General features: G+C 47.2%; 2 protein-coding genes and 1 long non-coding RNA gene across 3 annotated transcripts; 2 read left to right on the top strand and 1 right to left on the bottom strand.

The window, feature by feature from the left end:
* Positions 1 to 68,134: 68,134 nt before the first annotated feature.
* LOC146839350 (lectin-like) lies at positions 68,135 to 344,234 on the bottom strand. Its single transcript, XM_085651343.1, has 6 exons — positions 343,955 to 344,234; positions 280,161 to 280,251; positions 179,316 to 179,476; positions 83,289 to 83,429; positions 68,570 to 68,681; positions 68,135 to 68,249 (listed from the first exon to the last, which is right to left on the bottom strand). The coding sequence occupies exons 2-6, from the start codon at positions 280,240 to 280,242 to the stop codon at positions 68,152 to 68,154; spliced, it is 594 nt and encodes a 197-aa protein (XP_085507469.1). The 5' UTR covers positions 280,243 to 280,251; positions 343,955 to 344,234; the 3' UTR covers positions 68,135 to 68,151.
* LOC146839351 (uncharacterized) lies at positions 175,550 to 209,621 on the top strand. Its single transcript, XR_014981063.1, has 2 exons — positions 175,550 to 176,371; positions 209,000 to 209,621. It is a non-coding gene; the product is annotated as an uncharacterized LOC146839351 (long non-coding RNA).
* A 44,199-nt stretch (positions 344,235 to 388,433) lies between the features above and the next one.
* LOC146839352 (uncharacterized) lies at positions 388,434 to 462,115 on the top strand. Its single transcript, XM_085651344.1, has 3 exons — positions 388,434 to 388,670; positions 457,167 to 457,330; positions 461,839 to 462,115. The coding sequence occupies exons 1-3, from the start codon at positions 388,618 to 388,620 to the stop codon at positions 462,009 to 462,011; spliced, it is 390 nt and encodes a 129-aa protein (XP_085507470.1). The 5' UTR covers positions 388,434 to 388,617; the 3' UTR covers positions 462,012 to 462,115.
* The last annotated feature ends 114,601 nt before the right edge of the window (positions 462,116 to 576,716 follow it).

A 576,716-nucleotide genomic window follows, 5' to 3' on the forward strand; every position in this document is an offset into this window, starting at 1 on the left:
GTTAGGTGTCAATTTGCATTACATTATATTAGTCCTTTCCTTTCATTGTTATTTGTTATACACAATTGCTATTTCGTTTTTATGCACATATGTTTTTGATTTATTGCTGCTAGGTATTCCAATTGTAATTCAGTGTCAGATGAACTTTTTTATTAATTCCACTCTTAGCATGCATATTGCAATGTTCAGCTCGTAGTCCATTTGAACTCTTATGCCCTTCTGACCCTTTCATCATGATAATTTCCCCAGTGTGTGATCACTTTGTTTCCCTCACTTTATTTGTTTCATAGGTATTGTTTTATTTTTTGCATTGGTATTGTTTCATTGGCATTAGTTATTGTGTTTTTTTTTTTTTTAAAACAAACTTTATTGAGATTTTACATGAGGAGGAGCATTGCATTACAACCTGCAGTAATTGCGTTAATTGCATGTGGGGCAAAGAAGACAACTCAGGTATCTTTTGCAATCTGTACAGAATGTAGCATAGTTATCAATACATTCCAAAAACGACACAAGACAGCTAGGAAGGTCATCAGCCAAATACATTGTTATGTGTTACATTCCCCTCCTGCAAGATACTGTACTCAAGGGAAGCGGTGCCCGCTCAACAGTCCCACAACTCCCAATCCCACCCTGAACCCACCCTCTGTACCCAAATATGCCACAAAAAAAGTTATTGTGTTTGCTTTGGTTGGCGTTCGTTCAGTTTACCATTCTGTGGTTTGAACACTTTTTCACATTCAAGTCCTATTTCTATTACCACTGCGGTTGCTCTACGCGCCTCGCTTTAACCGTAGCTCTCGTCTTTTGATCAGCAGATGTAGTAGGCGTTTCATGTCTGAGCGTTGAGGCTGTTGGAAGATTTATCGGCACTGGTGAGTTTCAATAGACTTTAGGTTTTTCTGTTGATTTCTACATTCCATAGATTAGGAGCTCACAGTAATCTCATTATTTCAGGATGATGGAATGCTAGATCTGCTGAGTTTCCGCCCACATTGTTTGCGTTCAGATCGTCTCGTCTAGCATATACTCTTAGGTAAAAGTGAATTCGTTGTGATAGTCTTGTTAATTTGTTGTTCTATCTTGGTGACTTCCTGATCATCCTCATCATTTTTGTAGAGTCCAGCAGTTGTTTCAGCACCGCGTGTTGAATTATCGATTTATTGAGGTACGCTTGCTTCATTGACACACTTTGGGTATAGTTCGTTCAGCACTCACTTTTAGTTGAGTTCACGTGTGTTTGTTTGGTATTCTAGCCATTTTACCTTTTGTTCAAGTTCACACCCCATCTCACATTCAGTAGAGTTGTCTAGAGCACATTGGTCCATGCGTTTTCACTTTGTTTCACAAGGCACAGCACGTGGTCATTTTACCGTCATCAACAATTTACCGTTGTCTTTTTTCACACAAATTTTGCTATAAATACACGGTAGTCTTTTTTTTTACACTTTCTTTCCGACTGATCCTGCCCTCTATTGAGCCCTGAGGTGCTTTAGTTCTTTTTCAGTTCTTTTCTGAATTTCTAATAAACTTTGAACATTAGTTAACAGTATCAAAACGTAGTTCATTAATGTATTTCAGAATCTCCTGACGAAGGGCTTATACTATAGCCCAAAAAGCAGTGGGGAATTCTTACTTTGTTGTTCTACTGCTGATTTCAAGCAAAATTCTTCTCTATGAACTACACTTCATCTGCGAAAATCAAGAATAAAGCAGATTGAATTCAAATTGACCTTTGATGAACTTATTTGAAGCATTGGATGCATCGTTCATTGTTTGTTTTTTGTTTATAATATTGGTTGACTTGCTTAAATTCAATAATTTTTGTCAACTTGGTATACACTATTTCAGTGACTTGTCAGTAGTGCATTTGGCATTCCTGGATACACTTTTGGGATTTTGATTGCTCACTTTCTAAAAGTGACATTTTCAGAATTGTGAATTAAGATCCCACTTAACCATCAAAAAGGGTTTTAAATTACACTTCTTCAGACACTAAACTTGTCTTTCCTATCTGCTCCCAATCAAAGGTTAGCACTTAATATATAGGTAAAAAGGTAACCTGATGTTTCAGTTCAAAAATAATGTTTATTTAGACCATTTGGTCTTTAAACCACAGCTTTTACAATAACATTTAAAAATTTCCACATTGCTAAATTACGTTCTTAAACATTAGGAATCATAAAATCCTTAAAAGATCATTCTTAACAATTTTAAAACCGTTTTACAACAGATAATTTCATTTACAATTGTAAGGCACTAGCTACTCTTACGCCTCTAATGAGGCAGGGAACTTATATATACCCTGCATATATTTCCCAATGGCTATTGCAATATCTAAATTTTCCATATCAGCAAGAAGCTCCCATGCTTGTAAGCGCGCCCTTCCACCATATTTTAAAAATATCGGACGGAGGAATAATTTACGTAAATTTAAAAATCTTCGACAATCCAATAAAATGTTGCATTTCAGTCCTATCTTGCACATACACTTGCCATCAGGTTGCATTAAAACAGATTTTATTGCGCAATTTATTTTGGCTGGGTTAATGCCAATTCTCATCCTAAGTACTTCCATTCTTAACCATCGGTTCGGTAGTAAATCGAGATAGGGAAAGCTGATATCTTTCTCCCAGCTAGAACGCATGAATTTTACAGAATCTGTCTTGCTCAAATACTCGCGATCTGTTGCTCCAGAAAATTCTTTACCCTGCATTTTAAGTACACTCTTTATTACATTTATTTGTAGAGTCAGGGGGTCAATTTTCAAGTTCAAGTCACACATGGTCAGGAGTTTCCTTCTTGTGGCCTTAGCCCACTTTAACTCACTGGACTGAATTTCTTTCATGCACCATTGGGACACCTTTGTGACCTCCCCACGACTCCAACGATTCCAAAATCTGAGAAAACGTAATTGCACCTGAATGTTCCACGCAGTTAGGCCTAAGTCCATTCTGATTGCCTGGATCATTGCCGAGCTGGGAAGTGACAATAATGATTTCAGACATTTCCCTTCTTCTTTATCCCAGGAGCTTTTACCATCAATACAAATTACTTCTGAACCATATTGGAATTGCGGAGGGATCATGGCTTTATAAGCCGTCAAAAGTGGCTTATGGGACATATCACCATAACTGTGATTGAATCTTTTCAGCCCACATACCGCTAGATGTGCTTTTATTTTCTGTGCCTCCAGATGTGAGCCCCACTTCAAGGAATTCGTAAACCATATTCCAAGGTATTTGAATTCATTTACAATATCCAGTTTAGTTTGGCCCAAGTACCAATTAAACTTCATGTTCCTCTTCCCAAAGCACAAGATTTTTGTTTTGTCCATGTTTACAGTAAGTCGTTTTGCCGTACAATATTCGCTGAATATGTTCAGCTTTCTTTGAAGCCCCATCTCAGTTTGATCCAGTATTACTAGATCGTCGGCATACAACAAACATGACAAATGCCTTCCATTTAATTTTGGGCTTGCACCTCTGGCAGAGCCGAAGGTAAGAGGCAAATCTGCTAAGAATATTGCAAAAAGAAGCGGAGCCAAAACACAACCTTGCCTTAATCCATTGTTTATTGCTATCTCAGGCGTCAGGCCGCCAGAAGTGTCTTTAATTACCTGCGCCCAGTTTTGGCTGTGTAGCTCCTGGATTACCAACAATAGATCCGCAGGGACCTCATAATTTCTCATGGTTTCCCACAAACACTCCCTATCCACCAGATCAAAAGCTGCGCGAAAGTCCACGAAGCAACAATACAACTTGCCCTGCAGCTCCATGGACTTCCGCGCTACAGCCCACAGGGCAAAGCAGTGATCGGTAAGTGATCGGTAGTAGAATGTCCTTCCTTAAAGCCTCCCTGCTCTATTGGAACTATCGATCGCTGCTACACCCACTCCTTTAATCTACCAAGGATTATTTTTGAAAAAACCTTTTCTCCAATATCCAATAAATTAATTAGTCTATAGTTCCTTGGGTCCTTCCTTTCCCCCTTTTTATGTAGGGTCTAATGATGGCCGCTCTCCAGGATTTCGGGATACAGCCTGAGTCCAGAATGACAATGAACATATGGGATAGTAAGCCTGCCCACCAATCTAAATGAGTTTTAATTAAGATGGCAGGAAAATTATCGGGGCCTGCTGCGCGAGATAAATTCAACTTCTTTATTGTTTCTTTTACTTTCTCTTCATTAAATGCTGGTTTTAAACCTTCTACGCACACGGTCCAACTTGGTTTTTCCTTGTCTTTTCCCAAAATCCTACTGGCTTTATATAGATTTCCTAAATAATTTACCCAGGCCACCTCTTCCACAACACAGCGCATATTACCCGGAGACCTTACTGCGGCAACCTGTATCAACCTCCAGAATCCTTTTATATTTCTATTTTCTATTGTCTCAAGTAGATTTGCCCAACATTTTTCTTTAAAAATCCTTTTCTGCTTCCTTACTAGGGATTTATATTCTTTCTTCAGGTTGAGCAGGGTCTCTGAGTTCCCATGATCATAACATTTCCTCTGACCTCGCTCTATTTTACGAATAGTCCTTTTTTTATTCAGACATTCAGGGTTAAAACACCTCGGCCTTCCTTTACTATCTTGTATTTTTACTTTAACCGATTTTTTTTCTTTTTTTAGATATACTCTAAGACATTGCACTGCCTGCGCGATTTTATCCACATACCATGCTACCTGATGACCTTCGGCACTGTCCTTCGTTAAATTTTGTTGAAAGCTTACCAATTTCTCTACATATTCTTCCGTCAATTTTGTAGTCAAGCGCTTTGGATATTCCACATTTTGGGGGATCACCCTTTCACATATACTTATTGACCCCCTAAATATTCACAATACAAAGCCTTGTGGTCACTGTCCCTACGCTTAATTACCCGGAACTTTTTTACCATTGCATAGTTCCAGGCCTGAACAAAGATATAATCTATACGACACTGTTGATTGCCCATTCTAAAAGTCTGTGTAGCCGGTCGATCTGGGTCCTTCCTACCATTTAAACATATTAAACCCTTAGAGCCCAGAAACTTCCCTAAGGCTTCGTCATGACTGGTGGTTAGACATGAGGGGTATTTTGCTGCCCCTATATTATATGAGCTCAAAATTTCCTCAAACCAACGATCTAACTTTCCAAAGTTTAATTTGTGGTTAAAATCACCCATTATCACCATTATGTCCTTCCCATACATTTCTATTAAATCGGTTATATCCTTTTTGAATAACCCCATTTCTGTTTCGTATTCTTTTTGGGAACCCCATTGTATATATACATTTATGAAGATTAGATAATCAACCTTCCCTTCAGTACCTTCAGTGCCTGGATAGGATACCTTACAGACCAACAACCATTTACATAATGAACAAATTGACTTGACCTCTTTCACTAACCTGGTTGACATGAGAGTCAGAATCCCGCCCGAAGCACGTCCAAATTTTGTCATTTTTCTGGCCGGTTTATAAATTTGGGCAAACCCTTCAACTACTGGGGTATTGCCGCATAGTCATGTCTCCTGTAGACAAATGATATCAACATATTTTGCGACGTGATTTAGACTATCCACCTTTGTTTGTCCTACAAACCCATTTATATTCCATGAAAGTAATCTCAGGCTATGTGGCAACTCGGAATCCTAGTCGATCTCACTAGGACATCCTGACTCCTTCAAACCCCATGAGTCTGAACTTAGGATACTATTGTCCGATCCCCAATTGCCCCCGTTTTTATTAGGCTCTAGGTTCCCTACCGCTATGTTGATCATAGCCTTCTCCCCACGCCCCCCTGTTATTAACCTCACCTGCCTTTCCCCCAACCCTGCATGGAATCTCAGAAAACCTCCCTCTCGCTGATTCCCTTCTTCGACTTCTACTTCAGATATTATCCTTATACCCTCTTTTAATATCTCCTTCTCAGCTTTCAGAATAGCTGCCTTAACAAGACCTGAGTAGACTAGGACCTTTGTGTATTCGATACCTTTGGTGTTACTGCTGAACCCTACCTGTCTCAAATCCTTTGTGCCAATTTCTTTTAAACTTGGACATTTTGAAAAAGAAAATAAGAGCTGGGAGCGGTTTAAAGGGACTATCTTCCTTTGTTTTTTCCTCCTCATCACTTGATCAGTTGGTTTAAAATATATCCACATTTTATTCTTATTGCTCTTAACTGAGGTTTTTGAGACCCAACCACCTCTTCCCTGATATTCCTTCTTTTTTGGGAGTATGTTCGCTCTACTTCCTCCAACTACTGGACTACTAAGGGATTCTTTCCCTCCTAACTTATTTCTATTAATTTTGGGGCACACCACCTCCCTACAAGCGTTACGGATATAATTGCGTGGTTCCCTTTTCGCTTCAACCTCAGCTTCAACTCCTCCTAAGTCATAAAGCCTCGCTATTTGCCTTCTTTCCCTTTTCTTATTTTGCGGCATTCCATTTTTATAAATGTGTTATCTATTCTGCAGTTCCTTGCCCTTCTCTCTTTTTGGGCCCTTCTTTCTTCCATATCTGTAAGTAGATCTTTTATGAGCGTATCTGAGGTTCTGGTAATTTGGCCGATAGAAATCCCTCCTCCTCCTTACCAGCATCGGCCATCTGGAAATATATGTCATGTTGGGCACAACCCTCCATAGTATCCTCTGTGTTCCCTTCAATAAGACCTTCTTTTAAGGGGTCTTGTACTGGTCTAATCATTGTAGGCATCTGTCCCCTTATCCCCTGTAGTTCTTCTATCATTCTTTTAAATTGTATTTCATGACTATTTAATAGGGTATTATTTAACACAGAGACTTCTAACAAGCCTTGCAGCATTTTGTGTAGCATCAGCATAATGTCCAGCATAGAGGCAGAAGGCGATGTCGTAATATCTAAGCCCAGCGTACCATTCCGTAATAATTCATTTAAGGAGTCTATAGGCTTTGGGCTTTGATTTACTACGGGATCCGTACTTCTGTCAAGAGTGGTTCTTGTAAAAGAATTTGACAAATCAATGCGGGCCCACCCGTCCTTGGACCCATTCCCTGCCAATATCTCATTCTCATCTTCTGACGAGGAAAAGATCCGGGGCGAAGATGAAAGTCTTTGTACTATGAGGGGGATAAAATGGCTTAAGTTACTCTGTGTGAGGGAAGAATCAACGATCTCCGCAATCTCCTCTACACTTGGTAACTCCATATTACTCTCTTGGTCTTGGGCTTTTCCCGGAGTAAGTGTCCTCTTAAAGTGCTTCCCCACGAAGTCCTTTATTGATTTGGACACTAAACCACCTTTTTTCCCACAACCTTGTAATTTAATAGCTGCAGTGGGTTTCTTTATAATTTTCCTCAACTCTCTTTCATCATTTTTCACCGGAGTATTCATGGCCACCCCTCCTGGCCCTTCTTCTGCTGGCGTCATCTCAGTCTCTTCGATTTGTTTTGGTGCTTCTTTGCACTTCTTCAGACACTAAACGTGTCTTTCCTATCTGCTCCCAATTAAAGGTTAGCACTTAATATATAGGTAAAAAGGTAACCCGATGTTGTACTATGGGCGAGGTAGGCCTCTAACCAGTGAGAAACAAATGTATGAGGTTTTTTTCCAGGACATGTAAAATTTTAAAGTAAATGTGCAACTTTTACATTAATGGGCTGTCCAGGGCCTTCTTTAGGGGTGACTTATATGCAATAAAAAGGGATTTTAAGGCTTTACAAGGGGGTTATTTTGCCAAGACGAATTGGCAGTTTAAAACTGCCCACCAGCTGCAATGGCAGACCTGCGATATGTTTTAGAGTCCACATACGTGGGTGGCAAAATACATGCTGCAGTCCCACTAGCAGCATTTAGTTTATAGGACCTTGGTACATGTAGCATCACTTTACTAAGAACTTATAAGTAAGTAACATGCGCCAATCTGGAGTAAGCCAACTGTGCCATGTCTTAGAGAGTGAGCACGCGCACTTTAGCACTGCTTAGCAGAGTCCTATGGACAACAAAAATGAATTCAGGAAAATAGGAGGAGCGAAGGCAAAATGTTTGGGGGTGAACCTGCAGAGAAACCAGAGTCCAACATAGCACTAAACCTAATTTTAACACTAACTGATCCCAATACTTTCCAGCCTTTACTTCCTGACCCTTACTCTGAAGCTACATGTAACCCTGAACCTATCTTTACCCCATAGCAAAACCTTGGAACTTAAACCCAGACATACACCTACCTATGTACATCAGTTATCCTCTCAACTAGTATTCTATGAGTGGTAATCTTATTATAGTGCCTCCACTCAAATATCAATGTGGTAGATTTCAGCAGTGACGATCCCCCAACAGAGTGACGGGATGTTATTAGTTTATTTTCCACATACTGTTGGGCTTTAACAACAGAGAAGCCCAGCGGGAGATCCACCAGAGAGAGTCAAAGGAGAGGAGTTTTGGTGTCACAACATTTAATACCGCCTCGAACAATGTAAGGAAGATCATCATGCCAAATTGGCGGATACTGAACTCCAACGGATTAAAGCTAGAAAGTCCTTTATTTTCTTTCATGGTGAGCGTGAGCATATAAGACATGGTGGTCCACACATGACCAAGGGCCCCTAGACCCACCGGACAGCGGTCTAATACACAGTGGGGCCTGCCAAACATCACTGGACATAATGCATGTGGCCACTGCAAAGCCTGTCCACTAACAATCAGTAGCAAGCAAGTGGACGTTGGTTTACCTCGACCTTGGGAGCTCAGGAGCTATACAACCTGTAATTCGAAAAATTTGATATATCTCATTTGGTGTCCTTGTGGACTCCAATATATAGGTATGACCACCCGGAGGGAGAAGATACGTACATTGGAGCATATGAGTACCATCAGATGTGAAAAGACCAAAACTAAATTAACAGCACATTTCAGGGAAAAAAGACATAGTGAAAAGGATTTGAAGTGGATCGTAATTTGTAAATCGTACCTCCCACCGACAGTAAGGGATACGACCAACCTACTGTTCCTCAGTGAAGAAAGGTGGGTGCATAGGTTGGGACGCAGTACATTAGAACTAAACGATTCCATCCACCGGCACCAATTGAAAAACCTAATACAACTTCATTATACTGCCCTAATAAACTGGTAGCAACCAGTCCTACAGTGACTGTACGATGATGGGGTTGGGCTCTGCCGGTGGTCCCTTCAAAAATTGTCATAGTCAAAATAAATGTTAGCTAACATCTCTAACTGGGATACACAAATAGCAATTCCCTTCTTATAAGCCCAAAAGACATGGTTCTGATTAGGTACTAAAAAGATTTTATGGTTCCTGGATGGAGCTAGAAAACAAGACCCCTGGTAAAGACAAGATGTCCGCCACAGTTCGGCAGCCAACAATGGAGGTTGTAGGTCTAGTTAGTAAAGGTAGAGACAGGAACCGGAAATGTGTCATACATCTGGTATGAACGCTATTTACAACCATGCGCTGTGCACATTGACAACGACGGAGGACATGGAGTGGCATGTTCCGGACATACTGACCCATGACGAAGCAAGCAGAGAGCGGGAATTATAATGACAATGGGGCATATCAACAAAGAATAGCGATAAATATCGCTGAGCGGGTTTAGCGCAGATTAGCATAACGCCGGCTATCGCCGGATTTAATCGCCGAAATATCGCGTTATTTACAACGCATATCCCTACGACGATATTAAATCTGGCGATAGAGGTGAAATCTGCACACATCGCTGGAAATCCGGCGATACAACGGAAGCGATAAGGTAAACCTTGCTAATAGGGAGATGTGGATTCAGCCATAGAATCCACCTCCCATAATATGTATAGCTAAGTCTGCTTTTCAGCAGACGTTAGCTACCGGCGTTATCCGCGGTTAGCGGTTAGTGGGAAACGCCCACTTTGCATCTCATTAGAGATGCAAAGCGAGGCGTCAGTAAAAAGGCTGCTAACATGCGCTAATGCATGTTAGCACTGCCTTGTAAATACTAGGGCAAAAACATTATCTCCGCTTTTTTGGCTTTTTAAGCCAACAAAGCGGAGATAAGGCCCTTGATAATATGCCCCTAAGTGTGAAGCCCAGCCGGGTTAGAGCACCTAACTTTGAGGGTCTGAGAGAGCACAATCTTTCCACAAAACATTGTATTAGAAAGCCAGAAGGTGTCTACATTCTGTAGCTGCTTACGATTAGATGGAAGGGAGTGTGACTTAAAATATCTTTCCTTAACGGAGCCTCACATTGATCACAATGGCACTTGGAGGCCATATAGAGATAAAACATTACAATGGCACGGGCAACTCGCCGTAAGGGCAACAAGCGTGCTAATGAATGCCCAGTTGAGTCCTTGCCTTAAGGGCGTACTCTGTTTTAACTATCGCTGCGAACATAAGTGAGATACAGCAACAGAGAAGGTGAATAACACAGACTCTGCAGAAACATTTAATCATATAATCCTGGGCAGGTCTGTCTTAGTATTTACTCTATTCTGCAGTGTGTGACTACAGGGTGGTGTCCCCACGACGGTCCCGGGTCCGGAGATTTTACCTTGAAACTGGGGTAGGAGAATGTGAGAGTAGCTTGATTTTGAAGGCTTCTGTGTATACATTACCAACCTGCTATCGGTTTGTAAATCTATACCTTTCACAGGGTGATGGGTGCCGTGTGTCTGTCTCACAATGTGTTTAAAGCAACACTTGGGTTTTGGGAAATCTACACAGGTGGGTTCCCGATAAATGGGATGGTAATATTCTCAATAGCCCTTTACATGTGTGAAGGTGTCTAGAGGGGTTTACTCGCGATTTTTTAAATATATTTTTCTCTTTCACAGACATCATTGAAGAATGTGTTACTGACGCATAAGTAAAGTTGATTTAAAACCACTTTTTCATTAAATTGTTCAATTGGTAATTTATAGCCAAGGTTACAAGGGCCGGTGACCCAAAAGGGCAAGTAAAAATCGGCCAAAACATGTTGGTATATGTAATAGGGGGTAAGGAGTGGTAACTCCTCCCATACACCCCGCGTTTTGATTTTTTAATCCTGCCAAGGGAGACCAAAAATGAAGGACTGTAGGTGGCACATCCCGAGGTGGTTTTAGCACACTTTTCCTGCACTAGCGGTCCCTCTTGGAAATACTTTTCCTTATCTTATTTCACCCCTCTGCTTGCTTGATCTTTTCTATCAAAAAAAACTCAGCGCTCAGCCCAGTGTGATGGTCTGCACCTGGGCGTTGTAAGTGGCCCTATGATGAAGCATGGCACTAAATGGCGGGTGAAGGCAGTATTTAAAAATCTGATGATTTTTCCCCCTTAAATTTTTCCTAATTTTTTCTTTTCTTTAAATTCTGTTGCAATTTCCCTAGGACAGAAACATAGACAGAACTGTTCACAGAAGGGTCCCATCTGTTATGCAGTTTTTGTCCTTCTCTTTTCGTGAGTTGAATTGCCCTGCCTCCTCATACTGCACCATCACCTTCGGCTCGGGGCCACAGTTGCAGAGAAGGTAACGGACAGGGCTCAATACCATCTACAAGGGGCATTCACCTCTATTCCTTTCATGAGCAGAGGGCAGTAATACTTTATTATTACCAAACGTACGTGAGGCCTCCCCCTGCCCAAGGAACTTCCCTATTTATATCTTCTCATGATACAGAATAATACCTGGTGTCCTGCCATACTCCAACCATTCTCATGGAGCTCTGGACCCCACCCTACCCTCCTGCCAAGGGGAGCAGGCTTTGTGGGAGAGCTAACTCTATCCAGCCACGGGGGACAGGACAGGGGGTAGGTAGGAAAGCTGACCCCACCCACCCCTCCTGCAATCCTCTACTGCCCTAGAGAGAGGAGGGGACAGGACAAAGTGAAGGTAGGAGAGCTAACTCTACCTACCCTTCTTGCAGCCCTCTCCTGTCCCAGAGAGGTGGAGGACAGGGGGAAGGTAGGAGAGCTGACTCTACCCAGCCAAGGAGGACAGGGCAGGGGGACGGTAGGAGAGCTGATTTTACCCAGCCAGGGAGGACAGGGCAGGGGGAAGGTAGGAGAGCTGACTCTACCCAGCCAGGGAGGACAGGGCAGGGGGACGGTAGGAGAGCTGATTTTACCCAGCCAGGGAGGACAGGGCAGGGGGAAGGTAGGAGAGCTGACTCTACCCAGCCAGGGAGGACAGGACATAAGGAAGGTAGGAGAGCTGACTCTAACCAGCCAGGGAGGACCGGGGGAAGGTAGGACAGCTGACTCTACCCAGCCAGGGAGGACAGGACATAAGGAAGGTAGGAGAGCTGACTCTAACCAGCCAGGGAGGACCGGGGGAAGGTAGGAGAGCTGACTCTACCCAGCCAGGGAGGACCAGGGGAAGGTAGGACAGCTGACATCCAGGGATGGCAGGACAGGGGGAAGGTAGGAAAGCTCACTCTACCCCAGGGGCATAACACAGGCCCCCGCATCCGCCACGGTGCGGGGGGGCCCCCGAGCTGCACGGGCCCCCTTGGCACAGTACTTCTTCCTGTGTGCTCCAGAATAAATCCGGAGGGGGGCCCCTCTGTGTATATTGCAGTGGGGCCCCTTGAACTTTTGTTATGCCACTGCTCTACCCAGCCTGGGGGACTGGACAGGGGGAAGGTAGGAAAGCTGACCCCACCCACCCCTCCTGCAATCCTCTACTGTCCAAGAGAGAGGAGGGGACAGAACAGGGTGAAGGGTGGAGAGCTAACTTTACCTGCCTTTCTTGCAGCCCTCTCCTGGCCCAGAGAGGAGGGGACAGGACAGGGTGAAGGTAGGAGAGCGAACTCTACCCACCTCTCCTGCAGCCCTCTCCTGTCCTAGAGAGGTGGGGGACAGGGCAAGGTAAAAGTAGGAGAGCTGACTCTACCCACCCCTCATGCAGCCCTCTCCTGTCCTAGATAGGGGGGGACAGGGCAGGGTGAAGGTAGGAGAGCGAACTCTACCCACCCCTCCTGCAGCCCTCTCCCGTCCCAGTGAGTGGTGGGGGCAGGACAGGATGAAGGTAGGAGAGAAGACACCATCCACACTTCCTGAAGCCCTCTCTTGTCCTAGATAAAGGTGGGGGAATAAGACAGGGGGAAAGTAGGAGAGATGATGCCACCCACACCTCTGTGACCCTCTCTGGTCCCAGAGAGGTGGGTGACTGCTCAGGGCAAATGTAGGAGATCTGACTCTACCCACCTCTCCTGCAGCACTATGCTGTCCTATAAAGGTGGGGGACAGGGCAGGATGAAGGTAGGATAGCTGACTCCTCCCACCCCTCCTGCAGCCATCTCTTGTCCTAGAGAGATGTGGGGGGCTTGACAGGGGGAGGTAGGAGAGTGGACTCTACCCACTCCTTCACCAGCCCTCTCCTGTCCCTGAGAGATGTGGGGGACAAAACTGGATGAAGGTAGGAGAGATGACACCAGCCACACTTCCGGCAGTCGCTCCTGTCCTAGATTGGTGGGGGACAGGACAGGGTGAAGGAAGGAGAGCTGACTCCACTCACTCCTCCAGCAGCCCTCCCCTGTCCCAGAGAGGTGGGGGACAGGACAGGGTGAAGGTAGGTGAGCAGACTCCCCCCACCCGTCCTGCAGCCCTCTCCTGTCCTAGAGAGAGCTGGGGGACTGGACAGTGGGAAGGTAGGAGGGCTTACTCTATCCACCCTTCCTGCAGCCCTCTCCTGTTCCAGTGAAAGGTGGGGGACAGGACAGGATAAAGGTAGGAGAGAAGATGCCAGCCACACATCCTGCAGCCCTCTCCTGTCCTAGAGAGAGATGGGGGACAGGACAGGGGAAAGGTAGGAGAGATGATGCCTCCCACACCTCATATAGCCCTCTCCTATCCCAGAAAGGTGGGGGGACTGCTCATGGTGGAGGTGGGAGAGCTGACTCTATCCACCTCTCCTGCAGCCCTCTGGTGTCCTCTCGGAACCAACGGAGACCAGATATGGAGTTCTCCAGGGAACCTCCCTCAGCCCCACCCTCTTCAACATCTACATGGCCCCCTCGCAACTATCATCAGAAACCACAGACTCAACACAGGTTCCTACGCTGAGGACACCCAGCTCATCCTCTCCGTCACCAAAGAACCGAACATCACCAGGCACAACTTCCAAGAAGGGATGAAACTCAACTCAGAGAAAACAGAAGTCCTCATCCTTGGCCACACCCCATTTGCCTGGGATAACACCTGGTGGGGCCTCGCCCTTGGAAACCCCCCCACCCCAACAGATCATGCACGAAATCTCAGCATCATACCAGACTCAGCGCTCATGATGAACCGCCAGATCAACGCCGTGTTCTCGTCATGCTTCAACACCCTCTGCATACTCTTAAAAACGTTCAGATGGATCCCTCCCGAGTCCAGAAAAACGGTCATGCACACCCTCATAAGCAGCAAACTGGACTACCGCAATGCTCTCTGTGCCGGAATCAACAGGAAACTACTTCACAAGCTCCAGATCATCCAGAATGCCGCAGCCAGATTAGTCCTAGACATATCGCGCCACCACCACATCACCCAAAACCTCTGTAATTTCAACTGGCTCCCCATTGAAAGAATAACCTTCAAGCTCCTCACCCACGCTTACAAGGCTCTCCACAACTTCGGACCAGCATACCTAAATGACTGCCTCTCCTTCCACGCACCCAAGAGAAACCTCCGATCAGCCGACTTCTCCCTGGCCACCATCCCACACAATATCAAGACCAGAACGGGAGGAAAGTCCTTCTCCTTCCTCACAACTAAGGCCTGAAATGGCCCCCCCTCCACCTCCGGCAAATCCCCACACTGCCCCAGTTCAGGAAAGACCTCAAGACCTGGCTCTGCAGATGACCCCAGCACGCTACAGAGCCTCCCCCTCTTTAGTGCCTTGAGACCCACCCTCACGGGTGAGTAATTGTGGTTTATAAACCCCTGATTGATTGATTGATTGATTGAACCATCACCTATAAGTAGTGTACCCTAAGGGTAGCAGCTAAAAGGATGATACACTCACTATTGGTTGGACTTGAAAACACACCCAACCCCTAGGGTCCTGGCCCTCGAATCCCCAGACCTTAAGACCCCTGGACCTCTGGATGCCCAGACCCTTGGACCCCTGGACCCCCGGACCGCTGGACCCCCAGACACCTGGACCTCTAGCCCTCTGGTCCCCCAAACACCTGGACCTCTGGGCCTTTGGACCCCAGGACCTCTGGATCCCCTGCCCCCGGATACCCAGACCTCTGGATCCCTGGACCTCTGGACCTCCGTCTCATGTCCCCTGGACTCCCAAAGCACTGGACCCCTGGACTTCTCGACCCTCAGACCATTGGACCCCCTGGCTTTTGGACCCCTGGGACCCAGGATTTCTGTCTCCCAGGCCCCTGGACCACTGGACCCTTGGACCCCAGGATACCCAGACCTCTGGACCCCTGGACCCTGGACCTCAGGATCTCTGGCTCCCTGGCATCTGGACCACTGGGCCTCTGGACATTTGGAACCCTGGATCTCTGGAGCTATGGACCTCCTGTCCCCCCGGACCTCTGAGCCCCTAGACCTCTGGACCCCTGGACCTTTGGAATCATGGACCCCTGGACCTCTGAACCCCCCAGCCCCTGGACACCTGGACCCCAGGATCCCTGGACCTCGGAACCCGGATGCCCCAGACCAATAGACCTCTGGACCGCTGGACCCCTGGACCACTAAACCCATGGACCTCTGGACCCCTGGAAGCATCGACCCCTAAACCTCTGGACACCTGGCCCCCTGGACACCAGGACCTCTAGACCACTGGACCCCTGGATCTCTGGACCCCTGGAACCCTGGACCCCTAAACCCCTTGACTCCCAAAGCCCTGTACCCGTGAACCTCTGGACCCCTGCACTTTGAACCCCAGGACCCCTGTGCCCCTGAATCCCGGCTCCCTGACCCCAGGCCCCTTAGACACTTGAAACACTGGCCCTGGGCCCCACTGTCTCAGGACCTCTGGACCCTTGAACACCTAGACCTCTGGACCCCTGGACCACTGGAACCCTGGACCCCTGTGCCACTTGACCGCTAAACCACTGGACCTCGGTCGCTCTGGAACCCTGGACCCCTAGACTTCAGGACCCCTGGACCCCTGAACACCTAGACCACTTGATCCCTGGAACCCTGGATCTCTGGATCCAGAGTTTTACTGGACTGGGCTGTGCAGCGAACCACAAGAAATTGGAGCCGAAGCCTAGCTTGATGCTGGGGCAGAAGAGTAGTGTAAGCTGGCCAGCTCGCCTACTAAACACTCACAGGTTTTGAAAGACTTTTAGATTGGTCTGGAGAGGTAATGGACCCGATATTTTGAGTGTACGAAGCAGAGGATCTGAAGTTGCATAGTTTACGGGTGAGATTAGTTGATACGGACATTCGCGTGACTATTGAGTTAATATACTACGATTACTTCTGTTCAACCTAGCTTATTGATATACTGTATTATTGATACACAGAAACGGAAAACTGGGAATGCACAGATGGGATTGCGGGGATGGAATCATAACCGGTTTTATAGTAGGAGGTCATTTTTGGTTGATGATTTGGAGCCACCATTCTTCACCCAGCACGTCCATGGAAGATCCTTTTTTCCTTGAATTATTGCACTACAGGTTGGACTTGCCAATTGGTAAAAAAGGAAGACATGTATGTGCTCTCTGGTTACAAAGGTATTTTCTTGCATGGGATTTTGATAACACAAATGATTGTGCCGGCTAAATTAGTTCTGACAGACAAGGTGCAGTTCTAATTGTTCTCAGAATTGCACCAAGTCCCACGATTTAAGCTCTTTAATTTAGAGATGCTTAGTTTTGTATGTAAATGTGGCAAACTGTTTTGGATACACATGGCATTGATCGGAATGATGGTCTAACTTGTGTGCATGGGTTTCCACCTGCTAGACACACCGTTTTTAATATTGTATACATAGAAACATGTAGCCCCAGGATATGGGTGTTTTATATTGTGGTGTGTTGTCTGCACACTGCAACCAGGTGTTCATTGTATCTTTTAGCCCTGAAAAAGTCATAGTGAACTCCATATAGGACGAAACACGTGTTGGCTGAGCAAAAGATGTTAAGAAAATAAAGACAATGAAGAAGAACCATTGTGCATTAATTGTTTGCATGAATTGTGATACGATTTAGTGTGTGCTTGGGGTTTAAGTTTATATTGCTTCAATAGGTCGATGTAATTTTCCTTGCTTGTACAGTAAAGGGGATTACAATTTATTTACGATTTAGGAATTTCTAGAATGAACTTATTTTAAGTAGATCTGTTTTTATGATGTTGTTTGGTTCATGTCATGTGTCCTTACATGTTGTATCCCTTCATGCCATGTTAAGTGTGTGAGAGCTGTTTTTCACTTTTTCCATTGTATACATTACAAACCGAGCTTACGCTAACATAAGCTGTGTTTACACTGTCCTCCTGCATCGCATCCGTGGCCTGGAATGAGCTCCCGGTCAACATCAGACGTTCCCCTACACTGCACATCTTCAGGAAGAGCCTCAAGACCTGGCTTCTCGGCTGCACCCCCACCTCCGCCCAGGGTCTTGAGACCCTCACAGGTGAGTAGAGTGCTTCACAATTTCCTGATTGATTGATTGAATGTAATACACTGTGAGATGACTAGTACTGATACTTCTTGTTCCTCATAAAGAATTGTGAGCTTTACACCAATAAATCACAAATGTTCCCAGAGATGTCTCTCCACAGTGTACCTAACCAAGGGCAAAACAACCCCTCCAGGCTGTCACTGTGCAATGAATCAACTATCAGGCTTAAACACACTGTGAGAAGGACTGAACCCAATGTAATAGCACTACGAGCGAATCTTCAAATGTATTCTGTAGTAAAATGGTTCTTGTTACATGCATTACATTTTATAGTGTTATGTACCTTTAGGTTATGTTCTGTGTCGCATGCCACTGCATGTGACATATTATGTTTTCACTGTGGTTTCTATATTCTAAGTGGTAGATCTTCACTGAAAGATAACAGTTTAGGGTGGAAAAGAAGCTGGGTACTGGAGCAGTTGTACATGTATTGAATGTGCTGCCAATAAAGGATTAATCTAATTATAATTCAACTTTTCGGATGCTCATCATTTTAATATTGGCGACGACACAAACACAACACAACACAAAACGTTGGAAAACAAAATTCTAATCGATCAAAGCAACACTATCAAAAATACTTTGAAGGAACTAGCAACCAAGGAATGTGCTACAGATGTGGTAACGAAAATCATTATGCCTCATTCCCAGGATTCCCAGCTGTGAAGAGAGAATGTAAAATCTGCAATAGGATTGGACATTTCAGTAACATGTGTAGAGACAGACGCACGCAATTACACAAGCAGGGATCTATATCATCGGTTTCGGAGGAAGACAATACCAACACCTATACAGACATAGAGCATGGTTTTGTGGTTTCTGTAGTGGGTGATCATATTCTAAAACATATCAGTTCTCCTAAATGTATCTTCCAAGTCTGTGGCGTTGATCTTTTTCTTATGGTGGATTCAGGTTCCCCTTGGACTATTATATCTCATGAATATTATATCGCAGTGTTGGCAGACTCCATTCCTGTGGACGAGTTGGAGGAACCTGACATAGTTGCTGAGAGTTTTTGTGGGACGAGGATTGACATGATTGGTTTTTTTCCAGTTGTTTTACACTTTAAACACAGAATGGCAAATGTCAAGTTGTATATTTCCCAAAAAGGTGTGAATGTGTTAGGATGGTTGGATCAATGGAAACTAGGTATCATACTAAACTCCAGATCCAAAGAACCAGTGTCATTATGTGATGATAATCTCATGGACACAATATCGACAGTGGAGGAATTTCAAGTTGTAGAAACAAAAACAATAAATAAGGACAATTCAGAAAAACTAATTAGAGGTTTTGAAAAGGTTTTTATTGACAAATTGGGTAAGCTCAAAGATTTTTCACATAGAATTGTACTTAAAAGTAGTCACATTCCTGTAGTTCAAAAACTTAGAAATGTTCCCATTAATATCAGGGACGAACTAAAGGAAATGCTACATGAATTACTTAAGCATGGTATCATTGAACCCATAGAGTCATCAGAATGGGTTTCTCCCATAGTTTTGGTACGAAAACCTGACAAGAAGTTGAGGGTGTGTGTGGATTTAAGAGCGTTGAATTCTAACATCATCATTGATTGCCACCCTTTGCCAAACATAAATGAACTTGTATCATTTTTGCATGGTACGAAGGTATTTTCTGGTCTTGATCTCAGATTGGCATACCATCAGATAGAACTAACTAAAGATTCTAGGAAATACACAACGTTCATCACTCCACAAGGTTTGTTTCAATACACCCGCATGCCTTTTGGTTTGGCGTCCGCAGCCTCCGTATTCCAAAGGATTATGTTTCATATTTTTAAAGATATTGATTCCTACGTTAAATGTTTCCAAGATGATATCTTGGTCTTCTCAAAAGATACACATGAGCATGAAAAACATTTACAAGAAGTTTGTAGAAGGCTAGAACACAATGGTTTGACTCTTAAAGCACACAAATGTAAGTTATTCAGAGATTCTGTTGAATATTTAGGGCATACACTTTCAGGTGAGGGCGTTGTTCCCCAAAAATCTAATGTAGAAGCTATTGCCAAAGCCCCCCTCCCCAGAGAACAGGGATCAATTACTTTCATTTGCTGGAATGTGTGAGTATTACAGTAAATTTGTAGTAAATTTTGCCACTAAGATGGAGTCCTTGAGGAAACTTCTTGGAGTTAAGTATGTTTGGGGCGAGTCAGAACAACGGTCCTTTGAAGAAATCAAACCTGACATTATTAATGCTCCCACATGAATGTGTCATCACTGTTGACGCAAGTTTATATGGTTTGGGTGCTGTGTTGTCGCAAAAAGAAGAAGAATGGAATGTAGCTTTTGCCTCAAGGACTCTTAATGAATGCGGACGCAAATATTCCGTCACAGAGAAGGAATTACTAGCTTGTGTGTGGGCCATTGAGCATTTCAGGTTATATGTGTGGGGTTCAAAATTCATATTAAGAACAGATCACAAACCTTTAGTAAACATTTTATCGGTTGGTGGAGGTTGGAATTCCACGGCCAGAATTGCCAGTTTAATGTCAAAATTGCAGGAACATAATTGTATTACTGTATATGTCCCTGGTAAGAAGAATGTCACTGCAGACTGTTTGTCACGCTTACCGTGCAAACAAAGTGTAATAAACTCTGTGGTTGACGTTGATTTTGTACTGACCATTGAAGATGTTCTTCAAGGGAAATTTCAGGACATTTCTGAAGTTCATTGGAATGAATGTGAGCAGAAGGATGCTAAGTGGTTGATGTTAAAAGATTACATCAAAAATGGCTGGCCTAGAAAGGATAGAATAAGTCCAGAACTTTTACCTTTTTTCAGGGTACTAGAAGAATTAGAGCTAGATGGTGATTTTATTTTTAATAAATATAAGGAAAACAAAGGGGGGAGTAGAGAGGTACCACTCAATCTGAGTGGTGGAGGTGGATGCGTCCTCCCAAGATTCAATCAATAAACATAGTGATCCACCCACAGATGTATATGTATGTCAGAATTTCCCCGGACAAGGTGTAGATCCCCACAATGGTGGAGAGTACACACTAGTTGTTAAAATACCCCTCACACACCAAAAGGGCCCTTGGTGTCATGCTTCATCATAGGGGTCTTCCCGCCCCTCTACGGGACGGGGCGTGCTACGACCTACGTGTATGTGGGAGCACTGTTATTATGAGACAACTATGTGTATTGTGAGGGTGTGAGAGGAAGGGTCAGGGGTGAATGGAGAAAGTGAGATAAAAAATACCTGGCTCGTCGGTCTAGAAGACTTTAATATACCTATGAGCTGGTATTAATAAAAGGTGGGGGGAGGAGGTGTGTATGCCTCAATGAGCTGTGCCTCCTATGTCTGCCGACATGTTTCGAAGCTCCCCAAGCTTCTTCTTCAGGACCATAAGGATCCCTCCCTAAACTCACAGTGGCGTGTAATAACGTGAAAGAATTATCGTGTAAAGAAAATTTTTTCTTATAAGTGTTAAGTATATGGTGCCTCAATGGGTCTTTACGGCCAATATACCTGGAAAGAAACACATAAATGGGGAAAAAAAAAAGACATATGTCCTCTGCTAGATGTACATTCCATCGTGAGCATTCAGTGACCTGAAAAAAAGTGATAAAATAGTCTGCTTTTATCATTAATCAGCTTGCGTGACGTGTCTTAGTGCGACGTGGGGCAAACATTAGTACACTGACAAAGAACAAAAACACACATAAAACATAAAGCACACACTCTAGAAAATAGGACAGCACACCAATAATTATTTATGTCCAATATCTATATGCTGACCATTAGTTGGTGGTAGGGCAACAAAGGTAGACATACTTGATTTCTGTAAATTTTACAGCGTCATGAGCCTGATGCACGGGTGGTTGGAGTGCCTGATAGGCTATCTATAAAAAGAAAAGGTAAAGTACATCCCTCTAGGATTGATCAAAGGTGGCAAACAAAGTTCTCCTGATTGGGAAGTCTTCTAATATCGGCTGTACCGTACTTACGACTCCCGGGATCACTGCCCTCCTGAATTCAACCTCACCGTGTGGCTCCGTAGGACAAGTGAGTCCGTGGTGGAGGTCAGTTTAAATACCGCAATCCGCCGGTATTGTTAATTGGTACTGGCGCGAAAGCAGATTAGTGGAGCTTGCAGGCAGGGCTCCGCTCGTTCTGCCATGAATGACCCGGAACCGGAAGTGTCCGGGTCCGCGTAAAAAAGTAAACATAGGGAATAGCCCATTACGGGAGAGCGCCATAATCATCTATACGGCGCTTAGAAATCGGAAGGGAAATGATCTTGTTGTCACCCAAACGGCTGTAGGTATGAACCCAAAACCGGGAATACTCCGGTTCTGTCAATGTGCGGTCGGGGAGTCTAATGTGGGAAAAGGGAAGAAAAGAACAATAAAGTTTGGCAAAACACTCAGGGGGGTGTTTTCCTGGTGCGGAGGCAGAGGTCAATAAGCATGTCAATACCCATGCGGAAATTGCAGTACGTGCCACCTTACAAACAGGAGTACACATATCAAGTTCAGGAATGGCAGTGAATGGGACCAGAGGAGTTTCACCAATTGTAACAGCAAGAATGTAGTATACCTAATCACCTGCCCCTGTGGATTAGAATACGTAGGTATGACTACTAGACCGGTAAAAATACGCATTGGGGAACATAGAAGTAACATCAGATGTGGGAGAAGCACAACCAAGATGTCCAACCATTACCTAACCACAACACACGGACTGGAAGACCTACACTGGACAGTGATAGAGCGACTGGAAGGAGAAAACGGCCTTTTCGAGAAGGAACAACGTTGGGTGTTCCGTCTGGGAACACACATCCAGGGACTTAACGATGAGATCCCATGGAACCAATTCCACCGATGAACAACAGAATATACTTGAGCCACTGGAACAATACTATTTCATTCAACTTGCCATCTATGTTGCAGGGATGGCTGACCTCCTGTGTAGATTATGAGGACATGAGTCCATATGTCCCCATTGATACTTCCAGGATTGAACGTTCCACAGACCTAACCTAAGGGTATGTATATACCAATGACTTCCCTACGCAAGTATTTTTTGCGCACTTTGGGAACAAAGACAAGAATAATCCGATATAATTGTAAGCTTCTGTCAGCCTGCCACCTATTTTGATTGTATGAGCTCTTGTGCGATGAGTTTCTTAGTTCATATGTCCAAAATTAATCCCCCCTGGGTCGAATTATCCCCAGAATATAACTTAGGGAATACATGCGCCTTTCATGTGAGAATGACTAATCTTGTTACTGTATTCTGGTGCATCCTGGAAACACCAGCCCCCCCATATATTATGGAGCAAGCTATCCTTTTCCCTTTCCCTGAAAATAACAATATAAAATAACAATAACATTTTTTTTTCATGTCTAGAAATATACATAGATCATTGTGTGGCTCTGGCGCTTCTACAACGCCTTTCTCCTCCCCTTATGGGCTGAACAACGTAATGATTGAACTCGTGCTTATTGACCTCTGCCTCCGCACCAGGAAAACACCCCCCTGAGTGTTTTGCCAAACTTTATTGTTCTTTTCTTCCCTTTTCCCACATTAGACTCCCCGACCGCACATTGACAGAACCGGAGTATTCCCGGTTTTGGGTTCATACCTACAGCCGTTTGGGTGACAAAAAGATCATTTCCCTTCCGATTTCTAAGCGCTGTATAGATGATTATGGCGCTCTCCCGTAATGGGCTATTCCCTATGTTTACTTTTTTACGCGGACCCGGACACTTCCGGTTCTGGGTCATTCATGGCAGAACGAGCAGAGCCCTGCCTGCAAGCTCCACTAATCTGCTTTCGCGCCAGTACCAATTAACAATACCGGCGGATTGCGGTATTTAAACTGACCTCCACCACGGACTCACTTGTCCTACGGAGCCACACGGTGAGGTCGAATTCAGGAGGGCAGTGATCCCGGGAGTCGTAAGTACGGTACAGCCGATATTAGAAGACTTCCCAATCAGGAGAACTTTGTTTGCCACCTTTGATCAATCCTAGAGGGATGTACTTTACCTTTTCTTTTTATAGATAGCCTATCAGGCACTCCAACCACCCGTGCATCAGGCTCATGACGCTGTAAAATTTACAGAAATCAAGTATGTCTACCTTTGTTGCCCTACCACCAACTAATGGTCAGCATATAGATATTGGACATAAATAATTATTGGTGTGCCTTCCTATTTTCTAGAGTGAGTGCTTTATGTTTTATGTGTGTTTTTGTTCTTTGTCAGTGTACTACTGTTTGCCCCACGTCGCACTAAGACACGTCACGCAAGCTGATTAATGATAAAAGCAGACTATTTTATCACTTTTTTTCAGGTCACTGAATGCTCACAATGGAATGTACATCTAGCAGAGGACATATGTCTTTTTTTTTTTTCTTTTTCCCTATTTATGTGTTTCTTTCCAGGTATATTGGCCGTAAAGACCCATTGAGGCAACATATACTTAACACTTATAAGAACATTTTTTCTTTACACGATAATTCTTTCACGTTATTACACGCCACTGTGAGTTTAGGGAGGGATCCTTATGGTCCTGAAGAAGAAGCTTGGGGAGCTTCGAAACATGTCGGCAGACATAGGAGGCACAGCTCATTGAGGCATACACACCTCCTCCCCCCACCTTTTATTAATACCAGCTCATAGGTATATTAAAGTCTTCTAGACCGACGAGCCAGGTATTTTTTATCTCACTTTCTCCATTCACCCCTGACCCTTCCTCTCACACCCTCACAATACACATAGTTGTCTCATAATAACAGTGCTCCCACATACACGTAGGTCGTAGCACGCCCCGTCCCGTAGAGGGGCGGGAAGACCCCTATGATGAAGCATGACACCAAGGGCCCTTTTGGTGTGTGAGGGGTATTTTAACAACTAGTGTGTACTCTCCACCATTGTGGGGATCTACACCTTGTCCGGGGAAATTCTGACATACATATACATCTGTGGGTAGATCACTATGTTTATTGATTTTATTTTTAAGTTGTGGTAAATATTTCATTACCGGTACTATTTTTTATGCGGTAAAGTCTAGTAAGAATAACTCAGTAAATATAAGAGGCAGAATCCGTGGTATTAGAGGTTCTAAAAGGCTTTATTCCTCTACAAAGGAATTACAGTTCGAACTGCAGGCTTCAAATTCCATCACCATGAGGGTTCAGGAAGGAAGGCAATACATTATTGACAGGTAATCATTTTTATAAGAAATGCATTACAGTGAAACAGATGCAGGAGGCGTAACAGTTGATAAGATAGATAAAATATGCATACGTAACTAAAAAAGGCGGACATATAGGCGTAACTTAGAAAACGTCATTATACATGATGTCACAAGTGGGTGGATCCATAAGAGAATCCTGCAATGTCAGCAGAAATATTTGGCAGAGATGCACGCGCAGCCGCATGACGTGTGATTGACGTGCAACTAGAGGGTGAAGGGGACTTGACATTTAGCTCTACATGTGGAGACAGAAGTCTGGGGGGTCATGTCAACCTAATCCCAAATCATATCTAATATCTTATGTTTAAAGAACTGTATTATCCAAAAGGAAAGGTCTCTCGGACAGAATCTATTCTATACTGACTGTTGGTGCGTGTACAAGCGTCTAAGTGTCTACATGAGATGCGAGGGGGCAGGAATCTTCCATGGTAACAGGGGCTATGAATTACTTGCATGAGGACAGTGAGGCCTGGCCCTTTGCACGGTAGCTGGAAGAATGTTTACCTAAACTACTAGACAGGAATGCATCGGATGAGGAGCGGAGCAGATAATCTTGAAGGTGAAATACAGTTTTTGGCAGGCAACAGGCTGGATCAGCCACCGTTAGCCGCGCAAGGAGTAGGACAAAGTTCATGGATACAGATGCGGGCTCGGACTGGAGCTTTCAGAGGCAGAAGGCAGGAAAAGGCTTGATGACAGAATTCAGGGCCTACTCGCCTGAATCTGTAAAATGTGGAAAGTGAACCACATAAAGTCGGTGGCCTTTCATACTTAGGAATGGAATATCTGACCCATTCATGGCGGATCTGAAAGAGGACATGTTGACGGTGGACGCACATGTATTTGCGTCTTCATAACTGGAACTGGAGGGAACATACATGTACTTATAGCATGCACATGGAGCCGTTGGGGTCTACGATAGGGGACATAACTGATCACAAAATTCATATTTCCTCAAAGTCAGGGAAGTGTATTCCCCCAGAGGGGATGTATGAGGTGATACTTTAATATCGCCCACAAGACTCATCCTGGCATATCATCAATGAAGCGCTTAATTAGATTGCATTTCTGGTGGCCAGGTATTGATAAATTCATTGATAGAACGGTCAGGGAATGTCCTGAGTGTGTATCTAGTGAAAAAATGCTTAAGGTTCATACTCCACCGCTTAAAATGGTTAAATGGCCGTCTGAACCTTGGAAAAAAATTGCATTTGATATTTCGGGCCCTTTCCACATTCTTCCAGAATCTGCACGTTACGCTTTAGTGATTGTTGATTATCATTCTAAGTGGCCTGAAGTGAAATTTGTCCCGAAAGCTACCACTAGTGCCGTTATTGGTTTTTTCAAAGACATTTTTGCCAGAGAAGGTTGTCCATCGTGTTTGGTTACTGATAATGGAGTTCAGTTAACTTCGGGAGAAATGTTTGAGTTTTTAAAAAAATGCAGTATTACTCATAGGTTTACTTCCTTATATGAACCACATGAGAATGGACAGGTAGAACGATTCAATCGGGTTTGGAAAGGATTTGTCACTGAAGCGGTAAAGTTTGGAGTAAATTGGGTAAGTGCACTAAGAGAACGTTTATGGACTTATAGAATTACACCACATACTACAACCGAGGTTAGTCCTTTTAAACTCTTCAAAGGAAGGGATCCGGCCTCACAGGTATTACCTTGGTGGTTAAGGGAAAAGTCTCGTTATTTTGATTCTAATAGAGAGGATTTGGAAGAAGTTGCTAAACGTGTGGAAGCTAAACAGTTTAAAACCAAAAGGTGGTATGATGATAAATGGAAGGCAAGACCTCATGAGTTTCAAGAAGGAGATTGGGTAAGAATACTTAAGCATGGTCTAATTTGTAAAGGTGATAATAAGTTTGGTGATCCTGTTCAAGTTAAAAGAGTTTTTGAAAATAGTGTTATGACACAAGACGGCAACATTTGGAATGTGAGAAGGTTGGCAAAATGTACTAAACTTGATGCCACAAAAGAAGTGTTATTTGACAAGTATGACAATCACAATAAGGGTGATTGTATAGTTCACAGAGTTAAAGACTGTAAACGAGAAATTAAGGTTCCTAAAAGGTATGCACTTTTATGTAATCGATACCCTGTTTTGCTTTGATGTTTTTCTGTTTTTCTTTTATTATTTCTATTGTTAAATAAGGGAGATATGTTACATGCATTAAATTTTATAGTGTTATGATCTGTGTCACATGCCACTGCATGTGACATATTATGTTTTCACTGTGGTTCTACATTCTAAGTGGTAGAGCTTCACTGAAAGATAACAGTTTAGGGTGGAAAAGAAGCTGGGTACTGGAGCAGTTGGACATGTATTGAATGTGCTGCCAATAAAGGATTCATCTAATTATAATTCAACTTTTCGGATGCTCATCTTTTTAATAGTTCTTCTCGCTTCTTCGTCTGTGTTGCAAATCCAGATAACCATGTACTTGTGTATAAAAGTACTTGCCTTTCTCTGTATCCCAAAACCCCATTTCCCATTCTTATACGGCGACTTTATGCTGAACTGTAAGTTCTTTGTACTTACGAATTGTACTTTTGATTCGAAACAAATTGATGGCACATTTCCTGTATTTTACCTATTTACCCTTTCTCTGCTATGCCATTACCTCCTCCCCCACAGTGCTAAGTCTTTTTTGCCTATTTGGGGTAGTTTGCACTCTCTAACTTTTTATCCACATAAGCTATCCACATCAAATTTGTGTCTTTTTTTCCAACATCCTGGGGATTCTGAAGGTACCCAGGGTTTCTGGATTCCCTCTGGAGGGGACTGCAAATTAGCCAAAATATAGAAAAATTGGGGGGGGGGGGGAGTGGGAAAAATGCTGCAGATGAAGGTGTCTGTTTTATTTCCTGCAAAAGGCAGCATTGAATCATTTGCGGTGCTTAAATCACCACATTCCCAACTTTTCCGAACAGGTGAACTTGATTTAAAAGACTACATTTTTTTAACATAGTTTTGGCGTTTGACTGGGAGACAATCCATTTTTGCTAGTTTTTTTTGTTTTCAACTTCCTTCAAGTTTGTGGTGGAAACAGGTGTGAATCTCGTGGTGGATCCCAGAAAACTATACATTTCTGAAAACTAGACAAGATTCTGAATTCAGCAAGGGGTCGTTTGTGTAGATCCTTCAAGGTCTTCCCCAAAAAACTAAGGGGGTTATTTACAAGCCGCTTGCGCCGCCTGTACATAACATTTTCTCATATTAAAAGTGACACACCGGCAGGGCAAGTGGCTTGTAATTAAGCCCCCAAGTGTTGAAATAAAAAAATATTGAAAATCAGTACACAAAATGACCATTTGTGACAACAGTTTAATTTCTAGCTTCTTGTCACAATGGCCGATTTACAAAGCATTATACCATTACATCTGCTAGACCAGTGGATACCAAACTTTTTCAACCCACGGCTCCCTTGACCTATTGGCCGCTGGCCGCGGCTCCCCGTTATGTCACTTTTTTTTTGGGCGGCTGGAGGGATGCAAGAGCTGCCTCAGGCCGATGAAGGTATTCTAATCATAGATGTAACAAAATAAAAATATAACAGTTGTTTAATAAAAAAAAACTTTAATTGGTTAGGTAAGTCAGAAACAATACTATTTAGCACTGGAGCATCCATATGGATTTTTTTCACTTTTTGTTTTAAAAAAATGGCCTCTAGCATGTTGGAGGAGAAGAAACTTTTTTTCTCTTGTTGGTTATTAGAGTGAGGATAGAGGGCGTGTTACATTTCTCAGAGGTGCCCAGTCCTATTGGTATTACTATGTGTAGATGTATTGATTTTGCCAATCTTATAACAAAGGAATTGTGAGTCACCTTCTGAGGATTCAAACATATAATCTGCAAATTATTCTAAGATCTCTACACAAATCTAAGCCTCTGAGCTACTTTAATGGTATACTTTCCTGAGAACAAGTTACTAGCAGGGTGCAACTCTGCTGCAGGCATTGTAACATTCAAGCTACCCATCAGTAGTCAAAGCCTGCTTGTGGCAGACCGGGTCCTGTAGTAGGCATGCTAGTAGATAAGATAGTAAGGCGTCCTTCCTTTGGAAGTGAGCATGGTGCTTGAATCCTGGGTCACAAGTGCTCAGTTAGTATGTTCTTCTTTGCGCCAAGTCAGTAAGACAGGAGACATCATAGATATGGTAACTTTATGTAATTTCCAGGATACAGAACTGAACATTAAACTAATTCTATGATGCAGATCAGTAGCAGATACATTTTTTGAGGTACGGTGACCCCTCACCTCTATGGGGTCAATGTTGGCATGTAGCAGCCACAGCTCCTCGGTCTTGGCCGAGGACAGGATGTGGTGGTGGCCAGTCAAGCACAGGGTTTCTTCTACAGGTGGGTGGAAGGACTGGTTGTAGGAGAGTAGGATCTGCACTTGTGTTGCCCCCACTTTTTTTCTGATGTATACACTGGTTTCTGGCTATAGTCTGGCTGGGTCCCTGCTAATCAGGGCCCCAGTCTAACTGATCTCTCTAAACAACTTGGAGTGCATATTACATGCACTAGTGATTGGATACAGTGGTACCTTATGAGCACCTAGTATATGGTACCTTAGGTACCTAGGGGATTGGTACTTCACAGGCCTACCAGGGGCTGCAGCATGTATTATGCCACCCCTGGGAAGCATTCTCCATCTGACACCACAGGCCTGCTACTGCAGCCTGTGTGAGGTAGTGTTAGCACTCCTCACTGAGGTATAGGTTCCTATATCTCACCATACACACACATATAAACCTATCAGTCACCCCTATTGCAGGCCCTATCAATCCTGTGGGCAGGGTGCTTGGTTTACTATGTGAGGGGGTGCTTCTGCATGAGCAGGACCCTTCTGCAGCTGGCAGAGTCTATTCTCTGCTGCTGTTTGTGGATGCGGTTAAACCATATACTCTTAAGTGCATTATAACCTCGCGGTAAATGCTAACTTTGGAATGACTGCATCAAAACATGTCGTGTTTGGTGTCAAACAACTTGGAATCATACCCCCACACCAGTAACTGGTGTGGGAGTATGATCCCACCCTTCTAGAGGGGATAACATGTACCCACTGTACGAAACGGTAGAAATCTCCAAGAGCCCTGGCATCACAAAATGGATGCCACCAGCAGAGACACTGGGCTGCCCTCCTGCTGCTGATCGAAACTCGCAGTGGAAGAAGCCCAACAAAAGGTATCCTGTCACAGGGAGGTGTCACCACCTCCCAGACAAGATTTAGTGTATTGGAGCTGGGTGGGTGCACTCTTAGAGTGCTTTGAAGTCCTGCACTGGGGGAGCAGTAGGCTCCTCTGTGCATATGCCAGCTCAAACCGGTTCAGGGGCTACCTGCCCCTGCTCTGGCGCGAAACTGGACAAAGTGAAGTGGGTGTAACCACCCACTACCCTGACCCTCCTAGAGGAGTGGTCATAGAGCTAGTCCCTCCCCTATCTTCACTATAAGATAGCAAGCATTGCCAATGCAATCCAGATTACCCCTGGACGACGCTCTACACAGAAGAATCCTGGCCCTTTGACGTTCCACTATCTCTGGAAGACTATAGAATCTCCCTTGGAGTCAAGGAGAGACTCCCCTGCTTGGCAGGCACCAAAACTCTTCATCGACGGTTGCAAACTTCACCGCTCCCACCGGAGTCTGAAGTCCCTGTGTCCCCTGAAGTGGATTTCCTGACTTCTCAATGGCCATTTAGAGACCCCAGCGAAGCTGTGGCATCTGGACCCCACGAGTGACGAGGAACAGCAATACCAGGGAACCGTGCACTGATTTCGAGTGCAAGCCCTAAACAACGTTCAAGAAACTTGTGCTTTGGACCATTTATAGTCAAGTCCCTAGCAGGCTTTGTTCCAAAAATCAGCAGCCACCCCATCCCGAGTGACCGTGGGCTCCTGTGAAACTTTTCCTGTGAAGGCGTCTTCACGGTTGCTTGCCCATTGGCTAGTGACTCACCTGAAGACTTTCTACCCAACTTCAAGGGCTCTCCTAGTTGCTCCGGGCCTGCCCTCACTTACCCTCGCTGGGTAAGTCCATCAGACCTTGCTGGTCTGCACCATCGTCAATCTTCAGTTCACACAAGGCTTGCAATTGCCAAGGCTTGTTGGCTCCAATCTGGTTGCCGACACCCTCATCCGCTGCAGACGTTGTGGGACACTCCGAATCCAGCTGCTGGTTATCGTCGATCCCTCCTGGACCTCGTGAGCGAAGAGACAAATCACCATCGACGACCTGAAACAACGCGACATCAGTGGTCATCCATCCTGCTGGCCACCGGTCACTGGCAAGTGACTTTGAACACTGTTCTCTCAATTTTCAGGTCCCCTTCATCTTCAATCCACCTTCGGATTCCAGCGAACACCTCTTCAGTCGTCTCAAGCAGCAAGTCTTCAGTGGTCCCCTTTGAAAACAGCATCGCGACCCGACACCGATGCACCCGGCTTCCCTGGGTGAGGTAACTCGTGCACTCCGGTGCTCAAGTGTGTGTTGGCCCTCGATATACTTACCCTGTAAGTGGCTTGCTTGTTGGCTTCTTCGAAGTGCCCTAAAACTTTAAAATATGAACCGCGACTTGCCCCATTGTAACCCATAGGAATCTCGCGGCTGTGTTTAGACACTGCACGCATCTCCCATGGGCTTGTTACTTACCTGCTAACACTGCAGTAGTGAAGCACTAGCGATTCCCAAGGCCCTAGGCTTTGTCATTTTGCAAGTCGAGTTTGTTAACCCATTTTCTTAGTATATGGTCTGGTACGCCCCTAGGGCTCCAGCCATATTTGTGCTTAATTTATTAAGAACTGTTGATCTTTTGAATGTTTACCTGGCTCTAATCTCATAAAGAGATTAGTGGAGTGTATCTAGAAATAAATACATATATATTTTATATATATATCTGTGTGGTGTCCTTTCATTTTTTAATTCAAGAGATTATAAGGTAAAACAAGCTTCTTTACATTCCTCAGAGACTTAGCCTGAAGGCTGCTCTCCACAGCTACCACTAGGATAGCTTTCTTTAAAAGGTTGTCTTAAACCTATCTACCATAAGAGTCGAATTGGACTGGTGCAAGGTGGCCACTATAACTAGTGAACAGCATATGCCAGGCCAACTTCTCACACAGGTGCAACTGCACATTATCCACCATCGGGGTCTTGATCCACTCATCGAACTTCATCCTGAGCCCCTAAGCCAGCGAGCGCCGGCCCTGTCCGAAGGGGGCTGCGGGGCTCAAGTCCATGCACACTCAGTGAATCAGTATGTTCAAGACCCCCAGAGTCCAAACCCACAGTGGTAGAATCCGCTGCAGCATCATGTAGATAAAGCGTCCGTCCGATCTGCATATTTGGCAGATAGCGGCAGCCATAGTAGAGTGGTACCTCCAACTTTATTTACCACAAGAAATTGCCCAAAATGATCACAGGGACCTAGTTTGTGCACACGACTCCGTCAATGGCATGAGCAGAGGAGCACCGCTCCATAATGCACAACAGGAGAACTCTGAAGATCCAAGACTTCCCTGTGGCATTTAGACAAGGATTGCATATAAATGTGTGTGCATATGCTGCTGCTAATCAAAATACAATATATACACCATAAATAGTATATTTGGGACTTTGTATGGACCCAGCTGCTTTGTTAGCACCAAGCCACGTGCTAAAAAGTCACGGTTGACAAAAATAAAGTTTTAAACAATATTAGGCAATGCAACACAAAAAATACACACTCCCCCTCCATGAAAAGCCAATAGTAGTGGCTGTATGCAGCCAATTTATGGTGTCCTGTTTGTTCATATGGGCAGGACAACGCTAACCAGTGTTACATTGCATAAGTGAATGCGATTTTAAAATGAGCATACAGGGGCTAAGGCCTGTTCCGTAGGTGCCCATCACTGATAGAGGTAAAACATCTAGGGCGTCCAAAGTAAAAATTATGGGGTACATCTTGGGCAGAAGGGATTGTAGGGAGCACATCTATATAATAAAGTATGACAAGTCAGTATTTCATGTCTCTTTAACAATTATACCCCCTCAGTCGATCATGCCTCATTTATAAGACACATTAATAAAAACTATCTGCTTTCAGCGGCAAACCTGAAATTCGAAATGCTAGAAGACATTACTCTGTTTTATGTTTCTACCAGTCTGCGTACACCATCCTCATATTTTACTGAAATTATCCTCTTTCTCTGCGTGCTGCTACAAATAAACATACTCAAAAGGAGATAGCCGCATTTGAGAAAATAGTTCAAAAAGGCATTTGCAACTTTAGGATTCCTGGTGTCCATGGCATCTGTCTCTTCGAAACAGACGAGGCTGCGTAGGAGTCATTTCCGGACCCAGGCAGAAAAAGCCCCTCGTTTAATAGATGCAAAGTATCAGCAATTCTGAGGCTAGGATTCGACGCTGCTGAAATGTTCGTGTGTGTGCCTAGTGACAGCAACAGCCGTAACTCTTTCAGCGCTAGAGATATCCGACATCACAGGAGTGTTCACCATCCAGTGGTTCCCAAACTGTGTGATTGGTGCGCATCTGTTCACGGCGCCCTTGACTAGTTTTGACGACAAACTGGGGTGCCGCGGCACACAGATTGGGAACAACTGTGCTAGACCCTTCTGGCTGTGGGGATATTTAGGGTTTGTGGGTTTTTCAAGAACTTGAGGTACCCAGAGCCAATAAGTGAACTGCATCCCACAATGGTTTTTCATTGTGTACCGGGTATATCGCAGTGAAAAATGTGTACCAATGAAAGTCATGTTGTTCCAAAATGGGCACAAGATATGGAGTTTAGAAGCAGTGGTTATTTGCACATCTCTGAATTTGTGGGTGCCCATACTAGCATGTGAATGAGAGGGCATTTATCAAAATGTCTTCTTTCTTACACACTGTCTTACATTTGGAAGGTACAGATGCAGAGAAAGACAATTGGTTATAGCATTTGTTCTGCTATTCTGTGTTCCCCCAAGTCTCCCAATAGAAATGGACCCACACTTGTGTGGGTAGGCCTAGTGCCCCTGACAGGGAACTTCCCAAAACACAATGTGGACTCATCACATTTGTCCACTGAAAACTGCCCCTTTTTTTGCAATGTGCCTAGCAGTAGATTTGGGCCATAGCTCAGCCGGCACTTAAGGAAACCTAGCAAACATGTACATTTTTGGAATCTCTATAATTAGGACAATCCAGAATGGGGTGACTTGTGTGGCTCTCACCAGGTTCTGTAACCCAGAATCACTTGTAGATCTCAAACTTTGACTGAAAAAACACAATTTCTTCACATTTCTGTGATGGAAAGTTCTGGAATCTGCATGAATCAACAAACGTCCACCACCCAGCATTCCCCAAAGTCTCCCAATAAAAATGGTACCTCACTGGTGTGGGTAGGCTTAGTGCCACCAACAGGATATAGCCGAAAATGCAACGTGGACACATCACATTTTTCCACTGAAAACTGAACTGATCCTTTTTTGCAATGTGCCTAGCTGTGGACTTGGGACCCTAGTTCAGCCGGCACCTAGGGAAACCTATCAAACCAGCACAATTTTTAAATCTAGACATCGAGGGCAGTCCAGGATGGGGTGACTGGTGTGGCTCTAACCAGGATTTTTTACCCAGAATCCCGTACAAATCTCAAACTTTGCCTAACAAAACACATTTTTCTTGTATTTCCATGAGGAAAAGTCCTGGATTCTGCATGGAACCACACATTTCCTACCATCCAGCATTTCCCCAGGTCTCCTGATAAAAATGCTACCTCACTTGTGTGGGTGGGGCAAGTGCCCGCAACAGGGAAGGGCCCAAAACATATTGTTGAGACATCAAAATTATCTATTATAAAACAACCTGGTTTTGCAAGGGGGGGGCCTGCGTTTTTAGTGCCGGACTTGGCAGTCATTTAGGGAAACCTACCAAACCCACACATTTCTGAAAACTAGACACCCGGGGGAGTCCAGGAATGTGTGGCTTGCATGGATCCCTCAACACTTTCTAACCCAGAATATCCTGCACACCTCCAATTTAGATAAAAAGGCACATTTTCCTCAAATTTCTGTGTTGGGAAAGTTATGGGATCACCGGGACAGCACACATTTCCTACCATCCAGCCCCCCCCCAGGTCTCCCAATAAAAATGCAACCTCACTTGTATAGGTGGGCCAAGTGCCCACAACAAGGAAGAGTCAAAACATATTGTGATGATAATTACAACTGCAGTAGGTGTAATAACTAGTCCTGGGGTTGGCAACCATGCAGGGAAACCTATCAAGCCCAGACATTTCTGAAAAGTAGACAGCCGGGAGTCCATGGAGGTGTTGTTTGTGTAGATTCTCCAACATTTTCTTATCCAGAATACCCTGCAAAAGTGAAACATTGAATAAAAACACTCATTTACTTTGCATTTCTGTGATGTAAACTACAGGAATGTGCAGGGGTCCATAACAAGTTTCTAACACCCAGTGTTACCCCACTTGTCCCAATAAAAATGCTATCCCACTTGTGTGCCTAGGCCTAGTTCCCACAACAGGAATGGATCACACAAGGGTCAGCAGTAGTCCTTGTGACCATAGCACACTCTGCCTTCTAAAAAACTGGTCCCTCATGCCTGCATGAACGAGTAACCTTGTACTGCACCCAAAGACCCCTGCGCTCTCATCCCCTTCACTAAAAGGAAGAAGGGGTGGCTCGTCCTGCTCGGTCTTGGATTCCAGATAAGAAACAATTGGAAACCCATTTCTTTAACACTAACTGATGCCGTTCCTGTTTTTTAGCTGTTTCTGCCCCAGCGCTGTGGCACGCTAGTAGTGGCTGAGCGCTTTACGAAATACCTCATTCATTCATTTATTCAAGTGTGACTCATGCTTCTAAAAGTGTTTCCACACTTCTGCTCCTGTTGCACCAATGTTGATTTTGCACCAGAACGTGAGTTTAGATTTAAATTGCCCTCACTGCAGAGTTTTCAGGAGTGTAGTATCACATTTATTCACCAAATCACTCCGTACAGAGGAAATGTGGCAAAGATGCCGGGTTAGGTTTTAAAGGTGTGCGGGTGTGGGGCAGCACATTTGAGTGACACCACATTATGGTGCAAAATCACCCTAAGTGGAAAATGAACATGCAGTGTCGTAACAAAACGTGAGGGGCACCCCTGCAACTACATGGAGGGGCCCCACCTCTGGGCTCATCAGGAGCTCTCAGGTCAGGGTACTGTGCTGAGAGGACCCCTGGAGCTCTAGGACCCCCGCACCCTGGGGGCTGCTGTGGACTATGTTACGCCCCTGTCAACATGAGTCTGTGTCACATTCCTATTGGTCAGACCCACTGAAAGCTTCTGCTGTTCCTGGACACCAGTACTGGTGAAAAAGTGAACAACACACTCAAGATAAGAAAGGGAGCGTCACAAGCTGGGGACGGCACAGGGCGACCTGGGGGGTTGGAGGAAGGGTACACCACTGACCCAGCTGTAGGGTATATGGGAGACTACGGGTAAATGTCCGGTTACAGGCCAGAGTGCACTAGTAAAGCATGGGAACAATATGCCTACCAGCTTTGGCAGCAGGTGTCACAGTGACCAGCCCCTGGCAGACCAGGACAGCAGAAGGGAATCCCAGGAAACAAGGCCAACCAGGAACTAAGGAGAGACTCGTGAAGGTATCAAGCACAGGCAAACACACACTAAGAAAGAGGAACTGGTGGGGACCCTAGCACAAGAGAAGGAAGAAGGAAAATAGAAGAACTTGAGGTACAAATAAATGGATGTGAAATGGCATGAAGAAGAGTCACAACAACTACCCCCGGGTGCTGACGCCATGCCGAAATTGTCTTCTTAAATCCTTAAATACTGGCTCTGCCACTCATTTCCAGAAGTGTAGTGTCTAAGGGTATCAATCAGTTAGCAGTCTAGTGCTCAGAGGCTCTTTCATTTCCACTATCCGATTGTACACAGTCTGTAGCTCCCACTTGGCCTACGCCTGACTCCGTTGCTTCTGAGCCACTCTGGCAGTGTCCCCCTCCAGTGAAGAACCCCCTAACACACTCTAGAATAAGTGCTAGGGCCAGGTTTCAAAGAGAAGCGCCTATGAATCTTTCTCACCACTCGAGGAGCATGGACAAAATCTACAGGTTCCCATGAGTCTAAAACATCCTCTACCCCATATTCTCAGTGCCTGTAAGAAAGAGCCCTGCAGCCCCCACAGTGTGGGGGCAAGCTCCAGGAGGCCCCATCAGCACAGTACCCTGGCCTGAGGGCTCCTGAGTGAATCCAGAGGGGCCCTGAGTTCCAGTGGGCCCCCTCATCACAGTACCATGGCCTGAGGGCTTAAGAGTGAGTCCAGAAGGGGGCCACTCTGTGTACTTTGCTGGGTTCCACCTCAGCACAGTACCCTGGCCATAGGGCTCCTGAGTGAGTCCGGAATGGGGTCACTCTATGTACTTTGCAGGGGGCCCCTCTCAGCACAGTACCCTGGCCATAGGGCTCCTGAGTGAGTCCGGAATGGGGTCACTCTATGTACTTTGCAGGGGGCCCCTCTCAGCACAGTACCCTGGCCTGAGGGCTCCTGAGTGAGTCCGGAAGGGGGCCACTCTATGTACTTTGCAGGGGGCCCCTCTCAGCACAGTACCCTGTCCTGAGGGCTCCTGAGTGAGTCCAGAGGGGGGCCACTCTATGTACTTTGCAGAAGCCACTCTCAGCACAGTACCCTGGCCTGAGAGCTCCTGAGTGAGTCCAGAGGGGCACTGAGCTCCAGTGGGCCCTCTCAGCACAGTACCCTGGCCTGTGGGCTCTTGAATGAGTCCGGAGGAGGGCCACTCTATGTACTTTGTAGGGGGCCCCTCTCAGCACAATACCCTGGCCTGTGGGCTCTTGAATGAGTCCGGAGGAGGGCCACTCTATGTACTTTGCAGGGGGCCCCTCCAGTTTCGTTATCCCACTGCATATTCTGGAGACCTGTTAATCCAGACTGGAGGCGGTAACGGCCTTAACTAGTGAAACATGAACTAACGGGAGGATATTCAAATGTGAGGGTAGTGGAAGTCACACTACTGAAATACTCACCACGTTAAGGGCTTGCAGAGTGCACAGCTGCCCCAACAACAGGGCTTCCTAGTGCTTGACTCAGAGGACACATGGGTTGCAACTGCTGGCACCTGCTAGGGCGGGGAGAGAGCTAGGTAGAGGAGAGCCAAGTCTTGAGGGGTCTCCTGGATAGCAGATGGTTTGGGGTTTTCCTGCTGGAGAGATGGAGTGAGTTCCAGAGAGAAGGAGCCAGAACACCGATAGAGCTGGCCCCCGCTCGTGCTCTCCTGAGTTGGGAAACAATGGTGCAAAATCCACCTTATTTGCCTTTGCATTATTAAAAGCGAAGTTTATTCAAAATTCAACAGAATTATGCAAAATTTAAGACCTGCTTTTAGCGCTATATTTTAGTGTGAAATTCATGCTGGTGCCCATTTTGGATGTAAGGAAACATTTAGTGCTATAAAAAAATAGTGCTGTGAACAACAGCCGCTTACGATCTGATAGTTTGCTTGGGCGCGTGCTCTTGTGCCCCGTTGCATAATGGCATCATTTTTAGAATACTTTGTAAGAAATGTAATGAAAAATATGCAATATTATGCCGGTGTTACAGAAATTCCACCTAGGCCTACTTTTGATATGAAATTCCTTTTCTCTGGTTTCAGTCTGCAGAAGGTTTCCACTGTGCTTTGGCTTGCAGACGTGGTGATGTGCAGTCGTTTGAGTGGCAGCAATCTTTTGCAGAAAGACTGCCCCTGATGGGACAGTCGAAGTAGAAATCTTAAAGGGCCACGTCTGGGAACAGATGTTTGCTCCTCTGTCAGAGAAGATGACTCCTGGAAGTCCACTGTGGGACTTGCCTATGTGTCCTTCTTATATACTCAGATACGCTAGCAGCGCATTTATACCTCTCAACACAATATTAAGACAGGAAGACGAGGGATCCAGTATTTAAAGCGAATACAGCCGCACACACTAGGAAAGGAACTAGGGGATTTATATATATATATATTCCCTCCAAAACCAAATCAAAATAAAACAGGCTCTGACGCAGCCCAGGATCAAATTTAAAACACCATGCTTAATCCAATTAAAATAGCCATTGTGATGTGTTTCGGCCGAAGCACCGGCCTTTATCACACCAGATATAGTTATATTACCTACTGGCGGTCATCAGTGGGTAGTTATAGTTAGGACTTAGTTACCATTGGAAAATCGTAACATTCTTTTCCCAATAACTTTGGCGCCGGTTGACGAATCTTCGCGAACTTTTCAAAACTGCTGCGGCGCTCCAGTCAGCTCCTATCCTTAAAGTTTGGGGGTGATTCTTCAAGAGGGGGCCGAGAAAAAAGGGGGGTCCCAAAACGCGTTTTCCCCATGTTATTTCCCATAGGACATTTTAGACACGGCTACAGCCCGAACTGCTGAACGGAATTACACCACATTTGGCAAAAAGGTAGCCCTTGGTTCAGAAAGTGCCCTTTTTTTTTAAATGGTGTAAATCGGTTCAGTAGTTCCTGAGAAATTCAAAGAATAGAGGTCAAAAAATCAATTTCCCATAGGAAACTTTAGACACAGTTATAGCAAAAACTGCTGAATGGAATTGCACCAAATTTGGCAAAAAGGTACTGTTTGGCTCAGAAAGCGACCTTTTTAAAAATGGTGTAAATCTGTTCAGTAGTGTTTGAGAAATGTAATAAATAAAGATAGTGATATCAATGGGCGAGGAGAATCCGCGCACCCTCCCGATCACGAGCTTCATGCTAATTGGCTGTCAACACTCCAAACCAGGAAGTGTTGGCAGCCATCTTGTGCCTCGGTAGAACCGAGGCACAAGGAAACAGGAAAAGAAACGCGAAAAACAAGTAAGGGGGGCAGGGTAGAAACACCCTGACCCCCTAGGCCTGCTCGGGGGGTCCCACAAGGACCCCCAGGGCCAAAAAAAGCATTTTTAAAAAAAAGAAAAATGGGGAGATTCGCGCACCCAGCGCAAATTTCAGCCGAAAATAAGACAAAAACAAAGCGTGGGCTCCCGCGCTTCGTTTAATTAACCCCCGGGTGGGCCAGGTCCCGTGGGTTGTTGAAAAATGTGTGGGGGGGGCCCAATCCCCCCACACTGCCCCAGGGACCGTCACCCCCGGAGCTTTTCAAAAATATTTGCGGGGGGCACACGGCCCCCTTTCCACCCCGGGGACTGCCACCCCCGGGGCTTCTTTTTTAATCTGTGGGGGGCCTACAAGGCCCCCCAAGGCCCGGGGACTGCTACCCCCGGAGATTTTATTAATTATTTTGTGGGGGGATCATGGCTCCCCCGCTGCCCCGGGGACCGCCACCCCCGGGGCTTTTAAAAAAATAAATACATATACATGTGTGGGGGGGCTCGAGCCCCCCCACATGCCCTGGGGACCGCCACCTCCCAGGGGCACTAATTATGTAAATTCGGGGGTCCTTTATGGACCCCCGAGCCCTGGGGACCACCACCTCCCCGGGGCTTTGCCAATGTAGGGAAGGGGGCCACGCGGCACCCCTCCTGTAGCCTGTGATGGCCATGGGGACCGCCACCTCACAGGGTCGGCTCCTGCAGTGTCCCGGGGTGCCCACCCCCGGGACACTGCTGTTTGCTATGGCAGTGTGGGAGCCTCGCGGCTCCCGCCCTGTCATAGCGAACTAGGGTTTGAGTTTTGGAAGAGAGAGCAGGAAATCTGCTCTCTCTTCCAAAATCCAAACCACATTGCTTATCCACACGGGGGAGCTGCTGCATGTCAGCAGCTCCCCGTGTGGAAAAGCAATGCTGGCTCCCGCAGGACGAGGGGAGCCGGCAGGGACCGTGGGGGAATTTGGGCTCCCCCCATGGTCCCCAAGGAGGTGGCCATGCCCCGGGTGATGGGGTCCCTGGGGCCATAAATGGCCTGAGGAGGGAGGCCACGCAGCCCCCCTCCATAATAATAACAAAAAAATAGGGCCATGCCCCAGGGGATGGGGTCCCCGGGGCCCAGAATTGGCCACGGGAGTGGGGCCCACGCGGCCCCCTTCCCTTTAATTTTTTTTTTTTTTTTTAAATTGGGGGTCAGGCCCTGGGGAATGGGGTTCCCAGGGCCCCAAAAAAGTAAAAAGAAGGGAGGCCACACAGCCCCCCTTACAAAAAAATAAACAGGATCGTGCATAGGCCCCGCCCCTTCCAAGCAACAGTCTGTGGCGCATTTTAAGTTGGGGAATTAATTCCCTGTCAATACTGGGGGTCCCTGGTGGCCAACTAGCCCACCGGGTACTTCCAGTAAGCGCCACAGGGCTGCGTTGCAGAGAGGTGGTCCAGGCCACGCCCCTTTTTACACCTCTCTGCAACGCAGTTCTGTGGCGCTTACTGGAGGTACCTGGTGGGCTAGTTGGCCACCAGGAACCCCCAGTATTGGAGGAGAATTAATTCCCCAACTTAAAACGCGCCACAGGGTACGTTTGCAGAGTGTTGCTTGGAGGGGGCGGGGCCTGAGGTGACATGTGTGCAAACATGCCCTGTGGCACCTTTTAGGTTGGGAAATTAATTCCCTTTCAATCCTGAAGGCCCCTGGGGGCCAACTAGCCCCATCAGGTACCTCCAAAAAGTGCCAGAGGCCTGCGTTGCAGAGGTGTGGTCTAGGCCATGCCCCTTTTTACACCTCTCTGCAACGCAGCTCTGTGGCCCTTACTGGAGGTACCTGGTCGCCCAGTTGGAACCCAGGGACCCTCAGGATTCAAGGGGACTTTATCCTGCAACTTAAAACGCGCCACGGGGCGCGTTTGCACAATGGTGAAGGGAGGATGTGGGGCCTGCGGTGACATGTGTGCAAACACGCCCTGTGGTGCATTTTAAGCTGGGGAATTAATTCCCCTTCAGTGCTGAGGGCCCCTGAGGGACAACTAGCCTATCAGGTACCTCCAAAAAGCATCAGAGGCCTGCATTGCAGAGAGGTGGTCCAGGCCACGCCCCTTTTTATACCTCTCTGCAAAGCAGCTCTGTGGCCCTTACTGGAGGTACCTGGTCAGCTAGTTGGAACCCAGGGACCCTCAGGATTCAAGGGGACTTCCTCCCCCAACTTAAAACACGCCACGGGCGCGTTTGCACAGTGGTGAAGGGAGGGGGCGAGGCCTGCGGTGACATGTGTGCAAACATGCCCTGTGGTGCGTTTTAAGTTGGGGAATTAATTCCCCTTCAATGCTGAGGGCCCCTGAGGGACAACTAGCCCATCAGGCACCTCCAAAAAGCATCAGAGGCCTGCGTTGCAGAGAGGTGGTCCAGGCCACGCCCCTTTTTACACCTCTCTGCAATGCAGCTCTGTGACCCTTACTGGAGGTATCTGGTGGGCTAGTTGGAGCCCACGGACCCTCAGGTTTGAAGGGGACTTAATCCCCCAACTTAAAACGCACCACGGAGCGCGTTTGCACAGTGGTGAAGGGAGGGGGCGGGGCCTTTCTGCACCTCTGACTTAGAGGTAGTTTTAATCCCCCTGCCCTATTATGTACTAGGGCCTTACAGAGGAGGTCATGCTAATCACAGGGGTACCCCAACGCATAGTGTTCCCTAGTGTATGTAGGTGTTTTCACTGTATTCTAAGTGTCTTTTAGCATAGCACTGGCTCTAGGCCTGGTTAGTCAGAGTCAGTTACCACCAGTACCCATCTGAAAAAGTTGTGGGCACAGGATTATTTTGCAACAAGGCCTCTTTCTGCTCCACTGTTGGTTCTTTCTGCACATGTCTAGCTTCTTCCTGCACTTTTCTTCGTCTTTGTGGACTTCTGTTGCTTCTTTCTGCATTTCGTTTGCTACTTTCTGTGCGTTTTTTCTTCTTTCTTCACATGTCCTACCTCAGTAGGCATAGTTACAAACTAGCATTTGAAAAAACTTTGAAATTCACTGAAAAAAACCATAGGTTTTAGGGAAAGTTATAGTTAGTTGGACATTGCACTCGTACAAAACCCGTGAAATACCCCCGTTATAGTTAGTTGAGCTAACTATAACTCGCGCCCCCGCAATGCACTGCTGATGACGTCACATATTACATCACTCATGACATGGTCAATGACATCACTGATGACATGTCAAATGACATCACTGATGACATAACTGATGACATCATCCACGTGATAATTTGATGCATCTTCTCACACCCTAATATAACTTTTGATACACCCACTCTAAATTACAGACTACCATTCTCAAAACCATAGACACTCCAAGACCAATAGCTTCATACCCACTCACTGATTCTTAGGTCTACACACACATCCACTCACTCACCCGTACAGTCACTCATACTTACGGTCACTCAGTCAGTACAGGACTATCATATGTACTCATACACCTATATAGACACTCACAAACCACCACTCATCCATAGAGGTACTCACACACTTAGTCAGTGATGTAAATAATTAATCACACTCCCATTTACTCACCTATACAGTTATATACACACCAGCTCACTTACTAGCATATACTTACGCTCTTCTGGAAAGAGAAGGTTGCCGCTTTGTTGGATCGCACTCACTGGGAGTTACAGCCACAGCAGGGAGACAGCACTCGATACATTTCCCCACTCCTCCTGCCGACGCGTTTCAGGAAAATCCCTTCCTCTGGGCAGTCACAGACACAGGAAAGGCACACAGTAAACTGCCAGATTATTCCCTCTTTTATTTCAGTGCCTTACAGGTAAGTAATTGGCATTCTGGGACTGGTAGTTCATTCAAGCCCAAGTGGGCGGTGCCTTGCTCAGTGTCCGTAAAACGTTAAAATTGTGGGACCAACAATGTTCCAAAGGTGTCTCAACCTGTTCAAGGGCTCCCCCAATTCTGCAACTGCTATACCAGTGTACGTGCGGCGGTCTCGCTCAGGTATCGCGGTGGTGCAGCCCGTGACCTGGGCTTGGCCACAAAAATCTGGAAGGAGAAGGTTGACGCTTCATTGGGTCGCACTCACTGGGGGTTACAGCCACAGCAGGGAGACAGCGCTCGATACATTTCCCCACTCCTCCTGCCGATGCGTTTCGGGAAAATCCCTTCCTCTGGGCAGTCACAGACACAGGAAAGGCACACAGTAGACTGCCAGATTATTCCCTCTTTTATTTCAGTGCCTTACAGGTAAGTAATTGGCATTCTGGGACTGGTAGTTCATTCAAGCCCAAGTGGGCGGTGCCTTGCTCAATGTCCGTAAAACGTTAAAATTGTGGGACCAACAATGTTCCAAAGATGTCTCAACCTGTTCAAGGGCTCCCCCAATTCCGCAACTGCTATACCAGTGTACGTGCGGCGGTCCCGCTCAGGTATCGCGGTGGTGCAGCCTGTGACCTGGGCTTGGCCACAAAAATCTGGAAAGAGAAGGTTGCTGCTTCGTTGGGTCGCACTCACTGGGGGTTACAGCCACAGCAGGGAGACAGCACTAGATACATTTCCCCACTCCTCCTGCCGACGCGTTTTGGGAAAATCCCTTCCTCTGTGCAGTCACAGACACAGAAAAGGCACACAGTAGACTGCCAGATTATTCCCTCTTTTATTTCAGTGCCTTACAGGTAAGTAATTGGCATTCTGGGACTGGTAGTTCATTCAAGCCCAAGTGGGCGGTGCCTTGCTCAATGTCCATAAAACGTTAAAATTGTGGGACCAACAATGTTCCAAAGGTGTCTCAACCTGTTCAAGGGCTCCCCCAATTCCGCAACTGCTATACCAGTGTACGTGCGGTGGTCCCGCTCAGGTATCGCGGTGGTGCAGCCCGTGACCTGGGCTTACGCTCTAATACAATCACTGATACAAGCACAGACTCAGCCATACAGCCACTCTCACAATCACACACTCTCAGTTATAGCCATTTATATACTCCAACACCCATATATACTGCCATTTCACATATGTAGGTACTAACACATATACAACTGAGCTATACATTCACTCACTAACACACATATACACACTCACCCACCCATACAGTCCATCAAAGATGCACTTTTGAAACCATGCACACAGTGAATCACCCACTCACACATCTATGTACAGAGTCACATATACCGCACCCACACTAACACTCAGACACCCATACAGATACTCAGACAACCAATCAATAACCCATATAGACACTCATGTAGCTATTCGCAAACCTATGCAGCCGCTTATACACCAACAGACCGATGGATACAGACATTCACACAGTTTACTCACTAACCTATGCATTCAGTAAGATATTAAATATGTTTAATATATATAGGGAAAGGCGTATTGAAGAATGAGTGGGTGTATAAGTGTCTGAATGGATGATTTAGTAGGAGTGTGACTGACTCTATAAGTGAGTGAATTAACTTATCTTACTGAATGCATGGGTTAGTGACTAAACTGTGTGAATGTCTGTATTGGTCTGTCAGATGGTGTGCAAGCGGCTGCATGGGTTGGTGAGTAGCTACATGAGTGTCTATTTGTGTTATTAATTGGTTGTCTGATGATCGGTATGGGTGCCTGAGTGTCTGTGTGGGTGGGTGGGAGGTGTGTTGTTGAGTGAATAGATGTCTCAGTGGTACATGTGTGAGTAACTACATATGTGAAAGACAGTATATGTGAGTGTTGGAGTATAAAAATGACTGTATATGCGAGTGAGTGATTTTGAGAGTGGCTGTATGGATAGGTGTGTGCTTGTATGAGTGATTGTATAAGAGAGTAACTATATGTTAATATCTGTATGAATAAGTGAGGTGGTGTGTGTATAACTGTACAGGGGAAGTAAATGGGAGTGCGACTGATTCTTTGCATGCCTGACTAGGTCTGTGAGTAACTCTATGAATGAATGGCAGTGTGTTTGTCTGTATAGATGTATGCGTGCATATGATAGTGCTGTATTGATGAGTGACTGAATGAAAGAATGAGTAGATGTGTGTGTAGACCTAGGAATCAGTGAGTGGGAATGTAGTAACTGGTATTGGTGTCTATGGTTTCGAAAATGGTAGTCTGTATTTTAGAGTGGGTGTATCAAAGGTTAATTTAGGGTGTGAGGAGGTACATCAGATTATCACATGGATAATGTCATCATTGATGTCATCAGTGATGTCATTGACTATGTCATGAGTGATGTAATATGTGACATCATCAGCAGTGCATTGCGGGGGCGCGAGTTATAGTTAGCTCAACTAACTATAACAGCCAAATTTCTCTGGTTTTGCACGAGTGAAATGTCCAACTAACTATAACGTCCTTGAAACCTGTGTTTTTTTCAGTAAACTTCTAAGGTTTTTTTAAATGCTAATCTCTAACTATGACATCCCTGAAACCTATGTTTTTTTCAGTGGATTTCTAAGGATTTTTAAATGCTAATGTCTAACTATGCCTATAGAGGTAGGACATGTGCAGAAAGAGGAAGAAAGGTGCAGAAAGAAGCAAGAGAAGTGCAGAAAGAGGCAAGAGAGCTACAGAAAGAGGAACAAAGGTGCAGAAAGAAGCAAGAGCTATGCAGAAAGAACCAACAGGTGCAGAAAGAGGCCTTGTTGCAAAGTCATCCTGTGCCCTCGCCACCCCTCAACTTTTTGCTTACTGGTACTGGTGGTAACTGACTCTGACTGACCCTGGGCTCTGCCTAACCAGGCCCGGAGCCAGTGCTATGCTGAAAGACATTTAGAATATATGTGAAAACACCTACATTCACTAGGGTACTCTATGTGTTGGGGCAGCCCTGTGATTGGCATGAACGCCCCTGAAAGGCCCTAGTAGATAATAGGGCAGGGGGATTAAAACTACCTCTAAGTCCCTAGCATATAATAGGGCATGGCAGTTTAGAGGCCAGCAGCCCTTTTCTGCACTTGCATGTGTGCACTGCTGAGCCTGAGGTTAGTTTAAATGTAGCCCTGTGTGTGCAGAAAGAGGCAAATGAGGTGCTGGAAGATGTAAGAGAGGTGCAGAAAGAGGGAAAAAGGGTACAGAACGAGGCAAGAGAGGTACAGAAAGAGGCAAGAGAAGTTCAGAAAGCGGCAGCAGAGGTGCAGAACGAGGGAATAGGGGTGCAGAAAGAGAGAAGAGGGGTGCAGAAAGAGAGAAGAGGATTGCGGAAAGAGGCACGAGGGTGCAGAAATATGCAAGAGAGGTGCAGAAAGATGCAAGAGCAGTGCATTAAGAAACAACAGAGGTGCAGAAAAAGTCAAGAGGGGTACAGAAAGAGGCATAAGAAGAGCAGAAACAGGTAAAAGAGATGTGGAAAGAGGCTAGAGGGGTGCAGAAATATGCAAGAGAGGTGCAGAGAGAGGCAACAGAGGTGCACAAAGAGGGATGAAGGGTGAAGCAAAAGGCAAGTGGGGTGCAGAAAGAAGCAAGAGAGGTATAGAAAGCATGAGAAGTGCAGAAAGAAATAACAGAGGTGCAGAAAGAAGCAAGAGGGGTGCAGAAAGAGGGTAGGGGTTGCAGAAAGAGGCACAAGGCTTGCAGAAAGAAGGGACAAAGGTGCCGAAAGCAGCAAGAGAAGCGCAGAAACAAGCAACAGAGGTGCAGAAAGAGGTATGGGTATGAAAAAGTGGCAAGAGGGGTGCAGAAAGAAGCAAGAGAGGTGCAGAAAGAAACAAAAGAAGTGCAGAAAGAAGGAACAGAGGTGCAGAAAGAGACAGAAGGGGTGCAGAAAGAGGGAAGAGGAGTCCAGAATGAGGCAAGAGGAGTGCAGAAAGAGGGATGAGGGGCGCAGAAAGAGGCACAAGGGGTGCTGAAAGAAGCAAGAGAGATGAATAAAGAAGCAAGAGTAGAGAAGAAAGAAGCAAGAAGGGTGCAAAAAGAGGGAAGAGGGGTGCGGAAAGAGGCACGAGTGGTGCAGAAAGAAGCAAGAGATGTGCAGCAAGAAACAAAAGAAGTGTAGAAAGATGGAACAGAGGTGCAGAAAAAGGCAACAGGGGTGAAGAAAGAGGGAAGAGGGGTGGAGAAAGAGGCAACGGGGCATAGAAAGAAGTGACAGGTGCAGAAAGAAACAAAAGAAATGCCAAAGAAGGAACAAAGGTGCAGAAAACAGGCAAGAGGGGTGAGGGAAGAGGGGTATGGAAGATGCACGAGGCATTCAGAAAGAAGCAAGACAGGTACAGAAAGCAACAGAGTTGTAGAAAGAGACAAGAGAAGTGCAGAAAGAAGCAACAGAGATGCAAAAAGGGGAGCAGGGGTGGAGAAAGAGGCAAGAGGATTGCAGAAAGAGGGAACGAGGGGTGCAGAAAGAGGCACAAGGGGTGCAGAAAGAAGCAAGAGAAATGCATAAAGAAGCAATAGACATGCAGAAAGGGGGAAGTGGGGTGGAGAAAGAGGCAAGAGGGATACAGAAAGAATCTAGAGAGGTGCATAAAGAAACAAAAGAAGTGCAGAAAGAAGGAACAGAGGTGCAGAAAGAGACAGAAGGGCTGCAGAAAGAGGGAAGAAGAGTCCAGAATGAGGCAAGAGGAGTGCAGAAAGAGGGATGAAGGATGCAGAAAGAGGCACAAGGGGTGCTGAAAGAAGCAAGAGAGGTGCATAAAGAAGCAAGAGTAGAGCAGAAAGAAGCAAGAAGGGTGGAAAAAGAGGGAAGAGGGGTGCGGAAAGAGGCACGAGCGGTGCAGAAAGAAGCAAGAGATGTGCAGCAAGAAACAAAAGAAGTGTAGAAAGAAGGAACAGAGGTGCAGAAAAAGGCAACAGGGGTGAAGAAAGAGGGAAGAGGGGTGGAGAAAGAGGCAAAGGGGTATAGAAAGAAGTGACAGGTGCAGAAAGAAACAAAAGAAATGCCAAAGAAGGATCAAAGGTGCAGAAAGAGGCAAGAGGGGTGAGGGAAGAGGGGTATGGAAGATGCACGAGGCATTCAGAAAGAAGCAAGACAGGTGCAGAAAGCAACAGAGTTGTAGAAAGAGACAAGAGAAGTGCAGAAAGAAGCAACAGAGATGCAAAAAGGGGGAGCAGGGGTGGTGAAAGAGGCAAGAGGGGTACAGAGAGAAGCATGAGAGGTGCAGAAAGAAACAAAAGAAGTGCAGAAAGAAGGAACAGAGGTGCAGAAAGCGATAGGAGGGGTGCAGAATGAGGCAAGAGGATTACAGAAAAAGGGATGAGGGGTGCAGAAAGAGGCACAAGGGGTACAGAAAGAAGCAAGAGAGATACAGAAAGAAGCAAGAGAAATGCATAAAGAAGCAATAGACATGTAGAAAGGGGGAAGTGGGGTGGAGAAAGAGGCAAGAGGGATACAGAAAGAATCTAGAGAGGTGGATAAAGAAACAAAAGAAGTGCAGAAAGAAGGAACAGAGGTGCAGAAAGAGTCAAGAAGCATGCAGAAAGAGGGAAAAGGGGTGTGAAAGAGGCACAAGGGGACAGAAAGAAGCAAGATGCATGCAGAAAGAAGCAAGAGTTCCAGATAGAAACAAAAGAAGTGCAGAAAGAAGGAATGGAGGTGCAGAAAGAGGCAAGAGAGGTGCAGGAAGAGGGAAGAGGGGCACATAAAGAGGCACAAGGTTTGCACAAAGAAGGGACAGAGGTGCAGAAAGGAGCAAGAGAAGTGCAGAAACAAGCAACAGAGATGCAGAAAGAGGGGTGAGGGGTAGAAAAAGAGGCAAGAGAAGTTCAGAAAGAAGCAACAGAGACGCAAAAAGGGGGGAACAGGAGTGGAGAAAGTGGCAAGGGGGTGCAGGAAGAAGCAAGACAGGTGCAGAAAGAGGCAAGAGGTGTGCAGAAAGAGGGAAGAGGGGTGCAGAAAGAAGCACACGTGGTGCAGAAAGAGGGATGAGGGGTGGAGGAAGAGGCAAGAGAAGTGTAGAAAGAAGCAACAGTGATGCAAAAAGAGAGAACAGGGGTGGAGAAAGTGGCAAGAGGGGTGCTGAAAGAAGCAAGAAAGATGCAGAAAGAAACAAAAGAAGTGCAGAAAGAAGGAAAAGAGGTGCAGAAAGAGTTAAGAGGGGTACAGAAAGAGGCAAGTGAGGTACAGAAAGAGTCAAGAGAGGTGCACAAAGAAGCAAGTGAGGTGCAGAAAGAGGCAACAGAGGTGCAGAAAGAGGCAAAAGAGGTGCCTAAAGTAGAAGAGATGTGCAGAAAGAGGCAAGATAAGTGCAGAAAAAGAAAGAAAGGTGCAGAAAGAAGCAACATAAATGCAAAAAGAGGCAAGAGAGGTGCAGAAAGAAGCATGAGTGGCTTGCACACCATTAGTACCAATTTAACACACCCACATTTAGCAATAAGTAACAGGTGACCATTCTAGGTTTGCAAATTACCTTCCACCACGCTGTAACACTTGTTGCTGCATTTTAGGTAACGTTTGAGCTAGAAACAAGGCTTTTTTTGTTCAAATCTGCAGATTAGGCAGCAGATGATTGATTATGTGGCTAATGCGGAAAATGTATAATTGTGCTAACGTCGGTGCAGCCAAACAGTCACATAATTCCAGTGGCCCTGCTCATACCTCTGACTATGTCCAGAAGTGCTCCTCAGTGATTCTTTCTCTTTTTTGTCTCATTGAATTCATATTGTAGCTTCTATGGAAATGAGGAAGACTAAACCTGAGGTTACCACTCCACAACACAGACTACATACCACATCATTACTCTCCATAACACATAATCCCACTCTACATAGTTCCTATACACTAAATACCACATATTTGCTATCCACATAATTTCACTGCACAACATACCACATAATTCCACTACACACAAAGTACATCCACTCCACTCCAAGAAACATTAGTAAAACACTTTTACATGTACAACGCCAATAACTCTAACTCTAGCAAATGCAAAACCTATTCTTTAACTAGTAGTCGCGTTTGCAGAGAAGTGGAGAAAGGGGGCTGGGCTTCAGACCACCACTCAGGAGTTCTGCTGCGTAGGACTCACAGGAGGTACTAGGAGAGCTTCTTGGCCCCCAAAGCCCCTCAGGAGAAAAGTGAACTTTATCTCCCAACCCATAGTGTGCCAGGAGGCGTGTTTGCAGAGTGGTCGAGAAAGGGAGGCATGGCCTCTGAAGACCTCTTAGCAATCCCACTGTGTGGGACTTAGTGGAGGTAACAGGAGAGGTAGTTGGCTCCCAAGGACAACCTTGGGGGCCAGCTACCCCTCCTATTGCCTCCAGTAAGTCCCACACAGCAGCATTGCTAAGTTCTCATAGCAGGACATGCCCCCTTTCCCCATCATTCTGCAAAAGCTCTCTGTGGTGTGCTCTTGCATGGGGATTAGAGTCCACTTCATTGCTGGGGGTCCTTAGAGGCCAACTAGCCTACCTGTTACCTCCAGTAAGCCCCACACAGTGGGATTGCTGAGAGGTGGAAACAGGCCACACCCCCTTTGTCCACCACTCTGCAAAATGCGCCTCCTGGTGCGCTCTTGGTTGGGGGTTGAAGTCCCCTTGCCTCCTGAGGGTCCCTGGGGTCCAACTAGCCCTCCTGTTACCTCCAGTAAGCCCCACACAGCTGGATTGCTGAAAGTGGTCTGAGGCCATGCCCCCTTTTTGCACCACTCTGCAAACGTACCGCCTGGTGCACTGCTGCTTGGGGGATGAAGTCCGCTTCAGTCCTGAGGTCCTAAGGACACAAGGGGACCTTATCACCCCACCAGCAGTGTACCAAGAGGCGTGTTTGCAGAGTGGTGTAAAAAGGGGCGTGGCCTCATACCACCTCTCAGCAATCCCACTATGTGGGGCTTACTGGAGGTTCCTGGTGGCCTGGTTGGCCCCCAGGGACCCTCACTAGCAACAGGGACTTAATCCCCAAACGCAGAGCGCACAAGGACGTGCGTTTGCACAGTCAAGCAGGAAAGTGGCGGGGCCTCCAGCGAGTTGCCGTTTTTTAAAATAATTTCTTTATTAAGAAGGGGGCTGTGTGGCCCCCCTTCTCTTGAGCCTTTTGGGCCCCAGGAACCCCATCCCCAGGAACAGAGCCTTCTTTTTATTATTCAAAAGGAGGGGGTGTGAGGCCCCCCTCCTGAGGCTGATTACGGCCCCGGGGACCCCATCCCCCGGGGCCAGGTCTTTCCTTTTTTTTTACAGGGGAGGGGAGCTTTGGGGCCTAGTGCTCCCGCCCTACCATAGCAAACAGCAATGTCCCGGTGGTGGGCTCCCAGGACATTCCAGGAGATGGCTCTGGTGGTTGGTGGACTACAGGGCCAAGGAGGGCTCCAGGAGGGGAGACGCACGGCCCCCCTCCCAACATTGACATAGCCCCAGGGAGTTGGTGGTCCCCGGGGCCGGGGGTCCATAACGGTCCCCCATATTAACATAATTTGTGCCCCGGGGTGGTGGTGGTCCCTGGGGCAGGGTGGGGAGGGACAAGAGCTCCCCACACTTATATCATTTATTTGGAGCCCAGGGGAGGTGGCGGTCCCCGGGGTTTGGGGGGCGCACGAGGCTCCCCCGCCCCTATTCAAGTAAAGCCCCGGGGAGGTGGCAGTCACCAGGGCAGCGTGGGGGAGAAAGAGCCCCCCCACACATTTTTTAAGTTAATGAGCCCTGGGGAGGTGGCGGTCTACGGGGCTGCAGGGGGCTGTGAGCCCCCCACGCATAATAAATAAAGCCCTGGGAAGGTGGTGGGCTCCCGCATATAATTTTCTTATTGCCCCAGGACCTGGCTCACCCAGGGGCTAAAAGAAACAAAGCGCGGGAGACAGCGCGTCATTTAAAAAAAAAAAATTCAACCGGATTCGTGCACCTAGCGTGAATTCGACTGATTTTTTTTTTTTTAAATGCTTTTTTTTGGCCCAGGTAGTCTTTGTGGGACCCCCTGAGCAGGCCTGCCCCCTTTTCTTTTTTTTTTTCCTTTTTTTTCCTCTTTTCTTGTGACCCAGTTTTATCGAGTCATACGATGGCTGCCAACACTTCCTGGTTTGGAGTGTTGACAGCCAATCAGAATCAAACTCGTGCTCGGGAGGGTTTGCGATTTCTCCCTGGCCCTCAGATATCGATATTTTCTTTTTGAATTTCTCAAGAACTACTGAACAGATTCACACCATTTAAAAGGAAGCACGCTTTCTGAACCAAGACCTACCTTTTTGCCACATTTAGTGTAATTCCGTTCAGCAGTTCGGGCTGTAACTTTGTCTAATATTCCAATGGAAATTAACATGGGAAAATGCTTTTTTGGATCCCCCTTTTTTCCTCGGCCCCTGCTGGACAAATCACCCCGAAACTTTCAAGACATGAGCTGACCAGAGCACCCCATTAGTTTTGAAGATTTTGCAAAGATTCATCAAACAGCGCCAAAGATATTTGTAAATCAAAAAACGCTTTTCCTATGGAAACTAGGTCCTAACTATAACTACCTACTGGCGACCGCTATATAAATATGATAGTAATTCTGCTTATTCTTTGATTTACATGAAGAGAACTAGTGATGCGTGACTGATAGACGTTTTTCCTACATAGAAGACTTCCTAGAAGCTTTCAGTTTCTCTTATACCTTCCACTCATATTCTACATATGAGGGCATAAATGCACAAGCAGCTATGCCCCTGTGCTGGTCAGTACCGTTGCTGCCAGTACAAGTGATCAAGTAACCCATTTTGAAAGAACACTGGACACTGGTGAAAACGAGTTCCCCAGCTACGGGATGGCTTGACTAAAAATTGTGATGTTTGGTATCAAACATCATGTATTTCTAAACCTTGACACTTCCCCTAATTCTCCACCCAGCATTTCCCTGTACCATTCCCCTGACACCATCCCTGACCCCTCCCCCGATATTCCACCCAACACTCCCCTGACACCCTCCCCGATACGTCACTCCACACTCCCCTGTATCACTCCCCTGACCTTATGCCTGGAACCCTCTCAGATTCCCCACCATTCACTCCCCTGGATCATTATCCTGACACCACCCCAGACACCCTCACTGATACTCCACTCAACAATACTGTGTACCATTCCCCTGACACTCTCCCTGATGCTCCACCCATCACTCCCCTGTACTATTCCCTTGACACCAGTGGTGGTGCGTCCATTGGGGCGTTGCCCCACTAAGCCACATGGACAGCAGCGTCACGCCTAAAATTTAATTTGTGCCAGTAAAAGTCTCGCAAGCTCTGACCAGTCTCGCTGAAATTAAACACTACCGGGACACGCCTGGCCACAAGGCAATCGGAAGGCGCTGAAGGGGGTGGGGCTGCGGCAGCTCGAGTGACAGACTGTCATTGACAGCGCAGCTGCAGCAGCAATAGTAGTGCGCATGTCCATTTTTGGGATAGTCCTTTTTAGGACCAGCCCGAACATGTGCACACTACTCCACTGCTACCTTTCCACTTTGGAGAACGACTAGCAAGGGTGCTTCATGTAGGAGCCCCCGGGTCTCAAAATGATCGGGAGTAACCCTGCTCTAGCCAATCCTGTCTCTGCTCATGCAGCGCTTGGATTGGCTAAGACACCGTGCAGCCTGGTGCATTTCAAACTGAGGGATCACGCTGAGGCAGAGCGTGATCTGATTCGGAGTGTAGAGAAGCAGCTGAGGAAGGTAAGTTTTCTTTATTTTAATTACCATCGCCGTCCCCCGCGCAACACTCCCGTCCCCCTCCGTCCCCAACCGCCGGGTGCAGGCCGCAACTGCTAACTTTCCGTTATTTGTCTGCAGAGTAAAATTAACAGTGCTCCAGATTCATAATGTTGTTAAACGCTCGCATCTGATTATAATTAGTGTTCAAACTCACTGAAATACTTCTATCCATCATATTTATGCAAGACTTGGGCACGCGGGATGGACAAACGTTAAATGTGCTGTAGGGAGGCTCACGTGTTAAGCAAGAGCTCGCACCTCGAGGAATTGCCAAATAGCGCAGCTGAGGAAATGTGATGATGATTCATTTTTCCCACTTCAGTATTGAAGAGTGTGAGTGTGTGTGGCGTGTGCCTTAACTATTTGCTAAATAAAGACCACATTTCACGGTGTTTGCTCACTGTCTGATTGCCTAAAAACAAATAATTTTTAAGTAGCAGGAGTCTTCCTGTCTGGTGCCTAGGGCCCGGGTTAAATGCATGGCAGTGCTGCATGCGAAGTTTGGCTCTGTATGGGATTTTATTGAGATGGACATTATATTACACTCTGCTAAATGTGGGCATGATCTTTTAAACCTGGAAGGGAATGTGCGGTATTATTGACTGGTCGTACTCGTAGGCTGACATCGGCCTGTCGTCATGCAGTAGTTATGTATACAGAAATCCTCTGCCACGGTGTGTAATTAAGTTTCTGATTCCTCATAGTTTCGTGCATCTTTGGTGAACTGGGACCTCCTTTGGCTGACGGTGGGCTCACTGACTTGTTGTAGTAAGTGCAAAAACTACCTTACAGCGAACAAGCATTAAATCAAGTGAACCGGTGTACCGTTTTCAGCTGAGTCAGAGTGGGCATATATATTTTGTCCTACCTCCTTTTTATGTGCCTGTGCCATTAAAATGGAAATCCTCTGCTGCTTTGAGATTAGAACTCGATCCACGTCATTACCATGAGGATTTACAGGCCTGTCTTTGTTCGCCATGTTCTCACTCAGCCTGAGCACTTCAGCATGCTGTGATTGGTGATATATTCATAATGATACAAGTGTATTAGGAGACACGTTTCAGTTCTTAAAGTGCAAACAGCAAGCTTCATATCTTTCTTGGAAGCCAAAGTGAACTCATTTACATTGAATGGATCACAGGATACAGTCACTTTTTTTTTTAAACAAGACCTTTATTGCAAACTCACACAATACACAGCTTACAGCCTACAACCCTTCGGGCCGGCCGCGGAGGATGTACTTTGCAGTTCGTTATTAAGCACACAGCCCAGTGCCGTCAACCCGGGGGTACGGCGGCGTTGGAACGTTGTGAGTGTATCACAGTGTAAATGAGGATATTGCAGGACTCCTTTTTTTTTTTTTCCTATATTCGATCCTAAAATAAACTATTGCCAAACTGGTGAATAGCGCCCAACAGCCGTATTGCCCCCCCCCCCCACCCCACAAACAAACCAGGTCATCACGTAGCACCATAAGTCGCCTATCTACTATTGATATGACTATCGCACCCCATCCATTAGCACCCGGAGCCACCACAGCGTTAGAGTTTAAAGATCCTCTGCGCCTTCCCGCCCCTCGGGAGGAGGCTCGCATATGCCCCCCCTGAAATCGTTCCAGTTGGACCACACTTCCCTCCACTTCCGGGGGCATCCTCTCGTTATATATACAGTCTTTTCCTGCAGCATACACCAGTCCATGTCTCTGTGCCAATCCGACACTTTGGGTGGGAGAGGACTGCCCCAGAGCCTGGCTATGTTCCTCTTCGCCACCATTTGTCCGAGCGTCACCCAGAGCCTCCCTTTCGGTGACAGGTCCGTAGGTTCCCATATATTGAGGAGGCACCTCTTGGCCTCCGGGCGAATCTCCACCTCCCAAACCTCCTCCATACACAGCACCACCCTTCTCCAGTAACGCTGAATCTTAGGGCAATCCCACACCATATGGAAGAATGTACCCGTGCCCCCACATCCCTTCCTGCAGAGTACTGAGTCCGCCCTCCCCATCGTGTGTAGCCTAGTGCAGGAGATATACACCCTGTGAAGGATCTTAAGTTGGATAAGTCGCAGCCGGGCTGATATTGCGACCTCCCGGGGAGAGGCCAGAGTGCAGAGCCATTCTTCATCGTCTATCTCCAGCCCATCAGAGGCCAATTTCTCTCTAAGGGGCAGAAGCGTGTCGGGGGGGTTGTTAATCAGCTTTTTGTACGTGAGTGATATGGCGTGTTCCGGGAGGTGCCCATCTAACAACCTATCTTCAAGCGGGGAGGATTGTGGTATCTTGGTCTCCGGTGGGATGTTAGTCCGGAGGGAGTGCCGCACCTGTAGGTATCGAAAGTATTCGGTGTGAGCTAGCTCGTATGTGTCTTGCATTTGGGCGAATGTGCGGATCCCCGTAGGGCCCCAGATGTCCTTGATTTGGGAGATACCAATTAAGTCCCAATTACGGAACCCTTTGGTGCGCCCCAGGTTGCCCAGCTTGTCGGAGGCCCACAGTGGCGTAGCCATCGTAAGGACCCCCGCCCATCCAAGCTTCCTCTGGGCGACGTGCCATATCTGTACCGAGTGACGGGTAGGTCCGGTTAGTGGACGTATACCCCGTCTGGAGTAGAGTGCAATCTCGTAGTTCCCCCCGGGAAGCAGCCATCTGTCCATGCCGTAGGCGGGATCGTTCCCGTCTCCATATGTACCCTGGTTGATCGCGGACAGGTGGGCCGCCCAGTAGTATTTACGGATGTCGGGGAGGGCTATACCACCGTCGTACCATCCCAATGTGAGTTTGGCCAGGGAGATTCGGGGCGACCCGGCCCAGAGGAGGTCGCGCAGTGCGGCCTCGATGGCCACGAAGTAGCCGTTGGGGACTAAATCTGGATAGTTTTGCAGCGCGTACAGAAACCGTGGTAATGCTAGCATCTTGAATAGGGCTGCCCGGCCCAGCAGAGTCAGTGGCAGGTGCTGCCAGGATTTAGCCTCCCGTTGGAGCCGATCGAGTGGCGGCTTGAGGTTGCGCTCGTATGACAGAGCTTTATTGGTGGTGATGTAGACTCCCAGGTACTTAAACCCTTCCACTGCCACATTAATGGGGCACGTGGCTGGGAGGCGCGGAGGTTCACCCCGTAGGACATAGAGGTGTGATTTGGCCCAGTTGACCCGGAAGCCCGAGTTACGGCCGAAGCTAGCAAGTATATCGAGTGCCACAATTATGGACCTGCGTGGTTTGGTAAGATAGAGGAGTATGTCGTCGGCGTAGAGGGAGATTCTGTCCTCCCATCCCTCTGCCCAGGATATACCAGTCAGGTCGACAGCCTGCCGTATCCAGGCCGCGAGTGGTTCGAGGGAGAGGGCGAAAAGAAGGGGGGAGAGGGGGCAGCCCTGCCGGGTCCCTCTCTCCAGCGAGAAAACCTCGGACAGCTTGTTGTTCACCAGCACACGCGCCAAGGGTTCAGCGTATAGTAGGCGAACCCACCCTATAAATTGAGGGCCAAAGCCCAGTTTGCGCAGGACCGCGAACATGTATGGCCACTCTAGGGTGTCGAAGGCCATTGTGGCGTCCAGAGAGACCACCACCGTGTCCTCCTGTAGTCTGTGGCATTGCCCCAGTACGCCGTTTAGCCTTCGTATGTTGAGGGCCGTGTTACGGCGGGGCATAAATCCCGACTGGTCTGGGTGGACCAACGAAGGCAGCACCGATTTAAGCCTGTTGGCCAGTGTCTTCACGAGTATTTTGGGCTCCGCGTTGAGGAGCGAGATCGGTCTGTATGACGCACACGCATCTTTAGGCTTCCCTTCCTTCGGTATCGCCACTATGGTCGCAACCCGCTGATCACGGGGCAACATCCCCCTCTCCATACTGTGCTCGAACATGGGTTTAAGATGCTTGCTAATAGCCTCCGGCTGGAGCTTGTAGAGCTCAATTGGGAGGCCGTTGGGGCCGAGCGCCTTACCAGGACGCAGTTCTCCTATCGCCCGCTGCAGTTCGGCCTCAGTGAGTGGACTGTCCATAGCTTCACGATCTTCATCCGACAAGGAGGGCATGCGAATGTCTGTTAGGAGATCCATGGAGTCCTCCTCCGGCCGGTCCGACTCACGCCTGTAGACCCGCTGGTAGTGTAGCGCAAATTGTTCAACTATTTCCCGAGGTTCAGTAACCACCATCCCGCACTCGGTACGAATTTCAGGCACCACCTTACTGGCTTGTTGTTTTTTCGCAAGCCAGGCAATTAGTTTCCCGGCTTTATCGCCCTGATCATAGATTCTACCCAGTTTGTGGCGCGCCACGTTCTGAGCCTCTTGAGTGACTGCTTCTCTATACTCCGCCGTCTTCAACTGCAGTCTATGCATGGCCTCCCCCTCCCCACCCCCCGCCGCCTCCCCCCCAAGAATCTCCAATTCCGCCTCTAGTGTATCGACCTGCCTGCACCGCTCCCGTCGCCTCGCCGATATGGCCGAAAGCGCCTCTCCCCTAATCACGGGCTTGAACGCCTCCCATAAGGTGACGGGGGAGTTCACCGAGCCGAGATTCTCTTCGAAGTAGCGTGTGATTGAGACGGATACCTGCTTTCTGGTGTCCTCGTGTTTAAGGTGCCATGCGTTTATTGGCGCTAAGCAACCCTCCCGTTGAGTCCCGAATGTGATGTGCGTGTGGACTGGTGAGTGGTCAGAAATGCCTCTGGGCAGATGTGCTGCCTCATGTACCGTCATGTCGTGTTGTAGAATAGTGAGGATGTAATCTAAGCGCGAGAATGAATGATGCGATCCCGAAAAGAAGGTAAAGTGTCTGTCCGTTGGGTGGAGCAGGCGCCAAACGTCCACGAGCCCGAAGGCCTCAAGAAAGTCCGCCAACCACTCCTGCCCCCGAGGGAAATCTCTGGGGGGCTGTCTATCACGGGTTCCCGACACTACAGCATTAAAATCCCCTCCCAACACCAACCGACCTTCGGGGAGAAGAGGGCCGAGCTCCGCGAAGGCCCGGGCTTGAAGGCCAGGCGGGATGTATACCGATACCAGGTTGAGCGTGCGGCCCTCCCAACGGCCAGACACCGCCGAAAAGCGGCCCTGCGGGTCTGTCCTGACTAGGTCTATATGGAGGGGCAGCGCACGCCGTACCAGCACCCCCGTCCCCCTAGAGCCGGAGGTGAAGCCAGAGTGGGCCGCCAGAGTGTAGCCATACCTATTGAGGGCCCGACAGACATTCCCCATCATATGCGTTTCTTGCAGTAGTACTACATCAGGCTGGTGCCGCTTGAGGAATTGCAGTACCATGGTGCGCTTGAGACTATCCCCCAGTCCGTTGACATTCCAGCTGAGGACCTTCAAACTTTTTTTCATATCTATCAACCATAGCTGTGGCTTGTTTGGGTGCCTTGTCCCACCACCCCGGCAGTGCTGCCTCCCGTAGGGCAACATGTTACGTGTGACCATAAAATTCCCCCAAACTCCCCCCCCCCCCCTGGTCCCCCCCCAAAAAGTGCATGGAATATCTACAGTCAGAGGTCTGGCTGACCCTTCGTGCCACCCTCTTCCCTCCCCCTCTGTCCCCAACATCCCTACCCCCCCTAGCCAAAACAACCCCCCCCTCCCTGCCCCCAGCTCAGTTTAGTACAAACCATCACTTGTTAAAGAATAGCACACAGTGGCGCAGATGGACAGATATGCATAAGATTAGACTAACAGTTTTGGCAGTCATGGTCTTTGTTAGAACAGATTCACAATTGCTTTATTAACCTTCCTGTTTTCTCAAATTGGCTTGAAAATGCACCATTTGCCCACTCTTGTTTGAAAATTTTCCGGGGGAAACCCCCCCGAACCCCCCGCTCCCTCGCCACAGTGCGGTACGAAGATTTGTTTGTGCCCACCACTATCAAATGTCACTAGCCGACACTGCTTGACACTTTCTTTGACACTCCCACTTATACTCCACCCAACACTCTCCTGACACTATCCCTGACACCCTTCCTGATACTCCACCCAACATTCACCTGAACCATTGCCCTGACACCATCCCTTACACCCCCCTTATACTCCACCCAACACTCGCCTGTACCATTCCCCTGACACTATCCCTGACACCTCCGATATTCCACCCAACACTCCCCTGTACCCTTCCCCTGACACCCTCCCTTATAATTCAACCCAACATTCGCATGTACCATTCTTCTGTCACTATCCCTGACACCCTCCATGATACTCCACCCAACACCGATCTGTACCATTTGCTTGACACATTCTCTGACACTCCCCCTAATACTCTACCCAACGCTCCCCTGTACTATTCCCTTGACATTTTCTTTGACACCCCTACTAATACTCCACCCAACACTGGCTCTGCTGCTTTTACATAGACGACTCCTAATACTCTCCTGACACCATCCCTGACACCCTCCTTGATACTCCATCCAACATTTGCCTGTACCATTCCCCTAACACCATCCCTGACACCCTGCCTGACACTCCACCCAACATTCGCCTGTACCATTCCCCTGTCACTTTCCCTGTAACCCTACCAGATACTCCAAACAACACTCCCCTGTTCCATTCCCTTGACACTTTCCCTGGCACTCCACCTAATACTACACCCAACAATACCCTGTACCATTCCCTTGATACTTTCCCTGACACCCTCACTGATACTTCACCCAACAATCCCCTGTACCAATCTGATGACATTATCCCTGATATTCCCCGCCACCATTCCCGTACACTAAAACTGACACCCTTCCTCATACTTCCGACCCTCTCCTTACATTTGTTCCCAGCACTTCGCCCTAAGACTCCACCAACATTCTCCCTAATACACCACCTGTAAGAAATGGCGTTGTTAGTTGAATGGGTTGGCAGCCCTGGTCAAGCAGCAACCACAATTCTTGTCAAGATAAGGCACAAGCAAACCCCAAATTAAACAGTGTTTAACCCGCTGTTAACTTGGCACAGAGCAGTCAATCATAATTTAGAGGCAATGGGGAAAGTATTTGTGCATAACGTCAAATCAAACAGTAACACAGTAAAAATACACCACAAAAGGATCCCACACCAGGTTAGAAACTCAGAGCAATGTTCAAGAAACAAAACAATACCAAACAAAAGAATTCCAATTAGTAGAACTGGAGATATGCAATTTGTAAGATTGCTGTAAAATACTACAGAGAAGCACAAAGTGCCATCTGTGGGTATCTGGTTGGGCCAAACCGGGACAAAGTCCCAAGTTTAGGCTCACCGCAATGTAGTATGGGCCAGCCACAGGACCCAGTTAGGCCCGCTTAACAATGTACCTTAAATCCTGGTTTGTAGAGTGTTGCAAAAATCTGTGTCAAAGATGCATCACACAGCTGAAGCGGTGAATTGGTTCCGTGCTGCATCAAGACTGCAATACGAGGTCCTACCTCATTATAGAGGATACAGTCTAAGAGGGATTGTAATGCGAAGTCCGGCATCGAGGACAAATCACTTCAAATGAGCTGTGAGGCTGCGATTCGGAGTCCGGTGTCATTGTCGAGGCTGCCGTTGATAAGGGATGCGAGGGCCTGTGCTGAGGATGTGTTGTGCAGCAGCAGTTCTGATGTGGTTGCAAACGCGATGCAGGTCCGATCCATGCAGCAGTAGTGATGCGTCAGTTCTGCTCGGGGTGGAGCCACGTATCAGAGGAGATGAATTGGTTCTGCTGGGTCTACAGAGGCTGACAAAGCACCTTAAGCCCACTTCCAAGGGTCCAGGATTGGGATGGAACGACTTGACAGGGTAGACTCACAGATGGCAGAGTCCATGTGCAGTTGCAGGATTGTTGGAAGCCTGTTATGTCCCTAAGACTTCAGAGCAGGAGTCCGGCTAACAATCCCTTAGAGTTTCTCTGAGTTTCTAGGTTCAAGGGATGCAGTTCCAGTCTTTCTTATCCAGGCAAGAGGGCAGCTGTCAGCAAGTCAGCATAGCAGGGCAGTAGTCACTTAATTTCAGCAGTCCAGCAGAGTGGCAGTCCTTTCAGAAGCACAGCCGTCCTTCTCCTTTGCAGAGAATGCAATGACGCAGAAGTGTACTGAAGGGTGGTTTCTTAGGTCCAATATTTATACCCACTTCTGCCTTTGAAGTGGAAGAGAAGCTTCTAGAGGCTTCCCTTTGAAGTGCACAGGTGCCCTGCCTCCGCTGCCCTGGCTCCAGACTAACTACAGGGGTATTCAGTCCTTTCTGTGGATGCAGGACACAACCTAGTTAAGTGAAGGTTAGGTCTGTACTCAGCTCTGTCCTCCCATCCTACCAGGGATGGCCCATCCAGTCACACTCAAGCTCCCCATTGTATGTGGCTGTCTAGGAGGAATACACATACTTCAACTGTCAGCTACATCCAGCTAAGCCACCCAGGGACAGGCACCAAATGGATAAGAAAGGAAAATGGAAACTTTATAGCAGTGGCATTTTCAAAATGTTATTTAAAATCCCACTCCACCATAAGTTGTAATTTTTCATTAGAATTCCAAAGACACTAAACAAGAACGGGTTATCTACTGTCATTTGGAGATTACAGCTTATTAAATGTAATAAGGAAAGTCCAATGTTATGCCATGAGAGGGGAAGATCTTGCAGTAGTGATAAAACAAAATTAAGAGTTAACTTTTAACATTCTCCTGACACTCCTCCTTTTACATGCTGACACTTTCCTGATACACTCCCATACATGCCACATGACACTCCTCCTGATACTCCCCTTAATACTCTGCCAGACACTCCCTCCTGACAAGCTCCTTGATGCCAGTTTCCATGGACTCAGTGCTCTTCTCTTGATGCCCTTCCAGGTACTTTGCTTCTGCCACTAAAGTTGAACCTGTTTCTGATACCCCTTCTCTAATACTGCTCCCTGACACTCCCTCTGATACCCCCTCTATTTAACATCTTCCAGTTTCTATCCATGACATCCTACCCAGGTGCTTTTTCCCAACACTCTCCCGGATTTTTACCATGAAATTCCCTTTGATACTTGCCTAATACTCCCCCTGATACTCTCGCTGGTGTCTTGCCTCTGATGCTCCCTTGAAACTCTCCCTGATACACCCCTTGGAAATTCTTCTGATACTCTCCCAAATACCTCCTGATACTCCTCAAATACTCCCCTGTTGTCCCTCATGACACGTCCCCTAGGGCCCCACGCAACATCTCCTCCACTCTCTCTGATACTTACATAACACTCCCCTGATACACTCCCTGAGGCTCCAGCCGATACGCCCCTAACACTCCCCTACAGTCTCCTTAGTGCTCTACCTCAGACACTGCCAACACCACCTCTGGAACTTTCCTTTATACATCATGCTGTGACCACAGCCAGAACACTCAGACTGAAGACTAAGAAGTGTCGGAAAGGAAAAAAAGCAAGACAACAGGCCTTTTCCATCTATGCCACTCGGATCTAGAACAACATCCCCATATCGCTTCTCCAATTTAGGAAAGAGTTGAAGACTCAACTCTTTAAAGAAAAACTACATCACAGCAAATCAACTGTGCAACTCAGCTTCCTCTTCTCGCCAACTTTTAACGTGCCTTTGACCATGTACAGCGCTCCGCAACCTTTTGGATAGGTTTGCGCTATAGAATGTACCCAGATGTTTAACATCTTTATTATTGCAGGAGCAACTCATTAAATTCAAGCTCATCAATGAAACCCTACATCAGGATATTACAACCGTAGGCAGCGGGTGAGGCTTCCCTTTCTGCCGGGTAGAGTGACTGTGGGTTCAAAGTTCTAGTGCCCAACCAGGGCCTCGCTGTCATGTCAATCATAGACCCAACAATAGATTATTCCAGAGCACGGGGCTAGAGTGGAAAATTCCTTTCCTCTAAAAGCTGGTCTTTTACATGGAGGTTCCTGCAAGAATTGCATCAAAGAGGGCGAGGAGTGGGGGGTAAATCCTAACTTTATTTTGGTAAACTCTGGGACATTACCATGGATGAATTTGTGAATATTTGTCCTTGCATTGTATGCTTTTTGTCAAGATTAACCCCAGGATTTTTAACCTAGACTTGGTGGGAAAGGATGAAAGAGGAGGTGACCATTGGGCGTTGGTTTTAACAACAAGTAGCATTTCGGTCTTGTCAGATTTACAATTCTGATCTGTTCAGATGCCAACCCTGATCAAACACTCTAGGGGTGGTGTAAGCGATGGAGTATTACCAGACGCTAACCCTGATCACACTCTTTGGATGGTGTCAGCGATGGAGTACTACCAGACAATAACCCTGATCACAAACTCTTTGGGTGGTGTAAGCAATGGAGTACTACCAGACGCTAGCCCTAATCACACACTCTGTGGGTAATATAAGCGATAGAGTATTACCAGATGCTAACCTGGATCACACACTCTTTGGGTGGTGTAAGCGATGGAGTACTACCAGACACTAACACTGATCACACACACTTTGAGCAGTGTAAGCGATGGAGTACTACCAGACACCAAACCTGATCACACACTCTTTGGGTGGTGTAAGAGATGGATTACTACCAGACACTAGCCCTGATCACACACTCTTTGGGTGGTGTAAGAGATGGAGTATTACCGTACACCAACCCTGATCATACACTTTTACGGTGGTGTAAGAGATGGAGTATTACCAGATGTTAACCCTGATCACACACTCTTTGGGTGGTATAAGAGATGGAGTATTACCAGATGCTAAGCCTGATCACACATTCTTTGGGTGGTATAAGAGTTGGAATATTGCTGAACGCTAACCTTAATCACACACTCTTTGGGTGGTGTAAGAGTTGGATATTAGCAAACGCTAACCCTGATCACACACTCTTTGGGTGGTGTAAGCGATGGAGTATTACCAGACGCTAATCCTGATCACACACTCTTTGGGTGGTGTAAGCGATGGAGTATTACCAGACACTAACACAGATCACACACTCTTTGAGTGGTGTAAGCAATGGAGCACTAACGAACGCTAAACCTGATCACACACTCTTTGGGTGGTGTAAGCGATGGAGTACTACCGGACACTAACTCTGATCACACACTCTTTGGGTGATGTAAGTGATGCAGTTTTACCAGACTCTAACATGATCACACACTCTTTGGGTTGTGTAAGTGATGGAGTATTACCGGATGCTAACCCTGTTCACACACTCTTTGAGTGGTGTAAGTGATGGGGTATTTGCTGACACTAACCCTGATCACACACTCTTTGGGTGATGTAAGTGATGGAGTATTACCGGATGCTAACCCTGATCACACACTCTTTGGGTGGTGTAAGAGTTAGAATATTACCAGAGTAAACATTATTTTGATAACATCAGCTGAAGTTTAACATTTTTAGACCTAAAAGACAGAATCAGTTTCACCAGGGGCAGCAGGTAGATGTGAAAAGATGGATCATTGTGGGACTCCAGTATTTATGAAGTAAGAATCAACATTACTCTCTGGGACCTCTACTTTGATGGAAAGATGAATACATAGGGGTCTATTAGGATGGCGGTTGGATGGCCGTCGATGGGCCAGCGGTGGCAACTGCCAGGCCGGCGGCAGTCATCCGCCCACGATCGCAAACCAGAAGACCGCCGGTCCCATTAGCATGGCGGTGAGATTTTCTGCCCACCACTTTTTCACTGGTAGCAGTCCGCACACTTGCCTGGCGGGCAGAGCTGGACCGCTAAAATGGGGCCGGTGAAGGGTCAGGCTCTGCCGGCATGATTATGATGCCTTTGGGAGCCAGCCTTTCCGCGGCGGTGGAACTGCCATGGAAAGGCATGCAGAGAATGACTCTGGGGTCCCATTGTGGGCCCCCAATGTGTTTGGGGGTGTGTGGGTGCACTGGGGGGTACCCATGGTACCCCCCTAAATGTACCTGTACCTGGTGGCAGGCACTGTGCAGTGCCTTCCATGCAGTGCAGGGATATGCAGGACATGCTTTTTTGGACATCGCGGCAGTGCTGCTGGCAGCAGAAACCGCTGCAATGGTAAATGCCGCAATTGTACCGCCGCGGTCGGATTTCAACTGCGGAGCATACTAATTTGACTGGCGGTTATGCCGCGGTCCTCGTGGGTGCTGTTTTCCCGCTACCATGCTGGTCGGAGTGATTTTCCGACCGCCATCCTAATACACCCCTTATTTTGAGCGATGTCATGAATTCCACATGACCCAAGTCTTGATATCCGAGTGCTTGGACCAGCCAGGTTAATACCTCATTTCTGAAGTCCAAGTCATTTTACAAGTTTCTTGCACAGCTTTGCTTCCTCTAATCCTTGTTCTTCTTTTGCTGACGCCACATTTACCACCATCCCCCTTCGGTAGACCGCTGTATGGGATCAGGAAATTAAACTCCACATCCTCTTCGTTCTTGGCTCACATATTTAAACAATTGTTGTACTACTCTCTCATTTTGAATAAGAGGAGACAGTAGGCTGTCTCAGACACTCCTACTTTCTTTCCTAATCCACACTAGCGATTCATAGATGGTTGCAGCATTAAGACACTTGACGGCTGTACTACGCTGACAGCACTAATGGAGACCTCGCCTCTAGGGTGGCAGAGAAGGAGTAATTCACCTCTGAATCAGCCTTTTGTTCCAAAGCTAGCATGATCTTTTCCATCACCTGAGGGGTCAGTAGCTTACCGAATTTAGGTTGGGGTTTTAGATATCCCCAGGTATACTTTACAGTGAAGATTAGGTTGTCTGATTGGGGTACCTTTTGCCAATGCTACATACATTTTCCCTACCACAAGAAGATTAGGTTTCATTTTACGGTCCTGAAGAATTGCCCAGATCGAAAGCAACACTTGAGGAAAGAAACATGTTGACATACACACACACTGTTTTGAGGTGGATAGGACCATCACTTCCACATTCAGTCATCCATTGCCTTTTAATCATAACAATAGTGCCCTCCTATTAAATTTAATTAGGTATCTCTTAGCTATTTTTAAAACCACAGATTCACATTACACCAATCTACACCTACATCAACTCTACCCTACACCTCACATTGACATCTTATGCTCAAAAGACGTCCTCGAGGGGCCCTTAGGTCATCGCAGCACCGGACTAATGAAGAGCTGATGAAGCATGACACCCACACAGGTGTGTGAGGGCCCTTGCTTCTGAGCAATGAGATCCCCTGATCTGATGCATCAGTTTCCCTAATCTAGATCTTCCCGTCCCTTCTAACCCCAGGAACTGCACACCTTTTGTATTACAAAGTATCCTATGGAGCCTGTATGCTTGACCGTAAGTGCTCCTCGTCCCCTCTCTATGTTCAGAGCTCACCAATGAGCCTGAATCTTCGTGGGACAAATTCCCCTGGCTGTGATTTTGGTTTCACAAGGGATCACAATATATGTCAAACCAGGTGGCCTTGGAAGAAGGAAGGAAAGCCAAGGTTGTGGTTGGGCCAGATGTGGTGATCCTGTCACCAGGCAATGCACCCTTGGCACATCCTGGGTCCTGTACCCTCGGTCCTCTGCCCACCCCACAGGGGCAAACATCAACCATGCTGCAGGGGCACCAGACACCCTAGATGTGAAGGGCTCACTCCAACCAAGTAAGGGTTGTGTCTTTCTGTGCAGTCAGCGGCCGGCACCATTTCTAGAGTTAGTAGGTGTTCACTGGGCTTCAAAGGGACACTCACACCCCACCTGCCACAGTGTCACTCTTACACCTACAGTGGAACCTGCAGATCTTCACAAGCACCATTTATGATGGCAGAATTCAACAAATCCAAATTTTGTGGCCAGGGATCTGGAATGTAAAGATTATACATTGAGCTGTGAGAGCTTCGAACACACATCATGAGTGAATAACGCGCCTTATTTATTTTTATGATTAGTGCCATTCAAGAACAAGGCCTTCTATCTCTTCAGAACGGATACCATTGGTTGCACCACATTTTAACATCATTTATTGCACAAGGGCTGGCCCTTAGGAGGGTTGGGAGCTTTACAGATGAAGGTGAGATAACTGTCACAGCCCATTTCCCCCCAAAGTCCTGGACCTACGAGAGAAGAAGCAAGAACATTTAGTCTCTGTATTGCATTCATTCCAAACAAGTAATGATCAGTTCAGGAGTTAAACAGGAGTAACTCACACCTACTTACAGAAACTGTGGCACCTAGTGAAAGAAAGAGGAACTGCAGTCTTGCTTTTTAGAAAATGCCTATTGAATATGGGTCAAGTTCAACAATTGTCCATGAATATTTTAAATAAAAGAAGAAATATATTCTCAAAATGGGTGTGAAGTACTGAACTGCTTTTGTGAAAACAAATGAAAGACTTACAGGAAAGAGGATTTGAATGTTGGAAGCAAATACTTACCTTTATAGTTGGAGATTACACAGTATTCACGTCCAACTGTGCTGTAGGGCTCTTCCGGGTGCCAGTTCTTGAAGTCCATGGGAGTTCCATCCGACCACACAAAGTACCTCCCCTGGAAGAAAGAGAGCCGTTGCTGTCATGGAGCTATAACTTCTGGCCCCATGGCTCACCTCATTTGTGGGCTGTAAAGTAGATTAATATAATACAGGATCTTAGCATCCAGACCCTCTGCCCTGAGCCCATTCGACCATCTGACCCTTGAGAGGCTGGATAAGCTTCTGAAAGGGTGTGTTTGGCCACCGGCGTTTACCCCAAGAGTGGAGATCTGAGATATGCACATGAGCTTTGGGGGTATTGTTATGTCAATGCTGGGGACAATATTGAGAAAATCAGCCAAAGATGGCATTTCACCCTTTTAAATATAGACCATAAACCAATGCTAGAAATGGAAAAATTAAAGTGAAGGTACCCCATGCCAGAGTATCTACTTGCTTTTTTAAAGTTTCTAATTCATTTCAATTTGACATTGAATTTGCAAGTTACAATAGAATATAAACCCCCCTTGCATCTTGTAGAGCCTCAGCTCACACCACTTGCATTGATGGGGTACAACCCCTCCTACCTGCCTATTGTTGGGTCCCAGCTCACCCCACTGAATGAGTACAGCCCCCCACCTCTTGTAGGGCCGCACCTCACCCAGTTCCTTCGATGATGTGCAGCCCCCTGCCCCCTGCCTAATGTTGGACCTCAGCTCACACTACTTGTATTCATGGGGTGTAACCTCCCCCGCCTCTTGTCGGGCCTCAGCTCACCCCACTTCCATTGATAGGGAGCAGCCCCCACCTCTTGTTTGGCCTCAGCTCACCTCACTTGCACCGATGAGGTGCAGCCCCCTGCCTCTTGTGGGGCTTCAGCTCACCTCACTTGCATTGATGGGGTACAGTCTCCCTCACCTCGTCTCTTGTTAGGGTTCAGCTTACTACACTTGCACTGACGGGGTGCAGTCTCCTCCCCTCCCTCCTCTTGTTGGGGCTCAGGTGTAGAGTCAGAATATCGAGTAGGAAATGTCGACTTGCACTAAAATCGAGTTGAAAATATAGAGACACAGAAATATGCACAGCAAGAATATCGTGGTCAAGAATATCGAGTTTAAGGTAAGAAATTTCGTTTTTAAAAATATCGAAGTCATTAATATAATTTTTTTAGTTAGTGTTATGTATTTTAGTATGTATTTTAAATGTATGTGCTCTATTTTTTGTGTAAGTATTGCTTTTGCTTTGTGTTACATTTTTAGTAGATATTAATCGCGGGGTTATAGGATAATAGGGAGGGAAGTAATTTAATTATAATAAATTAAATATAATTTTTTATTTATTAGTATTTATTTGATTTAGATTGTATAGTGTTAATTGAGGAAATAATGTATTATTAATTAATTAATAATTGGCTGTTAATTTTTATTAATAAATTAATTAGTAAATATGTTAATTGTGTCATTTTTTTTAGGAGTGGGTTGTAGGTTTATAGGGGAACAAGGCGGGACGCAATTCAATTATAATTACATTATTATTATTTTGTATCAATGAATTTATTTATTTAATATTTTAAACTGTGAATTGTGGCAATTAATTTATTATTGATTATGTATTAATTGGATGTTAATTATTAATTATTTGGTAATTATGTTAATTGTGTCAGTTTTTAAGGAGCTAGTTGTGTGTTGATAGGGTAGTAGGGTGGGAAGTAATTTAATTATAACTAAATTATTATTATTTTTTATTCGTTCATATTTATTTATTATTGTGTGCTAATTGTGGGAATTAATTTATTATTAATTAATTATTAATTGGTTGTTAATTATTATGAATTAATTGGTAATTATGTTAATTGTGTCATTTTTTTGAGGAGCGCGTTTTGGGTAGATAGGGTAGTAGGGTGGGAAGTAATTTAATTCTAATAAATGTATTAATATATGTTTTAATCAATATTTTATTTTATAGTGTTAAATGTGAGAATTAATTTATTAATAATTATTTATAATTTGCTTGTTAATTTTGAATAGGTAATTAATTGTTAATTAATTATGCTAATTGTGTCATGTTTTTAGAAATGAGTGGTGGGGTTTATAGGGGAATAGGGTGGGAGGTAATTCATTTATAATTAATTATTATTTGTTAAATAATGCTAATTAATTAAAATGTAAATATTGCAAATGTGTAATTAATTTGATGTGTGAGTTGTTGGGTTTATAGTGTAAAATGGTGGGAAGTGCTTTTTTAAAAATTAATTAATGATTTGTGGTTAATTGATAATAATCTATTAATGTAAAATTAGTTATGGAAATTGTGTAATTATTTTTAGGTGTGTTTTGTAGTGTTAATTGGGGTAGAGGGTGGAAAGTAATTTAGTTTAAATTAATTAATAATCACTTGATCATTAATAATTTGAATATTTTTGGTAATTGTTTACTTTCATTTTGTTTGTGGATTTTGGATCTAGCGGGGTAACTTTTGGTTTGTAGATTATTTTTTATCTGTTTTAATGTGTTTTTGAATTAATATTCTTTGTTTAATTGATAATTAATTGTGTTCATTATGGAGGTATACTTTTTTAATTTAGATGTTTGTTGTTAATTGTGTGTTGTTATAGGGTAGTAAACAAAATATAAAATGTATGTAATAATGTGTTCGAGGCATATGAGCTGCAGATCACACACTTAGGATAGTAGATCGCCACTTGGGTGCCAATTACGATCCGGTAAAAAATTTCCCCGTACGAATCGTATCCGGTCTTTTTACCGTACGAATCGTACAAGTGCCGTACAAACTGGCAATCACGATTCGCATGGTAAAAAGTCCATACGAATCGCATTGGGAATAATTCCCCACACGTCCTCGGGTCGGAAAATGTGTCCGACACGTCCTCGGACGATTTACCGTACAAATGTGAAAGGTGAAGTCCGACCGAGGAATCACGATCCATCCCGTGCGTCCGATGTTACAACCGGATGGAAAAAACACCGTCCGCACCGAACTCCCATAGCAACCATGGAGACGTGCCGGCATACGCGCCGACCCCCCCCAGCCCCCGTACGTACGCGCCGACCCCCCCCAACCCCCGTACATACGCGCCGCCCCCCCCAGCCCCCGTACGTACGCGCCGACCCCCCCGACCCCCCCAGCCCCCGTACGTACGCGCCGACCCCCCCAGCCCCCGTACGTACGCGCCGAACCCCCCGTGTACCTACACCCCAGTACGTTCGAGTCGTACCCCCACCCCAGTACGTGTCGTACCCCCGTGTACCTACACGGGAGGGTTCGACTCGAACGTACTGGGGTGTAGGTACACGGGGGTACGACACGTACTGGGGTGGGGGTACGACTCGAACGTACTGGGGTGTTGGTACACGGGGTACGACACGTACTGGGGTGGGGGTACGACTCGAACGTACTGGGGTGTAGGTACACGGGGGTGCGACACGTACTGGGGTGGGGGTACGACTCGAACGTACTGGGGTGTAGGTACACGGGGGGTTCGGCGCGTACGTACGGGGGCTGGGGGGGGTTCGGCGCGTACGTACTGGGGCTGGGGGGGGTTCGGCGCGTACGTACGGGGGCTGGGGGGGGTTTGCGCGTACGTACGGGGGCTGGGGGGGTTCGGCGCGTACGTACGGGGTCGGGGGGGGGTTCGGCGCGTACGTACGGGGGCTGGGGGGGGTCGGCGCGTACATACGGGGGCTGGGGGGGGGTCGGTGCGTACGTACGGGGGCTGTGGGGGGGTCGGCCGCGTGCGTACGGGGGCTGGGGGGGGGTACGGTGCGTACCGGGCCACCTACTCTGGTCGATTCGCGCCGTACTTCGCTTTTCCGGCACTTTTTGGGTGCCGTGAAAATATTGCCGTCCGGACTGCTGTCGGTTCGAATCGTAATTCCTGGGTCGTGAAACGCTGCCTGAAAGCGTCCCGACGTCACGTCGCAGCATTCCCGGATCACATTCGTATGTATATTTTCGTCGGTCGGTGTTTTTTACGATTCGTACGGAAATGGTGTTTCCGTGCGAATCGTAATTCCATGTTTGTAAAGTTTTACGACCGGGTACGAGTCGGACGGGGAAAACGCTCCGACCGACGGTTCGTACCCGGTTTTTACCGGTTCGTAATCGGCACCTTGGTGTTGGGCTCGGATGCTTGCAGGTTGTTGTTGTATTCGGAAGAAGTCTTTGGTCACGAGATAGGTGACTCCTCCCTTCGACTACAGTGCACATGGGCATTAACTCCATCCTCAGATTGTTTTTTTCAGCCATTGGGTTCGGATGCAACTTTTCCACTCCGGTTGGAAATATCAATTCCAAGCTTCTCGAAGCGAAAAACTTCACAACAAAACATCGAAACACCTTCATCCTCGACATCGATTACATCGGCTCGATCCCGGACGTCGACGCGGCCCGCTGAGCCTTTCCACGCCGTGAGGCCTACGGGTCATGGAAAGGACTCCATTCAAAAAGTGCCCCCAGTGTGGAGCAAAAGGATGTATGACGTAACAACGCGAGTCATTACAACGCGTGCAGTTACATCGCGGTCGTTACAACGACTGCGATGTTACTACGCTATGCCATTACAACGCAAGCCTTTACATCGACTTGAGCTAGATGGCGTGCTAACTTTAGAAAAGTGTAATTTACTATTCCAACTCCAGTCCACTTAACAGTAGGGAAGGTGTTGGGATAGTAAACTACACTATTTGTAATGTTAGCATGCCATCTAGCTCAAGTTGATGTAGAGACTTGCGTTGTAATGGCATCGCGTGGTGTCATCGCGTTCGTTGTAAAAGTTTCGTTGTAATGGTAGTGCGTAGTAAAAGTTGCGTTGTAAAGGTTGTTTACCGGAGCAAAATTTCCGCACAGTGACCACCACAAAGTCTGCAACCTGTGCCTATCACCGGGACACGACGAGTCCAGCTGTCCAGCCTGCGCAGCATTTCGATCCAAAAAGACCATTTGGGATCAAAGGGCTCAATGACACATCATGGCACAGAGACCAGCTCCGGAACCAGAGGACATCTTGAAGGCCCAGATGTCCCGGAAGAAGATTCCGAGGATCTGCAAATAATTTCCGAAACAGACGACTCAGACGACCCCATCACTCCTGGGCAACGTGTGAGTACCACTGTCCCTGCCCCAACCCCACCAAAACCAAAGGCATTGGTCAAGACTTCGCCTGCTGGCCCCAGTCGAGACCGAAAACATAATTCAGAAGCCCCGCCTCCAGGCTCGGCTCCTGTAAGCATAAGCCTTCCGGTAGCTCGGGACCGAGCAAACCGCATGTAATTGTCAAACCGGCACCATCGGCACCGAAGACAAAGGACTACTCGGCACCGAAATAGGCTCCAAAACACTCGGCTCCGAAACCACCAAAGCCAATAGAGACACCGGCACCGAAGGTTCCCAAGCCCACAGATACACCTTCGGCTCCGAAAACCACATCGGCATCGAAACCATCGTCGGTACCGAAACCACCGGCTAAGGACTCTCATACGCCTCCTAAAGCCAAACACGCTACCGACCAACCAAAACCTCGATCGGAACCGAAAAAATCAGTACCAAAGACTGTTCCTGAAGAACAAGAACTTTTTCATCCAGACCCAAGGCAGAAAAAGATCTATATCAACCCCAAGACTGGACATGTCACCGCGGTGCCATGCAAAAAACGGAAGCTGGACACACCACCTGCCCCAGTTCCTGTAAATAGGAAGGACTCTTCTACTTCCCCTATCCCTCCTTCCTCTCCTATACTGCCTCCTATCCCACCCCCTCTGCCTGCACCACCATTACATATACCCTCTCCATCTCATACACCACCACTACAGGATGATTATGATGACCTAGGGGGTGGGGGTGATCCTAATGATCTGTTTACGAACCCAGACACCACACCGTTGGATGATTGGGCTTTCCCCTTACCAGATATACCTGACCCTCAGCCATATCCCTCAAAACCATCACCTCCTGACGATCACCTGGGGTTTGGACAATTATTAAATAGAGCAGCAATATACCACGGTGTCACAATGCACTCAGACGCACCAGAGGAAGACTTCTTATTAGACACTTTCGAACAGTCTCAAAAGTCTGTACAAATCCTGCCCATGATTAAAGGTGTCATAAAACACGCCTCCGAAGTCTTTAAAGACCCAGTTCGTGCCAGGGTTCTCAACCCACCAATTGAAAAGAAATATAGGCCTGCTCCTGAAGACCCTATCTACATCAAGGGCCAACTCCCTTTGGATTCTTTGGTCGTTTCCAATGCGCGGAAACGCGCCAACTCCCAAACCACAGGAGATACACCACCCCCAGACAAAGAATCCAAACTATTAGAAGCCTCCGGCAAAAGAGTTGCAGCACAAGCCGCTAATCACTGACGAATTGCCAACACTCAAGCCCTACTGGCACGCTATGATAGGGCCCACTATGATTAATTAGAGACTCTTTTACAACATCTGCCAGACCAATACAAAGCCTAGGCAAATGACCTCATTCAGGAGGGAAAGCTCATTTCAAATACAGCAATTAAATGTGCACTTGACGCCGCAGACACCGCCTCTAGAGCAATTAACACAAGTGTGCTCCTACGACGACATGCATGGCTACGCATCTCCGGCTTTAAGCCAGAGGTACAAACTACCATACTTAGTCAGCCATTCAATCAGGAGCAGCTCTGTGGGCCAGCAGTAGACGCTGCACTGGAAAAAATGAAAAAAGACACAGAAACGGCTAAGTCCATGGGAGCATTACAATCTCTCCAACCACGTGGATCCTTTCGGCGCTCCTTCTATAGAGGAGCCTCCAAAAATATTGGAAAGGACACCTCCTCTACATTTAAAACCCCCACACACATCCCCCAGTAGAGGATATTTTAGAGGCGGATACAGAGGAAACAACAACAAAGGGCGAGGTCGAGGTAATAATAACACTCGCACCTCCCCTGCCACAAAACAGTGACTTACCTCCACTCCCCCCAGACCATTCCACTCCGGTCGGGGGAAGGCTATCACAGTTCCTACCTGACTGGAACTCCATCACAACAGACAGGTGGGTAAGACAAATTATCCAGTATGGTTACTGCCTGGAACTCACAACTACCCCCCGCATATACCACCCAAACAGCGTCCCATGTCACAAGGTCATCTTACACTCCTCAAACAGGAGGATCTCTCATTGCTTCAAAAGCACGCAATAGAACCAGTTCCCTTACAACATCAGGGTACAGGGGTATATTCACTCTACTTCCTAATCCCCAAGAAGGACGGGACTCTAAGACCAATACTCGACCTCAGACCCCTAAATCTGTATATCAATTCAGATCATTTCCATATGATCACTCTTCAACAAGTGCTCCAACTACTGCGACAAGGCAATTTCCTTACCACACTAGATCTCAAGGACCCCTACTTCCACATTCCCATACATCCTGCCCACAGGAAGTATTTAAGGTTTGTGGTGGACGGACAACACTACCAGTTTGCAGTCCTCCCATTCGGGGTAACAACCGCACCCAGAGTATTCACAAAATGTCTAGCAGTAGTAGCAGCACATCTCAGATGACAACAAATCCATGTCTTCCCGTATCTAGATGACTGGCTAATAAAAGCCAAGTCATTCAACAAGTGTGTCCTACACACTCACCAAACTATCCAAACTTTACACAACTTGGGATTCACAATAAACTATCCCAAATCTCACCTCCAACCTGCTCACATACATCAGTATCTGGGAACCACAATAAACACCTCCACAGCCCGAGCATATCCCAATCCAGCCAGGATAGCCAATATGCAATCTCTTATCGCAAAATTCCAAATCCAACACTCTCTTCCAGCAAGAGTGTTCATGCAACTCATAGGCATGATGGCGTCATGCATCTTCATTGTGCCTTATGCAAGACTTCAAATGCGTCCCTTGCAAGAATGTCTAGCACGTCAGTGGAACCAGGCTCACGGACAACTTACGGATCTGGTGTTGGTAGACAGCTGCACACATCGCTCTCTCAAATGGTGGAACATAACACGCTCCACCCTCCACGCTCTCAACACCGGTCAGGACCCCGCCTGCTACCATGCCACCCCGATACACACCCACGGACCCTTCTCCTGCCAAGCCTGCAAATTCACCTGCCTCTGACCCTGCACCGCACCCGCCAAGCCGAGCTCCAGCAACAACCTCCTCAAGTGCATCCTGCTCAACACCCGCTCCATCCACAGGCACGCCGTCGAACTATGGAATCTCCTCGACACAACATCACCTGATGTCGCCTTCCTCACAGAAACCTGGATGAACGTCTCCTCAGCCCCCAACATCGCCATAGCCATCCCGGATGGCTACAAAATCACCCGGAGGGACCGCGTCAACCAAACCGAGGGAGGCATCGCCATCGTCCACAAGAACACCATCCACATCACGACCAACTCCGACGACACCCTCACCGCCGCTGAGCACCTTCACTTCCAGATACACACCGACCCCAAGACCACCCTCAGAGGCACTCTCATCTACAGACCCCAGGACCTCGCACACAATTCAGCGAAGCCATCGCAGACTTCATCAGTCCACAGGCCCTCACCTCCACAGACTACATCCTCCTGGGGTATCTCAACTTCCACCTGGAGAACAACAAGGACCGCAACACCGCCGCCCTGCTGGACAACCTCGCCAACCTCGGACTCAAGCAACTGGTGAACACCCCCACCCACTACGCCGGCCACACGCTCGACCCCGTCTTCTCCTCCAGCAAGCACATATCCTTCAGCCACTCCACCGGACTACACTGGACAGACCACAGCTGCATCCGCTTCAACCTCAGGAAAACCACGACTCGCCACCACCCACTTCAGGTTCCCCGCAGAAGCTGGAGCAAGATCACCACCGACCAGTTCACCACCTCCCTCAGCCAGAACCCGCCCACCAACATGACGGACCCCAACGAAGCAGCCCGCAACCTCACACGGTGGCTCACCAACTGCGCCGACGACCTCGCACCACTGAATAATCCCCTCAGCAGGTCCGGCAGCAAGAAAGCCACATGGTTTACCAACGATCTCAAAAACTCAAAGAAAATCTGCCGCACCCTCGAGAAAACCTGGCGCCATGACCAGACAACTGAAAACATGACAGCCCTCAAGAACGCCACCCGCAAACACCACCAGCTGATCCGCACCACCAAGAAGACAGCATTCAAAGAATGACTGGACAACAACGCCCATAACAGCAAGGAACTCTTCAGCATCCCAGCGCCTGCAACAACGACCCTCGCAAGACCTCTGCGACTCACTCGCCTCGTTCTTCCACCGCAAGATCACCGACATACACAACAGCTTCAGCGCACAGACCACGCACCCGACCACCGAACCAACACCCCCCACCACCATCCTCCGCACCTGGACCCCTGTCAGCACCGAAGACACCACCTGCCTGACGAACACCACTCACTCCAGCTCCCCAACCGACCCCTGCCCTCACCACATCTTCAACAAAGCCGACTCCATCATCGCACCCCAGCTCCGGAACATCATCAACAGCTCCTTCGCATCTGCCACCTTCCCGGAGAGCTGCAAACACGCCGAGCTGAGCGCCCTCCTGAAGAAACCCACCGCGGACCCCACAGACCTCCAGCCAAAGTCATCGAGAAAACCGTCAACAGACAACTCTCCGCCTTCCTCAAGACCAACGGATCCCTCGACCCCTCACAGTCCAGTTTCCGAGCAAACCACAGCACCGAGACTGCCCTCATCGCAGCCACCGACGATATCAGGTCCCTGCTCGACAACGGGGAAACGGCTGCCCTCATCCTCCTGGACCCTTCAGCAGCCTTCGACACCGTATGCCACCGCACCCTGATACAGCGCCTCAACACCACCGGTCTCCAAGGAGCGGCACTGGAGTGGATCATCTCATTCCTCGCCGGAAGAACCCAGAGAGTCCGCCTCCCCCCGTTCCGTTCCGCAGCCACCAAAGTCATCCGCGGCGTTCCGCTGGGATCCTTCCTCAGCCCCACCCTCTTCAACGTATACATGAGCCCTCTCGCAAACATCGTCCGCCAACACAACCTGAACATCATCTCCTACGCCGACGACACCCAGCTGATCCTCTCCCTCACCAACGACCCCGCCACCGCCAAAGCCAACCTCCAGGAAGGAATGAAAGACGTCGCAGAATGGATGAAGACCAGCCGTCTGAAACTGAACTCAGACAAGACGGAAGTCCTCATCCTTGGACCATCCCCATCGGCCTGGGACGACTCCTGGTGGCCCCCTGCCCTGGGCATCGCACCCAAACCCACAGACCACGCCCGAAACCTAGGCTTCATCCTGGACTCCTCCCTCACGATGACCAAGCAAGTGAACGCCGTCTCATCATCCTGCTTCAACACCCTGCGCATGCTCTGAAAGATCAGCCAAACTCCAGAAAAGACTCCAGCGCATTCAGAACGCCTCAGCACGACTCATCCTGGACATCCCTCGCCGCAGCCACGTCTCTGACCACCTGAGAGACCTGCACTGGCTCCCCGTCAACAAGAGGATCACGTTCAGACTCCTCGCCCGCGCACACAAGGCTCTACACGACACGGGCCCGAAGTACCTCAACAGCCGCCTCTCATTCTACACACCCACCCGCCAGCTCCGATCCGCCAGCCTCGCCCTCGCCTCCGTCCCACGCTTTCGGAAGTCCACCGTCGGAGGAAGATCCTTCTCCTACCTGGCAGCCAAGACATGGAACTCCCTCCCCACTCACCTACGGCTGACCCTGGACCATCTCTCCTTCAGGAAACAACTCAAGACCTGGCTGTTCGAGCAGTAGCGACCCCCCCCACCCCCCTCAGCGCCTTGAGACCCTTACGGGTGAGTAGCGCGCTCTACAAATTTTGCTGATTGATTGAATGATTACAAACCCCTCCAAAGGGCGGCAGTTCCTAGAGCCTCTTCCACAGATAGTGCTGACAACGGACGCATCGCTCACAGGATGGGGAGCCCACCTCCTCGGCCACACCACTCAGGGCAAATGGACCACTCAACAAAAAATGCTCCATATCAATCACCTGGAGCTGCTAGCAGTGTTCCTAGCACTACAATCATTCCAAATACATCTCCAAAACAAAACTGTCCTCATTCGGACAGACAACATGACAGCCATGTATTATATACAAAAACAAGGAGGCACACATTCTCTCCAGCTGTCCCAGCTCGCACAGAACATTTGGAGATGGGCCATTCCACAGAAAATATACCTACTTGCAGAACACCTTCCAGGGGTTCACAATCAGATTGCCAATCTGTTAAGTCGACAGACTCAAAAATCCACGAATGGGAACTACATCCCCAAGTTCTAATACCCTTTTTCCAACAATGGGGCCAACCAGACATAGATCTGTTCGCCACACACGAAACCACAAAATGCCCAACCTTCGCCGCCAAGTTTCTCCATCCGGAGTCAAAGGGCAATGCAATATGGATGAACTGGTCAGGCAGATTTGCGTACGCTTTTCTGCCTCTCCCACTCATTCCATTAGTGGTACGCAAGCTCAGGCAACAGTCTCTCAAACTGATCTTAGTAGCTCCCACATGGGCACACCAACCCTGGTTCCCAACACTACTGGAACTCTCGCTAGTGCCCCACCAAAAACTGCATCTCTCCCCGTCCCTATTAACCCAGAACCATGGAGAAATCAGACACCCAGATCCAGGTCAACTGAACCTGGCAATCTGGCTCCTGAAGTCCTAGAGTTTGGTTATCTCAACCTACCACCAGACTGCATGAATATTATAAGGGAGGCCAGACGACCTACGACTAGATCCAGCTACGCTGCAAAATGGAAAAGATTTGCCATTTACTGCACTAACAATCATGTAAACCCACTGGATGCATCCATCCAGGACATCATTTGCTACCTGCTACACTTGCAAAGATGTAAGTTGGCATACTCATCCATACGTCTCCACCTAGCAGCATTAGCAGCCTACTTATAAAATAGACAACACTTGTCACTCTTTAGAGTGCCTGCGATCAAAGCCTTCATGGAAGGACTAAAAAGAATTATTCCTCCCCAATTACCACCCTCTCCAATGTGGAATCTAAACATTGTTCTTACAAGGCTCATGTGACCCCCATTTGAACCTCTGCATAAATGCGAATTACAGTTCCTCACATGGAAAGTGGCTTTCCTTATCGCTATCACATCCCTCAGAAGGGTGAGTGAAATCCAGGCTTTAACCATATAAGAACCATTCTTACAATTACACCGTAACAGAGTGGTTCTTAGAACAAACCCGAAATTCCTTCCAAAAGTCATATCTCCGTTCCATCTTAACCAATCAGTAGAGCTACCAGTGTTCTTCCCCAATCCCGACTCGGTAGCTGAAAGAGCTCTTCATGCCTTAGACGTTAAAAGAGCCCTGCTTTACTATATTGACAGAACCAAATCATTCCGCAAAACAAAACAATTGTTAGTTGTGTTCTCTCCACCACATAAAGGCAACCCCATTTCCAAATCTGGGAGAGCCAGGTAGATAGTTAAATGTATCCAAATATGCTACCACAAGGCTAAACGCACATTGACAGTTCCCCCTAGAGCGCATTCCACACGCAAAATAGGGGCTTCCATGGCATTCTTAGGAAACATTCCCTTTGAAGATATTTGCAAGGCAGCCACATGGTCTACAACACACACATTCACTAAACACTATGGTGCAACAAGCTTCTGTGGGTCAGGCTGTCCTTAAAACTTTATTTCAAACTACTGCAACCGATACAGGTGACCACCGCTAGGGGAGACACTACTATATAGTCTATCCTAAGTGTGTGATCTTCAGCTCATATGCCTCGAACTGAATATGCTACTTACCAGTATGCATCTGTTCTTGGCATGTAGAGCTGCAGAGCCACACACACCCACCCACCTCCCCGGGACCTGTATCTGTTCCAGCACCGTCTTACTTAGACATTACACATGGACATCTCTTTTCTACACACTCCATCATTTCCCATCATGGCGAAAAACGATCTGAGGATGGAGTTGATGCCCATGCGCACTGCAGTCCAAGGGAGGAGTCACCTATCTCGTGACCAAAGACTTCTTCCGAAGACAACAATAACCTGCAAGCATCCGAGCCCAACACCAGATGGCGATCTACTATCCTAAGTGTGTGGCTCTGCAGCTCTACATGCCAAGAACAGATGCATACTGGTAAGTAGCATATTTCTTTTGATTATAAATATTCTCTATTACATAATAAATATTTGTTTGTAAATTAATTCTTATTTTAAAAACATTAATCTTTGTATGTAATGTTTAGATTTTTTTAACATTATTATATGTTTAAATGTTTTGTAATTTTTTATATTTTATATGTTTTATTTTTTATTATCTCTTGTATTGTAGTTGATATTGTGTTTGTTTTTAAATTTGAATTGTCATCAGTGGGAATAGTACATTTTACCCCTCCTCTATCCAACACTTTCCCTGCTGTTGCACCCGCTGGAGTTGAAATAGTAAATTTTAACCTTTCGCTATCCAACACTTTCCCTACTGTTGCACTCGCTGGAGTGGAGATAATATTTTTTACCTATCCGCTATCCAAAATTTTCTCTACGGTTGCATTCGCTGTAGTGGGAATAGTAATTTGACCTCTCCGCTATCCAATACTTTCCCTACTGTTGCGCTCGCTGGAGTGGGAATAGTAATTTTTACCCCTCCGATCACCAACACTTTCTCTACTGTTGCACTCAATGTAGTGCATAATGTAGGTTTAAAAAATATGAAATATTTTAATTTATGAAATAAAAAATTTTTAAATACATTTTTTTGTTACAGGTGTATGTATAAATATATATTTATTTATAATTATTTATATATTTATAACATTTAAAAATTAATAAAAATTATTATTTATTGTTTTAAAGTAAATATATGTATTACATTTTATATATGTATGTTTAATTCTTTTTAAATTAAATGTATTATTTATAATTGTTAACCTTTACAAATCTAAATCATTTTTTTAAAGTTCATTGTATTATTTAATTTATTTTACATTATTTTATCAAACATATTAAAAAAACGATATTTTGTACATCAAGTTTTTTTACAACAATATTCTTTTTCAATATTTTTGTACTTACCATACTAAATATAGGAGGTCGATATTTTTGACAACGCTATGTATGTCCCGATATTTTGGCAACTCGAAATTGTGGTCGTCGATATTCTGTCAGTGATCCAGGGCTCAGCTCACTCCACTTCCACTGACGGGGTGCAGGCTGCCGGTGCTGTTAAATTCGAATGGAAATTGCGTGGCAGAGATTTCTGCACCCACGTTTTTGCAACAGGTTCAAAGGCATGGCAGTTGATCTGCCGTGGGCTTCGTACAGGCAAGACAATTGGGACTGCCTGTCAATTTGTAGGGTGGTAAAACAGAATTATATTTGAAGTCTCGTTGGCCCTTAAGGCCTTTAGAACTGGGTGCCACTGCACCCGACGCTCTACTGATAGTTAGTCCTCCTGACCTAACTCTAAGCGATCATGTCACATTTGAATTTGTTTTGGAGGAAGGTGAAAAGTGGTTGGGAAACTTTCCTTTTTCTAATTATGTTTCTACCTCGGACTCCCTAATCCCTTCCCCATTGTAGTTTTTGCCCCAGGCATCCATTTAAGACCATATAATTGTACACACTACCTTGTAAAAAACTGATAGACCCAACCAGAACCGACGAAGAAACTTCATGTGCTTGAGGGCGAGGAGCCTCAGGTACTCGATGTCCTCTTTACTGTGTGCAGACGCCAGATGTGCTCCAGGGGCGAGGCGTTGGCAGTACCCCTGAAATTCAAAGAGGACAGAGTGAGTCTTGACTGAACATTGGAGGGCATGTAAAGGGCATATATTCCAGGACTGGTCACCAGGACTCCTATGTGCTTTATTGTGCTATATCTCAGGACTCCTCTCCCTGAACACTCCTAACTGGACTAGCGCTGGTTCCACACTCACGGCTTCATGGCACAAACACTGTGCGCCATGTAAGAAGAGGCGCCTGTGCATCTGCACTAGGGTGCTCAACTGACATGGAGGCATATTCTGAAAAGAACTGTAAAAAAATTTGGGACGCAGGGTCAAATTTTAGGACAAAAATTCAGAACTAAGGGTCAAAATTCAGGACAAAAAGTCCATTTTGCAGACACATCGAAGGAGAGGTCCTACCTCACTAGTTTATCAGTGCATTTATTTACTATTTTCTACACAGCATTATATATTCATTATGGTCTTTATGTGATTGCCTCTGGGTATGCTATATTCAGGTGGCACATTATGTCCTTGTGCAATAGTAAATTTATGACCTTGAGGACGGTGTCAAGTAAATCATCACCCATATCCAGAATTACCCAAACTTTCTTGGAGAAACCCAAGAGCAAAATTGAAAACTTTGATTATGTTTCTGAACATTTTCAAACCTATGGCTGACAGTTTGGGGAAACATTAAATTAAGTGACAATCTGTTAGTTTAGACAAGATCAACAAAAACATCTGCCTCACCTCAACCTGCACTCAACGTTAAACCTAAAGAAAATCAATGAGGCAGAACAGATGGTGTGGTCGACAGTCTCACACCTAGGGGTCCATTAGGATGGCGGGCGGATCTCCACCGCCGGGCCGGCCGTGCTCACCGCCAGCCCGGTGGTGGAGCTCTGCCTGCCATATGTCCCTGGTTCACCCCCGCCATATTACTATGGCAGGGGGCACCGTGGCGGATGGGAAGACCGTCTGCCGCTTTTCCGCCAGTCAAAATATCGACCGTGCGAAAAAGGGACTCAATATGGTCGCGGTAAGCCGTCCACATTATTTTGGGGCATTTCTTATGCCTTTCCATGGCGGAGACTCCACCATGGAAAGGCATGCGGTAAATGCTACGGGGGCCCCTGGCGTGCCCCCAGGGGGTAGGGGATGGGGGCTGCACTTGGGGGGTACCTATGGTACCCCCCAGCATTGGCATGGACAAGGTGGCAGGCACTGCGCAGTTCCTGTCACGTTGTGCATGCAAATGCACCACGTCCCTTCACAACATTGTGGCGGGTGGTGCTGTGAGCACCGCCCCCCACAATGCTGTCAATGCTGGATGCCACCGCCATGGTGGCGGTGGCATCCTAATTGACGGTATGGGACTGCCGCACACCTGGCAACTGGTCCCAGCACTGCTAGGGTGGCGGGCGGACCCCATAATGTCAAGATGTGTGACACCTACAACTTGTCTGTAGTATCACAGCACTAGAGTGTGCGTCTGGGATTCTACATTTAGCTTACAGCCGGTAGCCCAGAATACCAGACAAATATAAATAAAGAGAAAGATGAAATTGAGATCCACAGCAACTGTTTCAAAGGATTCTTGCTAAGAACTGGAGGCATAAGGAAGAGAAGAACAAGGTGGGACAGTTCCTAAATTCAGACAAGAGGGGCCTGCTATGAGTATTGGAAAGTATTATGTACCTGGGGATTTGTCTCAGCAGAGAGAGGAGAAACAGAAGAGGCACTGTCAAGTGGTTGAACAAGCAGCATCCACCCCCGGCAAAATCTGCTAGTGCAACAAGCCGCAGATTGTGCTTGTGAAGGGTGATCAGGGGCCAGAACCCTTGGAAGGTTCTGCTGGGCAATCGCCCACTCTGTCCATGTCTTAAAATGGTTCTGCAGTCGAGCTAAGGCCAAACCAGTGATCTGGTTCATCCTTGGGTGCCATCGAACATGCAGAATCTTAAAAATATTTGGGATGTAAACTACTCAAGCAAAATATAAGATCATGATAAAGATTGCACATTGTAGGAAGTGTTTCTTTAACATATGGTAGTGTTTTCCCCTTTCCGCACAATTAGACCCCAGATTGAACGGGGAATTAGTTACCTTCCAATACCTAGTCCAGTTTGCTTTTTGATCTTCTCTTCCACTTTCAGTTGTGAGCCACGTGGCACTGGTGAAGATGGTGGTGCTAACCCAATTATTAAAACCATCACCTGTTCATCCCTCATTCCTTCTTCAAGCACTTCTACACATCACACATCTGATTTGGGGACCAGGGAGCCGCCGGGTAGCTGTTACCATTCTAAAGCTACCTGTGACTGCGGATGGATTAGCCCTTTCCGACCTAGAATGCTAATATGTAGCTGCACAGCCCCTTTGGTGGCTGGCCCGCTGGATGTCTGGTCACCCCCTGCAAAACATACGGTTTACCCGTGTAGACTTTAAGGAGGGATTACCGCACTACACATTGTTTCCTACTGACCATTCTACCCAATATCACACGGGGTTATCCCACACAGCTTTCTCTTGCCTTACTAGAACCCGTAAACTCACAAATATGAGGAAACTCTATGTTCCTCCCATACCTTTGCTAGGCCTCCCCACTTGCACAGGATGGCTTCACTCAGGGCAACTCCGTCAGTGGCACGATCAAGGCCTCTCAAAGTTGGGGGATTTGTTTTTTGACAGTGAGCTACTAGATTTCCAAACCCTTATCGCAGACTAGAATCTTCACCCAGGTCAATTCCTATCTTACGAACACCTTAAGCTATTATTAAATGCCCTATTTCATGTCCTCCCCAGCCCTCCCCCACATGAAGTTTACCAGACGCTCTACACCACAGGAACCGGTGGTAACCTGATAAGATGGGTGTACAGAGCTTACCTGCAACATGGGGATCACTACAGGTCTGCTCCCTGAACTAACTGGAAGACTGACATGGCCAAACCCCTGCACGCTATGGACTGGGGTAAAATATTGAAAAATCCCATTAAAGTATCCCGCAGCTCCCGTGTTAAGTACATTCAATTTAATAATTGTAACTGAGCCTAACTTACACCTGCCCTCATCAACAAAATATGCCCGGGAGCTGCAGCTGCATGTCATCGTTGTCTGCAATTTGATGCTAATTTGCTTCACATTCTTTGGTCTTGTCCCATACTGCTTTCATACTAGAAGAGAGTTCTGGAGCTGCTGTCGACTGTAATGGGCCATGTACTAACGAATTCCCAAGAAGCAGTCCTATTGTGCGTATTCCTCCACCTGAAAATTGAGAAACCCTCGATCAAGTTTCCCGGCATAGCTCTTCTGCTGGAAAAACACAATATTACACTGCTCCTCTTAAGCCCTTGAGTGTATGTTGTATATTGTAAAAACAATATATATTCTTGCATAACACAAAGAATTAGAAACATAAACTGAGTGCTGTAAAAAGCTCTCACAACTAACTTTTGGGTTATAAATGTTGGCATTCCGATCATTAGAGATCGCCACAGATTCAGACGTATGTAAGAGGGTCTATAGTCATAGACAATGAACACGTGCAGAGATCTTCACAGAGAGAATAAAGGCCATGTATGCGACATATTGCGCAATCTGAACTGATACAGTGATCCCTTGATGCATAACACTTTGTCAGTCTTAAACGGGCCATCCGTGAAGGATGTCACAATAGATCTCAAAATCCCAGCCAAGTTCATCAAATAATTTTCAGGCACATCTTGCTGGCCGTTGTTAGGGATGCAGGACTGGGCAAAGAGAAGATTTTTCTCCACACTACATGGTCACTTTAAGAGAAGAGGATGGTGAAGTCCTGAGGTGATGGGTACATAGTGTAGTAACCTGGGGTCAGGGGCACTAGGACCCTGCACTCTGTCCTAGGGGAGGGGACAGAGACCGGAACCACTTCTGGTCAGGGAGTGGGGCGGGCACTTGACTGGATGGGGGCAGAGGGAACAGACATGCATGTGGGCACGAGGAACCAAGAGAATAAAGAATACACTGAACACTTACCCGTCTCAGCGTGAGTTATTAGCACAACACGACAACTGGTGACGAGCAGGTGGGATTCAGAGCCACCACACAAAACCACCTCGACAACCCGTCCACGCAAAGCGAGGAGCCCACCCTGGTCTGCTGATCGATGACGTACAGAAGACGAAAACCAGGAGCCTACCCTGGTCCGTTCGGCCTCAAAGAAGAGGAGACGTGAAATCGGGAACCCACCCCAATCACGACAGAAACGGAGCCAGGAGCCCACACTGGTCTGTGTACGGCATCCATGGCGACATCGGGAGCCCACCCTGGCCGCACCAAGGAGAGTGAGGTGAGGGAAGTGAAAATTAAGCGCCCGATCGTGGAAAAGCTGCCCGCTGACTAAAGGAGAGCCGGAGCGTCCCGCGTTGAAATTTAACTGGAAATCTCGCCAGAGATCGGCGGCCTTTTTAAAGTCAGGCGGGGCAGCCGATGAAGAGCTGAGGAAGGGCCGGCGGCATTTTGAAGTCAGGCAATGCAATAGATAGCAAATCTCGTCCATCGACGTACCGGCGGCTATCTTAGAGTCAGGCTGGTCAGCGAATGAGAGGCTGAAGAGGGTCAGGCGGCCATTTTGAAGACAGGCATTAATAAAAAGGCAGAAAAAAAGGTGAAAATAAAGAACTGAAAAGAAATTGGAGCAAGAAAAGAAAAGAAGTGACAGAACAGTACAAAAGGAAGACAAAGGAATGGAAGGACAATGTCCATCGAAAGTGAGAAACCAAGCGCACAGGCAATATTTCGCAGACTACTACCATTCAGCATAACGGAACCCCAGACTGGCATCAGACGGGAACACTGTATTCGGAAATTCGAGTGCTACATGTGCGCCACAGATGTCGCAGAGGCCAAACAGGTAGACCTCTTCTTTAATCTTATGGGAGATGAAGTAGAAGACCTGCTCACAACACTCCCCAGCGACAAAACAGACACGAACAAGGGACTGATACAATGTCTCACAGAGAAGATTGACCCGCAAAGACACATCGACGTTGAGAGATACACATTCAACACTGCGTGTCAACGAGCAGAGGAGTCCCTAGACGATTTTGCAACAAGACTGCGAAAGCTAGTAACGTATTGTGAATTTGACAAGTTTGACAATGAACAAGCGATTCCACTGCGCATCATCGAGGGTTGCCAGTCCATGGAGTTCCACGCACGCATTCTGAAGGACCCAACGATGCTGGAGAAAATACTGACAATGGCACGAGCAGAAGCAAGAGCAACGAGACACGCCAAAGAGATGGAGCAGGGCAAAGATAAAAGGGCAGAACAGGCGAATCGCATAATGGGAAGCAGCAAGAAAAAGGACAGCACACCGCCAACGAATAGACAAGAAGGAAACGTGCTACCGGTGCGGCCTTGACTTCCCACATATCGGTGCGTGCCCAGCAATGGGCCAGAAGTGCAGAAAGTGCAACAGAAACAATCACTTTGCAAGTGCCTGCATGAGTAGACAGTTTCAAAATGAGCGGGAAAGACTGGCAAGACCGCGAGCAGCAACGAGCAGGCATGCCAGGCACATGGAGATGGCAAATCGCAGCTCCTCAGGTGAATCGGGAGGAACAGTCGCTTCAGAAAGGGCGGAACAACTGTATTTGATGTCAGATGCACCGAAGGAAGAACGAAGGCCAGAGCACATCAACGTGGTGGAGAAGCAACAAATAAAGAAAACAGCAACGGTGGAGATTGAAGTAGGATGCCACAGCACATGCTTCGTGCTTGATAGTGGGGCCACGTGCAACATCATGTGCACATCGAAATACGAGAAGATGAAGATAAGACCGCCACTATCACCATCGACCGTCGATGTTTTCACCTGGGGCTCGAAGAAGCCGGTGGAAAACATGGGAAAGTTCACAGAAACACTAACGTAGAAGGATCATTCATGCAGAGAAGAAATACATGTGCTATGGGGAGACGTCCCATCACCATGCCTACTGAGCAATGTCACGGCACAGGTAATGGGGCTCCTGGCCATGACAAACCACATGTCAGAGAAAAGGAACATTTTACATGAACATCCAGCCATACTACAAGGCCTAGGGAGGCTAAAAGGGAAAAAAATAACATTGCACATCAACGAGGCAGTCAAACCTGTGGCGCAGCATCACCAACGAGTGCCCATAGACCTACAACCTCAGGTTGAAGAGGAAATACAGAGTCTGCTGGCACAAGACATCATTGAGCCTGCAGAAGGGCAGACTCCCTGGGTGTCTCCAATAGTGTTGGTTCCAAAAAAGAACACCTTAAAGATCCACATATGCGTGGACATGAGGATGCCGAACACAGCCATTGAAAGAGAACGCCACTCTGGGCCACACCTAAATGACATAAGTTGTCTCACTGAAGCATGCCGATTCTCGAAGCTCGACCTGTGCAAAGGGTACCATCAACTGGAGCTCGACGAACAATCGAGATACATCACCACGTTCTCTACGCACATGGGCCTGTTCTGCTACAAGCGACTGCGTTTCGGCATATCATCAGCTGCAGAGATATTTAAGAAAACAATAAGGCAGGTGATAAGGCCGGTAAAGAACAGTCTAAACTACAGCGACGACATCTTGGTGTTTGGTCGGTCCAATGAAGCACATGACAATGCCCTACGTGAAGTATGCCTGCAGCTTGAACAAGCAGGACTAACGTTAAATGCTGACAAATGCGAGCTGGGAAGAAGTGAACTGGTGTTCTTTGGGCATATCTTCTCTAAAACATTAATGAGGCCATACCCCAGCAAGGTGGAGGCATTGAAAAAGGCGAATCCTCCAATAGATGTTGCAGAAGTGAGGTTGTTTCTTGGTCTTGCTAGTTACTGTGTCCGCTACATAAAAGACTTCACCACGGTGAGCACACCACTACGGGACCTAACAAAGCAAGGTCAGAAGTTCATCTGGTCACAAGAGTGTGGCTGGGCGTTTGAAGACATCAGACAAGCCTTGCCTAATTCGATCCGCTGCTATTCACCGAGCAGACCGTAGACGCCAGCCCAGTAGGACTAGGGGCAATCTTAGCACAACACCTGCCAGGGAAAAATTGTTGCATACGCAAGCAAAATCTGTCTGACGTTGAAAGAGCATACTCACAACCTGAAAAAGAGAGCTTAGCAGTGGTCTGGGCGTGCGAACATTATCACATGTTCATTTACGGAAAACCATTTACCATCGTCACTGACAATCAGGCTCTGGTGACAAAACATGGCAATCCGAATGCAAAGATGCCGCCTCGCATTGAGCGCTCGCATTGAGCGCTGGGGCATAAGACTGATGGACTACGATTTCAAGATAGTGCACAAACCGGGCAAAGAGCACAACCCGGCTGACTACATGTCTTGACACCCCTTGCCACAGGCACCAGAGAAGAGCTCAATGCCAGAAGAATCGTACTAAGACAGAACACGCCGGCGCCAATAACACTGGTTGAACTAGAACAAGAGACAAAAAAGGATGACACAATGCAAGCGGTGAAAGCAACAACAAGACAGAAAAGATGGAGACACATTAAGAACAACTGCGCAATGGGGGACAGAGTAAACAAGGAGGAAATGATAGCATTCGAAAAGATACACAACAAACTATCAGAGACTGAAAATGGCATACTAATGCGAGGAACAAGGATAGTAATGCCAAGAGGGCTACGTCGACGGACTGTCAGTCTGGCACACGAGGCACACAGAGGCATAGTCGCGACAAAGAAGATGCTACGGGAGAAAGTATGGTTCCCTGGTCTAGACAAGATGTTGGAAGACACCATCATGAGCCGTCACATCTGTCAAACAGGCCAGCTTGCGAAGCCGGAACCACTACAAATGTCTGAACTTCCAAAGGCAGTATGGACAACGTTGGCGGCAGACTTCTATGGGCTGCTAGACATGGGCAACTACTTGCTCATGATCATTGACTAATACTCGAGGTTTCCCATAGTACGCCACGTCTCCTCGACATCAGCCACTGCGACCTTACCGATACTAGATGACATATTTGCAGCCTGGGGATCAGCAGAGACACTAAAGATAGACAACGGTCCTCCATTTTCAGGAGAGGAGTTAAAAAAATTAATGAACTACCTAGGCATTCACCACAGGAATATAACGCCTCTGTGGCCACAAGCGAATGGTATGGTAGAGAGATAATGAATGTAACGATGAGGGTTACAACTATGTGTGCACCAGAGAGTGATATCTAGTGTGATAGTGTCATTAACCTGCAATTAATGGTCTCCTGCTCACTTCCTAGTGGCCCACCGTTAAAGCCAGCTAAATACAAAACTTTTGAATTAAAATAGGAAGGAGCGGAGTGATATTACATAATATAAACAAATAAATGTTGTAGTACAAAAAATGAATTTGTCTTGTTTGTTTTTATTTCTCATTCTTTAAATTTCTTTATATTGTTCCTTCCTGATTTTTTCAATTAATCAATCATTAAATAGTATTCCAATCAACTAATACATTGGTTTTCATCTAAACCTATACATGTACAACTGTTACATTAATTCAAACAAACAATATTCAGAATTGCAAACAATATAATAAATCCGTTGAGTGAATATTGCTCAATGTACATAGCCATACAGCCAACGCGTTTCGTCCTATCTAGGACATCATCAGGGCTGTAATAAAAGAGAAAAGAAAAAAGAACATCGTATCACTCTCCATTATTCCATGTGTAAATCCTTTCTAAATACCTGTACAAGGAAGAAATGTATACCTAGTATACAGAATATACCTATTTGACAATACAATTCTTGAATCAAAAATCAAAAATATCCATTTATGATTGAACAGAGTTAACAATTATTTTCCGTTGTAATAGTAAGCTGATCGCTACTCTATCCCCTGATTTTCCAGTAGCGCCCTTGGTCCCACCCATGGCCTATCATTCACTTTACATATTCCATTACGGGGAAGATAATCCACAACATTCTGCCTATAACATAACTGTTTCCAAAATCATCATTCATTTAAGAACTCACAATTTATTTTCTTAATTAATTCAGAAAAAAAGTTTCTACTCCAACGTCACACCCTTTATTCTCCAAACTTGAAGGTATAAGCTCAAATTCAATTTTATATTTTCTAAAAATTGACCCTTCTGTCATAAAACCACTCTACCTCTCCCCTCCTGCTAATAATATCCAAAAGCTTGCATATCTCTAAAGATTATTTCTCACCTCCATATTACATGGAACAATCCTTGCACAACTATGCTCTCCTTTACTTTAATTCACTTCTCAGTTTTCCGTTGCTTGGTTTTTTGTCATAAATTTTTTTATCCCATTCAATCCTTCTGTATACGATTAGTTAATCTAAAAAATATAACAAAAAATACATTAGTAATAACAATCCTTTCCATCCCTCCATTGATAAGTTGACACGTCCAATTTCCATATCGTACCTATAATCTTATATCCTCATAACTCCCACATCCGAACCAATAATCATGCTCAGTTGCTTGAAACCGCCATTATCCGTTTAAGACCTTCAAACATCCATCAATATTCTTGCAATTTCAACTTGTTTGTTATCCTCCTGTTCGCTGACTATTTAACTGGAAATATAACCAAAAGGCACCCCATTAATATCACTACTACCAATCCTCCAAAATTAAAGTGAAACGCCCTATTGCAAACACGTACCTTGCGACAGAATACCCTCGTGACTTGCAGCCGGTCCGATAGCCTAGCTCTGTAGCATGAAACCGCTAAAGTTCCTTTTGAAAGATTCAAGCACCAATCATTTTCTCCGATTTCTAAGCCTCGTTACCATATCTCTTCGGGTGTTTCCATTCTGGTCCACCAGTTTAAACCTCCAATCAAATCACGTTTAACTACATCATAATCCAATGGAGATGGGTTGTGATTGGATTATGCAGGAGGGGAGAGGTAGAGTGGTTTTATGACAGAAGGGTCAATTTTTAGAAAATATAAAATTGAATTTGACCTTATACCTTCAAGTTTGGAGAATAAAGGGTGTGACGTTGGAGTAGAAAATGTTTTCTGAATCAATTAAGAAAATACATTGTGAGTTCTTAAATGAATGAGGATTTTGGAAACAGTTATGTTATAGGCAGAATGTTGTGGGTTATCCTCCCCGTAATGGAATATGTAAAACGAATGAAAGGCCATGGGTGGGACCAAGGGCGCTACTGGAAAATCAGGGGATAGAGTAGCGATCAGCTTACTATTACAACGGAAAATAATTGTTAACTCTGTTCAATCATAAATGGATATTTTTGATTTTTGATTCAAGAATTGTATTGTCAAATAGGTATATTCTGTATACTAGGGATACATTTCTTCAATGTACAGGTATTTAGAAATGATTTACACATGGAATAATGGAGAGTGATACGATGTTCTTTTTTCTTTTCTCTTTTATTACAGCCCTGATGATGTCCTAGATAGGACGAAACGCGTTGGCTGTATGGCTATGTACATTGAGCAATATTCACTCAACGGATTTATTATATTGTTTGCAATTCTGAATATTGTTTGTTTGAATTAATGTAACATTTGTATATGTATAGGTTTAGATGAAAACCTATGTATCAGTTGATTGGAATACTATTTAATGATTGATTAATTGAAAAAATCAGGAAGGAACAATATAAAGAAATTTAAAGAATGAGAAATAAAAACAAATAACACAAATTCATTTTTTGTACTACTACATTTATTTGTTTATATTATGTAATATCACTCCGCTCCTTCCTATTATAATTCAAAAGGTATGGTAGAGAGGTTAATGGGCAACATAAAGAAAGCTGTCCAAAGAGCAAAGCTGGCACAGATCTCCATAGGACAGGCGCTCTGTCAAGTGATACGAGACTATAGAAACACCCCCCACAGCTCCACAGGGAGATGTCCGGCTGAATTAGTGCTGAGAAGGACAAGCAGAACAGGGCTTCCGCAGCTAGAAGCAGAGAGGCCATCAGAACACAGCAGCATTGCTGTCAGAGACCAGGAGGAAAAAGAGAAAATAAAAAAATACGTGGACGCCAGGAGACAAGCCACTACTACAGTGCACCTCAAGCAGGGAGACCAAGTGATAGTGCGTCAGCTGCAAAGGAGAAAATCTGACAGTCCATTCTCCAAGGACCAGCGAACAATAACGGAGGTCAAGGGGCCTATGATCACGGCAGAGGCATGCCCATACCGAATAACAAGAAACAGTTCTCACTTCAAAGGAGAGAAGACCATCAATGAAGATGGAGAGGATGCTGTGGCACAGAAGAGAAACAGAGAAACAGACAAGGAAGGAAGATGGACGGACAAGAGTGAAGGACAAGAAGAGGAATCCCAAAAAGAAGAGGAAGAGACTTGTCCAAAAAGAGTGAGCAAAAGGACAAAAAGACGAGTGAAGAAATGTAGCGATGGGGATGACCACATGTCTCTCCATCCTTTCCTTTCTCTCTCTCTCTCTCTCTCTCTCTCTCTCTCTCGCTCTCTCTCGCTCTCTCTCGCTCTCTCTCGCTCTCTCTCGCTCTCTCTCTCTCTTGCTCTCTCTCGCTCTCTCTCACTCTCTCTCGCTCTCTCTCGCTCTCTCTCGCTCTCTCTCTCGCTCTCTCTCGCTCTCTCTCGCTCTCTCTCGCTCTCTCTCGCTCTCTCTCTCTCTCTCTCTCTCGCTCTCTCTCGCTCTCTCTCTCTCTCTCTCTCTCGCTCTCTCTCGCTCTCTCTCTCGCTCTCTCTCGCTCTCTCTCGCTCTCTCTCGCTCTCTCTTTCTCTCTCTATCTATCTTCACATTTCTTTCCTGACAAGTGGGGGGATATAGTGACCTGGGGTCAGGGGCACTAGGACCCTGCACTCTGTCCTAGCGGAGGGGACAGAGACCGGACACCACTTCCGGTCAGGGAGTGGGGCGGGCACTTGACTGGACGAGGGCAGAGGGAATGGACGTGCATGTGAGCACGAGGAACCAAGAAAATAAAGAATACACTGAACACTTACCCGTCTCAGTGTGAGTTATTAGCACGACACAACACATAGTAAGGGAGGCCTGCATCAGAAATCAGTGCGGTGAAAACTGACATTTTTGCGAATCAGTCAGTAATTGGTCAAGATACATACAATGTCTTCTTCATTTGGACAGCCAATCAAGAGGATATTCCGGAATTTGTATTTTGGCTAAATATTTGTGACAGTAACATTATTTTTACAGCGAACTCTAGTAATAGCAAAGTAGAGTTTTTAGACTTTGTCATTCAGAATAATGTAGACCATCTTGAAGTGGTCCTCTATACAAAACCGACGGCTCGCAACACATTGTTGCATTTCAATAGTTATCATCCTCAGTCTCAGAAGACCAGTATTCCTTTTGGACAGTTCCTGCGACTTCGCAGGAACTGTACCAATCTAGAGGATTGTGACACTAGAGCCATTGAAATGAAAGCCACAGTTTTGGCCCGGGCTACCCCAGATGGCTAGTGTGTGACTTATACAAACAAGCATGTTACTACGACAGGCAACTCTTATTGACACAATGAACCACTATCCCTAATCCCAGATTGGTATTTGTGACACGTCATTAGACTATGAATGAAAACATTCGGCACCTTGTCAATTCTAACTGGCATATTTTAAATGCAACCAGAGAAAGAGAAACTTCCATACCTAAACCTCTTTTTGTACACAGAAAGAATAAAAACCTTAAAGATCTTATAGTGCGCTCACGCATGACAGCCCTCAAAAGGACACCATTCAGACATCCATATTGGGTAACAAACCCCGTTTTGGGAATTATAAATGCATGTCCTGTGTTGCATGTCAATTCGCAATTGAAACCAGTTTGTTTACTCTTAATGGAATCAATTTTGGAATGAAAACATTACTAACTGCAAGACTACAAACATCATATATCTTATCCTGTGTCCCTGTAACCAGGGATATGTTGGAGAAACCTCGTGTTCCATTGCTTCCCGTCTTACAGAACATAGGTCAGTCATTCGAACGAAGAAAATCAATGCCCCGTTGGTAAAGCACTATATGGAAGGTCAACACACTACCCAAGAAATAAGAAGGCTTATCCTGGAAAAAATACGTATTAATACAGGAAGTCTAAGCACTGAAATACGTAAAGGCAGAGAAGTGTATTGGATCTTTACTCTGGATACATACAGAAATGGGATGAATAACGAGATCCCATGGGATCAAGTCATCAGACTCAACAACAGTTGAAGCAGTCGACTATATTGATACTTGACTCTGTGCAGTTCCCTGTACGTTGATGGAATATACACATACTTAGATGGCCATTGCTCTAGTATATCTTTCACATATCTATTGCGTTCACATTCTTTGTCATCAGCTCTTTCCATGAGGTTTTTCATCATGCTAAAGGTTTCTGTTCCATCTCAGTAAAATCCTTGTTAGAGTAACACTACTTATTATATTAATATTTGCTTATTGCGAGTATAGATAATTGTAAACTTTTATTTTCCCTTTAAAAGAAATAGCATCTTCTCTATAGATTTAAAGTACCATAGTTTATACAATAATAAGCCTTTATTCATAAATTAAAAGGACGTTTCATTTATGCATTCAATTTAAATGTTAATAGTCACTAGTCCAAGATGGCCGCTTTAATGTTCCATTCAATCTGAGCTCGGGTTGGGATGTTTAGACCCGCCCAATGAACTCGGTGAACCTATCGGCTTAGTTACATTTTCCCCGGAACCAGTTTGCCTGATTTGGCGTTGTAAGTTCCATTTTAAATTCCATAACATCACGGCAATACAAGGTCGGGCAGTCTGAAGATCAGTTGTGTGCATGCACGGCATGCGCGTGCGGCGACATCAGCATAGCCAGGAAATTCCAACCAGGACCGCTGAAGCAAAATAAGCAATCTGTGGATCTCTATTGAGGATCGTAGCAGTGCCGTAAAGTTATTCTCCATGTTCATCCCTCACCAACGGTCATTTGTTACTGGACTACGGCAAACAAACCTATACATATGTAAGAATATTAGGGAGCCAATTATAATAGTCTAAATGACATATGTTAAATAGACAATACTTGGTTTCCATCTTAGGAATTGCATAATTCATACCAGCCCTTTAACTATTCCCTATGCAGGACCTCGCGGCACCCCTCCCACTTTCTCCTGCATTCATCACTACGGTGCACATTTCAACTTAGCTGTGAGAGCAGCCTGTTATTAGGATAACGTAACCATCTAGCAAAGAGGTAAGAGCTCAAGGAATTTACCGTCAATAATCCAGACGCATTGTATGCATTGATTTACTGCACATAAACGTCATTGAATTCTATGTCCGGACCGGAGGCTTCGATTATGCTTCTCATTTCTTTACTCTAGGAGCTCAGCAGCCAATGAAAATACAATAACAAAATTACGTGACCAACCATAGAGTATCATGATATATAAGGACTAAGCACAACCATAGTGTCCTCTTTCTTTGCTGCTCCGCAGCCAGTTAAGGGCCTTTTACTTTGCTTGTACTGGGGATATGTTTGTCTGATGTATGATGATATGCTGTCAGATGCTTGTGTTTACGATCGATGTTGAGAGCCTTGTGACTAATTATACATGCGTGTTTGCTTTTGACCTGGATGTTTTTCCCTGAGTATTGAGTTCGCCGGGCAGTCCTGGTGGTCGATTGTGTGCACTCACCTCCGCTTGTGTGGTACTCCTCGTTGCTCCGTTTGTGGCTGTTTGCCTGCAGCGCTCCGCAGTGCTTCTCTGACTTCAGGCAGAGATCGCTGTTGTTTTGAGGAGCAGGACGTCCCGGGGAGCGAAGACGCACGTCTGGGTGACGTGCGGTCCTCTTTCTATTTCCACGAGCCTCGGCCACCGCACATGCGCGTCGGCCATTTTTGCCCTGAGATACACTATCGGGTATTTGATGAACGCCGAAAAAGCGTTTTTGGGTTTCACACCCTCGTGCTTTTTCCAATTTAAAGCAGAAAAGGCTCGTTTTTGCTCCCCTGACGCCCCATTTGTTTTCAAATACAGTGGGGCTGCACAATAACACATAGGCTTTGCCTAGAGTGGGTATTAAGCAAGCTATTCCTCCCTCCACGTCAGAAATTGGTATTTTTATACATCCTTAGTGGATTGTTTGGGCTTGCCTGGGGCTACCACTCCCCCTGACCTCTTCTATATACATTATTCCAACCTGTATTTCACCTATACAAATACAGGCTGTCCTTCTGGGTCGGTGAATCCACAATTGGTGTGTTAAGATGGCTGAGTACTACGAGGAGGACTATTATTATTATTATGAGGAAGAACCCTCTGGGTCTATAGAACAAGACCTCGTGGAGGCACTGGACGCAGGTGTCCAGCATTCCGTAAATTCAGCACTAGTAAGGGCAATTGCACCCCTCAAACGTCACCTTTGTACCTATGCCAAGCAACAAGGCTGGCTCCCCTCTTCAGGCCCGCGTGCCAGACCTGGGGGTAAAGGAAAGACGAATCCCCATGCCGCGGACTTAAATCAATTGCAGATCAGGAACGCGGTACTTCTAGTAGAGAAGCCACAATCACTGAGATTTCTCAGGACGATGATGACCAGGACACCTCCTCGGACCCTTCCACTGAGCAGGAGGAGGCTGCTCGCCCTGCCAAAAAGGCAGGGAAGGAGAAACATGCGGAACCGACCCCCTCCCCTAGAGTCCTCAATTTTGAGCCTGCTGACATCATCCACCCGAATTCTACTGCTTGGCTCCCACCCCAAGAAGTGGCAGATTATGTCCAGTCCCACCTATGCCAGGCGTTCGATAAAGAAGTATGGGCACGTCTGCGATCTGAGTGCCCTAGGCCTGATCTGGCGGACAAAGTAGCAGAAACCCCCGAGGTGGACCCCTCGATGCTAACCTACCTAAAGAAATACTCAAAGGATCCCAAGAAGGGCCTTGACAGATCTTGGAGGTCCTGTCAGGACAAATTATTGGATATAGCTGGGCCCCTGACCAAAATTCTTGAGCTTGGCTTCAGAGCCAAAAAATCGTCTCTCACCATTGACCCCGATGAGCTGATTGGCTGGGCCCAGAGGGCGGTGTGCCAACTTGGCAATGCCAACTGTGCACTTTCGACAGAACGTCGCCGGTCTATACTCCTGAAACTGGACCCCAAACTGGCCGAGTTGTCCACATCGGAATCGGGCCCACTAGCCCAGGGTCTGTTATTTGGACAACCTTTCTTGAAAGAACTAACCAAGTTTGTGGCTACCTTTGGTGGGCTTGATAAGGCTCAAGGATCGCTCAAACGGGCTTTCCGGCCAGGTTTTGCAGGGCCGGACGCTTTCGTGGGCGCTTGTTCGGCCGGGGTTATGGTCAAGGCGCCCAGCGTGGCCAGCAGAGAGGAGGATATCAAGACAACAACTCTTCCAATACCTCCTCCTTCTACCCCACTCGACACTCCCTGAACAAGTTCCGCAAAGGAAGATTTGGTGGCAATTTCAGTGGTCCACAAGATTCCGGAAACTCCGGTGAGCCTGATTCCTTGTTCTGAAGTGATTTTGGGTGGCAGAGTAGGGTGTTTTCTGAACAACTGGCACAAGATCTCTCAGGATGCTTGGGTATTAGAAACAGTGCAAGGGTACAGAATAGATTTTTACGACTCCCCATCCCAAGACGTACATCCCACTCCGATGTCTTTTTCCCAACGAGATCAGAACTTTATCTTAGCATAGATCGAGTCCCTGCTTCGGAAAGGTGCCATAACGATCTCCACTCTCCACCCTCGAGGTTTCCTGAGCAACGTCTTCCTTGTGGAGAACAAAGGGGGTGGATCCAGACTGGTTTTAAACCTAAAAGATTTAAATTCCTGAATTGTTTACAGGCATTTCGAGATGGAAGGCATCCATCTTCTGCGTGACCTCCTCCAGGAAGGGGACTGGATGGTCCGGCTGGACCTGAAGGATGGGTATTTGTCCATTCCCATTTTCGCACCTCACCGCCGATTCCTGCAGTCTCTTTGGAAAGGGATTTGTTACGAGTACAAGGTTCTCCCATTCGGACTAGCGTCAGCACCATGGTGCTTTACGAAGCTTCTTCGGCCAGTGGTAGAATCTCTCAGAGCCCGGGGTGTATACCTCATCGTCTACCTAGACGACATAATTATCATGGCGCAATCCCCTCAGCTAGTGGACTTACACCTCAATTGGGCGATCAATCTCTTGCAGAATTTGGGGTTCATTGTGAACTCACAGAAGTCTATTCTATCTCCAACTCAATTGATCGAGTTCCTAGGCTTCTTAGTCAATTCCCTGACTTGTCAACTCTTGCTGCCAATGCAGAAATCAGAGCTATCAAACGAGAATTGAGAGCTACTCTGCACAAACAGACGCTATCTCTGAGGTCCTTAGCCCGATTAGTGGGCTTGCTGGCTTTGGCAATTCAGGCTTTCTTCCCGGGCCCCCTCCACTACCGGGCCCTTCAACGGCTCAAGATCCGCCATCTCCAAAAAGGCCTCAGTTACTCAGAACAAATTCCCCTCTCAGAGGAGGCGAGGCTATTGATGATATGGTGGTTACACCACATGGAGGCCTGGAACGGCCGAGCTCTATTCGGATCGGCCCCGGATGTCGTAATCGAATCCGATGCCAGCCGGTGGGGTTGGGGAGCCCATTGCGGCCAGTTGTCTGCGGGTGGTCATTGGTCGCCGGAAGAACTATCCTTACATATCAACTGCCTGGAACTGTTAGCTGGTTCCTTTGCGATCCGATGCTTGTGTTCCCAGAAGACAGATTGTTGTATCCTTCTTCGGATGGACAATATTTCGGCAGTTCGCTACGTCAACAAACTGGGCGGTACGAAATCACGAATGTTGGCAGAGATTGTCAAAGACTTCTGGCACTTCTGACTTCAGAACAGAATCTCGGTAGTGGCGGAATACCTTCCGGGCTACAGCAACGAGGTGGCAGACTGGCACTCCCGCCATCTGCAAGATTTCAGAGACTGGATGCTGCTTCCCCAGGTGTTTCAGAACCTGACTCGTCTTTGGGGTCCCTGTCAGATAGACCTATTTGCATCCCATATCAACAGACAGGTTCCCAAGTTTTTCAGTTGGAGGCCGGACCCGGAGGCTCTTGCCTCGGATGCATTGCTACAGGAGTGGCCGTCGACCTTGTGTTACGCATTTCCCCCATTCATGATGATCCCCAGGGTTCTAGCACAAACCAGTTCTTATCGGGCGGAACTCATCCTGATCACTCCTTTATGGAGAGCTCAAGCATGGTTCCCGGTCCTTCTGGGCATGATTTGTGCAGTTCCTATTCTTCTCCCTCAGTTGGGGAACCTATTGCTGGACCCTCTACAGGATCCCCATCCATTAGTGCTATCGGGTCAACTTCCTATTGTAGACTGGCGGGTTTCAGGGACAGATGGAAAGTCCCAGGCCTTTCACAAGAGGCGGACCGATTTATCAACAAGGCCTGGTGAGCCAATACCCATAAAAGATATGCTTCCTCTTGGAGAAGATGGTGTGATTGAGGTGGATCCCGCTAAGGCACATGTCTCTCTAGTTGTTAACTTTCTAGCTTCATTAGCGTCTTCAGGTTTAGCGTACAGAACAGTCAACAACTTTTGGTCCGCCATCTCGGCTGGTCAGATACCCATGGATGGTAAGCCCATTTGGGGAGCATCCGTTGGTGTGTAAACTGCTTAGAGGCATACGGATGGTAATACTGAAATACTGCGTCTATTTCATACCCAGCTTTTCCCAATAATCCTAAGCTGTGCGTAGTGCAATGTGTTAAAGACTACGAGGTAAGTACTGCAGAATTTCATACTGATATGCAAGGTCAATTATTGATTGCTCTGCAGAAGCCTTTTCGCCCAGTGACTCCAGCGACTTTGTCTCGATGGATGCGTTGGCTCATGGGCGAAGCTGGTATTGATACTTCCAAATTTGGAGCACATTCAGCTCGTGGTGCTATGGCCTCTAAGGCCTATTCAGCAGGGGTCAGTTTGTCAGACATTATGAACGCAGCTGACTGGTCTACTGAAAGTACGTTTAAGGCTTTTTATTACAAACCTATAGTGGATGTAGCTTCTGTGGTGGTGGCTAAGCTTTGAACAAGCATTATCGGAGCCTCCGGTCCTGACATAGAATATAAAATTTGCGAACATTCGTGACAAGAATTTTCAATTCTGTTAAGGACGTGGAGGTGAGGATTATCCCACCCAAAAACTGTGATGCATTATATGATATGTAATTGATCCATAATGATGTTTATACTGTATATGTCTTCTTTCTCCCATCCTTTATTCGACATTGTTGATGTTTCGTCTTTTGATGATGGACGGCTATTACGGCGTACTCCTTTACTATTTCAGGTGCAGATAATAAGTAATGGCCTGTCTACTGGTGCAGCTGCTGCTGAGGTTATACAGTTCTTGGTGTTCCCACGCTGTTGGAGTTACTGGGCCATGTCCCGGTTTGAAGGACAGCCCCGTTGGGCCTTCAAGTTTTGATGGTTTGGAGAAACTCTCATCCGCCGGTTGGTTTTCAAGAACAGAGCGTGCATGGACTTAACTACTATGGTTACAGAGAAAGAGGACACTATGGTTGTGCGTAGTCCTTATATATCACGATACTCTATGGTTGATCACGTGATTTTGTTATTGTATTTTCATTGGCTGCTGAACTCCTAGAGTAAAGAAATGAGAAGCATAATCCTCGCCTCCGTGTCCTTAATAGAATTGAAAATTCTTGTCACGAATGTTCGCAAATTTTTAATTCTATGGCAGAACCTGAGGCTTCAGATTATGCTTTACTGACTCACAGCAGCCAATAGGAAAACAGTAACAATAGTAAAAAAAACTTCATTTCCCATGAGTCTTTGAACCACGCCTCCTGTAACAACTAATAATCACATCTTACATTCTATAAAATAGCGAGGCGCCATCTTGGCTTCCTCCTTCTTTGCTGTTCCGCAGTGCCTCATTATTTTTCCCTCAGATATTGATTGTCATTGACATACTAATGTTTATGTACTATTTGTAGGCTTGATATAATACTCGCAATTGTTTTGCTGTTTTACATATGATATCGCTGCGCAGCGCGGACGCGCACTGTTGCATACTTTCAGCCTTACTTCACAGTGTGTGTTGCGCTGTTTTAAATCTTCGATTTTATTTTCCGGTTGTTATTTAAGTTGCCCCCTGCTGCTCCGACTCCCGCGGTGAGTCGGGCTCCTTTTTCATTGAAGCGTGCTACCGGGGATTGGCCCCCCGGCGAGGGAGCGAGACGCACGCTAAGGCCCGGCTGGGATCCTTGCATGTGGCCCAGATCGTAGAAGCTGGTCAAGACTCCTTCCCTCGGGCTCTTTGGGGGTTTAAACACAAGCATAGCAGGAGGTGGTGCCGGTACCGGGCCGATTTTGGTAATGTTTTCAGAGCGATTGTGTGCTAGACTGCAACTTAACCCTTAAAGCCCAGGAGTGGCTTATAATAATTTATGGAGGCCCTGAGCCCGAATAGGTAACAGGGTCAGCACACCCTCCATTAGTCCTATCAGCCAGGAGCGTTTTTGGTACCTTTTTGGCCCCCTCTGCTCCAGCTCTGCTCCCACCTGATGCCCCTGGTCTGGTGAACTGGTTGGGCTGTACAATTAGGCTTCCCTCTGGGGACCTGAGATCGCTTTTTCTAAGATCTGAGATGTCGGACCTTAAGGTCTATGAGGAAGAGGCCATTGCGTGTGATGACCCTGATGAGGCAGGGTACTACTATGAGGAGTCTATGGAGGAGCTTATTGATAAAAAGCTAGACGCTAAACTTGACAAAGTCCTTTCCACAGCCCTCTTACCTATAAATCAGCATTTAGAGCAACTGGCCACAGGTAAACCTATTCCCTCTGATAATCCTACTCCTGCCCCCCTATCGACTCCAGAACCAGCTGGACTGCCCTGGCCACACGCCAAAGTTTATTCGTCTCTATGTAAATCCAAAGAACATAATACAAATAATACCTCGGTTCCTGCCGCTGCCCCCCCCCCCAGCACAATCCCTGACACCACCACTGACACGGGCACAGACACCGACTCCTCGCAGGAATCCAAACCACGTAAGCGCGCAAAGAAGCGCAAACACGATTCCTCGCCCATCCATCCCTCTCCCTTTTCATTTAATCCTTCTGACATTGTCCACCCCTGCTTTGCTGACTGGGATCCACTCCCTGCGTGGCTGAATACATGCAGACACACCTTAGGAAAAGTTTTGGCAAGGACGTTAGAGCCCGCTTGAAATCTGAATGCCCCCACCCAGATCTGGAGCATAAAGTAGCAGTCACCCCTGACATAGATTCCTCAAAGACCACTTTTCTGAAAAAATACAAAAAAGATCCTAAGAAGGGTATAGACCACGCCCTTCGGGCATGCCAGGACAAGGTGTTGGATATTGTAGGGCCCCTTGCAAAGATCCTTGAAATGGATTTGCAAGCTCAAGAGACGGGTGCAGCCATTCACCCTGAGGTCCTAGCTGGGTGGACCCAGTGAGCTATTTGCCTCCTTGGTAATGCCAACTGCGCCATTGCTTCTGAGCGACGTAAATCCGTCCTGTTGCGCATTGATCCCCAGCTCGTGGAGTTGGCGACGGCTGAGCCGGGTCCATTGGCTGAAGGGCAGTTGTTTGGCGAAAATTTCGTCAAGGATATTGCCAAATTTGTCAGTACCTTTGCCTCTCTGGATAAGTCCCAGCCTTCCCTTAAGAGAGTGTTCCATCAGGTCTCTGGTAGGGCCGGGCATGGCAGAGGATGCTCAACCGGCCGCTACATCAATCCCAGTCCTCAACGAGGCTTTGCCCCTCATCGCAGAAGGTATACACAAGAGCCTGATCAGGCGGGCTTCTAACCATCGAGATTCCGTGGTTTCCGAGGACACTTTAACACATGACAGCATGGAACGGAAGAGCTATTTTTGGCACCTCTCCGGACGTCACAATAGAGTCGGACGCCAGCCGCTGGGGTTGGGGCGCTCGATGTGGGGACTTTGCCACCGGCGGACGTTGATTTGCTGACGAGTTAGGGTTGCACATCAACTGCCTGGAGTTACTATTGGGCTCCTTCGCCATAAAGTCGATTTCCCCGTTGAAGAGCAATAGCTGTATCCTCCTTCAGATGGACAATGTGTCCGCGGTACGATACATCAATCTCGGATGTTAGCCAACATTGCGAAATAATTTTGGCATTGTTGCCTGTACCACAAGATCAGTGTGGTAGCAGAATATCTACCAGGGAAATTCAATCAGGTAGCGGACTGGAACTCCAGATTCCTGAGAGATTTCAGCGATTGGAGGCTTCACCCCTCATTGTTTGCAGAGATCATTGTTATGCGAGGCCCGTGTCTGATAGACCTTTTTGCCTCTCGCCTAAACGCTCACCTTCCCACCTTCTTTAGTTGGAGGCTGGACCCGATGGCGAAAGGAACGGATGCGTTCCTTCAACATTGGGGACCGTGGAGGAATTATGCCTTTCCGCCTTTTGCTCTGCTCCCGAGGGTGGCAGCGCACGTTCGCTGGCAGATAGCGTCAAAAGTGTTAGTCACCCCCTTGTGGAAGACTCAGTCTTGGTTTCCGACACTTCTGGAGTTATCGGTGGATTTACCGTTTCAGCTCCCGGTGTTCCCGATGCTTCTCCAGGACCCAGTGGGAGCTCCACATCCGCTGGGCTTGCAGAACCAACTGTCCCTCATGGTCTGGACACTCTCAGGCGACACAAGCAAATTGAGGGCCTTTCATCGGCGGCTGCTGAGTTTATGCACCAGGCTTGGGCTCCATACACCCACAAACGGTATTCAGCTTCATGGAAACAATGGATGGGTTGGTACCTTCAACGGCAGGTGAATCCTGTGGGATCGGATTTAAAGGAATTATTGATTTTTTTGTCAGAATGTGCAGAATCTGGCCTGTCCTATAGGTCTGTGAATAATTTTAGGTCTGCCGTTTCAGCTGGATATAATCATGTGGACGGTAAGCCGGTTGGGATGCACACTTTAGTGTGTAAGCTTCTTAAAGGCATTAGGGTGGCTCGACAACCACGACCTTGTTATACCACACTGTGGGATGTTTCTAAGGTTTTGTCTTTGTTGGAATCTTGGCCTGATAATAAAGATTTGTCTTTAAAACAGATATCGGCCTAGCTCACGATGCTCTTGTGCCTGATCTCCTGTCGCAGGGTTTCAGATGTTCGTGCTATAGATTTGGCTGGACGAATTGTTTCCCCACAGGGAGTCTCTTTCGTCATCTCCAGACGTACCAAGACCATGTCACGTTCGGTTGAGTATCCTGCTTTTTCAAACAATGCTAAATTGTGTTTTACAATGTTTAAAGACTTATGAAGAACTTACTCTTGCTCATAGAACTGATCCCTTGGGTCAATTAGTGTTAGCAATTCAGAAGCCCTTCCGACTTGTTTTGGCAGCCATGTTGGCGCGCTGGGTAAGATGGGTTATGGCAGAATCTGGTATTGATGTTTCAGTGTATGGTGCTCATTCCGCCAGAGGCGCTATGGCTTCTAAAGCATATATTTTGGGTTCCAGATTGGACGACATCCTTAAGGCGGCGGATTGGTCTTCAGATTCTATGCTTAAAATGTTTTATTACAAGCCTATTTCGCATGTTTCTTCTGTTGTTATTGATGAGCTTTGAACAAGCATAATCTGAAGCCTCCGGTCCTGCCATAGAATACAACATTTTCCAGCTACCGTGACAATAATTTTTGATTCTATTAAGGACACGGAGGCGAGGATTATCCCACCCGATGGGACATGTATGATGTAACTTTGTCATAATGCATGACATATAATTGAACAGGTTTGCCCTCCCTGTTATATTGAACCGCTGATGGGTTCCAGATTTTTATGACTGTTTCTGTTTTCAGGACCCGATTCGAAGCAAGCTTAATATACTGCGCTTTACGATCATGGACTTTCCGGTGATCGGATGATGTCTTCAGTTTCCAGGATCTTGGATTGTGTTCTCTGTTGAGAACGAACCTTGGTGTTGGTACTCTCCGTTGAGAGTCAGGACTATTATTTGGTTTTTTGGACATTTAAAGAGGGTTTGCAAAGAAGGAGAAAGCCAAGATGGTGCCTCATTATTTTATAGAATGTAAGATGTGATTATTGGCTGTTACAGGACGCGTGGTTCAAAGATTCATGGGAAATGACGTTTTTTTTACTATTGTTACTGTTTTCCTATTGGCTGCTGTGAGTCAGTAAAGAAATTGAGATAAGCATAATCGTCGCCTCCGTGTCCTTAATAGAATCAGAAATTCTTGTCGCGATAGCTGAAAAATGTTGTATTCATTTACGGGAAGATTGCAATTTACTCTACGCCCATTGTCTTATTTTCAGTGTGGAACATCGCCTCCTCTCCGTTATCAGCGATTATGGAGCACTTATGGATTTCCAAATATTTATTTTTAAATTAACGCATCTATATACGCTCTCAGTGACGTTTGCACCAAGACACCCTATCCATAGGTTAGCCTATCGCATGCAGATGAAATGTTAGGACATCTTTATTTAACTTTAGGTTTTTCAATCTTTGCGGTACTGTTTTAAATAATCCCCTCAAACTTCTGTTTATTTTTTTGTATCGTGCATTGTCCATCTCAGTACCGCAACAATTAATATCTAACCTCAAAAGTCAGACGATTGAGCACATCTTACAAGGTAAATATATCCATCAGATCAGCAGTGAGCATCTTCTGGGTTCTTTTGACCACCAGTTTATTTTCAAGGGTCACAAACGATCAGAAATTAGAGTTCTACACACGAGGCTTCTCTTGTATATACATGGCATCCTTTCTGGAGTGGTGTGTTTTCTATTCTAAAGACTCTCTTTTTTAACATAGCATGGTACTCGGTGACTAAACGGGATCTATAAATATCTTTATATATCAGTCCATTTTGGGACTTGCTTGGTATTCCTTTCTATATTTGATCTTCTCATTTTTTCATAGTTATATAATTCTCTACCTGTGACATTCTTATTCTTAAATTAACCTCCTTTTTAAATACTGTATCTGGCTCTTAGTTGAGCAGAAACTTTAAGTAGAGCCCTCAATATGTACTTTAAACGGTTTCTTCTTTTTTGCATATATATTCTTCTTTTAGATTTCAACAGACCTACATGGCTACCTGATGAAGGCGTAACACCGAGACGCGTGCAGGAAACGATTTTCGTTAGCCATGGCAAACATGATTGTTTTTTAACATTGTAAATATGTATTAAAAGACGAATTGAAACAATTGAACTGTATAGTCCATGTCCTGCTAGAAATTATATACAAAATTTGTGTGATATTCGTGATAAAAATACTATGTAGAATTAGGCACTGTATGAATGAGGAAGTATGCCTGAATATTGGTAGTAGGGATCATGGACTTATATTGTGATTGACATATAACTCAATTCAAAATTCAATATATACATTGTGAAAATTGCTGTATTGATACTTTCAACTCAATTTTGATCATAAAAAGAGACAAAATATAAAATACACAAAATATTGTCTGTATAAATAAAATATGTATTTTTGATACTTTATGAATTACGTTTATTTTCATATCGTCATTGTCAATTTGAAGGTCCACTTTTTATACTAGTTCCTAAATGTTTTGCTTACATTCAGTATTCAGACCCTGATTTAGGAAATGTATTCAGGGGTACCACTATTTTTGCAAATATGAAAACTGACATTTCTCTATTGAAAGAGCAACGCAGCTGCACTTTACTTCACCAACGCCTGTAATGGACTCAGTGCCCTCTGATAGCCGGCCATTCGACCATCCCAGTAAATAAGTAGAAGGCTTGTTGTTAGAAATGGGGGTCTCTAGTTGGCGGAGGTAGGCACCTTTTGTCCAAGTAGGGACCCTTCTTCCTAGTCAGGATAAGGGGGATACACTTCTAAAATAACCCCAGCTTACCCCCTTGGTAGCTTTGCACGAGCAGACAGGTTTATCTCAGAGGCAGTGTGTAAAGCATTTGTGCACTGTAAGAAATGGGGGTCTCTACTTGGCAGAGGTAGGTACCTTTGACAAATAGCATCCCTTCTTCCTAGTCAGGATAAGAGAGTTACACTCCTAAAATAACCCCTGCTCAACCCCTTGGTAGCTTGGCACAAGCAGTCAGGCTCATCTTAGAGGCAGTGTGTAATACATTTGCACATGACCAACAGTAATACAGTGTAAGCACTACAAAAGGACACCACACCAGTTTAGAAAAAAATCCAATATTTTTATATACTTAAGACAAGACCAAAAACGATAAAAATCCACAATACAGTACTTAGAAATCTTCAGTTATGAAAATAACCTTGAAATACAGTTCCTTGAGGTCGATAGCTCCATCCGGGGCTATCACAGCATCGTGAACAAACAAATCTAAACAGTTCTGCTGACAGTGGCGTCGCAGGCCAGCTGCTGTGTCGGGACCACCTGCAAAACGAAATTGGCAGTAATTCGCTGTCAGGACATCCCACAGTCACCAGGGCATGTCCTACCTTTCACATACACTGCACCCTGCCCACAGGGGTACCTTGGGTCTACCTTAGGGGTGACTAACATGTAGAAAAGGGAAGGTTTAGGGCCTAGCAAGTGGGTGCACTTGCCAAGTCAACATGGCAGTTACGACTGCTCGCAGAGTCTGCAGTGGCAGGTCTGAGTTACCTTTTCAGGACTACTCATGTGGGTGGCACAATCAGTGCTGCAGGCCCACTAGCATCATTTGCTTTACAGGCTCTGGCACACACAGTGCACTTTAATATGGACTGACAAGTAAATCAAATAAGCCAATTATAGAAACACCAATCCATAAAACAATTTACAACAGGAGCACTTGCACTTTAACACCGATCAGCAGTGAAAAAGTGGGCAGAGACAATAAGCCAGCAAAAGCAGAGTCAAAGCCGGGAGGTCTCAGGGGAAACACGCCAAAAGATGCCAAGGCTAACATGCACACATACAGTAATACAGTGAAAACACTACAAATGGACACCACACCAGTTTAGAAAAATAAGTAAAACTTTATCTAAACAAACAAGACCAAAAACGACAAAAATCCAATATGAAATACTGTAAAATATTGTTACTATGCAAAATAACCTTTAAATTGGAGGAATAACGTTAAAACACAGGTCCTCTGATGTGGTACTAAACACGACAGAGTCTAACAATTCCAGCCAACCGCATCGATACGCGTCTGCTAAAGCGTTGACAGACTCGGAGACAGTACCAATCGTGTTACGGCCAACACGCCGATGCGAGTCAGTCGGGGCAACCGTCGTGGTTACGATATGAGATGGAAGCGTTGTAGTGTGCGGTGTCCTCACAGCTTGGTGGAGGCAGCGGCTTGTTGACTGAGTCGGTGAGACCAAGGCAGGGTGAAACAGAGCTCAATGCAGTGCCGGCAGGTCACGTTGCAGCGACGGAGCCGGTTCATGGTTAAGTCGGGCAGTAACGGAGTCGGTGACTTCTCTGCAGCTTGTGGCAAAGAGGTGTGGAGTGCGGTGCCCACAGAACACGGTGCAAGCAGCGGCTCGTTGGCGGAGTCATTGAGACCAAGGTTGGGTTGTGAAGCGAGACGGTGCTCTCTACAGTGCCTTCAGGACATGGAGTATGCGACGGACTCGGTGACGGGGTCGGCTGCTCTTTTCTTCTGCGGCGAATGGAACCACCGGAACTAGAGAATGTGCGCATAAGCTTGGTGAGGTCTTTGCTGTTCATGAGAACTCTTGAACAGGAGGCAAGCTCCACTTCAAGCCCTTGGAGATCTTCTTCAATCAGGGGATGCAGCACACAGCAATGTCCTTATCCTTTCCTTGGCAGAAACAGCCACTGCAGGCCAACCCCAGACAGGAAACAGCAAAGGGGCATTATTCCTTCTCAGTTTCTCCAGCTCTTCTACTTCGCAAAGGTTCCTCTTGATTCCCAGAAGTTATCTACAAAGTCTTTTCTATCCCTGAGACTTCCAACAGGAGGCAAGCTCTACTTCAAGTCCTTGGAGAAAACTCTAACACTAGCTGATGAAAGTACAGTCCCGTCCTTTCCCCTGCCCAAGACAGAAGCAACCACTGCAGGCTAACCCCAACAGCACACAGCACAGGGACAGTTGTGCTCCTCCAGTTTTCCCGGTTCTTCTTCCTGGCAGGTTCCTTAGTTCAGTAGTAATCTAAAATTTAGGGGTCTGGGCCCCACTTTTTACAACACAAAATCCTTTTTTCTCTGGAGGCAGAGAGTGTCTTTGCCCAACCAGAACCAGTTCTGTCCCCTTTAGTGCAGCTTCCTGGCAGTAGGTGGAGACAGCATGGTCAGAGGCATGCCAGGCCCAGTCAAGTGAAGGCAAATCTCCTCCCCCTTCTCTAAATGCAGCCCAGGACTATTCAGCCCAGCCCTGACTCATCCAGACTCTGGAGCCATTGCTCAACCCCAGCCCCGGTCATTCCAAAACAACACAGTCAATACACAACTAAACAATGGCACACTGGATGGCTAAGCTAGAAAAGACCTACTTTCTAAAAGTGGTATTTTCAAACACAGAATGTAAAAATCACCCTCACTAAAAGATGCATCGTAACATTCTGAGTTTAGGCACACTAAACTTTATTTTCCTATCTGGTTCTCATGGGCCGTTATGTTTATAAGATGTTATAAACAAACTCCCATTCTATCCTATGGGGACAGATAGCCTCACAATAGTGAAAAACTAAAGTGGCAGTATTTCACTATCCGGACATGTTACACACATCACAACATGTCCTACCTTTCACAGACTCTGCACCTTGCTCACAGGGGTACCGTGAGCCTAAAGCTAAGGGGTGACTCACATGTAAGAAAAGGGAAAGTTAGGGACTGACAAGTAGGTGCACTTACCAAATCGACATGGCAGTACTAGACTGCACATAGACACTGCAGTGACAGGTCAGAGTTACCTTTACAGGCTGTGTATGTGAGTGGCACAATCAGTGCTGCAAACCCACTAGCAGCATTTGATTGACGGGCCCTGGGCACACACTGTGCACTGTACTAGGGACTGACTAGTAAATCAAATATGCCAATCATGGGATCACCAGTCCATAACACAATTTACAGGGAGAGCATATGCACTTTAGCACTGATCAGCAGTGGTAAAGTTCCCAGAGTCATAAAACCACCAACAACAGGTCGGAAAATATACAGGAGGAAGGCACAAAGTTCTGGGATGACCCTGCAAAAAGGGTCAAGTCCAACAGCTGTCTTGCAGGCTTTCTCTCAGGTGTTGTAACCCTACAGACCTCGCTATTAGGAGCTAATGAAGAAATGCTTGGTTAAGCAAAAAACAGGGTGTGAGGGGCTTAGGCAAAGGGGATGATATATGTTTCTGCATCATGCACTTGTGACGTATTTTTTAAAATAATGACACTCAACACAAAGAACTGACGGAAGGTCTGTTACCTCAGGAATGCCGTCTGCCCCTCCCTCCAGAAGGCAGCACAGGAGACTCCCTCCTTCGGCTGGGGAATCACAATTGTGCGAATTATTTATTTTCGTTTAGTGGAGAGGCTAAAATGACAGACAAATTGTATTGTATTATAATTGCATAATAAAGGCGTCAAATAACTTTTTTGACAAGTAGCACGCTACTCCGGAACCCATAAAGGATTAGTGGTTAATTACTATAGTGAAATATGAAATTAATTTGAGTGGTGGACATGTTAGTCTGTTATTTGGATTCAGAAGGGTAGCGGAGGGATAGAAGAGTGGAAAAGGATTGCATTTATATAGAGCTTGCTATTCCTGATGGGTTGTTGAAGCGCTTTTTCGGCGAGTAGCACACTACTCTGGAACCCATATAGGATTAGTGGTGAATTAGTAAAGTGAAATATGAAATTAATTTGAGCAGTGAACATGTTAGTATGTTATTGGGATTTAAAAGGATAGAAGAGGGAAGAATTTAGAAATACATTATTTTTTGTTTGTTCGTTTGTTTTAAAGCCCACAGCAGTAGGAGGAGGCTTGGGATGGGTAAAAGGGAGGTGAAGGATGAAGAGTCAGAGGGATGGCTTTAGAAAGGCTTGTTTTGAGGGACTGGAATAGTAAATGAGGTATGAGATGATGCAAGGAGAGGTAGAGTAGGGAAGAGTCTAGAAAGGGTTCTTTTGAGGATTGCAGTAGTGGTGTGGGATTTGGGATGAATGAGAAAGTGGAGGTAGAGGATATATTGATAGAGGTATAGGGTGAGAAATTGGGTAGTGCATTGGAAAGAGAAGTAAAATGAGGTTTAAGATGAGTCAGAGAGTTGAGGTAGAGGATATATTCAGAGCGGTATAGGTTGAGAAATATGGTAATGCATTGCATATGCTGAATTAGAAGAAAAGGAATAAATATATAGATACATAAGTTAGAAGGTAGTATACGCAGATTAAAGATGTATTTAATAAACTTCGGCTTTCAAGTGTTGTTCTACTTTAAATTAATGTATTTATTTTTTTGTTTTGTTTGTAATTCAATAGTGAAGCAATTGTAGATAAAAAGTTATGATAAAAGGTGTACCTATTTATGCAGTCAGTTATATACATGTTAAAAACATAGAATAATGTAACTATCAGTAAAATGTACATTTCTTAAGCAGAACTAACGAATATCTATATTTTATAAAAACAATTATTATACACGTTTACACAAAGCAATACACATATACAGGTACATATCTATAGTGCAAATAAATGCTTATATACAGAGGTATATGCTGTATTGTTCTGTTTGTGCATGGTGGTTATGTGGGGAAGAGACAATTTGTGAGTATTTTTCAGAAGATGAGGTGATTAAAGGTGGATCTTATGTTGGAGGGTTAAGAGTTTCATAGTATGGCTGCTTGAGCAGAGAAGGGTGTTCCACCCACTTTTTTTTATTATATGTTGGGATTTTGAGGTGAGGTGCCACTCTGGAGCGGAGGTTCATTTGTTGAATGTGTTTGGTGATTTTATTCCTGATGAAGAGCGGTCCTGTTTCATTTATCGCTTTGTGGGTGCTACAAAGCAGCTTGAAAATGGATCTACTGGTAACCAATGTAGGGCTTTCAAGGTAGGGGAGATGTGGGCTGGCGGCTTTATATGTAAGAGTAGTCTGACGGCAGAGCTCTGAATCTGTTGTAGTCTATTCATAGTCGTTAAAGGTGATTCGTGGTAGAGGCTATTGGTGTAATGGAGTTTGGACAGAACAAGAGAGATGGTAGCCTGGACCTTGTGTGGAAATGCCAAATGGGGGTAGATTTGTTGCAGAGCTTTTATAGTAACAAAGCTTGCACAATGGGTGCAGGTTCAGTGAGCGTGGGGGCGGGGTCAAAGGTGTGGCTACAAAATCAAAATATTGTGTACATTTTTTCGGTCTTTCATAATCAGCTACATATAAAATTAGCGCTGCCTAAGGAAAAATGAATGAAAAAATATGTTGCTTAATGAAACATGCGCTGTACTTCATTATGAAACCTCTACTAGTCAATGCACTGCATAGCTCTGCATGTAACTAGAGAGCCACAGAATTAAATCTTGTTTGGTGCAGTGGAGAAGTGTATTTTTAGTGCTACGAGGTCACAGCCTGCGACAGAAAGCACTGTGAATATTGCATGATACACAGTAGAAGATAGCTTGATACCCTGACTGTACGCAAAGCAACTTTTTTTTACATAACTTTCTCTTCAACACCTTATCAGGGTAGTAAGTGCAATTTAAATACAATTAAAAGCCCACACTTCACAGCTCAGTTGTTAACTCTTTGCGCTACCACTCCAATAAAAAAGAAATCTTTGAAATCGCAAAGCTACGAGTAAGTTGATCAATTAAAGCTTCCAAGCATCCTTTACATTTACAGAAGTAACTTGTACACATTTACATTTCTTTCAGGCAAACAGGCACCTTGGCAGGAAGGTTTGTTTAACTGTGTGCCCGGCTTCGGTTTCACAGCACAGGAGACTCCCTGAATGACACTCCAGCTGAAGCATTTAAACTATCGCAATTAACCATCCCGGTTGTCCTTTTACAAAAAGTAGGGGAACGGTTTTTCATAATCAAAAAAATATGGGCACATCATGCCCCTCAGATCCCGCAAACTTGAATCTCTGATCTGCACGCATTACACACTCCACATTTTTACAGCGCCATGAAGCAACAGCATTATCAAGGAAAGAGCTACATGGACACACCATGAAAGTTACAACAGTGAGCTAAATAAACAGCTTCAAAATGGAAAATTCAGGCAAAACAACGTTAGCAGAAGCAAAGTGCTTGAACGGAAGGTGGCAGTAACAATGTTTACGAAAACAAACAGCAAGGGAAATTGTGAGTGCAGTTAACAGTGTGAGGTTGACAATGGGAACACAATGCTGGCACAAACAGAGGTTTTTGGGTTAAAGTTGGTGTCGAGACACGACTGTTACTGAAATAAGAACCGAAAGTTAACAGCTGGACACTGTTAACTGTTGTAGGTCTCGTCTATGACAGTGCACACTGTCTCTTGTGGGACCTCTTGTTACGCTGCAGGGGACTTAGAGGCCACATATTGCTTACCATTGGTTGGCTTCGTTGTCATTCTCATGTGTTTCTTTCTGATTGGTCAGCTTCAGTGGGATTCTTTTCTCATTGTGTGTTTGCTCTCCTAGAGCATGGACGCAATCTCACTTTTTGGCCACTTTTTATTTTTGTTTGAGCAATTTACTAAAGTACATATATTTAATCCGTCTCCCTCGCTTACCTTTAATCTCTCTGTGCTCTCCCCCAAGTCAGTCCTGCCATCAACCCTCCATTATCCATCTGCTCACCCTCAACACCTCCCTCCCACCCTCCTTTATCAGTTTGCTTTCCCCAGACCCTCCCTTTCACCCTCCACTTTCCATGTGCTTGCCCCAGCCCCTCTCTCACATCACTGATGTCCATGCGCTTGCGCCAGCCCGTCTCTCCCTCCTTTCATTGTCTATCTGCTTGCCATCAGCCCCTTCCACACACCCTCAGTTGTACATTGTTGCTTTCAGTGCCCTCTCTCCCTCTGTGATGCCTCTTTCCTTCCCTCCCTCTGTGTTGTCTTGTTCCCTCCCTCCCTCTGTGTTGCCTCGTTCCATCCTTACCTCTGTGTTGCCTCGTTCCCTCCCTCCAACGTTGTTGTCGCATTCCCTCCCTCCCTCTCTGTTGCCTCATTCCCTCCCTCCCTCTGTGTTGCCTTGTTCCTCCCCCCCCCCTCTGAGTTATCTCGTTCTCTCCCTCCCTCTGCATTGCCTCGCTCCCTCCCTCCCTCTGTGTTGCCTCGTCCCCTCCCTTCCTCTGTGTTGCCTCGTTTCCTCCCTACCTCTGTGTTACCTCGTTCTCTCCCTCCCTGTGTTGCCTAGTTCCCTCTCTCCAAATGTGTTATTTCGTTCTCTCTCTGTTACCTCCTTTCCACCCTCCCTCTTTGTTGCCTAGTTCCCTCCCTCCCTCTGCATTGCCTCGCTCCCTCCCTCCCTCTGTGTTGCCTCATCCCCTCCCTCCCTCTGTGTTGCCTCGTTTCCTCCCTCCCTCTGTATTGCCTCATTCCCTCCCTCCTTCAGTGTTGCCTCATCTCTGACTCCATCTGTGTTGCTTCGTTCCCTTCTTCCCTTTGAGTTGCCACACTCCCTTCCTCCCTCTGTGTTGCCTCATTCCCTCCAACCCTCTGAGTTGCCTGGCTCCCTCCCTCTTCTGTTTTGCCTCATTCCCCCCCTCCCTCTGTTTTGCCTTGTTTACTCCCTCGCTCCCTCTGTGTTGACTTCTTCCCTCCCTCCATCTGTGTTGCCTAGTTTTCTCTCTTCCTCTGTGTTGCCTCCTTCTCTCACTCCCTTTGTGCTGCTTCATTCCCTCCCTCTGTGATGCCTCGTTTCCTCCCTCCCTCTGTGTTGCCCCGTTTCCTCCCTCCCTCTGTGTTGCCTCGTTCCTTCCCTCCCTCTTTGTTGCCCCATTCCCTCCCAACTGTGTTGCCTCGTTCCCTCCCACCTCGGTGTCACCTCCCTGACTCTCCCTCTCCCTCTCCCTCTGTGTTGCCTCGTTCCCTCCCTCTGTGTTGCCTTGTTCCCTCACTCCCTCTGTGTTAATTAGTTCCCTCTCCCACTGTATTGCCTCATTCTCTCCCTCTCTGTTGTCTCGTTCCATCCCTCCCTCTCTGTTGCCTCGTTCCCTCCCTCCCTCTCTGTTGCCTCGTTCCCTCTCTCCCTCTGTATTGCCTTGTTCCCTCCTTTCCTCGGTGTTGTCTTGTTCCCTCCCTCCCTCTGTGTTTCCTCATAGTATCGTCATTGGCATCCTTTTCCACCCCTCCAACATAATATACATTTCTCATGAATAAACACACAACACAAATTTTTTGTTTGGGTAAAATTGCTGCAGGTTTATTACATACACCGTTATGTAATAGGTGGGTTGTCTTACGGGCGATCCAAGGGCAGGCAACCAACTGGGCCGCCTGATGAGCCAGGCAGCACTGGGGCGAACCCAGTCTGTGCTGCCCTTACTAGTGATCCTCTTCCCAGATCACGTGACAGTTGGTACCTTCTTACTCACGCCCCATTCAGGGCGGAGCGTCGCATAGCAAACTCCCCGGTTGTTCAGGCCCACAACCGGCCAAAGGACTAGCGGGGCGCCGACACGGTTTCAAGGACCCTCCCATGAGGCTCCTCGGATTTGGCTCTGGCACCTCCTATGGTGCCACGCAGTGGTACCCTTGGTACCGGCCTGCTTCCAGATCACCCTGTAACTCCACCACAGCTCTGAAGGCGGCCACCGTAGCCGCCAGAGCCCCCCACCAAAACAGCTATAGTCTTACCCGCAACCTTTTCTGTCTAGAGCCTCCTGCAAATCTAGCTGAAAGAGAACCATACCTACTGGTTATAGATGACCCCATCTATATCCCAAAGCCCTTGACGCTAGCCTGGGTCAGCTAGTGTCTGATGAAACAAAAGTCCCTTTTGGCTTGAGAAATTGTGCCAAGAACTATTCACCCCCATGCGGGAAAGTTCCACTGCATCACATGTCTTCGAATGCAGACACCAAGGCTCACATTGCCCCATCTATTTGCTGATCTCACCTAGCTGCCATCCTTCTAGCACCGTGTGTGTCTGAACACCTGCGTGCCCTATCTATGGGACAGCAGCCCACTTGCTAGGTGACCACTACCCCAACCGCCTGCCTACTTTGGCTATTATGGCAAGAAGGATTATACTTAACCTTTGAACAGTGCCTGTGCTTGCCAAATAAAGGCGCACAGGAATGTCCATAACTGGGCGTTTTATGACAATGAGCACGGCTGCCCTCCAGCACTTGCCCTGCATCCCTTATCCCTTCGCCCATTCAGCTCCCTCTGGTGAAGCCCCCTAGGCACACCCGCTTAGAGAATCTGTCTGATTCGATACAGGGCGTACTGTCCTTAATATGGTGCCTAACATTTGATGCGGGAGATGCCACGCACCGCCTAGGTCATGGGAACCTTAGTGAGCACACCATTTCCCCAGGGCATACCTCTAAATGGGACTGGCTCCACCCAGCTGTAGTGTGTAGGAGAGTAGGATATGCTTCACATGGGTACCCCCACTTTTTGCTGGTGTTTCACTGTTTTTCGACCTTAGTCTGGCTGTGGCCCTGCTAATCAGGACCACAGCCTAGCTGCTTCCTCTCTCAAATGGTTTCCATGTACATTAGGTACATAGCTAATTGGATTCTGGAGTGCCTTATAAGCCCCTAGTATATGGTATACTATGTACCTAGGGCATAGGTACCTCAGGGGCCTACCAGGGGCTGCAGCATGTATTATGCCACCACTGGGAAGCACTCCAAAATGACACCACAGGTCTGCTACTGCAACCTGGGTAAGGGTGTGCTTGCACCCCTTACAGTGATATAGGCTACCTATATCACTACCCTATACAGACACATATAAACCTATAATCCACTCATATGGCAGGCCTTGACAATCCTGAAGGCAGAGTGCTTGGTTATATGTGAGAGGGTGCCCAAGCATGAGCTGAGCCCCTCTGCAGCTTTCAGAAATACTTCCTTAAGGCTGTTCTGTGATACAGCCATACCATATACTCTTAAGTGCATTATAACCTCGCGGTAAATGCTAACTTTGAAATGGCTGCATCAAAACATGTCGTGTTTGGTGTCAAATGCTTTTGAATACTACCCCCCCCGCCTATTCTGGCGGTGGGGGTAGCATTCCACCCTTCTAGAGGGAGAGACATGTTCACACTGGCTAAACCCTCTAGGACTTTCCTGAGCACTGGTATCACAAAATGGATGCCTCTGCCACAGACAAGGGTCTGGCCTCCTTCTGCTGACCGAAACTCCGGCAGGGGAGGCCTGGACAATAGGTTTCCTGTCGAGGGGAGGTGTAACCACCTCCCCAGACAGGCTGATGTGTATTGGGGTGTTGCAGGGATTCTGCGTATGCACAGAACTATGCGTAGGAAACCAGGACCTCAGAGAATTGTGGTGTACCAAAAACTCCCCTCAGAACCCAGAACCCTTTATCCGACTAGCTTAGTGTCCCATTCGTTATCCGAGGTTTAGCTCGGCGGTCCCAATGTATAGACAAACCAGAACAAGCGACTTAGAATATTCTCAGGAATGGTGGGAATCAGAAATACCTGTTCGTAATTATTCTCATATCAGTCCACAGCAGAATAAACAAAGACACGGTAAAGTTTGAAGAGTTTATTTTATAAACCTCGTGTCCTAAGATGCAGTACTTTGGCTAACATAAGCAGACAAATGGTTAAGATCAGAACCATCAGCATTGTTACAATACCATAGAAAATGAAAGGAGCAATCATAATAAAATGACAGTGGAAATCAGCCACTTTCCTTTCGCTAGTAAACTAATAGTATTATTATTAGACTAATAGAAGGTCTCTAGGCTTGAATGGGGAACCCCATACCGTATAGATCAGCTTAGTGGAATCACATCACAGGATCAGCTAGACTCTTCTCCTGGGAAAGCTCTTCTTCCGAATGAATCTAAAACATGCTGCACTGCAATATTAAAACCACTCGTCTTTCAGGTATGTGCAGCTGCGTGCATGTTATGGCTGAAAAGTGTGCCGATCAACCTGCCCTCAACAACATGCACTGTCTAGTGACCCAGACTGTTTCTTTACACGATGTACAGACCAAGGTCACTGCTCACTGTTAAGGATGTTAAACAACAGACAGTTCTCATGTGAAGCAAAGTCGAGTAAGCATTTCTCCATTAATAACATGCAACTACAGTGTCGCGTGCAAAAGCAGCAGAAGCGGCAAGATGGCTTTCTAACCTCTAACGCGGTTGTGCTAACTTAGCATTGTACATAGGGAGATAGTAATCTTCACTACACCCCCCTTGATCGGACCACTAACCAGTAGGGGGCGCACTCGCAAGAACGCAGAGTTCATGTTTGATAGAACGGAACCAAGGGCATGAATTGTAAGTCCATATAAGGTAAGTGAAAAGTTTGAATAAAAAAATTAAAAAGAAAAACGATGAGAAGGTAAAAAAAAAACATATAAAGGGAAAAAATATATATCATCGATGGATGCACCATGAAATGAAGGGGGCAAAAATGCAATCCATCAGGGTATAAGCACAATAAGTTGCAACAGCTTCCAAGAGGAAATCATTGAAACGTTCTGCAAAAGTATCTGCCATCCAGTTCAGCAAGGGGAAGGAACACACGTGTTCCTCGACAATCGGAGCCTCAAGCACCATTCGAAGTGTGCAGGTGGGTAGCTCGAGATAACTTCTCGCTAAGAATTCAGCTGCAGGCGTTCCGATGTCCCAATTCCCTAGGACTCCATGTGCAGCACCACAGGCCATAATCCTGACACCAGAACAGTCCAACTCATGAGCCACTAAGGGGCTCATTAGCCGATCATAATCCGGGGCAGGAGACACTGAGTTCGACAAGCACAAATCCAGAGCCCATTGGAATGGACAATCTAGGCAATGAAAGACAGGTTGCACACAAGTAAAGAAGAGAAACCGGAAGGACAATCCATAGGCGATACTTAAGGTCGCCAGCGGTAGTGTGCCATAGTATTCAAGCATCTGGTTACGAAGATGGAGCAGCCGGGGCATGCTGTCTTGTAACGCAAGTTGTGCATCCATAGCGTAGTACGCAGATCAATAATAGTACCCCAGCTACGAGAGCGAGAAGCAAAGGGAGACCTCCGAAGATGCTGGAAAAAATAGAATGAAAAAATGCGGGGATCACACCAAAAATAGTTTGAAAGGAGGTCACAAGGCCGGAGCCCACAATTGAAAAAAAATGAGCCAGGCCAGTTGTTGACGAGGCATTAAAGATAGTCTGAATCAGGATCCCAAAATGCAGTGGGAGATCAGTATTCAAAAGCGCTTGCACCTCCGTGCGCATGTTAGCTACGTGAAGGACAAATGTTTCACGGGATGAAGTCAACGCAACTTCTTTTTGAGACAATAGAGCCCTTATTCTGCTCATCTTGTTGAACTCTGCTTTCAAGGTTGGAATGGAAGGCCAGATGGATACATCGAGCCGTCCATGCGGGGGCGGGAAAAGGACGTTATTACAGCAAACTGCTCTTTGCGATACAGTCACTATGTAAGGAATCCCTACCAGCATCCCACAGCAAGCTTCTGGAGTGGTAGTGCACTCTTCACCTTTTAAATAAACTTCTTTGCCGTCTCTCACGCATCTATAAGTGAACGGGAGTGACCAAACTTCGTGCAGGAAGGCAGTACCAAGTTGTTCATATCTGCCTAGGACATAATGTTTCATGCACGAACTGACCTTAAACAGGGGGAATGGTAACGTTATCAACCCGTGGATAAGCCACACAGCGGAGTTTAACTCAGCAACTGAGAAATGTAAAGGTTCTAACTTTTCAATGTGCAGTAATGAGTAAGTAGCATCCTTCATGGACATGAACTGTTGTTTTTCAGTCAAATTAAAGGGAAGGAACAAAGATGAAGTATTCATGTAATCCCAAGGGACTTTCCCAGCCTTTAACATTTGCAAAGTCCATGCAAACTGCATAATAGAACGCAATTGATTTTGATCATGATACAATACTGACAAATCATCCTGCACAATGTCTACTACAGACGAAACAATATTATCTAAGGTATAAATTCTGGAAGACAAGGTGTTAATACTATTATCTATCACAGCTAATACTTTCTCCATATTGGCGTGGCCAATAGCTCGTAATCTTGACGCAGCTTCAATCTGTGATAGCTTCCAAACTTCATTGTAAATAGCATATACCCATCTTTTGGACCTGCCAGTTGCAGGACCCTTAACAAAATCATTCAAATCTATTTTGTCGTTTAAACGTGATAAATGAAGTTTGACAGACGCTAAGGTGGAATGTTGCAGCCATGACTGGCATAACTTACCTACCGAGTAGGTAGTCACTGTGTGTGAAGATTCAAAATGGGGGTCTACTCTAACCTGTGTATACCCTGGTGTCAGACCCAGAAAACGATGTTGACAGGAATCAGAGCTCGTTTGCCACACCAACCACCCTTCAGGATCTAACGCAGAAACATTGAAGGTTGCGTTGGAAATGTAGGACTGCAACTCATCAAGGGTCAGATCTGTATGATTTTCCCAAGTGGGATAAGCACCCAGATCTCAGGTCGAGGGGGAATTACATTTTTTAGATGTAGCCAATCCAAAACAGGTGGTCTGAAAAATAGATCAATTCAAAAACAACATGTGGTTCGGGATGAGGCAGGCACGATGCAAAGCTTCTGTTCCCTGTACCTGCCACGGTTTAGAACCCCAAACCGATTTAAGATCGATAGTAGCTTTCCATAGGTCATAACCTCCGATGTCCAACTCGTCCATAAAGGACTTAGAATACAATAATTTGGTGTGTGTCAGTCTAACTTTAGAAGCAGATTCAGCCGCAACCTTAAAATAAAAAGAGGCTGGGTTAGACACACTAAAATCCGAAAAGTATGTGAATTTGTTCACTAACGTGGTGGAGCTGCCAGGCACAGTGTTCCCATTGTGTGAAAATAAAAAAATTTCTAAAAGTATTTGCTCTGTGTAGGAAATGTGTGCCATAATGTTGGTAGCAGAATTGCTCATCGTAATTTGCAGTATCTAAATACAAATCCTCAGCATCAAATGCAGCATAATATTTCAAATCAGAAAACAGTGCTTCTATCGCTTGTACATCCCAATCTTCTGATCGGATGTTCTGTTTAACTACATCACCCATAGAAACACGAAAAAGATTTGGCACATTAATTACTTCAGTCGGGCCGTGAATTTGAAATTTAACAGCATCCCAAGCGATCCCATCACGCACAGGCCAGGCAGTAATGTTCACAAAAGTCTGGTCCCTTTTCATGATGTGTGATGTGGAGTGGGGGGCCAAAGTTTCATCAATTAAACCAATTGTAGATCGTTCATTCAGGTAGTGTCCATTGATAAGTCTAAAAAACCAATAGACATAAACAAAAAAACACATGTGAGCACCAGCCAAATGTAAGTCCAAGGAGGAATTAAAAAATGTTTTCTGAACCAGTTCAGAAAAATAGAAATTTTCGATGGGGCATTGGAAGTCATTGAATTATTGTCAAAGGAATAACCTGATTGGTTAACTGCGGTGGAATGTAAAAGAGGCACCGGGACTTCTGCAGGATAAGCATACTCGTTATCTTCAGGCAAACCAGGATCAGTAACTGTATGCATCTCAACGGTAACATCAGGCAAGGTGTGAGAAGCTGGGGCCACAACAGAATGTCTCAGCATTGAAGGGCAAGAAAATGCTGGTGTCATACTAAGAAGTATCGGCCATTCGCTGTAGCTTGACATTGTCAACAGAGATGTACCTGTTATCCTTGCGACCAGGAAGTGGAGGTAAAATGACTGTACGTGTACCCTGTACTCCAAGCACCGGAACTGGTGCACGATAAGAGGGGCCAAACTCCTTCTTGTTCTCCACCTTCTCACGGACCAGGTCACCAACTCGAGGTAGCCAGCCGACTACCAGAATCTGAAGTGCAGCATCAACTGTGGAGGGTACGTGTTCCTTCGCTAGACTGTCTCTGGCTAAGTCATACAAGTGGGCTAGCCAGTTCCGGCCAGTACCTAAAACCCTGGCTGTCAAAGATTGCTTTAAGTCACGGTTCATTCGCTCCACAACACTGTTGCCCTCAGGCCGGTATGGAGACGAGAATTTGACTTGGACCCCCAAATTTCTCATGGTTTCTTTGTACGCCTTAGAGGCGAACGCAGGGCCGTGGTCAGAATGAAATGTACCACATGCAAAACTTCCAACAAAGACACGCAAATCCTTGATGACAGTATGGGCATCAGCACTCCTTTGTGGCCACGCCCACAGAAAACATGTGCACGAATCCACTGCAACCAAGATGTACTTGTACGCAGTATCAGAGGTAAAAGGACCGCAATGATCTAGATAAACACAAGCAAGTGGTTTATTAGATATATAGAACTGCGTTTGTGGTGGGCGCGCCGCAGATGAAGGCTTTATCTGCTGACAAATGTCACAATTAAGAACATAGGCACGCACTTGTTTGTATAAGCCGAACCACCAGTAACGTTGCTGTAGTAATGATACAGTAGCCGCAACGCCGGCATGCGCGGACGCCATGCCCTCGTGGGCCGCTGATATCAAAGTTGGTCTGCAGTCCGCGTTGGGAATCAATCTGTCACCAACGTCATTAATCCTCACTAACGGGACGTTATCAGGACTTAAGCGATAATGGTAACGAGAAGGGAAACCTCTTGGAAAGTTCTTTCCCGTCTCTGTAGCAGCAATAGCTGCCAAGATGTCATCATCGATCTTACTTTGTGATCTTGTAACTGCTGCTACTAAGTATGTCGCCACTGCGGTTTTTGCTGCCTCGTCAGCCAAACTGTTACCGACAGCATGGACGCCAACACGTTGGTGACCAAGAGTGTGAATTACATTCACGAGAGGCAGACGTTCTTTAAGATCTGCCACTCTAACCCAAAGCGTTTTATGCTTAACTGTGCTACCTTTGGAATCACGAAAGTCATTTTGAATCCAAAAATGTAGATTGTCGTTGTAAGATTGTACACAGTAAAACGAGTCACTCACTATAAGAGTAGTGACCCGAGGATCAGCAAACTCCAGTGCAAGCACCAGAGCACGAAGCTCTGCCAACTGTGCGGTACAATCACCCAATGACTGCGTATGCACGACATCAGATTGGAATTCACCATTCACGAAAGTACTGACTACAATCGCGCAGGCCGCTGAATAAGCGTGCTTTGACCCAGTTGCGGGTTGCGCAGACCCCTCAGTGTAAATGACACAATGGTAATCCTCGAGTGAGTGCAAAGACACAGGAGCTGGATGAACGAATTCATATTGCAAAAACTCCTGGGTCTGCAGAGCCGCGTCAAAGATATACGTGACGTCAGGTGAAGTCAAGGAAGTTGCCCATTGTATCCACCTCGGGTGCAAAGCTTTAGAGTTTGATACACTAGCTTTCGTCACTGCCTCAAGGGCAGGATAAGGTGTTACCACCAACATGCGTTTCCCTTGCGATAGCGCTCGTTCTTTCAGGATCGCCATCTGTACTGCCGTCAGAACTTTCTCGACAGCGGAAAATCGCAGCTCAGCTGAAGTGTACAAGTGTGATTTGTAAGCAATGGGGACGGTGTCGCCCTCATTGAACGTTAAGTACGTGAAACCCACTGCGCCCGCTACAATTCTAATGACCAGGTTAGAGTGGTTATCACGCGTCTGTAAGTATTTAGAAGCAAGAAGATCAGCTTGCAATGACTGTAATGCAGCTGAATGCTCTGGCAGCCAACAAGATTTGGAAAAAGTAGGTTGTACCAAGGCATAAAGCGTCTTGATATGCTGGGCATAGTCAGGAATGTAGGTACGACCGAAATTTAGAAAGCCCAGCAGGGATTGTAATTTTTTCAGTGTTGTAGGAGCACGAAGGCATGTGCATTTCTCAAGGAAGTGCGGAGCCAATCCTCGACCTTCATTGTTGAGTTCGTACCCCAAGAACAACACTGTGTACTCGGCAATGTGGGACTTTGCAAAGTTGAACTTGTAACCGAAGTCCGCAAACGTAGTAATTATGTTATCCACGCGAGTAAGGTGTGGGAGCAACTCGTCGTCCGTCGACGAGTACGCTTCCGGGTCTACCATCTCCAAGAGAGAGACCACACGAGCGGCAAAGACACCAGGGCTGTTTTTATAGCCCATTAGTAGCCTTTTTAACTGTTTTTGTTTGCCACCCGAGGTGAACGCCGTCCACTCACTACTGAGAGAGGACAGGTTATGGCTGTAAAAGCCATTAGATATGTCAAGTGTGGTTTTAAATCGTTTCCTCACGAGACTATCGACGAGAGCAGAACTGTGAGTATTCTGTACCGCGCACGTCCAGCAGTGTGAGTTTAGGTGCCGGTAATCCAAAACTAGGCGGTAAGACCCATCAGGCTTCGTCACAGTGAATAAAGGGTTATTCATGGATGTATGACATTACAACGCACACTTTTACAACGCATGCACTTACAACGCATTTTTTACAACGCATAATCCATTACAACGCATGACATTACAACGCATGACACTACAACGCATTTTTAAAAAATACCTTTACAACGCATTTCCATTACAACGCATACTACCTTTACAACGCATACCATTACAACGCATAATATTAAATTACATTTAAGGTAAGTATTAGATAGTATAGGGGTAAAAGTTACTTTTCTAACTCCAGGGGGTGCAACAGTAGGGTAAGTGTTGGATAGTATAGGGGTAAAAATTACTTTTCTAACTCCAGGGGGTGCAACAGTGTGGTAAGTGTTGGATAGTATAGGGGTAAAAATTACTATTCTAACTCCAGGGGGTGCAACAGTAGGGTAAGTGTTGGATAGTATAGGGGTAAAAATTACTATTCTAACTCCAGGGGGTGCAACAGTAGGGTAAGTGTTGGATAGTATAGGGGTAAAAATTACTATTCTAACTCCAGGGGGTGCAACAGTAGGGTAAGTGTTGGATAGTATAGGGGTAAAAATTACTATTCTAACTCCAGGGGGTGCAACAGTAGGGTAAGTGTTGGATAGTATAGGGGTAAAAATTACTATTCTAACTCCAGGGGGTGCAACAGTAGGGTAAGTGTTGGATAGTATAGGGGTAAAAATTACTATTCTAACTCCAGGGGGTGCATCAGTAGGGTAAGTGTTGGATAGTATAGGGGTAAAAATTACTATTCTAACTCCAGGGGGTGCATCAGTAGGGTAAGTGTTGGATAGTATAGGGGTAAAAATTACTATTCTAACTCCAGGGGGTGCAACAGTAGGGTAAGTGTTGGATAGTATAGGGGTAAAAATTACTATTCTAACTCCAGGGGGTGCAACAGTAGGGTAAGTGTTGGATAGTATAGGGGTAAAAATTACTATTCTAACTCCAGGGGGTGCAACAGTAGGGTAAGTGTTGGATAGTATAGGGGTAAAAATTACTATTCTAACTCCAGGGGGTGCATCAGTAGGGTAAGTGTTGGATAGTATAGGGGTAAAAATTACTATTCTAACTCCAGGGGGTGCAACAGTAGGGTAAGTGTTGGATAGTGTAGTGTAATATTATGCGTTGTAATGGTATGCGTTGTAATGGTAGTATGCGTTGTAATGGAATGCGTTGTAAAGGTAGTTTTTAAAAATGCGTTGTAGTGTCATGCGTTGTAATGTCATGCGTTGTAATGGATTATGCGTTGTAAAAAATGCGTTGTAAAGGTAGTGCGTTGTAAAAGTTGCGTTGTAAAGGTTGTTCCCCGTTATTCATTGGTGACACACATGGTTCGATCACTCCTTGATATTCCAATTGTTCAAGGATAGATGCCACGTGAGTTCTAGCTTCACGACGCACGGGATATTGGGGTTGGGGCTGGGGCGTGGACCGCAACGGAATCTCGTGGCTAGGAGATAATTTATCCCAGCCAACCTGAGTACGATACAACGCAGGTACGAGCACCTGTGCCCACTCCCCGGCCAACTTTCTAGACTGGTCCTTCGGCACCGTGTGCGCAAAGGACGGGAGGATCACCTCCTCCCCTCTAGGAGCCTCTAAAACGAAAGCCGGGGGCCAATCTGCCTCCGCCAAAAGAATATCATAGGAGGAGGTCAGATTATCCCAAAAAATCCCTTGAATTGTGCGTTGTATGTCACCCTCAATTAAAAGGACTATATTATATAGTCTGTCAGGGGGAGCTACGAGAGTATCAGCAGTTTCAACAGTCACATATGTGTCAGTTGCTGTCGCCACCAGATGTGGACGCATTGCTCGTCGCACTACTGTAACTTCCGCCACGCTGTCGAGCAGCGTTAGTGCCCATGTCTGGTTCAGAAGCTGCGTCTGTACTATCTGAGGCATACCTCGCTGTTAGGGCAGCAACTTTCTTCTTCTGAAAAGGGGGTCTTTGACGTGCAGACTCGTCCTGCTTGCCTTTGCCGTCAGTCTGGCGGGGTTGCTCACGACCTTGGGCACCCCTTCCTTTCCCACGGTCTCCGCCACCGGATTGTGAAGCCGATGTTTCCTGTGAAGAACGAGGAGAGCGTTGTTCAGAAACCTGAAATCTATTAGGTGACTTAATACGAGAACGATCGCGCAAATCATATGTGCGGTCACTCGATGACTGGATGGGTGAGGCAGAACGAGAACCCTGTTTCTGTTGCTGTTTCCCCTGCTTCTTAGTTCTCCAACTTTGTTTTGGAAAATTGGGTTTTTCGTCTTTTGTAGACGAACTCACCTTAGTTTGCTGTACTATATCAGGAATGATCACTGTAGGTTTCACACCTAAGGCACTACGTCCCACAGTTCTGTAGGCTTTCGCAATAATTTTTTGCCTGTCGAGCACATCCACGAGCTCCAGCATGTTAGCTACTTGGAACTGCATGGCATCTCCTTTGAGGTTGCCCATCACCATGGAACATACCACATCGAAGCTGTTGACAAGCCTCATTCCCAATTCAATAGCCGCCTCCGCACCGTGATTGTCTTGAACTTTCTTGATGACGGAGGGTAGTACAGACATAGATGGAGTGCCATAGCACTTCGAATAGGTCGCAGCAAAGACCTTGCCCCAGTTGTCACAGTCGACAATATCTGGGACCAGGTCCTTCGGCAAAGTAATGGTGAGTATCCTGTGTTTCTCCACAGGAGTGGTGCGCGGAAAAACCGCTTCCAGTTGGTCAAATTTCTCAGCAAGCCAGTAGGGAAATTCATCTCTACTTTGGGGGCGCTTGCCCACAACCGAATTAACCATGACAGGACTAATAACCACCGCATGGTGGTCAGTCGTGTGTCCCGCAACAGCAGGTGCCCCCACCTGCATGTTGCGTGATACGTACTGCACTAAAGCCCTATGGATCGTAATCAGGGCAGTGTGTAGTACCCGCAACTCAGCCACCGCCACCGTGAGACAGCGGGGATGAGGCGTAAAACCGGCGAGCACCGGCCATGTGGCCCCTGCAATAGACAAAGGGCCCATTCTAGTCGGTGATATCGCATGGGGAAGGGTGCCATTAAACCAAATGGTATGCTGCCAGGCAGAAATAGGAATTTCTTGTGTCCTATATGGGGTATAGACCGGAGGAAGCTGCGTGGGAGTAAAGGTATGAAACGTATCATCGTCTGCATCCACCGCCGGAAACGTCACCCATGAGTAAAACAACTCATACGGGTACGTCGCATCAGCGCTCACCACGAAAATAACAGCCATCCCATCATCAGGCACCCCATACGTCGTCAAATGACGGTGTAGAGCAGCTCGACTATGTGCGGCTATTTCGACCGCCATAAGGACACACTAAAGAGTAACAACGAAATCCACAGTAGCACTGGGGTTCAGAAAAGAAAAACCTTTTTAATGATCAAGCTTGAAGGAACCTATTAGTCGAAACCTAGGTAGGTTAAACCGTCACTCCCGTCAACCGGAAACCAGAGTGAGGGTGTTGTGGACTAATATAAGCACTACTAAGGCGTTTTCAATCAATAGACCAAACGTTAGGTGCGCCATGTTGCAAGGATTCTGCGTATGCACAGAACTATGCGTAGGAAACCAGGACCTCAGTGAATTGTGGTGTACCAAAAACTCCCCTCAGAACCCAGAACCCCTTATCCGTCTAGCTTAGTGTCCCATTTGTTATCCGAGGTTTAGCTCGGCGGTCCCAATGTATAGACAAACCAGAACAAGTGACTTAGAATATTCCCAGGAATGGTGGGAATCAGAAATACCTGTTCGTAATTATTCTCATATCAGTCCACAACAGAATAAACAAAGACACGGTAAAGTTTGAAGAGTTTATTTTATAAACCTCGTGTCCTAAGATGCAGTACTTTGGCTAACATAAGCAGACAAATGGTTAAGATCAGAACCATCAGCATTGTTACAATACCATAGAAAATGAAAGGAGCAATCATAATAAAATGACAGTGGAAATCAGCCACCTTCCTTTCGCTAGTAAACTAATAGTATTATTATTAGACTAATAGAAGGTCTCTAGGCTTGAATGGGGAACCCCATACCGTATAGATCAGCTTAGTGGAATCACATCACAGGATCAGCTATACTCTTCTCCTGGGAAAGCTCTTCTTCCGAATGAATCTAAAACATGCTGCACTGCAATATTAAAACCACTCGTCTTTCAGGTATGTGCAGCTGCGTGCATGTTATGGCTAAAAAGTGGGCCGATCAACCTGCCCTCAACAACATGCACCGTCTAGTGACCCAGACTGTTTCTTTACACGATGTACAGACCAAGGTCACTGCTCACTGTTAAGGATGTTAAACAACAGACAGTTCTCATGTGAAGCAAAGTCGAGTAAGCATTTCTCAATTAATAACATGCAGCTACAGTGTCGCGTGCAAAAGCAGCAGAAGCGGCAAGATGGCTTTCTAACCTCTAACGCGGTTGTGCTAACTTAGCATTGTACATAGGGAGATAGTAATCTTCAATACAGGGGCGGGGCGGGAGCACTCTCTGGTGCTGTGAAGTCCTGCACTGGGGGCACATTTGGTGTCCCGGTGCACAGTCCAGTTCAAACCGGTTGTAGAGGCTACCTGCCCCTGCTCTGGCATGAAAATGGACAAATGGTAACCACCCCTCTTTCCAAGCCCACCCATAGGTGGGGCCTTAGAGTTAGTCCATCCCCAAAACTTACTATAAGAATAGGAATCCAGTCCCTAGGACTTTAGATTACCCTGGACGAAACTCTGCAACATATATCCTGGATCTTTGATGTTCTACTTTAACTAGAAGACTGAAGAAATCTCCCTTGGGGTCAAGGAGTGACTCCCCTGCTTGGCAGGCACCAAAGAAGCAACTGACCAGCCTGCATCGCTAAAGCTCCCGCCGGACACCAAAGTCTTTGCATCACCAGAGGTGGATTTCCAGACTTCATCGAGGCTACCCTGAGTCCACAGCAAAGCTGAGGCCTGTGGCCATCGTGGGTGACATGGAACCGTGACCCCTGTACACCTTGAACTTTTACAGCAACACTATCTTTCTAGTCCTCCTCGAAGTTGTGCTTTGGGCTCCTAGTAGCCCCAGCCTTGAGCACCTCCTGCAACAAAGATTGTTGGCCTCCACTCCACGGGTGACCCGTGGGCCAGCTTCAAGTGCGACCACTTGAGGCTCCTTCGCGATCACTAGCCCATTGACTAGCAGGTCCCCACGAAGGCAACTCCTTTTCTGCTTGGGCTTTCCTGTTTGCTCCAGACGTGCCCTTACTTACTCTTGCAGGGTGAGTCCCTCAGACCTTGCTGGTCTGCACCGCAGTCCTTTCTCTAAATTCCAGTGACTTGCCGTTGCCAAGGCTTGTTGGGTCCATTCTGGTCGCTGACACCGCAGCACTCGACAGACTTTGGGGGACAGCGTGAATGCGGCTCGTGGACTTCATTGACGCCTCCTGGACCTCGTGGTTGCAGAGTCAAGACACCCATCAACTCACCTGAAGCACCCGACATCTGTGGGCATTGGTCCATCCTTCCCTCGGTCACTGGCTAGTGACCCAGACTCTGTCCCCTCTGCTTTCAGGTTCCTTACATCCCAGATCCAGGCTTGGATCTCTCCGGACCCTTCTCCTCTTCATGGCAACAGCAGTTCCTTGCAGGCTCCCATTGAAATCGACGACGCGACCCAACACCAAAAGACACCTATGCACCCGGCTTCCCTGAGTGAGGTAACTCAAGTACTCCGGTTCTCTCGTGGGTGTTAGCCCTAGAACTTCCTAAGTCCAAGAGGGTTTGGTGCTGACTCGATTAGAAGTGTCCCTAATCTTTAAATTTCCAACCGCGACATTGCCCATAGAAGATAACGGGAACCCGCGGTTGTGTATATACACTGCATACAGTCCCCGTGGGTCCCCTGTTTCACTACTTTGGGTGGTCCCTTGGGGTCCCAGCGATTCTACAGGCTCTAGGCCTTAAATCTATTCCAGTCGTGGTTCTTATACCACTTTTTTGGTATATGGTTTGGTACTCCCCTAGGGCCCAAATGTGTATTTGTGCTATTACTGATGATTACTATCTTGTAAACTAAGTACTTCCAACTCCAGTCTCATAAAGAAACTAGAGGGCTGTAAGGCCAGAGAGACACATATATTCAACCTATTTACTGGTTTTTGCCCCCTGGTACCCTACTGGTTGCAGCTCTGTGTTTTTGTGAAGCGCGCGTGCCCCCGGGGCACGATGTCACTGACAAGCCGGTGTCGGTTACCCACTCGCTGTTACTTATCTATCGCCAACTGCCCTTACTTGGATTGAAGGAATGCTGGATGCTTCCTAAGGACTGTAGATTTAAAGCTCCAACCTAGTTTGACCCCCAAAACTTAGGGAAAACCCAAGTAGTAATCATGCCCTTCAAGGCATAATCTACTCCGGCGTTGGCTATCAATGTATTTGTGAAACCGGTAGCAGAAGATGCCCCTTCCAATCTCAGGTTCTAGCCCATAGAAGGATAACCCAGGGGGCAGGCAAGGCTGTAGGAAACAGACGGGAACATTCTGTGCAACTACTTGCCCTATTCCGGAATAAAGGTAATGCCAAGGTCAATAATACCCTGTCGCCAATTGACTCTAACGCAGGGTTTACCAAACTTTAACGCACCGTAGCACACTTGTTAGATGACAACTACCACCACCCGCATGCTGCCCTGGCTAAAGCGCGGGTGAATATGTCTTACTGAAGCGACCTAAAACCTACCCATGGTTTCAGAGGGATGCCCACCCCAAGTACATGGTATCTGTCTATATGGTGCCAGCAGATGTTCCGAATAAAGGACCTTTAGTGCCCAATGCAGCTCAGCATTTCGCAGCACCTCTCCTTGTGTTGTTATTTCCAGAGTAAGAGTTAAATTATACTTCCCACCATTGGGCTGTTAACCAGTGGCAAAGGCAGACGGAACCTGGGCTTAAGATCAGTTTCAGAGAAACATCCCTCGTCCAGCATATGTGTCCCATAACAACTTTTGCTACGGTATCCCAGCGTGCCAAAAGGTTAGCTAATGTATTTGGATAAGAGGACAGGGAGTAAACATATGCAACTATACCTGCCCCTTCTGAAATAGAAATGCCAACTGTACTGGTAATTATCGGCAATTGTGCTCCAAACACATAGCAGACTTGATTACTGCAACGCCCTACTGCTGGAGTCACCTAAATATCTGAGTCAGCGATTGCAGCAAGTTCAAAATATGGCAGCAAAATTAGTTCTGACCAGACCACGAGATTCTTCTGCTTCATTGTGTTTAGCTGAGTTACACTGGCAACCAGTGTTGCAAAGAATATACTTTAAGTCACTTTGTATAGCATTTAGGGCCCTGCATGGACTTGGCCCTAGGCCCCTACAAAAGAAACTGGTCTGGTATACTCCCACTCGCAGCCTTCATTCTTCATCTGCCTGCTTGGCGAAAGTTTCAAAGTTCAAGAAGGTTAGAATGGGAGGGAGGGCTTTTAGTATTGCTGCCGCAAAACTATAGAATGAATTACCACTTGGAATTAGACGTTGTAACACTCTGTCTTTGTTCAGAAAAAGGATTAAAACATGGTTGTTTCCTGGAAACTGATCACTCCCCTGGCTGTGTTGTCAATGCGAGTCTATTTTCTCAGTTTTAGGACGGTTTGCGTCACGTCCTATAGCGCCAGGGTACCCATAGGGTGTTTGTTGCACTTTACAAATGCCACATACAATACAATACAATACATCTTCCCAGACTGCTGAAAGACAACACCCATTCATAAAGATCCTGTGATGGTGAGAACAAAAAACCTTTAAAATTTCCGTTTCTGACTAATTGAATACCTTCACCCCATGGTATCTTGGCGCTGACTAACATGGTTATTGTTACCACTCACTGGTACTTGTTTTATCAACTTCTGAATGCTAAGAGGACCTACCGGGCTCTGAACTTGTGACCGGGAGGTCGAACACAAGCCCCCTTCTGTTCTGCCGCTCCACAGACCTGTGAAATTGTATGCACGTGCCGACTTCTGGCGCTTGAACCCTTACTTGTACAGACCCGAGCTAGAAACCTTCATCTAGACGGCCTGCCAGCCGGCTGACCACTTCCCACACCAGAGTGTCACTCAGCCACCCCTTAGCCTGGATACTCAACCAGGTATGGATGTATAGGAAGACCCATCTCTTGTCAGCTAAGTAGGCTAAGTAGTTTGAGTTCTGTTCTTGGCAGAATCCCTTCTAACCAACAGTGTTGAGTAACCACTCAAGTTCGTTTCTTGCCCATATCGTCCCTGTAGCCTGGCACTGTTAGACCAATGAAACTTTTAACAAGCTCCCTATACAAAAGTATATCATGTTGCGCAACTTGAGACACTATTACTTCATCCCTACGTACGTTCAGGCATGAAAATACTGCCAAAGGTTTCCACCTTAGTACCTGTTTAACCACTAAGAACAAAAGATTACAAGTGCACCCAGCCCTGGGCCGTAAATTAACTAACACAAAGTAAGGACCCTCATGTGTGCCTGTGCGAAGCTACTAGGTTGGCTGTGGGCAGAATGCCACCAAGTAATGTCATTTCGGGTCCACAATTGACTGTCCTAACCATCAGGAGTACGGTACAGGTGGAGCATGGGCACAATAGGGTAGTATAATAGTACCTGAACAGTCTGGTATGCAATGGCACTCGGCCATGCTCCACTAGTATTATACGGTATCCCTAGTGCTAAAATGGAAATTTAGCAGTGCGGGTACTCTGGACCAGAGTACCTGCTTGTTTCTAAGAAGAACGTACGTCGTCAAGCCGCCCGCTGGCCCAGTGATTCTGGCCCGGGCGATGGACCTATCTAAGGCATTGGGTTCAAACATTAAGCTGCAATCTTGTCCTAGCCTAGTGTGCCACACAGTTCTGGCTCTTCTGTCCAGTTTCCCATTAATTCAACAACCTGTAACCTTTGGACCCATTGCCAGTCCTAATATTGCCTATGTCAAAGGTTGATAGTGCATAGGCAAGTAAGCAACCGATATGGCTTCCTAGAGAGAAATTGAAAATAGCTACTGTACTGAATCATGAGACTGTGCAAGATCTATACTGCAATTGTTAGAGGTAATCTGTCTCCCACTCCACCCTTACAACTTCATTGCAGAGTTGCTCCAGGGCGCTCCTGCTGCATGTGGGCCTCTGCTGACACCCTAAGTAAAAGCCCTCATTTAGCCTCCATTGTTTTTTTTGGGGGGGGAATAAGTGTGTGGTGGAGATGACCATGCCACATCCGGTGGGGAGCTTAAACCCTCGCCTACGAGCGGTCCCAACACCCATGCCGGATCCCAGCCCTTGTGACCAAGCTCCTGCCCCAGTCTGCTTCCAGCAGTCGTGGGCGAAAACGAAGCAACCTGAAACTTAAAAATCTTGATCTGCGTCTGCCTGTGGACAACATGTGCATCAGCTCCAAGACGCACATGTATGCCAAATCCCACCCAGCCTGTGCCGTCCCACAGTGCCCACCCTCCAGACAAATGCCATGTCACATCACTCATGTCCCCCAGGTCCTTCACCGCTCGAGTCACACACGCCGCATGGACCCAGGCGCAACATGCAACCAAACATCCCAATGATGGTCTGCCCCCAATGGAAGCACCACTGCCCCAAACTCAAGCCCCCACGCGAAATTGACAGCTCCCCAAATCGGGAACAGAACCATGACAAATCGGGTGAAAAAGGGGGGGGGCAACAACCATGTGGCGGCATCATCCGGTGGCACAGTCACCTGATGGCCCCATATCGGTGCATAATTTGTAAAGGAATAAGTGCCTGAGCCCCTGTGACGAGGCAACCGTAATTCACACGCCACTGCCAGCGCTGCCAACGTCAGAGCGCACCCACTACCACCCATCACACTGCTACCAGTGAGACAACCCAGAATTGTCTGGGTGGCAGGCATTAGTTGCCCTGAACATGTAATTAACCACCAAACACCTTATTATCTGTTCATTTCCAAATGTGCAACTGTCCTAAGTGCCGCTCCCACCCACAAGCACCGGTGCCGAGCCACGGAAGCACCCGCTCAAATCAATAACTGGCCAATTTAGGATGAACTCCGTGCATAACTGGAGCGCACAATGCGCCATCTCCAAATCAACATCTCTCCCCACGCCATCGGGCAGACGCCACATGGCAATGCATTACCACAATTCAGAAGTTGGCGAAACCAGCGTCACCCTCGCTGAAGAGACCATCCCCTGAACGCTCCAAGCTACGCGACTTCTGCCCAACTCACTTCCGCTTCTCCTGTCTAAGCTGCCTGAGACAACTGGATTCCCAACTTGCATAATATGTGCAACCCAAAAGGCCCCCAGACAGTCAGAAGCCGTGTTTCACCCCGGCTGCCGCACCGACTCACGCACATTTGACTCGGGCCTCGAATACTCTGTGGTGGAAACCATCCATCCGTGCGCCAAACGCCATGCACCAAACCAATCCGGCAACGCCACTGCTGTCTGGGAGGCCACGGGCAAGGCACAGCGCCAAGGAGGAGCACTCCAAGAGAAATGTCTTGACTGAAAATCATGCTCTGCCTGTGAGCCACTGCACCGGGCCAGCTAGCCACAGGACCGCTCGGTCGCAAGCCACCCAGTATGGGGCCGAGAACCAAGTCGGGCAAAGACAACACAATCAAACGCTGTGCTCATGCATCCCTAAACGATGACTTGAAACACTGGGAGCAGAAAGGCAAGAAGTCACCTGCGGTCTTCCCCTCCATCAAGGGCAAGGTGGGGCCAGGGGAGGAACGTCTCGGAAGAGAGCACCAGCCCCCCGTGGAGGCCCCCGCTCAAAGGGACGCCGGATTCTACAAAGTTGGGCCACAAGTACATAGACTCGCGCCCTCAGCAGCACCACAAACACGTGCAAATAAGAGGGGCCGCGTCGAACCTCCAGAGCAAACACCTTGGACATGCGGGCAGCGACCAGGCACTCCTCAACTCGCGCCCCTTCCATATGTTAGACCACATGGAGGCCAATGCTCGAGCACAGCTCCTCCCCCACAACCTAACTGCCCAAGAAATCGCATGGACAACACAGCCACCGATCCGTCACCGCCTCCGATGCAGCCGAAAGTCATTCCGCCCTATATGGCACCCACTTGGAGCGAATTCCAAAGCACACAAACACGTGCGCATCCTCCCCCCACACAAAACACAATAGCACCTCCATCAAACCACTGCGAGGAAGCTACACGCAGGACTCCATCCAGACCAGGACACCGAAACCAAGAAAAGGTCCCCCCCCCTCCCCGATGCCAGCCGGGCTCCACAGCCCCGCCCACTGAGGGGCGGTGCACAGTGCATCATGACACCCCTCGGCAACCCTGCCCCATCGCCCAGCATCAGCCCCTCCAGTCCTGCCCGTGCGTGGGCGGGATAGCCCAGAGCCACCTCATCTCGCCAGCCCGCCAATACGCTGCCGTAAAACCACTCCAAACTGGGGCCTGCCCTCTGGGCACAGGTGGGCTGGTGTGCACTGCAAGCAACGTGCACGAGTACCCAATTGGGGTGCAATGCCACATACATACCATACCCCCGTGCGTTGAACGTGCCCTGCGACCTGGGGGGCGACAATATGCAGGGTTCAGTCCCATCTGCTAAGCGCTAGACATTGAGGGCCCGATTCACAGAACTAACTTAAGACAAAATCCTAAACTTACTACCATTTTCGTATTCACAGAAGGCACTTACTCATTTTGGTATTCACAGAAGACACTTACTCACTTCGGTATTCACAGAAGTTAGGAGTCCTAAGTTTAGGACTCCTAAATGCCTTCTGTGAATACCGAAAGTCTTAAAATTAGGATTTTTCTCAGTTTAGGAGTCCTAAAGTTAGGACTCCTAACTTTACTACTACTAAACTGAGAAAAATCGTAATTTTATGGCTTTCGGTATTCACAGAAGGCATTTAGGAGTCCTAAAGTTAGGAGTCCTAACTTTAGGACTACTAAATTGAGTAAAATCCTAATTTTAAGTCTTTCGGTATTCACAGAAGGTATTTAGGAGTCCTAAAGTGAGGAGTCCTAACTATACTATTACTAAACTGAGAAAAATCGTAATTTTATGGCTTTCGGTATTCACAGAAGGCATTTAGGAGTCCTAAATTTAGGACTCCTAACTTCTGTGAATACCGAAATGAGTAAGTGCCTTCTGTGAATACCAAAATGAGTAAGTGCCTTCTGTGAATACCAAAATGGTAGTAAGTTTAGGATTTTGTCTTAAGTTAGTTCTGTGAATCGGGCCCTGAGTGTGCAACACCAGAACGTGCCGCCGTGACTAGCGCCTACAAAAGCAGACGAGCACAAAAAGCCAAAAGCCAAGAAGGGCTCCAGCAAAGACAGGCATCAGCAGCACGTAGCTCGCCTAAGGTGGCTCAAAATCAAATACGTGACAATAGTGAAAAGTGTTGTGTTTCGGGCCCTAGGCCCACATGCTGCACTAATGACCATACGGACGCCGGATATGTGATACTGGAACTGCCCCAGGGCACGTGCGCCCGGCCTCTTTTATTAACAGGGTTACCTGACTGGTGACGCCTGTGGTGGGTGGGTGTACAGTGTCTTACATCAGCAGTGGAACACTAGAATGCGTCCGGCTGGATGCAACATCCCTCCCAAACTTTAATGAAAAACCAAACAGGAGTCCAACCTGTAATAAACCACAGAAATAACACAAACGCACCAGGTGAGTCTATACAGGCCGTCAGCCAGTCAGCGCTTGAGCCTCAGACCGCACGGTCGGGATGCCTTCCGTCGCTTTGGCGATGTTCTGTAGACCGGCCTGGTCTCGCGGTGTTGAAGTCTATATATAAGAGTTCAGTGTTGATGCATCTGGAGCTGTGGTGAAATCCACTTGGGGGTCGGAGACGATCTCTGTGAGTGAGGCCTTCCTGTGGGGGTTACGTGCTCGGTGACCCTCCTTACTCCTGACTGCTGAGCGACGCTCGACTTGCGTCCCTCGCCTGGACTCCTCTGCCACTGGAGCCTCTTGGATGGCTTTTCTTGCTGGCTGTCATGGGACCGTGTGGACCGTGTGGGGCTTCGTGTGAGCCGCGCAAAGGCATAGCTGAGGAACTGCCGACGGATTCACAGCCAAGTCGCCCACGTAGCCTCCGAGGGTGGTGTCGTTGTCTGGGCATCCTCGCAGTCTGGACTAGGGTTCTGCGCCCTCCTCTGGCGATCTTGTGGGTGACCAGTCTTCAGCCGTGACATTCGTGTTCCCTGCACCTGACGTGGAGCTGTGGCTGACACATCTCTCCTACTCGGACTCCCTTCGCACGGGAACTTCGTCGAGGGCCTTGTCCCCTGGACTGCACTTGACCGCGTGGGCTGTGCGGGCCGTTGCGTAGGCCACACTTAGGGGTCGCTGCAGAACTCCCAACAGGGCCACGGCCAGGTCTTGTGTAGTCCACAAGGGCGGGTCTTCCAATGGCCGGGTGTGCTCAACTTCGGCAGGCTGTAGGTTGACTGGGGTGCACAGACTGTTCTTGGATGATTCGCCTCGTTGCGCTCCGGTTGTTCGGGGCGTGTGTGGATTCACACGGGTGGTGCGATGCTCCTTGTTGATGATGCACCTGGGAGGTGGTAACAGGATGTTAGTTTTCTTCAGTGGGCAGGCAGGCGGTGGTTTTCCGTCGGGGTGACCTTAGGGAGTGAGAAGGACTTGATGGACTTCGTGGCACCTCTCCGTTGACTTCAGGCAGGTGCATTGCGAGGTGTGGTGCTATCGATACCAAGCAGTCGGTGACAGGTGAGAGGACGGTCGAACTGCGAAGCGTGGGGCCAGGACGCAGATCGCGCTTGCTAGCGGCTTACGGTAGGTCCTCCTGCGAAGCTGTCTCCAGTGACGTCTCTGCACCCCGGTGGCTGGCTTGTGGGGATGAGAACCTTCCTCAGTGCTGGTGCGAGTCCTTGGTCTTGTTGCCCTTCTCTGTTCCATCTTGCGTGCCTGTGGTGGTTGTCTGCCCTGTGGTGTCATGACGCTATTCTGCCTCCTTTGCGGAGTGGCGTCGTGCACCTCTCTTCTCCTTCTCTGGAAGCTTCGTGCTTGTGCCGTCTTGACGGCTGCTCCTTCGGGTTTTCCGGTGTGCTCGTCCGGACTGTTCACTCTGCGTGAAGGGCTCCTTACTTGCTGTGCGCTGTGACGTCCGGTCATGTGTCGCTGTGCTGTAGGAGTGTCCGTTGCCGTGGCGGCCTGCCACGTGTGGTGTGCGACTCCTCTCTTGCCTGTCATGGGTCACCGCCGACTCCATCCTGGGTCTGTGTTGAGGAGCACACTATGTTGCATTCAGCCCACTGCGGGGCTTCGCTGGTGCCTTGGGGACGTGGTCGCTCTCTGTACTGCGCTCAGCAGTGCTTCTCTCGTGGAGATGTCTCTATCTCCTGGGCGCCTGCACGTGATGGCAGGTTAATTGGTGTTTGTTGGACTTGGCCCTTCTGGCAGGTTCACCCCCGAGACTTTTTGCTTTTTATGGGTGACTTGGTGTAATGATTTTTGGTTTAGGCGCACTTTACCGCTGTGTCCCAGGGTAAAGTGCGTGCGTGTGTTGAGGTTGGCCTGCCCTCCCATAGGAATGCATGGGGGAATGTATGTGTCCTGGTAGTTCCTGATGCGTGGGGTGTGCAGGCCCGAGTTTGGTATGTGCGGACTCGTGTGAGTGAATGCTGCGCGATGATGTGTGCGGCGTGCATGTACCTAGTGTGGAAGTGCCACTTCTAGAAGTGGGCACTTCAGTGTGCAGTATGAAATGTGTGGCTTGTCTGGCGATTGGCTGGTGGAGGTGATGTGACGGACTAGGGAAATCCCCAGGGACAGGAGGAGTCACCCAGTGGTGAATGGGAGTTTAGCATACTGATGGCTGGGGAGGAGTGTACCTGGGTCCTGAATAGGACAGGGCTTCCCCCACACACTGCTGGCTCCGGCCCCTGTGGTGCGTCTGATGACCCTGGCCTGCCAGTGAATAGGGAGAGGGGCTGAGCAAAACAAAGTGCTCAGGAACCTGTTGGAACTGGTTCGCCCCTTCCCTGCACCTTTAGACAAAGACTTTTTACTGTATAAAAAGGGGCTGTGTCCCCTTACAATGTGTTCTCTTCCAGGATCCACTTGAAGGGGGCCTGCTGCTGCTGGGCGCCAGGAGAGACCGCCACTGGGGACTGCCTCCCTGTTGGAGGGCCCTGTGAGCTGGCCCCTGGGCCCAGTCCTTGCCCCCTGCCCTTGCAAGACTTTATTGCTGGACTTTCCTTTGCTTATAGCGCCTGGGAGCGCTTTCTGGGCTCTATAGCGCTGGGGGCGCTGATTTGCCTTATAGCGCTGTAAGCGCTGTGATTTTGATAGCGGGTGCCCACCCCGCGATTCTGCCGTTTTCTGGCCAGGTCAGCGGGTGCCCACCCCGCTTACTCGTTCGAATTACGAGGGAGCCTACCCCTCATTGCCGCTGTGAAGGGGAATCACCGCGGCGGCCCGGTTCGTAACCGGAAGTCAGGCAGCGCTGACCGGGACACCCAGAACAGGAAGTAGGAGGGCGGGAGCCTACCCCGCCTCCTTCCAGAGACTCGCGCTGATCTGGAAGCCCCGGAGCCGGCAGGAGCCTACCCTGCGCCCCGGGGCCCTGAGGAGAAGTGATGCCGCGAGAGAAGTGCCCCATCGAGAGGAGGACCGGGAGCCCACCCCGCCTCCGGGTGCTGTCTGCCTGTGAGCCGGTAAGTACGGCTCAGCTTGGGTGGCTGGGGGTGTGGTGGGGCGCATCGTCCGGGGCCGTCCTCGTGTAGGAAGTCGAGCACTACGGGCGCAGTGCTCATTCGTCCCTCCCGCTGCCCTGCCTGACAGGGGGCAGCGGCAACGCTTGAGGCACAAAGTTGTTGCCAGCACGAGTTGCGCCAACGGTTGGGACCATTGTGCGTCAGAGTCCAGTGTGACTCCAACGGTCCTGGGGGCATCATCCTTTCTGAGTCCAGGGGAAGGACTCCAACGTGTGGGCCATTGTTTCTCGAGCCCCGTGAGGCTCCGACGTCCAGGGCAGTGGTTGCTCAGAGTCCAGAGGGACTCCAACGACGGGGCATTGCAGTTCAGAGCCACGAGGGCTCTAGGGGGCATTTGGAATGGACAGAGCCCAGAGAGGGCCCCAGAGGCACGTCGGTGCCTGAGTTTCGTTCCACAGCTGACCAGCACTTAGTGGGCAGCTGCAACGTTTAGGTGGGGATAATTACGTTTTGCTTCGCGCAGCTGGCGCAGCCTGACTGGGACAGAGCGTCCTAGCCCCGACAAGGCCGGTTGGCCTAGGGACTGCCACAGGTGGTGGCTTATGTGAGTTTCCTAACCTGCACCTCTGAATGTATGTTTATGCGTCATGTGCCTTGCTTTACACCTCTGAATGTGTTTTTATGCATCATGTGTTTTCCTTCCCTACACCTCTGAATGTGATGCATCATGTGTAACGTTCTATTACCCCTACAGGTATTGTGATACTTAGGTGGTTGTTGCTTTCTCCTAGTACAGGTGGTGCTAGTGAGGTTCTAGTTCCCTGCGTGACAGTTTCCTAAGGTAGTTAGGGTTACGTAGGTAGTACTTACCTGATACCAGTAAGTATTGGTTGTGTGCTATACATATTATTTTTGTGCTACAGTAATTTTATATATTTTATGTGCTAAGTTCTAAAAGTGCTAATTCCTGACAGGGGTCCAGGTGGCCCTGTCTTGTACATATCCCTTGTAAATTCTGCCCGTGCCTGTTGGCACATTGTAAAGTGTGTGTTTTTATCTAATGTGTTTTATTATAATACAAAGGCTATTTTTATAGAATACCTTGTGTGGAGTTTCCTTTGTGGTGGGCCTTGGGTGTTGTTGCTGGGTGCGCGCGCAAACGCTTTACACATCGCCTCAGAGATAAGCCTGACTGCTCGTGCCAAGCTACCAAGGGGGTGAGCAGGGGTTATCTTTGGCGTGTAACTTCCTTGCCCTGACTAGAGTGGTGGTTTCTGCCTGGCTTTGGCTCAAGCCCTAGCCAACCAGAAATTCCCAGTTCTAACATTGGTGATCAGCGGTGGGATTTGGACTTGCGTTTGCGCTGTACCGCAGCAGCGACTGGCTACACCACAAAACTCTGCATTAGATAACCACATTTTAGGGATTATTGTTTTTTGGAGTTCCATTATTTCTTCTCCTAAAGGTGTCCTTTGTGAATTATGTACTCCTGTGTTAGCTCAGACACTCAGGTTCCTTGTGTTAAACTCTTCTCAGGAACCTCCGCCAAAATGGAGCCTGCTTTTAATTTCTGTGGTCTGTTTAGATACAGTAGGTTGGAGTTGGTAAGGTTCTGTGAAGAGAGAGACATAGAGGTGGGTGAGTCAGATACCCAGTCCAAACTGAGGGACAACCTGATCCTATGGCAAAAGGATGAGTGGGAGCGAGAGCGCAGCGAGGAAGATAGGGCCCGGGCCGCACGCCGAGAGGGTGGTGGGTCTGAGGGGAGCCCTGAGGAATCTGAAGAGGAGGAGGATTTCCTGACAGGGACGCCAGTAGAGAGAGAAGACCCCATAGATAGGGAGTCCCTTGCTGGGTCCAGTGTCAGGAGCAGCACCCCATCCCTTTCCCTGTCCCCAGAGGAGTGGGTAGATAGGAGGGAAGAGAGGGAGCATCAGCTGGCCATGGAGAAGCTCAGGTTAGAGCATGCCCGGGGAATGGCGCAGCTGAATATAGAGGAGAAAAAGCTGGAGACCGAGAGGGTCTTAGCGCAGGAGAGGATAGAGGAGGCTGAGAGGGCCTTCACCAGGGAGAAATCAGCACTGGAGAGTAGACTATCCCCTGCGCGCAGTCTTAGTTTTCTGGGCTCCCCAGGGAGGGTTGAGTCCATTGGTGGCAGCGAGATAGATTTCAGTATAGGAAGTCCCAGTTCCCCCAGTCTGGTACCTGTTTCCCAAGAGGAGGAGTTAAGGTTGAAGTTTAGGGGCAGTAGGAAGCTGTCTCACCAGTCTTGGGACGAGTTTTTGGGTAAATGTGAGGATGCACTGGACGATTGGGCGAGTCTTAACCCGAAACGCAGTTATTCCACCATGTATGGTCTGGTTGTCAAAGAGCAGATGCTCAGGAGTTGTTGTCCCGAGCTGCGCCAACACCTGTTGGAGTATGGGTTTGCTAGTCCAGGGGACCTTGCAGAGGAAGCAGACCGTTGGGAAAGGGCCCAAGGTTCTCTAGAGTCATTAGGGAGTGACTCCAAAAGTAGTGGTTCAGGGATCTTCCAGCCCAGCGTGGTGGAAGAGGCTCCGTGTAGCCCAGCTAGGTCCCAGGATAGCGAGGAGGGTGTAGGGCCCTACGGCCTGGCTCAGTGGAGCAGGAGTGAGAGGGTGACCGAGGGTCCCCAGACGTACGAAACCCTGCCTCAGGACTTGGGTGGTTTCATGAGGGAACACCAAGTTGGGGACCTAGGCTGTCCTGTTAGCCCATTTGAGGAGGATCACCTAGTGAGTAGAGGACCGGGAGCGCCTGTAAACAGGGCTCCTGTGGTTCTAGAGTCTGGCAGTACAGCTCCGGTAGGGAGGGTACAGAAGTCCAGCGAGAGGAGTGGTTGGGGGATGAGTTTCCCAGTGGATGCACCAGTGGACCAGGGACTAGCCAGTTGGGCTAGATCTCCTTGGGGGGACCAGGGTGGCGCCACTTCTGTTCTGGGGGATCTTCGCGCACTGTCAGAGGGACAGGGGACGGGAGATCTGCGCCAGACAGACCGTCACACGACACATGGGTCATGTATCAGCCTCAGGGGGATGGTGTGTAAGTCCCCAGAAGTCCTGGAGTGCCAGGCAATTATTCCACCGAAGGTTTTAGACCAGAGGTTGGGAGGCCAGGTTCAGGAGCAGCCTGACCTGAAGGGTAGGACTACTGTAACAAGTGTCCTGACCGGTTCTTCTTCCAGAGGTACCGCCCCAGTTGGTAGGGAGCAGGACTCTGGAAGGGGGTGCAGAGGGTGGGAGAGCCCACCTCTGACCCCGGTGCAACCTGAGGGGTTAAACCCTAGGTTGGGAGACCAGTTCTCAGGGAGGGGTCCTGAGCTGAGTGGTGAGTTATGTTACGGGGTCGCCTCTCAGAGGAAGAGAGGGCGGAACCCTAGGAGAAGAGGTAGGGGGAGGAGAGCCTCACCCGTGACTTTTGGTCAGCCTGAGGGTACGGACCCTAGGCTGGAGGATCAGTGGCAGTTTAGAACTGCCCTGATGAGGGGTAGAGTGGAGAATGGTCACTATGTGCCAGGGGTTACTACCCCCCACTCTGTGGTTAGGCAAGGACCAGTGGCGCCTAGGTGGTCTAGGGCCTGGTCCTGGCCACGGACAGCTGAGGAGTACCCGGGGGGTAGCCCAGTTGGTCCGCCAAGTTTTTTCAGAGGAAACCATGTGAGTTCAGAGTGGCATAAAACAGGAGAGTGTCCCTGCCGTTGCGGGCCTGCGTCCGTGTTTTATCGCCCCAAGCAGGGAAGACCATCACGGTGGTGATTGGTCTACCCTGCGTTTTGGCTGGAAGGGGGTCGTGTTGGACTTGGCCCTTCTGGCAGGTTCACTCCCAAGACTTTTTGCTTTTTATGGGTGACTTGGTGTAATGATTTTTGGTTTAGGCGCATTTTACCGCTGTGTCCCAGGGTAAAGTGCGTGCGTGTGTTGAGGTTGGCCGGCCCTCCCATAGGAATGCATGGGGGAATGTATGTGTCCTGGTAGTTCCTGATGCGTGGGGTGTGCAGGCCCGAGTTTGGTATGTGCGGACTCGTGTGAGTGAATGCTGCGCGATGATGTGTGCGGCGTGCATGTACCTAGTGTGGAAGTGCCACTTCTAGAAGTGGGCACTTCAGTGTGCAGTATGAAATGTGTGGCTTGTCTGGCGATTGGCTGGTGGAGGTCATGTGACGGACTAGGGAAATCCCCAGGGACAGGAGGGGTCACCCAGTGGTGAATGGGAGTTTAGCATACTGATGGCTGGGGAGGAGTGTACCTGGGTCCTGAATAGGACAGGGCTTCCCCCACACACTGCTGGCTCCGGCCCCTGTGGTGCGTCTGATGACCCTGGCCTGCCAGTGAATAGGGAGAGGGGCTGAGCAAAACAAAGTGCTCAGGAACCTGTTGGAACTGGTTCGCCCCTTCCCTGCACCTTTAGACAAAGACTTTTTACTGTATAAAAAGGGGCTGTGTCCCCTTAAAATGTGTTCTCTTCCAGGATCCACTTGAAGGGGGCCTGCTGCTGCTGGGCACCAGGAGAGACCACCACTGGGGACTGCCTCCCTGTTGGAGGGCCCTGTGAGCTGGCCCCTGGGCCCAGTCCTTGCCCCCTGCCCTTGCAAGACTTTATTGCTGGACTTTCCTTTGCTTATAGCGCCTGGGAGCGCTTTCTGGGCTCTATAGCGCTGGGGGCGCTGATTTGCCTTATAGCGCTGTAAGCGCTGTGATTTTGATAGCGGGTGCCCACCCGCCTGACAGGGGGCAGCGGCAACGCTTGAGGCACAAAGTTGTTGCCAGCGCGAGTTGCGCCAACGGTTGGGACCATTGTGCGTCAGAGTCCAGTGTGACTCCAACGGTCCTGGGGGCATCATCCTTTCTGAGTCCAGGGGAAGGACTCCAACGTGTGGGCCATTGTTTCTCGAGCCCCGTGAGGCTCCGACGTCCAGGGCAGTGGTTGCTCAGAGTCCAGAGGGACTCCAACGACGGGGCATTGCAGTGCAGAGCCACGAGGGCTCTAGGGGGCATTTGGAATGGACAGAGCCCAGAGAGGGCCCCAGAGGCACGTCGGTGCCTGAGTTTCGTTCCACAGCTGCCCAGCACTTAGTGGGCAGCTGCAACGTTTAGGTGGGGATAATTACGTTTTGCTTCGCGCAGCTGGCGCAGCCTGACTGGGACAGAGCGTCCTAGCCCCGACAAGGCCGGTTGGCCTAGGGACTGCCACAGGTGGTGGCTTATGTGAGTTTCCTAACCTGCACCTCTGAATGTGTTTTTATGCGTCATGTGCCATTGCTTTACACCTCTGAATGTGTTTTTATGCATCATGTGTTTTCCTTCCCTACACCTCTGAATGTGATGCATCATGTGTAACGTTCTATTACCCCTACAGGTATTGTGATACTTAGGTGGTTGTTGCTTTCTCCTAGTACAGGTGGTGCTAGTGAGGTTCTAGTTCCCTGCGTGACAGTTTCCTAAGGTAGTTAGGGTTACGTAGGTAGTACTTACCTGATACCAGTAAGTACTGGTTGTGTGCTATACATATTATTTTTGTGCTACAGTAATTTTATATATTTTATGTGCTAAGTTCTAAAAGTGCTAATTCCTGACAGGGGTCCAGGTGGCCCTGTCTTGTACATATCCCTTGTAAATTCTGCCCGTGCCTGTTGGCACATTGTAAAGTGTGTGTTTTTATCTAATGTGTTTTATTATAATACAAAGGCTATTTTTATAGAATACCTTGTGTGGAGTTTCCTTTGTGGTGGGCCTTGGGTGTTGTTGCTGGGTGTGCGCGCAAACGCTTTACACATCGCCTCAGAGATAAGCCTGACTGCTCGTGCCAAGCTACCAAGGGGGTGAGCAGGGGTTATCTTTGGCGTGTAACTTCCTTGCCCTGACTAGAGTGGTGGTTTCTGCCTGGCTTTGGCGCAAGCCCTAGCCAACCAGAAATTCCCAGTTCTAACATTGGTGATCAGCGGTGGGATTTGGACTTGTGTTTGCGCTGTACCGCAGAAGCGACTGGCTACACCACAAAACTCTGCATTAGATAACCACATTTTAGGGATTATTGTTTTTTGGAGTTCCATTATTTCTTCTCCTAAAGGTGTCCTTTGTGAATTATGTACTCCTGTGTTAGCTCAGACACTCAGGTTCCTTGTGTTAAACTCTTCTCAGGAACGTCCGCCAAAATGGAGCCTGCTTTTAATTTCTGTGGTCTGTTTAGATACAGTAGGTTGGAGTTGGTAAGGTTCTGTGAAGAGAGAGACATAGAGGTGGGTGAGTCAGATACCCAGTCCAAACTGAGGGACAACCTGATCCTATGGCAAAAGGATGAGTGGGAGCGAGAGCGCAGCGAGGAAGATAGGGCCCGGGCCGCACGCCGAGAGGGTGGTGGGTCTGAGGGGAGCCCTGAGGAATCTGAAGAGGAGGAGGATTTCCTGACAGGGACGCCAGTAGAGAGAGAAGACCCCATAGATAGGGAGTCCCTTGCTGGGTCCAGTGTCAGGAGCAGCACCCCATCCCTTTCCCTGTCCCCAGAGGAGTGGGTAGATAGGAGGGAAGAGAGGGAGCATCAGCTGGCCATGGAGAAGCTCAGGTTAGAGCATGCCCGGGGAATGGCGCAGCTGAATATAGAGGAGAAAAAGCTGGAGACCGAGAGGGTCTAAGCGCAGGAGAGGATAGAGGAGGCTGAGAGGGCCTTAACCAGGGAGAAATCAGCACTGGAGAGTAGACTATCCCCTGCGTGCAGTCTTAGTTTTCTGGGCTCCCCAGGGAGGGTTGAGTCCAGTGGTGGCAGCGAGATAGATTTCAGTATAGGAAGTCCCAGTTCCCCCAGTCTGGTACCTGTTTCCCAAGAGGAGGAGTTAAGGTTGAAGTTTAGGGGCAGTAGGAAGCTGTCTCACCAGTCTTGGGACGAGTTTTTGGGTGAATGTGAGGATGCACTGGACGATTGGGCGAGTCTTAACCCGAAACGCAGTTATTCCACCATGTATGGTCTGGTTGTCAAAGAGCAGATGCTCAGGAGTTGTTGTCCCGAGCTGCGCCAACACCTGTTGGAGTATGGGTTTGCTAGTCCAGGGGACCTTGCAGAGGAAGCAGACCGTTGGGAAAGGGCCCAAGGTTCTCTAGAGTCATTAGGGAGTGACTCCAAAAGTAGTGGTTCAGGGATCTTCCAGCCCAGCGTGGTGGAAGAGGCTCCGTGTAGCCCAGCTAGGTCCCAGGATAACGAGGAGGGTGTAGGGGCTTACGGCCTGGCTCAGTGGAGCGGGAGTAAGTGGGTGACCGAGGGTCCCCAGACGTACGAAACCCTGCCTCAGGACTTGGATGGTTTCATGAGGGAACACCAAGTTGGGGACCTAGGCTGTCCTGTTAGCCCATTTGAGGAGGATCACCTAGTGAGTAGAGGACCTGGAGCGCCTGTAAGCAGGGCTCCTGTGATTCTAGAGTCTGGCAGTACAGCTCCGGTAGGGAGGGTACAGGAGTCCAGCGTGAGGAGTGGTTGGGTGATGAGTTTCCCAGTGGATGCACCAGTGGACCAGGGACTAGCCAGTTGGGCTAGATCTCCTTGGGGGGACCAGGGTGGCGCCACTTCTGTTCTGGGGGATCTTCGCGCACTGTCAGAGGGACAGGGGACGGGAGATCTGCGCCAGACAGACCGTCACACGACACATGGGTCATGTGTCAGCCTCAGGGGGATGGTGTGTAAGTCCCCAGAAGTCCTGGAGTGCCAGGCAATTATTCCACCGAAGGTTTTAGACCAGAGGTTGGGAGGCCAGGTTCAGGAGCAGCCTGACCTGAAGGGTAGGACTACTGTAACAAGTGTCCTGACCGGTTCTTCTTCCAGAGGTACCGCCCCAGTTGGTAGGGAGCAGGACTCTGGAAGGGGGTGCAGAGGGTGGGAGAGCCCACCTCTGACCCCGGTGCAACCTGAGGGGTTAAACCCTAGGTTGGGAGACCAGTTCTCAGGGAGGGGTCCTGAGCTGAGTGGTGAGTTATGTTACGGGGTCGCCTCTCAGAGGAAGAGAGGGCGGAACCCTAGGAGAAGAGGTAGGGGGAGGAGAGCCTCACCCGTGACTTTTGGTCAGCCTGAGGGTACGGACCCTAGGCTGGAGGATCAGTGGCAGTTTAGAACTGCCCTGATGAGGGGTAGAGTGGAGAATGGTCACTATGTGCCAGGGGTTACTACCCCCCACTCTGTGGTTAGGCAAGGACCAGTGGCGCCTAGGTGGTCTAGGGCCTGGTCCTGGCCACGGACAGCTGAGGAGTACCCGGGGGGTAGCCCAGTTGGTCCGCCAAGTTTTTTCAGAGGAAACCATGTGAGTTCAGAGTGGCATAAAACCGGAGAGTGTCCCTGCCGTTGCGGGCCTGCGTCCGTGTTTTATCGCCCCAAGCAGGGAAGACCATCACGGTGGTGATTGGTCTACCCTGCGTTTTGGCTGGAAGGGGGTCGTGTTGGACTTGGCCCTTCTGGCAGGTTCACTCCCAAGACTTTTTGCTTTTTATGGGTGACTTGGTGTAATGATTTTTGGTTTAGGCGCATTTTACCGCTGTGTCCCAGGGTAAAGTGCGTGCGTGTGTTGAGGTTGGCCTGCCCTCCCATAGGAATGCATGGGGGAATGTATGTGTCCTGGTAGTTCCTGATGCGTGGGGTGTGCAGGCCCGAGTTTGGTCTGTGCGGACTCGTGTTTGAATGCTGCGCGATGATGTGTGCGGCGTGCATGTACCTAGTGTGGAAGTGCCACTTCTAGAAGTGGGCACTTCAGTGTGCAGTATGAAATGTGTGGCTAGTCTGGCGATTGGCTGGTGGAGGTCATGTGACGGACTAGGGAAATCCCCAGGGACAGGAGGAGTCACCCAGTGGTGAATGGGAGTTTAGCATACTGATGGCTGGGGAGGAGTGTACCTGGGTCCTGAATAGGACAGGGCTTCCCCCACACACTGCTGGCTCCGGCCCCTTTTGGTGCGTCTGATGACCCTGGCCTGCCAGTGAATAGGGAGAGGGGCTGAGCAAAACAAAGTGCTCAGGAACCTGTTGGAACTGGTTCGCCCCTTCCCTGCACCTTTAGACAAAGACTTTTTACTGTATAAAAAGGGGCTGTGTCCCCTTACAATGTGTTCTCTTCCAGGATCCACTTGAAGGGGGCCTGCTGCTGCTGGGCGCCAGGAGAGACCGCCACTGGGGACTGCCTCCCTGTTGGAGGGCCCTGTGAGCTGGCCCCTGGGCCCAGTCCTTGCCCCCTGCCCTTGCAAGACTTTATTGCTGGACTTTCCTTTGCTTATAGTGCCTGGGAGCGCTTTCTGGGCTCTATAGCGCTGGGGGCGCTGATTTGCCTTATAGCGCTGTAAGCGCTGTGATTTTGATAGCGGGTGCCCACCCCGCGATTCTGCCGTTTTCTGGCCAGGTCAGCGGGTGCCCACCCCGCTTACTCGTTCGAATTACGAGGGAGCCTACCCCTCATTGCCGCTGTGAAGGGGAATCACCGCGGCGGCCCGGTTCGTAACCGGAAGTCAGGCAGCGCTGACCAGGACACCCAGAACAGGAAGTAGGAGGGCGGGAGCCTACCCCGCCTCCTTCCAGAGACTCGCGCTGATCTGGAAGCCCCGGAGCCGGCAGGAGCCTACCCTGCGCCCCGGGGCCCTGAGGAGAAGTGACGCCGCGAGAGAAGTGCCCCATCGAGAGGAGGACCGGGAGCCCACCCCGCCTCCGGGTGCTGTCTGCCTGTGAGCCGGTAAGTACGGCTCAGCTTGGGTGGCTGGGGGTGTGGTGGGGCGCATCGTCCGGGGCCGTCCTCGTGTAGGAAGTCGAGCACTGCGGGCGCAGTGCTCATTCGTCCCTCCCGCTGCCCCGCCTGACAGGGGGCAGCGGCAACGCTTGAGGCACAAAGTTGTTGCCAGCGCGAGTTGCGCCAACGGTTGGGACCATTGTGCGTCAGAGTCCAGTGTGACTCCAACGGTCCTGGGGGCATCATCCTTTCTGAGTCCAGGGGAAGGACTCCAACGTGTGGGCCATTGTTTCTCGAGCCCCGTGAGGCTCCGACGTCCAGGGCAGTGGTTGCTCAGAGTCCAGAGGGACTCCAACGACGGGGCATTGCAGTTCAGAGCCACGAGGGCTCTAGGGGGCATTTGGAATGGACAGAGCCCAGAGAGGGCCCCAGAGGCACGTCGGTGCCTGAGTTTCGTTCCACAGCTGACCAGCACTTAGTGGGCAGCTGCAACGTTTAGGTGGGGATAATTACGTTTTGCTTCGCGCAGCTGGCGCAGCCTGACTGGGACAGAGCGTCCTAGCCCCGACAAGGCCGGTTGGCCTAGGGACTGCCACAGGTGGTGGCTTATGTGAGTTTCCTAACCTGCACCTCTGAATGTATGTTTATGCGTCATGTGCCTTGCTTTACACCTCTGAATGTGTTTTTATGCATCATGTGTTTTCCTTCCCTACACCTCTGAATGTGATGCATCATGTGTAACGTTCTATTACCCCTACAGGTATTGTGATACTTAGGTGGTTGTTGCTTTCTCCTAGTACAGGTGGTGCTAGTGAGGTTCTAGTTCCCTGCGTGACAGTTTCCTAAGGTAGTTAGGGTTACGTAGGTAGTACTTACCTGATACCAGTAAGTATTGGTTGTGTGCTATACATATTATTTTTGTGCTACAGTAATTTTATATATTTTATGTGCTAAGTTCTAAAAGTGCTAATTCCTGACAGGGGTCCAGGTGGCCCTGTCTTGTACATATCCCTTGTAAATTCTGCCCGTGCCTGTTGGCACATTGTAAAGTGTGTGTTTTTATCTAATGTGTTTTATTATAATACAAAGGCTATTTTTATAGAATACCTTGTGTGGAGTTTCCTTTGTGGTGGGCCTTGGGTGTTGTTGCTGGGTGCGCGCGCAAACGCTTTACACATCGCCTCAGAGATAAGCCTGACTGCTCGTGCCAAGCTACCAAGGGGGTGAGCAGGGGTTATCTTTGGCGTGTAACTTCCTTGCCCTGACTAGAGTGGTGGTTTCTGCCTGGCTTTGGCACAAGCCCTAGCCAACCAGAAATTCCCAGTTCTAACAGCGTTCTCTTCTGCGCGCATCTGACGTATTGCGCTTCGTCTTCTTCTGGGGCACTTTCCTGGCTGGCACTGGTGGCTATTCATCACTGGGATAGGTGGCGCACTCTTCTCACTTGCGGTCGCGTAAGACAGCCACTGGGGGTTGCATGTTCAGTGTGCGTCTTTCTAGAGCCCATCGTGGGCTTGTAGCTTTTAGCTTTCCTGCTTGAGTTTAGCTTGGTGCTTGGTGGCTCTTAACCATGGCAGTCTTTTTGCTGGCAGAGGCAGCTTTTGACTTCGTTGGCTGAGACAGGTCGTGCAGGGCTAGGAGTGCCCTGTGAGTCTTTGGTCAGCGCTTAGACCCTGGCTGCTTCCTTCACTTGCAGGCAGTGTGCCAGGGTTGAGCAGGTCAGCATTTTCCTGGGACTGTCTCATCTTGACACCTGGGTGGCCCTCTCAGGCTGTTCTCGGGACCTTTGTAGTGGTGCTTCCACTTGCAGGTGGGCGATTGCAGAGGTGTCAGCAGGTAGGTGACACAGTGTCATGGGCATCGCGGGTCTCACGTCACTTGTCTTTTATTGCTCTCTCCTCAGCGCAGTAATTGTATTGGCCACTAGGTGGTGCTGCAGGCAGTTCCCCAGAGGCTCTGCAGTTTGGTGGTGCTGCAGACCGCTTGGTTGTTTTGGTATTGGAGGCCTTGTGGCTCACAAAGACATGGTGCAGGAAGGTGCTGAAGAGGCAGGGGAGACACTATTGCAGGTAAGGTAGGGCTGCCCGCTGGTGCGGACTCATCCGCCTCATAGTGCTGAGTAAAGTACCTGTCTGCTGGCCAATATTTCTACCATTGACTGTCTCTTTCCCTACAGTGTCTCTCGGGTCGGAGTGCGGCGCAGTATATTGCCGTTGCCGCCCTCTGGTGCTACTGAAGCCTTGTTTGGCAGCTACACAGTTTCTCCAGTGCTGTGGGCCTTCCTGCGGTGTACTCACGTGACCGCTAGGTGGCGCTCCCGCCACCATTTCTTTCAGTCCACGGTGGCCTCCTCCAGCCGCAGGGGATGCCGGTTCGTGGCCCTGCTCAGCGCTGGCTGCTGTGGCCCCACAGCTCTCTATCACCGATCCCAGGCGTCTTCTCCGCCGGTGGGGCCGTAGCACGGTGTATAACACGGCTGATGGCAGCTCGCGATGGCCCTTCTCCACTTCGAGGTTTCCTGGGCGGCAGCAGGGTCAATCTTCCCCACCACGAGGGCTCTGCCGGAGACAGAAAACAGTCCCACTGGAAGCAGAATCACAGGGCGGGACGTGTCTCTTCAGGGCGCTACACTTTCTCATGCCGATTGGTGACACAGATTGACGAGGTGAGAGGGGCTGCTGGAGTGGCGCTGCAGACGCGGGCAGCACATTCAGGGCTGGTAATCTGTCCCATTCTCTCCCGCTTCGTGGGCAGCAGTGGGAAGCCTTTCTCCTCCGCAGCTGTCCCTTTCACAGGCGTGGGCAGTGCGGAGATAGCAGGTGCGAGTATGGGTCGCGGGTTACTGGGGCAGCTGGGCGATGCATGTGCTTCTTCACCCTGCTCCGGGTGAGGCCTCAGCAGGCGGCCGACGTACCTCATGTTCCGAAGCCTGGCTTGGGCTGGTGCGGGAGTGATGGTCCCCCTTCCCTGGTGCCGGTTGCTTTTTCAGCGTCGGGAACAGCAGGACGCGTGGGCGACTCAAACATTGATGGTCCACGTCCTGCTTTCGGCCCCCCTTCTCCTCATAGTCGGTCAGCACATCGGGCATTGGAGGTGGGGGCTAGACCATCGCTGGTGGGCACAGGCGTGCTCACTCTCCGGGAGACTTTACTCTCGCATTTCTTCAATCTCAGACATGCTGGCAGTAGGTGCCTTCTGACTCAGCTACGCCTCTCCCCACCAGGAATTTTGGCCAGCACACACGCGGGGACGACCCGCTCGTCGCCATTGTTGTGTTTCGGGCACTAGGCCCACATGCTGCACTAATGACCACACGGATGCCGGATATGTGATACTGGAACTGCCCCAGGGCACGTGCGCCCGGCCTCTTTTATTAACTGGGTCACCTGACTGGTGACGCCTGTGGTGGGTGGGTGTACAGTGTCTTACATCAGCAGTGGAACACTAGAATGCGACCGGCTGGATGCAACAAAAAGGACCGGCCCCGCCTCTTACACACGGAAAGCAGAGAACTCAATGGCACCCCCGTTCACAACGCAACCAATCTACATCCCCTCCCCCTTGCCACGGACCACATCTAGATCAGTTCCAATTGAGGTAGGGGAGCGCCCACAACAACCGCAGGACACCCCGCGTGCCGCTCCGGATAACCACTCCGTCCTGGGACCAAAGGACAGACACCGCGCAGCGCTGCCCCAACAAAAAACTGCATGTGCTGCAGAGCGCATCCAGACACGGGACAAATGCCCAGTCTACCCTGCAATGCACACAACTGGGACGACAGGAGGCCCGCGCCCAAATGAAGGACAAGGGCCATCCACAAAAGTTACCGCGACGGGCAACACTTGTTCCCGGGAACGCTACGACACGCGACACAACCCAGACGGCTCAGCACGGCGATCAAAGAGGTCGCCAAAATGGTGGGGGAGGGATATATACCCTCCCCCAAGTCCAGGCTGCCCAGGAAGTGATGCCCCTCGTGTGCCACAAACCAGGCAGGATAATGGGGGGACTCCAACCAGAGTCCCTGCCCCTGAAGGGGCCGGGGGGTGTGGGGTGCCCAGGCGACACTAGAGTGCTGACCTCTCTAGTGGCCCCCTGTGGGTGCCTCGGCCAGCAGCATTCACTCTGTGTTGCTTTGTTCTCTCCCTCTCTGTTGCCTGTTCCCTCCCGCCCTCTGTGTTGCCTGGTTCTCTACCTCCTTCTGTGTTGCTTGTTCCCTCCCTGTGTGTTGCCTTGTTCCCGCCCTCCCTCTGTGTTGCCTCGTTCCCTCCCACTGTGTTGCCTCGTTCCCTCCTCCCTGTGTTGCCTCGTTCCCTCTCTCTGTCCATGTTGCCTCATTCCCTCCCTCCCTCTGTGTTGCCTCGTTCCCACCCTCCCTCTCTGTTTCCGCGTTCCCACCCTCCCTTTCTGTTGCCTTGTTCCCACCCTCCCTCTGTTGCCCCGTTCCCACCCTCCCTCTCTGTTGCCTCGTTCCCTCCCTCCCTCTGTGTTGCCTCGTTCCCTTCCTCCTTCTGTGTTGCCTCGTTTCTTCCCTCCCTCCCTCTGTGGTGCCTCGTTCCCTTCCTCCCTCTGTGTTGCCTCGTTTTCACACTCCCTCTGTGTTGCCTCGTTGCCTCTCTCCCTCTGTGTTGCCTCGTTCCTTCCCTCTGTGTTGCCTCGTTGCCTCACTCCCTCTCCATCACCTCATTCCCTCCCTCACTCCCTCTGTGTTGCCTCGTTCCCTTCCTCCCTCTGTTGCCTCGTTTCCTCACCCCCTCTGTTACCTCATTGCCTCTCTTCCTGTGTTCCCTTGTTTCCTCCCTCAATCAGTGTTGCCTCTTTCCCTCCCTCCCTCCCTCTGCATTGCCTCGTTCCCTCCCTCCCTCTGTGTTGCCTCTTTCCCCCTCCCTCTGTGTTGCCTCTTTCCCTCCCTCCCTCTCTCTGCATTGCCTTGTTCCCTCCCTCCCTCTGTGTTGCCTCTTTCCCCCCTCCCTCTGTGTTGCCTCTTTCCCTCCCTCCCTCCCTCTGCATTGCCTCGTTCCCTCCCTCCCTCCTTCTGTGTTGCCTCGTTCCCTCCCTCCCTCTGTGTTGCCTCGTTGCCTCCCTCCCTCTGTGTTGCCTCATTCCCTCCCTCTGTGTTGCCTCTTTCTCTCTCTCCTCTGTGTGACCTCACTCTGTCTCTCCCTTCCTGTAGCCTTCGTCTGTGTTGCCTTGTTCCCTCCCTCCCTCCGTGTTGCCTCGTTTCCTCACTCCCTCCGTGTTGCCTCGTTTCCTCACTCCCTCTGTGTTGCCTCCTTCCCTCCCTCCCTCTGTGTTGCCTCCTTCCCTCCCTCCCTCCGTGTTGCCTCCTTCCCTCCCTCCCTCTGTGTTGCCTCGTTCCCTCCCTCCCTCTGTGTTGCCTCTTTCCCTCCCTCCCTCTGTGTTGCCTCGTTCCCTCCCTCCCTCCGTGTTGCCTCATTCCCTCCCTCCCTCCGTGTTGCCTCGTTCCCTCCCTCCCTCTGTGTTGCCGCTTTCCCTCCCTACATCTGTGTTGCCTCCTTCCCTCCCTCCCTCTGTGTTGCCTCCTTCCCCCCCTCCCTCCGTGTTGCCTCCTTCCCTCCGTGTTGCCTCCTTCCCTCCCTCCCTCCGTGTTGCCTCCTTCCCTCCCTCCCTCCCTCTGTGTTGCCTCCTTCCCTCCCTCCCTCCGTGTTGCCTCTTTCCCTCCCTCCCTTACTTGTTGCCTCCTTCCCTCCCTCCCTCCGTGTTGCCTCCTTCTCTCCGTGTTGCCTCCTTCTCTCCCTCCCTCCATCCGTGTTGCCTCCTTCCCTCCCTCCCTCTGTGTTGCCTCCTTCCCTCCCTCTGTGTTGCCTCATTTCCTCACTCCCTCTGTGTTGCCTCCTTCCCTCCCTCCCTCTGTGTTGCCTCTTTCCCTCCCTCCCTCTGTGTTGCCTCCTTCCCTCCCTCCCTCCGTGTTGCCTCGTTCCCTCCCTCCCTCCGTGTTGCCTCGTTCCCTCCCTCCCTCTGTGTTGCCTCCTTCCCTCCCTCCCTCCGTGTTGCCTCCTTCCCTCCGTGTTGCCTCCTTCCCTCCCTCCCTCCGTGTTGCCTCCTTCCCTCCCTCCTTCTGTGTTGCCTCCTTCCCTCCCTCCCTCCGTGTTGCCTCTTTCCCTCCCTCCCTCTGTGTTGCCTCCTTCCCTCCCTCCCTCCGTGTTGCCTCCTTCCCTCCGTGTTGCCTCCTTCCCTCCCTCCCTCCGTGTTGCCTCCTTCCCTCCCTCCCTCTGTGTTGCCTCGTTCCCTCCCTCCCTCTGTGTTGCCTCTTTCCCTCCCTCCCTCTGTGTTGCCTCCTTCCCTCCCTCCCTCCGTGTTGCCTCGTTCCCTCCCTCCCTCCGTGTTGCCTCGTTCCCTCCCTCCCTCTGTGTTGCCTCCTTCCCTCCCTCCCTCCGTGTTGCCTCCTTCCCTCTGTGTTGCCTCCTTCCCTCCCTCCCTCCGTGTTGCCTCCTTCCCTCCCTCCTTCTGTCTTGCCTCCTTCCCTCCCTCCCTCCGTGTTGCCTCTTTCCCTCCCTCCCTCCGTGTTGCCTCCTTCCCTCCCTCCCTCCGTGTTGCCTCCTTCTCTCCGTGTTGCCTCCTTCCCTCCCTCCCTCCCTCCGTGTTGCCTCCTTCCCTCCCTCCCTCTGTGTTGCCTCCTTCCCTCCCTCTGTGTTGCATCGTTTCCTCACTCCCTCTGTGTTGCCTCCTTCCCTCCCTCCCTCTGTGTTGCCTCCTTCCCTCCCTCCCTCCGTGTTGCCTCCTTCCCTCCCTCCCTCCGTGTTGCCTCCTTCCCTCCCTCCCTCTGTGTTGCCTCGTTCCCTCCCTCCCTCTGTGTTGCCTCTTTCCCTCCCTCCCTCTGTGTTGCCTCCTTCCCTCCCTCCCTCCGTGTTGCCTCGTTCCCTCCCTCCCTCCGTGTTGCCTCGTTCCCTCCCTCCCTCTGTGTTGCCTCCTTCCCTCCCTCCCTCCGTGTTGCCTCCTTCCCTCCGTGTTGCCTCCTTCCCTCCCTCCCTCCGTGTTGCCTCCTTCCCTCCCTCCTTCTGTGTTGCCTCCTTCCCTCCCTCCCTCCGTGTTGCCTCTTTCCCTCCCTCCCTCTGTGTTGCCTCCTTCCCTCCCTCCCTCCGTGTTGCCTCCTTCCCTCCGTGTTGCCTCCTTCCTTCCCTCCCTGCGTGTTGCCTCCTTCCCTCCCTCCCTCTGTGTTGCCTCCTTTCCTCCCTCTGTGTTGCCTCGTTTCCTCACTCCCTCTGTGTTGCCTCCTTCCCTCACTCCCTCTGTGTTGCCTCCTTCCCTCACTCCCTCTGTGTTGCCTCCTTCCCTCCCTCCCTCCATGTTGCCTTGTTTCCTCACTCCCTCTGTGTTGTCTCGCTCCCTCCCTGTAGCCTGTGTTGCCTCCTGCCCATCATTCCTTCCTTCATGTTGCCTTCCCCACTCTCTCCGTGTAGCCCCCCTCTGTGATTCCTCCCTCACTCTCTCCGTGTTGCCTCTGCTAGCCCATGGGGAGAGGGGTTTAAAAGGAGGAGCCACACTGTTGTACATCACGGCTGCAAAACATTTACAAATCGAATACACTGCGCCTTCCGGCCTGGTCACCCCCACGCTCCTGTGCCTGTGCCTGCTCCCGCAGCCCCAGCCACCCGAGGGCCGCCGAGCCCACACCAGCCTCCCGCAGCCCCAGCCACCCGAGGGCCGCCAAGCCCGCTCCAGCTTTCCCGCCGCCCCAGCCCGTGGCCCCGCCCCCCCCGCCAGCCGACTGGCTCGCGCTCCCGCCTCCCCGCAGACCCTCCCGACCAGCTCCCTTCTTAAGGGGAGCCTGACCAGAACCAGGGAGTGACCACTGCGCCTTCCGGCCTGGTCACCCCCACGCTCCTGTGCCTGTGCCTGCTCCCGCAGCACCAGCCACCCGAGGGCCGCCGAGCCCACACCAGCCTTCCGCAGCCCCAGCCACCCGAGGGCCGCCAAGCCCGCTCCAGCTTTCCCGCCGCCCCAGCCCGTGGTCGCGCCCCCCCGCCAGCCGATTGGCTCGCGCTCCCGCCTCCCCGCAGACCCTCCCGACCGGCTCCCTTCTTATGATGTCCCCAGAGCGACCGCGCAGCGGACGCGCGCAGCGGGAGCACCGATTGAGCGCCGAAGGTGCGCCAAAGGTAAGCCCGTCTACGCCCGTCCGCGCCTGGACCGCGCCCAGCGCCAGGACCCCTGGCCCCCGCAGACCCCAGCCCACCCGCCGGACGTACGACTCCGCCACCCTCAACGCACTCAACGCCCGCCGAAGCCCAGGATGCTACCGAGCCACCCCGAGACGCACCCACAGACCCTTCTGCTGCAACTCCTGCAAGTTCACCTGCATCCGGACCTGCACTACTCCAGCACCAACCAAGACCAAGACGAGCAACAGCAGCAGCCACCTGAAATGCATCCTGCTCAACACCCGCTCCGTCCACAGACACGCCGTCGAGCTCTGGAACCTGCTCGACACCACAGCCCCAGACGTCGCCTTCCTCACGGAAACCTGGATGAACGCCTCTTCAACGCCCGACATTGCCATCGCCATCCCAGACGGCTACAAGATCATCCGAAGGGACCGCATCAACCACACCGGAGGAGGCATCGCCATCATCCACAGGAACACCATCCGCATCACGACCAACACCGACGACACCCTCGCACCCGCCGAGCACCTGCACTTCCAGGTCCACATCAGCCCCAAGACCACCCTGAGAGGCACCCTCATCTACAGACCCCCGGGACCACGCACACAATTCAGCGAAGACATCGCCGACTTCATCAGCCCGCACGCCCTCCCCTCCGCTGACTACATCCTCCTCGGGGACCTCAACTTCCACCTGGAGAACAACAACGACCGCAACACCACCACCCTGCTGGACAACCTCGCCAACCTCGGACTCAAGCAGCTGGTCACCACCCCCACCCACTACGCCGGACACACACTCGACCCCGTCTTCTCATCCAGCAAGGACATCGACTTCAGCCACGCCACCGGACTCCACTGGACGGACCACAGCTGCGTCCACTTCAGCTTCAGAAGGACCACGATCCACCACCACCAGCAACAGGTTGCACGCAGAAGCTGGAACAAGATCACAGACGACCAGCTCGCGACTGCCCTGAGCAAGAACCCACCCACCAGCGCAACGAACCCCAGCCAAGCGCCCACCAACCTCACGAAGTGGATCAGCGACTGCGCAGATGACCTCGCCCCTCTGAAGACCCCGACTAGCAGACCCAGTAGCAAGAAAGCCCCATGGTTCACCGACGAACTCAAGAGCTCCAAGAAGAACTGCCGAGCCCTCGAGAGAACCTGGCGCAGAGACCCAACACCGGACAACATGACTGCCCTCAAGCTCGCCACCCGAAAACACCACCAACTCATCCACGCCACCAAGAAAACCGCATTCAAGGAACGACTGGACAACAACGCACACAACAGCAAGGAACTCTTCAACATCGTCAAAGAGCTCTCCAACCCCAACGCCGGTAACAACGACATCACCCCTTCACAAGACCTCTGCAACTCCCTCGCCTCCTACTTCCACAACAAGATCGCGGACATACACAACAGCTTCAGCACTCAACCGACGCACGCCACGACCGAACCACCGCCCCCCACCACCACCCTCCGCGCCTGGACCCCGATCAGCACCGAAGACACCGTCCGCACGATGAACTCCATCCACTCCGGATCTCCTACCGACCCCTGCCCTCACCATGTCTTCAACAAGGCCGACGCTGTCATCGCACCCCACCTGCGGGACATCATCAACAGCTCCTTCGACACCGCTACCTTCCCGGAGAGCTGGAAGCACGCCGAACTCAGCGCTCTACTAAAGAAGCCATCAGCCGACCCCACCGACCTCAAGAACTACCGCCCCATCTCGCTGCTCCCGTTTCCTGCAAAAGTCATCGAGAAGACCGTCAACAAGCAGCTGGCCGCCTTCCTCGAGACGAACGGATCCCTCGACCTCTCGCAGTCTGGCTTCCGGGCCAACCACAGCACCGAGACCGCCCTGATCGCAGCCACCGATGACATCCGAGCTCTGCTTGACAATGGAGAAACAGCGGCCCTCATCCTCCTAGACCTCTCCGCGGCCTTCGACACTGTCTGCCACTGTACACTAGTGCAGCGACTCAGCAACGTCGAAATCCAGGAGAAGGCACTGGAGTGGATCATCTCCTTCCTCGCCGGAAGGACACAGAGAGTCCGCCTCCCCCCGTTCAGATCTGAAGCTACCGAAGTCATCTGCGGCGTTCCTCAAGGCTCCTCGCTCAGTCCAACCCTCTTCAACGTGTACATGAGCCCCCTCGCAGACATCGCACGCCAGCACAACCTCAACATCATCTCCTACGCCGACGACACCCAGCTGATTCTCTCCCTCACCAACGACCCCGCCACCGCCAGAGCCAACCTCCACGAAGGGATGAAAGAGGTAGCCGAATGGATGAAGAACAGCCGCCTGAAACTGAACTCGGACAAGACGGAAGTCCTCATCCTGGGATCCTCACCCTCCGCCTGGGACGGCTCCTGGTGGCCCCCCGCCCTAGGCAGCGCACCCAAACCAACAGACCACGCACGCAACATGGGCTTCATCCTGGACTCCACCCTCTCTATGACCAGACAAGTCAACGCCGTCTCCTCGTCGTGCTTCAACATCCTGCGCATGCTACGAAAGATCTTCCGGTGGATCCCCACCGAGACCAGGAAGACGGTCACCCAGGCCCTCGTCACCAGCCGTCTGGACTACGGCAACTCCCTCTACGCCGGAACCACCGCCAAACTCCAGAAAAGACTTCAGCGGATCCAGAACGCCTCAGCACGACTCATCCTGGACATCCCCCGTCGCAGCCACATCTCCGGACACATGAGAGACCTGCACTGGCTCCCGGTCACCAAGAGAATCACCTTCCGACTCCTCACCCACGCACACAAAGCCCTACACAACCAAGGCCCAGGATACCTCAACAGCCGCCTCAACTTCTACGCTCCCAAATGCCAGCTTCGATCGACCGGCCACGCCCTCGCCACCGTCCCCCGCATCCGAAGAGCCACCAAAGGGGGACGGTCCTTCTCCTTCCTCGCCGCCAGGACGTGGAACTCCCTCTCGACCCACCTCCGCCTGACCCAGGACCACCTCGCCTTCAGGAAGCAACTCAAGACCTGGCTGTTCGAGCAGTAGCGGACCCCCCTCCCCTAGCACCTTGAGACCCTCTGGGGGAGTAGTGCGCTATATAAATGCTTTGATTGATTGATTGAATAGCTGTCGTAGGTTAGACATATTAACTTTGCAAACGCTCAGAAAAAAGCCGCAAGAAAGGTTCCGTAGGCAGTGAGTGCCCTTCAGCTCGCTTGACATGAAGCTGCGGGTCTGGCTGCAGTGCAGACGAGCGGACAGATTTATCAAGGTTTTGTGTCGCCCTTGCCCCAGGAAAGGGGGTGCAAGGGCACCGGGAAATCTAAGTGAAAGCTGCATGGCTGGATAAATCTGGAGTAATGCAAGGTAGCGCAAATCACTGTGTTGCGTTACTCTGCCCCAGAGAGGCGTTCCATGGGTGGCGAGGGGCTGTTCCCACGCTTCCACCCATAGATTTTGCACATTTTCACATTTACCATTAGTGGCAGACCTGGGAATAAGTCAAAACGCTCCAGCTCTCCAGGTGAGGCCTAACAAGGAGACATATCTGTATTTCTCCTCGTCGTTTCCTCTTTCTACATTGGCTGCGTTCAGCACATGTGAAAAGAGGAACATGCCTCTCATGATTGTTTTTGTGCAGGAAGGTGTCCCTTCCTGAACAAATTCGCTGAAGGCGACTCTACCACACAAATTGGAGTGCCAGGGACGATGTGTGGTACAGTCGTCTTTAGTGGGTCTGTCCACGTTGTTTTTCAATAAGGACGTTCCCAGAATGTAGTCCGTACTCTCTTTTTTGTTTTCGATACCTTCCTGAAAAAAAACAATCCTGCCAACAATGCAGCCACTCTTGCACCATGACGCACGGGTGCCTGCGCTGGCGCTAGTGTGCCAGAACAAGGAAAGGACCGTAATGTGTGTATAATGATAAATATGGCGTTTTCCTGCCCCTTCCCTTTCACGGAGCGCAGAGCAGCGCAGCGCAGCAAGGTGTCTCCTGCCAGAGTGCGCTTCTCAGTGCGCTTCACATGGAGCGCTCATGCTGGCTGTCCCCATGGGCCAAATCCCTAATCACCGCAAGCCCCAGAGCTAGCTCAGGTGACACTCTGGGTCTGGCCAGCCCAAGGGTTGAGGCTCAAGGCAGTGAGGGCTGCTCCGACTACATGTCGTGCAGCTCTGGGCCCGGCCCCGAAGGCCACGCCCTTCTGTACGGAGTGGACCTCGCTTTCCCTGATGTGAAGCTCTGGGCCCGGCCCCGCATGCCACGCCCTTCTGTACAGAGTGGACCTCGCTTTCCCTGATGTGAAGCTCTGGGCCCGGCCCTGCACTCCACGCCCTTCTGTACGGAGTGGACCTCGCTTTCCCTGATGTGAAGCTCTGGGCCCGGCCCCGCACGCCGCGCCCTTCTGTACGGAGTGGACCTCGCTTTCCCTGATGTGAAGCTCTGGGCCCGGCCCCGCACGCCGCGCCCTTCTGTACGGAGTGGACCTCGCTTTCCTTGATGTGCAGTTCTGGGCCCGGCCCCGCACGCCGCGCCCTTCTGTACGGAGTGGACCTCGCTTTCCCTGATGTGAAGCTCTGGGCCCGGCCCCGCACGCCGCGCCCTTCTGTACGGAGTGGACCTCGCTTTCCCTGATGTGAAGCTCTGGGCCCGGTCCCGCACGCCGCGCCCTTCTGTACGGAGTGGACCTCGCTTTCCCTGATGTGCAGCTCTGGGCCCGCCCCCGCACGCCACGCCCTTCTGTACGGAGTGGACCTCGCTTTCCCTGATGTGAAGCTCTGGGTCCGGCCCCGCACGCCGCGCCCTTCTGTACGGAGTGGACCTCGCTTTCCCTGATGTGAAGCTCTGGGCCTGGCCCCGCACGCCGCGCCCTTCTGTACGGAGTGGACCTCACTTTCCCTGATGTGAAGCTCTGGGCCCGGCCCCGCACGCCGCGCCCTTCTGTACGGAGTGGACCTCGCTTTCCCTGATGTGAAGCTCTGGGCCCGGCCCCGCACTCCACGCCCTTCTGTACAGAGTGGACCTCGCTTTCCCTGATGTGAAGCTCTGGGCCCGGCCCCGCACGCCACGCCCTTCTGTACGGAGTGGACCTCGCTTTCCCTGATGTGAAGCTCTGGGCCCGGCCCCGCACGCCACGCCCTTCTGTACGGAGTGGACCTCGCTTTTCCTGATGTGAAGCTCTAGGCCCGGCCCCGCACGCCACGCCCTTCTGTACGGAGAGGACCTCGCTTTCCCTGATGTGAAGCTCTGGGCCCGGCCCCGCACGCCATGCCCTTCTGTACGGAGTGGACCTCGCTTTCCCTGATGTGAAGCTCTGGGCCTGGCCCCGCACGCCACGCCCTTCTGTACGGAGTGGACCTCGCTTTCCCTGATGTGAAGCTCTGGGCCCGGCCCCGCACACCACGCCCTTCTGTACGGAGTGGACCTCGCTTTCCCTGATGTGAAGCTCTGGGCCTGGTCCTGTACGCCGCGCCCTTCTGTACGGAGTGGACCTCGCTTTCCCTGATGTGAAGCTCTGGGCCCGGCCCCGCACGCCACGCCCTTCTGTACGGAGTGGACCTCGCTTTCCCTGATGTGAAGCTCTGGGCCCGGCCCCGCACGCCACGCCCTTCTGTACGGAGTGGACCTCGCTTTCCCTGATGTGAAGCTCTGGGCCCGGCCCCGCACGCCACGCCCTTCTGTACGGAGTGGACCTCGCTTTCCCTGATGTGAAGCTCTGGGCCCGGCCCCGCATGCCACGCCCTTCTGTACGGAGTGGACCTCGCTTTCCCTGATGTGCAGCTCTGGGCCCGGCCCCGCACGCCACGCCCTTCTGTACGGAGTGGACCAAGCTTTCCCTGATGTGAAGCTCTGGGCCCGGCCCCGCAGCCACGCCCTTCTGTACGGAGTGGACCTCGCTTTCCCTGATGTGAAGCTCTGGGCCTGGTCCTGTACGCCGCGCCCTTCTGTACGGAGTGGACCTCGCTTTCCCTGATGTGAATCTCTGGGCCCGGCCCCGCACGCCATGCCCTTCTGTACGGAGTGGACCTCGCTTTCCCTGATGTGAAGCTCTGGGCCCGGCCCCGCACGCCACGCCCTTCTGTACGGAGTGGACCTCGCTTTCCCTGATGTGAAGCTCTGGGCCCGGCCCCGCACGCCACGCCCTTCTGTACGGAGTGGACCTCGCTTTCCCTGATGTGAAGCTCTGGGCCCGGCCCCGCACGCCACGCCCTTCTGTACGGAGTGGACCTCGCTTTCCCTGATGTGAAGCTCTGGGCCCGGCCCCGCACGCCACGCCCTTCTGTACGGAGTGGACCTCGCTTTCCCTGATGTGAAGCTCTGGGCCCGGCCCCGCACGCCGCGCCCTTCTGTACGGAGTGGACCTCGCTTTCCCTGATGTGAAGCTCTGGGCCTGGCCCCGCACGCCGCGCCCTTCTGTACGGAGTGGACCTCGCTTTCCCTGATGTGAAGCTCTGGGCCCGGCCCCGCACGCCGCGCCCTTCTGTACGGAGTGGACCTCGCTTTCCCTGATGTGAAGCTCTGGGCCCGGCCCCGCACGCCACGCCCTTCTGTACGGAGTGGACCTCGCTTTCCCTGATGTGAAGCTCTGGGCCCGGCCCCGCACGCCACGCCCTTCTGTACGGAGTGGACCTCGCTTTCCCTGATGTGAAGCTCTGGGCCCGGCCCCGCACGCCACGCCCTTCTGTACGGAGTGGACCTCGCTTTCCCTGATGTGAAGCTCTGGGCCCGGCCCCGCACGCCACGCCCTTCTGTACGGAGAGGACCTCGCTTTCCCTGATGTGAAGCTCTGGGCCCGGCCCCGCACGCCACGCCCTTCTGTACGGAGTGGACCTCGCTTTCCCTGATGTGAAGCTCTGGGCCCGGCCCCGCACGCCACGCCCTTCTGTACGGAGTGGACCTCGCTTTCCCTGATGTGAAGCTCTGGGCCCGGCCCCGCACGCCACGCCCTTCTGTACGGAGTGGACCTCGCTTTCCCTGATGTGAAGCTCTGGGCCTGGTCCTGTACGCCGCGCCCTTCTGTACGGAGTGGACCTCGCTTTCCCTGATGTGAAGCTCTGGGCCCGGCCCCGCACGCCACGCCCTTCTGTACGGAGTGGACCTCGCTTTCCCTGATGTGAAGCTCTGGGCCCGGCCCCGCACGCCACGCCCTTCTGTACGGAGTGGACCTCGCTTTCCCTGATGTGAAGCTCTGGGCCCGGCCCCGCACGCCACGCCCTTCTGTACGGAGTGGACCTCGCTTTCCCTGATGTGAAGCTCTGGGCCCGGCCCCGCATGCCACGCCCTTCTGTACGGAGTGGACCTCGCTTTCCCTGATGTGCAGCTCTGGGCCCGGCCCCGCACGCCACGCCCTTCTGTACGGAGTGGACCAAGCTTTCCCTGATGTGAAGCTCTGGGCCCGGCCCCGCAGCCACGCCCTTCTGTACGGAGTGGACCTCGCTTTCCCTGATGTGAAGCTCTGGGCCTGGTCCTGTACGCCGCGCCCTTCTGTACGGAGTGGACCTCGCTTTCCCTGATGTGAATCTCTGGGCCCGGCCCCGCACGCCATGCCCTTCTGTACGGAGTGGACCTCGCTTTCCCTGATGTAAAGCTCTGGGCCCGGCCCCGCACGCCACGCCCTTCTGTACGGAGTGGACCTCGCTTTCCCTGATGTGAAGCTCTGGGCCCGGCCCCGCACGCCACGCCCTTCTGTACGGAGTGGACCTCGCTTTCCCTGATGTGAAGCTCTGGGCCTGGTCCTGTACGCCGCGCCCTTCTGTACGGAGTGGACCTCGCTTTCCCTGATGTGAATCTCTGGGCCCGGCCCCGCACGCCACGCCCTTCTGTACGGAGTGGACCTCGCTTTCCCTGATGTGAAGCTCTGGGCCCGGCCCCGCACGCCACGCCCTTCTGTACGGAGTGGACCTCGCTTTCCCTGATGTGAAGCTCTGGGCCCGGCCCCGCACGCCACGCCCTTCTGTACGGAGTGGACCTCGCTTTCCCTGATGTGAAGCTCCAGCTCTTTTATCGATAATAATTTCTTATCCATCACGGTGCAATGCTCCCTCCCTGAATGAAGCTGAGTGAAAGGAATGGGGCTGGATGAAGAGGGTCACACACTGCACAACAGTATCAGAAGCCTGGTGTGGAGGAGCGGCCTCTGTGGAGTATGGGGTGCAATAAAACGATATCACCCCCACACCACAAGAACAACTCTGACCGTGAGGGGGTCATTAGTTTAATAGCTTTTGCTTTTTTAAACAATGTCCCACTTTAGGATGTTGCTTGTGAAATGTTTGACTGGCATTGTCCTTTGTAAACGCTACACTGTATTTGTTAGTTGCTTCCACAGTGCTCTGGATTTGTTGAAATAGTATGTCTAATACTGCAATTAAACCAATAATAAAGATTTAAAAAAGTGTGACAGGCAGCTCTATGTTTGAGAAAACTGCCAAACTTTAAACCCAGTAACAGTGACGTAACAAAACCTCAGGGGACCCCCTGCACGCTAAGGTGAGGGGGTCCCCATTGCCTCTCCACCTACTGCCTCGCTGCTTCTGAGTGTTTTATTTGTTGGCAGCTGGCCAACCCAAGCGGGGCCCCTGTGAGGTGAACTATGGGCCCCCCCCACACCGCTGGGGCTGTGGGCCCTCCGTTACGCCCCCGCCCACTTGGACTGAGTTACAGTTTGGCAGATGCAGGAGTCCCGTCAAGATTCATCGGTGAAACCGTGGAGGTCCGTTCGCCCTACGAAGAGTTTGGTGGTCTCAGGGACACAATTACGTCAAACCCCGCCACTTCCAAAGCATTTTCCTTCCGCCATTGACAGAGTTGTCAGCCGAACATGACAAATGGAGCTAGCTCACTCATAGCTCTGCCAGCCTTGTTCAGATTTGGATTACTGATGACGTAACTGTTACATATGTTCTTATTTGAACAGTTGGGTGTTGTATATGTAACACACTACATGTTGGGTGTTGTATATGTAGCACACTACATGTTGGGTGTTGTATATGTAACACACTACATGTTGGGTGTTGTATATGTAACACACTACATGTTGGGTCTTGTATATGTAGCACACTACATGTTGGGTGTTGTTATTGTTATATGCATTTGTAGCGCGCGCGGCTACTTCGAAGAGTGTCCTGGCGCGAAACCTGAAAGGATCATGTGCCAGAGTTTAAAACAAGAAGGTTTTCAGCTTTTTCTTGGATGCTGCGGAGAGCCAACAGCAAAGCGTTCCACCCCAGAGCAGCTTTCCGGACAAGGGAGCATCCGCCAAGCCTTTGAACCGGGTGTTAAAGGTAGAAATTCCTGCATGACCCCTTTTTGTTAACCCCTGAACTACTCATCCCATAATGCACCGCTATAGTATAGTACTTGTGTGCCTTCCCAGACTGCACCAAGAGTGATCAGGTGACACACAGCTTGTAAGCCTTCAGCAACCCCTCCCAGGTGCTTGGCTTTGTTTCCTGTTGGAGCCACGCCCTACCTCTGTGTAAAGACAAAGCGTTCTTAACCGCTTCTGGACTACTCCTGTTTTTGGATCAAGGTTTCTTGGTGTATCAATCCCTGAATATTTCACGACATCGTGGAAGTGAGTACGATCTCCTGAGGTCAACGCGTGAGGACACGCTGGTTCGTACCGCTCCCCACCACCCTCCTATTGTATACGCGCTGCAGATTACCCTGGACATATCTGCCTACGGCAACGCAGCGTTGCGTTGCTAAATGACCCGTCACACCATCTCTTCAACAACCCCCCCCGGCAAAACGGTGGCACAGCTTTCTTAGTATTTCCGGGTATCGGCGCTGGGAGAGCGCTAACTACGCAAAGGTGCGCTGTACCTTTAAGAGCACGAAAGACGTGCCGGAAGAATTTATTTTTTATTTTTATTATTTTGGAAGATCACGAACAAGCTTCACTACGACGCTGGCAAGAGCGGCTCCACGCGAGCTCCTGGAATCGCTGCGGTTGCTGACATCTACCACTTCGCTCCGACTTTCTTCTTTGCCTCCTGGAGTGTGATTCATCTAAAGTAAGACCACACTTTTAAGTTCTGTGATCTTCAACGCAAGAGAGACAGTAAGTTTGTTCCTTTCTGGATGATGTGCACATGACATTGGTGCTCGCTTTGTGCATTTATATCTTTCTTCATTCCTGTCCCGCATTATCGAAAACAGGCTCCTATCAGACCCTGCCCTCTGTACATAGACCCTGTGTGATTGATCTAATCGCGACGGAGGCCTAAGTTCAGTAAACTAGAGAGACACTGTCCTACACCCTTTCTGGAGCATTGTAAATGCAAGCCTCTCCTGCTGGTCTCTGTGTAAGTGTGAGGGTACACAAGGCATACGAGTAACTTAGTAAAAGTGCTTTACGTCTAGTATAGGTTAAGGGTGGGTTCTAATCTGTTCCTCTCCTATTTCTCTCGATACTGCAGGTTCCTTTTATCTATGGACATTCCCTGTCTCTGCATCCCTGAGAAATCACACCTGACGCTCCCTGGTGGCGCCTCCCTGTCTCTCCTCTCCCGAGAGATCTAACCCTCCTTTTTGGTATTTTATTAACTGAGGAGTGGACTATCTCGGAAGAGAGGAAAGGCGCTTGCTTCGCTCCTGTGGATTTTGGCGCTTTCTGGACAGAAAAGCCAAGCCCACGTAACTATTATCCCCCGAGCGAAGATGGATAAGGGCGCTTCTTATGATGCCCTTATGGATAGCACCATGCTTCTTGTTACCCCTCAAACCTCCATGAGTGAGTTAGTCACCGTAGTAACTAATTTACAAGCGGAGCTCACCTTGTTAAGAAATGAGAATCAGCGTCTGCTCACTGAAGTAGACATTCTAAAATCCCAAAGACACACAGAAGTGAAGACACATGACACTAGTCCCAAATTCAAGAGGAGTTACATTCAACCCGCGCACTTTCAGGTCCCTTCTACTTCTGTCTCTACGACGGTGGGTTCCTCTCCCGCCCCAGTTAATGTAACTGTAGTGACTCCTCCCCTGACCCCTTTAGCCATGCCCGAAAGGTTCTGTGGGGACAGCAGTAAATATGGGGTGTTTATTAATCAGTGCCATCTGCAGTTTTTATGTAGAGCTGCATCCTTTCCGGATGACGCGGCAAAGATTGCTTTCATTATTTCTTACCTTAGCGGAAATGCGGCCCTGTGGGCAGTACATCTAGTAGAAAACGATGACCCCATATTATACGACCTTACTAGATTCAAGGAGAGAATGAGAAGTCTTTTTGCTCGTCATTCCTAAATGCAAGCAGGCGACATTGAGTTGTTAAATCTTAAACAGGAATCTAAGGATCTGGTGACATATATCACAACGTTTAATAGACTAGTATCCGAAACACAATGGCCGGAAGAGAAACAAACCTCCTTGTTTTACAGGGGACTCAAGGATGAGCTAAAGGATATTTTATCACAAATAGTAGACCCTCCCGAAGACTGCTCTTCTTTCATGGATTTAGTGGTTGAATTAGATCATAGGTTATCCGAGAGAAAAGGAGAAAAAACAAAGAGTGATTATACCCGTCTTTTTCTTGCTAAAAGCGAGAAGAAAGAAACAAGGGATACGGTTGAACCCATGCAGATAGGGGGTGTTAGAGGGCCGCTCTCCATAGAGGAACGTGACTAACGTAGGAAATTAAACCTGTGCTTGTATTGTGAAAAGAGTGGTCATTACGCCAGAGAATGTATGGTTAAACCCAAAACATCCGTAAAAACCATCGCACCCCGAAGCGGAGCGGTGGCTCAGTCGGAAAACTGAAAGACTTGGACAGTTCAGAGATCGCTTGTTCAAGTCTTGCTAACTTACAGGTCTCTCAATACTTGGCTAATACTGTGGCGCTGGTACCCAAACATTTCACCATTTCAGTGACACTGCTATTGCCATCCCAGCTTAGGAAAACCCTGCCTATATTGATAGATTCCGGTGCAACCGGTAATTTCCTGGATATTTCCTTGGCCAAATCATTGGGGTTAGAGTTTGTTCCAAAGGCTCAACCTGAAAAAGTAAGAGCGGTGGACAGAACAGAATTATCATCTGGGTTAATCACTTATCAGACCCCTAATCTCGTGATGACATGTGATAACGGACACACAGAATCTCTCACCTTTGATTTAATCGATGCCCCTAATTTGGCGCTATTCTGGGATTCCCTTGGTTACAAGTACACAATCCGCTCATTGACTGGACGTCTCGGAGAGTTACGCTGCGTTCCTCCTATTGCTTGATGTGTTGCTATCGGAACAACGCCCAGTGGCAAACCCCGTTGTGTTGTGCTCTGTCTCTGCCAGAAGTCCCGGCATTACCCAGTGAATATGTGCAGTTTGCAGAGGTGTTCGATGAGGTAAGAGCTACAGCCTTGCCTCCTCATCGATCCTATGATTGCAGGATTGATTTGGTACCAGGGGCACAGCTTTCTGTCAGCCGGGTGTATGCACTAACAGAACCAGAAACCCAATACCCTTCTGAATACCTACATGACATGTTACAAAAAGGGTTTATCCGCCATTCCACTTCCCCTGTTTCCTCCCCTATTTTTTTTATTCCCAAACGCGAAGGTGGCCTAAGAGCTTGCCTAGACTATAGGGCTCTCAATAAAGTTACGATAAAAATCAAATACCCTCTTCCCCTCATCTCCACTCTCTTGGATCAAGTGAGTAAAGCGAGAATCTTTACAAAATTGGACTTACGAGGGGCCTATCATTTGATCCGAGTTAGAGAGGGAGATGAGTGGAAGACGGCTTTTCGCACAAAGTTTGGGCTGTTTGAATATTCTGTGATGCCCTTTGGCCTCTGCAACACCCCGGCTGCGTTTCAATTTTTTGTTAATGAGGTACTAAGGGAGTATTTGGACGTTTTTGTTATCGTCTATATTGATGATATCCTAATCTACTCCCAGACCACTCAAGAACACGTGAAGCATGTAACACTAGTCTTGCAACTATTACAGGACAACCAATTGTTTGCAAAATTAGACAAATGCTTTTTTCACGTCCAAAAGGTGGAATTCTTAGGGTTTGTTATCTCCTCAGCAGGTATACATATGGACTCCGCTAAAGTAACAGCCATCACTAACTGGAATAGCCCTAAGACGGTCAAAGAAGTGCAATCCTTTTTAGGGTTCGCCAATTTCTATCGACGATTCATAAATCATTTCTCTGATACAGTGTCACCCATAACCCGGTTGTTAAATAAGGGAGTCACTTTTGAGTGGACCAATGCAGCAGAAAGAGCCTTTAGACAATTAAAAAAACAGTTCACGTCGGCTCCCATCATTCGGCATGCGGATGAAACCCAACCTTATTATTTAGAGGCTGATGCCTCTCAATATGCAGTAGGAGGGGTGCTCTCACAACAGGACGCACGATCTGGATATCTCCATCCGGTAGCCTATTTTTCTAAAACCCTGTCACAAGCAGAACAAAACTATGCCATTGGAGAACGAGAACTTTTGGCCATTAAAATGGCCTTTCAAGAATGGCGGCATTACCTGTTGGGATCCCCACACACCATCACCATTTACTCAGATCATAGAAACCTTCAGTTTTACAGGTCGGCTCGAGCCCTCACTCCCAGACAGATGCGATGGGTCTCCTTTTTTTCAGAATATAACTTCATCATTACCTTTCGTCCAGGCTCAAAACAAGGCAAGGCAGACGCTTTGTCACGGCTCGGTAAAGACCATAAATATACAGAAGAACAACCCGTACCCATCATCCCAGTAAATAAGATTGTAGCTGTAACCACCAAAGGCACTTCTTTTGCAGATAAACTAACATCTGCTTATGCAACATTAACAGAGAAGAATGGCTCGCTGACCCCAGAAACACCATAGTAGGTGATATGTTCTATCATGAAGGTCGACTATTCATCCCTTCTAGAGAAACCCGTGACTTGAATATTAAATGGTGTCATGCATTGCCACTAGCTGGTCATCCGGGAGGGGATAAAACATTATCAACATGCCAACGATGGTTTTGGTGGCAAGGCATGTCTCAAGATATCGAGGCGTTTATCAAAGCCTGTCCTACATGTGCAGGTCAAAAATCATCACACAGTGCTCCTGCTGGGCTGCTACAGCCTTTGCCGATCCCTGACACACCCTGGTCGTCCATTAGCATGGACTTTATCACTGACCTCCCACCCGTACAGGGTTTAACCACTATATTAGTGGTAGTCGATATGTTGTCCAAGATGGCGGATTTCATCCCTCTCAAAAAAGTACCCACTGCCTTAAATCTCACTGAAGTGTTTATCAACAACATCGTCAAGTTACATGGTTTACCGTCTATCATTTTTTCTGATAGAGGCCCTCAATTTGTGTCCAAATTCTGGCAAGCGTTATGTAAGGCCCTACAGATAGACCACCGCCTCTCTTCAGCATACCACCCACAAACGGACGGGCAAACTGAGAGAACCAATCAGAATTTAGAACAATATCTCCGTTGTTTAATAAGCACTACCTCGAACGACTGGCTTCAAGCTCTCCCTTTGGCAGAATTTGCGTATAATAACGCCACGCATTCTGCTTCCAAGGTTTCCCCCTTCTTCTTTACTATCGGCTACCATCCCAAATTCCTGCCCCCCTCTATTCCACATGGAGACGTACCAGCAGTAACAGATCATTATTCTCATCTCAGATCTATTTGGGAAAAAGCTAAAATCCACCTGTTCATAGCCAAACAGGCCATGAAAGTGCAGGCAGACAAACACAGGCGCCCTTCACCAGAGTACATTGAGGGTGACCAGGTTTTGCTTTCCACAAGAAATCTCCAGTTACCAGGTCCCCGTAAGCTGCACCCCAGATTCATAGGACCGTTTTCCATTTCCCGAATTATCAACCCTGTTACCTGCACGCTCACTCTTCCACCTGACATGCAGATCCATCCCGTCTCTCATACTTCCCTTCTGAAACCATATGTCTCTCCCTCCTTCCCTGAACCTCCGCCCCCGCCCGTAATGGTAGAAGGAGAATTAGAGTGTGAAGTCAAGAGCATCATGGATTCACGACGCATCAGAGGCAAGCTACAATACCTCATTGATTGGGTGGGGTATGCTCCAGAGGATAGAACATGGGAACCCGCTGAAAACATACATGCCCCTATGTTGATACGGAGATTCCATGCTTGGCATCCCTCCAAACCACGACCTAGGCGGGGCCATTAGGGGGGAGAAATGTTAAAGGTAGAAATTCCCGCATGACCCCTTTTTGTTAACCCCTGAACTACTCATCCCATAATGCACCGCTATAGTATAGTACTTGTGTGCCTTCCCAGACTGCACTAAGAGTGATCAGGTGACACAGAGCTTATAAGCCTTCAGCAACCACTCCCAGGTGCTTGGCTTTGTTTCCTGTTGGAGCCACGCCCTACCTCTGTGTAAAGACAAAGCGTTCTTAACCGCTTCTGGACTACTCCTGTTTTTGGATCAAGGTTTCTTGATGTATCAATCCCTGAATATTTCACAACATTGTGGAAGTGAGTACGATCTCCTGAGGTCAACGCGCGAGGACGCGCTGGTTCGTACCTCTCCCCACCACCCTCCTATTGTATACGCGCGAGGTCGCGCTGCAGATTACCCTGGACATATCTGCCTACGGCAACGCAGCGTAGCGTTGCTAAAAGACCCGTCACGCCATCTCTTCAACACCCCCCCCCCCCCCCCACCCCGGCAAAACGGTGGCACAGCTTTCTTAGTATTTCCGGGTATCAGCGCTGGGAGAGCACTAACTACGCAAAGGTGCGCTGTACCTTTAAGAGCACGAAAGACGTGCCGGAAGAATTTTTTTATTACTTTTATTATTTTGGAGGATCACGAACAAGCTACACTACGACGCTGGCAAGAGCGGCTCCACGCGAGCTCCTGGAATCGCTGCGGTTGCTGGCATCTACGACTTCGCTCCGACTTTCTTCTTTGCCTCCTGGAGTGTGATTCATCTAAAGTAAGACCACACTTTTAAGTTCTGTGATCTTCAACGCAAGAGAGACAGTAAGTTTGTTCCTTTCTGGATGATGTGCACATGACATTGGTGCTCGCTTTGTGCATTTATGTCTTTCTTCATTCCTGTCCCGGATTATCGAAAACAGGCTCCTATCAGACCCTGCCCTCTGTACATATACCCTGAGTGATTGATCTAATCGCGACGGAGGCCTAAGTTCAGTAAACAAGAGAGGCACTGTCCTACACCCTTTCTGGAGCATTGTAAATGCAAGCCTCTCCTGCTGGTCTCTGTGTAAGTGTGAGGGTACACAAGGCATACGAGTAACTTAGTTAAAGTGCTTTACGTCTAGTATAGGTTAAGGGTGGGTTCTAATCTGTTCCTCTCCTATTTCTCTCGTTACTGCAGGTTCCTTTTATCTACGGACATTCCCTGTCTCTGCATCCCTGAGAAATCACACCTGACGCTCCCTGGTGGCGCCTCCCTGTCTCTCCTCTCCCGAGAGATCTAACCCTCCTTTTTGGTATTTTATTAACTGAGGAGTGGACTATCTCGGAAGAGAGGAAAGGCGCTTGCTTCGCTCCTGTGGATTTTGGCGCTTTCTGTACTTGTAGCCCGAGGCCTCGACACGGGGATCTGAACCAGTAATTGGGAAGAGGAACGCAGCTGTCTCGTCGGGATATAAAAAGAGAATCTCTTTTGTAGGCAATTGGGCCCCCTGCCATACAGGGCACTATGGGCAATCGACAAGATTTTAAATTTAATCCGCACCTCCATAGGCAACCAGTGCAGGGAGCACAGATGGAGGCGCACACTACTCCTTCTGGGGAGATCCAACAGGAGGCGGGCTGTTGAATTCTGCACTACCTGAATCTTATTCAACAAATAGCCAGGGCTCCCGACATACAGCGCATTAGCGTAGTCCAGGTGAGAAAGGATCAAAGCCCGAACCACGGTTGCCCTAGCAGACTTTGGGAGAAAAGGAAGACATTTCCTCTGTGTTTTTAAAATGCCGAAGCAGGAACCCGCTAGCTTCTTAATCTGGTTGACAAAGGTAAGGTTCTCCTCAAACCATACACCCAGGCGCACTAACGGAGAAGCACACACCGAAGTAGAAGTGACAGGCGCATTAACGGTGGCGCGCACACTGATGTAGAAGTGATGGGCGCATTAACGGTGACATGCACACTGAAGTAGAAGTGACAGGCGCGTTAACGCTGACGCGCATACCGAAGTAGAAATGACAGGCACGTTAACGCTGACGCACACCGAAGTAGAAGTGACAGGCGCATTAACGGTGACGCGCACACCGAAGTAGAAGTGACGGGCACATTAACTGTGACGCGCACACCGAAGTAGAAGTGACTGGCGCATTAACGGTGACGCGCACACCGAAGTAGAAGTGATGGGCGAATTAACGCTGACGCGCACACCGAAGTAGAAGTGACAGGGGCATTAACGGTGATGCACACACCGAAGTAGAAGTGACGGGCACATTAACGGTGACGCGCAAACCGACGTAGTAGTGACAGGCGCATTGACGGTGATGATCACACCAAAGTAGAAGTGACAGGCGCATTAACGGTGATGCACACACCGAAGTAGAAGTGACGGGCACATTAACGGTGACGTGCACACCGAAGTAGTTGTGACAGGCGCATTAACGGTGACGCGCACACCGAAGTAGTTGTGACAGGCGCATTAACGGTGACGCGCACACCGAAGTAGAAGTGACAGGCGCATTAACTCTGATGCGCACTCCAAAGTAGAAGTGACAGGCGCATAAACTCTGATGCGCACACCGAAGTAGAAGTGACAGGCACATTAACGGTGATGAGCACACCCACATGATTAATAATTACTTTTACTTGGTACGTTCAGGGTGATACGCACACCTAAGTAGAAATGAAAGTTTGAAAGCATATTGTTATTATATTCTAAATTGTTTTTTTTTTACCTAGTGATTGCATATACAGCTATTACAGTGTGTGGGAAGTTTTGCTACTATATATGAATTAAGTATTATAATGTCAAGCAATGTACCACCCCCGGTGTTTCTGCTAGCACCTGGGGGCCCCCCATGGATTGGTGAAACTTGGGAAGCAGTGTTTCTTGCTCATGTAGAAGTTTTGGAAGGTGATGATTGTGCACCTGAAAGAAAGGACACTCCTTAACCTTTACAGGTTAGCAGCATACTCTCCTACTTGTTGTATGTGGTATCCTGTTCCTCCCCTGCTTCTGTCATTGTAAAGAACCCACTGTTTCCCATTTGTTCCATGTGCTGTGGAGCCTTTCCTGTCAAGCTCCAAGGGAATGTATTGGTTTGAAAGAAGTGGGGGTTAGGGAGAGAGCCGCAGATGGAGGAAGCATGCTGAGGTGTATGATCCATCTTCAAATAAAGAGGTTTCCTTTTGTACTTCATCAGTGTTTGGTGCATCTTTAAATTCCACATCCACTATTGACATCAGATCTTCCTGAGATAAATGGATTAGTTGGTATACTCGAGGATGGTTTCACTCCCTATATTGTTTCCAAATCTACATGCCATGTTTGGTACATCATAATATATTGTTATCACTTTCTCTACTTCACACTTCATCCTCCCCTTTTCTTCCTTCTTCCTCTATTATCCCTTTAAATAGGGAAACGCGATTAAGATTCCACACTGTTCCATCGCCTACACGCACAGCATTTGTAAACACTTCCACAACTTTCACCGCCTGAAACTGCCTCTACGTCATTACTAACCAATGGCATAAATCCATTCTCCCAATATATTTTTCAAACTCTCCAACTTACCTATTCTAAAATGTTGGCATGTGTGCATTTCCATGAGCATAAGGCAAACTACTGAGCTGTTTATTAGGGTGGGTGACCCATGAAGGGAATACCCTGCAGAAGGCTGGCACCACAGAGATTAGACATGCACCGAAACATTGCCCCATACCTCAGCATCTGCCCAGGGAAGCGTGTCACTGATAAATCGATAATAGGCATCAATGCGCGGCTCCCAGACAGTCTCCTGCCTCTTCCAGCGCTGACCACCATTGGTGTGATTTCTGTTGTAGGTGGTCTTTCTCAAGGTCCCAGGGGTCACTTCAGAGTCCCCTAGGGAAAAAAGCAACAGAAGCAAATTTAAAGTATATGTATATCTTGTGGCCACAATATATGACGGAAGTAGAACAATACAATGGACTTTGACACCCTGATAATATAAACCGCAAAAATAAGTATTATGAATGTTGCTAAGGGAAGCCGTATTTAATATTTTATTTGCCGGGAGAGGGGGGCAGCAGTGCATGTTTTATTTTTTTTAAAACAGGTATGTCTGCTCGCTGGACGTCCTCCCCTCCCCGTGTCTGGTTATGTATGATTGTCCCAGGGCGCCTCCTGTAGCGAAAGTCCTAGTGACATTTCCCGTGCAAATGCCACCTGTAAAGATGATTCAATACATATGACCTTAAATTCTAAAGACCACCTATTACACCACCCACCGCCCCCCTCCCCCTCTTCCCAAACTCCCCAGGGAACACTGCAGCACTGATGACTCTTGTCTACCCTGCAGTGCTGACGGCTCTTGTCTATACACACAGGTATATATATAAAATATATATGTATTTATTACTAGACACACTCTACTAATCTCTTTATGAGATTAGAAGTCAGGAACATATGCACAAATCAACGTTTCACAACAAGTTAAGCACAAATATGGTTGGGGCCCTAGGGGCGTACGAGACGATATACTAAAAAAGAGGTTTAGGAATATCGACTTGAGAAGGGACAAGGCCCAAGGCCTTCAGAAGCGCTGGGGCCTCACTAATCCACCCAAGGCAGGTAAGTAAAGGAACTACGGGAGACGCATGCAGTGTGAGAACACAGCTGCGGATCCCAATAGACTTCAATGGAGCAAGTCGCGGATGGAATTTTAAAGTTTTAGGGTACTTCGGGAGAGTCTACAAGCAAGTCACTTACAGGGTAAGTAGTTCTAGAGCCAACACACACAGGAGCACTGGAGTGCAGGAGTTACCTCACCCAGGGAAGCCGGGTGCATAGGTGTCTTTTGGTGTCGGGTCACGGCGTTGTTTTCAATGGGAGCCAAAGACGACTGGCTGCTTGTGAAGACAGAAGAAGTGTCCAGTGGAATCCAAGGCTTGGTTCAGAAGAAAGAAGACCTGAAAGCAGAGAGGACAGTGTTCAAAGTCACTTGGCAGTGACATGGGGCAAGGAAGCTGGATGCCCACAGTTGTCGGGTGGTTTCAAGTGATCACAGGTGTCTTGACTCTTCAGCCACGAGGTCCAGGAGGTGTTGACAACAACCAGGAGCTGGATTTGGCGTGTCCCACGAAGTCTGCAGCTCACTGCGGTGTTGGTGACCAGATTGGAGTCAACAAGACTTGGTAACAGCAAGTCTTGTGGAAAGTGTAAAAAGTCAGAGGTGCAGACCAGCAAGGTCTGAGGGACTCAACCAGCGAGGGTAAGTCAGGGGAGGCCTGGAGCAACCAGGGCAGCACTTTGGATTTGTAGAATAGTCTTCTGGGAACACACAAGCCAACCAGCAAGGGATCACGAAGATGTCTCGGGAGGATTCACTCAACAGGAGCCCACGGTCACTCGGGATGAGGTAGGCCTCTGATCTTCGGTGGAAATCCTGCTGGAGGCTTGGATCTCACGTGGTTAAATGCACAAGTTCATAGAACGTCGTGAAGGGGTTGCACTTGAAAATAGTGCCCGGTACCCAGGTATTGCAGTTCCTCGTCACTCGTGGGGTCCACAATGGCCTTGGAGAAGTCAGGAAATCCACTTCCAGGGCAGCAGGGACTTCGGACTCCGGCAGGAGTGGGAAAGTTTGCGACCATTGATTCAAAGTTATGGTGCCTGCCAAGCAAGGGAGTCACTCCTTGACTCCAAGGGAGATTCTTCAGTCTTCCAAAGGTAGTGGAATGTCGAAGGTCCAGAATTCTTCTTCAGAGCGTCATCCAGGGATATCTGGTTTACAATGGTAAGGGTTCCCTAACTTATACTACAAGGAAGCTAGGGACAAGCTCTATGACCCCTCCTATGGGAGGGTCAGGGGAGTGGGTGGCTACACCCACTTCCCTCTGTCCAATTCATGCCAGAGATGGGGCAGGTAGCCCCTGAACCAGTTTGAGCTGGCATATGCACAGATGATCCTACTGCTCCCCCAGTGCAGGACTTCAAAGCACTCTGGGAGTGCACCCACCCAGCCCCAATACACTAAATCCTGTCTGGGAGGTGGTTACACCTCCCTGTGACAGGATGCCTATTGTTGGGCCTCCTCCACTGCGAGTTTCGGTCAGCAGCAGGAGGGTAGCCCAGTGTCTGTGACTGGTTGCATCCATTTTGTGATGACAGGGCTCTTCAGGATTCTACCGTGTTTCCACAGTGGGTACATGTCTATCCATCTAGAAGGGTGGGATCATACTCCCACACCAGTTACTGGTGTGGGAGTATGATTCCAAAGCGTTTGACACCAAACACAACATGTTTTGATGCAGCCATCCCAAAGTTAGCATTAACCGCGAGGTTATAATACACTTAAGAGTATATGGTTTAACCGCATCCACAAACAGCCACAGAGAATGGACTCTGAGAGCTGCAGAGAGGCCCTGCAACCAAACCAAGCACCCTGCCCTCAGGATTGATAGGGCCTGCCTTAGGGGCGACTGATAGGTTTATATGTGTGTGTATGGTGAGATATAGGAAACCTATATCTCAGTGAGTAGTGCTAACACTACCTCACCCAGGCTGCAGTAGCAGGCCTGTGGTGTCAGATTTAGTCTGCTTCCCAGGGGTAGCATAATACATGCTTCAGCCCCTGGTAAGCCTGTGAAGTACCTATGCCCTTGGTACCTAAGGTACCATATACTAGGGGCTCATAAGGTACCACAGTATGCAATCACTAGTGCATCGAATATGCACTCCAAGGTGTTTAGAGAGAACAGAGAGGCTGGGGACCTGATTAGCAGGGTCCCAGCCAGTCTATAGCCAGAAACCAGTGTTAACATCAGAAAAAAAAGTGGGGGCAACATAAGTGCAGATCCTACTCTCCTACATACACACACACCCAAACGCAGGGACACTAAACTAAACTTGACCAGTTGAGTCTTCGTGTTCAAAGTGGAAACACCTTGAGAGTCCATCTGCATTGGCATGTTGGGTCCCAGGTCTATGTTCCACTGTATAGTCCATCCCCTGTAGGGAAATGGACCACCTAAAATGTTTTGGGTTTTCACCTTTCATCTGTTTGAGCAATAGGAGGGGCTTGTGGTCAGTCTGAACTATGAAGTGAGTGCCAAACAAGTAGGGCCCCAGGTTCTTCAGGGCCCACACCACAGCAAAGGCCTCCCTCTCTATAGCTGACCAACGTTTCTCCCGTGGGGTCAGCCTTCTGCTTATAAAAGCTACTGGCTGGTCTTGACCTTCATCATTCAGTAGAGACAGTACAGCTCCCACACCCAGCTCAGACGCATCTGTTTGGACAATTAACTTTTTGGTGTAGTCTGGACTCTGTAAGATGGGGCAGTGCACATGGCCTGCTTTAGGTCTTCAAATGCCTTCTGACAGCTAGCTGTCCACTGAACCTTTTTTGGCATTTTCTTTGAGGTAAAATCATTTAAGGGGTCACTATAGATCCATATCCCTTAACAAACCTCCTATAATACCCATAATACTAAAAAGGCTCCCACCTGTGTCTGGGTGGTTGGAGCAACCCATTCCATGATGGTTTGGATTTTGCTCTGTAAAGGGTGAACCTGGTCTCCACCTACAAGGCGGCCCAGGTACACAACCTGACTCTGCCCTATCTGGCACTTAGTGGCCTTGATAGTGAGGCCTGCTTTCTGCAGAGCTTCCAAAACATTTCTGAGGTGGACCAGGTGATCCTGCCAGGAGGAACTAAAGACAGCAATATCATCTAGATAAGCTGAGCAATAAGTTTCCATCCCTGTCAGAACTTTGTTCACCAACCTCTGAAAAGTGGCAGGTGCATTCTTCAATCCAAAGGGCATCACCACAAAGTGGTAGTGCCCACCAGGGGTTGAAAATGCTGTTTTGGCCTTGGCATCCTCAGCTAACCTGATCTCCCAGTAGCCAGCTGTTAGGTCAAATGTACTGAGATACTTGGCTGAGGCCAAAATATCAATCAGCTCATCTGCCCTTGGTATTGGGTAGGCATCAGTCCTGGTGACTGCATTGAGGCCTCTGTAGTCTACACAAAACCTAATTTCTTTCTTAATACCCTGGGTATGAGGTTTTGGTACTAGGACTACTGGACTAGCCCAAGGGCTATCTGAAGGCTCAATCACACCTAACTCCAACGTTTTCTGGACTTCAGTCCTTATATGGTCAGGTTGCCTGTAGATTTTACTATTGACAGGCAGACTGTCCCCGGTGTCCACCTCATGGGTGCACCAGGTAGTCTGACTAGGGGTCAGGCTAAACATATGTCTGCACTGCTGCAGAACTTGTCTGCACTCAGTTTGCTGATGGTCAGTGAGGCTGCTTGCCAAAGCAACACCATCTACTGACCCATCATCAGGGTTCTGTGAGAGCAATCTCCTTCTTCTGTTCCTCATCAGTTGCCATGAGCAAGCCTATTCAGCCCTGTCAACATATGGTTTCAATCTGTTGACATGGAGCTCCCTCAGGAAGCTCCTGGGAGTTCCAAGATTCACCAGATAGGTAACTTCTCCTTTTTGCTCAACTATTGTATTGGGACCACTCCATTTGTCTTGGAGGGCTGCTGGGGCCACAGGCTCCAACACCCACACTTTCTGTACTGGCTGGTACACAGTCAGCACAGCCTTTTGGTCATGCCAAGTTTTTTGTAGTTCTTGGCTGGCCTCCAGGTTTTTAGTTGCCTTCTTCATGTATTCGGCCATCCTGGAGCGGAGATCAAGTACATAATCCATCACATCCTGTTTGGGAGGTTTGAGAGGTAACTCCCAGCCCTCCTTCACCAAACATAATGGACCTCTTACAGGATGCCCAAACAGAAGTTCAAATGGGCTGTAGCCAAACCCCTTCCGTGGAACCTCTCTGTATGCAAACAGAAGGCAGGGAAGTATGTGGTACTGAAAATTTTGGACCCGTGTCATAAACATCATCGTTCCATGACGATTTTGGTATCAGCGGACCGAGAATGATTAGGATGCTATGCACAATCATTTAATCACATTCGAGTAACGAGAACTCCCGAAATCTGAGTTTCCGTCCCGAAACTCGGGTTCCATTTTAGAACGACGGCCATTTTGTGGTTGCCCTCACATAGGCCCAGGACTGAAGCCAAGCATGGGTCAGAAGGACATGCACACCTTTCTGACTCCTCTGTGACCTGGGCAAGCTGACTCCACCGCCTGGAGCCAAACCTGTTCGGCCAGTTCCTTTCCCAGTGGCCGAAGGAGATTAGCATCAAGGCCCAACGTATCGTAAAACCCTTTGATCACACACACACACCATGGTTAATCTTCTACACACCTGTCCCTGTTTCCTTCTTTATGACTTGCTTTACGAGGAGGAGGTGCCCGATATTATTGGGGGTCTGTCGATATCTGATGGTTTCTGAAGCTTTACCGGGTTATTGATTGAGGGCTGGACAATTGGCTTGTCATCGTGACTTTGCTTTTCCTTTGTAGCAAAAATATGTGAATGATCAACTGTAAAATAAGGAATGTTTGCCTCAAGCATAATATTTTGTAGAAAGAGAGAAGGCTGGCTTTGTAAGGTTGAGCAGTCTCCTGAGAATATACACCGTGTTGTACTTCTAGGATACCTGTTACTGGCTGCAGCCAATAAATACGATCTTTGACTTCACCGAGAAGACTGTGTTTCTGTAGTCTGAAACAGGAAGAACTCGAAGTCTTTGGGTGTGTTCTCTGGCACCGCTGGGTTCCGAAAAACCCAGTACTTCAAGTAAAAGGTCCCATTTTCGCCTAAGCTTTTCTGGGACGCCTTTAATCATTCCCTTTAGCTTTTTGTTGAAACGTTCAACTAACCCATTGCATTGTGGGTGATAGGGAGTAGTGAATTTATAAGTTACACCACACTCCTTCCACATTGCTTTTAGATACCCTGACATGAAGTTGGTTTCTCTCTCAGATATGACCTCCTTTGGGAAACCCACTCTTGAGAAAACTCCAAGAAAGGCTCTTGCCACCAGAGGGGCTGTGGTGGTCCTCAGGGGAATTGCCTCTGGGTACCTGGTGGCATAATCCACTACCACCAGGATACATCTGTGCCCAGATGCAGTTGGTGGGTCAAGGGGACCAACAATGTCAATCTCTACCCTTTCAAAGGGTACCCCCACCACAGGTACTGGTATCAGGGGGGCCTTTGTTGTGCCACCTGACGTGCCACTGGCTTGGCAAGTGACACAGGAACGACAAAACTCCTTGGTGTCCTCTGACATGTGTGGCCAATGAAAATGTGGAACAAGCCTGACTCGGGTCTTGTTTTGGCCCAAGTGACCTGCTAAAGGGATGTTATGTGCTAGGGTCAAGAGGAACCCCCTAAACTTTTGAGGTATTACCAACCTCCTGGTGGCTTCAGGGGTTGGATCTCTATCCTCAGACTATAGGAGCCCCTCATCCCAATAAACTTTATGAGACCCACTAGCACTCCCAGCAGCCTCAGCAGCAGCCTGCTCTCTGAGGGGTTCAAGAGAGGGGCAGCACTGTTGCTCCTTGCTCAGATCTTCCCTTGAAGGTCCCCCATGCCCCCATGCCCCCAAGAACTCAACCTGATCAAGTCCCTCTGGGGCAGTTCCTTCTTCAGGATCTGCTTCTCCTCCCTCAAGAGGTGAATCTGTGATCTGAGACAGAGGGGAAGGCACTGCCTTAACCCTACTGCTCCACTTCTTCGGTAGCACCTGATCCATAGTTTCAGGATCCAGAGCTGGTTCAGTTTGATGCATTTTGGCCTGTGACCGGGTCACAGCAAATACCTCTGCAGGGATACCCAACATCTCAGCATGAGTCCATAACTCTACTTCAGACCATGCTGAAGTCTCTAGATCATTGCCCAATAGACATTCGACAGGGAGGTCTGCACTGACTACAACCTTCATGAGGCCAGTTACCCCTCCCCAGGAGAATTTCACAACTGCCAGACTATGGTTGGTCCTGACATTGCTTGCATTGGTAATCTGGTACATTTCACCCAGCAGGGGTGTGGAATTTTTTTAAAACTGTACTTGTCCAAGGGACAAAGAGATACAATAATCTGCTAGCCCTGTAAAGAAATCCACTAGTCCCACGTTCTCTATAAAACTAAAAGCTATACAGACTAGCAAGGACTCATTACTAGTCAACTATAAAACCCAAAGTAAACTTTACCGTCTCTGCCTCTTTGCTCTTGCAAACTCTTATTATAAAGTATTACCTTCCACACTGTTTTCTTGCTATCAATAAAACATTTGTCTGTCCACTAACTTGCCATAGGGCCCATACCAATTCCACATCTTCATCATAGGGTTCATCACCCGTCTGTTCTCTTTGCTCACAACAAGGGCTTAACACACTTACTGTTAAAGTACACTACTCCCTTACTACAAATATACCCTCACACTATATTCATTGGAATGGATATCCATATCACTACCCATCTCATGAACTTCTCCCCGCTCCCTCATCACAGGCTCTGTACCCCTTGCACATTTCACTACAGGTTCTCCTCCCCTCTTAGAAGAGGCTTTATTCCCTCTCCAGTTTCACCATAGGCTTCATCCCTTCCAAACCCCTCTCTTGTCTACTGTTGCTACCTTGCCTCAGCTTATCACAGGCTGCTCAGTCTTTACCCCGCTCTGCGATCTCATCTAAGCGCTCGGAGCAATCCCTTTACCTTAAGCAGCTCACTTTGCTTCCTGCCTTCCAGCAGCGCTGCTAACTGCCTCCACAGTAACCCTAGTAGCAAAGACATGTAAAGAGCAGCACAGGGCGAGGCATTTACACGTAGACACTTATTGTGACCAGTGTATTGATGATAACGCAGTGATGGCAAAGAAATGTGTCTGCTTCAGATTTGTGCAGTAAGGGCAATAGAAGGGAGTGGCAAGGAGCACGATGACTGGCCATGGAGGAAGGAGTCAAATTTGAGAAGCCTGGACAATACAGCTCCGAGTGGATATTTCAATAGCATAATACCCGACTCAATGAAGGGAATGTTAGGAGACTCACAGATTGCACTGAGGCAGACATCAAGGGGCCAGGCTGGATTGAGCTGGATAGAACAGACACCCGCGCTGTGAATTGTTGAAAGAATCACCAGGCAATATTCAAGAGAGGAGGGCTGGCTAGGTATTAGGGTAGGGATACCTGGAGATGCCTGAAGCAAGATCCAAGGACTAAATTGAAGAAGAACTAAGACAGAAGGGATCTAGTACTAGGAAAAGACACACAGGTTCTGGAGAAAACCTTGGGGAATTCAAGGGTAGAAACACCAGAGGATGTTGTAGGGAAACAAGGCTGGCAACAGAAATATAAAGGCAGCAAAACCATGGAGTCCAGTAAATAGAAGGTCAGATAATCTTAGGACAGAGGGAGAGAAGGTGACGAGATGACAGCACAAAGAAAGAAAACAGAGTTGTTTAGGCAGAATCAGCAAATTGGCTAGATGGCTCAGTGGGTTAAGATTTACTTCATACAACTGCTGTGGTCTGCACACTGTGAGTTCAGGTTTTGGCAATACATTTTTTGCTTTCCCTCCATTTAAGGATATCAAATTGAGTACTATTACATAAACAATAATTAGCTCTATCATTTTTAGTGCTAAAAACAGAAGGAGATTATTAAGCACTATAAATAAAACCAAATTATAGGAAGGGATGGACTGCAGAAGCAGAAGAATAGGTATGGTAAAAGTCATCAGTGGTACAAAATAAAGTGGAAACTTTGTTGGAAGAGCCGTGTCCAGATCAGAGGGAGAAGTGCCAGAGGACATAGGTCAGATAAGCACTCGGAAATCACCTCTGGTGATTTAACAGCGCTGTACAAACAAACCCTAAATATAATAATCTTAGCCAGATGAAGATCAGCCTTATAGCCTGGAGGGCAAAGGGAGCGATGAGAGCTTTTGCTTGTGATCCAGTGAGGAGAGGTAGTCTATAGAAGAGGCAAATACACGAAAGCAAGATGTCTTTGTGAGCCCTAACTCCCTGCTCTTAACTTGTAAGGTCATGAGCAGTACTGGAATTGGCAAAACTTTACTTTGAGATCCCATACACTGGGGGATCAAAGTGGCCAACAAAAAGATGATGAAGTCACACGGGGCGGAGTCCTGAAAAGCAGTCAACTTGTACATTTTTTTTTTAAACTTAAAAAAAATTGGCACCAAGAGGAAACATGACAAAGTCTGTTCTGGCTTAATTGGTTGCAACGTCTGCATTTTAAAATATTTTATGGGGTTAAAGCATGTGCTGCTGCAAGCTCTGTGTGCCTAGTAAATCTCAGGGAATAATAATAATAACTGTAAGGAAACTTGTGGTTAAAGCACTTGCTGGAGAGATCTGTGTTTTGTTAAAGTAGCATAGAGTGTTAATGTGTGTCCTCACTCCTGCAAGGCACATCAGGTCACATGCAGATGACAGATTATTATGGTATGTAGACAGGGAAGTGGGACACTGTTTTATTACTTGCATCTCATAATTTGTATTCTTTCTAATATAGCGCAGTGAGCTATAAACGGGTATCAAGCACCTGCATGTAAACTGCAAGACATGGGTTTAGAACCTTGTTTGTTCTCAATCTGTTATTATAAGGCTGCTAAAAAGTTTTTTTGAGCATTAATAATGGACCATCCCAGGCACTGTTATATTTTAAACCCCAACTTTCAATTTCTACCAGCTATACAATCGTAGCATATAATCCCTACCAGTAAAGACTGTTTGTGACACTACACACTTGTATGATTAATAGTCAGTGTATAATGTGTGTGTGATCTAAAGCGCTCTGACACCATACAGTGGGATGAGTAGCGCTATGAAAGTATTACATTTTTTTAAAAATTAGGAAGTGCTATTTAATTTGTTATACCTGTAAATACCCCTACGTACTGATACAGCTGAATGTTTTTACAGTGCATGCATATGTGTTACATATAGGAGCTGTAGAAAATCAAAAACCAGCCTCCGAATCGTAGCTTTTTTTACGTAAATAAGATGTGTGCCTTTGTTTCCCCATTACTTTGGCATTTAGGTGTTAGGAACTAGATAGCGTCCACCCAGGATTATACTCGAACATAAGGAGGGATGATGGCACTTTAAATGTTCTCTTAGTTTTGTGCTCACGTTGGAAGAGAATATTACAAAACCCTGACAGGGCAATCTCCGTCATTTATCCTTCTGAGGTCGCTGAATCGCATCCTATAAAGTAGTGATAAAGTCTGCTTTTATAGTGCTTGAAAAGAACACAAGTGAAGTGCGAAGCACTATAATAACAACAAGTACTGGCTAATAGGGGAGAACTTGTGAACGACTGGGATACAACACTGTAGAATGTGGTGCTAAAAGTTCAGTGAGTGGTGGGCAGTGGCGTAGCAAGGTCAGGTGGTACCCGGTGCAGAAAATTTCTTGTCACCCCCCACACACATTGAAGTTAATGAAAGAAGGAAAAATAAGATACTTACAGTTGCAAGTGTTATTTTTGCCATTTTGTCATCAACCTCAGTGATGACATCCGGAGCGGCCCGCACCCACCGCAGCCCCCTTCCTACGCCGCTGGTGTGGGAGGAAGAGAGAAGCTGGGCACTAGCAACTGAAGGATTCAAAGCAGATATGGGGGCACTAGAGATCAGCTTTAGGCGGGCATTGATGATTATGGTGCCCTGTCAATCCAATGGGTGTTGCGCGCCTGCTCTATCACTGCAGGGGAATCTGCCCAGCACCACTAGTGGCGTATCTTTATTGTTTAACAATGAGCGCACGTTCTGCAACTTTTAGCACCCGAAAGCATAACTAATATGGGAGCCGGCATCGCTAATTGGCATCCTTGAAGTGTGACCTCTCGGATTGACAGTGAGCACAAAGCTTCTCACAGCTGCAGCCCCGCTTAGCTTGGTTACCGTAATTACCTAAAAAAAGGCGCATTTACAAAGATTTCTGATTCCGATCTGAAATAACTGGTTTGCGATTATATTAGATGCACAAGGGTTAAAGAGAATGTCTACTTGTCCGGAGGACTAAGTAGACAATAAAACTTCTTGTCCGCAACAAGAATCCTCATGTCCAGGGCGTCGGGCGATACAAATTCCCCACCCCTGACCCAGGAGGATCTGTGCAGGGTCCACAAGATCCTCTGCCACCATGGTGACACTAGCACCTGTGTCCCTGAATGCCAAAGCCTGTTTGCCATTTATTGCAGGCTGCTGTTTGTATTTGCCCAGATTACTGGGGCTCACTAGGAAGGACATATCAATGTCTCCATCACAAATCAGCAATGCCTGAGTGGGTGCTCTGACTAGGCCAGAGTCCACTTCAGAACCCAGGGTCAACCCTACTACACCCTTATTCTGAGTGCCACCTCCACCAGTTGCTGAACTAGGGGGAACAGTTGCCTTAGGGGCAGGAGTGGCGGTGGTTTGGTCTTTGGACTTGTTACAATCAGAAGTCCAGTGCCCTTTCTGTTTACATAATTTGCACCAGGGCTTCTTTTGGCCTTTTCCCTTGTTGGATTGTGACTGCCCACCAGATGCAGATTTTTGGGGCCCTTGTGAAGACTTCTGGTCTTTTGACTTATCCCCACCTTTCTCAGAGCCTTTAGGCTCTTGCTTCTTGGTGTCACCCCCTTGGTTCTGGGTTTCCTGCCTCACCCTGGTTCTGACCCATTTGTCTGCCTTCTTTCCCAATTCTTGGGGAGAGGTCAGATTAGAGTCCACCAAGTACTGATGCAACAACTGGTTCTGGCAATTATTAATGATCTGTTCTCTCATCATAAGATGATATAATCCCATAAAATCAGTAACTCTACTTCCAACCAGCCAACCCTCCAGAGCCTTGATTGCACAATCTACAAAGTCAGTCCAGTCCTGATTCTGTGCTTTTTGGGTGTCTCTGAACTTCAACCTGTACTGCTCAGTGGTCAAGCCAAACCCATCTATCAGTGCACTCTTCAGGACTTCATAATTATCAGCATCCTCTTCTCTAACAGTGAGGAGCTTGTCTCTACCTTTATCTGAAAAGGAGAGCCACACGATTGCTGCCCACTGCTTTTGGCGGACCGGTTGTACTCTACAGGCCCTTTCCATAGCAGTTATCCATTTGTGGATATCATCCCCACTCTGGTAGGGAGGAACAACCTTGGACAGGTTCCTATGGTCTGGAATGTATTCTCTGACTCTAGGGACACTGTTGCTGCCACCAGTGGGTTCCAACCCCTCTATTTTAGAAGCTCTCTGGAGCTCAAAGGCTTCTTTATCTAATGCCAACTGCTTGGCTTTGAGGGCAAATCTTGTTTCCTCATACTGCAGCATTTTGTACATTCTCTCAGAGGAGGTCTCTCATCTATTAAAGTATGAGTTCCTCTGCTGGACAGATTCTCTGCCAGATTGAGAGGAGTGGTCAGATTCCCTAAAAGGGGACCTAGGCCTCTCCTCCACTCTGTCAGCTCTCTTAGGGAGAATTCCTATGTCCTTTTCAGATCCTTGTGGATCTGGCCCTTCAACCACAGAGTCCAGGTCATCTTGATTTTCATCATCTGACCCAGACACTGTAATTTACTCATTCCCTGATTCAGACCTATTAGCTCCTAAAGCTAATCTAAGATCCTCTGCTGTCAGCAGATCTATCAGGTGTAGTGTGGAGGGACTCTGTCCTAGCTTCAGGTGCCTTGCAGCACACATGGCTTTCAAGTCAAAGAAAGTCATGTCCTTATACTGAGGCTGAGTGGACCCACTGGCTCAACCCTTTGAGGACATTCTAGTGCTGTGCAGTGTTGTACTACCTCCACTAGTTTGTGGCCTACTGATCCTAGCTTGAGCTGTAGAAAGGGTGTGCTATCCCTTGACACACAGCTCTAAGTTCATTAGAACTTATTGATACTAAGCTTGACTTTATATGTACCTTGAGTACCTATAGTGGTTTTCAGTTAGTAATTCAAATAGAGATTTTCTGGTAAAACAATGGAAAGCTGTAATCCCACCGCTGCCACCAATGTGAGAAGTTGGCCTGGTATATGCTGGTCACTAGTTAAAGTGGCCACCTTGCACCAGTACAATTCGACTCTTATGGTAGATAGGTTTAAGACAACCTTTTAAAGAAAGCTATCCTAGTGGTAGCTGTGAAGAGCAGCCTTCAGGCTGTATTTAAAGGCATGTAAAGCAGCTTGTTTTACCTTGTAATCTCTTGAAATACTAAATGAAAGGACACCACACAGGTACATATATAAAATATATATGTATTTATTACTAGACACACTCTACTAATCTCTTTATGAGATTAGAAGTCAGGAACATATGCACAAATCAAGTTAAGCACAAATATGGTTGGGGACCTAGGGGCGTACCAGACCATATACTAAAAAAGAGGTTTAGGAATATCGAATTGAGAAGGGACAAGGCCTAGGGCCTTCAAATGCGCTGGGGCCTCACTAATCCACCCAAGGCAGGTAAGTAAAGGACCCACGGGAGACGCATGCAGTGTGAGAACACAGCCGCGGATCCCAATAGACTTCAATGGAGCAAGTCGCGGTTGGAATTTTAAAGTTCTAGGATACTTCAAGAGAGTCTACAAGGTCACTTACAGGGTAAGTAGTTCTAGAGCCAACACACACAGGAGCACTGAAGTGTAGGAGTTACCTCACCCAGGAAAGCCGGGTGCATAGGTGTATTTTGGTGTCGGGTCGCGGCGTTGTTTTCAATGGGAGCCAAAGAAGACTTGCTGCTTGTGAAGACAGAAGAAGTGTCCGGTGGAATCCAAGGCTGGATTCAGAAGAAAGAATACCTGAAAGCAGAGGGGACAGTGTTCAAAGTCACTTGGCAGTGACCTGGGGCAAGGAAGCTGGATGCCCACAGTCGTCGGGTGGTGTCAGGTGATCATGGGTGTCTTGACTCTTCAGCCACGAGGTCCTGGAGGTGTCAACGACAACCAGGAGCTGGATTCCGCGTGTCCCACAAATTCTGCAGCTTACTGTGGTGTCAGTGACCAGATTGGAGCCAACAAGCCTTGGTAACAGCAAGTCTTGTGGACAGTGTAAAAAGTCAGCGGTGCAGACCAGCAAAGTCTGAGGGACTCACCCAGTGAAGGTAAGTTACGGCAGGCTTGGAGCAACCAGGGGAGCACTTTGGTTTTGTAGAATAGTCTTCTGGGGACCCACAAGCCGGCAAGGGATCGCAAAGACGCCTCGGGAGGATTCACTCAACAGGAGCCCACGGTCACTCTGGAGGAGGTAGGCCTCTGATCTTCAGTGGAAATCCTGCTGGAGGCTTGGACCACACGTGGTCCAAAGCACAAGTTCGTAGAACGTCGTGAAGGGGTTGCACTTGAAAATAGTGTCTGGTACCCTGGTATTGCAGTTCCTCATCAGTCTTGGGGTCCACTTGCCTCAGCTTCACTGGGGACTCACGATGGCCTTTGAGAAGTTAGGACATCCACTTGTGGGGCTGCAGGGACTTAAGACTTCGGCGGGAGCGGGAACGTTTGCGACCGTTTATTCAAAGTTTTGGTGCCAAGCAGGGAAGTCACTCATTGACTCCAAGGGAGATACTTCAGTCTTCCAAAGGTAGTGGAACGTCGAAGGTCCAGGATTCTTCTTCAGAGCGTCATCCAGGGATATCTAGTTTGCAATGGCAAGGGTTCCCTAACTTATACTACAAGGAAGGGAGGGACTAGCTCTATGACCCCTCCTATGGGAGGGTCAGGGTAGGGGGTGGCTACACCCACTTCCCTTTGTCCAGTTTTGCGCCAGAGCAGGGGCAGGTAGCCCCTGAACCGGTTTGAGCTGGCATATGCACAGAGGAGCCTACTGCTCCCCCAGTGCAGGACTTCAAAGCACTCTAGGAGTGCCCCCACCCAGCCCCAATACACTAAATCCTGTCTGGAAGGTGGTTACACCTCCCTGTGACAGGATGCTTATCTTTGGGCCTCCTCCACTCCGAGTTGCGGTCAGCAGCAGGAGGGCAGCCCAGTGTCTGTGACTGGTGGCATCCATTTTGTGATGCAAGGGCTCTTCAGGATTCTACTGTGTTTCCACAGTAGATACATGTCTATCCCTCTAGAAGGGTGGGGTCATACTCCCACACCAGTTACTGGTGTGGGGGTATGAGTCCAAAGCGTTTGACACCAAACACGACATGTTTTGATGCAGCCATTCCAAAGTTGGCATTAACGCGAGGTTATAATGCACTTAAGAGTATATGGTTTAACCGCATCCACAAACAGCCTCAGAGAATGGACTCTGAGAGCTGCAGAGGGGCCCTGCTCAGGCAGTGGCACCCCCTCACATGGAAACCAAGCACCCTGCCCTCAGGATTGATAGGGCCTGCCTTAGGGGTGACTGATAGGTTTATATGTGTGTGTAAGGAGATATAGGGAACCTATCACTCAGTGAGGAATGCTAACACTACCTCACCCAGGCCGCAGTAGCAGGCCTGTGGTGTCAGATTTAGTCTGCTTCCCACGGGTGGCATAATACATGCTTCAGCCCCTAGTAGGCCTTTGAAGTACCTATGCCCTTGGTACCTAAGGTACCCTATACGAGGGGCTCATAAGGTACCACAGCATCCAATCACTAGTGCATCTAGTATGCACTCCAAGGTGTTTAGAGAGAACAGATAGGCAGGCTGGGGCCCTGATTAGCAGGGACCCAGCCAGCCAGACTATAGCCAGAAACCAGTGTTAACATCAGAAAAAAAAGTGGGGGCAACATAAGTGCAGATCCTACTCTCCTACACCTACCCTGCAGTGCCAAGGGCTTTTGTCTACAATGTAACGAGGAGGGATCTTTTCTATCCTGCAGTTCCAAGGGCTCCTATCTACCTTGCAGTGCAGAAGAATCTTTTCTACCGTGAAGTGCCGTGGGCTCTTGTCTCACTTGTGATGCTGAAGGATCCTGTCTACCCTGCCGTTCCGAGTGTTCTTGTCTACTCTGCAGTTCCAAGGGCTCTTGTCTACCCTGCAGTTCTGAAGTCTCCTGTCTACCCCGCAGTGCAGAGGAATCTTGTCTTCCCTGAAGTGCTTAGGGCTCTTGTCTAGCATGCCGTGCCAAGGGTTTTGTTTATACTGAGGTGACGAGAACTCTTGTCTATTCTGCAGTGCCGAGTAATCCTTTCTACCCTGCAGTTCTAAGGATGCCTTTCTGCCCTGCAGCACTGAATACTCTTGTCTAAACTGTAGGGCAGAGGACTCCTGTATACGCTTTAGTCCCGAAGGCTCTTTTCTACCTCGCAGTGCCAAGGGCTTTTGTCTACAATGTAGGGAGGGGTCTTTTCTATCCTGCAGTTCAGAGGGCTCTTGTCTAACCTGCAGTGCAGAGGGCTTTTGTCTACTCTGAAGTGCCAAGAACTCTTGTCTACCCTGTGGTGCTGAGGACTCTTGTCTACCCTGAAGGCCATGTGTTGTTGTCTACCCAGCAGTGCTGAGGGCTCTTGCCAACCCAGCAGCGCTGAGGACTCTTGCCAACCCTGCAGCGTCAAGGGCTCTTGTCTACCCTGTATTGTCAAAGGCTCTTCTATACCCTGCACCACAGAGAGCTCTTGTCTCCCTTGCAGCACAAAGGGTTCTTGTCTATGCTGCAAAACTGAGGGCTCTTGTCTACCCTGCAGCACTGATGAATCTTGTGTAATAAGCAGTGGCGTGGGCTCTTGTCTACCCGGCAACGTGGAGGGCTCCGGTCTAACTTAGAATGCCGAGGGCTCCTGTCAAACCTGCAGTGCAGAGGGCTCTATTCCACACTGCAGCGTCAAGGGCTCTTGTCTACCCTGCAGTGCTGAGGGCTCTTGCCAACCCAGCAGCGCTGAGGACTCTTGCCAACCCTGCAGCGTCAAGGGCTCTTGTCTACCCTGTATTGCCAAAGGCTCTTCTATACCCTGCACCACAGAGAGCTCTTGTCTCCCTTGCAGCACAAAGGGTTCTTGTCCACACTGCAAAACGGAGGGCTCTTGTCTACCCTGCAGCACTGATGAATCTTGTGTAATAAGCAGTGGCGTGGGCTCTTGTCTACCCGGCAACGTGGAGGGCTCCTGTCTACCTTAGAATGCATAGGGCTCTAGTCTACCCTGCAGTGCAGAGGGCTTTTGTCTGCCCTTCAAAGCAAGTGTCTCTTTTCTATCCTGCAGTGCAGAAGGCTCTTTTCCATCCTGAAGTACCAAGGGCTCTTGTCTACTGTGCAGTGTTGAGGGCTCCTGCCAATCCTGCAGTGCCAAGGATTCTTGTCTACCCTGTATTGCCAAAGGCTCTGCTATAACAAGCACCACAGACGGCTCTTGTCCACACTGCAGCACTGAGAGCTCTTCTATACCCTGCAGCACCCATGAATCTTGTCTAAAAGGCAGTGCTGTGGGCTCTTGTCTACCCTGCAGTGGGGAGGCCTCTTGTATATCCAGCAATGCCAGGGTCTCTTCTGAACCCTGCACTGCTGAGGGCTCCTGTATACCCTGGAGTGCCGTGGGCTCCTGTCTACCCTGAAATACCACGAGCTCCTGTCTATCCGGAGGGGTGAAGGCCTCTTGTCTACCTGCCAATGCCATGGGCTTTGTCGAACCTGAAGTCCTATGGGAGCTTGTCTACCTTGCAGTAGCGCACGCTCTTTCCTATCCTGCAGTTCCAGGGCTCTTGTCTACCCTGCAATTTCAAAGCCTCTTCTCTATCCTATATTATCGGGCAGTGGTATTATGTTAGGCAGATGGCGCTTTAGGAGAGTGACACAGGTATTATTGTATGAAATTCCTATCGTATCTTTGGTGCTGCAGGGAGAGGAGAACCACTAAACTCCCCAAACGTGGTAACCTAAGCTACCCCCAAAACGTTAGAGAAAATACCCCAGCACACAAAATGTTGTTACAGGAGTTATTTAAACGTGCGTAATGTGAGCACAAATCCGAACACATAGAGGAAGTAGTTGTTCTTTTTTTCTTTTAATCCTTGAGTCTTCAAAGACAGCCTTTTACAACAGCCGACACGTGTTTCGTCGCTTAACAAGGGAAATCGTCCCGCGACTTTATCAAGGCTATGATCCTTTCTTATGTTTTCTTCAAATTGTGCTGATATTTCCAACCCATAAGGGGTTCTGTTTCTTTGCGACGTCCTCACAGATCATGTGTTTATTGATATAGTTCCAGTCGTATGCTCAAGTTCTCTGATGCATAGGCGTCGCATGCCGTGTAGATCCGAGTACGGAACACCGTGCAGGGGACTCTTGTCTACCCTGAAGTGCTGAGGGCTCCTTTTAAAGAATTTTTTTTTTTTTATTGAGAGTCCGGATCATAAATCAATATAGACACTTATGCTTAAAAACAAAAATAAAGTGCAGTGTGCATATGTGCTCAATATGAATTACATTTAGCAACCCAACGGGAATACCTGGGTACATTCTTCTATGAAGAATAAGCGTGATATACTTAAGAAGCACAGATTCTATGCAGATGGACATTACACAATTCCTTATTCCACATTAAACAAGTATAAAGGAACATGTGCATATATTCAATGTAAAATTGAACAATTAAACACATATACATATATCAATCAACTGTTTCTAAGCGAAAAAGAAGCAGATGTTATAACATCGTTTAACAAGCATTTACAATGCAATAGGTCTCGTAATGACATTATTTTGAGCTATTGACATTGTAAATGGCAATGTATTTAAAAAAAATTAAAAGGCATTGTCATTCACAATACCAAAAGCAACACCTATTGCATTGCAGAGCGCGGTGTCCGTGAAGACAGCGCCGCGCTTATTAAAGAAGGAAAAAAAAAAAAAGTGTGTTGGGGGCAGAGCCTTGTGGTGACTCACTGGAGAGCGCCTTGAGTGCTGTGCCCACTCCTTACTGCACAATGAACAAAATGAAATTCTATACCCCCCAAATTCCAAACACCTCCCTCATCAGATCACCCCAAATTAAACAGCCAGACTGCCATGTTCTACCTAAAACTCTCATGGGCCAAGGTTAATTCAAGATTGGACAGGCCTCGAGCTGAAAGTTATCCCGGAGATCTGCGCCGACACAAATAGTTCACTGAAACAGAGTTCTCACCATCGTGTCATTTAGAAGGAACACAGGCTCTGGGAACCGGATAGAATGATTTGCCCAGGATCACACAATGTATCCAAGAACTAGCGAACTAGCGCTCTTCGGCTGATTCGGACCTTCATCACTCTGAAGTCAATACAATGAGCACCACCGCAGCAACGCCGAAGCGTCTAGCTCCTCAAACAATTCCATTTTTGGGGTGCTTCGGCAATAATAGTCCTTATTAGTAGGAAATCAGAATTCGGACTCGTGTTCCTGGTTGAACATTTGACAGATTGGGGACAGATTCGGAGCTGCATGACACAACGGGAGATGGAATCCCGGGTCTGAAATGACAAATTCTGGCTCGTATGTCCACCCCTGTATTGTGCAATTATGAGTTTTTAGGCCTTGAAAGTGGAATAATATGTGATGTCTGGAATTACCGGGCGCTTTCCTGCATTTGACACCCCGAATGCAGACATGTTCCATCTGCTTTCTGAAGATGCAACACGTATGCAGAAAAGCATATGTTACTGGGTGACTTACCCACACAGTAAAAGTCATTCATGCTAAGGTAATTTAGCGTTTTATCCAAATGAGGAGGTCCTAGTCGGCTGCCAGGACGGCTCAGTGTGTTAAACGCTCGCCGCTGACACGTACCGTCATTTTTAAGTTAGGAGTTCAAATTCCTTAAATAAAGGATCAGCCTTGCTTCCTTCTGTGGTTGATAAATTGAGGGCCGCTTCTTGGGCAAAAGTATCCCTTATTGTTAGGAGTGTAGTGCGAGGACTGTATGGAAACACCGTCTTTCCCTCCGCGCGGAACATGCCTTATTCTTGCGTTTCTAAAACCCCTTCAATGACAGGGCAGAGGGTACATGGAGTTGTCCAGTGAACACAGGTCCACACCGAATAAAAACTCTTCCAAGGGCCTCACATGGCATTTCGTTTTGTGCACAAATACAGTGCTTAATTTGTAAAATATTAAGTACAGGTGCTCAAATTTTTGTAGAAAGCCACACTCCCTTCCCCCGGATCCACCTACTTTCTCCAGTGGCTCTACCCACTTACTGTATTGGCTCCACCCACATCGTCAACTGGAACTGGCACTGAACGGCAGATGTAATACCTGAGCTGAATTTCAGCAAAGCACGCTGTTAATAAAATCAAGGCAAACCCACTAAGAGACTGGATGTCATAACTTTTGGAACCAAAGATAATGAACTTTTTTCTGACCATGAAAGGCCTGACTCTAAAGTAATGCTGGCATTACTAGCTACTCCTCTTGAGTTTTGTGTCTCCCCAGCTTGATTTTCAAATAACCCCCTAAACTGCCCCGGTCCAGGCTAGTAGTAGGAGAGAGGACCGCACCTTACCCACTTCTCAATTTATTTGCTCTGAGAATTTGGGGAATTCGCACTACACTGATATAAGTACATCTTGTTACCAAAGAATAAATGATATTATAGAGCTGAGAGGTGCGAGCCTACAATGAAGGCATTTATCACATGAAGAACATATTGGATTCTGCTAGATGCACAGTGTGCCCCTCTCTGGCGTATGCACTGCCTGGCACTGATGTATGCACATCGCTCAGTGCTGCAGTGTGCCCAATACCTCTGACTATATGCAAATATCAGGTTTCCAAAATGTGCCTATATCATAGGCTCATGTAAAATGTAATGCCACGGTTATGCCTAAACTATACAATTCAGACAATTTGTTTATGCACAGCATGTAATACTGTGGTATGGCATCTGAAAATTACATTTTTCAGATGTGCAGAAAACTTAAGCATCACAGCGCATACAATGACGGTCTGCAAACCTCACATATCCAAGTCAGAAATGTCCACATGTGCAGGCCTCTGTTTTGTTGGCCTATTATATATGGCAAGTTGTGAAAGCATCTACATATGTACATCATATGGGCAGCTGATATTGGCCCAGTAGTACTCACCTCTGGGATATTCATATTATATGGCAAGCTGATATTGGCCCAGTAGTACTCGCCTCTGGGATAGTCATATTATATGGCCAGCTGATATTGGCTCAGTAGTACTAGCCTCTGGGATATTCATATTATATGGCCAGCTGATATTAGCCCAGTAGTACTCGCCTCTGGGATATTCATATTATATGGCAAGCTGATATTTGCCCAGTAGTACTAGCCTCTGGGATATTCATATTATATGGCAAGCTGATATTTGCCCAGTAGTACTCGCCTCTAGGATATTCATATTATATGGGCAGCTGATATTGGCCCAGTAGTACTCGCCTCTGGGATATTCATATTATATGGCCAGCTGATATTAGCCCAGTAGTACTAGCCTCTGGGATATTCATATTATATGGCCAGCTGATATTGGCTCAGTAGTACTCGCCTCTAGGATATTCATATTATATGGGCAGCTGATATTGGCCCAGTAGTACTAGCCTCTGGGATATTCATATTATATGGCAAGCTGATATTTGCCCAGTAGTACTAGCCTCTGGGATATTCATATTATATGGCAAGCTGATATTTGCCCAGTAGTACTCGCCTCTAGGATATTCATATTATATGGGCAGCTGATATTGGCCCAGTAGTACTCGCCTCTGGGATATTCATATTATATGGCCAGCTGATATTAGCCCAGTAGTACTAGCCTCTGGGATATTCATATTATATGGCCAGCTGATATTGGCTCAGTAGTACTCGCCTCTAGGATATTCATATTATATGGGCAGCTGATATTGGCCCAGTAGTACTAGCCTCTGGGATATTCATATTATATGGCCAGCTGATATTGGCTCAGTAGTACTTGCCTCTGGGATATTCATATTATATGGGCAGCTGATATTGGCCCAGTAGTACTCGCCTCTGGGATATTCATATTATATGGCCAGCTGATATTAGCCCAGTAGTACTAGCCTCTGGGATATTCATATTATATGGCCAGCTGATATTTGCCCAGTAGTACTAGCCTCTGGGATATTCATATTATATGGCCAGCTGATATTAGCCCAGTAGTACTAGCCTCTGGGATATTCATATTATATGGCCAGCTGATATTTGCCCAGTAGTACTAGTCTCTGGGATATTCATATTATATGGCCAGCTGATATTTGCCCAGTAGTACTAGCCTCTGGGATATTCATATTATATGGCCAGCTGATATTAGCCCAGTAGTACTAGCCTCTGGGATATTCATATTATATGGCCAGCTGATATTTGCCCAGTAGTACTAGTCTCTGGGATATTCATATTAAATGGCTAGCTGATATTTGCCCAGTAGTACTAGTCTCTGGGATATTCATATTATATGGCCAGCTGATATTAGCCCAGTAGTACTAGCCTCTGGGATATTCATATTATATGGCCAGCTGATATTGGCCCAGTAGTACTCGCCTCTGGGATATTCATATTATATGGCCAGCTGATATTTGCCCAGTAGTACTAGTCTCTGGGATATTCATATTATATGGCCAGCTAATATTGGCCCAGTAGTACTAGTCTCTGGGATATTCATATTATATGGCCAGCTGATATTAGCCCAGTAGTACTCGCCTCTGGGATATTCATATTATATGGCCAGCTGATATTTGCCCAGTAGTACTAGTCTCTGGGATATTCATATTATATGGCCAGCTGATATTAGCCCAGTAGTACTAGCCTCTGGGATATTCATATTATATGGCCAGCAGATATTGGCCCAGTAGTACTCGCCTCTGGGATATTCATATTATATGGCCAGCTGATATTAGCCCAGTAGTACTCGCCTCTGGGATATTCATATTATATGGCCAGCTGATATTGGCCTAGCGCTTCAAACCTTCGGCAAATGCAATGAGTGCCCAGTAGTGCCGGCTTCAGGTTTACATGTAATATTTAGGGATATGGACTCCTGTTTTCAATATTTAACACAGCAGCAACACACTAACACTGCTGCAAATAATCTCTGTGACGTCCTCCCATTTCTCATTTGAGAGGAGATGCTGGTCTAAAAGAAAAATGTATACATTCATATGAAATATAAACACAGCATGTCTCTACAAAATGTCCCTAATGTAATAAACTCTCAAATATCACCCACATTACAAAGAAAAACGGTATTTAAAACAATTTGTTTAAGGATTAGTCAAGGTAATCAGGGCAAGACTCTCTGCAAAACAGAGCTGGATTGATAAGGACGCCCCTGAAAGGTTGGGGGCCCTGTGCCAGAGCCCGCTTTGCCCATGCATTTAAACGTCTCCACTGATGGGTACGCCAAGGGTTTCTGACTCTGTAGGTGTAGTGCTGCTGAAAGATCTTCAACTGCATGTGCACCAGAAAGGGGACCTGAAAGTACAACTAATGTAAGAGGATGCACAGATGTGTAGAGCAAAATAGGAAGCCAAATGGAGGGGGGGAGACTGAATTAATAGGGTCAGAAAGGGATGAAATAAAAAAAGACAGAATTAGTGGATGCGGACGAGATGGAAGCATAGAATGCAAATAGAGATAGAGAACAAGAGAGAGAGATAAGACGGACCCTGAAAGAGAGAGACAAACATGAAGAAGAGAAAGAAATCGAGGTAATGAGATGGATGAAGACAGAGCGAATGCTATGAAGGGTGCAAGCAAAAGAGAGCGCTAGAGACATATGAGAGAAAAAGGACGAGGGTCTAAAAAGAGGGAAATTGAGTACATCTGTTGAGAAAAATGGAAGTTGGGGAAAATTGAGCTGGCAAAGAAAAACATATAGACAAGAGTGGATGGACAGACAAAGTAAAGAAGGGGCGAATACACAGGAATGGAGGCAGAAAATCATTTATCGTTTCGCCAATGAATATTGATGCCCCCTTTGAATCTGTGGAATGCTGGGTAAAATAAACCAATGATGCTCATGACGTGGCGCGCTCTGGTTTTGTATGGAGCAAAAGTTGATGGCCAGACCAATTGATGGCTTGCCTTAATCGCAGGGAGAAATTACCCCTACATCACCCACGGAAACCAAGGTACTCTGCTGGCTATGCTAAAAATCCATCCAAGGGGACGCTGCTGTCTATTTACTTAATGGCTCTACAACATTAGGGAAAGGCTAATACAGTCGCGTGCTTTTGTTTTAGTAAACTGTGTGATCTCGTTTTAGTACAATGGGCATAATTAGAGTAAACCAAGATTACAGATGCCGGAATGCAATGGGATGTTAAAGAAAATCCAAGGTGAGAGTCCTGTTTCTCGAGTTACTAGAAGTCATCCAAGTCCCCTATAAATGGACCATGTATTAAACTGACAGCATGGTGAAAAAAAGCAGGGTCATTCGATCCGATGTTCGTGATCAACCCGGCTGCCCACCTTTCCAAAATTCAGAACTGATGAATAAGCCACAAGAAGAGTTTGGGGTACACTTTTAATGTGGTTACTATTGCTAGGGAAACCACTTCCTTGGTAACTATACTACACCTGACAGTAAAGCCGGAGTTTTTTCATTCTGAAACCTGTGTCCTGATCAAAAAATGAAAGTCATTCGGATTAGAATTTATAAAAAGTGCCTTGTATTTCATTAAACCGATTCCAAGACACATTTTTGACATACTCGATTTCACTCGCTCTACCAAATGTGCGTATTGTACTATTGTTTAATACAATGTAATATAATAGTTCAAACCTTAAATGCAATTAAGGACATAGTTCAAACCTTATCTGCAATTATGAGGGGGGGTATTTATCGTTTAGTAATTGAAATCCTTGTGCCACAAATACCGCAATCTCCAGCATTCATGTTTCAAGCAAACTCGTCTCATTCTCTAATACCTTAGTTTCACTTTCTCTTTATATTTATAAAGTCCTAACTCTCGGCTCCGCGTGCTTTTTAAAGATCTCCACAAAATACAGTAAGAAACAATTAGGCCTGGGCTAAAATTTCGTTCCGGTCGTGGAAATTGCGATAATTTGACATGTCCGCATTCCGCGGAAAGCGCGAAAATGGCAAAATTTCCGCATTCCGCAGCTTAGGGATAATTTGTTTCTTGCTCGCGCTGTAAAATAATACATTCTCGCGTGCGCGCGATCGCCTTACCTGAATCCCCGTCTTCGCCGACATGTTTTCCCGATCCGGTCGCGTTCTCCATGAGATGTTGGATTGTTGGTAGCCATTTGTGCTGTCTCACGACAGTTCGCGCCCGCAGTGACGTCATGCGTCGCACGATCACGTCTTTCTTCTCGCGATCATGCACCGCGAGACAACTGAAAACAAGATGGCCGCGCCCGCGAGCAACCACATGGGTAAGTTGGCGAGCTGCGACCATGCAGAAAATACCGCGAACGGGCGGGAAAAAAACTTCCGCATCTTCACGATATTTCCACGTGTTTGCGGAGATTTTTAACATTTTCGCGATAATTTGCGAAAGTGAATTTCGCAAATTCCGCCCACCCCTAGAAACAACACAACACTGTGCGGATCAAGACATGTAAGAGGGTACGCAGCTATTAAAACTAGTTGCTGTGGAAACAGCATACAGGCACATACATTTATTTATGGTCACTCGGGTAGCCCGGCAATCAGGATTGTAGGGCTGGTTATCTTCAGTATAATTTGCAAACTAATTTACGCTACTTTTACATAAAAATAAGCGCCAGAAATGAGAGGTTACACTTTTCTGAGCATGCACCTCAACCATTAAACACGTCATACTTGCGGATGTTACGAAAAAAAAATAATTACTTACTGCCTTTCGGTTTAAAACTTTTCATGTTCGGCCTGCTGCTGCGTGACAGGCTGCTTGCATCTTGAATTGACTGACAAGTGCTGCAGCTGGAAGCGTGCCGGGACGGGTGGAAAGTGGAGACACTAATCCCCATTGGTCCGACTTGGGAGGAAACACTGGACAATTCTCCAAGGACGGACGAGGCCGGGCTAATAATCCATTTTTGGCAGTCATTGGTAGAGCACTAGCGCTATGATTGCTGGGAGTTAGGCTGAAACAGGGACCTAACCCAGGCAGTTTCTGAGAGGGGGGTGCGTGCCATCTGTGTGTCTCATTAAAAGGTGGGCAACCGCTGCATCCATATTTCAATATTTTATACAAAAATCCAGGTATGGATGTACCGTGCAAGATCATCTCTTCACTGACGAGACAATGTGAACGTAGTAAGCTGATCTCACTAAAACATAAGTGCCGGTGCTGAGCACCGGAAAGCACCGGCACAAAATAAGCACTTTATGTAAAACATTTTCAAACACACCAAACTGGAATTAAGTGTGGGGAGGGAAGTGTATGTAGGTCAGTCTGTGAGAATCCACCGCGAATGACCTAATGAACTGGTGGCTACATTTAATACATTAATTACCCGCAGCCAGTGTCACTGTTTATTGTCAAATACGGCTGTCACTGTCAAATCTGTTTCCGGACGATGATGATAAAATTAATAAAAAAACGAACAATATTAATAATAAATACATATTCTTATTCTTCTCATCATCATCATTACATTACATAAATGTGAAAAGAATATCAATGTTGTTACCATACTCATCATAATACTTTTTGTCCGTATTCTCACCCTAAAGCTGACTGTCGCTGTTCTCACTGTACAACTGCTCGTCTCAGAAGCCACCTTCTGGCAGCAGTGTCAGTAAAGATTTATTAATATGCTATCTTCATTTAAGAGAATGACTTATATTCTTTTTTTCATTGCAGCATTTATGGGGCATGTGTATCTTTAAACCCCGGACAGCCGTGCTCCTTAATTGAATTAATTGCTCCCATAAAATGCTCACGAGAGGTCTTTACTTCCTCCCCTTTTGTAGATGGGGATATATATATATATGAAATTAAAAGTAGCTCGTGCCGAATTGTCAGACTCTTTGTTGTGAACCTCTATCTTCTCTACAATTACAATAACTATCAAAAGCGCTGCTCCCGGCGCCTCGAGGAACTTTACGTTTCATGTCTGTAAATATAGGTGCGCTTAAACCCTGCCAACATTTCACGCGAGACAACTCTACTGACTGAGAGCATGCTACAAAGTGAACTAAATGTAATTACTGCTGGCATTTCTTTCTCCACGTCCAACCAGGCGGCAAGATACGGTTTCGTTGAGGTTGATAAGTGCCGATGTTATTTGATCTCGCCAGGTAATAGCCGATTGTTGACTGCCACTGCAAAGTGGCAAAAACATCTAACAAAACATTGGCCTTCACACATACAAATGCGCAGAGGCATGCAGCTGTCAACCAGCACACAATCACACAGAAAGACGCAGACACACACCCACGAAAACTCAGTGCATAGACAATACAGTCTGTTCTGACTGCTGCTGTTTCCTGCAATACTATCCTTACCTTAGTCTGTACGCATCGCAGTCTCGCGAGACCTCAGACGTAAAAGACCACTGTCTGGCGATAGTATCACGATCAAGATGAGATAGCACCGTACTGATCAAGAGGCCGCAGAGAACTCGAACGTAGAAAGCACGTGACACAAAAGTAAAAAGAGGCACTGAGGCTGATGAATCAGCGCTGATAAAGTATGTTCACTGTTATTACAAATAAATAATCGGAGATCTCGGGGTGGCAAGAGACAAAGCGGCCGTGCACATTAAAGGTATGCATCCAGTGAACCATGCGCTGCCCGCCCCTCACGCACACAGCACTTAGACAATGCAGCTGCCATGTTTACAAGGCAGAGATGCGCGAGACAAAAAAAGAGTGCCAAAAGTGGACGAAAACAGTAGTTAGGCAGCGCTGCTTCCGGACTAAATGGAAGTCAGTATCAGATCAAGAGCCTGTAAAAAACCAAGCTAGCAGGAGCTATGGCAACGTTCAACAAATAGCAAGGGGCAGCAGAAATTACCAGCAATAGGCTGAGTTTCACCCAACACATACAGATTACATGATGGCTCGTAGAGGCAGCGCATGGCTGCCTTTTGCAAGACCTAAAAAGCGATAGAGGGCTCTTGTCTACCGTGCAGCGCTGAGGGATTTTGTCTACCCTGCACCACTGAGGGCTCTTGTTTATCCTGCATAGCAGAAGGATCTTGTCAACCTGGCAGCACCGAGGGCTCTTGTCAACTCTAGAATGTTCAGGGCTCTTGCCTACCCTGAAGTGCTGAGGACACTTGTCTACCCTTCCAATGTTGTGGGCTCTTGTCTATGCTGAAGCACCGAGGGATCTATTCTACCCTGCAGCAGTGAGCTCTTGCCAACTCTGCAGCACTGAGTGCTCTTGTCTACCCTGCAGCACCTAGGGCTCATTTCTACCTTGCAGCACCGATGGTTCTTGTCTACTCAAAAATGCTCTAGGCTCTTGTCTAACCTGCATCTTTGAGGGCTCTGGTCAACCCTGCAGCAGCGAGAGCTCTTGTCTATTCTAGAAGGCTCAGGGTTATTGTATACTCTGCGCTTCCGAGGGCTCCTGTCTACTCTGCAGCACCAAGGGCTCTTACCTACCAGGCAGTGCCGAGTGCTATTATCCACACAGCAGTGCATAGGGCTCTTCTCTACCCTGCGGCACCGAAGGTCTCATCTATTCTGCAGCACTGAAGGCTCTTGCCTACCCTAGAATAGCAAGGTCTCTTGTCTACCCTGCAGCGCCAAGGGCTCCTGTAATCCCGGCAGCACAGAGGGCTATTGACTACCCTGCAACGCTTAGGGATCTTGTCATCCTGCAGCACCATAGGTGCTTGTCTACCCTACAATTAGGTGGAGCAAAGAATTTTGCTCCACCGGTGGAGTTCGCTGAGTTTTACTCACTCTACGCAGAGCTTGGGGTTCGGCAAAACTCTGAAAAGTGATTTGGAGCAGAGTGTTTTCTCTCCGTGGCTCGCCAATGTTAAGTTAGAAAGCGTGAGTGAGAAAAATTGCATGCCATACCTCGTCCCGGCAAGATTTCTCAACACGGATGGTCACAGAAGGTCTCGACCACTTGCGTTGAGAAAACTGCTGCTCACATTGAAGAAGCTGCCGCTCGAGTAGAATATCTACTCATGCCGCAGAAAGAAAAGAGCGCCCTCTGGCACAAACTCCACGTGCTAAAAATGATTGTGAGCAGTGCAACTGTAGGAGAGTAGGATCTGCTTCACATGGGTACTGATGGAGCGGGTAGCACAAAATTTTGTATACCCCCTAATTTCTGCATTACATCTATTAATCTGAATAAACTATTAATTGTAATAAAATGAATTTGTTTGAAGTGGTATCTAATCAATATTATTAATAAAGAAATACACGTGGGCATTGCATTTGCATGGCTAAAATAACTTGTAAACTAATATACGTATGCATACTGATGCTAGAAAATTAGAATATCGCATGCTATATGTTGCTTTGTAAGTTGCACCAGATGACATCACTGGGTGAATATAAACACTTTGAATGTTGCTATCATGCTAGATAATTGCATACACATACGGGAATTAGTGAGAGTTTAACAATTTATTAGTCATTTCCATGTTTTAATTACGATTTGTGTTTGTTTTGCTTAAGTTGACCATTTGGGCCTACGCAAAGATGGCTGACTTCGGACCGCATGAGACTAGTCGCCATTCCACGAGGTTTCGGGTGAAGTGCGCCTGCGCCACAGAGAGCAACAGTGGCCTCGTCCTGACCCCGTGCAAGATGTACCCATCAAGGTCACAATGGGAGAATTGCCAGACCTTTAAACAAAGGACTGTCTTTAAACCAGAACCAGCAAGTTTGATGACCTAATCAAATAGACTTTGTGAGAACTTCATCGTACAACCTCAACCCCACCAATCAGAACTGTCTAAAACTGAAATTTGTTACATCTTGACATTGATTTTATTATAAAAGATGATAGAATAGTTAGCTTGTGAGAGGATGGGCTTGCCTTGCTGAGACAAAGCTTTTTCCTGATTCCTGACGCTATGCTGACGGAGAGGACCGTGACACTGCTGGACAGCTGTTTCCTGAACCTTTGACATACTGAATTGCTGCCTAACTTTGATGAATTAAAGATCTTTCAAGACCTGATTGACTTAGAGGACGACTATTAGCTAGATTAGGTAAATATGATGTTCCGGGATTTGGTTCATGATTATTAAATTTGCAAATTAATTAGATAAACGAAAATTATTATTGTAACATACCAATGTGTTGGGTGATTTATTTGAAGAATTTCTGGTTAAGATTAGAATTAGATTAAAGGATTTAATTACCACTTACCCGTGTACAACTAACTGATCTGTCGACATTAAAAATGAGGGGAATATCTCAAGGATCAGAGTTTTGATAAAGGTCTTTCATGTGAGACTAAGGTGCCGATTCCGATCCGTTAAAAATATTCCCCGTACGAATCGTATCCGGATTTTTTTACGTACGAATCGTACAAGTCCCGTACAAACTGGCAAGTACGATTCATATGTGAAAAGTACGTACGAATCGCATTGGGAAAATTCCCCGACACGTCCTCGGGTCGGGAAAAGTGTCCGACACGTCCCCGGACAGTTTTACGTACGAATCGGAAAACTGAAGTCCGAGCGCGCAAGTACGATCCGTCCCGTCCGTCCGAATGTACATCCGTATGGAAAAAACACCGTACGGAGCGAACACCAATAGCAACCATGGAGACGTCCAAACATGTGCCTGCATACGCACCAAACACCCCCTCAGCCCCCCGTATGTACGCGCCATACTCCCACCCCCCGCAGATGTACAGAGCGTACCCCCACCCATGTATGTACGGAGCGTACCCCCACCCCCGTATGTACGGAGCGTACCCGTGTATGTATGGAGCGTACCCCCACCCTGTATGTACGGAGCATACCCCCACCCCCGTATGTACGGAGCGTACACCCACCCCACCCGTGAATGTATGGAGCGTACCCCCACCCATGAATGTACAGAGCGTACCCCCACCCCCGTATGTACGGAGCGTACCCCCACCCCTGTATGTACGGAGCGTACCCCCACCCCACCCGTGTATGTACGGAGCGTACCCCCACCCCCGTATGTACGGAGCGTACCCCCACCCCACCCGTGTATGTATGGAGCATACCCCCACCCCGTATGTACGGTGCGGACCCCCAGCGCGTACGTAAATAGCTGCCTAACTCCGTGCGAATGTCGCGTATGCGCTGTCCCGGGTCACATTCGTATGTATTTATTAGTTGGTCCGTGTTTTTTCCGATTCGTACGGAAAAGGTTAAACCAGATTGGTCGCACACTGCTACACCTACCAGGCGTGTTCCCCCAATGAAAATGGTCCCTGAAGGTCAGCGTCGGCGGATACACCTATGCTCGAGTGTGAATGCAAGTATGCGTGGCGTGTGCCATCCCTGGACACGTGTTTCGAGGTAGTTGCCTCTCGTCAGCAGGGAGTAGGAAAATGTGTGGGGTTGCTGTGTAAGCTGCTAAAATCGTTATCAGGTCTAGTACCTCTCGTAGCGCGCAGGTGCGTAACCATGAGTCCGTCGACTCCACCGGCTCAAGGGAGCCTGAATATAAAGTTAAACCAGATTGGTCGCACACTGCTACACCTACCAGGCGTGTTCCCCCAATGAAAATGGTCCCTGAAGGTCAGCGTCGGCGGATACACCTATGCTCGAGTGTGAATGCAAGTATGCGTGGCGTGTGCCATCCCTGGACACGTGTTTCGAGGTAGTTGCCTCTCGTCAGCAGGGAGTAGGAAAATGTGTGGGGTTGCTGTGTAAGCTGCTAAAATCGTTATCAGGTCTAGTACCTCTCGTAGCGCACAGGTGCGTAACCATGAGTCCGTCGACTCTACCGGCTCAAGGGAGCCTGAATATAAAGTTCGTACGGAAAAGGTGTTTCCGTACGAATCGTACTTGCATGTTTGTACGGACTTTTTCCCGGGTACGAGTCGGACGATCCGTCCGACGATTCGTACATGGTTTTTCCAGGATCGGAATCGGCACCTAAGTCCTTTTGGTGAAAAGGTATTCCTTTCATGTCAGCGTTTGGAAAGCTTATCTCTCCCGTAAGAGCAGATCAAGTTAGTCTGTGTGTTGTTGGTGTTATGGGCCCCACCAGTGAATGTATTGAGTAAATGTGCTAGTGTGATGTTTGGTCTGCGAACAAAGGGAGGATTAGACGTTTTCCACGCTGCAGCAGTACCCCCACTTTTTGCTGGTGTTTCACTGTTTTTCGACCTTAGTCTGGCTGTGGCCCTGCTAATCAGGACCCCAGCCTAGCTGCTTCCTCTCTAAAATGGTTTCCATGTACATTAGGTACATATCTAATTGGATTCTGGAGTGCCTAATAAGCCCCTAGTATATGGTATACTATGTACCTAGGGCATAGGTACCTCAGAGGCCTACCAGGGGCTGACGCATTTATTATGGCACCCCTGGGAAGCACTTCAAAATGGCACCACAGGTCTGCTACTGCAGCCTGGGTAAGGGTGTGCTTGCACCCCTTACAGTAGTATAGGCTACCTATATCACTACCATTGCACACACATATAAAACCTATAAGTCACTCCTATGGCAGGCCTTAACAATCCTGAAGGCAGAGTGCTTGGTTTTTATGTGAGAGGGTGCCCCTGCATGAGCAGAGCCCCTCTGCAGTGTTCAGAGAACCTCCTCTGATGCTGTTTGTGGTGCAGCCTGACCATATACTCTTAAGTGCATTATAACCTTGCGGTAAATGCCAACTTTGGAATGGCTGCACGGAAACATGTTGTGTTTCGTGTCAAACGCTTTGGAATACTACCCCCCTGCAGGTTCTGGCGGCGGGGGTAGCATTCCACCCTTTTAGAGGGAGAGACATGTTCACACTGGTCGAACCCGGTAAAGACTTTCTACAGCCCTGGCTTCACAAAATGGATGCCTCTGTCTCAGACACGGGTCTGGCCTCCTGCTGCTGACCGAAACTCCAACAGGGAAGGCCTGGACAATAGGTTTCCTGTCCCAGACAGGCAGATGTGTATTGGGGCTGGGTGGGAGCACTCTTTGGTGCTTTGAATTCCGGCACTGGGGGCACACTTGGTGTCCCTGTGCATAGTCCAGTTCAAACCGGTTGCAGGGGCTACCTGCCCCTGCTCTGGCACAAAACTGGACTAAGGAAATGGGTATAACCACCCCTCTTTCCAAACCCTCCCATAGGTGGGTCCCTAAAGTATGTCCAACCCCCAAACTTAGTATTAGTATGGGAACCCAGTCCCTGCGACTTTAGATTACCCTGGACGAACCTCTGCAATATATATCCTGGACCTTCAAAGTTCTACTTTGCAGAGAACACTGAAGAAATCTCCCTCGGGGTCAAGGAGTGACTCCCCTGCTTGGCAGGCACCAAAGAAGCAACTGACCGGTCTTCATCGCTGAAGCTCCAGCCGGACGCGAAGTCTTTGCATCACCAGAGGCTACCCTGAGTCCACAGCAAAGCTGATGCCTGTGGCTATCGTGGGTGACGTGGAACCGTGACCCCTGGACACCGTGAACTTTTGCAGCTCCATCATCTTCCTGGTCCTCCTCGAAGTTGTGCTTTGGGCTCCGAGTAGCCCCAGCCTTGGGCATCTCCTGCACCGAAGATTTCTGCCCTCCACGAGTGAACCATGGGCCAGTTTCCCAGTGCGATCGATTGAGGCTCCTTTGAGATCGCTAGCCCATTGGCTAGTAGGTCCCCACGAAGGCAACTCCTCTTCTGATTGGGCTTTCCTGGTTGCTCCAGATGTGCCCCGACTTAACCTTGCTGGGTGAGTCCCCCAGACCTTGCTGGTCTGAACCGACGTCCTTTCTCAGACTTGCCGTTGCCAAGGCTTGTTGGGTCCAATCTGGTCGCCGACACCGCAGCACTCGACAGACTTCGTGGGCAGCTCGAATCCAGCTCCTGGTTGTCATCAGCGCCTCCTGGACCTCGTGGCTGACGAGTCAAGACACCTGTCAACTTACCTGAAGCACCTGACATCTGTGGGCATTGGTCCATCGTGCCCCTGGTCACTGGCAAGTGACCCAGACTCTGTCTTCTCTGCTTTCAGTTCCTTCCATCCTAGATCCAGGCTTGGATCGCTTCGGACACTTCTCCTCTTCACGGCAGCAGCACTTCTTCGTCAGATCCCATTGAAATCGACGACGCGACCTGACACCAAAAGACACCTAAGCACCCGGCTTCCCTGGGTGAGGTAACAGGAGTACTCCGGTGCTCCCGTGGGTGCTAGCCCTAAAACTTCCTAAGTCCAAAAGGGTTTGGTCCTGACTTGATTCTCAGTGTCCCTAATCTTTAAATTTCCAACCGCAACATTGCCCATAGACGCTAACGGGAACCCGCGCTGTGTTTACACACTGCACACGGTCTCCGTGGGTCCCCCGTGTCACTACCTTGGGTGGTTCCTTGGGGTCCCAGCGATTCTACAGGCTCCAGGCCTTGTGTCTAGTTCTGTTGTGGTTCTTATACCACTTTATTGGTATATCGTTTGGTACGCCCCTAGGGCCCAAACGTGTATTTGTGCTATTACTGTTGATTACTAACTTGTAAATTAAGTACTTCGAACTCCAGTCTCATAAAGAGACTAGAGGGGTGTGTTTTATCTTAAATACATATATTTTAAATATAAACCTGGTGTGGTTGTCCTTTCATTTCATCATTCAAGAGATTATAGACTGGTAAAACAAGCTGCTTTACATTCCTTCAAGACTTAGCCTGAAGGCTGCTCTCCATAGCTACCACTAGGATAGCTTTCAATAAAGGTTGTCTTTAACCTATCACCATAAGGGGTTGTTTGGACTGATACAAGATGCCCACTAGAGCTAGTGGACAGCATATATCAGGCCACCTTCTCACATTGGTGTGCAGCGTGTGGGATTCCAGCTTGCTATTATTTTACCAGATAATCTCAATTGAATTGATCAACTGAAAACCACTTAAGGTAACTGAGGTACATATAATATCAAGTTTAGCTACAGTAAGTTCTACTGAACTTAGAGTTGTGTGTTAAGGGATAGCACACCCTTTCTACAACTCAAGAGAGTTTAGTAGGCCACACTAGTGTAGGTAGTGCAATACACCACACCACATTAGTAATGTCTAACTAGCCAGGAACCAGTGGGTCCCTACCAGGGACCAGTGAACTCCTTCCCTATAAATATGAGGATCTCTCCTTTGCTCAGCTTAGTGCCTTATGTTCCATTAGGAAGCTGAAGACAGGCAAAAGCCCAACCACCCAGCATCTCATAAAGATACTTAAGCTGGATGATATCTCAGGGCCTAGTGGGCCTGATGGGGTAGGCAGAGTGGGTTGGGCAGCAGCTAAGGGTGAGCCTAGGGGTGGAAACTCCCCTGACCCTACCTCTAATGCTGACCAGACTGATGACAATGATCAGGATCTGGTGAACCCAGCTCCCCTGGATGAGGATGAGGAGGATGACAACAATACTCCCCTCTTTGTTCCTCCAGGAAGAGTTGAAAGTAGGGCTAGAAGGGATAGATCTCTCTCAAGGGGATCTGTCCAGTCTAACTCATCTGTACGGACCTCTGTTTCTTCTCATAGAGGGAGGGAAACCTCCCAGGAGAAGAGAGAGAGACTGCTGAAGTATGAGCAAGATAAGTTCAACCTCAGAAAACAGCAGATGACCCTAGATAGGGAATCCCTAGCGCTCTACAGAGCGAGTAAAAAGGAGGGACTAGAGTCCCTTGGTGGCAGCAATTTCCCTAGAGATAGGGAGAGGTCTTATGACCATAGAAACCTAAGTAAGATTGTCCCTCCCTACCAGAGTGGAGATGACACCCACAAATGGATAACTGCCTTGGAGAGGGCCTGTAAAGTACAGAAGGTTCCTCAAGGTCAGTGGGCAGCAATCTTATGGCTCTCCTTTGCAGACAAAGGTAGAGATAAGCTCCTCACTGTAAGAGAAGAGGATGCTGATGATTACCAGGTCTTGAAAAGTGCACTGATAGATGGGTTTGGCCTAACCACTGAACAATAAAGGTTAAAGTTCAGAGTTACCCAAAAAGCACAAAATCAAGACTGGGTTGACTTTGTTGACTGTGGTGCTAAGGCTCTGGAAGATTGGTTATTGGGCAGTAAAGTGTGTGACTTCATAGGATTGTACAATCTGATAATGAGGGAGCAGAGTCTTAATAACTGTCAAAATCAGCTGTTGCACCAGTGCTTGGTAGATTCGGATCTGACCTCTCCCCAAGAATTGGGAAAGAAGGCAGACAAATGGGTCAGAACCAGGGTGAGGCAGGAGGTACAGAACCAGGTTGTAACCCAAAGAAGCAGGATTCTAAGAACTCTGACAAGGGTGGGGACAAGGGTAAAGACCAGAAGTCTTCTCAAGGGCCCCAAAATCTTCTTCTAATGGGGAGTCACAGTCTAACAAGGGAAAAGGCCAAAAGAAACCTTGGTGCAAAATCTGTAAACAGAAAACTCACTGGACCAGTGACTGCACCAAGTCCAAAGAATCTACTCCAGCCACCATTGCCCCGAAGGCAACTGTTCCCCCTAGTACAGCTACAATAGGTGGTGGCAATGTCCAGAATAAGGGTGTAGTAGGGTTGACCCTGGGTTCTGAGATGGACTCTGGCTTCGTCAGAGTTCCAACTCAGGCTGTGCTTGTCTGTGATGGGGGCATGGATATGTCCCCCTTTGTGAGTCCCAGTAATCTGGGCAAATACAGACAACAGCCTTTAATAAATAGAGTAGAAGCTTGGGCATTCAGGGACAGAGGAGCTAGTGTCACAATGGTGACAAAAGATCTTGTGGGTCCTGGGCAGATTATACTTGGTGAAATGTACCAAGTGACCAATGCTAGCAATGGCAGAACAGACCATTCTCTGGCAGTTGTTAACTTCTCCTGGGGAGGGGTAACTGGCCTTAAGAAGGTTGTGGTAAGTGCAGACCTACCATTACAGTGCTTGCTTGGCAATGATCTAGAGACATCAGCTTGGGCTGAAGTGGAGCTCGGAACACATGCAGAAATGGTAGGGATCCATGCTCATGTCTTTGCTGTGATTAGGTCACAGGCCAAAATGTCTAAAGCTGGACAGGCCCTGGATTCTGGAATAATGGACCAGGTGCCTCACAAGAGGAGGAGCAGTAGGGTTAAGGCAGAGCCTTCCCACCTTACTCAGAATGCTGATCAGTCTCCGCAGGGAGATGATCTTGAGCCTGAAGAAGGAACTGTCCCAGAGGAGCTTGAACCTGACCAGATTGAGTTATTGGGGACAGGGGGCCCTTCCAGGTCTGATCTGAGCCAGCAGGAGAAATCCTGCCACTCTCTTGAACCCCTCAGAAAGCAAGCTGCTGATGAGGCTGCTGGAAATGCTAGTGGCAACCATAACGTTTATTGGGATGATGGACTCCTTCACTCAGAGAATAGAGACCCCAAGCCTGGTGCATCTAGGAGGTTAGTTATACCTCTGATGTTTAGGGGCTTCCTATTGACACTAGCCCATGATATTCCCCTGGCAGGACACCTGGGCCAGAACAAGACTTGGGACAGAATTGTTCCTCAGTTTCACTGGCCCCACGTGTCTGAAGACACCAAGGAGTTTTGTCGCTCCTGTGTGACCTGCTAAGCCAGTGGCAAAGCAGGTGGCACTACAAAGGCCCCCCTGATACCACTAGCTGTGGTGGGGGTGCCCTTTGAAAGGGTAGGGATTGACATTGTTGGTCCCATGGATCCACAAACAGCATCTGGGCACAGATTTATACCGGTGGTGGTGGATCATGCCACCAGGTACCCAGAAGCAATTCCCCTAAGGACCACTACAGCACCTGTGGTGGCAAAAGCTCTCTTGAGTATATTCTCAAGAGTAGGCTTTCCAAAGGAGGTAGTATCTGACAGGGACGCAAACTTCATGTCTAGTTACTTGACTGCTATGTGGAAGGAGTGTGGAGTGAACTTCAAGTTCACCACACCCTATCACCCACAATGCAATGGTTTAGTTGAAAGGTTCAACAAAACCTTAAAAAGCATGATTAAAGGACTCCCAGAGAAGCTTAGGCGAAAATGGGACCTACTCTTGCCCTGCGTTTTATTTGCATACAGGGAGGTGCCTCAAAAGGGGGTTGGCTACAGCCCTTTTGAACTTTTGTTTGGTCACCCTGTCAGGGGTCCATTGTGTTTGGTGAAGGAAGGATGGGAGTTACCTCTCAAGCCCCCAAAGCAAGACATAGTGGACTATGTACTTGGTCTCCGCTCCAGGATGGCTGAGTGCATGAAAAAGGCAAACAAAAACCTTGAAGCTAGCCAGGAACTGCAAAAAGCCTGGCATGACCAAAAGGCTGTATTGACTGTTTACCAGCCAGGACAGAAAGTGTCGGTGTTGGAGCCTGTGGCCCCAGCAACCCTCCAGGACAAATAAAGTGGCCCCCATACAATTGTTGAACAGAAAGGTGAGGTTACCTACTTGGTAGACCTTGGAACCCCTAGGAGTCCCCACAGGGTACTTCATGTCAACAGACTTAAACCATATGTTGACAGGGCAGATATGGGCTTGCTCATGGCTACTGATGAAGGACAGGAGGAAGAGAGTGACCCACTCCCTGACCTGCTTTCTCAGAACCCTAATGATGTGTCAGTTGATGGTGTAGCCTTGGCAGGCAGCCTCACTGCCCAGCAGCAAACTGACTACAGAAACCTTCTCAGCCAGTTCAGACATATGTTTTCTCTGACTCCAAGTCAGACCGCCTGGTGCACTCATGAAGTGGACACTGGGGACAGTCTACCTGTGAAGAATAAGATCTACAGGCAACCTGACCATGTCAGGGACTGTATAAGGAAAGAAGTCCAAAATATGTTGGCCCTTGGGCTAGTCCAGTAGTCCTGATACCTAAACTTCACACCACAGATGGCAAGAGAGAAATTAGGTTTTGTGTAGACTACAGGGGTCTCAATGCAGTCACTTGGACTGATGCCCATCCCATTCCCAGGGCAGATGAGCTAATAGATAATTTGGCCTCAGACAAGTTTCTAAGCACATTTCACCTGACAGCTGGCTACTGGCAGATCAGGCTAGCTGATGATGCAAAGCCAAAGACAGCATTTTCTACCCCTAGTGGGCATTATCACAATGTGGTAATGCCCTTTGGTTTGAAGAATGCACCTGCCACTTTCCAAAGGTTGGTGAATCAAGGCCTTACAGGCCTGGAAGACTTTAGTGCAACATATCTAGATGATATTGCTGTCTTTATCTCCACCTGGGGGGGACACCTGGTCCACCTGAGAAATGTTTTGGAGGCCCTGCAAAAAGCAGGCCTAACTATCAAGGCTACTGAGTGCCAGATAGGGCAGAGTCAGGTTGTGTACCTGGGCCACCTTGTAGGTGGAGGCCAAGTTCAACCACGACAGAGCAAAATCCAGACCATCATGGAATGGATTGCTCCAACTACCCAGACTCAGGTGAGAGCCTTCTTAGGCCTGACTGGGTACTATAGGAGATTTGTCAAGGGGTATGGATCAATAGTGACACCCCTGAATGACTTAACTTCTAAAAAGATGCCCAAAAATGTTCAGTGGACAGCTCGCTCTCAAAAGGCATTTGATGACCTGAAGCAGGCCATGTGCACTGCTCCCATTCTGCAGAGTCCTGACTACTCCAAGAGTTTCATTGTCCAAACATATGCATGTGAATTGGGGGTAGGGGCTGTAGTGTCCCAATTGAATGATGAAGGTCAGGATCAACCAGTATCTTTCATAAGCAGAAGGCTGACCCCTAGAGAGAAACGTTGGTCAGCCATTGAGAGGGAGGCCTTTGCTGTGGTTTGGGCTCTGAAGAAGTTGAGGCCATACTTGCTTGGTACTCACTTCCTTGTTCAGACGGACCATAAGCTCCTCTTATGCCTAAAACAAATGAAGGGTGAAAACCCCAAACTGCTTAGGTGGTCCATTTCCCTCCAGGGGATGGACTTTACAGTGGAACATGGACCTGGGAGTAACCATGCCAATGCAGATGGACTCTCTAGGTATTTCCACTTAGAACATGAAGACTCAACTGGTCAAGGTTAGTTTAATGTCCCTGCGTTTGTGGGGGGGGGGGGTGTTTAGTAGAGCAGGACCTGCTTCACATGGGTACCCCCACTTTTTGCTGTTTTTTCACTGTTTTTCGACCTTAGTCTGGCTGTGGTCCTGCTAATCAGGACCCCAGCCTAGCTGCTTCCTCTCTAAAATGGTTTCCATGTACATTAGGTAAATTTCTAATTGGATTCTGGAGTGCCTTATAAGCCCCTAGTATATGGTATACTATGTACCTAGGGCATAGGTATCTCAGAGGCCTACCAGGGGCTGAAGCATGTATTATGCCACCCCTGGGAAGCACTCCAAAATGGCGCCAGAGGTCTGCTACTGCAGCCTGGGTAAGGGTGTGCTTGGACCCCTTACAGTGGTATAGGCTACCTATATCACTACCATTGCACACACATATAAAACCTATAAGCCACTCCTATGGCAGGCCTTAACAGTCCTGAAGGCAGAATTCTTGGTTTTTATGTGAGAGGGTGCCCCTGCATGAGCAGAGCGCCTGTGCAGCATTCGGAGTGCCGCCTATGATGCTGTTTGTGGTGTAGCCTGACCATATACTCTTAAGTGCATTATAACCTCGCGGTAAATGCTAACTTTGGGATGGCTGCACGGCAACATGTTGTGTTTGGTGTCAAACGCTTTGGAATACTACTCCCTGCCAGTTCTGGTGGTGGGGGTAGCATTCCACCCTTCCAGAGGGAGAGACATGTTCACACTGGGCTAAACCCGGTAGGACTTTCCTGAGCCCTGGCATCACAAAATGGATGCCTCTGCCACAGACACGGGTCTGGCCCCCTTCTGCTGACCGAAACTCCAGCAGGGGAGGCCTGTACAATAGGTTTCCTGTCCCAGGGAGATGTAACCACCTCCCCAGACAGGCAGATGTGTATTGGGGCTGGGCGGGAGCACTCTCTGGTGCTTTGAAGTCCTGCACTGGGGGCACACTTGGTGTCCCTGTGCATAGCCCAGTTCAAACCGGTTGCAGGGGCTACCTGCCCCTGCTCTGGCATGAAACTGGACAAAGGAAATGGGTGTAACCACCTCTCTTTCCAAACCCTCCCATAGGTGGGTCCCTAGAGTATGTCCAACCCTTAAACTTAGTATAAGTATGGGAACCCAGTCCTTGTGACTTTAGATTACCCTGGACGAAACTCTGCAATATATATCCTGGACCTTCGAAGTTCTACTTTGCTTAGAGGACTGAAGAAATCTCCCTTGGGGTCAAGGAGTGACTCCCCTGCTTGGCAGGCACCAAAGAAGCAACTGACTGGTCTGCATCGCTGAAGCTCCCGCCATACGCCGAAGTCTTTGCATCACCAGAGGTGGATTTCCAGACTTCACTGAGGCTACCCTGAGTCCACAGCAAAGCTGAGGCCCGTGGCTGTCGTGGGTGACGTGGAACCGTGACCCCTGGACACCGTGAACTTTTGAAGCTCCACATCTTCCTGGTCTTCCTCGAAGTTGTGCTTTGGGTTCCCAGTAGCCCCAGCCTTGAGCATCTCCTGCACCGAAGATTTCTGGCCTCCACTCTACGAGTGACCCGTGGACCAGTTTCCAGTGCGACCGCTTGATGCTCCTTCGCGATCGCTAGCCCGTTGGCTAGTAGGTCCCCACGAAGGCAACTCCTCTTCTGATTGGGCTTTCCTGGTTGCTCTAGATGTGCCCCGACTTACCCTTGCTGTGTGAGTCCCCCAGACCTTGCTGGTCTGAACCGACGTCCTTTCTCTGATTCCAAGTGACTTGCCGTTGCCAAGGCTTGTTGGGTCCAATCAGGTCGTCGACACCACAGCACTCGATAGACTTTGTGGGACATCTTGAATCCAGCTCCTGGTCATCATTGGCGCCCCTTGAACCTCGTGGCTGAAGAGTCAAGACACCTGTCAACTCACCTGAAGCACCCAACATCTGTGGGCATTGGTCCATCGTGCCCCTGGTACTTGCAAGTGACCCAGACTATGTCCCCTCTGCTTTCAGGTTCCTTCCATCCTAGGTCCAGGCATGGATCGCTTCGGACACTTCTCCTCTTCACGGCAGCAGCACTTCTTCGCAAGCTGCCATTGAAATCGACGACGCGACCCGACACCAAATGACACCTATGCACCCGGCTTCCCTGGGTGAGGTAACACGAGTACTCCGGTGCTCCCGTGGGCGCTAGCCCTAGAACTTCCTAAGTCCAAAAGGGTTTGACCCTGACTCGAGTCTAAGTGTCCCTAATCTTTAAATTTCCAACCGCGGGATTGCCCATAGAAGGTAACGGGAACCCGTGGCTGTGTTTACACACTGCACACAGTCCCCATGGGTCCCCTGTGTCACTACCTTGGGTGGTTCTTTGGGGTCCCAGCGATTCTACAGGCTCTAGGTCTTGTGTCTAGTTCAGTCGTGGTTCTGATACCACTTTATTGTTATATGGTTTGGTACGCCCCTAGGTCCCAAACGTATATTTGTGCTATTACTGTTGATTGCTAACTAGTAAATTAAGTACTTCGAACTCCAGTCTCATAAAGAGACTAGAGGGGTGTGTTTTATCTTAAATACATATATTTTAAATATATACCTGGTGTGGTTGTCTTTTCATTTGGTCATTCAAGAGATTATAGACTGGTAAAACAAGCTGCTTTACATTCCTTCAAGACTTAGCCTGAAGGCTGCTCTCCACAGCTACCACTAGGATAGCTTTCAATAAAGGTTGTCTTTAACCTATCTACCATAAGGGGTTGTTTGGACTGATACAAGGTGCCCACTAGAGCTAGTGGACAGCATATATCAGGCCAACTTCTCACAGCAACTTACCACACTCCATCGCTCGTGGTACTCCGTGGAGCACGGGTGTTTTTGGGGGACTTTGCGGAGTTCCGCAGAGCAGAACTCGGTAAACTCCACCCAGGCCTATCTATAATACTGGGGGCTCTTGCCTAATTTGCAGCACTGAGGGCTCTTGCTTCCCCTGCAGTGCCGAGGGTTCTTTTCTACCCTGCAGTGCCATGGGCTCTTGACTATCCTGCAGTGCAGTGGGATCTTGTCTACCCTGCATTATTGCTGAGGGCTCTTTTCTACCTGCATTGCTGTGGGCTCTTGTCTCGCTTGCAGCGCTGAGGACTCTTGTCTACCCTGCAGTGCGCAGGGTTCTTTTACACTCTGCAGTGCTGTGGCCTCTTGTCTACCCTGAAGTGCCGATGGCTCATGTCTACCCTGCAGTTCTGTAGGATCTTGCCTACCCTGCAGTGCCAAAGGCTCTTGCCTGCCCTGCAGCACAGTGGACACTTGCCTGCCTTGCAGTACCGAGGGTTCTTGTTTACCCTGCAATGCCAAAGGCTCTTGTTTACCATCCAATGCCGAGGGCCCTTGCCTACCCTACGGTGCTAAGGGCTCTTGTCCTTCCTTAGGGGCAAAGAATTCTTATCTACTCTGTAGTGCCAAGAATCCTTTCTATCATGCAGTTGCAAGGACTCCTTTCTACCCTGCAGTGCCAAGGGCTCTTGTCTATTCTGTAGTACAGCGGACTCTTGTCTATGCTGCAGTGCAGAGGGTTCTTGTCTATTTTGCAGTGCCGGGGGCTCTTTTTTATCTGGCAGTGCAGAGGACTCTTGCCTACCGTAGAATGCTGAGGGTTCTTTTCTACCCTAGAATACCAAGGGCTCCAGGGTACCCTGAAGCACGAGGGCTCTTGTCTACCCTGTAACACTGAGGCCTATTGTTTACCCCAGAGCACCGTGGGCTCATGTGTACCCTGGCGCGCCATGTGCTCATGTTTACTCTGAAGCACTGAGAGCTCCTGTCTAGTCAGAAGGCTCAAGGGCTCTTGTCTACTATGAGGCCTCATGGCCTCTTTCTACCTGGCAGCGTTGAGGTCTTTTTTTCTACCCTGCAGTGTTGACAAATATTGTCTAACCTGCAGTGTTGAGGACTCTTGAGCTCTGGTATTCTCTGCAGTGCCAATGACTCTTGTCTACCATGAAGCACCAAGGGCCCTTGTCTACCCTGCATTGCTGAAGGCTCTAATCTACCTGAGAGTGCTGAGGGTTCGTCCATACTGTGCAATGCTGATGTCTCTTGCCTACTCTAGAATGCCAATGTCTCTTTTCTACCCTGCAGCACCGAGGGCTCTGGTCTACCCTGCAGTGCTTTGGGTTCTTATCTCTCCTAGAATGTTGAGGGCTCTTCCCTGTCCTGCAGTGCTGAGGGCTCTGGTCTACCCTGCAGTGCTTTGGGTTCTTATCTCTCCTAGAATGTTGAGGGCTCTTCCCTGTCCTGCAGTGCTGAGGGCTCTGGTCTACCCTGCAGTGCTTTGGGTTCTTATCTCTCCGAGGATGTTGAGGGCTCTTCCCTGTCCTGCAGTGCTGAGGGCTCTGGTCTACCCTGCAGTGCTTTGGGTTCTTATCTCTCCGAGGATGTTGAGGGCTCTTCCCTGTCCTGCAGTGCTGAGGGCTCTGGTCTACCCTGCAGTGCTTTGGGTTCTTATCTCTCCGAGGATGTTGAGGGCTCTTCCCTGTCCTGCAGTGCTGAGGGCTCTGGTCTACCCTGCAGTGCTTTGGGTTCTTATCTCTCCGAGGATGTTGAGGGCTCTTCCCTGTCCTGCAGTGCTGAGGGCTCTAATCTACCTGAGAGTGCTGAGGGCTCTGGTCTACCCTGCAGTGCTTTGGGTTCTTATCTCTCAGAGCATGTTGAGGGCTCTTCCCTGTCCTGCAGTGCTGAGGGCTCTAATCTACCTGAGAGTGCTGAGGGCTCTGGTCTACCCTGCAGTGCTTTGGGTTCTTATCTCTCCTAGAATGTTGAGGGCTCTTCCCTGTCCTGCAGTGCTGAGGGCTCTGGTCTACCCTGCAGTGCTTTGGGTTCTTATCTCTCCTAGAATGTTGAGGGCTCTTCCCTGTCCTGCAGCGCTGAGGGCTCTGGTCTACCCTGCAGTGCTTTGGGTTCTTATCTCTCCTAGAATGTTGAGGGCTCTTCCCTGTCCTGCAGCGCTGAGGGCTCTGGTCTACCCTGCAGTGCTTTGGGTTCTTATCTCTCCTAGAATGTTGAGGGCTCTTCCCTGTCCTGCAGCACTGAGGGCTCTGGTCTACCCTGCAGTGCTTTGGGTTCTTATCTCTTCTAGAATGTTGAGGGCTCTTCCCTGTCCTGCAGTGCTGAGGGCTCTAATCTACCTGAGAGTGCTGAGGGCTCTTGTTTATCCTGCACTGAAGGTTCCTCGCTACCCTGCAGTGCCAACGGGTCTTAGCCACCCTGTAGCCGCCTCATCGAGATTATAATATGATGTCCTTATTTCTACACTTACAGTGTGAGACCTCCTGTGATGTCAAGAGGGGTAATACATCATGGAATACTATTTCCTGTGATCCCAGTGATGTTAACTTTTACATGATGTCACTTCCCTAGAAATAATGTCAGCTTTTAGAGGGTGCGTGATGTCAGTTCCACTACCTGCATGTTTTTCTGAATATTTGTTTCACATTTGATAAATATTTGGCATCTTTTCTTGTGAGCAAAATCCCTATTAAGCAGGTCAATATGAATATGTCTGAGGCATTACAGTCTTCTATACCCATGAACCTTTGCGAAGTTACTCATTTTTAGGCTTTGCGAAGGTTCCCAGTTTCCTTGCCTTTACATGTCGCCAGTTTTTGCGGGATATGTTGCTAGACCTGACGAATAGCTGCTCAGAGAGGCTGCGGTTCTGGCTTCATCCAGGTGCGGATGGGCGCAGAGGGGCTTGCCTTTGGTGCCCCTACGGCACGCATCTGCTGTGATTTTTAGGTCTTGCCTGACCCAGCGCATGCGCTAGTCTGGCGAGACATTTTGTATGCGGGTTTTCCAAGTGCTGCCTGTGGCCTAAAGCCTGCGTGCATGTGAGCGTGCACGCGCACAGCCACCATGTGTACCTCCGCCGTGCTTGATCGCGACCGCGATCACTTTCACTTTCGCAGGCCGCACGGCCGTGTCATTTTCACAGCCGCGCGTCCATTGCTTGTTTATCCATGAAACGATATTTTGCTCAGGGAATTAATCACATCTGAAAATTAAAGGAGACGCACTCATAATACCATGTATACTAGCGGTCACCAATATTAAAAAAACTGAGTGATTTACTGAGGGCATACCTTCAGAAAATGCTGGCCTGTCCAATGTTCAGCTTCTCGTTATTTCGTCTTTATTTTCAGTGTTTAGCTTTAGGATAGCACCGAAGGTTGCTGCTAATCATGTCTCTAAAAGGCAATGAGCGCATACACCATTTAATAATATGTGATTTGTAAAATATAAAGGCTAGCGCGAGTGAAGACTACAGCGCGCGCATACTTTATCGGGCGCATACCTTCAATCAGACATGCCAACCCTCTCGAATCAGGCGCGAGACTACCGATTTGAAGGCTAGTCTCCCGCCTCCGATTCATGCCGATGCCGAGATTTCTAGGTTCCCAGCAGGGCTCTGTGTTTGAACATGCGCACCGGAGTCAGAGTCTGTTCTGAGGCTCTTTTTGTTTTAAAACCTGTTGTCCAAAATGATATCATACACAAAATGATTGTTGAAAAATGTTAAGAGCCCAAATCATGTATACATGCAAACATACATTTATCGAAAGTAAGCAATGTTGTGGTATCAAATGTGGGAACGGCCTCACTTTTAAATAAATCACATTTAGGTACAAAAATAACCTTTATGCAAAGCCAGCTGGAGTATGGCACCACATGCAGATGCAAAATTACTAGAGAGAGAAAAAAGCATAGCAAAATGCCATGTTTGGTGTAAATTGTGTGCAATGACCTCATTTGGTTGACAGAAAATTTAGGTCCAAAATTATCCTTGTTGCAACATCATCAATAGCGGGGAAATCCTTTAGAAGAAGGAATCATATTTATTTGCAAAATCAGCAAGAGCGTGGAAACTATTTTAGGAGCACAGATCATATTCAGGAGATAAAATTCCTTGGGATTTAAAATCACTCTTGAAAAATAGAGTTCAGATAAAGAACAAGCATTTACAATGCAATCGCTCTCGCCTTTGGGGTCTTATAAGCATTTTCAGTTGGGCAATAGCAGTGCTTTCCACCCAGCAGTAATGCAGCACTTTCAATTGGGCAATATAAGTACTTTCCACCCGGCAGTAATGCAGCACTTTCAATGGGGCAATAGCAGTGCTTTCCACCCAGCAGTAATGCAGCACTTTCAATGGGGCAATAGCAGTGCTTTCCACCCAGCAGTAATGCAGCACTTTCAATGGGGCAATAGCAGTGCTTTCCACCCAGCAGTAGTGCAGCACTTTCAATGGGGCAATAGCAGTGCTTTCCACCCAGCGGTAATGCAGCACTTTCAGGGTCAATAGCAGTACTTTCCACCCAGCAGTAATGCAGCACTTTCAATGGGGCAATAGCAGTGCTTTCCACCCAGCGGTAATGCAGCACTTTCAGGGTCAATAGCAGTACTTTCCACCCAGCAGTAATGCAGCACTTTCAATGGGGCAATAGCAGTGCTTTCCACCCAGTGCTACACTATCAGTGGGCCAATAGCAGTGCTTTCCACCCACCAGTAATGCAGCACTTTCAATGGGGAAATACCAGTGCTTTCCACCCAGTGCTACACTATCAGTGGGCCAATAGCAGTGCTTTCCACCCAGCAGTAATGCAGCACTTTCAATGGGGAAATAGCAGTGCTTTCCACCCAGTGCTACACTATCAGTGGGCCAATAGCAGTGCTTTCCACCCAGCAGTAATGCAGCACTTTCAATGGGGCAATAGCAGTGCTTTCCACCCAGCAGTAGTGCAGCACTTTCAATGGGGCAATAGCAGTGCTTTCGACCCAGCGGTAATGCAGCACTTTCAAGGGGGCAATAGCAGTGCTTTCCACCCAGCGCTACACTATCAGTAGGCCAATAGCAGTGCTTTCCACCCTGCAGTAATGCAGCACTTTCAATTGGGCAATAGCAGTGCTTTCCACCCAGCAGTACACTACCAGTGGGCCAATAGCAGTGCTTTCCACCCAGCAGTAATGCAGCACTTTCAGGGTCAATAGCAGTACTTTCCACCCGGCAGTAATGCAGCACTTTAAATTGGGCAATAGCAGTACTTTCCACCCAGCTGTAATGCAGCACTTTCAATGGGGCAATAGCAGTACTTTCCACCCAGCAGTAATGCAGCACTTTCAATTGACCAATAGCAGTACTTTCCACCCAGCAGTAATGCAGCACTTTCAATGGGGCAATAGCAGTGCTTTCCACCCAGTGCTACACTATCAGTGGGCCAATAACAGTGCTTTCCACCCAGCAGTAATGCAGCTCTTTCAGGGGTCAATAGCAGTGCCTTCCACCCAGCAGTAATGCAGCACTTTCAATGGGGAAATAGCAGTGCTTTCCACCCAGTGCTACACTATCAGTGGGCCAATAACAGTGCTTTCCACCCAGCAGTAATGCAGCTCTTTCAGGGGTCAATAGCAGTGCTTTCCACCCAGCAGTAGTGCAGCACTTTCAATGGGGCAATAGCAGTGCTTTCCACCCAGCGGTACACTATCAGTGGGCCAATAGCAGTGCTTTCCACCCAGCAGTAATGCAGCACTTTCAGGGGTCAATAGCAGTGCTTTCCACCCAGCAGTAATGCAGCACTTTCAATGGGGCAATAGCAGTGCTTTCCACCCAGCGGTACACTATCAGTGGGCCAATAGCAGTGCTTTCCACCCAGCAGTAATGCAGCACTTTCAGGGGTCAATAGCAGTGCTTTCCACCCAGCAGTAATGCAGCACTTTCAATGGGGCAATAGCAGTGCTTTCCACCCAGCGGTACACTATCAGTGGGCCAATAGCAGTGCTTTCCACCCAGCGGTACACTATCAGTGGGCCAATAGCAGTGCTTTCCACCCAGCAGTAATGCAGCACTTTCAGGGGTCAATAGCAGTGCTTTCCACCCAACAGTAATGCAGCACTTTCAGGGGTCATTAGTAGTGCTTTCCACCCAGCAGTAGTGCAGCACTTTCAGTGGGGCAATAGCAGTGCTTTCCACCCAACAGTAATGCAGCACTTTCAGGGTCAATATCAGTACTTTCCACCCGGCAGTAATGCAGCACTTTCAGTGGGGCAATAGCAGTGCTTTCCACCCAGCTGTACACTAACAATGGTTTGTAAAGGACGGTTTCAAATAGCAAGAGCGCGTGGAAGTTTAAACGCGTACCTGCAGGAGCAGTTAATCTTTTCTCTTGTCATCTGCTGGCCCAGTAGACTCAGTGTTTACTAAGGGATTTAAATTTGGCACGTCTGTCGCCTTTTATTTAAAGTTTTAAAAATGAAAACAAAAATAAAAGGCATTGTTATGTGCAATGTGAGTAGCTCAAACTCGCGTAAATGCGAGACCTATTGCATTGCAAATGCTTGTTATATTCGTCTCCAGAGGAGATACGCCTGGATCGCCAGCCTGCCTGAAACAGCAGCAGAGCAGCGGCAAACCAGGAAATTACTTCTCTGGCTCTCTCAACACAATCAGCCGAGTACCATGACGGACCGGAGAGCCATAGAGCCGTCAACAATAAGAAACAGGTCCTCCCTTGATTAAAATGCGGCACAGATTAGAAATTACAAAGGAGTGCTTCTAATATAAAGAATGCAGAACCCTTGCCGCGCAGTAGCTGCACGTCCACGTCCTGCTGTGATTTATCCACTACGCAGGAGTCCTGATTTTCAAACTAAAGTGACAAAGCCACCAAATTCACAGTCTTTGTAAAGTTCATGGACTTCCGTAAAGGTTAAAGGTTCCTTCTCTCCACATTAAACAACAAGAAAGGAGGACTGGGGAAGCTTCGCAGGAAGATCACTGAGGCCTCGGTGTAAAGTTCTTCAGCGAGGGCAGGCACACCCGTTTTAATCTTTCCTCTTTTTGTATTAGGTTTTAAAATTGCAACCAATTCAGTTTATGAGAATGTTTGTGTTGCTTCATAATTCTAAATGTGTTCACCTTATTTTTATGATTCTATGGCACAGATTAACAAAAGCTTCACGCAGCACAGCACCCAAAGTTGCTATAGTGCAAGGGTGTGTGCATGAGTCTAGTATAGGTTTTAAGTGTTCCCCCAGTACAAAATGCTACACCTAGATAAACTTTAAAACTTTTCCCAACTTCAAATGTGTGCTGTGCAGTGCAACAAACATGTAAAGTGGGAAACGTTAAGAGAAATTAAAATATTTCTCCTCAATGCCTGCTTCAAAGAAGTTTTATTTCTAGAGCAAAACCCTGTGTACTTTTGCTAGCAGTAAGGTTTTCTACCAAAAACCATGATTGGTTGCATGGGAACACCCATGTCCCACACATAGAATGTCCCCTTGATGCAGAGTAACTGCCTACTTCCTCCCACTGCCCAAATACACAAACCTCAAGACTACACTAACTGCCAACATACTCCCACTGCCCGAATACAAAAAAAACAGATGACACTAACTGCTTACATCCTCCCACTGTTAAAGATTGCATTCATCTCTTAGCATGAGCTGAAATCCATTTTGTATTTCTGGCAGCCATTTTGTTTGCCATGTGCTGCCACGTGCTCACCATGTGCTCTGTCCTCCCTCAGTGTTGACTGCTCTTGTAATCTGCCTAGAAACGAACTATATTTAGCATCTTCCACCTTCGCATATGCCCAGTTTAGTTTTCAGCTGTCCTTGCAGCTGTTAGTAGTATGTAACTGTCAGGATGTGTTTACTAGCATTGGCAAACTGTTAACTCCTCCTTCTTGTCGACTGTGCATTTCTATATGACCTTATATGTGCATAAAATCTTCTTCTGTGCTTGTTGAGGTATTCAAGTCATTATGGTATGATTAGCGCAGTATATCTAATGATGGTATGCTTAGCCATGGTGCATTCAAAGGATCGAAATCCCCGTTACGTTTAGCATGACAAAAGGGCCGAGAACCAAACCGCCTCCATCTTGGATTGCGGCTCTTTCGCTTGGGAGTCACGTGGCCTTTTGCACACCATCTGCCTTTCCCATTCTTCGGTAATTATTAGGAGACAGACAGAGTTGCTGAGAAGCAAGGTCACATCTGCTAAAAGGGAGTATCAAGCGAATTCCTCTAGACCTGGGACGAGAAGGGAGTCACCCTTCCAACCTTCTCTGTAAAGATAGTAACCCTTTGTATGTGTTACCGAAACTAGAAATAGGCATGAGCTCATTAGGGGCGCCAGGACTAACTGGTACTTTTCCACATATAAGGTTTTGTATGCTGTACCGATAATGTATAAAAGTGTGTTACTGTCAAGGAGCCAGCAGTCTTCCTCGGCGCACCTGATGGGTGAGGATCGACGAGGCTCCTCTATATAGAGATCTATGGTGACTAATAAACGTTTGAACCTTCCACGTTGCCAACTGCTCCTTATTTTACTTGATATTGCGGGCCAATGGTAAGTGTGGCCCTTGGAATAATTATTTGGACACAACAGTTGGCGACCACGAAGGGACCCCGTGAAAGGGTCTCCCCCCCCCCCCCGTATTCGGGTGGCGGGATTGGGGGCGTCCTGACCGGTTGACGGGAGAGGAGTCGAGGATTTCTCCCACCCTGCGCGACTTTTCGGTACGTCCCCTGCTGCTAGTCACCCTTCACCGGGGTCCTACGGGCTTAACCCGGAACATGGGGCGGATTTGATCAGGAGGAGTTGGCAGCGGAGAATGAACATTCGTATCTGGGTGCACCCGGTGAGTATAGATTGATTTGATTTGACGCACGCGTTGTAAACGGTGCATTATTTTTGTTGAAGTTGATTTGACGCACGCGTTGTAAACGGTGCAATTGGTTTTGTTGGAGCACGCGTCGAGGACGGTGTGCTAGTTGATTGATTTAAGAGCATTCGTTGAGAACAATGCCTTTTTGGTTAGAACACTGACTGCATTTGTTTGAAGCTCGCGCTGGATAGCGGTGCATTGATTTGAAGGCACGCACCGGAAGGTGGTATCTTGCTTGATCGGTTTCGCATTACAGTGGTTTGACTCAAAGTACGTACAGATTGTATTGATCTGATTAGAAATAGCGCGCCGAAGGAATATTGACGGATTGCACGTGGAGGGGCCGGTGACCTAAGACTGGGTAGCCACAGGGCGTACTCCCGATGGGGCAAGTCCCCATTGGGGGGGGGCTGCTCTTAGTGGTGAGCCAGGAGGGTGGCCGGAATCTCGCGTGCAGTTTTATGTCTGGACTGTGAACCAGAGTCGACGGGCTTGGTTCTCTGATACTGATTGTATGTTTCGTATGAGTTGTGCTGATTGTTGTCTTATGTGTACATGTCTGAAAACTAACCAAAATGTCCTGTTTTAGTAAACTGAATTGTTTTGGCTGCTGCTGCCGCACAAGTGACTCCAGATTAGCTGAGAGCCAACCCGCCCCGCCGGAGGGCAGTCCAAGCCATTTTATGTATGTAAAACATGGGATCTCTCCGCTATTGTTCTGCACTCTGTGGCATAAGTATACCAAGGGTAATGAAGAGTTACGATGGCCCAAGACTGGCTCGTTTGATGAAAAGAAAATTGCGTTCCTACAGGAACAATTGTTTTCTAGGCGAAGTAGGCAGGCCATGTTCGATGCTCTAATTGCATGGCAGAAGGAGGCCAAACAACGGCGAATAAGGGAAGAGAAAGTAGCTAGAGCTAAGGCAGGACAGAACGTTACTCAGAAAGCTATGGCCTATGACCGAGAAAGAGTAGAGAAAGGATTGGATTGCATGAATCGCGAATTTAGACTAAAGGTTGATAAAAGCTATGTGACCCGCCCGAATGCGGAAGATGAAATAGAGGATTTGTTGGACACCAGGCCACCGCCCCCTTATGTGCCCCAGAGACTATATCCAGAGGTGTCAAGGGCCTCGGCCCCGGCCCCGGACATGTCCCTGGGGGCCTCGGCTTCGGCTCCCCCGGCCACTACTACCCCTCCCTCCCTGCCAAACCTCTCCCGGATGTCGACATATGTGTCTGACGTTATAGCCATGATGCCTAATTTATTGACGGCAGCTGCAGCCGGGACCCCTCAGCTGTTGCCGGGGTCAATGTCTTCCCCTTCTGTTCTGCCCTCCTCCTCCGCTAGTACAACGCCGGTAGCAGCTGTGACTACTCCAATACATCCGACCAGTCTAACGGAGGGTAGGAGGTTGTTCACTCGTTCTGCCTTGGGAACGGAAGAAAGGGCAGCTATTGCCACACAAGCGTCCCAGTGGATGCGACATCCTATTTATACTCTTGCTGATATCTGGAGTACCATGAGGGACTACGAACCGGTAATGCAACAGCATGCCCTGGAACATATGGCCAACCGTCTCATCTCTGTATGGGAACAGGTACACCAGGGAGGGAGAGCTCCGGCCATATTGTATGATATCCTTGATCAGATTCACAAATCCCAATTGACGCCTGAAGACGTGTATGGGAAGGTGCAGACTTTGGTTTCTTATAGAACTCGTTTGCAGTCCGCCCTTCCCGCCGGATCCTCCCAACTCCCTATGCGGGAAGTACACCCTATCTTCCATCCGGAAGTTGCCGCGGTGGTGGATGACAACGGTGTTGTTACCCGCCCGGGAATAGACGCCCGGTTCCAGGAACAATGGGTCTATACCCCCTGGAAGCGGAGTGAGGTATTATCCTTAAAAAGCCAGTTGCCAGATCCTAGAAAAAACCCCACTGCATATTACAAAGAACTGACCGAAGCCGCCTCGTCAGCAGTAATGACGTTGGCAGATATTGAATTATTCTTTGCCCTATTGGTACCGGTGGACATTTGGCGCCAGGTACACGACCAGGACCATGTTACGGAATTTGGTGGAACATGGGACCAACTGAGAAATTGGGATAGAGATCGCAAACCGGGGGAACAAGCCCCGACCTGAGATACTGGTTTTACCTGAGAGAATAATAACCTATATGCATTCATTGATCCCACCTAGAAAAGTAGATTGGGATAAGCTGACGGCCTGTAAGGAAAAGAAGGATGAGAGCGTATTTTTTTCACAAGGTTTGAGGGAGTATTCATTGATTTCAGCGGACAGGACTTGGCTACGGAGGGGGGTGTGCGTTTATTTGTTAATAGATTTGTAACCAATTTGCTACCCGAGGTATCGGCCCGGCTACAGGCAGCTGAGAGTACCTGGACGACCACCACGCCTTCCACGATACTAAGCATGGCTCAGTATTATGAGCATCGGGAAAACGAGAGCAAGGATAAGACAGAAAGAAAGTCGAAAGATTTGAAGACACGAGTGTTGCTACAGCAAGTGGAGAGGGGTAGAGGAAGAGGAAGAGGGTTGCAGAATTTCGTTCCAAGAGGGGCGGGGCCCACGCACACGACTGGGCGAACGGATCTAGGCATAAATCAATGTGCTTTCTGCAAGGAGGAGGGGCATTGGAGAGCTCAATGCCCGTTATTGTATGAGCAGAACACTGCTTCTAGGGGTCGTGGAAGGGGAAGAGTAAGTGGGCATCGAGGCGGATACACGAGACAAGAACAGGCGGTACGAGGTGAGAACAGTCAGAATTATTTCGATCAAAGTCAGGGTAAACAATACTACCATGACGGACATGTGACGGATGGAGACACCGGGTACACTCAAGCATAGGATAGCCAAGGGCAGAGTAAGGGGCATGTGTCAATCCCGATAGATCAAACTGGACCTTATGTCCATGCACAATTGCTGGAGGCATCAGGTAAGTTTTTGGTTGACACAGGGGCTATGAACAGTTCTGTTTCACGTGCCTTGGTCCCGGGGGCCGCTCTGTCGGGCCAGACTAATGTGTCCGTGGGGTTCTCTGGAACTCCGGTGGTAAGCCCCATTTCGAAGCCACTTTCCCTTACTGTGGGACCAGTAACGATCGAATCACCTTTCCTCCTCACCTCCCAGTGTGGGGAAAATCTCCTGGGTATGGATATATTAAAAAGATTACATGCCCGCATCTTTTGCTCCCCCGATGGAGTTTACCTGACCATTAGGAATCCCTCTATCCCCTCCATTCAATGTTTTTCAAAGACGGACTCCTTACCCCCTGAGCTTGCAAAACTCCCGAGGGATCTTTGGGCCCTGGGGGACACTGACGTCGGGTACCTACAAATTCCCCCAGTGTCCATCACTTTGAAACAGAATGCTAAATTGCCGAGGATCCCACAATACAAAATAGCCCCCGAGGGTGAACGTGCTTTACTGGCCATTATTTCTGATCTGATTAAAACAGGGGTGGTGGAGGAAACGGCTTCCAATATCTGCAACAGCCCGATTCTTCCGATTCTTAAACGGGCCCCTGTACCCCAGTCCCCTGATTATGCTGATACCTATCAATTTGTGATTGACCTACGAGAAGTTAATAAGATTGTGGTACCCCAGTATCCTGTGGTACCAGACATTAATTCCATTTTGACCATGATTCCTCCCACTGCCACATTTTTCTCGGTGATTGATTTGAAGAATGCTTTCTTTAGTATTCCCATTCATCCAGATAGTAGACATTTGTTCGGTTTCTCATTGGGAGGCCGCAGCTTTAGATTCTGTCGCGCCCCCCAGGGGTACACCGAAAGTCCTAGTATTTACAGCCAAGCCCTGAAGAGGGTATTGGACTCTTTATAATTGCCCCCAGGTAATGTCCTATTGCAGTATGTCGACGACCTCCTTGTGGCTTCTGATACAGAACATGGTTGCCGTGATGCCACGGTTACCCTGCTACGACATCTGGCCACTCACGGTAACAAGGTGTCGCTCTCTAAATTTCAATATTGTCGACCGGAGGTGACCTATCTCGGTCATCTCCTGTCGAAGGAGGGAAGACGGTTGACTTCTGAGCGCATCGCAACCATAACTAACATGCCTGTTCCTCGCACGCAACGTGATGTCCGCGCTTTGCTTGGCATAACCTCCTACTGTCGCCAATGGATTGCTAACTATTCTCTCTTGACTAAACCTTTCCTGTATCTAACTACGAAGGATGTGCATGAACCTTTACCTTGGACTGATGAATGCCAGACTGCTTTTTCCGCTCTGAAAACTGCTCTTTGCTCTGCTCCTGTGCTTGGCACCCCTGACTACCGGAAACCTTTTGTGCTCTACGTGCATGAGGTGGACGGTTGTTCTCTTTCAGTGTTGACACAAGACTTTGGTGGTAAGCAAAGGCCTTGTGCATATTTCTCGGCGGTTTTGGACAATGTCGCCAGAGCACTTCCCATTTGTCTAAGGGCTACAGCGGCAGTTGCCATAGCAATCAGACAATCGGAAGGGCTAGTCCTGAATACGGATCTAACAGTGATGGTGCCTCATGCTGTGGACGTATTATTAAACAGGACACAGACACAGCACTTAACTAGTGCGCGTCTTACAGGGTACGAATTGACCCTGTTTGCACCTCATATAACGATCAAGAGATGTGTTAATTTGAACCCTGCTACGTTGTTACCCCTCCCTTCGGGAGGCGGTGGACAAGACGTACATGATTGTATCTTTCGAACTGAAGAAGAAACCAAGGGCCGGATAGACCTAACTGACACCCCACTATCTGATGCCCAAGGGGAATTGTATGTAGATGGGTCATGCTTCAGGTTACCGGATGGTACGACAGCTGCGGCTTATGCGATCACTACTCTGCAAACGGTAGTTGAGGCAGCGAAGATACCATACCGGTCGGCCCAGGCGGCCGAATTGATTGCATTATTCAGGTCCTGCGAGTTAGGGAAAGGCATCAGGCTAAATGTCTACACCGACAGCCAGTATGCGTTCGGTGTAGCACATAGCTTCGGGAGGTTATGGGCGGAAAGAGGATTCTTGACATCCCATGGTGAGAAAATAAAGAATGGGCCATTAGTTGAACGGTTACTAGCCGCATTAACATTGCCCAAGACCCTGGCTATAGTCAAATGCAGTGCACACAAAGTTATAACTGATGATGTGGGGAGGGGAAATTTCTTTGCAGATCGGATCGCCAAGGAAACGGCCCAGTCTGACACCACTTCTATGCTTGTAGTAACAAGAATGAGAGAAGCAGGGGTTTTTAACAACACCATAGAAAGCGTGAAAGAGCTGCAGAAAGAGGTGACCCCGGAAGAGCTGACATACTGGCAAGAGCAGGTGGGGAGGCTTGATGAGAATGGGTGTTGGACTGATCTGTCAGAGAGGTGTAGATGGTTACTGCCGAACGCATTTGTAAATGCGGTAGTGACCATGGCACACGGACCTTCGCATGTGGGAGTTCAGGCCATCTGTACCATATTGGATCCTGTCTGGTATAATGTTAATATACATAAGACAGCTAGGAACTTGGTCCAGCATTGTATAATTTGTCTCCAGCATAATCCTGGGGTCAGTATTCCCGTTCTGGCGGGTAGTTTTGCACCACCCACTCTGCCTTTCGAAGTACTCCAAATGGATTACATACAGCTAGAGCGAGTTAACAATCTGAAATACGTGCTAGTGGTGATTTGTACTTTTAGTAAATGGGTGGAGGCGTATCCCACGAAGGAAAATACTGCTCTGTCAACTGCGAAAGCTCTGGTGAAAGAGTTCTTTCCTCGATATGGGTTGCCACGGGTGATTTGGAGTGACAACGGGACACATTTTAATGCTAACCTAGTTAAGTATGTATGCAAGGGTCTGTCCATCCGGCAGAAGTTTCATGCAGCCCGACATCCTCAGTCAGCGGGTCTGGTTGAGAAATATAATGGGATTTTGAAGTTGAGATTGGCTAAGCTTCAGGACACGACAGGATTAAAATGGCCCGATCTCCTGCCCCTGGCCCTGTTGTCTGTAAGAACTACTCCCCATTCACGGAGCGGTATCTCCCCTTATGAAGTAATTTTTGGCAGACCTGCCAACGTATGGGGAGTACCCCGGCCCAAATCTTTCAGGGACATTGACCATCCTATGTTGACTGACTATTTGTATGTTTTGACTAAAGATCTTCGTTCCATTCATCAACAGATATCTGCCGCACTGCAGCCCCTGCCGGAGGGTCCTGGACACAGCGTAGAACCGGGACAGTGGGTCCTGGTCCGAAACTACCAACGGAAGTCGAGTTTGGATCCGCGCTGGTCCCGGCCGTACCAGGTGCTCCTGACCACGCGAATGGCGGTGAAAGTCGAAGGGAAGCAGCACTGGATCCATATCTCCCATCTTAAGCGAGTCCCCCTCCCATTGCCAAGGGAGCAACTTGACCAGGAGGAAGGTCAGCCAACTCAAGGTGAACCCAGCACAGAAGAGTCACTTTCCCCGGACACCCGCAGAGAGGTTGACGGGCAAGGGGAGAGTGCTGTGAGCGTGGAAACCCCTTTCTGTCGCCACCCAATCGTCCAAAGTGAAGCATCTGGTTGGGAGCCCAGCTCCTCGTCTGACCCCACTGTGCCCACCTTGTTTGCGAATCCCGAAACCCCTGGTCGGGATCGATATCACCTGCGGCCCCGGAAATAGACAATCCCAGGTCTAGCCCCGGCAAGTGCAGCTGGAGGCCCCCGCAGAGACCTGAGGATTGTTGGAACACTGGACTGAACTCGTTGAGAGCATGGAACTTTAAGTAGAGCTCTGTTCAGAACGAAGATAGAGACATTGATCAGATGAACGGAGGGGCCCAGGTGGAGGTCTCTTTTCAACACGAGTTGCGTCAAGTGTGACTCCAACGCGAGAAGTTTTTACCTTTTTACCTTTTTGTTTTTTCTGAACAATAGGAGTCTGCCTGTGAGGCTCTATACGGACACAGGAAAGAAGCACCCTCCGGCAGGTCGGACTGCTTGTAGACCCCTTTTCCCGAGATTATATTGGACTTCTAGTGAGGAAATGTACCCTTTTGCTCGTTTTGTCCCTGAAGACGGGCGTCCCATAGTACCCCGTGCCGTTCCCCCGCATTTGCCAATGTTCTCCTCATGGAGCTTGCGTGTTAAAGTTGTTTTCATTTCTATATTGATTGTATCATTTGCACTATGTTTAGGTTTGTTCATATATCTAGAGTTTCGTCATCCTGTACACACCTTGATAATGTCTACTCCTGCCCCTAAGGAACATCATTTCCAGACCTTTGCCCCTCATAAGGAAAGACACCGACAGACATATGTACATAATGCTTTCATTGAAATGCTGCACCAGACTCATAGCTCCACAAATGTTACTGATTGTTGGGTCTGTGGGCCTCTTCCGTCAGTGATGCATAAGCAAGATTTGTTTATATCAGTGCCCTTATCTTATTTAGGTAGTTGCGAAGCTTGGTTTAAAATGTTATCCATGTTGTACGAGCACTACACTATAGATGGACGTCGATTCTCAGAGAAGGATTATGCTTTGATTCTAGCATATATAGAGAAACACCAAGGTTTTACCCCTAATGCTGAGGGAACGGATGGTACCCTTGACCCCACCGCCTGCATGAATGTATACACTGATCATGAAAATGATACCTGGTTGAGGGATGAAGTACTGGATTTCATGACTTTTAACTTTACTGAGTATTTCAAATACTTCCAGGAGCGAAATGTCTCAGATGAAAAAATCATTCCGGTCCCGGTGTTGAATACATCCTCCTCGTTCTGCGTGCAGGGTACTGGACATTTGTTCGTCGGGTATAGTAGATGTAATTACACTTATAGACTGCAGACATTCAGTAGCCCCCCAACACTCACCCCTCCCAATGTTTATTTTGTGTGCGGTGAAAACGCATACACTTGGCTACCCAGAGGATGGACGGGTAGGTGTTACTTATCTTTCCTTTACCCACCAGTTTACATAGCTCCTTCTGATTATCATAAGTCTCATTCCTTAAATCGGCGGAGCCTGAAAGCTGAAGCCGCCAGTAATGATGCCACTGACCAGACTGACACTCCAGCCCAACACTTCGTTGATATCATAAAAGGGGCGTTGCCCATATGGGGACCCATCCTCAATAGTAAAGAAGTTAGGAGGTTATCCAGAGTGGTGGAAGGGGTGGTTAATACTACGGCAGGGATATTAACTAATATCATGGTGGAGCTCCAGGCGACCCGGCTTGTGACCCTTCAAAATCGTCTTGTTTTAGATGTTATCCTAGCTGATCGTGGAGGAGCTTGTAGAGTCATCGGCAGTTCCTGTTGTGTATATATACCTGACTCCGCCCCTTCCGTCCATCTAGCCATCCAGAAACTGCATCGACTGGCCTCTGAAATTCACACCGAGACTGGTACTTGGTCCTTGTCCGGGTGGTTTTGGGATTTGGTTACCACCTGGGGATGGAAGTTATTCATGATTCTCCTGGGAGTAGTAGGGTTCATTTTCACCTGTTGCATTTGTCTACAGTGCGGGCCTGCCTGCTGTGCATATTGTGCTGCTCAGGTTCGCCGATCCATCCCTAAGCCCACGCCTGTCCAAACCAGGATAGATGCTCAGCGGACTCAGAAGGAGATGCATGACTTAATGCAGATTGATGAGGGTATTTTCGAAGACTGACTTCGTTATTAGCTATGCTGCGCTAAAAGGGCCGTTCTGAGGTATTCAAGTCATTATGGTATGATTAGCGCAGTATATCTAATGATGGTATGCTTAGCCATGGTGCATTCAAAGGATCGAAATCCCCGTTACGTTTAGCATGACAAAAGGGCCGAGAACCAAACCGCCTCCATCTTGGATTGCGGCTCTTTCGCTTGGGAGTCACGTGGCCTTTTGCACACCATCTGCCTTTCCCCTTCTTCGGTAATTATTAGGAGACAGACAGAGTTGCTGAGAAGCAAGGTCACATCTGCTAAAAGGGAGTATCAAGCGAATTCCTCTAGACCTGGGACGAGAAGGGAGTCACCCTTCCGACCTTCTCTGTAAAGATAGTAACCCTTTGTATGTGTAACCGAAACTAGAAATAGGCATGAGCTCATTAGGAGCGCCAGGACTAACTGGTACTTTTCCACATATAAGGTTTTGTATGCTGTACCGATAATGTATAAAAGTGTGTTACTGTCAAGGAGCCAGCAGTCTTCCTCGGCGCACCTGATGGGTGAGGATCGACGAGGCTCCTCTATATAGAGATCTATGGTGACTAATAAACGTTTGAACCTTCCACGTTGCCAACTGCTCCTTATTTTATTTGATATTGCGGGCCAATGGTAAGTGTGGCCCTTGGAATAATTATTTGGACACAACATTGTACCGCCTTCTTTTCAGCCCCTGTGTGGGTATATAAGGCTCCTGTTCTCTGTACTCCTTAGAAATGTCTCCTACAGTGATTTGAGAATACTGTATGATGCATTTTTCCCTCTCTGAGGTTAAATAAAAAGATGTCTTTTATATTACAGCTTCTGTGCCAATCTCTTCTTTGTTGGTTTAAAAGGACCAGGTGTATCAGTGAAGCCCCTGAGAAGGTTTTGATTTCTACAATTGGTGCCCTCTGTGAGGTTCATCAGAGAAGTGGCTATCCAAGGGAGTGATCCTGATGGGAGACAAGAATCTACTGAGGAGGACAGAACAGGACTCTAGTTAAAAGGTACCCTAAAACTGAGATTCTGTCTCTGCAGCCCAGTATATTTCTGGTCTTCCTGATTGGACTCCTCCAACTGCTTACCACTCCTGACTGAGAACATTTTTGGCGTGAGTATTCTAAAAATGACCGTTTGGTCACTCAGAACTTGGCAGTTAGAATCTGGAAACTTGTGCTTGGTAAGGTCGTTTGTTGCGACGCTTTTTGGATTTGTATGGAAATTGGCCAATATTTGGAATTTGAAAATACATAAAATGCAGTTTATGTAGGCAGGTAATGAGAATCTTTTGTAAACTTGAACGGCACACTTTGAGTTAAGTGCTACTTTGTGTATAATATTGTATATGCTGCAATATTCTTGGCACGCCTGTTCTTAGCACACATCGTAGAATGTGTTGCTTTCTTGGAGGTACCAATTTGGAACTTGTATATAATTAGCCGGCTCCCCTAGAGGGGATACTTAACTAGGTTTAGGTATAAAAACGTATTTCTTCCTTGGTGACTAGTACCCCGAGGAACTAAATATGTACATAGAAAGGATCCTGGTCTGTGCACTTAGTAACATTCATAAGTGGTGATAAGCAGAGCGTTTTTTTCTTGGTGTTCTGCCAACCAAATCTAGTGAATATGACTTACAACTAGTATTTACAAATGGTTTGGTTTAAGTACAGTCTGTGGGCTGTCTTTTGTTTCTGTCCTAAGTGTTGATCTGTGGGTTAAATGTGTGTCTAAATGTCTGTGGTTTGTAATTAGTGGTACTTGTGTGAGTAAGTAGCGATTGCACTCTTGGTGCAAGAATGGCTAGCCTTAAGCTCTCTGTATTATGTGTTTGACACCGTTTTGAAAAGGTCTGGAATGAGCTCAATGTGTTTTTTTTTTGTTGTCATCATTCTGTTATGCAAAATATCATTAAAAAAATATATTTTAAAATAATCCAGCAATGAATTATATAATATCTGCTAAATAGCTGCACGCTATCATTAAAATTGACAGAGTAAGACACTATACATGTGTGCAAATTGCCACAATGTTAAAGATAAAATTAGAATCCACATTGAATAGGAGTAAAAAAAAGCTTCAAAAACGAAATTGTGTGTTTTGCAATACATAAATTAAAAACCAAGATGTCACAGCATTTATCCTTCTGTATTAGGTATTAAAATGCATTCACATTATCTGAGTGAGTTGGTTGTTGCTGAACTAAAATACACATTACAGAACGACAGATTTGTGCTGGCTTGAAAGGCTGACTTGAAAGGCGTGTGAATTCGGCGCCTTTTCGTGTCAAGCAGCTGTGTAAACAGACTATTTCTGACTCCGGCCACAGACAACAGCTGAAGTCGACTACATCTTAAGTCAGTGCAAACACGGTGTAAAACCCAGCATTTCAGACTGCTTTTTTAAAAGTTAGAAATCAGGTTCATTATTTTTTGGATAACAGAGAACAGATTGACAGTAGGGATTTCTTTTCTTAATGCCTTTTTAAATAAGGATAAGAGTGGTTTTTAATGTTAAATAATAATGACTGTCCTTTAAAAGTGGCGCAGACTTAAGATGTTTCAAGTTAAGCTTCTGTGCTTAGGGTTAAGAATACCTTTAAATATGATAGGCAAGGGATGCAGCTTGCTTTTCATATGTGAACTCATCAAAATGATTGGATTTATTCAATAAAAAAAAAATGATTATATAATATATAATCTTATTTAAGAAAGGTGCATTAAAATATTTTTTTAATATTTATAATGCCTAATAATGATGCTGTGACCTCCTAGCATCCAAAGTGAATTTAAGCTGTGCTATACAGCAATAGGGGGTCACTTACATGTGAAATGTCACTTTACCCAGGCGTACAAAACTCCTTTTTATAAGGATATACATTATACATTTCTGAAGCCACATCTCTGGGATATGTAGAGGACATTCTGGGGATGACTATTATGCACAAACATTGTAGGATATTCATTTTTAAGTGCCCCAAACATCAAAGTCGACATTGAGTAAAATTCCCTATTTAAATGAGGTTATTCCAATCAGAGCAGCTTTTAAACTGTCTTAGGCTCCAGTAAATGCACATATGTAAGCATAGAATGAATAGCTGACATCTATACTGCTAGACAAGCACTCGGCACACTGCTTACAAATATAAATATGTACAAAAACTGGCAGAAGTTATTAAGCTTACCTCTGAATTGCTGGTAGACAGGAATGGAGTGGGTTTGCTGTTGCGCTCTCAGTCTCCAGGGTCACTTTGAATTGGGACACCCCCATGAAAACCTTGCACACAAGATGGAACAGCTGCAAATAGGTTAAAGGTCGAAGTTCTACATTTAGATGCCTAGCAGGGCTCAGCACAACGTTCGCTTTGACATTTCGACATTTGAAAGACGAAATGGCAGGGCAGGGAACGAAAGAGGTTTTGCTTACTTTTTTGGGCAAAAGCAAGTTTTTGTGCACTTATATGAACAGAGTGATATAATGGTATATGTGACCTCTGCTTAAGACAATGGCTCTGCCATATATGTAGCACTAATGCTTTTAGGGCTGAATTAAGGAAGCAATGGGATTTAGTTTGAATTCATACGGCCTCATGTTACACTTCTACATTTGCTAAGGGAATATGTTCTTTAGCAAGCTCAATGTGCTATTTAGCTCCTCAGAGTTTGTTTATGCTCAGTTGCTACAAATAGGGGTTGATAGTGTTGACAGAATGAAACCTGTTACAGGTTTCCTACTGTCAAAAATGGGGGAAGGAGGCTAGCTCCTCTACAAATTAAGGGTAGGCAAATTTATGTTTTCTCTCTCTTTTTCTCAATTTCTTTTGAGCCTGTCTAAACTGTCTGTGAAATAGCCATGAGACATTTAATTGGCTATTCAGTAATACTGTTTTAAACATTGTTAGTATCAATAAAATGAATAACTAAATTTGCTATGTTACTGCCCATCCTGTCTGATGAAATTATGAAAGGATGAGAAGTCTAGATTGCTGTTTCCTTATTTGATCTTCAAGGGGAACTAGAAGTGGGTAGTTTTTGTTCTAAAATTCTCAGGTGATAACACTACTATTGTTTGTTATTCTCATGCTACATACAGTTTTGCAAGGGCATTGCTAGTTTTTATTAGCTAGTCTGTCTAAATAAACTGACAGTCCTTACTAGAGCTGATGTTGCATAGTTTGGATTGTGAAAAATAGAATGCAAGGAAGATGCCCATGTGATCCTTAGCAAACATTTTTGAGGAAAATATTGTTTTATAGGAGTCTGTTTGTCACAAGATGTTCCGCTGGAGAAAATGTACCCAATATGTTGAAGTTTTGAGTTCTTTATATAATAGGAATCCCTGTTAAATTAGCAGTTTTACATTTTCCTGTTGCTCGTATAACATGAGAGCATGGTCCTAAGCATACAATGTAGGTGCTTTTATTAATAGAAATCATTTTAGAAGTGTCTGTAGTCCTGTACAAGTAATGCAAAGTCTATGAGTAAAAGTGTAGAACATTTCCTTTTTTCTTGAGGGTCTTTAGATGATTAAGATATGAATATACAGATGTAAGGATTTGGAGTATGTCTGTATTGTTTTTTCTTTTTTCCTCAGAATTTATTAAATGAACACAGACTTCCTTGGCTGCTTGGGATTGGGTGACGTATTACTCTTGTCAGTTCACCAAATTGTTCCTTTTATACTTGCCAATAGGTCCAGGCTGTTGTTTTTTTTTTACTCTCACATAGATGAAAGTGGTTCTTGGGTGCCTTGCTAATATATGGGGCATCCCAAGACTAGGAAGTATTCTGAGACTATCCTCTCTGTTGATAGATTATTTATGTGCCTTGTCTAAAGACCTTTTTGTTCTGTCCACCAATAGATATTTGCTGCCTTACAACCATTGCCAGAGGGGCGCGGACATCAGATCCAGCTTGGAGAGTCAGCACCAGTCCAGCTTGAAGTCAAAGTGAAGGTAACCAGCACAGGCATTGCTGGCAACCAGGACCTCAGTGAAGGTAGAAGGCAGGAAGCACTGGGATGTGAAGTGTGTACCCCTGCCACTGTCTTGGGCGAAAGATGGGGTCACAAATCAGAAAGGAGAAATCGTGGATCAAGTTTTTGATGCCCAGCTGAGAGTCACAAACCGACCAGATCAGCAAGAAAGTTTTTGCTTGAGGTGACCCCCTTTGAAACAAGGGTTGCTTCAGGCACTTCAGCATCACGCTCCTGAATGCTGGCTGTAAAGTTTTCACCTTTGTTGGTCGAGAGATACCTGGGCACACTGAATGCAATCTATGGCCCCAACGAAAGAGCAGTGTGCCAGCAGAGCAATACAGGAGTTAGGGAAGGACTTGAGTTCAGGGTACAGGTGCTGTGTCTCTGGTGCCTGTTAGATTGAAATGAAGAAAACTGGTGCACTGCCTGAGACACTGGACAGGATCGCTGAGAGCATTTGCCCTGGTGGGTGATTGCCCTATCCTGAAAGAAGAAACTTTTCCCTTGAAACTAGGCCGTGATTCCTGAGTTGCGAGTTGTGCAGCTCCACCGTGGGAACAACAAGAACCTGCCTGTGAGGCTCAAATGGACACAGGGAGAAGACTCCCCTCTGGTTGGTTGTACAGCGGCTTTAATTTCCCAAAGACTTCCTTTTCTTTTTTTTGTTGAAAATGTACCCCATTGGTTGTCCCATTTTTGAGGAGGAGCAGCCCTTTGCCGTTCTTCATCCTAATTCTCATGGTCCTGTGTGGTCCTCCTGGTCCCCTGGATCCAGGATCATTTTTGTAATAATATGTCTGACTGCTTTCATAATTCATAAAGGAAACACTGGAAAAGTCTAGTGAAAATGTTTTTATTAGATATGTGCTTTTGGCTATTTTGAAGTTGAAATGGATGGTCATTGAAATGTATAGGAGCCTTGAAAATGTTTTTACTGGATAGTTCTAGGATTTGCTTAGGACTAGAAAGCTAATAGTTCTGTTTCTGATAATAGTAATTACTCTCTCCTGCTATCTGTATGACCCAATGCTCTGTTCCCTTTGTACTCCTGCTTATACCTTATACATACCCGCTTAACAATATTTAGAATGAGAAATGCCCACCAAGCAATGAATTAGGATATTGATAAATTTATGAAAAAATTAATATGCGTATTTTCTATTGGATCATTGGAAATGTATTTAGCTCATGCTAAAAGGACCATCTGTTAAAGATTGCATTCATCTCTTAGCATGAGCTGAAATCCATTTTGTATTTCTAGCAGCCATTTTGTTTGCCATGTGCTGCCACGTGCTCACCATGTGCTCTGTCCTCCCTCAGTGTTGACTGCTCTTGTAATCTGCCTAGAAACAAACTATATTTAGCATCTTCCACCTTCGCATATGCCCAGTTTCGTTTTCAGCTGTCCTTGCAGCTGTTAGTAGTATGTAACTGTCAGGATGTGTTTACTAGCATTGGCAAACTGTTAACTCCCCCTACTTGTCGACTGTGCATTTCTATATGACCTTATATGTACATAAAACCTTCTTCTGTACTTGTACCGCCTTCTTTTCAGCCCCTGTGTGGGTATATAAGGCCCCTGTTCTCTGTACTCCTTAGAAATGTCTCCTACAGTGATTTGAGAATACTGTATGACACATTTTTCCCTCTCTGAGGTTAAATAAAGAGATGTCTTTTATATTACAGCTTCTGTGCCAATTTCTTCTTTGTTGGTTTAAAAGGACCAGGTGTATCAGTGAAGCCCCTGAGAAGGTTTTGATTTCTACACCACTTCCCAAATACTCAAACCACCAGATGACACTAACTACCTACATTCTACCTCTGCCCGAATACACGAACTCCAAGATAACACTAACTGCTGATATCCTCCAATTGCCCAAGTACAGAAACCCCCAGTTGACACTAACTGCCGACATCCTCCAACTGCCTGAATACACAAACTTCAAGAAAACATTAACTGCCTACTTCCTCCTACTGCCCAAATACACAAACCTCAAGACGACACTAACTGCCTACATCCTCCCACTGCCCGAATGTACAAACCCTCAGGCAACACTAATTGTCTACATCCTTCCACTGCCCAAATACACAAACCCCAGATGATACCAGCTGCCTACATTTTTTCACTGTCCGAATACACAACCCCCAGATGACACTAACTGCTGACAACCTTGCACTTCCCGAATACACAACTCCTCAGAATACAATAACTGGCTACAACCTCCTACTGCACAAATACAGAAACCCCCACACAACACTAATTACTTTCATCCTCCCACTGCCCCAAAACACAAATCGCCAGTTAAAACTAAGTGCCTATATCCTCTCACTGCCCGAATACACAAACCCTCAGATGACACTACTAATACTGAGCCATATTTAAAATAACAGAAGAAGAGGTGGACCAAGTACTCTCAGATGCCTGCAAACAAATCTTAATTTCAGGAAGGAGGTTAGAAACCAACCTGTCAACAAACAACCAAACTCCTCCCTCAATAGACATATCTTGCCCTCTATAGTCCAAAAACGTATCTTCAAACCAAGTAAAGAAATCAGACACACTCTCATCCTACCAGCCAGTGTAAACCCGAACAAATACCTACTATCTGAATGGAGGGGGATGCTAAAGAAAGCATTTACCAAATCAATGACAGAAAAGAAATTAGCAGTAGAAAGGATCATGATTAAAAGTGTAGTGCTATCGGGAACAACCGGGAACTGTGGAATCACTATTTTGTTAACCGCGCGCAAATCAATCACAAAGCGATAAACATCCACAGTTCCCGGTTGTTCCCGATATCACTACACTTTTACCCATGATCCTTTCTACTGCTAAATTATTTTCTGTCATTGATTTGAAAAATGCTTTCTTTAGGATCCCCTTCCATTCAGATAGTAGGTATTTGTTCGGGTTAACACTAGCTGTTAAGAGCTTTAGATTTTGTCATGCTCCTCAAGGCTATAACCGAGAGTCCTAATATTTATAGTGAACATTGAAGAATCAGTTGGATTCCCTCTTGCTTCCCGCAGGTAATGTTTTAGTGCAATATGTCGATGACTTGCTTATCGCTTCTGATACAGAACAAGGTTGTAGGGATAGTACAGTACGATTGTTGTTGAATTTAGCTCAACATCTCCATACATTTTCTTTTTCCAAATTTAAGTATTGTCGATGGGAGGTTACCTATTTAGGTCACCTACTGTCAAAGGAGGGTAGGAGATTGACCCATGAGCGTATTAGTACTATTGTTAAAATGCCCGTTCCACAAACTCAAAAAAATGTACGTGCTTTTATAGGTATTACTCCCTACAGTCGACAGTGGATCCCGAATTATTCTTTACTAATTAAACCTTTGCTTGCACTAACAACAAAAAAAGTGCATGAGCCTTTGCCTTGGACATCTGAATGTCAGCAGTCATTAGAGCAATTGAAAACTGCGCTTTTTCGGCTCCAGTGTTGGGTACACCTAAATATATTGAATCGTTTGTGCTCTATGTCTATGAGATGGCTTGCTGTGCGCTTTCTGTTTTAACACAAAAATATGGAGATAAACAAAGGCCCTGTGGTTATTTTTCTGCTGTGCTTGACCCTGTAGCTAGGGCCCTCCCGATTTGCCTGAGAGCGGACGCGGCTGTGGCCATCTCAGTCAGGCAATCGTCCAGACTCATACTTGATACTGACCTCACAGTTATGGTACCCCATGCTGTGGGTACCCTTTTGAATAAGACAAAGACACAGCACCTCATCAGTGCACGTCTTACTGGCTATGAATTGACATTGTTTTCCAAACATATTACGATTAAGAGATGTGGCACTCTGAATACAGCCACGTTACTACTCCTCCCTTCTGAGAATGAGGCAGTCAATAAAGACAACTGTATTTACCGGACGGAAGAAGAGACGAAGGGATGGGTAGACCTGACTAATGTTCACTTATCTGACCCCCAAGTAGAACTATATGTCGATGACTCTTGTTTCAAATTACCAGATGGCACAACTACTACATAGTATGCTATCACCACATTGCAGATGGTTGTAGCAACATCACGGGTTCCCTATCAGTCGGCTCAAGCTGCTGAGCTTGCAGCCCTTATTCGAGCATGCAAATTGAGTGAGGGACTGGTTTTCAAAATTCATACTGACAGTCAGTACGCTTTTGGGGTCGCCCATAATTTTGGGTGGCTCAGGGCAGAAAGAGGGGTTCTTACCTCCCATGGCACCAAGATTCAGCATGGACACCTTATATTGCAGCTTTAGTCTGCTTTAACGCTTCCTAAGAAATGGGCAATAATTAAGTGCAGTGCCCATGAGAAGATCACAGATGATGTGGGTAGAGGAAATGCTTTTGCAGACCAGGTAGCTAAGGAAACGGCTAGAACCAAAATTAAATGCATGTTCGTAGCGGGTTCAGCTAGGTGGGTTCACAAGGTTGTTATTTTCTAAAACACCCTTGAGAGTATAAAGGAAATACAAAGTGAAGCCACGATAGAGGAATTAGCAGAATTGCAAGAGAGTACAGCAGAGTTGGATGAGGAAGGGTGTTGGATTGATATATCAGGAAAACAGAAGTGGATGTTGCCTGATGCAGATGTAAATGTAAATGTAATGTAAGTTGGTTCTTATAGAGAGCTGGCTGTCACTCCACGAGGAGCATCCTGGCGCTGTGGAGGTTGGAGGTAAGAGGAGAGGAGGGGCACTAGTATTTCTAAATAAGGGAGTGACATAGTTCCTCTGGGGCTGCAAATACCCAAGTCTTAAGAGCCTTCCTGAAAAGTGTCTCTGTCTCAAGTAATCTCAGGTGGGGTGGTAGAAGGTTCCAGGCTTTGGATCCCAGGACGGCCACTGTTCTACCGCCCTTAGTTTTATATTTGAAGGAGGGTGGCTTGAGATAGTTGGCGGTGGAGGACCTGGGATTTCTAGTTGTGATGTATGTGGTGAATCTTGCAGAGAGATACTTGGGTCCAAGTTTGTGTTTGGATCTGAATGTAAAGAGAAGGATTTTAAAAATAATTCTTTTATGTACAGAGAGCCAATGAAGAGCTTTTAGGGCTGCAGATGCTGAGGATCTTCTAGGAAGCTTCAGAACGAGTCGAGCCGTGGCATGCTGGACAACCTGCAGTTTCTTTAATGTGGATTTGTTGGTACCAGCTAATAGACTGTTGCAGTAGTCCAGCCACGAGAGTATCAGGGCCACTGCCACTGATTTCCTGGCAGTAAGGGGGAAGAGGTCAAATAATTTTTTTAAGGATTTAATGAGGCTGAAGCATGTCCCTGCTACTGCCGTAGTGTGGGGGAGAAAGGTGAGCGCGGAGACAAATTTTACTCCCAAGTTTTTCGCTACCTTGACTGTGACCGGGGGGGGGGGGGTGGTGTCCCATCTGGCTACCACTTGCCAGGTTGGAATTGGACATTTTTCCTTATGGGGAGGATTTCAGTTTTGTCCGTGTTGCATCTCAAATGGTTCTCTCTCATCCAATGGATGATTGCGGTGAGGCAGTGTTTGAAAGTAAGTTCAGTCAAGGAAGAGTTGTTGTCTAGGGAAAGAATCAATTGGGTGTCATCCACGTAGGACGTGACATCAATGTCAAATGATCTTATTAAGTGGATGAGAGGGGTCATGTAGACATTGATCAGCAGTGGGCTCAGAGTTGAGCCCTGTGGGACACCAGTTGTTATGTTACGTTCCGTTGAAATAAAGGTACCTAGGGCAACTGCTTGTCTACGGTTGGTAAGAAAGGATTTAATCCAGTCTAGGGCAGTGCCTGAGATGCCGCTACGTTCGAGTCGTTTCGGAAGTATGCTGTGGGAAATGGTATTGAACGCAGCCGACAAATCGAGTAGGATGAGGACAGCTTTCTTGCTATTGTCGGCTATTGTTTTTAGTGCTTAAGTTATTTCCAATAGAGCTGATTCAGTGGAACGTTTGGGGCGAAGCCTGATTGTTGAGGGTGCACAATATTATTATCCTTAGTAAATTTGGACAGTTCTTTATGCACGAACTTCTCTGTTATCTTTCCAAGCAGTGGGAGTAAGGAGATAGGCCGAAGATTAGAGAGCACGGAAGAGTCAATGTTTTGTTTCTTCTTCAGCGGTTTCACAAGCGCGAGCTTCCACTCGTCCGGAACAATGGCTGTGCTGATGGAGGAATTCACTATCCGGTTATAATGGGGTTGACTGTGTCTATTATTTTGTGAAGAATCAGTGGAGGGCAAGCATCTAGGGGTGAGCCTGATTTGCAAGTTCTTATGGCCTCATGGCTCTGTTCTAATGAGACTTGCTTAAAGGTCCGGATAAAGTGAGTGGGTGTTGGCTCGGAGTCCCCATCCAGATCTTGTGGAATGTCAAAAGGGAAGTCATTCTGTATTTTTCTTATTTTTTCTTTGAACAAAGCTGAAATTTCATCACAGAGATTCTGTGATGGGGGTATCTCTTTCAGTAGCACCTTGGGGTCCGTAAAGGACTTTACCACTGAAAAAATGGCTTTTTGGTTTTTGTTAGCTTCCAGAATTTTCTTGGTGAAATATTCTTTCTTAGCGTATTTGATCTGCTGATGATAGAGCCTTCTGCCACATTTGTAGGCTGTTCTATCCTCAGTGTTGTAAGTTTTCCTCCATTTCCGCTCTTTCTGCTTGCATATTAGTTGAGCTTGAGTCGGGGTGGGTGTGAACCAGGGTTTATTTATTATTTTAGGTTTTTTGTGCTTATCAGGTCCCTCCAGAGGGGAAAGCTCGTTGCAGGTTGAGGTAAGACAGGAGTGGAAGCGACGTGAGTCCTCCCTAGTGTTTCCTGTTAGCACTGGAGTTAAGAATTGGGCAATGGTAGCCAATCTCGAGTTTTCCGCTAATTTTGCCCATCTACGTCCATATCGGGGCAGAGGGGACGGCCTATGAGCAAGGCTCGTCTGGGGGATTGTAAGGGTGAGGGGGACAAAGAGATGGTCCGACCAGATCAGGGGAAGAGGGGAACCAGCTGAAAGTGGGGCGAAGTTAGAACAGACCCCATCTAATGTATGGTCTGCTTGGTGTGTTGGACCCTCTACGAGTTGAGTCAGAGTAAGCAGTTCAGTGATTTGAAGAAAGTTATCTGCTCCTGAGTCAGTCCTGTCTTCAAGATGGAGGTTAAAATCACCGAGTAGGGTGAAATTGGCATATCTGAGCAGGAGGTGGCTCAATCCATCCCCAAGCGAGTCTAGAAAGGTAGTACTATGTACCGGTGGGCGGTAAATTAAGGCGCCTGAAAAGGATAGGGAGGCATTTAAGGAGAGGCAGAAGCCCAAGCTTTCCGCTCCCTTGATGGTATCAAGGTTCATACTGGTGCAATGAAAGGTGTCCCGTAAGATGATAGCTAAACCCCCTCCTCTACCATCTATTCTATCTCTCCTATGGATTGTGTAATCGGATGGGAGGGCGACTGCTTGATCAGGGTTACACCAATCTTTCAATCAAAAATACAGAAAACCTCTTTGTAGTAATCAAGCCAGGATCCAGGAAGTAGTTTCAAGTAGATTTATTGAGGTTGATTACAAGATGTGGGTTAGATGTAAATAAGCCAGTAATACGCCAGTATTCAGCCCCACCAGGAGCAGCCAGCCAGGCGCTCAGCCCATCTCCAACTGTGAGTTCCCACTCCCAACATTCCATCTTACATCATTAAGGCAGCATTCCACTGGCACATCATGAACCATAACACCAGGATACTACATATCCTCCTTTCTTCCACAGAAAAACAGAAAAGAAAACTATAACAGGTGAAGTGAAAAGGAGAAAAGCAGAAACAAGATGGAGAAGCTAGATGCAGCGAAATAGAGAACCAAAAGGAAACCAGAATGGATAGTGAGAGAGACACAAATATAACAAAGTTGGCAAAGTAAACTTAAAACCATTACCCATCCACCTTTCCATACACAAAAAGAAGAATGAAACAGAACAAGAGACGAATAAAGAATAGAAAAAGAAACCATTAATGACTGTCCTCTGCATACCCACTGGCCAGGTAGAGATACAAAAAGGCAGCTCACATCAGGAGAAAACAAGACGACAGAATAGAAAGAAATACTCATTCTTCCCTGTCGAAAGCATGAAAAATTACAAATAGAAAAAATACAACTGGGCTAAAAACTAGAACAATTGAAACGCCCAGAGTAACGTAACCCATGCACCATGACGACTTAAAACAAAACACCTGCTAAGGGTAAAGACATTTGCTAATGCATGGGCAACCTCGAGTGGAGGTATAGATATGTGCACTGTTGAAAACAAAAACATGACCAACACTAGACACCTTAGGAAAGGTAAAATGTGCACTGCAGTGAAGGCAATAGACAAATAATGTGATGTCCACCTACGGACGCACCTCAACTAGAGGTAAAACTGTTATAGACAAAAAAACAAGGAAGCGCAGGGCGACTTATACATAAATATAACGTGAGGCGCAGGGCGGCTTACACACAGAAACGCGTGAGGCGCAGGGCGACTTATACACAAACGAATAAATGAAGCGCAGGGCGGCTTATACATAAATATAACGTGAAGCGCAGGGCGGCTTATACATAAATATAACATGAAGCGCAGGACGGCTTATACTAAAATGAAGCGCAGGGCGGCTTATACATAAACATAACGTGAGGCGCAGGGCGGCTTACACACAAAACGCAAAACACATGAAGCGCAGGGCGACTTATACATAGAAAAACATGCTGCAAGAGGTCAAACAAAAGTGTGCATGTGAACAGTATACACTGAAACATAAGATACATACCTCATAGAGAGGTCAATTCTGTGCACAGCAGAAGAGGGAATACGACCCACGCGACACACCTCATGAAGAGGTAAAAACATTGTGCACTATACAACACAAAACATTAGATATTGTGCACAATAACAACACCCAAAGTGCAGTATATTCATCTTTGAAGACTGTAGTGATACACCCCATGTAAGGGTTAAACAGTGTGATCCGTAAATAAAACGAAACACTTTGACTGAAATACAATTAGACTTTCGAGGTTGAACACAACTATAGAATGGAGAGAAATATTACCATGGAGCTTCAAGCTCGTAAAATAAAAAAACCTCACTAGATGGCACAGAGCAGTGAACTTGAACAGAACCAAGTTTACACAAAAACCTGTCACACATGTATTGCCAACTAAAGAAAGAAATACCAGCAAGTTGCAGTCTTTAAAAACGCTAACGTGGAACAAAAAACAAAAACACAGAGTCACCGGATAAGGCTCGATGTTCAGGAAAATCCACGAGCAGGCAAACGATATGGATAGAGTGTGTAAATCTCGCTCCCACGACGGCTCCGCTGACAAAGTCAGATTGAAATAACTTTATTTAACTCGTGGTTGACCAGTGTGATCGGCAATAAAGTTTCTTGGGCCCACCAACACTGCGTAGGGTGCCTGGAGCTTCTGCTTCCAACCCCAAGATGGCGGCACGTTTTCTCACGCTGTACCGGGTGGCTCCCGGCATCAGCGTGCACCAAAACGACACAATGAATGATGAGGGATCCGAGATGGAGGTGACGTGGGGACTCAGAAGAAACAGCGCGCGACGAACAGAGTGGACAGGTAGGCGCGTGCATTGCATGGCTTGTGCGCACCCACTTTGACTCACAACAATGACGGTTGAACTGCCACATATTGAGGGTGCCACTGGGGGCCAAGAACAAATCAAAACAGCTTGCCCCAAAAGTCACAAACGGCAGAATGGCTGTGAAACACAAAAATCAAACGCTCACCACCAGGCCATGTGCAAAAACGTCCGCGCACGAAGCAAACCCCAACGTCATTCCTCCTTTGTGCAGCAGGTCGCAACACCCCAAAGTACTCCTCAAAATAAGCCACAAACTGCTGAAAAGTGTCAACAAAACAATTGAGCACTTGTATTACGCAGCACATACAAATCTTGAGGCACTTCTAGGCTTACAGAAACTCCAGTGATCACGTGGGGCGCAGGTTCACTCATAAATCCATCCACGGTTGCCTGCCATTCGCTGTTGCCAAGTCAAAACATGACAGAGATTCGTGTAGAAATTACGCTGATGGAGCGCTAACAAAATATCACAACTCTAGTTGTATATGTAGGTAGGCTTACCCTCTGAAGGCACAGCACAGGAAAAAAAAAACGTTGTAGAGTGTGAGGCTTACCCTCTCCTGAGGGCACAGCACAGGCTTACCCTCTCTTGAGGGCAGAGCACCTGACACAAGCTTTGAAGAGTGTCAGGCTTGATCTGCAACTAAACAGACGCTGTAGGTACAGCAAACAGAGACTTGAGCTGCAGTAGAGACCTGAACTGGCACTGCAGCGTTAAGGGCGACCGTTGTAGAGGTCACTGGTGGGGCTGATGTGTGCCAGTAGTTGAGTTAACGCAGCTGTAGTTACAAGAGTTGCTTTATCTTGAGAGTAGGTACTCCAGACTTGAAGATGAAGGTTTCAGAGGTAGCAGACGCAGGTTCTTTAGTTCAACTCGTCGCCAATAAATTGTAGTAATCAAGCCAGGATCCAGGAAGTAGTTTCAAGTAGATTTATTGAGGTTGATTACAAGATGTAGGTTAGATGTAAATAAGCGAGTAATAAGCCAGTATTCAGCCCCACCAGGAGCAGCCAGCCAGGCGCTCAGCCCATCTCCAACTGTGAGTTCCCACTCCCAACATTCCATCTTACATCATTAAGGCAGCATTCCACTGGCACATCATGAACCATAACACCAGGATACTACACTCTTTCAATAGTACTCACATTTAGAACTGTCCCATAGAAAAGATGTCTTACTATATAACCTTATATTTTTTTATATAAAAGTTTATTTTCAAAATTATATATCTTTTTTTCCTCCCTTTTTTTTCCCCTTTTTAGATTGATATCCAAAATTTCTTAAATATACATAGATCCATTTGAACACAATGGGGAATTCTCAAAAGGACGACGAAGCTCATAACTTAATAACAATACATGATTTTACAATATAATGTGTGCATAGCAACAAAAAAACAACAACAAAATAAATAATAAGAAACACAAAAAAATCTAATAATAATTCAAAAAAACATATACAGAATAAACATTAACAGTGCATAATCATAGCATATATTACACATAATATATACAACACAAATGCGCCGACGCGCGTTTCGGAATTCCATGTACCATCCTTCCTCAGGGCCCTGATGGTAAAATTACGTTGGTTATAATTTGTTCGTACAAGAATTTAATTCGGTAAACTGTCGTTTTCAAATATACATCAAAGCTCCGTCAATTGTTTTTGTAGTTGCTTAAAGCAGGTCATAGGCCAACAACAGCTAATTCTAGAGGGCTTTCTTCGTGGCACTCAATGGATGGATTTTCAACTGGAGATATAGTAGTCGGACACACGATGTAATTTCCAAGTATATCAGATAAAGGAACAATTAGGTATTCCTCAAGCTTTGAAGATTTAAACAGGTCTCCCTCGGTATAGACCGTAGCTAGGGTAATATCATTATCCTCCCGTCAGATCCAAGTTCCTTCTGGGGAGAGGTTAGCACAGCTTTGCATCACTTGGATTGAATTAAATAACAAGATTCCTTCAGAAACGGGCGGCCGCCACACCGAATATGCTCGTATATCTTTCAGCCATGTCTCATACAATATAAGTGCAGAGGTAGCAAGAATATGATTTAAAAAAAATTAGTTCTACTTCTTCATTTGTTTTAAGGTTAAAAGATTAAGAACAAATTAAGAACAAATTGAAATTACAGTTTAAAACAGATTCACAGTTTTGACAACAAGTATAAATTCGGGTAGAAAAGCGCTGGCGCTGGCCGCAAAAGGTGCCAGATACCTAAGGAGAGTAGTGCGATAGCTCAGTGGGTGCTCCTCACGCCTTACACTCTGCTGCGTGTCCGGCCCAGCATGGAACTAAGTAGCGGGCCGGGCGCGGGGGTATATTAGGCTCCGCCTCCAGCCGGAAGTTGAAGCAATCCGGAAGGAAGGTTGGGCAGATAAAGGGGGAGTGTCCGCTTCCCTCCGATCGAATGGCGAAAATGCCGGCGTCGGACCGGGGAAGCGGAAACGACAAACACAGGGGCAGTGGTGAGTAAAACAATCGCTATGTATGTGAGCGGCAAAGAGGGCACTTTAAAACGCTGGCTACTGTTAACCTAACAGCAAAACTGGTCACATACAATATAAGTGTAGAGGTAGCAAGAATATGATTTTAAAAAATGAGGTCTACTTCTTCATTTGTTTTACCGTTAAAAGATTAAGAACAAATTAAGAACAAATTGAAATTACAGTTTAAAACAGATTCACAGTTTTGACAACGAGTATAAATTCGGGTAGAAAAGCACTGGCCGCAAAAGGTGCCAGATACCTAAGGAGAGTAGTGCGATAGCTCAGTGGGCGCTCCTCATGCCTTACACTTTCTGTGGTAACTATGGCACATGGTCCAGCTCAGATTAGTGCAAAAGGTGTTTGTAAATCGTTAGCCCCAGTGTGGCATAATGATAACATCTTGAAAACTGCCGCACATTTAGTGAAATATTGCATGGTCTGTATGATGCATAATCCAGGAAAAGGTACCCCTACATCACCTGGTAATTTTGCACCACCAACTTTTCCCTTTTAGGTCCTTCAAACTGACTATATAGAACTGGACAGATGTAATAACTTGAAGTATGTGTTGGTGGTTGTCTGTGCATTTAGTAAATGGGTTGAGGCATACCCCACAAAAGACAATACAGCCATTACGACGGTAAAGGTACTCCTGAAGGAGTTCTTTCCTCGGGTCTTCTGGAGTGACAATGGAAGCTATTTCAATGCAAAAGTGAATAAATTGATTTGTGAAGGGTTGCATGTCCAACAGAAATTTCATGCTGCTAATCATCCACAGTCAGCGGGTTTGGTTGAGAATTACAATGGTACTCTCAAACTGAAATAGGCAAAAATACAGGAGACAACAGGATTGAAGTGGCCAGATGCTTTACCATTAGCTCTTTTGTCAATTAGAATAACAGCTCATTCTAGAACAGCACTGTCACCTTATGAGGTCGTGTTCGGACGCCCGGCAAATGTCTGGGGCGTCCTGTGTCCTTGTAAATATTGAGATATTGAATACCCTGTATTGCTTGATTATCTTGGCCAGTTAACCGAAAGTTTACATTCTATTCACCAACTGGTGCAGGAGTCCCTACCTCCTATACCAGAGGGACCCGGCCACGATATTCAGCCAGTTACTACGGAACTTCCAGCGCAAGAAGAATTTGGAGTCTTGCTGGAAGGGTCCTGAACAGGTGTTGTTGGTAAAATGGAAGGCTGTGAAGGTTGCTGGTCGGAAGTACTGGGTTCATGCTACTCATTGTCGGTGGGTTCCCTTACCACTGCCCTACAACCAGTGGGTCAAAGACAAAATAGGGGACACGGAGTACGAATCAGTGCCCAGATTTGTGCCTTTTGGCAACACTCAGTTAACGTGGACACAAAAGGATGAAGAGAATGAGAATGCATTAAACAAGGCTGTTCCTCCTGAAATGCGAGCCATCCAGGAGCCCTTGTTTACTGATCACAGGGTACCTGGAGCTACCAGGTCCAATTTGTGCCCTAGGCTGAGGAATACTGAGTCAAAGGAGAAAAGAGATTAGGGATGGACTGCGCAAGATAGGTACCAATAGAATATACAGAAAGTAGTGCAGTAATTGTGCTTTTATCCTGCCCATATTGTTAGGACCTTAGTTAGGAGGACTAGAAGTATACTTTGTGAGTATATCACTGTTATCACCATGGGACAGATTAAAAGAGCTTAGGTCAGAGCAAGCTCCACCGCCGGTGCTCGAGAGTGTCAACATTTGATGAAGAATAGGAGCCTGTACCAGTGAGGCTCTGACGGACACTGGGAACTCATATATTCTTTTTTGCATTCCTACCACTTTGTGATTTATTTTTCATCTCTTTGGTCGAAAGGTTGCTGAGGAGGAGCAACCAGTGATTCTCATTGCACAGCATGATATGATGCGGACCCGGAAAAGAAAAATGATTTGTCACTCTTGAGATTCTGTTGATAGTAATACTATGCGGGGTATTATGGGTTTTGGAAAATTATCAGAATGTACCTTTGTGTAGTATGAGTAAGGTTATCTCCGCAAAAAGAACAAAATGAGCAGCATCGAAAAATATATTCTTGGAGACACATAACAAGTCTTTTGGAGAAGGGACTGCTTGCTACCACACCCAATCTGTCTTTACTCTGTGGACTGCCTATCCATTGTCGCTTGTGAATTATATATATACCCAACCACCCGACTTTACAGAAGTGAATGGAGTATTTGGTTCTGGGTATTCAGGGCCATGCTATACCAAAGAAAACCAGCAGCAGAGGGTTATCCTGGGTGCGATAATAATACATAGTGTTATAATTTCTACATGGATGAACAAAATATAACATTGGTGGGTTGGCATTATAAGGAATTAACAGTTCCCCGGGAAACTGGTTATTATCGTGCTTGTTGTCCTATTATCAATAGTACTGACACTTCATTACATACAAATTGTTCAGGATTAGCGATGTATAAAGAAACGATCCCTTTGGTGAAAACAGACGATCCAAGCACTTTTAGAATGAATACTCGATATTCTGCAGTGGATTATGATAGGCCAATTTATGCACACCCAGGTTTTTTCCTTCTGTCTAATGGGACTTATTCCAATGTTCATAATGGTATGGAAGATGCGGCTCTGGGAATGGTACTGCCTTTGGGTGTACCCTGTAAATGTGCAAAGCCTAAAGTTAGATAGGTCCAAAAACACGCTCACCAAGGAATTCTGTGGGGGGGTGACAGACATAGAAGATAACAATTACAGCAATGGCATTAGTTTTGGGTACATCCTTTGTTCCATTTTCACATTTGTTGGCACTTTCATGGCTAGACGGGAAAACAACAGAGAATATTTTGGATGTAAGTTACAAATGTTATCCAATACTACCGTGGCAGCCTTACGTGACATCACCACTCGGTTAGAGAGTATGCGGATATATTCAGAACAGACTAGATGTGCAGTGGATTTTATTCTGGCTAAGAGTGGTGGTGTATGCACGGTAGTTGGCGACCAGTGTGTACTCGGGATACAAAATATTTTAGATATTCTTGACAATGTCAAGGGAACAGAAAAGTGGGAAGTGGAGTTTGTCTCTTTTTGGAAGCTGGGGATGGATTCTCAAAATAAGGATTTATTTTGTGGCAATATTGGTACCTCTCTGTTGCTCTTATTGTACCACTGTTCTCACCCCGAAACAAAAAATATCTATTCATGATACCAATGTTGACGAGGGGATTTTTTAAACTTCCTCCCTCCTCACTGTTTCACTTCCTGATGTTGAGAATATGGAATGCTCATAACCGTTTTTCCTTGCATATAATTTCTATTATTGTTTATGATTTTTTTTTGCCATTAGAAAATGTTTAGCTTATGCTAAAAGGAGGGTCTGTTAGAATGGAATTGTTTATGCCTATGCAGTGTTTTGTATAAGTTAGCATGCGCTGCACCATTTTCTTTATCAGCCGCCATTTTAGGCTGCTCGAAACTAAACTTGTCATTTTCCAAGTAATGGCCCTCGTTAGGTTTCAATTCTCCCCTTAGGTTTTGTTTTTGTAATGAGTACACTGTTCATGTTAGCTCATATCTTTCTCATAAGATAGAGGCCCTCTCCCCCTTGTCTGGTGGCCGGCTCTGGAAGGAGCAACCTTGGACTTTGCTACTTTCTGCAAGATATGAGCTCTGATCTGTTTTTTCTATATTTTGCTGTGTGATTGCACATGCTTGGAAAAGTCCACTGTGGGTGTATTTCTGTGCGGTTATGAAACCTACATAATGTATCTTTATGCTTGTTGATTTCAGTTCCCTCTGTAGCACTCCTTGTGACTGGACAGATGGGGCTTCGATCTGAGTGTATCTGAATAAACATTTATTGGTGTGTATTCTCTACTGTCTGACCGACTCTTCATTTAGTACAGAAGACAGAGAGGTAGTCCTAGGGACCGAGTGGCCCGAACCTGGTCATTTCCTTCAGGCTTGAAGATACATTTTTGGATTATAGTGGACAGGATATCTCTGTTAAGGGAGGAGTTTAATTGCTTGTTGACAGGTTTGTTTCTAACCCCCTTCTTGAAATTACAAGTCATTTGCAGGCATCAGAGAGCTCTTGGTCCACGTCTTCTCCTTCTGTTATTTTGAATATGACCCAGTATTATGAACACCGAGATCAGAAGAAAAAGGATAGGAATATTAAGAAACAAAAGGATTTAAAAACAAAGGTGTTTTTGCAGCAAGGATTTAAGGGAAGTAATTGGGGAGGAGGAGGTCCTTCTCGTCAGCTGCCACGTACTCGGCAGCATTCTGCCACACTGTTGGGACCGAATCAGTGTGCTTATTGCAAGGAGGAGGGCCATTGGCATAGTGAGTGCCCTGTACTTTTGCAGAAGGTTGCATCCTCACGAGGATGCGGTTCCAGCACCAGGGACGTGGTACAGGTAGACAGACAGCTTGGTCCCTGGGGTGGATCTGACTGGCCAAAATAACATTTCAGAGTGTTTTTTATGAGTGTCGTTCATAAGCCACATTTCACACCCCCTTGCCCTTACTATTGGTCCTTTTACTGTGGATTCTCCATTTCTTCTCACTTCTTATTGCGGTGAAAATTTGATGGGTTTGTATTTGTTGAAGAAATTGCATGCTACTATTTATTGCTCCCTGAAGGTGTTTATATTCCTATCGGTGCGGACGTGAGTGCTAAGCAGTGTTTGTCTAAGGATAAGCCCCTTCCAGCTGAATTTACTCAGTTCCCTCCTACATTGGGGGACACAGGGGAAACCGATGTGGGTCTGTCACTATACCACCAGTTTCTATACATGTTAAGGATAATGCTATTCTGCCCAGCATTCCTCAGTATAAGATACCGCAGGCAGGTGAACGGGCTCTTCTTCAGATTGTTCAGTATTTGATACGAAAGGGAGTAGTTGAGGAGACGTCTGCTGATATTTGCAATAGTCCTATTCTTCCAGTTCTTAAGAGGGCACCTTTGGGTTCCCCTGATGTTATTGATGATGTTTATAGTTTTGTGATTGATTTGCGAGAGGTTAATAAAATTGTGGTTCCCCAGTTTCCGGGTGTACCCGATATTACTACGCTCCTAACGATGATGCCTTCTACTGCTAAGTTTTTTTCTGTCATCGATTTGAAGAATGCATTCTTTAGTATTCCTATTCATCAAGATAGCAGGTATTTCTTTGGTTTTACACTAGTTGACAGAAGCTTTAGATTCTGCCGTGCTCCTCAGGGCTATACGATGAGCCCTAGTATTTATAGTCAAGCATTGGAAAGTCAATTGGATTCACTATCACTTCCTCCAGGTAATGTATTGCTGCAATATGTCGATGACCTGTTAATAGTTTCTGATACGGAACAAGGTTGTTAGGATAGTACTGTGAAATTGTTGTTGCATTTGGCACTTCAGGTACATAAGGTCTCTCTCTCTCTAAGTTCCAGTATTGTAAACAGGAGGTTACCTACTTAGGTCACCTACTGTTGAAGGAGGGTGGGATGCTGACCCCTGAGAGTATTGGTACCATTGTTAAAATGCCCATTTCACAAACTCAGAGATGTACGCGCTTTTATAGGTATTACTTCTTACTGTCGCCAGTGGATCCCCAATTACTCATTACTAATCAAACCTTTGCTTGTATTAACAACGAAAGCAGTGCATGAGGATTTGCCTTGGATGCCTGAATGTCAGCAGTCTTTGGAGCAATTGAAAACTGCTTTGTTCGGCTCCGGTACTTGGCACACCTAACTATAGCAAATCATTTGTGCTCTATGTTCATGAGATAGCTGGCTGCGCACTTTCTGTCTTAACACAAACATTTGGAGATAAACAAAGTCCTTGTGCTTATTTTTCTGCTGTGCTTGGTCCTGTTGCAAGGGCACTACCGAGCTGTCTGAGAGCGGTCCCGGCTGTGGCCATTTCGATTAGACAATCAACTGGGCTCGTACTTGATACTGACCTCAAAGTTATGGTACAACATGCTGTGGACACACTTTTGAATAAGACAAAGACACAGCACCTCACCAGTGAATGTCTTACTGGAAATGAATTGACATTGCTTGAGAAACAAATTATGATTAAGAGATGTGCCACTCTGAGGAAGGAATCCAAGGAATCCAGCTACGTTGCTTCCCCTCCCTTTTGAGAATGATGCAGTCAACAAACACAACTGTATTTTCTGGATGGAACAGGAGACAAAAGGACGGGTAGATTTGACTGAAGTTCCCTTATCTGACACTCAGGGAGAGCTATATGTTGATGGCTCTTGTTTTAAATTACCAGATGACACCACTAATGCAGCCTATGCAATTACCACGTTGCAGACAGTGGTAGAGACATCACAGGTTTCTTATCAAGCTGCTGAGCTTGTTGCATTTATTTGAGCTTGCAAATTAAGTTAATAACTGGTTGTCAATATTTATACTGACAGCCAGTATGCATTTGGGGTCACCCATCATTTTTGGCGGCTCTTGGCAGAAAGCGGGGGCTCACTACTTCTCATGGCACAAAATGTCTGCATGGACACCTTATATTGCGACTTTTGTCTGCTTTAACGTTTTCCAAGAAGTTGGCGATAATAAAGTGCAGCTCCCATTAGAAGGTTACAGATGATGTGGGTAGGGGGAATGCCTTTGCAGAGCAGGTAGCTAAGGAAACAGTTCAAAGTAAAATGAAACATATGTTTGTTGCAGGTTCAGCTAGGTGGGTTCCTGAAGTTGTTATGTTTGAAAATAGTCTTGAAAGTGCAAAGGAAATACAGAGGAAAGCCACGATAGAGGAATTAGCCAAATGACAAGAGAGTACAGCACAATTGAATGAGGAAGGGTGTTGGATTGATAAATCGGGGCAGCAGAAATGGATGTTGCCAGATGCATATGTTCTTCATGTGGTTACTTTGGCACATGGTCCAGCTCACATTAGTGCAAAAGACATTTGTAAATTGTCAGCCCCTGTATGGCATAATGACATTATTTTTTAAGACAGCCACACATTTTGTGAAATACTGCATGGTCTGTATGATGCACAATCCAGGAAAGGTTACCCCTACTACACCACCTGGCAATTTTGCACCACCCACATTTCCTTTTGAGGTCCTTCAAATGAACTATATCGAATTAGAGAGATGTAACAACCTTAAGTATGCTTTGGTGGTTGTCTGTGCGTTTAGCAAATGGGTTGAGGCTTACCCTACTAAGGCTATTACGGCTATTACAAATGCAAAGGTACTCCTTAAAGAGTTCTATCCTCGTTTTGGTTTGCCTCACGTTATCTAGAATGACAACGGAAGTCATTTTAATGCCAAAGTGAGTCAAGTGATTTGTGAAGGGTTACATGTAGAACAAAAATGTTATGCTGCCAATCATCCACAGTCAGCGGGTTTGGTTGAGAGAGACAACAGGATTGAAGTGGCCAGATGCTTTACCATTAGCTCTTTTGTCAACTAGAATAACAGCTCATTCTAGAACAGGATTGTCACCTTATGTGTCACGATGCCCAGCAAATGTCTGGGGCATCCCGGGTCCTCCTAAATACTAAGATTTTGAATGTCTCGTATTGCTTGATTATCTTGGCCAGTTCACCGAATGTTTACGTTCTATTCACCAACAGGTGTGGGAGTCCCTATCCCCTATACCAGAGGGACCCGGCCACGACATCCAGCCTGGTGACTTTGTTCCCCTTAAGAATTTTCAGCGAAAGAAAAGTTTGGAGCCGTGGTGGAAGGGACTGGAACAGGTTCTGTTGGCGACTCGGACAACTGTAAAAGTTGCTGGTCAGAAAAACTGGGTGCATGCCACCCACTGTCAACGGATTCCTTTACCTCTGCCATACAGTCAATGGGTCAAGGAAGGCGTGGGCGATTCTGAGTGCGAGCAGGAGCCCAGGTTTGTTCCCTTCAGTGATGCTCAGCTGACCTGGACGCAGACCGACAAGAGAATGATGCTGTTTTAAACGAGACTGTTCCCCCAGAGATTTGAGATATTCAGGAGCCTTTGTTTATTGATCACACAGTGCCTGGGGCTGCCAGGTACAATTTGCGCCCTTGACCGAAAGATACTGAGTCCAAAGAGAAAAGAGATTAGGGATGGACTGCGCAAGATAGGTAGTACTGAGTTTGGTACCAACAGAATATACAGAAAGTAGTGCAGTAATTGTGCTTTTATTCTGCCCATATTTTTAGGGCCTTAGTTAGGAGGACTAGAAATATACTTTGTGAGTATATCAATGATATCACCGTGGGACAGATTGAAAGAGCTTAGGACAGAGCAAGCTCCACCACCGGTGCTCGAGAGTGCTAACATTTGATGAACAATAGGAGCCTGTACCAGTGAGGCTCAGAAGGACACTGGGAACTTGTATACTTTCTTGGTATTGTTTTACCTCTTTGCAACTCATTATGCATCGTTTTGGAAGACGAGTTGCTGAGGAGGAGCAGCCCTTAGTTCTTGTTAGACAACATAATATGATGTGGACCCCAAAAAGTAAAATTATTTAAGTTGTTCTTGTAATTCTGTTGATGATAATATTGTGTGAGGTATCGTGGGTTCTGGAGAATGATCAAAGTGTACCTTTAAGAAGCAAGGATAAGGTTATCTTCCCGAAAAGAAACAAAAGAGTGGCCCCGAGTAATATATTTCTGGAGACACATAAGAGGTTTTTTGGAGAAGGGACAGCTTGTTGCCCCACCCAATCTGTTACTAGTCTGTGGACTGCATATCCATTATCACTTGTGAATTATTCATACACTCAGCCACCTGGTTTTGCAGAAGTAAAAGGGGTTTGTGGGTTTGGCTATCCAGGACCATGTCTATACCCCGGAAAGCCACGTGGAATGGGTTATCCAGGTTGTGCTAACAATGCATATTATGATAATTTCTATATGGAGGAGCAAAATGTGGCATTGGTGGGTTGGCATTACAAGGAATTAGTAGTTACCCAAGAGGCCGGCTATTATCCTGCGGGTTGTCCCATTGTGAATAGCACTGATACTGCACTGTGTATAAATTGTTCAGGAATAGTGCTGTACAAAAATACAATTCCCCTGGTGAATAATGAGGATCCGAGTACTTTTGAATTGAATTCCTGGTCTTCTGCAGTCGATTATGAGGGACCGATTTATGTACAGCCTGGGTTTTACTTTCCGTCTAATGGCGCGTATTCTAACGTCTATAATGGCTCAGATGATACAGTCCTTGGAATGGTGTTACCTTTGGGAGTGCCTTGCAAACATGCAAACCTAAAACGAGAGGGGTTAAACGAACCCCGACAAAAGAGTTCTGTGAGGTTGTGACGGATATAGAGGTCAATAATTTCAGCAATGGTATTATTTTTGGAAACATCCTTTCTTCTAGGTTTACCTTGGGTGGTACTTCCATGGCTAGAGGTGAAAAGGCCAGAGAATATTTTGGATGTAAATTACAAATCTTATCCAAATCTACCATTGCAGCACTACGCGACATCACTACTCAGAGAGTATGCAAAAATATTCAGAGCAGACCAGATATGCAGTGGATTTTATTTTAGGTAAGAGTGGTGATGTGTGCACGGTAGTTGGAGATCAATGTGTGGTCGGGATCAAGAATATGGAAAAGAATATTGCCAAGCATATATTAGATATTCTTGAAAATGTCAAAGGAATGGAGAATGGGAATTGGAGTTGGTCTTTATTTTGCAGTTGTGGCTGGATTTTTGAAAAACTGATATATCCGATTGTGGTATTGGTGCTCTGCTGTGTTCTCATTCAATGTCTTCCCCTCTGCTGTTCTTATTGTACTTCCATTCTTACCCCTAAATGAAAGATATCAATTCATAATACCAATGCTGCCATAATGATCCAGAAGGATATTGACGACCTGATGAATATAGACGAAGGGATTTTTGAGAATTCTTCTCTCCTTACTATTTCCCTTTCTGATGTTGATAATATGGAATGTTCTTAAAATGTTTTCATGCTATGTCCCTTACTGTTTGCTGTTCTGTTTATTGCTTAGAAAATGTTTAGCTTATGATAAAAGGAGGGTCTGTTAGAGTAGAATTGTTTATGCTTACGCAGTGCTTTATATAAGTTAGCATGCGCTGCACCATTTTCTTCTCTGGCCTCCATTTTAGGCTGTTTGAAACGAACTGTGTGTTATTCTGAGATATTCTCCCCCTTAAGTTTTGTTTCTTCTCTTAGGTTTTGTTTTAGTAATGAGCATACTGTTCATGTTAGCACATAGCTTTCTTGTTAGATAGAGGCCCTCTCCCCCTTGTCTGGTGACATGCTCCGGACGGAGCAACCTTGGATTCTGATACTTTGTATAAGATATGAGCGCGGAATTGTTTTTCCTTATATTCCGCCGTTTAACTGCACCTGCTTGGAAAATTCCACTGTGGGCGTGTTTTCGCCCGGTTATAAATCCTACAAAATGTATCTTTAGGTTTGTCGATTTCAGTTTCCTCTGTAGCACTCCTTGTGACTGGGCAGATGGTACTCCACTCTGAGTGTATATGAATAAACAAATATTGGTTTGTATTCTCTATTGTCTGACCGACTCTTCATTTGGTATGGAAGGCTGAGAGTTGATCTTAGAGACCTGGGTAGCTCTAAGCGGGTTATTTCCTTTAGATGACACCACCTGCCTACATCCTCCACCTGCCCGATTACACAAACCCCCAAACAACACTAACTGCTTACATCCTCTCAATGCCCTAATACCAAGCCCCCATACTACACTTTCTGCTTAAATCCTGCCGATGCCCAAAAACACAAACTCCAAGACAACACTAACTGCCTACATCCTCCCAATGCGCAAATTCACAAACTCCCAGATTACACTAACAGCTGACATCCGCGACTGCCCAAACACACAAACCCCTAGGCGACACAGTCTACATCCTTGTACTGCCCAAAAATGGAAACCCCCAGTCGACACTAACTGCCTACATCCTCCCACTGCCCAAATACATAAACTCCCAGATGACACTAACTGCTGACATCCTGCGACTGCCCAAACACACAAACCCCCAGACAACACTAACTGCCTACATCCTCCCTCTGCCCAAATACATAAGCCCGCAGACGACACTAACTGCCTACATCCTCCCACTGCCCGAATACACATACTCCCAGATGAAACTAACTGACGACATCCGGCAATTGCCCAAACACACAAACCCCAGACGACTCTGACTGCCTACATCCTCCCACTGCCCAAAAAGATAAAGCCTCAGACAATGACCAAATACAGAAACCTCCAGTTAACACTATCTGCCCACATCCTTCCACTGCCACAATACATAATCCCCCAGACAACACTAAGTACCTACATCCACCCACTCCCCAAACACACAAACCCCCAGGCGACTCTAACTGCCCACATCCTCCCACTGTCCGAATACATAAACCCTCAGACAACAATAACTGCTGACATCCTCCCACAGCCGTAATACGCAAACCCACAGACGACACTAACTGTCCACATCCTGCCACTGCCCTAATACAGAAATCCACAGACGACCCTGTCGACATCCTCTCACTTTCTGAATACACAAACCCCCAGACGACACTGAGTGTCGACAGCCTTCCACTGCTCGAATACACAAACCCACAGACAACATTTTCTGCCTATATCCTTCCTTCACCCAAATACACAAACCCCCAGACAACAATAACTGCCCATATCCTCCCACTGCCCAATTACACAAACTAACCCCAGTATTTCGCCAGACCCATAGTGAAAAGCTTCTTTTGAGCCGAATAGCGCATTTTGATGCACACACAGCACCAGGATCAGAGGTCAGCGAAAACTCTCCTAACACAAACAAGTTTTGGAGGGAGTCTGAAACGGTGGATGTACAGAACAGCAAGGTGTCTTGGCATGGATTTACAAAGAGGAGGCTTGGATGTGGCACCGTCTTGGAAGGGCACCTGTCCCTGTTTATTGAGTCCGCTGATGGTAGAGGCAACCACCACTACAGCAGAACTCTATTTTCAATGAAAAGTTTCATGTATATTTGAACCGCCATTCAGTGAAGTTTTTGCTGTATGGGTATATGTTAATGGCCTGTGATTAGCGTTCCCCACTCTGTAGGTACACCCAGTGGTGGCTCCTCAGCAATGGTTGGAGGAGTGTCGCACCGCTGCCTGGCGCAGAGCCTACAACCGAAAAATAAAACAACGCTCTAGCATCCTTTTCTTTTTCGTTTGCCAGCTCTGAGGGGCAGGGCATGGGAGGTGGAAGGAGGAGTGCTTTTAGACCCTCCTAATTACGCATATAAGTTTGGCCGGCCGGCCCAGGCTGACGAAAACACACATGTACACTTAAGTTTCTCCATCCTGGCTGCATTCAGTACAAACCCCACAGACTCCATGAGCGGAGCAGAACGTCTTTCCTGCCCGCTGAGGCCAATCCTCACGCCGCTCTGCAGCACGGGGGTTGGATGAGAGTTTAGGGGTACTTTTCGATGACATGGGGTACTTTTCGATGACATGGGGTACTTTTCGATGACCAAGACTAGGGTACTTTTCGACGACCAAGGTTCTTGCTGCACGCAGCGTGACCAAAAAAGAATATTTTAGCCAGAGCGGCGGGGGCTACCCTGGATTTTGCAAAAAGAGTAGGGTGGAAGCCGTTTCCCACACTTCTGAAGGTGTATAATGCAAAGTGTATCCCTATGGCCACCTATGGTAGTGGCATCTGGGGCTATAAGGATGTGAAGGGAATTCAAGGGGCCGAGAAAAACTTTATGGACAAACTTATCTCGGTCCCTGTTGATACCCCGATTTTTCGGGCCAGATTGCGGTCGCGCCGCTCCTACGTTAGCTGAGAATCTGGGCTCAACCGACCTCAAATTTAAATCAACTTACTATTTTAGATTGTATTGCACTAGAGAAGGCTTTACACATTCCCTTGCTGAAATATATTAAGAATCAGACAGATAATCTTGGTTGCCCCGGTTTGTTTCTGACCCCCATCTTCCTGGGCAAGACCGCTATTAGAGCTTTTAAACTGCAGTTTTTAGACAAGCGCCAAGGTCTAAGGGAGGAGAATGAATTATTTAAACCCTCCGTGGGAAGGTTTGTCACACTGAGCCTGGGCCAGCAGATGGAACCATATCTATCTTATGTTAACAAAGCTTACCATCTTTTTGTATTGGCGCGATTTCGATTGAGTATGGTTCCCTGGTTAAAAGCATTTCCCAAAGACAATTCCAAACCTGTCCTTGTGACAACTTCTCTGAGCGAGATACTCTCCATGTAATGTTTTTCTGCGCTCATTACGATTCTCAGCGCAGGAAGTTCATTCTGCCCCTGCTCAGAGGTTGCAAATTTGTTCAAGTGAGGCCGGCTCTGATTTATCTACAAATGTTAGCCTCACCTACAGTCTGTGTCGGGGTGGCAAGTTTCTTAACTGGGGCTTTTAGACATAGGAATAGGCTGCTGTTGAGATAGCCATCCGGGATACTGTGACCGTGTAATCATGTTCTTCTGATTTATAAAATATAATTTTACCAAGATAATATGTCTGTTCCTAGCGTACTGTTTTATCATGATTATTGTACTTTATGTTAATGTTGTAGACTTGTAAAGCGCACAGCTACCCCAGCAATGGGGCGTCCCGGCGCTGTAGACCGCTGGGGAACCCGTCCTGGCTATCCCCGTGAGATGGTCCCTTTCTGGGTATCTCCAAGGTGAAACCAGGCATCCCCGGCGTCTGTGGGGGGCCGTTGTAGAGATGAGGCAAGCTTAATGCCCAGAGTTGCCGAGTGTGTTCCTGGTTAGAGTAGGTACCGAGGCGAGAATTATCGAGTTTTATCCGTGGTCCACAACCCTGCCGCGTCGGGAATTGAACCCTGGTTCCTGGCCGATTCTCTGCTTACGGGTCTGCCACCTCTAACCAGTGAGCCACACCTCTCCGTGGGGTCCACCAATAATTGCTGATTAATACAGTCATTTAGTTGCGGCCACTTTGGAAAGTAAATGTAGGGCTACCCTGTCAGGTAATGTTGTCGTCTTTCTTACTATTGGGATGAATTGCGTTCTAATAGGGGAACAACCTTTACAACGCAACTTTTACAACGCACTACCTTTACAACGCATTTTTTACAACGCATAATCCATTACAACGCATGACATTACAACGCATGACACTACAACGCATTTTTAAAAACTACCTTTACAACGCATTCCATTACAACGCATACTACCATTACAACGCATACCATTACAACGCATAATATTACACTACACTATCCAACACTTACCCTACTGTTGCACCCCCTGGAGTTAGAATAGTAATTTTTACCCCTATACTATCCAACACTTACCCCACTGTTGCACCCCCTGGAGTTAGAATAGTAATTTTTACCCCTATACTATCCAACACTTACCCTACTGTTGCACCCCCTGGAGTTAGAATAGTAATTTTTACCCCTATACTATCCAACACTTACCCTACTGTTGCACCCCCTGGAGTTAGAATAGTAATTTTTACCCCTATACTATCCAACACTTACCCTACTGTTGCACCCCCTGGAGTTAGAATAGTAATTTTTACCCCTATACTATCCAACACTTACCCTACTGTTGCACCCCCTGGAGTTAGAATAGTAATTTTTACCCCTATACTATCCAACACTTACCCTACTGATGCACCCCCTGGAGTTAGAATAGTAATTTTTACCCCTATACTATCCAACACTTACCCCACTGTTGCACCCCCTGGAGTTAGAATAGTAATTTTTACCCCTATACTATCCAACACTTACCCTACTGTTGCACCCCCTGGAGTTAGAATAGTAATTTTTACCCCTATACTATCCAACACTTACCCTACTGTTGCACCCCCTGGAGTTAGAAAAGTAACTTTTACCCCTATACTATCTAATACTTACCTTAAATGCAATTTAATATTATGCGTTGTAATGGTATGCGTTGTAAAGGTATTATGCGTTGTAATGGAAATGCGTTGTAAAGGTAGTTTTTAAAAATGCGTTGTAGTGTCATGCGTTGTAATGGGGGAACAACCTTTACAACGCAACTTTTACAACGCACTACCTTTACAACGCATTTTTTACAACGCATAATCCATTACAACGCATGACATTACAACGCATGACACTACAACGCATTTTTAAAAACTACCTTTACAACGCATTCCATTACAACGCATACTACCATTACAACGCATACCATTACAACGCATAATATTACACTACACTATCCAACACTTACCCTACTGTTGCACCCCCTGGAGTTAGAATAGTAATTTTTACCCCTATACTATCCAACACTTACCCTACTGTTGCACCCCCTGGAGTTAGAATAGTAATTTTTACCCCTATACTATCCAACACTTACCCTACTGTTGCACCCCCTGGAGTTAGAATAGTAATTTTTACCCCTATACTATCCAACACTTACCCTACTGTTGCACCCCCTGGAGTTAGAATAGTAATTTTTACCCCTATACTATCCAACACTTACCCTACTGTTGCACCCCCTGGAGTTAGAATAGTAATTTTTACCCCTATACTATCCAACACTTACCCTACTGATGCACCCCCTGGAGTTAGAATAGTAATTTTTACCCCTATACTATCCAACACTTACCCCACTGTTGCACCCCCTGGAGTTAGAATAGTAATTTTTACCCCTATACTATCCAACACTTACCCTACTGTTGCACCCCCTGGAGTTAGAATAGTAATTTTTACCCCTATACTATCCAACACTTACCCTACTGTTGCACCCCCTGGAGTTAGAAAAGTAACTTTTACCCCTATACTATCTAATACTTACCTTAAATGCAATTTAATATTATGCGTTGTAATGGTATGCGTTGTAAAGGTATTATGCGTTGTAATGGAAATGCGTTGTAAAGGTAGTTTTTAAAAATGCGTTGTAGTGTCATGCGTTGTAATGTCATGCGTTGTAATGGATTATGCGTTGTAAAAAATGCGTTGTAAGTGCATGCGTTGTAAAAGTGTGCGTTGTAACGTCATACATCCGTTCTAATAGAATGTCTTTTTATTGAAGTATAGCCCTTTTATGAATTTTGTGATGACATCTGTTTTAGACTGAGTGTCTTCTCCGTGATGCATTAATGATGTTTTAAAAGGATGTCATTTTAATGAAGTGTTTCCTTTTATGAATTTTGTGATGACATGAGGTTTTAGATTGATATTCCCTTGTGCCCCGGAGAAACTGTACAAATTGGATTGCTTGCACATAACCATCGAAAAGGCTGCGGACTGTTCTCCTGCTTCAATATTTAAATACTTAACATGATCCCTGTATAAGTTTTGATGTTGTTATATAGAATGTCTTGTTGTCTACTTTTACGGTTTTAATCAACCAAATAAAGTGGATATGACTATGACTAGGGGAGGCGGCGGCGACGTCAGGTACGTTTTTTATTTCTTGTTTTTAACATGCCCCCCGCGCTCCCTCTACCCTCCTTACTACGCTTTGGTAATGGTGGCCGCCACTGGGTACATCTCAGACATTCAGAACATGTTCGCCAATGAGGCGCTCTTAATGTATGTACAGCCCGGGTAGAGCACGGCCCCCCCATGGCTCCCCGAATCCCTCAAGTGAATAAACCCTCCATGTGTGGGGGTGCTGCCCACTGCTGCAACCCGCAGCCTTACAGTCTGATCAGCCATACAGCACCCCGGAGCAGCGGCAAGGGCAACTCCAGGGGCGAGGAGTCCGTTCAGTGAGTTAGTAGGGACTCTTTTACCTGTCCGGCTGGTGTTCCTCTGTCCGAAGGCGGAAGCAGAGTGAAGGGGCCGGAATGCTGTCGCTCACACTGTCAGTAGCCAGTGGATGAAGTGGGCTGAACCAGTGACCCATGTTCCATACTGTTGTGGATGGAGGTAAGATGTAATAGGCACTAAAATAGACCAGTGGATGAAGAGAACTGACTCAGGGACACTCTATGTATGTACGTATTTCCTGTTATTTATTTTTTTAAATTATATTTTTTGGGGAAAATAAAAGGTCTTCGCTAATGCCAGACCTAAAAACAAGCATTTGCAATGCAATAGGTCTCGCATTTACGCGATTATAAGCTATTGGCATTGTAAATAACAATCCCTTTTATTTATTTGTTTTAAAAACTAAAACATAAATAAAAGGCATTGTCATTTACAATGCCAATAGCTCAAACTCCAGTAAATGCGAGACCTATTGCATTGCAAATGCTTGTTTTTATTGCTGATGGAGTGCGGGGCAGGAGGCAGCTACACCTTTGGCACTGCATGCCCTCCCTCATCCAAGATGCCTAATATTCTTGTGCCACCCACAGAGCTGCAGCCCGGGCTAGGGCACACGACGGAGAGAGAGAAGAGAGAGAGCGAGAGGGAGGGGGCAAGGGAGGGAGGGAAAGAGAGAGAGAGAAAGGGAGGGAGAGGGAGGGAGAGAGGGAGGGAGAAAGAGAGCGAGAGAGGGAGGGAGAGAGAGAGAGAGAGGGAGAGAGAGAGAGAGAGAGGGTGTGTGTGTGGGGGGGGCATCCTCCAGCCCTTTCATCCCAATAGGCGTTGCACGCCCCAATTAAACAAAATACTGCGCAACATATTTTTCTTATTTGCTTTGCAGAATGTTAAAACAAAGCTGTCAGCAGTGTGCTAAAGACAATGAGAATAACGTGGGCATTTCTTATGTAGCATTTCATACCGTACATTTGCGGTTTCTAAGCGCTGTAAATAACGGAGGTTACTGATACCAAGTGTAAAGGTCCTCAATTACCAATCTTGAGGGGAACTCGGACAGAGCTGGCCTGGCTGGTATTAGAACTTCTGACCTGCTAATTAAATTGTCGTCAGCAGTGAGCGTTTAATTTATTGATCAATCATACCGGCTGTGGAATTAAAATGTTTTTATGGAATCTATCTCCTACATTGTATTGTATTGTAATTGCATTTATAGCGCTTACTACCCCATACAAGGTGTAGAAGCACTTGAGAACCCATAAAGGATTAGTGTTGAATTAGTATAGTGAAATATGAAAGTAATTTGAGTGGTGGATAATAACATTGGGTTATTGTTTGCTCATAAAATCAAAAATAATAGGAGGATAGAAATAAAACCAGGAGAGTATTCATCCTGTAGATGTGGGCCTTTTCATGACGGGCAGAATCGAACTAAGCCCCTCCCTGAAACCGCACGGATCAGGATCCGGAAGCGGCTCCTACACACTGTGCTACTGTGGTTGGACCACCATGGAAATATAGGGGAGGGGCGTTAGGCAGCCTGGTGGGAGCTCTGATCTCTCACGTTCCTCTGAATGCATGTGAAGATTGACACATGTGGAGGGTCTGGGGCGTGTTATGTAATAAGGAACAGGCTGTCGTCACACAGAATGGAGAATTTTATGTTTCTGCCCTTGTTGTATCTGCAGAGTTATTATAACTCAAACTAGCGAACATGCTTTATGTTATATAACCACAAAATGCAGTTTTATAACAATGTGAAGCACCATGCCAATCCGGCCGCCTGAATGCTATTAGCTGGAGACTTCAATGCCGCACATAAAGAAGCCAACACTAGTGTGGTGTCCTGGGTGAGATTTCTATGTGAAATGCAACAGAAGCGGAATCTGTTTTTTTAGGCTTAGCCTATAATCCTGCCAAATTCCTCTTCGCAAGTGGAGAGGAAAAAAGTGAAGTCCGCCTTTATTTTGCTGAAACTTTTTTCGGGTTAGATTAGCAAGCCAATATAATCAGGACGCATGCCATGTTTCGCTGCACGATACCGCCTGCCCTTTGCCTTTATTTTTATCTATGGCAGGCAGCATATCATCAGAATACACGCCAAGAACCGCTTCGTTTTACCGAGGACTGAAACAAACGAGGGTAAAGAGAATGTCTCCATGAGCCTTGTGCTCGGCTGGCGCCTCGGGCATGTTTACTACGGGAACACATGGGAATGCAAAGCCATTAATCAAGCAGGATGGCTCTGTCTTCCTTCACGCCCAGGGAGGAGGGAGATGGGAGCAGAGCATCAAAGGGTGAGAAGGGAGGGGGGAATGCAAGGGTCAAAGTGGCGAAACTGAAAGTAATCGAGCAGAGCATCAAAGGGCTGGGTGAGAAGGGAGGGGGAAATGCAATGAGCAGAGGAGCAGCTGTGCACGTGCATGTGATCTCGTGCACTCAAGGTTTAGGCCAGCCAAAAGACTGTGGGTAGCACTTTGAAAATCTCACATATAAAATGTCTCTTTGAGCCTTTGGCTCGCGAGACCTAACAATAGCAAGTAACCAAGACAAATCATGTCATCGAACAGTAAAAAAACAGGAGAACAGTTTTTGTAAATAATTATGATAAATGCATCCCAGTGCTGGGAAGCCCGTACCTGGGTAGCCACGCGCTTTACTAGAAACTGTATAATAAACAAGCATTGGCATAGCCAATAGGTCTCACCTTTGGGACCTTATTAGTATTTAGTTATGCAGCACAATATCCTTGGTGCCACAACATCAAGTGTTGCATGGCTATACACTTATACGGTCCCAAAGGCGAGACCTATTGGTAATGCCAATGCTTGTTTCTCCCGAAGCGAATACCACTATGGACAAAGGAGCTAGCACGGTGCCAATCTTTAAATTACTCTATAAGCACATTATGCATTATGAATATATAATAAGAGTTTTTTTACGTTGAGAAAATAAAAGAAAAATAAATATTCTAATGGGTGTGGTGTTATTACTCCCTTGATAATGGTTAATATGAATACAGGAATCTCAAATTGAAAGCATTTCACAGACTTCCGCCACCAGTGTTAGAAATGCACAACGTTAAATCAAATACAACAAGCTGAACAGTATCCTAAAATGATTCTGTCCACATAAATAATTAGAGTCCGCAGTACACCGAGGTGCCAAAAATCACCAAGAAATTGCAGCAGCTGCATAAAAAAGACACAAGAGAGACGCTCCCATCTAAACCCCTAGGCACACATCCAGCCAGCGTAGCCAACATTTGGATTTTTCACTAACTACCTAAACAAAAACAAATTTAAGTTTAATATTTTCATGCTGACTCATAACGCGTCTTACATTGCTGAGAACTCATGCTATTCAGGAAACAGCCGATGTTAAAGCTCCTTGGCAGGTCCTTCCGCCTGAGTGAGCAGCACCTGCTGAGCTGACCACCCGAGTGCTGCAACGTCTATGCGGAGAAAGGGCAGTCTCTGGGCCTAGAGTTTCATATATGGCCCAACCTATCTGGGAACTTGCGCACAAGGAAGACAATGCCAAGTGTAGACATTTGTAAACGACTCCTCTGTTTAAACAAGCATACGCCATCTTAAATGGCGCAGTAAGGAATAGCAGAATGCAGTGAAATGGAATGCCAGCAGGGGGCGGGAGGGAGAGAGAGAGAGAGAGAAAAAGGGAAAGAGTGTGAAAGAAGGAGAGGGGAGAGAGAGAGCGAGAAAGGGGGAGAGAGAGAGCGAGAGAAAGAGAGTTGGGGAGAGACAGAGAGAAAGAGAGAGAGAAAAAGCGAGAGGTGAGAGAGAGAGAGAGAGCGAGAGAGAGAGAGAGAGCCCAGGAGTGGTGAGTGCGCACGCAGTCTGCTCTTTTTGGAAGCACATACTCATGCTTGTGGCACGCCCCTGCTCGCTCCCACAAGGTGGATGCCGCCATAAGCATGAGCATGTGCTTCCAAAAAGAGCAGAGCGACGGATAAAGGTCATCCTATGCAGCGCATGCACACTGCGTTGGCGAGACCTAAAAACACCATGTAGGGTTCGACATGGAAGACAATCCTGTGTATTCTGCGAGGGAAATCTGGGTGTTTCAGACAGGATGGACTGGTAAGTGCCTGGCACTGCCGGGTGGGGTGCTGAATCTGCGTCACAATCAGATAAATACACATTTATAATAAATAATGTATGCGGGGGCGTAGCTTGGTCAGTAAGATGGGGGGAGACTTCGAATTTCCCAAACAATCACACGTGCACATCCTGGTAGAATGCACCACATGAGAAGCAGGACATGAGGGGGCTTGAGGGGCAGAGGAAAGGGGGAGCAGCGTCGATTGTTAGGGTTAATTAAAACACAATATGTGATAAAATAACCAACAGTTTTAAGAAGAGAGAGTGTGAGTGTGAGTGTCTGTCTGTGTATGCTCGTAAACGTCAGGGGTGAAATCTGACAGACACCTCACCATACCCAACTGAAAGCACCTGTACCCAACAATTTACTAGAGGATACATTCATTAAGGGAGGGTTCACACCCCAAACACCCCCCCGAATCTACGTCCCTGAATGCATGCTAAAAATACTTGACCTGAATATTTAGAGGAGAGAGAAACAACCAGGCGTCCTGCAATAGGAGCAGCTGGCTGATTGACTGAAACGGGGATCCAACTGTAGGGCAAACACTGAGGGGCATGAACCCTTGATGACCTGTGTCCTTTGCTTCCACTGGCACAGAATTCCTTCACACCCATTCTGGAATGATTTGACCCCCTTCAAACACAGGGCATTGATTTTCTGTTTACTTTCTAAGAAACACCCGGGAGGAATGGTCCATACAAGCCATGGCCAGTCTGGCTGGAGCCCAGGAGTCACAAGGGGCAAGCCAGGGGTCGAAGCTTTGACCCTTGGCGACCCTCAAATATCGTCCATGCCACTGAGCCATCTACATAAAATACAGTCCAGTTACCTGCATGGTACACGTGCTGTGCAGCAGGCCTATTAACCTGCCACACTTCTTTGTTACGAGTCAAAACTGCCACTAGACAAAATTCCGATCTCTCTACAGCAGGCCTTTTAATCACCATATTTATCTTAACATTTTTATTTTGCCCGAAAATTGCTGGACGGACAAGGAATCTGCAGCAGGTGCTTTTAAACCCATGACATAGTTCAAAACACGCCAGTGGCACCTGTTCCACCACCCTAAATCTGCCGGTGCAGCCTGATGAGATTTTAATTTAGCCTTTCCAATAACACCTATAATTTCTTCCAGAGGATGTAAAGATTGTAATGTTCAGCTCATCGGTATACTAGCCATGCATGTTTTATTGGTAGGTGATTCCGAGCGCATACTGCCCCTGCTTCTAGTCAAAAGGAGCTAGACTGGTAGCAGGTAAGTGTTGTACTGCTGGGGTCTACTTGCTAAAGCATCCAGTTATAATGGCCAAGTTCGTGCACTGGTTTTATTTGATGGATTAAAGTGTGCCCAACTCTTGGTCACCGCTGTTGCTGTGAGTGGGGAAATTAAAGAAATACAGCAGCTCTTCGCTCAGGAAGCACAGTGAAACCTGTTATTGTTTGGAACTGTATTCACAGTGCGGCACTCGCCTACCCATAAACCTTTCTTCTGAAATGAAGGATGATTGCCGCAATGACATTTTTCATTTCCTGGAAGTGTTGCAGGAGCGCACTGAGAAGGGGGCTGCTCTGAGAGCGAGCCAGAAGGCTGGAGCCGCGTGAACTGTCATGTCTGACAGATGACATCACTCTCCGGCGGAGATACCACCGTAGTGTGTTTTTGACGATAAATGACGGTATTTTGGATGGCTATGTTTAATATTTTAATTGGGAAATAAAATAAAACTGAAGAGAGGCAGTTAACTTTCGTAACATCTGTGATATAACAACAAGTATCCCCTCAGTACATCGGTGGTCGCACAGACGTCAAACCGATCAAAAAACGGAAATGGGGGCAAGGTCCCAGGAGTGACAAACAGGGAGAAGGGACGACTGGGGCAGAAGAAAAAATAAGTGTAGGTAGGGCGAATGGGGTGAAAGGAATTGAAAACATGCGCGCGCGCTAAAAGTAATAAAAGGCGTCGACAAAAGTGAAACCGGCAGCAGGGGGAGGGGAAACAAGAGGGGGCCTGCACCGGATTTCCTTGCGGGAGCGAGCAGCACATGGCAAAAAAGCTCCCTACCGCAAGGGAATCACCAGATGTGCACGCGTTGCTATTGGAAGCAATGCAACGCGTGCACGTTTTTGCCAGCACAGCGGTGCCGATTGCTAAAGGTCTTTTTCCACGCAACGCATGTGTACTGCGTAGGCGAGACCTACAAAAATAATGTGCATCGGTGTTGGTAATAGAAGTGTAAAAATGAGCAAATTAAGAACTAGAAATACAGCACTAAACCTACACAACAAACAAAAAGATGCAAAACCTCAGGCCTGTATTTTATAATCACCAAAACTAAATGTGCGTCAATCACAGTGGAGTGTGGTCAGTGTACAATGGCCGGTCACAAACCACCGAGAAGGAGAGAGGTGTTGTTAGGGCGCTGTCTTTTACTTACCCCATCCTACATTGAAGAAGAGGGTGATAGAGAGCAGCAGAATCCTGGACATGGCACTGCCCATCCTCCTGGACTCGTCCATCCTCTGGGCCTGTAAGAATGCGTGGAGGGCACACTTTAGCAATAGTAGATCACTCTGCAAATCAATATCATGTGTCACCCAATACCCGCTTCTCACAGATTATTCTGACGTGCTCTTCAAAACACACACCATGCCAAGTCCAAATCTTCAAAAAATAGAAATAAATGTGTGAAGGGAAAATTGAGGAAGACCTAAGAAATCTAAAGACACAACAGTCAATATATGCATTACAGTTTCTAAAAAAAAAAAAAACTGCATTCACTCTGCTATTTACTTTTAGTGTTCCTGACCGGTTAAAATACAAGTTAATTCAAACATGTAAAACCTCTGTTTTCCTCCCACTGATCTCCTCTGTCCCCTGTTTGTATCCTTATGTCAATATCTGTTCCCCTCTCTCCTCAGCCCCCTGTGATGGGTTAGAAAATTACTCTGCTCCAAGGAATAAAACCCCACTTCATATAGATGGAAAGGAAAGGCACAGACATATGCATACACATGCTACTAACAATTCAAGAAGCACCTTGCCTACAACCTGGGTTATTAGATTAGTTTATGATTAATGTTTCCTTATCCTGGGCTCCAACCCCTCAGCCTGGGACGACTCCTGGAGGCCCGCAGATCCCCACCACACCCACAGACCACGCACAAAATCTCAGCAGCATCTTGGACTCCTCGCTCACCATGAACAGCCAGATCAACACTGTCTCATCATCCTGCTTCGACACACTACGCGTGCTCCGAAAGAACTTCAAGTGGATCCCCACCGAGTCCAGAAAGACGGCCTCCCACTCACTCATCAGTAGCAGACTCGACTACCACAACACACTTGAATCCAGCATCACCCAGAAACTCCTCAAAGGCTCAGTCTGGCACTTCAGGTACAGACTGGCATGAGGGAGAGTGGGGTCGGCCTGGGCAACAATGCAAACAAGCATTGGTAAATGCATTCGGTTTCTTAGTGTCTGATGGTCCGTACTGCAGTGTCAGTGCTGGCTCAGGCTGGCACTTCAGGTACAGATGGGCATGAGGGAGAGAGGGGTCGGCCTGGGCAACAATGCAAACAAGCATTGGTAAATGCATTATGTCTCTTAGTCTCTGAGGGTCCGTACTGCAGTGTCAGTGCTGGCTCAGGCTGGCACTTCAGGTACAGGCGGGCATGAGGGAAAGCGAGGTCGGCCTGGGCAACAACACAAACAAGCATTTGTAAATGCATTAGGTTTCTTAGCCTCGGAGTGTTGGTAGTGCAGTGTCAGCACTGGCTCAGGCTGACACTTCAGTTACAGACTTGCATGAAGGAGAGTGGGTCGACCTGGGCAGCAATGTAAACAAACATTGGTAAACGCATTAGGTTTCTTACCCTCGGAGCATCTGTACTGCAATGTCAGCGCTGGCTCAGGCTGGCACTTAAGTTCCAGACTGGCAAGAGGGAGAGCAGGGTCAGCCTGGGCAACAATGCAAACAAGCATCAGTAAATGCATTAGGTTTCTTATACTCGGAGGGTCAGTACTGCAGTGACAGCTTTAGCTCAGGCTGGTGCTTCAGATATAGACTGGCATGAGGGAGAGCGGGATCGTCCTGGGCAGCAAAACAAACACGCATTTATAAATGCATTAGGTTTCTTAAATTTGAAGGGTCCGTACTGCAGTGTCAGCGCTGGCTCATGCTGGTACTTCAGATACAGAGTAGCATGAGGAAGAGCGGGATCGGAATGGGCAAAAATGCAAACAAGAATTGGTAAATGCATTAGGTTTCTTAGTCTCGGAGGGGCCGTACTGCAGTGTCAGCGCTAGCTCATGCTGACAACATCTTTAATGGGATGTTCGCCACAGGGATCTTTCATAACATGTGGAAAAAGCCTTCTATTCTTCCACTTCTCAGGAAGCCGAACCTGGACCCAGATAATCCAGTGAACCAACTTTCTATCTCTAGACTGCCTTTCCCTGCCAAAATCTTAGAAAAAATAATAAATACTCAACTGACGCAATTCATTCAGTCAATTATTGGACAGCACAAAATTTGGCTTCAGGGCCGAATACAGCACACAGACTGCATTAATACCGAGCACTGGAAATGCAATAGGTCTCGCATTTGGATGAGTTAGAGCTATTGGCGTTATAAATTACAATATCTTTTACCTATGAGTTATGGAGTTTATTTATGTGGTGTGTAGTGGAAATATGTGGGTTGGATTGGTAGTGTTAGTTGTGGAATTGTGTGGCGTGGGATTCTGTGGTGTGGAGTGGATTTGTGTAGTGGAATTATGTGGCATGGTGTGCAGTGGAAATAAGTGCATAGTAATGATGTGGTATTGAGTACTGGAATTATGTGGAGTGGATTGTGTGTTATAGAGTGTAATTATGTGGAATGTTTTTTGTGTGGTGGAGCAGTATGTAGAGGAGTTTAATTATGTGGTGTGCTGTTGAATTGTGTGGCGTGGAACTGTGTGAATAGTTTTTCTTTTTTGGTAACAAAAAAAAAACAAATAGGTACGAGCAAAGTTCCATATCTGTGTTTTAGGTGTTAAAAAAAAGACAAGTGCAGCAAACATGTAACTCTTTTCCCATCAATACCATAATCGGGTTGCCTCTGTATAGTAGTTATTTTAGTACTTCACGCTGTAGGCATCTCATGCATTTTCCAAGTGTCCACTGTCACCTAATGAAAACAGCAAATTTGCTTTTAATAAAAATTGTGTTATTTCTATTTTTGCATAGCTACGTGTAAGGGTGGGAATGTAAGTGAGTGAAAGGGTGGATGGAAGAGTGAAATGGAAGATGGGTGGGTGAGTGAATGAATAGATACATGCATGGATGAATGAGTGAAAGGATGAATGAATGGATGTTTCAAAGGGTGGATGGATGATGAGGGGAAAATGGATTGATTAATGAGTGAAAGGATGGATGATGAGTGGATGAGAATTGGCTGGATGGGTGAAAGGCTGGATGGGTGGGCTGGTTGAAGGATGGATGTAAGGGCAGATCAGTGAAACAATGAATAAGTGAAAGGGAGGACAGATGGAAGGCTGAATGAAAGAGAGGATGGATGGATGAAGGAGTGTGAATGACTGGAAGGATGAGTGAGTGAAAGGGTAGATGGATGAGTGAAAGGATCAATGGATGGATGAATGTGAGTGAAATGATAGATTGCAGGTGAGTGAAAGGATAAATGAATATATGCATACATGGATGAATGAATGAGTAAAAGGATTGATGCAAGGTTGTATGAATGAAAGAGGAAGGATGGATGAGTGAAAGCATGGATGGATGGTTGGAGAATTGATGGATGAGTGAGTGAAAGAATGGATCTAAGGGTAAATGGATGGATCAACTAGCGGATAGATGGATGACTGAGTGGAAGGGTGGGTGAATGACTGATCGGATCAATGAGTGAAAGAATGTCTGTAAGGATGGATGAGTGAAGGAATGGATGGATGAGTAAAGGAATAGATGGATGAATGAAGGAATGGATGGATGAGTGTAAGAAAGTAGATGGATGGTTGAAGAAAGGGTGGATGGATAGATAAGTGTAAGGGTAAATGGATGGATGAATAAGTGAAAGGGTAGATGGATGAGCTAGTGAAAGGGTAAATGGATGAGTTAGTGAAAGGATGTATGAATAAAAAGGTAAATGGATGGATTGATGTGTCAAAGGGTAATGACTGAGTGAAAAGATGGATGGCTGAGTGGAAGGATGGATGAAGTGGATGGGTGGATATGTGAAAGGGTGGATGGATGAGTGAAAGGATGGATTGATGAATGGATGAAAGGATGGCTGGCAGTGGAAGGAAGGGTCTGTGTTATCAATAGGTTTAAAGATAGATGAAGAGGTTTGGATATGAATGGGCAGAAGGTGACAGACTGAATGTTGGCTGAAAGACAGAATGAATGACAATGTAAGGATGAAATGGTGGATATCAGCAGGTGGATGGAATGATGAAAAGACAAATGGATAGATGCTTGGGTGGAATAGACAAGCAAGCTCTTCTGGGGAGGGTCACAATGACTTGCTTCACCTACTTGGAGCCATAAGACCTGTGTTTGAAAGTGGGGGGTATTAACATTTTCTGTCTACTCCCTTGATCTGAGGAACACCGCCTCACCTTCCCTCTTAAATGTGTGCAAGATCGAATAGCTGTCTTCAGAGTCTCTGGTCAATCCAAGTACTTCAAGGAAATCTGGTGTTTGGTTTTGATTTATGTTAGACCTGGCACCTTGGCGTGAGTTTCCCTTCCACTTTTTAATGGTGTGCCTCGACTGTTTTGCTGGTGTTGTCCGCTCAGGGCACTGCGCCACGGCTAATCCGTGCCGCAGTGCAAGTGCTCCCTAAGTAAAGTGTACCTGTAATTGATGCCCATGATTGGGTTATTGGATTCACTGTCAGTCCCCAGTAAAGTGCACCAGGGGTGCCAGGGCTTGTGAATGCCAATGCTGCTGGTGGGCTTGCAGCGCTGGTTGCGCCACCCACGGAAGCGGCCTTGTAAAGTGTGTCTAGGGTCTGCCACCGCAGACCCTGTGCGCGGTCCGGGACCGTCGCGCTGACTGCGCAAGTGCCCCCACTTGCCAGTCCCTAAACCTTCCCTTACCTACATATTAGCCACCCCTCTGGTAGGCCCGAGGGCAGGGTGCATTGTAGGCATAAGGTAGGACATGCCCTGATGTTTGTGGCATGTCTTAGTAGTGAATTACAGCCCTTGTCGTTTTTCACTATTGAAGGCTACCTGCTCTCCATAGGCCAGAATGGGCTGCCGGGGTCACGCCAACGCTGTGACCCCAGTGGACTCAGAGAGCATGGTAGAGTGTCAAGTTTGGTATGCCTGAACTCAGAATAATAAAATACTTCTTGTAGTCAAGTTTATTTTAGTATCCTGGGTTTGTAAATACTACTTTTAGAAAGTTAGTATTTACTGACCTGACCATCTCAGTCCGCCTCTGCTGTATGTGTGTGTGTTCTGCCCAGCAACAGTAAGGAACAGGGTTGGGGAATCCCCAGAGACAGGTTGGCTGCCAGGTGGTGGGTAGAGAGATTACACCTGGATGGGTGGGAGGAGTACACCTTGACTCTTGAATAGACCTGTGCTCTGCCACCACAAAGCCGGCGCCACCCCCTGTGGGGCGGCTGATGTCTCTGCCCTGCTGCTGAAAGGAAAGAGCAGAGTCACCATAACAAAGTGCTCCAGAACTGGACTGAGCCAGGCCCAGGCCCCCTGGCGCTAAAGAACAAAAGAATCATGGTATAAAAGTAGGAGCCTGGCTCCTAAGAAATCAGAATCCTGTTTACCACAAAGGACCTCTGCCCGACTAGAAGGAGAAGAAGACGCCGGAGGAGCTGGCCTGCTGCTTGCCTTGCTGAGAGAGGAGAGGAAGAGACTTACCGAAAAGACTTTGCTACTTTGTGCTTGAACATTCTCCAAGGGCTTGATCTGAGCTTGCCCCCCTGAACTGAACCCCAGGAACAGTGGGTTCTCTGTGCTTCTTGCTCGTCCTCCAATTCGAGCCGTGTGTGCATCCCGCCGGAAAAGAGACTGCGCCCCTCATCGTCCCTCCTAGGGCCGTGACACCCAGAAGCTCGCCTGCCTCAAACCCGTGAGAGCCCCGCTCCGTCCCGAGCCGCTCTCTGTCCCCGGGCCAGGCCGCCTGCATCCCTGTCACCGCCTGCCATTGGAGTGCGCTGAACGCGCTATCACCCCTCCTGCCGGAAGCCGTCCGACGACTGTGATCTACGCCGGGTCATCCAGCTGCACTGACTGTGCCCTGTGACCCCGCTTCGCTATCCTCGGACATCTCAGGCCGCGCCGCCCCCGCTGTGGAGACCCTCCTGCACCGCCGTGCTAAAGGGTCGCGGGCCGCGCCTGCCTACTTGCCCACACCTGCTGATTGAGGACCCAAGAACACTTCCCAAGGCCAGAGTCGCACCGACCTGTGCCGATTCTCCACATCACGAAAGAAGTTCCAGCATCGGGCTCGGGGCCCGCAACGCCTTATTTCCCCGTTCGCAGGAGCCGATCTCTGTGAGTACTGGAACCACAAGTAACATTTGCAAGAGACTGCAAAGAATCTATTTGAAGCTACGAACAACGAACATTTGCCCGCTGTACAACCTGGTGGCATAGCGAAAACGTTATTGGTCTTGTGATAAGTCTGCTGAGATATATCTACCTTATTTTTACATAAAGAATCGTATTTTTATATATATCCAAGTCTGGTGTCCGTTTCTGGGGGGATTGATGTATTTACTGTGTGTACGATTGTAAGTGCTTAACCAACAACGCCTGAGGAATCGCCTTGGCTGCTCACGCCACGCACCTAGAGGGTGAGCGAGGGTCATTCGCGAGGGGTTATCCTGCGCCCTGACGTGGAGGAAAGGGTTCCTGCTTGACACAAGGGCAACCTTGCGCCAACCAGAGATCCCCGACTCTAACATTGTTGGCAGCGGTTGGGATTTCGGATTTGCATTTGTAATTTGCATACAGTGAATTATTAATCACCAGATAGTGAGAGCAGACCAAGTAACGCAGCCACAGGTTTTCATTTTTGAACTTTGTTGAGACATCTGCCATTACTGCAACCATGCCTGGCTCACTCTCCGCTGGGAGAGCACTCTCTGTGATTTCTGGAATAGATGAGGTGGATTGGGAGAGACTGGAAGGCTACACGATGGAGCAATTGAAAGGCTACAGTGTAAAATTCAGAGTCCCCCATGCTGGATTCAAGAGGAAGAACCAGTACACCAAGGCGTTGAGAGCCTGGAAGGAGTCACGAGACCCACGGAATGCGGGGGACATCGTTCCACCCGACAACCTTGAGGAGCCCAGCAGAGTCCGGTCGCCAGAGGAGCTGGCAGACAGGGCAGCAGACAGGGCGCATGCAATGGAGATGGCAAAGTTGGCAGGACAGATGGAAATGGAAAAGCAGAAGTTGGCCCTGGAGGCACAACAACGCCAAATGGATCATGATATCAGATTGAAGGAGTTGGAGCTGAAGGCGAAAAGTTTGGACACCGCTCCTTCTGGTGGCAGCACTCCACCAGCGCAGGTAGAGTCCAAGGTGTACATCCCCAAAGATGTAGTAAAGGAGTATTTCAGAAAGGATGACATAGGGCAGTGGTTTAGGGCCTACGAGGTGGCCATGTCCTCACACCGGGTCCCTGAGAAAGACTGGGGAGCGGGGTTGTGGGGAAGGTTCCTTGCTGAAGGGCGTGACACACTGTTAGATTTACCCTTAGATCTCCAAACCTCATACCCCCATATGAAGGAAGCTTTAATGACCAGGTATGGGTTAACTCCGGAGCTATATAGACAGCGGTTCAGGGAGACGAAGAAGATCCCTGAGAGTACGTATGTGGAGTATGTGACCTTTTTCTGCAGAGCGCTGGATGGTTGGGTGAAGGGTAGCAAAGTGAATGATTATCAAGGGCTGCTTGATTTAATTGCATGGGAGCACTTGTCCAGTCAATGTTTTCCTGAGCTACGCCAGCACCTGATTGATAGCAAGCTGTCCAACCCGAGGAAGCTTGCTGAGGAGGCGGACCGCTGGCTCAGCACCAGGGTCCACAAGGGTCAAGTGGGAGACTCCGCCAAAGGTGGGCAGGGTCCCCAGCAGAAGAGTGGGGGGGACAAGGGTAAACAGAAGGGGTTCCAAAAAGGCCCCCAAAGTAATTCCCAAGGGAACCAGCAGAAGGGTTCTCAGCCTCCCCCACCCCCGCAGCAGAACGGGGCCCCGACAGGTAGACCTGTTCCAAAGGGGCCCTTCAATTGTTATAAGTGTGGTGACCCGGGTCACATTGCCTCTGATCCTAAGTGTCGCCTGTTTGGTAAGACCGCACCCACTGGTGCTCCACCCCGGCAAGTAGCTAGTGTTAACTTTGGGGAGGAAGTAGCAGTCCAGGAGGGTGGGGGTCCCGGGCAGATGACCCTAGTCTCGCTAGGAGACAGTGAGATGGTCCCTGTAACCTACCTACCCTCTAACACTAAGAAATATGGGCAGGTGGTGACCATTAATGGAAAGAAGGTTGAGGCTCTTAGAGATACAGGAGCCAGCGTGACCTCGGTGAGGCAACACCTGGTGTCTCAAGAGCAAATTGTACCCAATGCCTACTGTAGGGTTGTCAATGCTGACAACGTAGAGAGTCGTTGTCCCATGGCTCAAGTTCCCTTTGAGTGGGGGGAGGTCTCTGGTACTCTACAAGTCGCTGTGAGAACTGACATGCCTGTAGACTGTCTGCTAGGGAACGACCTGGAGAGTTCCCCTTGGGAAAAGGTGGAGAAGACCACGCATCTGAGGATGGTGGGTCTACCCGACTGGGCGTGCGTGACCACCCGGTCCATGGCAGCCAGTAGGGGTGTTGAGAGGGCCCTGGAGCCTGAGGGAGAGGCCCAGGAACCGGCCTTAGGGAGAAGGCGCAGGAGGCGCAGGAAACCGGCCCCCGAAGTTCCCACGACCCAGGAGGAAGTAGAACCTGAGGGGGATACTCTGGAGCCTACCGGGGAACAGATTGCCGAACTGGGAGATCTGCCTGAGCTGACCCATTGGCAGCAAGAAGGAGGTCCCTCCAGGGAGGAATTCTGCAGGGAGCAGAAAGAATGCCCTTCTCTCGTGGGTATGCGGCAACAGGCTGCAGACCAGGCCAATGGTGTTCAGGCCAAAACACACTACGTGTACTGGGAGAGTGACCTCCTGTATTCCGAGCCTAAGGCTGCTGAACCTGGGTCAGCCCGTGTGCTGGTGGTACCCCAGAAGTTCAGAACCTTCCTACTGGGGCTGGCTCACGATGTGCCGTTAGCAGGACATTTGGGGATGGACAAGACCTATGACAGGCTTGTCACCCACTTTTACTGGCCCCAAATGCATAAGAATTCCGATTCCTACTGCAGAACCTGTCAGACTTGCCAGGCAAGTGGTAAGAGCGGAGGGAAGCACAAGGCTCCTCTGCAACCTTTCCCTGTGGTCGGTACGCCATTCCAACGAGTGGGTATTGATATTGTGGGGCCTCTGGATCCCAAGACAGCCCTGGGCAACAGGTTCATCCTGGTCTTGGTGGACCATGCCACCCGGTACCCTGAAGCCATCCCTCTGAGGACAGTGACGGCCCCCGTGGTGGGACGGGCACTGATGGGAATTTTCTCCCGAGTGGGATTCCCTCTAGAGGTGGTGAGCGACAGGGGGACCAATTTCATATCCACATATATGAAATCCCTGTGGAAGGAGTGTGGGGTAACTTACAAGTTCACCACTCCTTACCATCCCCAAGGAAATGGGTTGGTTGAGAGATTCAACCGAACCCTCAAAGGCATGGTCATGGGCCTGGACGGTCCAATGAGGCGTAAGTGGGACGTCCTCTTGCCATGCCTGCTCTTCGTTTACCGAGAGGTGCCACAGAAGTCTCTAGGGTTCAGCCCCTTTGAGCTTCTGTATGGTCACCCGGTAAGAGGACCTCTGAGTTTGGTAAAGGAAGGCTGGGAGCAATCTCCCAGGAAACCTCCCCAGAATGTATATAGTTACATGCTGGCCTTCCGAAACCAGACTCGGCGTTTCAGGCAACTTGCTGAGGCAAATCTGGAAGCCAGCCAGGAGGAGATGAAGCGGTGGTACGACCGGAATGCCACTCTGGTAGAGCTTCAACCTGGACAAAAGGTGTGGGTCTTGGCCCCAGTGGAGCCTTGTGCACTTCAGGATAAGTGGACAGGTCCATTTGAGGTTGTGGAGCGCAAAAGTCCTATCACCTACTTGGTGGACATGCAGACTCCCAGTAACCCTTTGAGGGTCCTACATGTTAACCGCCTTAAGCCCCACTTAGAGAGGACCGAAGTGGGCATGCTGCTGGCCACTGATGATGGAATGGAAGAGGAGACCGAGCCTCTTCCTGACCTCTTAGTGGCCTCTGAGAAAGATGGGTCAGTGGATGGAGTTAACCTCTCACCCACCCTGACGCCCGAACAACAGGAAGATTGCCGCCACTTGCTGGGACAATTTTCCGACCGATTCTCCCTGGTTCCTGGTGTCACAGATTGGTGCGTCCATGATGTGGACACCGGAGGCAGCTTACCTGTGAAGCACAAGGCTTACAGGGTAACTGACAGGGTCAGAGCTTGCATTAAGGAGGAGGTCTCCAAAATGCTTGCGCTAGGGGTGGTTGAGTCCTCCAGCAGTCCTTGGTCCAGCCCCGTGGTCTTGGTCCCAAAGGCTGCTGCGCCGGGAGCCACACCTGAACTCCGGTTCTGTGTGGACTACAGAGGACTCAATTCAGTCACGAAGACTGACGCGCACCCCATCCCCAGAGCTGATGAGCTCATTGATCGGCTGGGGGCTGCCCGGTCCCTCAGTACGTTTGATTTAACGTCTGGGTACTGGCAGATCGCCTTGACCGATGGGGCCAAAGAGAGGTCAGCATTCTCTACACCAGATGGGCACTTCCAGTTCCGAGTCATGCCATTTGGGATGAAGAATGCCCCTGCCACCTTTCAGAGGTTGGTCAACCAGGTACTGGTTGGGCTGGATGCGTTCAGTGCCGCCTACCTGGATGACATCGCAGTGTTCAGCGCCACCTGGCCCGAACACCTGCGCCACCTCTGGGAAGTGTTGATGGCTCTGCGCCGAGCAGGCCTCACGATCAAGGCAAGCAAGTGCCAGATCGGGCAGGGTTCCGTGGTGTACTTGGGACACCAAGTGGGGAGTGGCAAGGTGGCACCCTTGCAACCCAAAATTGAAACCATCCTGGCTTGGGAACCCCCCAAGACGCAGACCGCAGTGAGGGCCTTCCTGGGGCTCACTGGGTACTACAGGAGGTTTGTCAAGGGCTATGGAACGATCGTTGCCCCCTTGACAGAGCTGACTTCGAAGAAGCAGCCCAGGAACGTGATTTGGACTGACACCTGTCAGAAAGCTTTCGACACCCTGAAGACGGCCATGTGCACGGCGCCCGTGCTCTTGGCCCCTGACTTCTCCAAGGAATTCCTAGTACAGACAGACGCTTCAGAGCATGGTGTAGGGGCTGTTCTCTCACAGATGACTGAGGAGGGCTGGGACCAACCCGTAGCCTTCATCAGTAGGAGGTTACTTCCACGGGAAAGTAGGTGGAGTGCAATTGAGCGAGAAGCATTTGCTGTGGTCTGGGCGCTGAAGAAGCTAAGACCCTACTTGTTTGGGTCTCACTTCCGGGTTCAGACGGACCACAGGCCCCTCAGATGGTTGATGCAAATGAGGGGTGAAAACCCGAAGCTGTTGAGGTGGTCCATCTCCCTACAGGGTATGGACTTTACGGTGGAACACCGTCCTGGTACAGATCACGCCAACGCTGACGGTCTGTCCAGGTATTTCCGCCTTAGTGACGAGGAACCCCCTGGGCAAGGGTAGTTCTCCCCACATTTCAGCTGGAGGGGACACGTGTTAGACCTGGCACCTTGGCGTGAGTTTCCCTTCCACTTTTTAATGGTGTGCCTCGACTGTTTTGCTGGTGTTGTCCGCTCAGGGCACTGCGCCACGGCTAATCCGTGCCGCAGTGCAAGTGCTCCCTAAGTAAAGTGTACCTGTAATTGATGTCCATGATTGGGTTATTGGATTCACTGTCAGTCCCCAGTAAAGTGCACCAGGGGTGCCAGGGCTTGTGAATGCCAATGCTGCTGGTGGGCTTGCAGCGCTGGTTGCGCCACCCACGGAAGCGGCCTTGTAAAGTGTGTCTAGGGTCTGCCACCGCAGACCCTGTGCGCGGTCCGGGACCGTCGCGCTGACTGCGCAAGTGCCCCCACTTGCCAGTCCCTAAACCTTCCCTTACCTACATATTAGCCACCCCTCTGGTAGGCCCGAGGGCAGGGTGCATTGTAGGCATAAGGTAGGACATGCCCTGATGTTTGTGGCATGTCTTAGTAGTGAATTACAGCCCTTGTCGTTTTTCACTATTGAAGGCTACCTGCTCTCCATAGGCCAGAATGGGCTGCCGGGGTCACGCCAACGCTGTGACCCCAGTGGACTCAGAGAGCATGGTAGAGTGTCAAGTTTGGTATGCCTGAACTCAGAATAATAAAATACTTCTTGTAGTCAAGTTTATTTTAGTATCCTGGGTTTGTAAATACTACTTTTAGAAAGTTAGTATTTACTGACCTGACCATCTCAGTCCGCCTCTGCTGTATGTGTGTGTGTTCTGCCCAGCAACAGTAAGGAACAGGGTTGGGGAATCCCCAGAGACAGGTTGGCTGCCAGGTGGTGGGTAGAGAGATTACACCTGGATGGGTGGGAGGAGTACACCTTGACTCTTGAATAGACCTGTGCTCTGCCACCACAAAGCTGGCGCCACCCCCTGTGGGGCGGCTGATGTCTCTGCCCTGCTGCTGAAAGGAAAGAGCAGAGTCACCATAACAAAGTGCTCCAGAACTGGACTGAGCCAGGCCCAGGCCCCCTGGCGCTAAAGAACAAAAGAATCATGGTATAAAATTAGGAGCCTGGCTCCTAAGAAATCAGAATCCTGTTTACCACAAAGGACCTCTGCCCGACTAGAAGGAGAAGAAGACGCCGGAGGAGCTGGCCTGCTGCTTGCCTTGCTGAGAGAGGAGAGGAAGAGACTTACCGAAAAGACTTTGCTACTTTGTGCTTGAACATTCTCCAAGGGCTTGATCTGAGCTTGCCCCCCTGAACTGAACCCCAGGAACAGTGGGTTCTCTGTGCTTCTTGCTCGTCCTCCAATTCGAGCCGTGTGTGCATCCCGCCGGAAAAGAGACTGCGCCCCTCATCGCCCCTCCTAGGGCCGTGACACCCAGAAGCTCGCCTGCCTCAAACCCGTGAGAGCCCCGCTCCGTCCCGAGCCGCTCTCTGTCCCCGGGCCAGGCCGCCTGCATCCCTGTCACCGCCTGCCATTGGAGTGCGCTGAACGCGCTATCACCCCTCCTGCCGGAAGCCGTCCGACGACTGTGATCTACGCCGGGTCATCCAGCTGCACTGACTGTGCCCTGTGACCCCGCTTCGCTATCCTCGGACATCTCAGGCCGCGCCGCCCCCGCTGTGGAGACCCTCCTGCACCGCCATGCTAAAGGGTCGCGGGCCGCGCCTGCCTACTTGCCCACACCTGCTGATTGAGGACCCAAGAACACTTCCCAAGCTGAGAGTCGCACCGACCTGTGCCGATTCTCCACATCACGAAAGAAGTTCCAGCATCGGGCTCGGGGCCCGCAACGCCTTATTTCCCCGTTCGCAGGAGCCGATCTCTGTGAGTACTGGAACCACAAGTAACATTTGCAAGAGACTGCAAAGAATCTATTTGAAGCTACGAACAACGAACATTTGCCCGCTGTACAACCTGGTGGCATAGCGAAAACGTTATTGGTCTTGTGATAAGTCTGCTGAGATATATCTACCTTATTTTTACATAAAGAATCGTATTTTTATATATATCCAAGTCTGGTGTCCGTTTCTGGGGGGATTGATGTATTTACTGTGTGTACGATTGTAAGTGCTTAACCAACAACGCCTGAGGAATCGCCTTGGCTGCTCACGCCACGCACCTAAAGGGTGAGCGAGGGTCATTCGCGAGGGGTTATCCTGCGCCCTGACGTGGAGGAAAGGGTTCCTGCTTGACACAAGGGCAACCTTGCGCCAACCAGAGATCCCCGACTCTAACAATTTATTTGCTATAGTTTGGAAACGTGTGACTGCATGAACTATGGACGTTCTATCTCCATTCATAGCTTTCTCATCTCAGTTGAATTTTGGGGGAATTTTTACAGTCTCTTTTGAAAAGTCATGCCAGACAGAGTCAACTGCTAATGTATTTATGTGGCACTTACGACTGACAGGGCTGACTGGCTCGCTCTGTCTGTCCGCAGTCATTCAACCAACAAATGTCCTTTGTTGAAACTTGACAATACTGGGAATTGAGAGGCAATGTGATCCTTCATTGGTCTGGAAGATATACAATTCCAAGTGGCACTATAGGAAGCATGCCACTGCAGCTCCCTGAATGCTGCATCTTACGAGATGCACAATGCCAAACCGGTTCCGTTACATTTGTATTTTTGTTGTTCTTCTTCTTCTTTCCTATTCTTCCTGATTGTACACAGTACATCATGAAAGCCCTTGTCAAAGTCACACAAATGGCTACAATGATATGTTTTATGCAAGTGAGAAGAAGGCACTGCCACTTACCAAAACTGGTATGTCACCCAAGACCTTTTTTGGGATAACAAAAATTGCGTCTGCAGCAGCGGCGCCCGGAAAGCAAGCTGTGAGCAGCACCCCGCATCAGTGGACCCACCCCACCAACATAGGCCCAAGCCCATGTCTGTCGCAGAGGCAGCCAGTCTAATCACGAGTCCAACTGCAACGAGCAGTGATGTTGAAATTGACTTATCGCAAAGTAGTACCCAATCAATGCAGGAAACTCAAATAAGTGGGCAACAACAGCTGAAACAACAGCCGCAACCACCGCCCCCAACAGTAGTTGTTCCTCCCGAAGTAGGGGCAGTTCAGGAGATCGAGTTTCTGCAGAGGAATAAGAAGAGCAAGCCACTCTTTCAGAAGGTCCATTGTCTTCCAGATCCCCAGCAAGGAAAAGGAGGGTTAGTCCATTGACTTCTTCTGCAAGATCCCCTTCTGATGATCTAGACACCACTTGGAAGCCACCAGTTCAGCCTGAGAGTGAGACACGCCACAAGACAAGGCTAGGAAAAAGGAAGGTTCCAGAAAGCCTTAGAGTTATGGAGGTAGATGTAGATGAGGAGGATGATGACGAGCCAGTTATCATGGACATTTGTCCAGCCCCAGTGAAGACTGACATTACCCCATCCCAAATTGCTGTGAGGGATGGGGCACGGATACCACCAACACAGATACCACCAACACCACCTCCAGCTTCCATATTTGCAAAGGCTTGGCAGTGGCCTACATCCACCACAATCACTTCAGTAGAAGTAGGTACTGCAGAGAGTCAAACGTCACGCCCACCTACCAGTTCATCCGACATTGCAAGTGGCACCAGTAGCACCAGAAAATTGACCTCCCCAGTTTGGGACTTTTTTCCGGTTAGCAGGAAGGAGGTGAACATTGCTATATGCTCCATTTTTCGGAGTAAGCTTGGTACAAACTATGGTACCGGAGGCCAACCAACCCACATGAGAAAACACCTCTTGATCCAGTGGGAGGCGCACCTTAGTGGCCAAAATCTGCACATGTTGTTGGTGGAGGGGATGAAGAAAAAGAAGATCCGATCACGGTGGAAGGTGAACAAGAGGGAGATATTTTCTCAGTTACACAAATCAGACCTGTTCTCCCCAGCAGTGCAGTGGTTCAGCCCACATTATCATCAGTAACATCACAATGGCACAAGAGTCGGGCTGAGACACCAAGGGGTCTAAGGCAAGAGAGTACCCCAATGAAAATACATGCATTGAACCTAACATCTGGCATCAAGAAGTCACCTGCATCAGTGGCACTATAAAAGAAAAAAATCCAGGCTACCATTCTCAGCATGCTTAGGTCGGAAGGGCAGTACAAATGCAACCACCCACCGATACTTTTGTACAACACAAATCTGGCTAAAATGTTAGCGTTGGACCGGCTCCCTATTTCTTTCATGGAAGGGGTGGGTTTTCTTGAATTTGTGGCAGCCATCTGTCCGAAATGGAAGGTTACAAGCCCTCCTTTTTCGTCAGAGTTGGTGTTCCAGCACTACATCACAACATGCTGGAATTACTTGGACAAGCTTTGCAGCAGAGTGCTGTTCACACGATCCAATTGACAACAGAAATGTGGACCAGTTGTGAAGCCACTGATTACATGTGCATCACTGCACACTGGATCTCTTTTGTGGGGGTTAGAGAAAAGATATCTGCAAGTGTTGATACTGCTGAGATTTTTAATGCCGCTCTGAAACATTCAACTTTAGCCATGTTCACCACGGAGAAATATCATACTGCTGCAAACATTTTGGAAGACTTTGACAGCAAGGTATTTGAATGGCTGCAGCCAAGATGGCTTATAATTGGTTTTGTTGCCACGGGAAATGGCAGTAATATAGTTAAGGTCATGGCAGATGGTGGCTATTTCAGGGTCCTGTGTTTGGCGCGCGGCATTAAGATCATTGTTGATGACTTTCTGAAAAAAGAAGACTAGGTCAGCAACTTACTGACCACCTGCAGAAGAATCTGCACACATTTCAGCCTTTCTTTTAAAGCCCGGAAGCAGCTGAGGATCATTCAACGTGATAATATAATTCCAGTTAAAGCACTCATCCAGGAGGTGCCAACACATTAGAACTCAACGTATTACATGCTTGAACGTCTGTTTCAGCAGTACAGACTAATCAATCAATATGTCATGCAAAGAGGGGATGCTGCTGTGAAAGGTATGATCATTGAGCTGAATCAATGAGGCCTAGTTAAATGCCTGACAGAAATGCTACTTCCTTTTGAGATCTTCACACGTGAAGTCAGCAAGGAGGACTGTACCATGGGTCAAACTATCCCATTTTTGCACATGCTACAGTAACAGCTGAAGGGGGTGTCTGCAATGTACGCAGCTGTGGAGGAAAAAAAAAAGCATATGAGTTGGTGGAGAGCTTAACCCTTCGCTTATCTGAAAATACAAGGATGCAAAGAGGTCATCCAACCATAAAATTTGTGCCACAATTCTGGATCCATGGTACAAACCATTACTGCACACTTTCATTCCTTTTTCAGATGCGGATGTTGCCAACTACAAAACTTGGTTAGCTCTGGAAGCCAGTCATCTAGAAAAAGAACGGGAGGGAATTAGAGGCCCACTACTCCAGGGCACAACAAGTACTGCAGGGCAGCCGGCTTCAAGTTCAATTTCAGAGCCTGAGGGCAGTGCGGTTGGCTCACAGCAGCCAAAACCACCAACAAGTACACCACCAAGAGCAACCTAAACAACAAGAACAGAAGCATCAGCCCCAAAATCGGCCAAGTAATGGTTTCTATAGCAAGGACTTAAGTCTAGTGCTGAGGCAAAGGCACAAAGAGTCCGAGCAAAGCGGAGCACCTATGAGCATTGAGCAGATGGTGCAGACCTATGTAGATGACCCAACAGAGATCTACTTTGATCAAAATCCATTGCTGTATTGGTACGGGAAAAGGCTCCAATGGCCAGTGCTCAGCAGGCTGGTAATAAACTATCTGGCTTGCCCTGTCACAAGTTTCTCTTCTGAGTGTGTGTTCAGTGCTGCTGATGCTGTTCTGACAGTGAGAAAGACCAGTCTCTTACCCCAAAGTGTGGAGTGGTTAACCATGATAAAAATGAACCAACACTTATACCACCGGATTACACAATACCTGAAGTAGCACAGCAGGAAGATGATGACAGCAACTCAGGTCATGGAAGTAGTGTGCTAGATGACCTACTTATGGGTGAACCACCAGAGTTTTAGGATGAGCTCTACTTCCCTGACAACTAGACTTTCGAGTTACTTTCTTTCTTGCTTTGACGCCTCAAAGAAACCCCCCAAAAATTTAAAATTATTGCCAAGGAATATTATTAACTTTTATTATTTGTGTGTCTCACTGTCTTTCCGGTTCAAATCACAACAAATACATCACCACAGTCTTACTCTTTTATTGCTGGATTGGAGTTGCAACTGTGTGCTGTCAGTGAAGATGTAAGTCCACTCCTCCGAGTCCTCCTGACACGCCCTAAATCCATTTGCCTCAAGCCAGACATTGGATGGAGAATAGTACAACAAATCAATGTGAGATGTGTGCCTGCCTCGTCGAGTCCCTCAAAGAACCTGATTATAATTATCTATCCTCCTTACCGAGCCTAGAGGGACTGCCCCAGAAGAACAGGTAAATGATGATGGCATGCATTGAATGCTGACTCTGACTGATTGATATTTGTGTTGTTGTGCATGATGTCTACTAGTATTTAATCTACACACAAAAAAGTGAGTCAAGTCAATGTTTCCCTTCTTGTTGTTCATTTACAAAATTGTACTACTGCAGGCCGATCCATTGCATTTTTGATTCTGGACTCACTCTGGACACCACAGAGTTGGTCACCATGATGACCATACCATAGTCACAGTCAGTCAGTAGGATCAGAGATGATTGATAGAATAACTTGGGGCATTTCATGAAGTGGCCTAAAAGGTAAACAACAACAACACCAGACCTACATGTTTGTGTAGTGGTGGAGGCGAGTGTGGTGGTATGACTGACAGTGGTGCATTGATTTTGTTACTTAATTTGGAACATGCTATGTTGCTGTGTATGTGTGCTCAGTGCTGTCTGGCTCAAAATCTAAGCTAAGTGGATGTTGGGTGGGTGGGCCTGCTCCTGTTATTGTAGGTTACTGCTGGAAACAGAGGAGACATAATTTAGCCATGCCACCTTTGAAAGTTTTCTTGTTGCACTTCTCCTTAATTTATGCAGTTTAACTTTACTTTTCTCCTTGATTTTTCAATATACTTTCTGTTTTTCCACCTACACTTACAGGCCGGCCTTTACCCTGTGCTATACTGGGAAAAACAACTCACACTTACCTTAGCAAAACGCGACCGCCAGGCAGGCACCCAAGATTGACGGACGGAGAGTCCAAGGAACGACCTAAAGGAATGCTGAGATGCACCTCCCAATTTGACCATAATTATTATAGTATCATCATCATTCCATTTGATTAATTTTTTCTCTTCAATCATTATGACTGTGTGTGTTGTTGTTTATTATGTTTGCTTATATTTGACTCCTACAGATATTTTTTTATTTTCTTTGCTAGCTTTAAAAGGAAGCCCGGTACAGCAGAACATAAAATATATATGACTTGGATCACTCTGGGGACAGACAGGCAAGGCAATTGCATAATAATAATAATAATACATAATAAAATACTAAGGCCCTGTGCTACTTGTCTAGTACTACTCATCAAGTCATCATCATGCATGCATTTCCTTTTTCTGCCTTAACAGATTTATGATGGTCAGCTGCCAAGATTGCGTGTTGTCCTTGTGTAGTGTTTGTCTTTGTCAAACCTTTCCCCAAACCTCCCTTCCCAACCATTCATCAAACCGTAACCCTCTTCTCCCGGGCTGTGTGATTTATATTGAGGTGCGACTAAATTAAATTTACACCAATATTGATCACACACTTGCTTGGGCGGATGTGGTGAAAGCAGCACTAACTCAAGGCAGGGTGAAGATCTTCTTCTGCTCTAAGTATATATTTCGGAGTATTTAATATTCAAATTTCTTTTCCAGAGGAAAATAAAGAATCCATCATAATAATATTATTGGTTGCCAGCATCGAGTCATCACATCATCCTAGTTCCAGCACTAAAGGTCACGAAGGCGTTTGACGCTTGTCCGCTTCATCATCATAGCTAGACTCTAGAGTCGACATCATTTTGTAACATGTACTAGGCTAGCCCTCCATGCATTCTGGTTTATTATACTTTAGCATTGCTCATCATCATCATGGTTTCATATTTGGCAGTCTTCTTGTTTACTGTACTTCTACTACTCATTCCTGAGTGTCCCTCAGGCAACCGACTGTCTCATTTTCTTTTTTTGCAAATTCTACTGTCAGTATCTACTACTACTACTACTACCACCACTATGGCACCTTGGGAAACCAAACCATCGTCACCATGCAGCCATTGCTTCGCCGAAGTAGAAATAAACATCAATCACAGTTAAGAGAAGAAGTTTAGGGAAGGCATAATTAATAATATGGAAATGTATTCATTAATTCACACACCCACACCCTCACAAATTCATAAGGGTTTTAGTTGCAGACTGCATAGACTAGGAGGAGAGACTGACAGTACTAGTAGGACAAGTCACAAGTGCGGGTACCGCATCTATCTGTTGGTGTGTTACACTATCGGCAGATTATTTCAATCCAAAACTGGCTGTGGCCCTACAGCAGCATCGGAACCGTGTGAAGTAAACAAGTAACCCCCCCACAAAACATTTACATCGTATCATGTAAAGTATAAATAATTTATTCCCTAACAAAATAAACTAATGAGAAACCAATGTCCAAGAGTCCAATGTCCACTCCAGAGTCCATTGTCCATAAATAAAAATAAACCCCAACTTGACTCCAACTCCCAATTCCCACCCACCAAAAAAAAGATTTAAAAAGGGGCAAGGCGACGGAGTTCTAGCTGTGGGTTCACAGATTACTCTTGAGGGCCTTTATCCGCTCCTCTAGGCGTGCCATCAGTAGGAGCATGCGGCGCTTGAGTGCTTGACAGTTGCATCCACGGGGGTGGGCAGCAGTGGTGAAAGAAGTGCGGCGGGTGGCTGCCAGACCACGGCGCCGTACCACTTAAGGAACTGGGAAGGCCTGGCTGGGGCACGGGGCATTAGAGGAGGTTGCAGCTGCTGCCACCTCCTCCTTTTCCTCTGCCAGAACCACCAGACGACCATATTCAGTACTGATGGTCTCTAGCTTCCGGTGTCAGGCCATGGCTGCTAACTCCTTCCTGGTTGGTGGGGGTTCCGGTTGGGAAGGAGTAGCTATATCAAGAAAGTAAAAGACAATTGTAACAAAATACTCTTAGCAAAACAGTAACACAAAATTAATTATACGCATAAATTTATAGTGCCATAGTAGCACTAGCATGCACAGAACATAACATTTGTGGTATCCTATCCTCCCACTTCCTCGGCCTCTAACATTTGTTGTAGTTTCAGGCATTACTACTAGGCACTATGGAGTAGACAATTCTTCTTCTTCTTCTTCTTCTCTCTCTCTTGGTTAGCTAAATTAACCTTGTAGAAATGCCATCTCAGCCAGCTTGTGCCCTAAACAGACATACTCATGTTGCAAACTCACGTTATTTTTATTTACTACTGTCTGCAGCTAGGGCAGCTGTAATCTACAACTACACAATTATCTTATTTTTCTATTATGCCCATACTCTGTTAAATCAATAGCAAATGCTCAATTTCACTTTCACCCTGACCACTACAACAAGGCTGATGATATCTGATCCAAATGATCCTGGATTATATATGGGACAACGTGAGGTGCTATTGATTAATTGTGTAACCATCCAGCCGATAGGCCCCCAATGGCAGGATGACACAGTCGAAATTGACATAGGAGTTGGCCTCGTAGTCGGAGGGGGGCGATTGATAATGGGTGGGTATGAGTACATACATACACAATATATATGCTGTGCTTTCAAACTACTGTGAGTCAAGGGAGTATTCTGAAAATACAACCTTCAATCAAAAACCTTGAAGAAAACAGTCCTTGTTTCTCTTTCCAGTGATTTTTCCATTTATCATTGCATTGCTCTTCTAGCATCATATTTTTTAATATTCTATACTTATTCTATTCTTCACCCTTGGCTTTGCTACTCTGGCACGGTTTACTTTTCTTTTTACATTGTCTTCATCCATTAAAAGCCTCCACTTATGCTATGATTGTATACCATCCAGGCATCCATCCATTCAAAGTAAACATGGCTATCATTCTTCTTAATCTTTCAACAAACCTTTCACCGACAACATACATTTGTAATTTTCTTTTAAACCACCACCCATGCGTCCTTCCTTGCTTGCCTTTGAGTTTGACCCATCAAACCCACAGAGGATTCCTATCACCCATAGAGTTTTACCCACCCAGGCAGGCATACTTTCTTTCACCTTTCACCCATCCTTCAACCACCCATGCATCCGATTCCTATCAGCCACCTATGCATCCCACGCCCTTCTCTGCCAGTCATATATTACATGTCGCTCGTCCTTCCTCCTTCCATCCTTCTTTCCCTTTTCGTTCAACCCATCCATCAAGATCGTCTGACTCTTAGTCCTCTTCATTAAACTTTCCCAGCTGAGCTGAAGTCAGATAGAAGAGACCATTAGTTACTCAACCCCGCGGCTGATGCTGTTGCTAACGCTAAGTAAAGGGTGTCTTCTTCAACCGTTGTTCACAACGACGTAGTCTCTCTCAACAGTACAGTGTACAACCTTGCGGCGAGTGTGTATTGTCAATAAGTAAGGAATATAACTTACCATTACTACCCCTCGCAAATGCTGCTGACTCACCCACCCCTGCAGCAGCTGCCGCATCTGCACCCCCCTGGCTGCCATCGCCTGACCCGCCGCTGGCCCCGGCACTGGTGGTCGGTACGCCTCTAAAAACATTACAATTTTATTTTTTCATATTTAAATTTATTGATTTTTGACAAAGGAACTTTAACAAAAGAAAGAAAGATTCGCATTACAGCATAGATACTTATAGTTAGTTTCGCATAACCTGTCCATGTGGTTAATGTGAATAAATGCATAGAAACTACAAACCAAAAATATGTGTCCAGCGTTAAAAAAAAGAGTGCACAGACCTAGAGATTTTGTCAACCGTGGGAGTTCGGTAAGACCATGCCCTCACTTTCAAAGAGCACGTTGGCCAGACAGTTGGTACATGTTTCCACACTTTGGGCCTACTTCGACGAGTCTTCCCTTTACTTCCAGACTCTGTTCAAAAGACTTTGACTCAGGCACTCATTTTGAGTCGCTTAGACTATTGCAATGGCTTGTTGCTTTCTGCTAATGAAACTTCAATCAACAAACTACAAGTGGTCCACAATACGGCGGCATGACTGGTCTTGAACATGCCGCCCAGATCAGCCTCCCGCCCTCTTCTCTTAAAACTCCATTGGCTGCCAAGACGCCAAAGGATAACATTTAAGATCTGTTGTACCATTCATAAAGCACTGCTCAATCTTGGCCCCAGCTATCTGTCAGAAAAGTTCACTCTCTATCACCCCCCAAGATCCTTGCGTTCCAGTACCAAACATCTGTTGACGGTTCCTAGAAGTAGGAGAGCGAGATTAGGAGGCAAATCTCTATCATACCTTGGACCGAAATACTGGAGCGAACTCCCTCTTCTTCTACGAGAATTATCTAATCATCTGGTTTTTAGGAAATCACTTAAAACCACTCTGTTCTGTTTAAAGAAAAAAAAAAATCAGAGTTTCCGCACGCACAGCTGATACGCTTCCACAAAACCGCAGAGATACTCCTCGGAGTCGATTCTGGCGCTATACAAACCTTTAAATAAATAAAAATAAATAAACCCAGTTGTTGCAACCATTTTCCCCACACTCTATCATGTTTCTTTGGGCAGCCTCTGGCAATAAACATAGGGCTTCTCCTGGGTAGCACCCCAGTCCACCCCTCTGCGCCATGTAGCTATTTTGGGGCGATCTTATTGTGGCCATGTTGCTGCAATGTCGAGTTTGGCCACCATGGTGGACGTCCCCAGTAACAGTTTGTCTGCTGGGGAGCCATCCACAACTCCCAGAATAAGGTGTGGTGGGTTGTGGGGCATCTGCCAAGCTAGGACATTTATGAGTTCGGATTCTACCCTATTCCAGTACGTGGTGATTCGGGGACAAGACCAGACAATGTGAAAGAAGTCTGCTGGTAGTTGCCTGCAGCATGTGCACTCTGGCGAGGTGCGCATGCCTGCCTTCTGGAGCCATTCGGGTTGAAATAGGCGATATGCAAATCGTATAGTTGAATTAGTCAAAGTTTCGCGAAAGTGGTAATGGTCTTGGGAGCCATAAGGGCGTCCCGCCAATCCTCCTCTTCCAAGGCGCCCATCCATTCTTCCTATCTGTGGCGAATTAAGTCAAGTGATGCTGGGCTGTTGTTAGTAAGGGTGGGATATATTCGCAACACTCCTTCTTTACCCAGGTTTCCCTTCATAATTTGCGCTTCTGGGGGGCTAAACTCTAGGAGCGCGGTGCCTGTGGATATTTTGGCGCTAAGGGCGTGCCACAGCTGTAAGTATTTATAGAACTGTGAGTTATGGAAGGTGTAGCGTGCTTGTTAAGTCTTGTAATGTCCTGATGTGGTCACTCGTCTAAATGTCACCTTGCTGTGATATACCGATGTGATCCCATCCCCTGAAACCCTTCAGTGTGGCTACCTCACCCAGCCACGTGCCCTTCCAGAGAGGTGTCTGCTGTGTCAATTTGTTGTCCCAGTCCGTGTGTCTGAGGGCCGAGCGCCAGGCCAGCAGCACCGCCCGGGTAACCGTTGGGAGTGTTCTGGGTATTGGGCAGCCGTATAGGATGGCCTGGATGTGGGAAAAGTCTATGTCTCTTAGTACAGTTTTGTAGGCTGGGTCAGACCAACCACCTGTGAACCAATCGTGGAGGACAAGCAGTTGAGTGGCTAGATAATAAAGGTAAAGATCGGTCATACCTATGCTTCCATCAAAGGGAGGAATTCGGCATCGGGCTATGGCTATGTTTGGCCTCGCACCCCCCCATAGAAACCTGGTTGCCATGCTATCCATCTCTTTGAACCAACTCTACGGGAAGTGGAAGGGGGTGTTTTGGATGATATATAAAAACTGGAAGAGGATCATCATCTTGAATAGCGTGACCTTCCCGAGTGGGTTAAGTGGTAGATTTTGCCATTGTCTGGGATCATCCTTGGCTCTTTTACCAAGGGGGTTAATGTTTAATGGCCATTCCAGCTCAGGGAGCAGTGCGACCCAAATGCCCAGATATTTAAATGATTGACGTCTAAGAGGGATGGTTGACTGCCAGTCAAAACACTCCCTGGAGAGGTTGAGGGGAACCAGAGTTGACTTTGCTGGGTTAAGCTGGAGGCTTGAGATGCTCTCAAAGGCTTGAAGGGACTGGAGACATCTAGGGCCTGAGTGGGCTGGATCTGCCAAAAAGAGCAGGACATCATCTGCGTATAGCGCAATCGACGTGATGGCTACCCCATGTCCAGACCTGGATTCGGTCATCTGAGTGAATGAGACACGCTAGGGCAGGGGTCTTCAATCTGTGGGGCGCGACCCATAGGGGGGGCTTGGAGTCCTAGAAACGGGGTCGCGCATTCCCGGTTGCACTTTAGCCTTGAACTGCCTGGATCCGGAATCCAAAACATTTGCTCTTCATTTTGGATTCCAAATAGTGGCATCTTCAGGCGCTTGATTGAAGGACATTGTGAAAGCATAACGCGTCATCGGTGATTGTCCTCAAATCAGAGAAACTGCAGATTGAACACCAGGAAATGCCGGGAACTCGGGCCATAAATATGCTCCTAGGGAAGTGTCTGAAGTGCTTCAATATATTTTTTTTTTTTACTGCTGCCTTGCACTCCTGCTGCCTTTCCTGGACGTCCTCGTTGTCGTTGCTGCTGCTGTGTTTTTCCAGCTGGTGTACTTTTTGTGCTTCTTCTTTGTGGCTGCCTTTAAAATACAATCTCCTGTCTGTTTCCTGGTTTCCAAGGCAACCGGAGCATCGTGGAACTTGTAGGTAGGCTGCCTCTTCCCCACCTCCACCATTCCCTGGCCTTTCACCGCTCAGACCCACACACAAGCATACCATACACACACCTACACACACACACACACACACACACATTCTTATCTCCATAAATTCACCCCCACCCTTTCCCCACTGCTGTCTTTGGGATTCCTCTGCTAAAGTAAGTCACAGAACCAATAGCACGAAGTTCGAATAGTGAACGTAGGCTGGATAGCATTTCTCATAGGTTCAGCCAGGCCCCTGCTGACTTGCCTTGGATGTGCTTTCGGACCTTTTATACTTTGCTTGATATCACCAAAAACTCTGCACTGTGTTTTTATGACTATTTAAACATTCTCTAAATTTGTTGTTAGTACCTAAGCTGATACTGTGTTTCTATGTTAAAGTAAAATTTTCACACATTCCTTTTCTCTTCCATCCTCTGCTCGAAACCTTGTCCCTCCTTCCACACATCTTTGTCTTTTATTCTCGTTTCTTTTCTTTCACTTTTGTCCAGCTGCTTACGTCACCCATATAATTTTGTCAAATGTGCAGCTTCCAGCATAGAAAGCCCTGGTGGTCCCTTCGCTCTATTTTTGTTTGGAAGATTGTCCATGGCAGGGGGTGGGGTGTGTATTCCGCCCTCACCTCCTTGTCGAAATTACTGTCTCTCTTCCTATCTCCTCTCACTTAATTTCCTCCAGGTGGCTTCTTTTCACTTCCGGTTTTGATTTCTCTGACTTGTCCTCCCACTCCTCCTGCTGCCATCATGTCCAGGGCAGGCATGGCTCTCTGTTTCGCTATGAAAGTGCATTTCCTGCCATCAGGATCGTGTGGGTCCTGTCCCCTCACCCCTCCAGTGGTCAAGACCTGGCTCTGTCTTAGACAAGGTCTATCCTTCTGTTCTGAGTAAGAACTGTCTGTCCCACACTGGGACTCTCTCAGGTGAGTCCTGCCCTTGCACCCCTCCAGTGGGTCTGCCAGGCCTGGCTCTCTGTTCCACAAGGTCTCCCTCTGGTGTAAGGAGTGTCTCTCCCACACTGGGGCTCTCTCAGGTGGGGCCTGCCCTCTCACCTCTCCAAAGGGTCTGCCAGGCCTGGCTCTCTGTTCCACAAGGTCTCCCTCTGTTGTGAGTAAGGAGTGTCTCTCTCCCACACTGGAGCTCTCTTGGTTGGGTGCTGCCCTCTCAGCCCTCCAGTGGGGCTGCCAGGCCCTGGCTCTGTTCCACAAGGTCTCCCCTTCTATTATTATCCCACATATTAAGCAGGGAAACTATGTTTTGACATTAATGGTTTTCTGGAGAACAGTTGGCTTGAACAATTTTTTTATTTACCTCAAACCTCATGTAGAACCTGGTCTCTCTGTAGAGAGAAACACTGTGTTTCCTGTTCTGCCTGTTTATTTGAACAAAGTATTGGTTTATGGAAATTGCAGTCCTCCAATGTTTAAGATCAGTTGCATTGCTGTACCTAATAACAATCATTTGTAAAAATGAAAGCCTGAGTGGATGCATGGACCCCTTTTTACTAATGTTTTGTAAGGGCGCTTGTACACTGAAAGGTCACACAAAAGTTAGTGTCAATCTACTTACTTTTTAAAGGCCTGTATGCTTTATTGCTTTGTGTTATGCACCTGCCAATGCATACTTTAGTAAATAAATGCCATGGGTTTTTGCCTTCATTCTGAGATCTAGATCCATAGCGACCTGGTAGCATAGTGTCATTTAGCGTTCCTATGCAAACTAGGGTTCTTTGTGGCGCTCTAAGGCTGGCCTCAGAGCCTGGCCTCTCAGTAAAGGTGATACGATGTGGTTCCATTGAGAAGGGAAGGTGTGACCCTCAAGAGGCAGGAACTGGGTGGTCTGCTCCATAGCACCCCTTGGTAGTATGGAGGTTGTCCATGAGGAATAGGCAGGTGGTGGTTTGTGTCCCAACTTTTATTGATGGGGCAGAATGAAACCTAGTGGCGGTTGGCGTGGACCCTAGGGAACAGAGATTGGTAAGCGAGTCTATCCTAGGTACTGCATTGTCTGTGTTTGCCTTGTCGAGTACATTAAACTTAATTACTTGCGTGTGCCAGCTAACTCAGAGGTCACTAGAAACTTCTCCAATAAACAAGAAGGGATTAGTTTCTGACAACCGCATAAACATGACAACTTTGTTTCCCTTAGAATCAGAACGCTTCTCAGAATCGTGGAAACAATAGATAACAGTTTGACTCAGTCAACCGTGCATGCTTATTTTCTTCAGAGTTACAGAGAAATAGAGACGGGCGTTTCAATAAAAGGGTTTATTGAACAGTCTTGCTTCTCGTGTAAGAGATATGAGCTGTTACAATCATTAGACAGTAAGCAAGATATAATACGCACAGCGTAAGCAGTAAGAAGAAATAATACTGCAATAGCATTGTCTTTTAGCTATGCCATAAAATCATATATACATACATAAATAACAGGCTAAAAAGTGAATACTCATCTGATGCTTCTAAATAGTTCTACCCCAGTGTACCTAACCTAAGTGTAGTACGAGGTAGGAGTAGGTGCTGTTCTCTATAGTATGGTATATACTAAGTTTGTATGCCAAGAGTCTCTCTAGGTTCTCGTCAGCTCCATACCTTTAGAATGAGAGAGGAGGGAATCTCTTTCCGGGTCTCAAACTCTAACACCCCGCGAAGGGAGTCAGAACACTGGAAGCTGGATTCTCTGCGAGCAGGAATGACAGTGTCTGGTCAGTGCGTCAGGCCGGGATATGGTCTCTTTCGAACTTGCCGTGGCGAACCGAGCAGTCAAGTCGTGCCGAGCCGTGCCATGCCGTGGTTTGCCATGGTAAGGGAAGATATATTTATACCTGGAAGGTGCTTAGGAATGCTAGCATTTACGTAAAGTTGGGCAGAGGAAGACGTCATGAATGATCACCTAAGGAATAGTAGTTCATGCATAATAGATGAGTTCTTGGAGAAATCAATAATCCTAGCTAGGGAAAGTCCTGATGACTTAAGGGTCTGGTTTCTAAGAACTCGTTGTGACGTGGGATGAACGGATGAAGGTGCTTGACGAGAGGCAGTCACTGCTACCCTCCGGTAATAGAGGAGCGCCTGGTGAAGGGCTCCGCTCTCGCTGCTATTATTCTGTGAATTTTACTACTGTTTAATTTTAAGCTGTATTTGCACTGACACTTGGTTAAGAGGAGCGCCTGGTAAAGGGCTCCATTCTCTTTCGCTTGTCTATTTTACGCGCCAATTTCCTTGCTTTTAAAATATTATCTTCGTACTGTACTTTAAAAAAATTAATTGTCTTTTGCTTAACATGATCGAAATCTAGTAAATCCAATTGATTCCCCTTACCTGCACTGTGTCCCCGGTCCACCGCCAACTATTTGGATTGAGTGGAGGGACGAAATAGTGCCACAGGAAGTGATTTACGACTTCCGGGTAGGCCACCAATCAGAAGCTCTGCATCTGAATACTCAGCTTAAATTTAGATGCCTCCCGTGACGCGCAGCGGGTGCGCCGCTGGCGCGCCGAAGGTGCGCCTAAGGCAAGCCCATTTGCACCCACCTACGACCTATGGGAGTAACGAATCTCTCACTCTTTTCACTTTTCTTAGCTTAAACTGCCGCTCACTCCCAAAACATAAGGGAGATGTTCTGAATACTCTTACTGACTTACAACCTGATGCCCTCTTTCTAACTGAAACCTGGCTCAATGAGAGTTCCGGACCTTACATGGCGTATGCTCTTCCCCCAAACTATACTTACCTTGGAAAAAATCGCACTGACCGAATTGGTGGTGGCATAGCAATAATTTATAAAACGGACTATACATGTAAATGGGAAGATCTGGATTTCAAGGACTGTGAAGCCGGGTTGTTCAAACTTCTGCTATCTCCCAATTTTACCCTCTCTGGGGCCCTTATTTATCGCCCCCCTGGCCCCGCTGGACCTTGGGCAGTGGTCTTCCCTGACCTTATTGCCCCCCATTATTAGAAACCACCAACTTTATGATTCTAGGTGACCTGAATTTACATTTCAATGATGCATCCTGCACTACGAGCTCTACTCTCTCAGCTGATTTAGCTGCACTGAATGTTCTTTTACATAATTCAGGCCCCACGCATAAGGCAGGACACCTACTGGACCCTATTTTCTCCAACCTTGCTGTCATTTCCTGTAAACAAGCCATTCCCATTCCATGGTCTGATCAATTTCTTGTGGAATTTATGATTGAACAGAAACAAGGTCCGACACTTTCCGCCCCTCTCGCCAAATCCAGTACCATAGAAACTGGAAAAATATAAATATTAGAACTCTGAACTTAACTTTGAATACAACTATGCCGACGATCACGAGTTTAAAAGACGACAGGGTCATCCACAATTGGCTAACCTCTGCTATTGATGAATGTCTTCCTCTATCCAATAAAAAGAATAAACAGGGCTACCAGCACCCCCCAGCCCATTGGTTTTCAGAAATACTTAAAACAGAAAAAAATAAATGTAAAAGCTTGGAAAGAAAATGGCGAAAAAACTATGAGCCAGACAAAAAATCTTCTTACAAACTAGCCCTCCATAACTATCACCTAATGTGTAATAGCGCTCGGGCCGAATACGCCACCCAGATTATTTTACAATCACAAAACTGCCCCAAGGTGCTGTTTGGAGTGGTAAAGGAGCTCTCGGGTGACACTTGCCAACCCAAGCCTCCTCACCTTAACTCTAAAAAATGCAATGATCTGGCAACTTTTTTTGTGGATAAAATCGACAAAATCTATTCTGAATTCCACAATCACTCTAATCATTCCAATGCCATTACAAAACCCCAATCCACCCACTCCTTACCTCCTCTTACCACACAGGAAATAACCCAAGCAAATAGTACCAATCTGCTTAATGAATGGTTTCCCATGGACATTGCTTCTTTTCCTAATATTCTCACAAGCATAAAGTCCGGTTCCCCGCAGGATCCTATCCCCACTACTGTACTCCAAAAACTAGATCCCCCCATACTTCTCTCCATCATGCAGCTCCTAAATATGTCACTCATGGAAGCTTGTGTTCCTGCAACCTGGAAGCATGCAATGGTCCTCCCCTTGTTGAAAAAAGCCAACTCCGACCCTGAAACTCTCTCTAACTTTCGGCCTATCTCTCTGCTTCCCATTTTTTCCAAGATTCTGGAAAAACACGTCAATCTTCAACTGACCCAGTTTGTTGAAACCGGAAAAATTCTCCATTCCTCCCAATCAGGCTTTCGTGACGGTTTTTCAACAGAGTCGACCTTACTGGGTGTGACTGAAAACATCCGCCAATTAATTGACAAGGGAGAAACGGTAGCTCTTATCCTATTGGATTTAGGCGCAGCATTTGATACTGTTTCTCAGTCCTCTCTCCTAAAAATTCTTAACACTAAGGGCATCGGCGGCAAGGCCCTTATGTGGTTGTCCAGCTTTCTATCCAATAGAACTTTTCAGGTCTTCTCCTCCACAGCTCTTTCTCAGACTCACGTATCCTCAAATGGAGTCCCTCAGGGCTCCATTCTCAGTCCACTACTTTTTAACATATATGTTAGTCCTTTGGCTAGTATAGCAGAACAAGCAGGTCTGACTATTTACTCCTACGCTGATGATACTCAACTTATTTTTTCACTTTCCCCCAAAGAAACCTCCAACCCAACCTCCTTGAAAGCAGGACTATCTAAGATAGCCGACTGGATGCACACTAACAAACTCAAGTTAAATGGAGGTAAAACCAAACTCCTCATTTTTGGAAACAAAAAATCGCTCTGGGGCCCCCAACATTGGCCCTCTGAGATGGGTGACCTCCCCATCCCATCTCTTTCAGCACGCAACCTAGGCATCATTATTGATGACCAACTGACTATGAAACAACAGGTGATCAAAGTAGCTTCAACTTGTTTTGCTATCCTGAAGTGGCTTCGGAAAGTCCTGTGGATGGTTCCAGCGGCTACCCAAAGAACTGTCGTCCAGGCTCTGATTATTTCCAAACTGGACTACGGAAACATGCTCTATCTGGGTGCGAACAAAGAAGTGCTCCGCAGACTTCAAGTAGTCCAGAATTCTGCGGCTAGGCTACTTTGCCAACTTCCCAGAACCGCCCCAACCTCTGGTGCACTTCGTGAACTCCACTGGCTGAGAATTGAGAATCGTACTAAATTCAAAGCCCTATGCTACATGCACAGAATAAATACGGGTTCAGCTCCCAACTACCTTAGAACCTTGGTCCAACACTACCGTCCCTCACGATCACTCCGATCCTCTAATCAATTAAAATTCCAGGTGCCCAGAACCAAATGTGCCAAAATGGGGGGACGTTCCTTTGTCTTCCTGGCTCCTTCTCTCTGGAATTCTCTTCCTACTCACTTACGTCACAAAAAGTTGTATCTTAAATTTTAAATTTCGCAGGGATCTTAAGACATGGCTCTTTAATCAGTAATTTCCGGTTTGAATTCTTTGACCCTGCCTCTGTCCTGCAGTGTCCCAGGCGCCGGGAAACCTCCGGGTAGCTGTGCGTCATATAAATCCAATTTAATAATAATAATAATAATAATAATAATAGGTGACCATGCCTGTATTTGGATAGCATGGCAAATGCCTAAATAAGGAACGGGGATTCTATGTCCAAATAGGGGCAATGCGAATTGTGCCTATATAAGGACATGATTTAGGGAAACCTATGTACGGGCATCTAAATCAAAACACAACACAGTGAGGCTAAAGGAGGGTAGTGGGAGAGTGGGCCATGCTTAAAAAGAATTGCTGAGAAACATTTTCTACTCAAACCAGTCTCTTGCCGGTATCTCTTGCAAAGTGATTTGCCAGGACAACTGGGGGCGTTTATGGTTGTGGATTATGAAGAGTACTAAGTTCTAGAAATGTTTGTAAGGAGGGGGTCCTCATGCCTGAAAATGTTTGACAGCGGGGTCTCGGCATCCAAAAGTTTGAAGACCTCTCACTAGGGGCTCCATTGCTAGAGGGAAAAGGAGCGGTGAGAGGGGGCAGCCCTGTCTTGTACCTCTTTGATTCGGAAAGGCCTCCGAGAGAGCCCCATTGACGAGTACTCTAGATTTAGGATGGGAGTACAGAACTCGGATAGAGTCGCAGAATTGTTGACCCAAGCCCATCAGTGTGAGCACGTCTTCGAGGTAAAGCCAATCCAGTGTCATTCTCGAAGTCGACCAGGAGGAGTTCAAGATAGGGGTTAAGCCGATGGCGGTGTGCAAGAGTCAAGTGGAGAAACCGCAAGCAGTGTCTGGTACCTTTCATTGGCATGAAGCCACACTGGTCCGGGTGGATCAATTTATTTAGGAATGGACGCAGGCATCGGGCGAGAATTGTGGCGAAAATCTTGATTTCAGTGTTAATTAAGGAGATTGGGCGATATTCTGTACAGGCTGAAGAGGCTGAGGAGGTTGGTTGAGTTTTGGGGATAACCACAATCTTCGCGACATCTATTTAAGGGGGAAATGTTCCGGTGTCTATGACATGGTGGAATAGCGTGGAGAGATGAGGAACCAGAAGGTCTCGATATGTGGCGTAATACTACTGAGGGAGTCTATCAGGGCCCGGTGTTTTTTCAGGCAGCTATTGGAGAGATCGCAGCATTTATCTCTTCTGGGGTAAAGGGGAGGTCCAAATTGGCTGCCTCAGACTGCGTTAAGCAGGGGAGGCCAACTCTCTCACGGTCTAGCAAGTCCGAGAGGGGGCTTCAGGCTTGCCGGCAGAGTACAGGCAGGCGTAGGGGTTAGCAAACGTTTGTGCAATCACAGGGGATGTGCTTTGGGTAGTTCCAGTATATTTCGAATAGCGGAATGGATGTGTAAATGTTCCCTTAAACTGAACGGGGACAAAACAGAACTTATGTTCCTGGGAAACAAAACTGTCCCCAGGAATCTTACAAGATAGCCCACTCAGCTGGGAGAACCACTGACCCCCAAGACTGCCATCAAGAACCTGGGTATCTGGTTAGACGAACATCTTAACATGGAGATCCAAGCAAAGAAACTCTCCGTCAAATGCTTTGGCGTACTCCAGATGCTCCGCAAAATCCTGTCTATTTTATCTGAACAATCCCGTTGAACTATGGTCCAAGCATTAATCTTGTCACAACTGGACTACGGGAAGGTTCTGTATCTGGGCACTCCAAAATACGTCATCAAACAGCTGCAGGTGGTGCAGTACGCTGCAGCTAGGACCCTGCTACAAATTCCAAAACAGCAGTCAGCCAGAACAGCCCTGAGGGAACTTCACTGGCTCCCAGTCCAGGCGAGGATTAAGTTCAAGGCCCTGTGTATGGCCCACAGAGCCATGAATGACAGAGGCCCGGCACTAATCAAAAAATTGGTTAAACACTATACACCAAGCGGGACTCTAAGGTCCTCACATGACCATCTTATGCAACAGGGCAGAATAAAAAGAGTAAGATGGGGAGGAAGGTCCTTTAAGCACTTGGTTCCTAAAATGTGGAACACACTACTCAGGGACTAGCGTTCAGAAAAAAACACCAAAACACTGCTATTTCCTTAACCTCCTGATCACAGACACTCTGACTTATACCATCACTGTTATGTTTCTCCAAGCGCTGGGAAGCCTAAGGGCAGCTACACACTTTATAAATCCATAAACATAAACATAAGTAGGTTAGGTAATGCAGCGATAACAAGAATTTAGAAACAGTTAGATCGAAGAAGATTTGGTAAAAAATAGAATTAGGAAACGGAAATAATAGTTAAAAAAAATAAGGTGCAGTCAAATTTAGTGAAATACAATTATTAATATTAACAACAGGAGGACTTACTGGGGCCAGCAGTAGAGCCCTCGATAGAGGAACGGTCCTGGCCCTGGGAGGCATCTCCTGCTCCCGCCTCAGACCCCGTCATCTATCCTGGCCCTAAGAGGCGTCCCCAGCTCCCGCCTCAGACACTGTCATCTTTCCTGGCCCTGGGAGGCATCTCCAGCTCCCGCCTCAGACCCCGTCATCTATCCTGGCCCTGGCAGGCATCTCCAGCTCCCACCTCAGACCCCGTCATCTATCCTGGCCCTGGGAGGCATCTCCAGCTCCCACCTCAGACCCCGTCATCTATCCTGGCCCTGGGAGGCATCTCCAGCTCCCGCCTCAGACCCTGTCGTCTATCCTGGCCCTGGAAGGCATCTCCAGCTCCCGCCTCAGACCCCGTCATCTATCCTGGCCCTGGGAGGCATCTCTAGCTCCCGCCTCAGACCCCGTCATCTATCCTGGCCCTGGGAGGCATCTCCAGCTCCCACCTCAGACCCCGTCATCTATCCTGGCCCTGGGAGGCATCTCCAGCTCCCGCCTCAGACCCTGTCGTCTATCCTGGCCCTGGAAGGCATCTCCAGCTCCCGCCTCAGACCCCGTCATCTATCCTGGCCCTGGGAGGCATCTCCAGCTCCCGCCTCAGACCCTGTCGTCTATCCTGGCCCTGGAAGGCATCTCCTGCTCCCGCCTCAGACCCCGTCATCTATCCTGGCCCTGGGAGGCATCTCCAGCTCCCGCCTCAGACACTGTCATCTTTCCTGGCCCTGGGAGGCATCTCTAGCTCCCGCCTCAGACCCCGTCATCTATCCTGGCCCTGGGAGGCATCTCCAGCTCCCACCTCAGACCCCGTCATCTATCCTGGCCCTGGGAGGCATCTCCAGCTCCCGCCTCAGACCCTGTCGTCTATCCTGGCCCTGGAAGGCATCTCCAGCTCCCGCCTCAGACCCCGTCATCTATCCTGGCCCTGGGAGGCATCTCCAGCTCCCGCCTCAGACCCCGTCTTCTATCCTGGCCCTGGGAGGCATCCCCAGCACCCGCCTCAGACCCCGTCATCTATCCTGGCCCTGGGAGGCATCCCCAGTTCCCGCCTCAGACCCCGTCATCTATCCTGGCCCTGGGAGGCATCTCCAGCTCCCGCCTCAGACCGCGTCATCTATCCTGGCCCTGGGAGGCATCTCCAGCTCCCGCCTCAAACCCGTCATCTATCCTGGCCCTGGGAGGCATCTCCAGCTCCCGCCTCAGACCCCGTCATCTATCCTGGCCCTGGGAGGCATCTCCAGCTCCCGCATTAGACCCCGTCATCTATCTTGGCCCTGGGAGGCATCTCCAGCTCCCACCTCAGACCCCGTTGTCTATCCTGGCCCTGGAAGGCATCTCCAGCTCCCGCCTCAGACCCCGTCGTCTATCCTGGCCCTGGGAGGCATCTCCAGCTCCCACCTCAGACCCCGTTGTCTTCTTGCCCCTGGATGCTGATCATGTAAGACATAATAAAGACACAAAAATGGAATGGTGTGAAACAAATAAATATATATATTTTTTTTTTTTTTTTTTTTTTAAAAAACCTTTATTCGTGCATCTTAAAAGAACAAATACGGGCCTACAACCGTCAGGCCGGCCACGATACAGTAGAGCACTGATACCCACATTACAGCCCCCGTGCATCAACGGTCAGGATTAACAACAGGTTATGAGTTACATACTGGAGATATCTTTGAAACCCGGGGAAGGAGAGGTGAAGGTTAATTTTAAGTTTTTGATAATTTTATCGGAGAAAAAAGTCAATGAAGGATAAGAGCAAAGTAGATTCGAGTCCGCAAGATAGCTTCACCACACGGGCGAGCAGCAACATCAGTAAGAACCACACTGGGAGTAAAATCTCAATCAGTGAGGCGGTGCAAGGATATATCAGGATAGTCACATGAGCAAGTACGAGCCCCTCCAGAGCCGCCCCCACTAGATCCACCCCACACCCGGACCCCGAATCGAAGAAAGTAGAGCACAGAGACATAAAAGAAGAAAGGCCCATAGAACTAATTGAGAACAGAGTATTACCCCCCCACCCTACACCAATGCGGAGGCTACGGCCTACCCCCCCCCAGCATAGTGCCTGTCGCCCAATGAACCCGAAATATAGAGAAGAGAGAAAGTAGGAACAGAGTAAAGAAGGGAAGAAAACAGAAAAGAAGGTGGGGAGGAGCCCACTGGACACCAGAGCGCCCCGAACCATCAGCCAGTTATGGCCCCCACACACTGAGAGCCCTCTACGCCAAAAAACGGCATGCAAAGATACCATGGCACCACAGTTTAAGCAAGGGATACAAGTCGCGACGAGTGCGCGCAAAACATACATACAGTCCCAGACCCAGGCCAGCCCGTCCATAAACCATAACGATAGAAGTCAGTCTAGCCCTGGCCCGATCGCGGGCTTGGGATTAAACCAGCTCCTGCGTGAAGGCCCCGTGTCCCGAGCAGACAAAGACAAGATGGCCGCTTGTGAAAGGATGGTGAAGTGGGATCACGAAATGGCCGCCGACCACCGATTGAAGTCCCTCGTTGCACCACATAAAATCCAAACCTGGCAAGTAAGGTACAGGAGTTCCACAAAAAGGCAGCAGTGGGCCACCGCGGACGGTCCCTCGAAGCTGTTAGGTAGCGCTCAGCAGGATAGCCTCGCGGACGCGGTGATGCAGGGAACAATGAAGCAGGAAGCCATGACCAGGGGGACAAAGTATCCGCAGTTGAGGTGGAGAGCGGTGGACCCTGGGCGCCGGGAGCGCTAGGTGAAGGCACCAGTGTAGCACAATCATACACCGCCGCTGCGTCCCCGCAAGAGGACAAGAGCACCGGGAGACCCACGCCCTGTGGATGACAAACAGTGGGCTCACGGCCCGCAGCCGACAGTATGGGGTCAAACCTCTCACTCAGCGCCTGCAGGCCAGCGCACATCTGTAGTTGAAAGTCCCGCAGGACAGCCAGAACGGAGCCGCATGTCAGCGGAAGCTGGGCCCCAACATCGGCAGCAATCCGGGACGGCACTGTAGAGCTGGTGTCCGGAAGAGGGAGGGCGAAGTGGGCAGCGGGCGAGACCGAAGTATCACCCCCCAGCCGCGAGCAGGCACTCAACGCCATGTTTTGCCGCTATACGGTGCAATGGCCAGGGGGGGGGGGTCGTGGCAAGGGGTCAATTCCCCTCAGGTCTACGCCGCAACAGGAAAGGCCGACAGTCGCTTATCTTCTCGCCGGTCCCCCTCGCCGCTGGCTAGGCAATAGGCAAAGGGGGCAGCAGCCCCCCGCAGCCCGGTCCTCAGAGCGGGGCAGGAGACTCACCGCACCGGGGCCCACCCCACAGCTCCAGCCCGTCAGGCACAGGGTGCAGAAGGTGTCCGGCCGTCTCTCCCCGGGCTCATCCGGCAACGATCCATGGTGCGAGGCGAGATCGGGGCCGCGGGGCTCAGGTTAGCGCTAGCTGGTCCGGTAACTGCGGAGCTTCCAGGAGGCCGGCAAGGGCCGTAAGGGCGCAGGGTTTCAGTGCCGAGGACAAAAGCACCCAGAACTCGGGCATCCGGGCGGGTTGAGACTCCGGGAAAACAGCAGCGCGGTCAGCGCGTCTTCGCACACGGTGCACCTCGAGAATCGGCGAGGATGGGCATCAGGATAGTAGTCCGAGGCCACGGACCGACGGAGCCGGGCGCTCAAGCGTCTGCTCCGGTCGCCATCTTGGCTCCTCCCATAAATATATTTTTAAACGTTTTATAGCAAAAAGATTTTTTGACAGGAAACAACAATTGCAATAAAATTGACCTATCTAATCTGATCGACTAGTAGTATTGTGATCGCGGACCGCCTAGTTATTTATTTATTTATTAATCCAGTGTTCCATTCCGATTCCAGAATCCTGAACCTAAGTCCCACCTAGCCCGCCTAATCCAAAGATATTGGAATTAATTGCCAAAAATTACATTTGCTTCTTCTAAGTTTTTGATCTCATTCGTAATCATCAATGAATCAACCCCCTTTTACGGGCCAATTGTTCAATAAGGGCCAGATGTACGACCCTTTTTTGCGGCCGCAAATGGGAGAACCTCCAGTTTGCGGCTTCAAAAAAGGGTAACAGCATGTACCCTTTGTGAGTATATTGGAAAATATTTTTTAAGAGCAGGCAGTGGTCCCAGAGACCACTGCCTGCCCTTAAAAAATGGAATTGAAAAGTTTCATTTTTCTTTTTTAAATACATCTCGTTTTCCTTTAAGGAAAACGGGCTGCATTTAAAAAAAAAAAAAAGTTGTTTTACTAAAAAGCACTCCCAGACATGGTGGTCTGCTGAGCCCAGCAGGCCACCATCCCCGGGAGGGCTGTCATTCTCAATCGGCTCGCAAATTGCGAGAGGCTCATTAATATTAATGAGCCTCGCAATTTGCGACCCCATTTCGAATCGCAAACAGTGTGAAATACATTGTAAATCAGAAATTGCACCTTGCAAATTGCAACTCGCAAAAGAGTCACAATTTGCGATGCACAATTTTCTTGGTCATACATCTGCCCCTAAGTCTGCATTTCCATTTATTTTAGTCCTCAAAAATGCATAGATGGACGTATGCGTATTGCATACATCGAATTGTTGGTTGGTTGCTGCTGATGTGCTGCTATGACTGATGAGCTGCTAATCTGCTCACTCACTAACAAACTACAAAAGGTTCCACTAAGGACTGGAGCGAGCAGCATGTGACGGAGGACGCGTCACCCGGCTCACTAAAAAATGAAATTACCAACTACTACTAACTAGTAACTAACTATAATAACTACCTACCTACCACCACTATCTTAGTGTCAGGAAAAAAGGAAAGTAGTCTCTCTGGCATTACCTAACTTAAGTTATCTAACCTCTCTTACATAATCAGTCCAAGCAAGCGCAAAGTTGCAAACAAGTTAGATAGTAGCGCCGAGCACCTGTCTAGAAGAATAACAATCACGTAATATAATATTTTTAAAGGTAACTTACCTGGCTGCATGTAAGCAGGAGCAGCATTCTTGCTATTTGGGAAAAAAATAATATTCGCAATAATACAGAGCAGAACACACAATAGTAATATTAATTAAATACTCACCAAACCCCGGGACCTCAACACCTAGCAGGTCCAGTAGGTTCTGCTCCCAGTCCAGTATGTTTGACCACCGGTGAGTAAGATGGTTGTGGGTGCGCCAGACCTCCAAGAAGCGAAACACTGCCCGGCGCACCCTCGCCCACAGGCCGTGCCGCTCCTGGATTCCGTAGCTGTAGCCTGGCCTGCCACCTGCTGACAAGGTTAAGGGGAGGTGGTGGCGCTGTACAAAAAACAAAAGGGCGAACACCTCAGTGAACTAGGCCCGGGCCTGCACCCCTTCCGTGCGATGTCTTCTGCAAGGAAGGCGGCTCCTGGTCACACCCGCCTTGGCCTTAGCCTTAGCTATGGTTCTGGGGGGGGGCGGGCAGAAGAGAAATTGTAAAAGTAAAAAATAAAGTCAGGAGAAGAAGTAGGGAAGTAAAAAAAATAAACAACAAGTAAAAGAAAAACTGCACAAAAAACGCAGTAAAGTAGAAATAAAACATAAAATATAAACCTAGGGAGAAAGAGAGATAGATAATGAATAAAAAAATCAGAAAAAAAAGTAAGAAAAAAAGCATTGCAAAGATTGGAGAGGGATGAAAAACAGGCCCCAGAACCACTGCAAAGACTGGAAAAACAAGATGGCCGCGCCCATTGACGACCGCGCGGCGAAGTTCGTGCAATATTTCCCCCCAAACACGCATGTGGAACAAGCAACTCCACATTCTTGCGGAACTCCGCGTAGCATTGCAGAGATTTTGTACTGCTTTGTGGAATTTCACGTAGCACGGCTACGCAAACTCTGCCCGTGCTTACTGATAACTTAAGAACCATTCTGGACAGGGGAGGCTTGGCAGACCTTATCCTTCTCAACTTATCGACTGCCTTCGATACTGTGAACCACTCCACTCTGATAATTCAACTTAAACAGCTCGGCATTAACAACAAAGCTCTTGCTGATGCTGGAAAAATGTCTTGTTCAAGCCTTTCTCTCATCCTCTCGGGGCTCCACAGCGGTCCTCACTCAGCCCCTTACTTTTCAACATCTATGTAACAGAATTAGCATCGCTCATTAGATCTTTTGGTCTTTCACCCTCACCGTACGCTGACGATACACAAATCATTGTGTCAGCTACCGACAATGTCAATGACCCCCACCTCCAGCTTTACAACTGTACGAGAGCTGTAAGTAACTGGATGTGCAAACGCTGCCTTGAATTAAACTCGGACAAAACTGAGGTCATTATTTTTGGTAACAGACCACAATTCTAGAGCCTTAACTGTTGGCCCTCTGATCTAGGAGCAGTCCCTTAACCAGTTCAAAAAGTAAACAAGCATTGGCATAGCCAATAGGTCTCGCCTTTGGGACCTTATAAGTATTTAATCATGCAACACCAACTGTTGCATGGCTAAACACTTATAATGTCCGAAAGGAGAGACTGATTGGCTATGCCAATGCTTGTTCTAAAAGAATGTAGTCTACGCATGGACCAGCTTCTAGGACACCATGCCGTGCTGGCGATCAATAAACATGTACAGATAGGTAATGTGTGGGGTTTTTCCTGCAGTTTTATATAGCTTGAATTGGACCTGAAGGTATTGGGGCGCTTTACATGAGCACCAGTTACACTCCACAAGGACACGTTTTGTTTTCTTTTTTAGGCACAGGGTGATAAAGTGATATGCCCTGAATCAAAGAATGTCCGTACAACTCATCAATGCAGAAAGATTTTCAACAACACCTTGGTAAATTTGGAAGTTCCAATCATATAGTGCCGCCGTGAATCTTTCAAGTAGAGTGTCTCTAAAAGGATTTTTTATTCATTAACCCATAATTATAGGTAATCCGTTAAAATATATTTAGTGTAAAATACAGTGCAACAAAAAGCTTTGGCGAAACATAAACCTAAAACGTATTAAGCGCAAGGTACAGTGGTGGTAAAAACTACTAAGTGAGATAACAGAAAGAAGTGCTTCGAAGAAACATGGGCCTGAAATGTTTACCGAGAACAGATGGCTGTTGGATCGGTTCACTAAAGCAGCAAAACAGTTACGACATAACGCTTTTTTCATCCTTACATACGCGGGTTAAATTGGCATACCAAAGATGACATTTGTTTTGGCCCTATTTCACTGGCGTGCCCTTCATCAGGAAAGAGGAACATTCAGAAAGCTGCCATGCAATCTTTAGCAGAAATTACAGTGCTATATGACTATTTAGTACTTCCCGGATCCTTTTAAAATGTGAACAAGGTAGCTGTTTTATAGAATTAATATTATATTAATATATTGCTGGAATACAATGGCAATTTACATATTCTCCCAGATATTGCTTCAGAGGTCTGCCTTGACTTGCAGGTCACAAGTTAAAAACCTGTCGAGCTCAACTGAGTCTTTCAACGTTACAAACTTGAGTTTGTTAAATTGAGTGTCATTAAATTGTGTACTAGTAAAATTGGTCATTTACAAATTGTAAATATTTAGTATTAAGAGCTAAACAAAATTAAGTCATTTTAATTCAGAGACTGCAAAAAATCCACAAGGTTTTCTAGCTGTGTTGTTGTATTGCGGGTACATTGAAAAGATGCTCTCAGGCCCCTTCAGGCGGCCACAGGGCAGACAGAGTTTACAGGGACCCAACCCTGCTGGATGTTATGTTATGTTATGTTAAGTGTTTTATAAAGCGCTCAAATCACCCTGGGCATCTCGGCGCTGCCTAGATGTTGTATTCTGAGGATTAGAAAAACCAAGATAGAGAAAGGATAAGTCAGTTAGAACAAGAACGTTTCAGCTGTTTCCTAAAAATACTGTAGCTTGTAATTTTACGCAAAGCTGGGGGATCTCATTCCAATATCTAGGCGCGAGATATGAGAAGGCTCTACCCCCGGTGCGAGTGAGACGAATTTGAGGAACCTGAAGGAGATCCAGGGTGCTGGATCTGAGTTTCCTACTGGAAGAATATTTTGAGAGTTTCTTTGGCAAGTAAAGGGGGCCTCTTTCATTCACCGCACTATATGTGAGACCACAGATCTCTTCGTCACTGATAGCCAGTGCAGTCCCTGAGCAATGGAATCGAGGTAGAACCTGCAGGACGATTTAGAATCATTCTAGCTGCAGTGTTCTGTACTACTTGGAGTTTGGCCAGTAGGGTCTCTCCCACTTCCGCCAACAAAGCATTACCGTAGTCCAGACGACTAATTACAATTGCCTGGACTAGGGTCCTGCGGTGCGAGAGTGGGCATGTAGGGAAGGATTTTTCGAAGTAGCCGTAAGCTATAATAGCATGAACTAGTGCTGGCCGCGATGTGATCCTTCATGGTCAGAGCCCGGTCCAATTTTAGACCTAAGTTTTTTACTGATTGTTTGGGAGTGGGGGCTGTGCCCAACTGAGCAGGGCACCCATCGTCCGACAAGATGTCCGTGGCTTTACCCATTAACATAACCTCCGTTTTTTCTGGGTTCAGCTGGAGACAGTTTCCTATCATCCAGTTGGAGATGGCGAGCATGCGAGTGGCAAAGTGGATTTTGTCAAGCTCTGGGTTTGATCCGATGGTAAACATAAGCTGCGTATCATCAGCATACGAGATGATCTCGAAACCAAGCTGCTCGACAATCCTTGCCAAGGGAGTCATGTATATATTAAAGAGAGTTGGGCTCAGACAAGAGCCCTGCAGGACACCCTTGTCGAGATGCATTTTCGCCGAGGTGTATGGTCCTAACATAACAGTTTGGATTCTCTCAGACAAGAAGTGTTGAAGACACATCAGGGCTGTTCCTTGGATACCACAGGAGAGCAGTCTCTCCGCCAGCTTTAAATGGGAGATGGTATCAAAAGCTGCGGAGAGATGTAGGAGGATCAGTATTACTGAGCCTCCTGCATCGATTGTCTGCCTGAGTGAGTCGGTCACCGCCAAAATGGCGGTCTTTGTACTGAAACCTGGCCTGAAGCCCGACTGCGATGGATCCAGGATATGGTAATTTCCAGGTAAGAACTTGCCAAGGATTGAAGGGTCTGCAGTGGTTTTTTAAAGTATTGGGAGTACAAACGCCTCTTTCCAGATGGTAGGGATGGTACCAGTTTGAATGGAATGGTTAAATGTATCTCGGATTACGGGGGCACAGCTCGAGGCTAGAAGCGCCATAGTTTTTGGCCGACAGAGGTCTGATGGCGACCCGGATTTGGCAGCAGCTAGGTCTTTAGTGACCTCCTCCCTCGAGGTCAGATCAAAGCTGAATAGGGAGCTAGTTACTATCTTGTCCTGCTCCTCTAATTTGGTAGGATATACAAAGTCAGGAGGGACTAGTGGAAGGAAATTCTCATAGATTTTAGCTATCTTCTCATGAAAGTGGGTCGCCAGAGAGTTACAAAACTCCTGGGATTCCATTGGCGACTGTCTACAGACTTTAGGAGAGACAAAGTCCCTTACTATCCCAAACAGGGTTTTCGGGATGTTGCTGGCGTTTTCTATTTGGCGAATGATGAACCGGCGCCTGGCTGCTTTTAGGTTCAGATGATATTTGGATAGAGTCTGTCTATAGAGAAGTCTGTTTTGAGAGGTCTTACTGGTTCGCCAAGCTCTTTCCAAACGCCTACATATGGCTTTTTCCATTTTTAGTTCCTCCGTATACCAGGGGGTAGAGGGCCGCCATTGGAAGGAACCCTGTTTTTTTAGTATAACAGCATCAAAAGCTGTTTCTAAGGCGGTATTAAAGACCTCCAACTTTTTAGATACTTCCATGATGCGAGTTACTGCTTCCGGGAAGAATACCTCATTAAATGCTTCTAAGGAGAGATTGCGCCATGTCCTGCGCTGCTCAGGATATTGTCTGATAGATAATTTAGAGCTCTTCTGACAGGACTGCTGGATATAGATCGTGATCATAGAATGATCCGTCCAAGGAAGGGAGTCTGGGGGGTCATTTCCCACTGGTGTCCTGGGATATGTCCTACTACGGCTCTGCAGTCTGGACCGAGTACAACCCTTTCCACCATGGACTCAGGCGAGGGAGAGCAGTCGGAGACTACACAGAGACTTATGTGGGGCAAGACCCAGAATGCAAAAGACGACCAACAGATGCAATGAGGTAACGTCCGGTCAATGCTCAGCTCACTTTTATGAGAAGAGAAAGTACTTTAACCTCACAGTACATACTACACAGCCCGATGGGTAAGTTGCACAGGGTTGCTTTATGTTGCATCTTCACAGTGAGGCATGACGCCACTCTCCCACCCGTTGTGGTTGAGATCCGGCTTCCACCATCCCTACTGCACTGCGGGCCTAAGCAGGATTAGACTCAGGTACAACTCGCGTCATTGTCTTTTTCCAGCAATATTGGGCTTTCCATGTTTGACACGTCTAAAGCTGCTTTAAAAATAATTTTAAAAAATAGCGCCTGAGCTCCCACATGTGGCTGGAGTAAATTGGAAAAACACTTTCAACTCACACATATCAGGTATTGGGCAAACAAGTCCTCAGTCTTATGTCAATCAAATATGTCATCGAACTGTAAAAGAAAAGGACAAGAAGCAGTGTGTGTGCATTTAGGTGAAGTCACGTGACCTTGGGCGCCATGTTGCTGTTAGGGGTAGCATATGGCTCCATATCACTGCGACACAACTGCTTCTGGCCTTGGTGTTTAGCAAGGAGTTGCTTTTAGGTGTGGTGCTGTCTTGTTAAAGAAAGATCCTTGATTCGAGTCTGGTTCAGGGTGATGTGGAGTTATCTGACACAAGCCTTCGTATGCTTGGCTGCTTGGAATGCACACTCTACAAACTGAACTGCCTCCATCTACTCCTTCAGTGGGAGTGATGCAAAGAAAATCTCACCAGAAGGGAAGAAAAATGCACCTTGTAGCTCAGGGCATTGCCCACCTGCTGCAGGAATCAGAATGCACCACTTTCAAATGCGATCGTCTATTCTGCATTTTATCCTTATCAATGTCGATAAAATGAGTTACACAGAGTTGGGCAAATAATAATAGCAAAAGCCGGAAAGTTTGTGTAGTGAGTTGTATAAATGCTCACTATCATTATTTGATTTGCCATTTGCACTGAATTGTGGGTGAACGAGTGATTGAGGAGAGTGACGCATGTCCAAAAACAATACTAAACTGGCTCAGCTCATGATCCCTAGTGGCTGCTCGGGGCCGCTGCTTGTGTTATTTCAGTGCCAACATGCTGCCTGTGCTCAGCACGCCCCTTGGGCCTGAAAAGGGTCGAAGCGCACACGTAGGTGAGGTATATTTGACCTGGGTCACACAATGTCAGTTACGTGTCTGGTTGCTAGGAATAGACCAATGAATCCCATCTTCTCTCTAATTAGCATTCTACCCCAAAGCGTATGTTCTTCGCCCACTTCCTCCTTTGAAAGGTGCTCATAGCATGTCGGCTTGCCCCCGGCCCCCTTCTCACCCCACCTTAGCCGCAGGCCTACTTTCCCGGACCCAGCCCGCCCCGGCAGTAGCAGGAAGTCTGCTGCCTGTGGCTGTCTCGGTGATGTGCCGGGCCCTGGCACGAGCAGGTTACACGGTGCGCGTGAGCTCCATTAGCTCTGATGCAAGGAGGGGAGGGAGGAGGCGGCAAGGCCCCCCCTCCTCCTCCTGCCGTCACGTGATTGCTGGAGATGGAGAGTGCTATTTCGGTTCCTTATCTTTTTTTTTTGCCAGGGACAGAGATGATGTCATCCCTTCGCTGCAATGCGGCCTCGCCTCCCCGCGCTCTGTAAAATTCCCTTAATGAGGCAATGCAGCTCCTGGCTGTCTTGTGTATTGATGGCTGGGGCGCAGCGAACCGCCTGCTGCGCTGGTGCATTTCCACAGGCAGCCGTCTACATTTGCGCCCCAAAGCGCGGCTCTGCTGTGAATAACAGCCTTTCCTGATTAAATGAAAAACAAGCGCGAGCGCGTTGCGCTCAAAGTAAAAAAAACAATAATAATTTGACGAGAGGCAGCAGGGGGAGGGGAGAGAGGAGGGGGCCTGCGCCTGTTTCCCTTGCGGGAACGAGCAGGAACCATCTGTTAATTACAAACAGACGGTTTCAAAGCACGCTCCCGCAAGGGAATCGTAAAAACGTGCACGCGTTGCCATTCAAAGCAATGCAATGCGTGAACGTTTTTGACTGCAAAACTGAATCGATTGTAAAAGGTCTTTTTCCTACGCAGCGCATGTGCGCTACATAGGCGTGAAAAATCTAGGAGTCCTAATAGACGGTTACTTAAATTTTAGCAAACACATTAACTCAGTTATTTCTACAAGTTTCAACACCCTTAGAATCATCAGGAAAACGGTCCTTACACTGTCAATCCTACCAAATTGGACTACTGTAGTGGACTATAATTAAATCTCCGAAAGCAATCCTCGAAAAGAATGCAGAGTGTCCCGAACACAGCTGCTAGACTTCTTCTTGATCTTACAAAGATTCGAGTCCGTTTCCTCAGCCATCAAGGCACGCCACCGGCTTTCAGTAAGCAATCGAATTATATTCAAGGCGCTTTGGCTTACCTACAAAGCTCTTCATGACTCAGGCCCCGTCCATCTCAAACAAGCCCTAGCTTGGTATTTACGATCTAAAAGTGCCGTGATGATCATCCGCCCCAGATTCAAAAGACTCAAATCGGGGGTAGTTGCTTTGCCTCAGAAGCCTCTAAACTCTGGAACAGGCTGCCGATAAGCATCAGAGCGGCTCCCACCCTGCAGATCTTTGGGAAACTGCTTAAAGCATCTAGGGCCTTATGTAGGTGGGCTTGCATTTACCACTTCATAAATACCGAATCATACCGATTCGGTATTTATGAAGTGGTAAATGCTATGTAGGTAATTGGTCGGTAAATATTACCGATTCGGAATAATTCGGTAATTAACGAATCGGTATTTACCGAATCGGTAATGAGGCATACCTTCCCATTGATGGGAAGGTATGCCTCATTACCGAATCGGTAAATACCGATTCGGTAATGGGGGAGCACATGCAAGGGTGGCAGGGTGTCACATTGACACCCTGTTGCACCCCTGATTCGGCCATGTGTGCACATGTGGCACACATACATGCCCTCAGGGCATGTGTGTCTGCCACATTGCACACATCTACGGGCAAAATAATGCATTTACACACATATTCGTCATTTACCACCAACTATTAGTTGGTGGTAAATAACGAATCCCCACACACACCACACAGTCCCCCTACATCTGATTTCTGTATTCGGAATTTACCGAAGCGGTAAAATTACCGAATCGGTAATTTTACCGATTCGGTAATTTTACCGATTCGGTAAATTCCGAATACAGAAATTCTCCCCCTACATACCAAAAGCCAAAATACCGGTCGGTAACGGTATAATTACCGAAAATCGGCCGTTACCGACCGGTATTTGGCTACCTACATGAGGCCCTTAGTCTTCTCCTCAGCTCCGTGATTGTTATGCTGAATCAGCGCCAAGACTCCCCAGGGTATTCGTGCGCTTTAGATATTTATTAACAAAACATACCAGACAGCTACAGACTAGCATGAGGGGGAGCGGGGTCGGCCTGGGCAACAATGCCAACAAGCCTTGGTAAATGCGTTAGGTTTCCTAGTATCCGAGAGTCTGTACTGCAGTGTCAGCTCTGGGTCAGGCTGGCACTGCAGGGACAGACATGCATCAAGGAGAGCGTAGTCGGACTGGGCAACAAGGCAAACAAGCATTGGTAAATACATTAGGTTTCCTAGTGTCCGTGAGTCTGTACTGCAGTGTCAGCTCTGAGTCAAGTTGTCACTTCAGATGCAGACTGACATGAGGGAGAGCGGGCCGGCCTGGGCATCAATGCAAACAAGCATTGGTAAATGCATTAGGTTTCCTAGTGTCCGAGAGTCTGTACTGCAGTGTCAGCTCTGGGTCAGGCTGTCACTTCAGATACAGACTGACATGAGGGAGAGCGGAATCAGCCTGGGCAACAATGCAAACAAGCCTTGGTAAATGCTTTAGGTTTCTTATGCTCGGGGTGTCCATACTGCAGTGTCAGCGCTGGCTCAGTCTGGCACTTCAGGTACAGACTGGCATGAGGGAGAGCGGGGTCAGCCTGGGCAACAATGCCAACAAGCACTGGTAAATGCATTAGGTTTCTTATGCTCGGGGTGTCCATACTGCAGTGTCAGCGTTGGCTCAGTCTCGCACTTTAGGTACAGACCGGAATGAGGCAGAGTGGGGTCGGCCTGGCAACAATGCAATCAAGCATTGGTAAATGCATTAGGTTTCTTAATCTCGGAGGGTCCGTACTGCAGTGGCAGGCAGGCTCAGGGTTGCACTTCAGGTACAGACTGGCAAGAGGCAGAGCGGAGTCGGCCTGGGCAACAATGCAACAAAGCATTGGTAAATGCATTAGGTTTCTTATTCTTGGAGGGTCTGTACTGCAGAGTCAGCGCATTACTTACGCTGGCACACCAGGTACAGGCTGGCATGGGGGAGACCAGGGTCGGCCTTGACAAGAATGCAAACAAACATTGGTAAATGCATTAAGTTTCTTAGTCTCGGAGGATCCGTACTGCAGTGTCAGCCCATTGCTCAGGCTGGCACGTCAGGTACAGTCTGGCATGAGGGAGACCGGAGTTGGCCTCGACAACAATGCAAACAAGCATTGGTAAATGCATTAGGTTTCTTAGTCTTGGAGGGTCCGTACTGCAGTGTTGGCGCATTGCTCAGGCTGGCACGTCAGTTACAGTCTGGCATGAGGGAGACCGGGGTCGGCCTGGGCAACAATGCATACAAACACTGGTAAAAGCATTAGCTTTCTTAGTCTCGCAGGGTCCATAGAGGAGTGTCAGTACTGGTCAGGCTGGCACTTCTGGTACAGACTGGTATGAGTGAGAGCAGAGTTGGCCTGGGCAACAATGCAAACAAGCACTGGTAAATGCATTAGGTTTCTTAGTCTCGGAGGGTCCGTACTGCAGTGCCAGCACTGGCAGAGGCCGGAACTTCAGGTACAGACTGGCATGAGGGAGAGCGGGGTTGAATCTGGCAGCACTGCAAATAAGCCTTGGTAAATGCATTAGGTTTCTTGGTTTCGGAGGTTCTGTACTGCAGTGTCCGAGCTGGCCCAAGCTGGCTCAGGCTGGCTCTTAAGGTACAGACTTGCATGAGGGAGAGTGGAGTCGTCCTGGGCAACAATGCAGACAAGTATTGGTAAATGCAGTAGGTTTCTTAGTCTCTAAGGGTCCGTACTGCAGTCTCAGTGCTTGTTCAAGCTGGAATTTCAGGTACAGAATGGCATGAGGGAGAGTGGAGTCGGCCTGGGCAACAATGCAAACAAGCATTGGTAAATGCATTAGTTTTCTTAGTCTCGGAGGGTCCGTACTGCAGTGTCAGCGCATTGCTCAAGCTGGCACTTCAGGTATAGACTGGCATGAGGGAGAGTGGGGTCAGACTGGGCAATAATGCAAACAAGCATGGGTAAATGCAATAGGTTTCTTAGTCTCGGAGGGTCCGTACTGCAGTGTCAGCGCAGTGCTCAGGTTGGCACTTCAGATACAGGCTGGAATGAGGGAGACCATGGTCGGCCTGGACAAGAATGCAAACAAGCATTGGTAAATGCATTAGGATTCTTAGTCTCGGAGGGGCTGTACTGCAGTGTCAGCACATTGCTCAGGCTGGCATGAGGGAGACCTGGGTCGGCCTGGGCAACAATACAAACAAGCATTGGCAAATGCATTAGGTTTCTTATTCACCGAGGGTCCGTACTGCAGTGTCAGCGCAGGCTCAGGCTGTCCCTTCAGGTACACACGGGTATGAGGGAGAGCGGGGATGTGCTGAGAAACAATGCAAACAACCCTTACTAAATGCATTAGGTTTCTTAGCCTCCGAGAGTCCATACTGCAGTGCCAGCGCTAGCACAGGCTGGCATTTCAGGTACAGACTGGCATGAGGGAGAGCGGGGTCAGCCTAGGAAACAATGCAAATAAGCATTGGTAAATGCGTTAGGTTTCTTAGACTTGGAGGGTCCGTACTGAAGTGTTAGCCCTGGCTCACTCAGGCTGGCACTTCAGGTACAGACTGGTATGAGGGAGAGCGGAGTCGGCCTGGGCAATAATGCAAACAAGCATTGGCAAATGCATTAGGTTTCTTAGTCTTGGAGGGTCCGTACTGCAATGTCACTTCTGGCTCAGGCTGGCACTGCAGGCACAGACTGGCATGAGGGAGCGTCCTGGGCAACAATGCAAACAAGCATTGGTAAACGCATTAGATATTTTTAGTCTACGAGAGTCCGTACAGCATTGCCAGCGCTGGCTCAGGCTGGCACTTCAGGTACAGACTGGCATGAGTGAAAAAAGGGTTGGCCCGGGCATCAATGCAAACAAGCTTTGGTAAATGCATTAGGATTCTTAGTATTGGAAGGTCTGTACTGCAGCTGCAATGTGGCTGAAGCTGGCACTTGAGGTACAGGCTGACATGAGAGAGAAAGCGGGACGGCCTGGGCAAAAATGCAAACAAGCATTAGTAAATGCACGAGAGTCCGTACTGCAGTTGCAGCGCTGGCTCAGGCTGGCACTTCAGGTACAGACTGGCATGAGGGAGACCGGGGTTTGTCTGAGGAACAATACAAACAAGCATTGGTAAATGCATTAGGTTTCTTAGTTTCGGAGGGTACGTACTGCTGTGTTAGCACTCTCAGTCAGGCTGGCACTTCAGGTACAGACTGATATGAGGGAGAGCAGAGTCGGCCTGGGCAACAATGCAAACAAGCACTGGTAAATGCATTAGGTTTCTTAGTCTAGAAGGGGTCCATAGAGGAGTGTCAGTTCTGGCTCAGGCTGGCACTTTAGGTACAGAATGGCATGAGGGAGAGCAGAGTCGGCCTGGAGAACAATGCAAACAAGCACTGGTAAATGTATTGGGTTTCTTAGTCTCGGAGGGTCCGTACTGCAGTGTCAGTGCTGGCTCAGGCTGGCACTTCCGGTACAGACTGGCATGAGGTAGAGTGGGGTTGGGCTGAGCAACAATGCAAACAAGCATTGGTAAATGCATTAGGTTTCTTAGTCTCGGAGGGTCCGTGCTGCACTGCCAGCACTGGCAGAGGCTGGAACTTCAGGTACAGACTGGCATGAGGGAGAGGGGGGTTGAATCTGGCACCAATGCAAATAAGCCTTGGTAAATGCATTAGGTTTCTTGGTTTCGGAGGTTCTTTACTGCAGTGTTGTAGCTGGCCCAAGCTGGCTCAGGCTGGCTCTTAAGGTACAGACTCGCATGAGGGAGAGTGGAGTCATCCTGGGCAACAATGCAGACAAGTATTGGTAAATGCAGTAGGTTTCTAAGTCTCTAAGGGTCCGTACTGCAGTCTCAGTGCTTGTTCAAGCTGGAATTTCAGGTACAGAATGGCATGAGGGAGAGTGGAGTCGTCCTGGGCAACAATGCAGACAAGCATTGGTAAATGCATTAGGTTTCTTAGACTCGGAGGGTCCATAGTGCAGTATCAGCGTGGGCTCAGGCTGGCATTACAGGTACAGACTGGCATGAGGGAGAGCGGGGTTGGTTTGAGCAACAATACAAAGAAGCATTGGTACATGCATTAGGTTTCTTAGTCTCAGAGGGTCCGTACTGCAGTTTTAGCGCTGGCTCAGGCTGTCACTTCAGGTACAGACTATCATGAGGGAGAGCAGGGTCGGCCTGGGCAACAGTGCAAACAAGAATTGGTAAATGCATTAGGTTTCTTAGTCTCTGAGGGTCCACAGAGGAGTATCAGTACTGGCTCAGGCTGGCACTTCTGGTACAGACTGGCATGAGGGAGAGCGGGGTTGACCCTAGCAGCAATGCAAATAAGCCTTGGTAAATGCATTAGGTTTCTTGGTCGCGGAGGGTCTGTACTGCAGTGGCAGATGTGGCCCAGGCTGGCTCGGGCTGGCACTTAAGGTACAGACTGGCATGAGGCAGAGTGGAGTCGTCCTGGGCAACACTGCACACAATCATTGGTAAATGCAGTAGGTTTCTTAGACTCAGAGGGTCCGTACTGCAGTGTCAGCGTTGGCTCAGGCTGGCACTACAGGTATAGACTGGCATGAGGGAGAGCGGTGTCGGCCTGGGCAACAATGAAAACAAGCATTGGTAAATGCATTAGGTTTCTGTGTCTTGGAGGGTCCATAGAGGAGTGTCTGTACTGGCTCAAGCTGGCACTTCTGCTACAGACTGGGATGAGAGAGAGCGGAGTCGGCCTGGGCAACAATGCAAACAAGCTATGGTAAATGCATTAGGTTTCTTAGTCTCGGAGGGTCCGTACTGCAGTGGCAGCGCTGGCTCAGGGTGGCACTTCAGGTACAGACTGGCATGCAGGAGAGTGGGGTCGGCCTGGGCAACAATGCAAACAAGCATTGGTAAATGCATTAGGTTTCTTAGTCTTGGAGGGTCTGTACTGCAGTGTCAGCGCATTGCTCAAGCTGGCACTTCAGGTATAGACTGGCATGAGGGAGAGTGGGGTCAGACTGGGCAACAATGCAAACAAGCATTGGTAAATGCAATAGGTTTCTTAGTCTCGGAGGGTCCGTACTGCAGTGTCAGCGCAGTGCTCAGGTTGGCACTTCAAGTACAGGCTGGAATGAGGGAGACCAGGGTCGGCCTGGGCAAGAATGCAAACAAGCATTGGTAAATGCATTAGGATTCTTAGTCTCGGAGGGGCCGTTCTGCAGTGTCAGCGCATTGCTCAGGCTGGCACTTCAGGTACAGACTGGCATGAGGGAGAGCGGGGTCAGCCTAGGCAACAATGCAAATAAGCATTGGTAAATGCGTTAGGTTTCTTAGTCTTGGAGGGTCCGTACTGAAGTGTTAGCACTGGCTCACTCAGGCTGGCACTTCAGGTACAGACTGGTATGAGGGAGAGCGGAGTCGGCCTGGGCAACAATGCAAACAAGCATTGGCAAATGCATTAGGTTTCTTAGTCTTGGAGGGTCCGTACTGCAATGTCACTTCTGGCTCAGGCTGGCACTGCAGGTACAGACTGGCATGAGGGAGCGTCCTGGGCAACAATGCAAACAAGCATTGGTAAATGCATTAGGTTTCTTAGTCTTGGAGGGTCCGTACTGCAGTGTCAGCGCATTGCTCAAGCGGGCACTTCAGGTATAGACTGGCATGAGGGAGAGTGGGGTCAGACTGGGCAACAATGCAAACAAGCATTGTTAAATGCAATAGGTTTCTTAGTCTCGGAGGGTCCGTACTGCAGTGTCAGCACAGTGCTCAGTTTGGCCCTTCAAGTACAGGCTGGCATGAGGGAGACCTGGGTCGGCCTGGGCAACAATACAAACAAGCATTGGTAAATGCATTAGGTTTCTTATTCACCGAGGGTCCGTACTGCAGTGTCAGCGCTGGCTCAGGCTGGCACTTCAGGTACAGACTGGCATGAGGGAGAGCGGGGTCAGCCTAGGCAACAATGCAAATAAGCATTGGTAAATGCGTTAGGTTTCTTAGTCTTGGAGGGTCCGTACTGAAGTGTTAGCACTGGCTCACTCAGGCTGGCACTTCAGGTACAGACTGGTATGAGGGAGAGCGGAGTCGGCCTGGGCAATAATGCAAACAAGCATTGGAAAATGCATTAGGTTTCTTAGTCTTGGAGGGTCCGTACTGCAATGTCACTTCTGGCTCAGGCTGGCACTGCAGGTACAGACTGGCATGAGGGAGCGTCCTGGGCAACAATGCAAACAAGCATTGGTAAATGCATTAGATATTTTTAGTCTACGAGAGTCCGTACAGCATTGCAAGTGCTGGCTCAGGCTGGCACTTCAGGTACAGACTGGCATGAGTGGAAAAAGGGTTGGCCAGGGCATCAATGCAAGCAAGCTTTGGTAAATGCATTAGGATTCTTAGTATCGGAGGGTCTGTACTGCAGTTGCAATGTGGCTGAAGCTGGCACTTGAGGTACAGACTGACATGAGAGAGAGAGCGGGAGGGCCTGGGCAAAAATGCAAACACGCATTAGTAAATGCACGAGAGTCCGTACTGCAGTGGTAGCGCTGGCTCAGGCTGGCACTTCAGGTACAGACTGGCATGAGGGAGAGCGGGGTTGAGCTGAGCAACAATGCAAACTAGCATCGGTAAGTGCATTAGGTTTCTTACTCACGGAGGGTTCGTACTGCAAACTCTGCTCTTGCTCAGGCTGGCATTTCAGGTAGAGACTGGCATGAGTGGGAGAAGGGTGTGTCTGAGGAACAATACAAACAAGCATTGGTAAATGCATTAGGTTTCTTAGTCTCGGAGGGTACGTACTGCAGTGTTAGCACTCTCAGTCAGGCTGGCACTTCAGGTACAGACTGATATGAGGGAGAGCGGAGTCGGCCTGGGCAACAATGCAAACAAGCACTAGTAAATGCATTAGGTTTCTTATTCTCGAAGGGGTCCATAGAGGATTGTCAGTTCTGGCTCAGGCTGGCACTTTAGGTACAGAATGGCATGAGGGAGAGCGGAGTCGGCCTGGAGAACAATGCAAACAAGCACTGGTAAATGCATTGGGTTTCTTAGTCCCGGAGGGTCCGTACTGCATTGTCAGTGCTGGCTCAGACTGGCACTTCAGGTACAGACTGGCATGAGGTAGAGTGGGGTTGGGCTGAGCAACAATGCAAACAAGCATTGGTAAATGCATTAGGTTTCTTACTCACAGAGGGTCCGTACTGCAAAGTCTGCTCTGGCTCAGGCTGGCATTTCAGGTACAGACTGACATGAGGGAGAATGGGGTCGGCCTGGGAAACAATGCTAACAAGCACTGGTAAATGCATTAGGTTTTTTACTCTCGAAGGGTCTGTACTGCAGTGTCAGCACTATCTCAAGCTCTCAGTTCAGGTACACTTGGGCATGAGGGAGAGTGGGGTTGGCCCGGGCAGCAATGCAGACAAGCATTGGTAAATGCATTAGGTTTTTTAGTCACGGAGGGTCTGTACTGCAGTGTCAGCACTAGCTCAAGCTCTCACTTCAGGTACACTTGGGCATGAGGGAGAGCGGGGTTGGCCCGGGCAACAATGCAAACAAGCCTTATTAAATATATTAGCTTTCTTAGTCTACGAGAGTCTGTACTGCATTGCCAGCGCCGGCTCAGAATGGCACTTCAGGTACTGACTGGCATGAGGGAGAGCGGGGTCAGCGCGGGCAGCAATGCAAACAAGCATTGGTAAAAGTGTTATGTTTCTTAGTCTTGGAGGGTCCGTACTGCATTGTCAGCACTGGCTCAGGATGGCACTTGAGGTACAGACTGACATGAGGGAGAGTGGAGTCGTCCTGGGCAACAATGCATACAAGCATTGGTAAATGCAGTAGGTTTCTAAGACTCTAAAGGTCCGTACTGCAGTGTCAGTGCTGGCTCAGGCTGGCACTTCAGGTACAGACTGACATGAGGGAGAGCGGGGTTAACCCTGGCAGCAATGCAAATAAGCCTTGGTAAATGCATTAGGTTTCTTGGTCTTGGAGGGTCTGTACTGCAGTGTCAGAGCTGGCCCAGGCTGGTGCTTCAGGTACAGACTGGCATGAGGGAGAGCGAGGTTGGACTGAGCAACAATTCAAACAAGCATTGGTAAATGCATTAGGTTTCTTAGTCTTGGAGGGTCCATACTGCAGTGTCAGCATTGGCTCAGGCTGGCACTTCAGGTGCAGGCTGGCATGAGGGAGAGCGGGGTTGGGCTGAGCAACAATGCAAACAAGCATTGGTAAATGCATTAGGTTTCCAAATCTCGGAGAGTCCGTACTGCAGTACCAGCGCTGGCTCAGGCTGGCTCAGGTTGGCACTACAGGTACAGGCTGGCATGCATGAGAGCAGGGTTGGTCTGGGCAAGAAGGGAAGAGGTGTGGCGCCGTGGCCAGGGCGACTGTCTCCGGAATCTGGGGATCACGGTTCGATCCCTGGTGCTAGCAGCAGTTTAGCCCAGCACCATGTGACTCTGGGCAATAACTTGCTTAATCTTCCCGACGGCCCCCAGAGCCTACAGACCCTTACGGGTGATTGTTCACGCTTTACAAATGTGGATTATTATTATTATTAGCACTGGATCAGTCAGGCTGGCACTTTAGGTACAGACTGGTATGAGGGAGAGCGGAGTCGGCCTGGGCAACAATGCAAACAAGCACTGGTAAAAGCATTCGGTTTCTTAGTCTTGGATGGTCCATAGAGGAGTGTCAGTACTGGCTCAGGCTGTCACTTTAGGTACAGACTGGTATAAGTGAGAGTTGGGCCGGCCTGGGCAACAATGCAAACAAGCATTGGTAAATGCATTAGGTTTCTTAGTCTCCGAGAGTCCGTGCTGCAGTGCCAGCGCTGGCACAGGCTGGCACTTCAGGTACAGACTAGCATGAGGGATAGCGGGTTCAGCCTGGGCAGCAATGCAAATAAGCATTGGTAAATGCATTAGGTTTCTTAGTCTCAGAGGGTCCGTACTGCAGTGTCAGCGCTGGATTAGTCTGCCACTTCAGGTGCAGACTGGCATGAGTGAGAGTGGAGTGGTCCTGGACAACAATACAAACAAGCATTGGAAAATGCATTATATTTCTAGATTAGATTTAGGGATGCGCTAATCAGAGCTACACACTTGCCGTGAGGGGAACGGCTCTGCTAAAAATCATTCCGCCGTGAGGGGAATAGCTCTGCATTCACTTTCACCGCCATGAGGGGAGCGGACTACACCTCCCAGCAGCCCCTGGCCGGCACGAGAGAGCAGCTTCATCCTCGCACCCGGAGATTCCCCAAAAGCGCACCTCCCCTTCCGTAGCATGGGACGCGCGTGGGCAGCGCCCAGGCCAAGCCTGGGCCAAGGGCAGGCCCGTCCTTGCCCATCATTGACAGGAAGAGGCAGGGCAGGACCACCCCCTAACCCCCAGGTCTGAGGATTTTACCCAGCATCAGGAGCCAATTGAAAGGTACTGTGAGCCCCATTCTTGATTGTTTAACCACTCGTAGCCGTCCTTTAACCTTGATTTAATCAACCTGTACTCCTTGTGGTCGAGTCGATTGGGAATAATTTAAAAATAAAGAAAAAACATTTGTTAATTAGCTTGGACTGAACGGTCGTGCTATCCGGCTTCTCTCACTGTGGGAACTGAGGTTGTTTGTGCTGTGGGCTACTGCTCTGACTCTCTGCCAGCTGGACCTACCAGTGTACGGACTATAGCCCTTGCGAGAGCCTGGTGGTACTCTGTGTCCCAGGGTGCACAGCATTGCCCCATTCTCATCAGCTTCCGTGAGGCAAGGCGCGATTATCACGCTATAAAGCCCGTAAGAGACCGAGCTGGGCTACCTTTCTAAGAACTTGGTTACGGGGTTTTGTTTGTTTGGGAACAGTACTGTATTGCCTGGATGATATAATAGTGTACACATATTTGGTTAATATGAGTAAGCGTACTAAGCCCAGTGTAGGTATGGGTGTGGTAGGGACCTTAGATGCTTTTCTGTTAAAAAAGGAATCAGCCCTCATTAATGAGATCAGGCTTACTGAGTGAAGGCTGTCTGTTGAGCCCCCACCCTCGCAGAGTAGACTTTCCCTAACTTCTGCAACTCCTGAATCTTTGGTGGAGTCAAACCATGAAGTATCTCCATCCAGGATTAGTGAGTCTCCACATGCTGTTTTGGATCCAGTGACAGATATTGTCTCCTTCTCATCTACTGACCTTGCATCTAGCCCTGTTAGACCTAAAGTTACGACCAGAGGGCAGAAAGCCAAAGTTAGGACGGATCGTATTAACGAACCCCTCCCTAAAAAAAGGAAGAGTCGAGGAATCAAAGTAAACCTGCCCAGAGAATAATGGGGAAGAAAGTACCACCCGCTAATACTGTAAGTGAACCTATCGAGGGCCTCCCTAACCCCACCGTTCACATGGGGTCTGGGCAGCTTTCCGATAGTATACAGGAGGGGAACTTGTGGGGCAGGCTTGAAACCATGATGTCAAACTTACTGGAACCTATCCTGCAAAAAATAAGTCTTGTAGAAGTCAGATTAACAAAGATGGAGGAGATGGTTAGCTGCAAACCCCCGGCTATATTGGCAGCTAGCTTGAAGTCTGGTGTAGATTCATGAAATATCATGGGGACAGGTACGGGGGTGGGCGTATCTGTTAGCTCTATTGCAAACAGACAGGCATCAGAAAAGAGTAGTTCCAACAACACAGCGCCTAGTAGGGATAACAGTCCAGCCTGTACTGATCAGTCCCCCCTAAGAGCATGTTCTTCTGTGCCTCCAAGGGTTGGGAGGTTGGAGAAAAGGGAGATACAGCCAACGAGTCTCCCAGTAATAGACCTGCCACCGGAATCTACCCGTTATGTAGTGGTTTTGGAGAGTGTTCCTTCCCTCCCCCGAGGGGCTAGTGAAGACTTCGGGCAGCTGAAAAATAAATAAATTCATTGGTTTGCACAAAACACCGTTCTGGGTGCCCGTGTGGCTAAAAAAAAATGTATGGCCCGCAGGGTGAGCTGGATTGGGAGTTTGCGTAAAACGGGCACCGGTGACAGTGTCATTGTAAACTTTGATAACCCCCATACGCGGGTAGGACCTTATCCAGGGACACATGTCATGCTCCTTTTAACTCTGGATCTGTGATCAGGGCCTTCCCATTGGGTTTCTTTTATAAACCCATTTCTTCTAGGGAAATGTATTACAACGCCCCTATGGTAGCTCCTTGAGGTGGGTGGTCAAATAGGCTGGTACCTAGGCAACAGCCTATTACCACGGTTTACTCATCACTTGTACCAGATGGTCAGCCTGGCGCCTGCCCTTCGATGGAACTAAATAACAGATTTTCTGCTTAAACAGGGTTGGAGGAGTGTGACTGACTAAGGATCCCCACGCTCTCAGATAATGAGCTTGTTGCACATACTCAGCTCCCAATAGAGGTAGATGAGAGGACCATAGGAGAAATATCCAATAATTTTATATCTCGGAACATTGCAGGGTTGGCAAATAAGCTACGAGACCCATTATGGGTGCAATTTGTGAAGCAATTCCCTGTAATTAGCCTCCAAGAAACATGGTTGGTGGATTGTGATCTATTTTTGGAAGGTTACAAGGCTTTCTTTGTCCCAGCTACTCCTTCGGCGAGTGGAAGACCCAAGGGAGGTCTAGTTGTATATATATCTTTGGCGGTTGATTGTCAGATTCAGGTTGTGCCAATCACAAACCCAGGAATTCTGGCACTGATAGCCAAAAAGGGAGACACTAGATGGGGACTTATTAATTTTTACATCTCTGTGACCTGTCCATTTGGTGCCTGTAACATCACCACCCTGGGCACATTTATTAGACAGTCCTTTGGTTCTATTTTACATAACCTTATGGTTTTAGGTGATTTTAACCTCCATTCATCCATTGTGCTTTGCACGCGTGGGTTCGTATCCCATCCTCGTTGCCAAAAATATGTTGTGCCCTATTAAAATAATAGGATTGTCCATAGACTTGTTATAAAAAAACAAGTTTAATTGTAGGTTCAACGAGCCACCGCTCCACACATCCAGTGCCAACGAGGTCCCAACTGTCCTTTAACAGAACCCCCTGACATCAGAACATTATGACTACATACAGAACGTTCACCCCATCTAACAAGCATTGCTAGGCATAACATATTCCAATGTTATCTTGTATATCTAAGTTGGGTTGTCCCCATATGAAGGGGTTTCATTTTGAACATCATGCCCAGGGGTAATCGCTGAATGATTTGTTACATGAATTGGACATGATGGCCTTGATGTCCTTATCTGCCCCGCACACCATATTTTCTGTGCCACCTTTTAAAGGGAATGGTAGGGGGTCGTTTATAGATTTCATTTTAATTTCTTCTTCCCTACAAACCTTATTTCACGGTTTTAACATTGCTGAGAACGAATATGGTGACCATAACCCACTTTGTGTCTGTATGCAGGGCCCATTATCAGCACGAATTGGTGAGGTAACAAGCAGGGGTTCACTTAGACCAACTCATGGCAAACGACGACTTAAATGGTCCCAGATCTCCGCAGGCAAGTTTTATAGCGAAGTAAATGTTCCTGTGCTCCTGAGCTAGTACTTTGCACTTCTGCAGGCTCTTCTCCCAGGGAAGTCATTGGCGCGTATGAATCCATATCGCGTGAAGTCGGTGAAATCCTAAGTGTCCCGGCTGGTAGAACGGCTATTTCCGGCCCCAGATGGTTTGACTCTCATTGCTCTCGGGTGGCGAAAAAGCTGAGGGATGCTCTGTCAGCCAAACCAAGAAATCAAATCGAGGTACGTGCATGCCGTAAAGAATATATATCAGCCCTGGTTTGCCGGATGGGTGGCCTGAAGGAGGAGGCTTGGAGGGAGCTGATTGATTCTAGCACTCACAGGAACAGCTCTAGGTTTTAGAGTGTTGTGAATCGCCCCGTTTTGGGTCAGGAAAGGGGGGGGGGCTTTAGACTCATATATCACTGAGGAGGAATGGGTGCTTTTTAAAAAATCTATGTTTACAGCCCTACGGAGCACATCTGCCATGAAGGGTGGGATATTAATGCCCCTGTATTGATTTTTGAACAGGGTGAGGTTGTGGTAGGCATTGCAGGACTATCCACCAATAAAGCGCCGGGCCCAGATGGTATCCCTCCGGACCTGTTTAAATCCGACCCTTCGTTCTGGCTCCGGTACTGGGGTCTGTGTTGAACGCAGATGCAAAGAACGGTTGTCCTCAGTCTTGGGCCTCTTCCACCATAGTCCTTGTTTTTAAGAAGGGCAACATGAATAGCACCCACTGTTACAGGCCAATCTCCCTCCTAGACTCAGTGGTTAAGGTTGTAGGACGTATTATCTTGCAGAGACTATCTACTTGGGTGGAGGAGCATAAGATCCTGTCGGATGTCCAGTTTGGTTTTCGGTTGCGACGTTCAACCGTTGCTCAATGTCTCAATTTATCTATGTTACTGAGCACATATACGGTTGCCCACCCCGGCACTGTCTACCTTGCCTTCATGGACTTGTCCTCTGCATTTGGCTGTGTCAACAGGGTTAAATTGTGGTGGTCCATGAGGGCAATGGGGTGGATAACAGTATTGTTAACTTTTTGGAGGATTTGCACAAGTCAACCAAGGCTAACGTCAGGTTTTCTCAGGATCTTCGGGTCACCAGGGACCTTGACATTAAGAGGGGAGTACGGCAAGGTTGCATCCTGGCACCATTCCTGTTTAACCTCTACATTAATGATTTGGATATTGCTTTAGGAACCACCTGGGTAGACTACCCGCATGTAGGGTGGCGTGGCATCCCCGTCTTGCTTTATGCGGACGATGCCGTCCTTATATCCAGAACTGCACTAGGTTTGCAATCTCTTTTAAAGGCATTTTCTAAATTTATGATGGATCGGGACTTGGCAATAAATAATTCTAAATCTTATATAATGCAAGTGGGGCAACGACCCAAAAAAAGTTTCCAATTTAGCGTTGGCCCTGCTAAGATCCCCCGCACTAATGTATTTTCCTATTTAGGGGTTCTCTTTGAAGACCATCTAAAATGGGGTCCATTAATTTTGACAAAAAGGGGGGGATCTGGCTCGGGCGCATGTGGCAATATTTAATTTCACCTCAAAAATAGGGAAGAAACCTCTTGGACCCATGTTGAAAGTTCATCAAGCCAAAAGCATGGCCATAGCTACCTAAGGAAGTGAAATTTGGGGTCATATTGCTGCGGATTCCCTCCAGGTGGCTGAGAACGATTTTTTGAAGCGCCTGCTGTGTGTTCCGCGCGGAATATCTAACCGAGCGGCCCATGAGGAATTGGGGGTCGCCTACCTAAGTGATATCTTGGCCTTGCACCCTCTTGTGTTTTGGTTGAAGTGCTGGCTGAATAAGGAGTTAACTCTTAATCATATAATCTTTAGAGACTGTATGTCCCTCGATAATGCATCCCGAATTCCTTGGCTTAATTACATTAAAAGTAGCCTTGAAGGGGTATGGCGCGCTGATTTATTCTGTAAACCCGAATCCATTGTTAAGAAAGATGTGGAACTAATCAGGGTAGCCTTCTTAACCTCAAGGAAAATGGCCAGGGAGGAGCAGGAGATGTCGAAACCCAGTGTACGTATATTTTTAATGCTCAAGACAACTCCGACAACGGAACCTTATCTTATGGGGTTTTTATCAACACATGAGAGGTTCTTATTAACTAGGTTTCGGATGAACATTTTTCACCTTCTAATAGCTAGACCTATCGGAGGCAGAAGAGGTCAAGTGTCAGCTCCCTGTGGCTGCGACGGACCGTCTCCACAGGATCTGCTGCATTTTATGTTTTTATGTAAGTTTTATGAAACCCCTCGAAGGCATTTCCTGGTTCCCATTTTAAAAAGAATTAATTTTAATCAGGCCCGTCCGGCCCTTATGTACCTTCAACTGTTGAAAGAGGATTGTATTATTTTTATAGAGGGGTTTTTAAAATCTACTGTGAAATCCAGGGCCTGTATGGATGTTTAGATATTGGATGGTCTATGCAGGATCCATTAGTTCTGAAGGTTTTTCTTGCACCATAAAGTAAACATAATAGGAAGATATGTTCTCCTGGCACATTGCACTTTATGGTGACTGATTAATTTGGGAGGCTGAGGGCTGGGTTCTACTTATAAATTGTGTATGGGGTTTTTCTTTTTAAATTATGTTTTAACATATTATTCTTTTTATGTATATGCAATTTTTGTAACTTTTATGGTTCTCCGACGTGAAACCAAATAAAGTTTATTTGATTGATTGATTGAAGGTCTTAAACAAGCATTAGATTTCTAAGTCTTGGAGGTTCCGTACTGCAGTGGCAGCGCTGGATCAGACTGTCACTTCAGGTACAGACTGGCATGAGGGAGAGCGGTGTCGGCCTGGTCAACACTGAAAACAAGCATTGGTAAATACATTAATTTTCTTAGTCTCGGAGGGTCCGTACTGCAGTGGCAGCGCTGGTTCAGGCTGTCACTTCAGGTACAGACTGGCATGAGGGAGAGCGGTGTCGGCCTGGTCAACACTGAAAACAAGCATTGGTAAATACATTAATTTTCTTAGTCTCGGAGGGTCCGTACTGCAGTGGCAGCGCTGGTTCAGGCTGTCACTTCAGGTACAGACTGGCATGAGGGAGAGCGGTGTCGGCCTGGTCAACACTGAAAACAAGCATTGGTAAATGCATGAGGTTTCTTAGTCTTTAAGGGTCTGTACTGCAGTGCCAGCGCTGGCTCAGTCTGGCACTTCATGTACAGACTGGCATGAGGGAGAGCGGGGTCAGCCTGGGCAACAATGCAAACAAGTATTGGTAAATGCATGAGGTTTCTTAGTCTTTAAGGGTCTGTACTGCAGTGTCAGCGCTGGCTCAGTCTGGCACTTCATGTACAGACTGGCATGAGGGAGAGCGGGGTCAGCCTGGGCAATAATGCAAACAAGTATTGGTTAAAGCATGAGGTTTCTTAGTCTCGGAGGTTCCGTACTGCAGTGGCAGCGCTGGCTCAGGCTGTCACTTCAGGTACAGACTGGCATGAGGGAGAGCGGTGTCGGCCTGGTCAACACTGAAAACAAGCATTGGTAAATACATTAATTTTCTTAGTCTCGGAGGGTCCGTACTGCAGTGGCAGCGCTGGCACAGGCTGGCACTTCAGGTATAGACTGGCATGAGGGAGAGCGGGGTCAGCCTGGGCAGCAATGCAAAAAGATAAGAATTCAAATCGAGCTCACTTACTTGCTGTTCCGTCCGGCGAGCAAATTTCTGCTGTATTCTCCTCCTCCAGGGGTGTTCAGCTCCGATCTCCTACAAACCCTGAGCCCACATAGCAGCACACAGCAGACTCGGACACGTTTTTCTACTCCTGGTGGGAGGAACAGAGGGACGGACTGGGCAGCTTTGCCAAAGATCAATGAGTGCTCAGTTAAACCCGAGCTGACACGCTGCTTATTTGACTCAGGTAATATATTGCTGGCTTCTCTCATTTCGTGTGCCCAGGAGCACACTGCAATCTCCGTCACTTCTTCCTTGGAAAAAAAAAATGGACTCAAGCAGGAGTAGAGTAAACAAAATTAAAACACTCAACATGCTCCGACCTGGCTGCCTGACCTGGAAGGAGGCTGCACTGACCTCTGCCCTTTGGCCAGCTCCTGCCATTCACGATGACCAACAGCAGTTTCTGACTCAATGCAGAGGTCAGTGACACACCCCACTCTTTCATAGCCTCGATAGGCCTGCCCCGCCCCTGGCCATTTAGGTGAAAGGCCCTGCTCCAAACATGATTACCATAACACCTAAAAAAAGAAATCTATACTTTCAAATTAACACAGACCACGCCCACCACTAAGTCATCACACCCTTCGCTTATGCCTACAGGGGGAGAAAGATCTCGACCATCCACCACATGAGCCCTGGTAAGTGTCACTCATCGGGGGTCAAACTAACGCAAATGTGTCATCGTCGCCGCATTACCGCACTGAGATGATTTGTCACGCAATTTGGAGTTCCACCAGATGGCCTCTGGAATCGCGTGCACTGCATCTTGAAAAAGACATGCTGTCAGTGCAAACATGGCTCATGCACATTGACAGTGCACAGAAACTGATGCCCCTCTTGCATCACGCTCGGGGTCGAGTAGGTTGGATGTTGTCAGGTTATTGTTTGTGAGCTGGAGCCCCAGAGAGGCTTTGGCTGCAGGTACATGATGGTTGCCATGACACCGTGTATGAATCACATTGTTCTCCTTTGTTTCACTTTAGTCCCTCGCACAAGCAGTCTCCTGAACCCAGCTACTATGGGTATTCTGGCACCCGGCACCTCCTAGGAACTAGAGGTGTGCCATGGCATGGTGCACCCCGCTGCCACAGTGCTGGACTTTAAAAGACCCCCTGTCAAGATTTGGCCTGTAGGACCCGAGCTCGGCATCAGCAGTAAGCATCTAAGGCTTTGTTTGTGTGACTAATGTCACACATGGCAAACAAATGTCACACATGAACTCGCTGAACACCTGAACATGTCACACATATGCAGATCGAGACTTTGGAAGCATGTGGAAGGTCTCAAGCACTTACTCCAACTCCTCTCCTCTACAACCTAACAAAAAAATTACAGAATCAAACAGGTTTGGGAGAGAGGAGAAAATGCAATTTTTTAGAAAATTAATCTCTCTTCAGGGTCACCTCAAATGTTTTTCGTTCCTCCTCCACTTTTTTTTACCTCATTTTTGTCAGCCTTAGGACTGTGGGCACTTTACCACTCTAACCATTGCTAAAGTGCATGCGCTCTCTTGTAATATTGGCTCATACTAAGTTGGTATATTTATTTTACTTTTGAGTCCCTAGTAAAGTGGCACTATACGTCCCTAGGGCCTGTAAATTAAATGGTACTAGTAGATGTACAGCACTGAATGTGCCACCCACTTAAGTAGCCTTCTAACCATGTCTCAGGACTGCCATTGCAGATCCTGTATGTGTAGTTGCTATTTCAACCTGGCAAAATAAACCTTTTGCCAGGCACCACCCTTCCTTTCTAATGCATATACGTTATCGCTAGAGTAGGCCCTGGACATCCCAGACGGTAGGGTCCAATGTCTGTAAAAAGTAGGACATGTACTTTAACCTTTTACATGTCCTCGTAGTGAAGGACTCTTACATTTGTTTTCACTACTGCAAGGTTTATAATATCTCCCTTAGGATAACATTGGGATTGCCACAGTACATTTTATGAGAGTACTCTCCAAATGGGAAGATGTCAATGATTTATGTTTGGTGTCTCTGGAATCCTAATTTAAAATCCAATCTAATGTTGAAGTCATATTTAAATTACAATTCTGAAAAGACCACCTTCAGAAAGTTGAAATGTTCTTACTTTAGCCATTTGGTGTCTGCTGCCTGTCTCTGACCACATGTCTGGGGTGGGTGACAGCTGGGATTTGTGTATTCCCCCTAAACAACCGGTTCTAGGATGTTTGTTTCCAGTCCAGGGAGGCCCAGGCTTTGCTGTTCGGACTGAACTGTTCCCAAGAAGCACAGTGTCAAGACTGATTTGCATATGGCTGGGTTCAAACTGGAACTGCATGGTGAGCAAAAAAACGATGGATTTACGCCCAGATCTCTGTACTGGGGTGAATGTATGACATTGTTCTGCATTCTGTCCATCTATTGTTGTTTTTGCCATTCCCCCTAAACAACTACACACACTGAAAGCTTAGGTGTGACTTGACAGGATGAGATGGAGAAGCTGGAAACAGCCTCACTTACCCCTAAATAGGCTATGTCCTGTCCCCACATAAAGGATTACATACCTCGTGCAGTGGGTATGGACCTTGGAAAGGGAGGGCAGGACTTCAAAGGCCAAACTGGGTATAAGTACTGGACCTCTGACACCATCACTTCAGTATGCTTCTGGACCTGTTAAGACCCTGCCAAAAAGGACTGCCTTGCTGCTGAAAGGACTGCCACGCCACTGGACTTCTGTTTTGCAGAACTCTTGCCTTACTGTGCTGAAAACAACTGCCTTCTGCTCTATCGCCTGTGTAAGGGTACTGGACCTGCATCACTTGAACCCAGAGTGACTGCTAGGGCCAGCTAGCTAGCCTCCTGATCTGTAATCTCATGGACATACAAGACTTCCAACCAACCTGCTTTTATACCTTTACTTTGCCATCTTTGAGTTTTCCCTGCCAAGTGGTGCCATCCCAGGCCTAAGGTGTTTCTCCAGTGGAACCAAAGCATGCTCTGCTGAGCGATGCATCCCGAGCAGAACCGCCACATCTCCTTGGCTGAGCGGCGCATCTTTGAGCAGAACAGATGCATCGCCACTGTTGCGTAGATACTACCCGTCGCAAAAGACTCACATCTCCACTGCATCCCGCATCTTGGAACTGATGCATCGCCTTCGGAACTGCCACCACGTGATGTTCTTTGTGATGCAAGCTCCTCTCATCCCTCGTCAATGACAGTCTCTGCGAAAACGCCAAACGTCTGCATAGCAACTTCACTACTCATCGGAACCTACGCATCATTTCAGCTGTGTCTCGCATCCTCTACATCTGCATTTGCATCACAAGCCCGGTCGTCAGGATCCATGACGTCAATGCATCAGGACCTCACACCACAGCCTCGTCACATCGCAGAACAGACGTTTTGCCTCTGCTGCTTGACGCATCTTCGACGCAGATCCACACAATGCTCCTTCAACCAGTATTTCAGGTACTTTGGTTCAGCAGGCCTAACTGGGTCCATATAGCCAGCCTGCGCTCCATCGTGGTCAGCAGAACTTTTGACTTTGTCCCGCTCTGGCGCTACCAGTTATCCTGAATAGCACTTGTTGCTTCTTAGTGCTATTTTCCACTATAAACTTTAGAATTCAATATCTCAAGTTCTACTTATTGGATGTTTGTCATTCTGGTCTTGTTTCTTTTATTAAATTAAGTTCTATTTCTGTAACCTGGTGTGGAATTCTTGTGTGCAGAATAGTAACTGTTTTACTGTTTGAAGTGTTGCACAAATACATTACTCATTGCCTCAAAAGTTAAGTCTGACTGTTCTGTTCTAAGCTACCAGAAAGTGAGTACCGGTTAATTTAGGATGTGCTTGTGCCTTACCTTGACTAGGAATCTGGTTACTGTAGACAAAGCATATACACCAGGCAATGAGGTAGCCAATTTCTAAATCAACATACTTTCAGTTGCACCGTGTTATCTTTCATTCTCTTCTTTCTACCATAGGGTGGTAGGGAAATTTCCCTCTCATCTATTAACACCAGCCGATCCTGCCATATGTTAATGCCTGCTCTCTTCTCACATCACTCTTCAGTCCACTGTGTATATCCTTATATTAATGACTGTTCTCTTCTCACATCTATCTACAGCCCCTTGTGAGTGTTCTTATGTTAATGACTGTTCTCATCACACACCTCTTGAGCACCCAATGTGTGTCCTTATGTTAATGTCTATTCCCCTTAGAACTCTCTTCAGCCCCCCTTTGAGTGCCCTCATGTAAATGTCTTTTCTCTTCTCACATCTGTCTTCAGCCTCCTGTGTGTGCCCCTTGTTAATGTCTGTACTCTCCCCTAACATCTCTTTTCAGCCCCCTGTCTGTGTCGTTATGTTAATGTCTGTTCTCCTCTCACATCTATATTCAGCCTCCTGCTTGTGCAATTATGTTAGTGTCAGTCTAGTATGTCTGTCTTTATGTTACTGTTTCTTCTACTCTCACATTACTCTTCACCCCCCTGTGTTTGCACTCATGTTAATGCCTCTTGGTGTTAGGTTGTTGTAAATTAAAGAAGTATTGGCAAAGCCAATGGATCTTCCCTTTTCGACCTATTGGCTTTGCCGATGCTATGTAGCGTGTATGCATGCATGGGTGAACACCCTAAATATCGACTCCAAAATATAGAATGGACAGAATATCGAAAATCAAAATATAGATAGGTCAGAATATCGAAATTGGGGTACAAAATATCGATTTCCATAATATAGAATGTAAAAATATAGAATTCCATAATATCGACTTTAAAAATATAGAATCCCATAATATCGATTTTTTTTAGTGTTATGTATGGTAGTATATGTGTTAAAATTATGTATTATGTTTGTAATGTATGTTTAAATTTTTTAAACAAATGAATGTTATGTAATTTAATTTAGCAGGTTGTGTGTTTATAGGGGAATAGGGTGGGAAGTAATTTAATTATGGTAAATTAAATATTAATTATATTTAAATATTCAAATTATTATTAATTGGTCATTAATTTTTATTAATTGATAATTAATGTATATTAATTGATTAATTGATCATTATGTTAATTTTAATTTTGATTATTAGCATGTGGTAAATTTTAATTACCTGGACTTAATTTATGCGGTAAAATTCAATAAGGATAACTCAGTAAAAATAAGAGGCAGAATCCGTGGTATTTGAGGTTATAAAATGGGATTTATTCCTTACAAAGGAATTGGTTCGAACCAGGCAATCGTGTTCCGTCACCACGAAGGTTCGGGAAGGGATAGAGCAAACTTTATTGACAGGTTGTCATATATATAGTCAATGCATTACAGTAAAGACATATGCAGAAGGCGTGACAGTTAAGAAGAGAGATGAGAATACACATACGTAATGAATAAAGGCGTTACAATAGGCGTGCATGAGGGCGTGTACTAGAAACGTCATTATGATGATGACACAGGTGGGTGGATCCATAGGAGAATCCTGCAAAGTCAGCAGAAATACATGGCAGTGATGCGCGTGCAGCAGCATGACGTGTGATTGACGTGTAACTGGAGGGTGAAGGGGACTTGACATTTAGCCCTACATGAGGAGACAGAAGTCTGGGATGTCAGAACAACCTAATCCCAAATCGTATCTAATATCTTGTGTTTCAATCAGTGACATTTATAGAGCGCACTACATACCCGTAGGGTCTCAAGGCGCTGGGGGTGGGGGGGTGCCGCTACTGCTCGAACAGCCATGTCTTCAGCTTCTTCCTGAAGGAGAGGTGGTCTTGGGTCAGGCGCAGGTCGGTCGGGAGGGAGTTCCAGGTCTTGGCGGCCAGGTAGGAGAAGGACCTTCCTCCTGTGGTCGCTCTTCGGATGCGGGGGACGGCGGCGAGGGCGAGGTTGGCTGATCGGAGGTGGCGTTTGGGAGCGTAGAAGTTGACTCGGCTGTTGAGGTAGCTCGGGCCTTGGTCGTGTAGGGCTTTGTGTGCGTGGGTGAGGAGGCGGAAGGTGATTCTTTTGTTGACGGGGAGCCAGTGAAGGTCTCTCAGATGTCCGGAGATGTGGCTGGTTCGTGGGATGTCGAGGATGAGTCTGGCTGAGGCGTTCTGGATCCGCTGGAGTCTCTTCTGGAGCTTGGCGGTGGTGCCGGCGTAGAGGGCGTTGCCGTAGTCCAGTCGGCTGGTGACGAGGGCCTGGGTGACGGTCCTCCTGGTCTCGGTGGGGATCCACCAGAAGATCTTCCGTAGCATGCGTAGGATGTTGAAGCACGCCGAGGAGACGGCGTTGACTTGCCTGGTCATGGAGAGGGAGGAGTCCAGGATGAAGCCCAGGTTGCGTGCATGGTCTGTCGGTTTGAGTGCGGTGCCCAGGGCGGGCGGCCACCAGGAGTCGTCCCAGGCGGAGGGAGAGGAGCCCAGGATGAGGACCTCCGTCTTGTCCGAGTTCAGCTTCAGGCGGCTGGTCGTCATCCACTCGGCTACGTCCTTCATCCCTTCGTGTAGGTTGGCTCTGGCGGCGGCGGGGTCGTTGGTCAGGGAGAGGATCAGCTGGGTGTCGTCGGCGTAGGAGATTATGTTGAGGTTGTGTTGCCGTGCGATGGCCGCGAGGGGGCTCATGTAGACGTTGAAGAGGGTGGGGCTCAGCGAGGATCCTTGAGGGACGCCGCAGATGACATCGGTGGCCTCTGACTTGTACGGTGGTAGACGGACTCTCTGTGTTCTTCCGTCGAGGAAGGAGATGATCCATTCCAGCGCCTTGTCCTGGATTCCGACGTTGCTGAGGCGCTGTACTAGGGTGCGGTGGCAGACAGTGTCGAATGCTGCGGAGAGGTCTAGGAGGATGAGGGCCGCTGTTTCTCCGTTGTCCATCAGGGCTCGAATGTCATCGGTGGCGGCGATGAGGGCGGTCTCGGTGCTGTGATTGGCTCGGAAGCCGGACTGTGAGGGGTCGAGGGATCCATTCGTCTCGAGGAAGGCGGCCATCTGCTTGTTGACGGTCTTCTCGATGACTTTGGCTGGAAACGGGAGGAGCGAGATGGGGCGGTAGTTCTTGAGTTCGGTGGGGTCCGCTGTGGGTTTTTTGAGTAGCGCGCTGAGTTCGGCGTGCTTCCAGCTCTCAGGGAAGGTGGCGGTCTCGAAGGATGTGTTGATGATGTCTCGCAGGTGGGGTGCGATGACAGCGTCAGCCTTGTTGAAGACGTGATGAGGGCAGGGGTCGGTCGGTGATCCGGAGTGGATGGAGTTCATCGTGCGGGTGGTGTCTTCGGTGCTGATCGGAGTCCAGGCTTGGAGGGTGGTGGTGAGGGGTGGTTGTTCGGTCTTGGTGTGCGTTGGTTGGTTGCTGAAGCTGTTGTGTATGTCTGCGATCTGGTTGTGGAAGTATGAGGCGAGGGAGTTGCAGAGGTCTTGCGATGGGGTGATGTCGTTGTTTTCTGCGCTGGGGTTGGAGAGCTCTTTCACGATGTTGAAGAGTTCCTTGCAGTTGTGTGCGTTGTTGTCCAGCCTGTCCTTGAAAGCAGTTTTCTTGGCGGCGCGGATCAGCTGGTGGTGTTTCCGGGTGGCCAGCTTGAAGGTGTTCCTGTTGTCCGGTGTGGGATCCCTTCTCCAGACTTTCTCGAGGGCTCGACAGTTCTTCTTGGAGCTCTTGAGTTCGTCGGTGAACCACGGGGCTTTCTTGCTGCCGGGTCTGCTGGGCGGGGTCCTCAACGGGGCGAGTTCGTCCGCGCAGTTGCTGATCCACTGTGTGAGGTTGTTGGCGGCCTGGCTGGGGTTCGCTGAGCTGGCAGGGGGGTGCTGGCTCAGGGAGGTGGCGAGCTGGTCTGCTGTGATCTTGTTCCAGCTTCTGCGGGCGGCCTGTTGCTGGTGGTGGTGGGTCGTCGTTCTCTTGAAGGTGAAGTGGACGCAGCTGTGGTCCGTCCATTGAAGCTCTGTGGCGTGGCTGAAGACGATGTCTTTGCAGGATGAGAAGACGGCGTCGAGTGTGTGTCCGGCGAGGTGGGTGGGGGTGGATACCAGCTGCTTGAGTCCAAGATTGGCGAGGTTGTCGAGCAGGGTGCTGGTGTTGCGGTCGTTGTTGTTCTCCAGGTGGAAGTTGAGGTCCCCCAGGAGGATGTAGTCGAAGGAGGGGAGGGCATGCGGGCTGACGAAGTCGGCGATGTCCTCGCTGAATTGTGTGCGTGGTCCCGGGGGTCGGTAGATCAGGGTGCCTCTGAGGGTGGTGTTTGGGTCGGTGTGGATCTGGAAGTGCAGGTGTTCGGCGGTGGTCAGGGAGTTGTCCGTGCTGGTCGTGAGACGGATGGTGTTCCTGTGGATGATGGCGATGCCTCCTCCCATCTGGTTGGCGTTGCGGTCCCTCCGGATGATCTTGTAGCCCTCCGGGATGGCGATGGCGATGTCGGGAGCTGAAGAGACGTTCATCCAGGTCTCCGTGAGGAAGGCAACGTCAGGGGCTGTGGCGTCTAGGAGGTTCCAGAGTTCGATGGCGTGTCTGTGGACGGAGCGGGTGTTGAGCAGGATGCACTTGAGGTGGGTGCTGCTGGTGTTTGGCTTGGCGGCTGCTGGTGCGGGGCAGGTCCGGATGCAGGAGAACTTGCAGGCGTGGCAGCTGAAAGGTCCGTGGGTGAGTCGTGGTGTGGCTTGGTGGCATTCTGGGAGTCGGCCGGTGTTGAGTGCGATGAGGGTGGCGGCGGAGTACTTCAGGCGGGTAGGTCGGGGTCTTCGTGGGCCAGGGGTCCTGGCGCTGGTCGCGATCCGGTCGCGGACGGGCGCAGACGGGCTTACCTTTGGCGCGCCTTCGGCGCACAATCGGCGCGCCCGCTGCGCGTGACCGCTGCGCGTTCGCACGGTCGCCATATAAGGCGAAGTGCGCGGGTGGGCGGGGCAGCTGGGAGGCGGGAGCGGGGAGGGATACAGAAGGAAAAAGGGGCGGGGCTAAGCGGCGGTGGCGGGAAGCGGGGAGGGTGAGCGGGGCTCGGCGAGGTAGGCGGGCAGACAGGGAGGAGACAGCGAAACACGGGCACAGTTAACAGATAATTTTAACAAAACACGGGCACGGTTACAGTGAAAAGAAAATACACAAAGTCACACAGTCAAGGGAATGCAATTCGCACCAGAGCGATCAGCCGGCAGGCAGGCACGGACCGCGCCTCTCGGAGGAGGGGGCGTGGTCAGCGGCAGCGCGACAGGCAGCGAGGCAGCTAGGCGGGCAGAGGAGCACACGCAGCAGCTGGTGGCCGTGCGGCGCGGGGGTGTCCCACAAGTGGGTCACACTCACCTGTTTAAGGAACTGTATTATCTGGAAGGAAAGGTCTCTCAGGCAGAGGCTATCCTATACTGACTTCTAGTGCGTGTATAAGCGTCTACGTGTCTACATAATAATAATAATAATAATATGAAATTTGTAATGCGCTCAGCTTACCCAGGGGCGTCCCGGCGCAACAGACCAGAAGGGGAGACTCAGCTAGTCACTACTGAGGAAACAGGTAGGTCTTAAGAAGTTTCCTAAATGGTAGGATCTTGGGCTCTGAGCGAATCCTGATGGGCAGAGAGTTCCAAAGAGAAGCCACCTGCACCGAGAAACGCCTACCCCCAGAACGAGCTTTTCTTACTCTGGCTGACTGCAGAAGGTGTTTTTGATCCGAGCGCAGCAGACGTGGAGGTTTATAGGGACGGGCCATATGCGCAAGGATAGGGGGGCCTTTGCCATGTAGAATTTTGTGGGCAGTACATAGCGCCTTAAATTTCACCCGCTCCTTCACGGGGAGCCAGTGAAGCGCTCTGAGAGCAGGAGCAGCAGACTGCCTTCTGGAAACATCCATAAGGATTCTCGCAGCTGCGTTTTGCACCTGTTGGAGAGTTTTAAAGGTCGCTTCGGGGGCACCGAGAAACAGCGCATTCCCATAATCGAGCCTCGATAGAATTAGGCCACGTATCAACAGCTTCCTTGCTGGATCAGGAAGCAAAGGTAGCACCTTTCGGGCTGATTTCAGTAAGCCAAAGCAAACCCCTGCGGTCTTCCTGGCATGAGTCCGGAAGGACAGATCTTCTTCCAACCATACTCCCAAGGACTTGATCTCCTTCTTGGGGGATGGTGGGTCACCAAGAGACCGGGGCCAACAGGTCGCAATAATGGAGGGACTGGTATTGCCCAGGAGCATCAGCTCGGTTTTACCTCCATTGAGCTTTAAGGCAGAGATGGACATCCAACGATAAACATTGGCGAGGCAGTCGTGTAAAACCTCAGGTTGTTCCGCCAGCTGAGTGAGGCCGACCACCAGCTGAGTATCATCAGCATAGCTGATGATCTTCACCCCCGAGGGGGCGACCACTCTTTCAAGTGGAGTCATATATATATTAAATAAAGTAGGGCTCAGCGATGAGCCCTGCGGGACTCCACATTGAAGAGGGATTAGGGCAGATTGCTCTGACCCCTCCCAGACTTGGTAGAAACGGTCAGATAAAAAAGATCCCAACCATTTCAGGGCCGACCCTGAGACACCTACCTCTGACAGACGTTGGAGGAGCACTTGATGACTCACAGTGTCAAAGGCAGCACTCAAGTCCAGGAGGATCACTGCCACTGACCCTCCTGTATCTAGAGTGCTCCTTGCCTCCTCCACTACTGCCAGCAAGGCAGTGTCTGTTCCATGGCCGGGACGGAAACCAGTCTGGGAGTCTCCTAGCAGGTGGTTAGACTCAAGATGGTGAGAGAGCTGACGGTTAACCAGCTTCTCTGCAATTTTTGAGAAACCAGGCAAAAGTGAAATTGGCCTAAAGTTGGTCAAGTTGGATGAGTCCATTCCTGGCTTTTTTAATAAGACCTTCACCACGGCCTTTTTCCATCTCTGGGGCACTATGCCCTGCGTGAGTGAAAGGTTCAAGAGGTCAGTCAGAGGAGTTGACAAGGTGTTAGCCACGAGTTTGAGATGTTTTATGGGGACTGGGTCACTCGGGGAGCCACTCTTCATCTCTAACAGGACTTTTATGACCTCCTCTTCCGAAAAGGGGCCAAAAGATGCTAGCTCAATCAGGCAACTTGTAGGACTAGCAACCGATTCATCGCTTTGAGGGATAGTAGGTAAGGAGGATAATATTTTCTCTATTTTAGAGTGGAAGAAGCTGGCCAGTTCCTCACATTTTTCTTTGGGATTATCATGCAACACTGGAGGGACCGGAGCTTTCAGAAGTTCCTTGAAGATTTTAAATGATTCTCCTGAAGAATTGCTTGCTCTCTCAATCCGGTCGCTAAAGAAAGTCTTTTTAGCGTCCTTCAGTGCGCTTTTATATTTCCTAAGTTCCCTTTTATAATTGGCCCGGCTATCTTCCGTCCACTCTCTCCTCCAGGCACGTTCAAGCCTTTTACAAGAGGTTCTGATGCACCCCAGTTCGGGGGTATACCAGGGGGCAGAGCCAATCCTTCTCTCCCTGACAAGCCTTCTTTTATTAGGGATCAGTAAGTCCAGAGAGTTGGTAAGCCATTTGCCCAAGAGCTGGTCAGCAGTGATGCGAGGGGGCATGGGCCTACCATGGCAACAGAAGCCATGAATTACTTGCACGGAGACAGTAAGGCCGGGCCCTTTGCTCTGTAGCTGGAAGGATGTTTACCTAAACTACTAGACAGGAATGCATTTCTCGAGGAGCGGAGCAGATAACTTGAAGGCTGAATACAGTTTTTGGCAGGTAACAGGCCGGGCCAGGCACCGTTAGCCGCGCAGGAAGTAAGACAAAGGTCATGGATACAGATACGGGTCCAGGCTGGAGCATTCAGAGGCAGAAGGCAGGAAAAGCTCGATGGCAGAATTCAGGGCCTACCTTGCCAGAGCTGAAAAACGTGAAAAGTATACCATATAAAGACGGTGGCAAGGCATACTTAGGAACGGAATATTCGACCCATTCATGGTGGATCTGAAAGAGGACATGTTAACGTTGGACGCATATGTATTTGCGTCTTCATAGCTTGAAGTGGAGGGAACATACATGTACTTGTAGCATGTACATGGAGCCGTTGGGTTCTAAGATAGGGGACACAATTGATCATAAAAATTCATATTTCCTCATTCCCTCCTTGTCCCCTACGGACCCTTCATGAGATATCGATCCTCAGGAATCCATCAATCTGTTCATGTAACATCATTTGCTCTTCTTTCTTCTTCCGGGATTTCGAATTAGAACTTGAACGTGGAATACATGATGTGGCACACAGGCCGCAAATCGCTGGTCCACATTGTAGACACAGGCAGCAACTGAATACTATGAGAAGGCCAATACCTAGGAAGGATAGGACTTTCCATCCCCAGGCTGACAACACGCTCCAGAACCAACCGGACCATGTCCAGGTGCCTGGATTCTGATGTATCTGGCTTGCAATCTTATGAAGACGAGTTATGGCTTTATATACAGACGGCGCGTTTTCTGGAATGAAAACACAACAACTTGATCCGATGACTCTACAGGCTCCGCCCCTATCGGCCAGGATGACGTCAAGGACAAGACGATTTTGGAGAACAACAATCCGCATCGCAGACTGCTCCTCTGTTAAGTTGCCTAGGGCAGAGGTAGTTTCATTCACTACTGCTTCAAGGGTTCTGGTTAATCTGCGTATCAGTTTACTATTAGAGACAACACCTATGTAGGGAAAGAGACCTTTATTGAAGTCTGTATATTGTTCCCATGCTGTTTCAGTGTAGTCGACAATCGGGAGATCTCTCTGGGGTCTATTGTGTACTAGATGGGTATTTCTATGATAATCAGGAGGGGCTAGGAAAACAGGTGGCAGAAGGAATGCAATGTAACAGGTACCATCCCAATCTAGAGGTAAACGTATATATGCGGTATGACCACAAATGAAGTAGGAATGACGGGAAGCTCTAAATGTAGACTTGCCTTTATCACTGAATTCGATCACAGTAGTACATTTACTATGACCCAGGTGTACTGAACCATTCTTTCTTACACATAATTCACCTTTGACTGGTAATACGGACATAGCAGGCAAGACTGGTGCAGCTTCGGATTCAACATTCAGAATCATGAGGTTAAGTGTAAAGTTACCTAATCCATATACTTCATTTTCTAGGTCAGTTCCTGTCCTTTTGGGAAGTCCCTCCTTGTTAGGGTAGCAGTCTTTGAGCAAAACTAAGTTCAGGTTTCCCCATACCCAGTTGCTTTGATAAACTACGGTATTTGAATCTAAAGAATTAATCAAACTAAACCATGCGCCACAGGAACCATTGTGTGTGAATGGATACGGAAAGAGAGGCAGAACTCCCTTGTATTTCTGATAGGGAGGGCGTCGGCCACATATCCAACAATTTGTAGCGTTGCTGGCCTGATGGGAGTGATGTAACATACTAATGAATGTGTTGTTGCGCAGCGCAAGTCTATAGGGCAACTCATGTGGAGTTAATTCGCTAAAAGAATGTTCGGCAGTAACATTGTAAGCAGGATGTGCACGCTTGAAAATAGGATAGTATATGTGCAACAGTACACTTGCAGCAATAATCAGAAGATTTAGAAAAAACATAATCAACAATGTCACTATACAGTGACTATGAAGTGATTTACAATATGCACGTTTCTTGAGCTGTTTCTGTCTATCTCTCTCTCGATTTCGGTCTAGAGGATACATGTCAGAGACTAATTTAACCGATTCACCTAGGAGAGGACTTAAACAATCAAATTGTCTGACTTGCTAGACCTTAGTTTCAGTTTATAGTCTTGGGCATCAGTTCTCTCGACCAGGGGGAGTTTTGAATCAGTCTGTGGAGGAGGGCAGGGCTGAGAGTTCAAATCAGAAGGCAGTCCATGAAATTTCTTGATGTGGCTCGAGTGTAGCCAACCCTTGCGACCCTCGACCTTCACTGCTGTCCTCGTGGTCAGAAGTACTAATTTCGGCGTTTGCCAGCGAGGCTCCAGCGGGCTCCTCCTGTCGAAGTTTCTTATGAAAACAAAATCTCCGGGAACCACTTCATGGGGCTTCACCTCGGTGTTGTCGGGAAAGGCTGCAGCTACCTGTGAACGGCAAGATTGTAGTGCAGACATCAAGGAAGCAAGGTAATCTGTCAGCATATTACAATCAACATCAGTGATTTTACGTGGTATAGGCGTCCCCCACATATTTGGTGGCCTACCGAAGACCACCTCGTACGGGGATAGCCCTGTTCGAGAATGTGCTATCATTCTCATGTAAAATAGTGCAACTGGTAAGGCTACTATCCAGTCGACGCCTTTCTCTCTACAGATTTTAGAAAGTCGAATTTTCAGAGTCTGGTTATGACGTTCCACGAGACCTGCTGCCTCGGGATGCCGGACACAGTGGAATTTCCATTGGTAGCCTAACAGGAGTGAAATATGTTTCATTAGCTCGGATGAGAACGGTTGGCCGTTATCTGAATACACGATACGGGGCAAACCATACCGTGGGAAGAATTCACGAACCAGCTGCTTGGCAGTGGTCGGGGCAGTGTAATCTGAGACTGGATATGCTTCTGTCCAACGGGAAAGAGCGCATACAACTACGAGGACATATTTGAATCCTCGACATCGTTCCATCTGGATATAATCCATCTGGAGGACTTCAAAAGGGTGATCAGGAGGTTGAAATCCACCTTGCTCTACAGGTACACCTTTACCTGGGTTGAACTGACAACAAATCATGCAAGTACGCACTTTCTGTTTGGCTGCAGCTCGTAAGTGTTTATTAAACCAAATGTTTTGAATACTGTCTAACATAGCTTTTTCTCCTAGATGTGCTGGACTATGTATTGTGTTAATGATAACTTGAACCGTTGAGTCGGGGAGAAACCATGTAGATTTTCCCTTCGTCATCCATCCCTGATCTGTTTGGATCCCTCCTAGTTCAGTCCATTTCTTGATTTCCTCTGGTGTAGCATGTGTCTGTATGTCAATTACATCAAGGGCGGGATCCCTAACTGTCATGCAGTGTGTCGATGTCGGAACTATTGTCTTTGTCAAGTCAGTTGCGTGAGTTCGATTCTGTGCTGTTTGCTTAGCTGTTCGGTCTGCTAGGTCGTTACCCTGGGAAATACTATCGGTGACTTTTGTATGGGCCTTGCACTTCATGATAGATATCGAAGTAGGCAGATGTATTGCATCTAACAGAGCTTGAATAAGGGGACCGTGTTGAATGTTGGCACCGTGAGAAGTCAAATAACCTCTCTCTCGCCAAAGGACTCCGAAGTCGTGTACAACTCCGAATGCATAACGTGAATCTGTGTATATGTTGACTCTCTTATTTTTGGCTTGAATACAGGCTTGTGTCAGAGCGATGAGCTCTGCTGCTTGAGCTGACAATGTGTCAATACAATTTGTTTAAATAACTTCGGTGTCTGTCGTGACTGCGTAAGCGGCCACTAACTCTCCTGTACTTGTTCTCATGCATGAACCATCCACATAAAGTGTCAGGTCTGGATCTGGTAATGGAACATCTGTCAAGTCTTGTCTGGGTTTCGTCGTAATAGTAATGACTTCAATGCAATCATGTGCCAATGGGTCTGTTCCACTTAATGGCAAAAGTGTGGCAGGATTTAATGTACTACAGCGTCTGATTTCTATGTGTGGCTGAAACAATGTTAATTCGTAACCTGTCAGTCGTGCTATAGTCAAGTGCTGAGTCTGAGTTCGGTTTAAAAGAACTTCCACGGAGTGTGGAACTTGCACTGTCAATTGATGTCCTAATACTATGGAATCGCTTTGTCTGATCGCTAAAGCTGTCGCTGCGACTGATTTCAGGCACGTAGGCAGAGCCTGGGCTACTAGATCTAATGTGCTAGAAAAGTAAGCACACGGCTTGTGTGAACCTGCTTGTTCCTGAGTGAGTACTGACAAGGCAGTACCTTCGCGTTCTGTAACGAAAAGTGTAAAAGGCTTACTGTAACATGGTGTCGCTAAAACAGGTGCTTGACATAAGGCTTTCTTTAAGTCTTCAAAAGCTTGTGTATGTGCCTGAGTCCAAGGGAGGACAGTCGAAGTCGCTGCCTCCTGGGTTGTCAACTGAATGAGTGGCTTTACTAGAAATGCATATTGGGGAATCCATTGCCTACAGTACGAAGTGAGACCTATGAAGGCCCGCACCTCCTTTTGTGTCTTGGGTGGTAGCATGTTTACAATTAACTGGATGCGATCAGGTGTGAGCTGTCTTCCCCCCTTGGACAGCAAGTGCCCAAGGTACACAACTTGCTGAACACAGAATTGCAGCTTCGAAGGGGACACCTTGTGCCCCTTGTCGGCCAGAAAATGTAAAACCGTCAGTGATGCTTTTTCACATTCGGGTTCGCTTCGGGCGGTGATCAGCAGATCATCGACATACTGAAGCAGGGTCGTGTTAACAGGCATGTGGATACTGTCAAGTTGTCTTTTCAGTGCTTGGCTATAGATGCTGGGGCTTTCTGTGAATCCTTGAGGTGCGCGTGCAAATTTGAAGCTTCGTCCATTTAAACTAAATCCGAACAAATATTGGCTTTCTGGATCTATTGGGACGCTAAAGAAGGCGTTCTTGAGGTCAATTACAGTAAAGAACGTTGCTTCTGAATCAATAGCTGTCAATAATGAAGAGATATCTGGAACCACGGGATATTGTGGTACAATGCATTTATTCAATTCGCGCAGATCAATAATTAATCGATAAACTGGAGGTGCATTTGGATCAGTTCGTTTAAGAACCGGAATTATAGGAGAATTACATACATTGGAGTCGGTTTCCACAACCACTCCTTGTGCAATGAGCTCGTCAATGATTTGCAGCAAAGCCACTACAGCATCTGGAGGTAACTTGTATTGTCGAATTCGTGGTAATACCACTCCTGCTTTGAGTGTAACTCGATATGGTGTAATATGCATACAACCTACATCAGTGGGGCCTTGTGCCCATAAATGTGCAGGGACATTCTGTAACCGGTAATCCATGTCTCTAAATACATAGTGACCTTTAAAGTCACGCAAAAATAGTCGTACCCCCTCCGGGGAACAACATATTACAGCTCCTAGAGCTTTCAGTGTCTTTATACCTAACAAGTTTTCTGGGCATGATTTTGTAAGTAATAGATCTGTAGTCCGTGTCAATGGACCAACTGCAAGAGGAAGAGGTTGCGATACTTCGTTAACAATAGGCTTTCCTGAAAATCCAAGGGAAATATTCTGTGAGCCTGAGAGGGGTGCCCCTGGAACCTCGTCGTGACTTATAGTTGTTCTGCTTGCCCCTGTATCAATTAAGAACTTTCTGTCTTTCCCTAATACTTGACTATGTACATAAGGACCCTCTTGATCTACGGGAACCTCAATAAGGGGTAAGCCAACTTCCCTCTCTAGGCTGTTTCATGTGTACCGCTGATAATCGGGATAGTCATTTTGTGCATACTGGTACATCTGTTGTGTCGTGTTTTGTGTTGCGGCAATAGGCTGTGACTGTGGTACCGCTACGGTCTGTTGTGCAGCCTGCATAGGCTGTACATTCTGGGGTACTTGTTGTTGGATCTGATCCTGTCTAGGCGGACGTGGTCTCTCCTTGGTTTTACCCGTAGAGATATTATGTTTCAGAACTGCACAATCGTTTATATAATGACCTGGCTGTTTACAATAGTTGCATGTCCCTTTAACAGGAACCGCTGAATTATTGGACTGTGTCGCACCCTTTTTATGACTGTCAGCTGGAACTGACTGGGCGACGAGCATTTTCATTTTCGTGTCTTTCATACGTCTTTGTTCGTGTTCTTGTTCTTCTCTAATTCTATTCTGGTGATACTGTAACATTTGTAACATTTGTGACGGGGTATTAGCTTGCCAAGAGCTCTCTACTTTCAGTACTCTGTTCTTAACCTGAGGCAAGGAATTCTCGACTAATTTTGTTACAAAAAGATGTGGATATGAATCGCTACTTGCTTTCAGGCCGCTATTAATACCAAAACATTTTTCAAATCGGGAATAGAAATCACTAGTGTCTTCATCTGGTTTCTGTTTGCAAGCTGAGATTGCTCCCCAGTCTTCCTTTTTCGTAGTTAATAAACGTGGCAATACTTGTACTAATAATCCTGGTAATGCTTTAGTTTTATCTCCAAGCCCTAGGCCTGCAGTTCGGGCATTTTCTTCGTTTTCCAATGCTGTCCAATCAATCTTTTGTTCTCCCACCTCCCACTCTTTTTCTTTGAGTTTCTCGTAAATACCGGCAGGCAATAATACTTTCAATATTTTCATAATGTCAGGATAGGTATAATCACCCATGAGTAACATGTCTTTTATTTCACGGTGGAAACCTGCTGGATCTCTGTCATGACTGGGCACTAATTTTTTCATTTCCAATAGTTCTATTTTAGTTATAGGCGTGTACACAAACACGCGTCTAAAAGTATTATCATCATTTCTAATTGGGTGTACTTCGCGTAAGGGATTCTGTCTGTCTAAGTAATACGTCTTTCTTTCCATGGAGGGAGCTGGATCATGCTCTGGACACAAAAAGGCACTATATCTGTGTCGATATTCTAGAATTACTTTAATTAGATCGGTACCTAGACCTCTCCATTTATTCATGAGTAGTTCTATCAGTATATCAGGTAGGGGACCAGGATCGGAGTGTTGGCCTTTATATAATATAAGGAGATGTTGTATCATGTATATACCAGCTAAACGCTGTTCGTCTGGTGAAAGATTCAAAAACGTATGTACTAGCGCGTCATCACTATATTTATCAGAACTGTCAGCCCATTGTACTGCTGACCTGGCTAATTCTTGTTCATCCATAGAATCGAGTACATGGTACCCCATTCGTTCTTGAAGTATTTTATCAGTAGCCTGAAACAAGTGTTCAGGGGTCTTTGGATTTGACATAGCTGCTTGAAAAATTCTCTTACTTTCTGGACGTATCGGACGTATTGGATTATTGAAGGATCTTCCTTTACCTACATAAGCTATCTTTTCTCTAGCTGGTAATTGTAATTGTCCTGTTGTCATTTCTAGCTGTTCCTCCTCCCCCGAGGACTCGGTTTTATCTGCATCTGTTTCTCTTTCAGGCTGTTCTTTTTCACATATTTGTTCTACTGTTTTTCTGATCCTTCGGTACATACTTTCTATACTATTTTGTTTATCATGTTTTCCGTCTGCTATATTCTGGCCCCATTTGTTAAGTGTTCTCATTTCTTCCGCGTCTACACCTGGCCTATCTCTGTGTCTTATCAGGCAGTTTATGAAGAAGCGTAACAGCAGTTTTTGCGTGTCCACTTTCTGGTATGCCATGGCCTCGCCAATACTTTCAGGACCTTGCCCTGTTTGGACAAAGTGATATATTTTGTCTAGATGTTCAATCATTCCTGGTAGCATCATTAAATAGTTCGCAACTCGTCGTAGACGTACTGATGATAGCATCATTCTGTCGTCTTTACCTGGTACTGGATCATATCTACAGTCTGTAAGAGGCTCTTTAAATATGTCATAATTCGCTGTTTGAGGTGTACGTTGATGTGCTAAATCCCTATAAGTCAATCGACGCACTGATGGCGGCGTATGAAAACTTCCTGTCGCACCTCCTGAGGTGCTAGGTCCAAAAGGATTCGTTGGGTGTAAGGTAGGAAGAATAGGTGCAGGAAGAAGTGGAGGAACGGGCGGAAGATTTGGAACGGATGCAGGAGTATGTTGCTGCAGAAGTGGGGGCAGATTATCTCGGGGTCGAGCACCATTAGCAGGTGGTGTGCGTGGCGGCGGAGTATTAACATATTCGGGGGCTACATCGTCTAAATAGGAAGAAAGGAAAATGTCCTTTGCGGTCTTGGGGTGCAATTTAGTCGGAAGCAATGGAGGTGGCAGATCTTTTGGTACTTCCTGGGTGGCCTTAGGTAAACCCTCGGCCAGAAGAGGATACATACCATTCATAAGAGTGTTTCGTTGTCTGTCTACTTGTTCTGCTTTTACTCGGATACCTTCCTCAATTAATACGTTTTCTCGGGCTTTTTCTGAATCCTCCCTACTTTTCTCTTCTTTTCTGAGCACTTTCTCTGTGCGTCTATGCGATTCTTTACGCCATAATTCAATGGCATCTTTCTGTGATTGTCTGGCTTTCTTTTTCCATAATGCTTCTTCTATTCTCATGATGCAATCTGCATCCCATGTCCCAGCAACGGGCCATCTCTGATTCTCTGCTAAATCCTTGGTGTAGTCTACCCATAAATCGAGATATAATACGGCATCTAGGCCATGTTTATGGTACATAAAGTACCCTGGAGTGTCCCTAGGTGGAATGGGAACAGCTTCCTCGAGTATCCCTTTTCTAGTTTTTATCTGTCTTAGTTTCGAGAATAACGGCATCTTGAACCTTGCTACTTGGTTCTTACTCGGACTTGAACACAATTAACACAATAAACACAACAATGAAGATCGAACAATCACTCATACCACGACATTTAAAACATATTAAAACATTTTAAGACGAACAATGATAATCAGAATAAATCTAGCTAACTGCATAATACTAGATGTACTGCTAAACAGCACAGATACACTGCTGAAACAGTGCAGACCAGGTCTGTGTACCCAAACCCGTCTTGACCGGCACAAACCAATGCGCACGTCTAGATGCGTCCCCAGCAACGGTACTCACCGGGAAGCACGGAACGGAACAGAAGGCCTCGGAAGTCTGGACTGGACTAGACCAAACTGGACTGGACTCGAATCGTGACTTAGATACTTCGGAACTTCGGAATCTGGTGGGCCTCTGTATACCTCGGATCTTGCTCTCTCAGCTAGGCTCTGGTCGGGATCCTCCGCACTCCTCACCGCCTCGTCTGGGTGTTGATCGCAGCCTCAGTCACCCCCGTTGGCCTGAGGGAGATACAGGAAATCCTGCGGGTACGCGTAGTTGTCCGTCCGGCTGTGGCAGGAGACCGGGTCTGCAACGCACCTCCGGCGCGTGGGGTGTGAGAGGTGTCCCTATTCGGGCGCCAATTATGTGGTAAATTTTAATTACCTGGACTTAATTTATGCGGTAAAATTCAATAAGGATAACTCAGTAAAAATAAGAGGCAGAATCCGTGGTATTTGAGGTTATAAAATGGGATTTATTCCTTACAAAGGAATTGGTTCGAACCAGGCAATCGTGTTCCGTCACCACGAAGGTTCGGGAAGGGATAGAGCAAACTTTATTGACAGGTTGTCATATATATAGTCAATGCATTACAGTAAAGACATATGCAGAAGGCGTGACAGTTAAGAAGAGAGATGAGAATACACATACGTAATGAATAAAGGCGTTACAATAGGCGTGCATGAGGGCGTGTACTAGAAACGTCATTATGATGATGACACAGGTGGGTGGATCCATAGGAGAATCCTGCAAAGTCAGCAGAAATACATGGCAGTGATGCGCGTGCAGCAGCATGACGTGTGATTGACGTGTAACTGGAGGGTGAAGGGGACTTGACATTTAGCCCTACATGAGGAGACAGAAGTCTGGGATGTCAGAACAACCTAATCCCAAATCGTATCTAATATCTTGTGTTTAAGGAACTGTATTATCTGGAAGGAAAGGTCTCTCAGGCAGAGGCTATCCTATACTGACTTCTAGTGCGTGTATAAGCGTCTACGTGTCTACATGAGATGCGAGGGGGCATGGGCCTACCATGGCAACAGAAGCCATGAATTACTTGCACGGAGACAGTAAGGCCGGGCCCTTTGCTCTGTAGCTGGAAGGATGTTTACCTAAACTACTAGACAGGAATGCATTTCTCGAGGAGCAGAGCAGATAACTTGAAGGCTGAATACAGTTTTTGGCAGGCAACAGGCCGGGCCAGGCACCGTTAGCCGCGCAGGAAGTAAGACAAAGGTCATGGATACAGATACGGGTCCAGGCTGGAGCATTCAGAGGCAGAAGGCAGGAAAAGCTCAATGGCAGAATTCAGGGCCTACCTTGCCAGAGCTGAAGAACGTGAAAAGTATACCATATAAAGACGGTGGCAAGGCATACTTAGGAACGGAATATTCGACCCATTCATGGTGGATCTGAAAGAGGACATGTTAACGTTGGACGCATATGTATTTGCGTCTTCATAGCTTGAAGTGGAGGGAACATACATGTACTTGTAGCATGTACATGGAGCCGTTGGGGTCTAAGATAGGGGACACAATTGATCATAAAAATTCATATTTCCTCAAGCAGCGGGTTGTTTGTTTATAGGGGAATTGGGTGGGAAGCAATTTAATTGTAATAAAGTAAATATTAATTATTTAATTTATGTGTATTGATAATTAATTATTAATTGGTAATTAATTTGTGTTAATGGGTAATTAATTTGTACGAATTGCTAATGAATTTTTATTAATTGCTAAATTATTTTTATTAATTGATTAATTGATAATAATGTTAATTGTATTTTTTATTATTGGGAGTGGATTGTGGGTTTATAGGGGAATTGGGTGGGAAGTAAATTAATTGTAATAAAGTAAATATTAATATTTTTATTTATGTGTATTGATAATTGATAATTAATTTTTAATTGGGAATTAATTATTATTAATTGGTAATACATTTTTATCAATTGATACTTAATATTTTTAAATGGTAATTAATTGTTATTAATTGGTAATAATTTTTAATTAACTTTTTATCGGTATTGATAATTAATGTAATCTTATTTTAAATTTAAATCATTACTTTCCCTACTTTTGCACTCTCAGGAGTGGGAATAGTATGTTTTACCCTCCCGCTATCCAACTCTTTCCCTACTGGTGCACTCATTGGAGTGGGAATAGTAATTTTTACCCTCCTGCTATCCAACGCTTTCCCTACTGTTGCACTCTTTGGAGTGGGAATAGCAATTTTTACCCTCCCGCTATCCAACGCTTTCCCTACTGTTGCACTCACTGGAGTGGGAATAGTAATTTTTACCCCTGCGCTATCCAACGCTTTCCCTAGTGTTGCACTCTCTGGAGTGGGAATAGTAATTGTTGCCCTCCCGCTGTCCAACGCTTTCCCTACTGTTGCACTCTCTGGAGTGGGAATAGTAATTTTTACCTCTACGCTATCCAACACTTTCCCTACTGTTGCACTGTTTGGAGTTGGAATAGTAATTTTTACCCTGTCAAGAATTCCTGTCATACAAGGGAAACACGCCCTTATGTAAACAGGAGAGCTGTTACATAACTAAAGGGAAACACGCCCTTATGTAAACAGGAGAGCTGTTACATAACTCAAGGGAAACACGCCCTTATGTAAACAGGAGAGCTGTTACATAACTCAAGGGAAACACGCCCTTATGTAAACAGGAGAGCTGTTACATAACTCAAGGAAAACACGCCCTATAAAGGGAGGAACCGGGAGGTACAAGGCTGTCGGATATTGTGTTTACACCGACGTACCTGCTTCGTGAAGAGCAGTGTTCCGGAGTGGTGCTCCAGTAAGGCAAGAACGGAGGTAGGTCGAGTCGTTACTCCCTGGGCCGTGTCTTGCCCCATCGTCACCTGTGAAGGACCCGGAAGCTCTACCGGTCAACCATTGAGCTTCGCTTTTTGACTCGGCTGAGTCCAAGCGCAGTGGCGCTTTTGCTGGTTGGAGTCGTAACTCCCAGCCCGACCAGAGACACAGGGACTGCCAGCTGTAACGCACACCAGGAGGTGTTTGCCGCGTTACAGACTCGGAAGTCCACAGGATCGATCGAGCGGCTGCTCTCGGTTCAGTCTTCTTGCTTGTGATTGGGGTATCGGTGACGCATCACCAGGAGGTGACTCCGCGTCCCGGTGCAGTCTGAGGAAGAGGTTGAGCGGCTGCTCCCTTCAGGTAGAGACCCCGGCTGGGTGTTTCCCTGACTCCTCGATTCTCCCCAACACTCTTCGTGCCCCTCACAGCCTACCGATTGGCATTGTCGGCCATTTCATTTCTGCCCTCTGTTGGCATACGCCGGGATCGGCGTATATGCAGAGGACGGTTAGGACCATCCGTGCTGTGGGCTGGTAATGTACTTAGCCTGGAGGATTCCAGTGACTATAACTTTTGTTTGTTCTTTGTATTTTATTTGCCTTCATTAAAAGAACTAACCCTTCACAAGTGGTTGCGTCCTCATTGTCGTGTCTGTTAAACGATCCTGAGACGTTCAGGGCGTTACAAAATATCCGACCGTAATAACACTAACTGTCTCCCGGTCGATAACAGACATGGCAACACTTGATGATGTGCTGGCTGCTTTAGCGGCCATGCAAGTTGAAGTGGCTGCCTCTAGGCAAGAAACAGCCGATGTAAAAGCCAGACTGGATGCTATCCAATTGGACCTGCTCACGCCCAGCACCTCCCTCACGAACCAGACCCCTGCGGTAGTAGTGGAAATGCCGGTAGCCATCCCCTTGGCAACACCAGAGAGGTACAGTGGGGATCCTAACACAGTGCAGGTATTCCTCACACAAGTGGCGCTACATTTATCGTGCAAACCAAAGGCGTTCCCCACGAGTCAGGCTCGTGTGGCTTTCCTTATATCCTATTTGGCTGGAAACGCAGCACAATGGGCCGTACCTCTGGTGAGCAGGGATGACCCCCTCTTATGTGATTGGGGTGCTTTTCGCGAGGAATTCCTGAAGGTATTCGACAGAAGGGCTGACTCGTACACGGCGGACCGTGAAATGCTTGAGTTGAGACAGGGATCCAACGACCTGGTGCAGTATCTCAACGCGTTCCGAAGGCTGGTTGCGGAAACCAAGTGGCCTGTTACTAAACAGACGGCGCTCTTCCATCAAGGGCTGTGCGATGAGCTCAAGGACGCCGTGGCTCATATTGACCCTCAACCCAAGACATGTGAGGGCCTTATCAACCTGGTATTACGGCTGGAACATAGGCTCAGTGAAAGAAAGGGGGATCATGGGAGAAAAGGAAAATCCCTTCCATCCTATGTGACGGTGGGAAGTCCTGAAACTTCCACCGCATCCAAGGGAGAACCCATGGACATCAGCGCAATACGAGCGAGCCTCACAGCCACGGAGAAAGAGTCACGCCGTAAACAAGGATTGTGCCTATATTGTGGCAAAAAAGGCCACTACGTACGTGAATGCCCTGCCAAACCGAAGACGTCACGTTATCGGGCCAACCGGTCGGTAACAGCCGTGGTGGACATACCGGCGGAAAACTAGAGGACTCCAAGACCAGAGAAGGGGCATCTCGGAGTCACTCATCCATCCCTTCACTTTCCAACTCGGTCACTAAGGGACAACGACACCTGTTTATCACGGTGCACGTGGGAGTGCATGACCAGTGGATACCCGTTGTGGCCATGGTGGATTCAGGGGCCACTGGCATGTTTATGGACCACAACGAGGCATGCAGGCTAGGGCTAGTGCTTCTTCCCAAAGCAGTACCCGAAGACGTCTATGCGGTAGACGGAAGGCGATTGGTGACGGGGCCCATCGGACAGCACACGGGGGTCCTTCCGATGAGATATGGGAGGAACCATTTGGAACAAATCGATTTTAACATCATCCGAGCGCCCCAATATGGCGTCATATTGGGATTGCCGTGGCTACAGAAACACAACCCCTTTGTGGATTGGCCAACACATCGCATCGAAATGACGTCACCGTATTGCATCCTGCATTGTGGAATAAGAACGGAATCCCTTGACGCAGATGAGAGCGGGAGTCAGACGGTGGCTACAGCGGCAGAAAAAGATGTGGCTCTCCCCCAGGCTTATCACAGTTTTGAGGATGTATTTGATGAGGTGAAGGCGGAAGTGCTACCACCACATAGACAGTTTGACTGCCAGATCGACCTGGTGCCAGGGGCCAGCGTTCCCAGCGGCAGGCTGTATGCCCTGACGGAGCCTGAAAACGTGCATCTCCGGGGGTACCTGGATAAACTCCTCAAGCTAGGATTCATCCGCCCGTCCAAGTCTCCGGCCGCCTCGCCACTCTTCTTCATCCCGAAGGCTAATGGGGAGCTGAGAGCCTGTGTGGACTTTAGGGCATTGAATGCGATAACCATAAAAAATCGGTACCCCTTGCCTCTCATCAGTGTACTTCTGGAACAGGTCAAGAAAGCTCGTATCTACACCAAGTTGGATTTGAAAGGGGCATACCATCTGGTGCGCATGAGGGACGGAGACGAGTGGAAGACCGCCTTTAAGACCAGGTTCGGCCTTTTTGAGTACCTCGTCATGCCGTTCGGTCTGTGCAACGCCCCGGCAGCCTTTCAGTACTTTTTGAATGAGGTATTCAGAGAGGAGTTGGATATCTACGTGGTCGTATATATCGACGACATCCTCATCTATTCGTCCAGTGTGGAGGAGCACGTACACCACGTCAAAGCTGTGCTCCAAAAGCTGAGGGAAAACATGCTGTTTTGTAAACTCCGCAAGTGTGACTTCCACGTCACATCCGTGGAATTCCTCGGAGTGATGCTGAGTCCAGAGGGACAGGAGATGGCAGAACGAAAGATCAAGGCGGTGAAAGAATGGCCGGTGCCCCAAAGCGTGAAGGACGTCCAAAGTTTCATTGGCTTCGCCAACTTTTACAGGCGGTTTATAGATGGATTTTCAGGAGTGGTGGCCCCAATCACACAGCTACTGAGGAAGTCCAAGGAGTTTGTCTGGTCCCCTGAAGCGAACAAAGCCTTTGAGGCCCTGAAAAGCGCCTTTGGTAAGGCGCCGGTGTTGGCTCACCCCGATCCGGATCTCCCCTACGTGGTGGAAGCGGACGCGTCGGATGTAGCGCTGGGGGCTATCTTGTCCCAACGCAACCACGACACAGGGGTGCTTCATCCCGTTGCGTACATGTCCCGCAAACTCAACGACGCCGAACGCAACTACCATATTGCGGAGAAGGAGCTTCTCGCAATCAAGGACGCCTTCACCGAATGGAGGCATTGGTTGATGGGGGCAAGACATGTGGTATCGGTGTACACGGACCATCGGAACCTACAGTTCATGACGGCCACTAGACACCTTTCTCCCAGGCAGCTGCGGTGGATGATCTTCTTTGCGGGGTTCAACTTCCGCATCACATATCGGCCGGGGACGGAAAACCGGAAGGCGGACGCCCTGTCCCGTCAATCTGCAGTTAAGGAACCATTGCCTGCAACCGAGCGTTCCATCATTTCCCCGAGGATGGTATTGGGGGTTATCCAACCGGATACTTTCCTGAGGGGAATAAAGAGAGGGATCAGGTCATTCGCATGGCGGAGGTGGCTCCTCAGTCACAGAGAATGGCAGCTGAAGGACGGGATACCCCTGAAGGGCAGGTGCCTATTGATACCCACGCCTAGGCTAAGGAAACAAGCATTCATCTGGTGCCATGACTCTCCATGCGCAGGTCATTTGGGCTTTGAAAAAACGGTGGCTAGCATGGGACGGCATTTCTGGTGGCCAACCATGAGAGTGGATGTCAGGAGGTGGGGACAGGAGTGTCCTACGTGTGCTACCATGAAGGCCGACCATGGCCGAACCCAAGGGCTCTTACATCCACTTCCGACCCCGGATAGACCATGGGATAGCATATCACTGGACTTCGTGGTGGGCCTACCGGTAGACCAGGGGATGACGGCAATACTGGTGGTGGTGGATTACTTGACGAAAATGGGGCACTTCATCCCCTGCAAGAGAGTCCCTACGGCCGGGGAATTGGCGTCACTACTCCTAAAGAATGTGGTACGACTGCATGGATTACCTGGGGTGATCGTGTCGGACCGGGGGTCGCAGTTTACTGCGCAATTCTGGAAGACTTGGTGCACTGCGCTGCATGTTAAGACCGCCCTGTCCACCAGCTACCACCCTCAAACGGACGGCCAAACCGAGCGCCTGAACCAAACGCTCAAACAGTATCTGCGATGTTTTGTGGACCAGGGCAGGGAAGAATGGGTCGACTTGCTATGGGTTGCAGAGATAGCCTATAACAACGCCACTCACAGCTCCACACAGTCATCTCCGTTCTATAGCAACTATGGCCAACATCCCAGGTTCTTGCCATTTCTACATCCGTTCAGAGAGGACAGGATTCCCGCCACAGCGGACAGGGTGGCACACATAAAAGACACGTTGATGCGCTCAAGGGCTGTCCTAATAGAGGCCAAGAGAAGATACAAGGCTGCGGCAGATAGGAAGAGAAGGCCCGGGCCACTGTACCGCACTGGAGACTACGTCTGGATATCCACAAGAAACATGAGGTTTCGAAAGAACAGTGTGTTCCATCCCAAGTACATGGGCCCCTATCGAATTATCAAGTGTATGGGTCCCGTGAACGTGAAGGTGTGCTTGCCCCAGTCATTGCGGATACACCCTGTCTTTCATGTATCATTGCTCAAACCAGCACCCTCCAAGCCATCTGGGACACCTAGGCCGGTATGCGTGGAGTCGGAGGTGGAGTATGAAGTGTCGGGCATACGGGCGTCCAAATGGCGCAGGGGGAAGCTGTGGTACCTGGTTGCGTGGAAAGGCTATGGCCCGGAGGAGCATTCATGGGAACCGGCTGAAGGGGTTCATGCTCCGCGCTTGGTCTCCTTGTTCCATCGGCGTTTTCCTGCCAGCGCTGGACCCGTGGGGAGCCGCTGAGAGGGAGGATGTACTGTCAAGAATTCCTGTCATACAAGGGAAACACGCCCTTATGTAAACAGGAGAGCTGTTACATAACTCAAGGGAAACACGCCCTTATGTAAACAGGAGAGCTGTTACATAACTCAAGGGAAACACGCCCTTATGTAAACAGGAGAGCTGTTACATAACTCAAGGGAAACACGCCCTTATGTAAACAGGAGAGCTGTTACATAACTCAAGGAAAACACGCCCTATAAAGGGAGGAACCGGGAGGTACAAGGCTGTCGGATATTGTGTTTACACCGACGTACCTGCTTCGTGAAGAGCAGTGTTCCGGAGTGGTGCTCCAGTAAGGCTAGAACGGAGGTAGGTCGAGTCGTTACTCCCTGGGCCGTGTCTTGCCCCATCGTCACCTGTGAAGGACCCGGAAGCTCTACCGGTCAACCATTGAGCTTCGCTTTTTGACTCGGCTGAGTCCAAGCGCAGTGGCGCTTTTGCTGGTTGGAGTCGTAACTCCCAGCCCGACCAGAGACACAGGGACTGCCAGCTGTAACGCACACCAGGAGGTGTTTGCCGCGTTACAGACTCGGAAGTCCACAGGATCGATCGAGCGGCTGCTCTCGGTTCAGTCTTCTTGCTTGTGATTGGGGTATCGGTGACGCATCACCAGGAGGTGACTCCGCGTCCCGGTGCAGTCTGAGGAAGAGGTTGAGCGGCTGCTCCCTTCAGGTAGAGACCCCGGCTGGGTGTTTCCCTGACTCCTCGATTCTCCCCAACACTCTTCGTGCCCCTCACAGCCTACCGATTGGCATTGTCGGCCATTTCATTTCTGCCCTCTGTTGGCATACGCCGGGATCGGCGTATATGCAGAGGACGGTTAGGACCATCCGTGCTGTGGGCTGGTAATGTACTTAGCCTGGAGGATTCCAGTGACTATAACTTTTGTTTGTTCTTTGTATTTTATTTGCCTTCATTAAAAGAACTAACCCTTCACAAGTGGTTGCGTCCTCATTGTCGTGTCTGTTAAACGATCCTGAGACGTTCAGGGCGTTACATACCCCTACGCTATCCAATGTTTTCCCTACTGTTGCACTCACTGGAGTGGGAATAGTAATTTTTACCCCTACGCTATCCAACGCTTTCCCTACTGTTGCACGCACTGGAGTGGGAATAGTCCTTTTTACCTCTACGCTATCCAACGCTTTCCCTACTGTTGCACTCACTGAAGTGGGAATAGTAATTTTTACGCTCTCACTATCCAACAAAATCTCCACTTTTTTAAATTACTTATATTATGTTTACATTTTAAGCATTTTTATATTATATTATGTATGTTTTATTTAATTGTTTTTAATATTTAATTAATTTTATATTAATTTTAATACATTTAAAAAATTCGATATTTTGGCTAACTGTATTTTGACAGTCTATATTTTGGAATCGATATTTTAGTACTTACCTGTTTGTAGACAGGGAGTCGATATTCTGTCCCTCTATATTTTGGTGTCGATTTTTTGTGTACTCGATATTTTGTCCCTCGATATTTAGTCACTGAACCGCATGCATGTACCACCATATATATGTGCACATACAAAATGATATGAGTGTCATTCTCATGCTTTTATTTACCAATCTAAGATTGCGGATACCACTTACATCAGTATATACATGATTTAGCATTATCCTTTGATGTAGCATAGCATCCAGCAGTAAATGGCAGATGAGCTGTGAGTACTGAGGATGAATCTAAGCAGCCTACCCTGGCATTCAAGACATGCCCGTTACTGGTAAATGTAATGTTGCAGTCAGTGGGTTGAGTTGGTCTTTCGGTTGATAACTGAGGGCCTTCGGGTACCTACAGCGGTACGTTGAGGAGGATGGAGAGTGCGACTAAGGCAGAGCAGAGCTCCACGGAATCGCACAGCATTTTTATGCAACCCTGCAGAATTCTTCCTAGTGCAACTCCGTGAACTCCACCCACCCTAATTCCTATTCTGCCTTAATACTTTTCTTCCACACAGTCAGTGCTTTCTATGTGAGGCATGTGTGAGCAAAACATAAAATTGGTCTAGTGTCTCTCTTAATCATTATCACATCAAATTCCAATGGACCTAGGGGACTAGCAATGTACTGCTACTGTGCCACCCACTAATTTAACCTCTTCTATGCCCATGACGAGATAGTCTCGTCATGGAGCACGGTTGCGCTGTGCCCATGACGAGACTATCTCGTCATGGACCCCGCCCGCTAATGAAAGGCCCGGCACAGGAGGGGGAAAGGGCGGGGCACTGAAGGGATTAAACCAATTGTTTGCACAGTGCATTATTTACAATTTGTTTTGTTTGTTTTTCTCAATAGAGCTACTGCCGCTGATCCAACCGTACCACCCATCAGGCAGGAGATAGCAGCCCATCTGTGGCGGCAGAGGCTGGACCGTATCCAGCAGAAATACAGGTGACTGGGGGTACTGGAGGAAGATAATGCAGAAATAGCTTCCTCTCAGTCTCAGACGGGCCCCAGTGCAGCGGTACTCCTCAGCCTCCAGCCTCCCTGCCATTCTATTGCCAGCACTGCTGCCAAACTGACAATAACTGCTGCTGCCCCCTCCCGCTCTGACAGGCCATTACTGCGATGCATCCTGCAGTGGCTGGACACTATGGAGAACCAGCTGGTCAGGATGGAAAAGAGCCTGGACCAGCTTCAGACCGAAACGGACAATGCCCTCTTCTAGTTCTTTTTTAATTTTTTGTTTTGGTGGGAGAGGCTTGTTGTGGATGGAGAAGTGGGAAGGGAGTTGGGACCAGGTTTTTTATTCATTGGACATCTCACATTTCTGGACATTTTGGTGGTTGGGTCAATTTGTTTGGGGAGAAGGGTTCACCTGTTATGGGTGGGTTTGTTTGTAAAAAACCTTTACTTTGCACTGCTGCCTTTCGTTTTTACGCAGTCTGTTTAAGTGCTCGTAAGAGTGTATTATACCGCTTAGTTTTAGAGTTATTCTTCTCTAACTATCTTGACCAATAGGGTGGATGCTGCCACGACCTATATTCTCTACAATAACATACATAAATGATTTCTTGCAGTAGCAGTTACTTACTCACTTACTAACTTAACTAGTTCACTTCACTCCATATCTGTCTTACCTGAATAGAGATGAAGCAATATAAGGGAAGGCATCACAAATTTACAAGTGAGGTCCCACTTCCACCCAGGTGAGCTCTAACTGTTAGATTAATTGGAAGGATAATTCATAGCGGGCAACTTCATGGAAATAAAAACACTGAGTTAGTGAGTTATATCAAAGCCTTACAAAGAATTGGGACCAGACTATTACATGATGGCACAACAAGAACTCCTGATAGTGATACAATGATAGAAAATAGCAATAGTAGTTACTTGAGTAATGGGGAGCAACTAGTTAGGAAATCCTCGAAACATAAAAAATTAACTCAAAGTCTTCAGTAGACAAGCTTAGATAGGGGTTTATGGCACCACAACACAACAAGACCCCGGAACGATGATGCTGATGTTCTTTGTTCTATATCTAAAATATGGATCAGTTATTCATTTTTTTACGCAGGTGGGTAAATGGGGCCAGTGTGAACTATTGCTTAGACGATCCTGCAGTGAGTTTTTGTTGCTTTCAGCAGATCTGCCCTATCAAGTGGGTGATCCATTAATGGTGTAAATTAAGCCACACCTCAATAAATCATACAGTCCGGGGAAAGAGGGTTAGGGGTTTGATAAATGGATGGCAAAGTGGATTTGGGGAAAGGTTTGACCAAGACAAACACTACACAAGGACAATATTAATCTGGGCAATGAGCTACTTATAAGTCGTCATCACTCTGTTGTGGAAGTAAACAAAGGAATGAGTGTGACATAGTATAGTTAAATGCATTGCAAACAGTCCTTATGCCCCTGAGACCCAAGTTATCAAATATCTAAATTCTGTCTTACAGGTTGAGAGTGAATCCACCCACCCAGTTCTCCAAATATGATTGTTAAAAGAAAAATGATATTGCATTCTCCATGGGAATGTCCATCACTTTTGGGCGCCTGTCTGGACTGGTTGGTAGGTAAGCAGGAGTGTTGAGCTCAGCTTTCACCTTTTGTTCATGCAGGAAACTAGAAGGCCTGTGGATTTAAAAACATAAAATCTATTTTAGAGTCAAGGAGAAGGACTGAAGGAAATTAAGCTCCATGAGGAGTGTACCAAGAAGACTCAGAAGAAGAGCACAAAAAACATGAGAGTGACTTAGAGTTTCACTTTTGCCAGTTGCCACCAGTGCAACACACACACACACACACATCTCTCCATTCCATAGAGCTGAGTACTAGGCCTCAGGCTCATGGTTTTCTTTTGAAGTTGATAACTTCTTGCTTCTAGCTGTTGCTGACCCTAGCAAGATAGGTGTGTCGTGCACTGCTGGTGAAGAAGAGGTAGGGAAACAGAATTGCAGTATTTTGCATAGGTTTTTGTTTGTTAACTAAAGTGATTTTCCTGGTCTCTAAAGAACCAGGAATTTGAGACAACGGTGCAAGTAAATCTGGCTAAGTGTGAAAGGGCCAATCACCTCCAGGAAAAAATGATCGCCCACCATTCAGATCCGAAATATTGCAAATCCTCTCAATCAAGTTCCCAAATCACAGTTCAACACCCTCTTTGACTGTCTGTAACCACATGAATCATCAATCATCACGCAAAATGACTCAATAATCACTTGTTAGTGCAATGGTTACCTGTTCCAATCCCAGCACGGTGGGAGGTGCACTATCTCCTCTTTGATGCAAGCAACAGATTGGAATTGGACAGTCTTGTAAATCAAATGAACGTCTTCAGCTGCCCTCCCAGGTGATGAAAAAACAGAAGGATCAGAGGAGTGATGTTGGAAAACAAGGCAGTATCTGTGAGGCCTGCACAAATAACATGTCACATTTGTCCTTCACTGGGAACCAAACACCCTATTGTAGCGCTTGACTCTCAGAGGGTAGCATTGCAGAGCAGTCTAAGGCTTACTCAAGGGAGGTGGCATAGGCTTGTATTCACCATTACAAGTACGCAGAAATAACACTCAGTAATTGATTTTCCAGTCTGTACTTAGCTTTATAAAAGAAAGAGTACATTTATTGAACACACACACTACTCAATACTATGCAACAATTTACAAATATACATACGCTTTTGGAATTACTTTGTGACATTGCATAACATCTCCACCCCTCCCGCAGGGGGGGTGGGGTCTAGTACCACCACTCCCATGTATGCACATCATCTTGACCCTTAATGCAGTGGGTTGACACAACCTGGAGAGAGGGCCTTTCCATTCCAGTGGCAACCCACCCCATCATCTTAAAAAGCATTACAATAGGTACACCTGCCCTGGGAACACATAACCCTGACTGAGCATCTCATACTGTCCATACAGTATACACTTCTACATCTTGGTGGCTAACAGTCTGGGTTGTTCTTCCCCTAACGCAGTAGCAAGAATACATGTTTGAGCATCACTTTAAATGAGGTCCTTATCAAAGCTGATAATAATTCTAATGCATTGCGATTAAAGCCCCTAAAAGGCGTCACGGTTAACATCACAGGATTAAGCAGATACAGCCAGACACCCTAGCAGGAGTGTCCAGCCACATAACCCCACTTTGCTTATGACTTCACCTTACATAGGTACTTAACATTTCACATGTGACTTTCAGTTCCTCTAAAAAGAATTAACATGGGTAAATGTATTTCTAGTGCAATGACACCTCTTCACCTCCAAGGGATGCCCTCTTCCAGACATCCCCAAACTCAGCCCTTTATTTTTCACTCCTTGGTGCTATCCTTAATGCACCCCCAGCTGAAGAACAAAAGCTCCAGCCACAGTATGCTGTTGACGCCTGGGCTGAGCCCTTGAGGGGTTATTCTTTGCAAGTCCCCAGAGACTTAGTGAGGGACTTTCCTCCATCGCGCTGGGGGAGTCTGCGTTGCTCCTGCAGCTCACCCTACATCTTGGCACACACCTTGTGGTGACCCCATCCTACTGGGGCCACCACACAGCGAAAAACAGGCATTTTCATGCAGGCCAGCCCGGGCCTGCAAAGCATTATGGGGCGCTTCCTCCATCCCCGTAAATATCATAGCAGCGACTCCCCTGCTGCACTGGGAGACCCACGCTATAGGCCTCCGGCAGCGTCTTGGCTTCGTTGCAGGGTCTGGTCCCACCCGGACCCCCTGGTGATTCATTGCAGCTTGGGGAGCCCACCCCTGTCTGCTCTGGCTGTTTTCAGGGGCCCGGTCCCACCTGGGCCCCTCGCACCTCTCATCTTCTTTGGGGCCTGGCTGCTCCCGCCGTCTCCCCCGCTGGCCAGCACCTTTGCATGCTGCCACGGGAGCCGGCACTCCTGTTTTGGTCTCCCCTTTTGGCGCAAGTCAGGGTCCTGGGCCAGTCTGGAGGTTTTTCGTTCCAGCTGCCCATGGTGCCGGGCTCCAGCACCAGTCGTCCTTAGCAGATCACACCCCAGAGAGAGCTCCTCTTCCTGTGGAAACTCTTTTAAAAGAATTGGGAGGGGGCTTACAGGAAGTTTCTGTTTGCCATATCAAACATCAACACATCACTTCTCTGCCCCTGCTCCCTCCTTCTTGTCCAGGCCTCTGGGTTAGTTCAAAATGGCGTTGTCCAGGGGTCTCATGCCACATGGTCTCTGAAAGCCCCTTCCCCCTTGCTGCCTCCTCTCCAGAGCAGCTTGGTACCTGGCACCAGGTGACAGCTGCTGATGGATTAACCTGTAGCTCCACCCATCTTCTCTTCTTGGAAAGGAGGCCTTCGCCCTTGGAATGCTTGTCGTGTAGGGCTAGGCCTCTGATGCTACAGCTTGGGGAGGAAGGTCATTAATCCAGCCTGGCAGGGTCAGCCCCAGCCAGGCTCTGGTTATGAGCTGACTCAGAGAAATATGAAATTTCTGGATGACTCAAAAGCAGTACAAATATGACTTTGGACTCTGCAGAATACTTCTTCTCACATATGTTACTGTGGACTTTAGTGTCTGGAATTTGTAGGCCCTAGGAAAGTGAAACTATCCCATGGAGTCCTCATCCTCATAGGGGAATAATGAAGCGGTCTTTCAGTGAAAACATTAAAGCACACTGACTTTTCCTTCCCTGTATCTTCCCATTGTATAAAGCCCTGCCACACCATTCACTTTGTAGCTGCTGCGCAGGCCAGGAATCTCCCTTGCGCAGCCCTTACACTTGTGCACCTGCATGTACACATGTGTCTGCATATAACCAGCCTGGTGCCCCTTACTCCGGCTCCAGCGCAGCGGTCTAGTCTCACAAGAGGGACACCAGTAAAATCCACATGCAGTCTCTTTCATCACGAGTTCAATGTGGGTGAGTCCCAACTTATGAGGCTTTCCCACAGTAAAAGCTCAACAATTAAGTGTTCAAAAAGTGAAAAATCCGGGCGGCTCAGATGGTCAGAACCACCTTCTAACAAGTGGACTGTACAGTTTAATTTTTGCTTAGTAAGTTTGTAAAGGCAAATCATCCCCAGGGAAAAAATTATTACCTATTATTAAGGCACCATACATTTCAAATCTTCTCAAACAAGTTCCCAAATCACAGTTCAACACCCTCTCTCAATGTCTGCCACCACATGAATCATCAATCATCACTCACAATCACTTAATAATTACTCGGTACAATCGTTACCTGTTCCAATCCAAGCAAGATGGTAGGTACACTATCTCCCCTTTGATGCAAGCAGCTGATTGGAATTTGGCAGCCTTGTAAATCAAGTGATCATCTGGGGCAGCCGTCCTAGGTGTTAAAAAATAGAATGAACATAGGAGTGGACCATACAGGTTAAGCAAATTTGTATAAGCCAATCACCTTCAGGGGAAAAAAAATGATTGCCCATTGTTGGACTTGGCCCTTTTTGCATGGTTATCCCTGAACTTTTTGCCTTCCTCCTATGCTTTTTTTCTGACATGGTGTTAGTGGTTTTAGGACTCTGGGCACTTTAGCACTGCTGTCCTAGTGTAAAGTGTGTGTGCTCTCTGTGGTAAACATGGTAAGATTGGTCTACACCTGTTTGGCATATTTAATTTATTCATTAGTCCCCAGTAATGTGGTATCTCATATACCCAGGGCCAGTAAATTAAATGCTACTGGTGGGCTTACAGCGCTGATTGGGCCACCCACCAAAGTAGCCTTTCAAACCTGTCTCATGCCTCTGCCATTGCAGGGCCTTTGCGTGCAGTTCACTGCCGCTGTGACGTGGCACGCAAAGTGGTTGCCACGTCTGTGTCCCCCTTTTACTACATGTCGGTCAACTCTAAGGAAGGCACTAGCTAGCCCTATGGGCAGAGTGCAATGTAGGTAAAAGGTAGGACATATGCCTTAATTGTGTGGCATGTCCTGGTAGTGACAAACAGCCGTTTTGGTTTCTCACTGCTGTATGGCTGCGCTCCCATAGAAATGCATTGGGGATTCCCTGATCAGTGTTTCAGTGGTAATTCCTGATATGAGCGGAGCAGCGTGGTCAAGTTTGGAATGTTTGGAATAGTAATAATAAATGCTGCATAATGGTGTTCACAGATTTATTATCACTATTTTAGAAATGCCACTTTTAGAAGTGGGCATTTCTGTGTGCTATGTGTCTTTGTGCCTGCCCGATGTGTATTGCATGTCTGATTCTGGAGTGACAGGGGCTGGTGAGGTGCAGGGGCTCCAGAGGGGCTGGGTGAGTCAGCGCTAGGCTGAGTAGGCAGATCTGCATTTGGAGTAGTGGGAGGAGTAGTCCCTGACCCTGAATAGCTCTGTGTCTGCCTTGTACACTGCTGGCTCTGCCCCCTGTGGTGTGTCTGGGGCCAGAGCCTAACCTAACAATGAGGGTAGGTAAGCACTGTAAAGAAATGCTTAAGTACCCCCCCAGAACTGGTTTGGAATAGGTCCACTGCCCTGTGCCAGGGTAGAACAAAGATAAATGTGGTATAAATATTGGGGCTGTGACCCCTTCAAAAGGGTACTTTTTGTGCTTACTTGGACCTGAAGGAAGGACTCCTGGGCGCCAGGAGGAACCGCCGGGAGATCCAGCTGCTGACTGAGGTGGGCCCTTGGCCCTTGGCTGGCAGGCCCTGTGTGCTGGCCTGCCTGGGCCCAGCTCTGCCCTGGGTGATTCCTGGGATCTAGCGGCAGGAGGGCGCTTTCTGACTCTAAGCAGAGTCTACAGGAACCTGGGAGGAGCACTTCTGGGCTCGAATAAGGGGGCTGCCGTTGAGCTCCTGGAGGAGGGAGAGCAGCCGGTGTGCGTGTAGGTGCCCCACTCACTCCGTACTGTGTGTGGTGGGTGCTTTTTAGCTTGTTCCTAAAGCCCAAGAAGAGGGCGCCAACTGTGCTCAAAATGAGCCCTGTGGCTGGAGGTGCGTTGGGGCACCAGTAAATTCTTCCCAGATCCCAGGCCGTTGTGGAGACTTCGCTCTGTATCCAGGCGCCTGAGGGTGGAAGCCAAGCAGGAGCCAAGCCTGGCTGTGGGTGGGGCTTACTGAAGGAGGAACCCAGAAAAACGCCGTAAGTTTTCCCCATTGTCGTGGAGGGAGAACGTGGAAGGAGCGCTGGCTGTTCGTGATCCCATTGCAGACTGCTCCCTTCGTCGCCGCCGCCGTGTCATTGCTAGGCACCATCGAAGAGAGGCGAGACCACCAAATGACAGCTGAAAGTCAGGCAGAGTTGTGCCTGACCGTGGGCGGGTTGCCGTGATCGGAGGAAGCCCGCGAAGAGACCAGAAGACAGACAAAGGACGCCTGGTTGGGGGTGGAGTCCCACGAGAGGGATCACATTGGGAGCCTCAAGATGGCTCCGTGCTTGGAGGGAAGCAGCGCTCCCCCCTTCCAGTCCCTAAACAAAAAGAGAAGCCGCAGTGCTGCAGCAGTGGCCATCGAGAGGCCAAATGACAGCTTGACTAATCAGAGTGAGTCAGGCCATGGGGGAAATTGCCGTCATGAAAAGACCAAGTGAGGTCTTTCCACCCTTGAGGGCATTGCGCTACCTGTTGGTAGCAGTGTCGTCCCCCCCTGTGTATTACGGGCCTTATTTCAGCTGCATCGGCAGCCAGGGGGACAGTTTGGAGGCCTCGTGTCAGAAGGGACACGCACATTGGGGAGAGCTCTCACTTTGGGGACAAGGCATTGCGTGGACACGCAGGAAGGGCCCACGAGGTTGAGACCAGTGGACCTGATGGTCGTCCTATGTTAAGAGGGACCATGATGTGATATTATGTTCTGCATAACATGTTATGTTAGGATGTTTTGCCTAAGAGATTTATGCATAATGCGTTTATGCTACCTGTGATGTACCAGTCATTAATGGTGGTGTTTTTCTACTTGTGTGTTCTAAAGGTGATGACAGTGGCTCGATTGGCCCTGCAATGTGTTTATAATCCCCTGTAAAATAATACCTCAGCGCCAGTTGACACAGTGTATATTTTTGATTATGCTCTAATGTGTTTTATGGATAATTCAAAGGCTATTTTTTACATAACCTTGTGTGGAGTTTCTTTTGTGGTGAGCCTAGTGTGTCGCTGCTGTGTGAGTGTGTTGTGTAAACGCTTTACACATTGCCTCTGGGACAAGCCTGACTGCTCGTGCCAAGCTACCAAGGGGGTGAGCAGGGGTTATCTTCAGCGTGTAACTCCCTTGCCCTGACTAGAGTGGTGGTTTCTGCCTGGTTTACGCACATGCCCTAGCCAACCAGAAATCCCATTTCTAACATCCATCATTCAGGCCCCAAGCATTGCAAATCAAGTTCCCAAATCAAAGTTCAGCACCTACCATTACTGTCTGCCACCATAAAGAGCTGACAGAAAAATAATAATGTTCCGCTAGCTACTGTTTTTTGTTGCAAAGATAGAAGTTCAAGGAGAAATAAGTAAAAAGTTCTATGGGGACACTGGCATACTCACTTCAGGATGCAGAGTTGGTCCTCAAACTCAGGTGGTTCACCCAGAAGTTGGTCAGCTATCACATTTGATTATGACCAATCATCCTCCTCCTGTGCTGTTTCAGGAATAGTGTAATTGTGTGCTACGAAATGTTGGTTAATTTTGATCATAGCCAATCTCTCCACGTTTTGAGGTGAGAAACTGGTCCTTCTCACTGTTACCACTGTACCAGCTGCTCAGCAGACACACTGGCTACAGCACAAGCCAGATACTTTATTGCCAGCCTGCTGAGCTCTGGTCATTGGTGTATCTTCCCATACCAGTGCATCAGTGGTTTTGATCCACATAGACCTCTTTTGGATCATGCAGATACTCCTGGAACATCCTGTGGATGGTCATTGGTGCTGCCACTTGCTCGGCCTCTTTTGTCATCGTCTCTGCACTAGACTTGCCAATTGAAACCAATACAATGTAGAGGTTGGGTCTGGTCCTTCTGTTGCTATTGTTGCATGTGTTCTGGTTGAGGGTGCTGTTGGATACTGTTAGACAAGACTACCCTCTCTGGAAGTTGACAGGGTGGGACTCTAACTTCCAGCTATTCTTCTTCGAGGTCTACAGCTTGCTCAACAATCCATCTCTTGTATTTTGAACTTGATCATGTCATGTTGCAGCCTTATATTAGAAGCCAAGCTCAGGACTAAGGTCTAAACCAAGGCATGTGCGTCTGTGTTTTCATTCACATCTGCAGGGGCGAATCTTTCAGACACCTTCTTTACCTGGTCCTGTAGCAGATGCAACAAAGGGAAAGCTTGGGCCATTGTACTGTCCTCCTAGCTATATTCCCGTGTAAAATCCACAAAAGTGAGTAGCATCTGTGTCAAGCTTTTCACTAGGCCCCATTGGTCCGCATTCATGGTCATAGCTTTTCCAACTGTATCCCCTCCTCTTTGAATGACATAGCCATTGATCTGTTTGTACTGCTTAAACAGGTGTTGCAACATGTAAAAGGTCGAGTTCCAATGTGTTAATACCGCTTGTATCAGGGCTTTAACTGGTGCTTTATCATTACGCTGAATAATCCGCAGCTGCTTCCGGGCTTTAAAAGAATGGCTAAAATGAGTGAAGATTCTTCTGTGGCTGGTCAGTATGTTGCTGACTATGTCTTCTTTTTTTTTATAAAGTCTGGCACCACCAGGTTGATACAATGGTCCAAACACAGGACCCTGAAATAGGCACCATCTGACAAGGCCTTGACTATGTTACTGTCATTGTCTGTGGCCACAAATCCAATTCTGAGAACTCGCAGCCATTCATACACCTTTATGTTAAATTCATCCAAGATGTTTACAGCTGTATGAGATTTCTCCATGGCGAACATGGCCACTGGTGCATGCTACTGAATGCTCTTAAAACGTTCCTCAGGGCCAAGCCCTGCAGATAACTTTTGCTTTACCCCCACAAAAGAGATCCAGTGTGCATCAGCCTGACAACTAGTCCACATGTCTGTCGTCAGGTGGATAGTGTGAAAAATACTTTGCTGCAAAGCTTGTCCAACCAACTACAGCATATCGTGATGCAACACTTGAACAGCAACTCTGGCAAAATAGGTCTGACTTGGAACCTTCCATTTCAGGAAGATGGCAGCCACAAATTCTAAGAATCCCGCTCCTTCCACAAAAGAAAAAGGGAGGAGGTCCAGTGCTAACATTTTTGCCAGCTTCCCATTGTACAAATGTGCAATTGGATGGTTGCGGTCATAGGCCCCCTCCTGCCTAAATATGCCCGTAATAGTATCCTGGTGTTTCTTATTTCTGGGGCCACTGACACAGACGATTTTTGAGAAGTATGTAGGGGTAGACTCAATTTGCATCTTGGTGGGGCAGTCACTGTATGCCGTGGTGTCTCCATCTCACTCTGAGTCTTCTTGTGACTTTGTGAAGCCGCTGAGGTGGCACACTGCTGGGGAGTGGGACAGGGCTGCTTTCCATGAGGATGTCACACTCTTCTTCCTCATCATCACCTTCCATAATGATTGGACCTGTAGCTGATGTTCACTGGCTCTCCTCACCACAACCACGTTCTACAATGTTTTTAAGGTGCTCCTCCCATTTGATTGTGTTGTGTTTTTTCATATAGGTCATTTGGTCTCCAGTACCATGATTTGTACCAGGCTTACCTCGACTAACATTTGTACGGGAAATGGTGCATACTGCAATGTGCTCCCCCTCCTTGCTAACAGTAAAAAAGTCACAAAAAGGGGGGAAATACTTTATTTTTACTGTGCCACTGTCAATGCCTGGAGAAGAACTGGAGGTAGGTGGGTGTGTCGTTGATTGCCGCTATGGAGGGAATACTTCTCCTGAGGTAGGGATCGGTGCAGCTCTCAGCTGGGGCTTTGCAAATATGAGGGCTTGCAGTGCCACATCCCTCGGAGCAGGTTGAATAGCAATGTTGGACTCCTCTGTGTCACCTTCCACAATGACTGCCTCATCGTCATCCTCCTCATCATCCCCTTCCATAAGCATAAAATGATCTGTTTGAGAAATCTTAGATTAGTGGAACATCTAAACATCCCAAAACCATTATTTGCGTTTCGCAGAGGAAAAAATCTGAGAAATTTTCTGGTGAAAACAACTCGCCCGGCAGCAAGTCAAAGAGATGTATGTAGCATGCTAGGTTTGCCAGCACTCGCTGGACATTATCGATGCAATGGGTGCGGGGTGTGCCTGCAAACTAAAGACTCTAAGTCCGTCGAGATAAACAATATGGTACACTCTCAGTTAAGTTTCTCGAACTGTAATACAAAAAACGTAGTGTACTCTGCCACGTGCCCATGTGGGAAAACATATATTGGGCAGACGACCCAAGCAATCAAGATGAGGATCTTGCAGCACAAATCTCGTATACGCTGCGGTATCATAGGGGCGCCTATGGTTCAACATTTTATCGATATGAACCACAGAGAAGACGAATTGTACTGGACAGTATTAGTAGTGGCAAAAGGAGTCAACAAAATGACTCTGCAAAAGAACCTGAATCGCCTCGAGGCACGTATGATAGAACGATACCACACAGCCACTCAGGGGTTGAATGACCGAGACAAGATCTGGGCTTTGATTTGAGGATGATGATAGTAGAGAACATACGAAGCTGAAGGGGGAGATCTGTCTTAGGGTTGGTAAACCATGTTAGGATTCTATGTTTCTCTTGAATTAATGTAACTACAATGTTGTAGATTATGTATGTACTTATGTAAAATATGTATAGAGTGTTTTTTTAATAAGGAATGGTATTGCTCGGCCACTGTTGCTCCCCTTGCGGGTGGGGTGAGAGCTGGTGGTGCCCGTCTGATTAGGTTTACCCCGTTGGCACTATTAATATGCATTTTCCCTTTCTTTCCCCTCCCTCCCTTCCGTTCTCCTCCCCTCCCTCTCTGGTGCCACTTCCGCCCCTGCATGAATTAGTGAGAACCGGCAGGGCTGACCTAGTTTATATTACTGCACTTCACCGTGATAAGATGGCCACCTTTTGGCCTCCGGTTTTTTAACTCTTCACTAGAGTAGTCCTCTCTCTATCTCTACGCGGCTCGTCGAGCGTCGGTTGTATAGATAGCAGTAATCTGTCAGACACCACGCACGACGGACGGCGTTGGCGGTGGGTTCGAGCTTTGTGCACGACCTGTGATTATCTAAAAGTAAGTGCTCGTTTGACAGGGATGCGCGCTTTGAAGTCACGGCCTCGTTATCACATTGGAGGCGAGATTTAGTAACGATAGACTACATGCAGGGAGAGTTTTGGTGAAGTGAGAACGTGAGATACATTAAATGTTCTCTCTCTTTAGATTTGGGACCAAGGCAGCCGGGGAAGTAAGGAGAGCGTTCGTGACACAGGAGCCCGTGCTCCGGGCCTAAGGTACAGCGCTGGTGCACACTGTAGTTGAGTGTTACGGAAGTTTCATGGCAGGAGTGTTATCTCCATTGAGGGTTTATTATGTAAAGGTGCTTATCCACTCTCCCCTTAGGTGCCCTGAATCTGTTGCGGAGGCACTTTGAATTGAGCCACCTCTAATTTCTGAGTGGCAGGAGGAGCTTACACGGATGTGTAAGTATATGGGTTTATTTCATCAGTGAGATTAACACTAGACTATAGTAGAGGCGTGCACGGTTTTTTGTTCCTTCACCATGCTTGATTGATTAGAGCCCCGGCCGCTGTCGTGCACCCTAGTCCGTAAGCTGGCTCATTTCGGCCGACACCTGGGAGTTAGATTCCTGAGCACCTCACGGTTGTTTCTCCAGTAGGGAGTACTTTGCGAGATTGCGTTTTAACTTTGGGCACTTTTGGTCACTACTTGCTGCACTTTCGGTGATTTTTTGGTGAAGAACCAAACTCTCCAGGGAATGTGCGGACTACTTCCATCACCCTCACCAGCTCGGGAAGTGTGTAGTGTCTTGGCAATACCATGAATGCGTCTTTGATTGTAATTATTGTATATATATTTTTTGTAGTGTGGGCACAGTCATGTATTAACCCTGTCCTGAGGAGGCCAAGGAAAGATTAAGGCCGAAACGCATGTGCGTAGACGCATTTTCTTGAAGGAGGAGTCGCAAATATGAAGTTATGATTGCACACAATGCGACAGTATTCTGAGAGGGTCTACATTGATGGATAGATTTCCAGTATACTGCCTTGACTACCTCCGAGTGGTCCGTCCTGAATAAGTGGGAGGACACTAGTGGAATATACTTGTGGTGTTAACGTATGTGTACAAGGTGTTGGTTGCTAAGTTTCCATTTTGTAATTTAGTACATAATTTTGTATAGATGTTTTGTTATTTCTCGCCTGATTAGACGTCACGTTTCATGTAGATGGCTAAAAATGTTTTGATTCATTTCTGTTAGATTGATTAACTAGAGAGAGAGTAATTAAAATGTGCTCTTTTCAAAAATAAATTGTGTATTAATTCCTGTATACCATTGCTCTTATGTATAAAATTACGTTCCATACCCAGGTATATCAAGGGTCAATTGGGTATAACCCTGTTGTTTTTTGCTACAGCCGATACTGGGGCCGTCTGTGTGCCATCCAAGGCCTGGGTGACAGAGGAGGAGCCAGTATCCATCCCAACAGGAGCCGAGACTTTCTGTGGTAGCTATAAGAATCCTGCCAACAACATCGATAATACGCTGGGGACACTGCAGAACATGGGTCATTATCGGGTCCAGTAGAGCATCAACGTCCGGTTGCACAACTGATGGAAGAGATCCAACACGCATTCTTCTTCGCAGAACAGACATCAGAGAACAGGTAAGACACAGTCCAACCAGACTGGTCTAAATGACAAAAACCAAGAAGCGCTTCGTTCCCGTAGGCGAGGTGTGCCCAGATGTTGTACCATGCGGTCACGGTATTTACGCTCCAAGAGCGCTTTTTCCATTTCCTTGGTGACTTGGACATCTATTGCGTAGCAGAATAATTACAATCAGGACCCCTGCTATTAGAGGCAGGATCAGCGGAAGTCCTCCATAAATGCTTCTGAATACGGAGTGTATAAAGTTTGGTATAACTCAGAGGACTGTATGAAAGGTGCTTAACAGTCCCGAACCTATGGTCTTAAATAGGTGAACTATCCCTGTCATATCAGACATGTTAAAGATACGATTTACCATTTCTGTGAAATGGAAGTGGCAGTTGGTACGTATGAGTGCCTGTAACTCAGCCGAGGACCCTTTTTGATATCCCGGGCGGAGGTTAACGACCTGGATTTCTGAAGAAGCATGGCTTTCATTCTGCTCAAAGCATCAAACCGTATAAGAGAAAAATTCAACGAAGGCCATAGCGGCGCTTCCTGACTGTGTGTGTCGGTGGAAAAAATACTTGCATACAGCAAGTAACCCTGGAGCTCACGGTGACAAGATATGCGATGCCCGGAAGCATCCCAGAAAAGCCTTGATCGTTCAGCATCATGTAACTCCCATTCGAAAGTAACTTGAATACCGGGGTAATCATGGCTGCTGAAGTACCTCTCAGATGACAGGACAAATTTGATACTGAACCATTGCAGGCCCCATGTAACCTAATATCCTGGTGTATGAGAGATCCACTTAAAGAGTTCTCGCAGCTTGTGCCTCTTAGAAACACTTCTCGATCCCCACTCCTGCATCGAAATCGGTACGGTAATTACCAAGATTCCTTGATGAATTCCCTACCCATTTCTTCATATCTGCCTCCCTATTGTTGTTCTAGGCAATACTGAAACTGGAAAGTTGTGACCAGTAATGTTATAGGGCCATGGATCAACCACTCTGTGCATGGCGATTCAGCTACAGTGAAAGCTAACCAATCCCGTTTTTCAATACATAGCATTGTATATTTTGCTCCTCTTTGTGTCATTTTCATCTGTTTTTCCATTAGATTGTATGCAGAAAATAAAGACGTGCTGTTGATGAAATGCCAAGGCACATAACCAGCGCGCAGGGATTGCAGCGTCCAGCTTAATAACATTATAGAACATAATTGTGATTGTCCATGCTGTAGTATGGACAGATCTTGTTCTAGAACATCAATAGCAGAAGATACAATGTTGCCCAGTGAATAAATCCTGGATGTTAACGTAGTCATACCATAGTCGACTACAGCTAATGCATTTTCTAAATTGATCCTATATATTTCTCATAATCTCTCTGCTGCTTCTTGTTGGGAGATCTTCCAGATTTCATTATAGACAGCATAATAGAAATGTTTTTGACGTGTCTTTCTGGGACCCAATAAGAAATCCCGTAGGTCCACATCCTCTGTAAATAATGATAAGTGCTGTATCACCTCTGTGAGTGTTGAGGTTTTTAGCCAATCGAGGCATAACTTCCCAACACTGTATGATGTAACCACCCTAGATGCTCTCTTTGTACATAGTGTGGGTCTAGCCTATAAATACTGAGCCCTTTGGGGCTACCCCTGATCTTTCTTGACATCTGTTAGTGTCTGTGGGCCAAACCAACACTCCCTTCCAATTGGGGTCTGATCTATTGTATTGCATGATGTCATCTATCTAAAACCCTTCTTTTGATGTAATGTTGCCCTCTGTTTGTGATGGTGTTGGAATCTGAGGTGTGTTCAAATCCTTGTTCTTGGCTATTTCAAGGCAGGAAGTCTGTTGCACAGTTTCATTCAGAAATATCATCTGCAGTGGCATGAGGCATGCTCTAAATAGCACTTCTGTTCCTTGGACTTGCGAGTCTCTACAACCCCAGACTGATTTTAAGTCTATAGTGTCTTTCCATAAGTCGAACCCTGTTCAGACAGCTGGGTAGTAAAGGAAGCAGAGTAAATCTGTTTGGTGTATGTCAGCATATTTTTCTGTACTGATGTAGGTGCAACCTTATATAATATGAGGCCGCGTCAGAAGTATTAAACCCTGAAAAATATGAAAATCTTTGTGTAAATGGTTTTGAACTACTTTTTGGCGGTGTTGGGCAATATTCCCATTAGTGATATGTGACAACATTTCTAGGGTTGCTAGATCTATATAGAAAGTGATGACCAAAATGTTGATAGCAATACATGGTGTTAAAATCTGGTGTGTCTTCCAACATTTCGTTATTAGAAAATGCAGCAGATTGTTCTAAATCAGACAACATATTATTTACAGTTTCAAATTCCCAATCATCGGAAAATGTTCTAGAGGTAATAACATAATTTAAGGAAATTTTAAATAAATGAGGTATTTTGAAAAGTTCACTCGGGCCAATAATGTCATAATCAACCTTGTCCCATACTATACCATCAGGTATAGGAACTGCTGTAATGTTCACGGATGACAAGTCTCTTTGCTCACAATGAGAGAAAACATGAGGTTTAAGGAGCAAGTTCACTTTTGAGGCTGCAGAGGTTTGGCGAAGGTAAGTTCCATTAATAAGTAAGCAGAAAACAGTTACTAAGCCTAACCAGAAGAGAAAGAAAAAAATCCCGGTGAAACGAGGAAGTCTTTGGTTTGTTTTTAATGTTTTTTTTGAGCTGGCATTGTCTCAGGTTCACTTGGATCAAATGAAAAGCTATCAAAGTTGATTAAATAGCCAGTTGCAGTTCAATCTATTTTTAGTAGCTCAGCAGGTTTTGTTGAACTTGTAGGTGGCTCTTCTTGAGGCACGTTTACATAGACATCAGTGTTTGGTTGAATCAAAATATGTCTTTCATTTTGATTTTGATTTTCTGTTTCAAGAGGAACGAGTTACATGGCGTTATTGCATAGTCCATCATTCCGTGTAGGAGAGTCTTCGAACGTGATGAGTCTTTCTGTTTGAACTTCCTGTATAGTAGGAAGAGGAGGACGTCAGCTACCCAGGATTCCACAAGGCCTTCTACTTAGTATTGGCCACATAGTGTGGTTTGATCAGATCAATAGAGACAAATCTTTTCACCTTTTTTCTGGCAAGAGGCAGCAGGTACAGTTTTTGTTCCCTCAACTGCTAGGACAGGTATAGGCTTTCTGTATGTTGGCCCCAATTCATTTTTGTCCAATATCTTTTCTCTGACGAGATCCCAGACTCTAGGAATCCAGACAGGTTTTGCTGTGGCTGATTTTACTCCTCCATTGGCGGTCCTCTTTACCTGCACATTGCTCTGCAGAGCTCTGGCTTCATTCAGATCCTGTAAGACAGTCAAACGTTTATTGATGTCAAAAGGTTTTTCATCCGCCACTGTGCCTTCACAATCAAGGCCAGGTACCCACATTCTTGTCCAAAAAAGGAACTCATAAGGAGTGACCCCCCCCAGAGAACTGCTTGGCATGTTGTTGAGGGCACGCTGTACCCCATATCGGTGATTGAGACATCTACCACCCAAACCTAATACCCTAGCTGTTAAAGATTGCTTTAAGACCCTGTTTTTCCTCTCCACAACTGAATTTCCTGTGAGATGGGATGGAGAGATGTGCCACAAGGCTAAATCCCAACATTCCATGGCTTCCTTGTAAGCCCTAGAGCTAAACGCGGGGCAACAGTCAGAATGTAATGTGCCAACTGCATATGTCCCTATAAAGACTTGCAAATCTTTTATGACAGTTCGAGCATCAGCCAAGCGCTGAGGCCATACCCATAGGAATCTTGCCCATGAATCCACTGCGACCATGATATATTTGTAAGCCCCATCTGAGTGTAGGGGGCCGCAGTTGTCCAGATAGACACAAGCTAGTGGTCTGTCTGATATTAGTAGAGGTGCCTGTGCTGGACATGTTACGGTGGAACCCTTCATCTGTTGGCAGATGTCACACTTTAAGACAAAGTTCTTTGTCTGTGTTCTTAATCCTGGCCACCAATAGCGTTGTTTCAGTAAATAAACTGTTGCGTTAACTCCTGCGTGTGCAGAACCTAGACCCTCATGTGTAGCTAGTATTAAATCCGAACTGCGATCCATGTTTGGTATTCCTCTATCCCCCAATCCTGGAATTTGAGCATATACGGAATGCTATTTGCATCTAACTTGTAGGAGTCCTTGAGTGGAAAACCTTTCGGTACTGCTAGGCTGTTTTTGTGTGAATCAATGACAGCTACCATGATCTGTCCGTCTATTCTCATTTTCGAACGAGTGATTGCAGCTACAGAAGCAGTTTGAAACGCCCCCTTTGTGGCTTCATCAACCAATGAATTCCCCTTGACGTGAATGCCATCATGTTGATGACTCAGCATGTGTATCATGTGAGTTCTTGGTAGTTCATTTTTTAACTCAGCTACCTGTTCCCATAGCATTTTATGCTTAATTGTGCCACCTTTTAGCATCTTTAAACCCATTCTGTCCCCAATAGTGAAGATATTCATTGTATGACTGGACACAGTAAAAGGAATCGCACACGATTAGTGTGGGGAATCCTCGATCCGTATTCACTAGTGCCAGTAACAGAGCTTTTAATTCTGCCAGCTGAGCCGTACAGTCCCCTAGAGAATGCGTTTTTGTACAGCTTGGATGGAACTTGCCATTCTGCATATGACCTTTCACGATCGCACACGCCGTGCTGTATTGCTGTTTACTTTCTATGGCTGGCTGCGCAGATCCGTCAGTGTAAATTATGCATTCATTCTGATCTAGAGGCATTATTTCATTCGGTAGAGGATATTCTTGTTTATATTGCAGGAATGCTTGTGTTTTTAGACTTGGGTCGTATTTGCATTCTACGTCTGATGCAGTGAGAGAATTAGCCCATTGTATCCATCTCGGATGTAAGGCTTTAGCATTTGGAATGCTTGCCTTTGTAGCAGCCTCTAAGTCCGGTACTGTAGTCATGACTATTACTCCTTTCCCCTGAACCAGTGCTCTTTCTCTCACTATAGCAATCTGTACGGCCGTCTACATTTTTTCTGTAGATGCGAAACGCATCTCAGCGTTTGTGTACAAATGGAATTTATATGCAATTGGTACTGTTTCACCTTCATTATATGTCAGGTAGGTGTATCCTGATTGACCTGCAACTACGCAGATCACTAGATTGCGGATGTTTACACATGTAGGTAAATGTTTAGATGATATCATGTCAGCTTGTAGGGAACAAAGTGTATCTGTGTGTTCCTGTGTCCATTGCCTAACTGAAAATTCAAGTCTTAAGCGGTCCTAGAAAGGTTTAACCCTTTGTGTGTAATCCAAAATGTATGTCCTGCCAAAATTTAAAAATCCCAATATGGATTGAAAGTTCTTCAAAGATTTAGGAGGTTGAAGCAGCACACATTTCTCTATAAAGTTTGCTGCTAGGCATTTTCCTTCATTCAAAAGCTCGTATCCCAAAAATAGGACACTGACGTGGGCTATACTCGATTTTTTAAAGTCAAATTTGTAGGTCTCGGAGGCGAATCCCAAAATTATGGTGTTCACCCTGTTCAAGTGATCCTTTAAATCATCATACGTCAGATAAATGTCATCTACATAGGACAATGCTTCTTCATCCAAATTCTGAAGTAATTCTGTTACCCTAGCGCTAAACAACCTGGGGCTATTCTTGTATCCTTTGGCTAGTCTACAAAACTGACGCTGGGAACCTAGCACTGAGAATGCCTTCTCACAGGCACTATATTCTGGCAGAAGAATCCATTTGAAATGTCCAGTGTTGTCCGGTATTTTTTCCACACAATGTTATTCATTAATGCTGTAATGTGTGCATTCTGTAATGCAAATGTTTTTGTGCATGAGTTTCAATGTATGTAATCTAAAACTAGACGGTATGAATTATCGGGTTTCATAACAGGAAACTAAGGATTTTTCATTGAAGAGGTACAAGTTTCAATCAAACCTTGGAATTCAAGTTGATCTAAGATTTCCCTGACCTGTTTTTAACTTCTTGCTTAATCAGATATTGTCTCTGTGGAGTTGGAGTAGATTTTAGTGGTATCACGTGGTGGGTTGAATCCTCCTCCCATCCAACATGGTTGAGATATAGTGCCAGGGCAAGGGCTACCGCCCACTCCTGTGTATATGTGTGTTTGAAGTGTATTGGAACGAGGTTGGAGAAAGCTGGCATAATTACTGTTTTCCCTCTTGGTCAATCCATAACAATAGCAGGCAGACAATCTTTTTCAGCTAATTAGTCAACTGTCAGGTTCTCCCAAAAGAGACCTTTGATTTTTCTTTGTTTGTAACCCTCCATCCGGAGTGTTATCTCATATAACCTATTTGAGACGCTCACCCTAGTATGCGGTGTTTCCACCGTGATGTACTCATTCAACTCCACTGTCACCAGAAATTCCATCGGATTCTGGCGAGCTATTGTTTCTACTGCTGCGCTGTCTAGCATTGTCAGAACCCATTCCCCTTCAGTAGTTGAGTCCTCAGAATTCTGGGCATGTCTGATCTTGAGACCTGCTACTTTCTTCTTTTTGAATTGAGGTTTAGATTTGAATTTTTCTTCTTTTTTAGGTGCGTTGTCTGTGGCGCGTTCCATGTCTCTGGACTTTGTATGCTCCTCTTCTCTGTGTTCTGACCCGCCTTACTTCTCTGAGTTTTTCGATGAACCCTAAAAGGAATGAGAGAATTCTCTCAGTCATTGGCGTATTGCCACTAATGCTGCCTCCCCTTTAACATTTGGTAATATTATAGCAGATACCTGGACGAAATTACCTAGTATTTTCATCCCCAAGTTCAGAGCAGGTTCTGCTCCGTACTCATTCTGTATTTGTCTTAATACATCTGGTATTACTGTTAATGACAGGATACCATGTGTTCTGGCGTACATGGAAATGAAAACTGTACCCCAATAGGAACAATCATTTATCTGGTGAGCTATTCCCATTGGCAAGCAAATTGGCAGCATTCTATGTTTTTCATGTGGGCTAGTGTGTGGAAATACTGCCTCCAGCTGTGTTATTTTCTGAGCTATCCAGAACGGCATTTGCTCACGTTTAATGGGCATCTTGCACATTACTACATGTGATGTTTGTGGTGTAATTTTAGTTGTAGAAGTCTGGACTGTTCCTGTTGTTGTAGCCGATGTTGACTGCAGTGTGAGTGTTCTCATCACAAACTGTGTCATGTTTCTGTAAAGTCTTATTAGATCTTTATGGAGTGTAAGTAAATCTCCTACTGGTATTGTGTCAATGCCAGGATGTGGTGTGTAGGCCACTAATACTGGCCATGTTGCTCCATCTCTTTTGAGCGGACCTTGTCTAAATCTGTTTCTTGGGTACCTTCAAACCAGTATAAATGCTCCTGGTAAGTGAGTGGAACTTTAATGTACTCATATGGATTATATTCGTTCTGGATTTCATCCTCTGTGCAGTAATGAAACGTCTTTGTTTGTGCATCTGCTATTGGGAATGCAACCCATGAATATAATACCTCTGTTCTATATGATTCGTGTGCGTCAATCATGAATGTTACCAGTCCACCCCTGGTTGTCAAACCATATGCACCCAGTTTAATGGTGACGGCATTTCTAACATTTTCTGAAATATGTATTGCATCTGCATCTTCTTCTTCTGAGAGATTTAGTTCTTGTACAACCGTATCTACTTTCTCAGTCATTGTTATTTTAAGAAGATTTTTCCAAGGGAACTAAGATAAGGTGTTTATGCACAATTCTAGGAACAATGTGTCCTTCAAGCTTGATTAACCAGCAGCCAAATTATAGTATTTAGACTACTCAGCTGTGGCGGAGTTTTGTCCTTCCCACTCCAGATGTCTCTGGAACAATGTGAGTAGGGGTCTCTGAGATTAGCACGATTGAACTACTCAGATTCAACCGTTGTGCGCCATGTTGTGTAGTTCCTATATACCTATATAGGTTCTGCACGTTTAGACAACATAGACTATAGGATTGGTGTCAGACTGGTTCTAGACACCCCTATTGGGTATATTAGCCTGTATACCAGCGAGCTCACAGTGCCACTAGAAAGCCCTCTCACCAAGGAGAGAATAGTTCTTGGAAACTATCAAACATGACAACCCTGATCCCTAAGGACCGTGGAAACAGTGTAAAACTTTCCGCTCGGTCACTCGTGCTCACTTAGTCTCAGAGAAATACACAGAATAAACGGTAGGGACGTTGCCAATAAGTATTTATTGAACAGTCGTGTTTCTAGTGTAGAATAGTTGTGCTGAAGCAATAATTAGACAGAAACAGATATAAATGAAGCTCTAGTAAAGTAAAAGGATGGTAGATTTCTACCATTCTGCCAAAATCATGAATGCAGGCAAGTATATAAAATACATGACAATAAAATGTGTACTCCTACGATGCAATCCTAACTAGATGTACTTAAGTGTACCTAGCGTGTGTAGGTGTTAAGCCAAGAATCCCTCTAGGATAAAGTCAAACCCCATTACCTGAAGTGAGAGACTGTGTGACCCCATTCTGGTCTCGAGATGGACACCCCGCAAAGGATGTCAGACCACTGTGAGCTGTAGTATCGGCATGCGGGAACCTCAGCATCTTGCGTCAGTGTGTCAACATGGAAGTCATGATCTCCTCTCTCTATCTTAGCAAGATGTGATGTTTATATACCCAAAGGTCTCCCCAAGGGTTCTACCTTGCTGTGCCGCTGTCGGACTTAGGATGACGTTGGGAATGAATCTTGTACATAGTTATTATGCAGGAGATGGTAGTCCTGATGAGTTTCCAAGATTCCAAGGATCCTCATGCATAATGTATCAGGCTGTTGTTCAGGAAAAACCCCATGTTCTGTAAGCAGTACTGTAACTAGGTAAAGGGTCAGTCCTAGCCGCCCGTTATGTATGTAGTGTAGGGACGAATATAGGTGAAAGGTTGAGATATTACCCATGCCTATATTGGGGTACCTATATAGAATATAACAATGAGAACTCCAAAGAAACTGTGTGTATTGGTGTGGGGCTGCAACAGGCGAGGGGCTCTACGGCAGTGGCAGAAAACTCTGAAGCTTGGTTGGCAACCCATAAGAAGGGGCGGGAGAGAGCAAAGTGCTAGGGGTAAAACGGTGGTGATTGCAAATACCCTGAGTACACTAGTGTGGGGGGAAGGAAAGGAACAAGACAAAAAATCTGCAGGGGGGCAAAATTTGACATCCTTGCCTTGGGTATAGAGAGATCTCTGAAGAGCCCTGATATGTTGTGTACATTGACGGAGGTTGCTTAAGCAGAGTAAGGCAATAACATTTTTCACTCACAGACGATTCCGATATGTCTGGTTTAAGCGAAGTGATATCGGATGAGGAATCTGTCTCAGGAGCCTCTGGTGGAATCCTTAGCAGTGGTTTTAATAAACCATTTGCTCAGAAACGGTGTCTGGCCCTAAAAAGGTGGCAAGAGAAGGGCATAATCTCCACAAAGGGCAAAACGCGGGTTTAAATGTCTCCCAGCAGTTAAAATAGGATTATTCAGCTACCCAACAATTCTATGAGGAGAATAATGCAGAGACAGGGGGCTTGTCTCTGGATGGGACATCAACAGGCTCAGGAGTGGCAGATACCTCTCCATTGAATTCATCTATAATAAATTGTAACAGATGCAGGGGGAAGCGCAGTCAGAGAATCGGAGGTCTCATCTGGCCACTAAAAAGCTACGGGGAGCGATTCAGAAGGTTAACCAGATTTGTTCTGAAATGGCCAAGAGAGTTACAGCAGTGGAAGACTGGACTATGGCGGTGGAAGTGGACGTTGGAATCCTGCAGGAGCACTTTGAAAACCAGAAATCTCAAATAGTCAATGTCCAATGGAAACTAGAGGATTTTGAAATTTGCCAAAAGAGAACACATTTGAGGTTCTTAGGTCTTGCAGAAAATTTGAAGGGAATGATACTAGGGCTTTTATGCTAGAATTGTTAAAACGAGCCTGATGCAAAATACTCCTTTGAAGGACATACATTTTTCGTTCAACCAGATTTCTGCCATGTCACAGTGGAAAGGAGGTGGTGTTTGGTAGAACTGGGAGTCTCCAGTTGGCAGAGGTAGGTAGCTTTGACCAAATAGGGACCCTTGCTTCTAAGTCAGGGAAAGGGGATTACACTCCTGGATAACCCCAGCTCACCCCCTTGGTAGCTTGGCACGAACAGACAGGCTTATCTCAGAGGCAGCGTGTTAAGCATTTTTGAACACATACAGTAATACAGTGAAAACACTACAGATGGACACCACACATGTTTTTATAAAAATAAGTATTCTTTATATAGACTTAACACAAGACCACAAACGACAAAAATCCACAATACTGTACTCAAAATAGACTTGAAGATGGTAGAAGTAACTTAGTTCAAGTTGATGATAAATGCGACACGTTTCTCACAAAAGTACCTGGCTGCGTAACGCAAAACAAACAAAAGGTTCGCAGGGAGGGAGATGCATCAGTTCCTTGCTTCGGGGGAGGCAATGCATCGCTCCTCAATGCTTGCGCAGAGTAGGGGATGCGTCTTGTTCCATACCAGAGAGGGGGTGATGCTTCGATTCTCGTACTGCGTTCCGGTTACAATGTGGCAACACTCCGGTGTGATGCGATAAGATGGCGCCCTTGATGCGATGCGACGACGTGAAGATGATGCGTGCACGTCAGACAGCCGTGCGGTGAACTCTGTAACTTTGACGCCGGGACAGACCCTGCGACACGCTTCTCCGATAATGCGACGGCGACCCTTGTGGTGGCGAGATGCTTCTCCGGTGATGCGTCATAAACAGCTGCGATGAAAGCACTCTTCTCTGGTGATACAGCGGCGACCTCTGTGGCGGCGACATGATTCTCCGGCGATGCGACGGCAACAGCTGCAACTGCGACACGCAGGCTTCTACAGACAGAATTCCCAGCAAGGAAATTCAGAGGGGAGCTGGTGGTGAAGTCTTTTGTCCCTGAGACTTCAGTAGGAGGCAAGCACAAGTCCAAGCCCTTGGAGAAATATTCTGCAAGATGATGAAAGTTCTTTAAAAGTTTCTTCTCCTTTCCTTGGCAATGAAGACACCACTGCAGGCCAACCCAGCAACACAGCACACTGGCAGGGGGGCAGTCCAAACTCCTGCAGCTTCCTTGGTTCTTCTCCCTGGCAAAGGTTGGTTTTGTTGTTCCAGAAGTGATCGAAAGTCCTGGAGTCTGGGCCCCAATACTTATACTGCAAAATCCTATGTCCTCTAAAGGCAGAGGGTCCTGTACTTAGTTCAAACCAGTTCTGGGTGCATTCAGCCAGTGTACACCTTCTTCCTTTGTCAGTGTGGGCCAGGGTCCTCAGACACACCACAGGAGGTGGAGCCAGCATTGTGGAAGGCAGGCACAGCCCTATTCAGACCCAGGTGCTACTCCTCCCACCACTCTACATGCAGAAAGGTCTATTAAGCCCTATGCTGACTCACCCTGTCGCCTGGAGTCTCCCCAGCCCCTGACACTCACAAACCAGACATACAATACATAAGCTAGCAGAGGCAGGCTGGACTGTTAGGTAAAAACATTCCTACTTTATAAAAGTGGTATTTTCAAACACAGAGGGGTCGATTCCGATCTCACTCGGAAGGACTCCGAACGCGATCCAGCAGGAAAAAGGTACGAATCGGACACGTGTTTCATGACCGACTCGGACACATGTACGAGCGAGCAAGTACGATGCGAGTGTACGCGAGTGTTCCGACCGAACCGTTTCTGGATCCAAGCCGCTCCAACTGACTCGTACAGACATGATTCGCACGGCGCAATGGAGACATTTCACGACCGCGCGAGTACGATGATGTACGCGTCAGGCAGCCGGATCGAGCCGAAGTTTCCGGCTCGTAAAATGCTTGGGAAGCTGCCTTTGGGGGTTCGCATTGGACCCCCATCACACGCAGCCTTACGACTTGGACACAGGGGGAGACCCAAGGGTCTCCCCAGCACAGGACGCGTACCCACTGTAGGGGGGCCCTTGTGCGAGACGTACCCATTCAGTCAATGGGAGCCCATGTATGCTTCGAACTACACTCTCCCATTGACTTCTATGGGAGTCTGACCGAACCGAGTCCGGCAGCATGCGGCCACATTGTACTCGCTCGGTCAGACTGCAGGGTCCGACTCGGTCGGAAAACACTCCGGATCCGGCTCGGTTGGAGAGCTTTCCGACCCAGATCGGAATCGGCCCCAGAATGTTAAAACCAACTTCACTCAAAGATGTATTTTATCATTCTGATACTAAACTCGAATTTCTACCATGATCCGTGGGTCAGTTAGGATTATAAGATGTTATAATCAAACTGCCCATTCTGGCCTAAGGGGACAGGTAGCCTTGCAATAGTGAAAAACGAAAACGGCTATAATTCACTATCAGGTCATGCCACACACATCAGGGAATGTCCTACCTTATACTTACAATGCACCCTGCCCTTGGGCCTACTGTGGTAAATTTAAATTACCTAGACTTAATTTATGCGGTAAAATTCAATAAGAATAACTCAGTAAAAATAAGAGGCAGAATCCGTGGTATTTGAGGTTATAAAAGGGAATTTATTCCTTACAAAGGAATTATGGTTCGAACCAGGCAATCGGGTTCCGTCACCACGAAGGTTCAGGAAGGGATCAGCAATACATTATTGACAGGTTATCATATTTATAGTAAATGCATTACAGTAAAGACATATGCAGAAGGCGTTACAGCTGAGAAGAGAGATAAGAATACACATACGTAATGAAAAAGGCGTTACAATAGGCGTGCATAAAAGCGTATACTAGAAACGTCATTATGATGATGACACAAGTGGGTGGATCCATAAGAGAATCCTGCAAAGTCAGCAGAAATACATGGTAGAGATGCGCGCACAGCCGCATGACGTGTGATTGATGTGTAACTAGAGGGTGAAGGGAACTTGACATTTAGCCCTACATGAGAAGACAGAAGTCTGGGATGTCAGGACAACCTAATCCCAAATCGTATCTAATATCTTGTGTTTAAGGAACTATATTATCTGGAAGGAAAGGTCTTTCGGACAGAGCCTATTCTATACTGACTGCTAGTGCGTGTACAAGCGTCTAAGTGTCTACATGAGATGCGAGGGGGCATGGGCCTACCATGGTAACGAAAGTCATGAATTACTTGCACGGAGACAGTAAGGCCGGGCCCTTTGCTCTGCAGCTGGAGGGATGTTTACCTAAGCTACTAGACAGGAATGCATTTCTCGAGGAGCGGAGCAGATAACTTGAAGGCTGAATACAGTTTTGGCAGGCAACAGGCTGGGCTAGGCACCGTTAGCCGCGCAGGGAGTAAGACAAAGTTCATGGATACAGATACAGGTCCAGGCTGGAGCATTCAGAGGCAGAAACAGGAAAAGCTCGATGGCAGAATTCAGGGCCTACCTTGCCAGAGCTGGAAAACGTGAAAAGTATACCATATAAAGACGGTGGCAAGGCATACTTAGGAACGGAATATCTGACCCATTCATGGCAGATCTGAAAGAGGACATATTAACGTTGGACACAATTGTATTTGCGTCTTCATAGCTTGAAGTGGAGGGAACATACATGTACTTGTAGCATGTACATGGAGCCGTTGGGGTCTAGATAGGGGACACAATTGATCATAAAAATTCATATTTCCTCATTCCCTCCTTGTCCCCTACGGACCCTTCATGAAATATCGATCTTCAGGAATCCATCAATCTGTTCATGTAACATCATTTGCTCTTCTTTCTTCTTCCGGGATTTTGAATGAGAACTTGAACGTGGAATACACGATGTGGCACACAGGCCGCAAATCGCTGGTCCACATTGTAGACACAGGCAACAACTGAATACTATGAGAAGGCCAATACCTAGGAAGGATAGGACTTTCCATCCCCAGGCTGACAACACGCTCCAGAACCAACCGGACCATGTCCAGGTGCCTGGGTTCTGAAGTATCTGGTTTGCAATCTTGTGAAGACGAGTTATGGCTTTATATACGGATGGCGCGTTTTCTGGAATGAAAACACAGCAACTTGATCCGATGACCCTACAGGCTCCGCCCCTATCGGCTAGGATGACGTCAAGGACAAGACGATTTTGGAGAACAACAATCCGCATTGCAGACTGCTCCTCTGTTAAGTTGCCTAGGGCGGAAGTAGTTTCATTCACTACTGCTTCAAGGGTTCTGGTTAATCTACGTATCAGTTTACTATTTGAGACAACACCTATGTAAGGAAAGAGACCTTTATTGAAGTCTGTATATTGTTCCCATGCTGTTTCAGTGTAGTCAACAATCGGGATATCTCTCTGGGGTCTATGGTGTACTAGATTGGTATTTCTATGATAATCAGGAGGGGCTAGGAAAACAGGTGGCAGAAGGAATGCAATGTAACAGGTACCATCCCAATCTAGAGGTAAACGTATATATGCGGTATGACCACATATGAAGTAGGAATGACGGGAAGCTCTAAATGTAGACTTGCCTTGATCACTGAATTCGATCACAGTAGTACATTTACTATGACCCAAGTGTACTGAACCATTCTTTCTTACACATAATTCACCTTTGACTGGTAATACTGACATAGCAGGCAAGACTAGTGCAGCTTCAGATTCAACATTCAGAATCATGAGGTTAAGTGTAAAATTACCTAATCCATATACTTCATTTTCTAAGTCAGTTCCTGTTCTTTTGGGAAGTCCCTCCTTGTTAGGGTAACAGGCTTTAAGCAAAACTAAGTTCAGGTTTCCCCATACCCAGTTGCTCTGGTAAACTACAGTGTTTGAATCTAAAGAGTTAATCAAACTAAACCATGCTCCACAGGAGCCATTGTGTGTGAACGGGTACGGAAAGAGAGGCAGAACTCCTTTGTATTTCTGATAGGGAGGGAGTCGGCCACATATCCAACAATTTGTAGCATTGCTGGTCTGATGGGAATGATGTAACATACTAATGAATGTGTTGTTGCGCAGCGCAAATCTGTAGGACAACTCATGTGGAGGTAGTTCACTAAAAGAATGTTCGGCAGTAACATTGTAAGCAGAATGAGCACGCTTGAAAATAGGATAGTACATGTGCAACAGTATACTTGCAGCAATAATCAAAAGACTTAGAAAAAACATAATCAACAATGTCACTATACAGTGACAAGAAGTGATTTACAATATGCACGTTTCTTGAGCTGTTTCTGTCTATCTCTCTCTCGATTTTGGTCTAGAGGATACATGTCAGAGACTAATTCAACCGATTCACCTTGGAGAGGACTTAAACAATCGAATTGTCTGACTTGCTAGACCTTAGTTTCAGTTTGTATTCTTGCGATTCGGTTTTCTCAACCAGGGGGAGTTTTGAGTCAGTCTGTGGGGGAAGGCAGGGCTGAGAGTTCAAATCAGATGGTAGTCCATGAAATTTCTTGATATGGCTCGAGTGTAGCCAACCCTTGCGACCCTCGACCTTCACTGCTGTCCTCGTGGTCAGAAGTACCAGTTTTGGCGTTTGCCAGCGAGGCTCCAACGGGCTCCTCCTGTCGAAATTTCTTATGAAAACAAAGTTTCCAGGAACCACTTCATGAGGCTTCACCTCGGTGTTGTCGGGAAAGGCTGCAGCTACCTGTGAACGGCAAGATTGTAGTGCAGACATCAAGGTAGCAAGGTAATCTGTCAGCATATTACAATCAACATCAGTGATTTTACGAGGTATAGGCGTCCCCCACATATTTGGTGGCCTACCAAAGACCACCTCGTACGGGGATAGCCCTGTGCGAGAATGTGCTACCATTCTCATGTAAAAGAGTGCAACTGGTAAGGCTACTATCCAGTCGACACCTTTCTCTCTACAGATTTTTGAAAGTCGAATTTTCAGGGTCTGATTATGACGTTCCACGAGACCTGCTGCCTCGGGATGTCGGACACAGTGGAATTTCCATTGATAGCCTAACAAGAGTGAAATGTGTTTCATTAGCTCGGATGAGAACGGCTGGCCATTATCTGAGTACACGATACGGGGCAAACCATACCGTGGGAAGAATTCACGAACTAACTGTTTGGCAGTAGTCGGGGCAGTGTAATCTGAGACGGGATATGCCTCTGTCCAACGGGAAAGAGCGCATACAACTACGAGGACATATTTGAATCCTCGACATCGTTCCATCTGGATATAATCCATCTGGAGGACTTCAAAAGGGTGATCGGGAGGTTGAAATCCACCCTGCTCTACAGGTACGCCTTTACCTGGATTGAACTGACAACAAATCATACAAGTTCGGACTTTCTGTTTGGCTGCAGCTCGTAAGTGTTTGTTGAACCAAATGCGTTGAATACTGTCTAACATAGCTTTTTCTCCTAGATGTGCTGGACTATGTATTGTGTTAATGATAACTTGAACCATTGAGTCGGGGAGAAACCATATAGATTTTCCCTTCGTCATCCATCCCTGATCTGTTTGGATCCCTACTAATTCAGTCCATTTCTTTATTTCCTCTGGTGTAGCATGTGTCTGTATGTCAATTACATCAAGGGCGGGATCCCTAACTGTCATGCAGTGTGTCGGAACTATTGTCTTTGTCAAGTCAGTTGCATGAGTCCTATTTTGTGCTGTTTGCTTAGCTGTTCGGTCTGCTAGGTCGTTACCCTGGGAAATAATATCGGTGACTTTTGTATGGGCCTTACACTTCATGATAGATATCGCAGTAGGTAGATGTATTGCATCTAACAGAGCTTGAATGAGGGGACCGTGTTGAATGTTGGCACCGTGAGAAGTCAAATAACCTCTCTCTTGCCAAAGGACTCCGAAGTCGTGTACAACTCCGAATGCATAACGTGAATCTGTATATATGTTGACTCTTTTATTTTTGGCTTGAATACAGGCTTGTGTCAGAGCAATGAGCTCTGCTGCTTGAGCTGATAATGTGTCAATACACTTTGTTTCAATGACTTCGGTGTCTGTCGTGACTGCATAAGCGGCCACTAACTCTCCTGTACTTGTTCTCATACATGAACCATCTACATAAAATGTCAGGTCTGGGTCTGGTAATGGGACATCTGTCAAGTCTTGTCTGGGTTTTGTCGTAATAGTAATGACTTCAATACAATCATGTGCCAATGGGTCTGTTCCACTTAATGGCAAAAGTGTGGCAGGATTTAATGTACTACAACGTCTGATTTCTATGTGTGGCTGAAACAATGTTAGTTCGTAACCCGTCAGTCGTGCTATAGTCAAGTGTTGTGTTTGTGTCCGGTTCAAGAGAACCTCTACTGCGTGTGGTACTTGTACTGTCAATTGATGTCCAAATACTATGGAATCGCTTTGTCTGATCGCTAGAGCTGTCGCTGCGACTGATTTCAGGCACGCAGGAAGAGCCTGAGCTACGGGATCTAATGTGCTAGAAAAGTAAGCACATGGTTTGTGTGATCCTGCTTGTTCCTGAGTGAGTACTGACAAGGCAGTACCTTCACGTTCTGTAACAAAGAGTGTAAAAGGCTTACTGTAACATGGTGTCGCTAAAACAGGTGCTTGGCATAAGGCTTTCTTTAAGTCTTCAAAAGCTTGTGTATGTTCTGGAGTCCAAGGGAGGACAGTCGATGTCGCTGCCTCCTGGGTTGTCAACTCAATGAGTGGTTTTGCTAGAAATGCGTACTGGGGGATCCACTGCCTACAGTACGAAGTGAGGCCTATGAAGGCCCGTACCTCCTTTTGTGTCTTGGGTGGTGGCATGTTTACAATTAACTGGACGCGGTCAGGTGTGAGCTGTCTCCCCCCCTTGGACAGCAAGTGCCCAAGGTACACAACTTGCTGAACACAGAATTGTAGCTTCGAAGGGGACACCTTGTGCCCCTTGTCGGCCAGAAAATGTAAAACCGTCAGTGATGCTTTTTCACATTCGGGTTCGCTTCGGGCGGTGATCAATAGATAATCTTGTGCTGTCGACCAATAGACCCCCTATTCTGTTGTGTTTATACAGTCTTGTTATGGGGATTAGAATTTGGGCTGGTCTGTAAATATCTCTCCCTTAGACCCTTTATCCAGGTTGTAGTGTTGATGTTTTTGAGCAGCTTTTTGGCTGCGGGTCTTTCACGAAGATTATACTGCTTTGGCGGATAATCATACTTTCAATGCAGATTTTTATGACTGCATAGCCTACACCCATTGGTGATCTCCTTTTTGGTAGCGTTTAGCCTCTCTTTGCTGTATCTCAACTTTTGCTTTGGTCATCACAAAATGGCTAAATTCAGTGGTTTGGCGTATGACGACGCAATATTCCAATCTATTCTTGACAATACACCTAGTATACTTGAGGGTTCGAATGTTCCCCTCACAGAGACAGGTAATGATTGGGGCAGACTCCTCATTCTGAAGAAATCCCATTCACGCTCTTCAATTCATGGCGCCATTATGGCTGAATATTTGAGAGCGAACTGTGCGCCCCCCGGGTTGATAGTAACCAATGCCCCGAGGCTTTTTCTGGATAATAGAGCGTTTCTCAAAGACTGGTCACTTATAGCATGGCGCTGTACGCGTGACTGGCTGATTTTAATTATCAGCACAGCAAAGCGAGTGGCTGATTCCATCCTCATAGAGATACAGGCCTTGGAGGCCCAAATCAAAATTACTATCACTGCCACTTTATTTAAAAAGAACTTGGACGAATCGAATAAAAACAACAAGGAGTTTAAGGACTCTATTCTCCTTTCTAAAATCGAAAAATTTAAAAAAGATTTGGCCAAGTTCAAACACGAAAAGGTTTATCCTTATACCAGTGAGGATTACACACCCCCTGAGTTCAAGAGCAATGGGAGAAGATATGGCTCTTCCTATTCAGGCTCCAGCTCCGATGAAACATCTAGTGACACTGAGAGACCTACACAACGCTCCAGAGGTAGAGGTAGATACACTAGACCCTACCACCAAAGAGGTTACGGGACACCACAATTTCAACAGTGGTGGCCACCCAACCCTTGGGGTTTTCCACCACAAGCCTTTCCACCACACATGACAGCATACCAACCAGATTTTGACAACCAGTCTTTTTTAGGGTATGGCCCCCCAAGAAGTCGAGGCAGGCGAAGAAACGCACAAGCCCAAGTTCACTGGGATCTAACCTCAGGCCCCCCCTCAGGTCCCCATGCCGGGACGCGGAGCAACACGAGGAAGAACTCGGCTCCACCCGCGGGCAGTGCCAACCAAACCTCGTAGTGAATCTGAGCAAGCGCAACCTTTCAACAGACGAGCTGTCTGTTCTTAACAGGGGCCTTGGCTTCGTCACCACCTCTACAGGAGACTCTTTCCAGATTCAATGCGAACTGGCACAATTCTTTAGAAAATTGAGGCTACATCACTTTTTCAGGGACAAAAGTACAATTGATCCTGAAGAGAGTGAACAAAACACGGGGCTTAGAGTTAAGTCTACATTCAACCCTCCTACACACCTGGTTCCTCCACAAGTTCTCACCTTTGAAAAAGCGGTCACGTGTGAGATCAGCGCCATGTGTAACACAAGGAGGGAGAGGTTTATTAACCTACCACGAGTTGAGAGGCAAGCACTTACCTCCCTGTCTAGAGCAGAAGAAATTACCATCAAACCTGCAGACAAGGGGGGTTCCATTGTTATCTTGGATACCATTGAATACCGAGCAGAATGCCTCCGCCAATTGGGCGATGAGCGCTCTTACAGGGTTCTAAGTAATGATCCTACAGACAGACTGCTTAAATCTATCGGTGAAATCACCGAAGAAGCTCTCTGTGAAGGGTGGATTACTAATCACGAAGCACAGTTCCTTCAGACCAAATTTCCCGTCATTCCCTATTTTTATGTACTGCCAAAGGTACATAAGGCCCAGAGACCTCCACCTGGGCGACCAATCATCTCGGGACAGGGTTCCCTTTTGGAACCACTGTCTACGTTTGTGGACCACTTCCTAAGACCTATCGTCCAAAAGATGCCGACGTATCTGCAGGATACCAAGGATGTCCTGCGATTGCTTCCCACGGTAGAGTTCGACACGGAACGAGACTTTTTAGTCTCCTTCGATGTCGAATCTCTATATACATCCATTCCCCAAGATGAGACACTGGATACAATACGATCCATCCTTGAGGGTACCGACTTACAGTCCATTACACCTGTACCCTTCATTATGACACTGGCCAGAATGGCGATGAAGGAGAATTTCTTTAAATTCGAGAATACCATCTATCTGCAAACATCAGGGACCAGCATGGGCAGCGTTTTCGCGCCCAGCTTAGCGAATCTATATGTCCATGCGTTCGAGCAGGAACACGTCTTGGCTCCCTCCAACCCCTTTTTTTCATCAATCCGCTTATGGAAGCGGTATATTGATGATGTTTTGGTGGTATGGAGAGGAGACCTACAGTCCATAGACCATTTTCATCAGTGGCTTAACTCACGGAATGAATACCTGAATTTCACGGTAGAAGTGAACAAGAGCCGTTTGGCATTTCTGGACCTATCGATTTTTGTAACCCCTGAGGGCTTAGGTAGTGAATTATACCGTAAGCCCATGGCACGCAATTCGCTTTTGCGTTACGACAGTCAGCACCCCAAGGCCCTTAGGGATAATTTACCCTACGGCCAGTTTCTGAGGGTGCGTAGGAACTGTTCAACAACAGATGGCTTCACCAAACATGCCAATTTACTATCAGAGCAACTTATGGAGAGAAACTATCCCCGCAAGTTGGTCAAACGGTCTCTCAAAAGGGCCTCGAATAACAATCGGGAAGCTCTGTTGGAACCGCCTGTACCTAAGCCACCATTGGAACGTCTCACGATGGTCAGCACTTTCTGCACACTATCCAATGATATAAAGAAAAGCATCAAAAAACACTGGAGGATATTAAACAGTTGCCAGGAGAAAATAGCGATGCCACTCTTTGCTTTCAAAAGATCAGGCAATATCAAGGACAGACTGGTCCATACACGACCATCAACTGTGCCCAGTAGAACACTAGGTACTTTATGGGACCTGCCGGCAGTGACGGGACACCATCCCTGTGGGGGTTGTTCGGTGTGTCCACAAACTACCAACAGCTCATCTGTGGATATTGGGACCGATAGACCCTGGTTGCAGACTCAGTTCACAAACTGCAACAGCAGTAATGTTATTTATTTACTCACATGCCCGTGTAAGATGAGATATGTGGGTATGACCACCCGAAAGGTGAGACTACGAATGACAGAGCATAAGAGCACCTTCAGGTGCCGCAAATCCAACACAAAGCTCACCAGACATTACACAGAAGCCAATCACACTACAGATGATTTCCATTGGACAATACTGGAGAAACCGATCATCCCACAACACATCAGTGATATCTCCAGGTTTTTGTTCACCAAAGAACAAAAATGGGTCCATAGGCTATGTTGTGACACTTTGGGATTAAACGATGATATTCCCTGGACGAGCATCCAACACTAAGGAGGTGCGTTGCACAACTGTGCGGTGCATTTATGAGGCATCGTGGCATTCCGGGTCTAACGTTTATCACTTTTGTTATAATGGATGATGAACTAACCTCGGCCCGCCGCTACACCACTGTGTTTACCTCTGGTACTGTGATAGGGCACACTAGTTGTGAACTACTGCAATAGGATCATGGGAGAGCCTACTAACTATTGATGTTGGCGGGGCATCAGCATGCAAATGAGTCTTTTTACCAAACACCATGCTACCCACCAATCAGACAATGAGAACATTAGATGTTAACTACCACAACTAAATTCAAACTAATAGGGATGAGCTTACCTATTATTAAACCTTTGCGGTATACCAGCATGCAAATAAGCGGTTTATAACACATGACGTGCACTAAGTACATCACCCAGAAGCTGAGTACACATAATGAGCTCTTTTTTCTCACTGGAATGCTATCATTGACTTTGCCCATGGGACTTGATATCCGAGCAGTAGATGGCATTGATTTGGGTCTCTCGGGCCGGTTCGAAATCGGAATAGACGTAGAGTAAAACTGCAGCTTGGCCAGTTGATTGAGGGTTAAATGCATAGGCTAACCCGTATCTACAGTGGTCTGTATTTTTATGTGTTTTGAGGCTTTGTGTGTAGTTAATCTTAAAGCGCACTTACAGCGATCAACTACATCTCCCATGAGGCATGCCGTTTTTTGTAGTTCCCAATTTAGACTTGCCGACCGTAGTTTCTAGCCATTCAGCGGAAGGCGTGCTTTTTCGAAATACATTGATAGTTTTTAAACTACTTCTCCCATGAGACATGCCGTTTTTCCTGTAGTTCTATTGATTTGGACACGGCGGCCGCCGTAGTCTTTTGCCACGCAGCGTAAGGCGTGCCGTCTGTGGTGAGAGTATTTGAACACACTCCCGGGTCCGGTACGTTGCCTCCCACCCTGCTTAGGAAAGCCAGGGGCAACGACGGATAGGTGAGTTGTGCTGCTAACCGAGCGCCCTAATCTCGGTTCTTTATTCTGTTTTCCTTTTTCGCTCACTAGTCTTAAGTACAGTTCATATGAGGCATGCTTATAAGCGCGCCTTACTGTTTAGTACTAAGACACTTGATTTTTAGAACTGTGTCATTTTTCTCGGTAGTTTGTTCAAGAGAAAGATGATGATGGACTCTGGTCGCTTACTAGTCAGAGATACTAGCCAGCCCAAATATTTTGTAATAACAACATTACTGCAAGGAGTTGATTTACTGGGAGGGGGTTTTTCTGCACTGCATGGGAGAACACTGTTTGGGTGTTAGGAGGTCGTTACGTTTTCACGTAACGCGTTTGACCAACTAGGAGTACATTTTGGCTCTTTGTTGTTCCAATGTGGTTTTAACTAACTATAAAACAAATAATACAAAAAAAGATGTTTTTTTTCTCTCTTTACCCACGATTCAGAGCGGGGCCTCATTAACCTGAGCCAGGTTCCAGGGTAGGTGAGGTGCAATCCCTGATCACGTTGGGTAAGCATTGCGTTCCCTCTTTTATAGCAATGAACCAGGCACTTTTATGTTAAATTTGCTTGTATATAGACGGCACAATTTTTCTGAATTGGTCCATGAGGTGTGCTAACTGTCCTTTCTCCTCAGGTGATGCTAGCACCCTGTGATATAGAGGATTAGGACACAAGTGAGGTTGTATTGATGACTTCTTCCCATGCCAAATTTTCACATTTTATATTTTCACCTTTTGGAATCCATCTATTTGAATGCAGTAGCACTAATCTTTATTGGGCCTGAAGAAAGCCTTGGGCCACAATCCTGTGAAGGCTGAAACATGTTGACCCTCATTCAACAGTGACTAGTTGGCACTGTTTGATATATATTTTTTGTTCACACACTTTTTTAATAGAGATGTGCAGAAATGAGTGAAGTATATCGTACTCTTCACACAATCTCTTTTTAAATTTCACATTTTTCTTTGCACTGCACTTCTTCTGTCTGGTGGTCACAGTCTGTCACGTGACTTTTGGACTTTTCTTTATCAACCCACATGAGCAAGAGAGCCTTACACTACCGAGGAAGTCTCTATGACGAAGAGGCATACCTCGGCTCTTAGTGGAGACCATATGATATAAACTGATTGTGAGAGGTGACTTTGCTCTCAACTTTGGTCTCTTTGGTTGAGTCGGTTTGATGGTTTTCCGTGCTCTGCTCTGACAATGTTTGGGTCTGATATTTCACACACTTCTTTTCCTTTTCTTTAATCTTGTGCTGTCGACCAATAGACCCCCTATTCTGTTGTGTTTATACAGTCTTGTTATGGGGATTAGAATTTGGGCTGGTCTTTAAATATCTCTCTCTTATACCCTTTATCCAGGTTGTAGTGTTGATCAATAGATCATCGACATACTGAAGCAGTGCAGTGTTAACTGGCATGTGGATACTGTCAAGTTGTCTTTTCAGTGCTTGGCTGTAGATGCTGGGGCTTTCTGTGAATCCTTGAGGTGCGCGTGCGAATTTAAAGCTTCGTCCATTTAAACTAAATCCGAACAAATATTGGCTTTCCGGATCGATTGGGACGCTAAAGAAGGCGTTCTTGAGGTCAATTACAGTAAAGAACGTTGCTTCTGAATCAATAGCTGTTAGTAATGAAGAGATATCTGGGACCACGGGATATTGTGGTACAATGCATTTATTCAATTCGCGCAGATCAATAACTAATCGATATACTGGGGGTGCTTTTGGATCAGTTCGTTTAAGAATCGGAATGATCGGAGAATTACATACATTGGAGTCGGTTTCCACAACCACTCCTTGTGCAATGAGCTCGTCAATGATTTGCAGTAAAGCCACTACAGCATCTGGAGGTAACTTGTATTGTCGCATTCGTGGTAATACCACTCCTGCTTTGAGTGTGACTCGATATGGTGTAATGTGCATACAACCTACATCAGTGGGGCCTTGTGCCCATAAATGTGCAGGTAGATTCTGTAACCGGTGATCCATGTCTCTTGACACGTAGTGACCTTTAAAGTCATGCAAAAATAGTCGTACTCCGTCCGAGGAACAACATATTACAGCTCCTAGAGCTTTCAATGTTTTTATACCTAACAAGTTTTCTGGGCATGATTTTGTAAGCAATAAATCTGTAGTCCGTGTCAATGGACCAACTGTAAGAGGAAGCGGTTGTGATACTTCATTAATAGTAGGCTTTCCTGAAAAACCAAGGGAAATATTTTGTGAGCCTGAGAGGGGTGCCCCTGGGACTTCGTCGTGACTTATAGTTGTTCTGCTTGCCCCTGTATCAAGTAAAAACTTTCTGTCTTTCCCTAATACTTGACTCTGTACATAAGGACCCTCTTGATCTACAGGAACCTCAATAAGGGGTAAGCCAACTTCCCTCTCTAGGCTATTTCATGTGTAGCGCTGATAATCTGGATAGTCATTTTGTGCATACTGGTACATCTGTTGTGTCGTGTTTTGTGCTGCGGCAATAGGCTGTGGCTGTGGTACCACTACGGTCTGTTGTGGAACCGGCATAGGCTGTACATTCTGGGGTACTTGTTGTTGGATCTGATCCTGTCTAGGCGGGCGTGGTCTCTCCTTGGTTTTACCCGTAGAGATATTATGTTTCAGAACTGCACAATCGTTTATATAATGACCTGGCTGTTTACAATAGTTGCATGTCCCTTTAACGGGAACCGCTGAATTACTGGACTGTGTCGCACCCTTTTTATGACCGTCAGCTGGAACTGACTGAGCGACGAGCATTTTCATTTTCGTGTCTTTCATACGTCTTTGTTCGTGTTCTTGTTCTTCTCTAATTCTATTCTGGTGATACTGTAACATTTGTAACATTTGTGAAGGAGTGTTAGCTTGCCAAGTGCTCTCAACTTTCAATACTCTGTTTTTAACCTGTGGCAGGGAATTCTCGACTAGTTTTGTTACAAAAAGATGTGGATATGAATCGCTACTTGCTTTCAGGCCGCTATTAATACCAAAACATTTTTCAAATCGGGAATAAAAATCACTAGTGTCTTCATCGGGTTTCTGTTTGCAAGCGGAGATTGCTCCCCAGTCTTCCTTTTTCGTAGTTAATAAACGTGGCAATACTTGTACTAATAATCCTGGTAATGCTTTAGTTTTGTCCCCAAGCCCTCGGCCTGCAGTTCGGGCATTTTCTTCGTTTTCTAATGCGGTCCAATCAATCTTTTGGTCTCCCACTTCCCACTCTTTTTCTTTGAGTTTCTCGTAAATACCGGCAGGCAATAATACTTTCAATATTTTCATAATGTCAGGATAGGTATAATCACCCATGAGTAACATGTCCTTTAGTTCACGGTGAAAACCTGCTGGATCTTTGTCATGGCTGGGCACTAATTTTTTCATTTCCAATAGTTCTATTTTAGTTATGGGCGTGTACACGAACACGCGTCTAAACGTATTATCATCATTTCTAACTGGGTGTACTTCGCGTAAGGGATTCTGTCTGTCTATGTAATACGTTTTTCTTTCCATGGAGGGAGCTGGATCATGTTCTGGACACAAAAAGGCACTATATCTATGTCGGTATTCTAGAATTACTTTAATTAGATCGGTACCTAGACCTCTCCATTTATTCATGAGTAGTTCTATCAGTATATCAGGTAGGGGACCAGGATCGGAGTGTTGGCCTTTATATAATATAAGGAGATGTTGTGTCATGTATATACCAGCTAAACGCTGTTCATCTGGTGTGAGATTCAGAAACGTGTGTGCTAGCGCATCATCACTGTATTTTTCAGAACTGTCAGCCCATTGTACTGCTGACCTGGCTAATTCTTGTTCATCCATAGAATCGAGCACATGGTACCCCCTTCGTTCTCGAAGTAATTTATCAGTAGCCTGGAATAAGTGTTCAGGGGTCCTTGGATTTGAGATAGCTGTTTGAAAAATTCTGTTACATTCTGGACGCATCGGACGCATTGTATTATTAAAAGATCTTCCTTTTTCTACATAAGCTATCGTTTGTCTAGCTGGTAATTCTAATTGTCCTGTGTTTATTTCTGACTGTTCCTCCTCCTCTTCCTCTGATTCAGTTTTATCTGCTTCTAATCTTCTTTCATGTATTCGTTCTACTTCTTTTCTGATCTTTCGGTGCATGACTTCTATATTCTTCTGTTTATCATGTTTTCCGTCTGCTATATTCTGACCCCATCTGGTAAGTACTTGCATTTCCTCCGGATCCACCTCAGGCCTATCTCTGTTTCTGATCAAGCAGTTTATGAAAAAGCGTAACAATAATTTTTGCATGTCCACCTTCTGGTATTCCATGGCCTCGCCAATACTTTCAGGACCTTGCCCTGTTTGGACAAAGATGTTCAACCATTCCTGGTAATGTCATTAAATAGTTTGCAACTCGTCATAAACGTACTGATGATAGCAACATTCTGTCGTGTTTACCTGGCACTGGATCATATCTACAATCTGTAAGAGGCTCATTAAATATATTGTGATTAGCTGTTTGGGGTGTACGTTGGTGTGCTAAATCCCTATAAGTCAATCTAGATGCTGGCGGTGGCGTGGAAAAACCTCCTGTCGCACCTCCTGAGGTGCCAAGTCCAAAAGGATTTGTTGGGTGTAGGGTAGAGAGTGTAGATGCAGGAAGGACTGTAGAAACAGGTGGAACATTTAGAACGTGAGGAGGAGTTTGTTGCTGCGGAGGTGGGGGCAGCTGATCTTGGGGTTGAGCGTCGTTAACAGGTGGTGTGCGTGGCTGCGCACCATTAGCATATTCGGGGGCTGCATCATCTAAATAGGAAGAAAGGAAAATGTCCTTTGCGGTCTTGGGATGTACTTTAATCGGGAGTAATGGAGGTGGCAGATCTTTTGGTACCTCCAGGGTGGCCTTAGGCAAACCCTCGGCCAGAAGAGGATACATACCATTCATAAGAGTGTTTCGTTGTCTGTCTACTTGTTCTGTTTTTACTCGGATACCTTCGTCAATTAATATGTTTTCTCGGGCTCTTTCTGAATCTTCCCTACTTTTCTCTTCTTTTCTGAGCGCTTTCTCTGTGCGTCTATGCGATTCTTTACGCCATAGTTCAATGGCATCTTTCTGTGACTGTCTGGCTTTCTTTTTCCATAATACTTCTTCTACTCTCATGATGCAATCTGCATCCCATGTCCCAGCAGCGGGCCATCTCTGACTCTCTGCTAAATCCTTGGTGTAGTCCACCCATAGATCAAGATATAATACGGCATTTAGGCCATGTTTATGGTACATAAAGTACCCTGGAGTGTCCCTAGGTGGAATGGGAACAGCTTCCTCGAGTATCCCTTTTCTAGTTTTTATCTGTCTTAATTTTGAAAATAACGGCATCTTGAACCTTGCTACTTAATTCTTACTCGGTCTTGAACACAATAATTACAATAAACACAATAATGAAGATCGAACAATCACTCATACCACGGCATTTAAAACATATCAAAAACTTTTTTTAGAGACGAACAATAATAATTAGAATAAAACTAGTTAACTGCATAATACTAAATATACTGGATGTACTGCTAAACAGTACAGATACACTGCTGAAACAGTGCAGACCAGGTCTGTGTACCCAAACCCGTCTTGACCGGCACAAACTGATGTGCACGTCTAGATGCGTCCCCAGCAACGGTACTCACCGGGAAGCACGGAACGGAAGGCCTCGGAAGTCTGGACTGGACTAGACCAAACTGGACTGGACTCGACTCGTGACTTAGATACTTCGAAACTTCGGAATCTGGTGGGCCTCTGTATACCTCGGATCTTGCTCTCTCAGCTAGGCTCTGGTCGGGATTCTCCGCACTCCTCACCGCCTCGTCTGGGTGTTGATCGCAGCCTCAGTCGCCCCCGTTGGCCTGAGGGAGATACAGGAAATCCTGCGGGTACGCGTAATTGTCCGTCCGGCTGTGGCAGGAGACCGGGTCTGCAACGCACCTCCGGCGCGTGGGGTGTGAGAGGTGTCCCTATTCGGGCGCCAATTATGTGGTAAATTTTAATTACCTGGACTTAATTTATGCGGTAAAATTCAATAAGGATAACTCAGTAAAAATAAGAGGCAGAATCCGTGGTATTTGAGGTTATAAAAGGGAATTTATTCCTTACAAAGGAATTATGGTTCGAACCAGGCAATCGGGTTCCGTCACCACGAAGGTTCAGGAAGGGATCAGCAATACATTATTGACAGGTTATCATATTTATAGTAAATGCATTACAGTAAAGACATATGCAGAAGGCGTTACAGCTGAGAAGAGAGATAAGAATACACATACGTAATGAAAAAGGCGTTACAATAGGCGTGCATAAAGGCGTATACTAGAAACGTCATTATGATGATGACACAAGTGGGTGGATCCATAAGAGAATCCTGCAAAGTCAGCAGAAATACATGGTAGAGATGCGCGCACAGCCGCATGACGTGTGATTGACGTGTAACTAGAGGGTGAAGGGAACTTGACATTTAGCCCTACATGAGAAGACAGAAGTCTGGGATGTCAGGACAACCTAATCCCAAATCGTATCTAATATCTTGTGTTTAAGGAACTATATTATCTGGAAGGAAAGGTCTTTCGGACAGAGCCTATTCTATACTGACTGCTAGTGCGTGTACAAGCGTCTAAGTGTCTACATGAGATGCGAGGGGGCATGGGCCTACCATGGTAACGAAAGTCATGAATTACTTGCACGGAGACAGTAAGGCCGGGCCCTTTGCTCTGCAGCTGGAGGGATGTTTACCTAAGCTACTAGATAGGAATGCATTTCTCGAGGAGCGGAGCAGATAACTTGAAGGCTGAATACAGTTTTGGCAGGCAACAGGCTGGGCTAGGCACCGTTAGCCGCGCAGGGAGTAAGACAAAGTTCATGGATACAGATACAGGTCCAGGCTGGAGCATTCAGAGGCAGAAACAGGAAAAGCTCGATGGCAGAATTCAGGGCCTACCTTGCCAGAGCTGGAAAACGTGAAAAGTATACCATATAAAGACGGTGGCAAGGCATACTTAGGAACGGAATATCTGACCCATTCATGGCAGATCTGAAAGAGGACATATTAACGTTGGACACAATTGTATTTGCGTCTTCATAGCTTGAAGTGGAGGGAACATACATGTACTTGTAGCATGTACATGGAGCCGTTGGGGTCTAGATAGGGGACACAATTGATCATAAAAATTCATATTTCCTCACTACTTTAGGGGTGGCTAACATATAGTAAAGGGAAGGTTTAGCGACTGGCAAGTGGGTGCACTTACTCAGTCAACATGGCATTACTGGACTGCACACAGGCTCTGCAATGGCAGGCCTGAGACACACTTTACCAGCTGCTTCTGTGGGTGGCACAATCAGTGCTGCAAGCCCACTAGCAGCATTTGATTTACAGGCCCTGGGCACACATGGTGCACTATACTAAGGTCTGACAAGTAAATCAAATAAGCCAATCATGGAGTCACTAATCAATACATCAATTTAACATAAGGAGCACTTGCACTGTGGCACAGTGCCCAAAACATCTAAACCAGCAAAACATATCAAAAACAGAGGAAGCAATCAGTGAAAAATGGAGGGGAGACTCACGCCAATGGTACCAGGTCTAACAGCGTTTATGACAGATGTTTATTCCTTTACAGGGGTTGGGATGTCAGGTGTTTTTGATGAACCCTGCCTGCTTAAAAGTTATCTTTAAAGGGAAAGCCCGGACATTTAATTCAGAAATAAAGGCACAAGAATATTTAAAAGAGATTTCTGGGGGACCTATGAGCTCTTGGCTTGGTTGATAATCTGAGTAGGTGAGGGGCAGGGTCCTTGGTCAGACACATGATTATATGTAAGTATTGGTTATTTATCTTTGTGGGAGTAGTGTACTGTGGTATTAAGGGATGGTAGCTTGGGTATTGCTTGACGGGTGGGCCTGCAGTCCCCCTTTTCTTTATTATCCAGATAATATGTTTTGATGGGGAGATTCTCTCTTTTTTCTTCACTGATAAGGTTGGTTCTTAGTGGTAGGCTGGAGCGAGGAGAGGTGAGGGGTAGTGCTACAGTGGGTTTCATCACTAGGGTCATTTTTGACCTTCTGCTCAGTTGTGGTTTGTGGGTGGAGGGCGTGCTTCTCTAGGGTGGTTGTTGAGGGGTGAAGGTGGGGAGGATAGTGGAGAGGATGGGGTGGGCTGGGTGGTGTGGAGGGCAAGTCAAGCCGATACATGCATGTGTATTTAAAAGCAGCATTTGGGTAAGGAAATAGAGAAAGATACTGTGGACATAGTGTGGCTTCTTTTTTTTCATTTTATTCAATGAAACATTCACAGATTGCTAATATAAATATATGAGGTCTTAATAACCGGTCATAAAGACAAAAGGTGGCCATTGATCTACAAATTTTGAAGGTAGACGTGATCTGCATGCAGGAGACTGCACGGCGGAATATCTTGGATGGTTTGGGATAGCAAGCTTTTTGCTGTACCTCTTAAGGGACACGTATACGGGGAGTAGCTATTTTGACACAGAAGGGTATCTGCAGCGTTCCTTGCTCTATCTGACAAATTTGGTCGGTGGGCTACTGCGGATTGCTGCTACCCCAGTGAGTTTCTTTAAACTTTGCTCTGTGTATGGCTAGGTCATGGATTAATCAATGGATTAGCGTTATGGCCACTCCCGCTCATTTTATGCGGGGACTTTGATATTAATTTAGCCAGTGGGATCCTCAAGGCAGGTTTTAAATTCTATCAAGGCCGTAAGCCTAAGATGTGCAGATCCCTGATAAATTTGGGGCTAACACATGGCCTAGTTGATGTTTGAGCTGAAAGGCAGATGTCTGACCACGGCTTTACATTCTTTTACGATCCTCAACAGGTACAAACATCGCTGGATTATTTTTATATATCAGAAGAGTTTGTGCAGGACTCTTGGATCACCAAATACCCTTGGGTTATGTTTCATCATAATCCACTGGTGCTAGAGGTAAAAATACCCTCCTCTCTTAGCCCTTGCCGGAGTTGGTCATTTGAAAGGGTGCTATTATTGGACGTAGATTGTATAAAGTATATGGACGAGTGGATCCCGGTCTTTATGACTAATAATTTAGGCAGCGATTCAGCAGGATTGATCTGGGATGCCTTTAAGGCTGATCTGAGGTTTAGTTTAGAACACCAAAGTATAGAGAAGTTGTACATGCTTGATTGGTATGAGACATTGGCAAAGGCAGAAGCTCTCCTAATTGATGCAGTTTCATCAGGGTCAGAGATTGAAAGCGGCAATTGCTAAAGCTGCAATTATAGACATTTCCACAAGAAACTGTTGAGAAATATACTGTCTGGAGACAAACGTTTTATGAAGACAGCGAAAGTGTGGGACACCTTTTGGCAAGTCGGACAAGGCATTCTACCATTCAGTGGCAGATTAAAGAAATTTGGGATTCCCCTATGGTTGTAATATCTGATTCAGCTGGAATACGGGCGGCCTTTCAGAGGTTCTATCAGCAGTTGTATACTATCGATTCAGGGGAGGCAGTTGATGATATGGGGGTATATGGATTCAGTATTATGTGAAACTCTAAATGAGGCAGACAGGGTGTCTCCACAACTGCCTATTTCAGAGGAGGAAATAGGGCTGGCCATTTCTAGTTTAAAATCCGGGAAGGTAGTCAAGATGGATTTTATGTCGGACACCCTGTTTCAACAGGTCCAGAGTGGGAGAGACCGGCTTGATTCATGGGCTATGGCTAATATAATAGTTTTTCTGAAGAAAAATAAACCAGCACTGGAATTAGGTTCATTTTAGCCGATTACGCTGATGAGCAGTGATGCTAAAATCTATTCCAAAATGTAGGCAATACGATTATCAGCAGTAATTAGTCGTCTAGTTTCCCCAGTGCAGCATGGATTTATTCTGTGAAGGAGCACAACCTACCATATCTGCCGGGTTATTACTCTGTTTTATGCAGCCAGAACATCAGGAGACCCTATAGCGTTAATACTTTTGGATGTAGAAAAAGCATTTGATAGGGTCTCCTGTCGTATCTTTGGGTGGTTATGGCAAAGAGAGGTAGAGGCCCCGGGTATCTTAAGTCTGTGAAAGTCCTGTATCAGAATCCAAGGGCTAAGATTACTCAGAACCAATGATGATGCAGCGTGGCACAAGGCAAGGATGCCAGTGCTCCCCATTACTTCTTGCTGTTTATATTGATCTGCTCATCGGGAGTATAAAGAGTAATTCAGCAATCTCTCCGATGTGTTTTCAGGGTTGGGGAACAACAATCTTGGCATATGCTGATGATTCTGCAATCGTTACCCCTGACCCCAAGACTGCGCTGACAGACATTGAAAAGGAGGCGGGTAGATTTGGGATCTTTTCTGGCTATTTACTAAATCAAGATAAGACACAAGTTGTTATTAATGAGGAAATTGAGTTTGTGGATAGACGGCTGGTTGAGTCTGCAATTTATATGGGTGCTAACATTAAGACAGATATTGAGGGGATCATGGAAATTAATTAATGCAATTTAAGCGAACTCATGATAGACTATCTACATACACACCTAGCGGAGTTTTAGTGGAAAACTACCCCTATGGCCACTAGGAATAGTGGGGGTCTCCCCAGATAAGGACAGGGAAACAAAGATTTCAAAACAGGAATCAGGACAGGAACAGACAGGAACAGCTAGGCCTCTCTGCAAACCGCCGGACAGCGACGATCTCCCATCTATATCTCCTCACCAGCCTAACCCAACCACACCTCCAAAGGTACCCCAATTATACCCTAATTCTAAGGTGCCAATTACGATCTGGTAAAAAAAATTCCCGTACGACTCGTATCCGGTCTTTTTACCGTACGAATCGTACAAGTGCCGTACAAACTGGCAATCACGATTCGCATGGTAAAAAGCCCATACGAGTCGCATTGGGAATAATTCCCCACACGTCCTCGGGTCGGAAAAAGTGTCCGACACGTCCTCGGACGATTTACCATACAAACGTGAAAATCGAAGTCCGACCGGGGAATCACGATCCGTCCCGGGCGTCCGAACGTACAACCGTATGGTTAAAAGACCGTCTGCACCGAACTCCTATAGCAACCATGGAGACGTCCAAACAGGTGCGCGGTACGCGCCGTACCCCCCCCCCCCAGCCCCCGCATGTACGCGCCGTACCCCCCCCAGCCCCCGCATGTACGCGCCGTACCCCCCCAGCCCCTGCATGTGCGCGCCGTACCCCCCCAGCCCCCGCATGTACGCGCCGTACCCCCCGTGTATGTACACCCGAGTACGTGTCGAACCCCCCCGCTGGGGGTACGCACCGTACATACACGGGTGGGGGTACGACTCGAACGTACACGGGTGTACATACACGGGGGGTTCGACACGTACAGTTCGACACGTACTCGGGTGTACATACACGGGGGGGTTCGACACGTACTCGGGTGTACATACACGGGGGTTCGACACGTACTCAGGTGTACATACACGGGGGGGTTCGACACGTACAAGGGTGTACATACATGGGGGGTTCGACACGTACAGTTCGACACGTACTCGGGTGTACATACACGGGGGGGTTCGACGCATACATGCGGGGGCTGGGGGGGGTACGGCGCGTACATGCGGGGGCTGGGGGGGGTACGGCGCGTACATGCAGGGGGCTGGGGGGGTACGGCGCGTACATGCGGGGGCTGGGGGGGGCACGGCGCTTACCGGGCCACCTACTCTGGTCGTTTCGCGCCGTACTTCGCATTTCCGGCACTTTTTGGGTGCCGTAAAAATATTGCCGTCCGGACTGCTGTCGGTTCGAATCGTACTTCCTGGGTCGTGAAACGCTGCCTGGAAGCGTCCCGACGTCACGTCGCAGCATTCCCGGATCACATTCGTATGCATATTTTCGTCGGTCGGTGTTTTTTACGATTCGTACGGAAATGGTGTTTCCGTGCGAATCGTAATTCCATGTTTGTAATGTTTTACAACCGGGTACGGTCGGACGGAGAATACGCTCCGACCGACTGTTCGTACCCGGTTTTTACCGGATCGTAATCGGCACCTTAGTGTCTATCCCACAAATGTTGCTAATCTTCTAGAAAGTCATGCTAGGATTGGTCAGTTTAGGGGGAGTTGAAATCATACCACTAGGTTCTCATTCACAGACCCAACCCCATGACATCTTCAGACCCAACTCCATGACATCTTCAGACCCAACCCCATGACATCTTCAGACCCAACCCCATGACATCTTCAGACCTAACCCCATGACATCTTCCATTTCTTATGAATAAAGATTTCAAAATACAATGCATTTATTCAATACCAATACATAAGGACATCATCCCACGGTCGGCACATCTTCTGGCGAATTTCCAGGGGCTTACGGGACAGGTTGCCTTTGACAGTGGCGTAACGAAAGTTTAAGGGGCCCCCCTGCAATGTACAGGGAGGGGCCCCACTCCAGATTTAATATGGAACGCTCAGGCCTGTGTACTCTGCAGAGTGACTCTCTGCAGATCGGAGGCCCCCCCACACCGCGGGGGTTGCGGGGGCCTGTGTTACGCCCCTGGCCCTTGACTTTTCAGTGCACTCTACAGCGCTCGGCACATTCCGTTTTTTCATCATGGACCATTGCGCGTGCGCACCCTCTCTCGTTTTGGTCTGGGTATTTTCAAGCAGGCCCAACTTGTCCCACTGTTAACAAATAAGCATAAACAAATATTGATTACATGAAATTCTGTTTTCACTGTTTACCACCCACCAGGGTATTAACCCATGTTAGCAAGGCATTCGCTTTTTAAGCAGCATTTTCTCCTTTTATTAGTGTATTGCACAAAATGTGCAATGTACAACATAGCTTATTCATGCAATGTTATGATTTTTTAATGCGCAAACATGCAAAACGTGTCCTGAAGCTGTCATGCATTCATTATTTTACTGTGCACGTGCACCAGCAGACTACCCAAATGTTCGTGTTTTGGAGCGTTATTAATATGTCAAGCTCTTGTTAGTGAAATGATGAGGGTGTTGATCCGAGCAGGTTGGTTTTCTCAACCCTGCTCCATTAGGGCTCATGCACCTTCCAGCTCTGGTTATCCAAAGGTCTCTTAGGAGGTTGCTGTACCCGGCAGGCAGTCTGCGTCAATGCGCAGGCGCTCACCGGATCTGCGGCCCCCCAGTGACAGCCACAGTCCTGCCTCTGCCGGGGCATGGCCACCACAATATTGGTGTAGCCGGGCGCTTCCTGGGCCCCAGATTACCTAGTGCGCGGGCGCGTACGGCAGCGCAGATAATGATGAGGCTTACACGTTGCTGCTATTGGGAGTGGCCTAGCCCCCGAGCGGGCAGTCCCTTTTATTAAATCCCCGCAGGCCACGCCTGGCCTGCGGATGCGGTGCCGCAGTCTGGTCGTAGACTAGACCGCTAACTATTACAGCCCTATCCAACTTGGTCAATGAAACAAACAACTCAAACAGTTCAGACAGTTCACACACATAGGTGTTGGTACTTGCGTGGACTCCACGTGCAGTGGCCGGGCGAGGGTTCGGTCTCAGGCTGTACCTTTGTGTGCAGCCCCGGGCTGTTGGGAGTCTCGCTCTCTGGCGCTGAGCCGGATGGCATCACGGTGCTGGTCTCTGTGGTCTCTGGTGCTGGAGTATTTGCACCGTCTGGTTGTTGATCAGCGGGCCTCCCATGGTGTTCTGTCGGGACTTCTTTAAACCATGAAACATTCCGGGATACCTCCTCTCCTCCTCTTTGAGCGGTTACCATGGCCCCACGGTTTGCGGTGACTGTCCAGGTCCCCGGTTCGTAGTTCGTTTTGAACTTCCCTCCAGGGCGACGGTCTCGCAGAAGGACGGTAGTCCCCGTGCGGAGTGTTCTTGGTGTGGCCCGGCGACGGAGACTTACTTGTTGGTTCCGGCAGGCTCTCCGGTCTTGCGCGTTCTCAGCCTCAAAAGGGGGGTGGCGACCACCCCGGGCAGGTGGGAAGTAGATCTCTTCTTGGGCCATGGAGCATCAGTGCCCATGGGCTCCTCTGGGTGGTGCAGTGAGGTGTGCTCCGGTATTCCCGCAAAAATTCATGGAGCCTCTTTTCCGGGTCCACTTGTTCAACTCCCGCTATGCAAAACATCTTGTTTAGTGTGCGCATAAAGCGTTCGACGTTGCCATTAGCTTGTGGCCACTGAGGGGTTACTCGTCGGTGGCGTATTCCTCTCTGTCTTAGAAAAGTGGCAAACTCGGCATCTTGAAATGGTGGTCCATTGTCGCTGCGTATCTCGTGGGGGAACCCGAACATAGCAAATACATTCTCTAGGATGGGCCCCACATGGTTGAACGCCGTGGATGCAACTGGCTCTACTATGGGGTATTTCGAAAAGGCGTCTACAAGCACTAGCGTGTGCTTTCCTCCGGGGAAACTCCCAAAGTCTATGCTCACTCTGGACCTAGGGACGGTGCATGCGTCTTCGGTGATCACCGGAACCGGTCTTTCCGGGCTACTGGTCACTTGGCACAATGGACAGCGCCGGACATATTCTTCCACCATTTTTTCTAGCTCTGGGAACCAAGCCTTCTCCCTCATTCGTGCCTTCATTTTGGTTATTCCTTGATGCCCTCCGTGGGCCAATTGAGTCACTCTGTGTTTCAGGGCTTGCGGTATCACTAGCCTGGGCCCTCTTAGCAAGAACCCATCACTTGTGGCGCTGAGTTCGTTCCGTATCTGCCACATCTTCGTCAGGTGTTCATGCTCCTCTTGGCTCCAGGAGTTGGCTTGCTGCAGGTAGTTTGTCCACGATCCTTCTTGGACTGCTTGCAGGGTCCTGGTATATACCGCATCAGTGGTGGCCGCTTCTTTGACGTCTTCCAGGGTCATGTTCTGGGGACAGGCCGCAGGGGATACCAAGTGGACATAGTGTTCCATGTCTTTGGTGTTGTCCTGTGCCTCGACCGGGACGGGGTGTCTGGACAAGATGTCTGCAGGGTTTTTGGCTCCCTGCCGGTATATCACTTCCATTTCGTATGGCTGTAGCTGGACCGCTCATCTCTCAATACGCGGAGGGGGGTGAGGCGCCGTCCCTTTAAAGAGCGGAACGAGGGGCTGGTGGTCGGTGACCACTGTGAATGGCTGTCCTTTTTATGTACAGATGGAAGTGGTTGCAAGCCCACTTGATGGCCAACGCTTCTCGCTCGACTTGGGCGTATCTAGTCTCTGTGGGTGTTAGGGACTTGCTGGCAAATGACAGGGCTGCCCAGCGGCCAGGTTCGTGTTCTTGGGCCAGTACCGCGCTGAGCCCTACTGGGCTTGCATTGACGAGCACTTTCGTTCTTTTAGCTGGATCAAAGTATGCCAACGTGGCTTCTCCCAGAAGGGCATCCTTTATTCCTTGAAATGCCTCTTCTTCTTTCGGTCCCCATTGCCACTTTGCTTCTTGTTAGAAAAGGTAGACGGACCGGGAGGGCCGGCCGGGGTCAGGGGGAGAGGTCTCCGGGGAGAGCCGTCTCCAGTGATCGTACAGACAAGTAACTTCCCCCCCACAGACAGATATCACACACGGATAAGGTTCAGTGTTCTTTATAAGCACTTATTTAAGGTACGGTTGAATGGTACAAGGAGGTCTGGACTCAGGGGTCCCCTCGATTAGAGTCTCGCAAGGTAGGGAAGGGGGTAGCGGGACAGTCTATTTACCAATCAGGTAGTTCGGATGAGATGATGATGAGCTCACAATCCTCGAGCTTGGTGGTTAGGTGGTACGGACCACGGCAGCGCCAGCAGGTCCCGGTGCGGGTGGTCGATACAACGGGCCGCGGCAGCGCCAGCAGGTCCCCGGAAGATGTACGGTCCGCGGCAGCGCCAGCAGGTCCCGGTGCGGATGGTCGTTACAACGGGCCGCGGCAGCGCCAGCAGGTCCCAGGAAGATGAAGGTTGCAGAAGGCCGCGGCAGCGCCAGCAGGTCCCGGTGAGGATGGTCGTTACAACGGGCCGCGGCAGCGCCAGCAGGTCCCAGGAAGATGAATGTTGCAGAAGGCCGCGGCAGCGCCAGCAGGCAGGACGATGGTTCACAAGAGCGGCTACGGCAGCGCCAGTAGACCGTCAAGGTTGAGTTCACTCGGTGTCTCTCGACTCCAGGATACAACTGCCTTCCTGCTCCGGAGCTGCCTCAGTTATAGGGCTGGTGCCCTTTGATGTCCGGACCCTCGCACTTGGAGGTCGGAGGGTCCGGGATGAAGGTGTCCAGACACCCAGCAGGGGGTGGAGCCAGTGCCTGGGGGAGCTGGGGGCGATCGGCACCTGGCGGGGGAGAGCCCTTGACACTTCGTTCTCCCATTGACCTGCCAAGTGGTCCGCTCACCTCCTGGGTGGATGGTGGTGCCGGGATGTCGGGGCCGGCCAGGCCCGGGGTTAGGGTCGAGGTGAGGCCATGCGGCCGCGTGGTGCAGGGCCCAAGAGGGCGGCTTGACCCGGCCGGGGAAGCCGGTGGGGCTGGACCCCGTGATGAGTAGGGGTCCGAGGGCAGAGGGTCCGTCGGGAGACGGAGTACGGGTGCTTGTCGCGGGGGTATGCCAGGTGGGCCGGAGTTCGGGCCCTGTCGTGCGGGGAGGGAGCAAGCCGTCTGTGAGGCCTGTCCAACACTTCTGCTCTCGTGAGGGCCCGCAGGGGTTCCGCTAGGGTGGCCAGTCCTGGGATGAATCACCCGCAGTACGTAGCCGTGCCTAGAAAGCTACGCACTTCCGTCGGTGTTGTCGGCGCGGGCGCGTCTTTGATGGCCTGCGATTTCCTCGGGTCCACTTGGATGCCTTCTTGGTTGAACACGTACCCAAAGAACTCCAGGGACGGCTGAAAGAACTGGCATTTGTCCTTGTGTAGGGTGGCTCCATGTTCACTGAGGCGTTTCAGCGTGTTGCGGCGATGTTTATAGTGATCCGCGGCCGTCGCCGAGTGGATTAAAATATCGTCGCTGACGTTTAGCACTCCAGGTAAGCCTGATAGCATTTCTCGTATTGTATTGTGGAATACTTCTGCCACCGAAGATATTCCGAAGTTGAGCATTTTGTATCTCCGTAACCCTAGATGGGTGCTAAAGATGGTGATGTAACAGCTTTCTTTTGATAATGGAAGCTGGTGGTATCCTGCGTTCAAGTCAATTTTTGAGAACCATTTTGACCCATTCACATCCGCTATGTCATCCATCGTTGGCGTGATGTGACATTCCCTTCATATAGCTTTGTTCGGCAGCCTCATATCGATACAGAGGCGTATGGCTCCTGGCTGCTTTGGCTTTTCCGCGATAACCATCAGGGACACCCAGGGCGTTGGTCCCGACACTTTTCCGATGACGCCTTGTTTTTCCAGAGTCTCTAACTCTTTTTCCAATAGCGGCCGCAGGTGGAATGGGATCCTTCTATGCCGCAGTGTGACTGGGGCAACAGTTTTGTTGATGTGTAATTTGACAGGGTCGCATCTGATGCGTCCGAGACCCTGGAACAATTCAGGGAATTGACTGAGTAGCTCCTCCACTTGGTGAGACTGTATCCTCCTTGCGAACGAGATGAGTCCGAGATCTTCTGCAGTGTGGCTGCTCAGTAAAGTGTCCGCTTCCCTGTCGATGACGTGGATTGTTGTTGTTACTTCGGGGTCGTCTGCCTTGATGGGAACTACAATCTTCCCTTTTAACTGGAGAGGAGTGTCCGACCCGTAGGTGTAGATTCTGGTCTTGGATGGCGTCACTGGTGATCATGGCCGTAGGCGGCGATACTGCTGGAGGCCCATGACGTTAACTGTTGCTCCAGTGTCAATGACTGCCTTTATTTCTGTTCCTGCGACTTGAATCATGCACGTTGGCTGGGGCCTGCGGCGTTGCTTGAGTTCCCGCGCCGACGAGATCAGGTATGCTTCTCCGTCATCATCGTCTGAAGAGTCTTCACTCGGTTCTTGGTATGTCCTGCCCTTTCTTTGCATGTCTTCCGGTGGCGTCGATTCTGTCACTGACAGTTGTCGCACTGCCCACGTTGGTGGTCTTTGGTTCCAGAAGTCACGACCTCTGGCACGCCTCCTGCACATGGTGGCGAAGTGGTTGGACATTCCGCTGTTGGTGCACGTCTTTGCGGCATGTGGTTCATGTCCACAGTATCCGCACCTTGGCTTGGACGTTTCCGGCTTCGGTCTCCTGAACGAGTCTCCTTTTTGCTTGGCCCGGATGGCATCTGCACGCTCCGTCTTGATATTGTCGGACCGTCCTTGGGGCTTGATTAGCGCTTGGTCCATCTCGGTTGCCCTGGCTGCCGTCAGGTCGTGTGATCTCGCCAATATCAGCATGTCTTCGAGCGCGATCTTCGGTTGGCGCAGGATGAGCCCCCTCAGCGTCTTATCCCGACACCCCTGAATCAGTTGTGCACGGATCACTTTCGGTTGGTCACCTTCCGTGCACGTACTGGGGAGTTCCCGAAGGCGTGCATAGAATGCGCCCATTGACTCTCCCTCTCTCTGCCGTGCTTGGCGTAACTTGAACCGTTCAAAATCTGGGTTCAACTGCCGGTCGAAATGGGCGTCCAGCGCGGCTACTGCCGCGTTATAGTCAGCCGCAGCTCCTGTTTTGGGCAAGTGCTTGAATAGTTTGAAGATTCCGTCCCCCGCGTAGTGCAGTAGCAGGGATCTTTTTATTGCCTCATCTGTCTACTGGGTTACGATGAAATAGTTGTTGAGGCGCTCTATCCAGATTTTCCATCGGGGAGAGGCTGTCGCAAGGTCCTCCAGTTCACTGAACGGAGGTAGGACCCCTGATGCCACATGCTGGAACGGTACGTGGGCCGGTGCTGCCGCTTGGCCTGGTGCTGCCGCTTGGCCTGGTGCTGCCGCTTGGTCGTTGTCCCCCATAGCGCTTGGTGTCCGAAACCACTGGGTATGTCGGGGCAAGTGATTTACTCCTTGCCTGATGGCTTCAGTAGAGGTGGTGGTGCAGGGCAGAGGGCTCGTTTCCTTGCAGGCGATATGGGCCTTTAGCAGTGGGCGCGTCAGTAGCTCCGCAGGGTGTGTTTTGTGGACATACGTGCCTATCCGCAGCTCCCCTGTGAAAATCACCCACTATGCAGGGGCTTCCGCACAGGCTGATGTGAGATTGTCCTTATTCTTTTTTTTTTTTTTCCTTTCCTTTCTGATGCTGGGCTGGCCTCGTGTGCAGTTCCCCTGTGTGTCCCTCAAGCTGCTGGGGCCTTGTGCAAGGTTGTCTGAGTGTGGTGGCTTTGTTGTGCTTCCTCCTTTGCTGCTGTCTTGGCTTCATGCGTGGGAGGAGCGCGTGGGGGTGCACTCACCGTGTTCCTCCCCATTGCTTGTGAGTCGGCCGGGTGTTCTTCCGCTAGGCCCTGTGTACACGTGTGCACGCGCATCGATTGTTCGATCCGTTTTTTTTTTTGTCCGGCCGTGCGGTGAGGTGCGCGGGTCCCGATATCCCAGCTCGTCGCCAGTGTAGCGGGGCGCTTCCTGGGCCCCAGATTGCCTAGCACGTGGGTGCGTACGGCAGCGCAGATAATGATAAGGCTTACACGTTGCTGCTATTGGGAGTGACCTTGGCCCCGAGCGGGCGGTCCCTTTTATTAAATCCCCGCAAGCCACGCCTGGCCTGCGGATGCGGTGCCACGGTCTGGTCGTAGACTAGACCGCTAACTATTGCAATTGGCATGTTTGCCGCCGCAAGTCGGCAATAAGAGCAAACATGTGGAGGTATGTGGGGTACTGCAGAGCTAAGGCGGCCCCCGCAAAGTGGAGAAAACGGGGGAGGGGCGCCACGAGGCACCCCCCACTGGCATTTATGGATAGAATGGGTGGGACAGTGCACGAGAACAAGTGCAATGAGGGCCCGCGGCGGTAACCACAAATGTCCAAGACTCTTCCTGGAATCATGGGGGTCTCAGGCCAGTGGGTGGTGTCTCTGATTTGGGGGGTCAGGAGAGTTTTGGTGGGAAGGCAGAAGGGGGCACAAAGGCAGCTCCCGGGTGTGAGGAGGGGGGCCTGGGGGTTGCCAGGAGCGGAGGCGGGGGTGTCCCATGATTTTAGGGGGGAGGAAGAAGGAGAGGAGGGGGGTCCAGGGAGGCAGCTGTGGCGGCACTGGATATTAAAGGGTGTTTAGACAGGACCCCCTGGGGGGTGAGGGACAAGAGCTCGGTGGAGGGGGCTTGGTTCAAGGGGCCTCGGGGGGTGGAGGGGTGCCTGGGGGGAGGAATGGAGGCCCCGGTGTACAGACTGGGCTGAGTTGCCCTGTTAGAATGGAGCGAGGGGGAAGAGGTGAGAGAGATCCCCGTCGTCCCGGGTATATGGGCGAAAAGGGGACCGGAAGGGTGTGAGCCTGGCTACAAGGGGGGTCACTCAGTGGGGCCAGGCATTAGAGGGGTCAGAGTGGGGGGAACACAGGGGAGTTTTCCGCAGGCACCCTTGAGGTCCTCAGGTATGGGGGGTATTGGCAGTGGTGCTCGGTTCAGGGGCAGGTAGGGACAGATAGGGACACTAACCACGGCATGCCGGACCTTCCATTTGCTTTGCAGGAGCAGTGATCGCGGGGCGCGCACATGGCGGGCTCCTCGCATTTGGCTCCTCGCTACCAGGAAGAAGCGAAGGCAGGGTTCAGGGTGGTCAGCTAGAGCACGTCGAGGGACCATAGTGGCAAAGACGAACGGAGGTCCAAAAGGGTTGCGGCGGGGCAACAGCCCAGTGGGGCGGAGGTGCCCACTAGGGCGGCAGTGACAGTGGGCGGGCAAAAAAGGGAAGGCTGCGGCAGACAGCCTTGCAAACAAATTAGTAACAGAAAAGGTGGTACACAGTGAAATGGTCACGTCTGGGAGACAGCCCGGAGGGGCAGAGGTGCCCTCCATGGCGGCGATGACAGAATATGGGCAGAAAAGGAAAGCCGAGGCCACGATAGACAGATTGTTGCAAAAGGCAAAGCACATGTGGGTAACAAGAATAGAAGAGGAGGGGGAGTGGGAGGACATCCCAATAGATTACGAGGAGGATAGTTTAGAAGTGGGGGAGATAGTGGATGAAAAAAGGGGGGGACAAGTAATTTTGTGCCTAGTGTGTTACAGGAGGCTGGACCAGATGCGAAATACACGGCTACGCCTCAGATGACTCAACCCTCTGCGACACTGGTTAGGCGTTTGTATCCGGTGGGGAAACTGACCTTGACGCCAGGTAAGATAGGGGGGTGGGGTAGTGCGTCTAGCCCAAAAAGGAGGGTTTTCATGGGGACGGATGCCAAAGGGGATGAGGGGGACAACGGGTTAAAATTATCCAAGGGAAGATACGTTAGAGATGCTGGGGTGGGTACAGAGGGGCAGAATATGGAAAAGGAGGCAGAGAAGGGTAGGCCAGGGTGGATGACGGACGACAAGGCACAGAAGGACTCAGAAGCGACTAAGGGTTCAGGGACAACAAAAGCAAAGGGGGTCTTGTCAGTTGACGGAGGGCAAAGAGAGTAAGGGGGTCAGATTGCCAAAACTGCCATACATGGGGGAGACAAAACCATTGGGAGCACACCTCATGTTAGCCACGAAGGAAGAAATACAGAAGGGCGAGTATGTAGACATGTTGAAGCTCCTGCATAGGGAATTGAGATCCAAGGAGGGATCGAAAGAGGAGGAGCTAGAGTTATCCCGACGAACTAGGGTACACATGACAATAGAGATCTGGATGGCAGCCTTTTTAATTTTTGCAAGTGTGTACTGCGAGACATACCCAGATAGGTCCATGGCTTAATACATGGATGTAGTCAGGAGGGCACATCTGATGTATGAGGTTTATGCGTGGTCACACTTTGATGAGGAGTTCCGTCCCAGACTAGCATGGGATCCCGAAACAAACTAGGAGGAGTTTGACTCGGATCTGTACCAGCAGACGATGGAGGCAGTAAAATTTGGGAAGACAACGTACATGACCAGTAGGTTACTGTTAGTCTATCGCCCCGTTGAAAGCCGTCCCACTCGGGGAGGGGGGGATACACTCTGAAGCCCGCAGGGGGAGGTCCAGGTGCCTGTTGGGACTATAACAAAGGCAAAAGTACCCGGGACTACTGCAGATTTCTGCACGAATGCTCAAAATGCTCTGGAAGGCACCCGCTGGTACAGTGCTTCGGGCCCGGGTACGCAGGACAGGGCCAGGCAGGGGGGCAGGGTCTGCAGCATCAGAATGCCAATAGCAGACAGCAGGGGATTGGAGGCAGGGGTGGATGAGGGGTGAAGGGTTATATGGGCAAAGGTTCATACACCCATTAAGCTGGATTGCTTAGAGGGCTAGCTAGCACATTAGCCATGAAAACTGGAAGCGTGAATTCTCAGTACGGGTTTTAGAGAGGGCTTTAAATTGAGGTACGAAGGACCGAGGTTGGCAAGATGGGCGGAGAACCTGAAATCAGTGGTGGCTCACAAATCAGTTGTTTGGGAGAAATTGCAAAAAATGGTACGGGAAGGACGCATGGAGGGGCTGTTTGCAGTTATCCCGATAAAGGATTGGATTATTTCTCCTTTCGGGGTGGTCCCAAAAAAGGAGAGAGGCCAGTATCATTTAATTCAGCACTTGTCATGGCCACAAGGGGGGGGATTAAACGATTTTTTTCCTGATGACTGGATGTCAGTGCCGTACTCTTCGGTGGACGTAGCCAGGTCACTGTTGGAAAGGTTAGGAAAAGGGCTCGAGAAGGCAAAATGTGACATTAAGGCCGCCTTCCGGATCTAGCCAGTACATCCAAAGGACTTCCAGTTGCTGTGCATTCAAGTGGACGGAAACATATTTGTGGATAAAGATTTACCCATGGGGTGTTCAATATCATGTGAGCTGTTTGAGAAGTTCAGTTAATTCTTGTAGTGTGTTTTCTCCTGGAAAACGGGAAAAGAGACGGTAACACACTACCTTGACGACTTCTTCTTGGTGGGCCAGCATGGTTCAACGGACTGCCAGCAACAGCTGTACAGTTTCCAGAAGCTCATGGGGACACTGGGTGTCCCCTTAGCACCGGAAAAGACACAAGGTCCAAGCAAGGTGTTGTCATTTCTGGGGATTGAACTCGATTCGGTAGCTATGGAGGCCAGGTTGCTGGGGGATAAAAAACTGCACATGAGGTTGTTGATCGATGACATGCTGGCCAGAAAGAACGTGACAGTAGGGATGGTACAAGAGTTACTGATGCATTTGAATTTCGCATACCGGGTAGTGAAAGCAGGATGGACATTTTGCAGGAGTTTGAGCAGGTCACTGGCAGGTCTCACGCTAACACACCGCCACATGCATTTGTCGGCAGGGACAAAGGAAGACTTAAGAATGTGGTGCAGGTTCTTGGAGGAATTAAATGGGATACCCATGTCCACTCCAGAAGAGTGGGAATGGGATGCTCAGATATTCTCGGACGCCGCCGGAGCAAGCGGGTTCGGTTTGTACTGGCAGGGAAAATGGTGTGCGAAAGAGTGGGAACCTCATTGGAAGAAGGGGGGCAGGAGCATTGCCTTCCTGGAATTGTTTCAATTAGTAGTTGCGGTCACACTGTGAGGACGGAGGCTAGCGCACAAAAGGGTCACTTTCAGGGTAGACAAGATGGCAGTGGTGCAAGTGGTCAACAGGCAGTCCGCAAGGGATGAGCAGGTATTAAAGTTATTGTTGAGTTGCTTAAAGTACGACATTCAGTTCAGAGCAAAGCACGTCCCGGGCTTAGACAATGACACTGCGGATGCTTTGTCTCGTTTGCAGTGGGAGAGGTTCCCTGGGCTGGCCACGGAGGCGGAAACTCACAAGACGCCGGTGCCGAAAGGGATGTGGTCCGTAGGAGAAAAAGGATGCTGCAACTGGTGGTAGGGTCACTAGCGCTTTCCACAAGGAAGGCCTACGGACTTGCGTGGCAGGAATTTCTGCAGGGAGGTGTGAAGAGGAGGCCTGGGACATGGGCCAGGGAAGAGGACGTTGTTAAGTTCATCTTGGGCTTGATTGAGAAGGGTTTGTCGAAGGTTACCATAGCGGCAAAGCTGGCAGAGATAGCCTTCATGGGCAAGTTAGCGTGGGGCTATGCCCCGACGGCAGGGGAGCTGGGTAAGAGGTTGCTAGGGTTGGGCCAGGGAGATGGGTAGAGGACAGCAGGTTAAGTTACCGGTGAATAATATGCTGTTGGGCAGAATGATAGAGGTGTTGACAAATATATGCTGCAGCCGACAGGAGGCAATATTGTTTGAAGCAATAATGTCTTGGTTATATTTCGGAGCATTCCGTGTTTTGGAGCTGTTGGGTAGGAATGGGGTACCAGGGCTTCAATGGAAGGAAGTACAGGGATGCAAAAAAGGGAGTGATGCAGTCTCCGTCTTCCTCAGGCTCTCGAAGACAGATCAATGGGGAGGGGGAAGTCAGTGGCGCTGTGGGCTAGAGAGGATCCCAAGATATGCCCGGTACGATGGGGGTGCCCTTTGCGTGGAGGATCAATGAGGGAGGTGGGGTACGTTTTTTACAGGACCGTGGGGTGGAAAGTCACATGGCACAGCTTCTATGGGTCATGAGGCGGGCATTAAAATTACTGGGGGAGGTGCCTGAGGGGTTTGGCACTCATTCTTTCAGGATTGGGGTGACTTCTGGCACGGCGAAGATGGGGTGAGGCTCAGAGAGGTTGAAGCAACTGGGACATTGGTCATCAGACTGTTATAAACGCTATATTAAAGCAGGGGGGGGTTGGGAGGAAGGTGGGAATGTGAATTTTTCTCACGCATGTGTCTTTTCAGGTGCAGTAGCAGTGCCAGAGTCAGAGGTGCTCGCACTCTGGATATTCGGGTATTCTTTTGTGAAATGGGCGGAAAGACACGGACAAAAAAAGAAAAAGGCGTAAACATTGGTTTGGACCCGGATTGTTTAAAGTCAGTTGGCAGGGAAAAGGGGGCATGTGTTGGCACAAGCTTCTCCACCTCTTAAATAAGTTACTGTGTCGCCATGTTTGTCCGAATCACTGACACAATATCGAATGACTAAAAATCGACCTACAAATATATCGATACAAAATTATCGATCACATTATTATCGACATCACATACTTATTTAAAACATTACAAAAATATCGAACACACAATATCGAACTACAGAAATATAGGTACACAAAATATCGCAAACACAAATATCGAAATCCTAAAATATCGATGCTCAGTAATATACATATACTTCATAACAAAATATCGTAAACTAAAATATCGACCACTAAAATATCTCCATTTTACTAATATCGACTATATAACATTTAATTAAAACCTAAAATCAAACTACATAAACACCAAATAATGTCTTTTAACACTACACAAAATTAATATTAAACAATTATATATTTACTACATTTAAAAATCGTTTTAAATAATTAACTCTTTACTAAAACATTATTAACAACCTTCCTACATTAAACAACTATATTATTAAATTATACTTTATCAATTCATGCATCCAATACATAATATAATGTTTAGAAAAATACATATAGAATAATACACCACAAAACCACTAATTAGCGTTTTCCTTATTAGGAAACTAACTACCAGAATAAAAAAAAAACAAATTCGAACTAACCAATAAAAACACTCCTAATTCAAACTAACCAATAAAACACAGATTACAACATCCAAAGCACTATAAAAAGAAGAAGTTCAACTTCATTCACAGTCCAGAACCAAAAAAACGAAATTGAATGAAGAGGAAAATCTACTGGATTGCAGCTGCAGATATAAGAAAATCAACATAGAGCAAATATTTAAAACTATCAAAAGTAAGTTAACTATATTATACTCATTAAGACTCAAATGTAATAAATTGTAATTACAATATACATACACTATAAATAAATTAATATCTTCTTTCTATTTCATGTTTTCACTACAGGAAACTCCAAAAGAAACTAAGAAAATACAGAACAGCACCAAAAAAGATACAACTAAAAAGTAAGTATTTCACAACCAAAAATCAACTAATAGATTAAAATACCACCCTAATTAAATCCCAATTGCAAATCCCCTAACCATTCCCTAAAAAAATATAGAAACAATTATTAAAACAAATTTACTTTTCTTTTCCAGACAAAGAAAATACTAGAAGAAAATTCCACAAATAAAGAATAAAGAGCTTTCTACTCAAACACATCAAAACCAACTTTGTAAGTATATAGTAACTAAATCTTGTTTTTTTTCTACTAAAAATTAATACAACATCATATATAATAACTATAATATATATTTTTCATAGATAAAGCTACATCAAAATGACTGAAGGAGCTGAATTCATAACAAGCCAGAAGGGAAAAATGTTACTATGCTATATGGGATACACTTACACACAGGAAAAAGTGTATGGTTTAAAAGTTAACTGGAAATGCACTAAATACTACTCTAATAAGTGCTATGGGCGTGCTACAACACGACAAACAACAGTACTATACACTAGAGAACATAACCACCCACCAAACATTACTGAAATAGAAGTCAGATCTACTTTAGAAACTATAAAGGAAGCTAGCACAAGTTCTCAAAAACCTACTAGTGTAATTTTAAAAGAGCAGCTTCCCAAAATTCCTAAAACTGCTACTACACAAATGCCATCTGTAACTTCACTCAAAAGAACTATAGCACGTACTAAAAAAACAACTACTACTTCAACCCCAATTCCTCACACATATAGTGAAGTTATTCTAAGTCCAGAACAAATTATAACTTTAAACAAAGAACCATTTGTCATTTTTGATAATAAAAACAATGACAAAAGAATAATAATATTTGGAACAGCTAATAATCTCTGTAAACTACAAGAATCACAGAACTGGATGATGGATCGGACTTTTACCATATGTCCCAAACCCTTTTTCCAACTATATACAATACACGTCCTATATCACAATTGCAATATACCATTAATTTACACATTATTACCAAACAAACAGAACTCCACATACACTGAACTATTAAATACAATAAAACAAAAAACAAATAACTTTTCCCCAAAAAATATAATCCTAGATTTTGAACATGCAATGATTAATACTATATTAAAAACACACCCCCATACCTCCATACAAGGCTGTTACTATCATTTTAATCAATGCCTATGGAGACACATGCAAAAATCAGCCCTAAGCATTGAATATGCAACTAATTCATCTTTTGCATATCAAATAAAAAAACTCATAGCACTAGCTTATGTACCTGACACAGACGTAACAGAACATTACAACATTTTAATAGACAGCGCCTTCTACAAACAAAATGAAGAAAAACTAAGTTCAGTATTGGACTATTTCGAAGATACATGGGTCGGCAGATCTGGCCACAGAAGAAACCCTAAATTCTTAATTCCCTGGTGGAACGTATACAGAAGCACATTAAATGGAGAATCCAAAACTAATAACGCAGTTGAAGGATGGCATAACGCCTTCCTACAATCAACAGGCAGAACAAAACCAACACTAGAAAGATTTATATCATGCCTACAAAAAGAACAGAGTTATCAAGAGTTCCGAATGGAACAATCCATAACTCAGCTAACTCCAAAAACCTCAAAACAAACTAAACAAATGTATAAATATCTAGAGCAACAAGTAAAATTGTACCCTACTACCAAAGGCCTAGAATACCTAAACATCATAGCTAAAACACTTCTTTAAACTACAAATACAAATAAATGACTAATTACTCATTTTCAATAATATCAAACACATAAAATATATTTATCTTATTACAAAAATAATTACTGTGTGTAACATATTTATACATATTGTCAAAAATATATTAACACACATTAATAATATTTGTAATAAAATAAAAATAAACAATAATATTAAACAATACCCACCCACAAGAAATATTAATAAATTAACTTACCAAGTTTATTCCAAACTCTGAAAAATCCATTTCCTGCTTACACAATCCAAACATTAAAAAAAAATGTTCCAAAAAAAAAATGCAAAAATACAACTGTCGATTAAATCCATAATCCATTCACCAAATATCCTTCGAAAAACCATGAAAAACCCGAAAATAGCTAAAAATATTAAAAAACGATCCATGAAAACCGAAACATTTAAAGAAGTGTAAAAAACATATTGTTCAATAAAACGAACACACACTTCTTTAAAAAAAAAACGAGTCCATCCGAAACGAAGAACCTAGAAAAGAAATTTAAAAAACAAAGCAACATACATTCCCACCCACATAAAACAACACATAAACACTTACTAACAATAATACTAGATTTAAAACAGTTCTAAATATACATTAAACACCTTAAACCTAACTCTCGAAACATGCCTACACATCGTTAAAAACACGTAAAAACACAACACGCAACTCTAACACATAACATTTCCAAATATAACTAATATATATACAGCTACACTAAACATTATCTAACTAGGCTCAAAATAAAGTTTTAAACCATCTAAAACATATAAAACAAACCTTACCTTTCACGACGCGAAGTAACTCCCAACCGCGAGCTTCCCTTCAAACCAAATGACCCAAAACAACATTACCGGGTTACAAAATAGAGTGCCCAAAACATAATAAAACATTTAACTATACTAAAAAACCCTCATTAAACCAGGTAAAAAGTAAATTCACACACAAATATTTTATACTATTTAGCAAAAATAGACCTATTTTTTTCATGTACCTACAAATTGTCAACAAATGTTCCTAATGTTTAAAATTATATAAATAAATATTACAAAATTTAAAATATTTATTATTATAATTTCTAAAAAGAAAATACTACAAAACAATGTATGAAAAACTGTTACAAATATTTTGCATGAATGCTAAAATTTTATTTATGTTAAAAATATGTTTGTTTTGAAAACATTGTAAAAATAATTAATATTAATATTTTACATATTAATATTAATAAAAAAGATATAACATGTTTGTACTACAAATATTAAAATGTTTATATATGAAAATATTTGCCAAAAGTTTTGTATAAAGATTTACAAAACCTATTGCTATGTTAAATTTAATTTAAAACACTACATTCTACAACATTATTAATAATAATTTTAATTTACTAAAAAATGTTAGAAAATATACTAAATGTACATAAAATTTGTTCTGACCTATATTCAATATGTTTCAATTTAATTACAATGTAAATAATGCTATTTCTGAATGATCTTACTCAAATGAATAAACAATAAAAAAATTGAAAAACTACAATAAAAACCATGTTCTTGTCTTATTAATTGTGGTTCTCTGATTATTAATATTGACCTTCTATTATGAATATTTAACATATAGAAAAAATTGTTTATAAAAAAATAAAAATCAATAAATATTATAAAATTACAGAATGCCATTACCCATTATTCCAATACAAAATATTCATATATTTTTCCTACTAATAATATTAAATATATCAAACATATCACATTAAAACTTAAATGTATTTATTATCCTAAACTATAAATATTTAATTAATTAGTACAAATCCAATATATAATAATAAAATACAATTAATATACACTTAAATATATTTTTACTATTGCTATATCAATGTAATTTAATTTCATTAAATACCAGACAGATTAGAGTAGTTGCTGGACACTGACCATAAATAATTTAATATTCCCACTCCAGTCTATAATAAATTAAAGTAGATGCTTGACACTGACCATAAATAATTTACTATTCCCACTCCATTCTACAATAAATTAGAATAGGTGCTGGACACTGAACATAAATAATTTACTATTCCCACTCCAGTCTATAATAAATTAGAGTAGGTGCTGGACACTGACCATAAATAATTTACTATTCCCACTCCAGTCTATAATAAATTAAAGTAGGTGCTGGACAGTGACCATAAATAATTTACTATTCCCACTCCAGTCTATAATAAATTAGAGTAGGTGCTGGACACTGACCATAAATAATTTACTATTCCCACTCCAGTCTATAATAAATTAAAGTAGATGGTGGACACTGACCATAAAAAATTTACTATTCCCATTCCAGTCTATAATAAATTAGAGTTAGCTGGGGGTACGCACCGTACATACACGGGTGGGGGTACGACTCGAGCGTACACGGGGGGGTTCGACTCGAGCGTACACGGGGGGTACGCACCGTACATACACGGGTGGGGGTACGACTCGAGCGTACACGGGGGGGTTCGACTCGAGCGTACACGGGGGGTACGCACCGTACATACACGGGTGGGGGTACGACTCGAGCGTACACGGGGGGGGTTCGACTCGAGCGTACACGGGGGGTACGCACCGTACACGGGTGTACACACAGGGGGGGTCGGCGCGTACCTACGGGGGCTGGGGGGGGGTCGGCGCGTACCTACGGGGGCTGGGGGGGGGTCGGCGCGTCCCTACGGGGGCTGGGGGGGGGTCGGCGCGTACCGGGCCACCTACTCTGGTCGATTCGCGCCGTACTTCGCTTTTGCGGCACTTTTTGGGTGCCGTGAAAATATTGCCGTCCGGACTGCTGTCGGTTCGAATCGTAATTCCTGGTTCGTGAAACGCTGCCTGAAAGCGTCCCGAGGTCACGTCGCAGCATTCCCGGATCACATTCGTATGTATATTTTCGTCGGTCGGTGTTTTTTACGATTCGTACGGAAATGGTGTTTCCGTGCGAATCGTAATTCCATGTTTGTAAAGTTTTACAACCGGGTACGAGTCGGACGGGGAATTCGCTCCGACCGACGGTTCGTACGCGGTTTTTAACGGATCGTAATCGGCACCTGAACATAAATAATTTACTATTCCCACTCCAGTCTATATTAAATTAGAGTAGGTGCTGGACACTGACCATAAATAATTTACTATTCCCACTCCAGTCTATATTAAATTAAAGTAGGTGCTGGACAGTAACCATAAATAATTTACTATTCCCACTCCAGTCTATAATAAATTAGAGTAGGTGCTGGACACTGACCATAAATAATTTACTATTCCCACTCCAGTCTATAATAAATTAAAGTAGATGCTGGACACTGACCATAAATAATTTACTATTCCCACTCCAGTCTATAATAAATTAGAGTAGGTGCTGGACACTGACCATACATAATTTACTATTCCCACTCCAGTCTATAATAAATTAGAGTAGGTGCTGGACACTGACCATACATAATTTACTATTCCCACTCCAATATATATTGAATTAGGGTTACTATATATTTTAGATTTTTTTAAATAATTACTAATTTGTAAACACAACCCACCCTTATCCCCTATAAATCCTACATCACTCTTATTAAATGAATTATCTTCTTAAAATTGTTAAATTTTAATTCAAAGAACATTTCTAAATGTAAATTATTTTTTATTAATATTAAATTTTATATATATTTCTAAAACACTCCCCACCCTTATCCCCTATAACCCCAAAATACCACTTATTACTTTTATTTTATTATTAAAATTATTAAATTTAACTTTTAATACCAAAATTGAAAATTCCATTATTTTTTTCAAATATAAAATATTACATATATTTCGAAAGCACTCCCCACCCTTATCCCCTATAACCCCAAAATCCCACTTATTACATTTATTTTATTATTAATTTTTTACAATTTTTATTTTAATACCAAAATTAAAATTTCAATTTTTTTTTATAAAATATTAAATATATTTCAAAAACACTCCACACCCTTATCCCCTATAACCCAAAAATCCCACTTATTAAATGTATTTTATTAGTACAATTTTTAATTGTAAATTTTAATACCAAAATTGAAATTTCAATATTTTTAATTAAATATTAAATAAATTTCTAAAACACTCCCCACCCTTATCCCCTATAACCCCAAAATACCACTTATTACATTTATTTTATTATTAAAATTATTAAATGTAACTTTTAATACCAAAATTGAAATTTCCTTTATTTTTTTCAAATATAAAATATTACATATATTTCGAAAGCACTCCCCACCCTTATCCCCTATAACCCCAAAATCCCACTTATTACATGTATTTTATTATTAATATTTTTACATTTATATTTTAATACCAAAATTAAAATTTCGATTTTTTTTTTATAAAATATTAAATATTAAATATATTTCTAAAACACTCCCCACCCTTATCCCCTATAACCCCAAAATCCCACTTATTGCATTTATTTTATTATTACAATTTTCACATTTAAATTTTAAAAACAAATTTGAATTTTTTTTTTTTTTAAATATAATATTTGTAAAATTATCTCATAAAATATTAAATTTAATATTTATTTCCAAAACACTCCCCACTCTTAACCCCTATATACACAACATCCCACTAAAAAACATATTTTCATATTTAAAATTTAAATATTGCAATTTTGTTCAAAATTTAAATTCAAATTCTACAAAAATTTATTAAAATATTTTATTTCAAATATATATTTTTAAAACACTCCCCACCCTTATCCCCTATAAACCCAACATCCCGCTCCTAAAATTATATATCAAAATTAAAAAATATATATTAATAGAAACAAAATTATTATTTTTAATACACTTAAATAAACATTTTCTGACACTTCTAAACAATAATTTTTAACAAATCACAAAATGACAAAATACTATCCTTTTTCGATATTTTTACTACACGATATAAAGTCTTTCGATATACTATACCTCGATATTTTACTACACATAACAATCTCGACATTTTTTACATCGATATTAATAACAGAGATATATTGGTCCATCGATATTTTGACTTCGATATTTCTGTATATCGATATTAGATTTCCGATATTTTGTCTACTCACCGTTTGTCCAGATGTGTTGTTAATTCACTTGGGGTAGAATGATTTAGTGGTCTGTAAAGGGTTGTCTCTGTTGAAGCAGATGAAAAGAGATTTGTGGGAGATCAAGAGGCAGTGGTCTGGGTGCTTTGTGGTGTGGAGAAAATTTATTCCCAGAAGGCATTGGAGGGGGGCCGGGAGGCCTGTTGCCATTGATAAGGCCAGGAGGAAGGTAAACTGAGAGATGAGGGTGTTTTGTAGAGAGGCAGGTTTTGGCAGGGTAGAGCATCCAGAACTAAAATATTCGGCCGTAGAGCACCTAGTCAAAATATATTCAGCAAAAAAAACTTCAGTGATGATGGGGTGCATTTGTCTCGCTTCAGAATGGAGCTATACTTGATTCAAATAAAGGAAGGCTTAGATTCAGCCCTGGATATAAGATATTATCTTAGAAGGGGCCTGGAGGTTGGGGGGTCAGAAAAGTTGTAAGGACTATTTCTGAGTGGCGTTGGTTAGCTATTGTTGGCCAGTTGCTACTATTTCATTTTATGGTTGGGACATGTAGGTAATGAGGTTAGGATAGGTTATACTTAGTGAACAGATTTTTAGACAGGTAGAGAAGAGGTTACAGGATTAAAAGGGTTAACAGTTATTGATCGAGCAGACAGATCTTTTGACAGGTTGAGAAGAGGTTACAAGGTTTTAAAGAAGCAAAAGTTATTGATCAAGTTGGGGTATGCTAAATAAATTGCAATTGTGTTGGGGAAACCCTCCCCTCCCCCCCTTCGGGGTGGGGGAGGAGGATACGTAGATGAAGTTTGTATAGTTAGCTATAGTTTTGTGAGGCAACGGCTGAGGCTATGTTTTTGTGAAGTGTACCTGTCTATAATGAAGCAGCCTTTTTCATAGTAATGGTGAGTCAATTGTGGGTTGTTCTGTGCACTGCGGCCCAATGCAAATAGCTGCATAGGCTTTAAGCTTGCGCCAAAACCATTTATGTGTCCTGAAAAAAACACAACAGGATCGGACCGATATTCTTTGACACGCAATATTATTTGTGTAACGAATGCTACAAATGGCATACTACCAACTTCATGTGTTCAATATTTTCATTGCCATCGATATCCCCTTGCCAAAGGGGCTATAAAGTCATGACCACGGAGTTTCAGCTGCTGAAAGAAGCAAGCGGTCGCGAATGTCCCGGCAGCTTAGAAAGTGAAAGCGTGCACAGCGCTCAATGTAATTAAAGCACGTTGTGGACAAACTCGCTAAAGAAAAAAGTGCTTACTGTGTATGAACGGAAGTAAAGGGGCCAATAGCAATGGGAGGATACAAATGAGGACATGGCTGTACTAAGGCGGGACTAACAAGCCTCATAATGAATCAGAAGACAGCATTTACTAAGGACAAACACACAAGCCAATGAAAAATAAGGGTGGGGCAGTGGGCGAAGCTTCTCTCCGGCTTGAAGACCCATTGGCAGACTAGCCCATATAGTGAATTCAATGAATATATTAGAAATTTAGTATAAAACATGGAGAAAATGTACTAAACTGTTCAACATTTTTCCTTTACAAAACAAGAAAAATACATGCAAAAAAATAACCAGGCCCCTACTGAAACTGCAGGCCACCCACCATAAAAAAATTACAAAATCGAATAAAAGAAGAAATAAATCCTGGTGCATGCTCCCAATAAAACAAGCAACACCCTAGTACAACAGTTTTAAACTTATTTGTTAAATCTCAAATACAAAGTCCTAAAATCCGATGGTATATATGCAGCAGATAAGGAGAGTGATCCTTGCAGCTCCAAATCTAAATGAAAAGTGACGAGGAGATAGACAAAGCACTGGAAGAAGCATGCTAGGCAGGAAGAGGAAGTTGGAGTCTCTGGGGCACTTCCTTCCTGTTGGAAAAAAAAGGGGGAAAAATGCTTCTCTCACAAAACTAAACAACTCAAAAGGCCCTTTGGAGAAGAAAATCCATTCGAAAATTCTCTCAGCTGCTTCTCAAGCACAAAAGCTGCTCGAGAGGTACATTGGCGATCGGCACTACATTGGTGCCGTCGCGGATGAAAGCCATGCAAGTGAACCCGAAGAATTTCACGCGCTCGCTAGGGGCCGAGATTTTTGTGTGAGCGCCACAACAAATCTCAAGCACGCAAACAGAATAAAACTCCTGGGACCGTGGAATTCAGGAACTCCGTGCTCCTCCGTGGAGCACGTAGTGCCCGAATTCCACAAACTCCATGAGTGGAGTGGAGTTTACTGACCCAGCCTTGACTACATCTGGTCTTTAGTCTCAGCATATGGTGTGTGGTAAAGTTGGACAAGCGCGTCGATCACTTTTTCTTAGTCAGCACGCTAGGGAAGGTGAAGGGAGTTTATAGTTTAGTTCTCTTGGACCGCTGGTTAAACAGATGGTATGCATAGTCCCTGGGTGTGATATAGGGTTGCTTTTTTATTTTCTTTGCTTGGACCACTGGGCATTGCACAGATGGTACGCATAGCCACTGGGTGTGATATAGGGTGTAATTCGGACTTTAATGAAAAATTCGGACAGTTGTAACTTGTGTCTGGCCAGGGAGGGCTGATAATTGTCAGGTTGTTCCTTCTTCTCTGCGCATACCATTGCTATTTTTGTCCCCTAGTTGATACTGACAGACTATCGGGCTCGCTTAGCTTCATGTACCATGCAGAATATTCCCTCGTCATCAGGCAGTAGGCGTTAGGAGTGGGCTAGGAGTTTTTGGACAAAAGAAAACTTTTTTTCTGTCTATTTTTTCTCTTCTATTTTCATTAAGGTTTTCAATTTATGCTTTGCTGGTGTTGTGGTGCTGGTAAATTTGAACATTGTACTTTATGTTATGTCCTGCTAGTAAGTTTGTGCATCGATGAAATAGTAACCATATTTTTCCTACAAGTCATTACTCCATATTTGCCATTCCGCAGCCAAAAAGCAACACGCATTGCTCTGAACTAACCATTACAGGTTGATATTATTTCATTGCATTGTCCTTGCCTACTGCTGAGTGTTTTTATGTGATGCATCATTTTTCTTAATACAGCTCGTAACCAGTAGCTGTTGCCGGCACATGCCAATGTACACAATTTCCCCACAATCAGAGTAGACTTTGGAAACATATGAAGTCAAGAAAGTCAGAAGTTTACAAACTCCTTAAAAAGTTTCCTAACTCATCATGGAGTCACCGCTAGACCACATGCAAACTAGATTCCCCACACAGGCTAGGAAGATAGAGAAACACTTCTGTCAGTGGCACACACATACCAAAGCGTATGCATTTCCTTGGCCTGAGGGGGGAACATTCAGTACCAACATAATAGAACACAAGAACACATACAGACCAGATATGTAGGTCAAAAGAGGGTTAAACTAGAGGCCCTTCTTGAACTATTGGCCAAGTTCGAGGTGGCCCCATCCTGCAAAGTTTTCCTCGAACCAGCAAGCAAGGCATCAGCGCCTCCCCCACCAATCACCAGCAGGGATGAGCTCTCTCTAATGCCTGCCATACCAGCCACCCCTGCGCTGGGTTACACCCATCCACGGGTAGGAAGAATACCAGCCTAGATGAGGTTAGCCCCCTCCCAGTCCGATGTGTGGTTCCTCTGAAGTTCAACCCCGATCCATTGGTCACAGACCATCAAGCCCCAGTGGAACGAGGAGAACATGCTCCAAACTGCCTCACAGAATGCTCTAGAGTCAGAGAGAGGTTCATAGCAGTTCTGGATGATGACACCACCAGTGGGGGGAGGATAGGGGCCCCAGCCCTTTGAGATCTGACACTGAGGGGGATGCCATAGGATTTCTGTCCCAGAGTATGCTCAGGCTGCTGAGGAAGCATCAGTGAGTGAGCTTGAGGTAAAAAAGCTTCCAAGGAGAACCGCGCAAAGCTCTGAGTGAAGAAGACAGCCCAGGTGGAAATTAGAGGAGAGGTGAGAGTTGAGCATTGAGATAGATAGAGCTCTTACCTGGGAAGCCCAAAGGTAAGGACATATAACACACCCTCCTCCAGAGGAAGCCACAGCTAGGCCATGGGCTCCATATGAGTATGAGCCTAGAGGAAAGTGAAAAGAGAGTCCCCTAACAGAAATCTGAATTCCACCTGGTCATTGGCATAGGAGAAGGGCCGACCAAGAAATAAGAAATCTGAGTAGCCTAACTGAAACACAATTAAGAAATAGGAGAAGCAGAATGGCACCTTTATGCATGCACGAGGAGAGCGATGATGAGGACGTCAACCATTCCCCCAAACTCTCCGGTCAGACGCACTGAGAGAGAGTGTCCAGAAAAGAAGGCGAGGCCTTCGCGTGACCATTTTGCCACCTGCTTCCCTGCTAGACCTTTAGGGAGGCCAGTATGATAAACCCTGGGATCCTTCGAACCCAATGACATGGCCATTGTGAAATCCAGCACGGAGGGGGAGATCCGCAGTGGAACTTCCCCTACATGCAGGAACGTCTGAGAAGATGGGTGCGCTTTGTCGGGGAGAAACTGACAGAGCTGCTCAATGCCAAAATATGTCCACTGCTATAGAAGGCTGTGTCAGGGACAATCGTTGTGCCATTTAAAGCGCTCAGGAACAAACTGCCCCCATTGAGGGACCAGGCAGGAAAGTAGATTTCATGCTTTGAGAAAAACACTGCAGGACTTTACTTAGCTATGGGTGATGTCAAAAGTCTGCTCAGCAGCCTCACTGGAGAGCAGACGACACAGTGTTTTCCAAAGCCCGCATCCCCGCAGTCACGCTGACCCACACCGAGCTTGATGGGGCCATATTCAACTCATTTAGTCACCAGATACGGACGGCCCTGAGAGAGATGTTCCCTCACTGGCCAGACATAGGAGGATTGATGGCACAGAGCATGAAGCCTGGGGAGATCGTGACTGATCTCTTACATAGAATGAGGGAATGATGGGGACAAGAGACCGGCAGCCCTGGACTGACACAGGTCCCAGCGTTGCATTCCTCTACAACCTTCACCCCCTGAGATACAGAACAGACCAGATGGCGTTGTAGGGCTAGACACTAAACCTTGGAGAGAAATTCAGGCCCACATATGACATGATTACCAAAATAGACAGGAGAAGGACAGGGAAAAGCAGGAGCAAGCCCAAAGAAAAACAGCCAAACTGGCCCAACAAAATTATAAAAGACCAACCCGAGGGCGCCACGTTGGCCATGAACATACAAAGAGAACCAGTCTTGAAGGGAGCTCCGCTCCCGAAGCAGAGAGGATATCCACCCAGTCCTAACGGCAGAGGCCAGGCCTTATAGAATAATATTTGTAAAGCACGAACATATCACACCCTCAAGGGTTTCAAGGCACTGGGGGTCATTGGGGAGATTAAGTGAGTTATTGCCCAGAATCACACGTTGCTTATCTGAGCTGCTGCTGGTGCCGGGGATCAAACCGTGAGCCCCACACTCTGGAGTCAGCTGCTCTGACACTGCACCACACCTCTCCTGATACTACTGTTGTCACAGAATGGGTCACATGGCCCGACCGATGCTGCATAAAAACATATCACGAGCAGAAAGGAATATTCCCAGGACAGCCCCCACAGAATGTCCATCCCTTAACCAAGCCCAGAGCAAAGCAAATGCATTGCAAAATCAGCCTCAGGGAAATAAGTCAACAGCAGTGGCTGGGTGGTTGGCCAAGCACATGGCAACAGTGGCAGCAGACAGGGAGCCATGGCAGGGAGGGATGACTGTCTGGGCAGGCAATATTCTTGCTGAATCTCAGAATGCAAATACGCAGTCTAGAACCACCACCAAACATGACGTATCCCATGCGTATCTTTTTCAGATACATTTCCTTACTTGCATTCGCAAACAAATTTCAGTGCGACAGTATACTATATCGATCGGGGATCCAAGCTAGAGTTCACCATCCAAGCACCAGCAGGGGCCTGGGCCTCTCTCTGCTGTTGATCACCCGTGGCACAGTTTGCTGGCCACGCACCTGGGGAGAAGACAGTCCAACGAGGGGGCAGGGCGGCCCAAATGGTGCATAAAAAAACGGCATCTGCGTCCACTCGTCCAAATCCAGCCTTGGTCGAGCTATGTAGGTCTCAACAACACCAGGGTTTCCATCAAATGAAGGCCATCTTACAGTTCCAAAACGAGGCAGATGTTCTTGTGTTGGGAGCCTGTTTCCCACACACCAAGGATAAAGATGTCCTCAAAACTCAGAAGCAAGAACCACATGACAACCAGTCTTTAGAGAATCTATCAAAGCCATTAGCATTACGCACATCGGGCCGATCACATAGAGCCCTAACTGCGCACTAAACTCCTGTTTAAAGCACAGCAAATAAGCACAATCCCAGTCACTCCCCAGCAGAGCCACAGAGGAGCCACGAACAACTCACCTACTACCTACAGTATACTACATTAGAAGCAACATCACCCAAAAGCATAGGTGAACGCCCAATGGAATCCGCACAAAGAAGCCCAAAAGTAGCCCAGAAAACTCGAACCTTATAGAAAAAGGGTGCAACCTAATTCCCCAACTCCATTAGGGAGAATATCAATACCCGCTACGTGCAGAGACCAGAGGGACATCAACGTGACAACAGAAACATTGCCATTACCCACAAGGACGCTTCAAATCATTACACTTCCATTCCCCTTCACATTGCACAAAGCACATGCAGGTCAAAAGGATACCCCCTCACCAATAAAATGACACACACAAATTTAAAGGAAGCAGCCCACAAATTAAAATACTTCGGCAATAGTGTTGGGGGGCAAAGAACCCACAAAATAGCCCTAAGGCGACCTAACCTTACCATTCCCTAAAGTACTGCCACCTCCTTCCCTCCCCACTAAAAAGGTTTGGGCACAGTGATGCTACAGAATATGCCCCATAAAACAAGGCACAGGAATTTCCTGAAAACTGTTAAATGATATGCACCTTTTCCAAGCTAATCTGCAACCCACAGCTCTTATCCAACAGGTCGCAATCAAGCCGCATGCGCACCATTGTTACAGCTGCCCGCCACACCTTCAGCTGAAGCTCCCAAGAGGAGTTCAACGAGGCCCAATTGCTCAAGAACACAGACTGCAATTTGCTTTACAGACACTGTTTTGCACTGCAACAAGCCAAGCCACCCCAGGGCTCCCAGATGACAGACATCTCTCCCGGAGACCATCCCAAGATCTACAAATGTTTCCAAAGTTATGTATTTATGTATTGTTTTACACTCTGTCTAGACATCTGCCTAGTTTCATGGAACCTACCTTGACATTCTTGCAGTGCTTGCATAGGGACCTCTCCCACCTCACTTACACTTACACTGAACCAAACGCTAGCATTCCTCATGTACTACACAGCACTCTCCTACACAACACATGGTATCAGCACATGACCATTGTGGGCACCCAAACACGACAGGCTTTACTTATCCCAAGAGATAGCCTATAAACAAATGTCTCATCCACTTGTGCCTATGTAGGATCAGGGACAAGATAGAACCCAATAGAGTAGAATCACATAGAGCAGCAGTAAACATCACCCAATATGAGAACAACCCCAAAGCACTAAACCTTTTTATCAAACTGAGAGACATTCTAACCGAGCTTGAAAGGATACACAGAAGGGGCATTATAGGGGAGGACACTGTTTGGCCGCAAGACTTCGTAGAAAAGATGTTCTTAGAGGTAGCAAAACCATTGCATCAGGGAACAAATACATCTGCTTCCACCTCCGTCTGTGGTCCCAGGGGGGCCCTTAACATTTCTTAATTAAAAATGGACTCCTGATGTGGAATTCCAATGCAAGGCCATTCACCTTGATGATGCTAGGGGAAAAGAGTCCCATGGGAGGGGGTCAAACACCAGCCCAGATACCCCATGCCAGGAAATCTGGGCTACTGAGATAAAAAGGTACACATGGTTGAAAGGGAAGGGGCAACCCCCAATTGTACGGAAACTTACACTGTATTCTTTGTGTTTCAAAGACGAAGGAACAATACTGCTTGCTACCAACAAAAACTGTGGAGCAATATTGCACATGCCAGACCTGCAATGGGGCACCTGCAATTTGATGGATTACTACTGGCAATGCTGAGAATTTGCCTATGCAAAAACAACAGTTGATGGACAGAATGCAGAACAATGTCATACATTCACCCCAGTACAGATATCTGGGTCTAAATCCATCATTGTTTTGCTCACCATGCCATTCCAGTTTGAACCCAGCCATATGCAAATCAGTCTTGACCCTGTGCCTCATGGGAACAGTCCAGACCGAACTGCCAAGCCAAGTCCTCCCTGGACTGGAAATAAGCATCCTAGGACCGGTTTCGGGGTTTCACCCTTCTTCAGCCAGGATAGCTTGATTTCAGTGGCATGGAGAGCACGGGACTCACGTCTGAGCATACCCGTCCTACTCGGGGTAACAAATGCAAAAACAACAGTTGATGGACAGAATGCAGAACAATGTCATTCATTCACCCCAGTACAGAGATCTGTGCCTAAATCCATCATTTTTTTGCTCACCATGCCATTCCAGTTTGAACCCAGCCATATGCAAATCAGTCTTGACCCTGTGCCTCATGGGAACAGTCCAGACCGAACTGCCAAGCCAAGTCCTCCCTGGACTGGAAACAAGCATCCTAGGGCCGATTTCGGGGTTTCACCCCTCTTCAGCCAACATAGCTTGATTCCAGTGGCATGGAGAGCACGGGACTCACATCTGAGCATACCCATCCCACTCGGGGTGACAAATGCAAAAACAACAGTTGATGGACAGAATGCAGAACAATGTCATACGTCATACATTCACCCCAGTAAAGAGATCTGGGCCTAAATCCATCATTTTATTGCTCACAATGCCATTCCAGTTTGAACCCAGCCATATGCAAATCAGTCTTGACCCTGTGCCTCGTGGGAACAGTCCAGACCAAACTGCCAATCCAAGTCCTCCCTGGACTGGAAACAAGCATCCTAGGACCGGTTTTGGGGTTTCACCCCTCTTCAGCCAGGATAGCTTGATTCCAGTGGCATGGAGAGCACGGGACTCACGTCTGAGCATACCCGTCCCACTCGGGGTGACAAATGCAAAAACAACAGTTGATGGACAGAATGCAGAACAATGTCATACATTCACCCCAGTACAGAGATCTGGGCCTAAAGAATTTGCCTATGCACAGCTCGTCCCCAAATGGCAGGACCTCTGTACCCTCATGAACATACACACCCCAACGCTGGTCATCCATGGAGAAGAGCTGTCTGAGTTGTTCAAACATCCGCTACAGAAGAAAACAACTCTGTTGCATCGGGCTCTAAGAAGAAGAACTGCTGACTGTTTTGGCAGAGCTCAGTACAGAAACATTCCGGATGAATTCAGACACTCAGATGAACGCAGGAGGGTCCATACCTTTCTTCGCCGTATAAACTAAGGCAAACACCCTCTGGTTACAGATAACCAGGTGGGAACTACTGAAGATGATCAATGATACTGAGCTTGGCCTAAATGCTATCAGGGAAGAACTAAGAGCCATCTGCCTCATGGTGATGTAACATCAGTATGTGTTGGGCTTGATGACCACGATGGAGGGTGGGCTGTATGCCAAGATTGGTGCTTCCTGTTTCACGGTTATTCCTGGAAGTGATTTCGAAAATTGAACTTCTGCAATTGCCATCCAAACACTGCATCGTCTACTAGCTGACAAGAAGAAGGAGGGAGGTCCCCCACAGCAGGACTGGTTTCATTGTAAATTTTTCTGGCGCCCCCTGTTCGAGACCAAACTGTGCATTGCATTGCTTCCGGTTCCCATTTTTGTACTACTATTGTGTGGTTTTCTGCAAGTTGGGGTATCCTGTTGTAACAAATGCAGTCCTAAAATGTAGTAGTATGCAAATAGCTAGAAAAAGGATAGCAGACACAACAGAAACACACCCAGCCTCGAGGAATGTGACTGTCTTGACATATGAGAAAAATGATGTCGTTGAAAATTAAACTAGAGGGGGGAATGTTGATATTAGTGAATGTGATGTCAATGTATGCCAGAACATATGTACACATAACAATGTCAATACTGGTAAATACAATGTCAGTGTACGCCTTGACAAATGTACGCATAATAATAAAAATGGTGGTAAATATGATATCAATGACCACCATGTTATGTTTACACGTCACCTGAGATGGCCTACCCATCAACCCTGAGTCAGAGATACGTGCTTAGACAGGCCCTGCACCCCAAAACCAAGCCTACTGATTAATAGGTCACCGCTGGGGTTACACTTAGCCCGAAGACAAAGGCACAAACAGGGAAAACTCAGATCGATCCCACAGATAGGCAGCTACACCACAAAAGGTCCGAGTAGATTCGCCCGAATACAACATGTTTTGCCAAAGGGGCAAAATACCACAAAATTAGATCCCACATGTAGTTAGGAACACTCAGCCTATCAGAACATAGGATGCACACTACACGCAGTGATCATGTGCCCCCCCATGCCTGACATCTGGACACATACACACTGGCCCACATTTTGTCTCAACAAATTCGAGAGCCACCGGACCCCTTATCAATGAAATAACCCCAAGTATAAACAACACAGCTGAATCCGTTTACGACACCGAAAATGGTAACTGGTCTAGTTTCTCAATGTGTAACATGGTATAATTTGCATCCTTCATTGACATAAGTTTTTGTTTTTCTGTCATATTGAATGGTAAAAATTAGGGCGGAAGCATTTAGGTAATTCCATGGTACCTTCCCACTTTTAAACATTTGTAACGTCCAACCAAATTGCACAACAGAACGCAGCTGATTTTTACCATGATACAAAACACACTTCATTTTAGACAATGTCAATTACAGATTATACAATATTATCTAAAGTATATATTTGAGAAGACAGTGTGTTAATGCTGTTATCAACAACTAAGTTACCTTGATCTATTTGACGGAGGCGTACAGCAGCTTACATTTGGGACAGTTTCCAAAATTCATCATATGCCGCATAAACAAAGCGTTTAGTATAAGGGGATTTGGGACCTAAAAGGAAATCAGCAAGATTGATGTCACCTGACAAAAGTGAAAGATGTTGTTTAACAGATGACAGTGTGGATTGTTCCAGCCATTGTTGACATAATTTACCCACTGAATACATAGTAACAGTGTGGAAATGTGGATAACAAGGATCAGCTCTACTTTGCTTAAACCCCTTTGTGGCATTAGTGAAGCGTAACTGACAAGCATTGGTGCTTGTGGGCCACAGTAACCAACCCAGAGGGTCAATAGTGGAGGAGTTAAGAGTACCAATGTGAAATAGAACAGCCAATTGTTGAATGGTATAGTTGGTATGTGTCTTCCATGTGTCAAAGGCAGCCAAAGATGGCATGGAGGGAATATTTACATTTTTAGCAGTGGCTAATCCAAAACAAGTAGTTTGCTAAACAATCAGATTCAAAAATATTAGCAAAGACAGTATTAAACATGTACGATGCAAAGATTCAATTCCTCTCACTTGCCAATCCTTGGTACCCCATATAGTTTTAAAATCAATTGTGTCCTTCCAATAACCATAACCTTTTAGGGACAAATCGGTTATAAAGGAAGAGGAATTAACCAATTTAATATGGGTCAGCATACATTTGGTGTGGGTAAGCATGTTTAATTTGTAGTAATAGGACACAGGGTCAGATAGATTGTAAACTGTAAAATATACAAATTTACTTTTCTGAGTTATTGAGCCTCTCTGTGATGGTGTCGGACAATGCTCCCACTGTGTATAATTAAAATGTGGTCTCTGTGTATTGGTTTTGTGTAAAAAGTTATGGCCATAATGTTGGTAACAGAATAAATCAGCATAATTTGCAGAATTGAATTACAGATCTTCAGTATCAAAAGCAGTGTAATATTTCAAATCAGAAAACAGTGAGTAAACATTGTTGACATCCCAGTCATCGGAGTGTATTCCAGGTAGAACAACATCACCTAATGAGACTAGAAATACCTATGGAATTTGTAACATTTCTGTAGGGCCATACACATTGAATGGTACCTTATCCCAATTGATACCATCAACAGTTGGGATCATTGAAATATTAGCTACGGTTTGATCCCTTTTGTGTGAGGGGTCAAAACTCCGTCAACCAAGTCTACAGCACAGCGTTCAGGCACATAATGGCCTTTAATCAGTAAGCAGAAAACGGTCACAAATCCAATCCAAATGAAGAGGAACGCCATTGTTAGCACAATCCAGATGTACATCCATGGTGGGACCAGGTAAGTTCTTTTTAGCCAGGAGGTGAAAACACAAATCCGGGGGCTCTGCCTGTTACGAAGACACCCACCTGAACTCCGGTTTATTCCTTCCCTGATGCTGCCGTCCCCAACTCCCTCGGAAATCAGCCAGAAAGAGCACTATTCCCAACTGATTCCCAAGGGAAGGGGGGAATGGATGAGAAAGAGAGAGATAAACAAAACACTGTCTGCGGGCTGTTATTTTCGGAAGTGTCTTGGAGTTGGCCTCTCGGAAACTGGGACCGGTGGTACTAGTCTGTGGTCAATGTTGTGGAAGGTTTACCTGAAAGAGTCAACACAAAGAACACAACTTTGAATCCTATAGACTCACTCAACTGTATCAAAACAGAATTACATTACCATTATTTGCACATTAACATACCCTGGTGACCTTCTGTTACAGCCCTTTAATCTATGTTTTAGTTTTCCACTTTGACTCTTGACCTGACCTTCTGAAAAGACATAGACAACATCACTTTAAAATAGAACTCAACCTTCTAGGTCATCATAATTGTTCTTATGTGATTAACTGAAACTCAATACCTTTTTACGCACCAGTCTCTGTCCGTAATGGGGGGTCTGAAATAAATAAAACACAATACAGAGCACAAAAGCTTCTGACTTTACAAGCCCTTCACGTGCCCTTGAATAATCTGTGAGCTAGAATGATTGTTTTGTCTAATCACTACTTTTAACACTCTTTTGATAGTCCCATAACCTCTCGTAAAAGTAGCAAGTTCGTTCTCTGAGATTTCAACACAAAAGAAAAAAAAAGGAATTACACTCATAAATTATTCAAGTGTACACATAACTTTTCACTAGCGCAAGAACGCTTAAGTCTGTGATATGCACACGATCAATTGTGCAAAGTCTTTGTAGTCTTGAGAGTTCTACTAAAAGTTCCTGAAAGGGCGCCGCCCAGTCTTGGTGTAATAGCAATTAAAATGTAGAAAAGTTTGATCTTACCGGTAGAATCGTAGCCAACAAGAATAACGTTACCGCGATGCTACCTGGTTGCTTGGTAACGCTTTTGTTGATGTGTTGTTTTTCTCTTAATAGGACCAGGAAGCAGGTAATCCAGCCGGAAGTTCATGCCGAAGTATGGGGACTGGAATCAGCAGAAGAAAGCCGGGCGAGCGGAGGAGCCAGCCGGATGTCTATGCTGAAACCTGCAGGGGTCTTGAACACAGAGACAGGGAGAAGTCGCTTGAACACGGAGACAGGTAGGAGTCGCTCGAACATGGAGACAGGTAGGAGTCGCTTACAACAGAAAGCAAAGCATTGGGGAAATGACGGGCGGGGTTTAAATAGGCTGCCAGGCACGCGTTTAGTCACGCGTAGGATCGTGCTGCAAAGGTGCTCACAACGGGTAATTTGCATACGCGTGTTAAATCTAAATACACGTGTCAACGGATCCAGTAGCACCTGTTCTCAACCGAGTCAGAGAGTACAAAAATAAACAAACATTGGACAAAACAAGTAAATGCATATTATAATAAGCATTGAGCACAACAAATAATCATATTGTAACAGACATTCAGTACTTAAAATGAAGATGTTTATCAGTTGACCTACTCAAAAATCAGGAGGGAACATAACATCAGCTGCAGGATGGGGTTTTCACGACACTGCCATAGATGAAGACAACGAAGATGTATTGGAAGAAAAATTATCTCAGTCCATAAAGTAACCACTGGAACCTAGTTGAAACAAAGGCGGTTGTTCGTTAATGGAGGGGGAACATATTTTACTCTCAGGAATGTCAACCATAATTTTGACAGGTGGGGAGCATATTCAAGTTCCACATTTGTAGAATTAGAAGGTAAAACAGGCAACAAATCATCTCCCCTTCCATTTGCTAGGAACTCGCCGGGGAAACAGATATCATGGGACAAAGAGAAACATCCCGACGGGGAATGCTTGTCACCATACTATTTTGCATCGACCATATGGTGTAGCTTGACATGTTCAATTGAAATGTATTGATTCTCTTTGCAACCAGGTAACGGAGGCGAAATTACAGTACGGGTGCTTTTCAAACCAAGAACTGGGAGCGGTGCACGGTACGACAGACCAAACTCTTTCTTGTTTTCCACTTTCTCTTGGACCACATCTCCAACCCTAGGAAGCCAGCCAGTAACAGGAAGCAGCACCGCTGTATCCATAGATGAGGGCAAATGGTCTTCAGCCAGTGTGTCACGAGTCTTTTGTAGATCCTGTAACAGATCACAATGGTTATCTACGTCTAACGTTGTGGCAGGTGCCACAACGTCTAGACCATCAAGGTCCGGCACAAACATTTTAATGCCAAAGAGCATTTTGCATGGGTCCGCCCACCCAGAGATCTTCCTTGGAGGTTATTAAGTGCACGTTGAACTCCATGGCCATGAGCCAGCCATCTCCTACCAGTACCTAATACCCAAGCTGTCAAAGATTGCTTTAAGTCATGGTTCATCCGCTCCACAACTGAATTGCCCTCAGGCCGATATGGAGAAAAGAATTGCACCTGCACCTCCTGAGACTTCATCGCATCCTGGTAAGCCTTAGAGGCAAAAGCCGAACCTTGGTCTGAATGGAAGGTGCAAAAGACAAATGGCCCTACAAAGACACAAAAATCTTTTATAACAGTTCGAGCGTCATTACTCCGTTGAGGCCAAACACAAAGGAATCTAGTGCACGAATCCACTGCAACTAAAATGTGTTTAAACGCATTGCCAGATGTTAAAGGACCACTGTGATCAAGATAAATACAAACAAAGGGTTGATTTGAAATGTAAAGTTGAGTGAGTGGTAGACCCAAAACAGTAGAAGGTATAATCTGTTGGCAAACATCACAAAAATGCACATATTTATGTGTCTGTTGGTATAAGCCACGCCACAAAAAACGTTGTTGTAAAAGTGAAATAGTCGCTTTCACACCGGCATGGGCAGAGGCCATGCCTTCATGTGCAGCAACTCTCAAAGAGAGTCTGCAATCCTCGTTGGGAATCAGCCGATCCCCAACTGAGGGTATAGTTACAAATGGAAGTTGATCAGAAGTTAAGTGATATGAGTAATGAGAAGGGAATCCTTGGGGAAACTACAGCAATGGCCGCCAGAATGTCATCATCAATTTTAGTCATAGACCTAGTAACTGCTGCTACTGAGCATGTGGCAACTGCATATCTGGCTGCTTCATCAGCCAAGGAATGACCAACAGCGTTTTATGCTTTATTGTGCTACCTTTAAAATCACGAAAATCATTGTTGGACCCGGCCTCGTGGCGTAGTCCTGGCCCCCTTTTCAGGCCGACCGGGGACCTCTTCACCCTTCGGGGTCCCCCCTGGATTGTACACATCTACCCGCACCAGCCAACGTGACCCGGCTCCTCCCGGCCACGGCCCAAGCGAAACCCCGACATCGAGGCACCAAGATCCGGCCAGGGGGCACCACGTGGCCAATCCCCCGATCCCGGAGGAGGGGAGTTTCGATGGGACCCCCAACCGTCCCCCAACGCCCGGGTGCGATCGCTCTCCGGCCTCCCCGGGCACTGGCGCCTCTCCCGCTGGGCGTCTGGCATCTCCCAGCCCTGCCTCTCCGCCCCCCAGACGCAAGGGTCCGGACATCAAAGGGCTCCAGATCTATATCTAGGGCGAACCCGCACCAGGACAGTAGTTGTATCCTGGAGTCGAGAGCCCTGCTGATCGGATCGCGGCTGACCCTACGGAGAAAAGACTCTTGCCTGGAACTGTACCTCAAGCCCTGCTGACTGCGTCGCGGCTCCACCTTGCCGAGAATAAGATCCTCACGGAAACATCGGGGCCCTGCTGACGCCGTCGCGGCTCGACCTAGCGGAACTGCCATCGGAGCCCTGCTGACTTAGTCGCGGCTCGAGCTAGCTGAACTGACCCTCCGAGCCCTGCTGACTATGTCGTGGCTCGACCTCTTCGAGCCGCCCTTGTGACCGGCCCCCGACGCACCGACTCCCGGAGTCCCTCCCAGCTTGAGGCTTAATACCTGGGCGCAGGGTACCCCCGTACCAGGCTGGTACTGAGACTGTCCCGCTACCCCTTCCCCACAAAGACATTGAGACTCTTTTCTGATCCCTTGATCCACCTGTACATATTGCCAAAGAAACCGACGATAATTACCGATAAAAATATATGAGAACTGATACCAGTGTCGAGTCCTGTGTGGTGGTGTTACTGGGCTAGTACGATCATAGGGGAAGGACCTCTCCTAGGAGGCTTCTCAGCGGCGCTCGGCTACTTCCTTGCGGTAAGGAGGCCCACTGGGTGGTCCCGCCGACTCCCCAGAGGTCCGCCTTCCAACATTCATTTTGTTTCCAAACAAACGAGTTGCCACTGAAGGATTGTAGGGGCATATTAGCAAGACCGGCGATAAAATTATTGCCGTTTTAGCGGCAGGAAACTGTCGCTAAAAAGGCGATAATGGGCTTGCTAATATGCGTTGTAGAATTTCAATAGAAGCCCAGGTTAGATGGGAGAATAACATTGTTCCCTCTACAGGAAGCAAGGACAAAAGGGGGAGGCCAATCAACCTACGCCAACAAAATATCATAAGACGATGTAAGATTTTCCCAAAAGACTGTTTTAACGGTGTGCTTGATATCACCTTTAATTTAGACAGTAACTTCATGAAGTCTATCTGGGGAAGCAACTCTAGTATCAGCTGTTTCCACCGTAATGAATGTGTCAGTAGATTTGCCTCCAGATGCCGGTGGAGTGTCTGCCAACCTATGGTAACCTCCGCTGCGCTGTCGAGGAGGGTTTCGCCCAACTCCTGTTGAGGCGCAGGGTTCTCACTCTCTGAGGCATACTTTGCTGTCAAACGGATCCACAGCAGGCCGTTGCCATGTGAAAATTGCAAACAGAGCATTTGCAAAAATAAATTTATGTAGTAACTTGCGCAAAGCAGTGTACTGTCTGCATTGGGCTCATGCTAAGTTAGGGAAGACAACAATGTCCCCATGGGCCATGTGACACCCCCTTATCAGATGGTTGAATTTATGGTTCATGACTAGGCCCGGATTTACATGCTGTACAATAATGTGTAATTGGTTTATTGTACTTCAAGAACTGGATATATTGCCAGCCAAAAACTCTGTACATCGAGACAGTATTCAGACGTAACTCTGTTGCTGCCCTCCCGGCAGATATGTTTAATTAATTTGTTCCTTTTTTGCCAAAAACTCGTCTTCATTTTTTCAAGGTAAATTCATATCCGAGCAACAAGTTACAATAAAACCAAATAGTGGTAAACAATGGTAAGTTTTTGGTAAGTCCAAAATAGTTTTTTTTACAACCAGACAGCTTGTGTTAGTCTGGCAAGGGCGACTTGAAAATCAAGTTTTAAGTGGAAAAGACATGGCTGTATCAAGGCTGCCATTTGTTGCTAATTAGCTAGCCAACAGCAGACAGCTTGAGCTCTTGGCTAATTGTGCATGCTCCTGTATTCTTTGGCATCAAGTGTGTTTACATTTTCTGAAAAATGGTGATAAACTCAAAGTGGTTCCAAAATGAGGAGCCCCAAATTATGTCTTGGCCAGGGCCCCTAAAATCTTTAAGACGTCACTGTTTGAATGAATATTGAGGTCTCTGTCTAAAGTGCCCGATGTCCTGGAACAGGGTGTCCTGGTGCCATTCTTGTACATACACAATGTGCTTGGGTTTTAGATTCTTTTGGAACATGGGGTGGTTCTACGCCTACTAAGTGTTCAAATTTGTTTTAGGTGATGGGGCACGCTGTTCCAGAGTCAGAGAACAGAAGGGCACAGTGAACACCGCCCCCCATGAGCTCACGTCTCGCATAAGGAAGAAAGATGGGCAATGTAGAGCTGAAGCACAGAGACCTTGCAACACTGAAGGAAGCAAAACAAGATCACAAGGAGATTCATCAGTCTGATACAATATTCTTTGCATACAACTAAGAGTTTTAAAAGCTATGTTGTGTTTTACAGGAAACCAGTGTTGGCTAATTCAAGATTGAGAGGCATGATCACAATTGTGCGAAGTGTCCAAACTTAATGAATTTACAAGTTTGTATTCATTGCAGTTTCAAGATTGCTGAGTCAGGCAAACCTAAATAAAGCATGTCACAGTAGCCTAGCTAAGATAAAATACTGATTGAAATCCCATATAGGCATGAAACAGAGCAGGGAAAAAAGATCAGTGGGAAAAAAGGGGCAAGGTGTTAGACCTGGCATCCTTGGCATGGTTTCCCCAAACGTTTTTGCCTTCTGACCTCCTGTTTTGCAGACTTTGGGGATATTTACAAGGGCTTATCGCCACAGGAACATCACTTTTTGTGCTGTTCCTGTGGCTATAAACCCTTCGCCTTATTTACAAGGCGTTTTGCATGAAAGGGACGTGCAGTGAGTGTTGAGGTGGGCGTTCTGCAGCAACACCCATTGATTTTGATGCTGCCTCCTATTTATAAGACTCGTATAAGACCAATTAAGACCAAAAATAACCTGGTGATTAATTCCTCCTCATTTTTGCTGTTTCTGTGTATGCTGCATCGTGCAGCGCACATAGAAACAGCAAATTGCCATGAATGATTGTTTATGTGCAGGAAGGTGTCCCTTCCTGCACATAAACAATCATTAAAAAAATGACGAATTGCAACTTCTTTGTGTGCTGCACAATGCAGCACACATAGGAGTTACAAATCACCATTAGTGATTGTTTATGTGCCGAAAGGGGCACCTTCCTGCACATAAACAATCATTCCCTCAACGCAGGCACTCTTGCACTATGAATTCTACACTATGTATGTATCATGAAACATTACCCTGAACCCTACACTAAGCACTTCTCCTGAAACAATCGGATGAATTCCTGAAACAGTAGTATGAACTCTATACGATGCATTATCCTGAAACAGTACAATGAACTCTACACTATGCACTTTTCCTGAAACAGTATGATGAACTCTGCACTATGCACTTCGCTTCAAACAGTACATTTAACTCTACATTAGGCTCTTACCCTCAAAGAGTACGATGAACTCTACACTATGCACTTCGCCTGAAACAGTACGATGAACTGTACAGTATGCTCTTATCCTGAAACAGTATGATGGACTCTACACTATGCACTTATCTCGAAACAGTAAAATTAACTCTACACTAAGCACTTCTCCTGAAACAATACGATGAACTCTACTGAAACACGAGTATTGAAACAGCATGATGATGTGTAGTTGGAGTGCTACTGCTGCTCGACCAAAACTTTACTTTGCTAATTCTTTGTTCTGTTCATTATTTTTCTTTTTTAATTTAAACTGTGGGTCATATTTAAAAGGAGCTGGCGCGGCCGCAGTGTCATTTTATTTTACACTGCGGCAGCCCTTTTTTGGCACCTCATTTACAAAGTGATGCCAGAGGCCTTTAGCATCACTTTTACCCCTCTTGTGCCTATTTTCCACTGCTTCGGATGCGGCAAATAGCAATAATTATATGCAAGGTAAGCGTTCCCCCAAAATAACCCACACAAAGCTGACGCTGCCGTATTTTCAATGAAACGGGAAAAGGAGGCTAGTTTGGCAAAAGAAGTTCAGAGTTCCAAGGATTTACTGCTGCTGCAAACGATGTGTAAAAATGATGCATGTCCATTGGAATAAAAGCAGAGCATGCACAAATCACTCTGGCAAGCTCAATGATACCATGGACCTACTCCTATTGCAGCTCGAATCACCAAGAAGACCACCACCACCATCACCACCACCATCACCACTGAGACAGCACAGGAGAAGGGAGCAGACATACTGCCAGAGGATAAACCTGATTGACCTCACAGAGGAGGACAGCATTGCCTATCTATCAGGCTCAGGAGGGATTCCACTGTTCGCATCCCACACCATATTGCACCAAGGCTGGTGCCAGTCTCGCAGCGGTGCACCAATATTCCTTCACAGGCCAAGCTACTGGCCGTACTACACATGTTGGTGTCTGGAACTTTCCAAACCACCACAGTCAGAGTGGCAAGAGTATCCCAGGCATCGTTCTCTAAATTCCTCCCCTCGGTCCTGGATGACATCATAAGCCTCATACACCTGTACCTCTTCTTCCCCACACAGTGCAGCAACAACAGGAAAACAAACAAAGCTTTTTGGCAATTGCAGGATTTCCGCATGTGTTGGTGACAATGGACTGCACAACTTGTGCCTCCCGCAGGTGCATCACACCTGTACCGCAATAAGAAGCACACCCACTCCATGGACGTTCAGGCAATCGTGGACCATCTGGGTCTCTTCACTAATGTCCTTGCAAAGTACCCAGTCTGTGCTCATGATTCCTTCATCCTCCGTCATTCCACCATCAAGGAGCGCTTCCGGAATGGGACCAATGGGAATGGCCTGCTGGTTGGTAAGTACTTCTGAAGCACATGACAGACTACATGATATTTAATTATGTTGGAATACGTTGCCACATAAGTGTTGGGCTAAATGAGACAGTGCATTCTCAGTAGGTGTGTGCCTACGTACATGCCCTATACTACATGGCATATGCACAACATACCCCTACAAGCCACACATGTTGAGACTGCCTACTCCACTGTGGGCCACATGTACAAGTGAACTGCAGTGCTGGAGCATCACTTTTCATGATGCTCTGGTGGAGCAGGTCTCCAACTCGTATCAATAAGGCAATGCAAAGTCAGCCTGCGTGCCCTTGCATGGCCTCATTGATATGCAGTAAGGCAAGCCAGAGGTAAGTGCTGTATTGATGCACCTTACAGTTAAGATGTGTTCCATGGGCCTTGAGGTGGCTTTTCTGATGCAACGCCAATGAAGATCTCACATCTTTCCACATCTCCAAGGATCAGGGAGCCTGGGACTGCTTGCTAATATATGCATGTGACGAATATGGCACATTCCAGCTCTTCACTTTGGATGCAGGTCAGCACAGCCAGGTGGCATCCAGTGCTGCCCTGTGGCAACAACTTCTAAATGAGGCCCTGTGTGTCCATTCAATAGTTTGAAAGAGCCTCACTAATGCTACACTTTGTGAAATGCTGCGTCCAAACACTGTGTTGAAGGAAGGCATTCCCTTTCTTTTGTCTGTGTATCCACATGTAACTCCCATGGTCATCAGGCATATGATGCATCCCAGACCTGTGAAACTGAGAAATGTAGTCATATATATCCACCATTTAAATCACTTTCATATTTCACTATACTAATTCACCACTAATCCTTTATGGATTCTGGAATAGTGTGCTACTCACCGAAATAGTGCTTCGACACCTTGTCAGGGTTAGTAAGCGCTATATAAATGCAATTACAATACAATACAATATATGAACCTCACAAGATCATCTCTACCATGCTGCATTACATCACTCATCATATACACACATCCCATCCTATATGCACACCGTTTTGCGGTACACAAGTCACTCTTTCACTCCTCCAAGGCTCCAGCCTGTTCAGCAAGGTACAGCCTCATGCACAAACTACATCTCCCAAGACAGCAATCAACACCGTCGTCTTAGGAATAATGTGCCTGTCTTGGAGCAATGCTGCACTTTTTCTGCGAGCACAGGCACCAAACCCTGGACCCAGAATCATGTGAAAAATATCTCCTGTACTGTCCCCAAAAAGTGTGGCATTATAGTGTGGTTAGTGTACCAGTTGCACTGTTAAGCACAAGACGCCCACATAACTCAAACCCCATTGTGTTCAGACTGCAGAGTGGACACAGTGTACTGCCATGTGTACACTGTCATGTCCCACATTGATGTCCAATCTCTACCCTCCCCATGGTAGTAGATATTGAACAACATTGACTCCAACTCTCACTGTGAAATATGTGTGACTAAAGTACACAACATCTCCTGCTCCAGCTACAGGTTGTGAAATCAGACAAGTATCAGTTCTGGAATGGCAATAGTAGCCGACACCAGACACAATAGATGAGTGCAAGAGATTTGTCTCCTCAATGGCTAATTGACTCTCCTTACTGGTGACAATTCATCACCTTCATGGCATTGGCACTCACGAGTATGACACATAGTCAGTGAATCACAGAGGGCAGCTCACCTGTATGTATAGTACAGTGTCAGTCATATCCCATTCCTACTTGCGTGTATGCCAAACCGAGAGATAGCACGTCTCTTACAGTAGGTAAGGTGCATGAGTAATTTAGGACACATAACAGAACATACATGAGTGTGGGGCCATCCCCTGTCATGACTCTTAACTCATTATACCCATCCTGTCTTTGCAGCTGACCAAGGATATGCTCTGCAGCCATGGGTGATGACTCCTCTTAAAAGCCACCAGAGGAGGCACAATCATGCCCTAAGCAGGACCCGGCCCGCAGAAGGGCGGACATTTGGGTGGCAGGACTCTACGTACGGCTACTGCCTCTGAACTTTGCTTCTCTTAAAACTTTTGCGTTGCTGCATTAAGTCGATCTTTTTGTATTACAATTGTTTTTAACCTTGGAAATCTCGCCTCTTTATAAAATCATTGCGCTGTTGCACTAACTTGACCTTTTGCACCACAACTGTTTTAACTTTAAAATCCTTGACTATTTGCACTGCTACTGGTTTTTAAAACTCTTCAATTACTTAAGCCCTCTCAGCAAACTATTACCAGCTTTTGCGTTCAACCCCCACGGTACCCAGATGTTAGATGGGACCGCACTGCACTGGGGTTGACGCTCTAGTCTTTTCCGCCCTCCTCCACTATTTCTAGCGCGCTGGAGCGTCCGCGCAGCGGGCGCGCTACCGGCTTGCCGAAGGCGTGCCAAAGGCACGTCCGTCTGCGCCTGTAAGTGCCTGGAGCGCGACCAGCGCCAGAAAAAAAAAATTATGGATTTAGGCCCAGATCTCTGTACTGGGGTGAATGTATGACACTGTTCTGCATTCTGTCCATCAACTGTTGTTTTTGCATTTGTCACCCCGAGTGGGAAGGGTATGCTCAGACGTGAGTCCCGTGCTCTCCATGCCACTGGAATCAAGCTATCCTGGCTGATGAGGGCTGAAACCCCGAAACCGGTCCTAGGATGCTTGTTTCCGGTCCAGGGAGGACCTGGCCTGGCAGTTCGGGCTGGACTGTTCCCATGAGGCACAGGGTCAAGACTGATTTGCATATGGCTGGGTTCAAACTGGAATGGCATGGTGAGCAAAAAAAATGATGGATTTAGGCCCAGATCTCTGTACTGGGGTGAATGTATGACATTGTTCTGCATTCTGTCCATCAACTGTTGTTTTTGAATTGCGAAGAAGCACATGTGCACCTCATAACATATCCCCACAAAACCTGGGCAGGAACGAGGCTCCCTGCTGCACCAACTGCCCCTTTCGAACCAATTCAGATTCCCTTTAGGTCTCGCCAGGGTCAGGGTGGGAAGCCAAAGACCCTGAAACCTGCAGAGAAAGAGAAAGTGGGCGCAGTGATAAGGATACGTACGGGTCATTATTGATCCTAAGGCAACATCTAAGATGTTTGTCAAGTGCCTCCTGCTAAACGCCCGCTCTGTAGTCAAGCACAAATATCAGCTGGATGACTTAATTCAACTCTCCACCCCAGACTTAGGTTTCGCGACGGACACTTGGACGGACGCCACATCAGCACCAGGTTGGAACCTCGCCGTACCAGTGGGCTATGCTCTTCTCTCACAGGACAGGGAGAAAGGTAAAGGGGGCGGCATAGCAATTATTTACCGTGACCACTTAAAAGTACGCGTGGAGGCTATCTCTGATCTGCCTGCAGAAGCCCTGTCCTTCTGGATAAAGTTAAATAACCTCTCGACATTCCAGGGGATTTTAATCTATGGGCACCAAAGCGGCTTTCTCTCAAGCCCTTCTGACGCTTCTGGAGACATATACCGATCCTTACTTCCTCACAATCCTTGGGGACTTTAACTTTCATCTAGAATCTAAAAATAACACAGACACAATTAGACTGTTGGACAATCTTGAGGCGTTTAGTCTAAACCAGCTTATAAGCGAACCCACACACCAGGCAGGACATACACTAGACGGTATTTTTACAAGCAACCCCAACATTTTTCTGACTAATTTACTAGCCCTGCCGTGGACAGATCACAAGGCTGTTTATTTTAACATCAAAGTTACGCAGCCTCGTCATTGCACACAGGTAAAGCCATCTAGAGTGCAAATCAGGCGCTGGAACAGAGACAAGGGCGGCGACTTTGAGTCGGCTCTTGATTACTTTCCTGCAGTATTAGAAAAGGACAACAGTGCGGCAGCTTTGCAGTTCAATGGCTGGCTACTGTCAGCTGCACCTAAAAAACTAGGGACGGTGAAGAGAGCCAAGATATTGTCTCCTTGGTACACTCCAGAGCTCAAATGTTTAAAAAGTAACTGCAGGATGAGGGGGGCGGGGTGGAGGGGTGAAGGGAGGTTGAGTTGGGTTCTAATGTTTGTTCTGTTTTTCCTCCCCCCACTCATTGTTTTTTCCCGTAGACCCGCTCCGCTCATCTTACTTTTGTAATGTTATCACTGGTTGTCTTCATTGCACTGTCCTCAGGGAGTTGGGGGTCTTTTTGTCTCTTGTCTAAAAATTAATAAAAGATTTAAACCATAAAAATTAACTACAGAAGAGCTGAGCACCTCTGGAGGCTGGACTATAACACTGAAATGAAACTAACATACAACTTAGCTATCCTACAATATAAGGAGGCAATTATCGCCGCAAAAAAATCATTTTTTACTACTAAAATAAAGGAGGCTGGCAACTCTACCAAGGAACTGTTCAAATCTGTTAAAATGCTAGCTAAACCGCAACAGGAAAACGTCTTCAAGCCTGATCAAGCCTTGTGCAATAAACTTGCCACGTTTTTCCAAGACAAGGTGCAAGGAATCTCTAATGATTTCCTAATGTCCCCAGGGTCTCAGGATATCAAAGAACAACCAATGGGATTAATCCATTGCAGACTACCCTGTTTCTAGTCTATTACAAGTGAGGAAGTACAAAAACTTTTGCTTTCTATAAAATCCGGCTCACCCGCAGACCCCTGTCCCCCTACTATTATGCATCAGGCTGCCCAGAAGATTGGTGATAATCTCACCCCCCTTATAAACCAAGTTCTGGAATCAGGTTGTTATCCAGAAATCTGGAAAAAAGCATCCATTACACCTCTCCTAAAAAATAAAATCTGGATCCTACTGAACCAAAAAACTATCGTCCCATTTCCGGCCTACCAATGGTGGCTAAGATCTTGGAAAAATCACTAAACACACTGACCACCAGACTCCACAACATGGGAATTCGCGGAGACGCCCTCAACTGGATCCGATCCTTCCTCTCCAGAAGAACACAGAGGGTCATGCTCCCCCCTTTCCTCTCCAAACCCATCAACATCATCTGCAGGGTCCCCCAGGGATGCTCTCTGAGCCCGACCCTTTTCAACATCTACATGGCCCCCATCGCCGCCATCGTCAGACAGCACGGACTCAGCATCCTATCCTACGCCGACGACTCCCAGCTCATCCTCTCCCTCACCAGCAACCCCGAAGACACCAGAATGAGCTTCCAGGAGGGAATGAGTGGAGTAGTCATCTGGATGAAGGACAGTTGCCTCAAACTCAACTCCGAAAAGACCGAGGTTCTCATCTTCGGACCCAGCCCCTCAGCCTGGGATGATTCCTGGTTGCCTCCCGCCCTCAGCCCCCCTCCGTCCCCAACAGACCACGCTCGGAACCTCGGCATAATCCTCGACTCCTCACTTTCCATGAACCGCCAAATCAACGCTATTGCCTCCGCACCCTACGAAAGACTTTCAAATGGATCCCCTCAGACTGCCGAAAGACCGTCACACACACACTAATTAACAGCAGGCACGACTACGGCAACTCCCTCTATGCCGGAATCAACAAATCACTACTTCGCAAACTTCAAACTATCCAAAACGCCGCCGCCAGGCTCGTCCTAGGACTACCACGCCGGGAACACATGACGCCGCACCTACGAGAGCTCCACTGGCTCCCCATTGAGAAGAGGGTCACCTACAAACTACTCACGCACGCGTACAAATCCCTGAACAGCATCGGACCCAAATACCTCTACGACTGAATGAGTTTCCACAAACCCAAGAGGAACCTTCGCTCTTCCGACCTCGCCCTGGCAGAGGTCGTCCACATCCACCGAAGCAGAGCCGGAGGGAGAGCCTTCTCCTACACCACCGCCACAGCATGGAACGCTCTCCCAGTTGAAATAAGGTGCTCGACTACCCTACTCACCTTCAGACGGGTGCTCAAGACCTGGCTTTTCAACTGATCGGAGCTGCTAGACCTACCCCAACCCCCAGCACCTTGAGACCCTCGTGGGTGAGTAGTGCACTTCACCAACCCCTGATTGATTGATTGATTGATTGATTGATTGATTGATTGATTGATTGATTGATTGATTGAATAATCTATTGGACACCTCCCAGCATGGCTTCCATTCATGCCATTCCACCAAATCTGCCTTGATCCTTGCCACCGAAGAGATCCGCAGGGTGGGGGACGAGGGAGGAAGGGCGATCTTCGTGCTCCTGGATCTATCGGCCGCGTTCAACACCGTGAACCATACGGTTCTGATGCAGCGGCTGAGGCATGTAGGGGTGGAGGGGACCGCCCTCCTGTCCTCCTTCTTGGAGGCAAGAGAGCAGAGGCTGTTCTAGGATGGCCTGAAATAGGATAAGAAACCAAAAAGTTCCAGCTCCAATAGGAAATCTTTGTTTGCGACCAAACATCAAGAGCTCAATTTTAAATGTTATAGGTGTGGGAACCCTAACCATTTAGCCAATGATAGGAAGTGCCCTGCACTCAAAGCTAAATGTAACACATGCAATAAGATTGTACATTATTCATCTTGTTGTAAATTCAAAAAGGGTATTTCAAAGGTCAATATGATAAGCAAGTATGATGAAAGTGATAGTGCATCTAATTCTGACACTGATTGTGGACAAATTGTCTCTCAAGTTTTTAATGACAAAAAGAAAGATCCCATTGATGAAGTCATGGTAGAAAATTGTGGAGCAAGTGTTCTTTTCGATTCCGGTGCAAAAATTACCATTGTTTCCAAAACGTTTTATGAACGTCATTTGATGGATAAAATAAGTTTGTTGAAGGTCGATATAAATCCCTTTTCCTATGGTGGAGAGCCCATAAAACTAATGGGTTAATTTAATGGTTTAATTGAATACAAAGGCAAATACATATCTGGCAAGGTTTACGTGTCACATAAGGGTGATAGTTTATTAAGCTGGTTGCATCAAAGAGATCTAGGGGTCATGTTAGACCCAAACAGTGACCCTCCTATTTTATTGAAGGAGAATTTCAACATTAACGAAGTTGATTTCCAATCTGGTAGTGATGAGTATACTTTGAAGTTGAAAAGTGCTTTTCCTAAAGTTTTCAAAGATGATTTAGGCTGTTTGAATGATTACATTCATAAGATCAAACTCAAACCTGGAGCTGTTCCATTTACCAGCAAAGTATGGGGGTCCCTTTGTCAGTTAGAGAGGAGATGAAAGATCAACTAGAGAAATTAAAGTTAGAAGGCATTATAGAAGAAGTTGAAGGAACGCAGTGGTTGGCCCCGGTCGTTGCTGCCCGAAAATCGGACCGAAGTCTCCGTCTATGCATTGACCTTAGAGAACTTAATAAACAAGTAGTGGTAGATAAATACCCACTTCCCAAAATTTCTGACATGCTCATGCTTCTTAAAGGAGCTAAGATATTTTCCACAGTCGACCTCAAATCGGCTTACCACCAGATCAAGTTAGATGAGGCCTCTAAAGATTACACTTCGTTCATAACTCCTTTTGGAACGTTTAGATTCAGGCGTCTACCATTTGGGCTTGTTTCTGCGGCCTCGGTGTTTCAGAGGGCATTGGAGCGAGTCTTAAAGGTTCAGAAAGGTGTGAAAATATACCAGGATGATGTCTTGATATATGGGAAAGATGAAGGCGAGCATGACTGAAGAGTTAAAGAAGTTTTGGAGAGATTTAGTTTACACAATCTCACGGTTAGGATTGACAAATGCAAGTTCAGGCAACCATCTATCGACTATTTAGGACACACGATATCTGATACGGGCATAGAACCTAAGAGTGACTTCATTAGATCTATAGAAAATTTAGCATCACCCAAATGTAAAGAGGTACTCATGAAGTTTTTGGGGATGGCTGAATACTATAGCAAGTTCGTTAAAGGTTTTGCTGAAAAGTGTGTGCACATGCGTACTCTTCTGTGCAAAGGTGTTGAATTAGTATGGACCAAGGAGTGTGAGGAGGAATTTATCAAGATTAAGGGGTATTTGAAGGAGACACCTAGATTAGGGAGTTTTGATCCTACAGCCAAAACAGTTCTAGTTACAGATGCAAGTGTAAAAGGTTTAGGTGCTGTTTTACAACAGGAGAGTGGTGGTAAGACTGAAGTCATTCTTTTTCTGTCAAGAAGTCTCAGGGGAGCTGAATCTCGATACTCGGTAATTGAAAAGGAGGTGTTAGCTGTTCATTGGGCCATCAAGAAAGTAAAGAACCTGTTGTGGGGAATTACATTTGTGGTTCGCACCGATCACAAACCCTTAGTTGAAGTCTTTAATAAGAAGGGAACTGATGCCATCTCGAGCAGGATTTCAAGATGGGTTATTGATTTGCAAGGCTATAATTTCAAGGTGGAATATTTACCAGGGGTACGCAATTATACTGCCGATGCTTTGTCCAGGTTGGTCACACAAGATAACGTTTACCTAGATCAAGAAGAAGAGGAGGAGCTTGAATGGGTGTGAACCATAGAGGGTGGTGGCATTAAAGAAGATAAATGGAGAGTAGAGTGTAAAACTGACAAGGAACTTCAAGAGTTATCCTTGCTCATCAATAATGGATGGGTTAAAAAAGGTCAAGGTGTATCAGAAAAGTATTGGAATGTGAGGGGTGAATTATCCATGTCTGATGGTTTGATGTTTCGTGGCACCAGATTGATTCCCCCTAGGTGCTTTCGGGAAGAGTTAATTGCTTTAGCTCATCAAGGCCATCAAGGCATTTCTAAAACCAAAGAGAGCGTTAGGCTCAACTATTGGTGGGCTGGGATGGATCTAGATATTGAGAGGTTGGTGCGTGAGTGTATTCCTTGCACTTTAAGTGAGAAATGTTTCAAACCAAGGGTGCAGCCTATGGTTATAAGGGATAGACCTAATGCGCCTTGGCAGGAGTTGGCTCTTGATATATTAGGACCTGTCAAATGTAAAGAAGGTGAAGTTTATTTGTCCCTTCTTATTGACTTATTTTCAAGGTGGCCAGAAATTAGAATCACTAAAAACATTGACTCTAAGCATGTTATCTCTTTTCTTATGGATGTTTTCTCTAGAGAAGGTCTCCCTGGGCATCTCCTTACAGATAACGGAGTCCAATTTGTTTCTAAGGAGATGGAGGAGTTTCTAGCGAAGTGCTCGATTAAACATAAGTGTTGCTCTTTATATCATCCAGAGAGTAATGGAATGGTGGAAAGGTTTGTCCGTGTCTTCAAAGAATCCATTTCTTTATCCAAACAAAATAATACAGATTGGAAGGAAGGAGTCAATAAAATTGTAGAGATGTATAGGATAACGCCTCATGCAACCACTGGTTGCACACCTTTTGTTCTCTTAAAAAAAAGACAGCCTAATACCTTCATCACACCTTTCTGGGTGAATCAAAAGGTGGAGAAGGAGAAAGGAGTCAAAACTTCTTTTGAGTCTTGGAGGAAACGTGAGTTTGACAAAATTATTGATCGTAAGGTGAGGTTTGATGAAAAGAAAGCTGTAAAGAGAACATGTGTCAATGTAGGAGATTCAGTAATGATTAGGGTGCCTCCAGGACGGAAGGCTTCTGAGATCTTTAAAAAGATTCACAAAGTTGTAAAGGTTTTTTCCAACGCTATCAAGACTGAAGACTCCAAAATTTGGAATATTAATAGTGTGGTGGTTATCAATGAAACAAGGGCAAACAAACATAAGGATGGAACCACTCTAGTCTCAGATCGCAAGTCTTTTCCTAGTACGCCAGGGATGCCTGGTTTCACCTTGGAGATACCCAGAAAGAGACCATCTCACAAGGATAGCCAGGACGGGTTCCCCAGCGGTCTACAGCGCCGGGACGCCCCGTTGCTGGGGCAGCTGTGCGCTTTCCAAGTCTACAACATTTACATTTTTACTGTAAGAGGAAGAGATAAAAGGATCATAAAACTTCCATCAAAATTCAAAGACTGTGTTAAAGGGTGATCCATGTATTTCACTTTTGTTTTATTATAGTTTATTGTTTCTTCATTATGTAGGAGGAGGATGTGTAGTAATGTGTATACTATTTATATTCTTATCTTGTACATACTGGTAGTTCCTCTTTAAGACTAGGTGCTGTGAAGTTGTTGTGGTTGGAATAGCTCCATGGAGATGGAATACTCTGGGGTTTGGAGAAGTCAGTTGCACCTGACTGAATGGACTGGATGAATGGGTTCTTATTTCCTCTGCAATAAACTCAACTCTTCTTACACCAAACCTGGTTTATATACTTAATGTGGATATTTTACACTGCCCATTCACAGTACTGGGCCGTACCCATAGAGCCGACCTGGACGTGAGTGACAGGCGGGTGGGAGGAGAGGGCAGAGGGTCACACAAGCTATAGGTGACTGAGCTGGGAGGTACAGAAATGTATATGACTTCTCCTCTCCCAACATCCCTTTCTCAAGTAACCAGCAGACAATCAGCACCACTCACTCCAGTAGCCAACACCACACCAGACATACTCTTCAGATACAGGACGCCAACACCAGTCACCTGACCAACCAGCACCGCATCCGTTGTAATGCAGAGGACAGTGGCACCAGCACAGAACTGCGCAACAATCAGCACAGCAACAGGCAGAACACACACAAAAACAGCTACAGCACCATCCTTTATCCAAGCAACACAGCGTCACTCAATCAAGCAACCAAGAAAGCACCAGTAACGCTTAAATCATTCTCCACACATTTAACACACCACCACATGAACACATACCGCAGACACACAAACTTCACTCTGTCCAACAGCCGGCAGAAACTCGATACACTGAAGACGGCAATAGTGCCTACAACATCTTCTATCACAAGTCATGGAGGCCCATGCGCAACAACACCAGCACCATTCTCTCAAGCAACCAGCAAAGCGCGTTTCATATCTGATGACATGACTCCAACAGCATCCTCTAAACATCTAATGCAACCATCACAGCAGCAGATGCAACAAAGATGACAGGCTCCAGCATCATTCTGTGACCAGCGCACACACCCTCAGATACAACACCAGCACCATTCCGTCAAGCAACCAGCCAAGCACCAGATACAAACTGATGGCAGTGACTCCAGCACCATCCTCTGATGCAACCATCACAACACTGATACAACATAGATGACAGGCGCCAGCATCATTCTGTGACCAGCTCACACCCTCAGATACAACATCAACACCATTCTGTCAAGCAACCAGCCAAGCACCAGATACAAACTGATGGCAGTGACTCCAGCACCATCCTGTAATGCAACCATCACAACACTGATAAAACATAGATGACAGGCGCCAGCATCATTCTGTGACCAGCTCACACCCTCAGATACAACACCAGCACCATTCTGTCAAGCAACCAGCCAAGCACCAGATACAAACTGATGGCAGTGACTCCAGCACCATCCTCTGATGCAACCATCACAACACTGATACAACATAGATGACAGGCGCCAGCATCATTCTGTGACCAGCTCACACCCTCAGATACAACACCAACACTATTCTGTCAAGCAACCAGCCAAGCACCAGATACAAACTGATGGCAGTGACTCCAGCACCATCCTGTAATGCAACCATCACAACACTGATACAACATAGATGACAGGCGCCAGCATCATTCTGTGACCAGCTCACACCCTCAGATACAACACCAGCACCATTCTGTCAAGCAACCAGCCAAGCACGAGGTACATACTGATGGCAGTGACTCCAGCACCATCCTGTAATGCAACCATCACAGCACTGATACAACACAGATTACAGGCGCCAGCATCATTCTGTGACCAGCTCACACACCCTCAGATACAACACCAGCACCATTCTGTCAAGCAACCAGCCAAGCACCAGATACAAACTGACGGCAGTGACTCCAGCACCATCCTGTAATGCAACCATCACAGCATCATATACAACACAGATGACAGGCGCCAGCAGCATTCTGTGACCAGCTCACACACCCTCAGATACAACACCAACACCATTCTGTCAAGCAACCAGCCAAGCACCAGATACAAACTGATGGCAGTGAGTCCAGCACCATCCTGTAATGCAACCATCACAGCAGCAGATGCAACACAGATGACAGGCTCCAGCATCATTCTGTGACCAGCTCACACACCCTCAGATACAACACCAGCACCATTCTGTCAAGCAACCAGCCAAGCACCAGATACAAACTGACGGCAGACTCCAGCACTGTCCTGTAATGCAACCATCACAGCACTGATACAACACAGATGACAGGCGCCAACATCATTCTGTGACCAGCTCACACACCCTCAGATACAACACCAGCACCATTCTGTCAAGCAACCAGCCAAGCACCAGATACAAACTGATGGCAGTGAGTCCAGCACCATCCTGTAATGCAACCATCACAGCAGCAGATGCAACGCAGATGACAGGCTCCAGCATCATTCTGTGACCAGCTCACACACCCTCAGATACAGCACCAGCACCATTCTGTCAAGCAACCAGCCAAGCACCAGATACAAACTGATGGCAGACTCCAGCACTGTCCTGTAATGCAACCATCACAGCACTGATACAACACAGATAACAGGCGCCAGCATCATTCTGTGAGCAGCTCACACCCTCAGATACAACACCAGCACCATTCTGTCAAGCAATCAGCCAAGCACCAGATACAAACTGACGGCTGTGACTCCAGCACCATCCTGTAATGCAACCATCACAGCACTGATACAACACAGATAACAGGCGCCAGCATCATTCTGTGAGCAGGTCACACCCTCAAATACAACACCAACACCATTCTGTCATGCAACCAGCCAAGCACCAGATTGTAACGTCCTGGCTTTCTCGGGGTTGGGACAAACAGACAACGGACCAGAGAAAGGGAGGTTAAGGAGGATTTAATAAACAGATAAACAACTACAGACAACAAAGAATACCGGTACTGGAATCACCAGTTAAAGTACGATACCCATTCACAGCTCTTCTAACCGTCCTCCGCATGCACACCGGTCCCGGTATGCTCCAACGGAGGGCACAGTGCTAAGCAGTGGCCGACAATGCCACTCGACCGCTGTGAAGGGTAGTTCCAAGGTTGTGGAATATACGGGGGGCACGTGGGAGTCACCCGGCCGGGCTCTCTACCACCTGGGAACAGCCGCTCTACCAGTTTCCCCCAGAGTACTGCCACAACACAAAGACGCTGGGAACACCTCCTAGTGTGCGTCTCTTGTATCCGGGTTTAAGTGATGATACCCAAGGTGGTGCAGAGAATGGATGGGAGCAGCCGCTCTACCTATCCCAGTTCTCCTACGAGTGTCGATGGCTAAGACGCGGAAACACCTCCTGATAGCGTCTTAGCTCTAAGCGTGTGTTCACCCAAGTAACGAGGGTTGGGAGCTTCGGCTCGCACCAACCTCGATTTCTCCAAATTGTCAGGCCGTTGGGAGCTTCGGCTCTACCAACGGTACTTGTGCCCAATGACGTTGAATACGGCTCTCAGAACGGGACAGGACACGGGCAGGAAGCACACGCCAGCACCTCTCCTCCGCTCCTTAGAATGTTCCTTCCACCGCTCCACTCTCCAACGGGTCCGTGTACCTCAACCAGGTACTCCGGCAAAGATCAGAATATCCGACGCCGAGTCCCAGTGATCTTCTCCTTAAGTAGTACTCTCGGCGTTGTATAACATGAAAACTAGGCGTTACCCTTGGTGTTATGTAACCAGAACTCTTGAGTTGCATAACATGCAAACTAGGCGTTACCCTTGGTGTTATGCAACCAGAACTCTTGAGTTGCATAACATGAAAACTAGGCGTTACCCTTGGTGTTATGTAACCAGAACTCTTGAGTTCCATGAGGCAATTGTTGCCGGAGGGCATTCTGGGAGTTGTAGTCCGCTCTCCTCCAAGCGCACCAGGTTCACGGAAGTGGCATCGTGGGAGGGAATCCATGTGCGGGAGGGGATTCCTGACAGTACATCCCCCTCCCATCAGCGCCCCCCATCAGGACCAGCACAGGAAGGATATCGACGATGGAACGACGATACCAGACGAGGAGCGTGAACCCCCGCCGCAGGTTCCCATGACTGCTCCTCGGGTCCGTACCCCTTCCATGCCACCAGATACCATAGTTTGCCCCTGCGCCACTTGGAATCCAAGATACCAGCCACCTCGTACTCCACCTCCGAATCCACAGTCACCGACACCGGCGTACGAGGCCTCACCGCGTTCGCGGGTTTCAAGAGGGAAACGTGGAACACGGGATGGATCCGCAGGGACTGGGGCAGGCACACTTTCACGTTCACCGGGCTGATGCATCGAAGGATCCTATATTGGCTCATGAAGCGGGGATGGAACACGCTACTTTTCTTAAATCTCATGTGCCGTGTAGAGACCCAGACGTAATCTCCAGGTTTGTAGACCGGTCCAGGCCTTCTCCTCCTATCAGAAAAGGCTTTATACGTGGCTTTAGCCCCCTCCAGGGCAACTCGAGAACTCATCAAGGCCTCCTTGATGCGGGCCACCCTCTTGGCTGTTGTCGGCAATCTGTCTTCCCTGACCGGGTGCAGAAACGGCAAGAACCGGGGATGATGGCCGTAGTTACCATAAAAAGGGGAGGCCTTGGTGGAACAATGTGTGGCGTTGTTGTACGCGATTTCCGCGATCCAAAGTAGGTCCACCCACTCATCCTTCCCTTGCTCTACAAAACAACGCAGATATTGTTTGAGCGACTGGTTCAGGCGCTCCGTCTGGCCGTCCGTCTGCGGGTGATAACTCGTGGACATGGCAGACTTGACGTGTAACGCCGAACACCAAGTTTTCCAGAAGTGCGACGTGAACTGAGACCCCCTGTCCGACACGATCACGTTGGGTAGGCCATGTAGTCTCACTACATTCTTCAATAACAACGACGCCAGCTCTCCTGCCGAAGGTACCTGTTTGCAAGCGAGGAAGTGCCCCATCTTCGTGAGATAGTCCACCACCACCAGTATGGCCGTCTTTCCTTGATCCTTTGGTAGCCCGATAATGAAGTCCAAGGATATGTTTTCCCAGGGTTTGGTCGGTGTAGGAAGGGGTTGGAGGAGTCCTTGCGATCTTCTGTGGTCCGATTACATGGATGCGCAAACGGTACATGATGAACACCAATTCCGGACGTCTGTTCTCATGGCAGGCCACCAGAACTGCCGTCATAGGCTCGCTACCGTCTTTTCGACACCCAGATGGCCGGCACAGGGAGACACGTGGCACCAGGTGAAGGCCTGTTTTCGAAGCCTAGGCGTGGGTAACAACATACATCGTCCTTTCACCGGAATCCCGTCCTTCATCTGCCACTCCTTGTGACTGTGAAGCCACCTCCGCCACATGAAGGTATGGGTCCCGTTCTGGACCCCCCTGAGGAACGTCTGTGGTTGAATCACCCCTATCACAACTCCTGGAGGGATGATGGAATGTTCGGCAACCGGCTGCAGATCCCTGGCATTCGATTGCCTCGAAAGCGCGTCCGCTTTCCTGTTCTCCGTACCGGGTCGGTATGTGATGTGGAAATTGAAACTGGAGAAAAAGATCATCCACCTCATTTGACGGGGAGATAAATGCCGCGCCGCCGTCAGAAACTGGAGGTTTCTGTGGTCCGTATACACAGTAACCACGTGTCTGGCCCCCATTAACAAATGCCTCCACTCAGCAAATGCGTCCTTTATTGCGAGTAGTTCCTTCTCCGCAATATGGTAATTGCGTTCCGCGTCGTTCAATTTACGAGACATGTACGCCACAGGATGGAGCAAACCCGGCACCTCATTCCTCTGAGATAGAATGGCACCCAGCGCCACATCAGAGGCGTCCGCTTCTACCACATAGGGTAATTCCGGATTTGAGTGAGCTAGCACCGGGGCGGTGCTGAAGGCCTTCTTGAGGGCCACAAATGCTTTTTGTGCTTCTGGTCCCCACACGAACTCCTGAGACTTCCTTAGTAGTTGCGTGATCGGGGCAACCAAGCCAGAAAACCCCTCAATAAAACGCCTATAAAAGTTGGCGAAGCCTATGAAGCTCTGGACTTCCTTTACTCCTAGGGACACCGGCCACTCCTCCACCGCTCTGATCTTGCGTTCCGCCATCTCCTGTCCGTTGGGGCTCAGCATCACCCCAAGGAATTCCATTGATGTGACGTGGAAGTCACATTTGCTGAGTTTGCAGTATAGCATGTTTTCCCTGTACGTGTTCTTCCTCTGAGTTGGAGTAGATGAGTATGTCGTCTATATAAACGACCACGTAGATATCCAACACCTCCCGGAACACCTCATTGAGGAAGTATTGGAAGGCGGCAGGGGCATTGCATAGTCCGAACGGCATGACGAGGTACTCAAAGAGCCCGAACCTGGTCTTAAAGGCGGTTTTCCATTCGTCACCGTCCCTCATGCGCACTAGATGGTATGCCCCCTTGAGATCAAGCTTTGTGTATATTTGGGCCTTTTTTACCTGTTCCAGGAGAACGCTTATGAGAGGCAAGGGGTACCGGTTTTTTATGGTTATCGCGTTCAAGGCCCTAAAGTCCACGCAGGCCCTCAATTCGCCATTTGCTTTCGGGATGAAAAAGAGAGGCGATGCGGCAGGGGATTTCGACGGCCTGATGAACCCCAGCCCTAGTAACTTATCCAAATATCCCCGTAGATGTACATTTTCGGGTTCTGGGAGCGCATACAGTCTGTCGCTTGGAACGCTAGCCCCCGGAACCAGGTCGATTTGGCAGTCGAACGGTCTATGTGGAGGGAGCATCTCCGCTCGGATTTCATCGAAGACGTCCCCGAAACTGTGATACACTCTGGGCAGCTTTACGGCCTTTTCTGCTGCCGTGGCGACCGTGTGCCCTTCGCCTACCTCACCTACGTGGGGGTCCTGCCGCATGCCACACCATTGTTCACAAAACGGGGAAGTCATCTCAATGTGATGCGTAGGCCAATCCACCGTTGGGTTATGTTTTTGGAGCCAGAGTAGACCCAATATGACCCCGTACTGCGGGGCTCTGATTATGCTAAAATCGATACATTCGTTATGCAGTTTTCCGAACCTCACCGGTACTTCTCCTGTGTGCTGTCCGATAGGTCCGGTCACCAGACTTCTCCCATCCACTGCATACACCTCCTCTGGTATCTGTTTGGGAAGGAGAGTGAGACCCAGTCTCCGTGCTTCATTGTAGTCCATGAACATGCCCGTGGCTCCTGAATCAACCATGGCTACCACAGGTATCCACTGGTCCTGCACTCCTACGTGTAAGGTAATAAACAAATGTCTTCGCCCTTTTTGATTTGGGCTCAACATGGAAGGGATGTGGGTGTGACTCCAAGATGCCCCTTCCCTAGACCCGGAGTCCCTCAGTTTTCCGCCGGTGCGTCCACCACTGCTGTCACCGTTTTGTTCGCTCGGTATCGTGAGGTCTTTGGCTTGGCTGGACACTCGCGTACATAGTGCCCCTTTTTTCCGCAGTAAAGGCAAAGGCCTTGCTTGCGGCGTGATTCTTTTTCAGTGGCTGTAAGGCTCGCCCTTATAGCTCCTATGTCCATGGGTTCTGTCCTGGTGGAGGAGTTGGTCTCAGGGCCACCCATCGAAACATACGATCGCAGCGCTTTCCCTTTCCTCTTGTGATCGCCCTTTCTTTCGTTCAATCTATGGTCCAGCCGTAGCACCAGGTTGATCAAGCCCTCACATGTCTTGGGTTGGGGGTCGATTTGTGCTACCACATCTTTGAGCTCTTCGCTCAAGCCCTGGTGAAACAGCGTGGTTTGTTTGGCTATGGGCCACTTGGTTTCGGCCACTAACCGTCGAAAAGCATTAAGGTACTGCACCAGATCATTGTTGCCTTGCCTCAGCTCCAACATCTCTCGATCGGCAGTATACGAGTCCGCCCTTCGATCAAACACCTTCAAGAATTCCTCGCGGAAGGCTCCCCAATCACATAGGATAGGGTCGTCCCTGCTCACCAGTGGGACTGCCCATTGCGCCGCGTTCCCAGCAAGATACGAGATCAGAAAGGCCCCTCTGGCTTGGCTGGTCGGAAAGGCCTTTGGTTTGCAGGACAGATGCAGTGCTACTTGAGTGAGGAATACCTGCACTGTGTTGGGGTCTCCGCTGTACCTCTCTGGTGTCGCCAAAGGAATGGCTACGGGCATCTCTATCACAACCGCAGGAGCCGTGGCCGTGTGAGAGGCATCCGCCTGTAGCGGATCGTTCTGCAGAGCGTCCAGTCTAGCCTTAACGTCTGCTGTTTCCTTTCTGGAAGCGGTGAGCTCGATTTGCATCGCGGCTAAGACGGCCAACACATCCTCAATCGTGGCCATGTCGTTCGCCCAACCAGGAGATAGTTATGGAAGAGGTCGGATATTATGTAACGTCCTGACTTTCTCGGGGTTGGGACAAACAGACAACGGACCAGAGAAAGGGAGGTTAAGGAGGATTTAATAAACAGATAAACAACTACAGACAACGAAGAATACCGGTACTGGAATCACCAGTTAAAGTACGATACCCATTCACAGCTCTTCTAACCGTCCTCCGCATGCACACCGGTCCCGGTATGCTCCATCGGAGGGCACAGTGCTAAGCAGTGGCCGACAATGCCACTCGACCGCTGTGAAGGGTAGTTCCAAGGTTGTGGAATATACGGGGGGCACGTGGGAGTCACCCAGCCGGGCTCTCTACCACCTGGGAACAGCCGCTCTACCAGTTTCCCCCAGAGTACTGCCACAACACAAAGACGCTGGGAACACCTCCTAGTGTGCGTCTCTTGTATCCGGGTTTAAGTGATGATACCCAAGGTGGTGCAGAGAATGGATGGGAGCAGCCGCTCTACCTATCCCAGTTCTCCTACGAGTGTCGATGGCTAAGATGCGGAAACATCTCCTGGATAGCGTCTTAGCTCTAAGCGTGTGTTCACCCAAGTAACGAGGGTTGGGAGCTTCGGCTCGCACCAACCTCGATTTCTCCAAATTGTCAGGCCGTTGGGAGCTTCGGCTCTACCAACGGTACTTGTGCCCAATGACGTTGAATACGGCTCTCAGAACGGGACAGGACACGGGCAGGAAGCACACGCCAGCACCTCTCCTCTGCTCCTTAGAATGTTCCTTCCGCCGCTCCACTCTCCAACGGGTCCGTGTACCTCAACCAGGTACTCTGGCAAAGATCAGAATATCCGACGCCGAGTCCCAGTGATCTTCTCCTTAAGTAGTACTCTCGGCGTTGTATAACATGAAAACTAGGCGTTACCCTTGGTGTTATGTAACCAGAACTCTTGAGTTGCATAACATGCAAACTAGGCGTTACCCTTGGTGTTATGCAACCAGAACTCTTGAGTTGCATAACATGAAAACTAGGCGTTACCCTTGGTGTTATGTAACCAGAACTCTTGAGTTCCATGAGGCAATTGTTGCCGGAGGGCATTCTGGGAGTTGTAGTCCGCTCTCCTCCAAGCGCACCAGGTTCACGGAAGTGGCATCGTGGGAGGGAATCCATGTGCGGGAGGGAATTCCTGACACAGATACAAACTGATGGCAGTGACTCCAGCACCATCCTGTGATGCAACCATCGAAACACTGAAACAACATAGATGACAGGCGCCAGCATCATTCTGTGACCAGCTCACACCCTCAGATACAACACCAACACCATTCTGTCAAGCAACCAGCCAAGCACCAGATACAAACTGATGGCAGTGAGTCCAGCACCATCCTGTAATGCAACCATCACAGCAGCAGATGCAACACAGATGACAGGCTCCAGCATCATTCTGTGACCAGCTCACACACCCTCAGATACAACACCAACACCATTCTGTCAAGCAACCAGCCAAGCACCAGATACAAACTGACGGCAGTGACTCCAGCACTGTCCTGTAATGCAACCATCACAGCACTGATACAACACAGATAACAGGCGCCAGCATCATTTTGTGACCAGCTCACACACCCTCAGATACAACACCAGCACCATTCTGTCAAGCAACCAGCCAAGCACCAGATACAAACTGACGGCAGTGACTCCAGCACCATCCTGTAATGCAACCATCACAGCATCAGATACAACACAGATGACAGGCGCCAGCATCATTCTGTGACCAGCTCACACACCCTCAGATACAACACCAACACCATTCTGTCAAGCAACCAGCCAAGCACCAGATACAAACTGATGGCAGTGAGTCCGGCACCATCCTGTAATGCAACCATCACAGCAGCAGATGCAATACAGATGACAGGCGCCAGCATCATTCTGTGACCAGCTCACACACCCTCAGATACAACACCAGCACCATTCTGTCTAGCAACCAGCCAAGCACCAGATACAAACTGACGGCAGTGACTCCAGCACCATCCTGTAATGCAACCATCACAGCATCATATACAACACAGATGACAGGCGCCAGCAGCATTCTGTGACCAGCTCACACACCCTCAGATACAACACCAACACCATTCTGTCAAGCAACCAGCCAAGCACCAGATACAAACTGATGGCAGTGAGTCCAGCACCATCCTGTAATGCAACCATCACAGCAGCAGATGCAACACAGATGACAGGCTCCAGCATCATTCTGTGACCAGCTCACACACCCTCAGATACAACACCAGCACCATTCTGTCAAGCAACCAGCCAAGCACCAGATACAAACTGACGGCAGACTCCAGCACTGTCCTGTAATGCAACCATCACAGCACTGATACAACACAGATGACAGGCGCCAACATCATTCTGTGACCAGCTCACACACCCTCAGATACAACACCAGCACCATTCTGTCAAGCAACCAGCCAAGCACCAGATACAAACTGATGGCAGTGAGTCCAGCACCATCCTGTAATGCAACCATCACAGCAGCAGATGCAACGCAGATGACAGGCTCCAGCATCATTCTGTGACCAGCTCACACACCCTCAGATACAACACCAGCACCATTCTGTCAAGCAACCAGCCAAGCACCAGATACAAACTGACGGCATACTCCAGCACTGTCCTGTAATGCAACCATCACAGCACTGATACAACACAGATAACAGGCGCCAGCATCATTCTGTTAGCAGCTCACACCCTCAGATACAACACCAGCACCATTCTGTCAAGCAATCAGCCAAGCACCAGATACAAACTGACGGCAGTGACTCCAGCACCATCCTGTAATGCAACCATCACAGCACTGATACAACACAGATAACAGGCGCCAGCATCATTCTGTGAGCAGCTCACACCCTCAAATACAACACCAACACCATTCTGTCATGCAACCAGCCAAGCACCAGATACAAACTGATGGCAGTGACTCCAGCACCATCCTGTGATGCAACCATCACAACACTGAAACAACATAGATGACAGGCGCCAGCATCATTCTGTGACCAGCTCACACCCTCAGATACAACACCAACACCATTCTGTCAAGCAACCAGCCAAGCACCAGATACAAACTGATGGCAGTGAGTCCAGCACCATCCTGTAATGCAACCATCACAGCAGCAGATGCAACACAGATGACAGGCTCCAGCATCATTCTGTGACCAGCTCACACACCCTCAGATACAACACCAACACCATTCTGTCAAGCAACCAGCCAAGCACCAGATACAAACTGGCGGCAGTGACTCCAGCACTGTCCTGTAATGCACCCATCACAGCACTGATACAACACAGATAACAGGCGCCAGCATCATTTTGTGACCAGCTCACACACCCTCAGATACAACACCAGCACCATTCTGTCAAGCAACCAGCCAAGCACCAGATACAAACTGACGGCAGTGACTCCCGCACCATCCTGTAATGCAACCATCACAGCATCAGATACAACACAGATGACAGGCGCCAGCATCATTCTGTGACCAGCTCACACACCCTCAGATACAACACCAACACCATTCTGTCAAGCAACCAGCCAAGCACCAGATACAAACTGATGGCAGTGAGTCCAGCACCATCCTGTAATGCAACCATCACAGCAGCAGATGCAACACAGATGACAGGCTCCAGCATCATTCTGTGACCAGCTCACACACCCTCAGATACAACACCAGCACCAATCTGTCAAGCAACCAGCCAAGCACCAGATACAAACTGACGGCAGACTCCAGCACTGTCCTGTAATGCAACCATCACAGCACTGATACAACACAGATGACAGGCGCCAACATCATTCTGTGACCAGCTCACACACCCTCAGATACAACACCAGCACCATTCTGTCAAGCAACCAGCCAAGCACCAGATACAAACTGATGGCAGTGAGTCCAGCACCATCCTGTAATGCAACCATCATAGCAGCAGATGCAACACAGATGACAGGCTCCAGCATCATTCTGTGACCAGCTCACACACCCTCAGATACAACACCAGCACCATTCTGTCAAGCAACCAGCCAAGCACCAGATACAAACTGACGGCAGACTCCAGCACTGTCTTGTAATGCAACCATCACAGCACTGATACAACACAGATAACAGGCGCCAGCATCATTCTGTGGGCAGCTCACACCCTCAGATACAACACCAGCACCATTCTGTCAAGCAATCAGCCAAGCACCAGATACAAACTGACGGCAGTAACTCCAGCACCATCCTGTAATGCAACCATCACAGCACTGATACAACACAGATAACAGGCGCCAGCATCATTCTGTGAGCAGCTCACACCCTCAGATACAACACCAACACCATTCTGTCAAGCAACCAGCCAAGCACCAGATACAAACTGATGGCAGTGACTCCAGCACCATCCTGTGATGCAACCATCACAACACTGATACAACATAGATGACAGGCGCCAGCATCATTCTGTGACCAGCTCACACCCTCAGATACAACACCAACACCATTCTGCCAAGCAACCAGCCAAGCACCAGATACAAACTGATGGCAGTAAGTCCAGCACCATCCTGTAATGCAACCATCACAGCAGCAGATGCAACACAGATGACAGGCTCCAGCATCATTCTGTGACCAGCTCACACACCCTCAGATACAACACCAACACCATTCTGTCAAGCAACCAGCCAAGCACCAGATACAAACTGACGGCAGTGACTCCAGCACTGTCCTGTAATGCAACCATCACAGCACTGATACAACACAGATAACAGGCGCCAGCATCATTCTGTGAGCAGCTCACACCCTCAGATACAACACCAACACCATTCTGTCAAGCAACCAGCCAAGCACCAGATACAAACTGATGGCAGTGACTCCAGCACCATCCTGTGATACAACCATCACAACACTGATACAACATAGATGACAGGCGCCAGCATCATTCTGTGACCAGCTCACACACCCTCAGATACAATACCAGCACCATTCTGTCAAGCAACCAGCCAAGCACCAGATACAAACTGACGGCAGACTCCGGCACTGTCCTGTAATACAACCATCACAGCACTGATACAACACAGATGACAGGCGCCAACATCATTCTGTGACCAGCTCACACACCCTCAGATACAACACCAGCACCATTCTGTCAAGCAACCAGCCAAGCACCAGATACAAACTGATGGCAGTGAGTCCAGCACCATCCTGTAATGCAACCATCACAACAGCAGATGCAACACAGATGACAGGCTCCAGCATCATACTATGACCAGCTCACACACCCTCAGATACAACACCAGCACCATTCTGTCAAGCAACCAGCCAAGCACCAGATACAAACTGACGGCAGACTCCAGCACTGTCCTGTAATGCAACCATCACAGCACTGATACAACACAGATAACAGGCGCCCGCATCATTCTGTGAGCAGCTCACACCCTCAGATACAACACCAGCACCATTCTGTCAAGCAATCCGCCAAGCACCAGATACAAACTGACGGCAGTGACTCCAGCACCATCCTGTAATGCAACCATCACAGCACTGATACAACACAGATAACAGGCGCCAGCATCATTCTGTGAGCAGCTCACACCCTCAGATACAGCACCAACACCATTCTGTCAAGCAACCAGCCAAGCACCAGATACAAACTGAAGGCAGTGACTCCAGCACCATCCTGTGATGCAACCATCACAACACTGATACAACATAGATGACAGGCGCCAGCATCATTCTGTGACCAGCTCACACCCTCAGATACAACACCAACACCATTCTGTCAAGCAACCAGCCAAGCACCAGATACAAACTGATAGCAGTGAGTCCAGCACCATCCTGTAATGCAACCATCACAGCAGCAGATGCAACACAGATGACAGGCTCCAGCATCATTCTGTGACCAGCTCACACACCCTCAGATACAACACCAACACCATTCTGTCAAGCAACCAGCCAAGCACCAGATACAAACTGACGGCAGTGACTCCAGCACTGTCCTGTAATGCAACCATCACAGCACTGATACAACACAGATAACAGGCGCCAGCATCCTTCTGTGAGCAGCTCCCACCCTCAGATACAACACCAACACCATTCTGTCAAGCAACCAGCCAAGCACCAGATACAAACTAATGGCAGTGAGTCCAGCACCATCCTGTAATGCAACGATCACAGCATCAGATACAACACAGATAACAGGCTCCAGCATCATTCTGTGAGCAGCTCACACCCTCAGATACAACACCAACACCATTCTGTCAAGCAACCAGCCAAGCACCAGATACAAACTGACGGCAGTGACTCCAGCACTGTCCTGTAATGCAACCATCACAGCACTGATACAACACAGATGACAGGCGCCAACATCATTCTGTGACCAGCTCACACACCCTCAGATACAACACCAGCACCATTCTGTCAAGCAACCAGCCAAGCACCAGATACAAACTGATGGCAGTGAGTCCAGCACCATCCTGTAATGCAACCATCACAGCAGCAGATGCAACGCAGATGACAGGCTCCAGCATCATTCTGTGACCAGCTCACACACCCTCAGATACAACACCAGCACCATTCTGTCAAGCAACCAGCCAAGCACCAGATACAAACTGACGGCAGACTCCAGCACTGTCCTGTAATGCAACCATCACAGCACTGATACAACACAGATAACAGGCGCCAGCATCATTCTGTGAGCAGCTCACACCCTCAGATACAACACCAGCACCATTCTGTCAAGCAATCAGCCAAGCACCAGATACAAACTGACGGCAGTGACTCCAGCACCATCCTGTAATGCAACCATCACAGCACTGATACAACACAGATAACAGGCGCCAGCATCATTCTGTGAGCAGCTCACACCCTCAAATACAACACCAACATCATTCTGTCATGCAACCAGCCAAGCACCAGATACAAACTGATGGCAGTGACTCCAGCACCATCCTGTGATGCAACCATCACAACACTGAAACAACATAGATGACAGGCGCCAGCATCATTCTGTGACCAGCTCACACCCTCAGATACAACACCAACACCATTCTGTCAAGCAACCAGCCAAGCACCAGATACAAACTGATGGCAGTGAGTCCAGCACCATCCTGTAATGCAACCATCACAGCAGCAGATGCAACACAGATGACAGGCTCCAGCATCATTCTGTGACCAGCTCACACACCCTCAGATACAACACCAACACCATTCTGTCAAGCAACCAGCCAAGCCCCAGATACAAACTGACGGCAGTGACTCCAGCACTGTCCTGTAATGCAACCATCACAGCACTGATACAACACAGATAACAGGCGCCAGCATCATTCTGTGAGAAGCTCACACCCTCAGATACAACACCAACACCATTCTGTCAAGCAACCAGCCAAGCACCAGATACAAACTGATGGCAGTGACTCCAGCACCATCCTGTGATGCAACCATCACAACACTGATACAACATAGATGACAGGCGCCAGCATCATTCTGTGACCAGCTCACACACCCTCAGATACAATACCAGCAGCATTCTGTCAAGCAACCAGCCAAGCACCAGATACAAACTGACGGCAGACTCCGGCACTGTCCTGTAATGCAACCATCACAGCACTGATACAACACAGATGACAGGCGCCAACATCATTCTGTGACCAGCTCACACACCCTCAGATACAACACCAGCACCATTCTGTCAAGCAACCAGCCAAGCACCAGATACAAACTGATGGCAGTGAGTCCAGCACCATCCTGTAATGCAACCATCACAGCAGCAGATGCAACACAGATGACAGGCTCCAGCATCATACTGTGACCAGCTCACACACCCTCAGATACAACACCAGCACCATTCTGTCAAGCAACCAGCCAAGCACCAGATACAAACTGACGGCAGACTCCAGCACTGTCCTGTAATGCAACCATCACAGCACTGATACAACACAGATAACAGGCGCCCGCATCATTCTGTGAGCAGCTCACACCCTCAGATACAACACCAGCACCATTCTGTCAAGCAATCCGCCAAGCACCAGATACAAACTGACGGCAGTGACTCCAGCACCATCCTGTAATGCAACCATCACAGCACTGATACAACACAGATAACAGGCGCCAGCATCATTCTGTGAGCAGCTCACACCCTCAGATACAGCACCAACACCATTCTGTCAAGCAACCAGCCAAGCACCAGATACAAACTGATGGCAGTGACTCCAGCACCATCCTGTGATGCAACCATCACAACACTGATACAACATAGATGACAGGCGCCAGCATCATTCTGTGACCAGCTCACACCCTCAGATACAACACCAACACCATTCTGTCAAGCAACCAGCCAAGCACCAGATACAAACTGATAGCAGTGAGTCCAGCACCATCCTGTAATGCAACCATCACAGCAGCAGATGCAACACAGATGACAGGCTCCAGCATCATTCTGTGACCAGCTCACACACCCTCAGATACAACACCAGCACCATTCTGTCAAGCAACCAGCCAAGCACCAGATACAAACTGACGGCAGACTCCAGCACTGTCCTGTAATGCAACCATCACAGCACTGATACAACACAGATAACAGGCGCCAGCATCATTCTGTGAGCAGCTCACACCCTCAGATACAACACCAGCACCATTCTGTCAAGCAATCAGCCAAGCACCAGATACAAACTGACGGCAGTGACTCCAGCACCATCCTGTAATGCAACCATCACAGCACTGATACAACACAGATAACAGGCGCCAGCATCATTCTGTGAGCAGCTCACACCCTCAAATACAACACCAACACCATTCTGTCATGCAACCAGCCAAGCACCAGATACAAACTGATGGCAGTGACTCCAGCACCATCCTGTGATGCAACCATCACAACACTGAAACAACATAGATGACAGGCGCCAGCATCATTCTGTGACCAGCTCACACCCTCAGATACAACACCAACACCATTCTGTCAAGCAACCAGCCAAGCACCAGATACAAACTGATGGCAGTGAGTCCAGCACCATCCTGTAATGCAACCATCACAGCAGCAGATGCAACACAGATGACAGGCTCCAGCATCATTCTGTGACCAGCTCACACACCCTCAGATACAACACCAACACCATTCTGTCAAGCAACCAGCCAAGCACCAGATACAAACTGACGGCAGTGACTCCAGCACTGTCCTGTAATGCACCCATCACAGCACTGATACAACAGAGATAACAGGCGCCAGCATCATTTTGTGACCAGCTCACACACCCTCAGATACAAAACCAGCACCATTCTGTCAAGCAACCAGCCAAGCACCAGATACAAACTGACGGCAGTGACTCCAGCACCATCCTGTAATGCAACCATCACAGCATCAGATACAACACAGATGACAGGCGCCAGCATCATTCTGTGACCAGCTCACACACCCTCAGATACAACACCAACACCATTCTGTCAAGCAACCAGCCAAGCACCAGATACAAACTGATGGCAGTGAGTCCAGCACCATCCTGTAATGCAACCATCACAGCAGCAGATGCAACACAGATGACAGGCTCCAGCATCATTCTGTGACCAGCTCACACACCCTCAGATACAACACCAGCACCAATCTGTCAAGCAACCAGCCAAGCACCAGATACAAACTGACGGCAGACTCCAGCACTGTCCTGTAATGCAACCATCACAGCACTAATACAACACAGATGACAGGCGCCAACATCATTCTGTGACCAGCTCACACACCCTCAGATACAACACCAGCACCATTCTGTCAAGCAACCAGCCAAGCACCAGATACAAACTGATGGCAGTGAGTCCAGCACCATCCTGTAATGCAACCATCACAGCAGCAGATGCAACACAGATGACAGGCTCCAGCATCATTCTGTGACCAGCTCACACACCCTCAGATACAACACCAGCACCATTCTGTCAAGCAACCAGCCAAGCACCAGATACAAACTGACGGCAGACTCCAGCACTGTCTTGTAATGCAACCATCACAGCACTGATACAACACAGATAACAGGCGCCAGCATCATTCTGTGAGCAGCTCACACCCTCAGATACAACACCAGCACCATTCTGTCAAGCAATCAGCCAAGCACCAGATACAAACTGACGGCAGTAACTCCAGCACCATCCTGCAATGCAACCATCACAGCAGTGATAGAACACAGATAACAGGCGCCAGCATCATTCTGTGAGCAGCTCACACCCTCAGATACAACACCAACACCATTCTGTCAAGCAACCAGCCAAGCACCAGATACAAACTGATGGCAGTGACTCCAGCACCATCCTGTGATGCAACCATCACAACACTGATACAACATAGATGACAGGCGCCAGCATCATTCTGTGACCAGCTCACACCCTCAGATACAACACCAACACCATTCTGTCAAGCAACCAGCCAAGCACCAGATACAAACTGATGGCAGTGAGTCCAGCACCATCCTGTAATGCAACCATCACAGAAGCAGATGCAACACAGATGACAGGCTCCAGCATCATTCTGTGACCAGCTCACACACCCTCAGATACAACACCAACACCATTCTGTCAAGCAACCAGCCAAGCACCAGATACAAACTGACGGCAGTGACTCCAGCACTGTCCTGTAATGCAACCATCACAGCACTGATACAACACAGATAACAGGCGCCATCATCATTCTGTGAGCAGCTCACACCCTCAGATACAACACCAACACCATTCTGTCAAGCAACCAGCCAAGCACCAGATACAAACTGATGGCAGTGAATCCAGCACCATCCTGTGATGCAACCATCACAACACTGATACAACATAGATGACAGGCGCCAGCATCATTCTGTGACCAGCTCACACACCCTCAGATACAATACCAGCACCATTCTGTCAAGCAACCAGCCAAGCACCAGATACAAACTGACGGCAGACTCCGGCACTGTCCTGTAATGCAACCATCACAGCACTGATACAACACAGATGACAGGCGCCAACATCATTCTGTGACCAGCTCACACACCCTCAGATAAAACACCAGCACCATTCTGTCAAGCAACCAGCCAAGCACCAGATACAAACTGATGGCAGTGAGTCCAGCACCATCCTGTAATGCAACCATCACAGCAGCAGATGCAACACAGATGACAGGCTCCAGCATCATACTGTGACCAGCTCACACACCCTCAGATACAACACCAGCACCATTCTGTCAAGCAACCAGCCAAGCACCAGATACAAACTGACGGCAGACTCCAGCACTGTCCTGTAATGCAACCATCACAGCACTGATACAACACAGATAACAGGCGCCCGCATCATTCTGTGAGCAGCTCACACCCTCAGATACAACACCAGCACCATTCTGTCAAGCAATTCGCCAAGCACCAGATACAAACTGACGGCAGTGACTCCAGCACCATCCTGTAATGCAACCATCACAGCACTGATACAACACAGATAACAGGCGCCAGCATCATTCTGTGAGCAGCTCACACCCTCAGATACAGCACCAACACCATTCTGTCAAGCAACCAGCCAAGCACCAGATACAAACTGATGGCAGTGACTCCAGCACCATCCTGTGATGCAACCATCACAACACTGATACAACATAGATGACAGGCGCCAGCATCATTCTGTGACCAGCTCACACCCTCAGATACAACACCAACACCATTCTGTCAAGCAACCAGCCAAGCACCAGATACAAACTGATAGCAGTGAGTCCAGCACCATCTTGTAATGCAACCATCACAGCAGCAGATGCAACACAGATGACAGGCTCCAGCATCATTCTGTGACCAGCTCACACACCCTCAGATACAACACCAACACCATTCTGTCAAGCAACCAGCCAAGCACCAGATACAAACTGACGGCAGTGACTCCAGCACTGTCCTGTAATGCAACCATCACAGCACTGATACAACACAGATAACAGGCGCCAGCATCATTCTGTGAGCAGCTCACACCCTCAGATACAACACCAACACCATTCTGTCAAGCAACCAGCCAAGCACCAGATACAAACTAATGGCAGTGAGTCCAGCACCATCCTGTAATGCAACCATCACAGCATCAGATACAACACAGATAACAGGCTCCAGCATCATTCTGTGAGCAGCTCACACCCTCAGATACAACACCAACACCATTCTGTCAAGCAACCAGCCAAGCACCAGATACAAACTGACGGCAGTGACTCCAGCACTGTCCTGTAATGCAACCATCACAGCACTGATAGAACACAGATGACAGGCGCCAACATCATTCTGTGACCAGCTCACACACCCTCAGATACAACACCAGCACCATTCTGTCAAGCAACCAGCCAAGCACCAGATACAAACTGATGGCAGTGAGTCCAGCACCATCCTGTAATGCAACCATCACAGCAGCAGATGCAACGCAGATGACAGGCTCCAGCATCATTCTGTGACCAGCTCACACACCCTCAGATACAACACCAGCACCATTTTGTCAAGCAACCAGCCAAGCACCAGATACAAACTGACGGCAGACTCCAGCACTGTCCTGTAATGCAACCATCACAGCACTGATACAACACAGATAACAGGCGCCAGCATCATTCTGTGAGCAGCTCACACCCTCAGATACAACACCAGCACCATTCTGTCAAGCAATCAGCCAAGCACCAGATACAAACTGACGGCAGTGACTCCAGCACCATCCTGTAATGCAACCATCACAGCACTGATACAACACAGATAACAGGCGCCAGCATCATTCTGTGAGCAGCTCACACCCTCAAATACAACACCAACACCATTCTGTCATGCAACCAGCCAAGCACCAGATACAAACTGATGGCAGTGACTCCAGCACCATCCTGTGATGCAACCATCACAACACTGAAACAACATAGATGACAGGCGCCAGCATCATTCTGTGACCAGCTCACATCCTCAGATACAACACCAACACCATTCTGTCAAGCAACCAGCCAAGCACCAGATACAAACTGATGGCAGTGAGTCCAGCACCATCCTGTAATGCAACCATCACAGCAGCAGATGCAACACAGATGACAGGCTCCAGCATCATTCTGTGACAAGCTCACACACCCTCAGATACAACACCAACACCATTCTGTCAAGCAACCAGCCAAGCACCAGATACAAACTGACGGCAGTGACTCCAGCCCTGTCCTGTAATGCACCCATCACAGCACTGATACAACACAGATAACAGGCGCCAGCATCATTTTGTGACCAGCTCACACACCCTCAGATACAACACCAGCACCATTCTGTCAAGCAACCAGCCAAGCACCAGATACAAACTGACGGCAGTGACTCCAGCACCATCCTGTAATGCAACCATCACAGCATCAGATACAACACAGATGACAGGCGCCAGCATCATCCTGTGACCAGCTCACACACCCTCAGATACAACACCAACACCATTCTGTCAAGCAACCAGCCAAGCACCAGATACAAACTGATGGCAGTGAGTCCAGCACCATCCTGTAATGCAACCATCACAGCAGCAGATGCAACACAGATGACAGGCTCCAGCATCATTCTGTGACCAGCTCACACACCCTCAGATACAACACCAGCACCAATCTGTCAAGCAACCAGCCAAGCACCAGATACAAACTGACGGCAGACTCCAGCACTGTCCTGTAATGCAACCATCACAGCACTGATACAACACAGATGACAGGCGCCAACATCATTCTGTGACCAGCTCACACACCCTCAGATACAACACCAGCACCATTCTGTCAAGCAACCAGCCAAGCACCAGATACAAACTGATGGCAGTGAGTCCAGCACCATCCTGTAATGCAACCATCACAGCAGCAGATGCAACACAGATGACAGGCTCCAGCATCATTCTGTGACCAGCTCACACACCCTCAGATACAACACCAGCACCATTCTGTCAAGCAACCAGCCAAGCACCAGATACAAACTGACGGCAGACTCCAGCACTGTCTTGTAATGCAACCATCACAGCACTGATACAACACAGATAACAGGCGCCAGCATCATTCTGTGAGCAGCTCACACCCTCAGATACAACACCAGCACCATTCTGTCAAGCAATCAGCCAAGCACCAGATACAAACTGACGGCAGTAACTCCAGCACCATCCTGTAATGCAACCATCACAGCACTGATAGAACACAGATAACAGGTGCCAGCATCATTCTGTGAGCAGCTCACACCCTCAGATACAACACCAACACCATTCTGTCAAGCAACCAGCCAAGCACCAGATACAAACTGACGGCAGTGACTCCAGCACTGTCCTGTAATGCAACCATCACAGCACTGATACAACACAGATAACAGGCGCCAGCATCATTCTGTGAGCAGCTCACACCCTCAGATACAACACCAACACCATTCTGTCAAGCAACCAGCCAAGCACCAGATACAAACTGATGGCAGTGACTCCAGCACCATCCTGTGATGCAACCATCACAACACTGATACAACATAGATGACAGGCGCCAGCATCATTCTGTGACCAGCTCACACACCCTCAGATACAATACCAGCACCATTCTGTCAAGCAACCAGCCAAGCACCAGATACAAACTGACGGCAGACTCCGGCACTGTCCTGTAATGCAACCATCACAGCACTGATACAACACAGATGACAGGCGCCAACATCATTCTGTGACCAGCTCACACACCCTCAGATAAAACACCAGCACCATTCTGTCAAGCAACCAGCCAAGCACCAGATACAAACTGATGGCAGTGAGTCCAGCACCATCCTGTAATGCAACCATCACAGCAGCAGATGCAACACAGATGACAGGCTCCAGCATCATACTGTGACCAGCTCACACACCCTCAGATACAACACCAGCACCATTCTGTCAAGCAACCAGCCAAGCACCAGATACAAACTGACGGCAGACTCCAGCACTGTCCTGTAATGCAACCATCACAGCACTGATACAACACAGATAACAGGCGCCAGCATCATTCTGTGAGCAGCTCACACCCTCAGATACAACACCAGCACCATTCTGTCAAGCAATCCGCCAAGCACCAGATACAAACTGACGGCAGTGACTCCAGCACCATCCTGTAATGCAACCATCACAGCACTGATACAACACAGATAACAGGCGCCAGCATCATTCTGTGAGCAGCTCACACCCTCAGATACAACACCAACACCATTCTGTCAAGCAACCAGACAAGCACCAGATACAAACTGATGGCAGTGACTCCAGCACCATCCTGTGATGCAACCATCACAACACTGATACAACATAGATGACAGGCGCCAGCATCATTCTGTGACCAGCTCACACCCTCTGATACAACACCAACACCATTCTGTCAAGCAACCAGCCAAGCACCAAATACAAACTGATAGCAGTGAGTCCAGCACCATCCTGTAATGCAACCATCACAGCAGCAGATGCAACACAGATGACAGGCTCCAGCATCATTCTGTGACCAGCTCACACACCCTCAGATACAACACCAACACCATTCTGTCAAGCAACCAGCCAAGCCCCAGATACAAACTGACGGCAGTGACTCCAGCACTGTCCTGTAATGCAACCATCAAAGCACTGATACAACACAGATAACAGGCGCCAGCATCATTCTGTGAGCAGCTCACACCCTCAGATACAACACCAGCACCATTCTGTCAAGCAACCAGCCAAGCACCAGATACAAACTGACGGCAGACTCCAGCACTGTCCTGTAATGCAACCATCACAGCACTGATACAACACAGATAACAGGCGCCAGCATCATTCTGTGAGCAGCTCACACACTCCGATACAACACCAGCACCATTCTGTCAAGCAATCCGCCAAGCACCAGATGCAAACTGACGGCAGTGACTCCAGCACCATCCTCTGATGCAACCATCACAACACTGATACAACATAGATGACAGGCGCCAGCATCATTCTGTGAGCAGCTCACACCCTCAGATACAACACCAACACCATTCTGTCAAGCAACCACCCAAGCACCAGATACAAACTGATGGCTGTGACTCCAGCACCATCCTGTGATGCAACCATCACAACACTGATACAACATAGATGACAGGCGCCAGCATCATTCTGTGACCAGCTCACACCCTCAGATACAACACCAACACCATTCTGTCAAGCAACCAGCCAAGCACCAGATACAAACTGATAGAAGAGAGTCCAGCACCATCCTGTAATGCAACCATCACAGCAGCAGATGCAACACAGATGACAGGCTCCAGCATCATTCTGTGACCAGCTCACACACCCTCAGATACAACACCAACACCATTCTGTCAAGCAACCAGCCAAGCACCAGATACAAACTGACGGCAGTGACTCCAGCACTGTCCTGTAATGCAACCATCACAGCACTGATACAACACAGATAACAGGCGCCAGCATCATTCTGTGAGCAGCTCACACCCTCAGATACAACACCAACACCATTCTGTCAAGCAACCAGCCAAGCACGAGATACAAACTGATGGCAGTGAGTCCAGCACCATCCTGTAATGCAACCATCACAGCATCAGATACAACACAGATAACAGGCTCCAGCATCATTCTGTGAGCAGCTCACACCCTCAGATACAACACCAACACCATTCTGTCAAGCAACCAGCCAAGCACCAGATACAAACTGATGGCAGTGAGTCCAGCACCATCCTGTAATGCAACCATCACAGCACTGATACAACACAGATAACAGGCACCAGCATCATTCTGTGAGCAGCTCACACCCTCAGATACAACACCAACACCATTCTGTCAAGCAATCAGCCAAGCACCAGATACAAACTGACGGCAGTGAGTCCAGCACCATTCTGTAATGCAACCATCACAGCACTGATACAACACAGATGACAGGCGCCAGCATCATTCTGTGACCAGCTCACACCCTCAGATACAACACCAACACCATTCTGTCAAGCAATCAGCCAAGCACCAGATACAAACTGATGGCAGTGACTCCAGCACATCCTGTGATGCAACCATCACAACACTGATACAACATAGATGACAGGCGCCAGCATCATTCTGTGACCAGCTCACACCCTCAGATACAACACCAACACCATTCTGTCAAGCAACCAGCCAAGCACCAGATACAAACTGATGGCAGTGACTCCAGCACCATCCTGTAATGCAACCATCACAGCATCCGATACAACACAGATGACAGGCGCCAGCATCATTCTGTGACCAGCTCACACACCCTCAGATACAACACCAGCACCATTCTGTCAAGCAACCAGCCAAGCACCAGATACAAACAGACGGCACTGACTCCAGCACTGTCCTGTAATGCAACCATCACAGCACTGATACAACACAGATAACAGGCGCCAGCATCATTCTGTGACCAGCTCACACCCTCAGATACAACACCAGCACCATTCTGTCAAGCAACCAGCCAAGCACCAGATACAAACTGATGCAGTGAGTCCAGCACCATCCTGTAATGCAACCATCACAGCAGCAGATGCAACACAGATGACAGGCTCAGGCATCATTCTGTGACCAGCTCACACACCCTCAGATACAACACCAGCACCATTCTGTCAAGCAACCAGCCAAGCACCAGATACAAACTGACGGCAGTGACTCCAGCACCATCCAGTAATGCAACCATCACAGCACTGATACAACACAGATAACAGGCGCCAGTATCATTCTGTGAGCAGCTCACACCCTCAGATACAACACCAACACCATTCTGTCAAGCAACCAGCCAAGCACCAGATACAAACTGATGGCAGTGACTCCAGCACCATCCAGTAATGCAACCATCACAGCATCAGATACAACACAGATAACAGGCGCCAGCATCATTCTGTGACCAGCTCACACACCCTCAGATACAACACCAGCACCATTCTGTCAAGCAACCAGCCAAGCACCAGATACAAACTGACGGCAGACTCCAGCACTGTCCTGTAATGCAACCATCACAGCACTGATACAACACAGATAACAGGCGCCAGCATCATTCTGTGACCAGCTCACACCCTCAGATACAACACCAGCACCATTCTGTCAAGCAACCAGCCAAGCACCAGATACAAACTGACGGCAGTGACTCCAGCACCATCCAGTAATGCAACCATCACAGCACTGATACAACACAGATAACAGGCGCCAGCATCATTCTGTGACCAGCTCACACACCCTCAGATACAACACCAGCACCATTCTGTCAAGCAACCAGCCAAGCACCAGATACAAACTGACGGCAGACTCCAGCACTGTCCTGTAATGCAACCATCACAGCACTGATACAACACAGATAACAGGCGCCAGCATCATTCTGTGACCAGCTCACACCCTCAGATACAACACCAGCACCATTCTGTCAAGCAACCAGCCAAGCACCAGATACAAACTGACGGCAGTGACTCCAGCACCATCCAGTAATGCAACCATCACAGCACTGATACAACACAGATGACAGGCGCCAGCATCATTCTGTGAGCAGCTCAGACCCTCAGATACAACACCAACACCATTCTGTCAAGCAACCAGCCAAGCACCAGATACAAACTGACGGCAGTGACTCCAGCACCATCCTGTAATGCAACCATCACAGCACTGATACAACACAGATAACAGGCGCCAGTATCATTCTGTGAGCAGCTCACACCCTCAGATACAACACCAACACCATTCTGTCAAGCAACCAGCCAAGCACCAGATACAAACTGACGGCAGTGACTCCAGCACTGTCCTGTAATGCAACCATCACAGCACTGATACAACACAGATAACAGGCGCCAGCATCATTCTGTGACCAGCTCACACCCTCAGATACAACACCAGCACCATTCTGTCAAGCAACCAGCCAAGCACCAGATACAAACTGACGGCAGTGACTCCAGCACCATCCAGTAATGCAACCATCACAGCACTGATACAACACAGATAACAGGCGCCAGCATCATTCTGTGACCAGCTCACACACCCTCAGATACAACACCAACACCATTCTGTCAAGCAACCAGCCAAGCACCAGATACAAACTGACGGCAGTGACTCCAGCACCATCCAGTAATGCAACCATCACAGCACTGATACAACACAGATAACAGGCGCCAGCATCATTCTGTGACCAGCTCACACACCCTCAGATACAACACCAACACCATTCTGTCAAGCAACCAGCCAAGCACCAGATACAAACTGACGGCAGACTCCAGCACTGTCCTGTAATACAACCATCACAGCACTGATACAACACAGATGACAGGCGCCAACATCATTCTGTGACCAGCTCACACACCCTCAGATACAACACCAGCACCATTCTGTCAAGCAACCAGCCAAGCACCAGATACAAACTGACGGCAGACTCCAGCACTGTCCTGTAATGCAACCATCACAGCACTAATACAACACAGATGACAGGCGCCAACATCATTCTGTGACCAGCTCACACACCCTCAGATACAACACCAGCACCATTCTGTCAAGCAACCAGCCAAGCACCAGATACAAACTGACGGCAGTGACTCCAGCACCATCCTGTAATGCAACCATCACAGCACTGATACAACACAGATAACAGGCGCCAGCATCATTCTGTGAGCAGCTCACACCCTCAAATACAACACCAACACCATTCTGTCAAGCAACCAGCCAAGCACCAGATACAAACTGATAGAAGAGAGTCCAGCACCATCCTGTAATGCAACCATCACAGCAGCAGATGCAACACAGATGACAGGCTCCAGCATCATTCTGTGACCAGCTCACACACCCTCAGATACAACACCAACACCATTCTGTCAAGCAACCAGCCAAGCACCAGATACAAACTGACGGCAGTGACTCCAGCACTGTCCTGTAATGCAACCATCACAGCACTGATACAACACAGATAACAGGCGCCAGCATCATTCTGTGAGCAGCTCACACCCTCAGATACAACACCAACACCATTCTGTCAAGCAACCAGCCAAGCACGAGATACAAACTGATGGCAGTGAGTCCAGCACCATCCTGTAATGCAACCATCACAGCATCAGATACAACACAGATAACAGGCTCCAGCATCATTCTGTGAGCAGCTCACACCCTCAGATACAACACCAACACCATTCTGTCAAGCAACCAGCCAAGCACCAGATACAAACTGATGGCAGTGAGTCCAGCACCATCCTGTAATGCAACCATCACAGCACTGATACAACACAGATAACAGGCACCAGCATCATTCTGTGAGCAGCTCACACCCTCAGATACAACACCAACACCATTCTGTCAAGCAATCAGCCAAGCACCAGATACAAACTGACGGCAGTGAGTCCAGCACCATTCTGTAATGCAACCATCACAGCACTGATACAACACAGATGACAGGCGCCAGCATCATTCTGTGACCAGCTCACACCCTCAGATACAACACCAACACCATTCTGTCAAGCAATCAGCCAAGCACCAGATACAAACTGATGGCAGTGACTCCAGCACATCCTGTGATGCAACCATCACAACACTGATACAACATAGATGACAGGCGCCAGCATCATTCTGTGACCAGCTCACACCCTCAGATACAACACCAACACCATTCTGTCAAGCAACCAGCCAAGCACCAGATACAAACTGATGGCAGTGACTCCAGCACCATCCTGTAATGCAACCATCACAGCATCCGATACAACACAGATGACAGGCGCCAGCATCATTCTGTGACCAGCTCACACACCCTCAGATACAACACCAGCACCATTCTGTCAAGCAACCAGCCAAGCACCAGATACAAACAGACGGCACTGACTCCAGCACTGTCCTGTAATGCAACCATCACAGCACTGATACAACACAGATAACAGGCGCCAGCATCATTCTGTGACCAGCTCACACCCTCAGATACAACACCAGCACCATTCTGTCAAGCAACCAGCCAAGCACCAGATACAAACTGATGGCAGTGAGTCCAGCACCATCCTGTAATGCAACCATCACAGCAGCAGATGCAACACAGATGACAGGCTCAGGCATCATTCTGTGACCAGCTCACACACCCTCAGATACAACACCAGCACCATTCTGTCAAGCAACCAGCCAAGCACCAGATACAAACTGACGGCAGTGACTCCAGCACCATCCAGTAATGCAACCATCACAGCACTGATACAACACAGATAACAGGCGCCAGTATCATTCTGTGAGCAGCTCACACCCTCAGATACAACACCAACACCATTCTGTCAAGCAACCAGCCAAGCACCAGATACAAACTGATGGCAGTGACTCCAGCACCATCCAGTAATGCAACCATCACAGCATCAGATACAACACAGATAACAGGCGCCAGCATCATTCTGTGACCAGCTCACACACCCTCAGATACAACACCAGCACCATTCTGTCAAGCAACCAGCCAAGCACCAGATACAAACTGACGGCAGACTCCAGCACTGTCCTGTAATGCAACCATCACAGCACTGATACAACACAGATAACAGGCGCCAGCATCATTCTGTGACCAGCTCACACCCTCAGATACAACACCAGCACCATTCTGTCAAGCAACCAGCCAAGCACCAGATACAAACTGACGGCAGTGACTCCAGCACCATCCAGTAATGCAACCATCACAGCACTGATACAACACAGATAACAGGCGCCAGCATCATTCTGTGACCAGCTCACACACCCTCAGATACAACACCAGCACCATTCTGTCAAGCAACCAGCCAAGCACCAGATACAAACTGACGGCAGACTCCAGCACTGTCCTGTAATGCAACCATCACAGCACTGATACAACACAGATAACAGGCGCCAGCATCATTCTGTGACCAGCTCACACCCTCAGATACAACACCAGCACCATTCTGTCAAGCAACCAGCCAAGCACCAGATACAAACTGACGGCAGTGACTCCAGCACCATCCAGTAATGCAACCATCACAGCACTGATACAACACAGATGACAGGCGCCAGCATCATTCTGTGAGCAGCTCAGACCCTCAGATACAACACCAACACCATTCTGTCAAGCAACCAGCCAAGCACCAGATACAAACTGACGGCAGTGACTCCAGCACCATCCTGTAATGCAACCATCACAGCACTGATACAACACAGATAACAGGCGCCAGTATCATTCTGTGAGCAGCTCACACCCTCAGATACAACACCAACACCATTCTGTCAAGCAACCAGCCAAGCACCAGATACAAACTGACGGCAGTGACTCCAGCACTGTCCTGTAATGCAACCATCACAGCACTGATACAACACAGATAACAGGCGCCAGCATCATTCTGTGACCAGCTCACACCCTCAGATACAACACCAGCACCATTCTGTCAAGCAACCAGCCAAGCACCAGATACAAACTGACGGCAGTGACTCCAGCACCATCCAGTAATGCAACCATCACAGCACTGATACAACACAGATAACAGGCGCCAGCATCATTCTGTGACCAGCTCACACACCCTCAGATACAACACCAACACCATTCTGTCAAGCAACCAGCCAAGCACCAGATACAAACTGACGGCAGTGACTCCAGCACCATCCAGTAATGCAACCATCACAGCACTGATACAACACAGATAACAGGCGCCAGCATCATTCTGTGACCAGCTCACACACCCTCAGATACAACACCAACACCATTCTGTCAAGCAACCAGCCAAGCACCAGATACAAACTGACGGCAGTGACTCCAGCACCATCCAGTAATGCAACCATCACAGCACTGATACAACACAGATAACAGGCGCCAGCATCATTCTGTGACCAGCTCACACACCCTCAGATACAACACCAACACCATTCTGTCAAGCAACCAGCCAAGCACCAGATACAAACTGACGGCAGTGACTCCAGCACTGTCCTGTAATGCAACCATCACAGCACTGATACAACACAGATAACAGGCGCCAGCATCATTCTGTGAGCAGCTCACACCCTCAGATACAACACCAACACCATTCTGTCAAGCAACCAGCCAAGCACCAGATACAAACTGATAGAAGAGAGTCCAGCACCATCCTGTAATGCAACCATCACAGCAGCAGATGCAACACAGATGACAGGCTCCAGCATCATTCTGTGACCAGCTCACACACCCTCAGATACAACACCAGCACCATTCTGTCAAGCAACCAGCCAAGCACCAGATACAAACTGACGGCAGACTCCAGCACTGTCCTGTAATGCAACCATCACAGCATCAGATACAACACAGATGACAGGCGCCAGCATCATTATTTCAAAGACGGAATACATCACCAGGTGCAGTGCAGAAGACTGGGTTCATTTCACGGTACACACGTCACTCAACACGTCCTGGCTGGGGGGGGGGGAGGGGGGGTTCATGCATCTTTGTATAACCCAGTGCTTGAAGGATGGCGGGGGCAAAGGTCACAGTCGTGTTTCAATATAACTTCATGCTTGTTATCAGCAACAGAAGCATGTTTGTTCCTATGTCATGAAGCGACTCGATCAAATAGTCCGACAACCACGATGTGCACATCATTAAGACATGTTTTTAGGAATCATTTTATCAGCAAAGACGAATATTTGATGAAGAAAAAAGAAAGGCTGGCACATACCTTGAGGCAGGAGACACTCAACCAGGGATTAAAAAATACATTCATGTTCCGGATCTTATGCCACAAACTAGTCGCTTGGTCCGTTACCGCAGTGTTTTAGAGTTGTAAGCCTGCAGGTGCCAGGTGACCCAGCTCTCTTTGGCACCTCTGGCTGAGAGCTGAGGGTCATTAGGAGGGCTGCAGCTTCAGGAGGGGCAGGATAAAACAGACCCTAAGCTTCACCGGCAGTCTGTGTCTGACACACCCCATGCCAGCCGCTCCCCACACAGGACTGATATCCCATTGTCTGGTTACTGAGGGGTTCAGTGTTTGGCAGGGTGGGGGTGCCACAGTCCAACATATTTTTCAAAGTTGAGCATCATCAGTTGCCACTAATTCAAATCATTCAAGATCTACATGGGATACCGCAGGAAGTTAGATTGTCATGGACATATTCACTTATGTTATGGAAGCTTTTTTACATTTTTTATTAGCAGCAAAGTGTCAAAGCAGAAGCTATCTCTGTCAGGACTAGTAACATCTCCCCAAAAAGACTGTGAGTTCCTCTGCAGGTGGGGATATCCAAGGACAGGGGATATGACGTAGGGGTCCGTTATTCGACATTTCTTCACATTCCGGCAGTTTGCATAGAATATTATGGGATTTATATTTCGGTGGATGGGATGTCTGTCACTGTTGGGACCAAGTAGCCTGTCTGCCGAAATCTAAATCAGAACCAAAGTCCCTACAGTGTTAGAGTTTCAATACAACCTTTAACTCCCCACTCAGATAGTGTTTGAAGGTAATGATATTCACATTTAAACAGGGATAGTATATGCTTATAGACATGCTCAAATCTGCATAAACATTGTATGTGATTATAGGGATGTTCAAGTTTTCCAAAGATTGTGTATGTTTATTGGTACGATCAAGACCTCACAGAGATGGTGTGAGAAAGTAATGATAATCAAGTTACTACAAAGATAGTGCATGAAGATGATGTTCAAGTCTCCACAAAGATAGTGCATGAAGATGATGTTCAAGTCTCCACAAAGATAGTGCATGAAGATGATGTTCAAGTCTCCACAAAGAGAGTGTGTGTAGATAATGATGTTTAAATACCCAAAGAAATAGAGCGATTTCAGGAAAGTTCACGACCTCACAGCGATTGTGTGTGAAGTTAATCATGTTCAAGTCGCCACAATGACAGGGTGTGACTAAAATGCTGTTCTAGTTTCACTGGGATACTGTGGCCTTGATTCACAAAGGTAAAATTTAACTTTTGTGTAAGTTTACAATTTTTTGCAATTCACAAAGGCGTTTTATGAGTAGTATCTTTACGACTGCCAAGCCTCTGAACTAGTGGCAGACTCGGCACATAAAAAGACAGGGTGTCGTAAAGATACCACTTGTAAAATTGCTTCGTGAATTGCAAAATGTCATAAACTTACACAACAGTGTACGTGTATCTTTGTGAATCAGACCCTGTGTGATTATGGCAATGTTCAAGACTCTCACAGATTGTGTGTGAAGTTAATCATATTAAATTCCCCACAAGGACAGCGTGTCAATATAATGGTCAAATCTTCCACAGATAGTGTGTGGGTAGTGGTATGTTCAAGTCCCCACAGAGATAGTATGTGGTTACTGGGATGTTCAAGCAGCCACAAAGGAAGTGAGTGTTTTTTATTATATTCAAGTCCCCACAGGGATAGTGTGCAACTATAGAAGTCCCTAATAATATTGATAGTGTTTAAAAATAATCTTCCTGTCCTTAAACAGATATTATGTGAAGGTATGATTGTTCACATTCAAACAGGTACTATAGGCATGTTCACACCTGCACATGTGGAGGAGTGTGGCTCAATGGTTAGAGCGGCAGACCCTGAAGCAGAGTTCTGGCCAGGGACCAGGGTTCGATTCCCGCCTCGGTGGTGCTCGGGCTCAATTTCCTCGGACCTGTCTATTCTCGCCTCGGTGCCTATTCTAATCATGGGCCCCACGCTGCAACTCTGGGCAATAGCTTGCTTAGCCTCCACACCGGCCCCAACAGTGCTAAGGATGCCTGGCTTCACCCTGGGGGTGCCCAGGAGTGGACACTTCACAGGGAAAGCCAGGGGGGGTTCCACAGCGGTATGAGTATCAGCGCCAGGAAACCGCAAAGCTGACACTGCAAGGTGGCTGTTTGGTGACAGTGCGCTCTATAAGTACCTTGACATTTACATTTACATACATAGTTTGTGTTTATAGGAATGTACCAGTCTTAAAAAGATTGTGTGTAAAGTAAATGATGTTCAGGTTCCCACAGAGATACTGTGCGATTATAGGAATGTTTAAGATCTCACAGACATTGTGTGTGAAGGTATTCATGTTCAAATCACCACAATGATTGTGTGTGAAGATTATGATGTTTAAGTGCCCACCCAAATAGTGTGTGATTATAGAAAGAACTCACACAGATTGTATGTGAAATTAATCTCTTCAAGTCCCCACAAAGATAGTGTGTGAATATAAAGTTCAAATTTCCCAATAAATATATTGTTTCAAACCATCTTGGAATCTTGGCCACATGCTTCTTGAGTATGAGTTCATTGTCCACAGTGCACCCGAGTTACTTGCCACTGGATGGTAGTTCAGGTTAGAATCTGTCCACGTTCAAGTCACTGAGCCATGTTTGTAATAGTTATTACTTGATATTCTCGGTGAATATCGGGAATACTGTTTTGATGGGGTTAAGCATCATGTAGGTGCTCGACATCTAGGTCTGGATGAGGTGAAGACAGCATTTGAAGATTCCTGGATCAAATGAGTATTTCAAATATAGTTGTGCCTTTAGAAACATTTTTAATTTTAAAGCTGGCGTTGTTTAATAGTGTCCTATTATTGAGAATGCTGAAGACTAATAAAACAATTCCAAAAATTAATATGTACAACTGAAAGCACTGCCTGTGAATAAAAAGTAGTAATGAGTGGAATGCTTAAAATAACCCCAGCCACTGGGATTATTCCGGACCTCTTTCTCAGTGAGGCCTCTTAAGGGGGACGTACAGACATGGATTTTGAACTCAATTTGCTACAAAACTCAAGCTGCACCCAACTAAAAAGGCCCAGCAAAGCTGAAACCAAATTAAGGTTACTGTTGTTCACATGCAAAGAGAAACCAGTTTGGGAGCTTGGTCTAGAGCACTCCTTCTAGCATGGGCCAAGACTGATATGCATGTGGTTGGTTTTTGCTTGCAATGCCACAGACAAGCTGAAATAACATAGACTGGGTGTAGCCCAGAGTAATTGCAAGTGGCTGAGATTGATTCAGATAATCCATCCATCAATTCTTCTGCTCTCTGCGTCTCTCTCAGTGAGAACTAACTTTGCACGTACTCAAGCTTCTATGGAAGCCATGCTCTTTTCCATCTCTCACTGCCACCACCAGTGACCACATTCACAAGGATATGTGGGCCAAAATTAGTCAAGGTGAAAGAAATGGGGTAACAGAGAGAACAGTGACACTGGACTCCACTACTGTTCCTCACCTCTTTCGCTGGGCACTGAGTTCTACAAGATGTGGTTGTTGTCTAAAGGCAATAAGAGGTATCTTTAGAAAATGGTCATAGCAGTTATTGTGACGAGAATGTCCCCTGCATGGTGTACAGTCATGCCCCCTGCGGGTCCATCTGCCCAGTGTCTGGAATTCTGTTTTTTGGATCTTGGCCACAGCATCATGCTGATCTAGCATGGACCCACATCCCTAGGCCTGCCATTGACAAGACTGTGGTCTTGGACTTGTACTGCTCCTAGAGGGGCACACTAATGGCCAATATTACTGGCCCTAGCACTGACCTTCGGTTCCAGAGTAGAGTACCATCCACCATAGGGCTCTTCAGTGCCTCGTCAGGAGTAGCAAACACCATATGAATACAATTAAAATACAGTACAATACAGTCCCAGTATCTGTAGAGTCAGGAGGACTGACTGACCATTTCACTGTGTTTAAATTACAACCACAAATGTGTACTGAGTGAGTAAACAAATTGCACCACACAGAAATACGTAAGATGGCATGTTGCTGAGTCGAATCAATCATGAGCCTATTCAGCCACTCTTGAGAAGTCTTGCGTGGCTGGCTGCAAAGCCACAAACACACCTGTTGCGGATGATCACAGTTCAGTGGGCAGTCTTAAGGGCATGTTTACGAGGAAGTGCGGCGTTAGCCACCTTGGCTTAATGCTACGCACCGCCACTTCTGAAAAGCAGGGCTGCACCGTATTTACAAGGATACAGTGCAGCCCTGCGTTAACCCCTGTGCTTGTGCTAGATTAAGCAGCCTAGCGCCAACGTAGACACCCTTACACCATAGTGCAACGGTGCCTGCGTTGTAGGGGAAGAAATGGCATGTTTACATTTTTATATGTGCTTCTTAATGCAGCACACACAGAAGTTACAAAATGTCATTGTTTTTATTTATACAATCTGAAATGGCTTTTGCTGTTTTTATGTGTTCTGCACAATGGAGCACCCATAGAAACAGCAAAAACAAGGAGAAATGAAACATTTCTCCTCGTTGTGTCTGTTTAAGACCAGGTTTTCTCTGGTCTTAATTTTGGCTCTGCCCCATATTTACGCTACCCTTGTAAATATGGGGCAGTGTCAAAATCAATTGGTGGAACGCCCACCGCAACACCCATTGCCCACCCCTAAGTATAGCGTGAAAGAGGGCCTTAATCACAAGGTGCCATTAAGCCACGTTGAGTGGCTTAACGCTGCTATGTGAATAAGGCGTAGCCCCGATCGCCACGATAACGTCAGAAAAAAAGTGATGCTATGGTGCCGATAGGGGCTTGTAAATATGCCCCTAAGACTCTTCCTACTCAGATTACATGCTTAAAGAGTCCAGAAGGCATATCATGCTGAAGGGATCAGTGCACCTGTTTTGAATGATTCCAGAATGTCTCTATGGGCATGCAATAACTGGATAAGTACAAGTTAGTGAATAAGCTGGAGAAAGTCCAGCTCAGGAACAGGAGTGTCGTATCGCTTCAGCAGGTACAGCGGGGGCTGTAGTTCTTTGTGCTCCTATTATGTCTGCACCTGGTCAGAAAAAATGTCTCAATTAATGCAATAAAGGAATACTGCCTCAATAGAAAAGCAAACAGGAGAAAGGAAGAACAAAAGATGGGTACATAGAAAAAGGAAAGAAAGAAGGAATATTTCAAGAAAGGAAAGGCGAAAGGAAGGAAGATGGATGTATGAACAGGTGGGTAAATGAGAGAGTGAAAGGGTGCATGGAATGAATGGATATGTGTATAGACAGGTGAAACGATGGCAGAGGTAAGACATAGATGGATGGCAGAATGAAGTGATTGATAGATAGGTAAATGGACAGGTGAAAGGATGGCAGAGTAAATGGATTGCTGGATGGATCAGTGAATGAATTGATAGGTGAATGGGTAGGTGAAAGGATAACAGTTCAAAGTGATAGATGGATGGTTCAATGAGTGCATGGAATGAGTGAATGAATGGAAGGTTGGATGAATGAGTGAATGGATGACAGAGTAGGGGGTGGCAGAATGGATGGCAGAGTGGATAAATGGATGGATGATGGATGGCTAGATGGATGGCTGGGTGGGTAGATGGATGGCACAGTGGATGGGTGGATGGTAGAGAGGATAAATGGCAGAGTGAATGGATGGATGGTAGAGTGGATGATGCATGGATGGCAGAGTGGATGATAGATGGATGGCAGAATGGAGAGATGGATGACAGAGTGGATGGATGGATACATTGGAAAGTTGATGGATGGCAATGTGGATGGATGGATGGCAGACTGGATAGATAAATCGATAGATAGATAGATAGACAGACAGACAGACAGACAGACAGACAGACAGACAGACAGACAGACAGACAGACAGACAGATAGACAGACAGATAGATAGATAGATAGATAGATAGATAGATAGATAGATAGATAGATAGATAGATGATAGATAGATAGATAGATAGATAGATAGATAGATAGATAGATAGATAGATAGATAGATAGATAGATAGATAGATAGATAGATAGATAGATAGATAGATAGATAGATAGATAGATGACTTGTTCTAGATAAACTAAACCTCGGGCAGTGCTATATAAATATTTGTAATATTCCATTGTACTCCCTTGGATAAACAATAAAAATATTACAGCACCATATTTGCAAAGAATCGCATGCCAATGTCTGTTTTGTGTGATTCTAAGGATTGCACGACAGTGCTAAAGCAAGCTAGTAGTGTCTTGTGTGAGATTTATATATGATGAAGCCCTCCAGTACAACTTCAACACGATGTCAAGAGGGTTAGCTGGGCCAAGTGGATATTTTTGCAGAAATTACACATGTGTATCGAAAAATATCATAGGCTTTTCCGTATACCAACTGTTTGGATCTGGTTTCATTTGGTGGTATAAGTTCATGCAAAAGCAGGACATGTTAGTTAAGAAGATCAGCCTTTCTGTGCATTTCAGTTGGCTTTGCACTGTCCCCACCCTAGTAGTGGGTTGGTGCACCACAGAGCAGAGAATGTGGCGCTGCACCCACGTCAATGTTTGGCATAAAAAGCATTTTATGTGGCAAAGTTGATTGAATCCCCCTCAATGCCACACGAGTACATGATCACAATGTGAGTAAAGTTTGGCTGTATTTATAATGTCTACAGCTTAGCCATTAACTTAGACTATTTCCATGCGAGGGTATGTATGAGCTGTAGGACCTGTAGGATCCTTCCCAATTCGGCTTCAGGGCCGAACATAGTACTGAGACGACATTAATAAAAACCACAGATGAATTAAGAACTATCTTATGCAAAGGAGGCTCCGCAGCACTTTTTCTCCTTGACCTGTCGGCGGCCTTCAATACGGTCGATCATGTCATCCTTTTCGGCTGCCTCAAAAAATTGGGCATTGCTGATAAAGCTCTTGCCCTACTCTGATCATTCCTAATAGACAGACGTCATTCAGTCATGCTGCAGAAATGTTCATCCAACTCCTTCTCTCTTCCGTGTGGGGTCCCTCAGGGATCCTCCCTAAGCCCTCTGCTCTTCAATGTTTATGTTTACCAATTGGCCTCCCTGATTGAATCTTTTGGATTTTCCCCCCCATCTTATGCAGACTATACTCAAATTGTGGTGTCAGCCTCCGATAATAGAGTCACTATCTCTCAGTTTCACAATTCTATGAGAGCGGTTATTGACTGGATGGGAAAGCATCGCCTCAAACTAAAGTCGGAGACAACGGAGGTGCCACTGTTTGATAATAATCCTCAGTTTTGGAACTCAGCATGCTGGCCAGCAGGATTGGGAACTCTCCCAACCCTAGCCCAAAAAGCCAAAACTTAGGCATAGCCATAGATGACAAACTGAATTTTAATAAGCGTATTAGTTTAGTTGTCTCATCCCACTTTAACACTTTGAGAATCATCAGGAAGATTCTGCCGTACGTTCCCCCCACTTCCAGAAAAACATTAATTTCCTTTTTAATACTGACGAAGGTGGATTATTGTAACAGACTTTTTCTTAAGCTCCAAAAACAATACGTGAAGAAACTCCAAAGCGTGCACATTGCGGCGACCAGGCTTATTTTTTATCTTCCCAAATTCCATCCGGTTTCAGCCTCCATTAGGGAACGTCACAGGCTTCCAGTGAATAACCACATTAAGTTCATGGCATTATGCCTTACCCATAAAGCCTTGCATGGTCTAGGTCCTAGCTACCTCAAACAGTCCCTCTCCTGGTATAAACCTAATAGAGACCTACGATCAAAAAACTCCCTCACGGTCCATCGTCCCAGTTTTAAGAGACTCAAATAGGGAGGCCGTTGCTTTTCCTCGGAAGCCGCAGCCCTCCGAAGCAGTCTGCCTATACATATTAAAGCAGCTCCCAAATTATTGAGTTTTAGGAAACTAATAAAAACCTGTCTTTTTATCCTCTAGTTTCCCCCTGCTCTTACCTTACTGATATTCCCAACCAGCGCCAAGACACCCTTGGGTATTCGAGCACTTTAGCAACATTTTAACATAACATAACCTGCAGTGAAATTACATTCCAAAACAGACACACATTTACTATTTGTGCCCGCACCCATGCACATGCTATGGCTCTTTCTTCTTAGATGTATAGCAATACTTTTCTAGGGATACCCAAAATATTAAGCGTAGTGCCTCATTTTGAAAAGTACTGCTCTCTTTAAATGACAGTCTAATTACAGCAACATTCATGCTTCAAATTCCAATATACGTATGGCAGATTCCTTGCTAAAGGTAGGCCTCCAAAACTAATAAACACTCTTAATAGTCTGCAGTCAAGCAAATCCCACAATCTCTGCTCCCAACTTCTGACCAATATGATCATAGACAGCATATTATGCCAAAGAAATATTTCACATCCTAGCTAACATTTTTCACCCCATAAGTGTGATATTCTTGTCTATGCTTTATGCACCCTATGTCTGCGGTGAAAGCCCTTCTTGTGGAGTGTTAAGCTCTCCAGGATTGAGTCATTTTAATACAGAATAAGTGTATAGTCATAATAAGGGCTCCGAGTAGCTAAAATAGTTCATCTGTGTACAACAATTATGTGCTCTGGGCATTTTGCTAATGATGTATGTTATGCCATGAGCAAATGTTTGTGATCAGTGAGGCTCTCTGTTTTCGATGCTTCATTCCCTGCCTAGTTGCTTTCAAGGTCTTAGGTCAGGCACAGCCCATGCTGCTTCTCTTCCCAAAGGTCTGGTTTTACCAGCAGGGCCCATCGCCCACTCTGGGAGTGGAACCAACTTCAGGAGGGTCAGGTGCACCGGCCTATTCACTTGGTAATGGGCCATTTGTTTTGTCGTGTCATTGCCCTGAAGCCCTGCCTGAGTTTATTCTCAAGGCATATGATATTAACTTTCCCAATTGAAGGAAAGAGGAAGGAACATGAACACATGGGCAGTTCATCTTCTCAGTAGGTCTCGTACTGACGTGGGACAGGCTGCAGCTACCTCATGGCAGATCTCGAGACCTGAGCAGTCGTCTATCTCATCCTCACCCATGGCTGTGGTAGCATTAGAAGACTTGACCCACACAAAGGTTCTCATGGCGAAGCAACAGAAGCCACTTCTCACATACTTCTGTAAATGACTCATTCTCACCAGTCCTGTGCTTGTGTCACTACACTTTTGAAGCACTTAACATGAGCACCAGCTAAGTCACGTACAATTTCTTTAGGCACAGGGAGATAAAGTAATTTAACCAGAATCACAGGATTTTAAGCCAACGTCAAGAATCAAGTTCCAAGTTTGCAGCTCTTGCATAACGTCACATCCTTTCCATTCTTCCGGATTGAAAACCATCTCAGTCATAAGGCAGGTGGTTGAGCACAGCCTGAGCTACTGCAGTCTGTTGTAGTTAAACTAGTGTGGTCCAGGAAGGCAAACTATATTTAAATACACAGAAAGGGCAAATTGAAGTGGACACCAACATGAGGTGGCCCATTTTACAGCAGAACGTTGCACCTTAGCTGAAACACTAAGTCCAAACTGTAATACGTGTGGGTGCCAATGCAGTAGTAAGGGCACTGTGAGCCCTAATGCAAGATAGGGATTTGGTCTCCTATCCACCTCCCTTGTTTTGGCTTTAAAAAAATAGCCACTAAATAGGGTGAACTACAACCCTGTGTCTCTGCACCTACTTCACTAAGCTTGATATATATCAGAGTCTGCATTTTATAATTGAATGAGGCTAAGGAGGCTATGATAGCTGCTTTACATACTGTGATCAGTAGTGGCTGCGTCAGTGATTTTTCTTTTCCCTACCCCCCTCCGTTGTTAATGTTAACTCATCACAGGCCCCCACCCTCCCGCCAGCAATAAAAATAAGTGTCATGATGTGGTTCGCTGTGGCTGCATTATAGTGATATTTGAACATTTTAATTTCAATTTCATCCGTGCTGCAGAGCAGGCATGCTGCTGTACAAAATGGTAAAAAAACTCTGACAAAGCCAGTAGCTCTTTTGTAGGTGACACCTATTGGCTTTCCCAATGCTTGTTATATGACTTTTCTTCACCCATCTCTGGGAATTAAGCTGCTTTACTTTGTACAGCTTTGGGAACAGTTTGGAAATCAAGCAATTCAAAGGATTTAAATATAATTACATCTTATGGCAATATTAGAAAATTAGTGACATTCTTAGAAAATATATTCAATGAACATGTTTTTTTCTGTTAAAATTAAACGTCCCCATGCTGTGGGCATAACAATACTGCAGTTCGGCGGCTAGGAGAATGTACCTGTTAGCACAATACCACTCTAGCCACTCACTCATCTAGCCATCATCTTAAAAGCGTATTCCAAAGTGCATATTAATATGTAATCAAATTTGTAAAAATCAATCGGATCATTTTACATTGGTTCACGGTTTAATGCACCACCATTCTTTAATTGCAGATAAGGATCAAACTACAATAGTGAAATCATCTGGGATTCAAAACTGACCCACACTGCTTTTAGCAATATATATAAAACCAATAACAATTTTTAAACTCGAGTAGTCTGAATTCAAAAGTTTCATGTGAATAAAGTTTACTTTAATAAATAGTAAAAAGGTTACTTTGCATGAAAAATATTTTTTCAACACAGGGTCAGGCAGCTTTTCCCTTGAAATATCTGTGCTTTCTGCTGCTAACATGTGTTGCTGGTGAACAAAGTGTGTTTAAATGCAAAGGGGCCGATTCACAGAACTAACTTAAGACAAAATCCTAAACTTACTACTTTTGGTATTCACAGAAGTTAGGATTTTGTCTTAAGTTTGTCTTAAGACAAACTTAAGACAGACTTAAGACAGAATTAATACAAAATCCTAACTTAAGTCTTTCATAAGTCTGTCTTAAGTCTGTCTTAAGTTTGTCTTAAGACAAAATCCTAACTTCTGTGAATACCAAAAGTAGTAGGTTTAGGATTTTGTCTTAAGTTAGTTCTGTGAATCGGGCCCAAAGTGTGTTTAAGGCTGCAGTACCGCCTCCTGTCTACAGGGGCAGAGCTAAGCAAAAATATAAACACACTTTATGAAACACAGGTCCCCACAAGACAATTTTTTAAAAAGTTGTAAAAATTGGCACAGATGTTCCTGAAGCCATTTTTTATCATTTACAGGACATTGCCTTGTGGGGACCTGGGTTCAGGTCCCCACAGTGCAATCAAGTCCTCACAGCATAAGTGTGTTATCACACCCAAGTCCCCACAAGGGTAGTAACACAAACCCACACACACACACACTCTCGCATATACACATGTGCGTACACACACACACACATGAGCACTCACACGCTCTTCTCTGCTTCCAGCGAGCGGGTGCGTGGAGTAGGGCACCGACACACTGTGTTGATCTGTATGGAACTCTTTCTGTGTGTCTGGTGTTATTTTATGGCGTGTGCCACTGCACAGGGCGCCACTAGCCTGGCGCTGCAGGCTCACAAGGGAGGCAGGTCTGTGGTTGTAGTGTGAGGCAGCAGTGAGTGTAATGTGTGAGGCCCTGACACATGCTCTGACCGCAGCAAACTTGTGACTTTCAGTCTCAATGCCGGCTTTACAGAGGTAGGTGAGAAGGAGAATGCCAGAGTTACAGAGGTATGTGAGATGAGAAGCACCAGTGTTACAGAGGTCCGTGACGTGGCTGATGCCAGTGCTACAGAGGTATGTGACAAGGGGAACACCAGTGTTATAGAGGTACGTGAGCAGGGAAACGCCAGTGTTACAGAGGTATGTGACATGGTGAATGCCAGTGTTATAGAGGTATGTGAAATGGTGAATGCCGGTGTTACAGAGGTATGTGGCATTGTGAACTCCAGTGTTCGAGGTATGTGACATGGTGAATTCCAGTGTTACAGAGGTACGTGACATGATGAATGCCAGTGTTACAGAGGTACATGATATGGTGAATGCCAATGTTGAACGCCACTGTTTTAGAGGTTCATGAGAAGGAGAACGCCAGTGTTACAGAGGTACGTGACATGGTAAACACCAGTGTTACAGAGGTATGTAACATGGTGAACGCCAGTGTTACAGAGGCACGTGATGCGATGAACACCAGAGTTATAGAGGTATGTGAGAAGGAGAATGACAGTGTTACAGAGGTACGTGAGAAAGAGAACGTCAGTATTACAGAGGTATGTGACATAGTGAACGCCAGTGCTATAGAGGTACATGACATTGTGAATGCCAGTGGTACAGAGGTATGTGACGTGGTGAACACCAGAGTTACAGAGGTACCTGACGTGGTGAACTCCAGTGTTACAGAGGCACTTGAGGAGGAGAACACCAGTGTAACAGATGTATGTGAGAAGGAGCACACCAGTGTTACAGAGGTATGTGTCATTGGGAAAGGGAACAACCTTTACAACGCAACTTTTACAACGCACTACCGTTACAACGAAACTGTTACAACGCGAGTGCATTGACAACACAGGACATTACAACGCAAGTCTTTACATCGACTTGCACTAGATGGCGTGCTAACATTAAAAATAGTGTAGTTTACTATCCCAACACCTTCCCTACTGTTACGTGGACTGGAGTTGGAATAGTAAATTTCACTTTTTTAATGTTAGCACGCCATCTAGTGCAAGTCGATGTAAAGACTTGCGTTGTAATGTCCTGCGTTGTCAATGCACTCGCGTTGTAAAACTTTCGTTGGAACAGCATGCGTTGTAACAGCATGCGTTGTAACGTCATACATCCCATTGGGAATGCCAGTGTTACAAAGGTATGTGACATGATGAATGCCAGTGTTATAGAGGTATGTGAGACTGGAAACATCAGTGTTACCGATGTATGTGAGACGGGGAACATCAGTGTTAAAGAGGTATGTGAGATGGGAAATGCCAGTATTACTGAGGTATGTAAGAAAGGGAAACCAGAATTACAGAGGAATGTGAGATAGGGAACAGCGGTGTTACAGAGGTATGTGAGTCGAGGTATTGTGTGATACAGAGGTATGTAAGACAGGGAACATCAGTGTTACAGAGGTATGTGGGTGGGGAACACCAGTGTCAAAGAGGTATGTAACATATAGAATACCAGTGTTACAGAGGTATGTGTGATGGTTAATGCCAGTGTTACAGAGGTATGTGAGATGGTTAATGCCAGTGTTACAGAGGTATGTGAGATGGGGCATGTCAGTGGTACAGATATATGTCACATGCAGAATGCCAGTGTTACAGAGGTATGTGACATGAGGAACACCAGTGTTACATAGGTATGTGACATGGGAAGTGCAAGTGATACAGAGGTATGTGGCATGAGTGATGCCAGAGCTACTGAGGTACGTGAGAAGAGTAGTGGTAGTTTTACAGAGGTATATGTCAAGGGAATGCCAGTGGTACAGAGGTCGGTAACATACCAGCGCAACTTCCGGCGCCTTTTTACTATGGTTCACTAAAATGCCTCCAAATTTGTGAATTCTATGTAAATAATCTAATGTGAACCACAAGTTCCTCTGCATATATTTGACACTTCTTCACATTGTGCCGCCACTGTTTTTTCCACTTGTCACCTGCGCCGTCCACCTTTGAGTGTCACAAGCACTTGTGTGCACAACGTTTTCGGGTTACTTATGTAAAAATTGCTTCCAGTGGTGATACAACAGTTCCCTATTTTTCCCTAACCCCTTGTTTTCAACTTCTACAAATGTCTTGCACTCTTTCAAATACATGATGCCTTGGGCACATTCTAAACAAATTATGAGTCTTTCTTATAATGTTTTGTACATGCTCGATAATTAATCCTCCCAATAATACCGGTTGAGATATTGTTGTTTGTCTACACTTATATAAGTGAAGCACCCTGCACAAATCCAGACAACCCTTAGGGTGATTTTAGTGGTCTTAGACTACCGTAGAAAGCTCTCTAAGTGGTAGCTGCGGAGAGCGGCCTACAGGCTTAGTCCAGAAGAAGTGTAAAGCAGATTGTTTTACCAGTACTTAATCATGTAGTGTAGGTTAAACAAAAATGAACCACACAGTGTTGTTATAAAAATAGTTATATTTATTATACACACTCACTAACACATTGGTATATCTCCTACCCGGAGATATCAACACAATACACACAATATTTCAATAGGAAACAGGTAAGTAGGCACAAATACACTGTGGTCTCCAAACCATATACTAAAGAAGTGGAATGCGAACTGCGTCCGAAGTAGAGACTTGACCCGGGACCCCCACGGAGGCTGTGTGCAGAGTGGAAACACACCCGCGCACTCAAGGCAAGTCAATAGGAACGTCGTAGTTGCAGTTTTGAAGAAGAAGGACCCTTCCCAGTGGACCTTGAAGAAACCCTGTGGAAGATGGAAGGTTAGAGAGTCACCCTTCCCGTGGATACCCCAGGAAACAGGATGCCTACACCAGGGAAGCCGGGTGCATAGGTGTGAAGTTATGTCGGAAACTGCTGTAGACCACAATGGAGGACTTCGGTAAAGATGCCGCTGGCGATGAAGGTGAAAGCGTTCGGTGGCATCTCCTCTGCATGGGGAGCCAGTGGATGTCTCTCAGCTGGGGGGCGAAGTGGGTTCATTTGGGGAGGTCCAGGATGACTCTGGCTGCTATGTTCTATACGGTCCGGAGTCTATTGAGGAGTTGGATGGAGGTTCCGAAGTAGAGGGCGTTGTCGTAGTCTAGGCAGCTGGTGACGAGGGCCTGCGTGATGGTCTTTCTGGTGTTGATAGGGATTCATCTGAAGATTCTACAGAGCATTGGGAGGGTGTGGTAGCATGAGGAGGCGACTGCCGGTGTGGGTGTTGGTCCGAGTTCTACTGGCCTCCAGCTGTGATCCAATAAAGAGGTGTTTTTCGCGAAGATCAGTACTTCTGTTTTGTCAAAGTTGAGCTTGAGGCAGCTGTCTCTCATCCATTTGGTTACGTCTGTCATGGCACTGCGGTAGTTGGTTTTGGCGTTTGTGGGGTCCTCGGTGAGTGAGGATGAAATGAGTGTCATCAGGGTAGGAGATTATGCTGAGTCTGTGGGATCTGACGACGTCTGTGAGGGGGCCCATGAAGAAGTTGAACAGGGTGAGGCTCAGGGATGATCATTGGGGTACGCTGCAGGTGATGTCCCTGGGTGCGGAGGAGAAGGGAGGCAGTCGGATGCTCTGTGTGCATTCTGAGAGGAAGGAAGTGATCTATTTGAGGGCGTTCTGCTGTATGCTGGAGGTGTGGAGTCTATCAATGAGGGTGTGGTGGGAGACGGTGTTGAATGCAGTGGCGGTCAAAACTCTGTTGTCCTGGAAAGGGGCGTAAAATCATCCCATTTACAAAACAGTACAGAAACATAATCTGAAAAATTACCATCTTATTACCCTCTTGCACTGGGAAGGTATGCTTTTTTCCAAGTTTTTGTTAACCTAGTTGCCTGTTTGTCTGTTGATAATAAATGAATCCCTTTGAATCGAACTGGATTCAGTGATCGGGAGTAAAACCATAGACATGCACAGTCTACAGGAGCGCCACCGAGTGATTGACTTCAGGATGTTCGTGCCCGGCCAGGCTCTACGTGCAGCCTCTCCACTCTCCAAGCAACCCATGCCTCCTACTCCACCCGGTTGCCTTTTGCGAAACACTGCTGCTGTAAATCCTTGCCTGAATTGCTGGCACTCTATTACTTTCTTGACGGTAGGATGCGGATGCGCACGGTTTTAATTAACTGCATCATTACGACACCAAACGCAAGTGGGGCTGCATTGCCCAGAGTGATGTGGAACTGAGGAGCCTGAGCACGTTTCCGGCGCAGGAGCGCCAAAAAAGTGTGGGCTGTGACCCGCTGCGTGGGACAGCAAACGCTAGTGGGACTGCATTGCCCAGAGTGCTGTGGAACTGAGGAGGAGCCTGAGATCGTTTCCAGCATAGGAGCGCAATAAAAGTGTGGGCTGTGACCCGCTGCGCGGCACACCAAACGCTAGTGGGAATACATTGCCCAGAGTGCTGTGGAACTGAGGAGGAGGAGCCTGAGCCCGTTTCTGGTGCAGAAGCGCCATAAAAGTGGGGGCTGTGCCCCTCTGCGCGGGACGCCAAACGCTAGTGGGACTGCATTACTCAGAGTGCTGTGGAACTGAGGAGGAGAAGCCTGAGCCAGTTTCCGGCGCAGGAACACCATGAAAGTGCGGGCCGTGGCCCGCTGCGCGGGACATGGTTGGGCCGTGCCTGGGCAAAGTCCAGGCCAAGGGCGGGCCTGTCCTTGCCCGTCATTGGCAGGAAGAGGCAGCGCAGGGCCACCACCCGTGGATCTTGCATTTACAATTGACTGTGTACTACTGTTGGGAGCCCTGTAAGCTACTTTAAAACTTTGGCATATATTTTTTTTATCACTGAGACAGAAGCTGTATACGCTTCTTCTTTTCCGGCAAGAAGCACGTAACTATCAAGTAGACTTTTCACGAACTTCAGACTTTTTAGGTCTCGCCTGAGCCAGCGCTTTAGCGCTGCTCTCGCAAGAGCTTTTGTAAATGGGGGATCTGGAAGTGCAAACGAGTGCTTTCAGGCCTCCAAATACAGTGCATGTGCGCCGGGCGCGCGCACCATTTGGCAGCCGCTTTGATGTTTGATCGCGATCACGATCACTTTCACGCTTGTTTTGTCTTCCTTACTTATTTTCCTTCCTCCAAGCCTTTACCCATGTCTTGCTTACTTTCCACCCTCATTCCCTCTATCTCACCTGCATTTAATTTACTTCCTCTATGTCTCTGACCCCCCCTTGCTTTCCTTCCTCACCCATGAATGTCTCTCTTCTTTACTTTATCTCCTTCTCCATGGCTCTTTCTCTCTTTTGCTTCCTTTCCTCCCTCATGACTCTATCCCTCCCTTGCTTCCCTTCCTCCCTCCATGAATGCCTCTCCTTTACTTTCTTTCCTTCCTCCATGCCTCTATCCTGTCCTATCATGTACTAATCTGCTGCCCAGTAACGTCCTGCCTACGCTTCCCTTACCCCCACCCTTTCCAGCAGCCCGGGTTCTGCTCCCGGGGGGGTGGTCTCCACTAAGGCCCCCGGTCCAGCCACAATCCCCTCCCTTTGGGGTGAGGGGGCCAAACCAAGGGGCAAAGCACTTATATTCATTCTGCCTGTCTTCGCCATCCCGGCGTCACCTCCTGCCAGAGTGGGTCAGGCTGTTGCCTGTCCCCTGCCCTTATTTGCAGTGATATCGCAAGCACCCATTACTCTACTCCTCTGCATCTTCTCTAAAATAGACGCACTGAGTATTATTATTATTTCAGGGAAACTTATATTACACATTGCTTTCCTTGATGCAGCTACAGACGTTAGGTCAGGATGGGCTTTAGAGTCAGAAGCGCCTGGTGCGACAATTGTTTTTCTCGCTTTCTTTAAGGATGTTGTTGTTATTGTCATATCCCAAATCACATGTGCCGATAACTCCTTCAGTGCTATTTGTAGATATTTCTAAAATTGTGAACTTTGATTCAGCTGTATTTCTATATATTGACCCATCCTCTGCAAACCAGTGACCTTTAGAACTAGCGATTAGAGCGGGGGATTTGAGGCAGGGTCGTTCATAGAACTCAAAGATAACACTTAGAAATATAGTGCATATATTATTTAACGAAAAGTTAAGCAAGTGAAGGCATACAGTAAACACCCCCTAGGCTCGCAGAAGTGCCGATCACAAAAACAGGAAAGACTGCACTGTACGCAGCACAAGGCACACAGGCTGCACCCTTTGCTTGTCCTGTAATGTTGCCCCGTCTCTGCGTGGGCGCTGCGTCCAATGGGTACACGGGTCTGGAGAATTCATTCAAATGAGAAGGAGCCATTTATGTAGTTGGTGGTTCTAAAAATGTGGCATCGATCGAGTCTACTTAGGCAAATGCGGCACACCCCTGCTCTAGGTCACACCTCAGACCTCTGTGTTCTTGTCTAGCTGAATCGGGTCTTTAAACAAACACGCTGCGTGATAACCTCACCATACGGCTGCTTTGATGCACTCGAGGGAGATGAATCAAATTCAACCACTCATCTAACCAATCAGAACACCCAGTCACTAATCCACCCGCTCATCTATCTACACATGCACCTACCAATCTCTCATTCATCCACCCATCTGCCCAATCAACCATTCCTCCACCCACTCTTCCAGCCACCCACTCATCTATCAAAGCAGGCGCCCGCTGATCTCGTCATCCATCTGCTCCCTTGTCCCTCCCTCTAGCCGCCCACCTACTCATCCACCCACTCATCCATCATCTCATCCTTCCCGCCACTCATCCATCCACTTATCCTTCCTGCCACTCATCTATCAAAGCATGCACCCGCCGTTCATCCATCCATTCATCAGCTCACGTGTCCATCCCACCACCCGCCCATGTTGCGTGCCTGTGGGAAGAGTCCAAGAACGCGCATGTTCCCCGTTCCTCGTGCGCAGCTCCCCCTCTGTTTTTGCTCTTCACGCGCGTTGGGTGGCTCCAGGCCATCTCACTAATTTGCTGTTTGGGCTGAGAGCGCCAGGAGTAATGAGAGGGCGTGAGAGGCAGCGGCGGCATGGCCCCTTCATTACTGGGAGTCCCTTGTGTACTACAGCAGTGCCCTGGGGGCACGCATGTAGACCCCCACCCAGCACTGTGTGCAAGACGGCCCCTGGTGTGAGCAGCATCTAGGCACAGTCCTAAAACTCCAAGCCTCAGAATGGAAAGTGTTGGGGCAGGACATTCCGAACTGCTCGAAGTTCACACATGTGATAGATATGGCGAGTGGACAGGTATGTGGGAAGCATGGGTGATGTAATCACAGACATGTCAAACTGTGGGAGATCATGTGCTTTATCTGCCTATAAATACAGTTCTCATATTTCCATGGAATTAGCCATTTATTAGAGTTCTTTTGCTCAACAACATGTCCGAGACGTTTCGCACAGACCATCAGTATGTCTTTAAGGTTGTGTGAATGCACGTTCTGTAACTTTTGAATGTTTACTGTGCATACGGAAACATCCCTGAGCTCCCTGACCTCGGCAGGGTGGTGGATTTCCCCTCCTGGACAGTGGCGTTACTGTGTGGCCTTCTGGCATGCATCTATAGAATGGCTGGACCCCCAATGTACAGGGTTTGAAGATAACCACTGTGTCTGTGTGTGTTGATATCGACTGTATTAAATACCCCTCTCAATAGCCCCCAGTGTAACTCTAGATTGGGTCTGGCTGTTGGGGGCCATTGGTGAACCCCTCTCACCAACAGCTTCAGAAGCATAAACAAGCATTTGCAATGCAATAGGTTTCGCATTTGCGAGAGTTTAAGCTACTAGCATTGCAAATAACAATGCCTTTTATTTGTTTTAAAAACCAAAACATAAATAGAAGACATTGTAATTTACAATGCGAATAGCTCAAACTCCTGTAAATGCGAGACCTATTGTATTGCAAATGCTTGTTGTTGTTGGTGTTGTTGATTCGTCCCCAACTGTACCCTTCATACATTCCTGGGTAATTTGTGGGCGCGATGGGCAAAAGAAAGGCGAGAAATAGTCAATCCCCCAAAGAAAAAAGTATTAGGGGCCCCTTCTTTAACGTTGATGAAATATCTTACTGGGGTGGTGGGGGCAATAGAGAAACAAAAATATGACGGTGGAGGAATCGCTAAACTCAGGCGGGGTGGGGGCAGCAGCTTCAACGAGCAGGGTGGAAGCGATAGGTGAGATATCAACGATAGACCCCCCTAAAGCAACACAAGACCGGAACGGATGTGTTCAAAACGAGCCGGATCATATTGTTGTTAGCGATCTGGAGTGTGACACCCAGCCACCAGCGAAACACCCCACAAACCCGGAAGTTGCCTCCAGAGAGAAAATAATGAGTAAAAAAAATATAAAGCATGTCAGAACAGCAGCTACCTCAGCCACTGGTCCCATAGGAAAATCCTATCGGAAAAAGCAACCTAAAAACACAAAATTAGAATCTACAAAATTACTGACAACAGTGGAAGAACTAGGCAGATTCTTACTGGATGCGCTATACACCTTAACGACCCGAGTGGCTTCAATTGAGGAGCTGTTAAAAAATATCCCCAGAGGAATGGTGAGTGTAGCTATTCAGGCAAGCCCACTATCATCCCATAAGCAAAGGGGGGCTATTGAGCCCAGCAATATAGGGACAACAACAGACCCTCAGGCTGCCCCTATGTTAAACAAGCACATTAAAGAATCATATTGTAAGATGTGCCAAATAAAGGTCGTGCGAGGTCGCAAGAAGAAATCATAATGCCCACTGTACAATCTACCCAACTTGACATGACTCGGGGGGAGGGGTGTTAGTTGAAAATAAGAGGATACGCCTACAACCTTTCAGTATTCCATCTCCAAACAATAATAAACAGCCTAAAGCTTGTGAGCACCAAAACAGACACTTGTCCAACTGGGATTCCTTGGATCTCCCTACACAGTAGATCTTGCAAATGTACCCAGATTAGCGGCTCAAGAAACGGAATCTTGGGATACCTTAAGAAATATGGCATTGCATTGGACGGGTATGAGAACAGGCCTAACCCAGCCACTCTTTTCGTACTTTAATATGGTGAGAAGAGTCAACTGGACTGGCAGAGAACCTAAATCTTTGCATGGTGACTGTGTAGTATTATCGTTTAAATCACCATCCTTGGTAGATAACATTCTCAGAAGATTGGGTAGCCAGACAATTACTACTAATGGTATTAACCTTTTGCAGATGGGTTTTTCCATCACCCCCAAGTAAACCTTAGCACAAGATCCAGAAACAGGAATGGGGAGATAGTTGAAAACACAAATTATGCCTATAACATCCCGCTAGTAACCGATTTCGAGGTCTCCGAGTACTTGACGAAGTAGATTGAGTGAACAGGAAAGACATTGGGGGAGTTTTATCCAATGCACGTATGCTAGATATAGAATTAGAACCACAAGAGAGTAGATTTGAGACAGAGAAAACTCCCCAGAAAGTCATAATACCAGAAACACCGCCTAGAATGTTATCTTCTAATCACATAGTTTCTAATACCTCAAAGAGCAATCCTGTTGATAGAATGGATTGAGGAAAAGACCTAAACTTACACTCTCGATCTAGTACCTCGCCACCCCTTATAATGGCTGGTGGAAATAGTTTGAACAGCAGTAATAGTAGAGATGACCAAGCAAGAGCATTATTCTGGAATGCTCAGGCTTACGGAAGAAAATAACAGATCCCCTCTGGTTAGGCTTGGTAGAGAAATGTACTATTCTTTGTCTCCAGAAGACTTGGGCAGAAGACCCTATGCATATTAATGAGTGCAAGATCTACCATACTGCAGCAGTACCATCGGTACATGGGAGATCTAAAGGAGGACTAACAACGTATGTATCTAATTATATGAACATGGATAGGATAACTCTGGCAATCTCTGAAACCCATTACCAACTAATTATCATTGAAACAGGTAAACATCATTGTATAGTCGTGACTAATTTCTATAATAATGCTTTGCTTGACCAAATTTTGTGGGTCTTAGGGAAAATGAGTGCAGATCTTCATAATGCACTGCATCGACTTGTAAAAGACACATTAGTCCTCGGAGGTGGAGACTTTAATATTGGGTTGTGTGCTTTCAACGGGGGGAAATTGTGGTATTTGCTGTTATGGGCCCCATTATTGACCCAAGTGATAGTAGCTTGTTGCTCCTCAGGGCTCATTACAACATGGTCGGAATCACTCTTGGTTCCGATCTTTAAGAAAGGGGATCGACAAAACCCGGCTTGTTACCAGCCGATTTCACTTCTTGATTCCCTAGTTAAGGTGGTAGGGCGCATAGTACTTAACAGACTCCAGGGTTGGGTTGAGGACAACAATATGATATCAGTGTTGCAGTTTGGTTTCCGGGCATGCCTGGGTACGGTCGGGCAGAGATTAAACATAAACTTGCTAATCGGAAAGTTTGCAGTGGCCAAGCAGGGCAGATTATATCTGGCCTTTGTTGACCTAACTGCAGCATTCAACTGCGTCAAACATCATGAATTGTGGACCATATTGGCCAATATGGATGTGGAACTCCCACTCTTACATTTTCTGAGACCGCTTTACTCAAAGATGAGAGCTAGAGTACTCTATGGGGATAAAGGGGAATGCATGGCTTCATTCGGCTTGGAGAAGGGGGTAAGACAGGGCTGTGTCCTAGCACCTTTTTTATTTATGCTCTACACCAATGGATTAGGACAAGCACTGGTGGATCAGTGCTAGGACTTGCCACAAATTGACAGACACCCTATACCAGCCCTCCTCTATGCCGATGACGCAGTTGTGATGTCGCGCACACAACTGGGGCACAACAGGTGTTAACCTCTTTCAATGTTTATGCAGAAGCTGGGTCTTCGAGTAAATATACCAAAGACATTTATTATGAAGTGTGAAAGAGGAAGCACTAAGTGTATATAAGTGTATATATATATATCTATATTCACTGAAAAAACCATAGGTTTCACACACGTTCAGATAACTATAACTCAATCCACTGCTCATGACGTCACAAATTACATCACTCATGACATGGTCAGTGGCATCACTGATGACATCACTGATGACATCATCCTTGTGATAGAGTGGCAGTCGCGCGAGTTATAGTTATCTGAACTAACTATAACGGGGGAATTTCATTGGTTTTTTACGAGTGAAATATCTACCTAACTATAACATGTGTGAAACCTATGGTTTTTTAAGTGAATTTGCAAGGTTTTTTAAATGCTAATTCCTAACTATAACGTGTGTGAAACCTATGGTTTTTTCAGTGAATTTGTACGGTTTTTTAAATGCTAATTTATTTATGTATTATTATTTTTTTTATATATTTTTTTTTTTTTGGTTTTTCACCGTGCGCGCATCCCCGCGATTTTTAAAAAAATAATAATAATTTTTTCTGCCTTCGGGGTCCTTCAGGGACCCCCTGACAAAGGCTAGGGGGTCAGGCACTCTCTACCCTGCCCCCTTTTCACGTTCGCCACCTTCCTTTTTCACTCTCGCACTGAAAACAAACAAAATGGCGGCCGACACTTCCTGATTTCGACCGATTCGAACGTTGACTAACATGTAACCACCAATCAGAATTACGCTCGCGCACGTTAGGGTGCTCGCACGGTGCGCGCACCCTGCGCGCGTATAGATATTGATATGCTTTTAAATGCTATTTTCTCAGGAAATACTGAACAGATTTACACCTGCAAAAGGCACTTCCTTGACCTTATGGCTACCTCTCTGCCAAATTACAAGTAATTCTGTTCAGCCGTTCGGGCTGTAGCTGTGTCTAAAGGTCCTATGGGAAAATGCATGGGGAAAGCGCGTTTTGGGACCCCCCTTTTTTCTCGGCCCCTACTTGACGAATCACCCCGAGACTTTCAGGGTAGGAGCTGAACGGAGCGCCCCATTAGTTTTGAAAATTTCGCGAGGATTCGGCAACCGGCGCAAAAGTTATTCAAAATAGAATTTTCAGATTTCCTATGGAAACACGATCCTAACTATAACTATCTACTGGCGACCTCCAGTAGATAATATATATATATATACTTAGGAATTCTTTTTGAACATATGAGAATATGGTCCCAGGCAGTTAAGGCAAGGAAGCTCTTTTTCCTGAAATGTACAGCAGTCCTATCGAATTTTGCACGGAAACTGGGAAAAGACCCCCGGACGAACTGATAAACATATATAGGGCAAAATGCGTTACCACCACTATATATGGGGCAGGCGTATGGGGTTATACTAATGCTCAGCCTCTACAGATGGTGGAAAACGCTTTTCTAAGATTTCTCATAGCGGTCCCGGATAGCTCTTCCACTTATATATGTCATGCAGAACTGGGGTTACCATACATAACCGATTTAATAAAAATTCAACCAGTCCTCTGATGGCACAGAATATGGACGAACACGAAAACCAATCTCCACAGGGATATTTTAAGAGATTGTAGTAAACTTGACCGGGCCTCCAACATCCCATGGTTGAAATATATAAAAGATTTTATGCATGATTTAGGACACCCGGAATACTATGAGGAGCCAAGTTCGATACTCCCGGTTACTAGAAACCATTTTAAAAGAGAGTGTGTTGGACCCGGCCTCGTGGCGTGGTCCTTAACCCCCTGGATTGTGCCCGTTCCCCGCCCCGGCCGTCACGGGCCACCCGTCTGAACTGCACCAAGGCCCTTCACCCGGAGCTGCACGTGGACGCATACTCCTCGTGGCTCCGCCATCTTGTTGGCATCCACGTCACACCGTGCACCAGCCGGCGCGACCCCGCTCAACCCGGCCTCGACCCCAGCGAAGCCCCGACATCGAGGCACCACGAACTAGCCAGGGGGTGCCGCAGGAACCATTCATCGCCCCCGGCGGAGGACAGTATCGATGGGACCCCCAACTGTCCTCCCCTCTCGAGGTGTGATCGCCCTGCAACTCCCATGGGCCTGGCGCCTCTCCTGCTGGGCGTCTGGCCACCTCCACCCGGCCACTCCGCCCCCTCGGGCGCATAGGTCCGGACATCAAAGGGCTCCAGACCTATATCTGGGGCGACCCCACCACAGCTCGGCAGTTGTATCCCGGAGTCGAGAGCCCTGCTGATTGAATCGCGGCTGACCCTACGGAGAAGAACTCTTGTCGGAACCATCACGAGCCCTGCTGACTGCGTCGCGGCTCCTTCCTGTGAACCCTTTCTGAACCACCTGGAACATCGGAGCCCTGCTGACGCCGTCGCGGCCCAACCTCGCTGAAACCTCCCTCGGAGCCCCGCTGACGACGTCGCGGCTCGAGCTGAGCAGAAACCATCTTGAGAGCCCTGCTGATTGGATCGCGGCTCTCCACGAACTGTACGCCAGAGCCCTGCTGACGCCGTCGCGGCTCATCCCCTCCGAGATCCGGAGGTCCTCCAGCTTGAGGATAAGAACTGGGCCCCAGGTACCCTCGTACCGCATTCCTGCCAAAGACTGTCCCGCTACCCCGACCCTTCCAAAGAGACACTGAGACTTTTGGTGGATCCCTCGATCCCTTCGTGTAAATATTGACCTCGTAACCTTTTTATTGCTGATAAAGAATTGCTTGTCGCAAGACAACCTCCTTGAGTCCTGTGTGGTGGTGTTACTGTGCTAGGACGTGATAGGAGAAGGATCTCTCAGGAGACTTCTCGGCAGCACTCGGCTACTTCGTGCAGTGTGAGGGCCCCCCCTTGGTGGTGGCACCGACTCCTCGGGGTCCGCCTTCCAACATTTGGTGGCAGGCGACGGGATCCGAGCCGAACGCAGTACGTACCAGCCAGTACCCACTAGCTACCCATCCAAACGAACAGCATCATGAGCAGCCAGGAAAACAACGCGACAATGGAGTTCCAGCCCGAACGGCTGGAAGAATATACGCACAAAGAATTGAAACAGTTCTGCAAAGACAAAGGCATTGCAACCACCAGCCTAGGTACCAAAGAGGAGATGCAGAAAGCTCTGAGGGCATGGTTGGAGGCCGGGGCAGGCCCCTCCCAGGAAGAAGGGCCCTTGCCCCTAACTGAGACCGCAGCAACCGCACGGACTCCGGCAACCGGAGGAAGAAAGAGCCTAGAAACCGGCCTCTCCGAAGAAGAAATACGAGAGCGGGAAAAGGTCCGGAGCCACGAGCTAGAGCTCGCCCGACTGCGGCTGGACGGTGAACTCCAGCTGGCAGAAAAGAAACTGGCCCTAGAGCAGCTGCGCCTTCAAGAAGAGATAGAGGAGAAGAGACGACACCGGGAGTTGGAGGAAAAGAAACTAACTCTTGAGCACGAGCGCAGTCTCAAGGAGCTCGAGATCAAGGCCAAGAACGGAGGGACTGACACCCCCAGTACTAGAGACACTCTACCGCCTTCCGAGGCCAAGGTACATATCCCGAAAGAAGTCGTCAAGGAGTATTACAAGAATGACGACATCCAACAATGGTTCAAGGCCTACGAGGTGGCCATGACCTCTCATCGGGTGCCCCGAAAGGACTGGGGCGCGGGCCTGTGGGGGCGGTTCCTGAGTGAGGGGCGGGACACGCTGCTCCAGCTACCGGAGGAGGTGATGACCTCCTACGATCACATGAAGGAGGCCCTGCTCACCCGCTACGGGCTAACAGCGGAAATGTACCGCCAGCGGTTCAGGGACTGCAAGAAAATCCCGGGTACCACATGGGTGGAATATGTGGACTTTTTCAGTCGGGCCCTAGAAGGGTGGATCAAAGGGAGCAAAGTAACCACCTACGGGCAGCTGGTCGACCTCATCGTGTGGGAACACCTTTCCAACAATTGCTTCGTGGAACTGAGACAGCACCTCCTCGACAGCAAAATGACCGACCCGCGAAAACTTGCCGTCGAGGCCGATCGATGGGTCAACTCCCGGGTCCCCCGGAACTCAATGGGGGAGTACCAGAGGAACCCCAACGGACCCCCCCGCCAGCGCGGTGGGGGGGGAGGGCCGAACAGGAACCGAGCCCCCAGGAGCCCCCCTCGAGGGCCACCGCAGCCACATCTCTCCCCGAGCCTAGCCCGAAAGGTGGGCCCGGCCCGACCCGGACCACGGCCGCCGGTGACCTGCTACGGCTGCCAACAAACAGGACACTTTGCCAGCGATCCGGCCTGCCCTCTGAACCGAAGAAACGGGGCCGGCGGGCACCCGCCCCGGCAGCTGACAGCCGCCGCCTTGGGGGGAGGAGAAGAGGAAGAGGAGGCCCTCGACCGAGAGAACACTGAGTGGGAGCCGGCAGCCATGTCCCTGGTCTGCCTGGGTAGCCGAGAGATGGTACCCTGCACCCCCATCCCAACCAACACCCAGAAGTACCGGCAGCAGGTCACGGTCAATGGACAACGGGCCGAAGCCCTTTGTGACACAGGCGCCAGTATCACCGCTGTCCGCTGCCACCTGGTGACCCCTGGGCAGATTCTACCGAATGTGCTGTGCCCCGTACGGACGGCCGACAACAGTGAAAGCCTATGCCAGATGGCCCTGGTCCCCTTCGAGTGGGGAGGGGTGACGGGCCTGCTGAAGGTGACAGTGCGCGACGACGCCCCGGTCGACTGCCTCCTGGGGAACGACTTGGAAAGTTCCCCCTGGGCTCAAGTAGAGCGACGAGAGCACCTCCGAATGTTGGGACTGGCTGATTGGGCCTGCGCCATCACCCGGTCCATGACCGCCCAGGCCCCCCGCTCATCCTCGACCTCCGGGACCGCCCAGCCCGAGGGGCTCACACCCCCTCCCACCAGCAGCGAGGAGGAGGCGGACACCGACCCTGGACCCAGCGAATCCTCCCCCGAAGAGATGGCTTCTCCGAGCGCCCTCCCAGAGCTGACACAGTGGCGACACGAAGGGGGCCCCACCCGAGAGCAGTTCCAGCAAGAACAACAGTCCTGTCCCTCTCTCGAAGGGGTCCGACAACAGGCGACCGCGCAAGCCAACGGTGACCAGACCGGCACCCACTGGATCTACTGGACCGAGGGCCTGTTGTACAGTGAACAGAAAGTAGCAGAACTCGGGGCCAGCCGCGTGTTGGTGGTCCCCCTCCGCTTCCGGGAGTTCCTTCTCCACCTGGCCCATGATGTGCTCCTCGCCGGACACTTGGGGCAAGACAAAACGTACAGTCGTCTGGTGACCCACTTCTACTGGCCCCGGATGCGGAGAGATGTGGACAACCACTGCCGGTCCTGCCAGACCTGCCAAGCCAGCGGAAAGACGGGGGGTCGGGTCAAGGCCCCCCTCCAGCCCTTTCCAGCCGTCAGCACCCCGTTCGAACGGGTCGGGATCGATATTGTGGGACCCCTGGACCCCCAAACCGCCCTGGGCCACCGCTTCATCCTGGTCCTCGTGGACCACGCCACCAGGTACCCGGAGGCGGTCCCGCTAAGAACTATAACGGCCCCTGTGCAGTGTGAGGGCCCCCCCTTGGTGGTCGCACCGACTCCTCGGGGTCCGCCTTCCAACAGAGTGTATGACTCTTTTAGAGTCCTGCAGATTCTCTGCAGAAATAGGGAGGCCAGCAGTCCAGTCCAATCAGCTGACACTTACTACATATGACATGCAGCCATACCTAAAATACATGGAGGATACACAGGACAGATTTGTCCTGACCTGATTTAGGTTTGGTATCTTCCACCGAATAACATCTTTTCCTACAATGAACGATTGGCCAAAAATGCTAAGTAAGTGTCCATGTGACGACGTGTCAGTTCAATCTACAATTCACGTGGTGCTTTTTTTTGTAAATTTTACTTAGTACAAAGAAATGGATTTTACCAATGTTAAAGATATTGGGTTTTAGACAATGCCGACCGGCACTATTGTTTTTGCAATTTTTACAGAATGAGGATTTTACCAGGTCTATAGCACGATTTTTAAGGAATGTAATTAGATGCAGAAAAACTATGATATCTAAGGGGCCGATTACAATGGCGGAAGGCCCCCCACCGCCAGCCGTGCGGTGGCGGGCCCTCCCCCATCTGACAAGGATTTCCCCCCCGCCATATTACGATGGCGGGAGGAATCTTCAGTGAAGCGTGGCGGTCGCAAAGACCGCCCGCCACGGTTCCACAAGGTGGTCCTTTTCCACCCACCTTGGGGAACCCAAACATAGGGCAGCATTGCGGCGGTGCCTTTGCGGGCACCACCGTAGGGATTACGATATCCCTTTCCGCCTGTCATTTTGCGGTGGTCATCCCGTTACGACAAGACAGCCGGAAACGGACGTGGGAGCCCGTTTCGGGCCCCCTTTGTGTTGGGGGGAGGTGGTGGTGCACTGGGGGATACCATGTACCCACTACATTTCCCTGCACTGAGTGGCAGGCACCACATGGTGCCTGCCAGGGAAACGCACTACATACATTTTTACCATTGCGGTGGGTCCTGTAGCCAGCAGCACCCACCGCAATGGTAAACATGCAAGATGCGACTGCCACCGTGGCAGTCACATCGTTATTCAACATGCAGGACCGCTGCAATACAGGCGGGCGGTCCCAATCACCACATCGATGGCAGGCGAACTCAAGTGAGCCCGCCATCGTAATGACCCCATAAATTTTAAAGATTAAAAAAATTAATGTTCTTAGGATTCAGTATAAGATTTGAAGTTTGATTAGATCACTCTATATAATGATTTATAAATATGTGTGTTTTTATTATATATGAAATGTGTACTATAATACACACTGTTTTTTATTGTTTCTGCTTTAATGATTTTTTGTAAAGAATCGAATAAAGCATATTGAATTGAATTGAATTGAATTGAATTGAATTGAACTGGATTCATAGCGGGCTGCTCTATCTCTGTTAATATCACTGCCCTCAAGCGTTGTGATAAACAAGACACTAAAAGGACGACTGCCTCTATATGTCACTGTATGTGTGGCTTATTGACTACTCACAGGGCTTCGACAATGTACACCAGAGCAAACTGTGTGGCAAAATACCTGACTGGGCCTTAGCCAAACCCTGCGGCACTTCTTGAAGCTGTTGCAAGACAAAGCATGGCTGCAACTAAAGCTAGCGGGAGCTGTTGGTTCACCTGGAGTGTATACGGCAAAGGGCCTAAAACAGGCCTACCTTGATTAAGCAGGAGCTCTAGTCCTCTACTTCATTGACCTCAATGGGCTTTCAATACCAACTGGCAAGGTTATGTGACTTCAACAAGCAGAGTTACCTACAAATTAATCGTGACAATACCAAAGTCAGCACTTTTTTATTGTAGCATATTTAAGATAATTTGTTAATTGTGCATACAGTTTATTTTTGTGTAGGTGTGTAATTAAACATCTTTTTGTGAGTTGCCGATTTTTTTTGGGTGGAAAGGCTGTTTTTTTTGCCAATGTTACGGAGTATAGTGGATAATTCGATACATTAAAAATTGTAGTAAATATGCACAATCCAGGTGCTTTTTCTTGATAAATTTTATTCTCAATTCAATCATGAACAGTAACCTCCAGCAGATTCTGAGGAATGACTCACATCTAGACCTCCCCGCAGCATCATCCCCTACATCAGTCAGTTCTACCTTCTGACAGCTTCACACATCTACCCCCTTTTTATATTCGAACAAAGAAAAATACAATAAAGTGTGAACAGCATTATGCAACTTAAAAAAAAAACATAAACCTAAAATACAGTAAGATAAAGAACCTCTCACTGTCCTTCTCCTGGACTATTGACCTTACATAGGTTTCTAAAGCTCCATTCTCTCCCGTCATCTAGCTTTGCAATTGACCACTTCAATTGTATTACCTTCTGTGGCTGAAAAAACCTGCTTGCACCCTTTCTCACACAACCAGTCTTCCTTACTAACACCCAATCTCCACTTTTCACATCCAAAGTCTTCACACCCTCCCAATTGTCATAACTAGCCATATTACGGTTCTGGGAATCTGAAACCTTCAATCCATTTCCTCACAATCCACCCACACCTCATCCTTTCCTTGCAGCCACAGTGGAGATTCCTTAGTTGCAGGTTCCCTACCCTTCAAGGCTGTAAATGGAGACCCACCCGTCACCGAATGAGGCGTCACCCTATAGGCCCACATCATTTTTTGCAATTCATCCTTCCATGCCAGCCCATTCGCCAATGACAATTGGAAATTCTCCATAATAACATGATTTACTCTTTTCACTAGTCCATTTGCCTGTGGTCAGAACCATGCCTCCCTGACATGTCTGATACCCAGCTTTGCAAGGAATTCTGCCATTTCCATGGAAACTAACTGTAGGCCATTATCTGTGACCAACACTCGAGGTATCCCTTCTTCCAAAAAACCTCTTTCAAAAATGTCACAACATTGCTAGTAGTAATCTGTTCCATGGATCTACAGACAAACCAATTGCTATGGTAATCTACTAACACTGCCACAAAGCGATCACCCCTTCCAAGTTTCTCCATAGCTCCCAAAAACCTATAGCCAATTTTTCCCATGGCGAGCTTGAAGTTCCATGCAACCCAAAGATGAAAAAGAGGGGCAGAATGAAGGCATGAATGAAAGTATAATACATGGGGATATCCATGCCACTGGGGGCACATCTAGCGAATGCGGCCAAACAGAAGAGAAGGAATCCCTGGATGTTTCCAGGCTGCTCAATAGGGAGATTGAGGCAAAAGAGGGATTGAAGATGGAGGCCTGGAGGCTAGCAAGGAGGCTAGAGGGCAGGTTAACAGAGATACACGGACAGCTGCATCTCTAATATATGATAGTGTGCATTACGAAAAATACCCAAAGAGATCAATTGCTATCTTTCTGGTGGCCAGCATAGAATAGAGCCGTGGAGGATTTTGTTCTGGATTGCCATGCCTGATTTAGATCTCAGCGGACGGGTTACTCCGCCTCCAGGGTGACGGGTATCCCATCTGCCGAAATACAAAGCCTCGTTCTCAATGACAGAATACGTCTTTTCTGCCCCTTGCAAACATCGTGACGCAAACCTAATAATCCTTTCCCTTCTTCAGCCACTTGGATTAAAACTGTCCCAAGACCAACATTGCTAGCATCAGTTGTCACAATAGTTTTCCTGGTAGTTTCAAAGTGACCCAATGTTGGCGCATGAGCAAGAGATTGTTTTACCTTGGAGACTGCATCTTCACACTCAGGAACTCATTCAAACACACTTCCTTTCTTTAGCTGCACCCTCATAGGTTCTACCACATCTGCAAAATTTGACATGTGGTTCTCTCATCAAATACGTTATGGTTCTCACTTTGGGCATTACAGGTTTAGCATGCTTCTTAAGAATAATTTGATGTCTAAATTTCTTCAACATGCCCAACTTCTCAGAAAATACTTAAGGGAACCTTTCCATGATCTTCTTCCCCCAATCACTGTCTACGTCTTTCAATATTTAACTCTCATTGACTTGTTCAAGTACTATGTTTAAGTCCCTCTCGTAGCTTCAGTCCAAGAGATCGAAAGCCTCATTGGTTATATAAACTCTCCCATGCACCGCATTCAACCATTGCATTCCTAATATATTGATCTTTTTGCCACCATATCCAACAGCTCTCACATCAGATTGCTGCAAATCTTTAATCTCAGCACCCATCTCCTTTTGATATGTCTCTGTGGTGATGTGTTCCAGTTATTAGAATGCCTATGGTCTGTGATGTCATTTAGAATGTTTTCTAGGGCTATCTTTGAATGTGAATGTGACAGTTGTCTCCGGGGCTTCGGCGGTGCTTGGGACGGCTCTCTGTATGTCTCATTAAACTCTTCCACGAACAACTACCGTTTTGCGCCTCACTTCATTTGGCGACAGGATGAGATGCGTGTTTACACGTTCCGTATCGGACTTTACTGTGAAGCGTTTTGACGTGAACCAATCCACCGGAAAGATTTCAAAGGTTCCGGTATCTCTCGCTTCCTCAGCGAATTGAAACTGCTTTTGGGTCCCTGCCCTTCAACTAACTGTGAGTAAATCTTCCTTTATTTACTTCAATCTTATTAGCGAGACTTCCCGGAAAGAAACAGATATTAGCAAGACTTCCCGGAAAGAGACAGAGAGCCGTGCCCGTATTTTTTGTATTAAACCAGAGCCACCTTGAATTAAAAAAAAAAACAAAACTCCCGTCTATCGAAGCAGACAGTTTTTGGGGCCACAAGCATAATTTAAAACGGGTATTTCAACGCGCGCCGCAGCGGAAGCCTTACCGGATCTCGAGGTGCAAGTGGAGATCGTTCTACAGCTACGTGAAGTCAGCTGGAACGCATCGTTGACACGCACGCTCTGCGTACGTCACACGCTTGAACAATGGAGATTATTTTCTGAACACGATTTGCGCTGACACGCACAGCTGTTGGGTGTCACTCTATTTGACAGCAAAATCCAGCAAAGTAAAAAAAAAGAAAATATACATATTTAAGTATCTCAAAGAAGAATACGTCAAGAGTCACACCTTTAAGTGGTGTAGGATATATTTTTTTTTTACTTTATCATTTTTGTGACATTTACAAGGTTGCATGTCAGTTTTGCTCAGTTTTCTTCGCTGACATGCTCAGCATTACGTTGTATTTCATGCAAGGTTGACGCAAATTAAACCAACACCGCCATCTGGTGGTTTAAGTGATTCTAGTTTTTACATTAATTTCTTTTTTCTCATTTTTGCTTTTCAACATCTTTAGTTGCGGAAATGCAAAGCGTCACACCGCCGGCACCTTTCTTGCAAGATCCTGGGGAACCACAGCTTGAATGGAAGTTGTGGATTAGGTCTTTTAAAGCGTATTTAGGTGCTATAGATGCTCAAAGGTACAGACCAGAAAGAAAAAAAAACCTAATGTACTATCATTTGGGTGTTGAAGGACAGAACGTTTTTGATCATCTCCCGCCTTATGAGCCACTGGAAGGACAAGATCCAGATGAGTTTGAAACCGCTGTTCTACAACTAGACAAGTATTTTACAAAAACTAAAAACGTTGTGGTACATAGGTACAATTTCTTCTCAAGAACACAAAAACCGAATGAAAGCATAAACACTTTCATCACTGCGTTACAAGTTTTAGCTGCAAAGTGTGAGTTCGAAAATTTCACATCTCAACTTGTTCGAGATCAACTAGTTGCACGATGTCATTGCAAAAAAATACAACAAAGATTACTTACCTGCAAAGATCCAACTTTAGATGAAGCGGTTGACATTGCAAAGAGCATCGAAAGATCAATTGATGATGCCAAACAACTTGAATCTGCTCTATCTAATGTCACTGTTTCCGGTGCTGTGTCTGCTAAACCTCCCCATACTGTCCCTTTTTCTGCTAATTCTAAACGTCCTCCTGCTACCTCTTTCTCTTCTAGATCTTCTAGAGGGTTTACTAGGGGGGGGAGAAATTTTAGACCGTTTAGGGGCGGGAGAACTTTTATGTCCAATAGACAGTACAATTACAGTGCAAATTGTTACAGATGTGGGTCAAATACGCATGTTTCATCCTTTAGAAACTGTCCCGCTGCGAACCAACAATGTGGTCAATGTGGTAAAATGGGCCACTTTGCAAAAGTGTGTATGAGTGGAAACAGAAGAGGTGTGAGTTGTGTTCTTAATGATGCAGATGAACATACAATGGAAGAATGTTTGGATGATTTTACTAATCAAGAGTATGTTGTCGTCGTCAAAAGTTGCTCGGAGAAAGGTAATACACAGCATGTTTCTGATCCTGACGTGGATGTATCAATTGATGGTAGCCACATTCAGCTTTTGGTAGACACTGGAGCACGTATAACAATCATTTCTCATGAGAAGTACTTGAAATTGAGGTTCACTAAGGGTCTGCTTCCTCCCGACATCCTTACTGTAGCCTTTGAAGGAAGTAAAATAGATTTAATTGGGTACTTTTGGGCAGATTTAAGTATTTTTGGAAAAATGATAAATGGGAAAGTATATGTAGCCAAGCGTGGGATAAATGTTCTTGGTCTTATTCACCAGGCAGAGTTTGGTCTCACCATTAAACCAGGTTCAGCTAATCCAGTTTTTATTGACTCTCAAGACAATCTGCCTGAGTCTGATAAGCATGTCAATTCTCTATCTGTCCCACGATCTGTAACTCACTGGGAACGAAAATATAGTGAAATTTTTGAGGATCGTCTAGGGAGAATTACGAATTTCCAACATTTTATCAAAATAAAAGAAAATGTTACTCCCATCAAACATAAACTCAGGAATGTCCCATTGTCAATTAGAGGTGATCTATCCAAACATCTAGAGTCACTGTGCAACCAAGGGATAATTGAAAAAGTTGAGTCTACCCTTTGGCTTTCGCCTATTGTTTTAGCCAAGAAGAGGTCTGGGGATTTGAGGATGTGTGTGGACTTGAGGAGTCTCAATGAAGCCATTTGGGTTGACGGGTTTCCCCTACCGCGTATTGAAGATCTTATCTGTAAAGTGGGTTCATCCTCATGGTTCACCAAACTTGATCTCAAGGCGGCCTACCATCAAGTCGAACTACATCCTCAGTCCCGACACCTCACAGCTTTTGTCACTCCAGATGGAGTGTTTCAATTTTGTTGTCTCCCCTTTGGGCTTGCTTCGGCTGCTGCCATATTCCAAAGGTTGATGACTGAAATGTTTCAAAATAACCCTAATGTTGTTGTTTTTCAGGATGACATTTTAATTTTCACCAAAAGCGAAGCAGAACACGATTCTGTCCTTGACCAAGTTTTTAGTGTTCTAGCGAATAGAGGGGTGACACTACAAAAAAACAAATGTACTTTAAAAGTCAAAGAAATTGAGTATCTTGGACATATAATTTCAGAACAAGGTATCAGACCCAGACCGGGTCTCATAAAAAGCATAGTTGATGCGCCTCCTCCGCAAAATAAAGAACAACTTATGTCTTTTCTTGGACTGTGCGAATTTTACTCTAAATTTTTGAAGGATTTTGCCAAAACCACTGAGTGTTTTAGAGCATTGCTAAAGAAAGGGTCGTCTTTTGTATGGTCTGACGAGTTTGAAAAAGGTTTTCAAACCATCAAGAACCATATTGTGCAAGCTCCTACACTACAAGCCTTCGTTGAAGGGAAACCAACGATTGTCACGGTGGAGGCTTCAGAGTATGGTTTGGGAGCTGTCCTTTCACAACGTTTTAACGGAAAAGAGGATACTGTTGGATTTGCTTCCAGAACCCTCCGTCCTGTTGAAAGAAAATATTCGGTTATCGAAAAAGAACTTCTGGCCTGTGTATGGAGTGTTGAAAAATGTAAGCAATATCTGTGGGGCAGATCCTTTGTTCTCAGAACAGATCATCGGCCTTTGGTTGACATTCTTTCAGGGAAGAAAGTTAAACGCACCACAGCTCGCCTAGCAAGGTTATCTACAAAGCTTTTGGAGTTTAGTTTCACTGTAGAGTATATTCCTGGAGGAAAGAACTGCAGGGCAGATTGTCTGTCGAGACTTCCTGTTCAAGATGCGGATGAACAAGAATGGGAAACTGAAGTAGAAGAATGCTTCATTGCTGTAATTAATCAGGACAAGTTATCGTTTGCAGAAGCTGACTGGATTGCACAGATCAATAAAGATCCCATTCTCAAGGAAGTCAGTCTTTTGATCGAGAAAGGTTGGCCTAGGGAGAAGTGTCTTTCGTATGATCTTCAGATGTACTGGAAGGTCAATGAAGAACTCTCGATGGAAGATGGAAAAGTTGTTCGAGGAGTTAAACTCATTCCTCCTTCTTGTTATCGTGAGAAGATCATTCTTGCTGCGCACTCTGGTCATCTTGGTGCAACCATTACTAAGAGGAAAGTCAGGGACGATTTCTGGTGGCCCAGAATGGACACGCAAATTGATGAATTTGTGAAGCAGTGTTCACGATGCAACTCCAGTGACAAAGTTCTAGTACTTGAGGGTACTGTTGATTCTCAGGTGTCTTCTCCCAGTAGAGCCTGGCAAAAACTGGACATGGATTTTCTTGGGCCCTTTCATATTCTTCCTTCAAACTCGAAATATTTTTTAGTACTTGTTGACCATTTATCAAGGTGGGTAGAGGTTGAACCTATTTCAGTGCCGGATTCAAAAAGTGACATCAACTGCTTAGATAATATTTTTCGTAGGGAAGGTTACCCAGAGGAAATTCTCACCGACAATGGTGTTCAGTTTGTCTCTCACGAAATGTCTTCATTTTTGCATTCTTGTAACATCAAACACACAAGGACTCCACTTTACCATCCTCAGAGTAACGGGAAGACTGAAAGGTTCAACAGAGTAGTAGTGGAATGTGTACAAGCAGCTTTTAGATCAAAGTCCTGTGTCTTTCAAGCTGTTAAGGATCTCATATGGTCTTATCGCACCTCACCCCATGTTGCTACCAACTTTTCACCCTTTGAAATGATGAGAGGTAGAAAGGCTTCTTCTCAAGTTTACCCCTTTTGGATGGTTAAATCGTTTCATCTTGGTTGTGACATGAGGTGTATGTGGGAGACTGCGAGGAAAACATCAAATGAAGTTTCTCAAAAATTTTGTAAGATTCCTTCCACAGGTGGCACACACAAGCTCAATGTAGGAGACTGGGTTAGAATCAAGAATCCAGTCTCAGTGAGAAAGGGTTATTCAAAGTTTCTTGAATCGCTACAGATTGTTGACATGCGAAAAAATGCAGTGAAATTGTCTAATGGAAACTGGTGGAGCACTTCACGTGTCGCAAGAGATCCTTGTATTCCCCGTGTGTTCATTAAAATAAATTCTAAAACTGTGGGGGAAGATGGTGTCAGGAAAAGTTCTAGGATTTGTGCAAAACCACGGAAGTTGCAAGATTATGTGTAAATTTGTTCAACTTGCATCTTATGTTTTTTTTGTTGTATATTAGGTTCTTCTTCTTCTTCTCTCTCTTTCTCCTTTCTCCTCTTTCTTTTGGTTCTTTCATTTTGTTAAAGGGGGGAGGTGTGGTGATGTGTTCCAGTTATTAGAATGCCTATGGTCTGTGATGTCATTTAGAATGTTTTCTAGGGCTATCTTTGAATGTGAATGTGACAGTTGTCTCCGGGGCTTCGGCGGTGCTTGGGACGGCTCTCTGTATGTCTCATTAAACTCTTCCACGAACAACTACCGTTTTGCGCCTCACTTCAGTCTCCTTAGATATCAGGATAAATAAACTTCCAGAATCAGCCAACACTTTGATTTTCACATTTCCCAAAATGATCTCACAGTGAGGTTTTTCCAATTTTCCTGTACTTTCTCTTCTTATACTTCCCTTATTTGAGCAGCACTCTCTATTTCATTTATGGTCAATATTATTTCCTCTTGGTCCACACTCTGATTTTCGATAATTTTGATACTCGTATTTTGTGCCCTCCCCTTTGATCTGTAAACATTTGCCAAATACCCCCTCTTTCCACAAGACCTACATGTCACATTTCTTGCCCCACAAGCAAAACGTGAACTAATGTGCTCTGGGCACCCACACCTATAATAGGTTGCACTTCTTCGTTCTTTGAATCTCAAAGCTGTAGAATCCCCACTCGTAACAGGTTTTTTCAAACTCTCCTTATTAAGTGCTTTTACTTCTATCACAGGCTCCTTTTCTGCAACTCTTGACTCCTTTTCCCCTTATAAGTCTCTTTCATCCACACAGCCATGTGCTCTATACTCCTTGCAATTTGTATGGATTCTTCTAGAGTAGGATCTTTTGATAATAATTGTTCTTTCATTTTTTTGTTGTTTGTGCATCTCACTATTTGATCTCTAATTAAAGAATCAACTACATTTTGAAAATCACAAGTCACCGCTAGACCACGCAAAGATGCAACATAGGTCATAATGTCCTCATCTTGCCCTTGTAACCTGCAAAAGAGCCAAAGCCTCTCACAGACCCCATTCACTTTGAGTGTGAAGGGTTTTTCCAGCACTTGCAGTGACATACCATTTAAATTCACTAGTTGGCCATTTCCCATTCCCAACTTAATTTCGGGCAAGTCATCATAAATGTTTCTACCTTCCTCGCCTAGATGGTGCAATAAAATAGCTTGCTTGCGCACTGGACCATTTTTATCCCCTCTAATTGCAAACAAATCGATAAAGGACATATTTTTCCATCGCTTCCAAGGAATTGTAGGTTCACCGGTCATCGGTAGAAAACTTGGTGGTGCTGCCATGCTTTGATCAGACATACCTGTAAAAAAAAAAAAAAAAAAATGTTTTAAAAGAAATAACCAAAAACAACAATCCAATATAACAAACTGAAGCAACTAGCTAAAATATTTATTTAAAATATTTAATTAAAATAATTATTAAAATAATTAGTTAAAATAATAATAGTTGATCCAGTCTTCCAAATATCGTTTAAAAGTTTTTTTTTTTTTACAGTGTCTTTTATTTAGAAAAGGTCTTTCTTCTTGTTTATTTATTTTTCCTCACTCAAGGAAAGTCTTTTTTCAATTTTTTTCCTTTCCAGGCATCCATCTTCATTGGGCGTAGATCCAACGACTACACCACATGCACTGGATTCAACTGATCTGGTAAGTATGCATGTGTTTATATGTGTTAATCACAGGGAGCTTGGAATGGGTGGTCAGTGCCGTCGAAACTGACAAAGCGTGTGCAGGTTGGTGTATGCGGGACTAGTGACGCATACACATTATACGTGTTAAGCGACAGCCAACCTTTATTTTGTCGAACAAAGGTGCGCAGCTGCTGCACGAGTAGCTTGAAGCGTAGCGCGGCTGATGATGCAAGACTTGACACACGCTTGGCTTTAAAGTAAACTTGACACACTCTTGGCTATTGCAAACGAAGGAAACAGTTCTCATGGTAACATGAGTGATTGAACCGTGTTTACTTTTGCCTGTGGCGTGTGGCCCGTGGCTACCGTTGCCGAAGATAAAATTAACTAAATGCTCAATTTGTAGTCACGAAGCTCATAAGGATAACAATAAAAAAAACTTACAGTTGGGGGCCACTATGTTAGATGATATGGCTTGTTTTTCCTCTATTTTGTCTTCTTACAAGTCCTTGTAGCACAATTTTAAGATAACAGTGGCGTTCCAGAGGTGGAGCATAGCTTGCTGTCGCTGCCCTCTGCGCAGAACTAACTTGTCGCCAAAAATCGTAGTAAATACGCACAACTCAGGTGATTCTTCTTGATACTTTTTATTCTCAATTCAATCATGAACAGCAACCTCCAGCAGGTTCTGTGGAATGACTCACATCTAGAACTCCCCGCACCATCTCATTCCACGGCATCATTCCCTACATCATTGTCAATTCTACATTCTGACATCTCCACAAAGGCGCTCTTATATTGCGTCGTATTTACAATAATTTGCTAAAAGTGCATGAAGCGTTTATTTGGTTATTTAATCCATAGCTCTGTTTCTTATTTGTACTTTATCGTGGAGTCCCTGTATTGGTAACTGTAAGTTATTTTGAGAGCGCCACAATGTAGCAGCTCCTTATTTATGTATTGATTTGAATTGTGAAGGCAACCAGAAAAGAAATCGCTATGATAAGTTCGCATATAAACAATAAAAAATAAGTACAACAGATAGCTTCAATGCGTATGGTTTTTGCCTAGTAATGTGTCCTTTTCATCACAGCAGAGTGTTGTGTAGTGATATGTTGTGAATTTTATTGTATGGTGTGTGAGGTTAAAAGTTGTGGTATGATGTTTTTGAAATATGTTGTTGTGTGTGGAGTGTGTGGTTTTCCATTATGTGGTGTGGTTTATTGTTATATTTGCTGCAATACTTTTCATGGCGGTTTTTACTCCATGAAAACCATGGCAGAGAGGATTCTAGGGCCCTCTGTTGCCTCAGGGCCTTGGGGTGCATGCACGGGGGCACATGCTGCGCCCCCCTGTGTGCATGCACCCCAGTACCTGCACAGCTTGGACTGCACCAGTTCATGCCATGCATGTACTGCCCTTGATGTTGCGGTGCATAGACAGCCAAAGAACCGCCCACCAGTGGCAAAAAAGTTGTAATCTGGCAGGCAGTGCGCAGATGGGTTTGGCATTGCCGGAGTGAGGCGGCGGCGTGGTATTCCTGCTCCCGCACCACCAAACTCATAATCAGGCCCTCTGTTTCTCTCCCGACTGTTCACTCTTAATATATAATGTTTATGTTTACAAGTATGAACGAGATGTGATCCCTACACCTTATAACCCTCATTATCTTAAGTAACATTTCCTGTACATTGATTTACACACATGTATGATTTATTGTGGCTCTGTGTGTGATGTAAAATGCTCTGACATGCTGCTCTGGGATAAGAAGTGCTATAAAGAACTAAATAAAAATAATGTGGTGGGTTCAATTTAAATCATTATTAGTGTAGATTAACCTTACGAGGCCAAGTCGGCTTGCATTGACTGCTATTTATATTTACAGAATAATAGTGCATGTTTATTGCATGTGACCGAGTATTTCCTTGTGTGTTTTTCCCTTTCAGACAAATCATCAAAAATGAAGCTTCAGCTGCGCTGTTTGTAATATAATATCTGTTCTCACTCAGGGAAGGAAAGTCCAGGCGGCTTCTTTATTTGTAACATTTCAGGGTTTCCTGCCAACGTTCTGCGTATGTCATTAGTTAGTTGAACAAACCACTGCATTGATGTGTTACATAAAATGTCAGTTTGTTTCCTTAATTACTTATGCATAGCCTAACCAATGGGTTGCTTTGGGAAGTAGGTGTTTCTAGAAGTTATGTTTATCAGAATATTGATGGATTCGTGTGTTTGCAGCATTTACCTTGCCATGTAATAACAGACCATGACATGTATGTGGCTTCTGTACCCTGAAACCTTGTGAGAGCTTTATTTGGGTGATGCTTTTCTGGCCTTTTAACTGAGCAGACTCTATGTCAGTCTGTTTATTGATTTATACTTAGGGCCTGACTTAGATCTTGACGGTACTCCCGCTGCCTCGCAGCAGCTGCGGTCCCTAGGACTCCGTCAAGCTGACGGCAGACCGTCAGCGGGATTTAGATGTATGCAGGCTGACTCGCAGCCGCCGTCAACTGAGTGGCTCCCATGGCAGCCGCGGCACACCGCAGCAAACGCAGTGAACTCCAATCTTTGCAATTTATTTATTTATTTATTTATTTTATTTATTTATTGCAATTTTTAAAGCGCGCAAATACCCCTACAGGTGTCTGGGCGCTAGTGTTTACAGAGCTCGCTGATGGTGTGACGGGGGAGTTTAGGACAATGAAAACAGCCATGTTTTAAGGCTCTTTCTGAATTTGAGGAGCGTGGGGGCAGTTTTAATATGAAGTGGTAGGGTGTTCCACAATTTGGCCGTGGCGATTGTGAAACATCTGTCTCCCCAGCTGGCCTTTCTTGTCCTAGGGACGTTCAGCAGGTAGGCAGAGGAAGATCGAAGGGTCCTGCATTGTTCCAGTGGGCGGAGAGCTCTTTTTAGAAACTGTGGTCCTGCATTGTTCAGAGTTTTATAGGCTATGCATAGAGCCTTAAATTTAATTCGGCTCCTAACCGGAAGCCAATGTAGTTTCTTGATATGAGCTGAGATTGAAGTGAACTTAGGAATGGATAGTAGGGTTCTGGCCGCCGCGTTTTGTACTGTCTGGAGCTTGTTGAGGACCTGTTCTTGGGCATTCAGGAGAAGAGAGTTACAGTAATCGGTTCTCGAGAACACTAAGGTGCTGATAAGTGTTTTGCCCGCGGACTGTGGTAGGTAAGGAAGTAATTTTTTTATTTTTTTTAGAGTGTAGAAGGCAGATGATACAACAGCGTTGGCGTGGTGTATGAAAGTAAGTTTATTGTCAAAAATGACTCCGAGGTTTCGGACCTTGACCACCGGTTGGGGGGGGGAACCCATCTGAGGTGGCCACCACTGAGGGGACCATGCTGGGCGTAAGCTCCCGAATGTCATCACCTCAGTTTTATCGGAGTTAAGTTTGAGGCAGTTTGATGACATCCAGGAGCTTATGGCCTTCATTCCCTCCTGAAAGTTGGCGGCGATAGATGCTCCGTTGTTGTGCACTGATAGTACTAATTGGGTATCGTCGGCGTAGGTTGTCAGGGCAATTCCATAAGATTTTATCACCCTCGCTAAGTCCGATACATAGATATTAAAAAGCGTTGGACTTAGCGAGGAGCCCTGTGGAACGCCACATGGGAGGGAAAAGGTCTGGGAGGTGAAATTACCCATCTTTACAGTCTGGGGGCGATTAGCTAGGAAAGAGGCAATCAGGTCTTTAGCTTTGCCTCTAATTCCTAGAGCTGAGACACGGTCGATCAGAGTGACATGATCGACCGTGTCGAAAGCCGCAGAAAGATCTAGGAGTATTAGGACTGCCGCTCCTCCCATGTCCATTGTCGTTCGAATTTCGTCGGCGGCCTTTAGCAGTGCTGTCTCCGTCCCGTGTCCCTGTCTGAAGCCAAACTGAGTGTCATCAAGTAGATTGTTGGCATTGATGAATTTCGAAAGTTGAGTGTTCATGGTTTTTTCGAAGAGCTTGGCTGGGAAGGGGAGACAAGCGATGGGTCTGTAACTAGAGGGGAGCAGAGGGTCCAGGGTTGGCTTTTTTAGAAGTGGCTTGATGATAGCCTCCTTCCAAACAGAGGGATATATTCCTGTTGAAAACATGGCATTGCAAATAGTGGTCAGCGCGGGGGAAATGGCTTCTGGAATGAGGTTTAGGATAGCAGGGGGACATGGGTCTAGGGGGGATCCGGATTTCGTGCTGGTTATCAGGCGTTGAATATACTTCTGGTCAATGGTGTCGAAAACTGATAGAATGGGCGAAGTATTCATGGGGAGTGCCATAGGCAAAGGTGAAGGGGAGGAATGAGAGAAGGCAAGGAAGATGGAACTGACTTTTTCCTCAAAGAAGCTGGCCAGCGCATCTGTTAAAGACTGGGAACCTTCTAAGCGCGGGGCAGGGGGGTTAGACAAAGTGGTAACCACCCTAAATAGTTCTCCAGCTGAATTTTTCGCCTGATCGATTTGGGAAGTATAGTAGCGACTTTTTTCAGCAACTATTAGTCTTTTGTAGATGGTGAGAGCGTTTTTGTAGGTTGTTTTGTCTGCGGAGTTGTAATTGCGACGCCACTGCCTTTCAAGATTCCTGCAGTACTGTTTCTGCGTCCGGAGGGCTTCAGTGAACCACGGGGCTGAAGGTATTTTCCTGTTTCGATGGGAGGATTTTATCGGAGCAAGTATTTTACAGGCCGTGTCTAGATTCGTCAAATAATTGAAGGACGCTATAATGGGGTCCTGCTCACCGGGAATATAATTCTCCTGCATACTCTCCGCTAACTGAGCTGTGTCGAGGTTTTTCCAGTGTCTATAGGAAGATTGGTTAGGGGCAGTAGGAGTGGGTTTGGTATGGTTTGTTCCAACCGTGAAACAAATCACTGCATGGTCTGTCCAAATGAGGGGAATAGTTTGGGTGACAGTTACAAGGGGACTATTGGTGAATATACCGTCTAATGTATGACCTGCCTGATGTGTAGGAGAGTTTATCAGTTGTAACAGGCCAACAGCTGATAGATCTGTGAGTAGCTGAATGGTATCGTGATTATTGGTGACTTCTAGGTGAAAATTAAAGTCACCTAGTATGGTGAAGTGAGGGGTGTCTGCGGCTGCTTCGATTAAATTGCCTATATTAGCGAGAAATTTGGCTCTTGACCCCGGAGGGCGATAAATTAGCATGCCTTTGAAGGATGATTTAGCCGAGAGGCATAGTGTGAAAATGAGAGACTCATATTCAGAGCAAATATAAGGTTTCGTCGTAAGTTTGAAGTGGTCTTTGTAGATTATAGCAATGCCACCCCCTTTTTTTATTGGCCTGTCTAATCTACAAACATTGTAGTTAGTAGGAGTGGCTGCTCTGAAGTCTGGTCCGGAGGCTTCGTCCCCCCAAGTCTCTGTGATGAATAATAGATCTAGGTTATACGCATCAATCAGGTCGGCGATTTCTAGTTTGTGCTTGGGGAGGGATCTTGCATTTATTAATGCAGCTTGAACCAAAGGGGGGTCGGTTGTAGAGTGGTTCGCAGCAGCTATTGTGCAAGTAGAACAAGGAACTGGGCCCAAGATTGGGCTGGAGTATCTGAGATGAGGTAGGATATGAGGTAGGGCAGCTGTAGGCCTCAGTTGTAGTAATTCGGCAGAGGTGTATGTCCATCTCGCCGTGTTAGTAGGTCGTGGTAGTGAAGCAGCAGGGGGGCTGGCCCCTGGCCCGTCCTCGGCGCGGACGAGCGCAGACGAGCTTGCCTTAAGCGCGCCTTCGGCGCGCCACCGGCGCGCCCGCTGCGCTCGTCCGCTGCGCTTCCGGTATTGACACATATTAAATAGTGGGTGCTCTGACGTCAGAGGGGGTGTGGCCAGCCGAAGTGGGCGTGCCTGGTGACTCCCTCTAGCGAGGTGATGGCGGCGGTAGACAAGCGTTTGCAACCGAGACAGCAATTTGATCAGCTGCTCGGTATGCTCAGGGTGGTTGCTGGGTCAGTGTCAGGTACAGGGCAAGTTTAAAATCACATTTATACAATTTTAAAAATCGAGTAGTTCCCTTTCCAAACTCCCGGCTTTCCGCCTCAGGAGACTCTCTGTAAATGGAGCAGCGCTAGCGTTCAGCGCGCTCTATTTGTGTTGATGGGAGGGGGCGTGGCCAGCCGAAGTGGGCGTGCCTGGTGACTCCCTCTAGCGAGGTGATGGCGGCGGTAGACAAGCGTTTGCAACCGAGACAGCAATTTGATCAGCTGCTCGGTATGCTCAGGGTGGTTGCTGGGTCAGTGTCAGGTACAGGGCAAGTTTAAAATCACATTTATACAATTTTAAAAATCGAGTAGTTCCCTTTCCAAACTCCCGGCTTTCCGCCTCAGGAGACTCTCTGTAAATGGAGCAGCGCTAGCGTTCAGCGCGCTCTATTTGTGTTGATGGGAGGGGGCGTGGCCAGCCGAAGTGGGCGTGCCTGGTGACTCCCTCTAGCGAGGTGATGGCGGCGGTAGACAAGCGTTTGCAACCGAGACAGCAATTTGATCAGCTGCTCGGTATGCTCAGGGTGGTTGCTGGGTCAGTGTCAGGTACAGGGCAAGTTTAAAATCACATTTATACAATTTTAAAAATCGAGTAGTTCCCTTTCCAAACTCCCGGCTTTCCGCCTCAGGAGACTCTCTGTAAATGGAGCAGCGCTAGCGTTCAGCGCGCTCTATTTGTGTTGATGGGAGGGGGCGTGGCCAGCCGAAGTGGGCGTGCCTGGTGACTCCCTCTAGCGAGGTGATGGCGGCGGTAGACAAGCGTTTGCAACCGAGACAGCAATTTGATCAGCTGCTCGGTATGCTCAGGGTGGTTGCTGGGTCAGTGTCAGGTACAGGGCAAGTTTAAAATCACATTTATACAATTTTAAAAATCGAGTAGTTCCCTTTCCAAACTCCCGGCTTTCCGCCTCAGGAGACTCTCTGTGCAATTAGTACTACATCAACGCCAAGGCGGTGGGGTTGCGCCGAGCCAATTTAAATAATACAGTTGGTTTGGTGGTCTCATAGCAGCGGTCTGCCGATGGAGTGAGTCCATGGCAGGACACGGTGAGCATTGCGCTGCTTCTGTAGCTGTAGTTGTGATGCTCGCATCACACACCTGATGTCAATTGCACAATTGTGAACACCTGCCCACCCCACAATAAAACACATCCAGTTTTTTGTTCTCCTTGTTTCTTCTTCCTCTGTTTAGGGCTCGCGCAGCGAGAGCCCTTTTGTGTGCGGTTCCAAAACGGAGCCTGCAATCGCACACGCTCGTGCGTGTGCTTTTCCTTTTGGCTTTCGTGATTGGCCTTTGCGTGCGTGTGTTTCTGAAAGACGGCACGCAATAGGCCAAAGGCGGGCGCATTGCTCCGCCCATGGCCTATTGGTGTCTGTTACGTGCACCAAAGGCCATGTGGTTTCAATTATCATGCCCAGACACAGGCGCGATAATTGAAAACATATGTTCGCTGTGGCGCGCTTTCGCGATCGCTTTCAGTGCCACTTGTTTACATTGTCAGTGCCTTGAGGACTGGAGGATTGACGAGGCGTGTGCCACTTGGGATCAGCCCATGACTCAGGAGGGTCTTTTTATCCGGCCCTGCGTGCTTAGGCGCCCGCTGCACATTATCCATCTCTGAACTCCAGCGTCCGCAGCCAGTCTCTAACAGCTGAATAGCAATATTCCGTGATTATTTGTAATCCTCTGTGTGCCCGGGCAGCCGCCCTGTGAAGACATAGTGTGAAGAATGCAGGACAGTGTTGTTATGTAGGCTCAGTACCACTCAGATGTGCAGACATTAGCTGCCTTTCATCTACACATCTTAGATGAATATGCGATTTGTGAATGACCTTACAGCAAACTCCCTCCCACCTTGGCCCAGAAAAGGACCTGCCACGGGCATTGGGCTTGGCACTTCTAATGATGCCCGCCTCTGCCCCACTGCCCTCCCCTCCCCCCAGCACCACGAGCCTCTTTGTTTCCAGCTGTGATTGATCAAAGAGCAGCCTGCACTGATCTGGCCACTAGTCAGAAGACGGCTTTGAGCATAAACACAGCACATTTTGAACATCTCCGTATTAATGGACTCGCCAGCTTCTAGACCAGAAGCAGAATGGTGCTCATGATTGTGCATCTCAGACGCTGACCAGGCTTTCTCACAGCCTCTGGTGGGAACCCTCAGCCTGGGCGTGTGTGCGCATCTGTGTATGTGTGCGCATCTGTGTATGTGTGCACGCCTGTGTGTGTTTGCCTGTGTATGTGAATGCATCTGTGTGTGTGTGTGCGTGCCTGCGTATGTGTGCGCATCTGTGTGTGTGTGCATCAGTGTGTGGGTGTGTGCCTGGGCGTGTGTGCGCATCTGTGTGTGTTTGCCTGTGTATGTGAAAGCATCTGTATCTGGGGATGTGTGCGTGCCTGTATAGGTGTGCACATCTGTGTGTGTGTGTGTGCGTGTGTACCTGGGCCTGTGTGCGCATGCCTGGGCGTGTGTGTGCATCTGTGTGTGTGGGTGTGCATACCTGTGTATGTTTGCCTGTGTATGTGAAAGCATCTGTGTGTGTGTTTGTCTGTGTATGTCGAAGCATGTGTGTGTGCGTGCCTCTGTGTGTGTGTGTGTGCATGTCCAGGGCAATGCAATTCTGCACTTCTGTCAAGATTGACATAACAAGCATTTGCAATGCAATAGGTCTCGCATTATTAAAGTTTGAGCTGTTGGCATTGCTAAATAATGCAACACCAATAGCTCAAACTTTAATAATGCGAGACCTATTGCATTGCAAATGCTTGTTTTAAATTTCATGTGTTCCCTTGTGCACATTTAGTTTAATTTAAGTACATCATTTTCTCCATAATGCCTGGCATCAAAAAGCCCTGTTTTGCAGGAGGAGAATTGTCAGTCGTAGTGGATGAAATCATAAAAGTAGAGTCACAATTGTTTGGAGCACATGTTCAAAATACACCCCTGTCTCAGAAAAGGATAATGTGGACCAGAAGTGTTGACAGAGTGAAATCTGTCGCTGACAATCTGCGAAAACAGGAGGACATTAGGAAGTGGTGGAATGATCTGTAGGGGTGGGGGTGCGTTCCTTGGCCTCCAAGCAGCACATGCTGGCCCAGAGGACTGGTGGTGGTTCTCACAGCCCCCAATACATCTCATGCCCTGGGAGGAGACGTTCTTGTGCATCTGGCCTCCTGAAGGCTTGACAGGAATCCAGCAGGAGCTCCTCTGCAATGACGAAGGAATGTCACCGCACTGGCTCAGAGCCAGCAGCTAAAAAATAAAACAATATTTTATTGCTGTTTTTTTTTCCAGTTGCTGGCTGAGCCAGCGTGTGCAGGGTGGGGCGGGGCTGGGGCATGGGAGGGAGGAGGAGGAGTGCTAGGTGCACTTTTAAGAGGGCATGTTTGTTTGGCTGGCCGTCACAGGCTGACCAAAGTGACATGCGCACTTCGGTTTCTCCAACCCAGCTGTATTCCACAGCTGGGCCGGACAAACAGCACAGACTCCCTGTGCCTGAGCGACCGTTAATCCAGCTTGCTCAGGCCAATCCCCACACTACTCTCATGCTTGAGAGCAGCATGGGGATTGGATGGGGAGTCCGTGATGCTGTCCCAGGGACTGATGGGAACAGGAACAGAGTAGCACGAGGTTGCTGGCAGTACCAGGGAAGTATTCTATTTTATTTTATTTATTTTTACCCCTTCCACCGCACACTTACCGGCCCCCACGTGCTTCCCCAGGCCTCCTCCACCACTCCTTATCGGTTTGGCCACCACTGCAGGAATCTATGGTGGAGTGGAGACTGCTAAGTAATACCTTTCAATGTAACACCAAGCACGTATCTCCTGTTTGCATTGACATTGGCTGTTGCTAATGTGTCATGTGCAAATATTTTTGACATAGAAACCTAAATACATCAGTAATATCTACTTTGGCTTGTTTGTTTGAATGTAGTGAGTTGCATTTAAGATAACATTCTTAAATAGCCCTCACATTGCACATGATGGTATGGTGCTTGTACGTGTTTATACTTTAAATAACATAGATATGGTTCCCATAGTACCTGCTTGTTCTCTTACTACTGCAGATTTAAACAAGGTATGTGCAAGTTACAATTTTGCAAGTCTTGGGAATATTAAGTTGAAAAAACTATAACTACCATGATGCCTTGTTTCTGCGTAGGTCCTGTAGAAATGTAATGGATCGGTGAGATACAAGATCATCCACGATTTAGGGGCCATCAAGTGTAATGACCAGCCCGTGACCAAATAGTTTTAAGAAATGTGCCTACATGCATGCGAGTAAGATAACGTCAAAACAAAGTTGGAGAGCCTGGAGCAGGTGTAATGTGAAATCTTATTAAATCTATTGTGACATGAGTTCTTGATCAGTTTCATTTACATAGATGCAATGATCTATTGTGTATGTCTTCCCAGCATCTTCGGCAGGAGGTGAAGGAGAGAGTGGCCAACAAGGTGGGGAAGCAGCTACCTACTGCGGTTTGACTGCTGCCAACACCACCGACAGCGAGGGCCCCAGTCTCACGGAGGGTGAGGAAAGTGCTTTGGAGATCTCTGGCTCTAGTACATCTTATTCGGAGACCTCCACCAGTGAGCTTTCCCTAGTGGTGGTGGACCTGCCAGGAAGTGTTACACCTGAATGTTTGTCCACCACCTCGAATCCCATCTCTACCCTCTATGCTGCTCCCTCTCCATCTGGCCACCCACGCACTCCAAAAAAGAGTGTGGTCTCCTTTGCCCCAACCAGCTCACCTCATTCCCTGCTCCTGTCGCCCTTGCTGCACTCATTGAGGAGGCTGTTGGCCTCCTACCAACGATCGTTGTAGGGCAGACTGCTCTGCTGAATGCCATCCAGGGGCTTAGCTCCCCGATGCAGCATGTCAGCGTTATTGGAAGGCATTCACAGAGTATGTTTGTCCTACAGCGGTCTTTTGAGGCTTTGGCCTCCTCCCTGACCACAGCCTTGCAACTTGCCCAGCCTCCTGTCCCACCTCCCTTCCTCATTCCTCATACCCAGCCCTATCCAAAGCACATGCAAACATTTGCATACAGACACTTCAACAGCCACAAGCAGCACATACAAACACAAGAAAAAAACTAAAGAAACAGAGGCACACTGATAAACATGCATCCACCACAACCACCACCGCTGACACACCGACAGCACAGACAGTGCAGATGATGCAGCGCGGAACACTAAATCCCTCTTTACGTCACAGACCATAGATCTCTACAACCACATTCATTCACTCATTCACTGGTGGGGCCCATAACACCAACATTCATTCATTCAGAGACCTACGGCACTTCAAGAGGTGATTCTTTTATTCCGTACGCTGTCATGAGAGGAAGTTGTACCAGTTCCCAATGAGCACTAGATTTACCTAACTTTCCCTACCTCACTAGGAACTAATCATTAATACAGTAAATCCTCCCATGGATAGGCCATGGGCCAGCAGGTTGCTGGGTAGAGTAACGTTTACCTAACTAAACAATAAACCATCAATACATTTCTCAAACAATAATGATAACCCGACACAATTCTGTAATTAATATCAGTTTATCTAAAATAAAGCATGAAGAAAATCATAAGCATTCAGCAATTTGGTTAGCATATTTACCTAATCTGGCTAAAAGTCGTCCTCTAAGTCAAGTTCAGGTCTTTGTCTTATGCCCCTAGGAAATCAATAGTTCTTAAAGCAATAGGGCATTAAATCAGTCCTTCAGAGTCTTTGGTAGCATCTGTCCAGCCGAGTCACCGTCCTCTCCGTCAGCATGTCGTCAGGAAATCAAAGATGGAGCTTGATGGCCTTTTTTTACCCTCTCTAGACTACAGTTTGTATAGTAAAATTTAGCATTGAAAAAGCAACATTACATGTCTTAAACAGTTCTGATTGGTTAATTTACAGTCGTCTCTTAGTTCTCAGACGGGAAATGTTTCTAATAAGGATAGTTCATAATTTTAATAAATGTTGTTACAGTTTCAAATCCGCCTAGGTCAAGGTTGGTTCTCATGCATCTGGGTGTCCATAGCGTCATCGAATGTTTAAAATCAAGGTTCATGAGTCATTATTGTTCCAAGATTGGCACACATCCCGGATGTTCCCTTGACAAGGCCAGTCTGCCTGAGGTCAAGAAGAGGTGATTGTCGCTCATCTCTTTGCGCAGGCGCACTTCACCCAGGTTCTTTCTACTCGTCATCCGTCAGTCAAATTGGGATGGCAGCCATTTTGTGGCCACTCCGAAAGGTCAACTTAAGCAAATAAACACAAAAACGTAATTAATACATGGAAATGACTATTAAAATGTTTTCCCCTTGCTAAACCCTTTATGTGTGTGTATTTATCTAGCAATTAGCAATAAACGTTGCAGATTATATTCACATTTAAAGCACAAATCTCAATTTACAATACGTAAGCAACATGTAACATACAAATTCTAAATATCCGCCATTAGTATGAGTACGTAAATTAGTTTACATATTAATTAGGCCATGCAAATGCAGTTGCCACGTGTATTCTATATTAGTAATGTTGGTTAATGTCAAACAGAGCAAACCGTTAATACTATTATAATTAATTATTAATCATTTTAATCCAAACCAGACAAATGGAGGGGGTGCATGACCAATTTAGAAAAACCCGCTCCAGCACAGACACCACCACAGACACATGCACCACCCCCTCCACTGACAGCGCACAAACCCCCACTAACACACTGACAGCATACACACCACCACCCAACGACAGCGTACACACCATCACAGACACACTCACCATCCTCTCCACTGACACATCCACTGTCAGCATACCAGTGACGTGTAGGGCGTTTTACAGGGGCGGTGACGTGGCAGAGAGGAGGGGCAGGGTGGGGGGTTGCAAAATGCAGCAAACGTCCGATTTCAGGTAAGTTACGAAAAAAATTAATAAAACGAATTTCAGTGCGCGCGCTGCATCGCAGTTCCATGGATGTATATGTTGGATACTTACAAATTGGAACTGACATTGATTTTAGTGCTAATGAATATGGTAACTGTCCCAGCTCGTGTAGTGCAATTTGTACATCATGTTACATTGTAGTTCTCACAATGTGTGTTGCATATGTTTTTGACGATACAGTTATGTTACTTTTTTTAAACACAGCTGTATGTATTTTTAAAATATGTTGGTTTGTTATCCTTTTTTGTGCAAGTGTAAATGTGTTTGAAGGCAGCTGACACCAAATATTTATATCCGATGTGCTGATTTTAATGTTTCTTCAATTTTCTTAACTATCAGCTCCACAGACATGTGAATTGCACATTGGTATGCTATTGCTTGTAAGCACGATTTTTGAAACAAAATGACAGCACTTCAGGTCCTTGGCATTCAAAAAGGTAACAGGTAAAGGCGTTGGTTACCACCGATTCTATCCGCAACGGCGTTGATTTTCTTCGCCCTCGATCAGCAGGATCAGGGGCACCAACTGGTAGATCGGGTTCATGGTTGTGAAGGAGAGTAAACCTGCATTAGGGTGAATTTGTGCTTTCTATCTGTCCCAAACCGCCAACTCAGGTGTGTCGGCTTGACCGCCACAGTCACATCGGCGGGAAGGCACATTGTGATTGGCTGGTCGGTGATCATGGTGGTTTGACCTCCGACACCTGCTTTGACCTAGTCTACAGTCGATGAGGGCAACAATCCCTTGTGGAATCGGCGCTGCGGACTTTAGTACATCAAACCGCCAGCATTGTAATGGAGCGGGCGGCTCGTCAGGTAGGTGGGTGGAAAGACCGTCAAAAAAGCCTACTCCTTCGCGCTCCAGCCATCATCTAAATCAGGCCGTTAGTCCTTTCGCTGCTGCTTCTGCCTGATAAAGCCGAGGCTGCCTTTCCTGGGGTGGGCGGGGCTGATCGTGGGCCCGTCCGAGGTGTCCAATAGGCAGGACGTCCGGAGTCTCCCGAAGCCAGGGGATACACGATCCCGAGGGGATACCTGATATTACACAACACCGGCTTAGGTGCGGTGACTTCTCTCTGCCAATGAAACAGCGCCCCGGAGAGCAGCTTTACCTGGCCTGCATCCAGACAGAGGCGCCTCGCGCTCTATACGTCGAGTTTAGATTCGCAGGTGTCCTTACCCAGTAAGATACTTTCAAAAGACAGCTCTTTTTGAGGAACCAAGTGACCTGGAACAGATTTGCACTCACACGTGTCCTTCTTGCCAATTTCTTCGCAGCAGATTATATATAATTTTTGTAATAAATGTATGTTGTCTGTCAGACTCGAGTGTGCAAGCTCCGCCCCTCGCAACGCCTACCCCTTTCCTCTGACACACCTTGACCCCAAATGAATGGGTTCATGGAATAACTTTTTTCCAAGTCCAGCACTGCACAGTGGGTGAAAGGTGGCAGGCGTCTGTGCCATGTAGAGATGCCTTGAGCCTCTCAGACACCAGCGGATCCTGCCCACGTCTAGGTGGGTTTGTGGAGTGACACGCCTGGTGACATGACACTCTAGGAACGTGTATTCCAGCTGCACACCCCACCCTCACCCCCACCCCCACCCCCTCGGGAGTGAAACCAGACGCAGCTTCAGCGAGTGACACTTGACCCGACTTTATGAGGGTGGAACCGGTTTCCCGGCTTCTGTTCTGCTGCCAGCCTGGCACCTCTGCCTTTCCACGCCTTCTCGTTCCTTGACGCCCGTTTGTTCCCCAGTGCATTGGGTTAGCTTAGCACCGACCGTCACTTGGGGGTGCTGTGACGTCACCTCAGTGCCTGCACTGATCAGATGTATACTTACCTGCTTCTTAATGTAGACAACACGCTGTTAAAAATAAGTCCAAATGCAAGCCCTGTTCTTTGTGCGAGGAGCGCACTCGAGTTTCTGTAATTGGTGTGCATCCGAAGCTGGTGACAGTGACACCCAGACTTAAGGTCAACTTTAGAGAACCATCAGACCCATTCACCTCCAGCACTATGTCATCTGCAGTTGGGGTGCACTGGTGTTCGCTTTTTATAGCTGCATTTGGCAGATGCATGCCCACACAAATGCGGAATTCATCGGAAAGTGTAGGCTTTCCAGTCACCACAATAGGAGACACCCAGGGTGGGTCCCTATCAATCTGTTTTAAAATATCCCTGGCATTTAGGGGCTTATCCATGAGAGACCTGTGTCACATCAACCTATATGGGCCGAACACAGACCAAGCGGCCTTCCTCGAAAAGATGAGTGGGGTATTGGCACCTTACATGACGGGCTCAATCATCATAGGGGGAGATTTCAACTGTGTGGCAGACCCGAACCTTGACCGCTCTCACCCTCCGCTCCATGACTCTCCTGTTCATGGGGCGGCCAGGGGCTTTCGGGACTGGCAGACCCTGTGGGGATTGATAGATACGTGGAGACGCATGCCCCCACTGGACAACGAATACTCCCACCTCTCACATGCACATGATCTCCACGTAAGGCTTGACACGGTCCTTTGCAGTCCAGACATGCACACTGCGGTGCAAGGGGCTGAGTACCTGACTGGCACAATATCACATCACAATCCCCTCCTTGTGAGGATGCAGTTGGGAGCCTGGCTTCAGCCCATTCCAACATGGCGTCTCAAACCAGAGGCGCTCGAGGACCAGGTATTCCAGCAAGAGATCCGGGGTCACATTGCCTCCTACTTTATTGATAACACCCACCCCACGGACTCCAGACTGGTGAAATGCGAGGCCTTCAAAGCAGTGATAAGGGGGAGATGCCTGGCAGCATCAATCGCGGTGAGACGGACATTACTCAGGGACATAGAGAAAGCAGACCGCGTGTTAAGAGAGTTAGAAGTGAGACGCTCCAAGCACCCGGAGATTCACCAGGAGCTACTAGACGCAAAGGAGGAAGTAGCGGTCCAGGAGGAACGCTTAAGACGTTCGATTACCAAAAGTACATGGATCGGACACATGTGGAAAGGGACATGGCGGGCAAACTACTGGCATTGTTGGCCAACCCATCCTGCAGAGGGAATACCATTATAGAATTAGCTGACCCAGCGGGACGCCCCTATACAAGCAGACAGACATAAATACCAGGTTCCTCGACTATTATAAACACTCACATAAGAACTGGGCCCCGGGGTGGGGGGTAGGCGATAAGCGATAAGCGATTACTTAGAGAGTGAAGAACCAGGCTGAATTAGGCCTGGCGGCGCAGGGTACGCCTGAAATCTTCTGAGTTCGCCTGCTTAATTGTACAGAGACACGGAACACTCTGTTGGCATAGGAACTTCAATTTATTAGCTGCAGCTAGGTACAGTTGTCCTAGAAGTACATCAGTGGTAGGTTCTCAGGAGACTGCCACTTCAATCCGTGGCTCACAGTCTTTTATAGCGCTTAAATCCCCTAAAGCAACAACGCCCTCAATGTGCAAAAAAACCCATGTCATTCACTAGCAAACATTCCTTTTACAAGATACAGGATAACAGGTAATAGAAATTCCTTCCCTAGGGTTGTGTTCTCTACCTGACCCTATAGGTCAGGTGGCATGAGCATTCCTAAGTTTAATTAATTTACAACAGGACGTGTTTGCGTGATGCAGGTGGTGATTCGTAAAACAAAGGGAAGGCAGAGAAGGTTCACCAAGGGTCAATAGATGGTTATGACGGAAATTAGTTGCTTCGAGCCGGGTCCCAGAATATACCTTGCTCAGAGGAAAAGGAAAAAGGTCATTTAACATGTTACAGTTCAGAGTACGAAGAAACGCTATGAAGGTCGTCGGTGCCTGAGTGAGGGCAACATCACAATGGTGTCAATACGCAAGATGGAGCCGTAATCAAATTTCCTCAGACCCTCCTTTTGCCATTACTCAGGCAAATCCTAATTCATTGCTAGGTGAGCATTTTCCATTCTACACATTTCATTTAAGCAGGAATATGTAAGCTATCAACAGGGATACAAAGAGAACGAAGCGTCATAATTAACATTCAGATAGCAGAAGAAAGTAATGACCATTATTACAAACAGGATTATCATTTTTTCACAACCCTAGGCAAAAACAAATCCTAAAATTATTTAGCGAACCTTTTCATGGCTCTTATGCATTTCAGTGACTATTGTATACTCAGGTGAAGCAGTGGCGATCCTTATCAATGCTCTCAGGTGAAATGGAGATGCTCTTCAACAGAGGATAGACTTCATTCTGCTTTTACTAAACAGAATACTACTCTAAAAAAAATGCCAGCAAAACAATAAGAATCAGTCTCCTAACACCCATTCTATGCAATTGCACGGGAACCGCTTGTGCAACCATAACTATGACAAAGTCCGTTCTAAGCCTCTCTGGTAGGCTTCTATCGTCTATCAAATCTGCTTCTGTTGTTTTCTTCCGCATTGGGCCTCTTCATTCAGGCCTTCCATGAAAATAGTGCTTCTCAGTATCCGTTGGAGTGCCCTCCTGGCAAACACTCACAGCTCACTCGAAAGTCTCAATGTCTCAAGGCAGTGCACCAATATATTTCCTCTGCGGCAGGCACTACAGATATTGTGCTCTTCGTTGGTCATGGGCACAGATCATCTCGTGCAGAACCAAGTACTATTAATCGGAAAGAGCAACAGACTTTCACGCTCAGCAACACTTTCAGGCTCCAACACTCGCTATTCAGTGTCAGAGGATGTTCGGGCTGCTCTTTCATTTAATTTTCCTTTCATCATGTAGTCCCTTAGATCCTCCGGTGCACTGCCCTTCCGTTGGAGCAAAGAAAAGAGAGGGGGGGTGGCCAAAACTCAGGCCAAGGGGCTCAAGGGACTGCACACTGTCAGAGGTTACCAGCACATGACAGGTAGAAAACTGAAGCCTCAAACCAGCTCTGCCATCAACAACAGGGATCCTTCTCTTTCGCTCTTTTACACTGAAACTCTGGTTTTGTGATGTCCAACGCCATCTGATGGAGCAAGTAAGATGCTTTGGAGATACCACTGATGGCGCGCTGGCGATCGCTGTCCAGCCTTGCTACTTTCTGGGTGCTGGGACTGTAGGGCCAAGACGTCCGCCTTTCATCTGTAGCTGTCACTGATGGGAATTAGGCTTAAATCAATGTTCTGCAGGTTATTATGACTTAATTCCCGCAGAATCTAGTGACGTAGGAAATGTAACACAGTTGTTAGTTTCCTTCAGTTTAGTATAAAACAGTTGTATTTAACAATAGGACTGTAGGCAGGTGGCCTGCAATCTTCAAGGGAGTGGCCAGAAGCCATGGGACAACTCTGGTTTAGAATGCACTGTCACTCTCATAAGATGCAAAGGCAAAGGCAGTACTTCTAGTCCAGGGGTCTCCAACGAGTAGCTCGGGAGCCACTGGTAGCTCACCAGTACCTTCAAAGTAGCTCTCTGAGGTGAAGTTAAGCCCAGAATCAATTTCAGAGTAGGTGACCCTAAGAGTGACAGCCAGCCAAATGTATCACAGTAACTCGTACCAACACTCAAACACACAGTGTGCCAGCCTATAGGATCTGCTACATGACAGTCTGTATCCAATCTCAATATAATTAAGCCACAAGGAGATTGACCATGTTGCAGTCTCTCCTTTATCAGTCGCAACATGTGTGTGAACAGTGTACCATCAAAAAGGCATGGCAGCAGTAGCCTGAGCTGTAATCAGTGCTGACCCACCAAAATGCGGGACTGCAGGAGTCAGAGTGAAAATGTGTCAGTTTAGATGCATGATCAGCTCAAAACCTGAGGAGAACAGGGTATGATACAGACCAGAGAAAACTAAGAGACTTTTAGAACAGATCATCATATTAAACGCTCCTAATAGAGAAAGAGGTTGCTCCAAGGGGAGTGTGAAAAAAGAAAGTGCTCATGAGGTAGGAAAGATATAAAGGAGGGGAATCCAAAAGGCAAATTCAATAACCAATCAATTAAACATTCTGGTATCATTAGTAAAACTGGACGTGGTTCATAGTGGCACCAGTTTTATAGATAGGCCAGTCCCTTATGGAGTTACAAATATTCATTTCATGATTTTCTAATGGGATAAACATCTCTTAAATTACTACATCTGTGTGTTCCTACATTCCTTATCTAGAACAACGCAAAAGGGGAAACGCATGATACAAATTATCAGGGGCATGCAGATACCTCCCTTTAATAATTGTGCAGCAAGTGCACCATGCAATACACTGGCTAAACAATATCTCCTCATGATCACTGAGAATAACTGTCACCCTAGCCTGATAATTCTCAGGTCTCTGGTGTCTGATCTACAATTTTTCCTTTCCCTAGTCACCTGTCCGGAGGGGGCACTATACCCACTTAAAATCACAATCCTGCTACTCAGGACAGCAAATAAGAAACTCTTAGTGTCTCGTATGACTACATGTAGAAGTGCAATATCATAAGGAAAGTTAGGTCACCTTTAGCAAGAGCCACAGATTTATAGTTCATCCTTAGGGTCTAATCAGGGAACATCAATCTAGGCTGCTCGTCCCTTAAAGGAAGGAGCAGTAACATGACTAACTGCAGGTGACACGCCTTTAATCCTGTATATCTCTTTGTTTATTTTGTTTTTCAATACCATTATAGCCAAATAGACATGCACTGGTGAAGTGTTGTCTGTCATATTCACAGCATGAAATATCATATCTGTGAAATTTAGTACCCAGAACAAGTCCAACCAACTGTTGCGTAGCGATGGGCATCGTCATGACCATCCCCTCAAAACACAGGGGAGCTTGTAACAGTATTAAAAGCAAAAGCATAAACACAACGCAAAAACAAAAAAACGTGCATAAAATAAAAACACACATGCCAAGCCATCAGGTATACTTGCTGTATACCAAGCACAGAAAGCATAGACAAATTTCAATATCATATGTAAATGAACGGTGACGCACAACACTATGTCATGCACTTTATGCACAATGAACCTGCAACTCAACAACTAATATTCTGGCCTGCTTAATTTGTCAGGCTCAAAAATAATATTCCATTTCCTTACTCTTTTCTTTTGACAGCAGGTAACCAAAGTGGTGACCGGCTGTCAAAACAACTGACTGTGTCGCTTCTGACACACAGGATCAGCAGGAACAATTCATAGAAAGGCAAAATGCACAAAAATAAACACAAACATTTCTTTCCAAAGAAGTTATGCAAAAATACATCTGTTTCAACACACAGCTGACAGCACCCTCCTTTTTGCAATTTGCACATTGATTAGGTCCCACAGGAACATATGGAACACTCGTTCCACCACCTCATGATATGGACCATCGCTGTTTCGTTGGCTGTTAACCCCTGCTTTTTCACTACTCCTCTTCACCTACTGTAACATTCTCAGTCCTTTCTACTCTTCTCTCACCCTGATTTCCTGCCTATAGTCATTCAGGGCGCTCATTTCACCATTATTCCTTCACAACTGACATCTTCGTCAAACCAACTCACGTGTCCAAATGTAGTCTTGTCAGCCCTGGAACCACCCAGAACAATCCATGAATGATCTGTGGACAGAAGCAAAAAAAAATACACAACACACAAAAGAAAAACACTTCACATAACACACAAAAATATCAACTATAACTTTTAATCAGGAGACAAAACATAACACACATTAACAAAACACAAAAAATAAAAAATACAAACCTAGTGGTACTTAACTGTAACCATCTTGTCAATTTTGCAATGACTAAAACATGTAAGCATGTTAAGCCACCTTAATTTTAACTGTCTAAAAGGAAAACATTTTCACAGACACTGCGCCACAATTCCTCCTGTGAAAAATGAATCTTAATTTGCTGATCGTTTTTACCTAGGCATGTAGCCCACAAAATTCTAAGAAAGAGCTTCATCTTACTTTTTGTCTGAGGCTAATGCCACATTTGTTAAATGAAGGCAACTACGTGGACATTATTTTTCAAAAGCAGAAATACCAATGTATCATTTTCTTCTCAGCACCACTTTTTTTTTTATTTTGTCTTGAACAATATGGGAACAGACAGGGCTCTGTAACGATTCTCGGCTGTCCTATCTTATCAGAAAAGCTAAAAATAGCACCTCAGCGCGGAACCAGCCACTGCAAGCACTCCTGGCCCCACCACTTTTCAAGGTTCCTATAGTGTGCAAGCAGTAATGTCTTCTTGTCAGAGAATTTCCAAGCAATGGTTTCTCCATCTGTTTACACTCACTTCTAACTCCCACCTTACTGACCTCAAGGTCAAAATCTGCCTCGCGCTCTGCGCTCCTCAGCCCTGTCTCTCTACTCACCCTGAAGCTTGTCACAGACAAAAAAACCTTCCTAACTCTTCCTAACCTGCAATAATTAACCCTTTTTAAAAACACATGTTATATATATTACTTCTTTTAGGGCCTACAATTTATTTATATTCTTAAATTATTAAAACATTTACTGTGAATAACTCACAGAACATAATAACATAACATACTAGCTTTAGAACACATTTTTGTTACTACCCTATGCAACGGTACTTAGTTCATCAACCTTAAAAGGATGAACGTCTCAGTAGGTCTAGCTAGAGTTATAACCTCAATCTTGATATTAAACCCAAACCTCTGCACTGGGCACATTGGCTCACTGAGACATTAAAAGCAACCCCAAATGGGAACAACCTGCAAATTTGAATTATACCTAAATATATGCATTTACTGAAGCCTAAGGCACTTTAAAGCTATTGCAAAGGGCAAGAATGCTGTTAAATAGTCTATTTTACCCAATTTCGACTTTGATATGTGGGGCACTTAAAAATAAATATCCTATAATTGTGCTACATATTAATCATCCTCAGAATGTTCTTTACAGATTGCAGATATTGGATATTAGACATATCTCTTGCAAATCCTTTAAAAAAATGAGTTTTTTAAAGCCTGCGCCAAGTGAAATTCCATATACAAATGTCCTCATTATGCAGTACAACACAACTTATAAAAATGCTTAAAGAGAGGAAAACCCTTAATTGAAATGTCTTCCTGTAATACAAAATAATGAACCTTAGTTTTGGAACCCTTTTTTTTTAAAACAACATTTTGAAATGCAAAGTTTCACCCGTGTTCAACTGAGGGCGAAGTCCTGGCTGAGTAAACATTCTTGTCTATTAGAGCTGCTTTCTTACCGACAATAAAAGCTTGTCTCTCAGTGTTGTAACATGAGCACGGTGGCAGTCTTTTTCAAACTAAGACATATCAATGCGTGTTGCGTTTGAGTTCAGCAAAAATTTACTTCAGCTGAACTGTTTGCCTGTTAATATCTAATACAATGTATGTAAGTAAAAAATAATATAAGTTTACTTTTCTACAAAACACACAATTTCGTTTTTGAGGCCATTGTATTCCTAGTGAATTTGAATTTTAATTTTTATTTTTTTAAGCATTTAACAGTTTGTACATGTGCATAGTTGCTTACTCTATAAATTATATAGCAACATATAGCTATTTAGCATATCACATGGTTCATTTCTGGATTTTTATTTAATTTCTACTTAATATTAATTAACTGACATTTTGCTTAACAGACTGAAAACATCAAGAAAAACCACAAACACACATTGAGCTCATTTCAGACATAAACAGAAAGGGGTCAAACACTCAGGACACATACATTTAACCCACAGAAACACACATTTAACCCACAGATCAACACTTAGGACAGAAACAAAGGACAGCCCACAGACTGTACTTAAACCAAACCATTTGTAAATACTAGTTGCAAGTTATATTTACAAGAAACGCTTCTTAATAGTGTCCCAAAAGACTGCAAAAAACAAAACAGCCCAACAGACTGCTATATGTCCAAGAAGCCAAAATACACTCCATTCATAAGATTGCGCAGAACAAAGGATCCTTGTATGTATTATGTCCATATTTTAATTCCCTGGGGATACAGAATCACCACGGAAGAAATATGTTTTTATACCTAAACCTATTTAGGTATTCCCTCAAGGGAGCCGGCTAATTTAATTCACATAGTTCCAACCGGAGGAATTGGACAAGAGTCCTCCAGCCGGGAATCCCTATCACAACCAAAACAACAAGACTTTCTAAACTTACTCAGACCAGGCATCGTTATTTCACTGGACTGTTCACAAACATCAAGGGGTTAAATCAAATAACACAGCACAAATGTACTAACCCCTCGGCTTCGGCTTTTGCAGTAGCCGAATCAAAGACCCAAATCAAACAAAATTGTGGGAGCTACCCACCAATACTTAACTAAGTGTCTTCTTACGCCAACAGAGGCCCGTCTAACGTCTCGCATTACCATACATCACCAAAAAAGGCCAAAGCAAGGCGGCAGTCAGGGCAGCAGTCAGCAGCCGTCAGGAAGGAGAAACCGCGCTGAAAAAGACCTTCGGACCACTTTGACATACAGGGGTCGCTTTTCGTGGTTCGCGATTCCTCCAGAATTTTCTTGAGGGGTTCCTCACGACCTTCAGGCAAAACCGCTACCTCTGAAGTCGCCTCACAGAGGGCACCATTTGAAGAACCAGGCTGAATTAGGCCTGGTGGCGCAGGGTACGCCTGAAATCTTCTGAGTTCGCCTGCTTAATTGTACAGAGACACGGAACACTCTGTTGGCATAGGAACTTCAATTTATTAGCTGCAGCTAGGTACAGTTGTCCTAGAAGTACATCAGTGGTAGGTTCTCAGGAGACTGCCACTTCAATCCGTGGCTCACAGTCTTTTATAGCGCTTAAATCCCCTAAAGCAACAACGCCCTCAATGTGCAAAAAAAAAAACATGTCATCCACTAGCAAACATTCCTTTTACAAGATGCAGGATAACAGGTAATAGAAATTCCTTCCCTAGGGTCGTGTTCTCTACCTGACCCTATAGGCCAGGTGGCATGAGCATTTCTAAGTTTAATTAATTTACAACAGGACGTGTTTGCGTGATGCAGGTAGTGATTCGTAAAACAAAGGGAAGGCAGAGAAGGATCACCAAGGGTCAATAGATGGTTATCACGGAAATTAGTTGCTTCGAGCCGGGTCCCAGAATGTACCTTGCTCAGAGGAAAAGGAAAAAGGTCATTTAACATGTTACAGTTCAGAGTACGAAGAAACGCTACGAAGGTCGTCGGTGAATGAGTGAGGGCAACATCACAATGGTGTCAATACACAAGATGGAGCCGTAATCAAATTTCCTCAATGGGATTCCCCTTTCCACTAAAGCTGGCAAAGATGAGGACCAGCTGAGAGCTGACATTTCGGTACACACGATTAGGGTTGCTGTCAAGGGCCTGGCGAAGGGCAAAACCCCAGGAACAGATGGATTCCCTACAGAATTCTACACCACCTACGTGGAGGAGCTGGCCTCCAGGCTGGTGGAACTATACACAGCGGCAAGGGAGGAGGGAATCCTGCCACAGACTACCCGGGAGGCAGCTGTGATCCCACTCCTAAAACCTGACAAGTCCCCCCTTGACTGCACGGCTTACAGGACCTTATCGATGCTCAACCTCAACTTCAAAATTCAAACTAAAATACTGGCGTCTAGGTTGCTCCCATACATGACTTCCCTGGTCAATCTCTAAAAGGCCTGGTTCATACTGGGCAGAAATACAACCCTGAATAGAAGACTACTCCTTTCAACCCTAGAATTGGGTAGCACAGTGGAACGGGAAGGGGTGATATTCACCATAGACATAGAAAAGGCCTTTGTCAACCTGGAGTGGGAGTTTCTCTACGCTGTGCTAGCGAAGATGGGAATGGGGCAGGGGTTCCTGCGCTGGGTGAGACTGCTGTACAGGGCGGGGGTGCGCACTGGCCGCACGATCTCAGTGCAGTATCGGGTGGAGAGGGGCACTTATCAGGGGTATCTCCTCTCTCCCCTATTGTTTGCCCCGGCGGTGGAGCCCTTGCCCTGTGTGGCGCGGATGGGGGACAGATACAGAGGACTGCGGCTGAAGGGACAGGTACTTCGTATAGCGTTATAAGCTGATGACCTCCTATTGTTCCTGAAAGACTCGGGGGAAGACCTGCAAGGTGCTAGGAATATGATGGATGAGTTTGGGGCTCTCTCGGGCCCAAAAGTGAACTGGCAGAAATCCAGGCTGTTCCCCATGGTAGCGGACCAACAACAACCCGAAGTGCTGGGAGACCTGAGGTGGGAGCCGCGCTGCTTCAGATACCCATGGGTAAAGATTTTCCACTCGCTCCAGGGCGTACAGGAAGGAAACCTAGGGGGGGCGCTAAGGACCCTAAAAGATAATATGGGATTCTGGGGGAAACTCCCCATCTCTGTGGCGGGAAGGTTCCCCTTACTAAAAATGGTGGCCCTCCCCCGACTGCTGTACTTCTTTGTCACACTGCCTGTGTGGATCCCCAGGGCGTGGTTTCGGGAGATCGACTCATACCTCTCGGCATTCATTTGGGGATCTGGGAGGCGGCGAGTGCCCCTTGCCACATTAAAGCGCCTGTTGATGGAGGGAGGGATGGTGATCCCGACTTTGAAGCATACTACTTGGCAAGGCAACTGAAGAGACTCACACAATGGATAGCGGAGAGGGTCACACCAGATAGGGGGTGCATCCCTTTACCCCGGGGAGAGATCAGCTGCTCCGAACACTAATGTGGACCGCTCAGCCACATCACATACACACCAATGAGCATAGAGTGATACAGACGTGTTGGAATAGGTGCCTCCAGAAGACCCAGACGAAATACCCATACTCGCCGAAACTCCCACTGATGGTGCTCAGGGCACTGCCGCACGGGGGGCAAGGGAGAGGCATAGACGACTGGGTAAAGGATAGGGGATCTCCACAGAAATGGAGAACTGCTCCCATTCGAGGAATTCAGTACTGATTGGGATATCCCGCAGGGCCACTTTCTGCTGCACAGAGCAATCACAGGTGCGATGAGACGGCACTGGCAGATGGGTACAATGGAATCACCACAACATGGCACATTTGAATATATTGGGATAGCCGGAGGGGTTATTAAGGCAGTCACAGGGCGATGGGAGGAGACTCTTCTAGACCGTGAGAAGGGATAAGGAACCTCTGGGCGTAGACTATAGGGCGCCCCATAGATGACAAGGACTGGGAAAAAATATTGCAAAGGACACCAAGGGTGTCTGGAAACACGATTCTGGCTCATAGGTTTTTACATGCTACATCAAGTATACATCACCCGGAATGAATAAACCGGTATTTCCACAGAGAGGGCGCGGAGTTCCCTAGATGCAGGGAAGTAGGAGCGAATTTCATCCACATGATGTGAAACTGCAGAGCATTGTCCCATTGCTGGCAGGAGGTCATGAGGGAGAAGGCCTGCATCACTGAAAAGATAGTACCATCCACACCGGCACACTGCCTGCTCAATATGTTCCCGCACACGGCCAAGACCAAAGTTACTGCCAGGTTTCAGGACCTGGCTTTTATATTAGCCAAGCGGGTGGAAGGCACCAGATGGCCCTAGCATCACAAGGTGGAGGCGGGAGCTGGAGAGATGGGCAGGCTGCGAGAGCAGCGTCCTGATGAGGAATGAGAGACGAGGGCCCAAGCATGGGAGACACTGGTGAAGGAGATGAAACTTAATGGTCAAGAATCAGGCAACACCTCCCCAACGGCGGGATCCATACAGGGGAGCCCCCAGGGACAGGACCCTGAACCTGACACGGAGCTAGGACCCGGGAAGAATGGCCAACAGAATTAGCAAAGTGAACTGGACCAAGCATGACAAGGAGATGTAGACAGGAAGACTACACAGCCCGCTAATGATTAATAGAGAAAAGCGACAAACAATGGAAGGCGAAGTTTGGGATTCACCTGGTGAAGAGCTGATATCACACAGTGTGCACACAGTGAGCGTGCAACCCCCTTGACATCTCCCGGGGAGTGAGTTTCCAGCTCTGTGAATGCAGGGCTGCCCTGGGCCCACGCAGGGGGCCCTCCTAAGAGGGCGGCCCCCCTTAGTGCCACAGGATGACACACGAGTCAGCCTCCCAGTGTTTGGGACCCTCGTGGGTCCCCCAAGCCCATGTCACTTCCGGGCAGGAGGGGGTGGGGGGGAGAGGTACATATACCTCTCCCGCCCACTGGTCGCCCTCTTTTTTTATCCTGCCTGGATGCCGTTTGGATCGTCCTGCTCTTACGTCGGGTTTTGGTGACCCCGGGTATCCCGGTGAGTGTTTGTTGTTGGCAGATGGGAGCGAGAGTTTTGTGGAGCGGCGGGGTAATGTGCAAAGGGTGCCGGGTGTTGATGCGAGGCCGGGAGGTTCCTGTGCGGTGCTGGGCATTCATGCCTACGTGGTGGGGAGCACGGTCGTGCATTTGGCCGAAGGGAGGAGACACCCATATCCTGGGTTCCACCACGCAGGCCACGCCTGGGTGGGACCTTCGCCTAGTTATAAGTCTTGGCCCGGCTCACCGCTGGAGGTCCATGGGGGTCGGTGCTGGTGGGTGAAGTGTGGCGAGGGTTTGGAACGGGGGGGCAGGGCAGGGGTTGCAACTTCCGCCGTGTAGGCCGGCACGTTCAGCCGTAGTATGAGGAACGGTTCCGCTCCTCTCCCTAGCACCCAGCACGCCCGCCCTTCCCACAGCTGCGCCTGTGGGGCCCCGGGGGAGATGCTGTAGGGGATAGAAGCCTCGCTGGCCAGCACCATTGCCGCCGTTGGGGGCTGGTTTAAGAGGTACAGCGGTCGGGGGTTTTCATTTGGCCGGTGAGAGGTATGGCGGGTGTTGGACAAGGGGATACCATAGGGGATAGAAGCCTCGCCGGGCCAGCTGAGAGCGAGCACCCCCGCCCTCCGTTCACCTGTCCAGGGTGGGGGCATTAGAGGTGCTCACCCCCCTTGCACAGGGAGGGGGGGATGTAGGGCCACCTAGCTGGGTCAGCTGCGGGGGCCTCAGCCCGCTTGGGTTTCGGGGTCTAGGTCCAAGTGGGCAGTCGATGAGGGGCTTCAACTCGGGCGGCCGCTCAGGCCCCCGGGCAGCGTGGGCTGTAACCGGCTTCACAGCGGTGTTTGCGGCACGCTGGGTGGTCGTTGCATTTGTGTGGCTTCGACTTACCGGGTGGAGGAGCAAGACTCTGTTGGTTGCGGAAGTTTCGACCCTCGGGCCTCCACAGGGGGAAAGACGTTGCTCCGCCGGACCCCAACTTGCGTGCGGAGCAGGGGAAGCGGCAGGTCTGGTTTGGTGAGCATTAAGAAAAATGGAAGCAGGAATATAAACATTAAAGTAGTATAAACGTTAAAGTAGTATATTTTTCGGTGAATACATTTATTTTCGGATGACGAACAGACAACATATACCTGTAAGCAGAGGGCGCTTCTAAACTGAGTGGGACATCTAGTCGGTTTCTGTTTTCCACATAGAGAACACGAATTCGGCTGCGCGAAATTTTGTCTGCTTGTCCGCTGATAGGGCTCATGGTGTAAACTCACCGCTATTAGCAGACTATAAAGGGCTGGAGGAAGGTGAACTGCAGGCAGCAATTCTGCAGTGATCGTAGGAATACTGTAATTTATCTCCGCCTCTCTAGTCACTTTAAGTAAACAAAGTTCACATTAGGGACCTTCTGATTGGCTACCAGTAGAACCTATAAATGGTCTATTCTCATTGGCTGAAATGGTGATGAGTAAACCTTTTGAAAAAACAGGAATTTGATTGATCAGTATTACAACCAATCCGAATAGGTCCCTGTGTTTTGGCCAATCAGAATTGCTCCAGGCGGCCCACACCTACTTCAACCACGGTTTGTGGCCCAGGTGGAGCACAGGTGTTTTTCTGTGTTGGGGCATGAAGTCCACCCTTTTCCTTAGTTTGCCTGAGAAGCTTCTTTTGGCAGTTTACAAATCCTGATCTTGCTCTACAGTCAAGATGAAACAATAAGTGGTTTGTACTGAAAACTGAGCCAGACAGACACCAAGGCTGATATTTACTAGGGGCAGTGCAAGCACTCATGTGGTACTTACTGCACATGGGTGTGCTGCTTTTGAGGGCTTTTACAATGGTGATTAAGTCACGACTGTGTTTTGCGGCACACGAGTGAGTGCACAAACATATCAGTTTATTGGTTAACTCCTGCCCCAGGGGAATTTTAAGATCAGCTCACGTTACGGAGAGGAGTTTATTATGTGTGGAGCGGTGGTGACGGGCCCAAAGCGGGTTTTGGTGCACGCGGACGCTGTTTGGCCCGGGCGGGCGCAAACTGCTGGAAAAGCGGGGCCTGCAATGGGCGGAAACCGGGTACTGCGACGTACTGTCGGTGGTGAGCAGTTGCAGGGGTACTCGGGGAGAGCCCCTTCCCACGTTACTGGAGCGCATCTTCGCACTCGGTAACCAGTTAGCTGCCGTTTTGTGCTCCCGTTTAGGCCGCAAAGCCTCCATGGTCTATCTTTCAGGTATTGCACGGGAGTCTATGTAGGCCCGCATGGGAAGACCTCTGCTGGGGAGATTAGCTGTTCACTCTTTGCAGGCGGCGGTGTATGCTCTCTGGCCATATGCTACATAGTTTATAAAGAGAGCGTGGCGGGGTGAACAGTCAGATTACCATCACTGCAGGTCAACAGGTTCAAATTCACGTCGTGCTGGAAGTTTCAGAAGGAGGGAAATCGAATGACCTAACTTGTGCTTGCACCTTCCATGGTGCCATAGGTGTTTAGGCCACCATAGGGCCTGCTCTCAGTTATTCTTTACCCGTTAGAGTTTGAGGAGGGAGCGATTTGGGCTGGTTTTTCGTGCCCCTGGCATTTTGACATGTCTGGCTGGGCGCCATGGAAACAAGGAGAGCGTCGCAGCCGCGGAACGGCGACCAGGGCTAGGTTTTACGCTTCTGAGGCTGTGATTTCGGGTTTTGGAGGCTAGTGGAGCTAATGCAGCAAACAAGATTGTTTAGCCTGCAGCTCTAGCGCTAGTGGAACATTTACAAATGTTCACGTGTAACATTTAAAATTGCATCCCCATTTTAACACGTGTTGTGATCACAGCCATCTTACTCCTTAAAGAACCAGAACACAGATTATCATATGGATTGCAATGGGAGTGCGTTGTCATCATACGCCATTGTTCTAACGACTGAACTCTGACTTGTGTGCAACCTTGTTACTTGAGATCTTAGCATGTCAGGAGGGGAAATTTGGGCCCCACTTGATGCCAGTGTATCCGATTCTGCACCTTTTGCATGCAATGAATTGTTGTAAGGACAAGGTCGGTCATCAAGCAATGAAGGGAAATTAACATGGCGGGGGTCTATGCCGGCCCGGCGTGCCGTCTAAGTGTCACACAGGGAAGGTATGCTGTCTGTGTGATGCCCTAGCCAGTGCTTGAAGAGAAACTAAGTATGACAAGCAGTTTGACATGTACAGAGGTAGAACATTTATGTCACTGCAGTAGCACAAATAAGGATATTAGGAACAATACAAGTATCCCGAAAATTAAATCAGGCTCTTCCTACATACCATCATCAACTTGCATCGATCAAGCCAGTATAAATTGAATTTCTTTGCCTGCTGCCCTAGACATTCTTAAGCAGGTGGCATGTTATAGTCTGTATTGTCACACGCGCACTAGCTCAGGGTTCGTAGTTGTGATGTTACTATGATTAGCAGCACGGCAGGAGCTGGGGGGGGGCAAACTTAAGTGGCCGCCTGAGGTGAGTCCTGGCATATGTTGCACAACTGTCCTGCAGCAGGGTGCAGCGAGTGAGGCAGGGGGCCCTACTGGGGGTTTGGGGGGTTCCCTGGAGGGTCTCTGTCATTGAAGGCCACGGTGATGCACTGAGGAGGTGACGGGATAGGAGACGTACAGGGCTAAAATCCCAGAACACAATTTGTAATTGTCATTGGCAACCAATTGGGTTGTGTAGGCAGGGATGCAGCGACTTCACAGAAGAGCCTTATTGGGTGAGAAGGAGCACAATGCGGGAAGGGACAGAGATTTACATTGTTTGGGGCCACAATCTCGGCGAACAGCTTCTTATCTAGCTAAACTGCCGCTTCACCCGGTCTGGGGCCGATGGGTCAGCGGACAATTTGTCTCATTATAGTTTTCTGGGGCGGAGGGTTGCTGCCACGTTGAACCACAAGCGGCTGTTCCAGTTCAGGACCAGTGGGCAGCAGGGTTAGGGGTCAACGGGGTTTACCTCCCAGGTGCTGTTTGCAGATCTGCTGGTTCGGTCTAACCTCGACGGCTGTCACAGCATCCGAGGTCTCGTGAATTGGCCTGTCTGGTGGCCTCCGCAGGGGCGGGCGTTTTCTTTGGGGGCATAGCCTTGCAGGCTATCCTGCACCTTGGTTTTTACAGACTAGGATATACATGTGCAGGAGGATACAGTGCCAGGAGCAGTGTTTCCTCTGCTCGCGATGGGACATCAGGGTGTGCTGCGTCTGCGTCAGGGTGAGGCCTGGCCCTCGCGCTCCAAGAGAGGGTATTGTCAGTTGCATGCTGACAGATCACCTCTACCCTTGGTTCAGGTAGAGCAGATTTTGAGGCATCTTTACATTGTCAGGCATTGCGGGTCATGGCAAGCTTTCCGTAGTCAATGACCCTTTAGCAGGGGCAGATTGATGTTCTTGGGGGCAACCTTTTACTAAGGTTGGATTAGCCCAGGTCAACCTCAGTTGGCAAGCTTTATTCACGACGCCGTAAG

This window comes from Triturus cristatus, chromosome 4_1, assembly GCF_964204655.1.
Source record: "Triturus cristatus chromosome 4_1, aTriCri1.1, whole genome shotgun sequence".
In the NCBI taxonomy this organism is placed as follows: domain Eukaryota; kingdom Metazoa; phylum Chordata; class Amphibia; order Caudata; family Salamandridae; genus Triturus; species Triturus cristatus.

Coding starts and splice junctions, on each gene's coding strand:
- LOC146839350 (XM_085651343.1), bottom strand. CDS start 280,242: ATGGACGAGTCCAGGAGGATGGGCAGTGCCATGTCCAGGATTCTGCTG. Junction 83,430..179,315: donor TTCCCTGGGCAGATGCTGAG/GTATGGGGCAAT, acceptor TTTGAATTTCAG/GGGTACTGCCAACGCCTCGC. Junction 68,250..68,569: donor TGTAATCTCCAACTATAAAG/GTAAGTATTTGC, acceptor CTTCTCTCGTAG/GTCCAGGACTTTGGGGGGAA.
- LOC146839352 (XM_085651344.1), top strand. CDS start 388,618: ATGGAAGAGATCCAACACGCATTCTTCTTCGCAGAACAGACATCAGAG. Junction 388,671..457,166: donor GAACAGACATCAGAGAACAG/GTAAGACACAGT, acceptor TTCTCTTAATAG/GACCAGGAAGCAGGTAATCC. Junction 457,331..461,838: donor TCGCTTGAACACGGAGACAG/GTAGGAGTCGCT, acceptor AATTTGTTTTAG/GTGATGGGGCACGCTGTTCC.